The 576716-nt window shown below is 42.6% G+C and overlaps 6 protein-coding genes, 2 long non-coding RNA genes, 1 other non-coding gene and 2 pseudogenes across 76 annotated transcripts in view; 5 read left to right on the forward strand and 6 right to left on the reverse strand.

Annotated features, from left to right (window-relative positions):
• Positions 1–1351: 1351 nt before the first annotated feature.
• On the reverse strand, positions 1352–64686 carry Akap10 (A-kinase anchoring protein 10). Its single transcript, NM_001114606.2, has 15 exons — positions 64450–64686; positions 57877–57924; positions 51436–51618; positions 50257–50814; positions 45291–45389; positions 40166–40250; positions 39319–39442; positions 35993–36129; positions 32772–32916; positions 29931–30104; positions 25968–26077; positions 21828–21910; positions 14654–14706; positions 14017–14112; positions 1352–8826 (listed from the first exon to the last, which is right to left on the reverse strand). Exons 1-15 carry the CDS (start codon positions 64535–64537, stop codon positions 8821–8823), a joined length of 1989 nt encoding a protein of 662 aa, NP_001108078.1. The 5' UTR covers positions 64538–64686; the 3' UTR covers positions 1352–8820.
• Positions 22850–22950, reverse strand: LOC120095356 (U6 spliceosomal RNA; annotated as a pseudogene).
• Positions 64687–94883: 30197 nt separating the features above from the next.
• On the forward strand, positions 94884–368844 carry Specc1 (sperm antigen with calponin homology and coiled-coil domains 1). 7 transcript variants are annotated; one of them, XM_063269013.1, is made up of 15 exons: positions 94884–95031; positions 167754–167913; positions 180629–180761; positions 259802–261384; positions 274936–275143; positions 278809–278882; positions 279204–279382; positions 293096–293241; positions 294597–294697; positions 302052–302133; positions 306713–306866; positions 312026–312128; positions 349355–349471; positions 355362–355421; positions 365289–368844. In XM_063269013.1, exons 2-15 carry the CDS (start codon positions 167767–167769, stop codon positions 365376–365378), a joined length of 3177 nt encoding a protein of 1058 aa, XP_063125083.1. In that variant the 5' UTR covers positions 94884–95031; positions 167754–167766; the 3' UTR covers positions 365379–368844. The 7 variants fall into 7 exon arrangements, with proteins under 7 accessions (XP_063125083.1, NP_001034106.1, XP_063125084.1 ...); XM_006246502.5 differs by lacking the exon at positions 94884–95031 and adding an exon at positions 145087–145241; XM_006246503.5 differs by lacking the exons at positions 94884–95031; positions 167754–167913; positions 180629–180761 and adding an exon at positions 219927–220276.
• Positions 103089–111631, reverse strand: LOC134480803 (uncharacterized). Of its 2 annotated transcripts, none has more exons than XR_010055651.1 (3): positions 110687–111631; positions 107014–107211; positions 103089–104842 (listed from the first exon to the last, which is right to left on the reverse strand). It is a non-coding gene; the product is annotated as an uncharacterized LOC134480803 (long non-coding RNA). The 2 variants fall into 2 exon arrangements; XR_010055652.1 differs by having other exon boundaries at positions 106817–107211; positions 110687–110823.
• Positions 172667–180633, reverse strand: LOC134480804 (uncharacterized). Its single transcript, XR_010055653.1, has 2 exons — positions 176981–180633; positions 172667–176330 (listed from the first exon to the last, which is right to left on the reverse strand). It is a non-coding gene; the product is annotated as an uncharacterized LOC134480804 (long non-coding RNA).
• On the forward strand, positions 207510–207704 carry LOC120095487 (U2 spliceosomal RNA). The gene has a single exon (XR_005490946.1). It is a non-coding gene; the product is annotated as a U2 spliceosomal RNA (small nuclear RNA).
• Selenow-ps1 (selenoprotein W, pseudogene 1) lies at positions 324575–325276 on the forward strand (annotated as a pseudogene).
• Positions 368845–396244: 27400 nt separating the features above from the next.
• On the forward strand, positions 396245–412625 carry Adora2b (adenosine A2B receptor). Its single transcript, NM_017161.2, has 2 exons — positions 396245–396686; positions 411226–412625. The coding sequence occupies exons 1-2, from the start codon at positions 396352–396354 to the stop codon at positions 411887–411889; spliced, it is 999 nt and encodes a 332-aa protein (NP_058857.2). The 5' UTR covers positions 396245–396351; the 3' UTR covers positions 411890–412625.
• A 750-nt stretch (positions 412626–413375) lies between these two features.
• Zswim7 (zinc finger, SWIM-type containing 7) lies at positions 413376–425617 on the reverse strand. 7 transcript variants are annotated; one of them, NM_001163492.1, is made up of 5 exons: positions 425377–425467; positions 422272–422293; positions 419470–419572; positions 414869–414973; positions 413376–413756 (listed from the first exon to the last, which is right to left on the reverse strand). In NM_001163492.1, exons 1-5 carry the CDS (start codon positions 425450–425452, stop codon positions 413640–413642), a joined length of 423 nt encoding a protein of 140 aa, NP_001156964.1. In that variant the 5' UTR covers positions 425453–425467; the 3' UTR covers positions 413376–413639. The 7 variants fall into 7 exon arrangements, 4 of the variants coding, with proteins under 4 accessions (NP_001156964.1, XP_063124695.1, XP_038941349.1 ...); XR_010055147.1 differs by lacking the exon at positions 413376–413756 and adding an exon at positions 419998–420180 and having other exon boundaries at positions 414941–414973; positions 425377–425617; XR_010055149.1 differs by lacking the exon at positions 419470–419572 and having other exon boundaries at positions 413733–413756; positions 425377–425617.
• Positions 425576–453456, forward strand: Ttc19 (tetratricopeptide repeat domain 19). 5 transcript variants are annotated; one of them, NM_001415772.1, is made up of 10 exons: positions 425576–425796; positions 425894–425997; positions 427686–427796; positions 428225–428263; positions 428911–428967; positions 429682–429743; positions 435675–435769; positions 449936–450087; positions 451405–451567; positions 452406–453456. In NM_001415772.1, the coding sequence occupies exons 1-10, from the start codon at positions 425616–425618 to the stop codon at positions 452537–452539; spliced, it is 1098 nt and encodes a 365-aa protein (NP_001402701.1). In that variant the 5' UTR covers positions 425576–425615; the 3' UTR covers positions 452540–453456. The 5 variants fall into 5 exon arrangements, with proteins under 5 accessions (NP_001402701.1, NP_001103114.1, XP_038942826.1 ...); NM_001109644.2 differs by lacking the exon at positions 428225–428263; XM_039086898.2 differs by lacking the exons at positions 449936–450087; positions 451405–451567; positions 452406–453456 and adding an exon at positions 444206–448136 and having other exon boundaries at positions 425616–425796.
• Positions 453457–455384: 1928 nt separating this feature from the next.
• The window catches only part of Ncor1 (nuclear receptor co-repressor 1), a 142761-nt gene continuing 21429 nt past the window's right edge, over positions 455385–576716 (reverse strand). For 4 of the 51 annotated variants that reach the window (XM_039086676.1, XM_039086677.2, XM_039086675.1 and 1 more), the window contains exons 3-49: positions 575173–575309; positions 570793–570828; positions 566698–566890; positions 561119–561301; positions 553874–553987; positions 545569–545625; positions 544876–544928; positions 544516–544542; positions 542476–542542; positions 539595–539767; positions 536183–536273; positions 532578–532756; positions 531167–531221; positions 529728–529829; positions 525232–525359; positions 521274–521488; positions 519990–520052; positions 516358–516515; positions 514736–514862; positions 509661–510207; positions 506576–506705; positions 504669–504864; positions 498215–498388; positions 497304–497464; positions 491880–491997; positions 491684–491785; positions 490259–490359; positions 488079–488247; positions 486181–486324; positions 482030–482113; positions 481422–481678; positions 480752–481106; positions 478489–478710; positions 477029–477238; positions 476466–476615; positions 475891–476091; positions 472867–473032; positions 472037–472530; positions 469171–469299; positions 468309–468472; positions 467787–467998; positions 465710–465853; positions 463830–463972; positions 459916–459969; positions 459517–459738; positions 457789–457965; positions 455396–456405 (exon numbers count right to left, since the gene is read on the reverse strand). In XM_039086676.1, coding sequence (XP_038942604.1) covers positions 456218–456405; positions 457789–457965; positions 459517–459738; positions 459916–459969; positions 463830–463972; positions 465710–465853; positions 467787–467998; positions 468309–468472; positions 469171–469299; positions 472037–472530; positions 472867–473032; positions 475891–476091; positions 476466–476615; positions 477029–477238; positions 478489–478710; positions 480752–481106; positions 481422–481678; positions 482030–482113; positions 486181–486324; positions 488079–488247; positions 490259–490359; positions 491684–491785; positions 491880–491997; positions 497304–497464; positions 498215–498388; positions 504669–504864; positions 506576–506705; positions 509661–510207; positions 514736–514862; positions 516358–516515; positions 519990–520052; positions 521274–521488; positions 525232–525359; positions 529728–529829; positions 531167–531221; positions 532578–532756; positions 536183–536273; positions 539595–539767; positions 542476–542542; positions 544516–544542; positions 544876–544928; positions 545569–545625; positions 553874–553987; positions 561119–561301; positions 566698–566890; positions 570793–570828; positions 575173–575309 — 7572 coding nt within the window. In that variant the 3' untranslated portion in view covers positions 455396–456217. Of the gene's footprint in view, positions 456406–457788; positions 457966–459516; positions 459739–459915; positions 459970–463829; positions 463973–465709; positions 465854–467786; positions 467999–468308; positions 468473–469170; positions 469300–472036; positions 472531–472866; positions 473033–475890; positions 476092–476465; positions 476616–477028; positions 477239–478488; positions 478711–480751; positions 481107–481421; positions 481679–482029; positions 482114–486180; positions 486325–488078; positions 488248–490258; positions 490360–491683; positions 491786–491879; positions 491998–497303; positions 497465–498214; positions 498389–504668; positions 504865–506575; positions 506706–509660; positions 510208–514735; positions 514863–516357; positions 516516–519957; positions 520053–521273; positions 521489–525231; positions 525360–529727; positions 529830–531166; positions 531222–532577; positions 532757–536182; positions 536274–539594; positions 539768–542474; positions 544543–544875; positions 544929–545568; positions 545626–553873; positions 553988–561118; positions 561302–566697; positions 566891–570792; positions 570829–575172; positions 575310–576716 lie in introns of those variants that run through there. The other 47 variants (XM_063269692.1, XM_063269691.1, XM_039086688.2 and 44 more) reach the window with 42 other exon arrangements.

Here is a 576716-nt window from a genome sequence, read left to right on the forward strand (position 1 = left end):
TCTATGTAGCCCAGGCTGGTCTCAAATCGTTAATCATTTTGTGCCTACTAAGTGCTAGGATTATATGCAGCAATGGGAAAACATTTTCAGTTGTAAACATTACTTTGTGCAAAGGCAGTAGCTAGGAGAATTAAAAAGAGAAGATACCTAGTTTAAGGTCTAGAGACTGTCTTTAATACTAGTAAGGAATTTGAACTTTTTCCACCCACCCTCCAAAAAATCCCTATTGAACCAGAAAGTTGTAGTGTGTACCTCCTGTAGGCACATCTGCTAGAGAGAGTAGGCAAGAGGATTGCTTAAGTCTAAGGCATTCAAAGCCAGCCTAGGAGTCAAAACCCGAGAACTTGCCTTTAAATGCTAAAAGTGGGGGTGGAGGGGGGAGAGGAAAGGAAGGGGAAGAGAGAAAGAAAAATCAACAAAAATTTTGTTTTAAGAAAGCTAAAATGAAACCTAATGCTGTATAGGTTAATTAAATTTTTAAATAAAAAACATATAAAAAGAATATTCAACCCAATCCTTACGTTTTTGAAAAATAATATATAGCCTTTACCTGGAAATTTTTTTTCTTTTTTTTTCGGAGCTGGGGACTGAACCCAGGGCCTTGTGCTTGCTAGGCAAGTGCTCTACCACTGAGCTAAATCCCCAACCCCAGAAAATTTTTTTTATAAAGAATGTGGCCTTAGCGAAGTGCAGGCAGTCATTAGATGTGGCCTTAGCAAAGTGCAGGCAGTCATTAGATGTGGCCTTGGCAAAGTGCAGGCAGTCATCAGTATTATAGTAAGTAAGCTAATTAAGTATACATTCATGGGCAAACGCTTTGGGAAAAAGAACATTTCCCTTCCCCTGCTCCTTGTTTAGACATCTGAATAATTACACCAAAACCCTTAACCCGCCTAGCAAAATATCCCATAACAATAACAGAATACATATAAGGTACACTTCACATAATAAGCAAGGTAACTGTTACATCAGACTTTACACATGGATAATTTAGCTTCTACTAGAGCTTGTGTGTGTACCACAAAGAAAGCACAATCCAGAGTGATCTCTATTTCTGAAGTCTGAATGCTAAAATATTAACATAGTTTCTAACATCTTTCCTTATGTTATTAGCTACTGCTTCATTAGGTTACCTAGCATTTTGTTGTTTTGTTGGTTTGCTTGTTTCCATGACAGGGTCTCACTGTTCTGACCTGTCCTGGAATGCACTATGTAGACCAGACTGGGCTCAAACTCACAGAGATCTGCCTGCCTCCTGAGTGCTGAGATTAAAGGCATGTGCCACCACACCCCAGACTAGTTACCTAGTGTTATAATAAAAATGAATGTTACAACTTAAGATCTTTGGTCAGTTTGGGACAGTTTTAAAACTATTTTTATTTTAAAAATAAATATCAATTGTTAATACTTAAACTTCCAGAAATAGCAATCAAATAGTCAGATGTCTATTTATAGTATCTAATTTATTTAATTATACATGCTTATTTTAAAATAACAATATATATGATACAATAATACAAAATATTGCTTTTCCCCCCATTCTCACATTGTAACAATTCACTTCAAATTTCCCACAAGCATCTTTTGAATCAACATCTTCATGATATCTACACCTAGTTTCTTTAAGTAGATCTCCTTCGCTTGCATCTAAGCTGTTTGAGAGACAGCACTTTAAAGATATATGTCTGACACCCTTCCACAATCTTGACCAATGTGTCACATTAGAACTGTCCTCCTCACCCTTGACTTATACCCTGAGGGTGTGTTTGTAATCCTTGACACAGAACCACTTGCTTATTGCTTTTGAAATAGCTATTTGAAAGGCTGGTTTGCAAATGTACTAGTGAGGAGATGTTTCCCTGGAATAATGAGAAATCTCTGTCCTGCCTTTAGAGAAAAAAAAGCACCCATTTCCAATTCATTCAATTAGGAGAAACCCAGAACTGTACAAAACTTGCCTTATTGAGGCTTGTGCAAGCTATAAATGTGAGCAGTCACCAGAGGCTAACCACGGCAGGAAATGGCAAGGGTAGTTATAGAGGTGTGCCAGAGGTCGAGACCAGATTGTTAGGCAGTCAGGGATTGTGATGTTTCTTCAAGAGCAAATGAAGTTGTGAAAAAAGCTGGGCGTGGTGTTATCAAAAACTTTTGGGGAGAAGAAGGGAGAGAGAGAGAGAGAGAGAGAGAGAGAGAGAGAGAGAGAGAGAGAGAGAGAGAGAGAGAGAGATCCCCTCGATTCCCCAACAGCTTGGAGCTGGCCAGATAACTAGAGAGGGTAGTCTTCCAAGTAAAGGTCTGAATGTGAATGTCACACCAGCTAGGAGCAGGAGTTCCTGGACAATGCAGACTGAGCCCTGGTTCAGTAAGGGGATTTGGGAGTTGTCTGAGAGCATCAGGACTGTGAGAAAAATGGGATCAAAGAACAATGTGCAGAATGGGCAGATTCTGAAGAATGAATGACTGAGCTGGTCAGACATTTGTGAATGAGAAGATGGAGAAATCCACCTATCCCACCTCCGACGGGCTCCTCCCTCTTTCAAACCATATTACACTGCACTGTCAATACTCATTTTCTAGACTGCAAGGAAGACAAGGCAGTAAGTCTGGACCGCTCGGAACCAGAATAATCCTAAGGATGTGTGTGCTAGATGAACAACTGGAGAAGAGGATGCACAGAAAGGAGGAAAGGGAGAATGAGACATCAGTGTCTATGAAAAGATGGTCGGCCAAGGAGAACAGACCAGGGAGCATGGGCAGGACCTCAGAGGGCAGCCAGAACCAAGGGGCTGAGACAAACAGGGAAGGAAGACGGAGGAGTGGGGTTTGGATGTTCTCAGCTTTGAAAAACATCAGGATACTAATGAAGACTACAGGTGTGAGTGTCAAGAGCAGGAATGGAATCATACTTCTATGTAGTATGGCACTTCCAATAACCAGAACAGCAAAACTCATCTCCCTGGTTGCAGGGAAGATTTTAAGGCAGCGATTCTCCAACTGTAGTCTTCCCAGCAGCAGCTGTGATCTGCTGTGAAATTCTCAGGCTCCACCCAGACCTACTACATCAGAAATCCTGGAGGTTAGCTAGGCAGCCTGTGTGCTGACAAGTCTCTCTGGGGATTCCAGTACACAATGAAGTTTAAGAAAAGTGCTTTTCAGGCTGGGGATGCAGCTCAGTTGGGACAATGCTTGCCTAACATGTCCAAAGCCCTGAGTTGGGTCATCAGCATTACATAAATGTGTGTTTGTTTGTACATGCTTGTACCGGTTTGGGAGGAAGGAGGAGATTAAGGAGTTCCAGATCACTCTCTTCCACATAGAAATCAGAGTGATGTGTTTGAGACCACCTCAGAAACAAAAAACCTTACTGCTTTAAGGTATGGATGGAACCCTCTCCTTCCTTCCCCCTCCCCTTTCTCTCCTAAGGACAGGGGTTCCACAGTCCTGGCTGCCCTGGCTATTCAGCTGAGGATGGCCCTGTAAGTACATATTTTGCTTCGACTTCCTGACAGCTGGGATTACAGATGTGCTGCCACGCCCAGCTTAAGTTTTCCTTCTTCCCTTTTACTTTTTTGTTGTGTTTTTGAGACAGGTTTTCTCTGTGGAACAGAGCCCTGGTTGTCCTAGAAGTCACTCTATAGGCCAGGCTGGCCTTAAACTCAAGAGATCTGCTTGCCTCTGCCTCCCGAGTGCTGAGATTAAAGGGGAGCATAACCACCAGTGGGTTGTTTAAGTTCTTCTTAACCCTTTGACATCTGCTATACTAGTCAGTAGTGAGCACTGGCATCCATTTGGCATTGGAAAAGAAGGCTGCTGGCTTGTCTCCGGCTGTGTGGGGTCTTACAGATTCCTTTTTCTTCCAGCTTCACTGTCACTTATTAACATAAGAAAAAGACAAAGTACTTACCTTCTAAGTCGTAAGGATCAGAGACAATGCTTAGCACATCCTGAGTGGCCAATTATACTGGTTATTAATTAAGAATTATGAATATAGAAGATTCACAAAGCCCACCACTTCATGGAATAGTTTGATTCCCAGCTAGGTTTTTCCAAAGTCATGGTTTTATATCATGTGTGTGATAAACTTACATAGCTCTCCCTGTTTCTAGACTCTAAGAATTAACATGTCCTAAAGTTCTGCAAGGAGCCTTGAGGTCAAAGCCAATCCTACACTCTATTTTTGTCCTGTTCAGAAACAGCCTTGCTGATCAGACAAGCTGTTTATACCCTGCTCAACATATGACCAAGTACACATACTCATAGCAGGCAAGTGGGATGGTACTGTGGCTGATCCTCATAGAATGTGAGATTGGGACATAGGTATGGAAGAGTGGTAACATCCAATATGGCTCTAGGTTGTAGAGAAATTAGATCATGGGTCTAAAAGGCCACTCAAATTAAAAAAAAAAAAAAAAAAGAAAGAAAATAAAATAAAACAAAACCCCAAAAACTAGGACATGTTTTATTTGCTGGTGCTGGGTGAAATCTAGAGCCCCATGTATGCTGAGCACACACTCTACCACTGAAAAACATCCTAGCACAGCATGTTTCAGATGCAATTCCAAGGGTTCTACAAGTTCATCTTATTTTTTCATCTACCACGGAACCATAAATAGTACTTAGAGTAAACACTCACCAAACTAGCAGTTAAACAAAGGCTGTTCTTTGCCAAAACAAGAAAAAGAAAAATCTGGGTATGCTGAATTTTGGTGGCTACCACTTAGAGCCACACCAGTCTGAAGGGCCAAATCTTGGACAAGTGTTTCAGCTACAAACTATTTTCATTTAAAAAAAATATTTTTTTCACACACACCCCCACGCCTATACACCCCTCAACAACCCCTCGTATGTGCAATGTGAATGTAGGTGCACATGAAGGCTAGATGCGAGCAGTATATATATACTCTCATGGCTATGCAATCTCTCCGGGACCTGTTTTCAGTTTTGAGAGTGAATCTTACCTAAGCTGGCCTCAAACTTATGATCCTTCTGCCTCAGCCTCCTGTGTTCTGGGATTAGTGGTACCAGCATACCTGGTGGCTAGTACCTTTTTCATGACTGTGTATGTGGGACTCTTACTATGATACAGGTAGAGGTCAGTTTGGGCTCGACCAGTCTAAAGGCACATTCAAAGAGTGGCCTTGAAACCTGAAACTAGAAGAAAAGCTGTATGGAATTGTCACCTCTCATTCATCCTTGGGAAATAGCCCTTTAATGCACTCACTCCAAGATCTCTGTACCCTCCTACCCGAGCCTCAGGTCTCTCTGGTGTTGATGTGCCATCTTAAGCATGGAGTTTAATGTATCCTGTTCAAGTGTGTCAAAGCAGGTTGCTTTGCAATGAACCAAGGATATATGTACAAATCACCAGACAAGAATACTGACCTTCTGGTGTACTCAGGCAGGCCTTCCCTGAACAGATAACCTTAGAGCCTTTGCTTGAGCCAATGCCCTTTTTGGCCTTCCCCACCTGTTCAGAGCCCATAGTACCATTCCTCCTACTCTGAGCCACTCCCAGCCCTGCCCAAACAAAGAGGCAGTTAGTTCCTCAGTGCCTACCCGGAAAAGGACTCAGAAAGCAGGACAACTATGAATGTGACTCCCAAGTTGTAGCATTGGAGAGTTTTAGCTTACTAAAGTAGTTTACTTGCTACTTTATGGCCCCAAGGTGTAGAGGTGTGGGCTGGTATGTAGATGTGCTCAATGCCGACAGGTGCACGAGTCACCACCTCCCCCCTAGTTGAAATGTCTTCTGTTTCTCATTTGGTACATAGCTAAGAGTGGGGAACAAGCTTATTCTTAGGTAGAGCTTGGAGAAACATGAAGAGGCCCTGGTCTAGGATGCATGAGTTCTGACGGTGACCATCCTACAATACACCAAGGGCTTTTCAAAGGTGTGAGTGACTTCTCATTAAAAAGAATCAAGTGTTTTAGTTCCAGAAGGTTAGGATTCCATTTCAACAGTATAGACAAGATGACCAAGGTAGGCTTACTACAGAAAAATTCTGCTCTAAAATATCACAGTAATTAGCAATGTGCAGAACACATGGTTGTTATGATTTAGAGCACTGTGGTAATATTTTAATCAAGATCCTTTCTGTTACATGGACTGACAAAGTCACTTCAGATTCATGTTAAAAAAAAAATCCAGATGCATTCTAAGCACACCCTAAGGATGAATGAAAACCATGGCAAGGATACAGAACTGGATGAGAGAGCAGGGAAGTCCTCAGGCTTACCAAAGCCTCCTATCTCTCAGGCTTGCTCACCAGTGCCAACTCCTGCCTGGGGAAGTATGTCATCACCCAGGTCATCTCTCTCCAGGTGATGACTGATTTTTCTCCTTCATGCAGAAGCCTCAAGATACAGAATTATCATTGTGCATTTCAATTAGTTCAGCCCTGGCTTAAACAACTAGCATGTTAGAGAAGCATGAAGAGGGTGAAAGAGAAAGGCCACTGGGGGTGCTGGGTCAGGCAAGAGCCTCAACAGTGCCTTTAGAGACATCAGTTGCTACATCAGATGCTTAGTTGTTGATGCTGAAAGAAACCAGCAAAGAAGCCAGGTATGGAGGCTGTGTCTCTAACCCCTGACTTTGGGAAGCTGAGGCTGAACTACACAGTGAAACCACGTCTCAATAGCTGAAAGCAAAAGCTCTAGTAGTGTAAGTAACTCACCTCTCACAAAGGCCTTAACAGACACTGAACTCAATAGAAAGGGCCGTTTCCTGCTTCACTGCACCTCACTGGACGTGGCTGACACCTGCTTCTCATGGAGGAATGGTGAAGACAAGCCAAATTACAATGCTGTCACTCTTTCTCATTAGTAGGTTGACGTTTAGCAATCTGCTGGCTGACAACATGGAATGGTAAGGGTGAAGTTCACCTTTTTCCTTAAATCCCTGTCAGGGAATCATTTTGTAGATATATTGCATAGAGCCAGGGACACGGTGGGTGGGTGCTCAATGGTAGGAGACTCTTGTGCTAATTTTAAACACGTACTGCTATCACTTTGGATCCCTCTGCTTCTGTATCTCACAGCAGGCAGAGCAGAAAAATAAACCAATCTCAGGTTTGCTCTTTCCCCTTAGACATAGCTTACAAATACTGACATCTTGACCTCAGAAGCACAAAATGCACACCAAGAAATCACTAGAAAGTATTTTAACAAAACCCACTAGTTTAAATAGCCAAGAGCATTACAGAATTTTTTACTCTAAAACATGCAAAGGCAGGAGACGCTCAGAATCACATATTACACTATGACCTTAGTGTTGCTTTTCACTTAAAGTTTGAAGCAATGTGAAATGGATAGAAATACTTTGTTAAAAGAGCAGAATAAGCCACAATAGCATATATACTAATAAAATCCTCGTGTCTAAGTCTACACCCAAACACAAGGCTATGTCCAGTAGGGGATCATGTTCTGGAGTTTTGTGAAACGTGGAAATATTAGGAAGGGTCAATATACTTCAATAGGAGAGCCATAAATGCCCTGAAAGCAGAAAGTTGACACCATTTTAAATATAATTCATATATATATATTTAAAATCAAACACAATTAAATAGAATATGGTTTAGGTACATGAATACTTCAGAATAACAGAGATGGTACATAGTACCAAAAACTTATACACAGCCTTTTTGCTTCTTCTGTTGAACAGTGTGCCTCTATACAGTCAATATTGCAATGAAATAAATTTTCTGTTCATTCAAGACTTTCCCAAAAGTGATTAATAATTATATATATATATATGTATATATATACATATATATACACACACACACATACATATATATATTCTTTTGCAAATTCTGAGCAAAAGCAGTAACACCTAAGAAAACTCCCTTTCTCTCTAAACTGTTCCACACAAGGAAGCACTGGCACCATGTGGCCAGGGGAGTGTGCTTGCCAACTGGGTGGCCCCGCCAATGGCTGTGCCACAGGTACAAAGCCAACTAAGCAGAAGGGCAGCAATGAGTCTCCCACTGTCTGAAGACAGAAAGGGAAAAGGCAACTGCACATTTCCCACTCACAGTGAAGAACTGGGGAGACACTCAAAAGGGAGTGCTTCTGTCCCCACATTATTAAAAACTAAAACGAAATTTGTGAATGTGTTCTAAGTACCACATGGGAAAAACTGGAGTGATCATTGTTTTTTCCCATGTGTATTCTGAAGAGGGAATGAAGCATTTGGAGCATAGCATTCCTATAGAGGAAATGGGTCTTGATGCTCCAAGTAAACTAATCAGCAGAGGAGAGACTAGCTGTAAGGATGTATCATCTCGGAGTGAAGGAAATGTGAACAGTGTTCTGTCAGCTAGGCTTGACCCATGACTTGCCAGCTTTCTAGTTAATGCTTCTGTGAAGAAAAACACACAAGGAATCGTCCTCTGCTCCACAGGCTGCTGGCCCACACTGCCACTTGGAGCTGCTTGCTCCAGGCAGGATAGACTCACCTGTGATCTCTAGGAGACAAGAAGAAGCACCTGTCTCATGCTTTCTGACACAGCTAGGGAAGGAATCTGCTGCAAGCATGTGGTCCCCGTCTATCCAGTGGGTACGGCCACTGGAAAACTAATGGTCTAGTAATGTCACCAACACCACTTTTTATCTCGGGACTCACTGTGTTACCATCATGTGTCATCTATGTCTACATTACGACCGCTCTCGGACTGTCTCCCATCCTTTCCTGGAAACAACAGTGATCTAGCAGTGAAAAGAAATGCAGTGCTCCACTTTCATCGGCTGTGTTGAGGAATCCAACCAAAGGGGAAAGTTCGTATTTTTTCAAAATCAGATTTCATTATCTCTGGTTTTGAGTCATAGCTGGAGAAAAAAGAAAACAAAAGAAAAAGGTAAGGTACATGCTTGTAGTAGATGACATACTATCAGCACAGATGACAGCCATGTACCAGAGCTTAGGGGATAGCAGAGGACTTTTTTTGTGAGGCAACGTAGTAATTATCCTTAGATACTGCTGAGACAGGAGCTTAAAAGAAGCTAAGAACTTGGTTTTATTTTTCTTTTTGGATAATGGTTACTAGAATGAAACCATTACTTTTCTGTTTGTTTGTGTTCATTTATTTGCATTGTGCACTTATGTGCACATTGTGTAGAAACCAAAGGTGAACTCTGGGTGCCATTCCTCAGGTGCTGTCACCTTGTGTTTTCTGAGACGAGGACTCTAATTGCCCTGGGCTCAGCAATTACGTAGTACTGTGAACCGGCTGGAATCTGCTTGTAAGCACCAGGTTACAAACAAATGCCACTGCTTCTGGCTTTTTAATATGGGTTCTAGAAATCAAACTGAAGTCCAACGCACTTCACAATTGAGTGATTTCTACGTTTGTCAATGTTCTCATTTTTAAAAATTATTTATGTGCACTGGTGTTTTACCTATATGTATGTCTGTGTCAGGATCCCTTGGAACTGGAATTATAAACAGTTCTGAGCTGTCACGTGGTTGCTGTGAATCGAACCTGGGTCCTCTGGAAGAGCAGCCAGTGCTCTTAACTGCTGAGACATCTCTCCAGCCTGATTTTTTATTTTTTGACAAGGCTCTACTTGTAGGACTCAGCCCTAGTGAACTCATTTGAGAAGGTAAAGACATAATATATAGATATTGAATAACACACTGTCTCTGACAAAAACATTACATAACTTAAATAAGCCATGAGACTCATAAAGATTTCTCTTTTTTGTTTTGGTTTTAGAGACAGAGTTTTTCTCTGTATAGCCTTGGCTGTCCTGGAACTCATTTTGTAGACCAGGCTGACTTCAAACTCACAGAGATCTGCCTGCCTCTACCTCTCCAGTGCTGGGATTAAAGGTGTGCACCACCACTGCCTGGGCTTAAAGGGCCATTCTCTCCTTTACACAGCAGCAGGAAGAAACAGATACCGCAGAAGACATGGTTCCTGCTATTTTCAAGATGCAACAAACCCTTTAACAACTCAGTAATGATATGAGGTAGTGCCCAAAAACACTCCAGAGGCAAATGTATTTGAATCCAGGGGGTTCAAAACAGAGAGGTGGCAACCAGGCTACACAGAGCAAGTAATTTGTATGGGTTCATGTCTGCTCACGAATTCATGGCCACGGAATGAGAATTAGGAAATCTTCTGAAGTTTTCTTTCCCAGTATCTCTAATCTATCGTTGAAGGAAGAAAGACCTTGCAAAAGGTTGTGCATACTACCTAAAAAAGAAAGCCAAAGGCAGAGAGGGTGGGCTCCACAGTAAAGCATTCAGGAGGCCCTGATTAAAGAGACCTAAGAAGCACAGTTCTCTCTTTCTCCCTTTCTTCTTACACACACACACACACACACACACACACACACACACACACACACACACCCCTCTTCCTCCCTCCCTCTCCCCTTCCCTGTGTTCCCAGTTCTTCTGGTTTCTTATTTTGTTCCATACCAGTGCATTACTTACTCTGAGAGAAAGTCAAGAGAGCTCAACACCGTAGAGACAAGGTCTAGTAAGCTCAGTCAGTCTCTCTCCCCCTACACTTCTCCCACTTGCATGGTTTTTTTTTTTTCTTTTCTTCCCGGAGCTGGGGACAGAACCTAGGGCCTACCAAGCACTCTACCACTGAGCTAAATCCCCAACCCCTGGATATTTTCTTTATTTACATTTCAAACATTCTCCACTTTCCCGGTTTCCCCTCTGGAAACCCCCCATCCCATCCCCCGACCCCCTACCTCCATGTGGGTGCTCCCCCAACCCCCTTTTACTCCTTCCTGCCTCCCCACCCTGGCATTCCCCTTGGCTGGGGTACCTTGTACTTTAGGCACCTTAGCTTGCTCTTTACTATTTGGGGTTTGACAGAAATTACCACTCTTACACAAAAGAGACTGTACTTTAGCAAAGTGAACGGGACTTTGATCTGAACTAGCTCAGTGAGCAGTTCAGTTTCATCAAGCTCTGGTTTTAAGACTGCTGAGAGGGGCTGGGGATTTAGCTCAGTGGTAGAGCGCTTACCTAGGAAGCGCAAGGCCCTGGGTTCGGTCCCCAGCTCCGAAAAAAAGAACAAAAAAAAAAAGAAAAAAAGACTGCTGAGAAGTGAGAAGGCCAGCTAACAACTGGCAGGGCAAGATGGATGCTGGACCTGTATCAAATTCAAAACATCCAAACTGCTGAAGACGTACGTCACAGGATAGTTTCCTAGGCCAGGATATGGACGGTTTAGGGAAGAACACTCATCTAGCATGCTTGAGACCCTGTGCTTGATAAAGCACAGGACCTTTAAGAATATAGTTTTCCAAGATTTCTTTTGCTTAAATGTTAAGTGCAGGAATGGAAGAGTTGAAAACTTTCACACCCCCCTATCAAAAAATGAGCTCAGTTGGATGTGGTAACTCATAAATATAATCCCCAAGTTGGAAGAGTATTATGAATTCAAGGATAGCCTAGGCTATAGAAAGACTCTGTCTCAGAAAATTCAGCCAGAAAGTGTCAAAAACTGTTCAACTAAAAAAAATAAAAATACTTCATTGGACCGCTTGTCCTGTTTTTTAGATAGAGTATCATTGTGTGGCCAGGGATTCTTTGAGCTCCCTATATATAGCACAGGCTGGTTTTAAATTTATGATCCTCCACCTTCAGGTTCCTGAGAGCTAAGATTATGGGTTCTACCGCCACACCGGACTTAAAAGAACCTTCTTAGGATTGATTTCAGCTGTTTGGTCACTAGGAATGAATTCTCTCAGGTTTTGTTTGGCTTATAAAAATCCCTTTAAGTTCATTGATCAAAAGATACCTTCACTTTTGACTTTTATTTATTAGGCAATTTTAAAAACACTGGATCTTCTGGCTTGCTTAACTTTTGAAAAGATGATTGCTGTTCGTATACATGTAATACATCTCCAGCTACTTTAAAATCCTTCTTTTTATTTCTGGAATCCAGAATTATGTTAGTGTCCTAGTATTTGTTTACATGTATACTGCTTCTGTATATGTAGACTTACAGTTTTAATGAAACCTAGAACTTTTTAATCATTTCTTCATGTATTTTTTTAAAGATTTATTTACTTTATTAATATGACTAAAATGTCTGTCTTCAGACACACCAGAAGAGGGCATCAGATCCCTTTACAGATGGTTGTGAGCTACCATGTGGTTGTTGGGATTTGAACTCAGGACCTCTGGAAGAGCAGTCAGTGCTCTTAATCTCTGAGCCATCTCTCCAGGCCTCTTCATGTAATTTTTAATAATTATTTTTTCATGTATTTTTTCTGTATTTGTGCCTCAAATGTTTGTTAGATGGTATCACATCATCCAATAGCATTTTATTTCTTTATCTTTCCAGTCTTTTTCTGTTTGTCTTCATGGAGTTTACATGCTTTTCAGGAAGCTTTTTCTTTTCTTTCTTTTTTTTAAAAAAAGGTTTATTTATTATATATACAGCATTCCACCTCCATGGACACCTGCAGGTCAGAAGAGGGCACCAGATCCCATTACAGATGGTTGTGAGCCACCATGTGGTTGCTGGGAATTGAACTCAGGACCTTTGGAAGAGCAGAGAGTGCTCTTAACCTCTGAGCCATCTCTCCAGACCACAGGGAACTTTTCCTTGTAGTCCCTAATGGCACATGATTTCATTCAGTGTTATTTTACACCTGTAATATTATTTATTTCAAGAACCTAGGTTTTTAAAATCTAACTTCTATTTCTCCCTATTAAATTGTTTGCCTTGGCATTCTTCAAAAATTTTATTCCATATTATGTTTGTTGAGTCTGTATGCCCTTGCTACTACAACAGGCTGTGGAGATTAGGACAACTCTGTCAATCAGTCCTCTCTTTCCATTTTTACTTATGTTCCATTGAAGAGGACTAGCTTTTGTTTTAGCATACAGTTGTTATACTTAGATTAGTCTGATTGTTCCAAACTACTTTTAAATTTTGTTGAGGTCTATTAGGGCTCACTTAGTTCAAGTTTTATGACACAAGTCCCCATCGTTTTGTATCCTTTGTGTAATTACTGTGGCCAGAAGAAATACCAACTACTCCTAGCCCTGTCTTTCAGGCACCATTTGGCATGTAACTTTTCTGGGGATTGTCCCTAGAGATAAGCACTTTCTTCCCCATCCATGCAGATTGGTCTCTGGCCAGACCAATGACTTAAAGCCCTCCCCGAGTACCTCTGGACAGCGTCTTCTTTTCTGATGTTCTGTCTCATAACTGCTATAAATAACTGTACCAAGCTCTTCCCCTTTAATTTTTCCTTTTGATTTCTCAGGTCAGCAAATCTCCTGGGTTCTGTTCAGATCTGTGTTCTCTACTTCAGAAGCCAATTCTCAACAGTGGGCTGGGGCTCACTTCAACCCATGTCTTTCAGAGATTATAGTCCCATCTGTCTAATGTCCATGATCTAGAAACAGTTTTCACTTAGTCTTGCAGTGCCTCATGATGAGAAAGGTACTTCCTATAGCAGTTAGTTCTTCAGAGGCAGATACGGAAAAATCCTAATGTTGTGTGTGTTCATATATGCATAAAATAATTGTTTTTATTATTCTTATATGTGTGAGTGTGTGTATATGTCTACAGGTATCTGAGGAGACCACAGGCATCATATCTAAGTATTATAGATGGTTGTGGATGCAGGGAACCAAATTCTAGTCCTGTGCAAGAGCAGTATGTACTCTTAACTGTAGAGTCCTAACTCCAGCTCCTCTTTTTATTTTTTTTTAATTACTAAATATTCAAAGTGTGTGTGTGCACGCATGCATGCGTATTTATTGACTTATTTTACAAAAGCTAGGTCAAGGGCAGAGATACAGTTCAGTTGTTAAAGTGTTTGCCTAACATTCATAAAGCCCAAGGGTTGCTCCTCAGCACCATACAAACCGGTTTTGATGGCATGTCCTATAATTCCAGCAGTTAGGAGGTGGAAGTGGGAGGATCAGAAGGTCCAGGTGAACTGGCCACAAGACTTTGAGGCTAGCCCAGGCTACACTGTGACCCTGTCTCAAACAGACAACACTAACGAAAGTACAGCAGTAACCCTTACCTTTGTAGACTTCTCTAGTGGTTGATCATGGTGTGCCTGCTGCATAACATCACTCACTATCATTTTTGCAATCTTCCAAGCTAGCTCTTCTTGGGCCTGAAAGAATTAATTCAAGCTGCTGATAAATGACATTCGTCAGGAGGATCAAGATACATATAGTTGGTCTTCTAACCACGCTTACCACTAGATTAAAAGCACCTTCCAATAAGTTCAAGAATCTGGGTACCTCTGTATGACAGGACATTCACTGTCTCTCAGGGTCAGCTACTGAAGTAGCCAACATCACATTTCTGTTTGATGGTCAAATGGAACACTTTTTCCCACTTTCATCTTTCAATGTACTTAATTAATCCAAAGCAAGCTTCCTCAACTGAAAATGACAAGAAGCCATCAGCACTCCTGACCTGGTGTGGTGATGGAAACCTGAGCCTAGATTTATGTCTTGGTGGTAAGAGTCTCTGGATTGAAGAATCTGAGAAAACCAGGCAATGACTAAATGCTAAAGGAGCATTTCTTGTTATAACCAGGTTAAGAACACTGATGTGATCTGCACTGCAAGGAAACCAAAAGAGAATGTAGAGCCTTCCTTAGACAAGGATAGGTCTTTTGCTTCTATAAGAATTTAATAAAGGCTTACCTCATCAGTATTTCCTTGCACCCACTTCTTCATAGCTTGTGAGAACATGAATCCTAGTAAACAAAGCCAAAATGAATATGGAATTCAAGTGTAATCTTACATTACAAATGTTTTTAGGAGATGCTACTTAGACATGCATTGCTTCTATAACAGAGTGTTTATAACTTTGGGGAAATTGTGATTTAAAAATGCTTCTGAAGTGGGTTGGGGATTTAGCTCAGTGGTAGACCTAGCAAGCGCAAGGCCCCGGGTTCGGTCCTCAGCTCCAGAAAAAAAAAAAATATGCTTCTGAAGAGCTGTTTCAGAGGTCTGGAGTTTTCTTCTACTTTTCTCACCAGATGAAGGTTAATGTTAGACTTGTAGCAAACATTGAAAACAAACAAACAAACAAAAACCTTAATCAATGTAATGGTTTGGTATAAGAATCTACCAACACATCAGGAGACTGACAGATGGATTTGTTTTCCTCTTCAGTCTAGAGGATTCCTCTGAATATTTCCTTTCTTTAAATACACATTCATGTATTCATGTGTTTATTTAAAGAAAGGCAGTGTTTATTCATTCATTCATTGGGGTGGGTGGGAATGTGTAAGTGTAGGGATCAGAGGACAACTGAGAGGAATGGTTCTCTCCGTCTGCACGTGTGACCTGAACAAAGGGGGCCAGGTTTGGCACAAATGCCTTCTCTTTCTGAACCATCTCTCAGGCCCAATAGATTAATTCTTAAGGTTCATTAACAAAGATGAGCCTAGATATACCATTCATGAAAAATACAAGATCCAGATCTTTTTCCTTGAATACTTTTATCATTGGAGGTTTTCTTAAAAAACAAACAAACAAACAAACAAACAAACAAACAAACAAACTGCTAGGCAGTGGAGGTGAACAGCTTTAATCTCAGCACCTGACTGAGGCAGACGGGTTTGAGTTGTCTGGCCTGGTCTACATACACAATCAGTTCCAAGACATCCAGAGCTACAAAACAAAGACCTTGTCTCAAAAAACAAAAGAACAAAAAAGATTTACTTATTTGTTATTATTTGTCTGTGCATGTGAGCACAGAATTTCATGGAAGCCAGAAGCACCGGAACCTCTGGAGCTGGAGTCATAGGGGGTTTTAAGCCACCACATGTGGAAAAGGAAACCTGAGTCCAGTCTTGCACAAGAGCAGCAAGCACTCTTAAGAGTGCTCTCTCCAGGCTTCCACTCTGAGGTTTGAAATCCTAGTCTGGTCATCAGTTACTGCCAAGCAGAGGCAATAAGGCCATGATACTAAAATCTCACACAGCTGCTGAATTACGTACATCCTGCCCTATTCTCCCATTAGGCTCATCTGCAGACAGACATACATGGTAAGCAGTCTCCTTTGCTGACACTTTCCAGTAACTGTGTATTTGGTTCCTTTCCTACCAATTCCTCAGGATAACACTGCCAATCTCCTTTATTAACTCATTTTCTTTGATGCACTTCATCCCTTCCCATGGCTTTAAATTTCTTTTATGCCGACAATGAAGAACCTCCTCTGTTGGCCACAAATCTGTCTTTCTGAAGGATCTTATAGGCATTTCAAATGTAACGTATCCTAACCAAGCTTATGTGCCACCCACTCACTTATTTGTTTCTACTCTACTGTCCTTTTTTAATTTAATCCCATATATATTCACTGCAAGAAGCCACATTATTTTTAACTTATTATGTAACTTAGAGAGGGGAATACCATTCAGTGGTAGGATCCTTGTCTAATATGTAGGCGGCTTTGGGTTCATAGTAATAATATTAATAAAAACCAAATACCTTCTTTATACACATATAAAATCTGCCACCAAGATAAATCTCACCATTTACCTGAGAATGCAATCTATTGACTTCCAACCTTCAGTCTAGACTCTTCCTTCTAATTCCTGCTAACATCTTCAAATCCTGTCCTCCTTAGTACCAGTCTACAAACTGATGATTTTCTTGAGAGCCACCTCCCTCTAGTACTATTTCCTTCAAATTTTACCATCAGAGAAATGCTCCCAGTCATGAGTCAGCTCCGAAACTCAGTACCCATCAGTTAAGAGTTTAATCACCTTAATGAGGCCTAGAAGGGCTCTCCTGAAGACAGACAAAGACAGACACAGGAGGGGCACCAGTGAAGGGAAATGCGCTCACATCTTTTTATAATTCATTTTATTATTTTTTGTTTATTTATTGTTATTTTGACAAGCTTTCTCTGTATGGCCCTGAACTCAGAGAACCACTTGCTTCTGCCTCCCAAGTGCTGGGACTACAGGCATGAACCACCACACCTAGCTATTTTTAACGTACACGTGTGTGTGTGTGTGTGTGTGTGTGTGTGTGTGTGTGTGTGTGTCCCCACAGAGGACAGAAATGTCAGAACTCCTGGAGCTGGAGTTAGTCACCTGCCCTTGATTTGGGAAACAAACAAGTTCTCTACTGGTATCTGTAACTCCCAAGCCACTTTCTATTTTTTTAAAATACAACTTTTCAACTTAAGTTTGTTTGCCCTGAAATAAAAGTTCTCATAGTCTCACAAACTTTTAAGGTACACACAAACCCTTTTTAAAAATTAAAAATATACTTCATTATTAATTATTACTGTTATTACTACCACTACCACTAGAGGGAGCACAAATGTTCTACGACCCAAGCATAAAGATCAGAGAGCAATTCTGTGGAACTAGCACACATTCTGGGGCTTGAACTCAGTCTGCCAAGCCAAACACTTTACTCACTGAGCCAAGTTGTCAGCAACTTTCTCAAAACTAAATCTTTTTCTCAGCTCTGTTGAAGTCTTTTGCTACATGTTGTAATGTTAAATACTAGCCCCTAAGGCCTGGTTGGCTGCTGCTAGAGACAAGAGAATCTGCACACAGACTAAAGTGACACAGTGTAACCTTGCCTCCTAACTTTCCCTGATTGATGAATAAAATTGCCTGGGGCCTATAGCTGGGCAGAAGAGACAAAGGTGGAGTTTCTGGTTTCCGGGCTTGGGTCAGAGGCAAGAGACCACCAGAGGAGACAGAGAAGATGGAGAGAGGACAAGATGACATGGGGCAGGAATCATGAAAACGTGGCCAGGGCTGGCCAATTGGAGTTAAGAATTGCCCAGATGGCACATGCCAAGTTAAAACTCGGGGTTATTGATAGGAAAGTAAATTCTAATAGCTTAGAGGGTAGCTAACTGGCTAGCTCTAGTGCTGTAGAGACTTATAATAAATATAAAGGTTGTGTGTCTTTATCTGGGAACCAAATAATTAAAGGTGGGGCAGATCCTTGATTCGAGATTAAATATTTACTACAACAGTGCTCTGTTCACCAGGGTTTCAAAAGCCAAATCAGAACTCTGGGACTAGCCTGGTGTGTTTAACAGGTCAGAGGCATAAGAAAGGAAACAAGTCAAGAAAACCTGACAGGCTACATTCTTTTATTTATAGCTCTGGCATTTAGCATAATGCTTAGTAATGACTGAAGTATTTTCTGAATGTAACACAATCAACCTCTACACTCCTGTATCAGCAAAACATGTGACTTAAAGAGCCATCTTGACAACCAAAGGTAATAGCAGTATATACACAAGTATACACATATACACAGTTTATGTACATACAGACTGCATAATGCCTAGTCATCATTTCATTAATATATCTTGATTAAAAATTCAGGATGGAGTTGGAGCTGAGGTTACAAGCACTTATTGCTCTGGCAGAGGACCTGGGTTCAGTTCCCAGCACCACATGGTGGTTCACAATTGTCTGTAATTCCAATTTCAAAACTGTCAACTCTCTTCTGCCCTCCACAAGCACCAGGCATGCATATAGTACATATACACACGTGTAAATTCAAACAAGCAAGACCCCATAAATATCTTAACGGATGGAACTGCTGGCAGAGATGTAGTCCTGTTGCCTGTCCGTCTAGTATAACACAAAGCAAACTGCTCTTCTACTATGTGCCTAACTCATGAGCACCAGCACTCATGGCTTAGGTGCTGACAAGATGCTTCTCTACTTCTCTTAAGCTGCTATGTTCTATTTCCTAAACATTGCAGGATATTTGATCACACTGTGAGATTGTGTTATTTACTGAAAGAAACCCTATTTCTAGTTGTGGTGAGGCTCAGCCCTTGGCACACATTTTATCACCCTCTGGCGGGAGTACACATATACCCCTAGTACACACTTTTAATCCCAAAGTTCACTTGGAAGGAAGCAGTCATGTTTAAAAGTGATGTCTGAGTGGAAGACAAATGGCAAATCAGAAAGATTTGACAGAACAGGATGTGCCCAACTCTCACAAGGAGAGAGGAAAGGGAAGCTGTGAGAGGGAGCAGTGAAGAAGGGAGCCGGTTTTACTGGGACAGTTGTAGAGAGACAGGTTGCACAGTTAGAGCAAGCTAGATAGAGGTGAAGACAGAACAAGTTAGAGAATGAGAAGGAGCCAGAAGATTAAAACAGATTGCTAGAGTTAGTCTGAGGCCAAGAGGAGCAAAAAGTCAGAAACTGAGAGAAAAGCAAGTTTGAATCAGTCAGCAAGGAGAGGCATTTTGAGGCAGAACAACTGAGTTGAAAGATCCAGCCAGAATTCACAAAGAGCTATAAAGGGTGAGCTTCTTCAGCAATAAGTCTGAGGCTGAAAACAGTCTAGGCCTAGATTAGATTGTGTGGAAGCTAGAAGCTTCCAGGACTAAGCCTAGGTTAGCAGACTAAGGCAGTAAACCTCCAAAACCAGAATTACATCAGGAGAATAAAAGATATTTTTACACCCAATGGCTGTAGAACAAATCCTTCAATAACAAAAGCCATGTAACATCACTTCTCTAATCCAACATGCCATGAGTCTCCACCACCCTCTAAACTTTGCAGTGGTCCTCACCACCATCTACTACTCTTTTTTTTCTGCTCACTCTACTCCACACATACTGCTCTTGTCCCTTGATCAGGTGTGTGATGGTTTGTATATGCTCGGCCCAGGTAGTGGCACTATTAGAAGGTATGACCTTGTGGAGTAAGTGTTTGGGTGTGAGCTTTAAGACCCCTATCCTAGCTGCTTGTACATCAGGATTCTGCCTCAGATAAAGACGTAGAACTCTCAGCTCTGCCTGCACCTCCCTTGCCTGGATGCTGCCATGCTCCCCGCCTTGATGATAATGGACTGAACCTTTGAACCTGTATTGTCCTTATATCATTTGCATTGGTCCTGGTGTCCGTTCAGAGCAGTGAATCCCTAAGACAATGTGCTATGCTCCAATTCAGCCCTCTACTCATTCCTTCAGCTGAGCTGCTGCTGGACCGAAACCTCTCTCTTCCTGGACTTGGACCACGCTAAGCCAAGGCTAACTTTCCTGAAGATTACCTTTCAACTATTCTTTCCCACTTCTCTGACAATCTCTTACCCTGCATTTTATGCTTATAGAGAAGTATTAACATGTGCATAAGCTGTGTTTACAGTCTTCACTGCCCCATGAGTTACACAGAGAACACAGCTAAAAAAGAGAAACCAGAGTACTTATTTTCTCCTGGGTACCAAGAGCGCTACAGGCACAGTAGATACTTCATTACTCTTCAGAATAAATAATACGAAAAGACTGAATAATAAGAATGAGCAGAGTTAAAGAAGAATTCAAAAATCACTTTTTGGACTATGGGCATAGCTCAGTGGTGGAGCAACGCTTAACATGTACCAGGAACTGGAGGTAATTTCTAGCATTGAAAAAAATGTGGTATGTTTTTCTTCACTCTCTACACTCTTTTCAGCAGAACACCTTAGACATTTCTGATAAAATAGGAAATAAATTGATTTTTTAGGTAAATAAAGTCAACTTGAAAACAGACCCTCTTGTTCTTTATTACTTCAATAACTGGCATTTTTTTCTTTGAAAACTTATATTTGAAAAGAATAATCACTCTCTAAAATAGCAGTGAAATCCTTTATCAAAATATAATTGCATTAAGGAAGTGGGAGATGGCTCAACGAGTGAAGCTCCTGCTGGTGCAAGAACCTGAGGCTCATCCCCAGCATCACGTGATAACTGGGTGTGCTAGTGTGTGAATGCAATCCTAATACTCTTATGGGAAACGCACACACCACACACTCATTTTTAAACAACACACACACACCCCACGTTAAGGAGAGAAAAAAACAAGCTACATTTAAAAACAGATAAAGCACAATGGAAAGCAGTGCTATTAAATCCAAAAGGAAGACTAACAACAGCTTCTATTTTAAACTTAATAGATGTCCTCTGAATGGATTTATATTTGTTCCCAAAATTTTCCTGTGTGAACCAATTATTTGGAACTGGAATCAGTCTCAAAAGACTTTTTATGAAAAAAGACTTGGAAGAACCAGGTGTGGTGGTGCATACGCACCTTTAATCTCAGAACTGAGGAGGCTGAAGCAGACAGACGCATTTCTGAGTTCTAGGCCAGCGAGGGCTATAAGGAAAAAAAGTGGGGACTGAGTGGAAACAGACAAACTTGAGGGGCCGAGGAGTGGGCTCAGTGGGCAGTGCTCAAGGTGTTTAGCCACAGAGCCTAAACAAACAGTCAGGTACAGCAGTGCCCCTCTCGATGCCTCCCTGCCCATGAGGGGGTGGAGACGGCTGGGCTGGGAGGGATTAGCCAGCCAGCCTAGCTACATGTGAAAGGAAAAAAGAAAAAAGATTTTAGTCTAAATCTTTTTTTTTTTTCCGGAGCTGGGGACCGAACCCAGGGCCTTGCGCTTCCGAGGCAAGTGCTCTACCACTGAGCTAAATCCCCAACCCCGGTTTTAGTCTAAATCTTAAGACTTCACCAAGCCACTCACTCTTTTGTTACAGACTGTTAGACAAAGGCTTCGGATTTAACTTATTATTTTCCATTCATATTTCATAATAATTTTCAGTAACTGAGGAAATTTAATAGATTAAAAGGTCACAAGATCAACCACAACGCCTCCCTGGACTCTCCTACTGCTATGCTTTCTGTAGTAGCAATGTCAAGTTCAGTAACTTTTTATTCAAAGGAAGAGATTTTTGTAGAGGTGCACAAATTCCTCTCACACACGTATAATCTATAAACACAGAGTAAAAACATGGTAGTTACAACCATTTTAAACCTTAATCCTTCACTTATAGTTAGTATCTAATGTGAGCAAAAGCTTAATATAAAAAATAAGAACTACATACAACCTTTCGATTTCTTCACATCAGGTTCAGGCTCAGACTCTCGGATGAACTGCCCCAAGTCACTAACTCTCCCAAAGGACATCTTCCTAAACACAATGAAAAGACAAATGTCATTTCTAAAATTCTAAGCTTAAATAGCTTATCTAAAGCTCGAAACCTGGAACCACAGCTCATAATGGTTCAAGTTATTCAAAGGAGGCTTATTTGAAATAGAACATCTTTTCATACAGACGGAAAGACTTGAAGTCAATGGAATTCCTTTAAAACCTTAAAAAGATTTATGAAATATAATACTAGGTGATTTACAGTTATAAAATTCATACAGAGAATAGGCACAAGACTAGTCAAGACAATTTTGCAAAAGAAGAAATAAAAAAGTCTGATTTGCTCTGTATGATCAGACTATATGACAAGTCCAGGGTGAAACTGTGTATGCCAGCACAGCTGAGGCCCTGGGCCCCATCTGAAATACTGAGGACCAAACAAAGCTAAACCAACCAACCAAACCCATCATCCCCTAAACTCATGAAGGAAATCACTACACAGAACAAAGTCGAATATTACTTGTTGAGCAGTGGGCAGTGGACAATGCTGTGATGGAGTTTACAGTGATTACCTGAGTGACTACAGCAGACATGCTTATGTGCGCTTACTGCAACAAGCTTATCTTTTATTTAAAAACAAAACAAACATAAACAACACAACTATCTGTAATTACAATTTAAAAGAAGAAAGAATGTGTCCTAGTTCCTATGTATTCTTTTACTTTAGAAAAGGGGTCTTAACTTACAGATACTTTTCTAGGCATTCTCATCTTATACATGCCATGGATGTGTCAGTATACCAACAGACACAAATGCACTTGCATTGGGAAAAGCTTACAGAATATACACTTTTTCAATTTCATTCATAAGTATTTATTCCATTTTGAGTATATGGCAGACACTATGCCAGGAACACATCTTGCTTTTTCTTATTGGATATTTTATTTATTTACATTTTAAATGTTATCCCCTTTACTGGTTAAAAAACGCTTCACGAATTTGTGTGTCATCCTTGCACAGGGACCATACTAATCCTCTCTATATCGTTCCAATTTTAGTATATGTGCTGCCGAAGCGAGCATACAATATACATTTTTAGATAAAAATACTAAATTAAACATTGTACAACTGAGACTGGTGGGAAGTTTTTATTTGTTTTGTTTTTGTGAGACAGGGTCTCTAAGTTCTGGCTGTCCTAGAACTTGCTAGAGAGAAATATTTGCCTCCCTCTGCTGTAACAAAGGCTTCCAACTGACTTTCTTAAGTCAGGTTCTAAGTAAATAAACAATTCCATAATACTAAAGACCTCATTTGGACTTTGTTCAGGTGTGTGCGCATGTGCGCGTCTCTGTCTGTCTGTCTGTCTGTCTGTCTGGAAGTCAGAGGGTTGATTTCAGGTGTCTTCATGGATCATTCACCACTGTATTTACTACTGTCTTACATTTGTATCCAATGCATTTATATATGTACATGGGGAGTGGGAGGCTCATACAACTTGACACTTGTGTTGGTCAAAGGACAAGTGACAGAAGTCAGTCATCTCCTTCTACCATGTGGGTCTCGGAGACTGAACTCAGGTGGTCAGGCTTGGCAGCAACTGCCTTTACCTGCTGAGCCATTTCACTGGCCCCATCCACATTACTTTTTGATCCAGGCCTCAAAACTGAACCTTGCTTGAGTTTGTTGATTCAGTCAAACTGGATGGTCCAGGGATGAGCCCAGGGATCCTTCTGTTTCTCCAGTCTGAAAGGAAAACCACCCTACACGTCGCTTTTTATGTACGTGTGTGGATTGCACAGCAAGTACTTTATCTACCATTTTTAAAAAGTCACTATGATTGCTAAACATTACTTAAAAGCTAGACAGGCAAGATGGCAGGTGAGTTAAAGGCACTTCCAGCAGCAAGCCTGGACACCAGAGTTCAAACCCAAGTAACAGTGAGAAGACGAAAACAACTTAACAAAGTGGTGTTCTAACCTCCACGTTTGTACCATGACACGTGTGACCACATATACACATAATCACACACACACAATTTTAAAAAGTTACTACCAAGTTGACACAGCCAATGTGCACTTTCAAAGACAATGTGATTAAAGTTTTTGTTTTCCTTCAAGGTTATTCATAGATTTCCCAGTCATCCAAAGGCCACTGTTAGTTTCTGACAAAAGCATTAAGGCCTGGGGAAATCCCTTTCACAAGCTGCTCAGATCAAGTAGAGCACAGGGTATGTACTGAAGTCTACACACGTTTATGTGCTCATCAAGCACACCAAGGGTAGGGTAATGCACATACACAGAGCAGGGTTTATGCAGGCACCAAATACACCGAAGAAGGAAGTCACTGTGTAAGTTATTTCAGAACATCAAACATCTTACTGTCTTTTCATTCTAGGCTGAAAAGAACAACTAAGTGCATTCTCAGATACAAAAACATAATTCAGTTCCCTAAGTATTAACTATGTAACACTCAAGAAATCTCAGCATCTTTTTTTACTTTTTTTTGTTTGTTTCTATTTTTGATTTTAAGATCAAGACTTTAAAAAAGCTAAAATGCCCAGACATGGTGACACATACCTCTAACCCCAGCCTTTGGGAAGCTGAGGCTAGCAGATCTCTGTGAGTCTTGTCTATGTACTGAATTCCAGACCAGTCAAGACTACATAATAAGGCCCTGTCTCAAAATAAGTAAGTGAATAAATAAAACAGGCCAAATGCAAATCAGATGGAATGTGTCCAGCAGACAGCCGGGACCTCGCTGTGTAACTATGACATCATCGACAGGGATGCAGGAGTGGATATGACATCATCGACAGGGATGCAGGAGTGGATATGACATCATCGACAGGGATGCAGGAGTGGATATGACATCATCGACAGGGATGCAGGAGTGGAGTACTGATGGGACTGGCCAGTGCCCAGTGCTTCCTAGACATCAGACACTATTTTACATGCTTCTCACGCATTACTTCATTTCTGTCCTTTGGTGAGTTGGAGTGTTACGTCTGAGTCACTAGAAGCTGAGTAGCATGCCTCGACACAGAGCTGAAAACTCAAGAAGCCCTCCATGGCCCTCCTTTAAAAACATTTTTTTTGTAAATTTATTGCCATGTATGTGTAGGATGCTGTCATTATGCATCAAAGCATGTCCAGGATAAGGCGAAGCCTATCATTAGATGAGAAGGAAGGGAAGGTGGGGAAAAAGTCTAGGAAGGAGGGAGGAGGAGGAGGAGAAGCGGGGAATCAAGATGGAGACAACGGTTCAGGATGATCCAGATCCAGGTAGACTGAGTCGATTTTGTCTTGTCTAGGTAGGCAGTTTATATCTTTATTAATTGGCAGTGAATTTCTTGTGTGGATGTATTGTGGAGTGAGAATTTAACATATAAATCTAATTGTTAAATTACAAGTTTCTAGAACTTTGATTTTACCGGGCTACAGGGGATGTGAGCAAAATTCCTGACAGGCAGAGAGAGAGCCTGGAGAGGGCGGCAACAGAATGCTTTGGGCTAGCGTGGTGCCACAGTAACGGACCTCGAAATGCCATGTGAGTGTCAGGCATGGGAACAACCTTCCAAGGGGACAGTGTGAGAAAGCGGCTGGCAGAGAGAGACGCCAGAGCACACGGGTCCCGAGGATCCATGCAGAGTGGGATTGATTGGGTACCGGTAGCCAGCGATTGGTATGTGTGTGAACTCAGCGATGCATGTGCCACGGCATACATTGGAGTTCAGATGAAAACGTTGGAGAGTTGATTCTCTCCTTCCACCATGGTTCCAGGAACTGATTGAACTCAGGTTCTTTAGGCCTGCTGGCCCCAGAGCCACCTTTTTTGTTTTGTTTGCTTTGTTTTGTTTTGTTTTTTCAGACAGGATCTCACTGTGTAATCTTGGCTGGCCTGGAATTCACTATGGAGACCAAGTGAGCCTTGAATTTACAGAGATCCATTGGTCTTGGTCTCTTGAGTGCTGAGATTACAGGTAAGGCACAATGCCTGGCTTCCTTTTAATGACTATATTATATGGCATGTGAAAATGCCGGGCATTTACAGTTTTTAACAAATGTAAAGATGCTAAATTCTACACATGAGTTAAGCTTACCCGGCGTATGTCCGTTGATATAAAGATTCTGGATCCAGGCTTGCAGCATCCACAACTATTGCTTCATCAAAGTTTTTCAGAATTTTAATACTGGCTTTTTTCACACTAGACTACAACAGAAATTATAAATTAGTAGTATGTTATTAAAAAACAAACAAACCAGTCCTAAGTTTGGAAGACAAGAGACCAGTATAAGGTGGTTTGGAATATGCCTGTTTCTCTATCTCCTTCCCTGGGGAATGTGATGGCAACAGTTCTGAACCCTCTCTACAGTTACAATGGAAGGAGGAAAGACAACACACACAAATGTATTTGCACAGCGAACCTGCCATCCTCAATGACCGATGCTGCAATGCATATGCTGCCCTCAGACATTATCTTCCTAATATATAAAACTCAGCCAGCTGGGCATTTGTATGTTACCTAATAAACACAAAGCCCAACCTTTACAGGGCATGTGAATGCTTTTAATTTTCAATGAGGCATGGTAGTGCAAAGGCAAGTAGATTTCTAAGTTCAAGGCCAATTTGGTTTACATAGCAAGTTCTAGGCTAGCCAGAGCTACATACTGAGAGCTTGTCAATTAACAACAACAACAACAACAACAACAACAACAACAACAACAGTAACAATAATCTCTATAAAGCAAAAGAATAAAGTAAACCATTTCTCTTACACCATATATAAAACCAACTAAAATTGGTCAAAAACCTTAATTCTTAGAAGAAAATAAACTTGCAAGTCTACTTTAGAGTTGACAATGACTTTCTTTTATGTATATGAGTATTTATCTGCATGTATGTCATTGTACCATATGCCTGCCTGCCTGCCTGGTATCCTGAGAGGCCAGAAGAGGGTATTGGATTCCCTGGAACTGGAGTTACAGAGTACTCTTAACAATAGGCCATCTCCCCAGCACTTACCCTAAGCAACTCTCTTAGCCAAGTCCATCACTATCCTCTGTCTAATTGATGGTATAGGTTAGCATTGTGCTTGCTATATGAAATTTATAGTGAGAGGGGGGTTACACACAAGTTTCCTTAACTTATAAAGCATAATTCTGTTTCAAGGAAACTTATCTAAGACCCATTATGAAGTTACTTTATAGCAATGGGAAAATTATGAATGTATTATCAGTAAGCTGTTGGAGAAACACTAGATAGAGACCTCTGGCTCTACACTTCCTATGTGACTTTATTAAAACCAATTAACTTAGAAGGGTAGGGAAGGCTCTACCTCCTGAGAACAAGTGACTGTTGACTCTACAGCCCCATCTGTATCATCCCTCCAGGACTTAGGAAAGCTGGCAGAAGAGGCACAAGAAGAATGGATGAGCTGAAGGATGAGGAGGAAAGCTATAAATGCTTCTTCTGCACATGACTTGGATGTTGCACCTGTGGACTCACAGCTACAGTGGCTACTCACAAAGGCTTGACCCAGCAACATTCCACCATGGATGGTTAAAGGGGCTCATAAAGAGTTGTAGGCAGTTAAAGTTGAAGGAAGATGTGGAGTCCTAGCTCTCAGTGACATCCACAGACATACTACCTTCACTCAAGCAAATACTCCCTCATCCCATTCTCATATGGGCAATCCTGATTAAATGGACAACCCTACTCACAACAAAAGGACATAAGAATAGGAGGGGACTTAGAAAGAAGAAAGTTGATGGGAAATGAAAAAGAAAAAAAAGAAAAGAAAAAGAATGACAGAGAGGACAGAGAGAGAGAAAGGGAGAGAGAGGGGGAGAGAGAGGGGGAGAGAGAGGGGGAGAGAGAGGGGGAGGGAGAGGGGGAGAGAGAGGGGGAGAGAGAGGGGGAGGGAGAGGGGGAGAGAGAGAGACAGAGACAGAGACAGAGACAGAGAGAAGAAAAAAATGTATTAATTATCTGAGAAGGGGGAAGGGTGAATGCCTTTAATCTTAGCACTCAAGAGGCAGTTAAGTGGATCTGTGAGTTTCAGGCTAGCCTGGTCTACACATTCAAGTCCTGGGAAGCCAAGGCTACATAGTAAGACCCCGTCTCAAAAGTAAATAAAAGTTTAAAAGACACAACTTTACAAGGAGGGGGTAAATGGGAGGAGAGAGAGAGAGAGAGAGAGAGAGAGAGAGAGAGAGAGAGAGAGAAAGTGTGTGTGTGTGTGTGTGTGTGTGTGTGTGTGTGTGTATAAAATGGGAGATTAATATATATGGATAAAATTTCAACACACTGAGGTTGGGGATTTAGCTCAGTGGTAGAGCGCTTGCCTAGGAAGCGCAAGGCCCTGGGTTCGGTCCCCAGCTCCAAAAAAAAAGAACCAAAAAAAAAAAAAAAATTTCAACACACTACATACATTTAAAAAGTCAGTTAACTTAAAGTGGGTTTTGTGAATTGAACTCAGGTTCCTTAAGTGCCTTTTCTGACTGAACTATCTCCTGGTCCTCAGTTAAATTCTTTTTCCCCACGGGGAGAGGTTTAATGAGAGAAGAGTAGAAGAGTGGAAAGGCACGTGCCGGGGGGGGGGGGGCATTGAAGAACAAAGAGCAAGAGGGGGTAAGAGGGGAAAAAGAGAGGGGTAAGAGCCTCAGTTATATTCTTTTTTTTTTTTTCTTTTCTTTTTTTTTCAGAGCTGGGGACCGAACCCAGGGCCTTGTGCTTGCTAGGCAAGCACTCTACCACTGAGCTAAATCCCCAACCCCCCTCAGTTTAATTCTTAATGCCTCCTTTTCACTTGCTGTCTTGATGATATCCCACTTCCTATGATTTTTATGGAGAATCAGGTAAGATATGTTATCTAACATTAAAAAAAAAAAAAAAAAAAGGAACATAGCATTCTAGTTCAAAACAAACCTAAAAGTAGTAAGGAAAAAAAACAACAACGAAACAGAGGAGCAGGTAAAAGCTCACCTGGCAAGCCCGAGGGAGGATATGTGTTAAAATCCTAGAACCTGGAACCAACTACTGCAAGCTATCCTCTGGCTTCCACACTTACAATGTTACATGTGTGTACCTGCACTCATACACATCATACACATAATGTTTTAAATAAATTAAAACAATCTGAGTTCACTAGTAATAAAAAGTATCTTACACTCAGTTATTAAAATTTCACAAATTATAAAAAGAGCTCTTCAGAGCTTGATGGTTGGGCTGAAGAGACAGTAAAGTGCTAAGGTCCATTCCAGGGCCCACACAGAGAATCTGGACACGGTGGAGTGTGATAATCCCAGACGATGCCCTGAGTGAACAACCTGAAAGAATGTGCACTAGCGACGTGAGCATGGCCATATCAAGGGCCACAGTGCTTAGGGACACTGACAGCTGTATGCAGAAAATATCAACCACAGTGGCTGCTCTCTGGATAACTGTAGCCTGAGACTACTGAGATTCAGCTATATATATATAAAAAATTCCACCTTCTTGATTAGCAGTGTATAATAGATATACTGAATTTCTGGGCTGTGAATGCATCGCCATCAAAGTGCACAGCCCACCTGATCCCAGCTTTTCTGTATATGCCACTGTCAACACAGTCAGGTCAATCCAAAAGCCACGCAGGTCGTGGCAACTGGGGAGGTAGAGACTGGCAGATTCCTGGGTCTTGCTGGTCAGCCAGCCTAACCTAATATTAAGTGCAGGGCCAGTGAGAGACCCTGTATCAAAAACCAGGTGAGTAATGTCTGAGGACTAGCATCCACGGCTGACCTGTCCTCTGCACGTTTGAACATGCACACACATATTACTTGGTCACTAAAAAGAAAACCATGTTGTCAAACAGATGAACAGCTTTAAGGAAAGAACATGATACTTTACAATGCAGTATAAACCTAATTACTATTGAGAGTCTGACTAGAATTCACAAATAAGCTGACTTTATTTTCTTCTATCTACTACTTAAAACATATGAATGGGATCTGGTGCTGGCATTTGAAAGAAAGGCTCCCTATGCCTCCCATCCCCCTGGCAGACTGAAATCGGCTAATACCTGAGCAGTGGAGCCATCGGAGCCGCCTGAGTGAGACTCCTCAGGAAGGCAGACAGAGCCATGAGCAGCCAATGAGACATTCCCTCCCAGAAACTCATCTCCTCGAACTGAGTGGATGAGATCATTCAAATATTTGTAATAAAGATTGCTGGACAGAAAACCAGGCAAAAAGACCTGAAAGAGGAAAAACATTTTAAAGATGAAAATAAAATACATCCAGTAAAGCTATCTTTGATTTTAATTCTGAATAATAAGAAATGTTGAGCTGAAGAGATGGTTCAGTGGTTAAGAGTTTGAACTGATTCAAGAGGACCCAAGTTTGCTTCCCAGAACCCACGTCAGGTGACTCATAAGCACCTGCAGGGAGATACATGAACACCTCCAGCCTCCACAGGCATCCTCACCCAGGGAGACAGACCCAAACCCAGACACGAAACTAGAAGGAAATCTTTAAAGAATTACAAGGAGTGCGATTGCTAAGTTTAATTTGAACCTTCAGATGTATGTCAAATGTGCCTACCAGAGGGATGTTATGGATTTATACTGTTGGCTGTAGATCACCGGTATCCACAACAAGCTTCTCCATGCTGGTTTCCTTATCACTAGCAGCGCTTGCTGAATGAATGCCAACTGTGATGTTTCATGCTCATCTATGAACTATGAATGGTGCTGAGTAAGTGCTCACTTATCATTCCCACTACAGACTTCCTGCACAGCACTTAGCACAACTGTTGGTATGTCTTTCTGTAATTAAAATGTCTTCTGATAGACATAAGTTCCAGAGGTCAAAAGCCCCATTACCAGTATAACACCAACACCAATAACTAGTATAGACATATTCAACAGTATTTGCTGAATACATCACTTCCTGTTTTTACTTTTCTTTTTTTCAATTTATTTATTGTTGTACACATGAACATGTATATGTGCAAGTAGGTGTCATATGTGCAACATCCCACATATGGATGTAAGAGGACAAGGTTCAAGTGTCAATTCTCTGCCTCTACTATGTGTTCTGGGAACTGACCTCTGAGAACTCCTGCCAGCCCTTCTCTTTGCTGTTTAGTATGTCAGTGTGTGATCCTCAGGGACTTGGTCTCACTGGTCTGGAGACCAACAGTCACTATGTCCTGGCTGGACAGTGAGCCCCAGGGATCTCCTGAGCCCAGGGGTATTTGCAGATGTGTGCCACTCAGCATTTTCTGAGTTCCAGGAATCAAAAAAGTCCCACATCTCCTAGTTTTAACCATTTACTCTTTCCACCTATCTGAGAGTGCAGGCTGTGTGTCAACACACCCAACTGTATCTTGTTTTTCTCTGTATTTTATTTCTGATTAAGTTTATATCTTTTATATTTCACCAGACCTGAACTTCCCTTTAAAATAAAAAAAAAAATCCATTTTAATTATGAAAAAGTTACTACCTTGGGTTGTTATTGATACTTGTCTTTAATACTAATTCTTTTAAATTTAGTTCTTTTTTGTGTGCATGTGTATGTGTATGTATGTGGAAACCAGAGACTAATTTTGGGTTCTTCAATCACTTCTCCATCTTACTTTTCAAGACAAAGTCTCTCACTGAACTTGGGGCTCACCAGTTGGCTGGATCTTCCTGTGCCTAGGTCCTCAGGACTAGGATTACAGAAGCCACCTCTCCATATCCAGGGTGCTTAAGAAATTACTGAGGACCATGAGGTGGCAGTGCACACCTTTGATCCCAGCACTATGGGAGGCAGAGGCAGGTGAATCTCTTTGAGTTCCAGGCCAGCCTGGTCTACAGTGTGAATTCCAGGACAGCCAGGGCTACACAGTAAAACTCTGTCCCAAAAATACAAAATATAAAACAAAAACAAAAGAAACAAAGAGAGAAAAAAATGAAATTAGAGGATACTAACAAGTTTGACTAAACTGTCTCCCAACCATCTACGTTCAGTATTTGTGTGCATGGCATTTCATAAGTGCTCAGCCAATCTTTCTTCACCTGGATAAGCATGGCATGTTTCAGTGACAAACTCACGAGTTTTCCCGGAACTCAATTAAACTCCTGATCAATCTGTTCTAATTCATTAGAATTATTCATAAATGTTAACACTATTATTAAACTGTTAGTGGTATCTCAAGAGTGATCAAAATACATAAAGTTAGTGTTTCAATCTTGAAGATCAATAGATATTTGGCAATTATTCAGAAATTAATTTTGTCTCATACTGCTGTTATAGCTAAAAAGTTAATATTTTTATTTATTTATTTATCCACTTATTCATTTATTTATTTATCTATCTATCTATTTAATGTATATGAGTATATTGTAGCTGTCTTCAGACACACCAGATCTCATTACAGATGGTTGTGAGCCACCATGTGGTACTCAGGACCTCTGGAAGAGCAGTCAGTGCTCTTACCCACTGAGCCATCTCTCCAGCCCCAATAATTAATGTTTTTAATGGGATGGTCATTAAGATAATAAGCATTTTTATCATTATTTTAGTACTGTATAACTTTGATGTTATTTCTACTTTATAGATGAGGAAATGGTATTAGACGTTCAAAAAGAGCCTGGGCCACTTAGCCTACAAAAGCAAGGTTAATATACACCAAGTCTAGATTCAAGTCTCTGCTCTTAATCACTCTGCTGTACCGTTTCAATTTCTCACAGTTTTAATACATTCTCAGAGTTCCACAAGAGTCTTCCGGGGACATGTTCTTTCTTTGAAAAGGTCAAGCCCTTCTCAGGAATCTGCTCAGGGCGGGGCTCTAGCTTTGCCCAGTCCGGCAGTCCAGTCCTGGTCCCCAACACACAAGTAAAACTTCTCAAAGTTTAACATTTGAAGATAGTGGTTACCTTCTCCATGGTTGTCCAGGCCTGACGTAATGGGGTTGTGAAACAGTTAGGAAGTGGCCCACCTTCCCTGCAGATATTAGATTCGATTTCTAATCGCACAACATCATCAAATCCAAGGGGGTGTGTGGCTTGGAGGGAAAAGTACCTATGGCAAAGGATTCAAAGTGTAACCAAATTACACACAAGATTGAACAAAGTCTATCCTTACAGACACTTATCTGGGGCTAAGTGACTCCATTTCAGACCTTCAACTGCAGAACCAGGTAAGAAAAGGGCTACTGTGTAACCTTTTACTGATTCTCAAGTCCTTTAGAAAACCTGCCACTTCTCACCTGTCTTCCAAACATCTTCAGTTCCTATCTAGCCAACTCTGCAGCTACTTGAGTTGTGAGTTAGGTTATACAGAAGCAAAGAAACCAACCAGCTACACATACTCAACAGGCACCTATTTTCTCTTTAGGACCTAAATAGGAGTTTGTAAGAAAAGTTTCTTAGCTAAGACCCTATCGTTTTCCCTGAAAAGAGTAACAAAGATTTGTGCACAAGATAATAGTGAAACACACCACCACACCTACGAAGCATTGTAATAATCACATGGGAATCCGAAATAAATAGTACTAAAGGTGAAGTGGATGGATTTGGCCAGGGTTAACTCAGAGGACTTGTTGATAATTTAAAGCAGAAAAGAAAAAGAAGTTGATGAGAACCCAAAAGAGTTTGAACATAATGGGATATAATATAAATAATGTTTGTTACTTTGATTATACATACAAAAAAGCAATAAAAGCAAGGAAAAAACTTTCACATCCTTTAGAGCTCTTCATCTCCATCTGTGGCAGACACACAGAAGGGGTAGTGATACATACAGGAAATGGATAAACAGGCAGGACATGAGAAAGTCCAACCCCGACCACTAACAAAATAATAGCACCCATATGACGACTGTCAGTCTTGGGAGAATGACTTCCAAGGTGAAAACAGGTCTGCTCTGAGCAGTTACAGTGCTCCAGTCTGGACTGAGTGGGGCTTGGGCCACTGCTCTGCTCCAGTGTTCACAAACTGTTCTCTCTTTATCAGCCTTTACATAACAAAAAGCACATCTCCTGTGCTATAGGCATGGAGTTAACAATAACTCTTTTTTTTTTTTTTTTTTTTTTTGGTTCTTAATTTTTTCGGAGCTGGGGACCGAACCCAGGGCCTTGTGCTTCCTTAGGCAAGCGCTCTACCACTGAGCTAAATCCCCAACCCCAACAAGAACTCTTAAATTGAAGAGTTTAACTTCCAGGCACCCAGAGCAATCTTCAAATATGCATTCTTCCCATTGCAACACCCATCACTCTCTTTACCCAATACCTCTTACAACCCAGCACAGCAGGGTGAGCACTGGGCTAAAGTGAAGAACTAGGTCTTTATGGAGTTCCACCACTACCTTGCCCTATGACTGACTTTGAGATTTTGAGACGGGACTTAGTTCCTTACCTTCAAAACACAAAAATCAAACTAGACATTTAATCTGATTTTCATCAGAATTATCTAGAATGTTTTCAAATAAATAAGCATGCCCAAGTCTCCCCATCAAACCTGCTGAATCAGAATCTAAAACACAGGACTGAAGCAAATTTTAAACAAGGTCGTAGATATTTTTTTAAAGATTTACCTTAATTATGTGTTTGGGTGTTTTGCCTGCAAATGTGTCTGTGTACAACATGGGTACCTGGTCCTTGTATCCCCTGGAACAGCAGTTATAGATAGTTGTGAACTGAAATGTGGGTGCTGGGACCTGAACTCAGGAAGAGCAACTGTTGCTCTTAACCACTGAGCCATCTGACCAGTCCCTTGTAGATGAACATTATGCAGACAGGTTGACACAAGTCTGCAGGCCTGTGCTTAGCATCCACTGGTCTAGACATTCCTACCACTTTCACTCTGACATCACAGAGTTCTTGCTTTTATTATTTTTTTAATGTGTGCATGTATTGTCTGTTTGAATGTGGGAAATGTATGCACAGGTGCCCCTTGAGCCAGAAGAGGGTGTCAGATCCCCTAGAGACGGAGTTGCACATGGGTCTGAGGTGACTGACATGGTGATGAAGCAGGAACTGAGTCCTCTAAAGAACAAGTGTTCTTAGTTGCAGAGTCACCTCCCTAGCCCTCAGGCCTGTGGAATTCTTTTAATCCCCAAGGCCCCCCTTTACATTTGTATACGTATACAAACAACAAATTTCCTCACAAAAAAAGAAAGGACGAGTGTAAAGAATGAATTGAATTTTGCCAGGCAACAAGACTATGGTGTCGGAGCTGGCCCCAGTCTTATCATTTGCCTGAACAGATATTTTAGTTATATTTACAGTAAGATTTTTCTTCTTTCTTTTTTTTCTTTTTCTTTTTTTCGGAGCTGGGGACCGAACCCAGGGCCTTGCGCTTCCTAGGCAAGCGCTCTACCACTGAGCTAAATCCCCAACCCCTTTTCTTTTTTCTGATTTCTTGTCTTTGGTGAAAACTAATGACACCAAATTGGCTGGAGTAGTCCAGAGGCAAGTCACATGTTTATGTGCACGTGAGCATATATGTATTTTATTACTACTATTTTATGTGTGTGAGTGTTTTGCCTGCATGTGTATCTGTGCACCCCGTACAAGCTTTGTGCCTGAAGAACCCAGAGGACATCAGGGCCCTGTAACTGAACTTACAGTGCTTATGACTGGGCACGAAACCAGTTCTCTTGCAGACTAGCAATACTCTTAGCAGCTGAGCCATCCATCCACAAGGCGGGACTTTTAATCAACCCCCTAGCCATGTCCCCAAGCAGCCAATGCCACTGCCTCTTCTTCTTCCTCCTCTTCCTCCTCCTCTTCTATTTTACATGAGTATACTGCCTATGCTGGGAACTGAACTCACTACTCCTGGAAGAGCAGCCATCTAAGCTAAGCCATCTCTCCAGCCCTTCAATTTATCCTTAAGGATGTAAACCAAGTTTCTGTCTGTGAAGCCCTTCTGAGCACCACACTTTGGTCCTGCTTACCATAAAAAACCTTAATTTCCTTAGCAGGGACTTTTGTTCTCCAAATGGAGAGCTCTGTATCTATCCAACCCAAATCAGCTTTTATGCTATGTCCTGTGGACTCATTTGACAGCAGAAATGGACGTTATGCAAAGCTATCATCACAGTGCATAGTGAATGTTCAAAACACCCACTGAACACACTGACCAAACAAACTCACTTGTCATATAAAATCATGGCATCATTCTGTGCCTCCTGCCCATCATACTGGCCCTTTTTGGCAGCAAGCTGAGACTGGAAATTATCCGCTGCCAACCAGAATTGTAAGATATTCACTGCATCTTCTTTTTCCATGTACTAGGGAAAAAAACACAAAAGAGTAAGTCAAGAAACAGTGCCCTCACAAACTATAATTTCTAGGTTGTTAGCAGTAAAGTCAAAAGGATCCCCTCCACTCCACAGACTGCAGCAATACATAGAAACCTGAGGTAGACAAGTTTTAAGAATTCTTTCAGGGGAGAGAAGAATAAACAAAATGACAATAAAAACACACACCAGGCACAAGGAGATGCAAACTTCAGGGCACTGGAGCAAAAATTAAACAAATTTGGACTCATACTGCCTCACCAGTAATGACAGTGAACTAACTGAACTAATTCTTTTACACCTAATCACAGCTATCATTCCATAAGAACACACAGACACTCTACGAGGACAGTCTGAACAAATACTGATTCCAAGTATGGTCAAAAGGGAAAAGATGAAAAGCAAGTTGAAGTTTAGCGTACTTTTGCAAAAAGGCACAGTTCAAGCATCTAGGTTGCTACTTTGCTAAGTGATGCTGGGAACCGGGAACCTAGGGCCTCCTAAAGGTTAAACAGAACCTACCACAGGATCTTTATAATAGCCATTTGTTTTGCAACACAAATATTTTCATTTGCTAAAGTTTAACAAGCAGTTATATAAAGCTGTATGCCTTACCTGCTGTGGGTGGATGCTGCTGCTCCCGGAAGCCATAGGTTATTAAACCAAATCTAAGGGCCATACTGGGCTAGCTTCCTGCAAGCTGTTGTGTAGAGAGGCCCCAGGCCCTCAAACAATACAGGCAATTGCCACTGCAGCTGTTTGCTCACCAGTTCTAGATGGTAAGACCCCACTGCTGAGAAATCACTTTGGTCACATGACATGAAAAAAAAATTAAGCTGGAAGTGGAATGGAAGCTTCTTCCCTGCTGGTTAGCCCTTATAAGTTGGAAGGCACCATGCTATGTGCTGGGAAGAATTGTTATATGGCTACAGACTCTTAACACTCCTGACCAGCCAGGCAAGATGTACCCACTGCTACCAGAATGGCAGTCTGTTATTGTGCTAACCAACTGTTTTCTGGTTATACTTGATACCCATTTCAAAGGAAGGAATCTACCTTTGTTACTTTAAACCTAATCACAGGGTCATGGCTGAGAAGATCAGAAGCCCTAGTAAGGAAGTTATGCTACTGTTTTGCTAAATGGATATGGCTTGCCTGTTAGGCTGCCTTCTAAATGACATGTTCACACATATAGAACAGAGCTACTGTCACTTTTAATGAGAGTTTTTGTTTTTGTTTTGAAACAGTCTCTTTATGTAGCTTGGCTGGCTTAAACTCACTATGTAGATCAGGCTAGCTTTGAACTCACAGAGATCCTCCTGCCTCTGCCCCTCCAGTGCTAGGATTAAAGGTACACAATACCATGTCTGGCTTCTTTTTGCAGTGGTTAGTGGTGACTGCAGAGAGCCCATAAATAACTACTGAATGTGCGACTATAAGTGGGACATCTGTGTCACTCCTCCACAGCTCAAGGAACACAGGGAAGAAGAGTCAGAAAGAATTAAGGAGTAAGAGCTGAAGAGGGGACGAGTGATGCCCAGCGCTGAGTTCCAGGTACACTGTGTACACTGTGGCTGTTCCCCACTCAACTCGCAGCAGCTGTGATCACCTGCAAAGATCTCCACAAACTGCGCCCATCAACAACTCTGTTGTGGAGGGGAAGGGCTCATAGGAATACATAACTCCTTAAGGATTTACACAATTTAATGATGGATGGGGGAGGGAGAGACATCTTCACTGGTAAAGTCAATGGCAAAGTGTCCATGCTTTTGTAAACAACACTAATGAAACTCACTGAGGGACATGCACACATTCACAAAAAAAAATAAATAAATAAAAGAGAAAAGAAAGAAAGAAAGGAAGAAAGGAAGAAAGAAAGAGAGAAAGAAAGAATGAAAGAAAGAAGGAAGGAAAGAAGGAAGGAAATAGGAGAGCCAGTTGAGAAAAGAAGGGATAGGTAACAAGGTATTTGTGTGACTATAATCAAAATACATTATGTATAATCTATGAGTCTGTCATAATGAAGCTCATTAATGTTTTATATATGGTAGTAAAAACTTAAAAAAAAAGACTTTAATAAAATGAATAAATGTTAGAAAATACCATGTATGTCTCAAAGATATGAACAGATTCAGTTTGCTTCTAACAACTAGCTAAAAACAAATGACGATCGTGGGAAATGTTACTTTTCTTTCTTTCCTCTGAAACCTGCTCTGCATTGACTGCAGTGGAATGCAGTAGCCAATTCTACGGCTTTATTTACTTGCTTTTATTTAGCATGTACATGAAGTGTGCATGGGGCACCTGTGCTGTGCTCCCTGTGAACGTAAGAGGGCCAGAGACTGACAGCAGATGAGCTCCTTTATTGCACTCTATCTTTTTTTTTTTTTTTCTTTTCTTTTTTTCGGAGCTGGGGACCGAACCCAGGGCCTTGAGCTTCCTAGGCAAGCGCTCTACCACTGAGCTAAATCCCCAACCCCTATCTTATTTTTTGACACATGGTTTCTCACCAAGCGCAAAGCTCAGCAGTGAACTGACTAAATAACTTGCCAAGGCTCCTGTCTCCAATTCCTAATCCTGAGCAAACTGATGTATGCGGCCATTCCAACTTTTCCCCATGGGTTCTATGGATCTGAACTCAGGTCCTCATGCTTATGCAGCAAACACTTCAATACTGAGCTATCTCCCCAGCTCCTGCTTATCTATTTTTGAAATAGCCCAGGTTGTCCTCAAACTCATTATGTAGCAAACAATGGATAACTTAAATTTCTGATCCTCCTGCCTCAACCCTAAGAGTGCTGGAATTACAGGTTTGCACCACCATGCCGAGTTTCATGTGGTGCCCAGGACTGAACCCAGAGCTTTGTGCACACTAAGCAAATACTCTGCCAACTGAGCTACACCCACCTCCAAGTCTACGGCTTTAAAACAGCTCAAACTATCTTTCATATGGTATTTTCTTATAGTATAGCTAAAGTACTTTTCAAAAATTAGGGTTATTTTACACTGAGTTTCCTCTTTAATCTGGTAAATATGCCATTGAAGTACTCTCACATTAAGTACAACCTAAAACAACCACTTTGCAAATGAGTTATCTCTTTTATGTCACTTTATTTAGACAGGGTCCAAGCATGGAGCCGGAATGCTCTAGCACAATATAAAAGAAAATGCAGAATTTACCTCAGAAAAATAAAAGAGGGCTGACTCACAGAAGAGAATATCAGCCAGGTAAACAGTCCCACTGGTCAGCACTTCAATCTGGTATTTACAGAAATGGTGACTTCGCAGAAACTCACTAAAGTGCCTGCACATGAACAAAAAGAAAATATTTGAGGGAAAGATCAAGGAAAGAGCATAACTGGAAAAAAAATACTCTTTCCAAAACTATTCCTAGTCAATGTTTTTTTTTAATATGTTTTTTTAAAATCTGGTTTTTCAAGACCTGGTTTCTTCCTGTATCCCTGGCTCTCCTGGAACTTGTGTAGACCAGTGCTGGGATTAAAGGCATGTACCACCACAGCCTGCCTTTATTCCCATAAAATCTTAGAGGCTTAGGTCAAGGCTACCTCATTCCCAAAGTGCTGCTCCCGATTCCTTTCAGCTGAAAGCCATGTAAGCCAATCTCTCAGTCAGTTTGTGGCTTTCTTCTGATAGTTATATCTACTACCTTGTGTTACAGTAACCAAAAAATACGGCCTCTCTCTTTTATTAAGCTGTAACTTCCTTCAAGGCAGATGGGAGTAAAAGAATGAACATATAAATTTTTAAAGGCACACAACAATAATCTTAAAAAGTCTGGAGACAGTTTACTATGTTATTTAGTTACAGAGTATAAACTGAAAGCATGAACAAAGCCGATGTTCATCTGAAAACATGCATTACTAAACTAGAAAACCCTCAGTTATATACCACAGTCTCCATCACCCCAGTGACTTTGTCCAAGTGCACTGCTTTCAGTTGAGTAAAGTCCATTTTCCAACCAGGAGCCAGAATCCCCAGGAATGCTAATGTCAGAGTATGAACTTACTCTTGCTCCATTGCACTAAAGACTACAGCCTGTGCCAGAACGAAACAGTTGGGATCCACCTGTCCATCTTCTCCACAAATCTTTGCTGTGAAAGAAATAGCAATTGAATTTCTACTAAATTCAAGCTATATCCACTTTAAATAAAATTGGGAAATAATAGTTAGGGCATACAAATGAGGTTTCCAATGGAACTAAAAGGGCTAGCAAGATGGCTCAGTAATGCTTGCTGCCAAACCTGATGATGACTCAAGTTCAATACCCATGTGGTGGGAGAAGAGAACCAATCCCATAGATTGTCATCCAACCTCTACTGTGACACATGTACCACCCCCCGAATATATAACTAAATAAACATCTAAATAAAAGAACGGCAAGAAAATGTAGGTACCATCTCGGGACCAGAAAAACCTTTTGAGGTATGCATATGGAAAACAGGTCAAAACACTGAACAAGAAAGCATCTCTATACATTAAATTACTCCAAAACCAGAATGAAAAGGCAAAAAAAAAAAAAAAAAAAAAAAAAAAAAAAAAAACAAAAAAAACAAAAAAAACAAAAAAAACAAAAAAAACAAATGGGCACAGGATGAGAAAGAGACCAGTGTTAACAGAGAGAACTCAAGTTTGGTTCCTAGCACCCATGTCAGGTAGATCATAACCACACAGAATTCCAGGTCCAGGGAATATGACAGCCTTTCTAAACTCCACAGGCACCTGAACTCAAATGCACATACCCATACACAGAGATATGTACACAACATAATTTGAAATAATAAAATCTTTTTAAAAGTCAGGATATGAATGACAAAAGTTTACCATCAATTAATGGCCCACATTCCAAATAAAGACTGAGCTAAGGACATGACAGACGACTCCAAAAGAACAGAGGTGGGTGGGTGGGCACCTTTATCATTACCCAGCCAACAACCTGTTTTCTTCTATTTAAAGACAAATAACAAAAAACATAAAATGGCTACTGTGAAGAGATAAACTGGTGAGTTATCAAATGAAGCAGACAAAACAAAAATCAACACAAGATCGCTTCAGCAATTATACATATATTATATATAATATATGTATATATAATGCTAGAGCAATTATATATAGATATACATATAGATAATATACATACATACATATATACATAGTAACCATTTAATAGCATATGCTTAAGCAAGCATGGGCAGAGGAAAACTTATACCACTACTAGTGTACACAGTGTATCTTCTACAGGACAACTTGGCAATTTCCATATTAGCTTTTTTCTGGGGGAGAGGGGGCAAGCATTATGTAACCCTGGCTAGCTTTAATTCTTTGAAGACCAGACTAGCCTCAGATTTATAGAGATCCATGTACCCCTGCCTCTGGAACAATAAAATATTTTTAATCAGCAGCACTATTTCTAAGACTGTAACCTACTGAACTATGGATTTAAAAGTTTAGAAGTGTGAGTTATAAAGAGAGCTGCCTAATGTACATCATTAGAAAAACCCTGAAGCGACCATAAGGGCCAGCTCCGCTCAGTCCCGATCTTTAGGGAGGTTTCTGGAAACTTAAGGGTCAGTCCCATCCTGATCCCTTTATTCCCCACTCTCTAGACCATACTCAGCTGTGGTATGAATGTGTGTGTGGTCTTTAACCATGTTCCTAGCAGTCTGATCTTAAACTTCTTGGGAGTCTCTGGAGTTATGAGTCTTTATCATACGCTTATAAGATAACCAACATTTAGGAACACCTAGAAAGCTTCAGGCAAGAACCTGGTCACCAGAATGACTGGGGCCCATGACCATAGCCTGTTGAGAGGGTTAGGATTTTCAGTGAAGGGGACTGAAGTTCAGGTACTCATACTCGGGGCCAATATTTATGCTCAGCCCACAAAATGAAGCCTCTATTAAAACCTAAAGTACAGAGCTGAGAAAGAGGAGTTTCACATTAATGGTCATCCAGAAGGTGATGTGCATGTGGAGAAAGCACGAAGCTCCATGCTCCTTCTCTAATTTGCCCTGTACATAGTTTTCCATTGACTATGGACCTGCATTCTTTCTAAATAGCCTTTATAATAAATCAGAAAGTTTAACTATTTTCCTAGATTCTACAGGCTGCTCTAACAAACTTATCAAACCCAAGGAGGGTTAATGAGAGCCAGCAATGCAGGCTGCAACCTTCTTAAAAAAGAAAGTCGTGTGGGACAAAGACCTCACTCAACCTGTAGAATCTGAGGCTATTTCCAGGTAGCCAGTGACAGAACTGAATTGACAAAGATGACATCTGAGTAGCATCTGCTAGAGAATCATATGCTTAACTGGCTGTTGATGGGGAAGGCTCCATGTATCTGGGGTCACAGACCAGTCTCACAATTGTCAAAGTACAGCAGGAAAAGCGAACTGTTTCCTATATTCTTATTATAGCATGTTTCTCCTTAAGCATCTAGCACCTCCTCTATTCTCTCTGCTGAGGACTTTGTTTCATACTTCACTCAAAGTCCAGAGCAATGAGAAGATTAGGACCCTCTCCTGTCACATGGGTCTTCACCACCCCAGAGCGCATTTGTTCCTATCACTCAGATGAACCTTTTTTCTTTTTTCTTAATTACTGTATGTGTATGAGTATTTTGTCTGCATGTCTATATATGCAGTATGTGCATACCCGGTGCTCAAGGAGGCCAGAAGAGAGCTCACTAACTGGAGTTAGACAGTTGTGAGCAGCCATGTGGGGGCTGAGAATTGCAACTGTGGTTCTCTGCAAAAGCATCAAGTACTCCTAACCACTAAGCCACTCTCTAGCCCAGATGAACCACTCTTGCTCCTGTCTGAGCAGTCTCCATTCCAGCTCTGAAATCCCACTGTTTTTGCCTCTACAAGGGCTCTTCCCTCAAGCTTTTATGTCAGTGGTCTCTCATTTTCATCAGCTGCCAGGAGGGTGCTAAGCACAGACTCCTGTTTAAATGTGATTACCCACTTTGTGGTTGTAATATCCTTACTTTAGAAGCAAAGCCAAAGATCTTGTTCCTTGACTTAACTCTTCACAGCAATATAGCTTGTAAGAATTTTCAATACTTTCTGCTCCATTCTTCCTATTTTCTTTAAATACTCTTTTTCTTTTTTCTTTTGAGATGAAGGTCTCACTATGTAGCGCTGTCTGTCTTAGAACTTAGTATGTAGACCAGGCTGACCTTAAACAGAAATCCACCTGCCTTTGCTTGATGAGTGCAGGGATTAAAGGCATGCACCACCATGTTCAGCCCTTTGAAGACTCTTAAAATTAATTTACTCTATTACTAATTCTTAATTCTGAATTCTTAGTGTTCATCTTATTTAATGTAGCAGCACCACTGAACATCTTTCCCTCTCCCTAAAACTCTATTTTCACCCATTTCTACCCCTAAACAATGGAGTTGCAGCTATGCACAGGCACATGCAGATCGTCCCCCAATTTTTTATCTATTATTTTACAAATCAACAAATTGTTTAAGGTGTGTTTATTTTATGTATATGAGTGCTCTATCTGCATGCATATCTACATGCCAGAAGAGGGATTAGATCTTATAGACGGTTGGAAGCCACCATGTGGTTGCTGGGAGCTTCGTCAATTTAAAAAAAAAATTACTTTATGTGAATAGATGTTTTGCCTATTTATTTTTGTGCACTACATGCATGCCTGGTACCCTGAGGCTAGAGAGGACATCAAACCCCCTAGACCTGTGAGCCACTCACTGTGTGGGTGCTGGGAACTGAACTCAGGTCCTCTGAAAATGGAGCAGTCCTCTTAACTACTGAGCCATCTCTCTAGTCCCACAAAGAGTTTTCTTTTTACATGTTTTATTTCTGTTGGGTGTGTGAGTATGTGTGTGTTTTTCATGTGTGCAGGCCATAGTGTTCCCCAGAGTCACAGGGTACTGAGAACTGAAATGGGGTCTTCTGGGACAGCAGGAAGTGCTCTTAACCACTTAGCCCTTTCTCCAGTGCCTTTTCTCCACAATTTTAAAGTTTGAGGCAGAAGAAATATAGCTATTGACATAGTTTTGCCTATGCATACATATGTATGATGGAAATACATTTTTGAAATGTTTGCCTCAACAACTCTGAAATTTAACTTTTTTATTCTAGTTTTTTATTAAAATACATTTTTTTAAAAAAAAGTTGGCCTGTCAACAAAGAAACAAAGCACAAACAAACCCTAATGCCGTGTCCTTGAAAGCACTACCTGCCCTGTCACTTTCAAGCTTCCTTATTTACAAACTAGTAACTGCAACTGTATTTATTTATAACAAGAGACTCTTATTCAATACATGGAAAGTCCTCAGAATATTGTCTAAGTCTTACGGAATAGTCAATAAAAATGTTATTTTTGTGCTTGCTATTATTGGTCCCACTCCAAGATTCTGAGTCACTATGCAAGAGAGAAGTGAGCTAAAATCAGATAAAAGTCCCTTAGATGCTAGAGATATGGAAACGCAGGAAAGAGTATTTACTGATCTTGCAGAAGACCTAGATTTAATTCTCAGCCCCTACGTGGAGGCTCATAATTGCCTGTAACTCTAGTTCCGGAATCAAATGTCCTCTTTTGACTTCTGTGGGTTCCTGCATGCACATGGTGTACACACACACACACACACACACACACACACACACACACACACACACACACACACACACACACAGTGTCAGTCTCAGTCTCTCTCTCTCTCTCTCTTTCTCTCTCTCTCTCTGAGATGGTTCAGCAGTTAAGAGCACTGTTGCTCTGGCAGAGGATATGGGTTTAGTATCTGGCCTCTATGAGCTCTTGCACTCATGTCATACCCATCAATTCATGGATGCACATATGTATACACATAAAAATAGTAAATTTCTTTTTGGCTGAGTGTGGGGGTACATGCCTTTTATCCCAACATTCAGGAGACAGAGGCAGATGACTCCCTACAAGGCCAGCCCTCTCTTCATAGAGTTATAGGCCAAGCCATGGCTATATAGAGAGACTCTGTCTGGAGAAAAAAAAAAAAAAAAAAAAAAAAAAAGACAAAACAAAAAACTTCAATAATAATGGTAATTAAAGATTAAAAAAAAAAATCTCCTTGTCAGTAACCAAACTAGTTAGTTCTTTCCCCCATTATTTCAAGTATTACTTACCTATGATGTCGTTTCTCATGGCTTCTGTAATTGGTATTGGTTTAGCAGCATCTGGAGAGATATATTTGGTAAAAGTATTCACTGCATCTTGTTCTATACCTAGAAGAGAAGAGGAGGACAACTTCAAAGCCAAAATGCAATTTGGATCCCTGAAAAGGACTGTGTTCATGTGTTCATAACAACAGGGTGCTGTTTGCTGTGCAGTGCTATCACAGGACAACTTCCACTGCAAAGCTGCCTTTTCACTGTGTGGATCACAGCACAGGAAAACCTGGGTCAATTATTTTTCCAATGTCTGTATGAGCTACTGAGCTTCTTAGTTATAGTGGTGTTCTCTTTTTGTGTCTCTTCTCCAGGGTCTCAGATTGAACTATCGGGGTAGTAATATAACCATAGAAGCTCACAAATCTTTATAAATCTCCATTTATAAATAACATTTGAGACATTTAAACACTATAAAACTAAGGCCAAAATGGATCATCTCTGCCATAGTTTGTCAGTACCAAGTACTGTTAGCAAGATGAAATCAAATCATTTCTTTCCTAGTGACTGAACGTTGGTAGACTGAACAGCCCTAGAAAGTCACCCATTTAGACTCTCCAGTGCACAGGAATATTGATTTTTAAAGTATATTTTAAAGAAATCTATGAATTTCCTCAGTGTCTGTTGTAATGTCTCCCTTTTCATCTCTAATTTTATTAATTTAGATTATCTCTCTCTTCTGGTTAACTTGGCTAAAGATGTGTCAATGTTTTTAAAGAGCCAACTCTGTTTCATTGATTCTTTGTGTTTCTGATTTCAGCTCTAATTTTGGTGGTGAGCCTTAGCCTTCTTTCCAGCTCTCAGCTCTGATTTTGGTCTCTTCCTATCTGCTTGTTTGGGCTATTGATGGGTCCTGTTTTTCAAGACCTTCCTATGCGTCATTAAATTGATAAAGTATCTCCTAATTTTTTTACGTAGGCAGTAATTTTTTATGTAAGAACTTTCCTCTTAGCACTGACTTCACTGTGCCTTCTAGATGTCGATATGCTGTTTTCACTTTCAGAAGTTCAATTGTAGTAATTTAAAGACTTTTCTCCTTTTGTTCCCCTTTGAGTCAGTGGTACTGTTCAGTCTGTGTCCTCTACATCATTTCTATTGTTGACATTTGGCTTTATCCCATGGTAAATTGGGATGTGATCTCAATTTTCTTTTATTTGTGGACACTTGTTTTATGGTCCATTTTTTGAGAAAGTTCCATGGGCTGCTTGGAACAACATGTATTCTTTGGGTGGAGTGTTCTATAGATCTGCAAAAAACATCCTGAATGTCTGCTAACTGCTGAACAAATAGTGAAAATGTGGTACATCTACATAAGGGATCGTTACTCAGCTATTAAGACAGTGAATTTTGCAGGTAAATGGATAGAGGAGGAAACGATCATTCTCTATGAGGTAACCCAGAGCAAGAAAGACAAACAGTATGTGCCTCTTTTCTCTGGTTTGTGGTTATAAGGGGTTTAAAAGTGTAATTGTAACAGGAGGGGTTAAATTGGGGTGAGGTGGGCAGGGTAGGACAGAAAAGGAAATAGTGAAGGATATGCTCCACTAAAAACCTTTTGAAAAAGTCACATGGAAAACTACTACCATAGAAGCCTCCTAAAAATATACACATAAAGACTTAAAAGTGAGTAAGGAGGTAACAATGCCCCTACAAGACACCACCACAGGCTAACAAAAAGCCCAATACCAGGAATTTGCTATCTCTTTTGGAGTTGTTGGCAAGTTAGGTCCCACAGACTCTCCCAAACATCATAGGTTTATTGACTTCGTTAGGCTCTTGGAACCTCCAAAACGTGACAGTAAGACTCTATTGCTGAAGACACCATATACTCAAGTCACAGAACAAGTGGATACCAAGCTAGTACCAACCTGAAAACTCATCCCCACTGACTAGCCTTCCACAAGGGATGGAGGAGAAAAGTAATCAGCACTCTCTTCTAGCCATGAGCCCCATGAGCTGCAATAATGAATGGCTTAACAATACAAGCCCACTACTGTACTAGGGTCAGGACAATCTTGGGTGCAACCAACCACTCTCAGGTTGAACTTAAGGACCACTATACAATATAAAACCCATACCTAGCACGATTATGAGGCCAAGAACCTATGGCTAGACATGTATAGGCCCTACAGGTGACCTTACTATGATTTTGCTATTAAATGGATACAGTAACTGAGTTCTAATGACTTACTGATCTATCCATAGATTGACGCATGTCTCAATCTTCAAAGATTTAACTCAAAACAAATAAAAAACAAATAAATAAAAAAAACACAAGTAAAAAGTGCCTGTAATGGGGCTGGGGATTTAGCTCAGTGGTAGAGCGCTTACCTAGGAAGCACAAGGCCCTGGGTTCGGTCCCCAGCTCCGGAAAAAAAAGAACCAAAAAAAAAAAAAGTGCCTGTAAAATGGCTCAGCAGGGACCATATAATGGCAGTTGTTCTCTGACCTCCACAGTATGCAAGCACCTTTACATATAGCACCACACAAATGAATGCAATGTGACTTAAAAACAGAAAAGGAACCGAAAAATCCCTTAACATATCCTGTATTGTTTTTAAAAGATGTACCTTTTAGGGTCTGTGATATGCCAGAAACTGGAAAAAAGAACTTTCAGAAATTAGGGAGATAGATACTTTAAGCACTAACTTACATTATTTAGTGTTTTAGCAATTACCTTTTAAAATACTTGAGAGGGTTACTTTTCCCAAGAACCCAAATGAGATCCCCAGAACCCACATTGCAGCTCATGACTGGCTGCACATAGTAGGCATACTTGAGGCAACACCCCCAACACAAAATAAAACATCTGAATCCTTAAGATCTTGTTTTTCACCTCAAAACTGATCTTCAACCAACCACAACAGAACTCAAATAGTGACTCCATGAAACCATACAAATAAGAATACCTAGAACTTTACAATTTAACTAAGATATGAATTTTGTTGTTGTTGTTGGTGGTGGTGGTTTTCTGAAAATGATATAGTTCAGGAACTCGAGAAATGACTAAGTGGTAAAGAGGACTTGTCTCTGTGGTTGAAATCCTGGCTTCAATTCTTAGTACCACGTGCAGTTCATAATCATCCATAACCTCCCACCAGGGGATCCATTTGGCACACATGTGGCATACATACATGTGAAGGCAAAACATTTGTACATATAAAATAAAAAGTATGTACAAGTAAATAAATCTAAAAAAATTACTAAAAATGATATGAAGTAATTTAAGATTAGTTAAAATATAAAAGATGAAAGCTCAAGTAATAAAAAATTCTTCAGATATTTTATAAATTGGATAAAAACTTCCATGAGTGGTTAGCCTATGACTATGTCATTTACTACTCCATCTTGGAAACGAGATGTATAGTAAGTACTCAAGAATAAACTTACCACAATTACTTCCTGAAAGGCAGGACTTAGCACATGAAGTAATCAATCTTTTCTATTATTCTAAATTATTAAATTATTTAAATGTAATTTAAATTACTTTAAAATATTGAACAATTAAATTGTTTTATGAATAAAGACAAAACTAACTCAAAAAACCTGAGGTCTTGCCGGGCAGTGGTGGTATACATACACCTTTAACTCCAGCACTCAGGAGGCAGCGACAAGCAGATCTGAGTCTGAGACCAGCCTGGTTCATAGAGGAGTTCCAGAACACCCAAAATGACAGGATACCCCGTCTCAAAAAGCCCAAACCAAACAAACAAAAAGTCTGAGGTCTTAAGACTAGAAAGACAGCTAAGTGGTTAGGAGTCCTGGCTGCTTTTCCAGGACCTGGTTCAACTCTAGTAGCCACATATGGCTCACAACTCTCTGTAATTCACACATGTATACAGCAAAACATATTTCACATCAAGTTTCTGAATCTTAAGATTCACAATGAATCAGGACCACCAGAACTATAGATGGAAATATGGACAACTATGTTTAATATAAGAAAATAAAGATAGTATCAAAATTGGAATGAACAAGAAACTACAAGAAAAAGAAAGAAAGAGACAAAGAAAGAAAGAAAGAAAGAAAGAAAGAAAGAAAGAAACAAACAAACAAACAAACAAACAAAGACTGATTCCAAGAAAAAATTCAGGGGCTAGCAATATCAAAATGCTTGAACTACAAGCCTGAGACGCGATCCCTGAAGCCTACCATGGTAGCCTAGGACTGAACACTCTTCTGAGTTCTACATGCACAATGGCATTCGCATGCCCACAATCACACATTTGAACACAGAGTAAGATAAAAATCTTACAAAAACTTAGGAACTTTTCAAGAAGAAATGACAAACTCAAATTGATTCATTAGCACACCAGACCTACTTTAGAGAGATTCCATGTGCTACAAGCAATTTTTAGAAATCAAAGCCTTTGTGAAAAATGAGAATGTGGTGCAAATTCTGAATTAACAGAAAAATGTGCTGTTTTCAAAATGCCTGGATTTAATTCTAGCTCCTCACTTAATAGACAACCTAAAGAGGCAACTTTCTAAACTAGTCTTCTCAAAGCTAAAAAGAATATTAATACTTATTTAACACAGCTGTCATGACAAATGAAATCCAAATATATACTTAGTACAGAACTCAATAAATGATATCTATCAGCAATCTAAAAAAATAAAATGAAAAAAATTAACCTACAAAGTGCAACAGACAGTAGTGAGGACTGAGACCAGGAGATCATCCCCTTGGTTAATGGCTTCCCTTCCAAATATACAAAAAAGCAGCACACTGCCCTGACGCTTTGGTCAGCTGGTTACACACAGCAACACAGACACCCAAGATCTCCTTCCTGCTCCTTTTTTCACACCCTGACTCCACTCAACCCTCCAAATCCTCCTAAATGTGGAAACCAGCTAGAACACCTATGATTCTGACCCTCCCGTTCCTTGTCTCGAGTTCTATGTTGTGAGACACCACACTTACTTTTCATTAGTTTTTCTGACAGTTCTCTCAGTGGAGAAGAGCAACTGTTTCTACTGGCTACTGCAAGTCTGGAAGAGGATTCTTGGGAGTCAGTGGAAATCTGATGAGTTCCTGTTCTGGCCACTTCATGATGGAGAGAATGGGTACTGTGGCATTCCTGGGAAAGCAGCAAGTGATTCTGAGTGTTCTGAGTTCTACTACTCAGGTCAGTTCCTTCTGATTGAGTCAAAAGTAGTGGGGCTGAGCTAGAATCTCCCAACCTCCTGTCAAGAGACTCAGTTACAAAAGACGCTGTCGTTTCCTGTTTTTTAGATGGAGAGACAGGCTCAGCCAGTGAACTCTGTTTCACTGTGTTTAGACTGTGTGCTCTTATTCGGGACCAAGTTGTAGAGTGAAAACTTTCAGCCTCTAACCAAAATTTCACCAGGTGCTCCATTCTCCGAAGTTCCATAAACTGAAGGAAATATGGAAGGACAACACTGTCACGTAAGACTTGTTCAAGGGTCTTTGAAAGACTGGATTTGGTCTCTTGAGTTTGATAGTCCAGACAGGATCTGCCTAAACAACAGGAGGAAATGAGTCAACCGTTGGGTAACAGTTCTCTATGTAAACACAGTTTAGCAGCATTTCTGACAGTGATCACACAGTACTTCCACACTGACTGCTTTCCAAAACAGCCTTCACTCATTCACATCATTTACGTGGAGTGGCCACTGCCCTCAGAACCGCTTGATGTTCAAAGTAGCAAACTCTGAATATATTTTAATATTTTAACTTACTATTTTGCTTTGTATATTCCTGAGTACTACAGAAATGAGCAATCTTTATGTGTATGTGAATGTGCGTGTGTGCAATCTTATTAGTGTCAAACGCATCTCTTCAGTACACTGCTCACTGCTCACTATTGCATTGGCCTACCATTATATTTACATGAATACTATTTCATTACACTTGGCAGTGGGTTTTTTTGTTTTTTTGGAGCTGGGGACCGAACCCAGGGCCTTGCCCTTGCTAGGCAAGCGCTCTACCACTGAGCTAAATCCCCAACCCCAGTGGTTTGTTTTTTAAATGTATCTTTTCAAAGTTTCTTCCAATCACACACTTCAGTATCCTATGACTAGAATCTCACATGTAAGCCTGCCCTTGACTGGACAATATCAACAAGTGGTGGTCACTTACCCAAGTCTCCAAAATGAGCAGCCTCCATGTGGCTTGGCTGTTTCTTAAGCGTTGCTGTCCTGCTACTTGAAAAAGAGTCCATGTTGGCAGAAATGGCATTGATTGCAACATGACTTGGTCCTGCAGCTTCCAGCAAGGCATGATTTTTAGTGCTTTTTTGTGGGGAATGTACGGCTATTGAAGCTATATATTTTGAAAAAAAAAATTTTGTTATACACAATTTGATTATGTAAAACTCATAGGCAGACTTTAAGAAAAGTTAAAAAATTAAAAATTTTTTTAAACATTTAAACAATATTCAAAAAATAAAGTGCTAAAGAGATAGCTTAGTGGCTGCTCCTCCAGAACACCCGGGTTCAAGCCCAGCACCCACATGGAAACCTGCACATATCTCCAACTCCAGTTCCAGGGTTCTGCTGCCCTTCTGTGGGGAACACACACACATGATGCAGAGACACACATGTTGGACACAGACATTTAAGCAGACTGAACACCCATACACACTAAATAAATAAAGTAAGCCAGGCTGTTTGGCCCATGCCTTTCATCTCAGCAAGTGGCAGGCGGGGGAGGGTGACATTCCATGACTGCCAGAGCTTTACAGCCCTTGTCCCCAAAAAGTGATCATGAAGATAACAAGCCTCAGAACAATGGAAAGAAGATACTCTATTATTTAGAACTCTTAAAACACTGCACCAAATACAATTTAGAGAGTTTGTTCTCTGAAAACTTTGACTAAAAGAACCAAAGCCAAGCTCAGTCTGGTGCTGTACGACTGCCATCCCAGCCTGGAGCCAGGAAGCCAGGTTCCAGGTTAGTCTGGACAACAAGGCAGAACCTGTCTCCTAAGAGCGAAGTGTAAAAATTCAGAAAGCATTCTGAAATGTGGACCTTTTCAATTTCTTAATCTTTTACAAACAAAACTCAAATTTAAGATAAATTCATGAAAGAAAAAAATCTAGAAAAAGTTCATCACAATACTTTTCTTCTTTAATTGAGCAACAAAGCTTCTGCATCTAATAAAAGACACTGGTGACTAAAGTTCAAGCTACTTAAAAATAAATACTCTTAGTTGGGGATTTAGCTCAGTGGTAGAGCGCTTGCCTAGCAAGCGCAAGGCCCTGGGTTTGGGCCCCAGCTCCGGGGGAAAAAAAAAAATTTTTGAAAAAAATAAATACTCTTAGGTAGGGCATAGTGCTCCATGCCTTTAATCCCTTAACTTAAAACTAAGTTAAAGACTACAGGCATGCACTATCAGAGCCAGTTTAGATTTTAAAAAATATTTACTAGGGTGTGTGTGTGCATGATACATGTGTATGAGTACACATGCCACAATGCACACATGAAGAGCAGAAGACAACTTTGCAGAGCTGGTTCTCTCATCTACCTTTATGTAGGCTCCAGGGGATCAAACCCAGGGTCTCCAGGCTTGCCTGACAATCATGTTTAGCCACTGAACCATCTCACCATCCCTGGTTAGTTTTCTTATACAGACAATAACTACACTGAAAATTCTATGTGAATGTCTCCTTTCTAATTATATATTAATTAGATGTCCATGACAACAAAAATGCTATGAATCCATTTGTATAGTACTTTTTCTTAGGGGGTGAGAGGAGGTGGTGAATCAGTTAGCATTCATTGCTCTTGGAGAAAACCAGAGTTCCATTCCCAGCACCCACAAGGTGGCTCATAACTACCTATAACCCCAGTTCCATGCCCTCTTCTGGCCTCTACATACATGATGCACACATAAACATGCAGGGAAAATACAAGGTTTTCTGCCCCTCTTCACTACTCTATTACAACTCACGCCTCTTATGCACCTGTTTCTTCCTCACAGTCTCTTTAGTTGGTCTCCATGGTACTACACTCCCTAACTTCCCTTCTCTTTAGTTGGTCTCCATGGTACTACACTCCCTAACTTCCCTTCTCTTTAGTTGGTCTCCATGGTACTACACTCCCTAACTTCCCTTGAATCTCTTCTTCTCCTTCTAAAACCCATCTCCTAATTGTCCACGGTCAGAAATGGTTTCCTTTCCTGACTCCGCATCCTAAGGATGCTCTATATAATGCTTTCTTCTCAAAAGTACATTTATTCTCAAACCGTCAGTTATTACTAGAGCAAAAGTTTTCAAACTTTAAACTATAAGCTCTTTTCCCTGCCCCAAATAAACTTAATAAAAATCAGACCTAATTAGATCTACAAATTCAATCAAAGCAGAATAACTAACCTAAGCTCCATTGTTCCTTTAGCAACAGCTCCTGGGGAAAACCTGTCTGGAGTAGGCAAAGCAGCCCTGGCCTGACTGCTTCTGCCCTTTAGTCTGGGCTCTGCCCTCACATCTCTTCCTATTTATTGTTGGGGATTCCCTCTCTGGCTTTGCCACCTAAGGCCATATTTGTCCTAGTATAAAAGTTATCACCTCTTCTAAACCGATTTTTCTAATTCCCCTGTCTGTTCAAACCTACCAGTCTATAAAGCTCAAGAGTATGGCCTTAATTTTTTTTCACTATCTCAGTAGTGTTCTCTTTTGTTTACTTTCTTATTTATTTTCAAGACTAAACTCTTTTTCTACAATATAAAAGAATTTCTGGGTCTCCATCTTAGAATTCTTTTAAACTACCCTTTCGAAAAAACCATATAGCATCAGTATCCTGCTCAAAGGCCTACAAATGGCTCCCCATTTTCTCTGGGTTAACTTTGTTTTCTGGTTTTGGATTTTTTTGTTTTTCTATTTTGCTCTGTCTTTTGGCATCTCTTTTCAGTGTACTGCATGAAGGAGCTATACTAGTATGAGTTAAAATTTGACCCCAGGTGTTGGGGATTTAGCTCAGTGGTAGAGCGCTTGCCTAGCAACTGCAAGGCCCTGGGTTCGGTCCCCAGCTCCGAAAAAAAGAAAAAAGAAAAAAAAAATTGACCCCAAATGGATATACTACACAAGATATGAGGTGTTTTTTTGTTTTTGTTTTAAATTGTGACAAGGGATAGAAGGGAAATTTTACTCATTATAAGGAAATCCTCACTTAAGCTTCAGAGAGCCGCAGCACTTAAAACCCACAAACCCTCAGGAAATAATCCTTAGCTAGTCCAATCTCTGTTAGAAATTGGTATGTGTTCTCCAGCTGAACTGCTTCTCCATAATCTGGAAGCTTAACTATAGTACAAAGGTAACAATAGTACAATTGGTAACAAAGGCAGATTTCTTTTCTTTTCTTTTTTTTTTTGGTTCTTTTTTTTGGAGCTGGGGACCGAACCCAGGGCCTTGTGCTTCCTAGGCAAGCGCTCTACCACTGAGCTAAATCCCCAACCCCGGCAGATTTCTTCTTAAATGCCTCTAGCTTCGTTTTATCATAATTATGAGCAATCTCTGGAATAGTAGTAGTAAGGAAGTTGACAGCTGAATTCTTACATGGATATGTAATCCTCAGTCAACTTTACCTGAAGGTCCTAGATAGCAGGCTTTTGATACAATTCCTTTTCTCAGTGGAAATGGCCTGCCAAAGGCCGGCAGCAGAAGAGAATGTGGGTGAGAGGTGGGGGTGGAAGACTGGGAGCATCAGGAATCTAGGGGGTTGGAGGGAGAGGCAGCTGAGTCGTTGGCAACAACTCTGTAACTAGGGCCTCTTTTCTTTTCTGGTCTTTATGGCTCTGTACAACATCATTTCAATCCTTCTGCAAAAATTTCCCTTTACTTATCTGAAGGACCCTCAGACTCGCATATATTCAAAAAAAATCTGAAGGCTGGCAAGGACCAAAAAACAAAAACAAACAAACAAAAAACCAAACCAGGGGCTGGGGATTTAGCTCAGCGGTAGAGCGCTTGCCTAGCAAGCCCAAGACCCTGGGTTCGGTCCCCAGCTCCGAAAAAAAGAAAAAGAAAAAAAAAAAAAAAAAAAAAAGCCAAACCAATCTTCTCTTTCATTCAGTTCCTCTTAATTCCCCAGTGTTTATATAAGCTATAATACTTCCATAAAGTGTTCCCTAATGTTTGCTGACCTCAGGTTTTCCGGGCTCCTTGCAACACTTCCCTTCAGCTCAGTACGTTAACATGAGGCAGCAATCAGTGCCGAGAACACCCATGACAGATCAGGCGATCTACTGCCTTGTCTGTGGGTTTTTACTCATGTTTGGGTTTCTCTGAACAATTCTTCAAGACTGGTATTTCCTCCATTTTTAAAGACAGAGGCAAACATACAGAAAAGGTAACTACTTTGTCCTAGATCTATCACCTTGAAAAGGGTCATTTCAATAGGCAGAATTCCAACCTAGGTCACCTAGAGTCATACCTATGGTTAAGACCTCAGACCCTAGAATTACTATGTGTAAAACATACGGAAATGAATGACTCAAAGGCACTTCCCACAATATACCATAACTAAACACCTAATTCCCTAGCTTGGTTCTGTGAGGCAAGCCAGAAAGGTAGCAAGTCATAAACCTTATATCTGTGTCCCTCACATCTGAGATCTAACCAATAACAAAACTCAATTAATTTTACCTGTTGGACTTTCAATTCTGTCCTCATCTCTTCATTCCCATCACTAGTTCGAGCAACTTGAAAAATTATTTGGCAAATTTTCTTCTCCTCTACCAATCTATGAACTCAATAAAAGCAATATCTAATTTTTCAGTCTTGTAACAGCCAACTTTTTTTTTTTTTTTGGTTCTTTTTTTTTTCGGAGCTGGGGACCGAACCCAGGGCCTTGCGCTTCCTAGGCAAGCGCTCTACCACTGAGCTAAATCCCCAACCCCACAGCCAACTTTTTAAAAGTTTTTAAAAGTTACAGCCAACCTTTTAACTACTAAGAACTAAAAAGTGCTCTGTAAATAGTAGTCATTTGCTATTTTTGCTTCATTTGCTAGTGTGCATTTAAGTAGGTCCTGTTAATCAGACTACGACCTCACATTTATCCTTACATATGTCTGTGTTTGCGTGCATGTGCATGTTCATGCATGCAATGAAGTACAGGTGCATCTGTGGCAACGAGTATTTATGGAAATAAAAGGAATCAGTTCTCGCCTGCCATGAGCAGTTTTGCCCGCTGAGTCTCTCAAGGACCCTTCTTGAAGGTCTGGGTCTTGTAATGCTTCTGTTATTATCCTAAAGTTAAGTCCTTGCCTGCTAAGCAGACACTATGTGATCTCACTAGCAGATTGTGAGCATGAAAATTATTTTACTTTATATATTATTTGGCAAATTATTATTTTCCAGACATAACTTATTTACTTGTTTTTTTCTGAGAGAAACATGGTCTCACTATGTAGCCTGAGCTGCCCTGAAACTTGCTGTGTGGCCAGGCATGGTTGGCCTCAAACTCAATGAGATTTGCCTGCCTCTGTGTTGTGATTAAAAGCATGCTTCATCTTACCCAACTAGTATGAAGTTTTTACATCTTAATTTTAATTTAGAGAATTAGAAACTCACTGAGGGAAAGAAAATGAAGCCAATCTCCCCACTATGCAAAATGAAGAATCTAAAGAAAGCTCCAGGCTTTTCAAAGTCAGGCTACTGGTCCCAGTTCTGGGTGAAGACTGCAGTTCTGTCGGCCTGGGGTGCTAAGCCCTTCCTTCTCCCAGACAGACGTAGCTTCACAAGCCTCCACTTAGAACTTTCTCCTTTACCAAATGCCAGTCACATCTTAAAGAAAGTAGTTTAAATGATCTCACTTTAAATTATCAGTAATAAGTTTATAAGGCCGAAGGAGCATTTTCTTCTCTAACCTTACAAGTCTTATAAACGTTATAAATTAAACTCTCCGGCTAATTGAGCAGACAGTAAACACTCAATGCTGACCACATATCAGAAATTTCTAGAAAAGTCTAAGAAGCAGTCTGCATATTTTAGCTATGTCAGACAATGAATTTTGTATGTACTGGCTATAGAAATAATTCCCCATTATAAATTTTCATTCTAATCTCAGTACAATAGACATTGAATAAAAAACCTAGCAGAAAATTTAAAAAAGCATTCTTAAACCCATAAATAAGAACAGTGTGTTAATATCCATCATGTACTGGGAATAAGCTTCAATGAAGACCATTGGTCCTAAGTGGTACAGTGAAAACTGTACTCATCCACATTTCTGAATAGATAGAAAATCAGCCTTATAAATGGGATTCTCCCTGTCACAGCTTAGTGTCTGTTTTATTGAACAAAGCCAACTATTAGGGAGCAATCAAATGTACGATTGACAAAGAAAAAACTGGTACACTTTACAGCAGCCAACAACAAATGCTCAGTAAGACTGTTAGAATACACATGTTAAAGAAAAAAATAAATCACAGTTAGAAATAGTAGTAGTAGTAGTAGTAATAATAATAATAATAATAATAATAATAATAATGGTGGAGAATGACTGCTGTCATGGCAAAAGGAGGTAAGATTAGAACATTCATACGCAGTGTTTATCACTGTAAATACACGGAGAATTGCTCACCTTTAATGGATTTGACATCTAAGTTCTTCTCTTGCTCTTTACCTTTCACTAGAACACAAAAGGGCATCATGACCAACTTATACAGTGAAAAAGATCCATTCTCTATATTGTCAACATCAGAGACACTTGAATCTCATAGAATGAGTATTCTGAGTTCTAGAACAATGAGCCATATGTGCCCTCAGGGTAGGTCGGTTCTTAGGAAAGAATTCTCTGAGGAAGTAACCTCTAAACAGCAAGGTAGCAAAGTCTCTGAAGGGTTATTGAAGAAACCCTTCAAAATATCCATATTCAAACTCTGTCTCTTGCTACTTATCAGCCGTGTAATCATGGATGTTATTTAAATTCATTGAATATTAATTTCCTTAAGTAGTAAAATCAGGTAATTAATAAGACTCACTTAGAGGGTTGCTGATGAAAAATGAAATACTTGCAAAAGGCATTTGAAATACATTTAGGATAAATTTTAATACCACGAGTCACCCACTATGCGCCTACAAGCACAGTAAAGAAAGACTTCTTTGGTTCTATATAGCATCTTACTTCTTTTATATGCCCTCCCTAGCTTTGGGTACAAACATCCCAAATTTACAACCTCAATTCCTAAGCCTGAGTCTAACAGGCTGTCTCTAAAATGATTACATCATCTTTCCTTTATTACACAAAACAGTGAAAATTCTATAGCAGATAAGCTCACAACAGCAAGCAGGAGAGCTGCAAAGCTGCTCTAGGCCAAGTGTGGATTCTAATTATACCTGACATGAGGTTATTTTTTTTTTTTTTTTGGTTCTTTTTTTCGGAGCTGGGGACTGAACCCAGGGCCTTGCGCTTCCTAGGTAAGCGCTCTACCACTGAGCTAAATCCCCAGCCCCCATGAGGTTATTTTTAATCTTTACGTTCCTTGTGTTCATCTTAAACATTACATTTCCTTGAATTCATCTTGCGTGTCTTATCAAAGTAAGAAATCTCAGAATGTGCCCATGTCTCCAAGTTCTGAAATACTATTAATGCTGAAAAGCAGTAGCAAAAAATAGCTGGCTCTCAAGTATCTCCCTAAAGTCTACCCATCAACAACCCAAATCCCCAGAGTGTGCTCAACTTGCCAAGACCAGAAAAGTGCCCTTGCCTTCAGCAAATCTACCTCCAAGCACGAAGGCCTCAACCTGAGAAAGATAAAGTAGTTGCTGTCACTAGGCACTGCTGTCAGGAATGTGTGATGGAGTGACCAGTATCTGACAGGAATCCTCTTGCTTTATCCTCCAAGTGTTTGACTAGCAGGAATGTACCACCCACCACCCACAGTGACCTATGTCTCTTCTGATATAAGGAGATGAATGGCGAATGAAGCCTATGCTATAGAGAGGATGAAATTACAAGATTATCATTTGCCTTTTTAAATACTAAGATGTCATGATGATTCTTATATTTTCACATAGAACTAGCCTATAAAAATTAGCCCTGACTTTTTTATTTTTATTTTTATTCTTTTTTGAGACTGGGTTTTTCTGTGTAGCCCTGACTACCCTGGAACTCACTCTACATCAGCCTCCCCATGCTAGGATTAAAGGCGTGCACCACCAATTTTTAATCACCCCGATTGTTTCTGTCAGAACATTCATTTTGAGGAGTGGATCTCAAAGGTTCCAGTCTATTGCTTGCTGTTGCTATGGGCCTGTGAAAAGGTAAAACATAGGAGGAGGAAAGTGGTAGAGACTTTCCTCTACCACTAGCCAGAGGCAGGGCCATCCCTCCAATTCCATTTTAAAAACTTTTTAATTGAGGTTGGAGAAACGGCTCAGTGGTTAAGAGCACTGGCTACTCTTCCAGAGGACCCAGGTTTGATTTCTAGCACCCACATGGTGGCTAACTGACTGGAACTCCAATTATAGGTGGTCAATGCTTTCTTCTGGCCTCCAGGGGCATAGCATTCTCATAGTGTATAAACATACCACATTCAGACAAAACATTCACACACACTGTTTTTAATCTCAAAGTTTTATTTTACTTGATACACTCTGTGTGTGTGTGCGTGTGTGTGCGTGTGTGCGTGTGTGTCTATGTCAGTATACATATGTGGAGATCAAAATAAAATGTGTCTTTTTCTCCTTTCACTATGATGAGTTTCAGGGACTGAATTCAAGTTGTCAGACTTACCTGACAAGCACTTTGACCTGCTGAGCCATTCCACTAGTCCCATATTGTAACTACTTTAAGTTACCTCAAAGGTCGGGGTTGGGGATTTAGCTCAGTGGTAGAGTGCTTGCCTAGGAAGCGCAAGGCCCTGGGTTAGGTCCCCAGCTCCGAAAAAAAGAACCAAAAAAAAAAAAAAAAAAAAAGTTACCTCAAAGGTCTCTGTTTACATTATCAAAATTACAGACATATCTATGTTACAATAACACCTGCTTTCAAAAGCTAGTGGTGCACTGGACTGTTGAGATGGCTTAGTGGTCAAGGGCATGTGCTGCTCTTTCAGAGAACCCATGTCTATAGTTCCTGATGATCCAACTTCCTCTTCTGACCTTCTAGGGCACCAAGACACACACACACACACACACACACACACACACACACACACACACACGTAAGCGAATCAATCATATACATATGTAAGTCTAAAAACAAAATAAAAAACTGGTGGAGTAAGAGATTTGATGAATGTACTGTATCTTGTCTCTGAAATAGAAAATAAATCCCAAACACTAGAGAGATGGCTTAATCCTTAAAGTGTTTGCCGTATAAAGTTGATTAACCTGATTTTGATCTTCAGAACCCACATTAAGAGAACTGACTCCACAGTCTCCTTAGATTTCCTTACATGTCCACTTAGACCACTACCCCCCACACAAAAATCTCCAAGTAAAGAGGAGCACAACATGTGAATAAAACAAAATTTAAAATGACTTAGAGGGAAAACAATGTGTTCTTGAGGTAGAGAATTTAAAGTATTTAAGGAGAGAAAGCTGAAAAGATGGCTCAGCAGTTAAGAGCACACACTCCTGCTTGTCCCAGGTCGCACACCTTTAATTCTAGCACTCCGGCACAGGCAGCTAAGTCTCTGAGTTCCAGGCTAGTTTGGTCTATAGGACAAGTTCCAGCATTTCTTGGACTACACAGAGAAACGCCCCCACCCTGTGTGTGTGTGTGTCTGTGTGTGTGTCTGTGTGTGTGTCTGTGTGTGTGTCTGTGTGTCTGTGTGTCTGTGTGTCTGTCTCTCTCTCTCTCTCTCACACACACACACACACACACACACACACACACACACACACTCTCACACGCATTTAACGAATTAAAAAAAATTTTTTTTCTAGACAGAAAGGGCTCCATCCTAAATGCAATTTCTGAGTATCTTCTGTAGGTCCAGCAAATGAAGGCAGGATCTTTGCTTTGATGAGTCCTTGAAAGCTGTGATCATTGTACTGAAGAAGGCATTCCCCTTTCTGCTTGGGTCTTCTGGGTTTCAGAGCCAAGATCTATTCAGCTGCTTGGAAGCACTGTGCCAAATGGCCAGGTGTGATAGTTTATGTTTTGAGAGCTATATCTTGGCTTCCCAGTATGGAACTTAGTCTATCAATAAAATTCCAAAAGAGAAAGCTGGCAAGTTAAAAAACAGCACAGATGAGAAGAGAAAAAGCATCCCTATGGTAGGGTAACTGTTCTAACCACTTTGCATTTGTTATCTCAGCCTGATGATTGATATTCTTGCATAACTGCATAAGAAGACACCTACTTAAATGATCATCAACAATGTCTGTAAGTAAAAACTAAGAAATATATTTATTAATAAGAAAATAGGTAAACAGAAATATAAGGAATTAAGTTACAATAACTTCCAAGCGCTCACATGGCAGCTTACAACAATCTTTAACTCCAGTTCTAGAGAATCAGATGCTCTCTTCTGGCCTCCTTGAGCAAGGGCACACACGGTGAACATACATACAGAAGTCAGTGCTAATTCCTATGTGACATTTCTGTGTGAAAGCAGAGTAAAATGACAGCGATCTAAGAGAAGCTATTCTTAAAGATGAAAGAGAATCTTGTAGTTCCATCCATTCCAGGGTATGTATACAGAAGAGCCAGGCTGTGTTACATTCCTGCAATCCCTGTACTCAGAAGACAGAGACAGCACTGCTATACTTCTAAGGCTAGTAATGACTACATATCAAGATATTGACTTGGAAATACAAAAAAACTAAAAGACAAAACTCATGACAGCAGATCACAAAGAGCCTATCTCAAAATGAGATACAAAAGAAAAAACACAATAGACAGGTAATGAGAAAACACTAAGGTAATTCTCACAGTGTTTTCCATTTCATTGTGGTGTGTGAGTTTCTGCCTACATCTATACATGTGTATGCCTAGTGCCCAAGGAGGCCAGAGGAGGGTAGGGAATTCCCTGGACCTGGAGTTACAGATGATACTAAGCTGCCATGTAGGTTCTGGGAATGAAACCCAGGTCCCATGTAAGAACAATACATGCTCATATATGCTCTTAAGGACTGAGCCATCCCCAGCCCTCTTTTAAGTGAAATGTGATAAACCTCTATCAAGAAAGAAAAATAAACTGATGAGGATCTTTTTGACTGTTTTCAGAAGTTAGGTGTGGTGACACATGCCTGTAATCCAAATACTAAATCAGAGGAAGAACACGAGGCTCCCTGACCTCATCAGTGAATGCTAAGGTCAGGACTACAAAGTCAGACTGTCTCAATTCCCCCAAAAAGGTTGTTTCTAGCTTTTCTTGCCATATTCAGTCTCCAAAACTCATCTGGAATAATCTTTTTTCCCTTAAGTACATTTATTTATTTTGTAGGCGTGGACTACCACACAACACATATGTGGAGGTCAGAGGACAACTTAATGGGAGTTTACTGTTTTCCTCCAAGCATTGTGCTGTGGGTCCTGAGGTTCTAACTCAGATGGTTAGGCTCCACAGCAAGGGTCTTTACTTGCTGAGCTGTCTGGCTCCAGAATGAGCTTGCTAAGCAAATAATCAGATCACTCTTTTACTGTAAGGTCACCTCTCTGATAATATATTCTCTCTGATCTGGGATAAAACTACCGATAATGTGGTGCTTGCCCACCTGCCTCTCTATGCCTCAGTCACAGCGGCTAAGCTGCCTTTCCTAAAGGCCACTAGCTCTTTATTCCTGGTGCCTCCAGCGTCTTTCCTGACCTCTCTAAAGTTACATCCTACTACTGACCCACCAGCTTTACGTTTCAAGGTTACATACTGATCCTTCCTCTCACATCCAACCACAATAGATTTTTCTTCATAAATTACTTTCATCGTTCAGTTTGTAAGTATATACACACAGTTTCTTGGCCTATTTACTGTCTGCCTACAGCATCAATGAACTTCATAGGTACAGAGACTATGCCCATATGACTGTTCCATGACACCCTAAGACAGTGTCTGGCAGACAGGACACTTGACAGTGTGTGTGAAATAAACAGACAAACTGTCTGTTGTGCAACTTGAAATTAGTCCCATACTTAGAATTACCCCCCCCCTTAAAATATAAGCACCCCGACACTGTCAAACTAGGTGCAGTTTATAACTCCAGAGATATTAAGATACGTTGCTGATAAAGCTTCCTACCATTTACCAGTTTCATTCATTCATCACCTAGCATCGACAGACAAGGCAGCTTCAGTCCTATGAGCAATCACCTGATTCGCAGCTGGGAAAAAAGTGGGTTAACTGGCTGCTTCAGGTTACAGAGTTTATGAAAAAGCTACCATGTGAATACAAGTCTGATTTAGTGTTACGTTTTTTAAAAAAGTCTGATATATCTTCTCTGAAGCAGCAAGAATGAACAGAAACAACCATCTCCATCTAAAGAAATTTGATTGATCAATTTGTGTATGCATGTTTAATAAAATACAACCACCCTCTCCAGGATCAAAATCACCTTGCCTCTAAGCAAGCTTTTACAACTGAACATCTGAAATCTAAGTAGTTCGTTTATAAAAGCAGCAACGGTTCCAATAATTAGTAAACTTGCTAAATCATCAAAAGCAGTAGTCTTCCGAATACGGAACTTCAATAGTAAGAAATTTTATTTTAGGAATAACAGTGGGCCCCCTTCCGCTCACCACCTCCGCCCCCCAAAAGAGGAAACTAGAAAATAGTGCTAGTTGAAGAAATTAACAGTTTCGCGTGGTTTTAGGTATAAGCCCCCCAATGTTCGGAAAAGTCAAGACTTCCTATAAGTAAAGGGATTTCCTTGATCTTGATCCACAGTGCGCGCGTGCACACAGACAACACACACATCTAAGCCTCTGGAAACCAAACACACCAGAAAAACCTTTCTTTAGCAAACAGGTGTTAATTTCTACGGGTTTAAGCAAGCACTTTCGGCCCGAAGCAACAATGCCCCTCCACCTCGTCTGAGGAGGCCACCTTCTCCCCTGCGGAGTCCCGGGCAGCACACCGCACCGCGGGTGTCGGCGCGGAGGCCGAGCGGCTCACCGAGAGCCTTGCGGCCGCCCCGACGAAACCCTTGCAGGTTTGCCGCCCCACCACTGCCCGAGGCCCGGCTCGCCCCCCGCCGGCGACCCCTCAGCTACCTTTCCGCCGGAAGAAGGACATGGCGGGGCCCGGGTCGGGGCGGAGGGCGCGGGGGGAGTGTCGCGGGGAGGGCCCGGCTCCCCTCATTCAGCAGCTGGCCGGGACTTCCGGGTCCGCAGGAGCCGCTGCACTAGTCCGAAAACACCCCCTTCTTCCGGGTGTGGGCGCTGCCGCCTCCTCGGGATGCCCGGGCAGCTGCTGCCGCCATGTTATCAACAAGCCACCCGCTTAGAGTTCCGGTCCGTCCGCGCGCGGGGCTTCACGGGAGGCCCCGGCCCCGCCCCCTCCTGCGCACCTCCTCCCGCGGGGCTGGGGCGCGCGCCCGCCCAGCCCACGTGACCCGGCGTCCTCGCGTCGGTGAACCAACTCTTCCTGCTGAAGTCTCCCGGTGATCGTGTATCTACTGAGCCTCCTCTTCGAAAAGCCTGGGCCAGCACTGCCACGCAGCCTTTTCGCGGAATTTTGCTAAATGCCGCAGGCTGATTGGCAGCATTACCCTGCCTGGTCCCCGGGGGATGCAGGCGAGCCAGCAGGACGAGGAATCGAGGGCAGTAATCTGCTCTTTTGTATCTGCTGAAGCTTCGTCCCTCAAAGTGACCTCAGGAAGGAAGGAGAAAAAGAGTAGTAGGTTCATTTTCAGATGAGATCCCTGCAGATGCTCAAAACAGAAAGAGCCAGCAACCTGAGCCTCGACAGGGGATTTTTTTTTTCCCGTTCTTATTCGAATGCCATCTTTCTATAAATCTGGCTTCCTTAAAGCTTACCCACCTTTAGTGCCCTGGATGGATGGTCACTATAGCTGCAACTCCTGCCAAAAGCGAACCAGGAACTCATGACGCACACAGTTGCTGTTTTTTTATGTTGGATCAATGAAATCTACATGAGACAGAAGGAGAAACAAGTCCAGAAGAGGCAACTCGCCTGATTATTCGATGTGTTAAAACAGGAGCTAAATAAAGCCTGATGTCTTAACCGTATTATAAGAGCAGGTTAATAAATTTGCTAGTTTTGTTTCTGGGCCTGTTTGCTAAAGCATGGAAAACCACCATAGCTAAATTTCTTTAAAACATCGTGCACAGATGTCATACTAAACCCTCCAGGTTAGTAACAGTACTTAAACTTGCTCTTGGTATGGAGGAAACTAGGCACATTCGGTTTGCTGAAGTGAAGCCCAGGTTTCCAGGTCAGGCACCCTGAGCTGGAGTAGAAAGGGAGAGCAGTGCTGTGGTTGTCCCATGTGAGGTAATGGTGGAGAGAGTCATTGGTGCAGAGACCGAGGTGCACTTGGAGGTACACTTTGGGCGTACCCTCCAACCTATTCACACCCACTGCCCACCCCTGGACACCTTTTCCTGTCTAATAATATTAAGACAAACTAGGCGAGATATCCTGGTGGTGAATGCCTTTAATGCACTTAGAAGGCAGAAAGAAGCAAGTGAGTTCCAGGCCAGCTTGATTTACTTAGGGAATTTTAGACCATGGTGAGACCTTGTCTCAAAAAGATTAAAAACAAAACAAGGCGCTGAAGGAATGGCTTAGCAATTAGGAGCACAGACAACACTTGCAAAGGGACCACAGTTAGATCATCTACTCTGTTCTTAGGGAGAATGGGTGGTGTTTATATGATTCCTTTCCCTTTCTCTTCTGGAGCTCCAATCTTGACAGAGACTGTTTTGTATTTGTTAACTAGTGAGCGGGCCAGGAGGAACACCAGACCGATGCGTGAGCAAAATCCCTCAAGTGAGCGGAATGCCAGTGGGGTTGAAGGGAGGGCTCTGGCTCCACTGGGATTTCTTGAATCCTTACTCATTCTCTCAGACTAAGCATAGATCGGTGTTGAGGAAGTGTTTCAACTCAATTTCCAATGCGGTTGATTCTTTGAGTCCCTCCTACTAGAAATTCTGGAGTCACTTTTATTCTCTGTAAGAAATAGATTGTTACAGTCCATTTACAGATAAGCAGGAGGCAATAGGCCCCCAGCTATGCCCCAAACTGGTGCTGGCTTGTCACAGAACTCCAGAAAAGTTACAGGTAGTCTGCTGCCTTACTGCTCATGGCCAGAAATGGGGGAGGAGTGCTGTCTCAAGCCCCAAACCATTCATTAGATAAGGTTTTGTGTCCTAAACCAATAACATAGGAAATTAGGAAAGGGGGCAAGTCCCAGCCAAGGGAGACAAGGATAGGGATTTAGAGGGAACTTAAAACCTCTCCAGATTGGGGGGGGGGGTGTTAAAAATCACTGCCTTGTACCAAAGCATTGCACCAGCAATTTTTGCCTTTTCTTTTTGCTAGCATCCCTTTCTGCAGAAGTGTATATTTAAAAAAAAAAAAAAACTGCTTCATTTTGTTAGTTCCTTGAATAAGTCATATTATTTCCACTATCTCTCAGATAGCTAGACATAGCAGTAAATGATGATTATAATCATCATTTACTAAGAACTTCTGATGTGCTTCCAGTGCTCCTAGCACTTGACAATTAAGACTTCACCTAAATCCTTCACACACACACACACACACACCTCACCACCACCCCACAAGTGACCCTGCCATCCTTATGGCTTGTTTATAGAGGGTGGTCTGGATTTCTTTGTAATCACCTAAGATCTCAATGGTAATAAGAGATAGAGAAAGGAAGTGAGTGAGGAAGGAGGATTGTTGGTAAAGCCGTGACTCCCATCTCAGGAAGTCTTGCTGTAGTTACAACTACCCCAGACGACTTGCACTTGCTTTGTAAGACTCCACTCTGCAGAAGATATGCTTAGAACTGTAGAACTCAAAAGCAGTAGATGAGGATACCTGTTGCCCTGTTCTGTTTGGCCTCTGCACACACACACAGACATACAGGTTCATTTATTTGTAGGTGACCAAACGAATCGACTAAAAATAAAGTTAAAACTCAAAGGTTGGATAAGTCCCAAGGTATTTCTGCCAACACTTGCTCTGTTGTGTCACATGACAATTATGCACTTTTGCTTCTGAACACACAAGACATGATGCACTTAGGAATCCAGGCACTCTCCCAGCATAGAACACCAATAAATGGTGCCTGAAACCCCTTAGATCGGAGTTAAGAATACTGTATATTATGAATCACACTGTTTTTTATTGTACTTATCACGTTTTCTGATGCTCTAGAAACAGAACATTTCCACTGTGGAAAACAAAACATTAAATATTCCCTACCACCATGCCACAGCATGGAAACATCAGATTAGTTCATCTTTTTTTTTGGATTATATTGCATTAGAACATTTGATCTTCAGATTTGCTATTTGGTTTTCTAGCTTGACTTCCATAACAAGTCATTAAACTATGCTTGGGATAAGGCCAGGGAGATTCCCAAGAACTCTTTTGTACTATGCATTTAGGCAAAGCAGCAATGTCAATTACAAAATCAAAATATCGTTCAATTCTCACAGACACTGATGATGCTTTTTGTCTTACAGTATTAAACATTTAGCCAAGATTTAATCCTTTGTGTAAAAATAAGCAAGCATACCTATCTCATTTGCGTGCCAATTTGCTTTCATTTTAAATAAATGGTAAAATTCTCCTTCTGTCAAATAATTGATTTCTCTATGGTTCGTTATCAATAAATGTTTTATATGGTTATTTTATATGCCTACATATTTAGGATTATGTAAACATTTCCTGGGCAAAAAACATTTGTTGATTAATTTTGATTGTCCATTTGATTGGACTAGGCAATGCCCAGGGGATTAGTAAAGCACACCTCCTGGCATGTCCATAAGAGTGCTTCCAGAGGCACAGTGTGACAGCTTTAACTTAACAGGTTAATTTCTTGATGGGCTTAGCATTTCGTGGATTTCTTTTAGAGGTAGCAAAAGGGAGGAGGTAGGGTATTAGAGGAAGCAGGCCCCTGAGGAACTGTGGGCTGTATCTGGCCTGGCTTCCTACATGCTCATGTTTGCTCCCTGCTTGTCATTGAGGAAGCTCTCCCACACACCTTGATGTTCTTTCTTTGCAAGGACTTGAGGCAAAGAGAACATGAAAACACAGCTACAACCCTCCTCCCTTGAGTTGAGGGTTAATGCTTTGGTTACAATGACACCAAAGTGTTGGGAGCGATGCCCTTGAAGCCCTCCATTGTTGATGTTAGAATTAAGTATGACTAGGTTCATGGAAAATCCCCAGCCAGCTGCAGAAGACTAATACAAATCTGGTGGTCAAGAAAAATAATAATATGATAAAGCTAAAACCAACATCCTGCTGACTAATAAATATGACAAACCTGTGACCTTTCTGACAACCTGTCCACATCGGCCTATTCCCTGACCACATGAATACTGTGTCCTTGGCCTGTGTAAATGTTTCATACTTCCCCGATCCCTCTGTTACCCATGTTATGGTATAAATTCAACCTTGGGGAAAAATAAAATTGTCGCCTTGATCAGACTCTCGTCTTGGCATCCTTCTTCGTGACTCTTGTCCCCAATTCTCTTCCAGGGACCCCCGGACCCGTCGTTTACACCAAAGTGACTACATATCTGATAGCATGCATATTCATGTCCACATACTTCGAATACTTGACATCGTTCAATGAATCTAATTAATATGATCCCAATACAAAGCTCAACCCAATGTTCTTTAAAAATGTCTAACCAAGGCTCCTTCAGACCTGCATTCCGAAGTTCTATATGGTAGCTTGTGGGGGTCCAGGAATCACCCCACAAACCACATGAATACTGATTACAGTTAAACGGGGATGATTTCTTGAACACAACACCCCAAGACTGATCAACCAGGCAATAGCTCAAAGCTGTGCACTGGACATTTCTCAGGGCCAGCTTATGAAGGCTTACACTGCAAAAACTACGATGGGCTCATTTGCAGGTGCTGGAAGGGCTGCCCGGTGGTCAGCCCTGATTCAAGCCATTTAGACCTGATAGTTCATATTGACCTTTAATTTGACGGGTCTTAGGGGTTGGGGATTTAGCTCAGTGGTAGAGCGCTTGCCTAGCAAGCACAAGGCCCTGGGTTCGGTCCCCAGCTCTGAAAAAAAAAAAAAAATTTGACAGGTCTTTAGCAAACCTTATATATAACATAACAGGGTATGTGATCAGCATGTCCCTGCTCTGACTCAAGCTATTTTTCTGCATCAGTGACTGGCAGGCATGTTACAGCAGCAATATGAAATAGCTGGCAGGCCTGGAACAAAATGGCTACAGCTATGCTTAGGGAACAGGCCTCAACCACCACTAGCCACCTATAGCTAGTCAGCACTTGCAGTACGGATATAATTCAGATAGCTGTAAGTATAAAATGCAAAGTGTCTTTCTGTGTACTCGAAACAGACAACAGCTACCTCTGATTCATCATTGCTCCTTCAAGCAACCCCAATAAACTGATTTGCTCATCGCATGATACTACTTTGCTTTCCTAACTGGGCTAGGCTCGGCAGAACATCAGGAGTAGATGTTTACATCTCCCCAGGAAATGTCATGTAACAAGTACCCATGGCTCTTGTCTTCAGTCTTTAGCATCTTACCTCTGCATAGACGTGCCAGAGGGCTAGCAACCATAAGTTAGATTTCAAGGACTTGCGATGAAAAAATTAATAGTAAAAAAAGTTGCCCTAGGAAGCGCAAGGCCCTGGGTTCAGTCCCCAGCTCCGAAAAAAAGAACCAAAAAAAAAAAAAAAGTTGCATTCATATTTTCATATTGATCACAATGACTGCTCAGGGATTGATGATTGATGACAAGGATTGATGCCTGAAGTTGAGTCAGCCGTCCAGAGGGTACACACCTTCACTCTGGCCATAGGAGCATGTGAGGTCAGACAGTTGCAAGCAGCTGGCCAGCCTTGCTTTCCCAGACCCTTTATGAAAGATGCTTGGAGTCCGAAGCATTTGGGAGTTTGGATTTTTTTTTTAATATTTATAACTGTTATAGTGGTGTTGTAGGATATTTGATCATATGGTGAACCCCAAGATTCTTAACTGGAAGAACCTGTTTCATGTTGTGGTGTGACTCAGCCCTAGCAGACACCTTTTACCCAGGAGTTTTCTGTAAACAAGTGCTAAACAGAGTCAATGATAGGTCAAGAGTCAAAGCAAGCAACAGGTTGGCAGGGAGTGAACACAAGTAAAGCTAGGGAAGAAAAAGGGGGGTCTTTGAGTTGGAGGGTATTTAAGACAGTGTGGAGAAGGAGGTTTTTCCTTCTGGGATTGCAGTAGAATAGGAAGGTCAGCTGGGTGGTTTCTCTGTCTCTCTGAGCTAGTCGGCTTTCACCACAACATCTGGCTTCCGAGTCGTCATTTGGTAAATTGAACATTCTGGATTCTGTTTTTTAAAACAACATTGAGGGGTTGGGGATTTAGCTCAGTGGTAGAGCGCTTGCCTAGCAAGCGCAAGGCCCTGGGTTCAGTCTCCAGCTCCGAAAAAAAAAAAAAAAGAGAGAGAGAGAATTCCTACTTGTGGCATGACTCCACGGGAGAGAAATCACTACAGCCGTGGACAAACGGAGACGTGATCAGATTTGCTAAGCCACCTGGGAAGTCCTCAGGGAGAGCGTTAAGGATAGGAAGTATCATAATAGAAAGGACCCCCGTTGAAGGGATCAGAGAAAGGACTGGAAGAGCTTGAAGGGGCTCGAGACCCCAAAAGTACAACAATGCCAACCAACCAGAGCTTCCAGGGACTAAGCCACTACCCAAAGACTATACATGGACTGACCCTGGACTCTAACCTCATAGGTAGCAATGAATAGCCTAGTAAGAGCACCAGTGGAAGGGGAAGCCCTTGGTCCTGCCAAGACTGAACCCCCAGTGAACGTGATTGTTGGGGGGAGGGCGGTAATGGGGGGAGGATGGGGAGGGGAACAACCATATAGAAGGGGAGGGGGAGAGGTTAAGGGGATGTTGGCCCGGAAACCGGGAAAGGGAATAACAATCGAAATGTAAATAAGAAGTACTCAAGTTAATAAAGAAAAAAAAAAACCAATCTATTTTAATAAACAAGAAATTAAATTGCTTCCTAAAAAAAAAAAAGAAAAAGAAAATTGTTCTCATTCGCCCTATGTGAAGCAGATATTAAATTCATGGGCTACTCAGAACAGAAATATCCCCCCAGACTGGAAAAATTTGGCAACACCGATATTGGAAGCTGATCTTCAGTTACAATGGTGAACGTGGTGGAAGGAGGAAGTTAGGGCCGTAGGACAAGGAAATCAGGCTACAGGCATTGGTATTTCCCAAGGTCAGTTGTTAGGTCGATTGCTGAATTACAAAGGCAGCTTGAATTTGATGACCACACTTTGGTGATATGGCGTTTAGCAGCTTTAAATGCTCGGCATAGGTGGAAGAATCAGGAAAGAGGTCTGCATCATACTAAAATTATATAATCCTCAAAAGAAGTTTTCAATGATTTTTTTTGCAAATATTGACTTCAACTGTAAATCGATAGCATCAGATTCAGAAATCAGAAAAATACTGACTGGATCTTTGATTTTCTCAAATGGTATTTCATAATGCAAAAGGGGGATTAGACTTTTTTTTTTTTTTTTTTGGTTCTTTTTTTCAGAGCTGGGGACCGAACCCAGGGCCTTACGCTTCCTAGGCAAGCGCTCTACCACTGAGCTAAATCCCCAACCCTGGGATTAGACTTTTAAAGGCAAGATCACTACCAATAGAGGAATGGGTTAGGGATATGTCTGACGTTAGCTCTCACATTTATGATGCAATATAATAGGAGAAGTGACTTCTAAAAATCTTAGCAAAAATCAACAGGGCACATGTTTTAATTGTGGTAAGCAAGGTCATTTGTAAAAAGGATTGTAGGCAAGATATTCCTAGAAACAATGGTTTTGTTCTGGAAATAATCCAAAAAGAAGGCCTCTGGACTTCTGAAGTATGCAGAAGATGCAGCAAAGGCAGGCATTGGACAGATGAATGTAGATCAAACAAAAAGGGGGTCATGGGAATAACATAGGAATGATAGGAAAAAAGGGTAGATTATCGAATCCACTCTTTTATGTCTTTATTTGATGCAAGAGTAAGGTTATATTTGGTTACACTGGTACAGATCTTTGTATATTGATACAGAATTGAGCTTATATTTTGATTACAACAGACTCCTTTTAAGGTACTGTATCTGTGTAATTCTTGAAAATGCAATGTGAAGTTCCAATCCTTTTGAAAGCTACAATTACCTATTATTTAGGATAATTAAGAAATCCAATTAAAGGAGGGGAAAGGGGGAGGGAAGGAAGGGGAGAGGGGAACAAAAAAATCCAATTTAATAGTCAATCAACCTTGTGGTTTTGTTAGGTACTAGTTTAGTTGATCACAGATGTTTTCTAAGTTAATCAGGTAGCAAATAGCTAGAGACAAGCAACATTTGCCTGTTCAAATATACTGTTAGATGACTTCAAAAGCGTCAGCAATCTACAGAATATGGCATTTAAAGATGTTTTTTTTTCTTTTTTCTTTTTTTCGGAGCTGGGGACCGAACCCAGGGCCTTGCGCTTGCTAGGCAAGCGCTCTACCACTGAGCTAAATCCCCAACCCCCTTAAAGATGTTTTATTAATTTAAGACTTTTTGACAATGAGACAGGTCTGTTCCTGGCAGTGCCCCCATTCTACTTCAAAGAAGATGACGAGCATTGAAGAACCTCTTTATGGAGTTTGCTTCAAATATGGCAAGCTGCCAGTGGGCAAGAAGCTGCCCTTGCTTGAACTGCCGGCAGTGTGGACAAGTCGAACACAAAGAAAGTCCACTGCTGGACTCTACCAGGACAAAGCAGAGAAGACCTTCTTAATTCCTGCGTCACAGAAGTCTGTCAGATATTCTGGGCCAGAAGGCCACTGAATGCTCCAGTGTTGTAGAGGAACCTCGAGTGATGTCCAGGAGGTCAGCAGTCTCTGTCATTTCCATAGTTTTGGAAGGTGCTTGCTCTGTAATTTCTGTTTATTCAGCTAATATTTATTATACTCAACTCTGATGAGGCTGAGGATGAGATAGTTATAGTCTCACAGCTAAGTGTAAGTTGTTTAGGATTTAAGAAAACGTTTTGGGGCTGGAGAGATGGCTCAGCGGTTAAGAGCACTGACTGCTCTTCCAGAGGTCCTGAGTTCAATTCCCAGCAACCACATGGTGGCTCACAACCATCTGTAATGGGACCTGATGCCCTCTTCTGGTGTGTCTGAAGACAGCCACAGTGTACTCATATACAAATAAATAAAATAAATTAAAAAAAAAAGAAAACGTTTTAAGGACTAAAAGGATGCTTTTAGGTTGATAAATGCAAGTTATGGTAGAAGGTGATGTTAAGTACAGAACTTTGGACTCACTAAGATAGGATGGATAATGGAGTACTTTTTCCAAGTTTGCCAAATACAAATGAACTGGACATTATGAGCCTAATTCTTACCAGATAGTATGTAGTTTATTGCTGTTAAAGAAAGAATCTTTTATTTTAAAAATGGAGGAATGCTGCAGGATATTTGATCACATTATGAATCCTGAGATTGAAAAAAACCTGTTTCTTGTTGTGGTGCGGTTCAGCCCCAGCACTCTCCTTTAACCCAAGAGCCGTCTGTAAACAAGAGCTAACTAACAAGCAACCGGTTGATGGGAAGTGAACATAAGAAAACCTAGGAAAGGGGAGGGGTTTTCTGAGTTGAAGACAATGTGGAGAAGAAGATTTTTCCTTCTGGGATGTCAGTGAAGTAGAGAGGTCCGCTAGGTGCTTTTTCTGCCTCTCTGAGCTAGCCGGCTTTCACCACAGCGTCTGGCTCTGAGACTTCATTTGGTAAACTGAACATTTGAGATTTTGTGTTTTAAAACAACATAGTGGTTTCAATGAGATGTCCCCCATAGTCTTGGACATTTGAAAAATTGGTCCCTAACTGATAGTTGGGCAGTTTAGAGAAATGATCCATGTAAGATAAAGACTGACCATTCTGATTATCCAATTAAAAGTTCTGCGGAGTCCTTTTTATTAACGGGTAGGCCAAGAGGGGGACCATGCCTCTAAAAAGTCTCTTGGTACCCAAGCTCCAGGACACAGGATTTTCAAAGATAGAACTAACATTGCATCAATGCTTGAGATAGTAGTGGTGATAGGGTGTACACTAGAGAAGGAGGCAGAATTGCCTAGTAACACCTGCTTTCTTTGCAAGGTTCAGTGGCATCTTCCAGACATTGCATAATACTATGGTCAAGGTCATGGACAGACCATGAAGTGCTGCCAAAGGCAGAGGTGGCTGCTGGAGGAGTGGAAGGCTATGAAGGGACCACACAGACGAAGTTGGGAGAGGATGTTGTTACCTTAGTCATTTCAATAGGAGGTATGGACTTGTTGGAAGAAGTAAGCCATTGAAGGCAGCCTTTGAGAGTCTAAAGACTCAAGCCATTTTGAGTCCATTCTCTCTGGTTCCTGGTTGTTATTCAAGACATAAGCTCTCATGCTATGGTACCATATCTGCCACCTTCCCACCATGACAGACTCTTATCCCTCTGGAACTATAAGCCCAAATAAACTCTTCATTCTATAGGTTGCCTTGTTCATGGTGTTTTATCACAGCAATAGAAAACTAACTAATGCACACGTTTATAGTGAGATATCTTGGGAATTGAACCCAAGTCTAAACATGAAATTTGTTTATACTGTACACCTAAGGCCCACTGTAATGAGAATTCTGGAATACTGGTTTCTTTAAAAAGCAGAAGTATTATAAGAATGTGCTTTCATTTTAATCCCAGGTGTAGGGATGTGAGGCTGCTTCGGACTGTCCACAGTAGCTGACCATGATTTGCCTCTGCTCTAGCAGAGGCATGGTTTTGCCAGATGCGGATAATTTCTGTGATTGTGTGATGCTTGGAATTCTGGGAACTTTTCAGAGGGTACCTAAATGCTAGGACCCTAAGAGAGGCTGGTGGTTGTTGGTTGGTTAGGAAGGTTGATTACAGTTTGCTAGTAACTGTGGTCAAAGAGGAAACAAAAGAAAAAAATTAGATTTAGGAATCTCTATCTCTCTCTTTCCTCTATCCTGGTTTCTCTCCTATCTAGTATTCGGGGTGAAGTCTGGATGACAAAGGGTGGGGAAAAGAAGAACCCGTGAAGTAGCAAAGTCTAGCTACAGCCTACTGTATTGCGTTATTATGGTGGTTCACCATATGAGGTCAGGTGAAGAATATTCAGTTTATGATATCATGTCCTTAAATAGTGTAGGACTTGGGAGCATTTCTGCCTGTGAATTAAGGCTAGGAATACTTAAGTTAATTATTTTTCCTTCACTGCTTAAACACAGTTGCCTGATCTTTAACAGAATCCATCATTCCCATTGGCAAGTAGTACCACTCTTACTGTCCACTCTCACCAATGGAGGACTGCAGAGTGTCCATCAAGTCATACAGAGTGTCTCCTGATAAGACTGCTCAGGGCTGGCATAGAGAATCAGCGCTAACTTTTCCTCCTTCCTTAAGCCTCCTGACTTCCTCCTTAATATCACATCAAGACAATACTGGAAATACATATCTTTCATTTACTTTAAGCCAAATTATATTCCAACAATCTATTAGCAGTTCTTGGTGTTCTTGACTCATGAAAGAAGGCCCTAGCTAAGGAAAAAAATATTCCTCTGGTGGTTTCTAAAGTCTAACACATATTCAATCCAACTATAACTGAACACAGTATATTTTCATTATGGGAAGTGCAAAGTCCAAACACACATGGCAAAGACATAGAAGAAAGGTGCTCTTCTCAAAGGAAACATTGGATCCTTATCTAGGAAGCCATTGTGTATTCGTATAGGTATGGGTAGACACTTCCTGAGGATGTTCAGTGAAAGGAGACTTGATATAAGACCATGTTTGAAGGAGAGATCAAGCTGGGCGGTAGTAGTATATACTGCTAGTCCCAGCACTTGGGAGGCAGAGGCAGGTGGATCTCTGATTTTGAGGCCAGCCTGGTCTACAGAGTGAGTTCCCAGATGGCCAGGGCTACACGGAGAAACCCTGTCCCAAAAACAAAAGAAGGGAGAGGTGATAGAAACATTTTTGTTTGTTCATTTTTTTTCCTGTCACGCTTAGCTCAAGGTCATGGTGCACGTGATTAAAAGGCTAAATTGGTGGACAGTAATGCATCGGTTCAAGCTTTTTTTTTACATCACAAAGTTTTAGCTGGAGGGCTGGCAAGAAAACTCAGTAGGTGTCTTGGTGACTGTTGTGTTGCTGTGAAGAGTCATGATGTCCAGGGCAACCCTTATAGAAGAAAGCATTTAATTGGGGGTTTGCTTATAGCTTCAAAGACTTAGTCCATTGCCCTTATGTTCATGGTAGGAAGCATAGCATCATGCAGAAAATTGATGGGGCAGTAGTTGAGAGCTACATCCTGAGTCATAGGCAGAAGCAATGGGCCTAGAAGCTATTAAAACCTCAAGCTCGGGGGCTAGAGAGATGGCTCAGTGGTTAGGAGCACTGTCTGCTCTTCCAGAGGTCCTGAGTTCAATTCCCAGCAACCACATGGTGGCTCACAATTGGATCTGATGCCCTCTTGTGGTTTGTCAGCAACAGAATGCTCATAAACATTAAATAAAAAAACAAAACAAAACAAAACAAAAACCTCAAGCCCACCTCCAGTGACACACTTCCTCCAACAAGGCCACACCTCCTTAATCCTTCCAATTCTATCAAACAATTACACGCCCTGGTGACTAAGTATTCAAATATATGAACCTATAGGACCATTCTTATTCAAACCATCACAGTAGGTAAAGACACTTACCTGATGACTTGAGTTTGATATCTGAACCCATATGGTAGAAGGAAAGAAATCCTGCAAGTTGTCCTCTAACCTCTTTGTATGAGCACAATGGTCCCCCCTAATCCCCCCACCCCCACACTTACTTCATTAGTTACATTTCCTGGTGCTTTAGTAAAATCCCCTGACCAAAGCAATCATACTGGCTAGTTTTATGCCAATTTGACACAAGCTAGACTCAGTTGGGAAGAGGAAACCTTAACTGAGAGCATTTCCCCACCAGACTGGCCTCTGGGCAAGCCTATGGTACGTTTTCTAGATAGACAATTGCTATTGGAAGTCCTGGCTCATGATGGTGCTAGCCCTGGGCTGGTTGCCCTGGGTGCTATAAGAAACAGGGTGAGCAAGCCATGGGGAGCAAGCCGGTAAACAACCACTTCTCCATGGATCCTGCATCGGTTCCTGCCTTGAATTTTTGCACTGACGGACTGTAACTTGGAAGACTAAAGAAATAAATCCTTTCCTCTCTTAAGTTGTTATAAAAGCATCATGGTAGGGGATCCTGGCAGCAGGATTTGGACATGACGAATCTGCAGTCATGGAGCAGGGAAGCAATCATGGGATTCCACGATTGCTGATACTACTTACCTACTCATCCTCCTTCCCTAATTGTCCAGGACCAGGGCCACTCATTTTTAGGGTAAGTCTTCTTGAGGGGTACCCTGCAGGTGTCAAACAGGAAAGAGAACTATAAGGAGTGTGGATGGAAACTTAGTTTAGGTTGACTTCATCAACTTGGATCAGACCTGGGGAGTTTGATGCCAGGAGACTCACTGTCGGCACACTTAAAACAGTACAATTTGGGGGAAAGTTTCCAGGCTACCGTCATTCCAATTCCAGGTACACAATAAAGCTTAAGGTGTGACTGCTTAGAAACTCCTTTACAAAGTACCTGTGACCATGAGGGTGGGTTCTACACTAAAGATAAAGGTCTAGGGAAAGAGAGAGAGAGAGAGACAGAGAGAGAGAGAGACAGAGAGAGAGAGACAGAGAGAGAGAGAGAGAGAGAGAGAGACAGAGAGACAGAGAGACAGAGAGACAGAGAGAGAGAGAGAGAGTCTGGGATAAACATTCTGGGGCTTTGGGTGAGGTCCACTACCACAGATAGCAAAAAAGTCACTCAGTCATTAATGATAACCACTTCCAGGCTTCTGTGTGGAAAACAATTCACTCCTCCTTTGAGGAGAGGCCCCTGCATGTTTAACACTCCTGGTTCCCTACTGCTCTGTGGGCACAAGGACCTTTAGTGCCCCAACATCTTCCCACTTCAGTGAGCCTAATCAAGATAATTCCTCACAGCCATGGCCAGAGGGTAACCTAATCCAGTTAAGTCATCACAGCATGTCCAGTGGCTGTCTCTTAGGTGATTCTAGACCCCATCAAATTGATAGCCACCATGTAGTAAACAAAAGGTAGAGGAGTTTGCTCATGCAGGTGCTTGACTCATTTAACATCCAATATGGCCACTTCTAAACCAAATTCAAACATGTTAACCCTGGTTTCTCCCACACCAGAGCCTTCGTTAAATGTGGTGTTTTCTGTCCAGCAGGGACTGTCTCCCCTGATTGCCAACGAGGGTGCTGAGGGTACCTGGAAGAGAATGGGGACAAGAGACACGAAGAAGGGTGCCAAGGCAACATCCTTGTCTGATCAAGATGACAACTTTATTTTTCCCCAAGGCTGAATTTATACCATAACAGGGGTAACAGAGGGAGGGGGAAGTATGAAACATTTACACAGGCCAAGGACACAGTATTCGTGTGGTTAGGGAATTGGCTGATGTTGACAGGATGTTAGAAAGGTCACAGGTTTGTCATATCTATTAGTCAGCAGGATGTTGGTGTTTCAGAAAGGTTACAGGTCATCACATTGGGCATCTTGACGTCAGATGTATTTCTCAGCAAGGTCTGAACTTTATCATATCATTATTCATCTTGACCACCAGATTTGTATTAGTCTTCTGCAGCTGGCTGGGGATTTTCCATGAACCCAGTCATACTTAATTCTAACCATAATAATAATAACATCAACAATGGAGGGCTTCAAGGGCATCGCTCCCAACATCTGATCAGCTGGCCAGTGCTCCAACTCTGGTTATTTACTCAAGCATGACCTGATGTGGCATTCTACTCTAGCAAAGCAAATAGCAACTAGCATGATACCTGTGTCCCCTGGGGTAATGGAGACACTGAAGGAATGGGAAGACTCCAGCTGCACAGAGCACCACTTGTTCATCAGCTTTGGCCATGAGCCTGGTTAGGAATCCATTCTGTTTTTTTTTTTTTCAAGTTTCCTGCTATTCGCATTATAATCTGCACCACCAAGTTTGGCGACGACTTTCTAAAGCTTCCAGAGAGCTGAGAATGCAGCCCAAGGGCAGCAGAACATGTGCCTATCATGCACAAAGTCCCAACTCAATCCATACCTCCCCCACCAGAAAAGAGAGAAAGCTGCTACAGGGTAATGTGCTTTTCATCCTGTGATCGACTGTTGGTGGCTCTGAGATTACCTTCATCTATCCTTTCAAGCCATTGTCACCTCCTATCTGTTAGAACTCATATAACAAAATGCCCAAGACTAATAGTTTATGAACAACAAAAAGTTACAGAGTGCTGGGAGATTCGATGTCTACAGAGAGTTCATACACAGCACCTTCCTCTTGTGTCCTCACATGGAAAGAGGCACTGGGGTCTCCCCTCCATATTTCCATGCATGAAGTCTCCATTATTAAGCCATTGTCTCCTCTGAAGGGCTCCTGCCTTGTCATCCTAACAGCGAGGTATTGGGATTTCAATAAATGAATTTGGGACGGGAACACGAATCACTGTACCTCCGTACATCTGCGTGCCCCAGCTGTTGTGTGTCTCCAAAGCCACATCAACGACTCATTGCCTAATGTTACTCATTGCAGGAGGTTATTTGTATCTTTGCTCACCAATCCCGACTGTGAGCCACCTGGCTCTTAGATACTGTATTACTTTTCTCTTGTCATGAAAAAACACTGCCTGACCAAAAGCAACTTGGAAAGAGGCTTTTTAGCTTATGGCTCCAGAGAGAGAGAATCCACAATGGCAGGGAACGCGTGGCAGATCATATGAAGAAAGTATACTGGAAGTAGAAGAAGGAAGCAGGAAGTAGGGTGACCTTAAGCCTTATGAATCATCCTCCCTCAACCACTTAATTGCCCTCCTACCCATAATAGTCCTTAATAAATATGGATGGCTATTCAGCAATATTCCATTACTATCTTGGCCAGTTCTTAGATGCTAAGTAGCTCCTAAAGGGACAGAGAACTAAGTCTGTCCTCATCAAGTGTGTACCGCATGCCAGAAATCATCCAAGGGATTTTTCATTTCATTAAGTGTAATGGTGCATTTAATTCTCACCACAACCTGGAATGGTAGATACTATTATTTGCCTCATTTGGACGATGGAGAAATGAGTCTTCTGAGAGACCAAATAAATTGCCTACGATCTTGCAGTGAATAAAGGCAGAGCCAAGACTGAAACAGATTTCTCCTTTCCAAAGTCCTTTTCCTTCTGCCTCACCGTGTAAAGATTTGACTTGTCCAGTGTGATCGTGAAATCTAACTGTGGGTAAGGTTCTAACCTTGGAGAGTAGCATCTGTAAACTGAAAGACTTACTTCTCTCCTTTGTGACACTGCACTTGAAAACAGTCTGTGGAGACTGGAGAGATGGCTCAACGGCTAAGAGCGTTGTTGCTTTTGGAGAGGATCTGGTTTGGTTCCTGGTACCCACATTCTGGTTCTCACTGTCTGTGACTCCACAGACAGGTATGCTACCTTCTTAGTCACCAGGCATCCATCTGGTTCACAAACATACATGCAGACAAAACATTCTTACACAGAAAAGAAAAATACAAACAAACAAACATCAAAACACAGTGCTGGAAATACCTGGAACAGAGCTCCATCCTCCAGGATGTATTCAGTAGACGGAGACACCTGCCCTACAGTGTTGCAGTGCTTCTGTTGCTCTGTATATTGAAGATGTAGGCCTTGTTATAATCTCCATGGAATAGAAGATTAAAGTCTGTTGCTGTCTCAGTGGGTGTGGACTCACAGAGGGGACAAAACCCTAAAGAGAGAATGGTGCTCAGAGGACCCAAGAGAGAGGAAGGAAATACAACTAAGCCACCACTTGTCCCAATAAGTGACAATCGAAGAACATTCTCTTGGCTCCTCTGTCTAATTCCTATCTTTTCTCCTTAGGAACTAGTTTCAAGGTCAGCTTCTGTTGCCAGTCCTCCCTGACTTAGGCAGCTTCTGCTGAACTAATTACTTATAACACATCACATTTAGCACAAGACAGCTATTGACTGTTGAACACGTACTGCATTATCTCAAAACTGTCATACTCTTTATCTCATACTCTTGAGAGGAAGGTATTTGAATTCCAATTTTACAGATGGAGAATCTGGGGCTTAGAAAGCTTTGCCAAGCTCCTACGGCTAATCAGCAGCAGAGCCAGAATTCCAATTTGTACCTTAGTGATTCTTAAGTAAGACTTGGCAAATTAAGGCCCTCAGGACAAACACAACACACTCACTGTCTATTTTTTTTTAAAATAAAGTTGTTTTAGAACAAAGTCATATCCATGCGTGTCTCTGGCAAGGTTGTTACTCTCAGCCGAATCTGTACTTCTCTCCCGGGCTGCAGTCCGTCAGTATAGGCTAGGTTATGCTTCTGTAACAAACAAGTCCAATAACTCAGTCACTAGAGACACTGAGGATTATTTATCATTCATCTTGTCTTCCAACAAAGGTCCAGAGGGGATCGGTTTATTGTGATATACAAAAGGACATAAGTGGACAGCAACATCATTGTCACAGGAGCTCCAATACTACTGTATCTATAGATAGAGTGATGTATCAAAACATATATTTTGTTTCAGAGCTTCTGTTCACATTGTACCTGCCGAAGCAATCCCAGGGCTATGCTCAGTTTCAAAGATGGAATTAAAGTAAGGCTGAGAAATGCTATCTTACCATGAGTCTGGGAAAAATTATAGCATATTTATAAGCAGGTCTATGGACCACCATATCGGCTAACACCCTCCCGTGGGTATCCCCTTTCCCTGCCTCATCTAGGGGTCAAAGTGACATTGAGAACATCATCCCAGATAGAACCACGCAGATTCTTGTGAGCATCCCTGTTTTTTCTAAAGTTTACTAGTAAAAATATGTCCTCTTCTCTAGCTTCCACTGTGGCTTTCTTTTTTCTTTTTGTAGATGGGTTTTTGTCATGTTTCCTAGGCTGGCCTTCACCTTCTGGCTCAAGTGATTTTCCTGCCTCAGCCTCTTGAGGAACTAGGAATACATACAAGTAGGCACCCTGGTGAGCAGCCGCTGTGAAGTTTTGACTGATTCTCACCTATACTTTGTTAATTTTAGTATATGTTGAATAAGGGGTTTCCTGGGAATAGTTACTCCATAATGTGAAGTGGATGTGAGCCCACAGACAGTGGGAGACAGGCACTGAGCATTGGTCTGGTTTGTTCCAAAAACCGCCATTGAGAGTAGCTTGCCGGAAAACTGCTCCTGAGGTTCCGGTGGCAGTTTGCTGTTTCTGTGGCTTCACCTTGGGTGATTGGCAAGCCTAACAATTCCTGACAGCTGCTGGTTTGTGCCTGGTGTTGGCCTGCTGAAAAGACTGGACTGTAGCTCCTGGTTCTTATGTGCTGTCTGCCTGCCTAGAGGACTGGTCCGCAGCGGCTGAGTCGTGTTTGGTGTTTGCTATGGGATTACATTGCTGCCAAAGAAGATCAAGCTCGCTCCTAGAGGACTATTGCTGAACAGGTCCACTTCCCCCATATCCTAATAATGTTTCCCTTTCACTACCTCTGCTGGGTGATGGCTAGAGGAGAGGTTGAACTGTTACTGAGAGTAGGCAGAAAAAAAAATTGGTGTCTACAATACTTTGGCTCTTGGAACGCTGACTAGGGGCTGCGAGAGAATGACAAAAGAACAGACATATAGACACATGTACAGAAAAGCTGGGGTCAGGTGGGTGCATGCACTGTGAAGAGGTGACGCATGCTACCATCACAGTGACACCTACTAACACCACAGTTGCATCTACTACTTCCACAGTGACACCTACTACCATGTTAACCTCAGTGTGTTTATTATGTACAGCACAATGGGAAGGGTTAGTTAGTCTGGGGAGGAGGTCTCTGCAAGGGACCTTCTGTAAAAGTTAGGGACTAGGAAGCTGCGGTTGCTAGTTTTGCACACACTGGTCCCTTGCTTGCACTCAGATCCCAGAAGAAAGCTTTGCCATCTGTTGGAGCCTCCCAGGGTTAGACTTTGCCACTTCTGAGAGGCTGAGGTACTGGAGTCCTGGACATGGATGTGCCTGTGTCAACAACATACCCAGGATTTCACTCACTCAGGATTTCACTCACTTAGTCTTATTAAGTTGCCCGCTTTGGTGCTTAAATGCTATATAGCCCAGGCTGGTCTTGAACGTACGATTCTCTTGCCTTAGCCTCCAAAAGGCTGAGATTCTGGGCCTGAACCACCCCCAGGCTTGACTAAGAAGTAGCTGGGTCTGGTGCTGGCCACCAACAGTCCTCGTTATTTGTGAGGCTGAGTCAAGAAACCCCCTGGAGCCCAGGAGTTCATGGCCAGCTTGGACCATATAGAGAGACCTTGTTTCTTAAAGCGAGGGGGAAAGAAGGAAAGAGAGAAGTGGTTGACTATCATTAAATGTTTATTGTGCATCAGGCCCCAGACCTGGCATTTGTATCCACTCAATCTTCACACTAATTCCATTGTTATACTCCAACGTTAGATGCCTGGCAAACCCACAGCCCAACTCCAGAGCTTGCCACTGTTCACTACTTTCTGCCCACGCTAAAGAACAAGGAGGTTGTACTGGGCAGTGGAGGGCATGACTTGTCCTGTATTCCACCCTTGCTTGGACATATGCAAGTCTCAATATGGGTCAGCATCTCACTGTGAAGTGGAAAACATTGCTTAGGAATGTTATGTAAAGATACGGAATTTGAACTATCTTGAATTTATAGTCTTAAGAAACTGAATTCTGGAATTGTGGCTCTGTGGGACCAGAGAGTCAGAATGACCAGCTCTCTGTCTTTCCTAGAACCACAGAGCACCTTTGGACCAAGTCCCCTGCTCAGTGGCCTCAGAAGTCACTGTGCCCAGGGTCCCCTGAGAGTTCAAGTATGGTCCCAGTGGTCTCTGAGGTCATAAGAGGTGAGGTTCTAAAGTTTAAGATGCTAAATATCTATGCAGGACCCAGAGCCTATATTTCTGTGGTCCCAGAAGTTACTTTGGGCCTTTGGCTCTAACCATGGCCTCTTGGTAATAGGCTGGCTTCAGTGGATCTGAAGTTAGGTATCCTGCCTTCGGTAGGTTCATAGGTCATCAGGGGTGACCAAGGATTAGATTCCATCTGCTCACCGCACTGCTTAGTGTGCAGCCCCACCCTCGGTGCTGTTGGTACACAGCCAAGACAGGATCACTTCAGCAACCCATTCGATAGTCAACACCAACTTTCTCCAGTCCTCACAGCTGACCTTTGTGCAGACATTTCTCTAAAAGGAGCAGCAACTAGAAGTCCCAATAGGCTCTGGAAAAGAGGAAGTCAAAACCAACCCACTTCAACAGACGTGTAAACACGGCAAAGCAATATCAGGACGATGACGCTGCCATCCATTGGCCTAACTCCCCTAGAGAGGAACCAAAATTACAGCGATAGCCACGATGTCTGAGAATTTAGAATCTGACTGTTCAAAAGCATTAATGGTCATGTAGAAGATTCAAACAGATTCATGAGTTAAGGAAATTTGCCGAGAACTTGACACGACGGTCTCAGTCCCCAAAGTGAATGAAACAGTTAATAAATTGGCAGCAAAAGTTCAAGGAAAGTGTGGAGGAAAAATTTAGCAAGGAAATTGAGATATTGAAAAATAAACAGAAATATTTGGAAATGAAGGATATGGTCAATAAAAAAAACTACATCAGACACCATTATTAACAGACAAGAGCACACAGAAGGATGAATTTCAGGGTTGAACGACAGAACTGAGGAAACAATACAAGCATATGTAAGTATGGAAAAATGGGGGCTGGAGGGATGGCTCAGTGAAGAGCTGACTGCTCTTCCAGAGGACTGGAGTCTGGTTCCTAGCAACCACATGGTGGGCATCTGTAACTCCAGTCCCAGGGGATCTGGTGTCATCTTTGGGCCTCCATGAGACTATGCATACTTGTGGTACACAGTCATAAATGTAGGCAAAACACTCATACACATAAAATAAATAATAAAAATTAATTAGAGGGGTTGGGAATTTAGCTTAGTGGTAGAGCGCTTGCCTAGGAAGCGCAAGGCCCTGGGTTCGGTCCCCAGCTCCGAAAAAAAGAACCAAAAAAAATTAATTAGAAAGACAATATTTCCAAGAACATTAGATATACCCAAGATGCCAAATCGGTGACTCCGTGGTGTGTAGGAGAGGGAAATCCAAAGGTAACAGACAGGTGATTTGATGAAATTATAGCAGAAGTCTTTTCAATGTTATAGAAAAAAGTAGGCTTCCAAACACAAGAAGCATATAGAACTACAAACAGATATGGGCCAGAGGAAAAACTCTCCATGGCATGTTATAGTTGGGATGCCAAAAATGTAAAGAAATTATCCCAAAAACAGCGGGAGAAAACAACTCACATACAATGGCAAAAATATCAGAGTTACCCCGTTTTCACCAGCAACCAGAAAAGCCAGAAAAGCTTGGAATATAATGTTTCAATCCCTGAAAGTAAACAACCGTGTACCAAGAATGTTATACCCAATCAGGTGTGGTGGCACACACCTTTGAGAGGTGGAGGCAGGAGGATCTCTAAGAGTTGCAGGCCAGCCAGACTTACATAGCAAGTTCCAGGTCTGCCCTTGAAGAAAAACCCAGGACCTAGTGGGTTCACTGCTGAATTCTCTCAACTTTTGAGAAAGACCTCAGACCAATTCTTCTCAACTTGTTCCATAAAATAGAAACTGGAGGAACCCCACCAAACTCATTTTATGAAGCCAGTATCATCTTGGTACCAAAAGCAGGTTAAAGACACAACAGAAAAGAAAACTACACAACAATGAATTTGAGTAACATAAATGCAATATTTCTTAGCAAAATACTTGCAAATCAACTCAGGAGCAAATTAGGACTATATACTATGACCAAGTGGGCTTCATTTCAGAAACGTGAGGTCTGCTCAACATACGTAAACCAATCAACAGCACAGAAACAAACTCAAGGACAGAAAGCACACAATTATTTCAATGGATGCCGAGAAGGCATTTGACAAAGTTCAACATGCCTTTGTGATAAAACCTCTGGGGACTCTAGAAATAGATGGAACATACATCAAAATAATAAAGGCTACATATGACAAACCTATAGCTGACATGATGTTAAATGGAGACAAACTGAGAGCATTTTCTGTAAAGCCCGGAATGAGAGAATATCCACTCCCCTCTCTTATTCAATAGAGTGCTCAAAGCCTTAGCTGCAGCAGTCAGACCAGAGAGACACGGAAGGTGTAAGGATAGGAAGGGAAGGAGTCAAGCTGTCCTTATTTGCAGGTGGCATGGTTCTCTACTTAGTGGACCTTACTGAGTCCACTGAAAAACTCTCGGCAGATACTAAACTGATGTAAGAAATACATTTCTTTCTTTCTTTTTTTTTTTTTTTTTTGGTTCTTTTTTTCGGAGCTGGGGACCGAACCCAGGGCCTTGCGCTTCCTAGGCAAGCGCTCTACCACTGAGCTAAATCCCCAACCCCAAGAAATACATTTCTGTTACTAGTCTCCTCTCTAGGAAAGAAATTAGAAAAAAATCTATTCAAAATAAGTCACCCCCATTAAATATGTAGGAACATAACTAACCAAAGAAGTGAAAGAGAGCTACAATGAGATTGCAAGATACTGAAAAAAAAAAAAAAAGAAATCATAGAAGATACAAAATGATGGGAAAATACTTCATGTTCTTGGATAGGCAGAGTTAATAGTGTGGGTAGAATAGAATGTCTATTCTGCCAAAGTTAATTTACAGAATTAAATTAATACCTATCAAAATTCCCACATTGTATTTCACAGGTTTAGGAAAAAAATACACAAGACCATGAATTCGCCAAAGGAATTCTAGGAGGTAAGAGTGACACATGACCTTAGATTATACTGTAGAGCTATTAGGATAAAAACAACATGGTGCTGGCCTGAAAATGGACAGGAAAGCCAGTGGAATAGAATAGAGGACCTGGAAATAAAACACCAGGGCTACCCCCACTTAACACTGACAAAGGAGGCGAAAAATATACTCTGGAAAAAGGATGGCCTTATTGACACAGTGTACTGCCCCAAACTGGATTTCTACCTGCAGGAGAATTAAGTTAGGTTTATGTCTTTCATTTTGTACAAAAATTATTACAAAATGGATCAAATACTTCAATTTAAAACCTGAAACACTGAAATCTTAAATGAAAAGAAGGGCTATCCCACCAACATACTGAGAAAGGCAAGAACTTTTTAAACAGAACACCAAGACAGGAGAGACATGGAAAATAAAAAGTTTCTGTGCAGCAAACTGTTACAAGACACCATCAGCACAGTCAACAGAAAGCCCAGAGAATGGGAGAAAATCTGTGCCAGCTACACTTCAGACAAGGGTCTGTGTCAAAGCTTACAAAGAATTGTAGAAGTTCAGTATCAAGGGGATAAACCAGCCATTCAGCAGGCAAGTAAAGTAACTGAATAGACATCTTTAAAAAAAAATACAAATGGCTAATAACTGCTTTTAAACGTGTCCAATATCTCAGCCATCAGAGACATGCAAATTAAAACGTCTTTGAGAAGCCACCCCACTCCAGTCGGAATGGCTGTTGTCAATAAATCTGACAACGAATGCTGGAGAGGCTGTGGAAAGGCAGGAGCCCTGGTGCCCTGTCGGTGGGGTACACATTAATGCACCTATTGTGGTAATCAGTTTGGAGAATCTCAAAACACTAAAAATACAGTTGCCATCTGGGTGTCATGCCTTGAATCCCAGGTGGATCTCTGTGAGTTCTAGGACAGTCAGGGCCACATAGGAAGGCCCTGTTTCAAAAAAACAAAACAAAGCAAAATGAAGCAAAACAAAACACCACACGGCAGCTGCACACCCTGCTGTGGAGACGTCTGCACTCTCCCTTCCCCATGCTCACTGCTGCTTTATTCACTATTGCAAAACATAGGAATTAATCTAGTTGTCCATCAAAAGATGAATGGATAACGAATATATATGATATATATCATATATATATATAATGGAATATTACTCAGTTGTAAAGAAAAATGAAATTAAAAAGTCTGTAGGAACATGGGTAGACTTAGAATGTATAGTGTTAAGTGAGATCTCAGAATTTTGGAAAGAATAAACCTCATATACTTTCTCACATGTTAAATCAAGCCTATATATAGAGTTACATATGTTACAATATAACAGGTAAACAAACGTTCATGTGGGTGTGGTATAACATGAAGAAAGAGAACAGGGGAGTGCACAGGGATGAGGAAGGACTGGACACAGCTCCTGTTCTGAACGCCAATCCCAGCTAGCCAGAAGCTACATATACAGTTACTAAAAGCGGCGCAGAATTGCTGTCTGTGACACTTTTATTTGCTCACAAGTTTTATTTTCTTTTTAGTGTAGTGGGCTTTTGTTTTGTTTTGAGATGGAGTCTCACTATGTAGGCTTGGTTGGCCTGGAACTCATAGAAATCTACTTACCTGGCCCTATTTTTTTAAACAATAAAGTTTATATGGTAAAAATTTAAATTGTGTTGTGTTTGTTCTCTGAAGTTCTAGTTAATCAATATTAACAGAGGTTCTCCCCTGGGGGCTAAACACTAATGTTCTCTTCAATGCTCTCAGACTCTTGGACACGATGTCTCAGAGAGAGAGAGAGAGAGAGAGAGAGAGAGAGAGAGAGAGAGAGAGAGAGAGAGAGAGAGAGAGAGAGAGAGAGAGAGAGAGAGCATGGAATGCTATTAGTTTCCACCAGAAAAAATATATAAAAGTTCTCGTTCAAAACTCCAAGGAATTCTGCTTCATTTAATTAAAAGCCTCTAGCTACGGGGAATGCAGAATTTTACAATGGGTCACTACTAGATGTGTCCCCTAGGTGGCAGCAAAATCCTAACGCTAATTCTGACCTGCTGGGCTTGTCAGAATTTGGGAGGGTGGGATGGGGAGTGTGTGTGTGTGTGTGTGTGTGTGTGTGTGTGTGTGTGTGTGTGTGTGTGTGTATGTTGGGGGTGTCTATTTGTTTGTGTTTTGAGATAGAGTCTTTTATTGTAGACCAGGCTTGTCTTCTCGTGGCAACCCGCCTGCCTTAACCTCTCTAGAGTGTTTGGAGTACAGGTATATGCCAATGTATCCAGCTTCCTGGTCCTTTTAAAAATTAATGATGGGCTGGGGATTTAGCTCAGTGGTTAGAGTGCTTACCTAGGAAGCGCAAGGCCCTGGGTTCGGTCCCCAGCTCCGAAAAAAAGAACCAAAAAAAAAAAAAAAAGAAGTTTAGATTTAAAAAAAAAATTAATGATGACAATGAGATTGTATTTATGTAATATAGATATGCATATGTATTTCTATATGTACATTTTATTACATAACAAATATTACATAATATGTTATATAATGTTACATAATATATTGCATATATATGTTTTGCAAATAGGTAAACTTTGAGCCATCTTTGATTTAAGTTTCATTTTTAATTGAATTTCATTACTATTGGGAGGTTTCAGTTCATTCCCATGAGGACAGAAGTTCTTAATGTAGACAGAGATCTTAATGTGGTCTTCAGTGATTCGTATATGTCACACAATCATTAATCAAGGAAATGCCCCACAGACTTGCCTAATCTCAATAGAGAGTCTCTCTTCTAATGTGACTCTAGCTCATGTCAATTTGACATAAAACTAACCAAGGCACCTGTGTTATACAAGAATTAAGTAATTTAACACTGGTTAGAGAAGGCTTTCAATTTCTATTGCGCACTTACCAAGTATTTTTGGTTGGTATAAATAATAAAACTATAAATTTAATAATAAATCAATACAAAAAGTTTATAACAAGCATAAAAAGAATTTATCTGAATGACATGAAAGGGGGTTGGGGATTTAGCTCAGTGGTAGAGCGCCTGCCTAGCAAGCGCAAGGCCCTGGGTTCGGTCCCCAGCTCCAGAAAAAAAAAAAAAAAAGAATGACATGAAAGCCCTTTGTGAGGGTTCAAAGATGGTATTTAATCTAAAGTGTCTCCGGACATGTGTGTTCCATGCTTGGTCCTCAACTTGGCACTGGAAGGTCCCCAGCCTCCCACTTGGAAGGTGCTGTAACCTTTGAGGGATGGGACTATGGAAAGTATTCAGGTCACTGAGAACATGCCTGTAGAAGGGGATGTTGTGTACCAGCCTGTTCCTTTTTCTTTTTCTTTCTGGACATTAGGTGAGCACTCTGCCCTTTCATTCAGACCCCAACAGGGAGGCCAATGGACACTCACTACTCAAAGCAGTGAGCGAAAATCAACTTTTTTCTTATAAGGTGATTATCTCAGGCACTTGGTACAATAGCAGAACGCTGACTCCCTTGAACAGGCTCATCAAATAGGCCCAAGCAAAGGAGCCTCCCAGAGGACAGTTCAGGTAAGCAAGCCGGCGAGGTCCCTGCCACCGCCGCAAGAGGGCTCCCTAGCAACATGAGTCACGATTTGGAACTCGCTTCACTTTTGCATCATGCATTACAAACTTCGCCTTGGCACAACACTTTGACAAAGCAGATGTCACAATTTAGAGCCCCAAAAGTATGAAGAGAGAAATGGTCTCCCAGCTGCAGCCATTAGAAGAGGCAGGACCTACAGCATGCTAGCAACAGTTCGGGCATGGTCTTTGTCACCAGCTGCGATAGTGGAGTGGCTTTAAAAATTATTATTATTTTTTTTTTTTTTGAGCTGGGAACCGAACCCAGGGCTTTGCGCTTCCTAGGTAAGCGCTCTACCACTGAGCTAAATCCCCAGCCCCAATTATTATTATTATTATTATTATTATTATTATTATTATTATTATTATTATGGTGGTGGTGGTGGTGGTGGTGGTGGTGGTGGTGGTGTGTGCCTGTATGCTTTTACTGCTGAGCCATCTTGCTCTCCTAGTAGTGCTTTTGTTTGTTTTGTTTTGTGAGATGGGGTTTCTCTGTATAACCCTGGCTGTCCGGCAACTTGCTCTGTCGACCAGGCTGGCCTCGAACTCAGAGATCTGCCTGCCTCTGCTGGATTAAACGAGGGTGCCTCTATCGCCTGGCCCTGGTAGCGCTTTTATTGCTGCTTATTTTGATTTAGAGATGTAGGGCTAGATTTGACTGCCCAGAGCCATTGCTTTCTTTTCTTTTTTTTTTTTTTTTTTAAGATTTATTTATTTATTATATATAAGTACACTGTAGCTGTCTTCAGATACACCAGAAGAGGGCATCAGATCTCTTTACAGATGGTTGTGAGCCACCATGTGGTTGCTGGGAATTGAACTCATGACCTCTGGAAGAGCAGTCGGGTGCTCTTTTAACCGCTGAGCCATCTCTCCAGCCCGAGCCATTGCTTTCTATGGGGATACTTCACCCAGATACAATGTTTCGCCAAGGACTGTGATGTTCACTGAACTACACTGCAAGAAACAGAAAGGGATTTTCTTTCGAACACTTGCCGTGAGTAAATTACTAGAGGGAAAGGGTGAGATAAACCAACCAGAAACATAGCAACAGAAGGGAGGTGGGAGATGCTGAGAATCGGTGACTGCAGAACTCAGTAGGCTTCTCCGAGGGAAGACAAGATTAAATCCAGGCAAGAAGTGAAAAGGCCGTGAGGTCAGCACATAATGACAAAGGGCAGTCTGCCGAAATACAATTGGGGAAATAGGAGAAGCAACAGCGTGGTTATTTACAAAGCAGAACTTCAGAGGGGCGGGGTGGGGCGCGCAAAGATGACGTCAGATGCTCAAACTATATCTAAGGGCACAGAAGACCTTAAGAGTGCAACTAACAAGTTATTATGCAGGGGAGTATAGGTAAGGCCATAAGGGCCTGGCAGGAAGGCACAGGAGGGAGAAGGGTGAAAGAACACCAGAGAATTGTAGAAGGAACTGGGTTGGATCATGGTCATACTTTGGAGGACTGTGTCAAGTAGGAGGCACAGCTTAAAGAGATCACTGGAGCAAGCAGACTTGTTAAACATATGGTCTTATTTTCTTCAAGGGAAGGAAATGATGCCTGTTCACCCAGAAGGCTGAGTGGATGTTGTCTAGCAATCTGGTGATCTTCTGCTAGTCTATGCAGCCAGCCTTCACCCGAGTCAAAATCCTGAGCATTGTCTAGGCCCCAGTCCTGAGCTTTGTCTCTCAGCAAATAGAGCCCGTCCTAACGAGAGAGGTCCCGTGTACTTTGCATTCTCCAGCAACAGAATCTATCTTCATACAGGGCTCTGCAGGCCCCAGCATGGCAAACATGGACTCTCTCTCTCTCTCTCTCTCTCTCTCTTTCTTCCCTCTACTGAAGGGAAAACCTTCATTCCCCTTTTTTATGCTTCCCTCATCCTGCAGCACGGGGCGGGGGTGGGGCTGCCTCCATCCTGGCCAGGGTTCCTCTCCTCCTTTTATACATGCACAGTCTGCTGAGCAGCTGTGCAGAGTTTAACTTTTCCTGACTGCCCTTCAGCGGTACTCTTTCCAAGAATATTTTAACATGCTGATGTTTCTCCCATCATCAAAACAAAGCAAAACGCCAACAAAGACCCACCCAACACACAAAGCCTCCTCCCACAGTCTTTCCACCTCAATCACCAGGACCCCTCTTCCCTTCCCCGCCTCATCTAAAAAGAATTGGCTGTGTTTCATTCTCACTACCTCAAACATGACTCATGATCCTGTCATTTTTGTCCATGCATATTTAACAGTCGTAGATGACTTTTGTGTTAATAAATATAGGACATGTTCTTTAGTCCCTGGACAAAACGTCCACCCCCAGGAGAGGGAGAACCAGGGTGAGAGAAGGGACAACTCTGAATGTGGTCTTGACCTTGTTCAATTCTAGGGCCTCAGAGGTGTCCTAGAGATGTTGGGGGAGGAGGGCTAAAGTGAGAGGGAGGTCTAATCTGGAACATAAATGGTCCCTGCAGTGTACCCACGGAGTGTGTGTGTGTGTGTGTGTGTGTGTGTGTGTGTGTTCTCAAACTTGAATCTATTCCAAAATTATGTCAAGGATTTATATGTAAAAGTACAAATTGCTGGTTCCCACCTTTACAGAGGGCTTTTTTCTTTTTTGAAAACAGTAAGATCAAGTAGTGTTGTGTGTGTTGTGTTGTGTGTGTGGTTCCATGGTAGAACACTTGTTTAGCACGTATGAGGCTCTGGTTTTCATTTCCAGCACCAAACAAACAAACACCAAAAAAAAAAACAAAACAAAAAACAAAAAAACAAAAACAAAAACAAAAAAAACCCCAAAACCAAAAAAACAAAAAACAAAACAAAACAAAACAAACCCAAAGCAAAACCTAATAGTCTCTGTGAGATGTAAACTCTCACGCACACTTAAATCAAGTTCCCATACAATGTTGATCTGAAATCCTCACTTTAAGAGAAATGATCTGGTGCCTGGAGAGATGGCTCAGTGGTTAAAAGCCCAGACTGCTTTTCCAGAGGTCCTGAGTTCAGTTCCCAGCACCCACATGGTGGCTCACAACCATCTGTAATGGGATCTGATGCCCTCTTCTGGCACACAGTAGAGCACTCATACATAAAGTAAATAAATAAAATGAAACAAAAGTAAATAGGTAAAAATAAATCCAACAAACCTAGTTATTAAAACAAAAACAATGGTCTGAGAGCTTGTTTGGAGATTCTAGCAGGAGAGCACAGCTACCCTTGACCCATTGGGTCCTCCCGGACCGGAAAGGTTAACAAGCACATAGCTTGCACACCCAGACACTCATGGAACAGTGAGGGAGAAAGGCCAGGCAGTGGTGACACTTACCTTTAATCCCAGCACTTGGCCACTTGATTTTAATCTCAGCACTTGGGAGGCAGAGGCAGGAGGATCTCTATGAGTTTGAGGCTAGCTTAGTCTGCAGAGCGAGTTCTAGGACAGCCAGGGTTACATCCAAGGTTACAAAGGGAAAGGAGAAACCCTGTCTCAGAAAGAGAGGGAGCGGGAGGGGGAGAAGGAGAAGGAGGGGAGAAGGAGGGGCGGGAACCCAGAACAGACTGGGTTTAATACCAGCACTTGGAAGACAGAGGCAGGTGTATCTCTCTGAATTCAGGGTAGACTGGTCTATAAAGTGAGTTCCAGGATAGGATAGCCTTGACTATATGGAGAAACCCTATTTTGACACCCCCCACTCTCCCTACCTCCCAAATAAAAATGGAACAATAGTCTAAAGTGCGGAGAGGGACTTTCTTTCTTCTCCAGTGATATGCTCCTTCATCGACTGCCCATCAATGGAGGTTGGGCCAGTGAGAACACAGGGAAGACTTCCAGAAAGAAACAACTAGATGAGAACGGAGGCTCTAGGACTACATCTCCCAGAAAGCCCCGCACTGGCGCGCGGGCGCCCCCTGGACGTGGCCAGCAGGAAGGCGCCGGCGGGATCGCTAGGACCTTCCCCAGAGCATCCGTGAGCTTGGAAAGCCGCGGTAGCTGCGGGCTGCGGCGGCGCGGGAGTCCTGTGCGAGAGAACCACGGCAGGTGAGTTGGAGTCCGGGCTGCTCGGTCCTCTGTTTCTCAGCTGCCTTGTCTCAGGTCTGGCGAACAAGACGGGGTGCAGGAGTCCTGGCTCGGGGACGTGGGGCTGCCCTTCTGGAAAGACGCGCTGCGGTCCTGGGTACCCAGGCGGAGGGCAGCGCAGGAACCGCGCTGCAGGTGGGAACCGCAGGTGGCCGGCCCTTCCCTCGGGCCGCGGGTTTGGCGCAGCAGCCTGGCGCGGGGGCCAGGTGGCTCAGCCGGCTGTGGCCCTGGGGAGCCCCAGCCCTCCGGACAGGTGTGTGCGCTTCTGCGGGACTCGGGTGCCCCGGAGTATTCGTCCACAGAGCTGCTGCGCCGCGGTCCAGATGATCGCCTAGGGCTCGGGCTGAGGGTCTCCAGGACGCCTCGGAGCGTGGGGAACTGTGTGGATGCTACTGCGTGTCCCCGTGGTGCGCAGCCTAGTGTGAGCGCAACAGTGCCGGTCTCTTTTCCTTAATGCCCTTGGAACAAAATTAGTGTTATGTGTTTTTTTTTTTTTTTTAAACAAGTTTGACTCTGAATATCTTAGTTTGATTTTTTTTTTTTTTTTTTATGGGAGCTCCATACGCCAGCACGCAAGTTTATATAATAAGCAGTATACGCTTTGCGGGGGGGGGGGGCGGGGGGGGATCCCATTGAAGGTGCTCTTCCTTGCCCTCTATCGGATGAATTATGTCGAACTGGTTGACATGGGTATCCTTTAGTAACTGAGGTGGCTGGAGGCGAGAGATAAAATGTTTTTGAGTGAAGTCACGACCGAACCCTTCTGATCAGTTTTTGGTTTCATAGATTTGGTTATCCAGTTTCAAACACGGTGTTATTTCAACGTTTAAGACGGAGTTGGAGGGTGGAGACCGAGGGCTGTCAATCCTAATACCCTAGTCTACGGAAAATAGCTTTGCATGATTAACTCAAAGCCATCAAGTTTGCTTATTGATTATTTTGAGACAGGGTCTTGCTAACTATCACAGACGAGCCACCACACCCGCAGTCATTTTGTTTGTGTTTTTGAGACAGTGTATCCCTAGGCAGTTCCGGCAGGTCTGAAAGTGCTATGTGGCCCTGGACCCTCCACCCTCTGAGCATTGGGAATTTCAGGAGTGAGCCACACACTTGGCCAAAGAAAGCATTTTTAGAGCCAACTCCGCGGCGAATCAGTTTTAGTGGTAGCTTTTAAGTTGACTTGTGAATATGCTAGGTAGATAACTTCATTGTTTGTTAAGAAGCACCATAGGACAGTTCTGTCTTGTTTGGTTTTAGGGAAATGTTCCCCTGTCTTTCCTGCAAGTGGGCTCTGTTGTGTTAAATGTATTTCTATTCATACCTGATTTCTTAGAGTTTAAAAGTCAGAGAAGGCTAGGTTACCCTCCCCCATACTTTTGTACAGCATGCAGGTTTCCTTCTTTAAAATTTCTAGCACATTATTATTTTGCTGGCTTTCCTCACTAGACTCCTATAATACTTGAAAATGATTTTTTTTTTTTTTTTGGAGCTATGCATGGTGGCTCATGACTGTAATTCCAGCACTCCAGACTCAGGCAAGAGAATGAGCTTGGGGCTAGCCTGTGCTACATGGCAAGACCCTGTCTCAAACAAATAGTAACAACAAAACAACAACCGAAGACAAACAGAAAAACCCAGTCCCAACCCCAACAACAAAATCTCACCTAAAATGGATGTTTGGTTTGTTTGGTAGATCAAACACTAACGTTTTCTTCAAGGTTGGTAAGAAAGAAGCTTTGCTGGGAAGTTTTCCTCCTCCCTGAAGTTAAGCTTGTGCTGTTCACAGTGATCCTGCTGGGAGCTTCTGATCATTTTCTGTGCTTTGGACAGAAGAATGATCTGTTCCTTGAAGTCTGGCAGAAATTGCCTACAGACTGCCCAGGCTGCTGCTGGCATGTTTTAGAAAGCTGACAGCAGCACTCAACAACCTTCTCTCTCACTTGTGTCAGTGACCATTGATTGTTTGCAGCCGGCCTGTTGCTCTAGTCATTTTGATACTCATTATTGTCTCAGGAAATCATGAGCATTATTGATAATCAGACTCTTAGCCTATGGTACTTGCTCTCAGTTCATACATTTATGATGAGTTATTATTCTTATTAATACCAATGCTTTGTGGCTTCTCTTTTCCATCCATCCTCTTGTTAGTGTGTAATAATTGTACAAAATAATGGCTTCCACGTATTTTCTTGCATGTATATGAAGTACTTTGGTCACACCCACCTTTTTTTTTTATTGGTCAGTCTTACTTATGATTGCTTCTTTCCTGGACGGTTCCAAAGAATCCGCTTTTGGACTTACTGATTAATGCTATTATTGGTATCTTCCTATGTTACCAACTTCTGTTATTAAACTTTGATTCTTTCTGCCTATTTGAATTTATTGTGTTCATGTTCTGGTCCCTTTGAAGTGAAAGCGCGAATCCTTTATTCAACTGTTTGGCCCTTGTGCAACGAAGGTCCAAGATGTCCAATTTTGCCCTGTGGCCTGAGCTGTATTTTTACTTTAACCCTGGGTTAGGCTTTGCTGCTGCTGCTGCTGCTGCTGTGGTCTTGTAAGATGGTGTTCATCACAGTTAGCAAACTGACCTACCTACCTGTCTGCCATTCTCCTGTTTTCTGTCACACACTGTCATTGTGAGAGTATTTTCCTTCTCCTTCAAATACACTTTTATTTTTCTTTTTTTCGGAGCTGGGGACTGAACCCAGGGCCTTGCGCTTGCTAGGCAAGCGCTCTACCGCTGAGCTAAATCCCCAACCCCTCAAATACACTTTTAAAAATCTCATTCAGTCACGATAAACTGGTGATAATATCTGAGAATACCTTTATTTTGTCTCCACTTTTGGATTTGGCTTTCCCCAAGTTCCCTTTTAAAACTAATTTTGGAGGTGTGTGTGTGTATGTATGTGTGTGTATGTGTGTATGTGTGTGTATGTGTGTATGTGTGTGTATGTGTGTGTATGTATGTATGTGTGTGTATGTATGTGTGAGTATGTGTGTGTGTATGTGTGTGTGTGTGTGTGTGTGTGTGTGTGTGTGTGTGTGTGTGTATACGGGAGGACACCTAGTCAGACTCAGTTACCTGCTTCTACCATGTAGGTCTGGGGATGGAGCTCAGATCAGCAGGCTTTGCAGCAGATGCCTTTAGAGCTGTCTCGCCGATCTCTGCTTTAACCCACGAATATTTATTTTGACTACTAATAGTTTGGGCCTTCCTGTCTTATTTTGTTCTGTTGCTTATTTTTATTTATTTCTAGTTGCCGCCCCTTCTTTTTCCCACCCACCTTTTGCTTCAGGTTTTTTGTTTGGCTTTGCTTTGTTTAGTTTTTTGAGACAGGGTCTCACTATGCCATAGAACTCATAGAGGTCCTAAGCCCTGGGATTAAAGTACATACATCGCTGTGCCTGGCTAGATTGAGTTTCTATTCCATTTTTATCTGACTCAAGACTTGAAGTTAAATATATTCTTCTACTCTATATATGGTTAGGCACCCATGGATTTTGTGGCAACTGCTCATTGCAATGCAAGCATAAAGGTATGCAAACTATAAATGGGTATTTCAGTGAATTTTAATAACTGGAACCAGTCCTCAACATAAGAAGCAACGTTTCCTTCGCTCTAGAATCTTCCTCATCCCCAGCATTTTGAGGTGAAGGAGGCACGGCTACCTACTGCAGCTCAGCAGCCTAAGGAGTTGGAGAGTCTTGGGGACCTTGACTCAGGTCCAGCTCAACATTCATGAATCGATACTGAAAAATAACTTCAGGGCCAGGTTTGAACGTTTTATTAAAGGTATTTTAACATAGGCTTAGACTTGAGAAAGAGAGGAACGTAAGACACGCCCAGTTGTGGGTGTGGCTTCAGGAGGGAGAGAGCCCAGATCAGTGTTTTTACAAGTCATGCCTAGGATTTTGTTGGGTTTAAAGTGACTGTCCTGTCACCACGTGGTTCCTGGGGGAGACCTGACAGGTTTACGGTTGATAAGGTTAAAGTCTCGCCCATAGGGATGCAGGAAGGCAGGATGTCTTTACACAAACAAGGTGAAATTTTGCTTGAGATCCTCTGGCAATGGCTGTGGGAAGGGGCGATGGCCTACCCAGCATCCTGTGCGTTCAGGCTGCAGCCTTTGGCAGCCTTTACCACAGGGTTGTTCACCTCTCATGGCTCCCTTAGAACAGCTCATCATGAAGGATAGCCACTGTTTGGATTACTAACTCAGAAATTTAGTTTTGCCTGCTTTTCTGCTTTGTGCTAGTGGAAGCACGCACTCTGTGCCCTTCTGTGCCCGGCTGCTTCCTACCAGCGCTACCTTTGAGAAATCCCTCCATGCCCTTTGGGGAGCATGGGGTAGGTTTACAGGGACATCTGTCCACCCTAGATAGGTCACCAAGAACGAACCAAAGCACCATTCCACTAGGGTCCCCCTTGAGGAACCAATGGGTTTACTGGGCTGACTCAGTGAGGAGTTACTTACAGAGGTGTAGGTAACCCCAGAGCAGCTGGACCACACTAGGCTCCACTCCATTATGGATGGTTGATCCATGGATGGTATTTAATGGATCCCCTCTTTCAACTTATCTTCCACTCCAAAATCACTGCATCTGGAGGAGGGCAGAAAAGAGTTAATAGATGGACTCCCCAGTGAAGACCTTCCCTTCCTCCATCTAAACAGAATACCAAGATCTCCATTCCAGTCACCGTAGACCTGGCTGTCCCGGTACTGTTTTGCTCAGGTGTTGTCATGGCTACCAGACTGTGTTAGTCTCTGTTCTAATATGGCAGGGAGGTGAGCACATTGTGCATAGAGGAAAAAAGCCTACTACACACACATGTGTGCACATCCATAAAATAAACAGCCATTCTGCTATGACCGATGGGGGCAGTTTGTAGTTTTAGACTATTGAAGACAGCGTTCTAGTAACTGCCTTTTGTGGGATAAATGTATGCATTTCTGTTGATCGTGAGTGGATCTAGGAGTAGAATACACTGGGTGTGAAGAGGCCCAGTACCCACTCCCACCCTCTTTATCTCCCCTCACACTAAGCAAGGCCTCTCACACCAGTTACACTTCCTGCAGAATGCTATCGGTGTTCAACAGAGCTGTGGTGTGAACATGCTGTCAGAAACACAGACAGGCAGGCTTGTGTCTTTCCCCAGTGTCAGGATTTACTAAATAATAATCAGTTTGCACAAGGATGGCATTTTCACTGGCAGTAGATAGCCCTGGCTGAGCCAACCAGAGTCTCTATTTCCTTTCTTTAAAAAACCCAAAAAACTATAACATTTTATTTATTTGTGTGACTGTATGGGAGTCAGCTCTCTCCTACCATTTATGTCCTTAGGATGAAACTCAGGTGGCCAGGCTTGATGGTAAGGGTAAGCACTTTTACCCATTAGGCCATATTATTCCTAGCCCTCACTTTTTAAAAATTATTTTTGCTTTATTTTATGTGTATGCATGTTTTGCCTGCATGTATGTTTGTGTGCCCCGTGCACACTTGTTACCCATGGAGGCCAGAAGCAGGTGTTGGTGTCCCTGAAACTGCAGTTACAAATAGTTGTGAGTCACCGTGTGGGAGCTGGAAATGAAACTTTTTTTTTTTTCGGACCTGGGGACCAAACCCAGGGCCTTGCGCTTGCTAGGCAAGCGCTCTACCACTGAGCTAAATCCCCAACCCCTGGAAATGAAACTTAGTCCCCTGGAAGAGCGGTCATTCTGTGGAATCATCTCTCCAGCCCTGTGCTGGAAGACAGAAGATCAAGTTGACCATGTCAGCAGTATATACTGAGCTGAGCTGAAGGTCTGAGACAGTGGGGAGTCCTCTGCCTTTTGGACCCTTGACACACTTCACAGAACAGTCAGATGGTGGTGGTGGGGTTGAGGTAGGGGGATTGCTTGAGCCCAGGAGTTCAAGGCCAGTATAAGCCACAAGGATTTTCTGTCCCCCAAATTCAAAACAACAGAAACAAAAATCCAAAGCAAACAAAAATCCCAAAACACATGCAGAGACACAACCAGACAAAACAAAAACAGAGCAGAAAACCAACAGCATGTGCTAGGGATGTGGCTCAGTGGTAGACTACTGTCTGACATGTGGGAAATATGGTAAATAAACCCCCAGCAACCTCTGAAGCAAAGTGTGGTGATTCTTAGTGTTTGTAACCTGAGAGGTTTTTCTCCATCTGATGAGAAGCCATAAGTTTATTAATGTTGCAAACCGTTCAGGTTTCAAGCCATGCTGAGACCCTCTGAAACACTATCAAAGGATCCTTGCTTTCAGATGGTTATATTGTTATCTGCAGTGTTTACGGCCCTTTTGCTCTCTCTCCATACATTTGCTTGTTCTCTCTCTCTGTCTGTCTCTGTCTCTGTCACACACACACACACACACACACACACACACACACACACACACGAGTTTTCACTAGCCTCTTCCTCTTCGTTCTGCTCATTTTCTTGTATGTTTAAAACAGCTTTCTCTTCAACTTTGGGTTTCCCAGCAGCTGCTAACTGTGCTTGCTGAGATGAATTATCTTGGCTTCCCCTAACATTACATGGGTATCTAAAGCAGGGCTTGTGTGGCCATCTGGTTTTGTGATGACAAAGAGAATACTACTCTTAGATTTCCAGATGTGACTCTGGTAATGCCTGTAGGCTGTGAAAGTCCCAATCTGGACCCTGTCCTCCTTGCTTTCCTTTCACACTGACTCCCTTTTCTTCATGGACTTTGGCTGCCAGCATCTGCACTCCTGTAGAATCTCGTTCTTCATGCCTTGATTGATACCTATCATCATTGTCAGATTCTCTTCCAGACTCAAGATGTCTGTATTCAAGCAAGAACTTGCAGGAATTCAAGCATAGACCCAAGATGTCTGTGTTCAAGCAAGAATCCAAGCAAGAACGACTTGTCTTGGAATTTGATGGTTCTCGTTTCCTTGCCTGTTCCGTTTACTGGGGCTTCCTCTCAAGACTGCTGAATTGTCATGTGCTGTTGAGTGGGCTTGTGTTTGGAGTGTTTGGTGGACTGTGGGTGACTCAAGCTGTGTGGGAAGGTTCTGCCACTCCTAGCCTTCCCAGCTGCTGTTTCCTAGTGACTGGGTGGCTGGATTCTATCCTTGTCTCTCTTTCTACACATTTGGAACCTGGATGGTACGATCGATTTGTTTTCACTGCCTGACGGCTTGGTCCCAAGCTCCTGGTGCGGTTTAGTGGTTTGCCTAGATTGTCTGGTTCTGAGGACTCTTGACATTGCCGGAATGCCTTAGGCATTTAGCTTGGCCACTGGCACTGTTTCCTGTTTTCTAGGTTTATTATTGATCAAGTGTTTTAAAAATAATACTTCTGTTATTCTAGGTAATGTGAAGCCACTTGAAAGGCAGCAGGATATGCTTAGCCCATCATCTTGGTCCAAATCTTTTATCCTGAATTTATTTCTCCCGGGACCCAAGGCCACCTGCAGATTTGGTGACTCATTCACCATGGCTCACAGGTCTCAGCATGGCCGTGCTTTAGTTCAGTAAGAGGTCACCAAGAAACATTAAAAGGGGGGAGGTGCACAGAGCCATGTCTGCAGGAGCCAGACCCAGTTTCCAAGAGTCTTCTCTCAGTTGGTTACGAAAGATGTGCTCAATTCCCCAGCAGAGAGCTGTGACCTGATGTCTACCTGGGAAGCTCACTTCACACTCAGTGTTAAGGGAGGCAGGTTCTAGGGATTGGCCATGTAGATTCCTGACATTCATATAACGCATTCCAGCCCAGAAGGAAGCTATATATCCAGTATAGACTAGTGGCTAAAAGCTTGCCATTGGCATGGTGGAATTCATCTTTAATCACTGGGAGGCAGAGGCAGGTGCATCTCTGAGTTTAAGGCCAGCCTGGTCTACACATTGAGTTCCAGGTCTGTCAGTGCTACACTGAGAAACCTGTCTCAAAACCCCTGGAAACAAACACTGCTATGCTCTTACCAGATAGACAGTGAGAACTCTCCCTTCCCAAGAGCCATTCAAGAGTCAATGCTGCCTTTTGTTTACTTTTTAATTTGCACACAGTATAACACATTTCCTTGTGGTATTTTTTACATTTGAGTTTGGTCAAGCCTCCCTGCACCCCTCTCTTGGTTTAAACCCTGCAGTTTCCTTATCTCCCTTGACTTCCTTTACCCCGTCACCTCTTCTCCCTCTTCCTCCCAGGCCTCTTTAGTATTTCCTGGCCTTCACCCACACTCCACTCACTCCCAATAAACATAGAAAAGTGAGAAGCTAGAATCCATATGTGAAAGAGAACACACAGTGTCTCCTGTACCTGAGTCTCCTCACTTAATGTATTCTCTAGATTTCATTTTCTATCTGTTGTGCGTAGAGCTGTAAGGATCTGAAAGCGTCTCTGTGGCAGGATAGAGAGTCCTTAGGGTATAAGCCCAGGAGGCATAGCTAGAGTATGGTAGTTCTATGTGTAGTATTTAAAACAACTTTTATTTTATGTGTATGAGTGTTCTGTCTGTGCACCATGTGCACTCCTTGTGTGCACAGAGGCCAGAAGAGTTTTGGATTGGCTGGAAGTTACAAATGCTTGTGAAACACCACGTAGATTCTTCAGGTTGAACTCTGGCCCTTTGGGAGAGCAACCAGTGTTCTTAACTGCTGAGCCTTTTCTCCAGCCCTGTTTTTGTTTGTTTGTTTGTTTTTGTTGGGTTTTTTGGGGGGTGTTTTTGTGGGGGAGCCTCCATACTGATTTCCACAGTGGCTGCACTGGCTAGCATTCCTACTAACAGTGAAGAAGGAAGGGTTCTTATGTTCCTACACCCTCAGCAAGTTTGCCCTTTAAGGACCCTTTAAAGAGCAGCAGGCTCAGGCTCTGCTCTATTAACTTCTCGGCAAAAGTTTTCTATTTTCTTCAAAGAAACATGGATACAGGATGCTTGGAAATGACTTCTGGGAGATGATCAAGTGTTTTTCACCCCTAAGAAGAGTGAAACATTTGTAACTGTTTAGGTGTAAATGTTAATACTTGCACATATTGGTGCCTAGGTTGGGGGTTATAACTCCAAACATGTTTGGGACTAGAATATGTGAGGGCCTGCGTTTGATCCCTAGCACCAAGAAAAAGCAAAACAAGACACAAAGTATGATTAAAGAACAATTTCTTGACTTGGAAAAAGTTCCATAGTGTGGTGCATGTTGTGCAGAGCATGGAGGAGCCAGCATTTAAAAGAAAAATGATCTCGCCCTTTCTTGGCTACTGTGTCCACAGGGGCACCACACAGCACAGAAGTCACGTGTTTTCCATTGTTTGATTGCCTCTCCCCACCCACTTCATGGTCTCCACTCACCCGCACTTTGGCTCTATCTCTAGTCCTATGACATCTCTCTTCCCTTCTTCTCTGGTCACGTGGCAGACCCCTCTTCCCTTCTGCAATCGTATCTCTCCCTCTGAGCACGATTGCTCAGCCTATTGGGAATTCTTGAGGACTGAGCAGCCCGTCATAGCTGTTGGAGGGCAAGTCTGATCACTGAGGCTTTTCCTGTAGCCTCGCTGTACAGAGAGTGAGCATCCAAAGCCAGTAGCATGCTTGGCAGAGCTGGTAATGGCCTGGAGCCAGGGCCTTGGGGGAGCAGTGGCTGCAGCTCTGGAGCACCCAGCTCTCCCCACCATGAGGGATTGTGGTCATCAGTCCTGGGGCTGCTTTGTTCTCAGTCTTTTTGGTTAGCTTTCACCAGGTTGAGTTGGTCCCATTATATGATAATTTCTGCTGACCTTGTCCCAACTGTGCCCTGGAAATAGAATGTAATTGTACCTTAATAAGCTTGCTTGGCATAAGACACAGCAGCTTCAAGACCTCCAGGTCCCAAACTTACTTGTCTGCTTATCTTCTGATCCCCTGGTCCTCTCAGGACCCTATCACTGAAGGACAACCTGCTGGCCTAGGTCACACACCTAGTTACATGCTCGGGGCTCTTCTGGCTTACAGTTGGTGTTTATTGATGTTAATTAGTAGCACAGCTAAAAGGAAGCAGGAAGCAGTGCTCTCCCCTTTCTGTCCCTTGTTTACCACACACCTGATTTTTGTTTTGTGCTGAGCATGGTGATTTAAAGCTGTAGGCTGACATTGTCTGTGAAGGGTGTCTGGGCTCTGTCTCCAGCAGGTGGTATAATTAAATGTTTGCATTTGAGAGGCCTTTTGAGGTCATGTAACTTAAGTATGGGCTTAGATTGTCAAATCATAATTTTAAAAATCAGTGTATATTAATTGTACAGAGTAGTGGTTTTCTCCTCCTTCCCTCCCTCCATTTCTTTTTTTTTTTAATTTTTTTTATTTTTGCTTTGTGTGCATTCGTGTTTTGCCTGCACATATATCGGTGGTTGTGGGATGTCAGATCTTATGGAACTGGATAGTTGTGAGCCACCATGTGGTTGCTGGGAATTGAACCCTGGACCTCTGGAAGAGCAGCCAGTGTTTTTAACCACTGAGCCATCTCTCCAGCCCTCTTCCATTTCTTTTTTGAGGCAGGGGCGTGATATGATCCCTTCCTACGGAGATCAGGCTGGCTTTGAACTCACGGAGACCCAGCTTGCCTCTTGTAATGGTTTAATGTGCTTGGCCCAGGGGTGGCACTATTAGGAGGTGTGGCCTTGTTGGAGGAAGTGTGTCATTGTGGTCGTGGGCTTTAAGACCCTCATCCTAGCAGCCTGGAAGCCAGTCTTTTCCTGTTTGCCTTTGGGATGAGATGTAGAATTTTCAGCTTCTCCAGTGCCCTGCGGGCCTAGATGCTGCCATGCTCCAGCCTTGATGATAATGGACTGAATCTCTGAACCTCCTGTAAGCCAGTCCCAATTAAATGTTGTCTTGGTCATAGTGTCTGTTCACAGTAGTAAAACTCTAACTAAGACACCCCTGTGTCTGGGATTGAAGTGCTGTTACGGAAGGTGTGCACCACCATATCCACCTCTCGCCTTAAAGTCACAGTGATCTTTTTATGTCTGTTGAGTGCTGGGCTACAGGTATGTAAGACTCCAACTGGCTAAAGTCATTTTTAGAAAGACTCTGAGAATTACATTCCTTCGTGTGTGTGTGTGTGTGTGTGTGTGTGTGTGTCTGTCTGTCTGTCTGTCTGTCTGTGTCTGTGTGTGTGTGTCTGTGCCTTGGCATATGTGTAGAGATAGGAGGACAACTTGTGGGAGTTGGTTCTCTTACTGGACCATGTGCGTTCCAGAGATTGAACTCAGGTTACAGGCTTGCTGGCCAATGTTTCCACCAGTTGGTCCATCTCATTGGCCCAAGTAACAGTTTTCATCGAGACATTTTAATATATATAATACATGATTTTTAAATAATTTTTTCTTACTCCGTTATCCCTCCTTCACTCTCATCCCTTTCCACCTCTCCAACAGTCTCCTCTCTACTTGGGTGTCCCCCACCCTGCCAATCCAATTTGAGAGCAAGCATGCAAAGAAAAAAAGAATGTCTTTCTTTCTTTCTTTGTTTTTGAGACAGGGTGTCCCTGTGTAGCCCTGGCTGTCTGGGAACTTGCACTGTAGACCAGGCTGGCCTCGAACTCAGAGATCCACCTGCCTCTGCCTCCCAGAGCTGGGATTAAAGCACTGTCTGACTGATGATCTCTAATTTCAGATGTTTAAAAAAACATGATTTCACCAGTTCTTTAAAAAAAAAAAAAACAAAACCAAAACCTGATAATATTCCATTGTGCATGTAAACCGCATTTGACAGATGGGCACTTAGGCTGCACCTGTGATTCGGCTATTGCGATGAGTGTCCCTGTGAGCATGGGTAAGCAGATGTTTATGCTGAATGTTGATTTCAATCCTGTCAGACGTGGGACGGATGGGTCACCTCATAGTTCCTGACGCTCCACAATGATTTCCAAAGCGTTTGCTCTAACTTATGTTCCCACAGCGTTCCGTATGGGCCCCTTTCACCGCACACCTTTGCTGACAGCTGCTATTTTTTGTTTCTCTGATGAGGAGCATTCTGACTGGGAGGAGAGGCAATCGGGAGACAACTTCAGTGTACGCATTTGCATTTCTCTCAGGGCTAAAGCCGATAAACATGGCCGGACTGTGTGGCTCAGCAGGTAAAGGTGCTTGTTGCTCAAGACTGATGACTGAGTTTGATCCCCAGAACCTACAAAAGAAGAGGAGAACAGGCTCCACAAAGCTGTCCTCTGACATGTGCACTGTATGCACATATGCTCCCATCATATGCACGCAGTCTCTTACAGTAATAGTGGATAGAATACGAATTAGAAGCATTTTAGAAGGTGATGAACATTTGCTGTATTTATTGCTTTGTGTTCCTACTCTCGCGAAATCAAACGTGTCTGCTTGGTTAATTTACCCATTTCCAGATGGGCTATTCATCCTTCTGGGTTTAAGTTTTTGAGTTTTCTATACCTAATATGTTGAATATGTGTATATTAAATATGTTCTGGGAAAAACAGCTTTTCCCAATAGTTCTGGGAAATTGTATATCCATACCCAGAAGTCCAAAACTATGTTCCTTTCTCTCAGTCTATATAAAAGTCAACTCAGAATGTATCAAAAGACCTGAAACTCGCTCTCTTTTTAAAACAATTTTTAGACAGGGTCTCACTGTATATTTTCCTGGCTGGCCTGGAAATTGCTGTGTAGACCAGGCTGATTTTGAACTCATAGAGATCTACTTGCCTCTGCCTTCAAAGTGCTGGGATTAAAGGCCCGTAACACTACCCAGGCCTTCAGTGACCTTCTGCCCAAAGTCTGACAAACGGAGTTGCATGAAATTAAAAAGTTAGCTGGGTTGCTGGACCATACTTTTAATCGCTAGGAGGCAGAGGCTGGCAGATCTCTGTGAGTTTAAGGCCGATGTGGTCTACATAACAGGTTCCCAGGGCAGCCGGGGCTACATAGAGAGATCCTGTCAATATAGAGAGACCCCCTTCTCTCCCTCAACCCAAATTCTGCCTAGCAAAAGAAATAACTGAGTGGAGAGTCAGCCTATAGAACAGGAGGAAACTTTTGCCATCTGACCTTTGATGGGATTAATATCAACTTAACTTCCTGTTGCACTGCTCTGGGTGTTTACAGACTGTCCCCCGGGATTTCAGACTGTAGACTTGGCAAGCAGAATGACTTGTACTCCCCATGGGAAACAGAATGAATCAGATTCTTGGTCTTAGTGGTTTTTCCCTCTCGTTTTGCTAGTTTCTTCATTCATTGGTTCATATGTTTATTAGTTTCATTTTATCCCTCTGCCCTATCCTTACTCCCACACCCAGCCAACTCTAAATTTTTTTTTCTTTTTTTTGGAGCTGGGGACCGAACCCAGGGCCTTGCGCTTGCTAGGCAAGTGCTCTACCACTGAGCTAAATCCCCAACCCCAACTCTAAATTTTTAAAAAAGATTTATTTATTATATCTGAGTACACTGTAGCTGTCTTCAGACACACCAGAAGAGGGCATCAGATCCCATTACAGATGGTTGTGAGCCACCATGTGGTTGCTGGGATTTGAACTCAGGACCTCTGGAAGAGCAGTCAGTGCTCTTTTTTTTTTTTTTTCTTTTTTCTTTTTTTCGGAGCTGGGGATCGAACCCAGGGCCTTGCGCTTTCTAGGCAAGTGCTCTACCACTGAGCTAAATCCCCAACCCCCAGTCAGTGCTCTTAACCACTGAGCCATCTCTCCAGCCCCCACCCAGTCAACTCTAATATATTTTATGTATACATTTTTATGTTGCATATGTACTGATAAAGGTACTATTCTATGTGCATGGTTTTTATTTTAACACACACACACACACACACACACACACACACACACATACACACACACACACATTTCAGGGTTCAGGATGACAAGCATGCTCTACCACACCTTTAACTTTAAAAGCCCACCAGGCCTAATGTTGAAGACTTTATCCCAGCTCTTCTGCCATTCTCCACCATGTCTGTGCCCTCCCCAGCTTCTCCCGTGGGTTTGGGGTTGCCAGGCCTCTGTGCTTGGTGCTCTCCTGTGGGTAGACATTCAGTTTGCTCCCAGGTCCCACAAAGGATGCTAAGTGAAGCTACCCCATCCTCCTAGGGATTTGTGCAGGGATTGCTTTGGGATTTTGACAGAAGAGAAGTCTTGCCTTATGACGTACACCTTCTGTACCCATAGGTTCTGTAGTCAACGATTCAACTGATTGTGGATGAAAACAAAAAACCAGGACAACAGCAAACCAAACCCCAAAATCCAAAAATGCAAACCCTCAAGACATCCTCTCTGTACTAAGACTGCGTAGCTGTTTCTCCTTTCTTTATGCTTGAAACACAACACCAGTTCCACAGCATTGCATTGTGCCAGCGATGGCCGACAATCTGACACCACTTTACACGAGGGCTTCAGCACCCATGAATCTCTGCATGTGTAGTGGGGCTGGTGAGGTGGGGTCCTCTGTGGATCCTGAGGGACAACTGTGTTAATGTAGCCAGGTCTGCCACCTTGTTCTCCAGATGGCCTCCACCATGCTACCCGCCCCTGAAAGCACCCTAGGACTTCTCCTCCTCTTTTGTCGCTAAGGTCAAGGTTATTTATAGTTTGAGAAACCCTTATCCGAAATGCTTTTAATGCTGAAATAGTTACATATACGGGAGCTATCTCGATGGCAGGAACTAAGTCTTGAAATTCATGTATGCTTCATGCATACCCTGTATTCACCACCTGAAGATGGCTTTCTAGAGTCTTAGTGTGTCTGCCCCTTGCCTGTGAGATGTCTCATTAGATCAGGCGTAGGATTTTCCATGAGTGGTATCATACCAGTACTCAAAAAAAAAAAAAAAAAAAAAAAGAGTTTGGATTTTGGATTTTGTACCAGGGAGGTTTAAACCCTGTAACAATCTGCTAATAAATACATAGTAAATGCCCGCTATGTGGCTGGTCTGAGATCAACACAAAGGATAAGACACAAATACTCTTAAGCTAAATGTCTGGGTCAGGAGGCAGATGAGAGAGCAGTCAGTTACAAAGATGTTAGAAGCCAGGACAGGGTGAGCCCAAGGCTTGAAAGGTAGGAGCTGGGAGCAGGGCATGCCAGAGAACAGGTCCTGAGAGCTGGGGAGGAGCTTGGCGGGATGGGGCAAGGCCTTTTGTGCACTTCACCTGCAGGATCCAGTGTGGCTGGGTGGTGAGTTTAGGGTCTCTCTGGGTTGTTTGACCTTGAGGGGGATTGGGATAGGCGCAAAGGGAACAGTAAGTTGTCAAAAGCTGGACTGTAACAAACAGGCCGGGCACATGAGACTTACGCTTACGCATTTGAGCCTGGCAATGACAACCCTTCTGCTATTATAATGTGTCACAACGTAAGAAAACACAAACGCATCATGACTGGTTTATGATGTAGCAGTAACCCAGGTAGGAAGAGCAGAAGCCCATAAAAGTAAGCCTCGGGGAAGTTTCTGGACGGTGTGTGCACCAGGATCCTGAATATCAAAGGGTAAGAAACCTGGACAACATAGGTCTCCTTCCAGAAATGCAAAATATTTGACATTAGGACATATATTAGTTTAATACAGTATTCTAATAAAAGGGGGGGAGTTTCATAACCATCTCTGAAGGAGCTGGAAGGTGCTGGGTAGAACTTACCTGTCTCATGGCTGGCAGCCTCAGTTTGCAGTGGTCCCTGTTTTCATCTTCGTAGTCATCATCATTGTAGTCATTGTCCTCCTCCTCTTCCTCCTCCTCCTCCTCTTCCTCCTCCTCCTCCTCCTCCTCCTCCTCTTCCTCTTCCTCCTCCCTCTTTTCCTCCTTCTCCTTCCTCCTTCTCTCCCTCCTTTTCACTTTTCAAGGTTTTGCTTTGTTTAGCAGCAGCTGTGGGTTGGGGGGGCACACAAGCCTGACCCTATGTTCCATTTGACCATGGGAGGAGACCCACAGCAGTGCTGGTAGTCCTGGGGGAGCAGCCAGAAGAGCTCAGCTAGAACCATTGGTTTCGAGGCTTTGTGTTCATTTTGCCTTCGGCCCCCTTCGATAGATTTCCTGATGTCCTTCCTCCGGAACTTGAGGCTGATGGTTCTTTCAGTTTTGCCCAAATTTGGGTTATTCAGAATGGCCTGTACACTTTCATAGGCTGAGATGACTTGCAGCTTTTTATTGATTTTTGTGGCCAGGTCCTTCTGCGTCAGGCCTTTGCTCTACCAGGGCCCCATAGGATCACTTTGCCCACCTCCAGGGTCACTCTGCCGTGATGCAGCAACTCTGTCTCTCGGTCTACCTTGGCTGTGTTTTTAGTGATGGGATGCTGCTTGTTCTGGCCAGCAGCCCGTTTCTTGGTTGTCTCCACTTGTCACTTGTCACTGAGCTCGGCCATGGCGCAGCGTGGGCGGCAGTCCATAGGCTGATCCAGCCGATGCTTGTTTGCCTTCTTAGCTTTGTGTTCTCTGTCCGTGTTCATCTGTTCTCATTGCCTCTGTGTGGGTCCATGTGGTTTAGGTTACTCACCCTCCCTGGTCTAGCAGCGCTGCTCATGCATTTCCATAGAATTTTTTAGCTATCTCGGTACCCCATGTCTTCCTTCCATAGCCGCTCAGCCCTGTGGCAGGCACTGGGGATACAGAGGAGACAATGTGCAAGTCATAAGCTGTGCATCCCTGGATCCTCTGCTCCGTCCACTTCTCTCTCCCCACTTTCCCTCTCTCCCTTTTACTTTTTTCTTTCCCTACCTCTCCCCTCCCTGTCACTTCTCCTTCTCTTTCTCCTATAAACATTATCAACTGCCTTTGGCCAGGCAGTAGGAGGCACCTGTGGAGTTTGGAACGTGTTGGAACATGTTTCCTTCCTAATTTTTGCTTTGGGAAGTGGTGCTCAGGTAGTCTCAGCTGTAGCTGTAGGATCCCAGTATCATTATCATCATCACCACCACCACCACCACCGCCGCCGCCGCCGCCGCCACCACCACCACCACCACCGCCACCATCATCTCCTCCTCTTCATCAGCATCATCACCACCACCACCTACCCCTCTCTTTCTTGGTCTCACTATGCCACACCAACTAACCTGGAGTTTGCTATTTAGGCCAGGGTAGCCTAGAACTCCTAGAAATCCATCTGCCTCTGTAGCTTGAATGTTGGGATAAAAGGTGTGGGCTACCATATATGGCCCTCTCCCCTTTTAACTCCATCCTTCTGCACGTACAGATAATGGAGGCATCCTGCTGTGGTAAGTCCCTGGGCTGGCTTGCCATTCCTTCTTAGCCCTTCTCCAGTCCTGCAATTAGTCACTGTGCTTACTAAGTCCCCTCGCCTGAGCTGCCCCTCCTGAACAGGGTGCAAGATGACGGTTTGAATGCAGCCTGATGTGCTCATAAATCTTATGGGGAAAACAGACATTGAATGACTATAACTTATGTCCATGCAATGATTCTCCTGTGTGTGTGTGTGTGTGTGTGTGTGTGTACATCTGTATATACATATGTGTGTGTATTTGTTGCATGTAGTTTTTGTTTACACCATTTTGTGTTCCTGGTCAGTCACACTCATACATCTACCTGCCCAGGAGCTATCCCAGATCTGCAAATAGAAAACACACACACACACACACACACACACACACACACACACACACACACACACAGAGTCTAGACACTTGGGCGGGTCAGCCTCAGGTATCACTCCTCAAGTGCTGTCTACCTTGTTATATGTACCCCACCTACAACTGCCCCAGTCAAGGTCTCTCACTGTTTGAGACTCTTTGATTAGACCAGGCTTGCTGGCCAGGAATCCCCAGGAACCCTCCTGTCTCTGTCTCCCCAACACTAGAGTAGCAAACAAGTGCCACTATGCTTGACATTTAAACCTGGCAGCATCTGATCCCCTGAGGACCAGAATTATGAATGATCGTGAGCCACCACATGGGTACTGGGCCCTCCACAAGAGCAGCATGTTCTGTTAGCCAGTCACTGTGTGCGGTGATTTGAATATGGTGGCACTATTTGGAGATGTGGCCTTATTGGAGTATGTGTGGCCTTGTTGGACTAGGTGTGTCACTGTGGGTGGGCTTTAGGCCCTCCTCCTAGCTGCCTAGAAGCCAGTCTTCTCCTAGCAGTCTTCAGATGAAGATGCAGAACTCTCAGCTCCTCCTGCACCATGCCTGCCTGGATGCTGCCATGCCTCTACTTCAATGATAATGGACTGAACCTCTGAACCTGTAGGTCAGCTCCAGTTAAATGTTGTCCTTATAAGAGTTGCCTTGGTCATGGTGTCTGTTCACAGCAGTAAAACCCTAACTAAGACACCAAGCCATCTCTCCAGTCTGTGCTTTTGCCTTTTTGTGTAGCTTTGGCAACTAAACTCAGGTCTTCATGTTTGCACAGGGAGCATTTGACTGACAGTTACCTCCTCATTCTCTTTCCCCCTCTCCTTCTGTCCTCTCCTCTCTTCCTCCTCTCCCCTCCCCCTCTCTGCCTCTCCTTTCTTTCTTCCTCCCCCATCTCTCTCTCCCTCTGTCCTCCCCCCAACCCCCAAGCAGGCTTTGCTTTGGGCACAGGAATTGGCCAGAATGAGCGAGTCCAAATGAGGACACAGACATGTACAGAGGGAAGTGGAGCTGATGAGGGGGAAGACTCTGCCTCACAGGAAAAATGGGGGAATAAAATGGTGGCCAGCAGGGCCCCCTCCCCTCTATGGCTTTCATTTTTGTGTGTTTATGTGTGTATACATATGGCGTACATATATGCAAGCCATGAAAAGGGACCTGGGAATTCCCTCCTGACTTTCTGAAGCAGTCAGCTGGCAGACACCTTTATGTCAGACTTCTAGTTTCCAGAGCTAAGAGAAAAGGCATAGCCACCCAGGTTTTGGTACCTTGCTATGGCCGCCCAGCAAATGGATACATCCGTGTCCCACTCTGCTCAGCGCCAGACAGCTGTTCCTCCTTCCATCCCCGCAGATTTCCTTACTCTGCACACTTCCTATAAGTGGGATCAAGTTTATGTTCTCCTCTGACTGGCTTTTTTCACTTGGTAGAGTAATTTCAGGGTTCATCCGGCTGGAGCATGTAGCAGCCTGCCGTTGCTTCATACAGAAAGGTAATATTCCAGCATCTACCACTGAGCTGCAGCCCCAGCCCTCATGTGTGAATATACCACGTTATTAGCCCAGTATCAGTTGGCAGATGTTAATAATGCTGCTATAAGGGCTCATGTTCTTAGGTTGTGGGTGTTTCTGGGTCTCCTCCTTGAAGTGCAGTGGCTGCTCAGATGGGAGCTCTGTGTTGAATCACCTGAAGACCTGTGGGGCACATCTGCAGTGTGACTGTATCATTTTGCAGTCTGCTACTAGTGAATGGCAGGTCTGGTTTTTGCATATCCTCACGTCATGATCTGACATTCCCAGCTGTCCTACAGGGTGTGCAGCGCTGTGGCATCGACTCATATGTTGTTTTTCCTCCCTCCTTTGTTTTCTTTTGGAATGGGTAAATGCCAGGCTGGCCTCAAACTGATGGTCCTCCCACCAACTGGATAGCTGGGATTATAGATACACACTACCATACCTACCTCATCATGGCTTTGATGTGTACTTCTTTGTTTTTCTCACACTTATTGGCCATTTATATATTTTTGATAGAAAACTGTGTATTCCTGTGGGCTTTTGATGTTGTTGGGTTGTAGAACCTCTTTATATATTATGGATATCAAACTCTTGAGTTACATAATTGGCAAATGATTTTTCCATTACTAGTTGTCTTTTCATTCTCTCTCTCTCTCTCTCTCTCTCTCTCTCTCTCTCTCTGTGTGTGTGTGTGTGTGTGTGTGTGTGTGTGTGTGTGTTTCTCTCTCCTCTTGCCTCCCCCTCCCTCTCTGAGAGAAGGCGTCAGTATGTAGTACCACTGCCTGCTCTGGCCTGGAACTCCTAGGCTGGCCTTGATCTCACAGAGATTTGTGCCTGCCTCTCAAGTGCTTGGTTTAAAACGATAGACCATCGTGTCTGGCAGTCCTATAATTCTAGCTCCTACATGTAAGTAATTGGTCCATTTTGAACAGGTTTGTATGATTCTTCTTGATAATTAATTCCATGAGATCAAGGGATGCCTAGATTGAAAGTGCATGTCTGGGTGCAGTAGTGCAGAAATTTTCAGAGACAGAAAGGCTTGGACCTCATCAGAGGTTTAACTCATTGATGAGTAAAAATTGGGAGTGGGGAGCAGCGCATCAAAAATCAATCTCTTCAGATACACTCAGGGCCTTTTGACTATTTAGAGACAAGTTCGTGGTGACTTCACATGCCAGATATGAGAATGTGTATGGCATCTTTTATGTGCAGGTGGATGTATGTGTTTATATGTGCACATGTGTGGATACCAGAAGACTACTATAGATGTTGTCTTCTTCAGGATCACTGTCTGCTTCTGTCCAGACATGGTGTCTTGTTGAACCTTGGGCTCACTGATTTTGGCTAGGCTGCCCAGTGAATCCTAAAGATTCCTGCTCCACAATCCCTCCTTCTCCAGGACTGGGATTACTGATGTGTAGCATCACTCCTGGCATGGATCCCAGGATCAAGCACTTCACCGTCTGAGCTGTCTTACTAAGTCCTAATAGGACTTTCTTAAACCACAGGCATGATCGGCTGCGTGTTTTATGTGGAAGCTTGTGTTCTCTGTCTCCATTGCTAACCCCAGAAGCTCTCCTCTGTGTGACCAGTTCCAAGTGTTCCTGGTGGTCTTTCCCTATAACCCTCAACCCCCAGGATACCCCCTTTTCTCAGAATGTCCTTCCCCACATTGCATGCTCAGAGTAAGACAATAGAAAGCCTGGGATTAGTGGACGTAGGACAGGGCGTTTACAACAGCTATTTGCTCTTCTGGGGTGGACTGGTCAACATGGAGTTGGCATCAGTAAAAAAGGAACCTACAATTACTGTCATGAGCTTCAGATCTTGGCAATGCCAGTGGCTTCTTTCTGGATTGTTCTCAAGGACAAGAGACTCTGGTTTCTGTCAAAGTGGGTTACTATCTCAATGAGGTCTACCTATTCCCAAGCTAACCTGTCTGCTAGGGTGAGTATTCACCTTCTCCATGGGGGCCGATTTTATGTTTGCCAAGGGGTGACTGCGAGGTCAGTGCAGTGGAAGCCCCAGACTCAGCTGAAGAGCGATCTGGCCCAGCCCCCATGGTCTAGGACCATCGTGACAGCTTCTTGGTGTAGTCATTGTGCCCTCTGACCTTCACTGCCCTGTCCTTCGGTTCTACTGGGTCTACTGGCTGAGAAGTAGACTTGGTGGTTACTCTAGACTCCAGTTCTGCAATTGGCTTCAGCCTGTTTCCAAGGCTAGACCTGCCAAGTCCCCAGATCACAGTCAGGAGCAGGGATGAAATGCAGGAACTACTGGAGAGAGGAGCTGTCTTTCACTGTATTGCCAGGTGCTTCTGCTGCAGAATGGCCAGACCTCACTGCAGGCTAAATGTTATAATAATTTTGTTTCCTTTCTGTCTTTAAAAAATGTATTTATTTTTATTTTATGTGCATGGGTGTTTTGCCCACACATAAATTCACTACATACATACAGTGCCCTAGGAGGCCAGAAGAGGGCATCAGATCCCCTGGAATTTAAGTTACAGATGATTATGAGCTACCATGTGGATGCTGGGAACCCTGATCTTTGTGTATTCTTATTAGTGTGTGTGTTGTGGTGGGGTGGGGAATTAAACCAGGACCCTGTTCATGCCAAGTACATTCTCTACCACTGGGCTACACCCCTGTGGTCCAACAAGTGCCTTTTCTGCATTAATTGAGGTGATCGTGTCAGTCACCCTGTTTAACACGTTTATATGGTAGATTATATTTATGGATCTTTAAGTACTGATCCAACCCTTCATTTCTAGAATAAACCCAGTACATGGTTAGTTTATGTTTTGCTTTCATTTGCTGATACTGTTATGGGATCTGTGGAATTTTGTGTTTTATCTGTGAGAGCCATTTATGTTTTCATTTTTGTATGGTTCCTATCCAGTTCTTATAACATGGGATACTAGCTGCATAACACGAATCACATGTTCTGTTTTCTTCTGTTGTCTCAAGAATTCCCAGTAGACAGTGAATCAGTGAATTCTCCTTTAAACATGACAGAAGTTCCTCAGTGAGTCTCTTGGCTCAGAGATTTCTTAAATGGGAAATTAAGAATTTAATTTCAAGAAATTAGTGTCCTAACAAAACTTTTGTTTTCTGAAGATATTGTATATATCATACAAATATTATATATAATAAATAATATATAAATTATATATTAATATACTTTATATTAATTTATAAATTATATCATAGAAATATATAATATAAACCATCTTGGTATAGTTACAAAATCATTTACTGTTGTTTTTATTTGTTAGGGAAGGGGCATAATTACCTAATGTGTCATCTGTAAAACTTTAAGGTTAATGTTTCTATTTTAAATCACACTCTCAATGTCTTAAGATAGTTATAGGAATTTCCAAATGACCTTTCCCCTGTTAGGTGAGTCAGTCATTTGTTTTTAACTGGAATTAGCCTGTTCCATCTAAGTCATCAAATTGATACACCAATCGGTTGCTCTGATCTCTTATCTTCCATACAGAAGTCTTAGAATGAGTTTCTCTCTGGTAATAGTAACCCTTATCTTTTCTCTATAAGATGTTTTCCAATTTTATTGATCATTAAAGAATTGGCACCTTATCTCATTATTTTTTCTGTTCTCCGATTTCATTCACTTTTTAAAGTATTTTCTTCTATTTGCTTTGAGTTTATTTGGTTCTTTCTTTCTAGATTCTCGAGGCAGGGCTGGGATTGCGGTTAGAGGCGCACATCTTTGTTGAACACTCTGTATTGCTTTGGCCATGCCCCACACATGCTCTAGGGGGTTCTGGGACTTTTCTTTGAAGTCTATTTTGTTAGTTATCAACTAAGCTACCCTTCTTTCTTCATGAATAATGCAGAGACAGCTACCCATTCTTTATTTTCATCCACTCTCTGATGTTTAAGCTGAGTTTCTTACATCTTGCTTTCCCTGTTTAAACTGTTTATGTTAGCAAGCAAAGTTTCCCCCAGCATCTTCATCCGTTTGTGCCCTTACACTTTGTTTTCCACATTCCTCTTTCCATCCCCACCCCGGCTGCTTCCCTCTCTGCTTTCTTACTACATAGTTTACATAATTGCCCTTGCTATTTCGCACCTCCCTTAAGAGTCCTTCGTTCTTTCATGATCTGCTTTCTAGTTCATGCTTCCCTAACATGCATGCATACCCATGCCCATATACCAAATTTAAATTCAGTTTCCACATAGGAGGGGAAGGGTGGTATTTGTTTAAACTTGTTTTTAAATCTGCTTTTCTAACTGTTATCTTTTTAGGTCATTTCCTCGTTCATATGTTGACAGTTCAGTAGGGCTTCCCTCTACCATGTCTTTTCATTTAAATCTTTGTTCTTGGATTTCCATTTTAATGTTTATTTTCTTTTTCTTGCCCTCCTGTGAACTGTTTGGGGTTTTTTTGTTTGTTTTGAGACAACGTATTATGTAGCCCTGGATGTCCTGGAACTCTCTATGTAGATCAGACTGCCCTCAAACTCAGAGATCTGCCAGTCTCTGCCTCTTGAGTGCTGGGTTTAAAGTGGTCCTTGGGCATTTTAAAATTTTATGTGTACACGGGTTTTGCCAGTAGGAATAGCTGTGCACTGTGTGTGTGCAGTACCTGCAGAGGCCAGAAGAGGGCGATGAATCTGCTGGTCCTAGAGTTACAGAAGGTTGTGAGCATCCCTGTGTGTGGGGCAGTGGACTACGCCAGGAAACTTGGTAAGGTTGAGCGGGTTGGAAGCCCCAGAACCTCTGGAATGATGGTAGGAGCTTCAACTGCTTCCCACCAGGTCTATGTCATTTGACCACAGCCCCCCATGGAGATCCTGGCCATCCGTCATGTAAGGGGAGCACCCCAAAGTCCCTCTACATGCAGATGAGGCATCCCTAACATCTCAGACCAAGCCAGTAGAAGACATCTGCTGTCAGACCCCAACCCATGCCCAAAATGTACACAAGATCCTATCCAGAAGGAATAAAGGTGTGAGAATTAGCCCATCACCCGAGAGCATCTGTCCCCTCAGAGCCATAACACTTCTGGGGAAGAGAGCGCTCTCCTGGAAAAGCTGCTGGAGGCTCCTCTGCACCTTGCTTGCTAGCTGAGCCTTCCACAGCTGACTCTACACAGCACAGCCCTCTCTCTCACCATAGCTGAAGGCTCCTGACGGGCCAGAGATTTCTGCAGATAGAGTCTGGTGTACAGACTGACACATAGGGTTGCTGGGACTCGAACCTGGGTCCTCTGGAAAAGCGTCAGTGTCCTTAAACCATTGAGTTATCCCTCCAGTCCATGTCTGAGTTATTCTCCATGGACTCATTACACAGCAGTATTCGTAGTTGCTGTGTCTATAGCCTTTGTACTTAACATATCTTCCCCTGGTGTCATTATTTTGTTACTGCAGGGATGTGTGGGAACTTCACGTCTCTTTCCCTCCCCATTTATAATGCTATACACGAGTTTAGAAGCGCGTCAGGGTTGTGATTTTTGTTTTTTGTTTTTTGTTTTGTCTTGGTTTTTTTTTTTTTTTTTTTTTGCTTCAAGGGTTAAATGCCATTTGGAAATCTTGTGTTAGAGATTATTAAATTGTGGATATACTTTGTTTCCTGCCATTTCTCCCTTCTATATACTCTCTATTGTTTCTTTCTCACTGAGTGGGTTTTGTGTTGCACTCTTTTGTAGGGGGTTATAGGTGGGGGTACAGCCCAGCACCACATCCTCCCCAGAGCCTCCCCTTTAGGGCAGGACTTCTGGCAACCCATTCTCTGTTTTCCCTTATTGGAGACAGCCTTGATTTCTCTTTGATTCCTAATGGATACTTTCACAAGCCCATCGTAGGGCTCTGGCTTGATGGGTCTTTTCTTCCAACATTGGAAGTGTGTTGCTTCCTTCCAGCCTGCAGTTCCTGTCGGCTGTCAGCCACCGATGCGTTGTTTCTTCCGATAGTTCAAGCGGGGTTGTCCCGTCTTTCTTTTCCTTCTTATCCTCCTCTGACCTGTCTTACCGTGGGCCTCTTTGGGCCTTCCACTTGTGCTTTAGCATTTCGATGTACAGGGTCCTCTCTTGTCAAACCTGGGATGTTTTAGCTGCTGTACTCTGGTTCGTAAGGGCTCTGATCTCCTTGTCTCCTTGTTCTTGGACCCTGATGTCAAGTGTCAGATCCTTCTTCTGGTCCCAGCTGTTCTCGAGGCCTTTCTTCCCCACCTCCTTGTCTCCCTCTTTCATCAGCCTCTGTTGCTCATGGTGGCTGAGGTCCGAGGAAGATATTCAAGTTCTCCGATCATGTCCTGTGGCTCCTCATTCTGTGTCTGTAGATGCTCCTTAGAATTGGTTACTTCCTGCTTCAACCATAAAAATTTTCATTTTAAAATATACATCTTCCCTTTTTTTCTGAGACCGTCTTTCATTCGTTTGAGTCACATTTGTAACTATGAGGCCTTTATTTTATTTGTGGTGTTTTGAGACAGAGTCTCACCATGGCTTGGGGTAGAACATATTATGCACAGTTGAACTCAGAAATCTACCTGCCTCTGCTTCCCAGGTGCTGGGTTAAAGATGTGCATCACCGGGCCCTGCCTGGGACATTTTCTGGTGGTTGCTTTAGGATTTGTCAGGTTCCTTTGTGCAGGGTTGATTTTTATTAATTGTCTCTCTCTTCCAGTCTGGGACCTTCCTGGATCTCGGTATGTATGTTTGTCCTTTGAAATGTGGACATTTTGAGAATGAATTAATTTTCTTTAAAAGGCCACGCAAGTTTTCCAGTAAAATGTCCCCCATCTCCCCTTGCAGTGTTTTGATCTGACAAGAGGTTTCAGGGGTGATGCCTGCCTGTCCACATCTTCCTTGGAAGCCCAGAGTGTCAGGCAGCCCAGTGGGTTTGAAGGTCAGCTTTGATCATGGCTTCCCCTTTACAGTTAATAACGTTGGCTGTGGGGTGAAACTTTGATATTATGTGAGTGTGCTTTTCCACGACCATCATCGATGGTTTTGGCATGTCTCAGTGACTATGTTACAGTTGCAACATGGTGATTTTTTTTCCTAATTCTATTGTTTTCTTTACATTTTTCAGGTACTATTCTGTAGGTTAGAAATCCCTGTCCTGAACTTTTATTCTTTTGATATTATTCATATGCATTTAAATAATTTATTAGTTGTCATTATACTTATTTTGCTGAAATTGTCTCAAATTGGCCGTGTTGAACCCCTTCCCTTTAATTCCTCAGTCCATCCAATGTGACCACTCTAGATCTTTGATAACTTCCTTCCTTCTAGGACATCAATTATTTCTTGCGTGTGTTATACCTGATCAGCTTCTTCCAGTGTGTCCTATAAGGGGTGGCTTTAAACATCTACTTTAAATATCTAGGAAAGAAGAGTAGGCATATTAAATGTTGAATTTAAGTAGTAATCCAAGGGCTAGTGGAATGCCTAAGTGGGTGAAGATGCTTACTGCCAAGCCTGACAGCCTGAGTTCAATCCCTTGAACTCACGAGGTGGAAGGAGAGAGCCTACTGCCACAGTTGTTCTCTTTTTTTTTTTTTTTTTTTGGTTCTTTTTTTTCGGAGCTGGGGACCGAACCCAGGGCCTTGCACTTCCTAGGTAAGCGCTCTACCACTGAGCTAAATCCCCAGCCCCCACAGTTGTTCTCTGATGTCCACATGAACACTCTGGCACAGGTACAAGTATGTGTGTATGAACACACACACACACACACACACACACACACACACACACACACTCACAGACACATACACAGAGTAAAATGTAAAAAGCATTTTTCAAAAGTGCCATCCGTCATAATTGTCATCGTTTTCCTCATAACTTAAGTTTGTACTCAAAACTGTGCAGGCCGAGATTTAGTAACCTGTGCGACTGGGTCCCTCCCGTCACTTAGAAGTTAATGGAAGCTGGGTGGTGTCTTTTTCATATTCATGGTAGTTAGCACTGTGTCTGGAACACAGGAGACAATGAAGATCTAGACTTTAGCCAGACATCACATACCTCCAATGCTAGCGTTCAGGAGAGTGAGGTGGGAGGGTAACCTGGTCTACACACCCATGTCAGCACCACATAAGCAATGCAATACCCAAAACAAAACAAATAAGACTTGTACTTAAATGTGCTAAGTAGATTCTAGCTCAATCATGGCGTAAATCGTTTTTCTTCCTTCCTTCCTCCCTCCCTTCCTTCTTCCCTCCCTTCCTCCCTCCCTTCCTACTCCCTCCCTCCTCCTCCTCCTCCTCCTCTTCCTCCTCCTCCTCTTCCTCCTCCTCTTCCTCCTCCTCTTCCTTCTCTCTCTCTCTTTCTCTCTCTCCCTCCCTCCCTCCCTCCCTCTCTCCCCCTTCTTTCTTTCTTGGCAGTAGGGAATCAAATCTGCATATGGTAAATGTGTAGTTCACCACAGAGCTACACGTTTCAGGCCAATTCCCTTACTTTTCTAATGACTGATTCAGGAATAGTACAGTTGCATGGAAATGTTGCTAGGCCACGGGCCACGGTCAGAGCTTGCGTCTCCTGTGAGTGGGAAGCATTTCATAGGCTTCAGCATCTTGAAAGAGGCTCTCACCAGCTCTCTTCTCTGCAGTGCTGGTGAGGTTTTGTGATGGGATGCTTGTTAGGGCAGCCTTCAGAGCCCTGTGGCTCACTTCAATGGGAAGTGGTGTGAAACAGCTCTCAGCTCCGCAGAGGAGACCATGGTTTCTTTCACTGATTTCTATAACTTTAGGACAATCAGTCATTCAATTTCTGTTCTGTACTTTTCACTTGGGAGAGTGTGATAGCATCCTAAACAAACCATACCGAGGCATAATGATCTACAGTGAGACCCTTCACCACTGTCTGACGCGTGGAATGCTGCATGGTGCCCCATTTGTACACCTTTGCTGTTTTTGCATACTGGCTTAAAGATAAAGAAAAAGGAGTGATGAGAAACATGCTGTGCACGGAGTAAATAAGAGCTGTGTTATGGTAGAGAGCATGGTCACTGTGACAGCCATGAGGACTCTTCACTCTGTGTCCAGGGTTTTGATAGGTTCTGCACTGAGCCTGGGTCCCAGACTGTGATGACAATGGGACCGTCATGCTGTGTTGTTTTCAAACCCTAAGTGGGTTTAGGCAGATGGCACATGGAAAGGCAGTTTCATTAACAAACTGCATCCATGAGAAGGAACAGAACCTATAAGGAAATACTGAATGTCTATCAAGTAAGGGTGTGTGGGCACGTGTGTATGTGTCAGTGTTTAGTGTATGCAAGTGTGTGTGCATGGGCGTGTTTGAGAGTGTGTATAAATGAATGTGCATGCATGTGTGCATGTATATATGAGTTCCAGTTTATGTGTATGCATGGGCATGTATGTATATTTGTGTGTAAGTATCTATGAATATGCCTGAATGCATATATGTGCACATGTGTCTGTACATGTGTATGTATGTATACATGTATATACAAGTATATATGTATTCCTTGTTTATCTGTGTTGCAAGTATAGGCATGGGTGTGTATGAATGTATGGGTAGGTATGTGTGAGTGTGTATGAATGTGTGTGCGCACACATGTGTGTGTGAACATGTACATGCTTTTGTATATATTTGTGCGTGCACATACATGTGTATGTGTGTGCATTAATATGCTTGTGTATGTGTGTGTGCATGCAAATGACTGTGTAGGTTCATGGTCAGGAAGAACATGTTCATTTCATCACTGCTATTTTAAAAATAAGATTTAAAGAAAGACTTTGTTTCCTGGATTTAATTTCTTTTTTCTTTTTTTTGGAGTTGGGGACCAAACCCAGGACCTTGCGCTTGCTAGGCAAGCGCTCTACCACTGAGCTAAATCCCCAACCCCCTGGATTTAATTTCTTATTTCAAGAAGTAACTCCAAGGGTTGAGGGCAGAGTGCTGGTGTACTATGCACAAAACCCTGGGCTCCATGCTCCATTTCAGCCCCTTCCTCTACAAAATGTAATTCTTTGCCAGGAGTGATGATTTCATCTCTAGTCTGAAGCTACTTGGGAGATTGAGCCAGGAGGATCATCTGGACCTGAGAGTTTGAAAGCAGTCTAGGAAAGACACCATCTCGAGAGAAGAAGGAAAAGTCATTCTTGCTTGGGGATGAAAATCTCATCCTCTCAGTTTTCGTCTGTTTTGCTTCTATTTTTATATTTACTTATGAATTGCTTGCGTATGTGTCTGTGGGTGCACACACTGGCCATAGCACATGTGTGGCGTCAGAAGACAACTTGTGGGGTTGTTTCTTTCCTTCCATCATGTGGGTTCTGAGGATTGGACTCATGTCCTCAGGCTTGGTGACAAGTGCCTTCCCCCCCTGAGCCATCTCATCAGGCCATGTTTCTGTTCTTTCAGGTCTCTTTTTGTGCGAGCTCTAGATCCCTTATTAATAGCAAGAGTGTTCATCCTAACATGATTACACATTTGTGGTCAGTATGTAGACAGCTGGAGCTAAATGGCGAGCTCTATCTCACACCAAACCAAACCAAACAAAAACAAAAAACACTAAGCAAATAAACTATGTAAATAAATAAAATCTTACAGTGCTGGCAATCAGACACAGGGCCTCACACATACCAGGTTTTTTCCTTTTTCTCTTGTTCTGAGATAGGCTCTCACAGTGGCCCTGGCTGGCTATACACTGCTGAGTCTCCTACCACCAAGACGTCAGGTTCTGGCTGGTTTGTTTTTGTTTTTTGAGACATGGTCTCTCTATAGAGCCCCTGCTGTCCTGGAACTTAGTGTGTTGACTGGCCTGGAACTCTCAGAGATCTGCCGGCTTTTGCCTCCCAAATGCTGAGGTTAAAAGTGTCCAGCTCTGACTAGTTTTGATGTCCGAATTCTCATTTGTTTCTCATTTTGCAAGTGTCCTATGATGGACACCAGACTCTCCCTCTGTTGTTATAAACACCACTGTACACATCACCATGTCTGTCTGTCTGTATCTGCACACATCTCCATGTCTGTCTGCATCTGCACACATCTCCATGTCTGTCTGCATCTGCACACATCACCATGTCTGTCTGCATCTGCACACATCACCATGTCTATATCTGCACACATACGTGCTCTGGCAGTGCGAATATTCCAGATCACTGAGATGATGTTTGGGGGTTTTCCAGTTGTTCCCCTGACATGGTAACATTGAGAGAATCCTTATCTCAGACTATCAGCTCTCTCCTTTGTCCCTCTACTAAGCACCATGTCTGCTTCATCTGTCACACACTCAGGACTATGCTTAAATAATTGAGTGTTCCTTTTTAAAGTTCCCTTCTCGGTGCCACTGTCTTCTGTTTCTGTCCTTTCATCTCCAGCTGCTGCCTTATTAGTTATTCTGTCTATTTCTTCTCTCTCTGTGTGAGACAGAGAGAGAGAGAGAGAGAGAGAGAGAGAGAGAGAGAGAGAGAGAGAGAGAGTTACATGTGTGCATGAAGTTGACATCCGGTATCACTTCTTTGACTGCTTTCCACTTTGTTATTTATTTGTTATTTATATATTTTTTTTCTTTTTTCTTTTTTTCGGAGCTGGAGACCGAACCCAGGGCCTTGCATTTGCTAGGCAAGCGCTCTACCACTGAGCTAAATCCCCAACCCCGTTATTTATATTTTTAAGATTTGTGTCTTATGTTATGTGTACGAGTGTTTTGTCTGTCTGTCTGTTTTTGCATTACCTGTATGCCTGGTGCCTGCAGAGCCCAGAGGGGGGGTGGTGCATTTTCCCCTGGAACTGGAGTTACGATGGTGGTAAACCACTGTGTTGGTGCTGGGAGCTGAATCCGGGCCAGCAACAAAACTGTTAAGTTCTCTCAACTGCTGAGCTCTCTTTCCAGTCCCTGCTCCTTGTTTTTTGAAACGTGGTCCCTTATTGACTCTGGAGCTCACCAGTTCAACAAGACTGAACATCACATCTCACCCACACCTCAGCCCCAAGTGCTAGGGTTACAAGTGCTTGAGGCTATGCCTAGCTCTTAAGTGCCTGTTTGTGACTGAAGTCAGGTCTTCATGGGATTGCATTAAAGGAGTCATCCCCCCAGCCCTCCGTGTCTTAGTTCGTCTTCTATTGCTATGAAGAGACACCATGAACATGGCAACTCATACAAAAGCAAGCATTTAATTGGGGGCTTGAGTATAGTTTTAGAGGTTTAGTTCATGCAGGGAGCATGGTGGTGCACAGGCAGACATGGTGCTGGAGAGATAGGTGAGAGTTCTACATCCAGTTTCGAAAGGTTGAGAGACTGAACCTGGGCTGGGTTCAGGCCTTTGAAATCTCAAAGCCCACCTCAAGTGACAGGCTTCCTCCCAACAAGCCACACCTTCTAATCCCTCTCAAGTAGTTTTGATTTTTTTCTCCAGTGGGAGAGGACACAGAGCACAATGTTGCTTGCCTGTTAATTAGTTTAGAGAAATCTGTAGCTTGCTTAGGATCTAGGGAAGTGTCCATCAGTCTGTCAGTCAGTTTCATCTCGTCCTTAGAGAACAGTCTCTGAATCTGTTGTTAGACTGGAGGCTGTTCTCCACTTCATAGTGATTGGCTTTTCTTCTATGAGTCAACTTGACAAAAGGAAGGGCAGAAACAATGCTTTTATTTACCAGGTGCGGTGGGCACAGGCTTAATATGCCAGGTACTCTAGAGGCAGAGGCAGAGAATCACAGGTTCAAGACCAGCTTGGGCTACTTGATGAGACCCTGTTTCATGCTGGGTTTTGTTGTTGTTGTTTTTTTTTTAAGTTCTTTTATAAAAATTGCCAGACATGTACCATAAAATTATAGTTTGTAGAGTAGTATATGACAGCATGTAAAATTCCACATGTTCAAAAGAGGACACAGGAAAAGAAGTCCACCTTCTGTCCAGTTCGTGAGCCCTTTGTTCTCATGCCTGGGAAGAGTGAGTCGAAGTGTAGGATTGCCATGATGTGGGCGGACGTGCTGCACACAGTATCCCTGGAGAATGCCTGAAGCCACCATGGGCCCTCTTAACCATACATGCACCGAGAAATGGGAGGCCAGCTTCCTCCCACTGTCACCAGTCAGGATTGCATTGTGGTCAACTGTAAGCCCCTTTGCCATCTGCCAGGTAGAATGGCGTGATAAATTGATGTCCTGTATGAAAAATGACTTGAAGATTATACATGTCGGGGAGCCACTTGTGCTTCCTGTGGCCTGTCTGTCAGCTCCGCGTGTCTTCCTGTGGGCTATTGCGTTGTATCCTTTGTATTTGTGGGTGCCCAAGTCTGGCAGCGAGTAAAAACACCGTTTGTCTCCATTCAGCCTGCTGTGGTCATTTGACTATGTCCACGCTTACATTTCTACATCATAATAAACTCTCTCCCTCCTGTGACCCTGGCGTTCTGTGGGGTGTGTGCTTTCTTCTCTTTTGTTCAGTGTTTGACACCGCTTGGGTCAGTGTGGTATAAGGAGTACCTAACCAGGCTTCTTCTGGAAGCCCATTCTCTCTGCACCATTGACTGGTGCTTTCGGAATGTCAGAGTTAAGGCAGACTAAACTCCTGTATGTGCTTGGACTTAACTCTCAGTCTAATACATTGTTAGGTATCAGTCCACTCATCAGTAGTCTGTCCACTCATGTGCAAGCATCAGACTTTTTCAAATTCAGGCCTGCTTTTTTGAGAGGCAGTGCTGAGGATGGGTACCAGGGCCTCGCATGTGCTAGGCAGATACTGTACCACTGAGCCGCACCCCACCCTAGGCTTAAAATAAACATGCTTGGAAGAAAAGCCATGCGCGAGGGTCCTAGTAACGTCTCCATGGCACTGTGTTCTAGATTCATTCGGGAGTCTCGGCTGCTGACTGGTAGGAGATGGGCACTGATAGGGGCACTTACCTGCGCCGAGCAGACCGTGCTGGTGGAAGGAAGTACTCTTAGTTGTCTGTGGGCATCCTCTTGCCACCATGCTAGACGACAAGAGAGTGCAGGTGCTGCTGCTGTTCTGCAAATACTGTTGTTCACTGGCTCAGGTTAGGCTCACATCTGATGGCCTCATCAAGCGCCCTTCTTCAGCTAAATAGGTAGTCATGAATGTTCTCCAGAAAAGAATTATAGAAGTGTAAGCCAGCACATGAACATGAGCAGGCCGGTGACGGACGGGAGATGCACACTTCCCTCGCCGAAGACCTGCATCTCTGCCCCTCTGCTGACTGCTCTGCTGGGTGTGGCATACACGGCACGGGCAGAAAAACAAGTACATCTTAGCATGAGTAAGCATTTGGTTATTTCTGGGGTTTTTGTTTTGTTTTTGTTTTGTTCGTTGAGACAGGGTCTCACTATGTAACCTTGGCTGGCCTGGAACTGACTACGTAGTGACCAGGCTGGCCTCAAAGTCAGAGACGCACCTGCCTCTGCCGTGGGAGTGTTGGGATCAAATGTGTGAGCCTCCGTGCCAAGCCACATTTGCTTATTTCTTAAGTTCCATCTTGAACTTTTCAGCTTCTTTCTTTTAGATAGTGACATTTACATGAACATTTGTTTTTAGTACCTTTCCCCTCCCCCTTTTGACATTTCCGTTGATTTAATTCAACACTTATTAATTGATACTGGTTCCTTGACAGGCAGTGTTTTAGGCACTGATGTGTGCTGGAGGACAGGACAGGCCGAGGAGAGATGTGCTCTTTCTGAACTATAATCTCAGGCTGTCTTCACTGCTGTGGAGAGGTGGAGCATCATGGGTGTTACGCTGGAGGGTCAAGTCTAGGCAGGGGTTGATACAGTTAATAATCAACTTCAGTTAGCGCTCACACATTATCATCAAGGCAGCTTTGGGAGAAAGGAAAAGTGTGGATCTCCCTTATCTCAGAGGCTATCGTCTCAGCCTGTCTACCTGCAGGCTGTGTGGCCTTCAGCAGATTACTAACCTCTTGATCTCAGTAGCCCAGAGGGAGAAAATCATAGGTACCTCATAGGAGCTTGCTAAGAATTCAGTGTGAGGGCCAGAGGGGTGGCTCAGTGGTTAAAGGCACCCGCCACCAAGCCTCCCCACCTGATTTCGACTCCCAGTCTCACGTGATGGGAGGAGGAACTGATTCCTCTACGGGTCCACACTTTCACAGTGGCATGAGTGTACGCTTTCGTGTCTGCCACAAATAAATGCTAAACACTGAATCTGTTTTTAAGAATAACTAAATGGGACAACAAAAAAACCCTTAAAACTCTAGAAAAGTGTTATATATTAAGATAACTTTATTAATTTTAACTAAAATATTACGTGCTTAATCACTTTATTCAGTAACTTAAATAAAAAGCTTCTCCATGATTTTGATATGTTTGGTATCATGTGGCTAATAAGATGTGAAATATCAAAGACAGCTCCTTTAAACAGCTGTTGATGCCTCTTGTCACCATGGTAACTGCTAAGATAGGAACTGCCGGCCTCAGCATCTTTATTTCCTCGAGTCGTCATAGTTTGATGTTCACATCCTGCTGGCCGGATTTTGTTGCAATCATGTATAGCAGAGAGTTGCTACATTTATACTGAGCATTATGCTTGAGCAAACTTTAGTAGATTTGGAAGGTCTTGTGTAGTGACTTGTACTGGCTTACATGCACACAGGTAAAACACCCACACACATAAAATAAACAAACCTTTAAAAAATTGGTAGGAGGATACGTTAGGTACTAGGCCATTCTGTTACCATGGCTTCCTCTGCTCTTTTAGATCAGTGTATCTGGAAGATAAAGTACCAGTCAGAAGATAGATTCTCTTAGCAGCCCCGTTGGGAGGTTTTCTTGGCTACTGTGTTAGTGTTCTCTAGAGGGACAGAACTGATGCGTGCGCGAGTGTGCGCGCACACACACACACACACACACACACACACACACACACACACGGTTTATTAAATCAGCTTACACTGCAATAGTATCAACAGCTACCTTATCTGAAAGTCCAAAAACCCAGTAGTTGCTCAGTCCACAGCCTTAGAAGTCAGAGTTCCAACAGTGACCGTTCCTCACTAGACAGCCAGAGAGCATAGTGATGATTCAGTCCATGGACCTGGGTACTTGGCAGCTGAAATCCTGGAGGGCCCCTAGAGAGCTTCCCAGAGAGCCGCTGGTTGTCAGGCAACAGGGCAAGCCTAATTGTTCTATCATTAAAGGGATCAGCCGGTGTAGAGAGGGAAGGTCAAGTGAGCCAAAGACTACCCATGTACACTTGGGTGGACCTCCCCCACGCTAATGAAGACAAAAGGGACACATCTTTAACTGAGGATCCCTATTCAAACGATTCCAGGTCATAGCAAGCTGACATTAAGATCAATGGTCACAGCCTGGACCAAGGTCTCCCAGTGTCCAGTACCGGGCACGTGAGCTTATAGGGATCCTCCAGCTCTAGATGAGGCTCCTGAGTACAGCATCATAGAAAACCCCAAACTTGGCCCAGTCAGCAAGGCCTCTGCTGGGATTCTGGCCCTCAGAAACAGTGAGCTAACGTACATTTTGTTTTAAGCTGTCAGAAGTTGAGAGCAAGTTGTTACACAGCAATAGGTAACCATTGCAAATGACTGACAAACCTGTTTTTCCAGTCAGGTAAATGGCACTGATACCAGTAAACTCTTCTCTGCACAACATCCAACCTGTGGTCAAGTGCTGCTGCTCCCAGTAGGACCTGTTGATTTGGCTCGGGTGTATCTTTGATGAATCACTGTGTCTAACCAAAACCTGCCATTGGGTTTGAGGCTCCTGAAGGCTGTGGGTTTGTCCATGGAATTACCCATCTTTTCTGACCAGGGGCTCCTGACTCTCAGGATAAAGCTTCTGCTCCTCTCTCCCTCCCCACCCCAGGGAGCTATGTGGCTGGAGCTGTGCGTCTCTGGTCTTTTTCTAGGCACTCATCTCTTTCTAAGGCTCTTTCCCCCTTTCTTTCTTTAGAATAGAGTTTGCTTTTTTCTCATTCTGACTCTCCACCAGGTCACCAAGAGGCAGTTTTTAAGCTACCCTCTTACCCAGAAGCCCCAATTTTTCAGTATTTCCCATCTTAGTACAAAGCCAGAAAAAAAAAATCGGCCAAGAAATGAGTGAAGAAAAATATATTGCCTTAAGTGGCAAGGGAGAACACGGGAGCTATTTTCAAAGCAATGCTCTCAAACAAAGGAAGTGTGGAGATTTTCCTGATGGGACCTACACATGTTCATATAGGAAAGCACTCTAGGGGCAGGAACATGCCTTTGCATACTCAGTGTAAGATATGATTGCATGCTCATTCTAAGGTCATAGTTCAAGAATGTAAGACGGCAGGCATGTGCTTAGGTCAGTGACATGTTTGAACGGTTAAAAGGGTGGAAAAGAGGACTTCTGGGCACGCTCAGCTTATGTCATAGAGGTGACAGAGGAATGCCTTTGGGCACGCTCCCTTTCCTCCAAGAGGTTTCAGGTGAAACAAGAGGAAAAGACGTTTTGAATGTGTGCTAGCATAGGAGTTTTCTCCTTCAGGTGTCTGCCTCATTTAGTGGCTTCCCATAACTTTGGTGTATCCCTTGGAGATACATAGAAGCGTGTTAGTTAGGCACAGAACCAATGGTGTGTGTGTGTGTGTGTGTGTGTGTGTGTGTATGTGTGTGTCCACACGTGTTCATGATCTATTAGGATGACTTACAGGATGTGCTCTAGATAATCTGAGAATGGTTGTCTCACACTGGAGAGCCTGAGAATCTGGTTGTCGCTCAGTCCATGATGCTGGATATCTCCGCAGTGGAGGATCTTGGAGAGTGCTGGTCGTTAGTTTACCTTAGAGTCCTGAGGAAGCTGGTTCTAACAGCAGCATCAAGAGAGATGAACTCGCCAGTAAGAGTGAGTGCAAACAAGCCAAAAGCAGTTTCCTCCTTCCCCGTCTTGTTATCTGGGCTCCCATCAGAACGTGCCAACCACATGTAGGGTGGGTCTTCCTGCTTCAGATAATCTGGTCAAGACAGTGTCTTACGGGAGTGCCCAGTGCTTGGTATTTTAGTTTATTTTAGGCTCAGTTAAATTGGCAACCAGTATTATCTATTATAGCCTTTCTGGTACATATTTAAGTTCTAGTCAATACACGCTTATACTTGCCAAGAATTCTCTCAGTGTGACTTTTTTTTTTAAGATCTGTTTATTTTATTCATGTAAATACATGGTAGCTGTCTTCAGACACACCAGAAGAGGGCACTGGATCCCATTACAGATGGTTGTGAGCCACCATGTGGTTGCTGGGAATTGAACTCAGGACCTCTGGAAGAGCAGACAGTGCTCTTAACCACTGAGCCATCGCTCCATCCCCATGAGCCATCGCTCCATCCCCAGTGTGACTTTTATATATAATGAAACCACACTGTAATATTTCTGAACTGATATACTACTGCAAAATTAAGTATTGGAAAAAATAAATTTTAATAAACATGAGCACAAACTAATATGTAAATGCCAGTGAACAAATATTATGACCCCATCATTTTAACTTTGCTGTATACAGGTGACCAGTAACTGCAGTATGCCCTTAAACTTCAAGCTTAGTTTTGTTAAGAGTGTAAATGACTCAGTGACTAAAAGCACTTGGTGCTCTTGCAAAGGACTTGGTTTCAGTTTCCAGTAACCACATGGGATGCTCACAACTGTCTGACTCCAGTTCTGACCTGACACTGGCCTTCTGTCTTCTGAATGCGACACACACACACACACACACACCCCACAGCATGCACATAAAGAACACCAAATAGACACAAAGAAGAGTATAGATACAATAGCAATTCTTTCCAAGAGAGACATTATAGGCATAAATTATAAATTTTTCTCAACCTACTTTAATAAACCTTCAACCTTTCCTCTCACCCATCACCCACCAGAGGCAGTGAAAGAGGAAAGTTACTAGGACATGGGGAAGGTGGACCTGTTTAGAAATAGTTCTTTGGGAGCAGTCCAATCTTCATTGTCAGGGTATCTACACTTCAGTGCAGTAGCACACCAAATACGAATCAGCAGAGGCAGTCAACCAGACCCAGCAAGGACAGTTCAATCCAGAAGAAGCCTCAGCAAGGCTTGCCAATGGGCTGTGTTGCAGAAGTGGCAAGAAGCTGCAGGAACCCAACGAGAAGGTCTTTGGGGAGTTTCTCTCTAAGGCATCACCACAGGCGGAGTCAGCAACACAGTGTAAGGCGAACCAGTACAGGCTCATCATTAGCAAAGGATGGTGATGCGGAGCAAAGCAAACTGATGGTCGCTCTCCCACTGTCTGTGGGGCCGTATTGCTATTCCTTCAGCATGCATCCTTTCACCTGTGTCTGCTTCTGCTTCAAGAAAACAGTCTTTCACCTATGTTATTTGTCATAACTGACTTTCCAAAGAAACCAGAAGTTATTTATATTTTAATGATTAAGGCAGAGTCTTGGTGTATAGCTGAACATTAGTTACTTTTCTGTTGCTGCGATAAAGTACCACGACCAAAGGAGCCTACAGAAGCTGGAGGCATTGGATCCCTTTGGAGCTGGTGCAAGAGGCAGTTGTAAGCTTCCTGACGTAGGTGCTGGGGCCAGAACTTGGGTCCTTTGGAAGAGCGGTATGTGCTGTTAACTGAGCTGTCTCTTCAGCCCCAGGACTCTTTTTCCTAAGATACTTTTGGAAGTTGTAATGGCTATTCCTGGTTGTCAGCTTGACTATATCTGGAATGAACTACAATCCAGAATTGGAGGGCTCACCTGTGATCCAGACCTTGAAGCATAGTGGTTATGAAAAACTTAGGCCCAGGCAAGGTAGTACACGCCTTTATTCCCAAGAGACTAAGGCAAGGAGATCTCTGAGTTCAAGGTCAGCCTGAGACAAAACAGGTCCTAGATCCAGACGAGGTGGTTCACACCTTTAATCTGAGCCACACCTTCTGCTGGAGACCTACATAAGGACATTGGAAGAAGGAGGATTCACTCTTCTTTGCCTGTTTACATTTACTTGCCAACACATCTGTTGGAATCTACCTCTACAGAAGAGCAGCTCAAACAACTAGCCTCGTGGGACTGAGCAACTAGACTCTTAGACTTCCCCTTCACAGCTGACCACTGTTGGGGAGTTGGACTACAGACTGTAAGTCATCATAGTAAATTCCCTTAATATAGAAAGATATTCCAGAAGCTCTGTGACTCTAGAGAACTCTGACTAATGCAGAAGTTTTTTCTATTACTGATTGTACAACACTTTCTAGTAGGTAGGTCACTGATTTTGGTCTTATTTTTCTTTCATTTGTTCAACAATCACTGAGTAGCTTGCCATGTGTTAGGCAGGAGTTTCTTCACTGGTGTGGCTTTACCCTGTACTCTGTTGTTTATTTCTCTCTCTCTCCTGTTTCTCATACTGACTGTTTTAGATGCTCGGACTGTTTGCAGTCCGTGGAGTCATTTTGGATCTTGCTCTCCTGTATGAACACAGTAACAACTGTGGTATCCATCATTTCCGTTCTAGTTCTAGTTTATCTTTTTCAGTTTCAACACACACATTTGCTAAAATTCAAAAATACAGTCTGGGGATATGACTCAGTAATTATGAGCACTGGGCGCCCTTCCAGAGGACCCAGGTTCAATCCCCAGCACGTACATTGCTGACTCATAACCATCCTTATCCTCAGCTCCAGGGAGTCCAACATCCCTTCTGGCCTCAGGCATACACATGGTGCACAGACACACATGCAGGCAAAGAGTGTGTGTGTGTGTGTGTTGTAAAATTAACATGAATAATTAACATGAATAAATCTTAAATAAATATAAAATTTTTAAAAATCAAATATAGAAACACTGAAATATAAACATCTCCTTCACGACTTTCAATCCACTGACCTATAAGGGCCATGCAAAACACCTCTCTCTCTCTCTCTCTCTCTCTCTCTCTCTCTCTCTCTCTCTCTCTCTCTCGCAGGATCTTACTTTGAAGCTCAAGTTGGGCTGGAATTCTGTATGCAGCTGAAGATGGCTTAGATGCATGGGGACCCTCGTGCCTCAGCCCCCTCAGCCTTAGCCCCCTCAGCCTTCTGAGTGTTAGGCTTACACGTGTGCTTAGCTTGCTCTCTGTCTTTGGTACAATTGCTGATTCTATTGTCTAAGCATGGCTCTGTGTGCCTGGTGGTCATTGGTGCTCTTATATATGCAAATATAGATAATATATAAATATATAAATAAATATTATAGATATATATCTTTTGCCTTTTTTCTGTTGGACTCTTTGTTTCTTCTTGAGTTAATTTTGGTCGTCTCTGTTTTCATAGAAAATGATCAGTTTTGCTTGGTTTAAAATCCATGTATATAATTATGCCCTCTTGCTTGTTTCTAATTTGGGTGGTTTCTTCTTCTTCTTCTTCTTCTTCTTCTTCTTCTTCTTCTTCTTCTTCTTCTTCTTCTTCTTCTTCTTCTTCTTCTTCTTCTTCTTCTCCTTCTTCTTCTTCTCCTTCTTCTTCTTCTTCTCTTCCTCCTCTTCCTCCTCCTCCTCCTCCTCCTCCTCCTCCTCCTCCTCCTCCTTCTTTCTTGATTAGATTTTCAAGAGGTAATCTCTGGTTAATCCTTTTGAAGCACCCTGTACTTCTGTTAATCTCATTAGAACCTCATTCTGTTTCGTTCAGTACTGCCAGCATCCAGAAAGGCTCTGTTCCTTTCTGTGGTTTCTGAAGTCCCTTTCTGCACATCAACAGGGGAGAGCAAAGGTTCAGGCAGAGCTGTCCACAGACTGAGAGAGACAGTGTTAAGTCATCCCTTGTCCTTCTTCCAATCCTCCCCCACATCTCCACAAACACATCTGTAATCCTGTCACTCAAGAGGCTAAAAGAGAGGGGCTTCATAAGTTGGAGACAGCAAACCGACCGACTGACAATCTCAGAACCAACCAAAACAGGAGGCGTCAGGAGCTGGAGACACGGAGGTGAGACTGTTGCTTTTGCGGATGGTGAGGCTGGTCTTGAAAACAGTGACTGACCTGCAACAGCCATCAGAGGGGTTCCCCTCTGAGATAAGAGGACCTGGAGGAAAGTTGGCCTTTCATTTCTGTTTGGACACCCAAATAAAAATAAATTAAACAAATAAAAACAAGTTGGTGATCCCAGGCTGGTGGGTGACCATCAAGAATGTATTGGTGGAAGGACATGACCTTGGCGTGGGAGTCATCAGAGGAGTAGGTATGTCGGACCAGCAAGAGAGGAAAAGAACCAGGGAAGAGGGAGGGGCCAGACAGAGGCTTCACCTCCCTGTGAGCCAATGAGCCAGGCTCAGGGTGAATATGGTAATGGAGCTTGGTAAGAAAAACAACAGAGAGCAGAGGACGCCATCATATATCCTGGACCCTAAGGTCAGAAAGTGTGATGGATGGGCCATTCTAGCTTACACTCTTCCGAACTTAGTTTAACATCTGTTTTAGAGTCCAAAAACAGTAGCTGATCTCTTGTTCCTGACTAAACTCAAATCTCTGTAGCCTGGGATAGAAGCTCATTGTAGGTGGCAGGTATAGAATGCTAGGGGCAGGGGACAGTCCCTGCTGGGTGGGAGGACAGAGGAGGGTTTGTGGTGGGAGACAAACACCTCTCACTCCATGCAACCTTTGAAGGTGGTGCCGTCTGACCTCGGTGTGTGAGTTCACCTGGACTTGCAGCAGTCGGTGCTTTCATAAAAAGGCAAACCTCTCAACGCCCCGTGACTTGTCAAAAGCATGCTTCTTGCTCCCAGTCATGTATTTATAGAGCAAGCTTTGCTGCATGATGAACCGTGTCTCCTAGATCTTAAGATGTCGGCCTCACCAGCCATCCCTCGCCCAGCCGCAGTGAGGTGTCTCCCTCTGTAATTAGGTCTCTCTATGTAATTTCCTACCACGAAATGCAGTGTTTTAGAACGAAATTAAAGTGGTCTGAAGAGATGTTTTGGTTCACAGAGAAGTCAGGTTCCTCTGAGCAGGAACAAGTGTTTGTAGACATGAATCTCACAAAGGACAGCATCATATAATTGGATCTTTAAATGTCACCTGTGGATCTTTAAAGTCACCTGAAACGTCTTGTGTTAAAGGCTCTGAGAGCAACGCTGTTAGGAAAGGGGGAACCCAGATGCAGGACCCATTGGGAAGTCTTCTGGTCATTGGTCACTGGGCAAGGAAGCCTCTGGCTCCTACTCGTCCTCCATTTTGTGTTATGGCTATGAAGGAATAGCAGAACTCCACCCTGCCTCACTGCCTAGTCACAGGCTGGGAAGCCATGGTCCCACTGACTCCGGGCTGAAGCCTCCAAAGATAAACCTTTCTCTCCTTTAAGTTGATTATCCCAGGTATTTTGTTTTGGAAACAGAAAGTTGGCGAACAAATACCATTCTATACTCTGACAATTTTCAGACTTTGTTCAGTACATTAGTGTAACCATTGTGAACTGTGGCTCTCAACCTGTGGGTTGTGACCCCTTTCACAGGGGTCATATATCAGATATCCTGTGTATAAACTATTTACATTATGACTCATAACAGTAGCAGAGAATTACTGTTATTATGAAGTAGCAATTAATTTTATGGTGGGGGGTCACTGAAACATGAACTGGTACTAAAGAGTCTCAGCGTGAAGAAGGTTGAGCATCGCTGTCTAACCCACTGTCTGTCGATAAACACTGGATCCATTTCTGAAACCTAGAAAGTCACGAAGATTTTAGCCCCCTCCCCATCCCCAAGTGTTCTCTGCCATTCTGTACCATCAGATTTTTCTTAGTCCCTTTCTGCTGTCGCACAGAAGTCCCCAGGACACTTTTTCTGAGTCTTTGTAAAATTAGTCCAACATCTGTTTGACACTCATTTAGAATCACTTTCATTCCCTGACTTCGTCCTAGTTATTTTTAGGGTTGATGAATTTATTTTCCAGCAGCAAAACAGAACATTTTTTAAGGTTTGGTTTAGGCGAGGATCTAGGAAATTCTTGTCCTTTGGGATTGGGTAGCTTTCTCACTGAGACATGAACTTAGCTCGGGAAGCTGTTCCTGCAGCTGCAGGGCGCTGGTCTGGCCTTGGCCTCCTGGGTGCTCTCCAGCCTCCATGCTCACGGATTCCTGAAGTGGAAACTCAAGGGTCCTCTGCAGAGTCAGTTGTGCTGGAAGGTGTTTTGCTGGGGCAAACATGTTAAGCGGTGTTTTCCCGAAGTGGACACAGGTGAAGGAGCGTTTAGCTGAAGCAGGAGAAAGGATGTTCTGTTAAAGCAAGCACATGAAAGGACACGTGATGAAAGATTCTTTGCTAATGACATGCGCATATTGGTCCACCTTACACTACATAGTTGATCTGCATTTGTAGGGACTCCAGAGAAAGAAACACACCAAAAAGCTTCTGGTGCTGTGCTGCAGTTTCTTGCTGCTTGCAAGGTCTCGGGCTGATTGGCAGAGTGATGTCAGCTGAGACAGATGCATGGGCTGAGGCACGGCCTGTGGAGGACACACGATGTTTGGAGGGTAGAAGTGGGACTCGATGGGCAGTGGTGGAGGTTGAGCTAGGCTTGCTTACAGAGCTTGCTGTGCAATGCTCGTGGGTCTCGAGTCTTTGATCTTCGCTTTGCTGAGAAAGGCACAGCCAAGTACTTCTGGCGTTCCTCCTGGTCCCTCCTGCTGACTCAAGCTGAGGCTGAGGCTGAGGCCTGGCTATCTCTGCTAGGTCATGCCACCAATGCTGATTCTTGTTTGCTGTCCCGACTCTACTGACCTGGACTTGTGGTGTATCTGTGAAGAGTTTGCAAGTGGATCAAGCTGCCCCTGCTGATCTATGAACTGAGCTGCTGATTTCCAGACAATACAGACGGGAGTTGCTCCAAAGAACCTTTCTAAACAGGTCCACTTCCCCATATCCTTTCTTTCCCACTACCATTGGTGGGTGGTGAGCTATAAGGGAGGTTAAAGCATTTAAGAACCATCATTAAAAATAAGAGTTGAAAAAAATTAAAGTTACAGTTGCCGTTGAGTGGCATGGCTGTCAGTCTCCTCAGAGAATGATTGAAGTGCCTGCAGAGGAAATCAACCACTGCTACAATTAAGAAAGCCTTTCTGGGTCTGATTGAGCCTTCTTTCTGCCGTGTAAACTATGGGGTTATAAAGTAGCATCTGATGCTATTGGGGTACATAAGTAACCCTATCTTTAGATACAGTTTTTACACAGTGCCAGTCCTCCCAAACCCTTACATCTTAGCAAGTGATCAATATCATTGGCTGAAAGTCAAATTGTTGATAAAAAGAGACTGATAAAAACATTAATATTGGGGTTGGAGAGGTGGCTCAGTGGTTAAGAGCACTGACTGCTCTTCCAGAGGTCCTGAGTTCAAATCCCAGCAACCACATGGTGGCTCACAACCATCTGTAATGAGATCTGATACCCTCTTCTGGTGTGTCTGAAGACAGCTATAGTGTACTAATATATAATAAATAAATAAATCTTTAAAAAACATTAATATTAACTGTTTATTACTGGATTATTTTTTAAAAGATTTATTTATTTTATGTATATGAGTACACTGTTGCTGTCTTCATGCACACTAGAAGAGGGCATCAGATCCCATTACAGATGGTTGTGAGCCACCATGTGGTTGCTGGGATTTGAACTCAGGACCTCTGGAAGAACAGTCAGTGCTCTTAACCACTGAGCCATCTCTCCAGCCCCTTTTTACTGGATTATTACGAATGCAAATGACTATGAATGCTGCCTTTCTTGATGAAGTCTTTGACAAAAGAAGGAGTGGCCCACACCTTTAATTCCAGCACTCAGGAGGCAGAGGCAAGAGGATCTCTGAGTTCAAGACCAGCTTGGTCTACAGAGTGAATTCCAGGACAGCCTGAGCTACACAGAGAAACCCTGTCTCAAAAAAACCACATTGAGGCGGGGGGTGGGGGATGAGGGTAAAAGCATTTATGTTCTGTAGATAAAAATTATGTAAATAAATGTTACCCTGCCAAATTGTCAAATATTTACTGTACTATAGAAACATTTAAAAAGGCTAAAGAGTTTTTCTGTCATTGCATTAGTCAGCAAGAATCTTTTTTTCTTTCTTGCTTTTTTTTTTCTTTTTTTTTCCTCGGGGCTGGGGATCGAATCCAGGACCTTGCACTTCCTAGGCAAGCGCTCTACCACTGAGCCAAATCCCCAACCCCGCTTATTTATTTTTTAAAGATTTATTTATTATATATAATTACACTATAGCTGTCTTCATGCACACCAGAAGAGGGCATCAGATCCCATTACAAATGGTTGTGAGCCACCATGTGGTTGCTGGGAACTGAACTCAGGACCCCTGGAAGAGCAGTCAGTGCTCTTAACTGCTGAGCCATCTCTCCAGCCCTGTTTGGTTATTTTTGGAGGCAGGATCTTTCTGTGTAGCCCTGGGTATCCTGGAACTCGATTTGTACACCAGGCTGGTCTGCCCCTGCCTCCCAAATGCTGGGATTAAAGGTGTGGGGCACCACTGAGCAGCTGAGAGTCATTCTTAGTAAATATATATAAATGTTTAACATCTATGATCTGCACCTTTCAAAAATATCAACCATTGTTCAAAATCACAAATTATTTCCAATATTACCTTTTAACTTAAGATAGAATTAACTTGTCAAGTAACTCAGACCTTGAAAATCTTCTGTCTTCTTTGTTAGAGGAAGATTCCTGAGTGGTGTCCCATGATGCAGTACAGAGCAGGTCTGTGCAGGAATTGCTTACAGTCAACACAGGCTTTAGTAATACTAAAAAGCGGGTGGTGGAACAGTTCCATTTTTGTGTTGTGTATGTCAATTTACCACTGCAACTGTAACTCCAGGACTGGAGGATCTGTCGCCCTCTTCTGGTCTCTGTGGGAACTACACACACGACGAAGAGACAACACTTGTAAGCAAAGCTCCCATGCACATATAAAAGTAAAATAAATATATATTCCTAAAGTTGATTGTTCAGGGTATAGCTGAGGACTCTGCCCTCAGGAACATCTCCAAAGTGATTGTCTCTAACCCTTATGTGCCTGCCAAGCTCTGTGCACAGCGGCATTGCTGTGTGAGCTGCTCCATCCATGGGAGGTGGTCAGATACTAAGGAGGACTTAACTCCAGATCCAGGTTTTAACCTGCCCTTCGACTTCCAACAGAGAGAGCCATAACTGGATTTTTTTTTTTGAAACAAGGTCTCTTTGTGTAGCCCTGACTATCCAGGTATTTAATATGTAGACCAGGCTGGACCTCATATAGATCCTTCTGTCTCAACGTATAGATGCCTGTCCTTAAACGTTGCTTTTTCTTTTTTTTTTTTTTTTTTTTTGGTTCTTTTTTTCGGAGCTGGGGACCGAACCCAGGGCCTTGCGCTTCCTAGGCAAGCGCTCTACCACTGAGCCAAATCCCCAACCCCTAAACGTTGCTTTTTCAAGTTAAGTTTAAATAAAACATTTGTTTTATGTGAGTATGTGTATGTATGCTGGCACACGCACACCTGAGGATAACCTGTGGGAACTGGTTCTCCCCTTCCACCAGGGAGGCTCTGTCAGGCAAGCCTGTGACCCTGAATGCTGAACCACCTTGCTGGCCCACTCCTTCAGGTTTTTCAGCGATGCTTTGCAGTTAGCAGTGAGCACATCTTATTTATTTGTAGGCACTTTGTTTTTAATGTACATACGTGCATGTTTATGTCATGTGTGAGTGGGTACACATGCTTACGTCTGGTGTGTGCACATGTATGTGGAAGCCAGAGGACAACTGTGGGCTTTATTCCCAGGAAGGATGTTCACCTCTTTGGAGACAGGGTCTCTAATTAGTCCAGGGTCCTCCAGTTAGGCAGCAAGCCTCAGGGATCTTCCTGTCTCTGCCTGTCTAGTGCTTGAATTATGAGCATGAGCCACCATACCTGGCACTTGTACAGTGGCTCAGGGGCTCAGACTCTGGTCCTTTCAGGCAAGCACAGTACCACGGAGCCGTCACCGAAATGATTGTTTTCTAGGTGTATCAGGAGTTCCTACTGCTACGGTATAGAAACCAACCGATGCTGCACCTCATTCCCTTTGCTCTGATCTCATTGGAGCCTGGATTAGCCTTCGGGCTGTAGATATCCCTTCTATCCCGTGCAAGGTCCTTTTATGCCAATAGATGGTTTATGGTGCCCTCTCTTTTCTTCTTTTGCCTGAATTCCCCAACCAAAACTTCCTGGGCATTGTTGACTAGACGTAGTGAGAACAGAGAAATCTGGTCTTGTTTCAGGTCTCAAGAGAAGGATTTCCAATGCTCACATTACATAGGATTTTGGTTGTGGGTATTTTGTAGTTACCCTTTGCCATGTTGAAGAAATTCCCTTTTCTTCCTAGTGGTTGAATTTTAATTTTTTTAAATCATAAATGTTTGTTGGTTTTTTTCAAATGATTTTTCTATATTTGTTGACAGGGTCGTGTGGGTTTTCTCTTTTAGTCTTTTAATTTGAATTATGTTGTCACTGCTAGTCAGAATTATGTCTGCTTCTCATTTGTGATAATCAGTCTAAAATTCCTGCTATAAATCTCTTTTGGGCATGGCATAACATCATTTGTATATACTACTAGATTTAACTTTCTCTTGTTCTGTTAAGGAGTCTGTCTTGCTGTTTGGATTGTTTTTAGTTACTAAGGCTTGGACTCAGAGCCACATAAGTGCCCTACCACTGAGCCATGTCCCCAGCCACTATTATCTGGCTCTTAAACGATCCTCAGAAGCTCACATGTCAAAAGCCTCATCTCTAGTACAGAAGTATTGAAAGATGGGGCCTTTGGGAGTCGACTGGGCCGTGGACGCCCTGACCTTGTGGGTGGATTCATTGATTTTTACATCTATAACTGAAGAGGCCTGGGAGATGGTGGGAAATACAGGAGGTGGAGCCTGATTGGGAAAATTAGGTCATTAACAGCACACTCTTTTCTTTTTAAAAAGTTACTTATTATATGTATTTGTGTGTGTGTGTGTGTGTGTGTGTGAGAGAGAGAGAGAGAGAAAGAATGTGTGTGTGAGAGTGTGTGTATGTGTGTGTGAGAGATAGAGTGTGTGTGTGTGTGTGAGAGAGAGAGAGAATGTGTGTGAGATAGAGAGAGAGTGTGTGTGTGTGAGAGAGAGTCTGTGTGTGTGTGAGAGAGAGAGAGAATGTGTGTGTGAGAGAGAGAGAATGTGTGTGTGTGTGAGAGAGAGAGTGTGTGTGTGTGTGAGAGAGAATGTGTGTATGTGTGTGAGAGAGAATGTGTGTGTGTGTGTGTATGTGTGTGTGTGTGTGTGTGTGTGAGAGAGAGAGAGAGAGAGAGAGAGAGAGAGAGAGAGAGAATGTGTATGTGTGAGAGAGTGTGTGCATGCTAATGCTGTGGGTGCCAGGGTAGAAATCAGAAGACGATGTAGATTTGGTTTTTCCCTTTCATGTTTGTGTGTGTTCTTGGGATCTGACTCAGGTACCTGTGAAGCATGGAGAGTGAGCGCCTTTACCTCCCAGCTCTCTCATTGGCTCTGGGATCCTGCTCTGGGAGGCTACATTTTGATGCCAGCCCTTCTGGTCCTCTGGTTTTCCTAGCTGCTACAAGGAGAGCCACTTGGCTCTGCCATGCTCTATCTGCCATAGTACAGGACCAGAACAATGGCCCTAAGCAGCTGTGGATTGAATCTTCTGAGCTGACGAAACCTCTCCTCTGTTAGCTTAACTTTGTGAGGGATTTCGTCATGATGGAAATCGAACGAACACATTCAGCGAAGGTACAGGGCAAGGTATCTTTTCTGACCACTGCACAAGGGTGAATTACCTGGACATACTGTAGCATGATCAGTTAGACGTTTAATTGCTCTGTTCATTGTTGTCTATTGTCAAGGTCACCCCGACCACAGTTGTTCACAGCTTTGTATACCTAGTTGTTATTTTTTTTGTCATGTCTGTGATAAAATGCCCAGCAGAAGTGGCATAATAGAAGAAGGGCTCAATTTAGCTTGTCGTTTGGGAGGGTCTCAGTTCATCAGACCCGGATGCAGTAGGAGCTCATGGCTGCTTCTTCATACAGTGAGGACCAGCCATTAGAAAAATCTCCCCCTGGAACCAGAATCATCCAGTATAATTTGCAAGGACCCACCCCCAGTGACTCCAGTCAGGTTCCATGCCCTAATCACAACATCCCAAACACATTCCACCAGCCAGGGACCATGTGCTCAAACACGGGAGACTATGGAAGATACCTCACCCCAAGGCGATTACAATGTTCATTTATGGTTATCGAGTAGCCTGCATTTGCACCAGGGGACAACTGAACCAAAGGTTGTGTGTGTGTGTGTGTGTGTGTGTGTGTGTGTGTTTGTGTCTGTCTGTCTGTCCCACCTTAGTCATTGGCTTTTACATTTTATTTATGTTGGAATCTGCCTCATTTTCCCAGGCTGTTTTCTTGGTGTTAACCATCACAGAATTTCCTGCATGTTTTATACACAGTGTTGTTGCCCCAAAAGGGACAGCAGCCGGTGGGCACAGGGACTTACTGAGTTTATTTAGAGGCTACAGGCCAGAAGCCAGGTGTTATGAGGTAGGACATATCATTTGAGAGATTTGTGAATTCAAAATTAGGTAGGAACTTATTTAGGATTAAAAAAGAAATCATAATAAATCCCTGAAGGGGCTGTGGTTAACAGGCCTCAGACCTTTCTGTTAAACCCAGAGAACAGCCTGCTTTGAAGCGCTTCCTGGTTCCTAACTTCCTGTCCGCCTAGAGCTCTTCAGCCACAGCACTCATGAGGGCCCTGAAGCTCGAGGGCTGACTGCCTTTTCCTTCGGTTAGATATCACGGGGTATTTGTACTTGCCTCTTGTGGGTTGAATAAGTTCCCTTTTATTCCTAGCCGCCGACATCCTTACATTTTTAGTTTTGGAGAAGTCTAAATTTTAAATACTTGGCACCCAGTCAGAGAGAAATTTGATTTTGCATCATGAGTATATGTGAACTTGTGAGTGTGGGGAGGCGGGAGGGGAGAGGGAGAGGGAGAGGCATGGGGAGTAGAGCCCGCCTGCTTCCTGAGCAGGCCTTGCCCAAGCGCTGGCTGAATGTGGTTTTCCTCTCAGACAGCAACTGGCTCAGAATAGAGCAGTGGCTTTACTGACTGAGGCCGGCAGCTCCCAGGAGGGAAGAGAAGCTGAGCGAGGGCTTTGCAGTGAGTACGAAGCTGGTTATTATTTAAGACTGGGGTGAAAAATCCTAGGGGTTGGCTCTGTCTGGAAAAGAGGTCCTGCAGCAACCCCAGACCTGAAGGTGCTCACAGGGCAGTGGTCTAGTCTTCTGTTGTGCAGGGGCTACGGAAGCTAACACTACTTGCCTGCTTTGGAGGCTGACCATGCATTTGATGCTCATATACTATCTTGGGAGGAAAAGTCTTCTTGTGAGTCATTTTTCCCCCACATCATGCAAAGTCAGGATGATTCATGCTCAAGTTACTGTATTTATTAACTTCTGCCAAGAAGCCTTCTCCTTGGGCCCTAGTCACTAGAAAAACAGGGCTCCCTCCTTGAAGATAAGGTAACTAGACCAGCTTGGTGCATCCTTTTGGATAAGGGTAGAAGTCTAGAGTCCTGCTGAGAAAAACTCCCATCTAGATGGGTTCTTGGTGTGTGGAAGCTTCTGGAGCTGTCAGCATGTGGAGTTTGACCTTGCATCTAGCAGATGAATAGATTCTGTCCCAGTGCTGAACATCTGTCCCAAACTTTGTTTGTGAGGTGTGGAATTAGATACTAAAGAAACCCCAGATGACAGAATTTCAAAGTAACGACAGGACAACCGTTGTGGCTTTCCTGGGAAGCTATGCGTTCATGGTTTTTTCTGTGACCGGCTTCCCTGACCCTGCAGAAGGCGACCCTGCAGAAGGCTGTCAGTGCTCTGCTGTGTCTTCCAGAGGCGTCTGGATTTCTATTCTTAGTTTCCACTCTGTTTTCTGGGAATGAAACTTGGGCCTTAATTTCCTTTTCTGGTCCACTCAAACTTTTACGTTGAAACAATGTAGCTCAGCAGTGAAGAGAGTTCATGTTGTTAAGTGCCAATGTGCAGCTTCCCTCTGGGAACGCGGAGGTGAGGACGGGTCTGTGCAGCCTCTGTGGGAGTTCTCATCCAGGCGGCTCCTTTTGCCCCAGTAAATTCCCAAGTTCTATTCTCTACACTCCCTGTGTCTTAGGGGTCTTTTTAGAGTAGCTGGTTCTGCTTGCAAGGACCTTCCCCTTGCCAAGTGAGTTACTGTCAAGAGCCATCCAGACAGAAACTCCTAACCGCAGGGGGAATGCAAGTGAGCCACACTCCGCTTTCACTTAAAACTCTGGAGCTCACTTAAAATTTCTGGAGAAATGAACTCTTGCACATGAGCTCTCTTTTAAAAACTCACCTCAGTTTTATTTTTCAAATGCTGAGTGACAAAGGTAATATTTTAGAGTTCTCACCCTGGGACAGGCAAAGCCGACTGTCCTGTGCTGGGTAAGCAGGATTCCATCCACTCACTGCCCACAGTAGCCCCTGTGGCAGCTAGCTTTGTGGCCAGTAAGGCAGCAGGGCAGAAGGTGATGGTGTAGGCAGAATGGCGAGCCTTTTCTTGACTTCCTGGTCGAGGGCTGTGCTCTGAGACCACAGCAAAAAGCTATTTGATTATCGCTTACCCTCCCTCCACCCTTTAAAAATTATTTTTGGTTTTTAGAGATGGGATTTTTCTGTGTAGCCTGGGCTGTCCTGGAATTCCCTCTGTAGATGAGGTTAAATCTTTTAAGTTTAAAAATAAAAAACAAGGGGTTGGGGATTTAGCTCAGTGTTTGCAAGGCCCTGGGTTCGGTCCTCACTCAGCTCCGAGAAAAAAAAAAAAAGGAGAACCAGTTCCTGGGATCCCAGCAGGCATTAAAAATAAAAAACAAAAACCCAGGTTTAGAGACTCACGCCTTTGATCCTAGCACTTTGGAATGCAGAGGCAGGTAGATCCCTGTGTGTTCAGGGCTTCATGCGAGACTCAATAATCAATCAAATAAATAATTAATTGGAAAAAACCCCTAAAAATTAGGTTGCTTTGTTTCTCCTCTCTCTTCTCCCTCCCAGCCTCCCTCCTTCCTCCCACCCCACCCCCCACCGTCCCATCTTCCCTCCCTCCCCCTCTCCCCTCCCTCCCCCTCTCCCTTCTTTTCTTGCTTCATTATTACTAATACTTTCTATGGTCAAGGGATGGAATGGGTTATATCTGTAAGTTTGCCAGTGTGGGATCATTGGGTCAAAGGGTACACATGCTCTGTGTGTATGTCACAGGTCCTGAACAGAGAGCCCAGCATGAAGCACATGCTGTACCCCTGAGCTGCTCCAGGCTGGTTGGAGCTTTTTAATGGTGCCTGGTATTGTGTTTTGGGGTTGCTCTCTTCCCACCGTGTGAGAGCCTTCTGTTTTAGTTTCGTCTGTTTACCACCATGGAGATGACAAGGAATGAACCAGAACATCTTCATTTTCACAAGACGATGTTCAAGGTCTGGCTCCCATCTTGCTGCTGCTGCTGGCTCTCACGGGGTTTTCATGGAATATGTGTGACAGTTATTCTTGAACTTGATTTGACCCAGGATACTGAAGAGGTTCCTAAAGTACATGTTGTGCGTTCTGTGAGGGCGTTTCCTCAGATGGCCAGAGAATGCTTCGGACTTAAGCAGTGTTGAATCCACTGATAGATTCAGACTTGGGAGACTTTGGCTTTGGTGGGAAGGTGGGAAATGGGGTTGGTTTGGGGCCGACAGCCCTGAGGTGTGCCTTGCTCACGTCCCTTCCTGTTACCCTTGCTCTGGTTCCTTCATGAGAGGAGCAGCCACACCCACACCCCCAATCTAGTCATGGACTGAAACTCTCAAAGAGAGTTTGCTGCCTTAGGCTGTCTCTGTCAGGCATTTGGTCAGAGCTTGATGTCTGTCATGATGATGTCATAATGTCATGATGTTGCCAGCTATGTTCCCTGGCCAGTGTTAACCTTCTAAAGGTTTTTCATGGAACTGGAAAGGTGCCAGATGGTGAGGAGCGCTTCTTGCCCCTCCTGTGGGTTCTTCAGCTCCCAGCAAATACTCCAGTGAGCTCTCAGCAGTTCCGGGGGATCTGACACCTTCTGACCTCTGTAGGTGCCAGCATTTATCCGCCCTCCACATATGCATGATTAAAATAAAGCAAATCTTAAAAATTGAATTCGGTAGATGCTTACTTATCCATACACAAGATCCTGGTTTTAATAAGTAAATAAATAGTAAAGAAATAAAATAAAAATGAATTATTGGAAAACCATGTGGTCCTTTAGTATTTTTCCACTGCTGAAACTGTTCTGCTTTTCCTGAGCGTTCGCTTTTAAGGGATTTATTTTCTTCCAGCATTTACTCTGCTGAGTGATGTGGAAGGTAGATTTAAGCTGACATTTAAAAATAATACTAAACAGTTTTCCCAATATCATTTATAAATAACCCCGTGCACTCTGATATACTTTTAAAGATTTTTGTATCTGTGTAAGTGTGTGTGTGTGTGTGTGTGTGTGATATGTATTTCTTTTCTGCCTCATTAGCACACTATGATAATTTATCTTTTTGTGATATATAGGGAGATTGGAATGTTTAAAGTAATTGTGTCAAAATAAGAAACTAGATAAGGTTTTTCTTTTGAAGTGAAGAAATAAAAACTACATTCTCAAATACACATATATGTACATACATAGAGTCTGGAGTCTGGTGTATGTAATGTGTAGAGGGTATGTAAAGTATGCATATTGGATGCACAAGTGTGCAATAATTAATATATATATTCAAATACATAGTTCTTTTTGACTTAAGAAAACCCTTTGTGTAATCCAGAGACTTCACACATTCAGAACTGCTACACTATAAAGACAGCCTAGTGGCTGGAGAAGAGAGCGTATGAACCTTACAGTACCAAGACTGGTGTGTAAGGAAGATCTCCCATGTGTCAGAAACAAATAAATGAGAACGGGCAACATTTGTAAGTAGGTGATTCTTAGAGGAATAAGTGCACAGTGCTTCATCTCACGGTCACAGGAGTAGTGCACAGCATCGCACATGCAGGGCAATGCAGTGCCATTGGCAAAACACTGACAATATGAATACTTCGAATGACAAGAACGTATGGATGTGTACACTAGCAGTAAGAAACTGGATAGTGAGTTCTAGACCAGACATGGCTACGCAGTGAGACTACCCCCTCCCAAAAAAAAAAAAGACAAGATCATATATTTTGTGTAATTATGCATTGTGTGTGCACTCACAGGTTTTTGTGTGCAAGCACACAGAGGCCACAGGTTAACATCAGTCATGCATTTTCCTCAGTAGTGACAGGATCTGTCACTGTACCTGGAGCTCACTGGTTTGGCTAGCAGAGATGGCCATGTGTCCACCTGCCCAGCACTGGGGTTCCAGGCATGTGGCACAGGCCTGGAGGCTGGGATCAGAACTCAGTTCCTCATGCTTGCACGCTAAGCACTGAATCAGCTGAGCATTTTCCCAGCCCAACGCTGTGCATTTTCAAGTAAGAATACATGGCATGATCAAATTACGGTTAAATTCTTAGTTATGTTAAGAAACATCATTATTTTTATATATTTGTAAGAATCCGTTTTAAAAAGCACTAGATGTGGTACCAAGCTGTGTGTGCTGTTCCCTCCAAAGAGGGATGTAGACCCAGAGCAAGTCCACGTTCTCTTTGGGGTGGATAGACTTCAGTGTTGGAATTTCTTATGAGTCTGTGTTTGTATATTTGTGTAACATAAATAGATATTCAGGAAATTTCTCAGACCCACGGGCGAGAAGATTCTTGGGAACAGGATCCCAGATGTAGAAGCCTGGAGTTGGGAAAGTAGGTGACAGATATTAGCATCAGCAAGCATCTGGGAGGCAGGGGACGCCTGAATTGGGTTATAGAAGCAGCCGCACGGAACTTGTTGAGAAAGCAGAACACCAAGCACTGGAGGACAGGTTGCTGGAGTGATGCATGCTGGTCTCTTCCCTGCCCTGCTCCTGTTCCCAGGCTTAATGTGGTAACTGCCTACCGAGCTCAGCGGTACCCTAGAGTCACTCGTATTTTATCTCTTCTCTTAAAAGCTGCCACCTGAGGTTCAAAATAACTCTTTATCCGGTTTCTTAATCCTTTTTTGTTGCTATAACAGAAGGCGGGACACCAAGTACTTTATCCGTAAAATAGCAGTTCTTAGCTCACAGTTTCGGAGGCAGAAGAACAAGATGTGCAGCCCATGTGTGCAGCCTAGGCTGAGGGCAGTCTAGCGGGATGACAGCATGGTAGATGGCCTCATGGAGGGCGCTCCTACGAGAGTGTTCTTTTTATAACAATCTATTCTTGCCTGAGCTGACAACAGTCTCAGGAGTATTATGTTTATCGCTTGTGAAGGGGGCGCCTCCAACCTCCTGGCCAGTTTCCTGTCAGGTTCCACCTCCCTAAAATGTCTTAAATTTCCGTCATCATTATTATTATTATTATTATTATTATTATTATTATTATTATTATTATTAAAGACAGGGTCTCACTGTTTAGCTTTGGCTGGCTCAGAATTTGCCTGGTAGACCAGGTTGGCTCACGTAGATCCTACCTGCCTCTGCTTCCCCAGTGCTAAGAATAAAGCCTTCAGTTCCTGGCCAGCTTTAATTCTGTAAAAACAAAAACAAACAAACAACTATCGAATCAAGTTCCATTTGTGCTGCTTACACACTCCTGTGTGGGGCCACTCACTGGAGCATCCTCAACCTAGCATAGTCTATACCCTTAAAGAGAAGACGTTCTCCTTCCTACCGAAGTCACAGCCAGCTGTCTATATGACTCCTCACCGGGGTGGGCTACACCACCTTCCCACTGCACCCTCGGATGTTGACTGATTTGATCTTATGTAGGTCTGGTGCAGACAACCACAGCCACCATCAACTCATGAGTGCAGAGGTCCTGTCCCATCCAGAAGACTCTGCCCTTCTTGCCCCCTGACCTCAGTCTTGGGCGCTCTTAGAGTCTTCTCAGTCTGTGGTGATCCCATTTGTGGATACTCACTCCCCTGACATTTATTCTCTATACTCTGGTGATTGTGCGTTTCTGTGTTGACCATCATCCACTGTACAGAGAGACTTCGCCAATGAGATCTGGCAGCTGCGCTAATATAGAGATACAAATTTGGAGGCTAGTTTGATACTGTGACCATTGAGCAAAATGACTCAGTAGACTTACTGCCTGCAGGTCCTGCTGCATCAATGCCATCATACTGGGGACCAAGCTTCTAGCACACAGATCTCTGGAGGATGCATGCAGACTATAGCATACCTTGCAGACACCAGTACCTAGTGTACACCAGGCAGCATCATGCCTGGGGAGATAAGGAGCCCATGGCCATGATGAAGAGTCTCATCAGCTACTACGAGTGTCGCTATGTAGTCACCCTGAGGGGGACATGTGGAGAGTTACAGAGGAGGGACATGAAGCTGTGGCTATTCTGGGACGCACCTGCAGAGTGAATGCATCTTTACTGGAGACTCTCCGACATGCAGTCCCTTTACCTCATGCTGATCCCACCCCTCCAGTTCTTCTGATCTCATCTTTTCTTTTCCTCAACTACAAAACTTAGTTATAATTCCTCTTCTCGCAGTTACCAGTGCCAGCCATCAGGACTTGTGCAGTCCCCTCAGCCCACACTATTAACAGACGGAAACAAGGAGAGTGAAATGAAGCCAAACGTAACAATTAAAATTTAAAACGCCCTGTTGGGAACGCTAGAGGTGGGGTAGGCTCGGTCACAGAGCTGTTTATAAGGAGGAAGGAAATGTATTAGGCTGAGACATTGACTGTGCCGCCAGAGAGATAGCAGAAAGAGAGACATGGGGACACCTATTAATTCTGTGTAATTCTGCGAGTGCACGAGGTTAAGTCAGTAATTCCTTACAACTTGGGGAGCAGGGGTCCCCCGAGGCAGGTCTGCGTGGAAGTCATACCTGGTTGCTGCAGTAACAACCTCCTCCCGTGAGACCTGGGAGGGCCTGAAATAGCCACCTCTGCTTCAGAAAAGAAGATGAGTAGCTTTCCCACCCTTCCCTCGGGGGAAGTTGCTGCAGTAAATATTAGAAAAGGATAACCTTTTATCCCATGCTGGTGCCAGCACCCAGGGCCACGTGGCACTGCGGGGCACTTTTATCTTAGCGGCTCCATGCTGCCCCCAAGTACTTTCAGACCCTGGCGTTCAGCGTGGCACCTTACCACGCTGGTCCCTAGAGTTAGTTCCGGCACGGGGTGGGAGGCATATGGAACTAACCATAGTTTATCTCTGGTTAGTATCTCTCCCAGAGGCTCTCCCCTAGCCATGAATTTTCCAGTTCCAGCTACCCGGTAAAATCCAGACTCAACAAACTGCAACCCAACAATCAGATTTATATGTTAAATTCTCAACCCACAATACATCCACACGATAAACTCGCAACCAGTTGATAAGGATACAAACCACCCACTTAGATAAGATAAATTTACCTATAGAAATCCATCCCTTAAAAAATATGCATAACTACCTAGGGCCATTCAAGACCACCCGGATCTGGGTCATCCTCTGTCTCCATCTTGATTCTCCTTCTTTCCTCTTTCTCCCACCTTAACAATAGCTTTGTCCTGCCTTATTTTTTTACTGTCCAATCATGACCTTCACCTAACTGTGCCAACCCTCACCTGTATATAGATGTCAACCTACAGGATGCAGGGGAGGTAGGGAGGGAGAGAAAGGGGAGATTAAAGGCGGAGAATCTTGGGAGAGACTCTTAGGTTGTATGTGTCCACTGAGTCCAGCATTGTAAGGACCTCTGGAGTTCTCAGGCCCCCGAGGCTCTAAGGTCCTTTCCTGATGGCATCACATAATACTGGAACCTTGTAGAGAATGACCCTGCATGGGGAGTGCTGAACCTGCTTGTGCTGTTGTGTGATTTGATGGTCTTGTGGACTATCTGTGAGGAGGACTGTGTCCCTCTGGCAGGACCAGGGCAGATGAGGTAGTGAGCATGGTCTCCTGATGTCTACAGGCAGCAATGAGCCCCACCTGCTTGCTTCCCACTTCCTGATGTGTGTCTCCTTCTCTGATGCTGCTATTCCCCCACCACAGAGGATGTCACCCACAGCCTTTCCCTCCTGACTTGAGTGTGTCCCTTCTTGGGTAAGCGCTTCCCTTTTTTGACAGTCTGTGTTTTCTGTTGGACCATGAACCCAGGTGGGAGGGGTGGGACTGACCTCGCCTAGCCTTTGCCCTGATGCCCACTACAGTGCCTGAGGTACGTGAGGTAGTCCCAGAATGCTCTCTAAACAGGCGAAAGGATCCAGCCAACAAGCTGTTGTGTTCTTCTAGGACCGGACCTTTCATCTTCCATTGAAGCATGCTCCTAATCCTAGCACCCAGGAAGCAGAGACAGGAGACTCTCTGTGACTTTGAGGCCAGCCTGGTTTACAGAGTGAGTTCCGGGACAGCCAAGACTACACAGAGAGACCCTGTCTTCAAACAAAGAAACAAACAACACCCTAAGCCAGATATATTTGTTGTTGAAGGACTTGTTCACGTTTTCTTGAAATGTTCATGTTGCTGTTAAAGTTGTGGCTCTTATTTTTTTGGTTATACCTCATGAGCTTTTTTCTAAAACTCAAGTGCCTTTTGTGTTCTGTGGCTTTTAGTTTCGTAGCAGCATCTTTTGAAGAACAGAGGTTTATATTTGATAAATTCCAATCTACAGGTTTTATTTTAGATTTTTGTTTTTGCCTTGCTTGGGGTTGTTTGTTTGTTTATTTTGGTATTTTGAAACAGGATATCATGTAGCCCAGGCTGACTTCACTATGCTGTCAATGTAACTTTGGACTCCTGGGCACTGGGAGGGTCCTAGATTTTATTTTACCAATCATGCATTTGGCCTCATACCAAAGGACATGTACTTAGAATCTTTGTCTAACTCACAGTCACAAAGACTTTGTCCCACTCTATCAGATTCTTTTCGGTCTTAGATTTCAAGTTTCAATCTGTGATCCATCTTTTTTTTTTTTTTTTTTTTGTTCTTTTTTTCGGAGCTGGGGACCGAACCCAGGGCCTTGCGCTTCCTAGGTAAGCACTCTACCACTGAGCTAAATCCCCAGCCCCATCTGTGATCCATCTTTAAAATGTGGTGCAGAAGCTGGACTCAGAAGGCAGACCACCTATGAGTCAGTCTCTCCAGGGCATCTGGGCTGTGGTAGGGACTTTACTGAGGTGAAGGGGTGGCTGGGGACCTTAGGCACAAGGTGCTGTTAGGACTTGTTGTCTAAGGACTGTTCCCCAGAGAAGGGAGTTAGGAAAAAGGATGCAAGGAAGAGAAGCCTATTGTTCTAGGGTTTAAGTGGCCTTAGGGTTAAGGGGTCTGAGTAATTGTTTCCCTGCAGTGGCTGTGCCTGGGTTCTGTGTGCCAAGAGACTGGCAGGAGTAGACAGAAGAGAGCCAGGGCCACATATGGAGCACTTGGTGTCTTCTTTACTTTGAAGTAAAGAGCTGGTGGCTTTTGGAGAGACCCATGGATGGTCAGATGTGATTCTTCATCACAAGCCCACCCTTAGGAAGCAGGGCTGTTATATAACTTTGTGATCCACTCTAGGGACAGATCATGTAGCGGATGCTGTACTCATTGTCTCCATATAGAATTACTTTTGAAGATGGTGCAGAGAGTGGGTTACAGCCAGGTAATCTGGGAGCAGCCAAAAGAGTCGGTCCTCGATGCGTGGGTTTTGTACGTATTTAGAACACAACCTGAGAAGCGTTTGCTGCTGAGATGGGGTGTAATGCAGGCACTGAATACATTACCCCACAAAGCACAGCAGTTGCTTCCATTAGCCAGCTGGCACTCTGGGGCGATAGCTAAAGCCCGTGGGTTAGAAAGAAAGGAGTTCAGGAATGTGCGAACAAAATGAAATAGCTGTGTCGCCGATTTCAGTTAATCCAGCAACAATAAAGAAACCCAGGACGCCATGCTCTGAGAAGTGGCAGCCACCCACAGCCCTATGTGTGCGTGCGGGCTGGACTTTCACTGTTCACCACGGAGTGAGTGGTGGGTATCCTTGACACTTGGGGCACCATGGTGACAATGTAGGTGTACATGAGGTCCCAGGGTTCTCCACGTCTTTAAAGGCTCCTGCTATATTCTGCCTTCCCTTGCTGTTCAAGGTTGATCCCAGGAGTGACGTTAAATACCACACAGGCACCGCATGGCTTTTGTTCCCAGACAGCACATTTCCTGGGGTCCTGCTGTATACAGCCCTGTAGGTACCCCACAGCCAACCCCAGGTGTGTTACCTCCATCCCTTGGGCAGTGTAACTGTTACCACCATGGTCCCTTGTAGCTTCAAGGTGTTGGAGCTCAGTTGTCAAGGAGTCCCAGGAGGCACGGGGAGCATGCTGGGAGGAGGCTGACTTTCCTGAGGAAATAGCTCTTTCAGTGTCTTGCACCCCAGTTCCTACCTCCCTCTCTAATCCTACATTGAGAGCGCTCCTAGGAAGCCTTGCAGCCTCACAGATGGACAGACAGACTCCCTGACACCTGGACCACAGCATTCCATGTGGCAGGGGTTCAACTGACACCTTATATGCTTAGCTCTTCAAGCTTATAGGACCTTGGGCTGTTTTGCCACATACTGAAATGCCATTGAAGATTTGTCCCCACCTGATAGGAGTCCTTCATAATTGTGTTAGGGACTGTAGGACTCAGAAGGCATCATGTCCAGGAAATGGCTGTCCTGGAGCAGGAGGCTCTCGTTCTTTCCCTGGAGGTTCTGAGTTTTAACGTGCTCAGCCTTATTTGATTGCATATCTTCTCCCAATATACCTACTATTCCATGAGCTTGCATGTATGAAAACACACACGCAGAGCCGGCAATCAGGTTATCGTTGGCATCTGTTCAGTGAAACCCCTCCTGGGCGTCCTCAGCCTGCATTTGATGTAAGATAAGGATGAGCGGTGAGGTTAGCAGAACTGAGCATGTATCTTCAGGGGAAAGAGAGGTAGTCATGGTTAAAATATCAGAATGAATGAGCCATTGGAGGATGTCTCATCCTGTGACCTGTGGAGCTTGTATTGATGCAGTTGACACCAGCTCTCTGAATCTGGAGGGGTTGAAGCTGGGTATAGTGGTTCACACCTATAATCTTGGCATTCCAGAGGCGAGAAGATCTCTCTCTCTCTCTCTCTCTCTCTCTCTCTCTCTCATCTATCTATCTATCTATCTATCTATCTATCTATCTATCTATCTATCTACCTATCTATCGACAGTTCCACTGTGTATAGCCCTGACTAGCATGAAATTCACTGAGATGTCCCCTGCCTCTGCCTCCTTAGTGCTGGAAATAAAGAATAAAGGCATGGGCCACCACACCCTGGGAAGATAGTGATTTTGAGGTCAGCCTGGGCTATATAGTGTGACCCTGTCTCAAACAACAACACAGTGTGGGTTTGGGTGGCATGCTTCTTCAGTGTCCTGTTTCCTTGATGTATGAGGACAGTCTTGATTTTTTTTTTTTTTGAACTCGTGACCTTCGTTTGCAATGTATCTAGCATGAGACAGGCATGGTTTGTGGAACTGCTGATGGCTTCCCATTGTCAGAGAGGCAGTGGGGAAAGACAGAAGCAGTGGATGCCTGATGCTGTGGCACTCCGAGAAGCCCACCGAGTGCAGCTACTGGAGCAGGAGGCAGGTGAGCCTGTCTGATTAGACTCTTTGAGGATACCAGACTGTGTTCTAGCCATGCTAAAAATGGAACAATTATTCTAGAACATACCAGCTAGCATGTGGCACACATACACTTTAGAGTCTACTATGAGGGGAAACATTTCAATCTCAAAAAATAAATAAAATAAAAACTTTAAATCCCCTTCTTCCTGTTTTCGGTAGTCCTGAATGTTAGATGCTTTTCCATGGGGTCAAAGGGTACCTAAGTATACAATTGCAACTGGAAAAATAAGGGACAAGAATCAGGTATTGTCAGTGTCTCTGTTGTCATTTGTGTGGTAATTTTTAATATAAATGCAGGATGTAAAGCATTATTGTAAGTCAAAGTGTTTCAAAGAGCTCATTTCAACAGTTCAGCTTTGTAGCATTTATAAATAAGCCTGTTAAAAATTTCTGGACAATGCCAGCATTTGACATTTGAATTTAAAAAGAAGTAAGTTTCTCATTTTTTCTCTCTCTCTCTTTTCCTCCCTCCTTCTCTCCTTTTCTTCCTCTTCCTCCTCCTTCTTCTCCACTTCTTCCTCCTCCTCCTCCTCCCCCTCTTTGAGACGGGTCCCCCTATGTGGTTCTAGTTGCCTTGGAGCTCACTATGTAACTCTGGCTGTCCTGGACTCACTTTGTACACCAGGCTGTCCTTGAACTCACAGAGATCCACCTGCTTTTGCCTCCTAAGTACAGGGATGAAAGGGTGCACCACCATACCTGACTATAAGTTAATTTCTTAGTGAAGGCCGAAGGGAGAGGGAACTAGTAGGTGCGGTCATGGAGGTGGCTTTGCCTCTCATAGGCTTTTGTTGTATTTTCACAGAGGGTCTAATTCAGCAGAGCAGTGGGCAGAGTTTGTCTCTCACCTCTTGAGTGTCGGCAGTTCTTGTGGAGGTGGAGGGCACAGAAGTTTTTCTGGGTGGGAGGGGCAGTGTGCCTCGCGGTCCTGGCATTGTTTCTAGAGGAAATACCCAAAAAGTGACAGAATTGGCCTGCTGCTGTAGAAGCCACACCTCTCTCCCCAGCTCACACAGGGGTCTCGGGAATAAAGAAAAATATGGGTGGAAGATTGAATACGTAGACTTGAATCTCTGAATTACTGGTTTCATAAATTTTTGGTTACCACTAGTTGCCGCATTTGGAAGCATCTGCTTACATAAATTCATCCATTGTATTCCTGTTGAGACATCTGGTTATTACCACCACAAACTGGGCCAGCAAGGTTGCTCAGCAGGTAGACACCTTTGACCAAGCCTGAGAACCTGACTTTGGTCCCTGGGATCCACACGATGGAAAAAGAGAATAGGGCACTGGAGCGATGGCTCAGTGGTTAAGAGCACCGACTGCTCTTCCAGGGGTCCTGAGTTCAAATCCCAGCAACCACATGGTGGATCATAACCATCTGTAATGAGATCTGATGCCCTCTTCTGGTGTGTCTGAAGACAGCTACAGTGTACTCACATACATAAAATAAATAAATCTTTTAAAAAAGAAGAGAATAGATCCCTACAAGTTGCCTTCAGACCACCATGTGTGCACTGTGGCATGGACTTACACATACATCATATAAAATGTAATTTTAAAAAGAACTTTTAAGGCTCCATAAACCACTGTTGATATCATATGTAACAGTGGCTAGTTTTTTAGAGATTTGGCATGGAATAACTTTGGGGACTAGTTCCTTGGAGTATTTTTGTTGCTTTTGTTTATTCGTGTGTCGTGGGAGGTAGCACAGACTGTGAAGGTCCGTTGACAAGTCTGAGGCGTTGCTTTCTTTCCTTCCATCCTGTGGGACCCAGGTATCAAAGCCAGGTTGTCGGTCTCGGTGGAAGGTGTCCTTACCCTCTGAGCCATCTTGCCACCGTGAGTTGATGAAATTAAGTTTTATGATGTAAAGGGTTGTGTGTCGACATGAATCTTAGTGTTGGTGATGGTGCTGAAACACCCTGTATCTTGAGCGGTGGCTTCTTGTTCTTAGAGCAGTTTGGGGCCCTTTTCTGGGTGATTGTTATAGACTTTCTTGAGCAGGTCCTTTCCTCTTTCAGAAGAGACTTGCTCATGCCTTTTATTCTGCACTGACGAAATGACTCACCTATTGCAGGGCCCTGTGGTGGGATCTGGGCGCCTTCTGGAGTTTGGTTGGGTGAGATCAGGAAACACTTACCTGCGGGTCCTCTTTTAGTCCCTGATGGTGTGGTCCTGTTACTTTTGGGCCTGTGGCAGCTCAGCCCAGCATTCTAGGAGCAAATGGCAGAGGAGCCATCCATTTATAGTGTCCAGGAAGCAAAGAGAGAGGCGGGAGGGGCTGAAGTCACAATATCCACAGTGGCTTGGTTTTTCAGAACGGTTTCACCACGTCCTAGTAGGAATGCAGGCTAGAGATGGGGCCTTCAACACACAGACCTTCCATATATAACCAGAGAATTAGCACCATGTGATGGTGTGTGTGTGTGTGTGTGTGTGTGTGTGTGAATTAGCACCATGTCATTGGAGGGGAGGTCACAGTGACACAGTGAGAGGTGATCAATGACAAGTAACAGATGGCAGCAGTAGGCACGGTTTGTTGATAAAAGCTTTGAAGAGATAAGCCAGGGACTGCCAGCTGGGTGGGACAACTATTCTAGAGCCTCCAAGAGGAAGTGTTCTTAAACAGAGATGGGACACAGGATGAGCAGCCCTGCATGTGAGTATCCGGGGGACATTCACACACAGAGAACAGCAGGCACAGAGGGAGCAGCAGCAGGCACAGAGGGAGCAGCAGGCACAGGGGGAGCAGCAGGCACAGAGGGAGCAGCAGGCACAGGGGGAGCAGCAGGCACAGGGGGAGCAGCGGGCACAGGGGGAGCAGCGGGCACAGAGGGAGCAGCAGGCACAGAGGGAGCAGCAGGCACAGAGAGAGCAGCAGGCACAGGGGGAGCAGCAGGCACAGGGTTTACTTGGACAGAGCAGGTGTCTGAAGGAGCTGAAGCAACTTGTTTGGCTGAAGTGGAGTGAGCAGGGGCTAACACTGGGGCCCAAGTGGAGAACTAGACACAGTCTGAGACCTGGGGGTCATGACACAGGACTTGGCTTTTTATTCCAAATGCAATGAGAAGTGAGAGATCAGCATGTTCTGTGTAGGATGTGACACAATATAGTTTGTGGAGTGTGTGTGTGTGTGTGTGTGTGTGTGTGTGTGTGTGTGTGTGTATCTTTGCTGGGGCTTGAACCCAGGGTCTTGAGGGTCTTGGATATACATGGTAAGCATACACTCTACAGCTGAACAGCACCCCCAAGCCACTTGTGAGCTTGCTAGATTTTCCATTACTGTGACAAAACACCTGAGGTAAACAATTGAAGAGAGTGTGCTGGGTAATTTTATGTCAAGTTGTCACAGGCTAGAGTCACCTGAGAGGAGGGGACCTAAACTGAGAAAATGCCTCCATAAGATTGGGCTGTGGGCAAGCCTGCAGAGCATTTTCTTAACTAGTGATTGATGTGGGAGGGCCCAGGCCTGTGGATGGGGTGCCTGGGCTGGTAGTCCTGGGTTCTATAAGAAAGCAGGCTGAGCAGGCCAGTAAGAGCACCCCTCCATGGCCTCAGCATCAATCAGCACTTTCCTCCAGGTTTCTTCCCTGCTTGAGTTCCTGTTCTGTAATCCCTCTGTGAGGGATTATCACCTGGAAGTATAAGCTGAAATAAACCCTTTCCTCCCCAAGTCTCAGTGACCATGGTGTTTCATGGCAGCAACAGTAACCCTGCTTAGGACAGAGAGGAAGGGGTTATTGTGGATCACGGTGTCAGTGGTTCCAGGCATGGTTGGTTGCCCTCCTGGTGGGTGGGAGGCAGGCAGAGAGAATGAGGTAGTGAGAGTGTCTTCCTTGGAGGCTCCCTCCTTTATCCACTTCTGTTCCATCAGGCTCCCAGCCTATTGGAGGGTGCTGCCCTTCAGAAGGCTCTCCCTTCTCTCGCTTTCCAGATGTGCCCTGTGTCTGTGAATGCCCTCACAGATGCAAGTTCCCATTAATTAACTGTTGTAAGTTTTCCTTTCTCCCCTCTTCAGTGTTGGGCCTTAAATCCTGTGTCTCGTATATACCAGGGAACCGCTCCACACCTGAGCTGCATACCCAGCCCTGTGAGGTATTTACTGTAATACCTAGAAAGGGACTAAGAGAGTGAATGGGGGGGAGCAGCGGCCCAGGACTGGGTGCACAGGGGGCAGGTGGCACTGTCTGGCCTGCCTCAGGCGTTAGCTACCTTCTTGTTCCTTAGTGGTGATCTGTAAACCCTAGATGTCAGTGGCTGCTTGGCATGGGAGTCGGGAACATGAGAGATAATACAAGGATATGCTTGCCATTGAACTGGCTCCTGGTTGGTAAACACTAGGGTAGGTGGACGGTTCTTAGGAGAAAGTGACCAATCCCAAACAAACCTGCAGAAGCCTGGTGGGAATCCACAGAGGGAAGAGTGGTGTGTGGATGCAGGTTTGTGCTGGGTACAAGGGCCTTTCAGAAACAGGGCCGGGGCCTGATCTGCCCATGTGGCCAATTGTGGATTAGAGAAATGAGAGCCTAGGAAAAGAGTCCAAAATGATGCTGAGGGTTGAGTCTGGATGGCTGGAAGCAATATAGTACTGAAGGCAGACAGGGAAGTTGGGAGCAAGTCCAGTTATGAGGATCTGTTCAGGACTCTGCTAAAGCTTGTGGGAGACAGGAGGGCCCCGTGGGAGAAACCTCAGGGTAAGTTTATACATCTGGTGGCCAGGGGGATAAGGAGACAGACTACCTATGAGCCCCTAGAAGACCCTTGTGGCTGGAGAAACAGATTCTAGAGGGAGTAGACTTAAGTTCATTTTGGAAGGTAGTATTTAAGTGAACCAGCCAAGGGAGCTGGGCGGGTGTCCTTAGTTTCCTGTGTTTGTGCCAGGCAGGGCCACCAGAGACACTGGGCTCACATACTAGCCTCTCTAGCACCCCGTGGGAAGGGGAGAAATAGCTCGAGGGTCGTCCCCCCCACCCCCAGCAGCATCCTCTGCATGTAGGTGGTGGGTTAGGTTTTCTCCTGCAGTGCGTTCACCTCTTCTGGGTCCTGGTCCAGCTCCCTCTGGCCTTAGCTCCTCCTCCAATGTGGCCCCAGGCTAACAGTGAGGAGGATAATAGCCCGAGGGTTCTACAAGCTTTGCCCTTCCCTCATTCCTGTCAGCTCAACTCTTTCCCAGCAGGCATTCCAGGCAGAGGTGGAGGCCTGCGCCAGATGCCTCAGACCAGGACAGAACAAATATGACTCAGGATGCTTCAGCCTGAGTAGGCATGAAAGCCTCCGGCTCCCTGCCTTCTTCCCCTCACTTTGTTCTTCTGCCATGTATGTGTTCTTTAAAACTGCTCCCAAAGAAAGGGCTCCGGAGGGATCGTGTTTCCACCTCCCTTTCCCTGCAGCGTTGGCTCATTCCCTTCAAGTCTCCGACGTGGAGCTACAGGATAAGTAAGGAAATAGCTGCCCATTAGTGGTCACTCCACCCCACAGGCTGCCGGCTTCTTGGTTCAGCTTTGGAGCCAGAAGGGCTCCCCAGACCAGCGGCGCTTCTGAGCACTTGATCTCAGTATAGCCGCAGATTACAGCCTCCGCCCCACCACCTGCATTTCGTATTCATGACCGTCCCTTGCCTTGGTTTCTCTTTCCCGGTTGTGCCCAGTCTCTGTTAGTTGTGGTTCCCGCCCTTGGCAGAGCGCCTTGATTCTGAGTCCCTGACATCATTTCTTTCCAAGTCTGTGATACGCCAGGACTCCAGTTGTTCCCACGTAGCTTTTGTCCGAGGATGGGACCAGTGAGTCCTGGTTTGCAGCTTCTCTTGTGACGCAATGTGGAAATCTTTTCTTTTCCCTGCTGACTGCGGAGGAATTCGAAGCTGCTGGACGGCTTCTTTCATCTCCAAGCCACAGGAAATAATCATTTGGAAGCATTTCCTGTGTCCATGGCTGAAATGTGAGGGCAGTTAACAGTTCCCGTGTTCCAGGGGAAGCTCAGCAGGTCCCTGTCCAAGACCCCATGACCCCCACAGCATTGCTGATATTTTGACCTAGATGTTTCATTGTCCCAGGACTCCTTTGGTGGGCAGGATGCCTAGTGGCACCTCTAGTCTCTATGCAGCAGCACCCTGAGGTGTGCCTTTGTGAATGCCTTGTGTCCCCTACGGGTGGAGTTATCCCAGGCCTGCAACTGGCCCATCCAAGTGTCTGGAGCAAAAGAAATACTGTCCTACTAGTCTTTGGCTAGATATTTTCAGCCTGCGTATCCCTGGCGCTGCACTTCCTGCCGGGTCCCATGGTAATTGAACTATGTGCTCACTCCTATTTTCCTGGTTCTCCAGATTGAATGCTTTCTTTAGCTTGCTGCTTCCTACTGCTTATTGTGTTTGCAGCTGAGACCTGAATGCCCTCCCACTCTTGGAGACTCATTATCTTCTGTTCATCCAGAATGGTTTCCTAGTCACCTTCCAGTTTTCTTGCCTTAAAAGGGAAATAAAAATAAGATCCCCAGATAACAGCAGCATGGGCAGGAAGAACACAGTTTCTAAACCTTTGCTGGGACACCATGCCTCTGTGTATTCCTAAAATACACTGTCATGGCCCGCTTCCTCTCCTCCTTCCCTCCCTCCTCCTTCTCTCTTTACTACTTTATGCTGTGTCGTTCGTGGGGGACGGTTTAAATGTAAGTCATACACTGCTCTGAACAGGAGTGAAGCGGGGCATCAACATAAAATGCTTGAAATTTTAAAAAGAAAACACCCCTGGGAAGACCTTCCTTCCATCTCCCATCCTTTCTCTCCAGTAAGTTCCTAGATTCACCTGTAATCGATTGGGCCCCTTTGTATTGCTTATGAGGAGTTTAAGAAATCAGAGAATTAAGGCTAGAGACTTTTTTTCTCCCTTCTTGTTCCCCTGTGCTTGGCCAGAGGCCACCTATTCATTTTCCGTCCCTAGCTCACACCCTGGAGAGAAGCATTAGTCAGCGAGTGTGCTCACCTATGTTTATCTTGTGGCAGCCCAGATTGTCTAAAAGTGATCCAAAGACTGCAAGGTTTATTTCCCTCTCTGCGTCCCTGTGCCCACATTTTCAGATGAAAACAGGCTGTTCTGTGTACAGGAAGGACATTTGCCTGGTGTATCTGGCAGCCTCCTGTTCTGAAGATTTAATGGATCCGCGGCTGTGTATTGTCAAGCTAATAAGAAGTGCCCTGACTGGGACTGGCATAATTGACAGAAGGCAGCTCCTGTTTGCCAAGGATCTTCTGTTGCCACTTGTAATGCTCTCTGGTGCCTCTACTCCACCTGATGCTAAGAGGCATAGAGTTCAGACACGCCCAGGCTCCCAGTCAGCAGGGAGCCAGGAGCAGGGTTGATGCTCAACGCTCTTATTTCTCACATGGGCGGGGATTATCTGGATGGCCTTCCAACCTGGTCTCAGCCTTGGCCGCAGATGAGTTCTGTGACCTAGGCAAGTTGCTTGACTTCCCTGAGTCCAAGGAAATTCCCTCTTCTATACGATGGAAATGTTTAGCTTGTTAGAGCTAAAATGGGTGCCTTATGAACAAGGGAGAGCTATAGCTTGAAGTTGTGGAAGCTCAAAAATCTGAGATTCGGGCCAGCAGATTCAATGTCTAATGGGAGCCCTCTGTCTGGTTCATGGTGTCACCTTGTGATTGTGGCTCCAATTGATAGAAGGACAAAAATATTCCCTCAGGTCATTTCTGTAAGGGTTCTGCATTCCTGGCCCAACTTTCTCCCAGACGTTTCACTCCCTAAGAGTACCATGCCAGGGATTTGGTTTCATCGTGTGAATTTGAGGAATACCCCAATACTCAGACTGTAGCACAGGGCAACACTTCCCAGGACTGAGATCATTCACATGGGGGCATTCGCCAGTACCTTCTAGTCAAAGTGGAAAGGCATGGCTGCCCTATCTGTCTGACAGCACAGGGACCCATCTTCCTTCCTTCTTGCTGTGACTGTTTTGATCCTGTGTGCTGAGTCACTTCTCTATGCTGATGCTGAGAAGTCATTCGTGGACGTCCTATCTGGCACTTGCCCTACTTGTGAGACAGAGAGAAGTGGGGGGGCCTTAAAAGTGGTGGAGAATTTCCCAGCTACCATGTGCCTAGTTTGTAGAGTTAAGGTACCAGACAAAACCGATGAGAAGCAGAGCTACCCAAGCCAGTGGCTTCTGGGTCCCTGTTCTCAAGAACTCAGGATGGAATTCACAGACAATGGGTGGATGAGTTTAGGAAGCCGTGTTAGTATAGGATTTTAGGTGGGTGCTTGAGAGGAAAAAGGAAGGCAGAGCTCCTGTATACCAGGAGAGAGGTCCCAGAATCTGGGGTATCATCGAGCAGCTAAGCCCTTCTTGTAGCACTCAGAGCAGAAGATGCATGGGGAGATGAGCTGGTCAGTCCAGCTGGCCTGCCCATGGGTGTCTGGATGCTTCACAGTTGGACTCTAACCTCACATATGGTTTCTAGGTTCACTCAGGTTGCGTAAAATGAGAAACCAGACCAAGAGCCAGAGCCCCCGTCTGGCATTTCTGGCCTCTAGCCAGGGCAAGACCAAAGGCATTGTTGGCTTGTGCCCGAGGACAAGAATGGTGGACCTGTCTAGATATCCTGCCCTCATCGCTGGGAATGACTCTTCTTGGGTACTGTGGGCAAGACGTTACTGATTCATGATGGAGCATCTTGAATTCTGAAAGCTGGAACTGGCAGGAAAGAGGTTAGCAGGTGGGAGAGTACGGAAGGGCGGAGTCCAGTGAAGAGGGCGGTGAGAGGAGAATGACAGACTCTCAGAGAGTGGATGCCGCACCTGTGAATAACGTTATCAGATTCAGAACATTTGAGGGGAGTAGAGAAGGTGAGGTGGCAAAAAGTGACAGGAGAAGCAGCAGAGCGAGTGACCTGCTGACTGAAGGGGAAAAAAGTTAAAACTCCATCGAGCCCCTTAGATTTTTTTACCAGAAATTAAGAACTGAGCTTATATATTTAAATTTGGATAAGGTTGATTAGCTGATTGGATCCTCTTAAAATGTCAAGAAAAATGGTTGACAGGGAAAACGTTCATCCTTTCCCCACTGTTTCTATCTTCATAGTGTTCTGGGAAGTAGACACAGGGCACTGGCATGCTAAGCTAAGTAGTCAGGTTTAGGGAAGCAAAGCATATACCTAAGGCTGTCATAAAGTGAGCCCTACACCGGCCATTTCTAAGTAGTTCCAATAGCATGAGATGGGATGTTGGCTAAGTGGATACTTCGCTGAAATGCGCTCCATGAGTCAGCCCAACAGGGTCCTGGTTAGCTTGTAGTCAGGCTGTGTTAGCTCGTTCTATATCAAGAGAGTATTAATGAAATTAGTCACTGCACAGGTCTTAACCTAAGGATTTTTTTCACTGTTGCTGTGGAAACCAGAACGGAAAACATGAGTTGAGAAGGAAAAATAATCAGCGCTAAATATCAGTAAAATACATTGGCAGTGAGCCGCTTTTCTTAATACTGAATTTTTAAGAAATCACAAGACCCGGAACCAAGCTGAGACTGAGGAGGTTCTGAGCAAGTCATGAAACTGAAGTCATGTGTCCTGACTTCAAGAAAAAGTGTGGGAAGCAAGTGGTAGTCCTTTTTCTTTTACCAATAATGAATTCAAGCGTGTGTGTGCATGTGTGTGTGTTTGTGTGCGTGTGTACATGAATATGCTTTTGGCAGTGCCAGGGCTGGGACCCAGGGCTTTATTTATGCCATGCACAAGCTTGACCAGTGCTGCCAAATCTCTAACAAAGGATTTTGTCATTAGCCACGCTTACATAGCTATAGAACGCACCAGCTAAACAGGGCACACGTATCTAGGGGTCTAATCACTTCGCTTAAGCAGAAAGAGGAACTGGGTGACTCTTGGAGAGACAGATGTTGTCTGTTGAAATGGTTTCTTCTGGTCAGGAAAAGGACAGAGCTGGGCTCCAGAGCAGTGTGTGGTTTATCCAGGGGCCGTGGGATGCCGTGAGGCAGAGACCCTTCCGTTCCTTCTACCAGCCATCACCCCTGAAGGGTGGTTAATCAGAGCCTTGTGTCCCATGCCTGCTGGAATCGCTTGTCACCTGTGGGTGTTCTTTGAAAGGATGGAGCCCTGTGGTTTAGATGCCTGTGCCATACCAGAGCCCACAAGGCTAGGCAGAGACAGTCAGCCTTGTGATACTGTTGACAACAGAGGCTAAGGCTTGGAGGATGAAAGTGATCATGAATGACAATGACAGTTGCTGGCTGGACCTGGGATGCCCACTCTTCTGTCTCTGTATTCAGTTTTCTCCTAGGTCTTTACCTGCAATCTGCCCCTTGTTTGTTTGTTTTTACTTGTTTTTGTCTTTGTTTTGTTTTGTTTTGTTTTGTTTTTGAGGCCAGGTTTTCTATGTAACAGAGACCAGAGCCTGGCTGTCCTGGACTCACTTTGTAGACCAGGCTGGCTTTGAACTCACAGAAATCTGCCTGCCTCTGCCTCCCAAGGGCTGGGATTAAAGGTGTGCACTGCTATGCCTTGGAAGTAGGCATTTATATATTAATACAGGCTGCTGGAGTGGGTGTGTGTGTGCATGAGTGTGCTTACAGATGTGTGGTTGTAACACAGAAATCTGTTAGGTGTCTGTGACAAGAATAAGCTATCATTTGCTGGAAAGTGATCTCAGAGTATTAATCATATTGCATATGTATTTTAATAAATTGGTAAACACCTGTGCAGAGGTGTGAAAACAAGCAGCATGCAAAGGTAGCATCTTAGGAATAGAGTGTTCTGTACCTGGCTGAACCCTATCACTCCTGAGGTAGCAACTATGAGCTTGGTGAATGGAGTTTGTAAAGCTTTATCATATCACTCACAAGTATAGTTTTGGAGACATGTGCTTTCCTTTTTACCCTTCTACAGAGAGAAGGACATCATGCGGAGTGCCACCAAGCCCTGGAGTCCAGTTGCCAAAGCAGGCAGCCATGGTCCTGATCGCACTCGGCCCCTCCCTGGGACCCCTTCTGGCATGAAGAGCTCCAAGTCTTCAACCTCGCTGGCCTTCGAGTCTCGGCTTAGTAAGGTACAGACTTTCAGGGCAGGGCTGTGAGGATGCCCAATGTCCTGTGAGGCAGGGATGAAGAGGGCAATTAGCAAACCCCATCGACTCCTGAAGAGGGGACCCAGAGAAACAGCAAGTCTTGACCTAAGGGATGGAGTGAGTAGAGGACAGTGGGATTCTCCCGGGGGGCGGGGGGAAGGACCATGTGAGAGGTTTAATGCAGCACTTGAGGCCAGCTGTCCTGGCCTAACTGGGTGCTCTGGCTCGCCCTAGATGGAGTCAGGGTCATACATAACCATCCTGACCCTTGCAGAACTTGTCTACAGGGTTGATAATGCCCCCCACCAAGGATTGCATTCTCTCTTATTCCCTCCCTCCTCCTTATCCCCTTGGCATCTAACAGAGGACAGGCCTGAGTCTGAGCTCAGCTTTTCCCCTCTTACTCTGCGTTACAGTTCTTCCCATGAACTCGTAGCCCTTCTTTTCTGTACTAGGATGGAATTCATTGACAGTATTGCTAACCGCAAGTAGGCATTTGAAAAACCAATGTGGTAACGTGAGTGTGCATAAAAGGGAGGTATTAAGTGCCCCGTATTTCTCTCTATCTGCAATGCCCACGCATGGCTGTACAAAGGCCCCATGGAACTCCCAAGGGCACCAGCACATCATGAAGGATGCTGCCAAGCGAGAGAAATGCTGGATGCTCTCAGGACATTCCAAGAGTGCATCTTCCCCTTTCACTGTGAGGGTTATGCTCTTAGAGAAGTCAAGGCGTCTGAGAGTTGTGAGGCAAATTCCTCATCTTCCTGTATGACATTAAGGGAGGCAATAGCCCTCCAAAGATGATCCACACATGACATGAGATGTCCAAAGAATCGGTGAAAACTGGGAGAGGGGCTTTTTGGTACAAAATGGTCATGTGTATTAGAGAATATGTAAATTCCCCATCCTGCCATATGTTAATATCAATTGCTTATCTAATCATGATGACATGGCCCATTGAGAGCCATTTCTGGGTGACGGCATGGTTCTGCGGATGGTATCCAGATTTCCGTAGCTAATCAGGAGCCGTCCCACTGCGACCCAAGGGTCACATGTCCAAGCCCTTCTCCGTCACCTCCCCACCTGCTCCTCCTCAGTCCACACTTCCCTTTAGGTTCCTTAGACCTGAGGCCTCAGCATCGGCCTTGCACACGCCTCTGTTCATGTCTTACAGTGCCCCAGTGAGAAGCCATGTAGCCTCCTCTGTGACCTCCTGGCCAAGGCCCAGACTTCCCAGACCACTACTCAGCTTTCATCTTGTTGCTCCACGCTCTCTCCTCAGCGGGTGTCCCTAAGCATATGCAGCATGTCACTTCCCTGCTGAACACCCATTCGAGCTCTTTCTGTTTGAGTGAGTGAGAAGCAAAGCCTTTCTAGTCACCAGCGATGCTGTTAGGATTAGTGTTTGTTTTGTTAGACATTGCCATACTCCTCTGCACTTTGGTTCCCAGAGCTCAAGCCACTAAGTTCTAGAGTCTCTGGGGACCGTCCCTTGGACATGCCGAGCACACGCCTGTAGAGGCTTGTCTGTGCTGTCTCCTGTCTCTACCTAGAGGGCGCCGTGTTAGAGGTCATTCTTGAACACTGTGCCAAGCTCCTGACTGGGCCATGCTCCTCACCCTCCTCAGCATCCCCACAGCTCTCACTCCAATGCACCTCTGGTTTGTTGTGCAAGCCTCTGTCCCTGTCCCTCTGGCTGCCTGTGAGCTCCAGGAGGGCAGGATTCTGTGCCTCGGAAGCCAGTGCTGCCTGCTAAGAAGCACTTAGTGTTTCTTAAATGCCATGACCCCCCGTTCTTCTGGGGTGTCAGAGTCGAGTCATAAGACCTGTGTAAAGCAGATTGGGCCACTCTGCAACTGTGAACTCTCAGGCAGGGGTTAGAACCACCTGCCCTAGACTTGTGCCTTCTGGTCTGTGAGCGGGAGGCAATGCCTGACTTGCCATGAGGAGTTAATGTGAATCAAACGTCTGACAAGTAATTTTATTATTCTGTTGTCCTAGGCTAAAGCATCATTTCTAGTCTTTTCTTATTAACTTCCATATAATAGTAACTCTTTTTTTGTCCTGGCTGCTGTCCTCCTGGAAAAGAGAGAGAGAGAGAGAGAGAGAGAGAGAGAGAGAAACACGAACGAGTGCGAGCGCTTGCAGACTGTGGTCCTGCTAGTCCAACAATGGCTGCTTACCACTGGAGAGTCCAAAAATCTAGAAGTTTAGTGGATTAGACTGGATGTCTGTGTGGTCCTCAGCATACGACAGAATCCCAAAGACGTAGGCTCTACTGCCAGAGAAGGAGTGGAGTTGGCAACCAGAGTGAGACGGAACTGGCAAAGCGCTTTCTTCTTCCGTGTCCTTTATATAGGCTGCCACCAGGTATGGCCTGTCCCACTTCAAATTATTTAATTAGGAGAAAAGTCTCTCACAGGTGTGCCCAACTGTTGGCATTTTAGTTAATTCCAGATGCTGTCAAGTTGACCACCAAAAGTAGCCATCATAAATCCACCCCTTGTCAACTCAACACGCAATCATATCTCTTTATGCCACCCTTGATTTCCAAATGAAAACAGTCACCAAGGTCATAATTTCACTAATATAACTGTCCCACATACAACTGCAAGTGAATTACATATTTAATCAAGCTGTGATCATGCCTAACATGATTTAGCCATCCCATGCACAACCACAAATGTGGTTATAAAATTATAAATCGTAGAGTGGATGGCAATGTCCCTTTATGGACATTGTTTTAATATCTCAAAACTTAAGTATAACAAGCACTGATATTCTCTTAATTGATGTTATGTCACATGAAAAGGAATATAGCTGTAGAAACACATTCTTAACAAAACACACCAAAAGCACTCATGTCAGTTATAACCCTCATTTCTGCAACTGGCCACCTAGCTGGTATTTATAACCGCCTTCCACTACTCCCATTCTGTTATTTCCTCCACCCCTCTATCCTTCTGCCTGGATTAGATTATTATATTTTCCCATTGACTTTAATCACAGGTCATAGTAGCACCAAGAGACACCCTAAAGGGTCTTCTGCACACCAACATAAAGTTTCTTTCTTCCATTGTGGAGAAGCCATCTAATTTCCCCAGGATAGTCTGAATCAATCACCCCTCCTAACACTTCTGCCTTTCTTAGCCAGTTGACTTAATGGCATTGGAAGCCCAAAGTGGCCAGGAGGAAACCTGAGCTTCCAGCTTAGTGGAATGCTTGTTGTGGCCCCTAGCAGGAGCTCTCCCTGCCTCTGGAACCAAAACTTCTAGGCCAGCAGAACTTAAGGTCACAGAAACAGGAAGCGAGGTTTTACCTAGAGGGTCACTAGGGGTGATAGTGAGTGGAACTGTTCCCTTTTCCATCCCCTGATTCCTGGACCCATGGATTCTGGCTATTGGAGAAACTGTACCATATATTGGATGCTGACTCAAAGCATATATTGCCTTCTGGAGAAACCTGTCCCAGTTTTCAAGGTTCCTGCAACCTCGCTGGTACATGTCTTCAAAAGGTCATGGAATCTTTCTGTCAGGTCTGCTGCTTCAGGATGGTAGAGCCTGGTAAGACCAGTGGATTCACAATCATGGACCCACTGTGACACTTCTCTGGCTGTGAAATAAGTTCCTTAATACTGTGGGAAATAATATAATGTTGGACTAAGGCATTCTGTAAGTCATTAGATGTTAGTTTTGGCAGAAACATTATGTGCAGGAAAGGCAAACTCATGACCAGAATGTAAGTATCTACTCCAGTGAGGACAAAAGCATTGCTCTTTCCACAGAAGGAGTGGTCCAATGCAGTCAATCTGCTACCAAGTCTGGCTGGTCACCCAGTGGAATGGTGCCATATCTGGGGCTCAGTGTCGGTTTCTATCTTAGCAGATCTTGACTCAACAGCAGCTGTAGCCAGGCCAGCCTTAGTGAGTGGCAGTCCATGTTATCAAACCCATGCCACCATGGCTACTTGGTTTGTGGGCCCAATGGTCAATGACAGGGATGGGGCGTGGGGTGGGGCGGAGGCTGACTGTACACAGGTAAGGAAGTGGGCCCACATCTTATCTGCTTGATCATTGACCTATCGTAAAGGTGAATCTTCCCACCGTGACAGATCCAGATTAAAGGTGGTTCTTCCTACTTCAAACAATTTAAGAAAAAAAAAAAAAACAAACTCTCACAGGTGTGCTCAGACACTTAGGCTTTAGTTAATGCCAGATGTAGTCAAATTGGTAACCAAGAACAGCCATCGCAGTAGACAAGGCACAGCTAACAATATTTATTTTAATTAAAAAATTAGTTACAGCTGAGCCTAATGCTGCATGCCTTTAATCCCAGCACTCGGGACACAGAGGCCAGTGGATCTCTGTGAGTTGACATTCAGCCTGTGAGTTCTAGGACAGTCAGGGCTACACAGATAGACCCTGTCTCCAAATACGTTAAAAAATAAAATAAAAATTCAAACCATAATAGCACATATTAAATTCAGATTTTAAGTGAATATATTCATTCCGCTAATAATATTCTGAAAATATTTCATATGTGTGCCAGCAATATTTGGAATGCATTGAAAATATTTTAAAGTGACACAGAGCTGGCTATGTAGGTTGGGGCTTTCTCCTCTCCTGTCTCAAGTTCCTGAATGCTAGGATTGCAAGCATGTACCACCATGCTCAGCTCTCTTAAATAGTTTTTGGAACAGTTTTTTTATTAAAATATTATGACATCATTTTCCCCTTTCTTTCTTTTCTCCCTCAAGACCTTTCATTCCCCCACCTTGACTCCCTCTCAAATTCATGGCCTCCTTTTGTTTAATTGTTATTGTTACACACACACACACACACACACACACACACACACACACACACAAATACTATCTGCTCAGTCCATTTTGTTTTACTTGTATGTGTTTTCAGGGCTGACCAGCATTCCTTACTTACCGGGAGTTCTTTTCCTGGGGTTGGGGGAACCCCTTGAGAGCCCCCCTTCCATTTTGGCATGTCTATTGATGGTGTACTAGTTCAGGTTTTGTTTAGGGAGCCATGAAAGTTGAAGTATTGTGCGTGGGTGAATCTTCCTTTTCATTCCTAGGAGACATAATCTCACTGCAGATTTCTTGATCTTCTGGCTTGTACAGTGCCCACAACCAGTTGTTCTCGGCAGCTTGACTGGTTGTGGTTTTCTGTAATGGTCTCTGTCTATTGCAAAGAGAAGTTTCCTTCACAAGGAGTGAGAGCTGTAATTATCTATGCGTATAAGGATGTCTTAGGATTTTATTGGTTTTACTGCTGTGAGACCATGGCCACAGTAACTCTTAGTAAACATTTAATTGGATCTGGCTTATGGTTTCAGAGGTTTAGTCCATTATCATCGTAGAAGACACAGTGCTGGAGAAGGAACTGAGAGTTCTACATCTTGATCCACAGGCAGCATGGGGAAGGCTGTGTTCCACACTGGGGCATAGCCTGAGCACATAAGTCCTCAACTCCCACCTCCACAGTGACACACTTCCTCCAACAAGACCACACCTGAGGCCACGCATTCAAACACAAGAATCTGCAGGGGCCGCTCCTATTCAAACCACCACAAAGGGTATACTCACAATACAATTATGATAGTTTAATGTGGTGTGGGAGTAGGCTCTCCTCTAAGATCCATGACATCCCTCACCCTGCGTAGGTGGCTAGGTTCGCTGTAACAGGCATGATTCCCCTCCTGTTGAGCAGGCCTTAAAGTTCACTTAGACAGCTGTTGGCTACGGCAAGACTCTGGGCCACTACTGTACTCCTAGGGGACATCATTGCTGTGTTTCCCTCCCTGGGCAGATTTCACAACACCTTCTTGTGCTATGAAGCTAGTCTCTGGAGGATGCTTTCCAGTCAGTTTCAAGACAGCTTGGATCCTCTGAGTCCTGTCTGAAGTGCATGGTATTTTCAGAAATAGGGACCTATCTCAAACCTGGGAGTCAACCAAGGGCAAGGGCTTGGACTTTCCTGATTAACAAATCAAAAAGGGGGTTTCTCATGCCTGGTACTGAGTTGTTTTTTTTTTTTTTTAATTAGTCTATGTCTCTTGGGCAAATATTATCAGCCTAAATAATAACTTCATTTAAACGATATATATTATTTATCGCACATACACACACATGTGCTTCTGTGTATGATATATAATTTTTAGTAGATAAAAAATAATTCCTTGTGGCTTATTCAAACATCCTGTGGTAGTTTGAATGAGAATGACCTCCTTAGGCCATATGTTTGAATACTTGTCCAGGTTGTGGAAATATTTGGGGAAGATTAAGAAGTGTGGCCTCTTTAGAGGAAGTGTATTTGCACCCTTTCCCTAGCTTTAGACCTCAAAAGCCTCCTGCCAACCCCAGTGATCTTCTCTGCCTCCTGCTTATGGATCTAGACTTGAGCTCTCAGCATTTCCTGCCACCATAATTGAACATTTCTTTGTAAGTTACCTTGATCACAATATTTGTTACAGCATTATAAGAGTAACATATAACGTCTTAGTGTTTCATTGCTGTGAAGAGACCATGACCAAGGCAACTCATAAAAGCAAACATTTAATTGAGGCCGGCTTACAGTTTCAGAGGTTCAGGCCATTATCATTGAGGTGGGAAGCACGGCAGTATGCAGGCAGACTTGGTGCAGGAGGAGCCAGGAGTTCTACATGTTGATCTGAAAGCAGCTTTAGAAGACTGCAGTCCACAGGCAGCTAGAAGGCTCTCTTCTACACTGGGTGGAACTTGAGCACTAGACCTCAAAGCCCGCCCATACCATGACATACTTCCTCCAACAAGTCCACGCCTACTCCCAAAAGGCCACACCTCCTAATAGTGTCACTTTCCATGGCCAAGCATAGTCAAACTACCACAATACCCTTAGTGTTATTTTCCTTCCTATCTCCTTCTTCTATATTGACCTTCTGCTCTTCTCCTCAATTAAAATCCCCCACCCCTTTCTTCTTTGTATCACTGTATCCTGCTGTTCCCTCTCGAGCACGTCTGCCTCCCTACCATGTACCTTTCTTGGTTTCTGCAGTTCTTTTACATTATACACCTGAAGATCTGGAGCTCAGAACCTCAGATAAGAGAGGACATACAACATTTGCCTTTTCGTGTCTGGATTACCTCACTCGAGATAGCTAGTTCCATCCATTTCCTGGCTAGGTCCAGGTGTGAGATGTGAGGTGGACTAGGCAGAGAGGTTGGATGTCAGGACAGTGTTTAAGAAATGTACAGGAGTGGTTCTGAGGATAGTGTGGTGCTGGTCATTTCCAAAGCAATGGCCGTTGCTTCAGAAAGGTCTTCCATAGGGAGTGTACTTGTGTGGTACTATTCTTCATGGTCATTGGCCTGACCGTAGAATAGCAGGGTCTTAGGAAGAGGTGAACTGAGCCTGCACCTTGCCAGCCCTACCTTTTCCAGCTGGGGGGGAGGGGTGAAAACTCCAGAGGGCAGGAGAAAAGAGGGGGAAAGGTGATAATCAGAGAAGCAAGCAGACTTCCTTCCTTAGGGAAAACTTATAAGCACACAGGACAATAGAATTTCTTGCCCATATTTCTACAGCACCACCTGGGCTTACATAGGTGATGTTTGTCTGAGAGCAAATGGATGTGGATGTCTGAACTGTTCACAAATAGGGAACTGAATCCAATCCACCCAAAATAGAACTGATGCTGGCTGAGCTGCAGACGCTGGAAGAACAAGGTAGGGGATGAAATGCAGAGAGAGTGGGCAAGGATGCCGCTGTGAACCCTCCTTGTGGTACAGGCCACATCACTCCAGCCGCAATAAGGAGCCAGACCTGTGAGTCAGGGCTTAGTCAGTTATAATCAACAAAGCGTTGGTTTGAGTTTATATGAGCAGAAAAGAAATTCAAGTTGTACCTCACTGTCCACAGGCATTGTCTTCCAGGATTACCATGGATGCCAAAGTCTGTGGGTACTCGGGGGCCCTATCAGAGACAGTGTGTGTTTTATAGAACCTACAAGTCCTTCCATGTGCCTTACACTCCAGCATCTCTGGATTACTTGTAATATCTAATTCTATGTAAATAGCTGTTACACAGTGCTTTGAGGAATCAGGTAAGGAGAATAATCTACATTTTATGTACTGAGGCTCCCCCCCCCCCGTTTTTAAGTAGAGTTGGCTAAGTCCAAGGATGACAGAGCCCAAGATCCCCACATCTCTGTGGCACCAGGGTTCAAGAATGCATCTCAGAGAGGCTAGGCCAAGGACTGGACTCCAGAGCTGGTCTCTACTCACCTCTGCCCACTGCTTTTCTCTCACCTCCCAACGCCTAGCCTCGCCTGGTGTACGTATGAAGCATATGGCCAGCCTACTCACCTCCTGTGTCTCTTGGAAAGCCTAGTCGCCTTTTTGTTCATGTTCTACTTGTTGACAAAAGGAAAGGAGAACAACAAGGAAAAACAGAATTAGGAAAAAAAAAACCAAAACAAAAACCTGAGTACTTAGATGCTGGTCTCATGCTGGCCCTACACAGGCTGCTGGGCCCTGCAGCTAGAAACCTGTTTGGGGAGGTCAAGTTGTCCCAGCATATCCTGCAGCAGCATATCCTGGAAGAAGTACAGGGTCCACCATTTGAGTCTTGAGACCCAAACAGTGTTCTGCGACAGTTCCTACAGGACAGTCTCAATGTGGTCGCCACCTTTGGCAATGGAATGTGGCCAATCAAAATGGAGACATGATTTCATCCAGGTTTGGAGAGTTAGTACCAACAACTGCAGGAGAGCTCACTAATATACACGTGGGCTGTGGATGATGACACTGCAGCCAATGACAGACACGTGTGACGCTCTGTAAGATTATAACGGGGCTGTAGAATCCCTGTGGCCTAGTGGCATAGCTACTGTGTCAGAGCACAGTGCATTGCTCACGCATGTGCGGTGACGTGTTCGTGTGACTGCTTTGCCAGTCGCATGAGGGAAAGGCAACTATCTATTCATTGTGATAAAGTTTCAGATGCTGATAACCAGATGTGTTTGATAACTGTGGGTTTGATGACTATTCTGGAACATACCTGCTTACAAAGAAAGAAATGTGCTGTGAAATGGCCATGGAGCTGTGGTGGTCTTGTTCACAGGTGCTGTTGCCTTCGTGTCCTGAGGCTGTCCTTTCTTTTGTCTTGATTTAATCTTGTGTTCTATGTTCATCATGGCCCCAGAAAGAATATCTACATACATACACACATACATATATTATCCAGATACTCTATATTTACCATACAGCTTATTATACAGTGATTTGTGGGCACACACTCAGTGATGTTTATACCACAAAAGGATTGCCTAACGATGCAATTTCTCAGGCTATCTCTTCATTAAATGACTATGGGCATTTTAGATTGATCACATAGAGATAATATCTTGATAGATTCACTTAAAAATAAATTCCTTTGTGTGTGTGTGTTCATTTGTGGGGGGGGTACATGCATGTGTGTGTGGAGGCCAGAGGTCACCATCGGGGATCTTATTTGATTGCTATCTACCTATATTTTGAGATGATCTTACTAAACCAGGAGCTCACCGGTTGGCTAGGCTGGCTGGCCAATGGGCCCCAGGCATTCACCAGTCTCTGTTCTCCCTGGGTTGTTGCTGCCCTTTTATGTGGATGTTGGGGATCCGAACTCAGGTCCTCATGCCTGTGCAGCAGAAACTGGCATAACTACCATAAAGTCCATAGAGTCTTTGTCTGTCTGTCTGTCTTATCCATCAATTTATCCCTCTCCTTCTATCCCCTTCCTTCCTCTCTTCCTTCCTTCTTCCCTTTCCCCTTTCTCGCACTCAGTTTCTTTTTTCTTCTCTTCCCTGCCTGCCTGCCTTCCTTTTCATTCTTTGTTTCTTTCTTTGTTTCAACAGGATCTCACCTCTCACAGTCCTGGAACTCACGGTATAGACCAGGCTGGCTTCAAACTCACAGAGATTCATCTGCCTCTGCCTCCCAAGTGCTGTGATTGAGGCCATGTGCTGCCACATGCTGTATAAAAATCATTTTAAGTGTCTAGTGTCCTTATTGTGGGGCTGGCCCAGAGCTGTGGAGTTCAGTTTGGGCTCTGTTCTCTCCTTCCACTGTGGTTCTGGGGACCAAACTCAGGTTGTTCAGGCTTGTGTAGCAAGTGCTTTACTCACTACGGCTGTCTTGCTAATCCATCATAGATTCTTGACTTGCTTTAGTTTACTTTTTAATGTAGTTGCCAGACAATACAAATTTACGAGGTGAATCATATTCAGCTTCCACAGACAGGGAGCTCTAAACATTGTCATGGTCCCTGGAAATGTATGCCTCACACCTGGGGACTCGGTAGCTTGGTGGCTGGCATTGAGTCCAAGGAGAGACGAAATCAGGTGTGTGCATCTAAATAAACCCTCACCACAGTTGATAGTTGCTTGCATTTGAGGACCACAGAGAGAGTTACCTGCCACTAGAGATCATTTTGTTGTTGCTGTGGCTGATGACGTTGGAGCTTTGAGGTTTTCTGTCTTCTATGTTAAATGGAGAGGAATGTTTTTAGTTACTTTAATCTGCAAGGCATTGAAACCTTTTCCTCTGTGAGCTCAGGTGCTCGGCAGCGTAAATCCCAGTGAACCCTTAGTGTGAATACTTACTACACACACCAGAGCACCACCTGAGCAACGCCTGAGCCCGCCTTCACGGGGATCCTCCACAGAGCCAGAAACTAGATGGGTGCTGAACTGCCTCTGGGTAACAGGAACCAAAGCCTCAAGCAGAGAAAGAGCGTGAGGCAGTAACCGAATCTGGCGCTCCCCCTGCGTCTGTATGCCTCCTACAGTAGCGACAGAATGAGCAGACTTCTAAGGAATGGTGGGTTCGCTTGTAGGCTCCACCTCCTACGTCTTGGGAAGGCTTCAGGGCAAGCTTTCCCATTCGGAATTCCTCATTGGAGGTGCAGGGGAAACAAGTATCCCCTAAAAGCTCTGCTGGTCGATGTGGCCCAGCTTCTTACACACTTTTCTTGTCGTGTGTACAGTATGTGTGTAGTATGCGTGTACATATATGCATGTCTTTGTGTGTGTGTGTGGTTCATGTGTGCTTGTGGAGTCCAGAGGGTGTCTTTAAGTCTTCCTCAGTTTCTTTCCACTCTATTTACTCAGAGCAAGGTTTACTACTGAAACATGAATAGAGTTCACTAATTTGGCTCACCAAGCTTGGCGGTCCTGTCTTTGCCTCCCAAGTGCTAGGAATACAGGCAGACTTCCATGTCTGTCCATCTTTTATATGGGTTCTGGGGATCTGAACTCTGGTCTTCCTGTTTGCATGGCAAGCCCTTTTTATCCACTGAGCCATCTCCTCAACCCTCACTGAATAGTTTTACATTGTTTACTGACTTGTGTGTGTGTGTGTATAGGTATGCACATGCCTGCACATGGAGGGGACAACCTCAAGTGCTTAGAGCATACCTTTGGGTATTTCTGGAAAGGATTAACTGAGGAGGGAAGGCCCACCAAATAGTACAGAAAAAGGAGAGAGGCATCTGAGCTCTAGGGGCCTCCATGCCCTCGTCCTCACATTGATGTATTGAGGAGTAAGCAAGCAGCCTCTTGCCACTGGTCCTCTCCAGGCATCATGGACTGTACTCCCTGAACTGTGAGCCAAAGCAGAGCAGGAACTACATCTAGCAGGCGGGGCCGCAAACGAAGGTGGCACAGGAAGGTGCCGGCTCCCTAGCCTCTGCTCTGCTAGATTCCTGTAAAGCCCAGGGCCATGTATGTACAAATGCTACTGCCTGGAGCTAGAGAGATGTCTCAGCAGTTAAGAGCACTGACTGCTCTTCCAGAGGACCTGGGTTCCATTCCCAGCACCCACGTGGCGGTTCATAACTGTCTGTAACTGCAAGATCTGACACCTTTACCCTGATGTACATGCAGGTGAAACACTAGTGCACGTGTAATAAAAACAAATTAACTTTAAAAAAAAATGCCACTGCCTAGAATGGGCTGGGCCCTCCTATATCAACTAGCAATCAAGAAAATGTCCCACAGACATACCCCCAGGCCAATCTGTTGCCCTATACAGATGTCCACAGGCCAACTGGAGGTCCCTCTTCCCAAGTGTGTCACACTGACAAACAAAACTAACCAAATCTAGTCTACTTGGCAAGGCCTAGGCCAGTGAGACCCTTTGTTAGAAACAAGGTATACAGTGGTCATCCTTTGACCTCCACATGTGTGCACACTCATGCACAAACATGAACATGTACACAGAACAGCTAGAGAGATTGCCCTGCGTCTCAACAAAGACTTTGGACTTTTGGACTGGCTGTCAAACCTTTGGGACTCAGTGCGGTGAGCCCCTCCATGGAAGTGTTGGTATCTTGTGTTGCACCAGGTGACTCGAGCTGTAGGGCCTGCTTTCTATCTTAAATGTGGGAATTTGATGGCGTCCTCTGAGATTTTTCTCCTTCGTGCGTTCTAGTCTAGTTAGGTTTTATAGGCTTAAAATTTATTATCAGTGTTACTGCATCAGAGCATGTCAGCCCCCCAACTTATTCACTAAAGGCAGAGTGTAACTTTCTGGTTCAGGATAAACACTCTTCTTTGCCTCTGTCCAATAGCAGCTGTGTATTATCTAATATCAGCAGGGGCTGAGCTATGAGCTCAGAATTCCTCACTGTGTCTGTCCTCTCACTGTCTCTCCAACTTCTCTCTAGCTCAAGAGGGCCAGCAGCGAGGACATGCTCAACAAACCTGGAAGTGCCTCATCAGGGGTGGCGAGACTGAAGAAGACCTCAACTTCCGGAGCCATCTCTGAGCTCACCGAGAGCCGCCTGAGGAGCAACACAGGTAGGAGGGACCTCAGTGGCCATCTTGTTTTGTGGATGCTGTTTTTGACTCTCATGGACCCTCCTCTGATCACCCTGGCGTGGATCTGATCTGGGGGCATAGTCCTTACCTGCAGAGTCTGTATACTGGAGAGACAGGTGGAAAACAGAAAAGCAGTGGTTTGTCCTGTCAATCTAGGAGTCCCTTTGTCACCGGTGTGTGTGTGTGTGTGTGTGAAATCCTGGGGTCATCCTGTGTGATGGCAATGACAGCAGTGGACCGTGGAGGTCCAAGATGAAGAACAGCTGAGGTCTTCCCTGACCATGGTTGGTGTAGGTGGGTGCTACTCTTTCTGCCTTTGACTCATTTCACAAACATACCACATTCCAAAGATGTATTTTAATTTATTCTTCCTTGAAGAAGTTTAATATGAGGACTGAATGTGTCTTCGGTTGTAAGAAGGACCCGTATTTCTATACGATGACTTAGCTGTTTTAAAGACTGAACTCATATTAAATACAACAAATGAAAAGTAAGCCTCTGTTCCCAAAGTTTAACAGATGCCATTAGAAGAAATTAATTAATTAAGTAATTAAAAAGTAATGCCAGCCTTATTTTCAATATTAATGCCAAAATGAAACATTAAAATGTTAGCAAATGCTGTCCAAAAAAAATTTAAGAGGACGTTAGCAGACTAACCCAGTGGATTTGTGCCGTCTAAGAATGAATGAATGAGGGTCTGGAAGATGGCTCAGCGGTTAAGTGTTTGCCACTCTTCCAGAGGACCAGGTTCAGTTCTCAGCACCCACATCGTGGCTCACAGCTGTCTGTAACTCCAGGTCAGGGGATCCAACACTCTCTCCTGACCTCCATGGGAACTGCACACATGTGAGGCACAAGCATACAAGCAGGCAAAACAATGCATTACATAGAACAGCTTAAATCTTTATTAAAAATGAGCCAATGAGCGATTGCTATCCTTATATAATCTGCCAGGCATTCACAGGCCAAAGGAAAGCCACGTAGTCATCTCGACAGAGATGGGAGATGTCAGAATTAGCCACCATTCTGGTTTAGTAACACACTGATAGACTATTCGGAAGGGTTGGGGGCTGGACTGGGTGGGGGTGGGGGACACTTCTAGCAAAGACATATGTATCTTGCTGCATGTGGCGACACAGACCTGTGGTCCCAGATGCTCACACTGGAGTGTCTCCTGAATCCACAAGTTCAAGGCGTTAGGCAAGACAGAGACTTCACACCGAAAATAAACAAACAGCACCCAGGAAGTGGGGCAGGAGGATCAGGAGCTCAGGAGATTAAGGCCACATGGTGCCTTGTCTGAAAGAAAAAAAAAATTATAGTTCTTTGATCAGTGACTAGTTAGAAAATATAATATTGGAAGAAATGATCTCCTGGGAGAAAGAAGGGAAGGTGGAATGCTTAGTTATGTAAGAGTCTGTACATTAAGAGAAGCCTCACGCCCCTCTGAAGAACACATCTATGTCCTTGTGAATAAATGGGAGGACGTGTGTGGGTTTGAGATGGGAAGTTAAATATAGTAAAGACTGAATTCAGTAGTGCCACATATTAAATGCAATAAGGGTGCCTACATTATTCCATCCATCCATTTGCATCCTAACTAACATATCAATGTGGAACTGGGAGCAGCCAATGAGCACTAGGCCTGACTGAGGTATCTGGGTCTTCCTGACTAGGTTACACTTCCACCTAGTGGATAGAGGGCAGCGACACTGCTAACCATAGAGCGTCCAGGGCAGCCAGAGTGTCCTGACTGACTGGGTAGGCCTCTGCTGGGAAGTCCTGATCTAAAAACATCCCCCGGGGAATTCTGAAGAAGAGCAATTCAAGGACTGACTGCAGCAAACAGACGCAGCACTGTGGGGCCGTGGAGCCTCCGTGGATGGCCAGGATCCGCAAGCGCGTCTGGTATAGGGTAAAGGTGGTTTATGTCAAGTTGGAGCCTGTGGGTGTGGCTCAGGGTCAAGCTTTAGTTCAGCAGGTAAGAGGCCCTGAGTTCAATCCCCAGCATTGGAGAAAGGCTAAATAAAGGAAGTTAAAACTGGATAACTCTGAAAAGTGAGATCAGATCTCATCTCATTCCTCCTACAAAAATAAATCACAGGGATGTGGGAGGGTATGATGCTTACTGTGCAAGCACGAAGACCTGAGTTCCGTCCCTAGTGCCCATGTGCGAAGAAGCCAAATGAGGCAGTGCTTACCTGTTGCCTCAGCCCTGGGGAAGTGGAGACAGGTGGTTCCCCAGAGCCTGCTGACCAGACTGCCTGGCAAGTGGTGAGTCCTGGGATCAATGCAAGACCTGAGTCAAAAAAACAAAAAGAAGCCAAAAAAAGATGGAGAGCGATCAGAGGACATTCAGCGTTGACCTGTGGCCTCCATATCAACATGCCTCACTGTATACTCATCTGCATATGCACGCATGCGCGATCACACTCGCGCGCATGCGCGATCATACATACACGCATGCGAGATCACATGGGCAATCGCACGCACGCATGCGCAATCACACACGCACATGCGTGCTCTCTCACGCACGCACGCACACAAGATCACACTTGCACGCATGCGCAATCACACACGCACGCGGCTATTATAAGCACATTCACATTTGTACATACATAGATACAAAGCAAGTTCTGAACATAAAGAAGACATCAGAGAGTTAACCTGCGGCAGGAATAAAGGAGATAAAGAGTGGCTTCCATCACTAAAAAGCTGCAGAGCGCTAGAGAGATGGCTCAGCAGTTAAGAACACTTGCTGTCTCAGAGGATCTGGGCTCAGCTCCCAGCCATCTGTAACTCCGGGCCCAAAGGATTTGACAAATTCTCCTCTCCTCCACAGGCACCAGGCACTCATATATATGAAGTGAACGCTCATCCACATAAAATAAAAAGAAATACTTTTTATAGATTTTTTTTTACAATATATGCAAGTTTGCAAAGACTATTCAGACCCATAAAGGAAACTGCAGAACCATGTGTAGCTCACATAAATAGAAGTGGATATCCCACAGAAAAATAGTAAACTTCACTTGGAGTTGAGGAGCTGTTAGTAAGAACAATAATCTTATATATGGCACACCCCAATTAGAAAAGCTAAAACAGGTAATTCTTCCTATCGTTACAAAGAGCAGGTAACTGCTTATAAACAGTTTGGACAACTTGGTAACACCCGAAGCTCGTTGGTTGTCTGACTGACCACTGAGCTCGGTGAGCCTCCTGTCTCTGTGCCTAACACTGCACTATTTACATTCATCACAGACTCGCACAACCACACCTGCCTTTCTTATATGCATTCCGAGGTCTGAAACAGGTCTTCATGTTTATGTGGTGAGCCCTTTACAGGGCTGGCCCTCTCTCTATCCTCCTAACCCTTAGTGTTTTACATTTGTTTTGGTACATATTTGACTCAGCGCATTACTATGACTGGTGCTGACTGGACCCCAGCGCTCTTCAGGTGCTGTGTTTGCTCTAGGACTGACCTACACCCCAACCGTCTACATTCAACATGAGTGGGGTGTTGGTGGGGCCATCGTCTTACATGCTGGCAAGACTTAATGTAATTCTCTGAAAAGTTATCTGTGAAGGAAAGCATGGAATTCTAGGAAATTAAGGAAATGCTGCCAGCATGTAGATAGCCTGTAAAAGTTAGATTATAAATTACATAGAGGCTCAGGGGAAGGAGTCTTAATGCCATTCACTCTTAGGGTACAGACTTTTGATTTGTTTGCTCTGATGCATAAAAGGTAGTATTGTTTCTTTTCTTTCAAGTATATTAGTTTTTCTCCTGAAATTTTTTATATATTTATGGGATATTATAATGGTTAATATTCATGGTCAAACGTGACTAGATTCGAATAATCTAAGAGACACCTAGATGAAGTGGGGTCTTGGGCTGAATGAAAAAGGCAAAGGAGACAGTGAGCTGAACTCCAGCATTGATCCTCTGCTTCTTGAATGCAACATTCCTACCCACACTTCCGTGAGTGTACCTTCGTGCCTTGAGGGAGTATCCTCAAGCCACGAGCAGAATTAAATCTTCCTTAAGTTGCTCCTTGCCGGGCCTCTTGTCACAGGGACAAGGAAAGCCCCTAGTACAGATGCAAAGACAGTTTATATGTATGCCATGTGAGCAGATCTGGCCATTGGCCTATTACCTGCCCTGCCCACCATTTCTTTGTTTAGGTTTGCCCTGTGCTGTGATTCTAAACCTACAATTAACCAGTATCACATCTCAAGACCCTCTGCATGCTGAGTCTGAACCTCAGACTCATATTTAACACCAACTCAGTGATTGGCACATGGCAAGCAGGATGGGAGTTGTTTCCATAAGCATAGACTGGAAGGTTCATATTTTTTTTCATTTTTTTTCAAAGACTGGGTCCACTTTCTCCTGTATCCTACAGTGCTGCCAGAGTTTGCTTCTACAAGAACAATCAATGGAGCACCTAGTAGGTCTGGCCCACCACCTGCAGCCCTGCCACCTGCTGCCCTGCCACCTGTTCTCCTGCCACCTGCCTCCCTACCACCTGCTGCCCTGCCACCTGTTCTCCTGCCACCTGCTCCCCTGCCAGTTACTACCCCGCCACCTGCTGCCCTGCCTGCCTCCCCTCCCACTGGCCCCTCAGGCCTGTTGATACTTCTTCCTCAGACAGACCTAGGGCTCTATGCTATTTCATCAGGTCTGAACCATCACATATCCACCCTGAGCACTCACTTTTGGACTTTCTGTTTTGGATTTGAGTGTGCTAGATCTCCTTCCTCTTCTCCCTGAAGTCCCTTTATATGTGTGTCTTCTCCTCCAAATCCTCTGCGGATTGCAGAGTAAGGAATTTAAAAATTCCTCATGCAAAGAGCTGCCCCTCAAACCAACTGGCCACAGGGAAGATCCTGCTGTGGTAGAATGTACCCACCAGGTGGCAGCCTTGTTCAAAACACTGATAAGCTGGTGTCATGGTTTTATGAGGAGCAGTTGGCTTCCTAAATAATGATTCTTTACTTCAACAATTATGTTTGAACACTTACTTACTCACTCCATATTCAGCACTGTTCTGGGGAAAGCATACCAGGACAATGATCTCTGCCTCCATTGAGCTACCCAAGCTTCTAGGAACATGAAGTAGGCAGGGAAGGACCACTGTGGCAAGGTTGACAGCTGGGGCAATGGCCTGTGCCCTCCAGTGTCTAACACAGTCTGGGAGCAGAAAGATGGGGCTGCAGAAGAACTGGCAGCAGGGCGGCAGGCATTGGTGACTTCTGCAGGATTCTCTGGAATAGGGACAGCCCCAAGTTCATTTCCTAAGAAATCCGTCAACTTGTTGACAGTAGAGAGGTGGAATGGGAAGACCAGATGGCTGAGCGCTGTCATAAATGAGGAGACAGACAGTCATTATGGCCTGGGCTAGGCTGGTAGCTATGAACAGCAGGCAGGTTCTGGGTAATTTTGAAGGGTAAAGCCAGACAGCCTAGTAACACCCTGTTCCTCTTCTTTACTGTGCACATAAACGCACATAAAATTCTCTCTTTTAGACATTTTACAAAATATCATATCTTATTTATTTATTCTGTGAACGTGTGCATGTGTTTCTCACAGTACACATGTTGAGGTTGGAGGACAGACATGGGAGTCGGTTCTCTTTCCACATGCGTCCTGGTGTTTGAACTCAGGTTGTTAGGTTTGGTGGCTAGTCCGATCACCTGCTGAGCTACCCTGCTGGCCCTTTTAGCTATTTTTAAGAATGTAGCCCATTCCCTTCACTGATGTCATCGTAGTTGTTTTGCTTTTTGCTGTGCTTTGCAAACGCTGGGCAGACATTCTACCCAGCTCCCCTTACGGCCCTAAGTGTGAGTGTAGAGATCCTATACACATCCACATGGCCACACCACCGTCACACCATCTTCCTCCAGATCGCCTCATCTTACAGAACTGTACTCATCAAACATCTAGTCCATACAGCCCCTTCAGCCCCATTCTGTGTTCTGTCTTAGTACCTGGTTCCTTAGAGTAGACCAGTGTGTGCTGAGGCTGGCTTCTTTCATTCTATAAGATGTCCTCACCTGAATCCATGTTGCCACATGTGCCAGGATTTCCTGGTTTTTTTTGTTTTTTTTTTTTTTTTTTTTTTTTTTTTTTGGTTCTTTTTTTCGGAGCTGGGGACCGAACCCAGGGCCTTGCACTTCCTAGGTAAGCGCTCTACCACTGAGCTAAATCCCCAGCCCCAATTTCCTGTTTTTTAAAGCTAGATTTTATTGTGGTGTATGTTCTTACCACATCTTCTCACTTTCTTCCTCTCGGCTGTTATGAGTCACGCTATCTCCTGGAAGCCCTGACCCCATTTCTTTGGACTCTTTACCGATAAGTGGGCTTGTGAGGGTCTCTTGGCAGCTTATATGATCTACATGGAGTCAGATTGCTGTTTACGGTGGCAGTGGGGCCGGCGAGGTAAGCTCCGGTGGGGCCCTGAGGGGTGAGATGTGTGTATGCATGGCCAGGAAGGTCTTGTGGCCGTGTAGTGGATAACTGAGAACTGGAACTTATGGACATAGGGCACTCGTGTAGATGACTCCACACACCATACATGGAGTACCAGAAAGAATCCTACCATATTTAACTTACACCGAGGATTTCTAAAAGTTAGATAGAAATTAAGGTTAAGCCCTGCTTTGATCCAGCTACACTCTACAGCTCATGGACTCTTAGACATCTTCGTTTTGTGGCTGAGGACAAGTCGTGATTCCAAGGTCAAAATGGGCACACCTTTAATCCTGGCACTCAGGAAGCAGCTCTGGTCTCTGCCAGTTCTAACCTACCTACTTTATATAGTGAGTTCTTGGCCAGCCAGAAAGGGCTACTACATACTTTTTATATTTTAAGGCTGTTTCCAAGAAGGTACCTGTGACTTCACAGGACACATGCCCATCCTTCTGTGGTGAATTGGCTCTGACCTGTGATACCTGTCCTTTCTAACAGCTGGGTGCTGGCCCCTCTCCCACAGTAGGTAGCTATACTCATCACCCCTCAGGAAAGAAGAGGAAGAGGCTCAGGCAGACTGGATAGCTCTCCTACACAGAGAGTCAGAGCCTGGTCCTGGAGTTCTTCCTGCTGCAGGCTTCCCTGCAGGGTAGAACCCCCATTTTCTTCTTCTGTTGTAGACCTATTATTCCCCATGCTGACACTGCTTACTGTGTGCTGCCTCTGTTTTTCTTTACTGTAGTCCTATGAGGCAGTACCGTCTTGTCCCTCAGACCAGAAGACAGATCAGAAAGACAGATATAGGAAAGAGCCAACTGTCTCTGTCCACATCCAGGAAATGCTGGGACCAAGCCTCAGAGGCTTAGAGGAATCTAGGGCATGGTGACTTGTGGAAGCAGGCGTAGAAAAAAATGATGGTGGTGGTGTTGGGGGTGACAGACAGTAGGATGAGTTGGGAAGCTAGACCCTGGAATACTCCCACAGGAAGAGTGCCCGAGGCTGGGATGTTGTCAGCAGTTAAGAGTTTGGCTGAGGTCAGCAGTGGACAACAGGAAGAAGAGGAACCAGGCCCTGCTACAGGAGTGTGAGAAATGGAAGAGATCTATCCCCTCAGCAACTGGAAGAGTGGGCAGGATAGAGGAAGACCACAGGCCACGTGTACCTCAGCAGCTGTGGTAAAAGTGGCAGTGGGAGATCTACTCAGGGGCAGACCTGGGCTCAGTTCAGATATGAGCCCAGCTGGAGGACATGCCCTCAGAATGAGTTCATTCTGGGCTCCAAGGAACCCTGGTGTAGGCTCGAGCGAGAGGGTGGGGTAGGTCAAGGGTCATAGTCCATCTGGAAAGTCTGCAAGATATCAGCGTTAAGAATACGTTTGTTGTTTTCACACTTCGGGAAGACCACTTAATCCTGAATATGCTTTTTGTAATAAAATACGCACTTCACATTCAAGTTCACTTTCCTATGCTTAATTTGTCTTCAAATTATGTTAAGAACACTTAACAGGATCTAGTATTTGTGGGACAGGATCTAAAATCACCTAGGAGACAAGACACACCCTTGAGCGTTATTAGGCTTACCTCTAGGCATTAGTGAGTATCTTGATTGGAGTAATTGAGGTGGGAGGACTCACCCTAAAAGTGGGCGGTACTATTCCTGGGCTCTGGTTCTGGTCAGCTTGAAAAAGGGAAAACCACTGAATACAAGAATGAATCGTTCTCCGTTTCCTTTTATTGATGTTTCTAAGGTTTTATTTATTTAATCTGTCTCTGTCTCTCTCTGGAGCATCGGTGCCTGTATGTGTATGCATGAGCACACTTGGCTACGTGTAGTAGTCAGAAGAAAGCCATCGGTTGTCATTTTCTGTCACCCTCTCCCTATTCTTTTCAAGCAGGGTCTCTCCCTGAACTAGCCTGAATTATGATCTAAGGGATGGATACCATGAAGTCACACCATGTGACAGATCTCACATGGGAGGTTTTTTTGGAGAGGGGTGCACAGATGCTGCCTCTGGGCATGGGTGGAGGGAAGAAGACAGTGAAGAGAAGAGACACTGGCCTCTTATAAGGGGATATGGCACATGTGCGGGGGTAGGATATGAGGTTCTCAGCAACAGTAGGAAGGTGTTGCATCTTGACCTCTAGTCATGATGCTAGTGATAATGCATCCTGCTGCCCCTGGATGCTTAGATTATAACAGCCTGGAAACCAACAATCCTCAGCTTCTTCCTGAATTTGCCCTACTTGGAGCTAGGATAGAGGCATGGGTGGGGTGCCTGGCTTGCTAATGGGGCCTGGGATCCAAACTCCAATCCAAGAGTGCGTGGCAAGCACTCTTAACTGCCGAGCTGTCTCTCCAGTTCAGTATTATGCTTCTTGCCTGCAGATGCAATGAGACCAGTGCCTTCTCTAGCTCCCACTACCATGGCTTCACTGACATTGTTATACGTTGAGCTGCAACTCTTGGTCTCCTCCCACCATCTCTATCCCACTAGTCTATCCTCTGTCTCTATGAGTAAACTATTCTAGCATTCCTGAGGTCCTGCTCTATATGTCCTCCTGTGATTTACCCTGACATATGTCATTGAGGTCCATCCCACTTGTCACCTGTGTCAGGATATCCTTCTTTAATCTTAAGAGGGAGGGGCCTCCCATAGTGTTCACAGACCCTTGCTTGTATTGTTTTTATTAGCCAGTTTTGTCCATTTCCCATGCATGGTTGTCTTAGTCAGGGTTTCCATTGCTGTGACACCATGGCCACAGCAACTCTTATAAAGAAAAACATTTAGTTGGGGCTGGCTTACAGGTTCAGAGGTTCAGTCCATTACCATCATGGCAGGAAGCATGGCGGTGTCTAGGCAGGCATGGCACTGAAGGAGCTGAGAGTTCTACATCTTTCTCTGAAGGCAATCAGGAGAAGACTGGCTTCCCGGCAGCTAGGAAGAAGGTCTCTCAAAGCCCACCCTCACAGTGACACACTTCCTCCAACAAGGCCACACTTCCTAATAGTGACATTCCCTTGGCCAAGCATATTCAAACACAACAGTCTTCCATGAAGTGTAGTCAAAAGCAAAGGAATCCTGGATGACTCTCTGCTGGTGTTTCATATAGAGGCCACACCTGTAGCTCAGTTTCTTTTTGTCTGATGGGCATTTTGTAAAAACATCCTTTAATGTCCTGAAGTGAAACTTAGAAGTCTATATGTATGACTGAAAAAAAAAATCTAATGCCTTACCCAACTATAGAAGAGAAAGAATAGGAAACCAGATCCTAATGAGGTAACATGGTGGATGAGCAGGCCCCTGGCTCCCTCAGAAGGAAGGGAAGGCCTACACACTATGTAGACTGTGTCAGAAGAAACTGCTGCACACGAGACTAATGGTACCAGCGATCCACACTGAGCAGCGATGCAAGAGGGCTTTCTGAACTACCTAGAAGGAAGGATGGGTCCATGTACCCTTGCGAGGTGATTGGGGGTAGTCATGTTCTACCAAGCTGTTCCCGTGGCTGTATGTAGAACAATTAGAATGTCATCTCGGTCATTAAAAACAGTTTCCCTCCATCTGGGAAATGGGATGGGGCTGAGGTGTGGCACACTCTAGTTCTTACCAGCTTACTTTATTTATAATGTTCTGATCAGCAATTAAATGTTCTAGTGAACTGGACCATGGCTAAGGGATTTCAGATGACCTAGTAGGTTATAGACCTGATGGAGATAATTTTCCAGCTCATTTCCATTGCTTTTAATCAGTAGAGAACACGTTTTATTTTTATTTTATTTATTTAAAAAATACTTTTTTTTTGGACAGGGTCTCAACATGTAGCCTTGGCTGGCCTGGAACTCTCTATGTAGCACTGGCTGGAACTTGCTCTGTAGCCTTGGCTTTCTAGAATTTTCCGTGTTGAGTCAGCTGACCTCTTAACTCACAGAGTCACCCATCTGGAGGGTGACTTTTCTGTGCCAGATCTTTGCTTTTCAGCTTGCCCTCTGAGTTTTACTTTAGTATTTGCTCATTTCTGTCACTTTGCAATGTGTGATCCTTTCTGGTTCAGGAAATGGTTCCCAAACTACACTTCTGAAGTCAAAATGTAAAATCAGTATGAACATTGAAATGTATCTCATATGTTTTTAAATTTAGGAAAAATGTATCCCATGTGTTACCTAGTTAAATGTGTTTTGTGCTTTCTCTCCTGCGGTTGTAGATCCATAGGTAGTTATAACCGGTCATTTGTGTAGGTCCCCGTGTCCTTTACCATTTTCCCTGTTGTTAACATTCTCAAAACGTGATAGAACACATCGTAACCAAGCCCGTGACAGAATGAGATCCTAGAACATTTCCACCAACACGGGGATTCCTCATAGGACCCTTTGCAGCCACACCTTCCGCTCCTCCCTCTATCACCATTTTGTTCTCTGTTTCTGTGATTATGTTGTTCCAAAGATGTTTTGCGGATGGAGTCACACGGCGTGCAAGCCTTCAGAGCCAGCCCTTTCCACTTTGCATAATCCTCTGGACACGCATCCAGGCTGTTCAGTGTATCAAGCATTGTTCCTTGGTTACTTCATAGTTTTTTGCAGTGTGAAAGCACCACAGTTTCTTTGATCATCCATGGGGTTGTTTCTAGGCTTTTGCTGTGATGAATTAAGCTTGTGTATAGGTTTTGTGGGGGTGGGGGGAAGTCTCATTGGTGCTGGAGACCTAATACAGAGAGCCCCGTGCATGCTCAGCAAGTGTTTTGCCACTGAGGTCGATTCCCAGTCCTTGGGTGAACATTTTGCAGGAAAATGTCTGTTGGGAAAAAAAAGTCCAGGAGTGCAATTTCTGGATCCTGTTGCATGTAGTTAAAGAATTGCAAGGGCTGGGGATTTAGCTCAGTGGTAGAGCGCTTACCTAGGAAGCGCAAGGCCCTGGGTTTGGTCCCCAGCTCCGAAAAAAAGAACCAAAAAAAAAAAAAAAAAAAAAAAAGAATTGCAGACAATGTGAACCCCCACCTCAGGAGCTCTGTTCCTTTGCACCCCAGCTCTGTGTAGATGGTCTAGCCTTTGCCCATCCTTGTTGGCAATCAATGTCCTCACTGTACCACCTTAAGACAAGAGATTGATTCATTGTGATTTTAATGTATGCATATGTATGAGTGCATATTTGTGCACCACATAGGCAGGGAGGCCAGAAAAAGATAATCAGACTTCCTGGGACTGGAGTTATAGGTGGTACTGGGAGTACTGGGTACTGGGTACTGGGAACTCATTCCCTGGTCCTGTGCAAAGAGCAGTAAGTGCTCCTAAGTGCTGAGCCATCCCTCCAGCCCTGGTCCTTACTAGCTTTTATCTTTGCCTTTAGGATCCTTTAGAGCCTCTGCTCTGTTTTCACAGTAGTCTTCTTCTTTTTACAATTCTGCAAACTTACTCAAGGCTCGGGTGTGCTAGTCAGGCCCTTCCTCCACTCAGCAATATCCTTGGCCCTCTTTTCACCTTTTATTTTGAACCAGGGTCTCACTGAGTTGCCCAGGTTGTCCTTGAACTCACAGTATAGCTCAGACAGGTATTGATCTTGGAATCCTGCTTCAGCTTCCCACGTAGCTGGGATACAGACCAGAACTACCAGGCATGGCACAAAGGGCCAATGTTTATTATCATTTTAATAAGATGTTACTAATTCTTTACTTCTATAGATTGTGATTTTTGGTGTTGAATTTTAAAAACACTTTTCCTTTCCCTAGACCATTAAGACTTTTCTCTTGTACATTTTTTTCTAAGCATGCCATATGATTATCCTTGAATTTTGTGTGTGATCTATTTTAAGCTAATTTTGTGTAAGTGGTGAGATGGGGGTCAAGGGTCACTTTCTGTCTCTAATCAATCGGTGAGGTGAGGCAACATTTGCTGAAACAGAGTTACTTTTTGTCAGTGATCAGTTGAGTGTGTTTGTATAGGTTTATTCTGAATTTCCTATTTTGTATACTGCTGACCTTCTGCCTTTACCTCTCACAGCGTTGATTATGTCAGTTCCATCACACGTCTGACGATCAGGCAAACACGTTCTCCTCCCTTATTTCTTTCCCAAGGTTGTTTTAGAATAATTTTTATTTGTGCCTACAAAAAAACCATCTGAGACTTGATTGCCAGTTGCCCTGGCCTGTATGTCAGCTTATGAAGACTTGACATCTTCTTACTATCTCCGAGTCCTTTCATTAACATTTTTTACTCTTCAGTGACAAATCCTTTACTTAGGCTGGCAAAATGGCTCAGTGGGTCAAGGTATATGCTTCCAAGCCTGGTAATGTGGGTTCAGTCCCTGGAACACACATGGAAGAAGAAAATAACTAACTCAGGCAAGTTGCCTCCAGTGTCTATAGGTGTGCTAGGGGACATGTGTACACACACACACACACACACACACACACACACACACACACACACATATATATATAATGCTTTAAACATGTACTTGGTTAGATTTGCACCTGAGAGAGGGAGAAAAAAAAGAAAATAAGATTTATACATAAATATTATAAATATTTCTATGTTTAATTTTGTAGCCCTCACATCAGTACTGTATTTTGATATTAGTGTGGCATTGCTAGCCCAGTGAAATGCAGCTGCTTTTCATGTCTATGTCTTTAACTTTGGTAAACTTTTAGTTCTAGGAGCTTTTTGTCCGCCTTAGATCCCTTGTAATTTTTTTTTTTTTTCCGGAGCTGGGGACCGAACCCAAGGCCTTGCACCTGCTAGGCAAGTGCTCTACCACTGAGCTAAATCCCCAACCCCCCCTTGTAATTTTTATGTTAGGGACCACCACCCAATGGGGCCTTTTTATCTGTCCCTTTCTGATCGGTTTGCCTTTTATATTCCTACCTTGCTCTCTTGCCCTGGCTGGACTGGATGGGTTCCTTTGCCTTGTCCCCTCTCCCAGGCTGAACGCATTTCACCTTTTGGTTAATGTTAGCTTTGGGGTGGGAGGTTTTAGGCAGTACTTTACCCCCCCCCCCCCATCCTGTTTTCATGAGATTTTTCTGAGTGATTTCCCTCTATTCTTTTTTTTTTTCCTTTTCTTTTGAGACAAGGTCTTGCTAGGTAGCTAAGGGTAGCTTGAAACTCACTGCATAACCTAAACTGGGCTTGAACTTGGTGATCTTCTGTCTTTAACTCCCCTATGTGGAATTACAGGTGTGTGCCCCCTTGCCTCTTCTATTCCAGTTTTGTTTTGTTTTGGCTTGACTTGGTTTGGTTTGGTTTTTGAGACAGACTTTTCACTGTGCGGCCCTTACTAGAATGGAACTCACCATGTAGACAAGGCTGGCTTTGAACTCATAAAGATTGTTGTCTGTCTGTCTGTCTGTCTGTCTGTCTGTCTGTCTGTCTCTCTCTCTCTCTCTCCTGTTCATATGAAGGATTACACTGAAAGTCTTGTACTTGCATATCTGTTATTGTATTTTTTCATATTGCCAAATTCTATTTGCTAATGGTATTTATTTTTAAATTATTTTATGTGCATGGGTGTGTTGCCTGCATATACCTCTATGTACCATGTGCATGCCTCTTGCCTGCTAAAGTCAGAAGAGGGTAATGGATCCTCTGAAACTCGAGTTACAGACAGCTTTGAGCAACATGGGGTGCTGGGAATTGAACCCTGGTCTTCTGGAAGAACAGCCAGTGCTCTTCACTGCTGAGCCATCTCTCCAGACCCCTGCTAATAGTGTTTTGAGAATTTTTATTTTCACCAGCTGAGCATAGTGGTACATATCTGTAATGTCAGCTTGGGGGCTGAAGGATGATGTATGTGAGGTACATGTGTTGCAGGCTGTCCTGAGAGATGGCGGGGTGCATGTACAAGGCACTGTCTCAAAAGAGCAAGCCTGATATAGTGGTGTACACTTGTGATCCCAGCACTTGGGAGACAGAGGCAGGAGGATCACTGCAGGTTAGAGGTCAGTCTGATCTATATACACAGTCCCAGGTCAGCCAGGACTACCTAGTGAGACACTGATTTAACAACAACAAGGGTCCTTTTCACCATGATTCCTGTGAGTCTGTATTTTCGTTTTCTGTGTGGTTTTGAAGTCAGATTCTACTACTGCAGAAGATAAATCCTTCTATTTCTGAAGAAATTGTATAGAGTCTATATTAATTCTTCACTATCTATCTGATGAATTCTCTGGTAAAAACTTTCTGCAGTTGGAGTTATTTTTCATTTTTTTTTAATGAGGAAGGGAAATTTTTTAATAGTTTTGAGACAGAGTCTTTTGACACAGGCTGTCCTCAAACTCAGTATGTAGCTGAGGATGGCTCTGAACTTATGATCTTCCTGCCTCCACCTACCACACGTGGGATTACAGGCACAGGGCAGCAGCCGTGTGTGTGTGTGTGTGTGTGGTTCTAGGCACTGAACAAGAGCTTTGTGCATTCAAGTCAAGCACTCTATCAACTGAGCTACATCCCCAGTTAGAAGGAGGCTTGTTTTAAGCTTCAAAGGCAAACTTCCCTAATGCTTGTAGGACTGTTCAGATTATCCACGCCATGATGAAGGAGGTGAGCTCAGGAAGTAGCCAGCTGTTTCTCCTTTGTTCTGTTTCCTGTGTGTGGAGGGCAGTTATTCATACTGTCCTTGAGGTCATGCTTTGAATCCGCAGGGTCTTGGCAATGCCTTTCCATTTAACTCTTGATATTTATCACTTGCCTCCCCCCCCTTTCCCCTCTCCTCCCCCTCTCCTTCCTCTCTCCTTCCCCTCTCTCTCCCCTCCTCTCGGTTGTCAGTATTTTTGTTGTTGTTTTTGGACAGGGTTTTGCTCCAGCCTACATTAGCCCATAACTCACTATGTAGCCCAGACTTCCCTCAAATTCACAGCAATCCACCTGCCTCAGCCTTCCAAATGCTGTTGTTATAGACGCGAGCGGTCATCCTGACTGTTTTGTTAGTTTTAATAGATGTTTGCCAATTTTACTGACTTTTTGATGACCAGAATGTTCATTAATTTTCTCTATCCCTTTCTGTTTGTGACTTATTGATTTGTAACAGAGACATTCCAATTCTCTAACAGAGCTGTGGGAGTTGAATAAAGTGGCACATGCACGCACAGCGCCGAGCTTGAATGTAAATATGGTTATAACTGTGGTGATTTTTCCCTTTGAACTATTCCCCAGAGTAGAATCTCTCTCCTGGGAATTACAGCTTAAAAAAAAAAAGCAAAACCAAACTTACATTCCTTAGTGTGGAGCGCACCTTGCAAGGGTTTGGGCTTAGCTTTCATAAGACTTTTTTTCCCTGTACAAGCACACTTGACTGATGTCCAGATTTAAATAATACTAACTTTTAAAATTTATTTTTATTATTTTTATGTGTGGGGATGTTTTGCCTGCATGGATGTCTGTGCACTACCCACAAGCCTTGTGCCTTTGGAGGCCAGAAGAGGGTATCGGAACCCTTGGAATTGGAGTAACAGATGCTTGTGAGCCATCATGGGGATGCTGGGTCCTCTGTAAGAAGAGCACGTGCTCCTCCGTCTCTCCAGCAACCCAAATATATACAAATCTAAGAACAGAAGAATTGCCTATAAACATTTCTCATCCCCTGACATCTGTCAGCGTGTGTACAGAGCTGGGAGCATTCGAGAATTACCTGCTATGACAAGAAGAGAAGAAAATGGGCACTGCACAGGACAAAAATTGGTGGCCCTGGCTGAGTGGGAGACTCTGCTTTACCTAATCTAAAGCCTGCTCAACATATTAAATCGTCCGTGTTATCTCAGGAAGCTTTTCCCGGCCCTGCAGATCGGGCCCCTTTTTCAGGGTGGGCAGTGGTACAATCTGCAGACCTCTGTAGTATCCCAACACAGTCCCCTCTTATTTCAAGGACAAAGGAATGGGATGTGATTTAGCTGGGGTCTACATGATGGTGCTCCATATGAGGGTTTTGCTGTATGGATATATGTACAGTACATTACAAGTATATATTTATGTTATATATATGGAATATTTATACATAATATGTAATACATTATAAATGTTATTTTTACATTTATAAATATATAACAATTATATTATATATTGTAAATATATGAAATTATAAAATATATTAATACAGCATATGTATTAATACAGTACATGTAAAGCCACATCTTTAATTTCGATACCATATAACAGGTTCTTTCCAGCTTTGCCCGTGTCATTTTTGGGATTGATAAACACTCCTCATATTATCTTCAGTTTATTTGCATATGTTTAATATAATATAATATAAATGTATATAATATATTGAGAGAATAATATAATATTCTCTTAAATCCTTCACCCCACTGCCCATCCTCTAGCTTCCAAGCCCTACCCTGCACTTTCTCATGGTTTCCTAAACCCTTGCTTCATACTGACTGAGCATAGTCACCCCTTCACTTGGGGAAGGGAGAGAAATTTCTTCTTGTCTTTTTTCTTGGGTGTTTAAGATTAAAAGCAAGGTCTCATACATGCTAAGCACAGGCTCTATTATTGAACCACATGCCTAGTCCAACTGGGCTTGTTCCTCATCATTCATTCATTCATATATATATATATATATATATATATATATATACATACATACATACATACATACACACACACACCAATCATGTTGTCTCTTATTTGTTTGCATTGTCAAAAAGTTGAATCTCATGCTCCTTTGGTGATAAATGATTTCCCATGGCTGGAAACACTGACATATTGAAGCATGAGAAAAGCGTGGTTGTTCTTCTCTCTGGGGAGAGGGTAGGTGTGTGGAGTCAATGGTTTATCCGGGAGCCGGTGCCTCTTCTTGAGCTCTGGGCATGTGGGAAGGGACCATGAGAGATGCAGATTATAGCTGCTTTAGACTCCCTCCTCACTCTAGTCAGAATGGCCACCATCAAGAATACAAATAACAACCAGTGCTGCGGATGTGGGGAAGGGGACCGCACTCTTATGTTCCTACCTTAAGGCTACTTGTACGTCCGTGGTTATTGCTGCTCTGTTCACAGAAATACAGGATTAGGAGATATAATCGGCTTAGATGTCTATCAACTAATGACTAGGAAAAGAAAATGTGGAACATGTATACAGAAGAGAATTTTATTTAGCTGTATGAAAATTAAAATTAGGACATTGGAGGCAGGAGTGATGGCTCATGCCTTTAATCCTGGAACACAGGAGTCTGAGGCAGGCAGATAGATCTCAGTGAGTTGAGGCCAGCTGGTCTACATATGAGTTCCAGAAGAGTTCTAGGATATCCAGGGCTACACAGAAGGCCCTGTCTCAAAACAAACAAGCAAAAAAAAAAAAAAAAAGATTGGAAGGTAAAGTGGATGAAGCTGGACAACCTTTTCTTGATTGCCACAACCCAGGTTCAGAAAAACAAATGCTGTGTTTCCACTCATATACAAATCTTAGCTTCAAATTTTTAGCCCCTCGTGTCTAACTTGGAGTCCTACAGGAGCCAATAGACTAGCAAGGGGTCGTTAGGGGAGGTGCCTTAAGGGGTGGGGATAATAAAACATGTAAAATGAAAACAGAGATGGAGAAGAAGAGATTTAATGAGGAGGGGGTGAGAGGATTGGAGAGAAGAGAGGCGACAGAATATGGAAACTTATTATCTATCCATTTGTGGTTTTGGTCAAGGAGGCTTCAGAGGCTGCCAAAATAATACATAGCCTTTTCCCATTCTTCTTGGTTTGCACCAGAGCTGAATGACAAGACCCTGTAGCTGAAGATATCAAATCTCAGTTAGAAGACTTAGAGAATATGAGGTGGGAATGAACTGGAAACTTCCTCTATGCTGGCTAGCTTCATAGTGCTAGAAGACACTGCATAGGCTGCTGGGGGAGGAAAGACATCAGTGACCTTACCTGGCTGGGAAACCCTATGAATTTCCATAACAACCTGTTTGCAAGAGCATCACTGTTGTGGGGATAACCGACTACTCTCAAACCCCATAGTAAGTCTGGGCAAGCATTGGAGTAACAACACAGTAAGGCTGGGATGTTCTGGGGTAATATAGGAAGGGATGGATGTGCCCTGACGTAATAGTGCTATAAGACTGATAGGCATACCAGAGTAATAGTGCAGTGAAGCTGAGTACTGTGCTGGAGTAATAATATCAACAGGCACAAGATGGCACGCACTGAAGTAGTGACACAGTAAAGTATTCAGTACTCCAGAAAGGTGTGCTGGAGTAATAACACAGAAGGCTAGGGAGTGTCCTGGATACAGGAAGCCCGAGGGTATGCTGGAACCATAATGCGGTAAGAGCTGGGAGCTGTGCTTGAAGAAGAACTGGGAGATTGGTTGAATAAAATGATAAGCTTCAGGGATGAAGATGTTACCAATAACGGACGGTTGTATTAACTAATTAGCATTGATCAATTGTATTGACTAATTAGCATCTGTTGATCGGGATGCATATAGATGAGGCATTGCAAATAAATATGCCAAGTGCCACTGTGATCACTCAGGAGGTTCTGTGTGACTGTAGCACTTAAGATGCAGGATGTGGTCCCCTGCAGCCGTTCTTGTAGGTCATCAGGACTCAAGCCCTCGAATAGGATCTGCTTCTTTTTGTAAATGTGTGGTGATTTATTAGTTTGCTGAGACGGTGATCATGAATGTAGCCCCTTCATCCGGGCTGGTTTGTATTCTGAATACTGTGCGGTGCCAGTTCTCCAGGCTTCATTATGGAAGAGGGGAAAATGGAGAATTGTAGCGTTCTGCTGAAGAACCAGCTTTCTGTTCCAAATGAAAAGGCCTGTTTTTCTGGGTCTGGTTCAGAATCGTCACACTGGGTGGAAGGGACACTGGAAGTCTTTCCACTGAATTCATGGAATATTATAGAGTTCCAGCCTTTGAACTTGGCCGTGACCTTCTGAAATGTTCAAGGCCCTTGATGGAAAACATGGTCAGATCTCTGACACTGCTTTTCCTGGCTGCCGGCACACAGTGGGTTCTCAGTGCTGTGCTCCCCTTCTGAGTGCTTGCCTGGGTAACCGAGTTTGCTACTGAATTGTCTTCGCCTATTGATTTCCACTTCAAAGCTTAATTTATGGTCACAGGAAGTGCTCTTCCTACGCAAATTACAGCACAGATGGTCAGCGTAGAAGTGTGCCGTGTTGATGGCTCACCTCTCCTCAGTGCTGAGCTTTTCATAATCTATTCCGATGGGATTTTTATTCTCACTTGCTCAACCCCAAATGATAAATCAGTAAAGACAGTTTCATGTGGTAGGAAGTAGTTTTGAAACATTGAGCCAAGAGATCTATACAAAATTAAATCAATACGGTAAGCGGTCAGTGCAGGGTGGTCTGGCAGGAACCCTGTTTGGGGTTGATTATCTGGAACAGACTTGTACACGGCTGGCATAGCAATGTGGAAGTTGCATGAATACTCACCTGTGCCATGTGAGAGACACAAACTAACCTTGCCTGTCCCCTCAGTGCATCCTGGTGGTAGGGCTTTGAGCATGTTATCCAACACTGCTACTGAGGTAGCTGGGCCTGTTCATTTCGAGATGAAAGCCAGTGAAAAAAGGGTATGGGAGCTGTCAGGTTCAGTGCTAAGGAGGCAGAGAGAGACAGAGGCAGAGAAGCAGAGAGGCAGAGAGAGAGAGGCAGAGGCAGAGAGGCAGAGAGAGAGAGGCAGAGGCAGAGAGGCAGAGAGAGAGAGGCAGAGGCAGAGAGGCAGAGAAGCAGCAAGGCAGAGAGAGAGAGGCAGAGAGAGAGGCAGAGAGGCAGAGGCAGAGGGGCAGAGAGGCAGAGAAGCCGAGAGGCAGAGGCAGAGAAGCAGAGAGGCAGAGAGAGAGAGGCAGAGAGAGGCAGAGAGAGAGGCAGAGAGAGAGGCAGAGAGGCAGAGGCAGAGGGGCAGAGAGGCAGAGAAGCCGAGAGGCAGAGGCAGAGAGAGAGAGGCAGAGAGAGAGAGAGGCAAAGTGACAGAGAGGCAGAGAGGCAGAGAGAGGCAGAGGCAGGAGGATCACTTGAGACTCAGTTAAAGACCTCCCTGGGCTTCATAGCCAGATCGTATAGGGGAGGGCAGAGACAGCACAGTGTCATCCTCACTTGGTTTCTGTTTCTGGCACTTGTGCCATAGTTCTTGGTGGTTTGAGAACAGTTCTTACACATTCCCGGGTCACCTTGGTACTTTCAGATACAGATTCCCTGGGCCTAGAAACTTCAACTAATTTGATCATTTCCTTGAACTTTGGTTTTCCCCAACTGAAGCTTGACTTGGGCAGAGGGTATTTGGGGCACACGTGTGTGAGAGAAGAGCAACAGGCAGTCAGATCTGAAAGAACACTGAGTAGCTTTTGCCCTCCGTGTTTCTCTCATTCTATTTCCCTGATATTGGTATCTCACTGAGTAGACCAGGCTGGCTTCAAACTCTCAATTCTGTGTAGCCACAATTACAGTTGCATGTTACTACAGCTGCTGGCTCTGCCTTTGCCTCTGCAAACCACCCTAGCTCCTTTCAAGGTCAGCTTCTCAAGCCGTTTCTTACATTCCTGCCAACCCTTGATTCATTCACAGTTGTTTGTCTTATTTTCATTTTTAAAACTTGTGTGTGGGGCTGGTGAGATGGCTCAGTGGTTAAGAGCACTGACTGCTCTTCCAGAGGTCCTGAGTTCAAATCCCAGCAACCACATGGTGGCTCACAACCATCTGTAATGGGATCCGATGCCCTCTTCTGGTGTGTCTGAAGACAGCTACATGTATATAATAAATAAATAAATCTTAAAAAAAAAAACAAAACAAAACCTTGGGGTTTGGGGATTTAGCTCAGTGGTAGAGCGCTTGCCTGGGAAGCGCAAGGCCCTGGGTTCGGTCCCCAGCTCTGAAAAAAAAGAACCAAAAAAACAAAAAAAAAAACCCTCGTGGTGTGTGTGTGTGTGTGTGTGCTTGTATGTGACTGTTTGTGTTGTGTGTGAGGCCATATACACATGCCACAGTGCACATGTGGATGTTAGAGACATTCACAGTCTCAGATGCCAGTGCTTGTGTTCTGCCTTGAGGTCTCATTTTGTTTGCTGCTGCACGCACCAGACTAGTTACCTGTATGATTCCAGGGACTTCACACACACACACACACACACACACACACACACACACACACACACACAGCTAGAGGAGTAGCAGCACACACTTTTAATCCTAGCACTCAGGAAGTAGAGGTAGGCAGACTTCTGAGTTCAAGGCAGACAACACCCAGCGCTACACAGAGAAATCCTGTTTTGAAAAAACCAAAAAAGGTTCTAGGGGTCTTTACATCTGTGCTGCCATGGCATTGGGATTGTAGACATTCATTACTGCACTTGGATATACGTGGTTTAGTGAGATTCTAATTTGGGTCCTTGTGCTTACACAGCAAGCATTCTGCTCATCATCTCCCTAGCTCTATTCTCTCTCTCTCTCTCTCTCTCTCTCTCTGTGTGTATACATGGTCATGCACATGTATGTGAACATGTGTGCACAAAGATGCACAAACATACTTGCAGATGCCAGAGGGGGACATCAGATGTTCCTTAAAACAGAGTCTCTCACTGAGTCATGCTGGCAGTTTGGGCTAGACTGGCTGGCCAATGAGCCCCCAGGAGCTGCCTGTTTCTACTGCCCAATGTTATAAGTATGCTTGGATAGGGCCAGCTTTTCAGTTTGTGGTGGGGATTTGCTCTCATACTTGTTAGAAAGCACTCTCATCCACTGAACCACCTTCTTAGCCTGTTTTCAGATTTTAATACATGTGCTCCTATTCACTTGAACACATTAAGAACCACTTTTACAAGTTACTCTGGCTACTTAGAGATCTTCCCCAGTCTTTTCTAGTCATTATCAATTACTCATTTGGGGTCAGAGTCACAACGATGAGAATTTTCTATCCACGTGTGCCACTGCACCATTGCTTAGCTTCGCCGAGAGCCTCCCCTTCTGTAAAGTGGACATAATCACACTGTCACCAGTTATGACAGACGGGAGTATTCAGTTAGCTTCTGCATCCACAGATGCTGGATGTGCAGATCTAACCAACTTCAAATGGAAAAATATTTGGAAAAAGCCAGACATCTGCACTGAACCTGTATGGATCCTTTTTTCTTGGTGGTCCCCTAACCACATATGCATGTATATGTCGGGGGAGGGCTGAACTGTGTGTGTGTGTGTGTGTGTGTGTGTGTGTGTGTGTGTGTGTGTGTGTGTATGTGGAGAGAGAGAGAGAGAGAGAGAGAGAGAGAGAGAGAGAGAGAGAGAGTGAGTCTGAGTGATTCACCTAATCACTGAGCTTCAGAGATCGGTCTGTTCCAGGCCCCTGTCCCAGAGCAGGGATCATAGGCAAATTCCACCACCCTTGAATTTCTGTGTGGGCTCTGGGGATCTGACCTCAGGTCTTCATGCTTGCATCATAGGCATTGTATCCAGGGTGCTGTCTCCCCTGTCTGTGCCACTTTATCCAGGGAAGGGACAGTCAAGGCTTTTGTTGATTCAGGGTCTCAAATCCAGCCCTCTGATACTGAGGGGTGACTGCACCAGTAACAGAGAGCAAAACCCAAAATGTTGATATTTTTATAAACTGTGATCCCCTACTCAACCATCTACATTAAAATAAAAACAAAAACAAAAATCCTCGCTTTTGCAGTTACAGGAGAAAACAAGATCCAAACTTTAAAACTCCACATCTCAGACTCTGGAACATCTCGCCCAGAATCCTCAGGCTTTACTTTCCTTCCTCTTTAAGTTTTATTATTTCAGAGCTCTTTGAGGTTCAGAACAATGTGGAGAGGATGGATCCCCCATGTGCCTCCCCTCGCACACCCTCTCCTCCATTATCAGCTCCTTACACAGTGGGATTCTGCTTACGGCAAGCCTGCGCTGACACACTTATCACTCAAAGCTCATAACTGAGGTTGGGAATCAAATGTCCAACGCTGTGTCTGTCATTGTCAGTGTTGCACAAAGCAGTTCCTCTGTCCTAGAATCCTCTGTGGTCGGCCTGTTTGTTCCACTCCACTGCCTTGTGGCAACCGGTAGCCTACTTTCTGTTTCCAAAGTTTTACCTTCCTAAGAATGTTGTACAGCTAGATCCACCCAGCAGGCAGCCTATTTGGATTATATCCTTTCACTTAGTAATGGATGTTTATGATTTCTCCGTGTTGCCAGGTCTAGTGGCGCGTGCCTATAATTACAGCACCCAGGCAGAGGCAAATAGATTTCTATGAGTTCCAAGTTAGTGGCTTTTAAATAAATGTTTGTTGCAGTTTTCCTCTTAACCAGCTAGCTCCCAAATAATAGAGACTGGAATATTCTATCTATTTAACAAGCTTTAAGGGCACAACAACTGAGCAGTATTTCTGTATTTTAATCCTCTCAGCTAATCTGGCTACTTCCCAGAATGAAATGATATTTGCATTGATATTCTCCTGGTGTCTCCTGGATTCTCTCCTTGTGGTCAATCCCCACTTCCTCTTCTCCTTTCCTCCTTCCCCTGGCTGGGAGGAAGTCCAGCCCTATTCTCTTCCCTGCTCAGTCATTGGTCGATCAGGTTCTTTATTGGGACTCACTGGGAAGCAATGTTTTGCAACCTGATATAGGGGCACAGAAATCAGCATTTGAATAATACAAGGATAATTTTTACCCAGTGCTAACAATATGCCTACCATTCTAGGCCAGGGCTATGTAGAGACCCTGTCTCAAAAGACGACCAAAAAAAAAAAAAAAAAAAAAAAAAAAAAGGCTGGGGTGCTCTTTCAGGAGTCTAAGGTTCAATTCCCAGCACCTACATGGCAGTTCACAACCTCTATAACTCCAGTTCTAAGACTTCTAATGTTCTCTTCTGACTTTCCCAGGTATCAGATACACATGCGATACACAGACATACATGCAGACAAAAACACCCACAATAATACGTAAGTAATAATAAAAAAGAGTTCTTTACATAGTCTCATGTTTGGTAGCTCTTTTCTTCTAGGACTGAATAATATTATCCCATCGTCTGGATGAACGACAGGTTATCCTTCACTTGGTTGCTTCAGTTTTAACAGTTATGAGGAAAGCCACTAGTTATACCCGTGTGGCCCGGTCTTCCTGAGTTGCCTTTCCCCTAAGATTCTTAGTATTTGCACTTTATCAACCAGTTCCTTCAAAATGAAATGTTTCCCTTTTGGTTCCCAGCATGAAAATTAGGACCAGACTTGGAATAAATGTCTGGAAGAATTTTCCAGTAACACTAGAAATTCATAGATAAGGATACTAGAAATAAGTACCTGTTTTTGCTAGAAAGGCCTTCATTCCAGGATGAAGGCATTGTAGGTGGTAGGATTAAAAGATTGTCATTTCCATTTCGTTAAGGTTGAGAGACTTTGTCTTGTATCCTCTCATGGGAAGACACTACCCATCCCAGCCCTAGGGTTACAAGACAGACAAACTCCTCTCCTGGTGGATGGAACCCACGACTCATGCCTCCACTTGCTCCTTTTAGTTCCGAAACTGATTTTTCTCCAACTGTTTGTTGACAGTGATTCAAGGATGTTTGACATCCGCATTCATTCACCCAGGCGGTCAGCGTCTCCCCACTGTGTTCCAAGCTTTTCTCTGCTCGGGTTAGGACCGTGGCAATGAATAGAAGGTGGAAATCCCTGCTCTTGTGGACTATGTGTCCGTCCAGCAGGTTCAAACTAAATTCAGCATCCTCACTGCAGAGTCCCTTCATGACTTCCCCTGGCATCTGGACGTATCCTCGTGGAAGTGACATTTTAGCCGCCTAGATTAGTTCTGGAGTTATCTTCAGCAGCGTGTTTCCTTCCACATGTATGTCTTTAGCATTCCACGTGGTTGTCTGTATCCTTCAGGTTTCCCTGGCCCTCCCCACACAGCACCTCCCTCAAGCATAGCAGCTTCCTCAGCTCCACCGCCCCGGCACAGAATAGTTTATTCTTTTGCCACGTATAATTGGGGCCCATCTGGGGACAATTAATTGAAATAAGCTTGTTAAATCAAGAAAGAAAGAGAATGGAGGGAGGAAGACAGAAAATGAGAAAATGACAGATTTTAAACATTATTAGCCATCGAATATTAACATGCGGGTTTCCTTACCGATCTTTAGTTAGGATCAGGCATGTTCTTAGACTAGGCTTGCTAACAGAAGCTGCTTAACATCTTCAGGCATAGTCTATAATTTTCAGGTTTATGGCGAGAAAAATTCAACAGCAGGATACTGTTGAAACTAATACACCAATAACCGGTTCGATGGAAGTAGTTGCAATTCTCAGGGTTTGAATATTGGTTCTCTTAGTGTGTGTCAAGCTTGAAAATATTTATTCTCAAATCTACGTGCTGCCAAAGAGTGGCATGATGACATTGGACACGATTGGAAGTGATGAGTATTTGTCTCTGGGAAGCTCTGCAAAGGTCCAGGAAAGAGAGTTGATACAAACTCTCCTCTAAGTTGAACATTAGATTTCAGCTCTGCATTCAAAGATTGACAGGTAACATTTTTGTTGACTAAACATGGAGTCCCAAATGTTTTCTCAGATCTTCTCAGATATATGTGTGTGTGTGTGTGTGTGTGTGTGTGTGTGTGTGTGTATATACATATATATAACTTATAGGACTGTGTTTAGTATGTAGAAATGCATACAAATTATTTTGTTTGTCATAATTTAATTTTATTTGGAAGGAATTATGATTTGAAATACTGTACTGAGAAGTTTGTTTCTTACCTTGACTTTTTTTTAACCTTGTTCTAACTCATCCACATGAGCAGCTAGATCCACTTAAATGATAAATTTGTAAACAAATGATAAATCTGTAAATGATAAATCAGTTTTTATTGTCAATTTTTGGTAAATTTTCTTTTTTGATTTTTACTGGTGCGTACTTCTTCTTGGTGGGAGAGTGAGAGAGCAGTCTCGCTGTGCAGCGCTGGAGGGCCTAGTACTGTTGACTAGGGCTGGCCTTAACTTGCACTCTAATCATCGGTCCTGGGATTAAAATCGTGGGGCATATACACAACTCCAAATTTTGATTTTGATATCATAAATGACTTATAAGAGGTCACAAATCATAACATTTCACCATCATGTGACTTTAATTTGCCCAGATTCGGAAGGGGGATGGTGTAGCTATAGTCTGCATCAACACTTTTTAAAACTCCCTAAAGTTAACAACGACTTCATGCCTTGGTCCTGAGGAAATTTAGCCTTGATGTACTATTCAGTGACATTTTTTTTACACCTGAGTTTTAGGCAATGATAACAGCATCATCTATTAATTTCACCAGCCATCGCTTCTCGGCCTTTTGGCTAAGATCAAGTGTAATTTCACCAGCCGTGGCTCCATTGGATAGCATATGTTGACAGTGGTTAAAGGACATAATTTTACTACTTTATATAAATCTCTTGACTGACCTGTATCTTGTTTTGTTTGTTTTGTTTCAAGGTAGGGTCTTTCTGTAGCTCTGACTGTCTGGAACTTTCTCTGTTGGCCAGGCTGGCCTTGAACTCAGTGACATTTTAAAAAGATATGCATATGGCATCTATGTGTGGGCACCCATGGAACCCGGAAGACTGTGCCAGGTTGCTTGGAGTTGGAGCTACAGGCCTTTGCAAGTTATCTGACGCGGTGTTAGGAAATGCACTCAGGCCCTCTAGAAGAGCAGTAGGTGCTCTTACATCTCCCCGGCCGACGTCAGTGGTATTATATTTGTTCTCAATTCCCCTAATAAAAATGGATTTGCCTCATCAGTGCTGTCAGGTACTGCCTTAAGCGTAAATTTGAAATTAATGGTTTGTTTCTCCACACTTCTTCCCTGTGGGTTCTTCCTTCCTCAGTTCACCTAGTTATAGTCTGGTGAGACAAACTGATTTTAGACGCCGCCCTCCCTCTTAGGACATTGTGTATCTGCTACACTCTCCATACATTGCTTAATAAGCTCACCATCCACAAGTGGCTTGGTGGAGTTTTAAAATTATTATTATTATTATTATTATTATTATTATTATTATCCATTCAATACGTTGCCACATAACTAGCTCTTACAACAGAATTTGCTTGTTTTATAATTAAAAACAATAAGACAGCATTAGAAGGCCTTCAGTTGTACTATTTTGTTTTTGTGACTATTACGCCCTTGTCACAATAAACATTAAAATCTTTAGCATGTCTTCATATATGCTGTCCTTTGAGTTTTCAAGACCTGTGCAAATTCCCTACAAATTAAGCAGAATGTTTACCGTTTGACTGGAGAGAGAAAAAACATTACCTGCCCATATTTTGTCGAACAATCTTCCTTTTTCTTGGGGGGCTTCTGTTTCCTTTGAGCCATTGTGGAGCCATACTCACTGTTACTAATCATGGTCTTGATGAAACACGATCAGCTGTGTCTAGAAACCGCTTCTCATTTGTCATCTCTGCACTACAGCTGGCTACTGGTATAGACGCTTTTATGAGCCCACAGGGCTTTTCAGTTGCTGTAGGTGTCAAATGCAGAAGAACAGGGAATCTCCTTGGCTGTGGATAGTACATTCAAACGAGTAGCAGTGCTGTACGGCCCTGGCTTTAAATGGTGCTTCAGCAGGGTCGACAGGGCCTAGTCAGCTCAACAGTCATTTTCTTGGTTTCAAGAGGTAGCACTTTTCTTCTCATCTACCTTTTACTTCTGGGTGTTCTTTCTTTTGTTCTTGGGTTAGGTCTTACAGCGTCAGAGGTTGGACACTTAGCCATGGAGAAGGCATGGAGTTTTACTCCTAGTGACAAACCAAAGCCTCGCTGGAGTGTGGTAGTCACCACTGCTGAAAGCAAGCTGCAGGTTGAGCCTGTCCCCTCCATCCCCCAAGCATGATTAAGAATATAGATAGTTGAACATCTCTAATGGATGAATAGTCATAACCCTTGGTCACACACGTTTCTCCTGCAGCCTTTTATATCGCTCTCTCTCGAAAAGCACTGGCTTGTGTTTTAGATTCATTCCCCTGGTTTAGGAAATGGCAGACAGTAGTTTCAGTTCTGATGGTACAAGCAAAACAAATAAAACATCTCTAAAAGTCGTATCCTGAGACACTGGCGTTCAGCAGCTAAAGTGAGTCATCCCGCGCACTGAGTGCCACACACAGACTTCGTGGTTCTGTCTAGTAGCTGTTTCTGAAGTATTTCCACTTATCTTTTGTCTAATTTCACCCTGATTGAATTCTTTCCTTTTCTCAAGGAGACACGTATGCTCAAAGTGTTGGCTCTGCCGTAGGTGCATGGAGAGAGTGTACCGTTTGACAGAGATGCAAAGTTCAGCAGTGACCTAGCCATATGTCCTGTGCTGGGATTTGTGCTAGCAGTTTGAGCACGAGCTGTGTGCCTGTGAACTGAATGCCACTTGTCCCATCCCATCTACGCCATGGAGAATCAGTCCCACTTGTTGAAGAAAGCAAAGGCTACTTACCACGTTAATATTATTTCTGTACAGAAATTAAATTGCAATTAACCTTTTTGCAAACTTTTTTCCCCCAAGCTGGTAATCAGCCACTCAAAACAATTGTTCTCAGATATTCATCATTAGACAACTGGAGTTTTTGCTGGTTTTATAGCCTACTAAAACTGCTTAGGCTGTTGATCATTCCACATTCAAAAGTTTTGTAAGGTAATGGGGAAGCTTCAATGTTTATTTTAAAATAAAATAAGTTCTTGAAAGAATATAGATAAGCGTGGTGGTGCACGCCTTTAATCCCAGCATTCCCAAGGGCAGAGGCAGGCAGATCTCTGTGAGTTACAGGACAGCCTGGTCTACAGAATGAGTTCCAGGGTAGCCAGGGCTACACAGAAAAACTTTGTCTTGAAAACAACAATGGGGCTGGAGAGGAGGGTCAGTGATTAAGAGCACTGATTGCTCTTCCAGAGGTCCTGAGTTCAATTCCCAGCAACCACATGGTGGCTCACAACCATCTGTATTAAGATCTGGTACCCTCTTCTGACACACACACACACACACACACACACACACACACACACACACACACACACACAGTTAATGTTTCCTATGTTTATAGACACACCCATGGTTTGTAGTTTCTGCAGGTAGGCACCTTTTGGATATATTCAGTGTGTTCTTGCTCCCCCCACCCCCAACTCACACGTTCATTCCTCATCAGTTCTTGTGATAAGTTATACATCTTAAATATTACCAGCATTTGTCTAGGGACAAACACCCCTGCCTGACTCTTAGGACCCAGACAGCTCAATGCTGGAGGCAGCAGTGCACAGGTGTCTATGAGGGGAACCTACTTTCAGCCAAAGTACGCGCTTTGCCAAGGGCCAATGTCTGAATACTTAGTGCTCGTTGGCTGTTTGGTGGGTTGGTTATCAGACAAGTGTTAAATGGAGACTGTGTGCATTAGCAGGCTAATACACATCCTTCCTCAGACCACCGTACCGCTCAGCAGCCTTCAGACTGCTCCCTTGGTGAGACACCTTGACAACCTCTTGCCTAGATTCATGTGATCCCACTGCAGCCGTATCTCCTCCCCGAGTTGGAACATTGATTTTGACTTCTTCACAATCAAGCCTTTGTTCACCCTTCTGAACAAAGACGAGCCCAGAGCTGGGCCTTGCTGTTCAGGATGCGGGTGTCCATGCCAAGTGCCTCCTCATCCCTCTGTGTCCTCCTGCTACTGCAGACATGAACAGAATGCAGTTCACTGAGAAGGGGCAGGCTCATACTCGACACCTCCTTCAAAAGATCTTTATGAAGGGACTCACGACAGCATGTCCCTTTTGCATTTAAAATTCGATTCACCATATCCTGCCCTGCCTGCTTCTCCTTCCTGCTTAATAATCCTTGATTGTTTTGAATAAAGTCCAGTTCTGGAGCCAGGCACCTCCAGGGTCAGGCACCCCCAGCCCCCTCCATCCCATCTCTTCTTCACAGCTAGCCAGACTTCAATCATGCTAATTAAATTCAGAGCAAGGGTCCAGCTTCTTTCAGCTAGAAAACAATACAGTCCTAAGGCTTTTGCACTTACCTTGCTTGACTTTGAGGGGTCGGGGATCACTTACATATCATAGAATTCATCTAAGGTGTGCAAGCCAGTGGTTTTTAATAAATCGGCCACGTTATAACTGTCTTGGCAAACCAGGGTTAAAACACTGTCAGTCCTCAGATCTCCCTCCTTCCGGTTGCCCTGTTTTTACCACCAGCTCAGGCCAACCACTGATCTGCTTTTATCCAGACAGAATCTCCCCACACTGGCCACCTTTCCACCACTGGAGTATTTCTTTTTTTTTTTTTTTTTTTTTGGTTCTTTTTTTTTTTTTTTCCGGAGCCGGACCGAACCCAGGGCCTTGCGCTTCCTAGGTAAGCGCTCTACCACTGAGCTAAATCCCCAGCCCCCACCACTGGAGTATTTCAAGCCTGTGTGCAGGCGTTCACCCAAGGAGCCCTGTGTCTGAGTCAGCCACTTGGCTTCTTTGCCTTCAGCTCCTCTCAAGCTCCTCTTGGCTTTCTTCTTGTGTGAACCTGGTCCTCCTTCAACAAGGTGGCTATGCTCATTGGGAAAACTGAACTTTTCCCTTCTCTAGAATGTGGGAAACTTGAATAATGTGATGTACAGAATAAGTACTGAAAATTATTTCCTAGATAAAGAAATCCATGGAGGGGTTGGGGATTTAGCTCAGTGGTAGAGTGCTTACCTAGGAAGCGCAAGGCCCTGGGTTCGGTCCCCAGCTCCGAAAAAAAGAACCAAAAAAAAAAAAAAAAAAAAAAGAAATTCATGGAATGTAAGATGAGGACTATCTTACCTTCTAGGATATTGAGTGCAGTGCACGTAAAGCCACTTTAATAGTTCATGTGGATCAGGCCTGGCCTTGAACTCACAGAGATGGCCTGCCTCTGCCTCCCAAGTGCTGGGATTAAAGGTCTGTACTACCATACCCAACTATTATTTTTATTTTGATAAGGTAATGACATTGGTTTTTGTTTGTTTTCAATGAAATTGGTTGTTTTTGATTTTTTAAGATTTTATTTATGTTTTATATTTGAGTACATTGTCGGTGTCTTCACACACACCAGAAGAGGGCAATGGATGTCATTCTAGGTGGTTGTGAGCTACCATGTGGTTACTGGGAGTTGAACTCAGGACCTCTAGAAGAGCAGTCAGTGCTCTTAACCACTGAGCCATCTCTCCAGCTCCAATGGAATAGTTTTTTAATAAAACAATTCATGTTTGATAGCTTGAAAAATACAGAACAAAATAATGTCTTTTTAATTACTTCTGTTTGTTTGTTTGTTTGTTTTTTAAGACAGGGTCTCTCTGTATAGCCCTGAACCTAGCTTCCTAGTGCTTAACCAAAGGCATACTCCACCACCACCCATCTTTAATTATTTCTTCTTAAAGAAAAATGTAATCTGATCTAAGTATTACTAGGTCTGGGCATATGCCCAAATAATTGAAAGTAAGATTAGTCATGATGGAGTATATTGGTATAAAAAGTAACAGGTGGAAATGATTAAAGTGTCCATTAATAGACATATGAATACAATATGGATACAAATGACTACAACATGGCATGCTATGCATCCTTAAAAACTAGAACATTCTAGGGCTAGAGATGGCTTAGCAATTAGGAACGTTCCCTTTTGCAGATTCTTCTCTTCTAGGTGCCTCACAGGAGTGACATCACCCCCGTCCTTCTCTAAGGGTTTGTTTTAACACAGTGGCGTCAAGGCTCTTCCGTGCTATAGAATGTACCAGAATTTCCCTCTTTTTCTTCTCCAAAGCTTGTGTATGCAGGCCTGCTAGGATGCTACATACCTCCAATCCCAGGGCTCAGGAGGCGTCACCACGATAGTGACGGTTGCAGAGCGGTGTAAGCAGACTGCCCACTGTGAAACTGTGCACGGTTAAATGGTATGCCCATTTACCCCAGTTTTTAAAAATAAAAAAGAGATCCAAACTGTGCCGGAGCAGTTAAGAGAACTCATTGCTGTTACCGAGGATCCAGATTTGGTTCCCAGCACCCACTTGGTAGCTCACAGGCGTCTGTAGCTCCAGTAGTGGGGATCTTACGGCCTTTTCTGAATTCTGCAGGCACCAGGTGCGCACAAGGTCCACTTACATATGCAGGTAAAACCACTCATATACATAAAATAAAATTTAAACTAGATTCAAAGGAAAGACCCAGAAAGTATTTTTAAAAACTTTTTATCCTTTGTAAGTTTCACATCATGCACCGGAGTCCCCCCACATCACTCCATCCCCTCATATCTGCCCTTCACTCTTGTAACCTCCCCACCAAAAAATAAAATGAAATAAAAAATAAAAACACATAAGCAAACAAAAACCAAACCAGAGCCCCAAAACAATAACAAATCCAATATTATTCTAAAGACTCTCTTGTGGAAGTAATCAGTATTAAAATATGGTGATTATTTTTCTCAACATCTCTCTCAGCAGTGGTCTACCATCATGACAAACATTAATATGGTTTTCAAATCTGGGGAAGCCTCTGGTAACCATTTTTCTTTTTATTCTTTTGAGATCATCTTTTCCATAGTACACACATAAGTGAGACCATGCAGCATTTCTCTACATCTAACTTGCTTCACTTAGCATAATGTTGCCAGTTCTACACGTGTTTTATTTTTTTATTAATTTTTTTCCAGAGCTGGGGACTGAACCCAGGGCCTTGCGCTTGCTAGGCAAGCGCTCTACCACTGAGCTAAATCCCCAACCCACGTGTTTTATTTTTTAATTTATATGAGTACATTGTAGCTGTCAGACACACCAGAAGAGGGCATCAGATCCCATTTACAGATGGTTGTGAGCCACCATGTGGTTGCTGGGAATTGAACTCAGAACCTCTGGAAGAGCAGTAGTCAGTGCTCTTAATCGCTGAGCCAGCTCTCTAGCCCCACACACGTGTTGTTTTTAATGACAGTCTTTAGTTTGTTAAAGGCTACATAGTATTCCACTAGGTATTTTTTCCACATTTTCTTTATCCAGTGATAGATACTCATTCCTTGGCTGCTGTCAGTAAAGTTAGAAACATGTAGTGCAGATATCTCTTCAGGACATCAATTTCAGTTACTTCACATACCAGGAAATGAGATTGTGGGTCACGAGGCAATTTGAATCTTTTGCTTTTGATGGACCGCCATACCGTAAAGCGGCTATACCAACTACAACTCCATCAGCAATGCATATGGTTCTCTTTGCTCTGTATTCTCATCTGTGATTTATTAGACAGCATTGTCCTTTTGGTAATGACAGTATCCTCATGGATATAGTTATGCCTCACAGTTTTAATTTGCATCTTCCTGGTGATTAGAGATTTGGACATTCTGTCAAATGTCAGTTGGCTCTTCATCTCACTTAAGAAACACCTGTTCAGGTCCATCACCCATTTTCAAAGAGAGAAGCTCCATCGTGCTTGGTGGTGCACACCTTTAATGCCCACAGAGGCAGGCAGATCTCTGCCTGTCTACACTATAACCTCCAGGACAGTCAGGGTAAACACAGTGAGACCTTGTCTCAAAAACATAAATAATAAAATTATAGATTGATTTTTGTCTGCTCATTTTAATAACAGAAATGTTATGGGCAGCAGAGCCTTTTTTTTTTTTAATAAAACTGTTTTACCATTAGCTCAGGATAGCCTTAAATATACCACAGTCCTCTTGTGACATTCTCCCAACTACTGAGATTACTAGTGTAACCACCCTGGAATAGTTTCAAATAATTCTTTGATGCTTTGAGGGTCAAACAACTCTTTCACAGGGGTCACACATCAGATATCCTGCTTTTCAGATATTTGCATTACAATTCAGAACAGTAGCAAAATGTCATTTATGAAGTAGCAACAAAAATGTTTACGGTTGGGAGTTGCCAGCCACAACAGCATTGAACTGTATTCAAGGGTCTTAGCATTAGGAAGGTTGAGAACCACTGTTTTAGAGATTCAATTCTCATGACAGCTTTTGTTTGAGGAATTAATGCTTTAGTCACATTGTGAGTAAAGAAATTATTACCCTGTGAGGCTAATCTTGGTTGACAGTTTGGCATACCCAAGAAGAGGGAGCCTCAAAGAACTGCCCCCATAAGATTGGCCTGTGGACCTGTCTGTGAGGCATTTTCTTGATTGCCACTTCATATAAGGGGACATAGTCTATCAAATGTGGGTGGTGCACCTGTAGGTAGGCGGGCCTGGGCTGTATAAATAAGGTGGGATGTGAGCTTGGGAGCACGCCAAGCAAGCTGTGTCCCTCAGTGATTTCTGCTTCGGATCTTGGTTGACTCCCCTCACCAATGGACTGTGATCTGGAAGGGTCAGTCCAATAAACCCCCTTTCCCTAAGTTGCTTTTGTTCACTGTTGTAACACAGCAACAGAGGAACAAACTAGGATGTAACTGAATTCCTATGTATTAGGTATTGGTGATGCCAAGGTGATCATTGCTTCTTAGAGAGTGATTCCAGACTCACAGGAAAAGGTGATTAACCTAGGGTAAGGATATGGGAAATGTAAGCACTTACAAAGTCCCAGAGTCCAGTGAAAGAAGATACTGAGTTCTGTCAAGGAGATGCTTGCATAAGACTTTAGAAGGTGCCAGTAGTGCCTAGTCTATAAATAAAATTGTAACATAACCAAACATCACTCATGGAGTGGATCAAATGATAAGGATTAATTTCCTACAAGACTTAGAGGCTCTGAGGTCACAGTTCCAGTTCTGATGAGGATTCTTTTCTTTTCTTTCTTTTTCTTTTCTTTTCTTTTTTTTTTTTTTTTTTTGGTTCTTTTTTTTTTTCGGAGCTGGGGACCGAACCCAGGGCCTTGCGCTTCCTAGGTAAGTGCTCTACCACTGAGCTAAATCCCCAGCCCCGAGGATTCTTTTCTTAAATAAGGTTACCTTCTTACTATGTCTGTTCATGACAGTGATGTCTTTCTCCTTCTAAAGCTACTAGTAAGAGGAGGGTCCCACCCTTAAGGCTTCATTGAACAAGTTCCTTTGGGGTGAGCACAATTTGATTCATAGCAGACGGCTTGGTGTCTGTAAACACAGAGGCTTAAGATACACAGGCTGGATGTTTAGGACTGCAACTGGCCTTGTAATTGCTGGAATATAAAGTAGAAACCATACCACACGTTTGAAAGATGATGCTAGAGTTGTAGGCGTGGAATTGAAGTCCTAGACTTTAGAAGGATCTCTGTGCCATGCCTATGAATAGGGGCCCTATCTTTAATAGAGAGGGGAGTCACTGGAAGCTTTTAAACATAGACAGCATAAAGTCAGACTTGCATTTTAAAAATTTATTAGTTTTTTATTTTTAAAATTAGATTAATAATTTATCATATGAAGGGCTATTTTGCCCACTTGTATGTATACCATGTGTGTCCTTGGTTCCTGCAGAGGTCAAAAGAAGGCCTTGGATCTGTAGGACTGGAGTTGTGGATGGTTGTGAGTGCTGGGAATCAAGCCCAGATCCTCTTCAAGAGCAGTAAGTGCTCTCTACTGCTGACACACCTCTCCAGCCCTCGAAAAATTTAAAAGTTGGAAGGAAGAGCAATTTGAGCTGCAAAGCCAATGCAGTCACCCTTGAAAGCAATGAAGGCCTACATTGAACAGAAGATAGTAATGCCAAGAGTGGGGTAAAAGCTAGACCATGTTAAGAACATGAAATACAGAACTGACTAAACGCTTTAGATGTGGGAGTTGAGAGACTCATAAGAGGCTAGGTTGAGCTGTGATCTGGTGTTCATAAAGAGGTTTGGTAATGGCGTGCTTGGCGTTTTACAGAATTAATAAAGTGACTCATCCATTTCTAGACTCTTTGGATAAGCTTAGGACTACTCTGTAAACAGAAGCTATGTCACTCTTAAAAATCTTTTTTTTTTTTTTTTTTTTTTTGGAGCTGGGGACCGAACCCAGGACCTTGCGCTTGCTAGGCAAGTGCTCTACCACTGAGCTAAATCCCCAACCCTTAAAAATCTTTACAGACTCAGGATTGTCTCTCATTAGAGAATTATTTAGGGGAAGTTGATCTTTTTTGGATCCATTCTTTAAAAAAAAAAAAAACGAATAGGGAGTTTGAACATGATTCTGTGTGGATTTTTGTTCCAGCATCGTCTTGTATAGTTTATTTCTCTAGACCATTTATCTTAAAGCTCTGGGAGGTTTTGTAGATTACAAAAATGTATGTGACACTTGTCTGACAAAATAGTGTTGAAAAAATCAGTTCATGGTATTACCACTAAAAATAAGTACTGTTATCTTGTAGAAACAGTAAACAACAATACAAGCAAGGGATGATTTACATATGGCAGAGTCTATATGTTCCTTCATTTATTCATGCTCTCAAGAGACATAGTTTGGTGGGAGGACAATGATTAGCATACAGTGCCTGCCACCCTGGATGGGACTATGGCAGTTTCAGTTACCTACAGATAAAATGTGAAGTAGAAGATTCCAGAAACTAATGGTCGATAAGCTTTCAGCTTGCAGTATCATTAGTAGCCTGCACAGTGAAGTCTCATGCCATACAGCTTCAGAATGTGAATCATCCCTCTGTTGAGAAGGCCCGTGTTAAATACACTGCCTTCCTGTTGGTCAGGTAGCAGCTCTCTTCCTCATCATACACATCCCCTGCCACAGTACTGCAATGCCATGTTCAAGTAACCCTTCTTTTAATAACGGCCTGAAAGCCCAGCAGTAGTGACACTGGTAATATAAATATGCCAAACGGGTATCATAGAGTGTTCCCCTTAAATAAAAAGGTGAACATTCTCAAGGACAGGGAAAAAAGGTCACACGGTACACTTGTAAAATATTGCCAGCCTCTAACTGTGCCCGCTTTATAAATAAAGTTTTATCAGAAGTGTACTGGAAGTGTGTGTGCTGGAAGAAATAGAGTATACATAGGACTGAGTACTATCTGCAGTTTCAGGCATTCACTAGGAGTTTCAAACGTCTCTCCTATGGTATCCCAATAGTGCTACTGTGCCCAGTGACCAGGCATGTCCTAGAAAGCCGTAAATAGAGGAGTGTATCTGCTGGTCTGGGTGTGATGAGAGCAGCTTCTCTGAATAGGAGGACTTTCAAGCCCAGGTCCAGGAGGTGAGTCATAGGGTCTATGCAAAATGAGTGTCTGGGGGAAGTCTGTTCCAGGACAAAGAAGCAGGAAGTACAAGACCACGGGGTAGTAGGGATCCGGTGAGTCTGGCCTCACGGCGGCTTTTACAAAATAGTCATTCTACATGACAGGATTTGCTTGATGTGAGAGGAATTGAAGTTGCTGACCTGAGTCACTGGAAGAAGGAAATTTTAAATTAGGGAGTTAAAGAAAGCACAAGAGACACATACATGTCTTTGGAAGAGAATCTAGACATTTCGTTTTGTTTTGGTAAAACCGGGTTGCATCTTAGGCCTTAAGAGCATTTGTCAAGAGATGGTGTGGAGAAGGCAATGAACTCACAAAAGCCTGCAGTTCAGAAGAGGGGGTTGGGCTGGACATACACTGATAGTATTTACAGACCACTGTACCGGTGAACTCATAGTACTGTGGCCTACACAAGATCAAGCCAGTCAGCATTCTAGCTTGGAGGGTGAAGGGCTGGTTCCCCAACTGAGAAAAAAGCTCTAGACAGGTGATGGCTTCAAGAGGAAGAAGAGTCATTTTCCCTAAGGGTGTGGCCCTTAAAGAAATGCTACAGTGGATGGACCACACCTAGAAGTATATGGGCAATATAAATTGGACTTGAAGGATTATTTTAAAAAAAGGACAAAAGAACAGTAGGAGGGAATACAGAGGGGCGGAGGAGTTGGTTGGAGGAGTTGGGGATGAGTATGATCAAAATACACTGAATGAAATTCTCAGAAAATTAATAAAAATAATAAACAACCAGTGTTCCCCAGAATGGGTAGTGCAGGCCTTTAATCATAGCCCTGGGGAGGCAGAAGCAAGCAGATCTCTGAGTTTGAGGGTAGCCTGGTTTATATAGAGAGTTTCAGGACAGCCGGGGTACATACAGAGACTCTGTCTCAAAACAACAACAACAGCAACAACTACCAACCAAACAACAAAGCAGTGCTTAGTGAGGCGGGGGAAAGAGCCTGTCATGCTCTTCGTGATTTTACTATTCTTCAGTATTGACGTTGTAAGATTTAGTTAGGTCTGGCAATTTCAACTGTAAGATGAAGGATGGACAGAGTCATTTCCATAAAACCATTTCTGACAACCACAGTTTCTGCTTCTGATTGGCGTGCACAGTATTATAAGCATTGGATCGTGGGCAGGACTCTGCCAGCTTGGTTTTTGCCTCGTTGAGAGTTGTTTGTTCCACATTCATTCATTCATTCGCCCTGTTTAAAAATATTAATTAAATGTCTGCCCTGTGTCAACGCTAGGTTTTTCTTGTCCAGAGAGATCTGATTTCTCATGTGCAAGACTTCATCTTTCCCATGGCACTTGGCTTCAGTGTTCCACAGTGGGGTTTTTCCAGCCTACCTTGTCCAGCTGTAGTTCTCAGCGTGGGCGGGTAGAGGAGGCCTGAAGTCGGTCATCTGACAAAGGGCCTGGAGAGGCTCTTTGGACACTCGGAACGGTATGCAGATGAGGGGGCGGGCCTCACTTGACAGACAGCAGGAATTGAGGCGAGAGGGCCGCAGGATGCAGATGAGAGGGGCGGGCCCCTACAGGCAGGCTTTGAGGAGCTCAGGGGGCGAGCCTCGTCTGACGGACTACAGGAGCTGAGCGGGGCGGGGCAAGGCAGTCAGGCGGGATGTAGATAAAGGGGGCGGGTAGTGAGGATTTCCCAGGGGGCGTGGTGAATGAAGATGAGGGGGCGGGGCTCGCCTGCGGGCGCGAGGAGCGGCTCTCTGGCCGCGGGGAACTGGAAAGCGCTCGGCTCTTTCTTTGACTGGAGTGGACCAGCGGACGCTACCGCCTCACCAGCGAGAGCGGGCGCGCGCTGCGGCACGGCAGCCACTCGGTCCGAGGCCGGCCAGCTGGCGGCCATCGGAATCTGCCGAACATGGGCAACCACTCAGCGAAGCTGGAGGAACCCGAGACAGGTCTGTGGGGTGCGGGTCGCGCCCCCTCACCGCTGCGCCCTTCCCCCACGGCGGCCCGCCTCGCAGGGGCTCGAGGCAAGGTGAACTTCCCGGGCCGTGAGTCTCCGCTTTGGAATGCGCTAATGGGGTTGTGAAATTACCTGTGCTCGCTGGGCGGCCGGCCGGGGCGGGGCAAGCGCTGCAGGCGGCGGGCTGGCCGGGGTCCTCCCTCGGCCGCCAGTCCCACCTCAAAAGCTAGGAGGGCATCTGAGATGAAAAGTGTGACTTGGCAGTGCTTTTCTGGTTCTTTGTCCATTTCGCAGTGTGTCATTTGCAGAGCACACACTTTCTGGAGTCCCACAGAAGGTGGCGACCTGTCAGCTGATTTGTTACTCATGCTCAGACCTAGGACTAGATTGTGATTGTTCCTGACCCCAAATAATCTGTACCTACTCTAGGATGCCAGAAACTTCTCGGTTTATCAACTTTTTATTTGCTTGGAAACGAAGCGAGCTCTGTGGGGAGTGAGCTGGGTTCCAGTTTTCATCTTCTGGTTGCTCTGACTGGACAGGTTTAGATGCTGACCACCACCGGTGTATTCAAAACAACACCATTGTCACGTGAATTAAATGGTATTTAATTTAGCTGCAAAAATGGCATCCTGGCCTGTTGGAAAGATTGGTTGGCAGGTGACCAGTCAGAACTATTAAAATTTTTTTCAAAGTAGTAGTGATTTTTTTCAGACCAAGCCTTTTTTATTATCTAAAATATGCATCCCATTTGTTTAGCTTCTGACTTTGCCTGTGCATTCAATACTATTCCATCTTCTGCTCTTTAAGAAGGAACACACTCACTTTGTGCACATGGAACCTCCTTAGGCCCGGATAACCCGTTGACTGTTTTACACTTAGGTCTCACAACAGGAACCTTTCTGCCAGGTCCACAATTTCTGTGCTGATTTTGGTGCTATTCTGACCTTACCAGGGGTTCAAAATAGCTAAGTCTTGTCAGAGGCAGTATTGTAGGAAAACCCAAGTAGATGTGTCAAACATTCTGAGTGCCTCTAAGCAGCACCCCTGGAGAAGGAAAAGCAATCAAAGTAGTAGTAATTTTAAAGTGTTTAACTTGGAAGGCAGTTAGGCTCCCTCCTGTACCACCGAGGCCGAAGCTTTTAACTTGAGGACAGTATTGAGGCTCTGAGGTGAAGTGGCCTTTCCACTGACTTATGCTTTGAATCTGGAGCAGTGCTGCATGTATAACCCAAGTTATCTTAATCCTCATCCACATCCCCGCATTCACACCCTAGCGCCCTTGAGTCTGGACTGCTGCCATTGCCTTCCTGACGCTTGTGGTACATTGGCCTGTTAGACCAGCCATTACCCAAAACTCTGACAGCCACACTGGAATCTTAGGGGTAAAGAAAGAAAAATCTTAGGGGTGAGTTACTGTGTAGTGCACACAGCAGTTATCTGAGCTTGTTTGTACAGAATAACCAGCGAACGTAAAATAAGAATAATCTATTGTTTATGCTACTGAGAAAAGTTTGCATGAGCTGGCTTATTGATAAACTAGGTAAAGGGCATGTAAACTTTTTTTTTTCTTTTTTTTTTGGAGCTGGGGACTGAACCCAGGGCCTTGTGCTTCCTAGGCAAGCGCTCTACCACTGAGCTAAATCCCCAACCTCTAATCCCCAACCCCTAAGGGCACGTAAACTTTAAAAAACACTTGCCAGTCCAAAAGAATTGTGAGAGACTGTTCATTTTTTTACTTAAAAAGTTAGAAGGAGACTGTCACTTTTGTTGATCAGTTGTTTGGTATTCCAGTTTCCAAATGCCCCTAACATTTTAAAGCTTTCTAAATGACTGAAAAGATCAAAAGATATGTGTATGCCCGTGGCTTATTTTATCTTAATATTCATGTGGCTCTGGTGGACCTCAGGGCTTTCTTGGCACATGCTAAGCACATGCTCTACCAATGCGCCCTATCCCTAGCCCTTTGTTGTGGGTTTTCAGAGTGAGTATAATTTCAGAATGGGAATGAATGTATCCTGACTTGCTGCAAGTAAAGAGACTTGATTGGAAATCCTGGTAAAGGATTTAAATATTGAACTCTGGGTTGAAAGGATGGATGAGTATGATTCTAAGAATGCCTTCATGAAGTGCTGTGAAATCTCATCTTACCAGTGAGATTCTAGAAAGTAGAGTTCTTCTGTCCAGGATGAATGTGCAATTGTTGGTGCATTGAACAAGTACTTCTGCAAAGATGAGGGTAGTGGTTAGACGGACTAGGAGGCCAGAAGAGGCAAGAATACCTAAGTCTGAATCATGAAGTTCCTCTACTGTGTTAATTGTATCCTTTGGGAGCTGACACACAGGAATGCATGAGGTTTATTACAGGAAGTAAGACCAAAGAAAGAGGAAGCAGAATTGATGAGGGCAAACCCTCTGATCGTGAATGCAGTTACAGGAGAGCGTCAAAGTCATGCCGATCTGATGAAGTCTTGGCCTATAGATGGGTTATATAGCAAAGCTGACCACTGAAAGAAATTTTAATCTTTCTACCCACCAGTCCCCAGTCTTTCTGCTGTGGGTGGTCATTGGCTGAAAGCTGCTGTGGGGCTGGGGATGTACTTTTAAGGTCAAAAGCCAGGTGGAATCCTAGGATCCTGGGGGCATCTGAATGATGTGTTCTTTTTCAATTAGAGATTTTAGTGATGTCCCTTTAGGGCTATCTGGCAACAGTACCTCAGATGTTTGGACAAGGACGTTCTGTTTAAAGGGGAAACGAGGGTGAGATGGCTCAGTGGATAAAAGTGCTACATACCAAGGCTTACTAACTTTTGAATTCAATCCCCAGAATCCACATGGAGGAAGGAAAGAACTAGTTTATGCACTTTGTCTTCTGATCTCCTTTGCACTACACACAAGTAAACAAATAAATGTAATAAAGAGGAAATGAATGGTGTTTCTCCTCCTCTCAGATCCCTTCTGAGACTTGATAGGGCTGGTTGTATAGCCTGTTCTTCAGGTGATGCTCTTAACCCTTTTTGGAGGACCCAAGCTCTTAGTGGAAGCAAGGTTCTCCCATTACTGTGGTTTTCTGAGTTAGTTCATCGTGACTTTCTGCAATAGCAGGATGGTAAAGAAAAACGATCAGGTTAAAGACAGAAGTTCCATGTTTAAGGGCAGTTATAATTAAAAGAGAATGTGAAGGCTACATCTCTTACTTGCTACAGGGTCTAGTTAACAGCCCTTCAGTTTCTAGGCAGGTTGTCACAGCCTGTATACTGTTTAAAGGCATCTGGATAAGTCAGTGGACAAGCCTAGCCAGCTTCTAGATGTATTGACCCAGAGGGAAGGGTGAAATTTTATAATGCTGCTTAGAAAGTGAGCTGAGAACTTCAGATCCTGGCACTTGCTGCTTCTGGGTTTTTTTGCAGTGCTGAGGATCAAGCCTAGGGTTTTGTTTATGATAAGTACTACCAACTAAGCTCATCCCAGGCCCATCTATCTCATCATTCTGTCTGCATGCATGCATGCCTCCCTCCTTCCCTCCCTCCCTCCCTCTCTCCCTCCCTCCCTCCCTTCTTTCCTTCCAGGTCTCTCTATTTATTTAGATAGCCCAGCTGTCCTTGAACTCACCATGTAGACCAGTTTGGCCTTGAACACAACAGATATTTACCTGCTCTGCCTCCTTAATGCTGGGATTAAGCATGTGTACTACTGTGCCTGGTTCCATTTTAGTTCTTGATATAAGTCAAAGGCATTATGGTTATCTGTACAAGACTACAAAATATTTTTATCTTTACTGTTTTTGATTAACTTTCATGGTTCACCACTAATCCTTGCTGTGAAAGCAGAGGAACTAAATGCATTTTCACTGTCAGATCTCTCATGCCGCATCTGTAAGTCATATATAAATTGTTATTCCACTACATAACAATTCCAGACCAGCCAAGGCCACATAGTGATACCCTGCCTAAAAGAAAAAAATCTAAATACATTGTTAGTATCAAAACATATATGTTATTATATATACCATATACCTGTAAAAAATTATGCTTTTTATACTAAACTTTTTAATAAACTTGATATATTTTTGAAAACCTAAGGGGTAAAGTATGTGGTTGAGTGGAAGAGCATATGCTTGGAACTCATAGAGATCCACCTGTTTCTGTCTCCCTTTCTGCACAAGGGAGACTTGTACCATTTTTCCCTGCCTATCCTGGTCATCTCCCTCATTCACATCTGTGTCTCACTTGACTAATTTGTACTTCTTTTGCATTTACACTGTCCAGATATCTTCCCACCTAATTCCAAAGACCTTTGACTGGACACATGGCCCATTCTTTGTATATTTTCTATATCTTTAAGTCAGTATCTTTCTTCATAGTAAAGCAAATGCAGCTTTTTTATTTAGCCATAGTTCTCTCTTGACTTTATCTGAGTTATAAGGTCATTCTACTGAAATAATAGAAACAGTCAGTTAATGACACAGGGCATAAAATTCCTCAAATGAGAGGGGACACCTTTCATACTGGTAAGATCATAATCCCAACCTAGTACACTAAGTGACAAAACACTGGAAGAATTCAACCATGTGTCATACACAAGCCATTTTTCCAGAATGTTCACAGAATGGTTAATGTTGACCTGTTCTAAATACAGAAAGAAAGTATCATTAGAGTCGTTAAGGGAATTTTTACTTCCACCTTATGACCACAGTGTAATAAAACGATAAATAATAAAAGTTGAATTTTTAAAAACATTTGGGAATTTGACTCAATAGGAATTTAAAACTATTTTTACAGATCATTCAAGGAAATAATTGAAATACTGATGAAGTTACAAACAGTAGGCAGATCTATTCTTTAGGAAGGTTTTGTTATCAAGTAAAAAAGAGTGGAAATGAGTGAAGTCAGTGCTAGATGAGAAGGAGCAGAAACAGACTGCAGAGCAGGCTTGGACCTGTGTCCTAGCTAATGGGGAAGGCTGAGCAGGGAGGACTGCTTAGCCTGGGAATTGTAAGCCAGGCTGGACAACAGAAAAAAGACTCTTTTTTTGCTTTTCTCCGTCCTTAATATGGAGATGGATAGCACTTTGTGTTTGTTGAATACATGTGAAAGAACAGAAGAGAAAACAACTGAGTGGGGCAATGTAGAAGTGAGTCTTTATTAAAATAACAAAGTAGATAAAACTACAGCATGAGATTCATCCAGAATAAATACCCCCAGATTGACTTATAAGAACACATGGGAGCAGGGGTCAGTCAGTGACATGCTTACTGAGCAAGCACGAGAACCTGACTTTAGATTCCCAGCACCCAAACACAAAAGCTGGCTTCAGCAGCTTGTGCCTATAGTCCCAGCACCAGGGAAACATATCTATCTATCTATCTATCTATCTATTATCTATCTATCTATCTATCTATCTATCTATCTATCTATCTATCTATCTATCTATCCATCCATCCATCCATCCATCCATCCATCTATCTGGAAGGTCTCCGACTTGCTGGCCAGTCAGTGTAGCCAAATTCACAAGCTATAAGAAGAGACCCTGTCTCAAAAAGCAGTGTCCAAAGGGGAGATTATTTTTTCAAGCACAAGGTCACTTTGACCTTTGGCCTAAACACACACATGTACAACACACACAGCATTCACGTTATAAGGAATGTTGTTAAGATAGAGTAAAAACTAAAAATAGATTTCGATAAAATTAAGAAGTAGCAAAATCAATTTATAAAGACAAGAAACAGGCCTGGGAGTACAGCTCAGTGATAAAGTCACAGCATATGTGAGGTGCTGGTTAGATCTTTCTGAGAGAAGGGGGAAGTGAAAGAGATGGGAGAAGAGAAATTAAATATTAGGACAGACAATGAATCTTGAAGGATATCAAAATTTAAAATATCCTGAGCCCAGATGGTTTTATAGGTAAGTCTTTTTACTTGTGAGGAAGATGTAATTTTTCTATGCTATTTAGATAGTGTGGTACATTTCCTAAAGATGGTTGTCTTTCAGAGGAGGCAAGTAATGATTTGATATATATGTAAATTATTTCTTATTTGGCAATGAACAGAAAAATTATAATGGTCATCAAATCTATGTCTGATGTTTAAGTCCAGATCAGGCAAAAAAAAAAAAAAAAAAAAAAAAAAGGAACGAAAGAAAAGAGCTAATCTGTCTTTCCTGTTATGGACTCTTAATGCCCTGGAGCCATAAACTAAAATAAATTCTTTCTTCTTTAAATTAATTTTGGTCATGGTATTTTATCACAGCAGCAGAAAAGTAACTAATATATATTCTAACTCAAAGAAGAGTTTGAATTTTGCCTTTTAGATATGTAGTCTGGATATTTATATTTTCGGTTATAAGCCTAACCCTGTCTGGATATTTGTAATCCATTGAATTGTTTTACTCTTTCTTTGGAGATTTATTACTTTATGAATTGGAATATTTTGCCTACATGTATAAATATGTATACCACATGTGTATCTGGTGCACTTGGAAGTCAGAAGAGGACGTTGGAGCCCCTGGAACTGGAGTTACTAACATTTGTGAGCCACCATTTGGGTTCTGGGAAGTAAACCAGGTTCTTCTGTAAGAGCAATGAGCCAACTCTTCAGCCCCAAATTATATTACTTTAAGAACTTTTCCCCGTGGCTCTAGTTAAATCAGAGTGGTTTACACAGCACTGCTGATGCCTGTGAAAACGTGTGCAGGGCTCTGTGGATCCTCTTGAAGGCTACTATGACAGTGCTTCTCCCAGAGTACTCTCTAGCTAGTTCAGCCTCTTGTTGGTCTACTACCTCCCTATGGCCACCTTCCTACCTTCACATTCAACATCTACTTCCCAAGGAAGTTGAGTTCCCAGTTTCTCTGCATAGTCCTTTGGGTAGAACTCAAATGAATTCAGGGCAACTCTCTCTCATATTTCTAGGAGAAATATGAATTTTCAGGAAGTGGTAGGTTTAAGGTAGTTTTATGTCATTGGGAAAATGTTTAAAATGGGGTTTTAAACTGTTTTAATATTATGAATTTCATAAAAGCTTGTACACAGTAGGTTTTTCTTATTTCAGCACAAGTAATCTGCCCATGGTTCTCTCCTCCTTGTCAGAGAATGCCTGTTTCCCTGAGTTTTGGTAACTGCTGGTCATAGATGCTCCTTTGTCAGTAGTTTCCTCTGTTCAATTTCTTACTTAATCCTCTTACTTAAGAACAATGAGGGAGGGTGTGTGTTTTGAGACAGGGTCTCATTCTTGTATCCCTGGTAGTCTGTTCTTACTGTATAGACCAAGATGGCCTTGGGCAAACCTACTGCCTCAGCCTAGGATTATGGGCATTTACTGTAATGCCCAGCACAGTTAGTCCTTGTTCCTCCTCATTTCCATCTGTTGTCCCAAATGTAGCCTCATTGTTGATAAATGTTAACAATTAGAGCTTATGATAAACCTGGAAAATTAAAGTCACAAATTTGACCTGAAGCTATAGTCAGTAAAGAACTAGTGCCAATGACCTCTAAAGCCCTTGAAAATCCTCTTATGTTGGCACATAAAACATCATCTCTTTTCTCTAATGGGTCCTGTGTTTCTTCCTAATATTTATAGCCATTTTTGAAAAAAAAATCTTGGAAGTTAAATCTATCAGCAGTTTAACCTTCTGATCTCAAAATAGATAAAACAAAGAGACTATTCACAGTGGTCATAAAAGATTTAGGAAACTATCTGTTGATGATTGTATTCTGGTCTCTCCTTTTCCTTCAATCTAAAAACATGGTGTGTCAAAGTTTCATGGAATTATATGCTTACAAAATGGACCTCAGACTAATAAAGAAATGTCTCTTTGTAGGTAAACAAAAGTATTTGTGGGAAAGATACATGTCTCTATGTATTTATAGATGTTGTTTTGTGGTTGTGTGTGTGAGCATGTGTGCATACACATGTGCCTGCCACTCACCACTTCCTTGGCTTGTTAATTTTGGGGGGCATTCCAGTTCCTATGCCTTATGCTTTGGATGGATTTCCTTTGTGTATGTGTGCCTGCACGTGTGTATGTGCACAGGTGGCCTGCAGAGATCAGAAGAGGGCATCAGATCCTTTGGAACTGGAGTTGCAGAAGTTGTAGCTTTCTGATGTGGGTGCTTGGAGTATTTATTAAGTTAAAACATCTATATCATTGTGGGATCCAGAACTTTGTGGTTTGTAAAACAGTCCTTCAAGTATTGCAAGATCTCTTTCTCATTCACTATTTTTTTTCATTCCTTTAGGTCATTTGTTTGTTTGTTTTTGAGGAGGGTTTCTCTGTGTCCTGGAACTCTATTTCTAGACCAGGCTGGCCTTGAACTCACAGAGATCTGTCTATCTCTGCCCCTCGAGTGCTAGAATTAAAGCTGTGCACCACCATGCCCAGCTAGGCTCATCATTATTAATGCTAATTCTGCCATTGATCTTGAGTTTGATGCTCAACAGCCTCCTGAAGCCTGAAGTCAGCCCTTATTGCTTGTCAGCATTCTGGCCCTTCCTCACCTCTCTCTCACCTTCTGCTTCTGATTTTTCCTGGTGCCTGGAAGCTGTGACAAACCTGCCAGACTATGTATATACCAGTTGTTGCTTCTCCTGTTTATAAACAATAGAGGGCTGGGGTCCACCTCAGTAGACGAGTGCTCATCTAGCTAGTTGCTAAAATTCCTTTCCAGGGGGAAACATAAGCAAAGTATTTTCCTTCTCCTAAAGCTAAGGGCCCAATGACAAACTGAAGCACAATTCTGCTGATGTTCACTCAGAGAAACTAATAGAACAAAGGTGAGGGGATACTTGTAGGCGTGTGGGTGTTCCTTCCCACAACAGACCACACTTGGAAAAGCTCTTTTCCCTATCAGCCACATAGCTGGAACCTCCCTCTCCTAAGCCAGTACTCAAACACATATGCAGTTACGGCTGAGTTGTGTACAGCAGGTAGTAGGGAAATGCTGGATATGCAGAAAGGTAACCTTTCTGCCCCTCAATGAGGAGAAGTAAACACATCAAGCCCAGCTGAGATAATCCATTTACAAGGGGTGCAGTTGAATTCCCCAAGATGGCAGTTATTTGACTTAGAGACACTTAAAAAAAGCACTGTGAGGCTCTGCCCTAGCCCTAGTACCACAGTAAAAACATATATAGACAAAAAGGCGTAATGTTAGGGCACAGACTTTTTAGCTTTCCTAAAGATCTTTTCCTGTCCCTGGCTTGGACTAGCTTATGTCTGACAGAGTTATTGTACATTTGCCTGGTACAGGTGCCATTCTTGTCTTAGCATCAAGGGAAGATATTTGGGCTGCCAATCTGTCAGGCCATATTGTATTTCTCATCTCTGGGATCTTGAATGTTTCCTCAGCAACTTTTTATAGCTGATTGCTCCACATGTTGACCATTCCCATTTTTCTCCAGGAGGCACACTAAAAACATTTATTCTTAAGAGGCAACTGGGCAGCCAGATATAGTGGGGGACACCTTCAATCCCAACACCCAGGAGGTGGGCACAGGTGAGTCTATGTGAATTTGAGGCAAGCCCAGTCTACATAGTGAGTTCTAAAACAGCCACAGCTACATAGTGAGACCCTGTCTCAGGGGAAAGGAAAAAAAAGAAGCAACCAGGTGCTATGTAAGGAGGAGAGAGAGTTCAGAGAGTGCTTAGGCTAGGATTCACAGGAAGACTTAACAGTATGATGGCTCTCATGGTCCCTGGAGGAATTTTCTGCTCACCACCCCTCAAGGCTGTAAGAGTTCTGTGTTTGAAAAGTGGAATGTGGGTTAGCCTGAGGAGATGAATACTGGAAGAGACTTCTGGTGAGGCGGGATAAGAAATAGATTCAACTGAATAAACAAATTCTGTTTTCTCTAGGCATAGGTTGGATGAATAGCTAAAATCCTAGACTCAGACACTCCCTGCTCATTTCTTCTTCCTTCAACTTGATGAGTTTTCATGTTGATAAAAACAAAGACCTGAGCCACACTTACACTTTACAGATCCTAAAGACCCTTCTTATGTTCAGAGGTGTATGATTATGTTGTATGCTTTGGGGAGTCCAGATTCTAAAGCATTTTGAACTTCTACATAGAACTGTTGCATCCACATCACAGCCCTCTGACAATTGCAGGCCAGAAAGGGAAACTTCCAAATAAGGTTCTATGAGTCTGGGGAACAAAAGGGAAACAATAACTAAAAAGCAAGTCTAGCCTTTGCCCTGGAATGAAAAGAATGCAGTCTGTTGGTTGACCTAAAGGTTTCTGTTTTATTTCATATTTAGGTGCAGTGGTCAGCTCTGACCATGTTTTCCAAAGACATTTGTTTCTTTTAAGACTTTAAAATGTTTGCACAATGTTACAATGATTGTATTATCTTTGCAGGGTTCTGTTCAGCTTTACTTATAAAGCTAATTGTGTATGTATGAAATGCTGGGAAACTAAATTCAGAGAAATTAATCAAGGTTCACAAATGACCGTGGGGGACATTCGGTTTATGCTTATATCTAATAGAAGCACACACATTGCAAGGTCATTGCATGGCGTTCTGGACATCTAAACATAAAAGAATGGTAATGCTAGCCATTTGATTCACTGATAATAGGCACACTGCCATTTTAAACTGTGATTCTCAGGATTATACCCCAAGAATGGGAAAATGCTCTACAGATAAATGAACAGGGTGTTTTCCCTGCTGAGCCACCCTGAAGGTGCACAGTTGAATTTTTGGCTTCTGATTTAAAGCCTAAAAAAGGAGCAGGGGCTCAGTGGTTGAACACATGTAGCAGATGTATGGTCCTAGATTTGATCCCTAGCACTGCAACAAGTAAAATAAATAAGGTTAATACAGGAATTGAATGTTAATTAAAGATGGGCTTTCTTTTCTTTCTTTCTTTTTTTTTTTTTTAAGATTTATTTATTATATAAGTACACTTGTAGCTGTTTTCAGACACACCAGAAGAGGGCACCAGATCTCATTACAGATGGTTGTGAGCCACCATGTGGTTGCTGGGATTTGAACCCAGGACCTCTGGAAGAGCAGTCAGTGCTCTTAACCACTCCAACCCGGGCTTTATTTTCTTAATGACTAATTTATTTTATTTTATATGTATGAGTATTTTGTTTGCATATGTGTCTATGAACCATGTTTGTGCCTGTTGCCCACAGAAGTCAGACAAGGGCATCAGAACCCCTGGAAGTAGAGTAGTGGATAGTTGTAAGCCACACCATGTGTGTGTCTGGGGATCGAATCCAGATTCTTTGCAAGAGCAAAAAGTACTTTTAACCTCCGAGTGTTCTTACCAGCCCCCAAAGATTAGGTTTCAAGAAATAAAACAATGTAATAAATATATCATGAATATATATTGAGGTTATAATTGATGGTTCTAGTTGCTGTCTGGGGAAATAGGTCCTGAGCTTCCTACTGTCACTGTGGGAATAGCATATGTGTGTTGGTGAAGGAAGCATAGTACTGAGATGGGGTACTTAGCCACCGTGTCTCCAAAGAACTCAAGTCAGGATAGCCCTTCACAGTGTCCCACATGGGGTCCAGATGTTCAGTTCAGACTCTTCTCCTTCCATCTCCAACTGTATAACTCAGGAACGTCTAGGAGAATTTGCCTTTTCTAGCAGTCATTTTCATTGTTCCCTTTATGGATTCTGATAACCTCAAAACAAATTATTTTGTCTTTCCAGTATTTCCTTTTTCGTTTGCTCTCAGGAAGTTGGTTTCATGGCTGTGTGGCTTGGCTGACTTGGGAGGTCAGGCCTGGGTCTCATTCTCTTCCACTGCTTGCTGTAGACCTCACTGGGGCTTGTTTCCTTGGACCTCATCTAGCCACCTCTTTTGTGCAGATGGCAGGGTGGGGAGTGTTGGGGTCCAGGAATTGCCTCACAAACTACATGAACAGGAATAGTTTATTGAACACATACCCCAGGATTAGTCAACCAGGGCCACGGTCCAGATTCAGGAACTAAACCATGACATTGAGTTAAGATTTTACCACAAATATCTGTGTTATTTCACCAATCAGGAATTAGGGATGGGGGTTTCCTTAGGAACATGTCTTTGTTGTATACTTATCCTGCTCCCATTGGTTGTGATATTCAGCTGTGGCAGGGGACTTGCCTTGTCTAATATTAGTGCCCTGTCTTGTCTACCAGGATAGGACTTGTCTAACATTCATGTCTTAACTTGACAATCAGGATTTCAGTTACCCACATACATGTCTCTTTCTGCCAAGTAGGATGTCAGTTCCCAGGGAGGTTTTGGGAACTTAAACTTTACTAAACCACTACCCAAAATGAAAGTCTTATTTCAAATAGTTTATTATATTGGAGTCCATCCCAGGGGCAACTTATAGAGGCAAATACCATAAAAGCTTATACATAGATGAGATGCAGGAAGTGCTGTTGGGTGGTTGGTTCGGGTCCATGCTTTTTGTGGGTAACTATACAAAACAGTTCTACTGACTTCTATCATAATTGGTTCCCAAGTGCACAGAACATAACAGAATATGTAATCAATCTTGACATTAGAAAGTTTCCTAGTAACTGCGGAAACATTTGAGAAAGTTTCTTTATAATGACAGGCGAGCCAGGTAACTGTTATCTAGACCTTAACATTCCATGTAGGCCTTAATATTTTATTTAGGTCCTAACAGGGAGACCATGACATAGCTTGCTTTACAGAGGGCTAAATACCTTAAGTGTCCCTTGAGTCCTTCTGCCCAATAAGTTGTGAAGAGAGTGCTTCTGTCTCTTCTATGACTCACTCACCATGGTCTTACCACATTTAGTCTGAGGCCCATAAATGGGACCTAGTCATTCCTCAGCTCCTGGTTCTGATAACTTTCAAAATGCCTTACCTCCTTCACTCAGAGACCACTTGCTCCAAGCCAGTACAGTGCCATTTGATGATATGTCTAGGCGTCAATCTCTTGATTACTTTTGTCTGGTACTAATCTATGACCCTTTTAAAGTTTAGCACTTTCTTCATCTTGAGCTTTTTTCTCCTATTGCCTTTTCTTCCCTGCATGTGAATCTGGCTTTTCCTGTACTTAGAAGAAGCTGATCTTTTCAGTCATATTTTAAATTAAGAATAGTTTTATTTCTCAGAATTATTTTAGGGAGACTCTGAGTGAATGTATCCTGTTGGCTAACTGGATTTTTCCATAGTGTTCAATATTGCAGGTGATCGATAGTTTGCATCCTTTGTCAAGTTTCCATTGTTAGTCAGGTTTCCATTACTATCACGGTAAGCTTATAAAGAGGAAAGATTGGTTTTACTTCATAGCGTCCATGATCATTTGGCCTGATTGCTTTTGGGCCTGTGATGAGGCTGCATTTTATTATGGGAACGCATGGCAGAGCAAAGACAACCATAGCTGGTTGTGAAGGAGGGGAAAAGAGGAAGAAACAAGTATCTCATGGTGACCTTTAAGGCCAAGTCCTCAGTGACCTAAAGGTCTGTCACTAGCTTTTGTCACTTAAAATTCCATACCTTTCTAGTAGTGTCAGATAAGGAACTAAGTCTTTAACCCATGAGACTTTAGGGGACCAGTGTATCCAATTATAGCAAGTGTGAAACAGCCCTTCTGAAAGACTGTATCCCAGATAGCTGAGTATTTTGGAGCCATCATGGTTTTGCATCTTGAGATTAAGTGCTGTTACATGCTTTTTGTTGCTTTCCTTCCCCCAGCAGCAGTCCTGAGCTGGAGATTCAGTGAAGAGAGTTTTACAGCTTCAGGGACTTACTTCCGCCCTGCCAGGCTCAGACCCTGCTGCAGGCTGTGTACTAAAGGCCAAGGATTTGGGGCAGAGGTGTGAGTTGTCTGTATAGAGGGAGAGACCTCAAATGCATGGTAAGCCTAAGGCTGTGAGCTTTCCTTCTTTATCACATCATGGAATTTGAATTCAGATATGATTTCCAAAACTCAGGAGACAGTGGCACTGAACATCAAGAGCATTAATTAATTTGATAAAATCAGTCTTTTAAAAACTACAGTCAAGGGGCTGGAGAGATGGCTCAGTGCACTGGCTGCTGGAGGAATCGGGTTGGGTTCCCAGCACCTAGATTACAGCTTCCAGTTGTCTGTAACTCCAGCTGCAGGTGATCTGTGCATATGGTACACTTACATACATGCAGACAAAAACTCATACACATACAATAAATCTTAAAAAAGATTACATTCAGCCTCTTTAACTTATATTGATGGACAAATTCCTGTGAATCCTCCAATACGTAAGCACTTATTTCTTACTAGTTAAGAGAATATTTATGGATTATTGTTATTATTCTTGGATATTATTCTTGGAGTATTATCCTGACTTCCTTATTTACTGAAGGGTCTTGGACTAGTTACATAATTTCTTGCTTTATTTTCTTCTTCTTATACGAGTTTCTAGAACAATGCAAGTTCGTATATTCTCAACAGATATTTGAAGAAATTAACAGTAAGTGTTGAAGTTGCACACATTCTTCTTTTTTTCTTGTGTCTGCTTTCCCTTGATTTCCATCATTTCAGTTATTTTCTTTGATATGGACACTCTGACTCTCATGAGATATTACCATGGTTTTGCTTCCATGTTTCTTCCTTTGCTGTTGTAAAGTACTATTGATATGATAAAGGAATGTATTTGTTTCCTGTTGACACTGACAAACTACCATAGTTAGTGGGTCTAAACACACATTTATCACTTCCCTTGTACATTGTAGCTGATCTATGTGGGTTCTTTCTTCCATCTGTCTCCACCCTTTCAACTCCTTAACACTAGCTAGGAGAGAAAGGGATCCCTGAATCTATTTTCTTTTTGTTTCTTCTTCAACCATGACTACTATTAAACAACAAACAAACCTCCCAAATGACCAACCATGCTCACTAGGGCCCTAACTTTTAAATACCCTCTGAGAACTTCCCAGAATTCCAAATGTTACATAATCACAGGAACTATCTGCAGCTAACAAAACCACACCTCTGCTAGAGCATGAAGCAAATCATAGTCAGCTGCTAGGGATAATCTGAAGCAGCCCCATATCCTTCATCTGGTATTCAAATGGAACCTGTTCTTAATAATATTTATGTGTTTTTAAAAGAAACTAAAATTCTCTTTATAGTACATCACTCCGTCCTCTGGTTTTGTCACAGCTCTTCACTGTCTTTGTCACTTGATATAAAAAACCCATATAGTAACACTGAACGCATCAGATAATATATAGTCTCCATACAACAGTATAGTCTCCATCTTAACCACATCCTAAACATACTTGCTTCTCATGTTGGACAGTGAGTTATAGACACCCTTAGAGAACCACTGCTCAGTGTACCACAGGGAGGAGCATTGTAAGCCTGATTAAAGCCTAGAGTAGGTGGTCCCTCCATAGAGGAGTAGACCCAGAATCAGGCAGTTATTTCTTCCCACAGTGTTGGGAAAAGTTACATAGGAGTTGAGGTCTTCAAACCGAGTGCTGAAGTCTGGAAAGGTGTTTGTTGGGGAGTAGGCAGATAATTCTTACCAAGATGTAAAGTGGTGAAAGATTCCAGAAAATTTGAGGAGCAAGTAGGTCTAGGGTTTTGGAGACAAAATGTCACTATGTGCTCTATGCCGGACTCACTCACAAACCTCTTGAATGATAGGATTATGGGTTTGTGTCACCACTTTTTTGCAGGAGTAGTTAAATCTTTAATGTTGCTGGGACATAGGGTATTTTGAGAGGGAATGGTATGCTGTTACAAGATGTTTGAAGCTGTCTCTAGTTAGGGTGTTGCTCAGTCTTTAGCACACACCTTTAATCCCTCTGGTTGGAGTACAGACACACCCTCAGTACTCAGCTTTAATCTGAAACAATGCAAGTAAAGTTAGTTTGTAGAAGGAAACAGCCATGTTTGAAAGGGATGTCTAATCACTGTTTGAAAATGGCAGAAAGGGGCTGGGGATTTAGCTCAGTGGTAGAGCGCTTACCTAGGAAGCACAAGGCCCTGGGTTCGGTCCCCAGCTCCGAAAAAAAGAACCAAAAAAAAAAAAAGAAAGAAAATGGCAGAAAAAGTGATGAATCAGAGAAGATTTTACAGATTAGGATATGCCCAACTCTGACTAGGAGAGGAAAGGGAAGTCACTTGAGAGACAGACAGTACAGGAAGAAGAGTACAGGAATACAGTACAGTTTGTGGAGAGCAGTGCAGTAGAGTTGAGAGGGAAAGTAGACCAGCACAGGGAGGGAGAGGGAGGCAGTTTTACAGAGACAGATAGAAGAGAGAACAAGCCAGAGAATGAAGAGTTAGAAGATTAGAAAAGATAGCTAGAGTTAGTTTGAGGCTAAACAGAACACAGGAGAAGCCTAGAGAAGCCAGATTGAGTCAGTTATTGTGGAGAGGAGTTTTTTTTTTTTTCTTTTTTTCAGAGCTGGGGAGTGGAGAGGAGTTTTGAGCCACAACATCTGAGGTGACCACCTAACTAGAGATCAGAAAGAGCTAGAAAGAGTGACACTATTCAGAAGTAAGTCTGAGGCTGAAAACATTCTAGGCCTAGATTAGATTATATAGAGGGTAGAAGCTTCCAGGTCTAGGCCTAGTTTAGCAGATGGAGGCTGTTCCAAGACAACATTTACTACAGAAGAATAAAAGTTACTCTTTCAGAAAGCAAGGAAATTTATAAGTTAAAACGGGAAGGTGTCGTGATAAAAGATTTAAAATCACTGCTGTGAAGAGAGGCAGAACAGTGAAATTACTTGAGTGAGTTTTTAATGTTTTTGTCTGATGATATAAGCAATACATTTTCATTATCTAGAAAATGAAGAAACTAAAATAAAACTCTTATAATCCTGCCACCCAGAATAATGACCTGATGTTTCTATGCATTTCTATTTTATATAGACAGATATATATATGTGTGTGTGTGTATATATGTGTGTATATATATATATATATATATATATAAACACTTTTACATAATTAAACCACACTTGTAACAGAAGACATGGCTCAGTGGGTAAGAACACTTAACTGTTCTTACAGAAGACTGAGGTTGAAGGGTTGGGGATTTAGCTCAGTGGTAGAGTGCTTGCCTAGCACGCACAAGGCCCTGGGTTCGGTCCCCAGCTCTGGGGAAAAAAAAAAAAAAAAAAAAAAAAAGAAGACTGAGGTTGAATTCCCAGCATCCATATGGTAGCTCACAACTGCCCATAGCACCAGTTCCACCTGGTGGCACCTTCTTCTTGCATTTGGGTAAGACACTCAAAACATAAAAATAAGCAGATTATAATATATATGTGTGTGTATGTGTATATATAATACATATATAAATATATACACACATACACATGCTGTATATTCAAATTCAATTTTTTAGCTGGAATAGTATATCATAACATTTCTTTTTGTAAATACTCCCGGATATTCTTAGCACCTCCATATCATTCTAGTGTATATAATAATATCACAGTGTAGTCCTTCTAGTGTTAGATCTAATGTGTCCTTTTATTTTAAATAATACTAATGCAGAAAATGTGCGTACATGTTTAAATATTTCTTTGGGGATAGAAGTGTCTCCTTTTATTATTTTCAGAGACCAAAGACTAGACAAGCATTTCCCTGCATCTAGGAGAAGAAGAGTTCACGAGGAAGTTCATTCATTTCAAGAATGGAAACTTCTGACTCTTCCTCTGTGTGAGGATTTATTTGGATACCACAGACCAAAGGCATATTTAGCAAAGAAACAGTATAGTTCACTTTAAGGGGGAAGGCAGGAGGGTTTGGAAGAGTGGGATGGCATTGGAATTCTCATGTTTGCCAAAGTACAGGAAAGAAGGAGTCTGTAGGGACTATGGGTACAGTACACCTCTCCTATGATTAAGTATTTCTTTTTTTAATTGGATATTTTTTATTTACATTTCAAGTGTTATCCCCTTTCCCGGTTTCCTGTTCATAACCCCCCCGCCACCCCACTTCTATGAGGGTATTCCCCCATCCACCCAACTGTCCCTTCCCACCTCTGCACCCTGACATTCCCCTACACTGGGACATCAAGTGTTGGCAGGACCAAGGGCTTTTCCTCCCATTGATGCCCAACAAGACCACCCTCTGCTACATATGCAGCTGGAGCCATGGATCTGTCCATGTGTACTCTTTGTTTGGTGGTTTAGTCCCTGGGAGCTCTGGTTGGTTGGTATTGTTGTTTTCATGGGGTTGCAAACCTCTTCAGCTCCTTCAGTCCTTTCCCTAACTCCTCCATTGGGGACCCAATTCTCAGCTCAATGGTTGGCTGCGAGCATTCATCTCTGTATTTGTCATGCTCTGGCAGAGCCTCTCAGGAGACAGCTATTTCAGTCTCCTGTCAGCTTACACTACTTGGCATTAGCAATATTGTCTGCTTTTGGTGGCTGTATATGGTGGGGCAGTCTCTGGGTGGGCCTTTCCTTCAGTCTCTGCTCCAGTTTTTGTCTCCGTATCTCCTCCTATGAATATTTTTGTTCACCCTTTTAAGAAGGACTGAAGCATCTGCACCTTGATCGTCCTTCTTGAGCTTCATGTGATCTGTGGATTATATCTTGGGCAATCCGAGCTTTTGAGCTAATATCCACTTATCAGTGAGTGCATACCATGTGTGTTTTTATGTGACTAGGTTACCTCACTCAGGATGATATTTTCTAGTTCCATCCATTTGCCTGTGAATTTCATGAAGTCATTGTTTTTAATAACTGAGTAAGTACTCCATTGTATAAATATACCACATTTTCTGTATCCATTCCTCCGTTGAGGGGTTCTTTCCAGCTTCTGGCTATTATAAATAAGACTGCTATGAACATAATGGAGCATGTATCCTTGTTATATGTTGGAGCATCTTTTGGGCATATGCCCAGAAGTGGTACAGCTGGGTCCTCAGGTAGCACTATGTCCAGTTTTCTGAGGAACCTCCAGACTGATTTCCAGAATGGTTGTACCAGCTTGCAGTCCCACCAACAATGAAAGAGTGTCCCTCTTTAATACACATCTTCTATAGCTTGTCATATGGACTTGCTATAGGCCGCAGAGGCTGATTGTGGTTCATTTAGGAGAAACGGGATTTTGACTGTATGAAAATTCTTGTGAGGAAAAAGAAGTTGTCAGGAGGGTTGGAGAGCTAATGTGTAAGGCCACTCAGTCAGCAGCAGTGCTGCAGTGCTACGCATTCATGCAGAATTGGCCCAAGCAGGACTCATTGCTGCAGGCTCCCAGATGGTGGAGTGTGCACCAACATCCCCAGGGGCTGGGTCCTCTATGTACCAGGATTTTAAAAAGAATTCTTGAGAAGGATGGGCTTAGCAGGAAACAGTCTGGCTAAACTTAGCCTGTCTCAGTGTTGGTTGAGGGTGAGAATACTCTAGGCCTTGGAATACAAAATTTCTCTTAAAATTATTATTATTGTTGTTGATTTATTTTGTTGATATGATTGAGGACATAATTTTTCTAAAGGTTTGGTTTTGACTGTTAGGAACAGCACATTCTTAATATAGCATAGGTTAAACCTCTTCTACCTGAAAATCAAAAATCCAGGACTGAGCCCTTCTTAGGGCATTTCAGGTTTTAGGTTTTCAGATGAGGGATGCTCAACCCATGAAGTCTTTGCAAATATTTCAAAATCCAAAAGTCATAAAGTCGAAGCACTTCTGGTGTTTAAGATAAGGGACACTCAGCCTGCACTTTCCCTATGCCAGGGGATGACTATGGTAATGAGCAGGTCAGAAGAAACAAGCCAAACAGCAAGATGAAGGGAGGGAAGAGTTGAACTGAGTTAATAAGCAGGAGTAAAATAAAATAAAAAAATGCCAAAATAATTAGTACTGTTATAAATATTCTTAAGCTAAACCTATATATACAATCAAAATCAGCAGTACCAGAAGAAGCTGAATGCAAAAACAGAAGCAAATAGAGACAAATAGAGACCTTAAGTATACCATATACTGATTTTTAAAAACCCCAATTTTTCTCAATCTTATGCACCAGAAAGTAGAACAAAAATAAAAAACCAGAAAAAAGAGAATTTGTTTTAAAACATACTATACGAAAGATGTTTATTACACAGATTTTCTGATTTGACAGTCAGGTACACTGATTGTGAATTTGGATGCACACAGGAGCTGGTAGGTAACAGGCATATGCTGAAGAGAGCAGGGAGGAGGGGAAAAGCATGCCTTGTCTGAAAGTAGTCAGATTTCTACATTTTGAAGCAAACATTTTTCAAGACAAAACCTTCCTGTGATTTATAGGCTACCAGCTTCACTGTATGTAGCAAGTGTATAAAGTACAAGGATATGGACAATATAAATAATCTGCTCAATATGTTTATGGAGCAAGGAGGGTACTTTTTGTCCTGGGTCTAAGGAGTGTTGATAGAATTGGATCATGTACTTTGTCACAGATAACAAAATAAACATAAAAATTATGATTGTTTGCAAATACCTCTCATCTTAATCCAGTGAAGTCAGTAACAAAAATGATTATACAGAAAGAACCTTGGAATTAAGAGACTTTTTTTTGCGTGTATTTTGTTTTCATTTTTAAAAAAGATTTATTTATTTTATATATGTGAGTACACTGTAACTGTCTTCAGATACCAGAAGAGGACATTGAATCCCATTACAGATGGTTATGAGCCACCATGTGGTTGCTGGGATTTGAACTCAGGACCTCTGGAAGAGCAGTCAGTGCTCTTAACCACTGAGCCATCTCTCCAGCCCTTGTTTTTTTGTTTTGTTTGTTTGTTTGTTCTTTAATTTTTTGGAGACAGTATCTCACTATGTAGCTTTTACTGTCCTGGAACTCACTATGTAGACCAGGCTAGCTTTGAACCCAGATTTGCCTGCCTCTAGAGTACTGGGGCAAACAGCATGCACCAGCATACTCAATCTGGAATTAAGAAATATTCTTAAATAATTTACATACTGCCAAAAGAAAGTCAAGGTAGGAATTACACGTTCTCCTGCAATAAATTGAAGAGTTTGTAACAAACTCTTAAGAAAGAAACCAAAGGGCTGGAGAGATGGCTCAGTGGTTAAGAGCACTGACTGCTCTTCCAAAGGACCTGAGTTCAATTCCCAGCAACCACATGGTGGCTCACAACCATCTGTAATGGGATCCGATGCCCTCTTCTGGTCTGTCCAAAGACAGTGACAGTGTACTCACACACATGGAATAAATAAATAAAAGCTTAAAAAAAAAAAACAAAAAACTAGAGGGGGAAAAAAAAAGAAAGAAACCAAAGCCTTGGTAAAATGCTTAATTATAGATGAATTTATTACTATAAGAAAGACACTATTTTAAGTAAACTATTCAGCTATAAAACAAAAAAGAAATATAATAGTAATAAAAATTTAAAGAAAAAATAGAAACAAGAGGATAGAGAAGTAAAGCCAAATATTATGGGTTAAAAAGTCAGAAATTGAAAATGAGTCCAAATTAAATAAACTATTGGCTGAGTAGTGATAATACATGCCTTGATCTCAGTAATTTTCTTTTAAAATATAAATTCACAAAGTTATTTCTAAGGAAATATAAAGCCTACAGTATAAGTCACATATGTTGATTTATTTTTACATTTACTTATTTTGTGTGTGTGCCCATGCTTGCATGCATATATGCATGCCACAGTGCACGTGTAGAAGTCCCAAAACAACTTACAGGACTTGGCTCTTTGCTTACACTATGTGGGTTCCAGGATTAAATTTGAGTCATCAGATTTGGTCACAAGAGTCCTTACCTATGGAATCATTTACTGGTCCTTATCACATTATTTTGATATTAGTTGCATAAAATTAAAAAATTTGCTTAAATCATGAAAAAGAAAACTCATTCTGAGAGTAAGAGTTTGTAAACTAAGACAAATATATAAAAATATAAAAAAAACCTTGTTTTCCTCTTCTGGTTGAGTATACCTTTTCTGAAATGCAGAGAAGAGTTCCTGATTTCAAATTTTGAAATCTATAAGTCAACTTTATCTGATGATCTGACTGTGGTAGTGCGTATCTGTAATCCTAGTACTCAGAGGTTGAAGCAGGAGGGTTGGGAGTTCAAGGCCAGCCTAAGCTACTTTGGACCTGGAACAAATATACTTCTATCAGGTGAGGATTCTTAATCCTTAACTCACTTTGACTTTTGGAGCATTTCAGGGTTTTGGGTTAGGCATATGTTCCAGGTACTAGTGGCAGCTAGCAAGCACTGGAAAACGAAAGGAAAGAAAATTCCATTTTACAAATCCAGAGTGAACTAGGTATATATTTAAGTAGATATTGCACAGTATAAGGTTAAACTATTAGAACTGCTTGTGGTCCTAGAAGAGATGAAATAATACAGAAACTACACAGTCCTCCATGTAATGTTCTACCATCTTTCCAAATGGCTTGATGTTAGACTAGTTTCTCCTCAGACATATTCATTAGAAAAAAAAAGTTCTTAATAGTCAAACCTCAACAAAAAGTATCTTTTTCATTTGGACCACTTCTTATGAATAAGTAATATTTTGGGAGGATGGAGTGGTGGGGGATTACAACATTATGTCTGAATTTCAGAGTTTTTGTAGAGACTAATTGACAAACTTGATTCAGATAGAAAGAGAAAGAAATTTAAAACAAAGTTAGTAGTAGTTATTCCCTGGGATCTCACAGTTACAATGTTAGCATGTGAATCGAGGCTTTAAACTATCATATAGCAGTCAGCCAGTGCTTAGGTTGTAGAGAGCACAAATATATGCCCACATGAAGATTTTTTAAATCAAAACTGACCAATTATAGATTGGTACTTGTGATTTAATATGAGATTTTGAATGATAACATCATGCTGTTATGAAACAGAGTTGATAGTTTTCTGCAGTTTGGAGTAAGTAGCTTAAAAGGGCCTAGTCCTGCTGAAAAACAAGGATGCAGGGAATGTAAATGGATAAAGTGATCAGCAGTCCTAAGATGCTATATAATGTAACGTATATAACATATAGGTAAATATATAAAATATGTAATGTTGTATGATATATGTTATACAATTATATAAATATAAGTTAAAGTAGGATTTGGCTGTTTGCAGCAATAAAAATTTAAGTAGATCAAAAAGCTTTTATTTTGATTTTGTTTGGGTTCTTACTGAGAAATGAGCATCCCTCTGTATTCAGGGACACAGTATTAGGATTAAATTTGACTGCAAGTGATAACTGATCCCCACAAATGAATGGCTTAAACAAGATGCCTGCCTCTCTTGAGGATTTGCATCTGTGATCTAGGGCAGGTATGATACCCTATCATACCCAACAGTGGTGAGTCATGGGTCCTGGTTCCTTCTAGCTCCACCTTTGTGTGAGAGTTTGAGGTCCAAAATGTGATATTTTGGACAAGTAGGATGAAGTAGTGGGGCAAGGAAAGAAAGTAAACAAAAGGAATGTTTTTATACTGTCTGTTAAGGTACAACTTCTGGAAAGTTCTATCCAGTTGGCCAGAACCAACTCCTGGCCACATCCAGATATAAATGAGGCTAAAATGTGTCACCAGAACCATGTACCCAAACAAAACTTGTACTACTGAGGAGGAAGGAGAGACTCATGTGTTATGGCAGTCGATTATCTGGAGGTAAAATAAACTATATATTTCAGAAGATTAAAGCATATTGAAATTGTTTACCAGGAAGAAATGATAAATGAGAAGGCTGAGCTAGGAGGACTGTGAGTTCCAGGCTAGCCTAGACAGTATATAGCAAGACAATGTTTCACAGTACACAGGCCAGAAAGAAAGATGTACAGAAAAGTTTGAATAGCTATAACAGACAACAAAGAACTATTGTCATTTGTAACGAGAGAGGCTGCAGATGCAAAGAAGCACTTAGTGAACATAGGACCTTAGCTCAATCCCTAGCACCCATTGGGTGGCTGAGTGTGGCCTGTAGGAGGTGAAAACAGGAGGATCTTGGAGCTCACTAGGCAGCCGGTGGAGCTAATCTCCAGGTATCTGCTAAAAAGATGTAGTGAAGACTAATAGATTTCCAGTGCCACCCAAGATCACTGCAGGTACACATACTGCATTCATTGCACACACACACATACAAAGAAAAAGATAAAAAGAGCAAGTGAGATACAAATGTTAATGTTTTAAATATTATATGTCTTGAAATATCACATTCCCCATAGTGTAAAATTTTTATATTTTTAATGTATCAGTGAAAAGTAAACTTAAATTGTAAAAAGAGAATATAATGTGGTACAAGTAGCTTCTACTTGGACAAATATAACACTCTATGGATAATATAAAATTCCTTTAATATAGAAACCTATAAACAAATTCTGTAGCCAAAAATGATATGCTGAAGATCAATAGGCATTAGTAATAAACAATTCAAATGCAGAAGAAATGAAGGGGGAAAAGAGATTCAGCATAGTAGGTATGAAAATGCAAGACAAAAGAAAACTTTTTTCCCGTGTAGTGGGCTGTTGATGGGACTGAGAGGGACACTGTTCACTCTCAGTGTCCTGTGAATGATTGTAAAATTTTGAAAAGCAATCTGGCATTAGGTGTTCTGATTGAATGGCCCCTCTTGCCTTTAATCCCAGTAGGCAAGATCTTTGTAGGTTCAAGGCCAGCCGGTCTACATAGCAGCTCCAGGCAAGCCAGGGCAATATATTGAAACTTTGTTCAAAAAACAAAACAAAACAGACAAAAACCAAGCAAAGAACCATAGTTTGTTCACCAACTATGCTTAAAAGTGTATATCATCAGTGTGTGTGCTGTGTTCCCAAATGTGTCATGTTTCAACTTGAGAGTCTAGGAAGAATATATTTTTTTAGAGCAGCACTTCTCAACCTGTAGGTTGCAAACATTTTACAGAGGTCACCTAAGACCACCAGAAAACACAGATATTTATATTATAATTCTTAAAGGTAGCAAAATTAAAGTTATCAAGTAGCAACAGAAATAATTTTATGGTTGGGGGTCACCACAAAATGAGGATGTATATTAAAGGGTCACAGCATTAGGAAGGTTGAGAACCTCTGTTCTAGGGTCCAATATTGTGTCTGGTTGAGGCATTATTGTTGCCAGGGAGGAGGTTTTGGTTTTATTTGTATATATAAAGAGGTGAAGAGTTTAGTTGCTAAGAGTATGAATTTAGGAATTGGCCATGATATCACTGGTTATTAATTCCCACATTTGAGAGTATGCAGTAGAAGATCAAGTTTATGGCTAGCCTTAGCTACATGGGGCCCTGTCTTTTAAAGATTTATTTATTTATTATATATAAGTACACTGTAGCTGTCTTCAGATACACCAGAAGAGGGCATCAGATCTCTTTACAGATGGTTGTGAGCCACCATGTGGTTGCTGGGAATTGAACTCATGACCTCTGGAAGAGCAGTCGGGCGCTCTTAACCGCTGAGCCATCTCTCCAGCCCCGGGACCCTGTCTTTTAAAACAAATTGAAAAATATATGAACTTTGAAGCCTACATTTTCTGGGTTTGAATTCCAATTCAAAGTGTGTAACTTTGGATTTGTTATGTGACCTAAGTGTGCATCAGTTTCCTCCTTGGTAAGATATGTAAAAAACAGTAGCTATTGCATATAAGGCTGTTGTTGGTTGCTTGACTGGTTGAAGACCCTGACACTCAAATTCCTAGGCTCAAGTGAACTTCCTGCCTCAGCCTTCCAAGTACCTGGGTCTACTGGCATATTCCACCAAGCCTGCCTGCAAAGTGGTTTTTTTTTTTTTTTTTTTTAAGATTTATTTATTATGTATACAGTGTTGCACCTGCATGTACACGTGTACACGTGCAGGCCAGAAGAGGGCATCAGATCCCATTACAGATGGTTGTGAGCCACCATGTGGTTGCTGGGAATTGAACTCATGACCTCTGGATGAGCAGACAGTGCTCTTAACCTCTGAGCCATCTCTCCAGCCCTGCAAAGTGTTTTGAATGAGAAAATCTTTGTAAATGTATTTGTTCCAGTATAGATTTTACATGAGAAAGTTATATTTGTGTTTTTCTTAAATTTTGTAATAGTAGTGAGGTTGAAGAGAAGGTCATTCACTGTATTCTTTCAGAGGTGAAGTACTAAACATTGTCATTAGTCTGAGAGCTTAATTTTGAAGAATACAGTGAAACATATAATGTGCCTTCCTTTCTTTGCCTCTGTGGCACTGGAGTAAAGAGTCCTAGCTAGCTGTAGAATGCAGCATTACTGACCCTTTATTTATCAGGAGGGAACTTAAAGGAGTTCTTACTGCATCTTTGGAACTGCCCAGCTGCCGATAAAACTTACGTCTGCTTCCGTGTCTGGATGTTTAGTGATTCAGACATCATTCTAGGACATAGAGGCAAAATAAATGTCCACCTAGTATGACAAATTATTTCCAGACCCAGACATGATTCTGTCTTCCACCCCATATGCTTTTCTGTAGTGTGACTTCACCACTTCTTCCATGGAGACTGTGCATCTGGAATCTGGGCAGGTCTAGACTGTCTGAGTTAGACAGATAGAGCAGAAGTGGTAAGTTTGGCTGTTGAGACTGGCTGTGAAAGGCTATGCAGCTTCCTGTTTGCAGGAGCTCTAAGCCATTCTGTAAGGAACTTAGTTCCTGGGAGACAACCACATTGGAGAGGTCACTATGTCAGCTCAGCTGAGCTCCATCTGACGCCATCCATGTTTATGAGGCAGGCAGGTTGTCCAGCCCAGCCACAGCTCCAGATGATCACAAGCCACTCAGCTTCAGACTAAAGTCACATGAGTATCTAAGAGAGAACTGGCTAACCAAGCTCTCCCTAAATCAAAATTATGAGAACATAAGGTAGTTCTGTAAAGCTGTGAGTTTGTGGACATTTGTCCTCTAACAGTGGGAATAGATGAGACATGTAGGTTTAGCAATGCAGCCATGCAGAGACCATTCCACTGATGTTGGAAGAACCTTCATAGACAACCCTTCCTAGCTCTTCCATTGCAGCCAGAAATGCTGGCCGAATCACAGTTCTAGTGTGATTAGTATCCTGCCCTCCCTTTATTAACAATGTCTTTTAATTGTTTTGTTATATGTTTAATAGCTTATATAGTTCTCCTTTTCAGTTGTTGCTTAATAGTGTCTGCTGGAGTCAAAAGTCCTGACATCCCCCCCGCCCCCCTTGGTTTCTTCCCCTTATACCTTATTTTGCTTTCCATGCTTTTAGTTAACTACATATGGTCAACCTTGATCCAAAAATACTCTTGAAAATCACAGAAAAAAAAAAACCCATAAGTTTTAGTTGCTCACCATGCTATTTCCCATTATCTTTCTCCAGTGAGCCTGGTTGTTAATCATTCCATTAGCCATGCCACACAACCTGTCTTCCCGTTAGTCACTTAGTCCACATCTTGATTGTCAGATTGATCGTAGCTTTCTGAGGGTGTTGAAATAACCCTTACCTAACAGCCCAGTGCTGTTAGAGTGTCCACACCCTTCGCTTCCCTTTATCATCATTTGGGCATTATATTATCTCAAGTCATCAAGGGAGAGTATAGTATAAGATTTTGTAAAAGTAGCCACATTTAATTAACTTTTATTACAGTGTATTATCATAGTTGTTTTATTTTATTGTTAATCTCTTATATGCATAATTTATAAAATAAACTATAGGACTGTATGTTTATGGCAGTCTGGGGACAGGGGCAGGGTGGGGGATAAATATATAGGGTTCAGTATCTGGCTTTAATCATTCACCAAAGGTCCCCATGGCTAAAGGGAAACTAGGGGACACTAGTGTTCCATTTCCTACCTGCCATATTACTGTTAGTATACTGTAATAGAGAACTGACTTAGCTCTGGTCAGACCTCATTTGAATACTTGTTTGATTTCCTGACTTCTACCTCACTCTCTTCCCAGGACCTCTCCCTGAGCAACTCATGGTTTTTCTCCTTTCAGTAGGTAACATTGAAACACTAACCTCAGTATTAATTGTTTAAAGAATGGGGGTTGGGGATTTAGCTCAGTGGTAGAGCGCTTGCCTAGCCAGCGCAAGGCCCTGGGTTTGGTCCCCAGCTCTGAAAAAAAGAAAAAAGAAAAAGAAAAAAAATTGTTTAAAGAATGTCTCAGGTCCAAGAGAGTGAGCTGGTGAACTTCAGGAGATACCTTTGTTCCATGGATTTACTGGGTTATGATGTGTTAGTGCTTCTTGAACCACCTCTCTGCTGTGAGGATAGGTAGTGCACTAACATAGAGGACTGAGGGAGGTAGGCAAGAGCAAGAGATAGAGCTGGCTCAAGTTGTCCTGATGCTAGACTTTCAACTGTACTAGCTAATACCTTCTCTTTGTATTGCTGCACACTTGAGTTACATTAAAAGACTTCTAAGTCTTAGAAGCATTCTAAGGTTCTAGGTGGTTTTGGAGTGATTTTTGGCAAATCAAGAAATCTCTAGGCAGTTTGTCATGTAAACTAACCTTGAGTCCTGTGAGCTCTTTTAGGGAGAAGTATTTAGGAATGCTTTGCTTTGACTGAAGAATAGAGGATCAGCAAGAAACAAAACTACTTTATAAACTCAGAGGTTACACAGAAGAGGCAGGCAGTTTATTCTTTGTGCAGAAGAATTCTTTATTCTTTCACTAAGAACCTGGAACCACTGTGTACCGTGATAAGGAGGACAGATTGCAGCTTCAGATAAAGAAGGATTGTCCCAACTGTGAGCTGTCATAAGGGCTGGGTTCTCTTCCACTCATTGGCGACTGGAACATGAGGATTCAGCAAATACCAGAAGTTACATGAATTGATATGAAAAATGGGGCTACAGCATTTCTTTTTCTTCTAGTTCTGAACATACATGATTTAATACTTACTTAGGTATCAGAAGAATTACTGTGTGACCCTTAGGCAAATGGTAAAACCTCTTAGATCCTCAGTTTTATTATCTGTTAGATTATGCTAATAATACTTAAAAAAACTGAAATAGTAGCACATGTCTGTAATCCCAGCTTCTTGGGAAGTTGAGGCAGGGGTGATCATATATATATGTACAAATTTTAGGGTCAGCCTGGACAATTTAACAAGATCCTGCCTCAAAACAAAAATGAACCAGAAGAAGACTTTCTGTCAGTTCAATTTTATGAGCCTCAAGTAAGTGTGTAGGTGAAAATGCTCTGAAAATCAAAGCACCAGACAGGGAATGTGGTTCATGGTGATCTTGATATACGTAGCTCTACTGTGAGTCAGCACAGAGCTCTAGTGTGGTCTCTTCCAGTTAGCTTTGACTTGCATGGAGCATCACAAGGCTGGGTCATGCATTTCCCATCTCTCCTTAAAGCAAGGCTGCATGTGGAGATCTTTTCATTCACTAAAGTAACCCCCACCTCCAAACACACAGCCCCTTCCTTATCCTTGGTGTTTGCTGCCTAGAGACCATGTGCTTTATTGCACAATGCTGAGGGATTCTGTTCAGAGGTGCCAGACTTTGAAATCAGGCAATGAAGATTTCATTGGCCTACACAGTGCTCAAGGAAGGCTGAACTTTGCAGAGTGAATTCTGGGGCTAGGCACCCCTCTGGCCACTTTGGCTCCAGTAGAAACAAGGAATCTCTGCTTGCTTTGCACTTCTCAGACTTTCGCACATTGGAAGCTGCATTTCCAGAGCCATTTTGCATTTTGGCTTCTGGAGATGAGTAAGAGCAGCCAGTGTGTGGGCTGCCTATGAGAGTGGTCAGACCATAGCATTATCTTCCCTCACACACTGCTGCTTTGTATCCTCCTGTGTCTTGCTGTAACCCAGCACAGAGCAGTCACTGTGTCCTCTTCAGGCTAGAGTCCCCTTCTGAGTGATTGGGGTCTTTTGTTCAGAAGCTGTCTTGCCCCTCCTCTTCTGGAGTGTTTGTTGTTCCTAGTGGCCATGGTGTAGAGTGAGAATTTAGGAAAGAGGGGGATATAGAACTACAAGTGTTTTTAATTCTAACCCCAATTCCTATGTAAGAATGAGTGACATTAATTTTGCTCTCTTAAAAAAGATTCAGTTATCTTTTTACAGAAATATCTTTAAACTGAAGCTACTGTTTGCTTTTTACAGTGTGAGCAAGTAACTTGGCTCTTTTGTGTGAATGTACAACTCCCTCCTCCCCTAGACAGGATTTTCCTATGTAGCCCTCGAAGGCTGTCCTCAAACTCTCTGTACACCAGGCTGGCCTCCAAATTCATAGATTTGCCTGCCTCAGCCTCCTAAGTGCTGGGATTAAAGGTATGTGCTACTACCATTAGGTAAATGTATAACTCTTCCGTTTTTCCTTCTGTTTGATTTTCAAAGTGGTCTCCACTAACAAGCACTACACCAAGACTCCTGAAAGGCAGCCCAGTCCTGGGAAAATCCTTTGTACAAGGTTAAGGTGGGGCTGAAAGGTGATAGCTAGCACAAAGTTCCTTACAGCAGAGTGTCTGCAAATTGCCTCAGCCTTTTTTTTTTTTAAATCATTTGCTCTAAGTCCAAAGGCTCAGCACTGCCTGTAAAACTTGATTGCCTGCCTCTATACCAGATTCAGTGCTCACATTGCCTTTCTTAATTTGATTGTGCAGGTGGTGTATGCACAGGGTGGAGTGACAGGACAGGAGATCATGAGAGTCCAGAGCAGAGCTGCCTTACCTTCTCCATGTCCTACCCTTCTTAGAGACAACTATTTGATCATGCTTATCACTGCCATTTAAAATACATACACAGGCAACCAGAGAGATGGCTCTGAGTAAGGGCTCTTGCCACCAAGCCTGGTGACCTGAGTTTGATCCCTGAAATACACTGTCAACCCCTTTTAAGTCTTGATTGAAGGAGAGAACTGATTCCTCCACATATGTGCAATGGAATGTGTGTGCCCCCTTAAAATAAACAGATGCAGTCAGTAAATGTGCACAAACATTTCATATTCTAGATGGGTTTTAAGAACAACGCCTCCTGCTCACATATGTGTACACCTCCCATTATCAACAGCCCTCACCAGACTGGCATGTTTGTGTTAGGTAACTTCATCATTATCACTTCATCAGTATCACTCAGAGTCTCATAGTTCACTCCAGGCTTCAACCTTGGTGGTGTATGTTCTTGGACAAATGTAGAATAACATGTCTGCTATTTTAGCATCGTGTAGAACAGTTTCTGTACTTCGCCTATTTGTCCCTTCTCCTAAGCCCTAACTGACTTTGTTTTTTAACTTCTTTAGTAGTTTTGTGTTTTCTGAAATGCCAAATATGGCAAACATATAGAGCACAGCCTTACCAGATCAGCTTGGTTCACTTACTAATGCGTCTTCATAAGTTCTCCCTTGTCTTTTCTTGACTTCTGTTTCATGTTTGGATAAGTGTTGCCTAAAATTCCACATTAAAGGCCCAATCCCTAGCTTAGTAGAGTGGTGATGGAAACTGAAGGGCAGGGCCTAATGGGAGGCCTTTAGGCCATAGGATGAGACCTTGAAGAAAATTGTGGAACTCAGCTCTCTAACTCTTCCCATTTGTTTCTGGCTGTGAGGTGAATGTTTTTGCCTGCGAAGTATATGGATACAGGCTGCCATAAGCCAAAGCCCAATGGGACTAACCTCTTAGATTGAAGCCTCAAAAGCTAAGCCATAACTCATATTTTTTAAATTATTTATTTTATATATGTGAGTACACTGCAGCTATTGTAGCTGTCCTCAGACATACAAGAAGAGGGCATCAGAACCCATTACAGATGGTTGTGAGCCACCATGTAGTTGCTAGGATTTGAACTCAGAACCTCTGGAAGAGCAGTCAGCACTCTTAACCTCTAAGCCATCTCTCCAGCCCCATAACTCTCATACTTTAATAAGTTGAATATCTTAGGAGTCTGTTACATTGACAGATAGCTGACTAACACAACTCAACGGCACTTTTCAAAAAGCATCATCTAGTATTCCATCACGTACAATTACTCACTGAAGGATATTTTGGTTGCTTCCCAGTTTTGGTCGTTATAAATAAACAACTAAAAATATCCATATATGACAGTGGTTTTCAACCTTCCCAATGCTGCAACACTTTAATACAGTTCCTCATGTTGTGGTGACCCCCAGCCATAAAACCATTTTCATTGCTACTTCATAACTGTAACTTTTCTGCTGTTATGAATCATAATATAAGTATTTATGTTTTCTGGTGGTCTTAGGACCACCTCTGAAAGGATCGTTTGACCCCAAAAGAGCTTGTGACTCACAGGTTGTGACTCACTGCTGTTGGATGAGTTTTTGTGTGGGGATAACATTTCGGCTTATTTGCTTACACAAGGAGTGTATTATTGGGTCATGTAATGTAAGTATTCAGTTTGATACAGTGTATAAAAACTACTGGAATGTCTTTCGCTGTTATTATAACATTCAAGTTCCACCAGCAATGAGAGTTCCTATTGTTTCCACACTGTGATGGCTACTTTTGTCAGCTAACATCTAAGAGGGGAGTCTTTTCCTCCCCCATGACAGAGTTTCTCTTGTCAAATAGCTTTGACTGTCCTGGAATTCACTCTGTAGACCAGGCTAACCTCAAACTCATGGAGATCTGCTTGCCTCTGCCTCCTGAGTGCTGAGAGGTACCAAAGGCAATTAAAGGCCACCCTTTAATCCAGTACTCAGGAGGCAGAGGCAGCTGTATCTTTGTGAGTTCAAGGCCAGCCTGGTCTACAAAGCAAGTCCAGAACAGCCAAGACTTGTTACACAGAGAAACCCTGTCTCAAAAAACAAAACCAAATGAAGAAGAAGAGAATCTAATGAAGAGTTGTCTAGCTTAAGTGGATATATTTATGGACATGCTGTTTTTATTGTGTTCCAGCATTCTTGGCTTGAGTCTTGGTGTATAAGTGCAGAGAGGGGCTGAACACCGGGAGGCATCATTCATTCTTTCTGCTCTTCACTGTGGATATGACTAGGTGTTCAAGTTCTTGCCTTGGCTTCCCCACAAGGAGGGACTGTAACTTATAGTCGTGAGCTAAAGCAATCCCTTCTCCTTTAAGTGCTTTTTATTAGGGTGCTTTAATATAACAGAAAAGAAACTAAGACATATACCCTTGCCAGCATTTGCTGCTTTCACTGAGATCATGAAAACATTGTGATATGTTTATAATGGTATCACACTGTTGTTTGGGTTTTTGTTTTGCTTTTAAGGCAGGGTCTCAACATGCACTTCAGACTATCTTCAAATACTTGGCAGGCATCCTGTGTCAGTGCCCCTCATATGCTGAGATCATGGTGTAAGCACCCTTGCCCAGCATTCACTGTTATAGTCTGCAATCCACTAATGATGCTCTGTGGAACTTTTCAAATGCCTGTTTTCCCTGTGTATCTTGTTTGGTGAGGTCTCTATTCAGAACTTATGGACATTTTTAAGCTTTGAGAAATCTTTATATACTGTGAATAATAGTTTTTTATCAGATGTCATGGCTGGTCTTGACATTACTATTGTTAAAGTTTCATATTTATATTTTTTTTCTTGTTGTGATAGATGAGGATTTAACTCTTTGTACCTCACTGTTTTTAGTCTTTGTTGTTGTTGTTGTTGTTACTTTTAATAATGCATTATACCTTTATTTTTAGTTGTATCAACTGTCTGTAGTATTTGACTCTGTGTTAGTAAGGCCAGCGTAAATGTTAATCTGCTATCCTGTCTTCCTGCCTCTTTCTACTCTGTCATCTGTGTCTCAGTTTCTTCATCTGTTCTTTAACTTTTTCACCTTTAAGCATGATCCTATTTAAACGAGTGTGGAATTAGTCCCCCATGTTCTTGTATAGGTAATTTATGTAGTATGATTACATAACTGTAGTAGTGACTCTATATTTCTTTTTTCATACAGTTTGAAGTTATAGATCGTTGGTCTTTCACTATTTTTTTTTTCATCCTCTTCATACAATTGGATGTTTTGTAAAGGAAGTTCCCTCTCTGGCACTCTGACATCTAGAACTAGTCTAGACGCATCTTCCACACTTGCTTCTGGGCATCTGTAGTAGTTATTTGTCTTGAGACTGTTTTGTTGATGTCCTCCCCCACCCCCCAACACACACACACACACACACACACACACACACACACACACACACACACACACATACACACCCACCCCACACATACTCACAGATACATGAGAAAAAGCAGCTTGAGAGAAGAAGTATTTATTTTATTTCTAGCCTTGGCATCTGAACTTGAGATTGGTGATAATGTCACAGCAGATGGGAAGAGGGAAAGTCGGGAGAAAGAAGGGCCAGGCCAACCCAGTGCTGGCTATATAGCTCATAGATTTTCCCCAATGACCTAGTTCTACTGAGCCACACCTGTTAAAGATTCCACAATCTCTCAAAGCAGAACCACCAGCTGGGGACCTTGTGTTTAAACATGACACTGTGAGAGGCATTTTCCATGTAAACCATAGCATTCCACCTCTGGTCCCTATAGGCACACAGCTGGCTTAAAATACAGTAATGCCTTCAATTCATTTTCAAAGTCCCCATAGTAGCACAGTTTTGACACTGTTCAAAGATTCAAAATGGCAAACTCACAACTTTGAACCTGTGTAAAATAAAGACATGTTACACCCAGTATACAAAGCACTGAGTAAATATTCCTATTTAAAAGGAAGGAATTAGGGGGGCAGGGCCCAGCGAGGAAAGACAGGATCAAAAAAAGATCCCAAACCTGTGTGACTGGGGTGCATAATGGCATCCTTGGGGCTCCATCTCTTCATGTCTGTTGTAGGTATGGCCTACTACATGTGGCCTCATACCTAGCCTGACTTTCCTTGGTGAATTTCCCACATTTGTGGCATTTACAACATCCAGGAATTTACACAACTTTTGTGGCTTTAGCTTCACTTTCTCAGCTCCACTCACAGCCTGTTTCTGAGCTCTATGAAGTGGATTTGACCCTGTTGTACATTACCTGTCACAGCAGCTTTCTGGAATCTCAACAGAAGTCTTGTTCTTGCATTTTGCATGTCTGCAAAACCAGCACCACTTGGATAATGACAAGTTCTGCTTAAAGCTTAGGATGTAGCCTGGCTCCATGGGTTCTTAGTAGGCCCTGCCTTCATGGCTAAACCTGCTGAAACACTTCCCCAGGGAGCCATTTTTTACCAAGGTACCCTGAAGGCCCTTTCCTGGCACTTTCAAATGAATTTACATTATGCCCTAGAGCTCTCAGTGGGTGAGGTCAGGCTCCTCCCCTTTTGTCCCAGCACAAAGGTGATTTATCTTTAACAGCTATATCCTCTTTGTCTGTACCCTCCCTGTCCTGAGCTTTTCAGCCTTTCCACTCACTATACATCTGGGTAAATGCAGTGAGCAGTAGCTATGCTACAGTCTGAATGCTTTGCTCTCTTCCATCTAACAAATTAGTTCTTATATTTTGAATTCAGTTTTACTCAAATTTGCAGGACACAGGCAGAATGCAGCAAAATTCTTGGCCAGAATTTCCTGGTTTCTAGCCCAGGTCCTAACAGAACCCATGTTTGTCTTTCAAACATGACTTTGAAATCCCTGCAATTTTTTATATATTAGTTATCTAAACTTTCATTAAAATCACCCACTAGTCGGTGGCTGGATTCTAAAGCTTTTCATTAGTCTGCCATTCCAAACTCTTCCACATTTCTTCCACAAACCACCCTAGAGAACCCATGAGTTTATGAGTTTATATGAGTGTCGGGAGTGTTGGTACCCAAAGTAGCTGTACTGGAACGTCTTTGCCCAGGTATAATATTGAGGATATTAACGAGGCTGTGTTGAGAGTCAAGGAGAAGTTGACGAGACTTGAGTACAATGGTCAGGACAAGAAGTCTGATGTTAGCATAGTCTTGAATAAGAAACAGATTGTGACCAGCATGGTGGCATACACCTTCAATCCCCAAACTGAGGACGCAGAGACAGGCAGATGAGTTCGAGGCCAGCTTGGGTTACATAGAGAGTTCTAGCCAGCCAGGAGTACATAGTAAGACACTATCTGGGAAAAAGACAAAACAAAAAGAAGTACAGATTCTGTGACAGAATTAATAATAAGCTGCTTAACTGATTGTTCAGTTTGTCCAAAGGTACGTATGGGTGGCTGGAATCAGGAAGACCAGAGAAAAAGTGGTCTCAGAAATTTACATAGAATAACCTAGGTTCAGACCAAACACAAGGAAAGCAACAACACAGGAACATTTCTAAAACAGTTAGAAGATTTGCTGACCAACTGGTTGGCTGCAAAAAGAAAAGAGGAGGCGAGTTTAAGTATGATTGAAAGTTCTTAGAATCGAAAGAATACAGAGATGCACAAAACCTCAGAGGAGAGAGCAGTCTAGTTTTAACAAGGAAAAAAGATTAGATGCAACGAATACTAGCACTGTATGTTTCACCACACATTGGTGTATTTCATAAATAAACTTTGGTTTGCTGTTAAAAAACATTCTGAGTGGTTTATATAAGGCACAGATAATAATTATAAGGAGAAGAGACCAAACTTTGGCAGCAAAAGGAAGGAAAAAGCAACAAATGACTAACGGTGGAAAGAGAGTGGAGGGAGGAAGGAAGAGCAGCCTCATTTAAGTGATATTTGAGGAATGGCAGATGCTGCTGTGATAATCCTAGATCTGCAGATTTGCCTGTTGGGTGTACACAGTAACTATGAGGCATCAGTGATCTTCCCTTCCGGTCTTCAGCCTGGTCCTCTCCAAGATGACTTCATTCTAGAGGATTGGCGTTACAAAACATTTTATTGCTGAGTGGTTGCAGTCTTCATTTTATAAGAATAATTAAACCTTTTCTTTATTGAGTAATTTAGTGTGATGCAAGCAAGGTAACTAGATGTGTATAATTTTTAGAAGTCTGTCACAGTACCCAGTGTCTGAGGAGCACAGTTTTTTTTAGATTTATTTATGTTATGTTCATGAGTGTGTATCACATGAGGGCCTAGTGCTCTGCCTGCAGAAGTTAAAAGAGATTGTCAGATGCCTTGGAACTGAAGTTACAGATCGTTGTGAGCTATCATGTGAGTGTTGCGAGCTGAACGTGGGTTCTCTGCAAGAGCAGCAAGTACTCGCTCATCTCTCCATCTCTAGTCTAATTTAAAAATTAAAGAACCACTGTTTCTGTATAGTAATGTGGCTGCGCTTCTGCAGGACTCAGCAGTGGCTGCTGCTGCTCCCCATTGTCATCGCTGTGTTGAGGTTTGCTGCTGCTACCCCTTTCGGTAGTCTGGGCCAGGCTGAACTCAGAATCTCTTAACACCAGACTGACCAGCCGAGAGTGCATTCTACATCCCCTTCCTACATTTTAGAGGGGTAGAAATGGGTCATCTCCAGGATCCTTCCTGACTAGAGACCAGGCTAACAGCCCAGATCCATCAGTTTTTACAGTTTTTTAAGTAAGTTTAAGTCCATAGCTTTCATTTCCCTGTGATCCCCCTGTGAGCCCTTTTGTTTTGTTTTGTTTTGTTTTGTTTTGTTTTGTTTTGTTTTTCCAGACAGAGTTTTTCCTTGTAGCTCTGGCTGTCCTGGAACTTGCTTTGTAGACCAGGGTGTCCCCAACTCACAGAGATTCACTTGCCTCTGCCTCCCAAGTGCTGGGATTAAAGGCATGCGCCACCAACTCCCAGCTTCTGTGTGAGCTTTAAAATGTTTTTACCCCTAGATGTTATTAGCATTATCTATAGTATGGAAAGAAAAAAATCCCTGTACTTATATTTCTCATAATAATAATCTAAATTCTGTATCATGTCCCTTTTTACCAGTCTCTTTAGCATTTGTAGCATTCCTCATCCTTATCCCATTTCTTCTTGTTTCTCTATGAATACAAAGGAGCACATCAATTCTGGGGTTTTTGCTTGTTTGTTTGTTTTGTTTTGTTATTTTGTTTTGAGAAAGTGTTTTTCTGTATAGCTGGCTCTCCTGGAACTCACTTTATACCAGGCTTACCTTGAGGTAAGAGATCAGCCTGCCTCTGCCTCCCAAGTACCAATTTTGTTGTCTAATTCCTTGTCAGAGGCCTTCCTTCCTGTACCTGCTCTTCCTTATTGAAGGTGGAATCTAAGGCCCTGAACATACTAGACAATATCAGCTATATCCCCAAGCCCCTCTTCTTATCTCAGTTAAAATATGTTGTTGGGAAATGTAAATAAACTTGTATTTTATTTAGTTTTCAACATTATCTGTATAGGTGTATTAAGCTGCAAGTTATAGAGAACCTAATTCAGAGTAACTTATAGGAAATGTGTAAATCAGCTGCTGCAGTTGCAAGTCCAGTAATAGGCCAAGCTCCAGGGTTGATCACTGCTTTTAAGAATTTGTTTTCCTTCTTTCTGTACCATGGACTGTCTTACCTTCCTCACAGGATAGCAGAGTGGTTGCCAACCACGTGCTTTTCTCCTGATGCTAGTGATATTTAGTAGCCCACTCTTGCCCTCCACTCCATTTTTTCTATTATCTATAGATCTTTTAAAAAATTATAGGAAAGTATTTTTTCATATTTTGATCATATTCTTTACCCTCTCCAGCTCTTCTTAGATCCCTCTCAAAATAATAAAAAACAACAAAAATGGAAATCATAATAGATGACAAACTTTTTAAAAAAGGCAATAGTAACTAAAGAAAATGTGCACGAAAAAGTATGGAGTTTATTTTGTTTGGGCCAACTATTCATGGGCATGGCGCCTGTCTTGGAGTGTGATTGACATGCCCTGTGACATTACATTAGAGAAAACTATTAATTTTTTTTCTCTCCCGTAGATATCAATTGTAAATAGTTTCTTGCTTAGGGATGGGACTTTATGCCTACTTCTCCTTCTCAGTGCTGGGTTTTGGTTTGGTTTGAGTCTGCAGGACATATATGTGCTGTAACAGTCTCTGTGAGACCATATGTCTGTCAGTCCTGTTCTGTATGGAAACACTTTGGAGTTATCTACCACTTCTGACTATTAAAATCGTTCCACCTCCTCTTCTAAGTACATCTCTTAGCCTTGAAGGGCGGGGTTTGATAAAGATAATATTCCTTATAGGGCTGAGTGCTCCCACGTTGCTCTCTCTCTGCACACTGTACAGTTGTAGAGCTCTCTGTTAATTACCATCTACCTCACGAAGAAGCTTCTCTGGTGAGAGTTAAGCAGTTCCCTATTCCCAGTCCCCAGCCTAGTATGGCAACTTTGGGGTCCTGGTTGTGTCCATAGATCTTAATTGAGTTATATGTTCTCAGGGGATAGGGTTGTTCTGGATTGCTCAGGCTAAATGTCTGCTTTCTTTAATACACAAGCCCATGGGAAGAGGTATAGAAACCCTATTCAAAACACCTCAGATTTTGTTAACACTCAGATATGCTTATCACAGCAGATACTCTATCTCAGCCCCTGTCAGCCACTAGCAACCCCTTTAAGGACTCCAAGGGCTTCCCTACTGGGAGCTCCCCAAACAATGCAAGTGAGCTGTCCTTGGCATCTCTTACTGAGAAGATACCTAGAGGAGGAAGAATTAGATGAAGAGTGACAGCCATAGCATCCTCTTTGCCATATGTGGTAGTCTTTTGTGTTTCGTTATAAAAATATCTTCATTCGTTCTTTCGTTTTTCAACTTTTTTCTTCATCTTTTGTCTTTAGGGACTATTCCAACAACTAAACGGACGGGCATTCCAGCTCCACGGGAACTCTCTGTAACTATCTCCAGAGAGAGATCTGTGCCACGTGGTCCCTCCAGCTCAAAGAAGTTGGGCTCCAGTCCAACTTCCTCCTGCAATCCCACTCCTACCAAGCACCTAAGGACCACCCCTGCAAAACCTAAGCAAGAGCATGAAGGTACAGAGAAGGCTGTGCTCGAGTCCCAGGTACGCGAACTTCTGGCAGAAGCCAAAACCAAAGACAGTGAAATCAACAGGCTTCGAAGTGAACTAAAAAAATGTAAAGAGAGATGGGCCCTGGGCACTGAGGACTCCAATGCTTCAGACCCAAGTACAGAGGGAACATCAGTCCCAGGAAGTGACACAGAGCCTTTGATAAGAACCCTGGAGGAGAAGAACAAGACCTTTCAGAAAGAGCTTGCTGACCTAGAGGAAGAAAACAGGGCCTTGAAGGAGAAACTGACTTATCTTGAACAGTCACCAAATTCAGAAGGGGCAGCAAGTCACACTGGTGACAGCAGCTGTCCAACATCTATAACCCACGAGTCCAGTTTTGGAAGCCCAGTTGGAAATGAGCTGTCCAGTGAAACGGATGAGTACAGAAGAAACACACATGGGAGTGCGTTGCGGACATCAGGGTCTTCAAGCAGTGATGTCACTAAAGCTTCTCTATCACCGGATGCCTCAGATTTTGAGCATATCACTGCAGATACCCCATCTCGGCCCCTGTCAGCCACTAGCAACCCCTTTAAGAGCTCCAAGGGCTCCCCTACTGGGAGCTCCCCAAACAATGCAAGTGAGCTGTCCTTGGCATCTCTTACTGAGAAGATACAAAAGATGGAGGAGAATCAGCACAGCACTGCGGAAGAGCTGCAGGCTACTCTGCAGGAATTATCAGACCAGCAGCAGATGGTGCAGGAACTGACAGCGGAGAATGAGAAGCTAGTGGACGAGAAGACCATTTTAGAGACCTCCTTCCACCAGCACCGAGAGAGAGCAGAACAGCTGAGTCAGGAAAATGAGAAACTGATCAACCTTTTACAAGAGCGAGTGAAGAATGAGGAACCTAGTGCCCAAGGAGGAAAGATCCTCGAGCTGGAGCAGAAGTGCACAGATATTCTTGAGAAGAGCCGCTTTGAAAGGGAGAAGCTGCTCAACATTCAGCAGCAGTTGACCTGTAGCCTACGGAAGGTCGAGGAAGAAAACCAAGGCGCTATAGACATGATTAAGCACCTGAAGGAAGAAAATGAAAAGCTGAGTGGGTTCCTAGAACATGAGCGGTGTAATAATAGTGTGATGGCCAAAACTTTGGAGGAATGTAGAGTTACCTTAGAAGGCTTGAAAATGGAGAATGGGTCCTTGAAGGCTCATTTGGAGGCTGATAAGCAAAAGGCCGTAGAGGCCAGCAGTACCATGGGGCAGACAGCAGAGAACTTCGAGGTTCAGGAAATGCTGAAAGTGGCTCGAGCTGAGAAAGATCAGTTGCAACTGTCTTGCACAGAGCTCAGACAAGAATTGCTAAAGGCAAATGGTGAAATTAAACACGTTTCCAGCCTGCTAGCTAAGGTAAGATAGTTCTCAACTAGTTTTGTTGACACTTTTCTTCAAGACCTTAACATTGGGAACTAAAGAGAATCAGTTGTTCAACTTTATTTGTAAATCCAAGCATTCTTGTTTGAAAATTTATTAGTATTTAGGCAGGTTAGCCCTGGGGATTCAAAGTAAAAAAAATGCCAGATTTCTGTACAGATAGATAAAAGATTAATGGAAATATCGTAAAGTACATTAGATGGTATGGTGTAGTGGTGAAGACCGTCAGGGGTGGGATGTCTCGGTGGTAGAATACTTTCATAGTCTCCGGGAGGCTTTGGATTTGATCCCTAGCACCACACAAAAGTAGAATAAAATAAAACTTAGACCCATCCTGTATACATTGATGGACTTTTTGATGCATTTAATACTTTCTGAGCATATTCTAGCACTGGCTTTTGTAAATGTTGTTTTAAATGTCAGCGAGTATTTATCATGTGACTATTTTATAGTCACCAGTGCACTGTTATGGCCATGTGTGTACTGTCGGTTGTTTGTGTTCTTTCTGCTCTTAGAATATTAAAAGTGAATTTTTATATATCTCTGATTATTTCTTCAGGAGAAATTCCTAGACGTTGACTTAGTGAGTCAAAGAGTATAAACATTTTAAAGACTTTCAACACATTTAGCCAAATTGCCTGCCAGAAATAATATGCCAATTTGTTCCCACCAGTTCATGAGAGGACTTGCATCCTGAGCCGTTGCCAAAGCTTGGTACTAAATTATGTCATTCAAATCTGTTAATCATTTCCTGAATTTTTTTTTAGCTTAGAGCCCAAGATTAAATAAGTGATCATGGCTTTCATTTTTAAAATAACTCTTTGATTTGACTGGAATGTTGTTGTGTGATACAGAATTATTGGCGGTGACTGTGTGATAGTCGTCTGCCTCACAGAGTGAGTGCATGCTGGCTCCTTGTTCCTGTCTTACCAGCTCTGGATCTGTGACTTGGGATACTCCTAGGAGACAAGGGACGGGGAGGAAGCACTCTCCCACTTTACTTGATGGCTGTCAGTGATTCAAAAAGCAGTTTATGCTGTGAGCTGCTGGGGAAATTTCTACTGTTGCTTCCTTTGTTTTGGGATCCTTCAGTTGCTGCCCAGTTCTATACTCAGCTGTCTTCTGTGTCGGTGGTAGGTTGTGGAGGAGATTGTATCTTTGTGTTGTGAATTCACAGGTATTTTATTGAAGGAATGGAAGCATTAGTGGTTGTGAGCCAGGTGTTCAGTTGAATTGTATGTTGATAATTGAAACTTTGCATTAAGTCACCTTGTAAAATAAGAATGTTCTCTTTTGTTCATTCGGTATTTATTTCACAACACGTTCACTCTCCTAGATGGACCCTCTTTAAAAAACCCACATTTTTTAGATTTACTTTGTTTTATATGTATGAGTGTTTTGCCTACATGTGTATATATGCACCCCATGTGTGTCTAGTACCCACAGATGCTAGAAGAGATCATCAGATCTCCTGGCGCTGGAGCTATGGATGGTTGTGAGCAGCCATGTGGATGCTGAGCGAGAGCAGTACCTGTGTCCTCTGCAGGAACTAGAAGTGCTCTAAAGCACTGAGCTCTCCAGCTCTCCATGACCTGGAGGGCTTTCCTCAATCTCTCATTTCTCTGGTCGATGATTATACACTCATTATGGAAGAGTTAGTAAAATATGGAAAAGTATAGGAAAGAAGACAAGCATTGCCTTTAATCCTACCACCTGGAGAAAAATCTGCCAATGTTTTTCCCAGTTGGTATATACCTAGGTATGCATACAGACCTATATTGACAGAATTGTAATATTTTATCTTTCTGTATAAAAGAATATAGTATGTGTGGCCACAATTCATAAATATACTAAAGCAGATAGATTACTGTATAAGTTCCTCTTGTAACCTTTTTTTTCCTCTCTAGAGATAGGCTTTCTCTGTGTAGCCTTGGCTGTTCTGGAACTAGTTCTGTAGACCTGACTGGCCTCTACCTCCTAAGTGCTGGGATTAAAGGTATGAAGAACCATGCCCAGCCTAAACTTTTTCTTAATTTATTTCTACCTTTATTCTTTTAAAAAGAATTTTTACAATTTTTTTTCCTTCCTGATTTGAGTAAAATTCTTTAACTTTACCCTACCCTGGTTGGATTTAAAGGTATGAATTTGCCCTTTCATGTAGCTTAGCCAACCAAAGTAAAGACAATAAAATAAAATCTAGAGTTTTCTTGTAGAAATTTAATCTATTTGGAGGACATAGAAAATGTTGCAGTAAATATTAAAAATAGCCACAAACCCTTGCTACTGCTGGCACCATCGAACCATATGGCATTAGCGGGGTACATTCATCTCAGCTGCAGCAGGTTCTAGGGCACCAGGCCACGATACCCCCAGCTCCTTTACTCTGTTCCAGGCAGTCTCTCCGCCCTGTTGCTAGCCGAATGCAGAGGTCCCCGTCTCCCAGCTGGCTCTCTGCCTCGAACTCTGCTACATTCCCTGCAACCTGGTAAAATCAGGACTCTAGAGGTCCCAGCAGCCTTTGTCCTGTTGTACCCCCACCCCCACCCCTGTGGTCTGTGAACTGCTCTGGTCCCAGGGGTGGCTGCTCTATTGTGGCTCCCTGCCACGAACTCTGCCCCCTAATGGTTATAGTGTCAACTCCCAGCAACCCGTTAAAATTAAAACTCTAGATGCTTGTAATTTAACAATCAGATTTATATGTTAAATTCTCAATCCACAATATGTCCACACAATAAACTCACAATCACTTGATAGTGGTATAATCTGCCCACCTAGGTAAGATAAATTGACTAAAAATCCAGCCCTTAAGAAATACTCATAACTACCTGTGACCATTCAAAGCCACACAGATTTGGGTCGAGCTCCTCTGCCTCCATCTTGGTTCTCCTTTTTTCTCTCTCTCCCCTTACCAAAACTGTGTCTCTGACTTACTTTTTACTGTCCAATCATGGGCCATGCCCCATCCTATGGCAGCCCTCACCTGTATAAAGACAACAATCCACAAAAAATATATTTTCTGTAGAGTATAGCATTACAAATACATACTTAAAATCAAATTATTTTTAAGTATTAAACTTTTATTTATATAATCCCATATATTTACTGATTTTCTGCCAAGTAAAATTATTCTATACTGTCAGTAGTATTCTTGTCCGTGTTTAGTTAAGAGTCTAAGGGAAAAAAAAAGCAACATACGAGGTAAAATGCTACATCCACAGGGTTAGGTTTTCTTTTTTTATAACTATTAAAACTCCAGGTTTGTGATTTTGCGCTGCCTTATGTACAGAGAGCAGTACTTTTCTATAAGTCATCAACTCTGAAAAAACAGATTCTAGACCTCTTAAACTGTTTTCAGTTGTAATTACACTGGGTAATTCAGAGAGAAAGGATTATTTGAGCTGCTAGTTCAAGATGCTGGAAGTCTAAATCAAGTAACAGTGTCTTGAGGATTACTGTGGCCTCTGTTTGTGGTAGACTAGAAGAAGAAACTACCTTGTGTGAGGATGCACGAGTGAGAGAGTGAGCGGAGGGCCAGCTTCCCTTTATAAAAGGAGCTTGCCATCATTCATTTATGATCATTCATGATCAAGAGAGAGAGCCTGTGAGACTGTACCACATACTCTGTAGGGTAGTAACCTCTCCTAATTGCCTCTGAAGAGTCTTACTTCCAGTACTCAATAGTTTTCTCATAACTGTATCAAAATATTTAATAAACACTTAAGAATGGAAGGATATATTTTATTCACAGTTTTGAGCGTGTTGAGGCCTAGAAAAAATGTTAAGGCCTAGATAGACTACCTGTCTAGCCTGCCATTTTGTGCTGTTACTAATGTTCTAAGGAAACTTTGTCATATGCTGTTACTAGGATGTTCTTTGGTGTTCTTGGAAACCAGTCACAACAGAAGTCAGAACTGCTTTGTATAGTTAGCCACAATAACCTGGGACCCAAACCAACCACCCTACTTTCTGTACTTTCTGTATGAGCTTTTATGGTATTTGCTTTCATAAGATGCCTCTGGGATGGACCCCAACATAAGAGAAACATGTGCATCAATATGAGAAACTATTTGGAACAAGACTTCCGGTTTGAGTAAGGGTCCAGTAAAGTCTAAGTTCCCAGTACTTCCTGGGAACTGACATCCGACTTGGTAGAAAGAGACATGTACATGGGTAACTGACATTCTAGTTGGCAAGTTCAGACATGAATGTTAGACAAGGCAAGTCCCTTCCCACAGTCAAATAGCCCAAACTATGGGAGCAGGATAAGTGTACAATAAAGATGTTTCTAAGGAAGTCCCCTATCCCTAAACCATGATTGGTAGAATAATGTGGCACAGATGTTTGTGGATTTTAGGCTGAAAAGCCCTGTAGGATCATAACTCAGTGTCAAGGTTCAGCTCCTGAGTCTGGACCATGGTCCTGATGGATCTGTCCTGGGGCATATGGTCAATAAACTATCCCTATCCTATCTGACTGAGATCAGTGTTCATGTGGTTTGTGAGGTGACTCCTGAACCCCAACAGAGGGTCCCATCTATCACGACATGGGAAGCATGGCAATGGGCATGCAGCAGCCACTCACCCTGTATTGGAAGCGGAGAAAGGTGAATGCCATTTCTCATCTTGCTTTCCCTGTATTCAGTCCTGGACCCCAGCCCAGGAGATAGATAGTGCCATCTGTATCTAGGTTAGGTCTTTCCCCTTCAGTTAGCCTTTCTGGAAGCATCTTCATAAACACACCAGATGTATTTCCATAGTGATTACAAATCTAGTCAAGTTGACAGTTAAGATTATCTATAACTTCCTAAAACTACCACTGGAAATAAAATCTCAACGTGACTCTGAGTGAAAACAAACCATATGCGACCTGTAGCACTGACTGCTGGCTCAGTGTATCCCGACAGCAGAGTATCAACTAATTCCTAACAACCGTAGAGTCCAGTAATGTCACTGAAGGCGTGCATTCCCAAGGGAAAACGACCTGAGATGAAGCTCACAAGGATTAAACTGTCCAGCCAGCACAGTTGTGTGTCCCTCACCACATGCCTTCTGGCATTTGTGCTGAACTACTAGAAGGACTAAGGAAGGATGGCTTTCCAGTGGGAGCCAGATCCACTTCGGGGCTCTGTCCTGTGCTTCCGTGTGGCTCCACTGCAAGGCTACCCCTTACCTCAGCTTCCTTCTGTGGCCTGCTTTCCTTGTGGTGGATTTATTTTCTTCCTTTGATGTGTTACTAACTCTAGTGAGGTAAGGCCACAGCACCAGTCATTCCTTGAGCTTGACCTCAGAACTCACCTGTGAGTAGAGCGATGCCTCCACTTCGCTGTCCTTTGTGTGTTTAAGGGCAGCATCTGCTGTCCACATCCTTCCCAGATACAGCCCTACATTTGCAGCTCACTGTTACTTCTCCAAGACAAATTCACATTTCTAGCTTTATCTCTGGGGAAGACAGCCTTTTTTTCTTTTAAATAGCAGAAATGTAAATATACTCGTATAACTTCTTTCTAGGCAGAATAGCATTGCAAAAGAAAAAAAGGAAAAATTAAAAAAAAGATTTTCGACAATAAGAACGCAATCTAGCCACCTCTGTTTTCTGTAGCATGAAACAGAACGAGTTCTGCAAAAGCCATGCTAGATGTCAAAATAAAAGCAACATACATGCCACATTCTTACTCCTGGCAGTGCTCTCGGGCTGTTGCTCTTTTGTTTTCCTGAGTGCCTTATACTCTTTTAGCATCATGACTTTTTCCACATATTACGAATTTAGTAAGTTTTGTCAAATGGTCGGATGAAAAATAATTATTATTTTTTTTCTTTTTTTTGGAGCTGGGGACCGAACCCAGGACCTTGTGCTTGCTAGACAAGCGCTCTACCGCTGAGCTAAATCCCCAACCCCAAATTATTATATTTTAATAACTAATATTTTTGTATTCTTGTATGTTCTAGATACTCTTGGGAATGTCTTTTTTTTTTTGTTTGTTTTCTTCCTCTAAGGACATTGGCTAAGAGTTAAGTACTGCGTAAAGTTTACTGGAAAAGACTATTGATTTTGCTGGGTATTAGTTATAAATACTTCTTAAATAATGAAAACTGTCAGGAGTTGGTTAAAAGCAGCTCAGCTGCTTGATTGACAAGCTTTCAACCCCTTCCCTTGTCGTCAGTGCAGTGGCAACTGTCCTGAAGCTCAGCTGGTAACCACTACTGTCAGCTTGTGGTGAACTTTAGTGTATTCTCTTTGGCCCCTCGTGCCCTTCCTGTCACCTCTGGAAGTCACTACTGCTGTCCATCAAGCAAATACTTCTTCAGTTACCTGGAGACTGTCATCCTGTCCACCCTAAAAGAGACTTGCTCCAGCTGTCATGGCTGTTGTGGAGCTGCTGTTTCTGTTCCATGGGGTAACCACTGCCACCTTGGGAGACTCTTCAGCCACAAGCACTCCAGACTCCTTGCATGGTTCCTTGAATCTTCCCTGCTGCCATGACAGCTTCGGCTCACCCATCTACTCCACAACTGCACTTGATAGCTCTACCCACTTTGCAGATGCCTCTACCTATACATCTAACAACTTTCATTTTGGTCTTAAAACAAGCAGCTCCAGTACCCCGCACAGACTGGACCAGTGACAGTGTGTGTGCATGGTTCTGCCCTTCCCTAACTGTATGAGCCATCTTCCCCTCTGTCTCATGAGAGTAGTCCAGAAGACTCCCCGCCACCCCCCATACACTATCCTCTTATGCTGCAGTCTAGTCCCCAGTAATTCTTTGGGCATTTTATTATCCACTAGTTTATCTTGGATAGACTAGACTGAGCTAGTTGCACAAGAACAGATCACACCAAGGGTGGGTAGTCTTGAGCACACCTGGCAAAACTCCTGGGAGCAGAGAGCTGAGAACTGTGCAGGCGCTCTCCAGTGAAGTGCGGGTGAAGTGCAATAGAGAATAGGATGTTAAGATGGGCAGAGTGAACAGTAGGCTTGCAGAGGGGCTGCCAGGACAAGTGTTCCCACCGCTGGGAGACTTCCAGAGAGGTCCCAAGAGTGAGTAGATCTGGCTGCTGAGGGCTAACCAATAGTGGCTAGATACTGAGCTGCTGACACTCAGGGCATACTGTACACCAAAGAGCAGAATTACTACATTTGTCTGAGCTTGGACATTAAGGGAGCTACATTTTCCCTGGTTCTGATTTCTGTCCCACCTGAGCAGAAACCCTAGATCATTAAATTTCAGCTTTTAATGTTGACACCACATTAAGTTTTTCTTTTTAAAGATTTTTATTGTTTTTATTATATGTAGGTGTATATTGTCTATGTATGTGAGTGCAGGTGCCCATGAAAGCCAGAAAGGTCAGATCCTCTGGAGCTGGAGTGGTTCTGTTATGCGCTTCCTTGATGGTGGGTGCTGGGAACCAAACTCAGGTACTCTAGAAGATCTGCAAGTGCTCTTAACCTTGAACCATCTCTTCAGCCCTATCCTTTTTTCTTTTTTCTCCAATTGTGCAGACCAAAGCAGAAAACAATAGTCTAATTTGTCAATTGATGGAGCCAGTAGTCAAAGATTGAACCATATGTATTACAGGTATTCTTAATCATGGACTTTTACTGCCTTTTAAAATCAAAGACGAGGCAGGAATGTGTTCAGAACAGGACTAACAACTTGTGTTAAAACTAACCTTTGCTTCAGAGAAAGCAAAGCCTTATTACTAGGAGAACTTTACTCTCTCCTGATAAGGTCAAGAGCTTTGCAGGGAAAAAAAAAAAAAGGAAGGAACAGAACCGTCAGGAAAGTGGTTTTGGCTAGGCATGATGGTATACACCTGTAATCCCAAGTACTTGGTTAGTTGAGGCAGGGAGATTATGTATTTGATGCCAGTTAAATAGTGACTCTGTCCCAAAAGGGTGGGGGAGGGGAGCAAAGGGAGGAGAGGAACGAGAAAGGGAAAAGAGAGGAGGGGAAGGAATTTAAAAGTTTATTGAGTTATAATTCCAAAGTGAACAGATCAATGTTGTTTAGTAGCTCATGTGGCTGTGCACTGATCACTGCAGGCTGATTGACAGCTCTTATCGTCCCATGAGGAAACTTTGAACCTATTAGTAGCTAACTCCAGAAGTCATGTCCCTCCTAACCACTGCAGTCTGTAATCTGCTTTCTGGATCTGGTTTGATCAGGTTTGACTCTGCAGGCATTCCAAGTGATCATTCATCACTGGCCTTTTGTCTTTGTCTTTTCTTCACTTAGCATGTTTTTTGTTTGTTTGTTTGTTTCCTCAAGGTAAATCCAGGGATGTTATTGTCACGACTTCATTCTTATTTTTTTCCCTGACTAATAGTGCATTGTACAGATATGTTACCTTTTGTTTCTCCATTCAGTTAAACATTGAGGTTATTTTCCATTGTCTTATATGATGTCTCTTGAAGCCCATACTTTTCCATTTTAATTTTGTGAAATCCATTTAGTTGGTTTGAGGTTGTTGTTTTTCTTTTTTAAACGTTTTTTAACTTATTTATTGATGATGATGGTGATGATGATGCTGATGGTGATGGTGATGATGATGATACATAAGGCCTTGGTTCATAGTTAATCTCCAGCTTGATGTCCTTAGTACTAGTTCATCATAATAAACTAAAGATGACTGTATGGATTCATCTTACAGAGATAATTATTCCATGTAATCCAGTCACCCAGTGCTAAGCTGTCAGTTGTTTACACCTCTCCTGTAGGAGACTCCAGATATGTACATATAGCAACACAACCTTCTAGTGTCTCCACCCAGGGCCCCCACTCTCTTCTACTCCTCTATTGAGGGTCAGTAGCCTCTGACAGCACCTAATTGGAGCCCCTTCCAAGATGGCCCTCTCTGGGTGGTGTTTCATATGCCTAATCCATTGAGAAAATAAAGACCAGGGTCTTTACCAGAGGGGTCAGTGGGTGCCATGATAGTGTCACAGCTCCACCGCTTCATGGCTTTCTCACACTGAGGATCAGGAAAACTCAAAATATTTCCTGTGTGCACATGTCCTTCTCCAAATATTTCCAAGGAAACTGGCCTGAAAAGCACTTTTTCCCCCAACTTCAAAAATGTTCCAAAGTTTGGAGAAAGTGGTGACACTTGCTAAGATTCTAGCCTTGTCTGACCACAGCTTACTAGGTCGCTACCTGGGTTTAGTTGTTGGTGAATCAGGGAGGACTCTTGATGTCCTCTCACTGAGAAATTTTGGTTATCTGTTTGAATCTGACTGAATAGTTAGTTTTCAAAGATGAAAAATATTTGCAGACCTTGAAGTGATTTTTCTTTTTTCAAGGTAATCACCAAAAACCATGTTTGGATATCTGATAGTAGAATTCCCAAATTAGAAAAACTAAACTCAAAGTTTGCATTGCTAGGCAGCAGAAAGGCCAGGATCACAAAAAGGGGGTTTTAGAATTCTGGTGGTCATTAATACAGGGCTTTGTTCTCTGCTGCTTGGTTGTTGAATTTTCTAAACTTGTTTATTTATGGTTGTGTGTGGATATGCCACTTGTGTGAATGTGCCCGTGGAAGCCAGAGTAGGGCATCAGATCCCTTTGAGCTGGAGTTACCACCCATTGTGGGTTCTGAGAACCAGAACCTTTGGAAGAACTGCATGTGCTCTGGGCCATCTCTCCAGCCCACATTCTTCTTTTTGAATAATTTCCCTACATATGTTTGCTAATTTATAAAATGAATGAAACCTGAAAATAATAACTTATTTTATGAAGTGTCCCTATGAGATGAAATAGTAAAACTACTCTTTTAAAAAACTAAGGTTTTTGGCTGGGTGTAGTGCCATAGGCCTTTAATCCCTGCCCTTTGGAGGTAGATGCAGGTGACTCTGCCTGGTCTAAATAGTGAGCTCCAGGACATCGAGGACTGTGTAGAAATGGAGCGAGACTCTGTCTACAAACAAACATACAAACAACCACAATGCAACAACAACAACAACCAACAAAGTTTCTGGAATACTTCCTTAAGCTTGGAGGATGTGTTTCATATCAAGAAAGCAGTGCCTTCATTGAGACAGTTTTGATTTGTAGTCTCACCAGCTCTCACACTCTGCACTTCTGTCCCCTCCCCATGCATGCCACTCCTTGGTGCTCATGATCATGATGAGTCAGCATATAGGAAATAAAACGAGAGCCTCTGACAGCCAGCCGTCACTCAGAGACCTCATCAGGATGCTTAGCCGTTTCCCTTATCATAGTGCCCGGTTTTACTCTATACCCATAATATTTATTGCTAGTCTTTCTGGGCCCCAGGTGACATGCCTCTGTCTGAGGAGTCTAGCCATGAACCCGTAAGACTCAAAGTAACCTTCCAACGCTTCCTTTCAGACATTAGCTTTCTAACATCTAAAATGTAGGGCTTCCGGGCTGGAGAGATGGCTCAGTGGTTAAGAATTCTTCCAGAATACCTGGGTTTGGTTCCCCACACTTATACAGTGTACCACAATCATCTGTGAAACTTTCTGTATAAAGTAATGATTGATAGGATAGAAGACTTCTAGGCTTTTCCACCAACCACCTCTCATGGTTGACTAGACCTGTATTTGTTGTTATCATGTCTTGCTTATGCATAAGACATAGGGCTATTCTGGAAGAAGGAATAGCTTTTATTGAGAGGCAAGGTAAACTGTACCAGTCACTGATAAACTGTAAATACATTATTTCATTAAATAAATTACTTCCTCCATTGTTCAAGTAAGGAATGAGGTAAAGGAATTAAAAGAATACAAGGTTCAACTAGTAAGGTGTGGCATGCTGTAATCCCAGGACTAGGGGCTGAAGCAGGACAGTTTTGAGTACTCAACTAGCTTATGTTACTGTCCAAGTAGCAGTCATAAAATTAAAAAAAAAACTCAAAAATCTTGATTTGGTAGAATTGGAATTCAAATCTTGGCAGTCTAGCTTCAGATTCTGTTCCCTAAGCCATTTTGGTGTACTTCAGCAACTTTCAGTTTTGACAGCAACATGCAGTGATATATATCCACAGTGCAGAGCCACACACTTTTGTAAACGAAGTACAAATTTAAATATCAGTGCAGACCCTAACACAGGCTATATGGTCTGTGTTGGTCCTGAAGTTGTTCACCTGTCTGTGCATCCCACCTTCCCAAGTGGAAAACACTGCAGGACTGTCTTGTACTGTTTAATTCATTCATTCATTCACCAAATACACATTAAGTACTTTCTCTATGCTTAGCACTGTGCATGTGCAGAGGGTTCTGTGTACTGTTGTGAATGTAGAACCAGATCCCTGTTCCTATAGAGTTCCCAGACAGAACTACAATTAGAAAAAATATTACTGAATGGAAAGACCCCACACTTAAAGAAATAGGAAGAAATCTCTTACATATCAAGTTTATATTACCTGGTAAATATATGCTTCTTTATTAATGTCAATTAAATTGTTATAGAAAAGGTGCAGTATTCATTGTATCATTTATTTATAATAATAGATTGGTGTTTTCAGCCAGTGATTTGGATTTGCAGTACTTGGTAATTAAAATAATGTAGTCCCAACTAGCAAATGGCTCAGTGGGTGATAAGATGTACTAGACAATACTTATACTATTTTAACATAATTTAAATGTTCATACATGCAGATTGATACATATTATTTGTATGTGTAGCAGATACATTTTCATGTGTATGTGGGCATGAGAAGTATGAGGACCAGAATTTGGATCTCTGGCACCCAAGTAAATGTGGAGTAGGCATGGTAACTTGCCTATAGTCTCAGTACTCAAGATGTAGAGACAGGGCCTTCCCATAGCAAACCAACTAGCTAGACTAGCTGAGTTAGCTAGCTCTAAGTTCAAGCAAGACATCTTACCTCTGTATCTATTATGGACAGTAATCAAGGAAATCACTGATGTCAAACTCTGACCACCATACATTTGTACAAACATATACACCCACACACGTACCCACATACATGAGAATATACATACACCACATACATGGATAATCTGTTGTAATATGTATCACTCTGTATATACTAACATTTATAATTATGTTAAAATAATGTAATAAACATATGACAAGGCATATTATATACTACAGTGTAATACTTCCAAATCAATACACACATACAGTGTATAAAGTTTTTTAATACCTAGAACAAGCCTATATATTATCAAGGGCCTATACACATGTGTAATAAGCATGGGAAACCCTTCAAGGAATGACCATACACCAGCTTTAGAACAATGTCTGTTACTTGCTGAAATGGAAACTAAAGTTGAGGCATTAACACATTTTATTGGATTAAAAGATTCAGCAAATATGGCTAAATTTAGTTGTTAAGCTTGAGTGCATCGTTATCTTGTTTCTATGTGTGAAATTAAATTGAGCAGGTGAAATTAACGGAAGGGTTTTCTGTTTCTAGAACATTCATATTTTTTTATTGGATATTTTATTTATACTTCAAATGTTATCCTATCCCCTTTCCCAGTTTCTCCTCTGTAAACCCCCATCCTATCCTCCCTCCCCCTGCTTCTATGAGGGTGCTCCTCTACCCACCTACCTGGCATTCCCCTACGTTGGGGTATCAAGCCTTCAGAGGACCAAGGGCCTCTCCTCCCATTGATGCCAGATAAGGCCATCCTCTGCTACATATGCAGCTGGAGCCATGGGTATGTACATGTGTACTCTTTGGTTGGTGGTTTAGTCCCTGGGAGCTCTGGTTGGTTGGTATTGTTGTTTTTATGCTGTTGCAAACCCCTTCAGCTCCTTCAGTCTTTTCTCCTAACTCCTCCATTGGGGTCCCCATGCTCATTCCAGTGGCTGGGTGCGAGCATCCGCATCTGTATTTGTCATGCTCTGGTAGAGCCTCTCAGGAGACAGCTATAGCTGGCTCCTGTCAGCAAGCACTTCTTGGCATCAGCAATAGTGTCTGGGTTTGGCTGGAAAGATGGCTCAACAGTTAAGAGCACTGGCTGTTCTTCCAGAGGATCCAGGTTCAATTCCTAGCACCTAGGCAGCTCACAACTGACTATAATTCAGCTCTCAGTGATTTGACATCCTCACACATACATGCAGGCAAAACACCAAAGTACATAAAATAAAATAAACAAATCATTTTAAAAACTTCAGATTTTTATGTAGCATGTCTTCTGTCACACGTTTTATTCTTCCAAAGGTTGAGATTTAGCTCTGGCTGCAGGAACATTGAGTCTCAACAGCAGAGGGCGCTGCTCTGCAGCGAATGTGAGGTTAGGATGGCCAGGTTTTCATGATGCCCTGTTCTGCCCCAGTAAGGGAAAGAGTTGCCTGTACTAAGAGAACCCTTCTTTCTGCTAAAAAAAAAAAAAAAAAAAAAAAAGGAGCTGGGAATCCAGCCCCGTAGACACATTGTGACTCCCTTAACATTGATAGCCTTGGCTGTTCCTAGACTGAAGAACAGTAAGAAGTGGCATAAGCTAGGGCATCCAGCAAGCCTCCCTACTGACCTATGAGAGTGGGTTTTGTTTGTTTGTTTTTGTTAAACTGATGCAATATTCCTTTTTCTCTAGATGGAAAAAGATTATTCTTACCTGAAGGAAGTCTGTGATCATCAAGCAGAACAGCTGAGCAGAACCAGCCTAAAATTACAAGAAAAAGCTTCAGAAAGTGATGCAGAAATCAAAGACATGAAAGAAACCATATTTGAACTGGAAGACCAGGTGGAACAGCACCGTGCTGTCAAGTTACACAATAACCAACTCATCAGCGAACTGGAAAGTAAGTGAAGTCAGGTCTGGAAAGGTGCGACAAAGGCCTATCTAAGGCTGTGTGGTGGCCAACGTGTCAGAGGAGCCTGTCGTTTGAGCACTGTCACCTCCCTAAGAGAACAGCACTTAAGAAACAAGCTGTAATCCTCGAAGTTAAGTAAAAGCTGGGTGACAGAAGAGAAGATGATAACCTCAACTCTCGGAAGAGGGCAGGTGCATTCAGGAAGTGTTAGATATACCTGTGCCCCCTACCTGTGTTCCTACCTGTGCCCCCTACCTGTGCCCCCTACCTGTGTTCCTACCTGTGCCCCCTACCTGTGCCCCCTACCTGTGTCCCTACCTGTGCCCCCTACCTGTGCCCCCTACCTGTGTTCCTACCTGTGCCCCCTACCTGTGCCCCTACCTGTGCAGCACCTTGCAGCCTCCACCTCTGGACAACCAAGCCTACTTTGAATTCTGCTGTGACCGGGAGGTTTTTTCCCCTACGGGTGTCCTTCAGGGTTTAAGAGTAAACTATCTGTTGTCTTTGTATCAACAGTGTGTTGTCTGCACTGTCTGATGGAGGAGAACTAGGTGATGTCCTAGGTGAAACAAACCATTGTGCCTGTGGTCAAGTCCAGCATGTCCTCATTGATGGAAGGATATGGGATATCTCACAGATGTTAGCCACTTGGTTTCCAAAGACACATCAGTATATGGCTTTAGGAACTCACTGCTTTGAATGGGGAAAGACATTTTAAAGACATTTTTATGGCTTCCTTTGTTTTGTCTAAATCAGCCTTATCAAATATCACATCTAATGAGTTTTGCCTTTGTAACAAAAGGCTTAAAAGCAAAGCTTTATATGGCACCAGTTACTCCTAAGACTAGCTCAGCTGCCTGAGAAGTTTTACCACGTACAGCCAGCCTTGTACTCACAGAGTCTGTACTGCCGAATTCACCCTTTCACCAGCTCACTAGAACATAGTCGCATCCCTAGACTGGCACTTAGAACACCTTTCTGGTTTGGTTAAATATGGAGAGAGGTGAAAAGTCAGAGAAAAACTCAGAAAAGCCTATATTCTCAGTAGAGATTAAGCTCAAGACTCCTCTCCTTTCTGGTCTGAATTGTGATGCTATGTACAAATATCTCTCTTTTCTTTAAAAACATTTGTTTTTTTACATTTTACTTATTTTGGGTATGGAGGTCAGAGGACAACTTGTGGGAATTGGTTTTTTTCCTTCTATCATATGGTTCCCAGGGATCAAACTCAATCGTTAGATTTGGTAATATGTGTTTTTACCCACTGAGCTATCTTACCAACACACAAGTTTTTTTTTGTTGTTGTTGTTTTTGTTTTTGTTTTTTAGCAGACTATCTTATTTAAAAACAAAAGAAAACACTCTTGTACTTTTTTTTGTGTCATTTTTGTTATTTGAAATGCTCCCAGATATGATGCTAAAATGCTGTCTGCTATCCCTAGGTGCAGAAGACTGTGATGTATCTACAGAAATAGGTGTGTTAGATAATGCTGATCAGGCCTGAGCTTTTGTGATGGTGAATATGATGAGTTCAGTGTGGATCAGACAGCAGTCCAGTATATCCACACCGAGGAGGTCATTCTCCCATCCTAACATTAGGCTTCTTTGAAAAGTGCTGGGGAGATATGTGTTATGCACAGTGATACATCTTCACTGATGTCGAAGCTGTGGAAAGGAGGGGAAAGGGAGGGACTTTGGAGATTTGTGGGATGAAGGTCAGTGGTCAACAGTGTCATGGACAGTAGTGTCACAATGCCAGAGACAAAAAGAATTCATTGTAACTTAGCCCAGGGCCAGAAAAATAGTAAATCCTGACAGTAAACACTGATTAGGCATAAAGGAAAGGATGCTTACAGGCAAAAAAGGCTGCATAGGTCAGAAAACTACAGAAAAATGTTAAAAATACCAATTTGATATTGGAAAAAGTAGGGGGAAAAAGACATCCTGATGCTTATGGAACTGGCCTGTCTTACAAGGATTCTGGTGTGCAGAACGATCTCATGCAAATAACATTTTAAATGATGAAAACTGTGACCAGAAGCCTATAGGAATGGAAAGCAACAGTTCGCTCAGTATTGCCTTGTTGATTGAGCACAGCTGCTTCTTTGAGGGAAACTGATTGTGTGCTCTGTGCCTGGTTAATTGACTGATACTAGAGTGACAGTGCCGATTGCTTTTGTCATGGATTGTAGAGCATTGACACTCATTGTCACCCAGGTTCAATAGTAATTCTTGAGAATGCAATTAAATATCTGGCCACGGCCACGTAGCGCCCTCTTTGTAAAGAACAAGGTCAAAGGGGACAAGCCCTGTTTTCTATTGCTTTGTGATTTAGCACTGTGGAAAATGAGGTTGTATTGTCCCTAAATCCTTAAAAGTCAGCCCAGACACACCAAGAAAACAAGTGTATAATTAATGTCCAAAGCAAATTTCAGACTCGAATCTAGTGATTATATCACAATATATCTGAGACTGAAAATAACACAGACCGTCTCTGAGAAGCTTTTAAACTCCTGTCAGGGATATTAAGGTATTATTAAAGTATATTTGTGTCAGGAAGACAGTGACACTCAAACCAGCCTTAGATTAATCCTTTCCTGCCACGAGATTCTTGAGAGACAAAACAAGAAGAAATAAAGGAGGGGGTATTCTAACTCTGTGACATTGACCTTAGACCCAAACCCCCAGTCCCCACAAGCTGAATCAGAACAACCTCTGGGGCAGGATGTGACCTTGTTTATTCCAACCTTCTCTGGAGGTTAGATTCATATCCTCCCCAACCCCTTCCCCTCTCCCCTCCCCTCCCTTCCCCTCCCCTCCCCTCCCCTCCTCTCCTCTCTTCTCCTTCCTGATTTCCTTTCTTTTTTTCTTTTTTCTTGACAAAGTCACTTTGTGACTCAGGTACTAGGATTAAAAGTATGTACCACTATGCCTGGTTTGATTCATAACCTTAATAGACAACTACTAGGAAGTTTTGCTTGGTGATTGACATTGGTACTAAAATTTAAATGGTTCTGATTGCCATGTAGAGAGAACTAGAAGCAGGGAGAACAAGGGATAGAATTTGTTCTTAATTAGGAAGAGGTGGGTGTGCCTTGGAGCTGTTCTAATATATGTGGGCCCAGATCCTAGCTGTCATCAGGGATGCTGAGCCCATGGGTCTAGAGCTTATGCCTGCATATCTGCCTCATGTGGTTCTCGGGGTTAACTGTGGCTAAGAATGGTGACCCTAGAGACTAGTTTCAAAGTCACAGGGGTAATAATCAGGAGCATTTTCCTTTACACCAAAGTCAACCAAATCTCAGTAATAAAGACTGTTCAGGAAGGTTGTGTGACTAGCAGGGAAGCCCAAGGCAAGGGCGTATGTTGCATGGCTGCTGAAGCCTCCTCCCACAGTGCTGCACTGGAGTATGTGCAACTTACTTTCTGTACAGCTTACTCTCTGAGGTTATAACCTAAGTGAGAACCAGTGACATGTCATGTGATTTCCTGTCTTGGTGGACTGCTTCTAGTGCTTTAGAGTTCTTACAACATAGCTTACTGTAGTGGGATAGGCTTCAAGCTGCTGTCTCCGGAGCTGCCCCTGTGCTGTGTAGCTTACGGTGTCCAGGAGCCTTGCAGCTTTGTAACTCTGTGTAACTCATTCCCTTCTAGGCAGTGTGGTCAAGCTGGAAGAGCAGAAGTCAGACCTAGAGCGGCAACTAAAGACGCTAACAAAACAGATAAAGGTGAGCCACAGGCCAGGCTTCTCCTCTACCATCCTACTGGACTATTCCTGGCTTAGGTGGGAAGCACTGGGAAGGTACCCTGTGACGCTCTCCATACAGCTTCTCTAGAACATCTCCAAGCCATAACCTTGAGCCATACATTTTTTTTTCTGGCAGGAAAATTTTTAAAGAGCTCTATGATGTCTCGGAGTTACCTCTTGTGTCCCTTCCAAGTAGCGAGGCACCATTAAAGCCAAGTCTTTCTGCTTAAGCCTCTTGGTGACTGATACCTAAGGAACACTTACCTAGTGGCTGAGGTAACATGGATTCTGTCATTCTCAGGAGGAAACTGAGGAATGGAGGCGGTTCCAGGCAGACCTGCAGACTGCAGTGGTAGTGGCCAACGACATCAAGTGTGAGGCTCAGCAGGAACTGCGGACTGTGAAGAGGAGGTTGCTGGAAGAGGAAGAGAAGAACGCCAGGCTGCAGAAGGAGCTGGGAGACATACAGGGGCATAGCAGGTGAGTCAGAGGAGGAGCCACGCTTCTGTGAATCGAAAGGGCACATAGCCAGTGCTTTGTTCTCTCTTGATCAGTGTGTGTATAGGATTTTAGGGAAAACTCCTCACTTACATGTGAAGCAAAAAAAATCCAGCCAACTGTTCTCATAGGTTTAAAGAAGGGGCACCGGTTAGATTTTAATATTTATCAGCATAGGGAGAACACACCATAAATGCTAACTTTCCTAGGTCACACACATCAGGAAAAGCTAAAATGACTTTATGGAGGAAAACTGACACCAGATAAAAGAGCCATTCCTACCAGCCCAGGGATGTGCTTCTTGATTGCCAATTCAATATGACAATTTCAAAAAGGTAGAGGGACTCCAGAGGTAGAAGCACAAGGATAGAAGCAAGTGGGAGACCAGCAAGTCTAAAGAGGGAGTCCAAGCTACCCCACATCCCTGCCTCAAATGAAAACAAAGGAACAACAGAAGGCATGTTTCTGCTGGGTCCAGTGGTGCCTGATACCTGTAATCCCAGCTCTTGGAAGACAGGCAGGAAAATTAGGAGTTCAAGTCATCCTCAGATACCTACATAGTGAGTTCAAGTTTATTCCCACCCCCCCATATCAGGTGCTTCACAGTACATTAGTCCAGTCATGTTTAAGAGGAAGGTGTTCTTGAAGCAAACTTGAAGTTGATTGGTATGTAAAATTCAAGAGGGGAGGTGGAGAGATGGCTTAGTGAAGAGTGCTGGCTGCTCTTCAGAGGACCCAGGTTTTATTGCTAGCCAACTGCATGGTGGGTCACAACCATCTGTAACTCCAGTCCCAAGGGAGGTCTTCTGGCCTCAGAGGGTACCAAGCATGCATATACACTGGCATGTATGCAGACTAAATACACATACCAATAAAATCAATGACATTTAAAATTGAAGTGAGATTTACAGATTTACAGATTATCCACAGCGTTTTTGGCATTCAGTAATGTGGTGTCTTCCCCTAATGGGAGTTAATATCCTTAACTTTGAGAATTTTGAGTGTTCAGAAATTATTTTGAATTTCTAAATGTTTTTCAAATACAAAATACTGTCTTTTAAAGTCAAATTTAGTGGATTCTAAATATTAGTCTATGGAGGTTGCTGTAATCTTCATGCTTTCCAAGATTAGAAGGGCTGCTCGTTGACTTGTTTCTGAGCCTTAGGTCCAATCAATGATCGTGAGTTTTATAACAGTGGGAAAGTTAGATTCTTCTCACAATCCTGTTTCTTAGAATTCTTTTAGATTGTCTATTAAAGCTGTTGTAGTTATGGCTTCTTCCTTTGCTTGGCTGGAGAAGGATTCATGTAGTCAGCTCTATAGTTGTCTCTTGGAAAGTAATGACTGTTATCTCAGCCCAGCTTTATCTTCTGGACACCAAAGAACATGATGGTTCTGGGGTGGTTGTTGTTGTTGTTGTTTTAGTCAGAAGGAGAATAGGAAATGACGATTTCCTGATGTCTCCCACTGAGATGATCACACGACCCTCTATTTGCCTTTGTGCCTGCTTTCATTGTCTGTCTGTCTTGCTTCCACATTGTATGTCTCTGGAAGAGGAACCAAGCCATAACCTGCATTGCTTGCTATTTGCATTATTCTTAAAATTGTTGTTTTATAAAAGGCTCTACATTTCTATGCTGACTGCATAGATTATTGTAAAAGATGTTGCCTTTCCTGCGTAAGTTCTCAGATCCCTACTGAAACTCTGATGTAATGGGAAACCTTCATCTGTGTCCTGAAAGTGTAGGGCTCTGTGTGCTACATTCTGTCCCCTTAATTTTTCTTTTAAAATCATGTACCAATTTTTATTTTAAACCTACCACTCAAATCTAGCAACTTATCCTAAAACCTTTTAAAACTTTAGAATTGACAACAATCAGAGAGGACTGTTACTGAAAATCATTTGGCTTCAGAGTGTTTGCCTGTCGTTTGGCAAGACATGGGACAGCTGCTGCTGCTAGGTTCTTACTGGATTTTATACTTCTCACAAGTGGCCTCCTGGAAGAACTGACTTTTTGAAAATTACTGGCTGGTAACTCAGCCCCTTCCTGAACCTACCATATGAGCAAAAATGGAAACCAACCCAAAGCCTCAAAGCTCCTGCGACAACTTAGTGATTCTATCTTGGTGGAACAAGTTCTTGTCTGACATTTCAATTTGACTTTGACAGTCATCTCATAAGAACCCTAGGGTTATTCATGAAGGAGATACTGGCAGAGAACTTGCAGAGGGTTCTGATGAGGTCCTCCCGGCACAGCTGAGAGAAGACAAGAACATCCACAAAGCAGCATGGCTATAACCTGGGGCTTGCAGTCATACTCTCACTCTGTGTAAGTGGGCATGTAAAGGAATCACTGACTCAGGCTTAGAGGTGAGCGAACAAGGAGTCTGGGCCGGAGTACAGAGCAAAGTGGGATATAATTTAACCCATTAGTAACTTTTAGTCCCAGTACATTTTCAAATGAGTGAGTTTTTTTTTTTTAAGTTTCTGTGCTTTGAATGGTTTGAGAGTGTTTTGTTTTGAACTCAAGTAATTCTTCTTCCTCATCTTTCCAAGTTTTTAGAACTATCGGCACATGCCTTCACTCTCTATTATGTTTTTATTTCATTTTAGAGTCAGAATAATTGATCTTATTCAGGGAATTGCCAGGTATGCTAGGGGATAGCTGTGATCCCATCACTTGGGAGGTGGAGACAGAGGATGGGTAGGTAGTTCAAGACCAGCCTTGGCTTCATAGTGAATTTGAAGCCAGCATGAAGTATATGAGACCCTATCTTAAAAACAAAAACAAAAACAACAAACAAAAAGCAAAAATCTAGGTAGTGGTGGCTCATGCCTTTAATCCCAGCACTCAGGAGGCAGAGGCACATGGATCTCTGTGAGTTTAAAGTCAGCCTGGTCTACAAAGCCCATTCTAGGACAGCCAGGGTTACACAAAGAAATATGCTGTCTTGAGAAAAAAATAAAAAATAAGTGGGGCCTAGAAAAATGGCTTGGTGGGTAAGTATGCCTGCTCTGTAAGGGTGAGGACCTGAATTCGAATTCCCAGAAACCATGTTAAAAAAAAAGCTGGTCACGGGCACAGATGCCTGTAACCCTAGTGTTGGGGGGTTGTAGTCAGGTAGATGCCAGCAGTTCAGTGGCTAGCCACTGAAACGGCAATCCTCAGGTTCATTTAAAGATCCTGTCTTACAGAATAAGACAGAGAGCAACAGAGAAAAACACTTGACATCTTGGTCTGGCCTCTGTACGTACAAACACAGGTGAGCACACCTGCACACATGTATATACACATATCACATACAGCTACTCCTCAAATGTGTGTGTGTGTACACACACACATATATACATATACACACATGTATGTGTGTATACACATTACATACAGTACATATACATACATATAAATTCATAAATATTCCCAGATATCTTAATACTGATATATTGATGTTAATTCATTCTTTTTTATGATGTCCAAGGGTTTAATTCATAAGATAAAGCAGTTGTGACTACTCATGCATGAATTATTCTTACAGCAACAGTCAGTCAATCATAAATACAGAATTGCATGAGCTATGAAGAGGAATATGCTAAAGTCATGGAGAGTAAACTCTAATCTCTGTTAAACTCAGTCTTGCAGCTGGCACTGTCCCCTTCCCTTCCTTATGTAGCTCTACCCTCTGTTTAGATTAGGAACTATGACTAGGCAGTATTTCTAGGTGCTTTCAGGCTTTCCCATTCTGAGGCTGATTGGTCAGCTGATCATTCTCTGTTGAGCCAGAAACCAACAACCAGCCCTGCCATGAAGTCCTTGGAACTTTAAAGATAACTATCTCCAAATGTTAGCTCTGACTTGCAGGCCTGATACTTTTCTCCCAGACTTTAAACAAGCCAATGTGTTTACTAGTAAACATGAAAATGTTCTGTTTTACTGGACGTAAAAATTAATGAATGAAAGTTACGATTCCTTCTCTGTTTGGATAGTTAGGAGTTAGACATTAAAATAAAAACTCATTCAAATGAAAACATCAGGTCTGGGATAGGATGTATCTTAGTGGTACACTGCTTGCTTAGCATGTACCAAGCCCTGAGTTTAATCCCAATAAACAAACAAACAAGCAGATCTGTTTTGTAGAGTTCAGCAGATACAGGGAAACGTAGGAAAATAGGCTCTCAGCATCTGGACCCATGGGCCACCTGTAGCACTTCTAACAAAAGGTATCGATGATGAGCAGTGCATGTATAGGAGTCATGAATAACAGCAGGGATAATTTTAGGGTGACATGCTCCATTCATACAGTGTTTATCATAATAGTATCAATAGGCACCCATGGAAGAAGACATCTTTACAAGAAAGAGCCTATTAGAAACACTAAATATAGGGGTTGGGGATTTAGCTGAGGGGTAGAGCGCTTGCCTAGCAATCGCAAGGCCCTGGGTTCGGTCCCCAGCTCCGAAAAAAAGAAAAAGAAAAAAGAAACACTAAATATTTGCTGCCAATTAACAGCATTAACTTCCAAGATAAAAATCTTTCTGATTTATGTGTTGATCCTTGGTGTCTCCCACATTGTCCTCAGTGCGTATGCTCTTTCCACTAAGTGAGCAGTGTGGTAGCCTGTCCCATACAGACCCTGCTGGAGCTGGCTTTTAACTGAGTGTGAACATCTGCGCTGTGTGCTAATGTCCGTTGTGTTGCCTATGCTGCACTGTCCTTAAAGCTCTAACATTTCAGAGCCACACAGCATGCGTTCTTTCTATACCTGTTGCTAGAGGAGACATGAATGTGATGGAGGAATAATGTTCTTGGATAACAAAGATGTCACTTGAAACTCAACTGTGATACCAAATTTCTGGTCCCATAGAAATTCCTAAGCATTTTTACCTTAGCATTACTTACCTTATTTACCTTAGCATTACTTACCTTATTTACCTTAGCATTACTGGGCCCACAGGCATTTCACTTGGCCCTCAAAGTAGAAATTGAACATCTCCTATGGTCTTCTTATCAAACATAATTCAGTCACTTGCATATGTTTTCATAGGTAAAGACAGTTTTGACATTAGATATATAAGTTCATAAACATCATAGTGTTTCAGTCTATATGTGTGATTCTGAGGATCAAATCTAGGACCTTGTACATGATACACAAGTCTGTCACAGAGCTAACAGCCAGCCTAGTGTATAATCTAAAGGGCCACAAATGCCTCTTTCTCCCTGGCTTGTCTCTTCACAGATTTGTTTGGGAAAATATAGATATGTTCTCCCTTGAGTCTTTAGTCTTTAGACTTTTAGGCTAGAATAGTAAATAGAAATCTTTTTGATTTGCTCTTGGCATTGATGATGGAAGGAAGCATGAAACCACGAATGTCGGGCTGATATGCATCCCTACTTCACCAGGACATTTCTTGGAGAAGTTCTGGTGAAAGAAGCAGAGTAAGAGCATTTGGAAGTTTTTACCATTTGCTCAGTCCAAAAAGCATTGGCTTCCAAAAATTGTTTTGCAGCAAAGGAAATAAAAACATGGCCACATTGTGGGTATTAGCTCCTCCCTGTGAGACAGATAAGCTGGTAGCTCTTGTGTTTGTAAACGAAGATCCCATTGGCTTATATAACTCCTTTACCAGCCTTCCCTCCCATTTCTATCTTCACAGCTCCATGGTCTCTGTCAGCTAGCAGAGCATTTGGTGGAAGAAAGAGCCCAGCCCTTGCCATGATTGGAAACTACTGCCATTTCTATATGAAAAGGGGGAGTCTGTAGAGGAGAGTACCACTATGTAAAGAGCTCACTGTCTCCCATGCCACTCACTATTCCACACAAAGTCATCACAGCCAAAGTTTCCTTAGTTTCCTCTTGCACATTGGAATCAACTCACTGCATGATCACATATTCAAAATTATTTCCCTCTTTTTCTCAGAAAATCAGCATTCTCTCTCTCTTCCCTCCCTCCCTCCTTCCCTCCTTCCTTCCCTCCCTCCCTTCTTCCTTTCCTCCCTTCCTTTCTCTCTGGAGAATAAAATGAAATTCTGAAAAACAAAATACAAGTCTTGTGGAAAAATATTTCATATGGCCCTAGAGTACATAAAGAGAATAGCAGCATAGCAAGCCCCAGGTATTGGTGAATACAGCCCATGTGGGCTCTGCTTTCTGGTGTTTACTTTTATGCTGCCCTCTTGAATATTGGATTCAATAATCTTGGAATTCAAGCTACTTATAGCAAAATAAGAAGCCATCTGTGTGGTGCCTTAAACCAGAGAAATTTAAGATCTGCTCCTAACATTGAGGCTTCCTTGAGCCTTTTTAAAGCTGTGGTCTCATTTCATTACCTCACTTGAACCCACCCCTAAGCTTTGGTTGGTTTCTAGAGTCTGATGGGCTAACTGTAAACACGTTTGATTGATGATAAAGGATGTAGTTAGGTGACAATGTCAGTAAAAACCTAACAAGCTAATGAAGGACAACTTACAACAAAAGCCTCACAAATGAAACCCACCCTGGAAACTTACAGACTTACTATACAGAAGCACACAGCTCACAGTGGTCTGGAATGCAGGAAGTGATTTGACTTTTGGAAATGTGTATATATATATGTGTGTGTGTGAAGATCTGTATCTGATTCAGCAAGTCCATCAGACAAAAACCTACTGCACGTCTCCTGTGAGAGGCAGCGCCAGAGAAAATCTGCCTACTGTACTTCCCATGTGAGGACAACTCCAATGAAAACCTGCTGCACATCTCCTGTGAGAGGCAGCGAGCGCCAGAGAAAACCTACCAGGCTTCTCTTGTAAGGGGCAGCTCCAGTGTATCCATGTAGGGTCTCTAGCTACATCGTTCTGGAAGATATGAGTTAATCTCTAATAAAAGGAAAATTAAGATTGGGAATTATCCTTAAACTCAGGAAGACATTTTGAGGTATTGACTTTGAGAACACAGATTTCACTAGAAAATTTTAGCTTGGACTGAGAGAAAAGACATTGATATCTTCTGTAAAAATAATGTAGAAACTAGCTGGGCTTGTCCCAGTAGGACTAGAATTTGTGTTCTGAAAAATCTTTTCTTCAGATTGAGAATTCTAAGATGAATTAAAACTTATGTGCCAAATTTTTTTTCATATATGAACAAAGAAAGATACAGCATCAATTTCAAGTGCACAGTGGTGTTTATAGTTGTGTACAGTCTGTCTTTCCTCTGGGCACTATTTAATGTTTTCATATGTGTTTATGACATGCTAAATAAACGTTATTTAGAGAAGTCTGTGGTTCGAATTTTAATCACTGGTTGCTTTTCTGGAGGGCTCCTATGAATTTTGTTTGAAAAATTTCCTAGAATGTAATTTCAGCACTTTTGTCTTACAATGCTGGGAATGGAACCTGGAGACTCTGTGTATAGCTTGCACTCCTCTACATCAAGCCCTTAATACTTTCATATAATAGAATCTGATTGTATTTTCCTTTGTTTCTGGGGGTTTTATTTGTATTTAAGATTTTTCTGCTCCGGTATTTGTAAATACTCTATCAAGTTCCCTTTACTTCATGAACATGTAGATGTTCACACCCAGTCATTTGATCCCCTTGTGTTTACTGAATCTGATGTAACATATAGTCTTTTTTTTCCACATGTATAGCCATTCAAGCCAGAATAATTGATTACCAGAATAATTCTTTCCTACTGAATGGAAATGTCACTTTTCATTGTTTATTTCATCTGTACTTCCTGTGCTCAAGGAGGCCTTCCCAAATAAGCCCTCCTTTCACTATTCTTTTGAGTTAGTTCTGCCTCAGAATACTTTAATGGGTTTATTGTACCATATGTGTGTGTGTGTGTGTGTGTGTGTGTGTGTGTGTGTGTGTGTGTGTGTGTGCGTGTGTACATATTTAAGTTCAGTCTTTCATTTAAAATTATCAGCTTGCTAGCTGTGGTGCTATATGCTTATGAGTTTAACTCCTGAGAGACAGAGGCATGAGGATCTAGAATCATACTTACCCTTAAGTTTAAGGCCAGCCAGGACTACTATCTCCCTCCCCACCTAAAAAGTCAGTAAGTAAAATTGTCTTATTTCATCTTTTTTTCCTGTTTTATGACATTTTAAGGTGGATATTATCAAATGCCTCTTTCTTTTCATAAGCGTATGAAGGACAATTCTCTTCTAACTTATTTTATGAAGTATTTTTATAAATGAGGATCTTTAATTTTTTTCATTTCTTATGTTTTTATGTTCATCCCAAACTCTTGCTTACATAGCTACGAGTATGTCAGAGCCTGACATAGTATCTGTAGATTATGCCTGGATGCATCACTTTGCCTACTGAGTCTTCAAATCACTATCATAAACTAGAAGGAAAGCTCTCAGAGTAAGTTGAAGTTCAAATAGCATGCAATGGGAGAAGGTACCCAGTTAGAGAAATCCCTGCTGAGTGTTGGTGGTGTACACCTTTATTCCTAGTACTCAGGAAGCAGAGGCAGGTGGATCACTATGATTTGTAGGACAGCCTGGTCTACATAGTGCATTCCAGGGCAGCTAGGGCTACACAGTGAGACCCCGCCTTGGTGGAAAAATCCCTTGGTGTGTAGTTTCTTCTCTAGAGAACCTGGATATAGAAGCCACATTTCCAGGTCTGCTTTTGCTTCGTCAATGTACGAGATATAGCCCATGGCATTTCCTGACCTGTGCCTAGGATCACCCTCCTGTGGACTCTTCAGATAGTGTTCATATCCCTGATGCTCTGTAGTGATATGCTTTATGTTCTTGCCTTCACGTTCTCTAGCCCTGGCCTGTAGGGTAGAAGAAGGTAAACCCCTATCATTCTCTTTGTAAGGGAAACTGGGAGAAAGCCCTTGGTAGCCCTCGCCCATGTACAGATACATATACCATGTAGCAGAGAGTCTTAAAAGTTTGTCTGTTTTTGAAACTTGGTCTCACTATGTAGCCCTGATTGGTTTAGAACTCATTATGTAGACCAGGCTGGCCTCAAACTGGTAGATCTGTCTGCCTGACTCTGACTCTGACTCTGACTCCTGAGTACTAGAATTCAAGTTTAAGCTATGGAAATGGTAGCTTTCTTTAGTTTCCATTGCTGATGGAAAAATACTTAACTACTTTGATGGGATTTAGAAAGTAAGATGCGTTTAAGTTACCATTTTACCTTATTTTTTTTCTCTTGTTCTGTATGCTAGTACTGAAATTAGAAAGTGAATTTCAGCAGATAGTGTTTGATACCTGAAAGGCACTGAGTCAGTACATAAAAGAGACCAAAACTTCAATGAGCTGAGCAGCAATCTGAAAGCGAGATGGGCAGAGGGGAGTCACAGGAGCCCACAGTGGCACTGTGAGAAGCCTGGAGCTGGGCCTTATTCTATTGTTCCAGCTTAGCAGGTGCAAGCATATGGCTGATGGGACCACTCCTCTTTACAAGCATATCAGCAGAGTGATGTGACCATTGTCAAATAGAGTTAAAATTTAAATACTTTAACAGGCATAATACATAAAAGCTCACCTGTACTTAGACCAAAATAGGCAGTGCCACCAAGCAGCACAGAAAATCAGCACAGTGTGAAAGCTCTGTTCCACAGCCACCAAGGTGGGTGGCTGGTTAGAGAAGCTGGGGGTGGGATTTGAAGAGAGAGTCATTGCAGATGTATGTGTACATATGTTAAATTAAGACATAAGTCACAGAAGGTGAACCTACAGCCAATCAGCGGGCCTGATACAACTACAGTGGTTGATGGGAAATGCTGCCCGTTGACAGACATACACAGTACCCTTTGCATTCATGCACCAGGACATCTGGTCTCTGGTTTTCTACTCTCAGATGATGGGCTGCCAACTTCTTCATGAAGAGTAGTGAACTAAGGGAGTGCTGAAATTGGTATCAGTAGCTTTTTTTTTTTTTACCTAGGTATATTTAAAATAAAATTTGTATACCTCAGGCTAGAGAGATGGCTCAGTAGTTAAGAGCACTGACTGCTCTTCCAGAGGTCCTGAGTTCAAGTCCCAGCAACCACATGGTGGCTCGCAACCATCTGTAATGGGATCTAATGTCCTCTTCTGGTGTGTCTGAAGACAGCTATGGTGTACTCCTATATAATAAATAAATAAATCTTTTAAAAAAATTTGTATACCTCTCCTAGAATATTTGTATACTAGAGAATTTGACAAAAAATACTGTCCAAGAGTTCAGTTTACACCCCAGATTAACCGTGTATGTGCTGTGTATGTAGCCCTTGTCAAAGTTTCCCTCAAAATTAAATAAGAGATTTCTGTAGAAAATTAATCCAGGCAGTGGTCTCTGTGAGTTTGAGGCCAGCCTGGTCTACAGAGTGGGTTCCAGGACAGTCAAGGCTACATGTTTATACATATGTTAGATTAAGACATAAGACACAGAAGGAGGACCTGCAGCCAACCAATGGGCCTGATACAACTACAGTGGTTGATGGATATGTCTTGAAAAACAAAAACAAAAACAGTCAAGCTTTCAGATACTCCTTCCTTAGCCTCTTGGCTGGGACTTAGGTAATGGCTTGTGTGACACATTGCACTTTAGTATGCAGTAGACAGATATCATATGTATTCATTTTACTGAAGTTACGTATAGCTTTATATGTGGTAGCAAGCATGATTTGTTTCAGTTTTAGATGTGATTCCCAGCCAGAAGCTATGCATTTCCTTCAGGATATGGCTAAGATAAAAGGTAAACTATAAATTTCTATAGGGAAAACTAGTGTGTTGAACTTACTAAACTCTGTATTGTTTGTGTTCATGTTTTGAAACCAGCAGAAACTGTGCTTTTGGGTGGCTTAGAATTTCGAGGCATATTTGACTCCACATTTGATAGAGGCCATAATTGGCTTTGAACAAATGCTTTGTCAAGTGTGTTATTTGTATTTCCCCTTTATTTATAGAATTTACTAAGTTACTCCTGCTTGTATGATTAAATATTCCAAATATCCATTATGATATACAGAACTCCTATTCCTTTTGAGAACACAGGGAATGTAATCATTCATATATTGCCTGGGCTATAACAACTCTTAGACAATCTAGTACAAGGAATTTAAAGTGTATATAAATAAGTGTGTGTGTGTGTGTGTGTGTGTGTGTGTGTGTGTGTGTGTGTGACAGAGAGAGAGAGAGAGAGAGAGAGAGAGAGAGAGAGAATGCTTTTAGTCACATGTGTATATATACTACATGCATTCCTGGTACCCATGGAAGTCATAAGAGGGCATTTGAACTCCTGGAACTGGAAACATAGACAGTTGTGAGCTGCTATATGGGTGCTAGGAATCTAGGTCTTCTAGAAGGGCCATCAGAGGTGAGCCATCTCTCCAGTCCCTAATTTCAGATGTTTGATAATTTCAAATTTCAGATTTTCAGATGAGAATGTCAGACTTATTCTTACTGTTAAAGCCAAGCGAGTATCATCTTTGGATATGTTAAAACATTAGTTCATATTCCCATGTCCTTATGAGGCTAAGTGAATCGTTCTACTTATCATTTAATGTTTCAAATCACTGGGACACTTAAACACCTAAAAAGAACAGCTTGTAGAATGTAGGATTCTCCATTTTATTCTTTATTTTATTCTTGGATATTTTATGTATTTATATTTTAAATGTTATCCCCTCCTCCCTCCCAAACCTCGCCCGCCCTTTCCCACAGCCTCTATGAAGATGCTCCCACTCCCACCCACCCACTCCCACCTCAATACACTGGCATTTCCCTACATTGGGGAAACAAGCCTTCACAGGACCAAGGGCTTTTCCTCCTGTGGCTGCTGGACAGTGCCATCCTCTGCTACATAAGCAGCCGGAGCTATGGATCCCTCCATGTGTACTCATTGGTTGGTGGTTTAGTTTCTGGGAGCTCTGGTGGGGTCTGGTTGGTTGATATTGTTGTTCTTCCTATGGAGTTACAAACTCCTTCCCATTTTATTCTTATTACTTTAACAAGGAATAACATTTAGTGCCTCGGACGCTCTTTGGCCATAAGCCAGTTAAATATAACGGAGGGTGGCCCTCTGTTTGATGAGCTGGAGAGTTGCTAATGTAGAAATAGGATTTGTTTTCTATACAGACCTGATCTCTTAACCTGGTTTCATTTCCTTATTCCATACGCACCAGATAATTTTTCTGTTTCATTTAATTCCTGTATTTATTTTCTTATTTGAGATGACATCTTTCCATTTGCCCAGCCTGGCCTTAGTCCTATGCTCAAGTACTCTCCTGTTGGCTTCCTAAGTATCTGGGACCACAGGTCACACAATCACACTGGCCCGATCATCTGATTATACATCATATAATACAAGGTGGGAGGCACTACAACCACCTCTTTGCAGCAAATCATTAGAAATTACTTTAAAAAATAAAACAAAACCAAAAAAACAGTCCCTTACCATTTCTGAAATGCTTGCAGTCTCTCCCAAAGAAATTTTCGGTTACTGATTCTTTTCCCCACTCAAAAAGAAGGGCCATACAGTCAAGAGTATAGGGCAGAGTAATTTAAGTGCTTTAATTTTGTCTCATTTAAATTTAGCCCATTTGTGTTGATTATAAAGCAATAGAAGAATTAAGGATAAGTATTTTGAACTGTAGGAGCTTATGTGTAGCTAGATTAGTTTCAAAAAAATGGGAAATATTTTAAACCTTCACTGACCTTATTAAAATATATTTCCAGAAATATTCTGTTTGAGCCTTTCTCATAAATTAGTCATCTTGCACAATAGCTGTGGCAATATGATATAATAAAAAGTACAGTGATTTAGCAACAGGGAGGTTGGGAGTTCTCATCTTGGCTCATTCACAAGAAGATTAAATGACATCCTAGATAAGGAAGCCACACATGAGAGCTGAATCATATGATCTGTCCCCTATGAGTCTGCTGGTGTTTAGAAACCACATGGCATAGAGAACATTTGTATGAGAATGGAAGCTTGTCACAGAATTTGCACTTTTACTCTCAGAGGGCAAATAGCATATGAAGAAGGGCTGGTGTATGTAAGGACTTGCACTTTAGTCGGCTTGGGCAGAAACGTGTTAAATAACTTATAAAATTGCTGAGGAAAACGGAATCAATTAGGTTGTAGACTCAGCTTCCAGGAACAGGTTTCTGGGGTTTCAACATAACCGGACTGCCTTCACCAGCATGGGAACCCTAAACCAGGAGGTTGCCTGCCCCTTTAGAAAGCTGCAACCACAATTCCTAGCTCCAGGAGCATCTTGTCTCTGTTACAGTCTATGTCAACATAGTAAATGCCTCATGTTCTGGCTCTGGCCCAAATCTCTGTTGGGGAGCTTAAGTCATATGAAACCTTGGCTAAGCAAGAGTCTTGGGATTCACCTCCAGCCTCCAAGTGTGCCACCTGAGGATTGGAGCACATGCCAAGCCAGTCCGTCGTGTACACTGCTGACAGTTACTTACGATAAATAACACTCCCTTGTTTCTTCACATGTGCAGAGATATTCATGGATTTTTTACTTAGAGATATCATTCTGTTTACAAATATATTATTTCTGACCATCTCCTAAGAAAGTATTAAAAAATGAGACCAGTATTTACTTTATTAAAATCCAGAAAATGATTAAAATCGGGGTTTCCCTTCCATCTTACTTTATCTACATTGGTTTTGCTTCCCTCTACGTCGTTTTCCCTCCTGAGGGCACCCTCCACCTTTTCAATTTGATGTGCTCTTTGCCATACAGACCTGTGAATGAAGAGGCAGAGCCCTCAGAGGTCGATGCTGCTGGCCGGTGGCGTGGAGTCTATGTCAACAGAACATCTCCAGCTCCTTCAGACTCTGCAACCACAGTAAAGTCACTGATCAAATCATTTGACTTAGGACACTCAGGTATTTTACAGAACTGTACATTCACACCCTAGCCTACACACTAACCCTATCTGCCACACTGACTCCAACAAGTTGACTGAACCACGGGTGTACTCTAGCTTATGCCTGTCTTCAGGAAGCCTCACTGAGGCTGTGAGGCCATGGGTAATCCTGAGGCGACCTCGTTCTACTTCCACTTGTTGTCCTTCATCCCTTTCCTGCCCCATAGAGCCGTCACTTTCAGGGCCTTCTTCCTGTGTTCAGAGATCCAGCTAGGATGGCAGCAACTTCATCTTCCAGGAAATGAGCGTCTCCTGTGTGTATTTGCCCCTTTTGTCTGGAGTCTCAGCATCCTCACCTGCGGTGTGCTATTAGACTCTTTCTACTCAGTCTTTCCTCTGAGCTTTCCTGACTCTTGCTTCTGAGCTTGGGCTTGGGTTTTTTTAAAACATTTTTATAAGATTTATTTATTTTATTTATGAGTAGCTGTCTTCAGAAACACCAGAAAAGGGCATCAGATCCCATTACAGATGGCTGTGAGCCACCATGTGGTTGCTGGGAACTGAACTCAGGACCTCTGGAAGAGCCGCCAGTGCTCTTAACCGCTGAGCCATCTCTCCAGCTCCTGATCTTGGGTTTGTTGCCAGCTTTTTCTGGAATGGTCTGACTGACTCATGATTTCCCTGTGGTTGCACATCTTACACACATGAGGCAATTACACATTCATCTTTTAAGCATATACACACTAGATAGTGTGTTGAAGAAGCATTGTACATCTGTTCATAATTGAGATAACTTCCTTTTTTGACTGCCACAAATGTGCATTGCATTGGAAAACTGAAGCGGTGGCTAGTTCTGAGATGAATTGATTGTCTCTGTCAAAATCGTCTCCAGATTACTCAGATTAAGACTAGAGCCGACATCTTGAGAGACAGGACAGCCCAGTGAGTCAGTCTGTAGAGCGTGATACATCGGTGATGATTTGTAGATAACATTCCTGCTGCTTTCCCCCAAGAGAAAGCTCATCACATATTCCCTTCCTCTGGCTCCAGTCTCGCATCTGAAGTCTCTGACTCAGCTGACCCCTCTCCTTTTCTTTTCCCAACCCAGCTATAGTCAGAGGAGAAAAGCATAGTGAACCTTATACCTAACGTGTGGCAGTTTTGTTTTGTTTGAAACAAGGTCTTTCTATGTAGCCCTGGTTGTCCTGGAGTTTCCTAAGTGGCTCATGCTGACCTCTGTCCCTCTCCTGAGTGCGCCACCACACCCAACTCATCGTGAGATTTTTAAGTCGCCAATAAAGGGAAACATCAAAAACCATTATATGTAGTTTTGAAATGTATTTAGGTATTTATGGTGCACTCTCTTCTTGGCAGGTGGAACTGGACAGAGTATTTCTGTCCACAAGACTCCCAGAAGCCCCCTGAGTGGAATCCCAGTGAGGACTGCTCCGGCAGCTGCTGTCTCTCCGATGCAGGTACAGAAGAACCCAGAGGCAGCTCTTGGTGTAACCTCCTGGGCGTTCTTTACTCACAAGAGTGTGTGCCTGCGGAGCAGCAGGACTTAGAAATCGGGGTATATGTCTCTCCAGTACTCATCTCACCTTAACATTGGAATTTAAGACCTGTAACAACAGAGATGTTTGGTTCTTTGCTCACTACTAGGTAAAGTGGCTAGAGCAGTGGGCGACAGTAATCACATCACAGTAGAGCTCAGTGAATTTCTATCAAGTGAAGGAATATATCAAAGGAGCTTCAAATGTTAATCTGTGGTGAAATCGTCATTCTTTTCTAAAGGCCACATCTGCATCGTATGCAGTTACTTAGTCACTCTTAATGGCTGTTTCGGGCATTGTGGACTTCACTTAGTATAAAAGAATACAGTGAAGGACCTTGTGCAAACTTCTGACCTCTTGAGGAACTATTTCTGTATGAGAGCACATCAGGATTTATTTCAAAATGTTGGAAATTGCTTTAGTTAGCAGAAAGGAATTTAGTTCAGAGGCGTTGGTACTTCAAGGGCTAGAAGAGGTGACTAAAGCCTTGGTGAGCTCATGGGAAAGGCTTCCTAATGTCCCACTTTGGCCATTAAATACACTCTGCTTTCTTGATTCAGAACATCGTCCACTAAGTGCTTGTCTAGAGCCATGGCCTCCATCAACACCTAAGATCCACTTCAGGACTGCACCATAGCATGTGCACCTACAACAGGAAAGCACAACCCTCATCCTACCCATAGAGCTGTGGGGCAGACCCCAGAGCCTCTGCAGCAGGAAAGCACGAGCCTCCACGGCTGTCAGAAACAGCAGAAGGGCAGCTGTACCTTCCTGGCACCTTCCAGAATTTTGGGAATGGGTCTGTGAGGCAGAAGCCAAGTGACATGGTGAACCAAGCTTTAAGGAAGTTAGAAGGATACCCTTTAGCTTTCTAAGTCTTTACAGTTGTGAGCAAAGGGACTTCAGTGGAGTCGAGGGAGCAAGTCCTTAGAACTCTAAAAATTGGTTCCTAGAGAAGGGAAGTGTATTAGTAAAGAAGGGGGAGGGGTGGCTCTGCCCTCACACATTGAAACACTTGATAGATGCATTACCCTTCCATGTAGTCTTTGTTCACATAGAAAGTGCTGTTTCCCAAGAGTTCTCACATTCGTCCTAGTGTCAAGGACTTTAGTAAGTGAGGCGAGACTGGGTTTCACTTTTGTGGGTTGTCCTCTTGTCCATATGTGACTCTGTGGTATTGTCCTCTTTATGTGACTCTGGTGTTGTCCACTTGTCATATGTGACTCTGGTGTTGTCCCCTTCTCCATATGTGACTCTGTGGTGTTGTCCACTTGTCATATGTGACTCTGGTGTTGCCCCCTTCTCCATATTGACTCTGTGGTGTTGTCCACTTGTCATATGTGACTCTGGTGTTGTCCCCTTCTCCATATTGACTCTGTGGTGTTGTCCACTTGTCATATGTGACTCTGGTGTTGTCCCCTTCTCCATATTGACTCTGTGGTGTTGTCCACTTGTCATATGTGACTCTGGTGTTGTCCCCTTCTCCATATTGACTCTGTGGTGTTGTCCACTTGTCATATGTGACTCTGGTGTTGTCCCCTTTTCCATATGTGACTCTGTGGTGTTGTCCACTTGTCATATGTGACTCTGGTGTTGTCCCCTTCTCCATATTGACTCTGTGGTGTTGTCCACTTGTCATATGTGACTCTGGTGTTGTCCCCTTCTCCATATTGACTCTGTGGTGTTGTCCACTTGTCATATGTGACTCTGGTGTTGTCCCCTTCTCCATATTGACTCTGTGGTGTTGTCCACTTGTCATATGTGACTCTGGTGTTGTCCCCTTCTCCATATTGACTCTGTGGTGTTGTCCACTTGTCATATGTGACTCTGGTGTTGTCCCCTTTTCCATATGTGACTCTGTGGTGTTGTCCACTTGTCATATGTGACTCTGGTGTTGTCCCCTTCTCCATATTGACTCTGTGGTGTTGTCCACTTGTCATATGTGACTCTGGTGTTGTCCCCTTCTCCATATTGACTCTGTGGTGTTGTCCACTTGTCATATGTGACTCTGGTGTTGTCCTCTTCTCCATATGTGACTCTGGTGTTGTCCTCTTGTCCATATGTGACTCTGTGGTGTTGCTTTACGTCGTCCATCTATGTCCTTACCTTTGCACTGACCGCTTTTGATGTATTCTCCTTAACCTTTGTTTTTATACAGAATGCTTCTGTTAGGGACTGGAGAGATGGCTCAGTAGTCAAGTGGACTTACTGCTCTTACAGAGGACTCAGGTTTAGTTTCCAGCACTCACATGGAGCCTCCCAACTGTCTAGAACCCCAGCTCCAGAAGTCTAATGTGCCTGGCTTCTTCAACAGGCTCCTGTACTCATGCACATACCCACACACATACATGTAACTTTAAATTTTTAAGAAAAAAATGTTTAAAAATGTAGGATATCTGTCTTTCTTTTAAAGCTATGGTTTTATCTTATAACATCATAATTACCTTTTAATGAAGAGGTAATTTTTGTTTTTCCTGAGATGTTTTCACTGAAGAGAGCATTGTTCTATGTTTTCTTTCACAACTTTAAAGAATTTTATTTGTATCTTGGTTTAAATATCTTCCTATTAGCTTATGAAAACATTCTTCCTTAGTATCATAGAAGTGTTTTACTTTGCTGAAGGGTGTTCTTTTGACAGTGTTTCACTGTGTATCCCAGGCTGATGTGGGACTTCCTGTGTAGACCACCCTATCCTTGAGTTCACAGCCATCTGCCTACTCTGCCTCCCGAGGAATGAAAGCGAAAACATCCATAACATGAAAGCATCCATACCATGTCTGGCTTCTGCGTTGAGTTTAAACCCACAGAAACGAGTTTGGATCTAAGTGTTCCTTTCCCACCTTCGCTGGCTCCTAGAAGCAGAAATAAATCTTTTGAGGAGGGTACCTCATAGGGGAGCCTTACCTTACAGCTGCCTGCCTCGCCTGCCTGCCTTCTTTTCTATCTTCAAGACAGGGTTTCTCTGTGTAGCCCTGGCTGTCCTAGAACTTGATTTGTAGACCAGCCTGGCCTTGAACTCAGAAATGTGCCTGCCTCAACCTCCTTAGTTCTGTGCCACAACCTCCTGGCATAACTAATTGTTTTCAAATACAGAGTTCTTTATTCAGTTCATAGAATTCTAGGCACATAGGGTAGATGACACTGAAAGACTAAAACTCACCACAATTAAAAACCAGAAACAGGCATAGCAGATCTATATATTGATTCTATTGGATGCGGATTCTAAAAGAACAGTGATAAATGCAGTCAAGAAAATGAGTATCAGCACAAACAACAACTATAAAAAAGAACCCATTAAATATTACATGACTGAGGCTGGACCTGGTTGTTCACACCTTTAATCCCAGCACTTGGAAGACAGAGGGAGGTAGATCTCTAAATTCAAGGCCAAGCTGGTTTGCAGAGCAAGTTCCAGGACAGCCACGGCTATACAGAGAAACTCTGTCTCAAAAACAAACAAACACTAAAAAACAAAAACTAAAACAACCAAAATCACATGACTTAAAGACTCAAATGTATAAATTAAGCTATAAATTAAACATTTACTAGGGACATTTGAGAGATTGACTACAAGGAGTAGAAATATTTAAGCTGAAGTACAGATAATAAGAAGGGACGGCGGGGTTGGGGATTTAGCTCAGTGGTAGAGCGCTTGCCTAGGAAGCGCTGGGTTCGGTCCCCAGCCTGGGGGGGGGGGGGGGGGAGGGACGGGAAGAATAGAAGGATCTGCTGTGGAGTTCCTAAAAGGGATGGAGTTAGATCTCGAAGGGGAGAGATAGTGAAGAGATAATAGCCAGAGGTTTCCAGAGCTTATAAAAGATGCCCAGCCACAGGCAAGAATGGTAATGAACCCAAGCCAGCCATGTACAAAGAAAGCTACACCTGGGTATATCAGGTAAAACCACTAGAGACAAAAGAAGCCCTGTGGGACACTCAGGGCAGGACCTCTGGTGTCTAAGGAGCCAGGACAAAACCACAGCTTCCCCATAAGTGATGGAAGACAGAGAAATTAAAGGAGAAAAATTGCTTTCAGGGATTCCTTTGACCTCACAAGTCAATCTTTTTTAATCTCAAATAATAATAATAATAATAATAATAATATAATTATTATAAATTATTACTGTGGTGATGATAGCTTTAAAAATTCTTAGAAAATCATAAAAGTTTGTTTATTTTAATAGTTTAGAGTTTGACTTATTGCTACAAAGAAAACACTAGACCCAGAATGTTTAATAATAAAATCTGAAACACTTAAAGAAGGAAATAATATCAACATTCATCATGAATTCAAGCAAAGGCTGGAAAATAGGAATAAACTTTTCAACTCATGAGCCAGAGTAGTTTTATTATTTCAGTTAAGAACAGTAAAAGACAGGGCAATTAAAATGTCAGTCTCTCACGAACCTCCATGTAAAATTCTTGAACAAAATTTTTTCAAACCTAATTGAGCAGTATATGAAAAATGCAAGGTTTTAATTGTTGAGAAGAGTGAGGAACTCACCATAGTAGCAAAGGAAGAAAAATATATTCTAGTCTCAGAGGTAACAGCCAAATGTATTTGAGAAATACCTTTGTGACACTGGCAATTGAACAAATGTGCTAGGCAAACTATCTACCACTGAGCTACATCTGAAGCTCTTGTCCTGACCATTGAGCTATGTCTGAAGCTTGTCCTGATTTTTAAGATAGAGTCTTGCTAAGTTTCCCTGGCCCCAGGTAAGACTTGAATTTTTAATCCTTCTGCCTCAGCCTTCTAAGTATCTGGGGTTACATAAGTCCTGGTTACTCTTCTTTTAAACCAAGAGAAAAACTTCAGGAGCTATGAGTATAGTTCTTTAGTAGAGTGCTTGCCTGTTGTAGACAAGGCCATGGGTTCAAGTCTTCAGCATAAATAAAAAAGAGAACCCCAGTAAGATTGCTTAGGAGGTAAAGACACTAGCTGTGCAAGCCTGACAAAGCTTGATTGCTAGAACCCATGGTGGAAGGAGAGCACCAGCTCTGTGGTTCTCCACATGCTATATTGTCTTGTGATCACCATGCTTTTTCTTTATGTCAGTGTCTTAATTAGGGTTTCTATTGCTGTAATATTGACTAAAGTAACTTGGGAAGGAAAAGGTTTATTTTATTTTGTCTTACAGGTTGTAGTCATAACTGAGGAAACTCAGGACAAGGCAGGAAACTTACAGACACCATGGGGAAATGCAGCTTACTGGCTTGCTCCCCATGGTTTGCTCAGCTTGCTTTCTTATACCATCCAGGACCACCAACCCAGGAGTGGCATCCCTCCATGGGTGGACCCTCCCACAGCAATCATTAATCAAGAAACTGCTCTACAGGCTTGCCCACAGGCTGACCTGGTGGTGGCATTATCTCAGCTGAGGTACCCTCTTCCTAAATGACTCTAGCTCATGTCAAGTTGACATAAAACTAGCCAGCACAGTCAATTATGTAAGCTATGTTTTTCTAATTATGACATATGGATACCAATATTCATGTGTATTTATATTCTCTCTCTCTCTCTCTCTCTCTCTCTCTCTCTCTCTCTCTCTCTCTCATATTTTTTAAAAAAAACTTATGTGAATGGATGTTATGCCTGCATGTATATATTTGTGCTGTGGGCATGCCTACTGCCTTTGGAGGCCAGAAAAGGTTATCAGATCCTCTGGAACTAGAGTTCCGGGTAGTGGCAAGCTGCCACGTGGGTGCTAGGAAGTGGATCTGGTTCCTTTAGAAGAGTAGCCAGTGCTCTTAACCATTGGACCGTATCTCATTCCCTCTCTGGGAAGGTCTTTAATCTGATTTATTGCCAGTAATCATACTTAGTGGTGAAATTTTAGATGTTTTCTCATAAGACTAAATTGTTAGGAATTCTTTACATACTGACTTCAAAAACAACATTTTGAAACATTTTTTGAAAATTATATTCATCAACAGTTTTACTTATGAGGATCACTGGGAACCATACATCTCATGTTTAATGTCAATGTAGAAAGGGACCCCTAAAATAAAGAATTCTCTTACACCTTGTGTATAAACAGTTCATAACACCAGTATAAGTTCAGTACTGCTGTTCATAGAGGGTGGATCTGATGAACTGTGGAAACAATAGTAGCTAAGCCACGGGATGCTCTCCATGGGCTGTGATCTGCATGGATTATTCTGAAAATCAAAACCCTCCAAGAAATCTCCATAGCACCATCAGCATCACATCATTTTCCAGCTAAAGCAGCTAAAGTGCAGAGAACCGCGTGGCCCAGAGGCACATGGCAGTTGATAACAGGCAGGCGACAGAAGACCCTCTGGGTCATATGGCCACTCATGCTGCAGCTCTCATGTGACCCTGTCAGGGTGGCGGATATAGCCGGGCAGAATCTAGTGCAGCTCCAGGCCACCAACATAGAATTAACTCCAAGATGTGTCCAACAAACAAAGCCAAATGGCACCAAATAAGTATAATAGTGTGTTAACATTTGTGTTTATATAGACAAGGTGGGTAGTTTATGTGATGTATATCATGAAATTTGCACCTTTGCATGTATCCATTAATCATTACAAACCAAAAGGTGGTTTTGTGTGTGCGTGTGTGTGTGTGTGCGTGTGTGTGTGTGTGTGTGTGTGTATGTATGTGTATGTGTGTGTGAGAGAGAGAGAGAGAGAGAGAGAGAGAGAGAGAGAGAGAGAGAGAGAGATGTACATGTGTGGTGTATACATGTTTGTCTAGATGTACATATTTGTTCATATATATGTGGAGCCAGAGGTCAACGCCAAGTGTCTTCCTCATAGCTTTCCTTCTTATTTTTCGAGACAGGGTCTTCCAATCATCCTGGAACTGACCAACTGGCTAGATGGCTGGCCAGCAAATCCCCCCCTTTCTGCACCCCTCCCCACCACCCCATTATTCTCCTGCTCCAGAGATCCAGGGCATCCAGCATTCCCAGTGCTGAGATCAGGCATGCTGTTCCACTTTACTTAAAAATCAGTTTTACATATATCTCTGAGGATATATGGAATATTCCAGAAAGGATATAGTCATAAACCAGATTAATAGCAATTGCCTGTGGGAGAATGAAATATGTGGTAGAAGTGAACTGGGATTATCTCTCATTGTTTGTTCCATTTAAACCAGTTGGGATTACTACTGTTTAAACTACTCAGTTATTTTAAAAGCTCCCTAGGGTGCTCTGCTGTGCTTAAGAATTGTGTGCAGGCACAGAAGTGTGTGCTTGTGCTCTGCTGTTCTTATGTCAAAAGCTGATGTGCCCTTTGGTTTTGACAGAGACATTCAACTTACAGCAGCATGAGGCCAGCCAGCAAAGGGATGTCTCAGCGCTTGGATCTGCCGGACCTTCCCCTCTCTGGTAAATGGCGGAAAACACACCTACTTTTGGCCTGTTTTAGTGGTGTTCACTTTTTGTTGCATGAACTTGGAAAACTAATTGGTGGTATTTATTCTGCTGATTTCATAGCCTCGGGGTACACATTGTGCCCTTTAGAGTCAAATGTGCAGCTCCTGCTCGAAGGAGTAGCTCCTGCTTGCTGCCCGTCTCAGTGTGTGTGGATGCAAAAGAGACGCCAACTTGACTGGATTTGTATTGTCTTTAATAAACTGAATCTCAAGACATATCTTTTCAAAAAAAAAAAGTAACTGTGTTATGCAAAAGCCCTTGTCTGGTTTTGTGTTAGTCCACTAACTCCACAGGTTTAAGTGCACCATTTCTAGGTCTTGCTGCCTCTGAGTACCACCCTTTCCTTTTGTTGCACGGTATTCTTTTCAAATTCAAATCCTGACAGTGAGGTGGAAGTTGTAATTAGGGGGGGTCTCACCAGTCACATCCTCATTCCTGCTGGGCCTCTGGTGCTGACGGTGCTGACGGTGCTGACTGCTGACGGTGCTGACGGTACAGAGGTATAGCCAATAAAAAGAGAGGAAGCAAAGCCCTGCTGGGCCTTGAGTCTCCTGGCAGCGCCTCTCCCCCCAGCTTTGGCTTCCTTGTGCTGTGCTTTCTCTTTAGATGGAAACGTTTCTGGTACTGAAAGGCAGCAAGCACAGTGGTTAAGAGCACTTACCTTTCGTTCTTGCAGAGGACCTGACTTTGCTTTCCAGCACCCACATTCGGTGACTCACCTGTAACTCCAGGGGATCTAACAGCCTCTTTTGGCCTCTAGGGGCGCCTGCATTCATGTGCATAAACTCACAGTCACACATATACCCTTAACTTAAAATTCATCTTAAGAAAAAAAGAAGCTACTTCAAAGGATCACTTGAAAGATTGAATTAATTCATTTAAAACACAGAGGATGCTGCCTGGTATGTCAGGGGCATTATAGAAATACTTCCTGTTAGTCACTTTCCTTCCTGTTAACATGCTCAGAAAGAACACCAGCACCTTTGGTCTAGTAGATGTTAGTTTTCTGCAGGGGACTGGAACCAAATACCACAAAGAGGTAAGACACAAAAAGCTATGCTTGCTCTGTGTTGTAATTTAAGTATACGATAGCATTACATCTAAAAATACACGTAACTTGCTTAATGATGATGTATTATCACCGATAATCATCTCAGTCTTCAGCAACTTAGCGTCTTTTTTCAGACAGGGTCTTGCCTTGATGTTGATAGCTACTGAATTAGGTCAGGTAGTGCTTGCTGAAGCTGGGACAATGGTGGCAATTCTTAAAATAAGACACCAGTGGCATTTACTATGTCACCTCACCTTGACTTTCCCAAGCACTTTGTCCCACATAGCATTCCTTTCAAAATTAGAGTCACTTCTCTTGCATGGCTTCTCCATGTTTATGTCATACTCTGAATCCTTTGTTATCACTCCCAGTGTTCACAGCACCTTCCCCAGGCAGAGACTCTTCCTCAAGAAATGACTTTCTTTGTTCCTCCGTAAGAAACAACTTACTACCCACTAATGTTTTCTCCTGAGATGGCAGCAGTTCAGTCTTCCTCTGGGGCTCCTTTGCCTGTCTAGTGCCTTTGCCATCTCTGCGCCTACAGTGATCCCCACCACTGATGTCTGGGACCCCTCAAAGTCACCACTGAGGGCTGGCATCAACTGCTTCCAAACTCCCATTGATATTGACGTTTTTGCCCCCTCCCATGGATCACTGTGTTCCTAGTGTCAGCTCAAGTCCTGCTTCTTTACAGAAAGCAGTCCGTTTATGTTGCTCAGATTCATGGGAACAATCATTATTTGTGGCAGCTATAGCTTTTGAAATGTTTGTATAATAAACATTGAAAGTCAGAATCACTCCTTGATTCACAGGTTGTAGAATGGCCTCTGTATCAGGAGGTACAAAAGGAATGTTAATAATACTATTTTTATATCTCCATCAGTAATTTTGGATGACCAACCAGGTACACCATGAAGGACAACAAGGGTGGGGTTGTTGACTTTGTTTATTATCATTGTACATGTGTGTAATGTATGTATAAATACGCATGCACTACCGTATGTACGTAGAGGTCAGAAGTCAACACTGTAGAGTTGGTTCTCTCTTGCTACTGTCACATGGTTTCTAGTATGCAGCAGGCACCTTCACCCACTGATAAGTTGTATCCCCTGAGCTTAATGTTGTTATTGTTGTTATTATTATCGTTACTAATCATGTGTGTGTGTGCCTTAGTATCTATGTGGGCACCACATGTATGCAGTGCTCAGGGAGGCCAAAAGAGGGTGTCAGACCCCAGAGAACTGGTATAAACAGCTGTAAGCCACTATGTAAGTGCTGATAACTAAACTCAGCCAGTGCTGTTAACCTAAGGTATCTCTCTAGTCCCACAGAGAGGTTTTGAAAGGCTTTTGTGTGTGAGAGCAGTAGGCCTTTTCAACCATCTTTAAAGATTCCATACATGGTGATGTAAGGAGATGCATTGCCATCCAGCCTTTGCTGTTCCATTTACAGAGTATAGGCGGAGTTGGTTTAATACATCCTTAGGTACCCAGGGCTTGGCAAATGAGTATGGCTACAACCTAAAAGCATTCAAGTCTGAGCACCTCTTTCCCAGAAATGGAGGGTGGAGGCCAAAACAGAAGACTGGAAACCTGTCTGGCTTAAGTCTATGCATCATTGTGTAATATAGCACACACCCATTGTGCAGTGTGAAATAGGGAGTAACTTATTTGCTCGTACACTGCTAGGTGAATTATTTAATTTTGTGGCAAAAGCTATACAACATAAAATTTACTATTTTACTGTACTCTGTAGGTGATCATATTTTTATGTCTTTCTCAGGGTGTTCTACCAACTTCCAAATTTTCTAATTATCTAAAGAACCATTCTTTTGATTGACAAGATAAATAATAAAGTTGAGACTACAATTATCGCTGTGGAGCTCATTTGACTGCTCCCCCTTTCTTCCCTCCTAGGCACCTGTCTCCGGGAGATGGTTCTGTTTACTATAATAAAGGACTGCATAGTGAAAACTGTTTGCTTTCAGCCATTTCCAGCAACTGCTTGTCAACACTGAGGTCATCCCAATTGCAGATTAATGTCCTGTTTTTGTTGTTCTCTTCAGTGATGTAGAACTGTTTTTCTCAGCTATTTAGACCTAATTGGCCTCACCCCCAACATCATGCCCATAATTGATGGCTATTAGCTGAAGAGGTACTGTTTTCTTCTGCCACTGTGGGTGACAGAAGGTGGCCCCAGCTGTCCTGTGATGTTCAACTAATCACCTGAGCCTCACAGCTCCAGCTTCCACTCTATATAAGCCAATCTTAAATACTTTTTGCCTGTTTTTGCTTTTATGATCCTTTGAGAAATCTGGAGAGTTCAACTCATTCTAGTACCTGTTTTCACTAATGCTAAAATGAAAGGAGCAGAAAGGAGGCTTTTAAAAGGTTTTTGCTAAGTTTTTAGTGAATTACAAGTCTGTGATTGAAACTCCTTTTTTCTTATGTGCGCTATTGTTCTTGCATTCCAGCTTTTTGTCAGATGCTACCTGACAGTCACATGAAACATTTTCCTACCAGCTTTTTCTCTGTGATACTTACAGCATAAAGCAAACACACTGGGTAGAGACTGGGCTAGAGGAGCAGATGTCCTAACGGGGTAATTGCACAAGGTTCTTAGAAGGCCCATACTTTACTTAATACTTTGATAACTGTCTGAAAATTAATAATCATTTTTGAACAAAAGGCTGCTTTGGCACTAGGCTTTTTCTTTCTTTTTCTTTTTCTCTTACATATCTGGGTGTTTTGCCTGCATGTTGTTTGTGAGCCACTGATGTGCCTGGTGCCTGTGGAGACCAAAAGAGTATGTTGGAACCCCTAGGACTGGAGTTCCAGATGGTTGTGAGCCATCAGCTGGTTGCAAGGAATTGAACCCAGCCAGTGCTTATAACACTGGGCCATTTCTGCAGCTCAAATAAATCCTTTTTTAAAGATATACTCATGTATGTATGTATGTATGTATGTATGTATGTATGTATGTATGTGAATGTGAGTTTGGATGTGTACATCTGTGAACATAAGAGGAGGTCAAAAAAGAGTGTTCCTCTCATTTCCTACCCAATCCTTTTTGAAGAAACATCTCCCCCTCATTCTGAGGTTCTCATTTTCTTGGCTAAGCTGTGTGCTAGCAAGGACCAGAAGTTCTCTGTTTTCATTCCTGTTGGAATTGGGGTGTCAGATATGCACAGCTTGCTGAGATCTGAACTCAGGTCCTCACGATTGATCAGTAAGCACTCTGAACAACTGAGCTATCCACACTGACCCAAGATTTTGCAGAGAATGTAGGTAGTCCTGCCGGGTGATAGAAGATACCATGTCCCTATTTCGTTTTTATTATTCCAGAAAGAAAAAAATGTACATGTGTATATGTATGAGTATTTGCACATACTTATGTTGATATGTCTTTGTACTTGAGAATAAAGTCGAGAACCAGATTTATCTGCTTTAGTAGTAGGTGACAATGTTATTATTCACACAGATCTTCTGAAGGGAAGGACCGAGGACCGGAAGTCAGACCCTTACCTCCGAAAGAGTCCCTCACTGGAGTCCCTGAGCAGACCCCCATCCCTGGGCTTTGGGAACACCAGACTGCTGAGTGCATCCACTGGGGGTCTGAAGCCAAGCAAGCTCAGGTACTGAATGTATGAGAAAAGAGATGAACACTGATCTCCTCCTCCTGTCTCATCCACAGTCAGCTTACTTCTGAATGACAGCAATTAAGATGTAGAACATACCTTCACAAGTCTAATAAGAAGACACTACATGGTGGTTTGGGGCAAAATCAAATGAAAGACTGCCTTTCTGAGGCAGGAGCCCTGAGATGTATCAGTGAATAAAGGTTCTTGTCATACAAGCCTGATGACCTAAATTCAGTCACCAGAACCCACATACAAGAGAGAACCAACTCCACAAGGTTGTCCTCTGACCTCCACACACTTGTATTGGCACACGTATGCTACACACACACACACACACACACACACACACACACACACACACACACACCCCAATAAAGATAAAGTTGTTTTTTTTTTAAAGATTTATTTATGGGGTTGGGGATTTGGCTCAGTGGTAGAGCGCTTGCCTAGCAAGCACAAGGCCCTGGGTTCAGTCCCCAGCTCCTAAAAAAAAAAAAACAAAAGAAAAAAAAAACAAAAAACAAAAAAAAACAAAAGAAGATTTATTTATTATATACAATGTAGCTGTTTTCAGATACACCAAAGAAAGCAACAGATCTCATTACGGTTGGTTGTGAGCCACCATGTGGTTGCTGGGATTTGAACTCAGGACCTCTGGAAGAGCAGTCAGTGCTCTTAACCACTGAGCCATCTCTCCATCTCGATAAAGTTTTTAAAAGTTAAAGTTTAAGCAAAGTGGTTTGGAGAGTTGGCTTCTGGTTAAAAGCACTTGTTGCTGGACCCAGGTTCAGTTCCTAGCACTCCTATCGGATGGCTCTCAAGTGCCTGAAACTTTATTTCCAGGGGATTCACCACCCTCTTCTGACCTCCAGGAGCACATGCACTTCTTTGGTACACATACATGCATACATTCAGGCACACACATATACCCATAAAATCAATCAACCAATCTTTTGTTTAAACAAAAGTACTTGAGAGGTTGTTGGTTGGGTCAGGGAGTCTAAAGAAGAATGGGATCTCTGCCAGCAGCTGTGAATGGTGGGTGGAACTCAGCTCGCAGCCTCTACAAGGCCCTGTCAAACATACAGCAGCTCCCAGCCAATCCAGGTAGACAGCTGGGTACTTACAGCTGGAAAGGCAGGATGGACTCTGTTGCAAACAGTCTGCATTACCAAAAAAGAGCTTCATACTTATTTTGGTAAAGCAGTGGGGAACCACTAAGACTGTGGGATTGTGTTTTTGTTTTTGAGTAGTGATTAAGAGCAGACCTACTATTTAAGCAAGATTATTGAGAACACAGTGGCATAGAAAGAGGATTAGAGAGACATTTTAAGATCAGTGTTTAAAGGGGTTTTAGGAGTATGCAGCAGAGGAGGGAATGAACAGTGAGGCTGGCAAGGCGGTTGCCAAAAACCCATCTTTATACCCAAGTTTCTGCTACCTCCTCCCTGCCGATGCCCCTGGTCAACATCCAGCAACCTTATTTCATCTGTTTCCCTTCTCCCCGGAGCCTTCCCTTCTTTTCCATGTTGTTAGTCTTCTGAATGAAGCCCCTGGTGTTCTACTGCAGCCCTCTCAGGAGCCCCTGGAGCACTTATCTCTCTGCATCCTGCTTTTCTGGGTCTGAAGTTAGCTCCATCCGCCCTTGACTCGAGGATAATAAATGGAAGACTAATGAATCTACCATCAAAAATAGTAAATATGAGATGGTTCAGTAGGTAAGACCACCTCCCATGAAAGAAGATCTAAGTTCAAATCCCACTTAGTGTCTTCCACTCATTTGGATGTGTAATTTCATTCTATATATGAGTATCTTTCCCAGTGCCTTGCCTAATGTTCCATGTAACAATTCACTCAGATGAGTCTACAAAACTGTCTACTTCAGGGATAAGAGCTTTATAAGGGATCACACTGTGATCATCCCTGTGTGTCTTATGGGAAGGTTTATGAGTCTGAATACATTCAGATCCTGTATCTTTGGAATAATATAACTGATATTTGATTCCAAATAGGTAAAGTCAGATGTTTCAGTAGGTTTATAAAATCCTAAATATATATCATCCTGCTATCTGTGGATTAACTAATAGAAACAGATTAGAAGGACCAGAATTAGTGCTACTCTCAAATCAATGCCATAAACTCAAACTAGTATGCATTTCTTCATAAAAGGTCAGCAATTTTAAATTCTTTTTTACATTCCTGTTATTAAGAGTAGATTTTTTAAAATTACATTTATCTTTGTGGGAGCATGTGCCACAATGTGCATATGAAAGTCAGAGGACAGCTTCCACCACATAAGTATCAACAATATTTAAATTCAGCTCACTGGACTTGGCAGCCAGCGATGGACCACCTTGCCAACCCTGGAACTTTTGTATTAGGAATTGACCTGTAGCTACGCATAGTCAATTACACCTACAATTCTGACACTTAAGAAGCTGAGGTAGGAAGATAAGGAGTTCAAGGCCAGTCTTGGGTACACATAATGAGTCCCTGTCTCAAAATAGAGTAAAATTTCAACCTCTATTATTAAATATCTTGTTATTTTTTATTATTAATTATTATTATTTGTGTGACATAGGATGTTCTTCTCTTGCTCTCCACCTTATTTTTTGAGACAGAATTTCTTATTGAACTTGCAGCTTGCTGCTTTGGCTAGTCTGGCTGAGTGGCTAGTAAGCCCTAGAAGCCATCTGTCTCCATTCCCTACACTGGCATCACAGGCAGCATCAACCATATCTGCCTTTCGTGGTGGTGTGGGGGTTTTGAACTCAAGTCCTCTGCGTTCACAGCGGGTGCTCTGACTCACTGAGCCATCTCCCAGCCACTTACTGAACTATTTTTAATGGTAAATTTGTTAGCCTCCCAGTTATCCAGAAACCATTTCCTTTAATTGTTTAATAATAAAGAATGACATAATTCCAGGTGTTGCCATAGGGCTTAATTTTATAAATTGTCCATATACACAGAAAGGCAGCCATCAAATTGTACAAGAAAGTTTATAGTGCATATTTCAAGTATTTTCCTTAAAACCTCTACATTAGTTTACATTCCTTGGTTAAAATTATTGAAAAACATATTTTATTAAGGGTCCAGAGAGTTGGCTTTGCTGGTAAAGTATCTTCTGTGTGAGCATGAGGACCTGAGTTTGGATCTCCACCCCTTGTCTTGTCTATAACCCTAGTGTGGAGAGCAGGCGGGTGTGGCACAACAGAGCTCACCGAGTTCAGTAAAGGACCCTGTCTCAAAGGATAAGATGGAGAACAGTTGACACCAACCTCTACTCTTCATATACGTGCTATGTATACATGTGTCTTCATGCAAACATTTTCTCTCTATGCACACATATAAAACTTTTTTGTTGTTTTCCTCTAAAGGCTTTATAATTTTAGCTTGTAAAGTAAGCTGGGAGTAGATTAACAAGAAAAATATACAAAATGTTGTTAATGTGCAGAAACATGGGAACCATGTACAAAGTGTGAGATTGAAAGAAAAGGTCGACTAGTTAAAACTTAAACAGACTCTTTCTGGCGGGGTCAGGGAGTTGGGTGAGCTTTGGGAGGGTGGTAAAATACCCTTTGAGCACTTGCTCTGGTTGGAGTGTCTGACCCAGGGTTTCTTCCTCTGTTGATCTGGCTGGTAAATGAAGGCTGAAGATAGCTGTGTTCATCTTTTCCTGGGCCTAGTCAGATACAGGGGAGAACAAAGTCTGTCTCCATGCCAGGAAGGGGAAGAAAGGACGGGCAGGGGGAGTCTTTTATTAGTCAGCTTCCCATCATTTAACTAAGATGACTAACCTATTCAAAGAGAAGGTTTGCTTTGCCTCATGGTTGGAAGGTTGCAGCCTATGATCTCTGGGCCCTGTTGCTTTGGACCTGTGGTAAGCTGGGAGTTTGTAACACTACATAATTGCTGTAAGTTTTCTTACTATGGGATAATCCATGAGTGTGACTAGACCTCAACTTACTTATGTGCTTGTTGGCATGTAGTTGGTTTTCTATTTATTATTATAAGAATGCCACCTTGCTACCTTGAGCATTCTTGGGTCAGTGTCTCAATTATATCTATGTACCTTAGCATTGGATTGGTGATGCCTATCCCATTGTAGTTTTTTGCCCTTCAATGAGTCTTTCCCAGTTATGAAATAGAGTACACTACAAAACTACTAGAAGGCACTGTGTGATCTTGAATCTCTTCTTAACATTTGAATAATTTTGACTAGCACAAAAATTAATGTCATTAAGAGAGACCAACGGGGCTGGGGATTTAGCTCAGTGGTAGAGCGCTTACCTAGGAAGCGCAAGGCCCTGGGTTCGGTCCTCAGCTCCGAAAAAAAGAACCAAAAAAAAAAAAAAAAAAGAGAGAGACCAACGGTGGGCCCCTAAACACTCGCCTTAGGATGTCATTTCAACTTTGCCTCATTCTATACCTGGAATCCATGGTCCATAAACTGAGCCAAGACTCTGAGTCATTTTATTTTATCTTACTAATTTTCCCTTCCTCTCTACTCCCAGCAGCTCCTGTAACAGCTAGGCTGAGGTTTTGCTATGCCTTTTCCTTTACCTTTTACATGTAAAGTGTAGCCATGTGTAGGCATATTATACTCAAATGATGTTGTATTTCACCGAACAAAGAGCAAGATGAGTAAAATGCCATGTAGTGCTGGAACAAAACCTGTGTCCCTTTCAAGAGCAATTCAGTCTCTTAACTGCTGAACCCCCTCTCCTCTCCAGCCATTTGGTAGATTAAAAAAAAAAATCCCATATCTATTGTTGTCAAGTACAGTTTAGTTCTCTTTTATAACATGAGACATAGTGTATTTTAATGTGACTAATTTGGCTGTTTCTCTAGAGTACTATTTCCATAAATCTATACTTTGGCTTCTTCTTATCTAGTAGTTTCTTATATACTTGTGGGTTTTAAAAGTCAGCATCTTTCCAGACGTGGTAGTGCGTACCTGTAATCTCTGCACTTGGGATATAGAGTTAGGGAGATCAGGAGTTCAGAGTCATCCTTGCCTGTAGAGGGAGTTAGTTCAAGGCCAGCCTGGGGCATATGAGACCTTGTATTAAAAGAAACAAAACAAAACAAAAAACTAAAAAAACCAAACACTCCACCAGCATCCTCCTTAACTGTGTGTTCTTTATCGTCAGTGTTGAAAGAAGAGATCCGCTGGCAGCCCTGGCCCGGGAGTATGGTGGCTCTAAGCGTAATGCACTCCTGAAATGGTGTCAGAAGAAGACAGAAGGTTATGCGGTAAGAAGCAGTGCTGCCAATTAGGCATTTGTGGTCCTGTGCCAGGACATGTCCTGTGCGTGCATGTGCATGGTAGCCCAGTTTGCATATAATATCATCTCTGTTCTCTCGGCTGTGACTTCCATGGAGGGTATGATATTTGTGTATTGTACTATGCAAAGACCTCCAGGTAGGTGATGAGAGGCAGGGTGTGGGGACAGAAGGCCAGAAGGCCAGTCTGCAATCCATCCCACAAACTATGTCTGTAAGTAATCACATGTGGTATAGGAAAGAACCCTTTTACCTCATTCCTCCCTGGACAGAGCTTTGCTAAAGCTTCTTCCCAAAGAGGGAGACTCTTCCTAATTTGCAAAAAGACTTCCAAAGATTTCCCAACATTTTTTTTAGCTTTAAGTGTTTTCATTTAGTTTAATTTTGTTTGTCTATGATGGTGTTTACTTTCTGAGAAGAGCAGACAAGGAAGTGATACCTGATATAGGTTGAACCTTTTATTATGAAATAACATACACAAAGATAAAAGTGCATGAATTAGAGTCTCATTAATCATTATGAAATGAAAACCCAGTCAAAGCCCCATCCAGAAATAGCATGTCCAGTTCCCACCAGTCTGTCGTAACTTTCCGGCCAGAGCCCATTGCCACTCCCCAATATACCTGTCTGCCTCATTTCTTCTCCTTGCGGGTTTTCTGGGAAAGTGCTTGAGTGGTGGTCCCTTTTCTCAGATTTTAGGTAAGAGGAACAGAAGGCCATATAATGTTTTCATCTGGCATTTCACACAGTATTAAGTGAGTAAGACCCGTCCTTCACTGCTGTAACTTATTTTCCTTACTACTTAGTAACATTACATGTCGTCATTAGTTACCTATGCTATTGACTTTCTTGTCCCTGCTGGATCTGAACTTAGGATGGAACCCCTGGGCCTTACTGCATGCTCATAGTGAAATCTGATAGATGGTGCCAAGCAGCTCTCCAGGCCGCCATGGGCCATCCATCCCCCCATCAGTTCCTGGGGTCTGCCTCTGTATGTTCTCACCAGCATTCCGATCTCTCTGTAGAGGCATCTAATCAGGCCTTTCGTCCTTACTTTGTATTTCTTTGGCCCTGAGGGTGGAGCATAGAGCCTATTACATGTAAAGCCCACTCTCTACCACTGAGCTGCTTGCCAATCTCCTGCCCATTTTTAAAATCACTTCCACCTTTTCTCCTTTATTGTTTTTTAAAAATCCTCTCCATGGGCTAGAGAGATGGCTCCGTGTTTAAAGCATTCGTCGCTATCAACGTCTCTTCCAGGACATCTGACACCTGCTGATGCACATTCAAACATGCAGCCAAACATGCAGTCATATTTTGATAAAATAAAACTTAAATTTTAAGTTTTAAAGTTTTTTATAGGTTTTATATAAGTTCTTTGTTAGATAGATGTATCACAAATTTCCTGTGGCTTGAAATTTCACTCCAAAAAAAAAAAAAAACCTCTTAATAAAAAAGAATTGTATTTATTTTTTTCAATTTGTGTATGTTTGGATGCATGTATGTAGACACATGCATGCCACCTGTGGAGGTCAGAGGACAACTCTGTAGAGTTGATTCTCTCCCCTTCTGTATGGGCTTCAGGAATCAAAGCCAGTGCTTTTACCTGCTTAGCAATCTCTTGCGGGCCCAGGGCACTTAATTTGTACTAAACCAGATCGATGCATCTTTTCTCTAATGGTTAAGTACTTTTTGTATCCTGCCCAGGAATCATTTGTTTGTGGGCCAGATGTGGCACATGCCTCAAATCTCAACATTGTAGAGATAGAGGAAGCCTGATCTCTGAGTTCCAGGCCAGCCAGGAACACATAGAGAAGCTTTATTTTCCCATAGTTAATGCTAAATGGATATGCCTTTTAAATTTTTATCCTCAGCTCTTTTTCCCCTTTTTGCTAAAACTTCAGGAGATTCTGACGTTATAGCACCTTCCCATTCTTGAGCTTTTGAAAGTAGCCAGGACCAAGAAACAAAGAAGCTAGGAAACCATGGCATAGCTAAGTCCCAGTTAGCTGAGAAGCAGGGCTGAGATTCTCTTGGCTGTATTAACTATACAGTAGTTTAAAATCAGAGTTTATCCAAGAGTAGTATTACCTTTATCTTGGTTTTTTTATTTCTCCTTTTATGTTACAAAACTTAAAATACAGTCATATTCATGGCAAATAACAAAGGATCCCAGGGGACATGCTTGCTTCTAGCCCGCTTTTATTCTTTTAGCATTTCTGTTTACCCTCAGTAAGCCCTAGTCTAAGGGATAAACTGTCCCACAAATGGAAACCATTTCCATGACAGGGTCCCTCCACTTGTCAGCCATGCTGCTGAGGAAATGGAAAGGCAAAAGAAGCAAGAGAATGCTGACCGTGTAAGGGGCAGGGGTTGGTATCAAGAAAATATGGTAGTAGAAACTGGAAGAAAACAGCCAGAAAAAGCAGTCAACCTCCACTGGGGCTGAGCCCAGCGCGGTCGTCTCCGGCTGGATGCTGTAATTTCTCTATTGAAGAAGTGGATCCAGGGACAGACAAGACAAGTTCAAAGACAATTATAGTTTTCAGAAGAAACTGACCCTTTGTGGCGTGGTGTTATAATTAGATGGCAGGGAGGAGATCCACAATATATATCCAGTCAGTTAAGAGAAAAATATTTCCTGCTAACGAAAACTTGTTTTGCAAATGTCTTCAATTAAGTTTTCAAAATTCTTTGTCTGATGAAACCCACAACTTATGTGTCTGAGGACTATTTTTCGCTCATGTTAAATGTTGCAAGTTTAGAATTATAAGTCACACATGTGTCTACCTTTCACAAATTATTCTCTAGCTAGACCAGAGAATAATTCACATTGATCTCTGGAGTTCTCTGTACTTATGCTCACAGAATTAAGACAAAACCAACTGTTGAAAGTTCAGATGATTCATAATCTCTTTGAAGACCATATGGGTTTTTACTTCAAACAACTTTCTACCTTGCTGTCTTTCTATATAGCCAGGTGTTGGATTGAAATGGACAGTGGGGAAGGGAAGCCTTTAAACACCAGTTCTCTGGCTCAGGGTCCCTGCCTGACAGCTAGTAAGTAGCATTAAGCATCAGGTCTTTGTGGTGCCCACAATATGCCTTTGTGGAGTGCTCTATATTTGTGAGGTTCATGGCTACAAGTGTTGCAGCCAGCTGGGCTGAGGACAGTTTTTCTTTCCTTCTGCCTTCCTTCGCCAAGGGACCTTGACCTGGATTGTGTGGAATTCACGCAAAATCTCTGCAGAGCCCTCTGTTAGTCACCTCCTAAGCAGCACAAGGCAGAGTTGTCTCACATGCACCTTGGGTGTGTTCTTAGGGCTCTGCCATGTCCTGGACTCTGGTGGACTCTGGCAATTTGGTCCAGGTCAAGGCAAAGTTAGCAAGTGTGAAGTTCGCTAAGACTACTTGACTTTGGAAGCTATTCTCTCCTGCCCCACAACGTGTGGAAACAGTTGCTAAGCAAATGCTGTTTACACTGCTTCATCTGTAATCAGGTCACTCACAAACTCCACAACCCCTTCTGCAGACTTGAATGCTAGCTTCCGCTAGATTACATGGGAAAGTGATAGTCTTTTCTTGCAGCCATTAGTATTCCTGTCATTCTTGTATACTCTGCTTCTTTTTCAGGATGCAGACTCTTGACATCTTGAGGTGCATTACTGTCAAGAGTACACTTTAGGCTGGGGTTCTCCATGCTACCCACATATCTGAATTGCCTGAGTAGCTGTCTTAGCCCTTCCAGGTTGCTACAAATTACCACAGATCTGATGGTTTACAGACAGTAGGAAGTTACTTTTCACAGTTACGGGTTGGGAAGTAAGAGATCAAGGCAGATCTGTGATGAGAAAGGCCTGTTCCTGTTAAATAGGTGACACCTTTGGCAGTGTCCTTGCACAATAGAAAGGAGTAAGACCATTCTCAGCTCCCTTGTGTCAGGGACTAATCCCATCAGGGGACTCAAACATCTTCCATGGGCTCATACAGTCGTCACCATGGTGATCTGCAGCCTTCCTCCCATATCTTTAGTGGGATAATTTAAGCCTCCTTGGAAAAAGTGATTGAGTAAGAAAACTACATCACCAAGATGGTTTCCTCCCAGAACCTTCCACCACAGTCATTGTGCCTCACATTTTAGCTTCCCATTTTTACCAAAGCTCAGTCAAAGTTTACAGCCTATTTCATAGGTACTGAGACCAGAGAGGAGTGAGATTGAACATACTACTACTGTGAGCTGTGTCAAGGCTGAGAGAGGAGCAGTAGTTAAAAACTGGATTCTGTGTCCTTAGGGTTATGTGCTTATGTGCAAGACCCTGAGTTCAGAACCCACACCGGTAGGCGGGGATCTGAATGCTGCTGTCAGATAGTATTGCATCAGCCTGAGGCCAGCAGCAGCAGCAGTGGCAACTTCTGATGGTTTTGATTCATGGTAGTTCTGGGGAAGGTGGTGTATAATGGGGTTACTTCTAAAACTGACCTGAGAGACAATTAAATGAGGATGAAGTATGAAAGTAAAGAAACTAGCTTTAGGCTACAGTTAGGCCACCATTCATGTTGTTGATAGAAAAACAAAACACTACAGCTCTCATTTCAAAGGGCGTAAGAGATAGTTTAGTCTAGAACTGAGTTTGAGTGATCATAGCCCAGGCAACACAGAGCTAGGTTACTCCAGGTTCCTTGTTCCAGGAGGAGCAGTTTTGTGGAGCTTCATAGTAACAAAACAAAGAGTCTTAAAATATTTTAAAAACACAGTGAAGGAAACATGAGGGAGGCAGTTAGAGCAAGATGGGGGATCACTCCTAAGGGATTCAGATGCTATCTGATAACATTCTTGGCTTAGTGGATGTCATCATTTCCAAAAGGCTTTTGTCTGTTAATCACAGTATGTTAGGTTTGGCACAGAGATGGGGCGAGGAGTGGCTATTTAGAGGGCTAAAGCTAGCCCAAGAGGAAGTATAAGTTAAGCTCTGGACCTGCAACATTCCAACCTCTCTGTATCACGGCAGTTCCAATCAGTCAGCCTTTGCAGATGTGGTATGGAAGGGACCCCAAGCAGAGGGACAGTTACTATGAAGAGCATAGGCAGGAGAGGCTGCTCCTGCTGGAAGTGCAGCTGAGCTCCTAAGTGGGAGGCAGTGCTGTGTCCCAGCTGGTAAAGGGGTCCTGAAGATGTGCGCACCTGAATCCTGCCATTCTTTTCATTCCTCACTTGTCCCCAAGGAAAGAGAAGCATGAATCCTGCCTCTCCAGAGGTGTTAATGTCTGCTCTGTAGCACAAGCCCTGATCCTCCCCTGTGACTCACGATCCCCAAGTGCAGTAAACTGCATGTGTCTTCTTTTAAATCTCCACCAGGCTGGGTGTGGTAGTACACACTCTCATCACTGAGTTCAAGGCCAGCCTCATCTACACAGAGAATTCCAGGATAGCCAGGGCTGTGTAGAGATACTGTCTCAAAACACCGAGCAGCAGGGCTACACAGAGAAGCTCTGTATTGAAAACCCAGTGAAACAAATCAAAATCACCAGCAGGAGATGGAGGGTTAGCTCAGTTGAAATTTCTGAGGATTTAACTGCTACACAGAAAAACAGACGAATAAAATAAATCACAGACATTTAAAGTAGTGACAAGTACTCAAAAATACGATATGATGTTTACTATGCAGTGTGACCCTGGCATAACAGGGCCTAAGTAATAGGCAAACCCAAGTCTCATGCAGTAGCCAGCTTTCCTCATTGTATCAGACGATTTATACTCTGAGGGTTAAAGAAAGTCATCTGAGTAAAGTGTCAGTCACAAGGACAAGACCCGTGTTGCAAAACCATGCATTCCATAGAAGTATATGAAAAGCAACAATGGCCAGTGGCAGTGAATAATCTAAAGTAAACTCACTTCTATCTGCTACACTTGGTAGGAGCACAAAGGCATATTCCAAGAATAATCCTGTGTTTGAAGAAACTGAGGTATCAAAACTTGTTTTCTCACAAGCACTCAGAATTCTCACAGGACTCCATTCTTGGGATGTGTCTTGACATTGTGTTTTAAATTAAATGTTTAACTAAACACTGGGCATCAAAACAGTGCAAATGGAAGAACGGGATACCATTTCTTTACTTACCATGTGGGAAGATTTTTGTTGTTGTTGTTGTTGATGATGATGATGATGATGATGATGATGATACTGTGGTGGTGGCGATGATGGTGATGATGATGGTGATGATGATAATTGTGGTGGTGGGTAATGGTGATGGTGATGGTGATGATGTGGTCAGAATGAGAATCCTACTCAAAGCAGATGAGCCCCAGCTTCAGGAAAGAAGTTTAGAAGTATATGCAGATATTGTAAAACTGAGTGTATCCTCTAACACAGAATTATTCTTCACTCTCAGATATTTATACCAAAGAATAGTCATAGATGCCCATAAAGATGTAAATACAGATTTATTATGCTTTTATTTATAATTATTTTAAAAATTAGAAATGATAAGAATTGCTTATAGTGGGGAAGTAAATATATTATGGTATATGTCTGTTACAGAATATTATAAAGCCCTTAGCCATTATGCTTAGGAAAACTCCATCACCTTAGGAAAAGCTAAAGGCACAAGAGAACAAAGTGGGCGCTAGGATGTAGCTCAGTGTAGAACATTTATGCAGCATGTTCAAGGCTGGGATTGTACACCTAATACTACAAAAACAAGAAAATAATAGATCTAAGATAGCTTAATTCTTTTTCCCTCTGAGGAGTGGACCAGGGCCTCACCCACATTGAGCATGGATTGCACCCCTGGGGACTAAAACCAGGGCTCCCTCACCAAGCTAAACCCTACTCCCAAGATGACATCCGTTTTGAGGAAAAGAGTCAGATACAAATGACATTATATGACTCCATTTATATTGAATTTCTGGATTAGAAAAATGCATGGTGGGGGCTAGAGAGATGGCTCAGTAGTTAAAAGCACTGGCTGCTCTCCCAGAGGATTTGGGTTCAATTCCCAGTACCCATATGACAGCTTACAACCGTCTATAACTCCAGGTCCAGGACATCTCACACTTCCAAACAGACATACATGTAGGCAAACCACCAGTGCACATAAATAAAAATAAACCATTTTTTAAAAAAGAGAAATCATAGGAATGGAAGGTAACTTAGTGCTCCCCACTCTCCTTCACACTCATGGCCTCTTTTGTCATCAGTTGTAATTGTGTGCATGTGTGTATTTGCATGTGCATACATACTCCTAAGTATGGCCTATTACATTCATATAGTGCTACTTGTTGTATGTTTTTAGGGCTAGCCACTTGGCACCAGACCACCAGTTGGTGTGCTCTTCCCTGCAGAGGTCCCCCTCCTGCTCCTGGCTTTCCTCGGTTGCCTGTGGTTTACAGTATAGGGTTGAGACCTTGTGGGCTTTTTCTCATACAGTTTGGCATTGCTTGGTGTCCCTGTTCAGCTCACATGTGGGCAGCCATGTTGGTGAGACTTTTTCTGTTATTACTTGGAGATAACAATTTCACAGCCAGAGGGCCTCTGGCTGTTTAAATATTTCTGCCTTTTCCTGAGGTGTGTGAGTGTTTTCTAAATGGCATCTGTTGAGACTGGACTCCACAACTCTGTATTTTAATTGGTTGTGGTTTTCTGTAATAGTGTGTCTGTTGCAAAGAGAAGTTTCTTTGATGAGGACTACCCATATCTATAGGTGTAAGGACAAATGTTTGTAGATTGTTGCTAAGGGATAATCTGGTTTAGTGAATTAGTAGTTGTAGATCCTCCTCCAATAACCATGATTTCACTAGCCTTGGATAGTTGATCAAGTTTCCAGTACTGGGTATGGAATCCCTTTTGTCCAGCAGGTCTTAGGAGAGCTGTTGATTACCACCAGGTACGTGTGCCTCCACTGCACCAATAGGGTTTCATGGCGTGCTGGTCTTGTTATGGCTCATGGGTGTCATAGCTGGGTAAGACTCCTGTTTGCTGTGGTGATTTCAATAACAATGGCCTCCATAGGCTCATATATATGAATGATTAGTCACCGTGGAATACCACTGTTTGAGAAGGATTAGGAGGTGTGGCCTTGTTAGAGGAAGTGTGTCACTGGAGATGACCTTTCAAGTTTCTAAAGCCCATGCCAGGCCCAGCAGCTTGCTCTCTCTGCCTGCAAATTAGAATATAGCTCTCAGCTACTTCTTCAGCACTTTGCCTGCCTGCATGCTGCCATTCTCCCTGCCATGATGATGAAGTCAGCCTCTGAAACTCCAAGCAGCCCTCAGTTAAACGATAACAGCTGCCTTGGTCACGTGTCTCTTCACAGCAGTAGAACAGTGACTAAGACATTTGCCTTTGGAAGCTCGCATTGTGCCTTCTGGTATCTGGTAGCTAGTCCTTAGAGAGGGAGCATTCCAGTCAGTTGCAGCTCAGAGATCTGCATGTTGTGTCTTCAGCAACAGGGATTTACCTTCCCTCTGCAGGTAGTCAAGGTTATATGGTAGATTTACTCTTAGATTTTTGGGAGTTCTCCATCCAAATTTCCATAGTGGCTGTACTGGGTTGCAATTCCACCAACGGTGAATGGGGGTTCCCATTCCCCCACACCCCCTTATTTATGTTGGTTGTTCTGTTAATCATTGCCATTCTGACTGGGGTAAGATGAATTGTTTTGATTTGCATATCTCTAATTGCTAGAGATGATGAACAATTTTTAAGTATTTCTTAGTTATTATTTTTCTTTTCAGATTCAGGGGCCAGGCTCATTTTTCAAATGGATGGTGCTTGTTAAATTTGGGGGGTTTGATTGGGGAGTAATGGCTCTTGTTTTGTTGTTGTTGAGTTGGTTGTATTATCTGGATATTAAATAAGTCAGTTGTATAGCTGGCATAGATTTTCTCCATTCTGTGGGCTTCCTCATTATCCTGCTGATTGTTTCTTTAGCTATGCAGGAGCTTCTTAGTTTCACGAAGCCCTACTGCATCTGTGTCTGCTTAAATATACTTGGAATATAACAATAAAATAAAGCAGACCAAGGATTGGCTATCTAAATTTTCTTTAGGAGGTGGGTTTCACAAATATTCATTTTCTTATTGTGATTCATAATGTGAATATATTTTTGTATTGAACATTATATTATGACATGTAATTTAGGGATGGAAAGTCTGAGGGAAAGGCCATCAAAAAGTATTACAGTCAATAATTAAACCAGGTCTTTTTTGAAAAGAAAAAAAAAAACAAAGTGGAAAACAATTCCTAGGAGAAGCATGTTTATCTAGAACTGCAACATTCAGAATTCACTTTGGAATTCTGTTAAGTTGCATGCATTCACACCTCTGCTCTCCCACTTCAGACCTGTGAGGGAGTTAGCAAACTAACGACTTCCTTTTAAGCTGTACCTTAAGAAAGGCATAAATTGAACATCATGGTGCTCGTCTTTAATCCTAGCTTGGGAACCATAGACAGGCAGGTCTCTGTGAGTTTGAGGCTAGCCTGGTCGACAGAGTAAGTTACAAACCAAAGATACACAGTGAAACCTGTCTCCAAAAATAAAAAAAATAAAACAAAACTAAAAAAATTAATAAATAGAACAAAGGTATGGACATAAAAGCATTGATAAAGAATTTTTCAGAAAAAGACTAAAATGTCTTTCTTCTAATTTGTACATACTGCGTGTAATTCAGTTTGCTCATTTTCTCACAATCCTTAATTTTTAGAAAGACAACGAACATGAACTTTTTATCATCAAAGTTCTTACTGCCTTAAACCATAACATCAGGCCGACACTGCTGAACCTTGAGTGGAACCTCCTCTCAGATGAATGGGCCAACTCCGTCCCACCACGACGTGCTTTTGTGGGGAGGTTCTGGTAGAACTCAGGTCTACCCTCTAAAGCATGTATCGTCCATATCTGCTTTGTTGCAGCTCTGGGGTCACATAGCACAACAGAACCTGTTAAACCAAAGTTGTTTCCAACCTGGGCCTTTACAGAAGTGTGCTGACCCTTGGCTGAGATAAGGCCATAAAAGATCTATTGTTCAAATCCTGTTTGGTTCCCACATTTCAGATAGCAAGGAACAAGGCTTCAAATATACAGCATTTGCTTGACATTATATCCAAATCCATTCTGTTTTTTGTTTTGTATTATTAAGAATTCAAGAGGCAGAAGATGCCTATAGCCATTGAGAGACAGATAGACAGATTTAAGCAAAGTTTGAACTTGTTAACTAAGACCTTCATCTTCTCCTTGGGAGAAAAAAGTCAGTCTGGAGACATCTGGTTTTGAATCTGGACAGAACACCCACATTGTAGGCAACTTCCGCTATTCCAACTCTGAGTTCCCACAGAAGGGCAGTGTATCATGCTAAACCAGGAACAAGCAGCCTATGAAATATCGGGCCATTTTGAACTCTGTGAGTGTTTTCTTTTTTGAGACAAGTCTCTTGAGGGCTACAATTCAAAGAATGTAAAATGTTCTGATTTATTTATTGTCTTCTGAGAGTCATTTCTTGACTTCATTATAAATATAGACTCCCAGGGGGCTGGAGAGACGGCTCAGCCTATAAGAGACCCTGCTGCTCTTCCACAGGACCCAAATTTGGTTTACAGCATCCACTTCAGGCAGCTCACAACTACCTATAACTCTGGCTCTAGGATCCAACACCTTCTTCTGGCCTGATTGGACACCAGTACATATACACACACCTCCTAGCACACAGATATAAATAAAATATAAATAAAACTTAAAAAACATTCTTAATGGAAAATGACTGTTATCGTGATCTCTAAAGAGCTCTATTCACCCATTGTGAATACAGATCATGAAGGCATCTAAAATAAGGCCCAGGTTATCTTAAAAGCTGAAGCAGCAGTAGAATTTGTTGGAAAATAAAGGTTAAAAAAAAACCCAAACTTTTTCCCAAGTTGTGGCACACACTCACTTTCTCCCAGTATCCATTTTTCCAGCTGGTTTTCCTTGGAACCCCCTCTTGGTTTCCCCCACTAGTATGTGCATAGCACGTGGGTGAGACTACCATATAAGAATTGCATTTGAAGCAGAACTACGAAACAAAAGCTTTGCTCGGTAGTTTGTACTGCAAGTGAGAAGGCCATATCCCCTTGTATATGGGGATCCCAGAGGAGTAGCAGTGACATTCTGCACCCATCAGTTCCTTCCCTGGGAATGTTAGAGATGAATGGAAATTATTCTAAGATAGGATATGAAACCTGGAGTCTGTTTGCAGCTGTTTTAGTTAGGGTTTTACTGCTGTGAAAAGACATCATGACCAAGGCAACTCTTATAAAAGCAAACATTTAGTTAGGGCTGGCTCACAGGTTCAGAGGTTCAGTCTATTATTGTCAAGGCAGGAGCATGGCAGCATCCAGGCAGGCATGGTGCAGGCAGAGCTGAGAGTTCTACATCTTCATCTGAAGGCTGCTAGTGAATGATTGACCTTCAGGCAGCTAGGGTGAGGGTCTCAAGCCCACACCCACAATGACACACTAACTCCAAACAAGGCCACACCTCCTAATAGTGCCACTCACTGGGCCAAGTGTATATAAACCATCACAGCATGCAGAGTGAGTAACCATAGCTGACCCAGGATAGCTCTCCTTAAAGATTTCTTGCAAGATGGTTCTGGGCTTGCACTGGGGTCTTCCGTTTCAGGAGGGCTCCTCTCATCCTGCACCCTCACTGTTTTCACAAATGCTGGTTCTTGTTGAACACCTCTCCTTCTGCATATCTGCAGTGTAGCCTGTACTAGACAAAGGATCCTGTGTGACCAGGCTCCAGAAAAACCCTGGGAACGGCACCACTTATAAGGTTCCCTGGCTGTTAACCCTCACAGCACATTGTTGAAGGGTTAAGCCTGTCCTCTGGGGAAGCCTGCTTTTCCTCTGGGTTTTTGCCCGTCAGTCCGTTATCTTCTCTGTCATTCTGCCTTGTTCCCTTTCAGTTCCACATATCTGTGGATAGGAGCCAGGTGTTGCGGTACATTATAATTTCAGCACTTGGGAGGCTAAGGCAAGAGGATTGAGAGTTCCCGGCCAGCATGGAACTCTCCATGTGTCTCAAAAACAAAAACAAAAACAAAAAACAAAAAAACCCAAAACAAACAAAAAACAACCCTGCAGCTAGAATTGTCAGTGGTTGGAATCCCCTGAAGCCTGAGTCCTCTTGGTGATCACTGAATGTCAACTGTGTGTTTAGATATATTGGAGTTTGAAGCAGGGACACAGGCCTTCGCATGAATGTGCCTTGAAGGCATGATGCCAGGTAAATTCAAGGAGAGTCCCCAAAACCCCATGTCATGTGATTGTGTTTATATGAAAGGTCTAAAGTAGGAGAATCACAGAGCAGCATTAGCAGTTACCAGGAGCTTATGGGGAGGGCAGAGGGGCAGGAAGGAATGCTTATGAGGTACAGAGAGAGCTTGAGGTCCCTGCTGCTCGTGGGTGGGGTCCTCTAGTAGTGCGGAGATGTGACAAGCAGCAATGTCACCACCATGCATCACCACTGGAGCCGTGTATTGTGGAGCCTGAAGCTATAAGCCCAAGTATCTCCAGTTCAAGGAGAAGCCAGAACATGAGCTCCCCAGATGCCTGGACATCTGTGGCGAGGGCACTCCCCAGGTCCCCAGGTTCTTTGAAGTGACAGTAGCCAGGAAGTTGGTTCACTCCATGAAGAGAGGTGATGGCTATGTGGATACAGAGAGCAAGTTCCGGAAACTGGTGACTGCCATCAAAGCCGCCTTGGCTCAGTGCCAGTGAGCCCAGAGGCAGGGTCCTGAAAACTCCTGGCTGGCCTTCCTTGGCAGCGCTTCATGACAGGAAGGACTGAAATGTCTCACAGACCTGTGGTCTTTCCTCGCTGTTCTGCGGCAACCAAGTCAGACCAGAGATGGATTCTGTGTGCGAGTGCCTTCCCAGAATCTACCCGTGCACGCACCCTGCCCTGCCCTCCTGCCCTCTTCCGTAGCTCTCTCCTCTTCCTCACCTCTCTCTGAATTCCCCCATGTTTCCCACCTACCCTCCTGCTTTGGGTTCCCTTCTCTCCCTCAAGACTGCAAGAAGACAGGCAGCCATGTTGCCAGGTGTTCCCAGTTGAATAAGGGTTGGCTGAGGCAACCTAAAAAAAAAAAAAAAAAAGAGGTACAAACAATCTATTGGGGAAGGAATCTTAGTAGTGATAGACATTAAATTACTCATGAAAGCTACTTGGTGGTGTGGGTTTTTTGTTTGTTTGTTTTTGGTTCTGGTTTGTTTTAGATTTATTTATTTTATGTGTATGATAAAATACATGTCTCCATGTATGTCTGTGCAACTCATGCATGCCTGGTGCCCACTGAGGCCAGAAGAAGGCATTTGATTCCCTAGAACTGGGGTTCCAGATGGTTATAAACCACCAGGTAGTTGCTGGGAGCTGAGCCTGGGTTCCCCAGAAGACCAATAAGCGCTAATCGACTCCCCAGACCCTTGAAACTAATTTTATTTTATTTTATTTTTTTTCTTTTCTTTTTTTCGGAGCTGGGGACCGAACCCAGGGCCTTGCGCTTGCTAGGCAAGTGCTCTACCACTGAGCTAAATCCCCAACCCCGAAACTAATTTTAAATGATGGTACATTTTGTATTATATGACTTTGCCTCAAATTTTAAAAAGCTGTGGTAGCCAGTTGCAGACTTAGCATCCCAGTACTTGAGGGCACAGATGGGAAGACTGCTGAGCTGAGGGCAGCTAGGGCTACGTGATGAGAACTTGTCTCAGCACCTCCCACCCAAGTAAAACTCTTTGAAGTAGTGTGATGGTGTTTATGACTGTCATCCCTTTTTATGGTTGTGCTAGAACTGAAACCACTCTTGAGTTTTAGTAAAGTAAGCTCCCGGGAAGGCTTGCTTTCTGAAGCGCATGCCCTCCTTTCCATAGCTATCCTGTACAACTGTTCCTGTCACAGGTCTTCAAGACTACACTAACAGATCTGCATGGACATGTTTTAGTCTGCTCAGGCTGATAAAGTGGCATTGCTTTTAAGACTTTGCTATGGAAGTGGGCATCTTTCCTGGGTTCGTTCGTTCTTTATATAGTGTGTTAATGACTGGTGTAGTTGCTTCGCAGATTAGAAAAATTCATCTGGTCTTTTTTTGAAAGAGATCTTTGTAGTTTACTTTCCATTTTTACATTTGTCAACATTCTACACACCTATAGTAAGGTTTGGAGAAGCCCACAGGTCAAGCATGCAGACCACCCTCAGAGCCACTTGCCACTCCCAGACCCAGTCACTTTCATGCCTTCTTGCTGAGCTCTGTGGGATTCGCCCTCACCTTGCTACATAGCACACTCAAAGCTGGGTTTTTATTTTAGTTGTATCTTGAGCTCCTCCTAGGAAAGATGAGAACCAGTCTCTCTTTCACCACTGCTCTTGGGCACACACAGCATAGAGGTCTCACTGAGATGACAGAAATGAACAGGGGTGGTGGTGCAGGCTGGAGGCCAAGCATTTGGGAGGTGGAGGCAGAAGTATCTCAGATGAAGACCAACTTCAGCTTTGTATTAGTTCAAGCATGGGCTACCTCAGACCCTATCCTAGCAAAAGCAAGGTGATAGACATGTAATTTGTGGACTGTAGGTGCTACTCCTTGGTCAAAGGCTTGCCTAGTGTGCATAGAGTCCTGGGTTTGATCCCCAGTACTGCATAAACTGGGCCCGATGATATAGCCTGTAATCTCAGCATTCTGGAAGTAGAATCAGAAGAATCAAGTTATTTAAGGTCATCACCAGATGACCTAGCATTGAGTTACAAAGAGAAGCGCTCTACAGATAAGCTACGCTCTGAGAGTGGTGTGCACTCTGCCTGTGGCGGGCCGTTCTTGTCCTGTTGATCACTGTTGTGGCCTACCTACACAGCATATCACTTTTGTTCATGATTGTGTGCCCAGGCTTCCAGGGAGTCCCCGTCTCCTCCCACTTTTCCTTAGGAGTACTGGGATTGCAGTGGCAAACTGCTGTGCTAGCTTTAAGTAGGTCTGAAAATCCAAACTCCGTCCTCACATTTGCATGACAGTGTCCATCCAGCCACCTCCAGCCAGAAAGCCTCTTTGGAGTTTTGTTTTCTCCTTTTCTGGCAGCAGTTGGGAAACCTCATTTGAAGGTTCTAGACAATTTTTGTGTTCTCTAAAACTGAAGATTTAAAAATTTGCTTGGTACTAAATATTGTTTTCTTCTGAGAAATATCACAGATCCAGTGTCCCTGATATACCCTACCTGTTCTCACATGTGGTAGAACCATCCCATGGCCCTGAACATCTCTGAGGAGTGGGGTTGTCATGGTATGACCCATTGATCTATTGGTTCTAAGTAAAGTGTGACACGGTCTTTTACTCTGTGATTTTTTTTTCCAAAATAATTTCTAGCGTTTCCACTGTAGAAACTTCCAACTCTATTTAAAGATTCCTATCACGTATATTTTCCTTATGATCTTTGTTTTATTTCAGTTAGTATGTCTGACATAGGCGTTCATAGTACCAAACAAACATTCTCATTAGTGTTTCACTTGTTACATCTTGGCACGTCACCCGATCCTGATCACTTGCCTTTGGTATTTCTCCTACAGTTATTTTAGGTTGGCAGTTAACCTGAAAACCCTCTAATAGGGAAGCTTCATTTATTCATACTTTTGTGGCTATCAATATATTCTTTATAACTCTCATTACCTTAATTCTATCTCTTATCCTTACTGGTTTCCTTTTTCCTGGTTTCTACTCATCTGATAACTATGTGGCAAGGTATGTGAACTGGGATATTTTGAAATTTAAAGCTAATGTGCATTTTTAATCAAATTTGAGTGGAACAAATAGGTGTTTTCTAATCAAACAGTCGTTTTACATTTTGTTCTGTTTTTAGTGTAGATCTGTGAGGCCGTTAATGAGAAATGTTCTCTCCCTCCCTCCCCCTTCCTCTACCTTCTCCCTTCTCCCTCTCTCCCCTCTCCCTTCCCCCTCTCACCCTTCCCCCTCTCCCCCTCTTCCCCCCTTTAGCCCTCTCTCCCCCTTTTATCCCCCTGTCCTCCCTTCCCCTCTTCTCCCCCTTTTATCCCCCTGTCCTCCCTCCCCCCTCTTCTCCCCCTTTCCTCTCTCTCTCTCTCTCTCTCTCTCCCTCTCTCCCCCATTATTATTTATTTACTTACTTGTTTGTTTATTTGTATTCTGGTCTCTATTATTTCAGCTGGTTCTGTTGTAGTGAGAAATCAGAATTGCAAGCAAAGCCTAGGCCTAGCTGCTCTTGCCAGGGATACTTTCCCGGAAGATGAGTTAAAGGTCTGCACTGGCCAGGTCAACAGGCATCTCTTCTCAGGTCCATTAGTTCATTTCTGGTCACTGTAATAAAATTCAAGGCAGGGCAGTTTATAAAGAGAAGCAAGGAGGTAGGTGTGTTGAGAGGGTGGATATGGAGGCGGAAAAGTCTCTGGAGCTTACCAGCCAGCTTTGCTACCTACCTAAATCAATGAGCTTTAAGTGAGAGACACTGCCTTAAAAATGAGTTTGGTGGGCAGGCAGGATTTCTCAGTAGGTAGAGACAATTGTATTCAGCTCTGACAACCTGAGTTGATCTTATGGTACCTTGAGGTAGCAGGAAAGAGCTGAGACCCCAGAGTTTTCCTCTGACTCCACATCCATGCCATGGCACACATATGCCTAAATACACACACACACACACACACACACACACACACACACACACACACACACAATTTTTAAAAAGTAATAAAGATGAAACATGGCTGATGGAGACCTCCAAGGTCAACCTTTGGCTTCTCTACACGTGTGTGTAGGTGCATGCACATACATACCACACAGAGAAGCAGCTCACTCACTGTGGGAAGACAGCACAGCTCCAGCATGAGCCCAGCTGCTGAAGGCCTCACAGTGGGCTGCGTGACTGTGTGTTTCAGAGAGAAGAGAGGATTTTTTTAAAACATGTTTACCTAAAGAAATGATAACCATTTGAGGAGGTAGGCATGCTTGTCATGATCTGAGGACACAGAATATATCAACATCCTAGGAGAGGCATCACCTCAGTAGGTACAGGAGATAAAAATAAAATTTAAATGCTAGGTGTGGTGGCAGAGGCAGGCAGATCTCTGTCTAATGAGTTCCAAGGCACTTAGAGCTACTTGGTGAGACCCTGTCTCCATAAACAAACAAACAAGTTATTGCTGGTATTGCTGAGCATGGCGACTTACACCTGTAATCGCACCACTTGGGAGGCAGAGGCAGATCAAGAGTTCAAGGACTTTCTCAACTTCATACATAGTTCTAGGCTAGCCTGGGCTACAACTGAAAAGTTGAATTGCTAGTGGGAAAAAATTATTATTATTATTATTATTATTATTATTATTATTATTATTATTATTATATAAACATTTAGATTTGATGCCAGGTTCAAGAAGAGAAAAAGGTATTAAAAAAAAAAAGTTGGGGTTGGAGATTTAGCTCAGTGGTAGAGCTAAAGGCCCTGGGTTCAGTCCTCAGCTCCGGAAAAAAAAAAAAGTTGGGTGGAGAGATGGCTCGGAGGCACTTGGTCTTCTTCCAGAAGACCCAGATTTTATTCCCAGTACCCAGATAACAACTGACAACCATCTGTAACTGCAGTCCCAGGGGATCTGACACTTTCTTCTGGCTTCCATGGGCCCTGTCCACACATATATTCAGGCAAAACAACCATACACATAAACATTTTAAAGAAAAAAGAAAATGTTGTCAAAAATACAATCTCCTACTAGGAATTAAGTATCTTCAAAGTATCTTCACTTTCATTCTTCCCACAGGTCATTCATCCTGGGCTTTTAGTACCACTGTAGGTCGAGTATGAGGGCCACTGATATGTAGCATGACTGTCAAAAACCAGAGGCCACTGTCAATGAGGGGGAAAAAAGGTCTTAATCCTTGTCACTCTTCCTTCTCCATTCCCAGGAGACTGCATATGTCTGCTTTGATAGTAACAGCCCCAAATGAATATACATTGACTTTTCCCCCCATTTTTCTTACTTGTGAAATGTTCATTCAGTGAGGGGAAAAATGTCTAGCTACAAGAGGCTTGTGATGTGAAAGGCTCAAATTTGTCTTCCTAAGGTTGAGAAGATACAGTTGAGTTGAGGATTATCGGCTAGTGTAAGTTAAACTTGGACTTGGAATTGAATTTTTCTTAAAACTTTTCAGCTGTTACTAATATTTTCTTGGCAAACATTTCCAGAAATATAGAAGCTCTTTGTATTAATGTCATTTTTGTTGTGATAAAATACCTTGATGAAAGTACCTTAGGGGAGAAAGGGTTTGTTTTAGCTCCTAAGTCCAAAGTCAGGGTGGCAGAAACTCATCATATATACAGCCAAGAGTGGAGAGCAATGGATCAGTGCATGCATGCTGGTACTACCCACATTCATGGTGGGTCTTTCTCCTTTAATTAACCCAATAAGAAAGTCTCCCACAGGCCTTCCTACAAGCCAACACATTCCAGATAGTTCCTTGTTGAGACTGTCTTCCCAAGTGAGGCCACACATTGTGTCAAGTTAACAGTTAAAACTGACCACCACAAATGGTCTGCTTGAAAATATTTTTTCTTATTGACCTCCACTTCACATGCATGTGTGTGTGTGTGTGTGTGTGTGTGTGCGTGTGTGTGTGCAAAGTACACACACACACACACACAGTGTAAATGGAAAAGAAAATTATTTAAGTTGATGTTCTAGAGCATCATAATATCAACAGAATTATGTTGTTTTTTTTTGTTTTTGTTTTGTTTTGTTTTGTTTTTAACAAAATCGTCTTTCCACACAAGCCTGCAGTATGGGTCTAATTCATTTGGATCCAGGACCCTTGAGGGTTTTTAAGCCACGGTAGCAGGTCATGGCCCCACTGGAGCTTTAATTATGGAAGACTATGATGTCATCACTGTGAACTCAACCTCAAGAAATGATATCTGAAGCATGATTCAGTCAGGGATGTGTGAAGACGAAGGTCAACAGCTGACACATGCAGGCTGACCCGGAAGAGATTATGCTAAGTGAAATCAGCCAGACTGCTACTGTATAGCAGACAGAAGTGACCTCCATGTTGTTGAAGGATGAACCTTCAATTTAGAAAAATCCACAAAAAAATGTATTCTACATATGCAGCAATGTGCACGTGTCAGGATAGTTAGAGCAGCACTTATAACAGAAAGGCCAGGCAGCAACAGAAGCATCTCTGAGCTGTCTTGGTGAGCCATCTTGTGCTGTTACAGGAGAATGAAGAGGGAATGTCAGATGTCTGTCCTGTGCTTGATGCTGTTCTGAGTGTGTTATCTGTTACAGGTACATTTACTCTTGATTCCAGTCCTGTGTCTTCCATATTGTGTTGCTTTTCTTGTTACCATGGTAGAATGCCTGACAAGAAGCAACTTAAAGGAGAAAGGGTTAGCTTGGGCTCACAGCTTTGGAGGATGCAGTCAGTCCATCATGATGTCCACAGGCAGCTCACAGTGGTAGGACTGTGCAGCTAGGGTTCCTTACCTCCTCACATCTCTGGAGCAAGAACTCAGAGGAAGGGGCATGCCACTGCCTAGCTGACTTTCTCTTTTTTTGTTGGGTCCAGGATCCCAGCCAATGGCACAGTGCTGCCCATATTCAGAGTAGGACTTCTTCCCTAAATGCATATTCTCCTGAAACATCCTCTTGGATACATTTAAAGGGTATGCTTCACTAATGCCTTAGGCATTTCTTAAACCAGCAAGTTGATAATTAGAATTAAGCACCACACATATGCATTTTAGAGATATGGAAACAACGGCCTAAAAGATTAAACAATCAGTTAGAGGCACTAGTAAGTGACCAAGCTTTGGATCCACTCTCCTAGTCTCTTCATTGTAGCATTTTATCTATGTGTGTAAAAGATCTGCCTCTAGATAAGCATGCAAAACATGCTAGTATTTGTACAAAACGTTTGTGTATGGGGGGGGGGGTACTCACCAGTCAATGCTGTACATAGAATCTATGATGATGGCCCCGGTGGTCTTTATCTGCAGTGTCTGATCCAGTAGCCATAGATGGGGCTATTGAGTACTTCAAAAGTGGCTAATGGGGCTGGGGAATTAAATTTTTTATGTTATAATTTCAATTAATTAGTGACTATTGTATTGGCCAGTGCAAATGGAAGCAAAAGAAAAGACTGAATTGTGTGGTTTTCAAACCCTACCTTTAAAAAGCTTCTCTAGAAATGGCAGTTGGAGGAATAGGTTCTGAAACTAACCATTTCAAAACCACTGATACAATCCAGCCACTTGGTAAAAGACAGGAGACTGAAGGCCAGAAATGGTGACTCATCTCCCTGGACTCATAGTCACACCACTGTTTTTAATGACAAAGGAAAGAGGTTACAATCTGAGTTTTTCCCCCTCGTTTATGCAATAAAGGAAAGACAGAGCGTACCCTAGACTTTCATCTCCTGGGTTCCTAGAACTATGTAGGGAACCCAGGTAGTGACTTCTTCCCCCTCCGAGGGCAGCCACATATTGTCCCCTCTACTTCCCAGACTCCATATACCGTGTCCTGCCTGATGTTTCATATCCGGTACATGAAATAGGACAGGGAATGTACTTCATTATACTTGTCTGCCCCTCAGTACTTTATACATCAAGCAGCTGGCTGTAGCTGCAAATACAAGAGCCACAGGGCAGACCCCACCCAGGCTGGTTTGGATATGCAGTGCCCCAATGGCTCAAGTGTTAATGACTTGGGCCCAGCTAGTGGTGCTGTTAAGTGATGATTAAATTAGTAGAGATGTCTGGTCAAGCTAAATGAGTGTTAGAACTAGTGGAAGGAGTCAGTCATGGGGGTGGGCCTTTGAAGGCTGTATCTTTTATATATATAATTTATTATTTTTTGTTCATTGGTGCTCTGCCTGCATATAAGACTGACAGGGTCAGAAGCTGCCATGTGGGTGCTGGGAATTGAACCTGGCTCTTTTGGGAGAGCAGATAGTGCTCTTAACCACTGAGCCATCTCTTTAACCCTGAAGGATGTGCCTTGTTCTTACCTTTGACTCACCTTTTCATCCTGACTTCCAAGAAATTAGTAGCTTTCCTTCTGCTGTATCCTTGCTGCAGGGATAAACAGCGGGCTGTAGCCATGAGCACAGATGAAGCTTTCTTCCTTAAAATTGCTTCCTTGGGTGTTAAGTCATACCGTTAATGCTGTCCAGTGAATTCTCCCAGCCTACGGAGTTGAAGCATTCATAAAGACGGGTTATTCCTCCAGTGAACTAGTAGATGTGGATAAGCCTCCGTTAGAAGGAGCTAAGGAGTTCTGTGATGTCTGAGCCTGGAAGGTGGATACAAGTATGGCTGACAGGTAGCCATGTGCTTGACAGAAAAGGTAACTGAAGAAAAGTAAGCTAGTTATATAGTAGAAAGGTGGCTGTATTGACTTCTTGCCTCTTCCTTTACAAGACATTTGAGGTAAATGAAGGGTTTACTCTGGCCTCACACTTTGAGGGTACAGTCCATCACAGTGGAGAGGTCAGGGCATCAGGAACCTGAAGCAGCTGGTCACGGTGACTCCAGAGTCAGAAACAGGAATGAATGTTGCTGTTAGCTCCTTTCTGTTAGCTCCTTTCTGTTAGCTCCTTTCTGTTAGCTCCTTTTCTGCTTTACTTTCAGTCCAGGACCCCAGACCAGGAAATGGTGATGCTCAGACTTCAGGTGTCCCTCACCTCAGTAAGTCTGCAGTAGAAAGCCCCTCTCCCATGTGCCCAGAGATTTGTTTCTATCAGGATTCTAAATCTTCTCAAATTCAAAATGATAATTAATCCTTAGAGTAGTAGAGGAAAGAAATTTGGGGGGAAAAAAATCCCAGGCTTCTCCAGGGACATAGGTCATGGTCTAGCCTGAGGATTCCTTATAGAGAATCATGATGCCATAGGAGAGGCCACCACTGATAAGACCTGTCATCTTTCTTCACCAGAGTTGGCTGTGCATAGGCCAGCACTACTACTGAAGCTCCCACAGGGAGGGGCAGCTCTGGCCTGTACCAGCTCCTTGGGTCTGGAGTCGTGGATAGCAAAGCCTAGGGTTTACATTGTGCTGAGCTAGTGTAGAGCTGAGGAGGCCAGAGAACCTCATGAAGGAAATGTGGGTGGAGTTTGCTGTTTTTAAATAAAAGAGGAGGAGCCTGAGGGAGAAGCAAGAACACTGGAGTCCTGTGCTCACCCTTTGTGTTGCTTCAGCAGAATGCCACCTACAGTGTTATTTTTAAGCCATGGCGTATCTGGATCACAATTCTAAAAGCGGTGGTGTGTAAATGCACCATGGTAGCATTCATGGGGGTTGGGGGTGGGATCTTACTGAACACCCCACAGAAAAAGACAGAAAAGAAAAGGTTCCTGTGCCTCAGAGCCTAGCTGGGGTCAGGTGGACACTTTTCTCTGGCCTGTTTTCCCCTTACTTAGTTCTCCAGTGAATCAGGTGGAGCCAGCCTGTGATGAGGAAAGATCTCCAAGCATAGAGAAGTCTTCTCTGAAACACCAAGAATGCTCAGAAGCAGTGCCCATTGGCTTACAGGGCAAACTTGCAGACATTGACATCTAAAATCAATCATTTTAAGCCAACCACTAAGCCACATCTTCCATTTCAATCTCGAGTGACAAAGCATCCCCAGTGGAGTGTTCCTTCTCCACTATCCCTTGGTTCTAGCTCTGCAAAGCAACACACAACCCTTCCTAGACTGACTAGCTAACTCGACAGCCAGCTCTTTCAGGCCTCAACCCCTTTCTGTTGCTCCTCCAATGGGAACAAAGACTGAGACAAGTTGTTTTAACAGTGAACTTGTCTAGGTCTCTAACCTTAATATAATTCTGATTAAAACCACAATATGATTTCTTTCTCCTCAAATTTAATAAAATAGTTTTAAAAATTTATCAGGGGTGGAGTGGGGTGTGGGTAGGAGGTAGCTAAAACAAGCTGGCAAAGTGGCTTAGTGGGTAAAGGCATTCACCATCAAGCCTGGTGTCCTGAGTTCATTCCCTGGAGTCCATATGCTTGAAGAGAGTACTGATTTCCGCAAGTTCTCTGACTTCACACATGCTGCAGCATACACGTGTATGCATTCATACACATGTAAGTTTTAAAAAGGATGATGATGAGAGAAAGCTTGCCATACTGTGTGGGAGCTACCCAATGAGACTGGGGAGATTGCTCAGAGATTTGCAAGTTTGAGATCCTCAGAAGCCGTATAAATTCTGGGTAGAAGTATCCTCCCTGAAGTTCCAGCCTCGGAAGCTGAAAATCAAGGATCCCCAAAATAAACTGACTAGCAAGACTAGCTAGCTGTATGTGAGCTATGAGTTTGACTGTGAGTCCCTCATCAGTAAGGTAGCTGGGAAAGCATTCAAGATGACTCCCAGCATCAGCCGTGGGTTTTTATATGTGATGAAGTCAAGGCAGCAGAGACTTAGGGAGCCAGTCATACCCACCGCCAGGAGCAGATAGGAACACGTGCACGCCCACTCATTTACTTGCTGTGGTCAGCATGAGTCCTCTTCTCTGTAAGAGCCCTGCCTCCTTGCCATCCAGGTGGGCTAGATCTTCCCACAGACAGGCCAACCCTGTGTAGTAATCTCTTTCTTACTGAGATTCTCTTTCTAGATGGTTCTAAGTTGTATCAAATATTAAGGAGGAATAGTGAAAGTGTTCTAGTCATCTATTACTAAATAACAAACCACCTAAAATTTAATGGATTAGAATAACAACAAATTGATAATTTCTTTACCAGCAAATCCATAATTTAGACTTGATCTTTGCTACACTATGTCTGGGACCTCACGAGACCAGAGACTGAGACAGTTCCAGTGTGCTGGGCTCCTCCATAGAGTCCCCCATACCTTGGAGGTCCAGACAGATTTCCATGAGTGTTGGGTAGAAACTTCAAAATTATTTATGACCTGCCTGGGAAATCCCAGCAGTCACTTCCTGAATATGCAAACCAATTACTTAAGTCTATTCTAGATCCAAAGAAAGTGACACCTAGCTTCTGAACAGTAACCATGCCTGAGGAGAAGCGTCTCCATCCCTCATGAGACTGAACATCACTTCCTGTTTTAGGCAGCAGTGTCTCTTTGGTGTGTCGCTGGTTTGTTCTGCTATTTTTTCTCTACCTATCACTTATAAGGATACATTATAGTTGTTACTCATTTGCTGTATATATTGTTTTTAAATTTTGTCATACAGAAAATCAATTATATTGTCAGAATTCTCAGGCCTTTTATACCTTTCAGTTTTGTACTTTTCTTGTTTATTTGGTTTTTTTTGTTGTTGTTGTTGTTTTTTCTTTTCTTTTTTTTTTTTTTTGAGACAAGGCTTCTCTCTGTCACTCTGGGTGTATTCTGGAACTTACTCAGTAGACCAGACTCACCCTGAACTCATGGAAATCTGCCTGCCTCTGCTTCCTGAGAGCTAGGATTAAAGGCATGCACCACCACTGCCTGATCAATTTTGTGCTTTTAATGGTTTTAATTTATCCGTTGACAGCTTGCTGCTAAGCAACAAGAGAAAAAGTCAGTTCTGTCTTCACACTGTAGCTTCAAGAGCTGGCATGGGAGCCAAACACAACAGTGGCAGAAGAGAATCAGTCAGAGGGGGCAGCTGGCCATCTCATTGTGTGGGAGAGAGCTGTGCAGAGAGGAGACCCCGAAGTCTGCTTATGGATGTCTGTGGTCCATGTGAAGGGCTGTGCAGATGTGCAGGGCAGCGTCACTCTAGCTTCTCCAGATAACCCAAGATTGAAGCAGAGAAGCTAGAGTTGAATAAGTACAAACATTTCTCAGAGGCAAGGACAAGCTTGCTGACAGCAACACAGGGCAGATACTGTAGGCCATGTTTCTTTCTGCTTCACCAGAACCTGGCTGTTTGTGCTTACACTGTCTTCACACACCTCCAATAAGTTTGGTCCTCCCTAAACTGTTATGTATGCTCAGTCTTAGAGAGGAATGAATAATTTGTTTTCTGTTGTTGTTTATTTTTGAGTGAGGGTTCTCTGTGTAACAGAGCCCTGGCTGTCCTGGAGTTTACTGTGTAGATCAGACTGGCCTGGAACTCAGAGATCTGCCTGCCTCTTCGTCCTAAGTACTAGGATTAAAGGCATGAGCCACTACCATCCAACAGAAATGAGCAAATTTTATCCTCCACATTGGTAAATTGCCACTTTTACAAACCCCAGAGTAAAATAACTCAGTCCAGTAATCAGGTTGTGACAGTAAAGTCCTATCTGCCTGGGACATCCCAGGAGTTGGGACACTTAGATCACCGTGCCTCAGACAGCTGGCTCCCGAGGAGTGAGTGTACAGTGTGTTCTAATCTGCCTCCTGCCTCTTCCCAGAAGCTCTGCTCTGCTCTTTTGATCTGTTTTTCAGCTTCAGCACTTAATGGCACACACAGTCCCTACAAAGGAATCAACAGGAGAAGCTTCAGGCTCCTCCGAGAAGGTGGAGTGGTGGGAGAAAAGGTCATTTGCCAGACCCAGCTGTGTCCTCAGTGGAATTGAGCTCAGGGCACATTTCAATCAAGTTCTGTAGCTTCTTCCCCTGTGGCTAATGTTTCCACCAGATGTTACTGTTTCTAGGCAACACAAAGCAAGTAAGACGACCTTCCTGAAACACATAGTCTGGTTTTGCTTTGCTTTCAGTCCCACTGTGTTAAGAATCTTGCCTGCATTCACCCTGTGGAGCTGTGGCCACACTCAGATGCTCCAAGGGCAGCCTTCACTATTCAGCAGAGTTAGCGTCTTAGACTCTTGTGTCTGGTCCATGTGTTCATTTTTCTCACATTCCTCACATCTGAGATTTCCTTTCATAAAAAACCACTTAGAAGCCAGGTGATGGCGGCACACACCTTTAACTCCACCACTCAGGAGGCAGAGGCAGGTAAATCTCTGTTAGTTTGAGGCCAACTCTCGGGAGTCAGAGGCAGGTGGACCTCTATGAATTATAGGCTAGCCTGGTAATCATAGGAAGTTTCATACTAGACAGGACTACATATCTCCGTATCTCCTAGCTCAAAAAATAAAAAAAGGGTCTAACCTCAGGAAGCCCAGTGGGGTAGTTTGAATGAGAATGGCCCATAGGCTCTTGTTTGAATGTTCAGTTCCCAGTCAGTGGAACTATTTGAGAAGGATTAGGAGATGTGGCCTTGTTGTAGGAAGTGTGTCACTGAGGATAGACTTTCAGAAGAGTTATTTCCAGTGCTAGATTGTGGGTCAAGGTGTGAGCTGTCAGCTGTTTGCTCCACCATCATGGACTCTAACCTTCTAAAACCATAAGCTCAATCAAGTGCTTTCTTTTATAAGTTATCTTGGCCATGTTTATTACAGCAATAGAAAAGTAACCAAGGCACCCAGCTATTTTACTCCTTTTTCTTCCTTCTCAGTAAGGACAACCTATTCCTGTCCTCTGTCCCTACGCCTCTCTGAGATCTACAGCTCACAGTCTGTAGATGGGTCCACAGAGGCCAGTAATGCAAGCCCTGTGGCTCTTCCAACATAACATAAGGGTTAAACATCTGACAAAGCATTCCTCAGTTCACCTGTGTTGATTTATCCTCATCCACATAAAACAAAATCGTGAACATGAACAAACTATGCCACACCATACCAGGGGCCACCTCATTCACAGACACCTGCCTCAGTGGTTTCTAGTAAAGCCACTTTTGCAATAACCACAGAAAACAAACCTTGAAATTTGTATGGTTCTTCACAGGCTGCTGGTCATCTTGTTATTAAGTGTCTTAGTTATTCAAATGGAATTAGAGCACTTGCATACCATGCACAAGGTCCTGGGTTCAATATCCAGAATTGAAGAAAAGAAAAACACAAAATAATACAACAACCAAAAAACCCTCGTCTGCTCATTTCTCTTAAACTCCTAAAAGCTAGGACCATTCCAGATGGCATTCAGGGAAGGACTAAGGCTCTCTTGGTAATAAAAAGGATGAGGTTTTTATTTGACAGTATAATAATATACAGCATAGCTGCTTTGCCTCCATCTTTGCCAGTATCAGACAATAAGCCTTAAACATGGGGAACAGTTTACATGTAAGAGAAACATTGTCCAGATGTTGGATTTGACTTCCTGACTAAATTTGGAATTTCTAAAGCAAGGCCTTATTATAATAGGTAGGGACACTTCATCTCCTTGTATAGTTTTCATGTGCACTTACGTGCTACTGATGTGTGACTGAATTAAAATGTCTAAGGTTCATTTTATCATCATCATCATCATCACTATTATATTTTTATTATTTTTGGAAAGGGGGTGCAACACTGGAACCAGAACCTGGGTACTCGTGCATGAGAGGCAACTCATTTATCAGTGAACCACCCCAACTCTGAGTTCAATCTCTAGAGCAATCAACCAGCTAATCAATCAATCCATAAAGCAAAATATGCCTCATCCCTTGAGGGTCTACTGACCAGTCTGTTTGGAACCATACGCACCTCTACTCTCCTGTAGGATAGATGATTTTGTTTGACTTTTTTTCCTGAGAGGGAAAATGTTCATGAGCGTCTAATCCTAATGTATTACTCATTCATAGTCATAGGTCAAGAGCCGTTCTTAATTGGGATTCACTAACATAGTATTTGAATGACTTTGGCTGCATTTGTCTTCTCGGAATGCTTCTGAAAATTATGCCAATAAAGGAAAATGAAGTTTCGTATTGTTGTCTTTCAAAAGACACAATTACGACAAATGTAATTATAGAATTAACTCATTTTTGTTCAGAGCAACCTCTACTCTCCAAAATAGAGCGAGAGCCTCTCTGGCAGACTAATGGTTGTGTAAGGTAGAAACAAGGAAAGAAGACCATGTAAACAACACAGCTCATGGACTAACATCCAACACTTCAGGGTACTTTTCTATAGATCTGAGAGCAGAAGGGACTGCCTTCTTTTTCTGGGATGCCCCTGAGTGATAGTCTTGATTTTGGCTAACTCTTGCCTCCTGGGCCTAGTGTGTTTTATTTAAACTAAGGACTTTTGTTCACTGTTGGAAATAAAATAATAAACTGAAGAGACCAATGAAAACAAAATTTTTAATATACAATTCTTCACAAAGGAATACCAGCAAAGAGAAAATACAAAAATGGCTGATTTGGAGCAACACTAGTTTCTAAAGTCCCCAGATTTGGAGAAATTCCTGTCCTCTTCTCTCACAGTCCAGGACTTGTCCCTTCCCAAAGTTCCATGGTTTTAGGACACAGCCCTTTGTCTAATGAATATTTGGGGATTGAGGCAGCCACCTTGTCTGATCATGGGCTCAGTTATATAGCTTGAGTACCTGAGACAAGCCAGTACCAGCCACCACTGAGGGGAGAGAGAGGCCTGGGCCTCCTTTTTATCTGTGACTGATGTCTTAACACACCTCATATTGAAAGTGGACCATCACAATCTATTTTTTACATCACAAAAATACAGATAACGTAAAATACATGTGAATAAATATTGTAACATTTTTGGGAAGAGAAAAATGCACCAAGTTTATTACATGTAGGTATAAATTTGGGAAGAAAGGAAGGCAGGACAGAGGGATACTCTGTTCTTCAGACAGATCAGCTTCACCTGGGCTGGACCAACACACTCTACCCCACCATCCTGTTTCTGGTCGTCCATGGTTCTTGGTTCTTTAACTCACAGGGTAAAAGAGTAAAAGGTCAGGCTAGACTCTCCCATCTCCACCTGTTGTTCACCGTCCTCCCACACCTGAGTAGAACAAACTGCTGGGTCTGCTTCCAGTGTTGTCACAGGCAGAGGTCGTCCCACCCCATGCCCTGGCCCACTGCCATTTTGCAGGGTGGTGTCCATAGCAAATAACACATGAATTTCAGAGTCCCATGGATGTGGAACTCTGATTTGGCTCTGGCACTAGCAGTATTTCTTTGTGCCGCAGGTCTTGTGTGTATAAAATGGGTGTGACACTACTTACTGGATATGGCAGTTCTGAGAAGCAAAGGAGAAGGTGCTCAGTGATGGGTACGTCAGAGGCTCAAATATGCCACTACCCTGGCCATCTCACTATTTTTGGAGCCTGAAATTCAAGCAGCCCTCATCAGTGCTACCTGTGAGAGGACTGTTTCCCAGTGTGAAGTGCCCATTTACTCCAATGCCAGGGTCATAAACAATAAGCAAGAAGTCTCCTGAAAAGAAAGCTTGGCTTCCCTTCCTTCAAGTCATAGGCACATGAGACATGGGTGTGGAGATGTGATCTCAGGCATCTGTGTGGATAAAATCTTCTCGTGCTTTGGAAAATGGATACAGCAAGTTTTAAACGCTTTAAACAGACAGCGCAGTGGTGGCGCACCCCTTTAATCCCACACTCCAGAGGCAGTGGCGGGTCTACAGAGTGAGTTCTAGGACAGCCTAGGCCATACAGAAAAACTCTGTCTTGAAGAAACAAAAACAAAAAGAAACTTTAAGTAGGAGCTAGAGAATTAGTTCAAAAGTTAAGAAGACTTGTTCCTCTGGCAGAGGACCTGGGTTAAATTCCCAACATTCAATAGCAGCTTGTAACCATTTGTAACTCCTGTCTTAGAGGATTCAAAACCCTCTTCTAGCCTTCAAGGGTACCAGACGTGCATTCAGTACACATAAATGCATGCAGGTAAGACGCTTATATACATAAAATACTAGGATAAAGACTTAATGTTTTGGTTTGGTTTGGTTCTTGTTTATAGAGGACAGGGTCTCTTTCTGTGTATGTAGCCCTGGATGTCCTAGAATTCACTCTGTAATAGGCTGGCCTTGAACAGGTTGATTATACCAACAACCCATGATCTAACAAAGGACAAGGACCAGGAGAGCCATGCCATGTTTGTCCCAGGAAGACATCCGTTGTCGTTTGCTCTTAGATTAAGTTTTTAACAACACTAATGGTTATATATTAGGATGGGATGAGATGAAAAATAATAATTTTAAGAATGAATGTGTCAGCTACAATAGTACTTACCTTTAATCTCACCATTTGGGAAGCAGAGACAGCTGGATCTCCATGAGTTGGGACCAGCCTGGTCTACATGGAGAGTTCAAGGACAGCCAGAGCTACATAGTGAGGCCCTGTCTTGAAAAGAATCAAGAATGTGATAATGAAAAGACTCAAAAGAGCACAGTGTGAGGATGTAACCATTGAGAACCAAGACCATCCAAAGAGAATAGAACATCAAACATGAAACAAGGTTGCTCCTGCTGATACATTTACATAAGTGTACCTAAGCAGACTTACATAAATACATCTGTCTTTGTATTGTACCTGGGTGGCTGCAGTTGGCTTATCTGTTATGCCTAACACATATATAGACATTAATGGGAAGGTCTATGTAAACTCTGAATTATTGCTTCTTGTGTTTTAAAGTTTAGTTTACCTTTTTGTTTTTTCTTATGCCAATCACTTTTCCCTGTACTCTCATGCTGGGTGTTTAACAAGACCATGTAGGTAGCCAAAAATTACTATTATTTAACTGTTAAGGACAGTTGAGACTCTGGCCCTCGGGGTCACTTGAGAGATAGGAGGATCCTCTGCTCCTTTCGCCTTTTGTTTAAGCAGTTTGCCATCTGCTGGGTTGGGTCAGTGTCTTGCTGACCATGGGCCTTCCTTTGGAAGCACAGGGATCATACGTCCCTATTGATGTTCCTCTTGGCAGAATGTGCACTGGTGAAAGTGTGCTGTCTGGATCTCCATGGCCTCTCTGATCAAGAGGACAAGTGACTCCCAGAGATGCAAGACCCATTGAGACATGTGCCTGGGACCACAGTGACCTTATAGGGCAAGGGCCAAAATATCGGTCTCTGTCCACATTAACATGGCTGTCCAAGTATGGTGGATAAATACCCAAAAGGCCCATTATACAGTTCTGAGGAATAAATCATTCTTTAAAATGTAGCTGTTGTGTAGCCCTTAGATAAAGGCTGACAGGGTCACATGTTAATAGGCCTGATGTAAGACTGTTAATCAGACCCCAACACATTTAGTAGAAACTATGAGCAATTATTTTATAAAACATAAAATCCTTTTAAAAATACATTACCGAAAGAAAGCTGAACATACAGGGCTAAGCCACTATCCCCATTCTCAGCCTCCAGGAGCAGTAGAGCCTATAGGATCATCTCCAGATGCAGGAGTTGTCTGTGCATCAAAGCCTTATTTTATTCCCTGAACCAGAGCCATCATGTAATGAGCCAATCAGTTTTTCCACACTACATCAGAGCTGTGTCAACCAGATCATCTAATTTACGCTTATCTAACTTGCTTGCATTATGTGCTAAAAGGAATGGGAGCTAAGTTGGTTGTTTTAACTAATATAACCATTTACTTATAATCCAGTTTGATACTATTTAAACATAAAAACTTATAAGCACATACGTATATACACAGTCATATATAAAGAGTCTTTAAAAATATTAAGGATTGTTTATTGGCAGTTTTAGGTTAAAATATCGGTTAGAAAGGCATAAGCAATTCTTAATCCAAAATCTGGACCTCTTTTCCTTTGAGACAGGGTCTCATTGTGTGGCCCTGACTGACTTGAGACTCTGTTTAGACCCAAGCTGTCCTCAAGTTCACAGAGATCCACTTGCTTCTGCCTCCTGAGTGCTGGCATTAAAGTCACGTGACCATATCTGAAATCTGTTCTTTTAAAAACATAATTTTTATATAAATTAGAAAAGTAATAACTGGGTTGGGGATTTAGCTCAGTGGTAGAGCGCTTGCCTAGCAAGTGCAAGGCCCTGTGTTCCTCAGCTCTGGAAAAAAAAAAAGAAAGAAAGAAAGAAAGAAAGAAAAAGGGGAAAAAAAAAGAAAAGCAATAACTTTACAGACATAGCACTTAGCTGGATTATTGATAAGGCTTAAAGCTGGCCAGGTAGACACCTTTGGCTTGCTTTAAAAAAAAAAAAATATATATATATATATATATATATATATATATATATTTTAAATTGCACACTACAAAAGAATCTTGACAATCTCTTTTTTTGAAGGTGAAGAACACATTGTAGAAAGGCAGTGGGTTGGTCTTGTTACTGTTTGTTTAGAATAAACAATCTTTTTGTTAGATTTATTTACTTTTATGTGAGTGTTTTGCCATTATGTATGTGTACCACATGCATGCCTGGTATACTTGGAGGCCAGAAGGGAGCACCAGGCCTCCTGGAACTCCAGTAACAAATCAACTGACAGCTGCTAGACGGGTCCTGAGACCCAAACCTGGTCCTCTGCAAAAGCAGCCATCTCTAGCCCCAAAGCCATGAATTGTAGTCCCAATGTTGTAACTGTAAGTTAAAGCTCATCCTAGCAATGTAAGGCGTTATTATCATCTTTATATTTAATGACACAGCCATTGTATTATATATAAATTCATCCAATTGTGAAAGCTACTGTTTGTTGGTATTTTATCTCCTATCATCCCCATCATGAAAGAAAATTTAACAAATATTTGACAAACATAATTAGCACTTTTATATTACTATGGCTTTAGTAAAAACTTCATATTTAACATGTAAATCTTAAGAATGTTTCTGAAAAAGAAATCATTACAATTGGTCTAGTACTGCAATGACTATTACACAAATGAATAAATTAGTAATATTTTAAAGAGGTTTGGAGAAAGGAAACTATTATTAAAAATTTGTTTCCAATATCAGATTTTATAACCTATGAAACTTTTATCTTATGACTCTAATAAAAGTTGTTTTCTATAAACAAAGAGCATTTTAAGACTTTATAGAACATTTAATAGAATCAAATACTATTTTAATTAGTTTAAGAAGGAAAAGGAATGCCTTACTTTGTAAGTATATACTTGGCAAGGCCTTTGTATTTCCCCCAAACATTCCTGTTTGCATGCTCTTTTAAGGTAGGTATATCACGTGATGCACACCTCCCTCACAGTCCTCAGGAGGCAGAGGCAGGCAGATCTCTGAGTTTGAGGCCTGTCAGTAGGCCTGCCTTTTGGTCACTTCTCAGTCTGCCTTGAGTGCCTCCAGTCCTGTAAGGAGATTGTGTTTAGGGTGAGTTCTTCAGGTCTCTTTGGGTCCATGGTGCCTGAGGTTCCTGTGCTATTGAATGTTCTTAGGCTATCAGCTGTTCGTGCTTGGAAATTTTAGAAATAATTTTTTAAGGGAAAAACAGAGCAATAGGAAAAAGTTGTATTCTTTTAGGAAGTCAAGCACTTCTGAAAAAAGAACAGAATGGAGGTTTGGAAGTCCCCGTAAGACAAGATAGAATCCGTATAGGAGTCACCTAGTGCTGTTTCAGGGGTTCCCAGAGAAGGACCATCACTGTTTCTCTCTGAGAGTCTGGGATTGATCATAGACCTCTAGTTCAGAGTGTCCACGCATTCTACTTAGAGGAGTGCTGAGCAAGGTAAGAGATGCAAGAGTGGACGCTAACAAGAAGCACTGTCCTCGTGTGCCCTGTGGGGCTTCTTCTCCTTTTGTTATTTTCTGTAGTGTCTCTGGTCCTGGTAGAGAACCACTGTTGCACAGGACTATCCACTGAGCCATACTGCCACCATCTCCATGAGTTCAGCTGTGCCTCACTGCTGGGCTTGGGGACTGCCAAGTTTCCCTGTGTAGAAGGAGGGGTGGGGAGAATTAGGGGACTCTTATCGAAGTCTCTGGCCACTCTTCCCAACCAGGTATATGCAATTCTACCTCAATTGCATGTGCATCAGGAAGGACAAGAGTGTATATAGGACTGGAAAGGACTTAGGGAGGGAGCTTTCGGTAGCATAGAAGAGTTTCCATGCCCACTGAGTACAGACCTCCCAGTGTGGCTGCTTTAAAGCCCCTCACGCTCCTGCTCACAACCCCTCACGCAAGCCTAATAACAACTCGTTGGTTCCTCATACTAAACATTGGGATGTTGGTTACTTTATTAGTTTGTCAGTGAGATCTTTGGCAGAGGGGTAGACATTGTTTATATCTCCTCCAGGGAAGGAATTTTACCAGCAGCCATACTGACCCTTATATAAGGAACTTAGATCACTTCCCGTGATTTTTACAAAGTAGGTCCAGCTGTAGGATGATATTTAAGATTTTATCTTTTGGCTAATTTTCCCCTCTCTCTGTGTTGAGGCCAGATAGTATTATAGTACAATATTAACCTCCGGGATTTTTTTTCTTGATTTTCAGAAGTAGACATCCCAACTCCTGAGGCAACATAGTAGCTTCAAGTCCAAGGAAATAGAAGGCAGATTTCCCATCATGATAAAAAGGCAGGTTTCCCACAAGGAGACAGAGACAAGTGCTAGATGAGGCTCTTGAGCAGAGGGAAAGGGGCAACACCTTCTGCCTACTCGGGGTCCTCAAAGAAACCAGGCAGAATGCCCTACTTTCTGTCTTCAGACTCTATCCCTAAGCATGGGGAGGCCCACGTGGATACAGACCATAGGATTAGAAACATTAATTTCGTAGATGGAGAGACAGCTCAGTAGTTCAGAGCACTTGTTGCTCTTATAAAGGACTTGGGTTGGATTCCCAGCACCCTATGGTGCCTACTCTAGTTCCAGGGACCATAGGCCCTCTCTGGCCTCCACAGGCACCAGGCAAGCACATGTACATATGTCACATGCAGCTAAAACACCAGTACATATAAAATAAATCAGATTTTTAAAAGAAACAAAAACACTAGTAGTTTCTGTTCCAAATGTTCTTAGACTTACTTTCCTCCAGCACATGTATTTTGTTTAGGGGGTAGGGGTTAACAATATTTTTATTAAGTCTTTGAGTTTCATACAATTTTATACGACTCATTTTGAACATTTACCACCCTCTCACACTTATCCCATAGCCACCCTTTCCGCCCTCCAACCCAACTTTGAGATTGATTTTTCTAGTTAGGTTTCTATTTCTATGATAAAGACCATGACCAAAAGCAACTCAGGGCGGGAAGGATTTATTTGGCTTATACTTTCCACATCACAGCCTGTCACCAAAGGAAGTCAGAGCAGGAACTGAAGCAGAAGCCACAGTGGAACACTGCTTAATGGCTCACTCCCCCTGGCTTGCTTAGCCTGCTTTCTTATATAGTCCAGGACCACCTGCTGGGGGCCTCTGCCTGTATTGACCACTACCTATCCGCCCCACACATCAATCACTAATCAAAATAAGTAAATAAATACAAATGCTCCAGACATATCTACAGGCAGGCTCATGAAGGCTCTCAATGGTGCTTTCTCCTTCCAGATAACTCTAAGTATGTGTCAAATTGATTTAAAAAAACAAAAAACAAAAAACAACCAACCCGCAGATCTCCTTGTCCCTGTCCTTCCCCCCTCCCCCTCTTTCCCTGTCCCTCTCTTCTTTCTACCTCTTCTTCCCCTTCCTTCTCTCCTTCCCCTCCTCATTCCTTTCCCCTCCCCTTTTCTCCTTTCCGCCCCTTTTCTCCTTTCCTCCCCTTCCCCTCCCCCTCCCCCTCCTCCTCCTATGGAGTCCAGTTTGTGTTGCCAAGCTACTCCTCAGAGATGGGGCCTGCCAGGGTTCAGTCAGCATACCACTGATTATATCACTAAAGAAAACTGATTCCCTCTCCCAGCAGCTGTCAGTCCTGGTAGCTCTTTAGCTAGTAGTTGGATTTCATGACTACATTTCACCACCTCCACCATCTTTTTGGCTGGAGCTTGAGAAGGTCTTATACCTGCTCTCACAATTGCTGAATTCATATGTGTGACTGCCCTGTTGTCAGGGAAACACTATGTTCTTAGTGTTATCAACCACTGTTGACTCTTACAATCTCTCCACCCCTTCTTCCATGAAGATCCTTGAGTTTGAAGGTAGGGTATGATATGTATGGCACTAAGCAGTCCACAGTTTCTTACTCTCTGCACAGTGACCAGTTGAGGTCTCTGTTAATTGCCATCTTCTGCACTGGGGAGCTTCTCTGATGAGAATTGAGAGATGCTCTGATCTGTGTACTATGCCTTAGGGGTTGTTTTAATACTGTGTCCATTTAGCAGGATAATAGTATTGGGTTCCCTAAGGCCTGGGACCTATCCAGCCTCAAGTTCTTGGTCCCTAAAACGGGGCAAGGCATGACTTCCATATTATGGAAAGAGCTGTAGAGCTAATCAGAAGGTGGTTGGTCACTTCCATGACATCACTGCTGCTATTGAAGCAGCAGGTGTATCTTGTAAGGCCAGTCATTTATTGTAGCTTGTGGGGTTCACAACTGGGTGAGAATGGTGTTTGTTTTTCTCTTCTGAAAGCATACCTCTCCGCTTCCAGTTGAGTGGCAGCTTGATTTCTCCAAGTTCTGTGACTCAGACTCAAGTATGTGGTCTCTTCAGCAGTAGGGCTTACTGTCAAGTTGTGGAGAGTAACCAGGGGCATTGGCAATAGCCCATATATAATGAATGCTTTGGGGTCTGTGTGACCCTATTGCTGCCAAAATTTAAACTATGCCATAGGTGCCTCTTTCTCTCTCTCTGGGGATAAGTCTTCAGGGAAATAAGATCTCTATCCTAAGAAGCTCTTAAAAAAAATAACAAAACTAAAAGAAAAAATAGCAACAATAAAACAAAACAATGTCTGAACTATGAAGCTACAGATTTGGACAAGAGATGACTTAGTGTATGGATGACTTTGGCCCTTTTATTTTAAATGGTCGCACAGATTAGAAATGCAGATGGGTTGAGGTTTTTTCCTTTGAATCTGATGCTTAGGAGAAATACCTTATTACAGTGGAATCATTTCCATACCTGTAGAGGCAAGTCTATCCACAGTAAATGAACAGCAAAGAATTGAGAGCAGTTAGGACATAATAGAGCAGAAGGAAAAGAATGGGGTGGTGGTGGTGGTGGTGGTGATGGTGGTGATTGTTCTTCCTTGGACAATAAGTCTGGGAAATGCTGGATATACAAAACTTATCGGGGGAGTAATTTGAGATAAGATTCATATCGGGCCTTAAAGGCTCCCCAAGGAATAAGCAAGAATTCCCCATGGTCTCATCTTGCCCTACACAAATACCTGTGAATGGATGTGGGCCACAACAGGTCATTCCTGTTACCAAAGCCAAACACACCCCAAGGAATGCAATTCATTATGTTGTGTCACCCAAACCCAAAGGTAGACGCCTACAGCATATTGTTTGACTCCTGTCCTTGATGGTACAGTGTGGGTTAACACTCGGTTTACTCTCTCCACAGAACATTGATATCACCAATTTCAGCAGCAGCTGGAGTGATGGCCTGGCCCTCTGTGCTCTGCTGCACACCTACCTGCCTGCCCACATCCCGTACCAGGAGTTGAACAGTCAGGAGAAAGTAAGTCATTGCCTGTGCCACCCCACTTCTCTAAGAGAGCCAACAGAACTTCTGTGGCAGTTCATTACCGGGTGGGTAGGGGAGGCTTAATAGAACTGGGGTGGACATCAGGAAGGATGCAAGGGCAGGATGTGACTGCAGTGCGGATCCTGTCCTCAGCAAGTACATCTCAGCTGCCCTTCTCAATGCATGCCCTTTATTATCAAGAAAAACAGTGAATTCCAGTCTTCTGTAGTTGCTGAGAGGATCCTGTCACCCACTTTCTAGAGAAAACCCTGGTTCATCTGTTATCTTCACTTTACAAAGTCTTCTCCAGTGGGAGGTGGAGGAAGGACAGATATCAGAATTCCCTTCCTGTCTCTTAAAGGAACTCCATTTTTTCCTATTAAGTTGATTGAATTAGGCTCGCCCACATTCCAGAGAGTCATCAGCTTTATGACAAGCCCAGCAATGTAAATGTTAATATCACCTAACTAGGTAGACCAGGCTGGCCTCTAACTCACAGAGATATACCTATCTATGCCTCCTGCGTCTTGGGTCCCAGTCGTGTGCCGCTGTGCCTTGCCTAACCTTACTCTGTAAACACCTTCCTAGTGGGCTGATGCCTCGGTGGGTAAGGACATTGCTCCCAAGCTTGACTGACTCCCTTTAAACCAGGACCCACATGGTGGAAGGAGAGAAGCAACTCCCACAAGCTGTCCCCAATCTCCACACATAAGTGCGTGCACACTCAATAAATAAATATTTATCTATTTATCTATTTTAAATAAAGAAAGTAATGATGTTTGGTTAAATATTTGAATACCAGACATAGCCAAGTTGGCATGCACACACACATACACACACACACACACACACACACACACACACACACACACACACCCATCACAGAATATCTTATAGGACTGGCAATGTAGCTAATGGCATAGCAGTGATCCAGCATGTAGCAGACCCTGGGTTAAATGTCTAGCATGGAAAGTGTAGTTGTTTTCAAAGCATTTCCGTGCGGGGTGCCGTGTAACCCGTGAAACAGGCTGAGTATGGCCATGTGATGTTTAGGGGAAAGAGACACAGTGCGTCATGTTGAGTCTGAGATGTCTAAAATACTCAAGCGTTATGTTAGGCAGGCAAACAGCAGATCTGGAGTTCAGATTGTGAATCAGATAAGAGTGGATGTGAGGGGAATCAGTGAAGATTTGTGCTATGTGGTGGGACTTCCTGAGATGAAGCAGCTCTCTGTATTTGCACTGTCCAATGAGGTTGGAAGGGTAGAGTCGCATCTGTTTGGCCTCTCTGAGGGCCTCATGGTAGGAAACATCACAGCAGAAGAGAAACGCAGGGTGAGCCAAGAAGCCAGAGAGATTCAGAGGCTAAGTGTGCTCTTATAGTAATTTGCTCTCACAGGAAGTAATCAGTGTCTCACAGGAACTACATTGATCTCTTCAGAGAGTGAGATTCCCAATCACCTGCTTTATCCATATCCTAAAGGTTCTATTACTTCATGTGCTGCTGGTCAGGCTCTCAGCACATAGACCTTCTGGGGCACACTCAGGCCCTCTCCACAGCACGATAGAAGCACAGAGGGGAGAATGACCCAGCAGAGGGAACTGGAAAGGGTCCTCAGCCATCACAGAGGCCAAGGCACAGCAGGACATCTGACTGTGACCTGGCTGGCATTCCCTCCCCAACCTACTGATTCTCCACACCCCTCTGCTGAGATGATACAAAAATAATTATGTAAATAGAGCATAACAGATTTCAAAATAATCAAGGGTCCTTCCAAAAATGATGGCAAGTTAAGCTGAAGCACGCACACAGCCTAAACCCTGCGTCTTCCTGAAAGTGACTGTTTATCTGAGGTCAGCAGGCCTGGCTTCCTTGCCCTTGAACCAGTTCAGGCCTGTTGGAAGATAACGGGCCTGTAGGTGTTTGTTCTCACACTCTGTATCACAAGCTTCCTGGTGACCAAACCCCTGTCTCACCCTGAATCCCTGAAATCCCTGCACTGGGCACCTAGACAACTGCTCAGGTTGCAGATGTGGAGATGTGCGTCAGGGCAGACTGCCGTCACTGCTCTGGGACAGATGCCCTGCTCCCCACACATCTGGCTGAGTTTCTTTTTCTGATCTTTGCTGATGTCATTCAAGAGAGCCAGTGGTGAAGGACCACTTAAGGTGACAACGAGTCACTGATGTCATTCGAGAGCCAGTGGTGAAGGACCACTTAAGGTGACGAGTCAGCAGCATCACATACCAGGACTGTCACATTCAGATGTGTTCGGCTGCACAACGCCTTGTCAACTCCAGTTGAGTTTGAGCGTGCCAGCCTCATGAGTGAGGACTCGGTCAGTCACCCCTGGCCCACTACTCCCTGAAGAAGTATCTGGCTCTGCCCTGGCTGTACCCTAAGGAGAGAAGCAATGGCTACAGCTCAGGGTATGGTGGACAGGGGTGGAGTACACTGAGGGAGGCCAGATCCATCATTGTAGAGGAGGGTTGTTAAAATCACTTGTCACGTGTCAACAGAAACCCATCAGTACAACATCAACTGAACGTGCGTGGAACTTTTGATGAGGGTAATTTCCCTGAGGCAACAGTACCACTGAGCAGAAAGGACATGTTTGGTATTGGGCTTCAAAGGGAGTATGACTACCACAGACCCTCCTGGATGAGTGACATGGTCCAGACTCTGCCCTATGATCTTGTGTACTCAGCATGAGGGGTTGTCGGCTGCTGGTTGTACTTTGTGGGATACACTACCATTACAAAGGGCACTAACTATAGAAATATACTGTTAATTAAAATTGTCATTCAGATTGAAATATAAAAATAGTATGATAAAGGATCTAGGCTCAGTGGTTGAGCCCAGTGAGTCTCATGAGTAAGAGCCTGGACTTCAGCCCTGGCACCATAGAAAATTCATTCATTCAGAATTCAAATAAGAACTAGCACAGTGGTGCATGGCCATAAGTCCAGCACTTGAGAGGTGGGGACATGGAGATCAGGAGTCCAGGATTATTGTTAGCCACACAGTAAGGTCAAGGCCAGGCTGGGCTACAGGAGACTGTTCCTTAAATAAACAAGGATATCGTGTATGGTATTAAATGCAGTGGCAGGGTGTACATTACAGTGGGTGGAAGGTGTGGGTGAAGTATTTTGTTTTCATTAGAAATAGAGTCTTCAGATGTCAGCTTGTGCAAGCTCTTCTACAAGGCCCAGAGTCAGGTTGTATAGAGTGATTATGTCGGTATCTGAAATTATATGACTGTGCGTCAGATCCTTTCTCCCACTTACTTAAAGAAAGAAAGACACTGCACCAGTAATGTCCTCCCAGCCAAGCTGAGGACCAAGTTCTGCATCAGATAAGGTCCTAGACTCACCCCACCCCACATAGGGCAGGCCCTGAGAAATGGCCTGTCACTCTGTCCCCACTTGAATGGCAGAGCTTCCACTGAAGCAAAACACATGGCCTGAGGACATTGGCTCTCCTCCCCAGCTCCTCACTGGGCACCCACTCTTCTGTCCTCTGGTCTCAGCACAGCGTGTGCAGTGGGAGGAGACTGGGATAATGACCCGGCCACTGGTGTCCTGTTACCATCAAAATAAGCAAGCGTCATCTTTATGACCACCACCAACAATAAATCTCCCTGTCTTGCTCCTCGAGATGGTGCTTCAGAGCCTTTTGAGGCGGTTTTCCAAGACGGTCTATTTACTCTTGTTCAATTTCTACATAGAAAGCATACATTTATCTGAATCATATTAGAAAGTCTTAGCAGAATTCTAATTGAAATGTTTGGTTTATAAATGCCTTCTCTTTAGACCTTATTAGTAACCCAATAATACAAATTAAAACAATAAAATGCCATGTTTAGCCTGACACATTTGGCAGGTAAGGACTCGGGGAGAAAAGGACATGTTTATTGGAGCTGCCTTTTTAGGAAGTAGTTTGGCAATTCAGCCTCATGAGCCATAAGAATTGTTTGTAGCTCAGCTTCCTAAGCAATGTACCCTAAAAACTGGCCTGACCAAATAGAGTAAGCACAAAGGCTCCATTAGCACAAAGGTAGGAATTGCTCCTCTAGTGTGAGCTGAAGGACCCCCACTGGGTCTGCTCAGCAACGCAGAGCAGTGTCTCTGAAACAGGGTGAGTTTTCCAGTTATTGCCCTCACTCTCCCCAAGTGTCAGGGAAGACAGCTGGACTGGGCAGTATCACCACTGATCAGCAGCTTACCACAGGCTAAAACCAAGCACGCAGAGAGTCTGCTTTTCCTCTGATGGAGTTTATACAGGAGCAAGACGACTTCAATGTCGAGGCACCTTTTGGCCTAGGGCCTAATGTTTAAACAGGACACAATGAAGACCGTGGGAAATGGAAAAATAGAAAATCAGTTGTAAATGACCTTAAACTCCCAGTGATCTTCTTCCCTTAGCTGCCTAAAAAGCTGTGGTTGTAAATGCACACCTAGCTTAAATATAACCTTAATTGTGACGGTGGTAAAGGACTTGCCTAGTCTACACAAGGCCTGGGTTCAATCCCTAGTACTAGGCAAGGAAATGAAAAGCCCTAAATGTATCAAATTGCAAAATTATGCATAGGACAAAGTGTGAACATGCTTCTCAATTGGACTTAAAATATCTAGTTAAATTTCTAAAACTTAATGGCTTTCATATGAATTATTGAGGTGGGACAGCAGGACAAGTAATTGAGATTATGTGTACAGAGAGAGGTCAGACCAGAGCGAGGAAGAGTCTGAGAACAAAGCTCCAAACTAAGGCTCCGTGACTTCAGGGAGCAGTGCTGTTCGAGTTCTAAGGAGAAATGAATTTCAGCCTAGAGTTCTCTGTCCAACCACTAGTAACCAAGCATGATGGTGAAAAGGATTTTTCTGTGTGAATGCATCTGGAACATGTTTCTCCTCTATAGCCTTGCTCAGTGTGTACTCCAGTTAGACGGATCTAAAGCAAACTGATGAGAGATCTGGGAGGTTCTTGGGTACAAAGATTTCCTTGAATAATAACAGTAACTGAGAGCTTCAGAGTTTAAAAAATAGGAAGTGGGTAGTAATCCAAGGACACTTAATCCAAACCTGAGCAGACCCTTCATGTGAGGACAGGAGCAACAGGCTGCAAGGAGGGTTTTAGGAGCTTCATGTAAACACCCAAACAAGTAAGAAACCAGTTAATGAGAGACAGTTCTCCAATAAGAGAGGTCTGGAGCCAGCAGACACTATAGGGAAAAAAAGAAACCGTAGAAGGATTGGGACCAAATCTCAACAAGTTGCCCTCTGACCACCAATAAGTTGGACACAGCAGGAGTGCGCACGCGCGCGCGCGCACACACACACACACACACACACACACACACACACACACACGTAAAATTTTCAAAATAAATAGTGTAAGATTGCAGTCAGCAAGAGATCAATCACTACAGGAGATAAAGACTAGAAAGAGTTTCTCTCGAGGACTAGGATTGGGGGAGGGAACAGTTTTTCATTTGGTTGCATTTAACTATCTTCAGGTGTGACTTTGATAATTTTATTAAGACAAGGTCTCACTATGTAGCCTGGCCTCTAACTCATAATCCTCCTGCTTCAGTCAGAAGTTCATCAGTGCCACAACCTGTTTGATTATCATTTGTGACAAAGCCCTGTGAAAAAAACAGGATACAACAGAATGTGGTGAATGTCATAAATCTTAAAAAGTCACAAAGCAACAAAAAGTTTGTCTTTATTCATGTGTCAGTCAGTGTCATTTTCCCAGTGGCAGTGGTAACCTGTGAGCCTTTCCTTCCTGAGGCAGAGTGGGTCTGCATGGTACTTGATTTGTACAGTGAATACTCTGTAGCATGTCACCTGCTGTCACCTTCTCTTTGTCTTCCTTAAAACAGAAAAGGAATCTCTTGTTGGCATTCGAAGCAGCAGAAAGTGTGGGCATCAAACCCAGCCTGGTAAGTATCCTATTGTGTATCCTTTCGCTATCTTTTCTACTTCGTGAGAAAGAACTTCCTGCTGCCCACTAAACAGATAAATGATACTCAGATCCATTTGCATATCTGTTACCCATGATTCCTAGTATAAAGTTATCCAGTCAGTCTGAATGCGAGTTAGGCTCAGTTTTTGTTTGTATCTTTGTTTATCATTACTACTACTACTACTACTACTACTACTACTACTACTACTATTACTACTACTGCTGCTGCTGCTGCCAAAAAAGGATATCACCTAAAACTGTCTGTGAGGTACCATGAGGGTGCTGGGAATCAAACCTGGACCCTCTGGAATAACAGCCATTGCTCTTAACTGCTGAGCCATCTCTCCAGCTGTATACTCAAGAGTTTTTAAAATTAAGATTTCATTATGAATAAACTTCAGTTCTGGCAAAACAGTGAGTCACAGTTAGCATTAAAATCCTCTTGTTTAAATCACCAAGAAATCTCAGTGAAATATTGTTGGTTTTAATGTTAGCCAGGCATGGTGATGCACACCTTTAGTCCCAGCACTTGGGAAGCAGAGGCAGGCAGATCTTTGTAAGTTCATGCCAGCCTGGCCCTCATAGCAAGTTCCAGAACTGCCAAGGCTATGTAGTAAGACTCTGTCTCAAAACCAACAAAATAGGGGCTGGGGATTTAGCTCAGTGGTAGAGCGCTTGCCTAGGAAGCACAAGGCCCTGGGTTCGGTCCCCAGCTCCGAAAAAAAGAACCAGAAAAAAAAAACCAACAAAATAAAATAAGGATTAAAAAAATATATTAAGTATTGGGCCAGTGGGACAGTCAGCAAGTAAAAAACACTTGCCTCCAAGCCTGATGACCTGAGTTCAATCTCTGAAACTCACATCATGGAAGGAGAGAATCAAGTACCGAGCATTGTCTTCTGACCTTTCTTTGTGTTCCATGGCTGTACAAAGTGTCAAGTATAGCTGAGCTCTCAAGAAAGAATAACAATTACTAAAGACCAGGGATTAAAAACAAAGTGAAACCAGGACCGTGAGGTCTGAGCCAAAACAGTGTAGAGCCACACTTGCTCCTATAGTGATGCTGAACGTGCTCAACTCTGAGGGGTGAGGGTATGAAGAGCAGATGAGCTTTGGAATCCAGATTGCACTGGAGCACTTAGCTAATACTATGGTGCTCCTGTTGTTTAATGGCTGCTGAAATATCTTTGAAAAATTCCAAAGCAGACAAGAAAATGATTGACTTGAGCTAGCCCACAGGTACACCAAATGAGAGGACTGTCTGCCAGGGCTGGGGGTAATAAATATAATTATTTAAACCTATCAGAGAGACAAGAGGCACCGGGGAGATGGCTCAGAGGTTAAAGAGCTGACTGGGCAAGCATGAACACCCGAGTTGAGAGTTGTACTACCATAGGAAAAACCAGGCATGTAATCCCAGCAGCAGGGAGGTCCCTCCAAGTTCAGTGAGGACATTTGTTGCTAAAAGTGGAGAGAGACATAGGAAGACACTGGATGTCAACGTTTGACCTCACCACACCTATGCACCCACACACAACACATGCACATATACTGAAGTATTTAAAGAGAACATATGTTCATATCTAATCCTAGTTTCTGGGAGCTGAGGCTTATTAGCTTGACTCTTGAGTTCAAGCCTAGGATGCACAACATAATGAGATTCCCTCCAGCTCCAAGAACACAGAAGAGAAAGAACAAAAGAGATGTGCACTATACTCATCAAGGGGGGAGCCTCAGCCCTCCTGGCCTGAACAAGCTAAACCTACAGTTAAATAGACAGTCATGAAAGCAGGGAAAGCGGACAATGTGGACACTGTGCCTTCCTAGGGACAGAGAGGCCCACTGACCCCTGCACAGACACTCCTGTCTTCAGGGCCCTGGCAAGACGCTTAGGTTAGAGAGAGTCCAGAGAAGCATCCCTGGATGTCTCCCACTAATCGTTACATATCACTCTCTAGTGTCAGGTTTCCCTGGCAGGGTAGTCTCACAAGTTGACAGAACTGTGTGACTATTTCACTGGAACAAGCGCCTCTTCTTGCTGGCGCCACACTTCAAGAGATTTCGGGAGAAAGTGCTTAAATAGGCCAGTATCCAAAGAGACAGGCACAAGTACTGTTTTTAGAATGTCTTCATTGGCACCAGGAAGGTTACAAAGCTACTAGAAATGAACACTTGGAATGAGAAACACATGGATGGGATACAAACTGGTCAGACCCAGCAAGAGAGAAACTGGTGGATGGGAAGTGAGCAGGAGACTACCCAAAGGACCAAATGGACAAGGAAGAATGGGAAAACAGTAGAGAATTTGTTATTAGTTAATGTGTGTCTACTTTCTAGAATCCCTTTCTAGAGCCAACAAACTCAGTGAGTTGGAGGCCAGCCTAGACCACATGAAACCCTGTCTCAAAAAAAAGTATATACATTGTGGAGTGGTCTAAGGAGACAGTACTGAGTGGTCACCAATCTAGAATCAACTTTTGGGTTTCTTATGTACAACAACAGCAAAAGTCTGATTTAAACAACTGCTAATTGGCTCTCTATTCTTGAAACTAAATCAAAACTTCTTATATAATCTTTCAACCGAACTTGGCCAAGGTTATTAATTACTATTGTTACTTCTGATTCGGTATAGTTTAAAAATGACAAATATACCTAGCCATTGTTGTGCATGCCTTTAGTCCCAGCAGTCTGGAAGCAAAGGCAGGTGAATCTCTGTGAGTTCGAGGCTAGTCTGCTCTCCAAAGCAAGTTCCAGGACTGCTAGGCCTGAAGACTTGTCTCGGAAAAACTAAAAAACAAATGAACAAACAAACAAAAACCAGCCAAGTGTAACCTAATGCATTGTGCATGTGTGTGTGTAGCCAGGCTGGCTTTGGTATCACTATGTAGAATGACCTTGAATTTCTGACCCTCCTGCCTCTACCTCCCAAGTGCTGTATTTAGAGGCATGTACCACCATGCTTGGCACAAGTTCTTTGGTGTTGTTTTAGTCCACCTACAAGCATCGGAGAAGAGCAATTGGGGAAAACAAGGCTGGAGCAACAGTCAGTACAAGTGCACAGCTCCCCGGGGGGGAGGAGTCAGGGAAACGAGAAGAGAGAGAGCTGTGGAGCAAGTGGTCCTGCGTGGGTAATGACAACTAATGGATGGTGCCTTAGAAATAACAATATTCTTCAAATATTAGATATAAGCATTTTCTCTAAACCTTCCTCAAAAAGTAGAACACTACTTAAGTAATAGAAGCCAGCTAAAGAGAGGGCTCAGCAGTTGAGGGTTCTACTGTTGTAGTGGACCAGAGTTTGTTTCCCAGCATCCATGTTGGACAGCTCACAACTGTCTATAACTTCAGTTCTGAGGAATCTGACACCCGTTTTGGCCTCTGCAGTTACTGTACTGTTGTCCAGAAACCCACACTCAAACACATTTAAGTACAAGTAATTAAAAATAATAAAAATAAGTCTTAGGTAAAACAGATAAGCAAGATCCCTTCAGAGTGAAGCTCTGTAGTGTGCGCCAAGCATTGATACAGGTTCTGCTCAGTTACCGTGACATGGACACCTTAAGTGCACATCGCGTCCTGCAGAAAGAATGGACACCTTAGGTGCACATTTTGTCCTGCAGAAAGAATGGGCAGATGTTCTTGACACCACTGTCATGACTGCAAAGCCACTGTGCTGTGTCCTCCACCACTGATGGACGGACTGTGGTGAGGGTTCACTGTGACCTTAGTCATTTAGTCTGTGACACACTGCTCACTCAGAGCATGTGCAGGACAGTCACTGCACAACTTAACTCCCTAAAGTAAGAGCTCCAAGAGCCTTACCCTTTGTCTTTCTAAACAACCGTGAGTCTGGTAAGTGACGTCAGTTGCTTTTTATAAGTTTTACCGTCTTAATTACTTTAAGTGGTGTGAAGCACCTTCACTTTGTGGTGCAATCATGGCTGCCACCCTCACCCCCACCCCTGTAGAATTCTTATCTTGCAAAATCGAAACTCTGAGACTGTTAAACATTAACTCCTCATCCCCACCCTCAGCCTGGTGGCCACTGCTCTGCTCTTAGACTCTGAGAAATCACCTATTTCAGACACCCCACGTCAGTGTATTTGCTCCACTGTCTCTCGTTTGCCTTATGTGACATAGTCTAAGGTCCACAAAGCTAATCTATTAGAAATTCCTTCCCTTTTAAGGTAAATTACACAGTTTTACCACATGCTGCTCATCCTTCATCCATTGCTGGGCACTAGGGTTCCCATCCATTGCTGGGCACTAGGGTACCGCCGTAGTTTGGCTCTCTTGAGATAATGCTTCTGTGAGCCTGGATGCAAGGTACCTTCTCTTTATTACTGAAGGCCCTGAGAACAGTGCCAGGCCATTGACTGTTAGTAGCAAGTATGTGTGAGCAAATGGATAAAATGCCACATACTTCTGGTGGATTTTTTTTTAGATTCATTTATTTTTATTGTATGTATATAAGTATTTTGCCTGCATGTATGTGTATACCACATACTTGCCTGGTGCCTGTGGAGGCCAGAAGAGGGCATCAGATACCTTGGAACTGGAGTTATAGGTGCCATGTGGGCGTTGGGAACATAGCCCAGGCCTTCTAGAAGAGCAGCCAGTGCTCTTGACCAATGATCCAACTCTCCAGCCCCTGTGGTGTATTTCTAATGTTCTTGATAAGTTTTTCAGCACCAAGGTACTAAAATTCTTAACCAGTATTTACAAAGTCAAATTTCATTTTCATTCTGGCTGAGGAATTTTTGTGTGCCATTTCATTTGTTCTTACTGCTGTAGTCCATCCACTACTTAGGTACTTAAGCCATGATAATCCATCCCTAAGTTATTCACACCTAACCATGTGGGAGAAGCATATCTTTGCTTCAGAGTTGACGTGCCAGTTGCGAGTTGACGTGCCAGTTGCAAAGGGTTCTTACTTTGCCTGTACAACTGTCTAGCACAGGAATATCACAGAATTCACCTCTTCTCTTGAGTGACTGATTAACCAATGACTTCAGCAAAAAGCCCCCTGATAAAGGCCTGCCTTAGCATTAAGCAGGGGAAGAAAATATCTTCTAAATTTAATTCTATCTGGAGCTCCTTTTTTTTTTGGAGCTGAGGACCGAACCCAGGGCCTTGCGCTTGCTAGGCAAGCGCTCTACCACTGAGCTAAATCCCCAACCCCTGGAGCTCCTTTTTATTTCCTGTTCAAACACTACATCCATTCACACATGCGGTGGACAGACACAAATGCAGACAGAACACCCATAAAATACAATAGAACAACAACTAAAGTACCTCTAGTATCGTCCTCTTGTCAGGAACTGCCCTGTGGGCCATCAAGATGACTTGGTGGGTAAAGGTACTTGCTACCAAGCCTAATGACCTGAGTTCAATCACTGCACTCCACATGATACAAGGGGAGAACTGACTCCTGCAAGTTGTTCTCTGCCCTCCACAGGTATGCCATGAGATGCACATGTAACACACACACACACACACACACACACACACACACACACACACACACACACAGAATGAATGAATATCTTCTTATAGAATCATAGCAATCACATGTAAATGACATGACCATTTTATTCTGTTTTTAGAATAAGAGTGTTTTGTTCCATGCACGTGGTAAATGTTGTGACCATTGTTTAGATTTGTCTGTTCTTGTAGCACCTGTCTCTTTTGAGTGCTTTGCTTTGTTGCAGAATGGGTCTTTGAGGAGTTCACTGCATAGCCAGGGCTGTCCTTGAACTCCTGATCCTCCTGCCTAACTCTCCAGAGTGCTGAGATCAGGACTGCATGGCTACAACCCTCTCTGTTGGTTTAATGTGAGTTTCTCTGCTGGAATACTATGTTGAGCTCTGTTTTACAATTCTCTGCTGGCCAGTCATCTTCCTAGGCCCGGTGTCTTTGTCTCTTTCTAAATCTGATTGTTTTCTTACTGTTGAATTTTAAAAGATTTGTGTGTGTATGTATGTATGTACGTATGTAAATATATATGGATACAAGTCCTTATTTTAATATTTGATTTTCGGATATTTTCTCTCAGTCTGAGAGTTATCTTTTCGTTCTTTTAACAAGTCTTTCTGAGGGTAAAGTTTTTAATTCGACCCAGTTTATCAGCTGTTTTCTTTCATGATCATGCTTTGATGTAATTATAAGTTCATCACCCAAACCAATGTCACAAACTCAGATTGCCTCTTCATTTTTCCCTAGAGTATTCGAAGTCTTCCCCGTCTGTGGTCCCTGGTTGGTTTTTCTGTGAGCTGTGACACAGGCATTAGTTGCTTGTTTGTGTGCGTGTTTTATATATGGCCGTCTAGTCCAGGACCAGGGATGAGAACACCCTTACTCTACCCTCTCCAGAGCTGAAATTTCTCCTCTTCACTGTTCTTCTAGGCTCTTTGACATTTTTTGTACTCATAAATTTTAGAACACTTGTTAATGTCTACCAAATATTAAGATTTACTGGGATTTTATTGGAATTATATCTATATATCAAGCTGGGAATAATTAATAATTCTAACAATGTTATCTTTTAACTCATGAACATATAATGCATGCCCATTGATTGAGACATTAGCTGTCTGCCACATTTTATCATTTACTGCAGATAGAATGTGTATATATATATATATATATATATATATATATATATATATATATAATGTTAGATTTGAACTTCAAAACTACAGATTGGAAGGTGGAGAGGTGGAGAGTGGTTAAGAGCAATGGCTCCTCTTCCAAAGGACTGGGGTTCAGTTCCCAGCACCAGCATGGCAGCTCACAATGGTCTGGAACTTCAGTTCCAGAGGATATGATGCCCTCCTCATCTTGGGTACCAGACATACATATGGTGCATAGACATAAATGCTGGGAAAACACTCATATACATAAAATTAAGAACAAACAAATTCAGGAGGGGTTATAAGTAGTATGTTTTTGCTAGTTAAAAATCCCAGTTTTTCATTTCTGTTGCACAGGAAGGTGGCTAAGATCTATGGGACAGAACCATGGAGTCTTGCTAACCTTGTGTGTGGAGTTCATTTTCAGCATCTACAATCGTAAAGCTGGTTTTATTGTTTCCTCTGTAGTCTATATTCCTTTTTATTTCTTTTTCATGCCTTATTATATTAACTAAATTTTCAACTACTGTATTAAGCAGGACAAGTAAGAGAGTCCATGTTTGTCTTACTCTTGATTTTAGGGAAAGAACATTGTCTTACCCAGTTATGTATGATGTTAGCTGTTGTGTTTGGAGTACATACCTACAGTGTATAAAATAAGTGAATGTCTCTTTTGTTTTCAGAGAATCTTTTTATTATGAATGTATTCTGAAGCTTGGTGTTAATATGATGAATTACATTGACTTAAGAGCATCGAACCAGCTTTGCATAGCCTCACTGAATTATGATACACTTTATAGATGGATGAATTCCGTTTACTAATGTTTTTCAATTTACTAGTGGTTTTATATCTATTTGTCCGAAAAACTGGTTTACAGGTTTGTTTTTGGGTTTGTTATTGTTTTGCAGTGTCTGATAGTAAGTTAATCTGACCTCACAAGATGAGTTGGAAAATGTTCCTCATCTTCTAGTTTGGGAGACTAAAAAAAAAATGATACTAGTTCTTCCACATATGTTTGGTAGAATCACATAAACCTGGGTTTGGGCAGTTAACTTACTTCAAGCAAATATCATGTGGTGATTATTACTGAGACAACCTACCTTCCTCCTCTTGAAATGTACAAAACATTTCTTCAGAGGTTTCAGATGTGATGTTAATAATGTATTAAAATGTTTTGATTTAGTAATTGCTGGTATGAAATGGTCTTAGTGAAACTGTGACTAGTAACTGTACTTTGAAGTTTTTTGAAACCTAAGACACTTTCCTTTACAGCAGAGGTTCTCAACCTAGGGGTCGTGAATCCTTTGGCAAACCTCTATCTCCAAAAATATTTACAATTCATAAAATTAGCAGAGTCACAGTTAATGAAATAGCAACAAAATAATTTCATGGTTAGGGGGTCACCATAACATGAAGAGCTGTGTTGAAGGGTGGCAGCATCAGGAAAGTTGAGAACCACTGCTCTACACAGAGGGAAGCTTGCTGTCTCTCTTGAGTTTGCAGACGTGTCAGAGCTCATCTGCCTCCAGTCAGCACAGACAGTCTCTAGTATGTATCTATGCTGTCATTAGCAACCCCTGCCTTAAGACTTCATTTTTTTCTTCTAAAACTTTTCTGAGCAAAACTGTGTAGAAGGTCCCACTTGTTCCCTTTGTACCCTTCCTCCTAGATTGTGCTATAGTGATCATTTTAGCATGACTTAGGAGCAGAGTAGGAGAGAAATGTTCAAATGTTGAGTCAGTGGCTGATGGACAGCTTTGTGTCACCGCCCAGGAGCAGATGTGCTCAGTTCAGCCTCTTTTCCCATTGTCTCCGTTCTGACTTATGTTGTGTTACAAACACAAAAGACTACATATCCAGTCCAAAGTTAATAATTAAACATGTTCTAAAAGCTTGGCAGAGTATCCTTCCAGGCACCTAGCCTTCTCACCCGTCTCGTCATGGTTTGGCTGGCCTGATCTTATACATGCATGTTCAGCAAACTTACTTGCAGAATTATCCCCCAAAAGGAGAAAATTAATAAAATTAAATAAATAGTTTCCTGATTACTGAACTAGCAGAAAGAAAGAGAGAAAGAGGAGATGAGAGTTCAGATATTAAATAATAATAATAACATTAGTAAGGCACATGGTTTAAATTGACCAAGGCGTCTGTGGGACTAGCGCTCCAGGAAGTAATTTGAGAGAGATAGCAGTACTCATTGCAAAGTGCAATGCACTGGAAGCAAAGGAGGAAGACTACAGAAATAAACACCCACTGAAGTACAGCAGTGTGGGAGAATGTCCACTGGGAAAGACACAGAATGTGCGAGCAATGTCCACTGTGGTGGGAGCCTGGGGAATTGGACTTACATTCATATGCACATAGAAAAGAAGAAGCCGCCGCCTCCTTCTTCTTCTTCTTCTTCTTCTTCTTCTTCTTCTTCTTCTTCTTCTTCTTCTTCTTCTTCTTCTTCTTCTTCTTCTTCCTCCTCCTCCTCCTCCTCCTCCTCCTCCTCCTCCTCCTCCTCCTCTTCCTCCTCTTCTTCTTCTTCCTCCACCTTCTCTTCCTCCTCCTCCTCTTCCTCCTCCTCTTCCTCCTCTTCTTCCTCTTCCTCCACCTTCTCTTCCTCCTCCTCCTCTTCCTCCTCCTCTTCCTCCTCCCCCTCTTCCTCCTCTTCTTCTTCTTCCTCCACCTTCTCTTCCTCCTCCTCCTCTTTTCCCTCTTCTCCCTCTTCCTCCTCCTCTTCTTCTTTTGCTTCTTTTTCTGTTTTGTTGGTTTGGGCTTTGGTTATTTGGGGTTTTAGTTTTCAATACAGGGTTTCCCTGTATAGCCCTGGCTGTCCTGGGACTCTCTCTGCAGATCAGGCTAGCCTAGAACTCTGCCTGCCTCTACCTCCTTGGGACTGAAGTGTTGGGATTAAAGGTGTGTGCCATGACCACTTGCTTAAACCATTTTCTAAAGTAAAAGTTCAGGTAACTGTAAAAATTTGCAATGGTGTTTAAAGATGAAGACATTGGGAACTTACATCTGTGGTCTTTGAAAGGGACATACACCTACCAGGTAAGCTGCCGAAAACCCTCACTCAGTACTTTAGCCTGATCTGTGTGTGTCTACACCTTGGTTCATGTTGGTGGAGGGTTTCCAGTCAGTACCAACCCTGACCTGTATCCAAGTTCTTTTGTAAAAGGGGTCTGAGATGTCCCTTTGCTGACTGTTCATTCCCTCACAGGAGCTCAGTGAGATGCTGTACACGGACCGGCCTGACTGGCAGAGCGTGATGCAGTATGTGGCCCAGATCTACAAGTACTTTGAGACATAAACAGACCCACTAACTGCCGCTTGACCTCAAGTTAGTCCTGGACGCACCTGCTCCCTGTTCATCATACCTGGTTTGCCCACCACCTAGCCATCTGGATTTCCAAGGGAGGCTCAAACCAAGTGGGCCAACCCTCCATCGAGAAGCAGCGCTGGCTCCACCATGTCCCCACCATGCAGATCAGAGGCAAACGTGTCTGGAGCCTATGCTCAGGAATCCTCCCCAGTGGGAGGTTTCTAGAGAGAGAGGCCCCACTCCTTACACACTGGGTCCCCAAACCCAGGCCCTCTTCTGTGAGATTCCAGTGTTGCCAGTCCCATTTGTGGCCCACCCACACATGGTCCACATGCTGACAAACAGCTTCACTTACCATGTCTCTTCTCCTTCCTTTTTCCTAAAACTGCCCTGGCTTTGCTTCAGTCAACTCTATCCTTACCAACTGCCCACCCCACAAATAAAGCAACACCCTACAGAACAGAATAACAAAAGCAGCTTTTGCTTCCTAGACACCTAGAAACACTGATTAGGGAAATAGATTGCTGAGCTCTGTGTAACTGAGGACTTAATTACATTGCATAGGTCTCACCCTTCCTGTTCGGTTCCTCATGTGTGCAAAGGAGCCCTTGGGTGCCTTGCTGATGGTCCACGGGAGGCCAGCCGGCGTGCACATGAACCACACAGCCTGAGTACAGACTGGTGTCCTGGCTGATGGAACCATGACCACATCACCTTCTGTCCCACTATTTACAGTCCTGTTCACTCACACATCTGCCTAACACGTGGGACTCAAAGAAGTCACTTATGTGTGTGAAGCAGCCTGTGCTGGTGAGCTCCTTGCACATTTGCACAGTTCTACAGGGTGGGAAGACAGAAATATAAACAGTGTTTTAGCTGCAAACAGAGTTGCCGGATAGAAGAAGCTATGAGGAACAGTCACACTTTCCCCTTTACTCTGCTGGCTCCCTGAGGAGTAGCGTGACCCTCCCTGAGTACTCAGGCTCCCGGGCTCTAGAGTCTAGAGGCTCTTTGCCGTTTTCCTGGACAAATAAATGTGCACTTCATAGCAAATGAGGGTGCTCCTTCCTCAGTCAGCTGGGCGTGCACAAACACCCATTATTGTTCTAATTGCCAAATAGCCCTGTGCTGGTCCTTGGAGAAAGGACCGTGTTCACGGCAACCCTTGAGAATGATCGCCATAGTTCTTGTGAATTTCTGCCTGCTTATCTGAGCCACCTGCTGGCCCAGTCTGTATCCTGTATCCTTGGTGGACCTGGGTTCTGTCCCTCCCTCCAGTCCATCCCTCTGATGAGTGGCAGCTGGGTGCAGCAGCACTGATTCTCAAACTATAGTAGCCTCTTGGGGCCACAGACTCCACATTCAGGCTCTATCTGTAGTTCTTGGCTGTGGCTCCATCCAGTTCCCCCTGGGACTCCTAGGAACTGCATGCCTGACCCTCCAATCAGGTGAGTCAGAATAACTGGAATGGAGCAGAGATGGAGTCTATAGGCTCTCACAGTTCTCCAGAACTGAGGGACAGCTATGCAGAGGGGTAGGACACTTACCCTAACCTCCTGTGCTCCCCACAGGAGCTACAGAGCAGTAATTTTGGAACCACCATCTGCTATAAAATGGGACCCCTTCATCTCTAGGTGGAAGTCTAGGGCTCAGAACCTCCTTTCTGATGAATGTGTTCCTCTGAAAGCTTGAACTTGTGTTGCTTAAAGCACTGGCTATGTCAGTGATTGAAGACAGCCCTCACTGTCTCCAGTCTTCTGCTTTGCTCAGCAGTGAGAAGTGCTGTTCTATCCAGCTGGGTGCTGTTTCTTCACGAGTGATCTCGAGCTGTGTAGGAGAGGCCAAAGTGAAGGCGTGGAAGTTTAGACTGTTTCTGTCTCTTGTCTGGTTGCTGTCTAAAAATCTAGGAGCTCTGAGCAGGTCAATCTCCATGCTGGACTCCAGACCCCTTACACTCTCCTTGTAAGTGGAGGCGCTTTGGGGCCATCCTCCCAGTGATAGGAACCCAGTTTGCTGAGGCTTGGCCAGCCATCTTTTCTCATCTTTATTTTCCTTCGGCTTTTCCCTGGTTACTACAGTTCTTGCCAGGGATGTAGAAGAGAACTGAGATCCTTCCCAGTAGACGCAGGTACTGCGGGGGTGGGGAAGAGGCAGCGCGCAGGCAGGCATCGTTCCAGTTCTCCAATGTGGTACCACACTGCTGCATGTGGAGGTGCAGGGTCTGGAAAAAGCTCCAGGGTACAAAAGTAAATATGGAAAACTGACTAGCTAAGAAGACCAGCACAGTGGGTGCCTTACATTTTCTTGGTGTTTTTCTTTGGGGTGGGGGTGGGGGGAGGAAGGTTTGTTTGTTTGTTTGTTTGTTTGTTTGTTTTGCTTTGATTGGGAGTTTTGTGAAACAGAATTTCATGCAACCCAGGCTGGCCTTGAACTCCTGATCTTCCTGCCTCTGCCTCCCAGGTGCTGAGATTAGATACCATGCCCAGCTTTGGTACTCTGTGTTTTTGCTATGTTTTTGTTTGTCTTATGCTTCCCTACTAACTATCATTTGGAGGCTGTCAAAGGCCTCCATGGCCATGTGTTTCCTGTCTGCCCTCAGCTGAGCACAAGAGAGAGCCACAAAATGTAAGACCCGGAGAAGTTAAACCTTGTGGGGAAGTCTGTAGTTTTCTGTGCTGAGTGTTGTCTGAGCTGATGACAGATGACAGTACTGAGGCTACGCCCACAGGGACAGGGTCTGAGGACTGGCCCTCTCCTCGGTTCCTTCTCACTTTAGCATCCGTGTTTGTCCTTCATTCTCATTCTTCATGTGTTGTTCCTCGGCTTTTGCAGACTATTCAGAATTCAGGTCGTGGCTAGGAGGGAAGCCATGGCCTGCCGAGCACAGTGCCCTTGCCTGTGACTTCAGCTATTCTGGAGATGGAAGCAGGAAAATCAGTTGAGCCTGGGGATTTGGGACTAGTCTGGCAAAGAGGCCCTGAGAGGGAGTGGGACTGTCCCAAAGCAACCGGCCTTCTAGCAATAATGACTGTCTGTCATATTCTCTTCCTGTCTCGATGGCCTGTGGAAATGGATGCTGAGACTCTTAGAGACAGACACACCCACCAAGCCTAGCAGTTCCTAAGCATCCCAGTTGGGTGGGCCACTCCCAACACCAATATAAGAGGGAACCCCGCCATCTGAAGAGAGTTTCGTCTAGCATCTGCTGAAGGCTCGAATGTCTAACCCTCTGATTGAGGTTGGAGTCTGGGACACTGAGTAGCTCACTGACTGTCACTACATTAGTCAAATACACTTAATACATGGTGGGCTCCTTTCTGTCAAGGGCACACTAGATAGCACTAAGCACTGCCCAAGTGTGACATACTATTAGAGGTGGCCAGGGCTCAGGACGGAAGTGTGAGGTGTGCCGCTGTGTAATAATTTTTAATAAATATATTTTGTTTCTGTCTCAGTTCTTTCACCTGGTGATGTTTATTTGCATTTTTTCAAAGCACCGAACTTGCTTTGAGTTTGCTGAAAGCCAGCATCTCCCTGCATGTTCCCTGTCACTTCCCAGTCCCCACTGCAGCTGCTCTACCATTCCTACCCCAGTTCGTCCCATCTGCAGCTGTCTTGCTGTGGATATAGGCTGTCAGATGAATTCCAGCACAGCGATGCTACTGAGCTGTATGAATGTGTTTACGATGGGAAATGGGCTGCCTGGACCCCAGAAACCACACACAGTGTTGAAAAAATTATAGATAAGATTGAAGAGACAAGTGAATAAAAAGATGTAACTGGTAGAGAAGCCAGTGGCACGTGGAAGCCTCAGACGAGGAGGGCCACCCTAGAATCTTCACTTCCATTTCCTCTCAAGTGAGCCCCACAGCCTGACCTTCTCCCAAGGGCCTTCACAACTGCTCAGGATAACAGTCGCTGGCAAGACTTACCAAACACTGGGCCAGCTTCAGGACTTCCACTTCCCTCTCAGTCTAAAGGGACAGGAAAAATTGTGCCAAGGGATACCCAGTCTTGTTTGCTCAACATCTGATTGTCTGTACCATCCTGAGTGCCAAGTGCCTTGGGCTGTGTACGTGTGTGCATTCCTGCTGGCTCATGCACATGCACAGTGGCCCTTTCACAGATGCTCAGTGTCTCCGCACTTGGGAATGATCTCCATATCTGCTGGGTTTTGAGGCTAATCAAACACGTCCTGTCCTATGGACCTGGCTCTACATGAATGAAGTACCATCCAAGGGCATTCCGTGATGGGGCCACCTTTGCATATGCACTTTACAGGTAAGGTTAACTGGTTTTGAAGTGGTTACCTGGTAGCACTGAACCGCAGGGCACCTTCCTTTCTGAGCTCAGATTCCCCCATACAACTGTCTTGGTTAGTTTCTGTTGTCACAACTTTATAAAGAATAGAGGTTTACTTACCTCTCAGCTCTGAAGTCTGGACCCTCCATGAGTCCAGTACTGGTGTCTGGAAAGGTATTCTTGCCACAGCATGACTTGGCAGAGGACATGAGGAAAAAGTAAGCATGCTAGCCCTTCCTCTTGTGAAACCGCCAGTGCTACCCTGGGGAGCCTGACCCTCATGACTCAATCCCAATTACTTCCCAAAAAAAAAAAATCATTACGTTTCTAGCACATGAACTTTGGGGAGATACATTTAAGCCACAGCTTTAGTGGCAACAGCTCACAGGTTAGCTGAATTAAACAAGAGGCTTCTAGCAACACTGGGCCATGGCCATCTTCCCTCTGCAGGTGAGAAGGCCTTTGCTCTTAGGCAGTATAAACTTCAGTCTGAGCTCCGAGAGGGCCAAGTGCAGACTCCTGTGCTCATGATGCCTAAGCCTTACAAGTGGTGGTTATATAGATCGCTTGATTAATTGGTTCAGCTGCCAATTACTTGCCTTCTGACTTGGGGATTAGTTCTGGGAATGAAAAGCACAGCATCCAGCCTGTGGTCCATCTTTGTGAACAATCCTTTCCAGCATTTTCCAGCTTGATGGTAAGGTAAGGGGAGAAAATTGAAACCCAATGTCCCCAAAACCTTCATCTTTCCTTTTTCTTTGCTGGTGTTAGGTATTGGTTTCATGAATGAAACAAACTAACACACCCCCCTCAGAGTCTCGGAGTCTTCTGGGATCTTTAAATGAATTCATTTTTAGCTTACTTCACCTGCTTCGTGAAATATTTCTATATCATGAAACAAATAGTCCATAAATAGATTTGCCTAGAACACTTTAGAAGGTTGGCCAGTGGGTCTGTGAGCCCTCCCATTTGTCCATCTGGGCTGCTATTTATATCCCTCCTTAGTGTGGCCATTTCCCTTGTATCTGAAAAATGAGACAGAACTGAAAGTGGGACATGGGAAAAGTTTTCCTGCTACACGTGACCTCAAAAAGGCTTGGCCACCATTCAAGAAGGCTGATCCTAGAAAACATCTGGCCAGAGATGGACCTCATCCTAAGAAAGGCAAAATCTCACTACCCAGAGCCTCCAAATAGACAACTGGGATGAGAATTCACGGTGACACGGAAGATGTGTTATCAGCTGCTCTTGTTTAGGGAAGGGGAAGAAGAGGCCTGTCTTTAGCCACCTACCTTTGTAGTCTGCAGCCATATGCCCAAAGTGAGCACATGATTGTTTTGTCCCTCTCAGAAGTCCTGTGGGTGGCTCGATGTTGGGTCAGTCAGCCCTGAGTGTGATATCAGTATTTAGAGCTTTGAGGTATAACATGGCTGTAACTGCAAACCAACTCCATCTAACATTGAGCCCATCTGGGAGAGCATGTGGCGTGATAAGCCACTTGAAGGTATTTGTAGACATTTTCAGCAGAATCTTTAATAAAAGAGGAACCAGCTTCTGCCCTGACTTTGGCTGGCCTTCTTAGGGCCAAGTTCAGGTCTTTGGAGCCCAAAGAAACACTTATTCACCGTTTTTCCCATAGGCTGGAGTCCAGGAAACACAGCACTCACACATGACTCTAGTTAGGCTGCTGGTCTTTGTGGTTAATTGTTTGTTGCTGTTGTAACAAATTACTACAGATAATGATACAGATTAGAGTTTAGACACCAACTCACACAAGACTTGCTGAATGCCATACTTTGAGTCTTGAGTATTTCTCAAAGGTTTAAAGACATGTTCAGCAACCTCTTTAAGAAGTGGAGCCTAGTGGGAGGAAGTTTAAGTCCCTTGTATCCTTCAAGGAGATACTGAGACCCTGACCCCTTTTTCTGTGTGTTTTCCAATGCTGTGAAGTAGGCAAGCCTCCTGCACCACACACTTCTGCCGTGATGTGCTGAACCACCCACCACAGGGGCCAAGGGACTGGATGAAAACCTCTGAGGCCTTTCTTCCTTTAAGTTTATTTTCTCAAATATTTTGTTACAGCCATGGAAAGCTGACTGACACCTGGAACTAAAGCGACCTTAGCAGGTAGGGTGACATTCCCTTGGGGAGGCCCTGGGTGACAATCTGTTTTCTTGCCTTCCCCAGCCTCCCACATTCATAAATCATGACCTCTTTCTCTGTTTCTATCTGCCAGTGTGTGCTGAAGCTTTTGGCCATCCCTTTAAGACCAAACCTTTTTATGGCGTGTTCATAGTAGTCTAGAAAAACCTTACTGAAGAATGTCATCAAATTTTTGTTGTTCGTGGCTATATCTTCTGCTGGCTCTCTGCAGCTAGGGAAACTCTAGTTTTAGAATCATGTAGGTAGATTGGGGCAATCCAGGTACCATATTAATGAGTCTTCCCATCGCACAACCCCTACTCACTTTAACCACATCTGCAGTCTCTTGCCATGTGAGGAACATCTGTGCACAATGCAGACCACAGTCATGGCTCTGTCTCCTCTCATTAGCAATGATAGAATCTTTATTTCCTAGTTATAGTTGCCAAGTTATATTAAAGCTCCCTAGAGAAACGGGACCGGGGAAAATAGATATGGAATGGGATTGTAAAGGACTAGTCTGTGTGATTATAGACGGTAGCAAGTCCCACACTCTGCCACCAGCAAGCTGGAGACCCAAAAAGGCTTCTAAGCTGAGACAGTGGCGCAGACTCTAGGCCAAACCTTTTTATGGCATGTTTTTAGTAGTCAAGAAAAACCCACGAGCACCAAGGGCAGGACATGGATGTCCTAGCTCAAGTAGTCAGCATGGAGAGATTTGGCCTTCTTCTGCCTTTTAACACCATTCAGTCCCTTACCCACACTGGATAGGCATTGGGCATTACTGTGCTCACTCTACCAATCTGAATGCCCCTGTATTCCAGAAAAGCCCTCCGAGGTACACTAAGAAATAATGTCTTGCTATCGTGCCCCAGTAAAGGGAAAGTTGCTGCAGAGGTAACCATCACACAAACAGAGCCAGGCTGCTCCACTATCAGTTCTTCAGCCTTCCTGTGCCCGGACTGTTTTCCTAGGAGAGCTTTCCTCAGCTCAGCAGCCAGCAGGTGGTTTCTGTTTTCCTGGGCCATGTGCTTGTCCCTGACCAAGCAGCTAGGGTAGTCTCCTGCTTAAGAGTAAGCCCTGTTCATGCATCCTAGACCTGACTCTCTCCAAAAGCATTGCTGCATAATGCCATGTTTTCTGGGATGGGTTTAGCCTCCTAAACAACTTACTGCCACGGGTCTGGAGCCTGTATAACTAGCTACAAGACCAACAAGGGAGTGACAAGTGACTGATTTGAATGGCCCAGGTAACCGGTGAGCATGGTTAATACTAGATCGTTTGACAAATAAGCAAACAAAGGCATACAAAAGCAGCTAAATAATTTGTTTACAGTAACTTAGCTTGGAGGAAGCAGAGCAGAAAGTTAAACCTAAGCCATCTGGTAGCAAAGCCTGCACTCCCAGCCACCGCCACAGTCTACCATCATTAGGTACCTGTGGTGAAGGAAGCCTGTACTGGGGGCAGTAGTTGCCTCTCCAGTGATGCTTTGTGATGCCTTTGCTGTAACTTACTAGAAAACAGCTGAGTTCCTACCTAGCGACGGCTAGAACCGAGTTCTCACACCAAGATCTCAGAAGCATCTTTAGCCAGGTGTGTGTGTGTGTAGATTTGAAGTCCTAGTGGCAGACTAAACAAGGCTCATGGGCTTACGTCCCAAATCCTCAGGCCAGCTCAAATGCCTTTCTCAGACCCAGCTTTCAGCCCTTTAGGTCCTGTTACCCTGACCAAGACAGATCACATGCCCTAACTTAACCAATCATTGGCAAAAGAAACAGGGCAGTTTGTGCTTCTCTATTACCTGACTTGTGCTGGGGTAGATGGAGCCCATCTGTCAGACACAGGTACCCCCAACCCCAAGCAGATTTCTTTTGTTTACGTGGAATAGTGAGTGGCACTCAGGAGGCAGCCAGTGTGTCTACCCCAGTGTGCATGTGTTGGCCACATGAACATCATGTTGCCTATGCTAACCTTGATTCTTGCATTTCTTACTGGATAGCCTGGGAGAAAACAGCTTATGGGAGTAGGTGAGGATCTAGTCTGCAGAGTCCTGCTGCTCAGCACAGAACTTACTAGCAAATGGTACAGTGCCCTCTGCTAGGACCAAGCCAGCAGGGCCACTGGCTTCCAGCAGCAAATCAGATGCTGACACTAAGACAATGCCCTCAGACCCCCATAGCTCTGCAGCTGATCCTAGTGGCCATGCCAGGTTGGGACATGATGGGGGAAGGGCAGGCAGGTAATACTAGGGTACCAGAGAGAAGGGAACTTCCCAGGTAGCCATCAGAGATGGACACTAAGTGGGAGAAGGAGTCTCTTTGGCCTCAGTTCAGAACTGACAACCTGAGGCTGTTAAACCTCAGAGACTGGTCCGTGTTGCTGCTGTCTACATCCACAGTGTACCCATCCCCGGGACAGCATTCCTAAGGCACAGAGTGGACAGGGATGTGGATCTTCACTTTGCTCTTTCCCCAGGAATGGAAAGAGGCCTGTGCTCGAAGACATGGTGATGGGCAGGTAGCCGCTGTATAGTCTCTCCCTGCACTTTTGCACTGAAACTTTTCTCTCCAGGGTCACCCATAACCTCTTGTCCCCAAGAAGCCACCATGAAGGGCTGCAGAGATGACTGTCATTACAAACACTTGCTGCTCTTACAGAGGACCTAGGTTTGGTTCCTAGTACCCACATAGGAGCTTATAACCATCTGTAACTCCGTTTTCAGGTAACCCAGCATCTTCTGGCCTTCTTGAGTACCTCATGCACATGATGTGTATATGCACACACAAGAAAAACATCTATACACATAAAATTAAAAATATTTTGTATAAGAAAAAGAAGTTACTGTGACCTCCACCTGTCAAGGCCACAGGTCAGTCTTTAGTCTTAACCCAATTCTACTTCCTGTTTGGGTGGCTGCCCTTCCCTCGACCCTGCATCCACCCCCACTCCTGCACTGGCTTTTTTCTTTTGTGTTTTCTTCCCCCCCCTCGCCCCCCACACCTTTGTGTCGATTAGGACAGATGTAACACACCAACATAAACTGAGTAGTTCATAACCAAAACAAATTGATTTCTTGTCCTGGCCTCATTAAATCATAATTAATGCAATAAATTAATTTATCATGAAAGTTTAAGATCAGGATCCTAGTACAGCTGGGCCCTGGTAGAGCCACATAGATGACCCAGCCTTTGCTGGGTTCTCACATAATGATGGGGGATGAGGGAGGGATTTGGCCTTTTCTTACAAAAACACTGGTTCCATTCGTGAGGACTCTGGCTTATGCCTAACCCAACTGCTTCCTAATTCCCCACCTTGTGTGAGGAAATGAACATCCTACCCATTGCACTGGACTGGCTGGTACCTAAGCTTGCCCCTTTCCTTGGGGGATGACTTTGGGTGACCTACACTTTGCCTTGCTGCAAGCATCATGCTGCATTACTGTTGTGAGAGAGACAGGACTAGGGATCATCCAGGCTGAGATTCTACAAGAATGTCTCCAGCCAGTCCCCTGAGGACTGAGTCCAGATGGCATGGGTCACCAGGTGAAGTTTAAGGTATTCAGTTATCTTTGGATTATAGATCATTGATAAGCATAAGAACATCTCCTGTGGCAGTTGTCTTTTAACAAAATATCAATTGTTCAATTTTATCAATGATGACTTGGGAGCCAGATGCTGAGGTGGAAGCCTGATGGCTCAGAGAGGCAGAGAAAGCACCCAGCTGACCTTCCTCCTAGCTGATGTCACATCAGGAATGTCCTCTCCCACACTGTCTCAAACAATCTCCTTCAAACTCAGTGACTCTCCTTTCTACTTCCTGTGTGCCTCTCTATCCTTCCTGATTCCCCCTTACTCTCTCTGTTTTTTGTTTTTTAATAATCCTATGTTCACCTCCTGTCAACTGGTTGTTTGCTATGCCTCTTAACCTATGGTTGGCTTTATTTAATCCTGTTTACAATATTCAAGCAGAAAGCTCTTGGACTAAAGGTGTATGTTAAGGCTGAACTACACCATAACTAAAAACAGGTTGTTACAGTAAATAGCACAATCTTGGGGTTAACAGTGTGAGCAAATACCCTGCAACATACTTAGATTTTTTAAAAATCTGAATTTCAAATGTCAGTGGCTGCTTTCTAGGAGCAGGGGTATATATGTTCTCATGCATGAATGAGTGGGGTGTCCCAGAGCCCAGGCATGAGCAGTTCCAACTAAGCAAATTGACAGTCAAGTCCCCAACCAGCCACAGGATGGTTTCTGGGCTTCCTCGGCCTACTTCAAAGTGTTCTGTTCCCTGTCCAGCTGTGAACAAGGGCACTGAAGTGTGGCCTTTGCCTTAGCTCCCAGAAAAGAAATAGTCTCCACATTTGACCCCTGGAGGGGCATGTATTAGAAGCTGCATTCATGGTGTGGAAAAGTTAAGGAGTAGTTTGAGAAGGAGGAAGAGAAGAATAGGAGTAGGAGGAGATGGACGAGGAGAGGAGGAAGCAAAGGAGGAGGAAGAAGAGAAGGGGGAAAGGAAGAGGAAGAAGAGGAGAAGGGGGAAAGGAAGAGGAAGAAGAGGAGGAGGAGGAAGAAGAGGAGGAGGAGGAAGAAGAGGAGGAGGAGGGGGAAGAATAGGGAGAGGAGGAGGGGGGAGGAAGAAGAGGAGGAGGAGGAAAAGAAGGAGTTGTGAACGGAGTGGCCCTGGACCCTATTTATATGCAGGCTTCAGGCTTTGGGCTTTGCCTGAAGCTGCCCCTTTTACCTGCTTTCTTGACATGATGTCACCTACTTTCTCCAGAGCCAGGGCCATCAGGGCCCTGCTATTTGTGCTTTTGATCTCCAGAGCTGTGAGCCTAATAACCCTTTCTTATAAGGGACCCCGCCTCAGGTTTTTCAGCAGAAAAATAGCAGTGTGCTGTGGAGACACCTTTCTCTATTCTAGACAATCTTAGAAACACTGATCCGTCTCCTCCACTCCACCTCAACTCTTCCAAGTCCCACTTCGGGTGGTATGTCACTTCTGCTTCACCAGTGCCTAACGTCTTACCCTCACGAGGCATCCCTGCAATCCCCAGCCTACCTGGTGTCTTAGGACTCCTACCATATACCTTTACTTTTTTGTCAGGACTGCTAATCGTTGTTGGATACATATTCAGTTACGGTATCACTGTGGGTAGGTGTCTGCAGCACCAATACACCCTGGCCCACACACTGCACCTATGCATAGACTACATCTGGTGCCATCTGTTGATAGTGGGCATGGTCTGGGAGTCTGAGGGCTGGCGTATTGGAAGATCTGAGCCTCTATAAGTCAGTGGAAGTGGTCTGGCTCATTGGAAATGCCAGTGGTGGTGGCCAAGGAAGAGAGGCCCCATGAGCTGGTCTTTTGAGCTTTATGGACAGGACAGGAGGAACATCTCCATCACCTCTTGGAGAACCTTTCTTCATGTTGGCACTGCCCGAGCTTGTAGATGAGCTTAAATGTTTGCAGTTGATATGGACTCAATATCTTTCAAGCCAGGGTTTTAAGCCTTTTCCCTCAAGCAGGGTACCCAGGGGAATACAGCTTGAAGCTTGTCCTAGAAGGCTTTGAAGGGAAACTCTTTCCTTTTGAAATTAGAAAAAAAAAAAGCTCCAAAATATTAAGGTCTCCATTTTCTTCATAGCCTATCATGGAGCGCTTACTGTGAAAGTGGCGACTCCCCCAAACCAAAGTCTTTGAGTAAATCCCGACCTGATGGAATACTATCACAACATTGTGAACCGCACCCCAAGAAGGCCTCAAATAGGCAGCAGGTGCTGTGGTCAGAAGGGTCCCTTGCAGCCCCTTCCCCACTCTCCAGAAAACTGCTCATGAGACTCAGCCTAATCACTGTCCTCGTGAAGGTTATCGTTTCCTTTGAACTGGAATTCTCAGGATACGAAACCAGACAGAAGAACCGTTTCTGGTGACGGGTTCCTCACTGTTTTAAAGTGGCAGTTGTGAGATGACATACCAAAAAAGTAAGAATGCAAATCTTGTCACCATAGCAGAGCTAGATAACCCTATCACATCCTTTCAGTCATTTGCCAGCACATTTAGGTAGTAGTAAGACAAGGAGATCGAAAAGTTACTCTTAAACAATGTAAGAAACTATGTTTCCAAAACGTCATAGGCAAACAGCCCAAAGCTGCGACAGATCTCCCCATCTAGCTGACTCATTGCCTGACCCAACTTGACACAGACTAGTGGACCAGAGAAAAGGGAGCCTCAGTCGAGGAATTGCCTCCACCAGATTGGCCTGTGAGCATGTCTGTGGGGTATTTTCTTGATTAATAAGAAATGTGGGATGGTGCCACTCCTGGGCAGGCCTGGGCTGTACAAGAGAGCAGGCTGAGCCAGCCATGGGGAACAAGCCAGTAAGCAGTGCCCTCCCCTTCAGTTCCTGCCTCCAGCTTCCCACTCCGAGCTCCTGCCCAGACTTCACTCTGTGACAGACTGTGATGTCAAAGTATAAGCAGAACAAATCCTCTCCTCCTTTACCTTGGTTTTGATGAATGTTTTACTACAGCATAAAAAGTCAAGTAGAATCCCTCCCCCAGTGTCTTGTGATCCATTTGTACTTGAAGTCTAACTTCTGCTGGCTCCTGGCCTCACCCCAAATGGCTACTCTTGGTCAGGACAAGTGGGTCATAAAATTTACTACTTCAAGATAGAACAAGCTGCCCTCTTGAACTTTGCCCAAATAGGACCCAAGAAGGACAGAGCGGGAAAGGGCAGGTGGCCAGGTGACTCCTCTTACTGCTACAAAAAAAAAAAAATTGTCTCAAGGGGAGATTCAAAAACTTACCCACTATATTTCTGCCCACAGTAGATTTTTTTTTAAGTTTTTCAAGATAGTGGTTCTCTGTGCAGCCCTGGCCATCCTGGAACTCGCTCTATAGACCAGGCTAGCCTCGAACTCACAGAGATCTGCCTCTCAGTACTGAGCTTCCTGACATGAACCACCATACTTGGTTTATGTGGTGCAATGAATTGAGGCCAGAACTTTATACTATACAACCGTTCTCTCAACTGAGTCACATCCCCAGCCCATAAATGAGAGTCTATGTGGGTGTGTGATAGCAGGAATACAACCCCAGAGCCTTGTGTGTGTTAAGCAAGTATCCTACCACTGAGCTACAGTCCCAGATGCATTCTCTTTTTTATTATAGCCCTATTATTTTTTTACATCCTCCCCATTCCTCTCCTCTCACACACTTACACACACATGCACACACACACACACACAAACACACACGTATTTGTGATGTCAGTGGGGTCTCAGAGGACAGCATTACTGTCACTCCTTGTCTCTCACCTTATTTTCAGGCAGGATCTCTGTTATTGGTTCTGTGGCTGTGTAGCTAGCTGGCCTGTGAGCTTTCGGGGATCTTCCTGTCTCTTCCTCTCATCTCACTCTAGGAGTGCTGGAATTGCAGGTGCTTACTGTACAGTATCTGGCTTTTACATGGGGTCTGGGCACTCAGGTCCCCATGCTTGCATGGTATGGTGGTTTGAATAGGAATGCCCCCCATAGATTTAGTGTGTTTCAATGCTTGTCTCTAGGGAGTGGCACTATTAGGAAGTGTGGCCTAGTTGGACAAAGTGGGTGACTGTGAAGGTGGGCTTTGAGACCTCCTATGCCTAAGCTCTGACCAGTGTGAAATCAAGGCCTCCTCCTGGCTGCCCTTGGATCAAGATGTAGAACTCTCAGCTCCTTCTCCAACACCATCTGCCTGGACACTGCCATGTTTCCCACCATGATGATAATGGGCTGAACCTCTGAACCTGTAAGCCAGCCCTAATTAAATGCTGTGCTTTATAAGAGTTGCCTTGGTCATGGTGTCTGTTCATGGCAATAGAAACCCTAACTGAGGCACATGGCAAGCACTTTTACCAACTAGACCATCTCCCTTGCCCCTTGGCCCTATTCTTTATTTCTAAATCAATTCTGATCTTTTATCACATGCCTTGAGCTCATCATTCCTGCACATCAGATGGCTTCCCAGTGTCATCATGGATCCAGGAGCATTTCATCAGTGGCATCCCTAAGAATGTGAAATTTGTCCTCAGAGTCCAATATAGCCACCAGAATTCCAGTTATCACACTGTATTCCATGTGGCAAGATGATGAGTACACAGTGCCCTGAACCTTCTTATTGCATTTCATTTTATTTTGGTTTTTGAGACAGAGTCTCTCTCCATAGCCCTGGCTATTCTGGAACTCACTAAGTACACCAGTCTGGCCTCAAAACAGAGGACCTCCTGCTTCAGCCTCCAACATGCTGGGTTAAAGGCATGAGCTACCACCGCCTAGCTAAAAAAATATTTTTATATGAGAAAATACTGAGTGAGAAAGAAGTCCCCCATCCTCTAAGTGTTCCTTGTCCTTTCTCTGGTGTTGTGCAGGTCTTGCCAGAACCATCCTTTCATAGACAGCATACATGAGCTTATTCCGTCCTGTTCGTTTATAGCCCAGACTGTAGAATTATTTCCCTCAGTCACAGAACAGAATGATCTCTCATCCCTTCTCTGCAGCATTGAATTTCCCTATAAGCAGAACGTCTTCTACTGATGGGGGGGGTGTTAGGCAGCAGGGGGGTCAGGGGTGGTCCTTGAGAGCATAGGAGGCTTTCTTGCCTCAGGGAGTGATAGCTGGGGAGGGGGAAAGCTAGGGCCCCAGAAAACCAATGGTCACCAAAGCCACCCTGGGCAAAGTCTTCTGTATCTTTGTCTTGCAAACTCAAAGTTTGAGTTTCAGGGCAGGATGAGCTTTGAGAAGTGTTTGCTAATAGGGTCCCTGGTGAGAGTCTATGAAAAGGAAACAGACAGAGTGGGTCCCAAGGAAAGGACTGTCACCAAGGGTCACAGGTTGGGGGTTCAGAAGGCTTTTCTGAGTTGATCTCTTGGGGGGAGGAACCGTTCAAGCCAGAGGATGGGAAATTTGGCTTGCTCACAAAGCGTCTGCATACCTCCTCATCCCAAGTGTCTGGACCAGAGTATATGTGGGTACAGCTTCCTGTGTAAAATGAGAAGAAACAAGACCAGAACTGGGCATGGAGGCAGAGGAAGGCTAATGTCTGTGAGTTCAAGTCCAGCCTTCTCCATATACAGAGTTTCAGGCCAGTTGGGACGATATAGTAAGACCTAAGAGAAAGCAAAGAGAAAGAAGGAAAGCAATAGAGTCCCTCAGGAATAGTGACATCCCTGTGACTATTCTGCCTGATTGTTTTCTGTCTCTTGTTTCATGACTGTGTTCATGGTTAATGTCTCTGTATAATCTATGCTGTGGTTTATTCATCTCTAGAACTCACATTGATGATGTCACTGTTGGGACCTTTAAGACTTAGTAGTTGTGGCCTCTTTTCAAACGTATTAAACCAGACAGCTTGGGGAGGGGTGAACCATGAGATGGCAGACATTCCTTATTTTCTCTTTAAAATAATTTAAATCTTTTAGTGTGTGTGTATGTATGTATGCATGTGTGTGTTCGTGTATGTGTGAGCATATGCATGTGTAAGTATGTGCATGTACATGTGTGTGCATGCATGTGTGTGCATATGTGTGTGTTTGTGACAAGTGGAGGTCAGAGGACAAGTTAGTTCTCTCCTCCTAATAGTAGGGTTATGCCCTGGAACTCAAACTCAGGTTGTTACCTTGATGGTAAGTGCCTTTACCCACAAGCTATCTTTCTGGCCATACATAATTTCAATTTTTTTTTTTTGGTTCTTTTTTTCGGAGCTGGGGACCGAACCCAGGGCCTTGCGCTTCCTAGGTAAGCGCTCTACCACTGAGCTAAATCCCCAGCCCCCATAATTTCAATTTTAAAGATTATTTTATTCTTATGTTTGTGTGTGTGTGTGTGTATGTGTGTGTGTGTGTGTGTGTGTGTGTGTGTGTGATTATGTGCACCTGTGTGTGGACCTGTGGAAACTAGAAGAGTTTCCTGTGGAGCCCTTGGAGCTAGAGTTGCAGGAGATGGTTGGCTGTCCAATGTGGGTGCTGAGAACTAAACTTGGGTGTCTGCAAGAGCAGCACGTGCCATCTCTAAGCCATTTCTCCAGCTCCACTCATTGTTTCAGCTTTTTCAAAGGTGCCCATGTGTGTGTCGAGGTGGGGGTGTGTATGTGTGTTGGGGTTGATTCTAATGCTTTGAGTTAATCCTGCCCCCCAAATCAGGAATTTGTGTGTCCAAACCACTGAAGGTTCTTGTCCCCAGTTGGTTTTTGATCGATCAATAAAGAGCCAGTGGACAATGGCTGGGCAGATAGACTGAGGAGGGACTGGAAGAGAGGAAGGGGGAGAGATCACCGTGATGGGGAAAAAGGAAGACCAGACCTAAAGGCCTGCAGACATGTGAGAATCAGGGAAAGTGGCCACACGGGTCACTTCCCCAATTGTGTTTGAGATAGCAGAGATGAAATATAGATTTTAAAAGATGTTAACTCAGAAGAGCAGGAGGGGAGTGTTTGCTAGGAGCAGGAAGGATTAGAACTGCTCAGTGTTTGAGCTAGCCAGTCAAGGCATCCTAAACTTAACTGGTGTGCGTGTCTTTCATTTGAGAACCCAAAGGACTCTGGCAGGTGACTGGGAGTGTGCAATCCACCATGAGCACAGAGTGGTTAGCTAGACTCACCACAACTACAGGGGTGTCCATGGAAACAAGAGGTGGACACTGAGCATCTTCTGCCTTCCCCTCTACCTTATACTTGAGACAGAGTCGTTAGCAGTTATAGGTCAAAGCCAGACTCAGCCACCCATCCTCAGTAAGCTGTTGAGACACAAGTTAATGGTAAAAGGCAGAAAAGGAAGACTTATTCAACATGACCTAATTGGGGAAATGGACAGAGAGATGTAATGGCAGCCCTGCCCCAGTCTGTCTTTGGAGGTCCTAACGTGAACTTTAGGTTTAAATCCTGGGCTCAAGTTTTGCAAAGCTAAGCAGTCCTAGGCAAGGTGTGGCTCCTTCATTGTCTGGGTTCCATTCTGTTCTGCAAGGTGTTCCAACAAGTTGCAGATCTTCTGGAAGACAAGTCCAGGTGACTGCCCCCAAGCTTCAGTCTTTTTCTTCCCCCAGTATTAAATCCCTGGAGAAATCCCAATTCCTCCAGATGCCTTGTTTTCACAGCCTGATGACCAAAGTGTACAAGGCTCTCTAGAATCCCCTCCTTCCTGCTAGGTCAGGTGGTTAGAGTTCTCTCACCAGACCTTGAGCTCACAGATTGGCCAGACAGCAGGACTCCTGGGATCCTGCTGTCCCCAGCTCCCCAGCACTGAGATAAGAGGAACCAGTCTTCATGTCCAGTTTTTATGTGGGTGGGTGGGATCCGAACTCAGGTCCTCATGCTTACACAGCTGGCACATCAGTGACTGAGTCACCTCCTCAGCCTAATCTTATCCTGTAAAATAGCCTGTTGCACTGGACTCTGAGTAAGCCATAAACCGTATTCATAGGTTTTTTTTTTTTTTGTTTGGTCGTTTGGTTTGGTTTTGAGACGAGATTAAACTATGCTGCCCAGGCTGTTCTCAGACACCTGAACTCAAACAATCCTCCTGTCTCAGCCTCACAACTAGCTGGGGTTCTAGGTACACCACATGCTTGGCCCCCATGTTTGCTTCATTTGCTCTGTGCTTTAACCTCGCACTGATGAGTAACCCTAAGAGTCGCCTATAGGTATCCCATATGGCTTTGCTGGCCAGATCTGCCCATGGGCAGTGTTACAGGAGGAGAGCTCAGACTTATGGAAGAAGCAGACAAGAGTCCACAGGCTGTTGGGTAGGCAATGGAGCCAAAGCAGAGTCAGATGAGGAAGAAGGGCCATCAAGGGCAGGGGTTACACCTGCTAAGCCTCTTTGAATAGGTGACATGATTTAAACAGGTCTGAGAGGAGCCATGTGATAATGTAAGAAGGTGAGGTGAGCTACGGAGTGTCTGAGGTAGCTGTACAAAGTGGACTGGGAGGGGTTAGTTGGGCAGGAGCTGCAGCAGAAGTTGGGACAGCATGACATAATTCACATTTTAAAATGGTACCTTTGGAAGCCATGGAAGAGCAGCAACTGACAAAGGACAGAGTGTGGTGATAATACATGCTAGGCATAGAGCATGGAGACTTAATAAAAACGTTGGGTAGGTGATGGCCATAGTTAGGGTGAGAGGACTTAAGTGGGGGAACAGCAAGGAAGACAGATGGGCTGACTGTGTAGAGAGAAGATCTAGCCCGTATATGAGTGTGCACTGAGCCCTCACTACTGCTGGTGGTGGTTTGAATGAGATTGGCTCCTGGAGGCTCATGTGTTTGAATGTTTGGTCCCGAGTTAGTGGAACTGTTGGGAAAGGTTAGGTGTGGCCTTGTTGGAGGAGGAGTGTGACTGGGGGATGGGCGTTGAGGTTTCAAAAGCCCATGCCACCCCAGGCTCTCTCTCTGTCTGTCTCTGTCTCTGTCTCTCTTCCTTCTCCCCTCCCCCTCCCCTGGACTTTATGGATCAGATGTGAACTCTCAGCTGCTTCTTCAACACCGTGCCTCCCCGCCTATTGCCACCCTCCCCACCAGGATAATAGACTAACCCTCTGAAACTGTGGTAGAACGGGAACTAACACACTGCTGAAATGCAGAAAGGGCTGGAGATAAGGGCTGGATGGGAGAAGCTCATCCTGTGTTCTGCTGGTATAACAGAATAACCTGAGGCTGGATAGTTTTTAAAGAAAGCAGTTTTATTTTGGCTTATGGTTCTAAAGACCCACATGCTGTTCCAACACATGGGGGGAAGTAGACTCACACTTCACACAAAGAGAATACTGTGTGATTGACTGAGAGCCTGGTGGAGCTGATGCTGTGATCCCAGCCCTTGAGAGCTTGAGGCAGGGAGATGGTAAGATGTAAATCTATATGTCACCTCTCTCTCTCTCTCTCTCTCTCTCTCTCTCTCTTTCTCTCTCTCTCTCTCTCTCTCTCTCTCTCTCTCTCACACACACACACACACACACACACACACACACACACACAGAGGCAGGGGGGAGGTGTCTGATTCTGAGGAACCAGGGGGAGGTGCTATACTCAGTTCATTCACTCTATACAGATAATTTGTCATCTGGAGAGCTGATGAATTAAATCAGGAATTAAATCAATATCAAGAGGGCTGGACAAGTGGCTCAATGGTTATGAGCACCGGTGGCTCACAACCATCTGTAATGGCGTCAGATGTCTTCTGGCACACAGGTGTACATGCAGACAGAGCACTCAAATATGTAAAAATAAATAAATTTTTTAAAAAAGTCAATAGCAAGAGAAAGATATCAATACCTCTTGTTGGACTCTCCCACCACCTCTTGCTCTTGAATTTTGGAGAAACAAGTCGCACTCAACTACAGAGTTCACCTTTTCTCAGTCAGGTGGAGAAGCTGGGCAGTCAGAGGAATGTGGAGTATGCATCCCAAGGGGTGTAGTAGGATGCTGGAGTCCTGGGCCTCCTGGCTGAAGACCGTTGGGGTGTGGGAGAGGCAGGGAGAAACGTTGCCTGGATGGACTGTGGCAGACATTTTAAGAGGTTAGGGTGAGGACCAAGGGGAGCGCCATGGCTTCACACAATGTGTGCTGTTGGTGACTTTATAAGACGGCATCAACGTGGGGCTGATGGAGGCTGGCTTTCCAGAAGAGAGTGATCTGGAGGGAGGGAGAGCCCAGGGAGGCCCTTGAGTGGGAGGTCTTTCGGTGTAACTGATCAAGAGTGGGATGCAGAGCAGAAAGTCGGTGTGAGGTCAGAGAGGGAAGTCCACTTCCTGTTCTTTCTTCTTTTTTTTTTTTTTTTTTTTTTTTTGGTTCTTTTTTTCGGAGCTGGGGACCGAACCCAGGGCCTTGCGCTTCCTAGGTAAGCGCTCTACCACTGAGCTAAATCCCCAGCCCCCTGTTCTTTCTTCTTAAAGACCTGTCTTAAAGACATTTGCCCTTCTGAGGGACAAACCTGAAGCAGTGTGGAGGACAAGGACGTGGATGAAAAACTACATTCATCGGGCAGGTGTGGTGGTATCTACTTGCCACCCCACACTTGGACTCTGAGACAGGAGCATTGCTCTGAGTTCAAGGGCAGCCTGAGCTATACAGTAGGTGCCAGGACACCCTGGGTTATATAACAAGACCGTGTCAGAAGGGGGTGTGTGTATGCACGCACGTGCGCACACACACACATACACACACACACACACACACACACACACACACACACACACACACACACACAGCAAGATAGCCTATGCTGAAGGGAGAGAACAGAGTACTTGTCTCTTTTGATTTCTGTGACTGGCACAGCTATACTGGAGTAGCTGGAATTTGGCAGAGGAAACGATCAGCAAGATGAAGGCAGTGGTGATGTGGGACCATGTGAGGATGAGCCTCAGGTCTTGACAAGGACAAGAAAACACAACAGCCAGGTGTACCTCTGTCCAGCATGAGAGAGAGGAAAGTCCAGGGAGGGAAGCTGGGAGCGACATGATTCTATGAATGACGCTGAAGCCACAAAGAATGGTGGCTCACGCCTCTAATCCCAGCACTCAGGAGGCAGAGGCACCATTCTTTGTGGCTCTCTGAATTCGAGGCCAGCTTGGTCTACAGAGTGAGTTTCAGGACAGCCAGGGCTACACAGAGAAACCAACTTTCAAAAAACAAAACAAAATGAAATAAACAAAAAATGAATGGTGGCCAGAGCGTTTGGAGAGAGAAAGACAGGCGTGGAAGGCAAGACATGCGAGGGGATCTGGAAGGAAGGAGTGTGGGGTCTGCAGCAAGCAGGGGTCAGGAGTTGGCTCCTGGTAATGGGGCCAGATATGAAGGCTGTCTTCACAGTGACTGGACTGATCAGGAGGAGGAAGGGGGAGGGGGGAGGGGGAAGGGGGGAAGGCAAGGAGAGGGAAGGGGAGAGGAGGGTGGGAGGGGAGGGTGAATGGACAAAGGAACATCACCACCTGCCTGACCTCTGTGTTTCAGGCTGCAGGAAACCAACAGCCATTCTTCTGGCTTCTGCCAGAGCAAGAAGATGAAGGGGAAGCCACCCAGGGAAGACTGCTGCAGGCAGAGGCTCCTGGAGACTTTATAAATGCCCAGATGACATAGTAGGAAGACAGGGATTAGGTCAGGCTAGCTTGAGGAGGCTGAGGCAGGATAACTTGAAGGGTTGACTGGCTACCAGAGAGTTCAAGGCCGGCCTGTGATACTGCCTCAAAATAAAAAGAGGAGTGCAGACAAACAGCTCAGTGGCAGAGCGTTTGCCTAGCATGTGGAAGACCCTGGGCTTAATCTCTAATAACACACACACACACATACACATGCACACTCAAACTTGAATTTGGGGTTCAAAAAGAGGTGGTGGTTTGAGAATTAGACAGATCTAGCCTGTGCCACGGAAGCTTGGAAGTTTTTCTTAGCACACTAGGCAGGGTGGATCCCCAGGCATGATCCAGAGGCGTGGCACACACCCCAGGATCAGCTGAGGCTGCAGCAGGATCTCTGCGGGAAGAACCTTCTCTTGGCTGGTTGGCCAGGGTGAAGGTAGCAAGAAGCTTGGCGTCAACTCCTTTCAGCCTGTCACACACGTCAACCTGAAGTGACAAGGTGCTACAAGCCTCAGTTCTATCTACTGAGAAAGCTGCAAGGGTTTCTTGAGCCAGGAGCTTGAGGTCAGCCTGACCAATGGAGTGAGACCATCTTCAAGCATAAATAAATAAATAAATAAATAAATAAATAAATAAATAAAAACATGTCTTCCCGGTGAACCCCTCTTACACAGCCAAGCTCCTCACCAGAGGACAGGGTGGAGATGATCAAGGTGACCTGGGCAGGGCAGGCAGTGGTAGATGATGTACCCTTGTCTACAAAATGGAATGGTGTCCCACTTTCAAAATGAGAGACATCATCGGCAAAATGCGACAGGATAGAGCCATTATGCTAAATGAAAAAGGCCAGACAGGAAGAGACAATACTGTGTGATTGCACTCCCATGAGGCAGCCGGGGTCAAATCCTGGAGACAGAACTGGAGTGGTGACAGCCAGGGGCGCAGCCAACTGGTGTTTAATGGGGATGAGGTTTCAGTTTTGCAAGAGGAAGGGGTTTCCAGAAGAGGGTGTTGGTGATGGCTTTGTGACTCTGAAGTACTTAACGTACGAACTTGTACAACCGAGTTCAGATGGACAAATGGGGTGGGGCTCCGCAGCAGAGCCTGTGTTTTGCCTCGTTAGGCCCCAAAGTCTGCACCACACAGAAAAGGGAAGACAAACAAGATGTCAAGTTGAAGAAACTGAGGCTGTCCTCTGGCCTCATGGCCACACAGTTGCATTGGTTACAGCTGGTGCTCTGTGGGAACAGTACCCAGGAGCAGCCCTCTACACTGTGTCCTCACACAGCTCCCCTTCCTGCCCCCTCAGGCCTACTGCAGAGCACTGAGCGCCCCCAGGGAGGTGATTGGTACAGAAGCAGCTTCATGGGCCTCACCTGCACTGCTTCCTCCCCTGGGCAGGCACCTTGGCTTTTCCTGACCTCAGTCCCCAGCGCCAGATCTCAGTGGGCAGCGCTTCTTTCAAAACTGACATCATCTAGGTTCAGGATGAAGAAGCCTGGAAACTGGAAATGAGAGTTATAACGGAGTCAGAACGGAGGTGGGAGGTGCTGGGCTGCGTGTGGGGCCTTTGATCTGACCTGGAGGACTTTGCAGCACTCCCAGGAGAGTGTGCCTGTGCCTTTGGTGTGAGAAAAGACAAGAAAGTTCAGTTCTTCCTGTCAGTTAAGACCGGACGCAAACACAAATGAAAGATCGAGGTCCTGCTTAACCACAGAGCAGCAGGAACCTGAAGGGCAGAAGACACCAAAAAGTAAACAAAGAGCCGGAAGCCTGTATCTGGGGCGTTGGGCTTGCACCCCGTTCATACTGCGGACTGACCCACAAAGAGGTCAGAGACTCAAAGCGCAGTTCTCAGAATCACATGCAAAGTATTAGTAAATGATGAAGAAAGGCTTGATTTGCCTAAAAAGTAATATACCATTAAAGCCACCTAACATTTCTATTTATCTCAGTGGGAGCAGTAAACACAACAACAACAACAAAAAAAAAACAATAACAATAAACCCCCAAGAACAGCAACAGCAACAAAACCAAAAACATTGTTTTAACGAAGTTAAGCAGAAACGGGACTCCTGAATGCTGTCAATGAAGATAAACTGAGATGTTGACATGTCTGATAGTAACCTAAAAATGTTAAGTACTAGGAACTGGGGAAATAGCTCACTAGGTAAATAGCTTGAGTTTGTACCCTGGGCATGACTATGAAAAAGCCAGCATATCAGTAGAGTGTGTCTATAACCTTAGTGGGAAAGCTGAGGCAGGAGAATCCCTGAGACTCGTTAGATATCCAGCCTTGTCAATCTCAAAATATAAGGTGGAAAGCAATAGACTCACTGGCTCACGCGCGCGTCATATACACGAATACTTCTACCACACGTGAATGCCTACATATGTGAAGACATTTCACATATACACACCCACCACGTGCATATCCACCGCACATGAATACCTATACACATGAAGATACACCTCACATACGTATACCTCACTGGAACACACACATACACACAGGAACATATGCCATACACAGGAACATATATACTTACACACACACAAACACTCATGCTCATATATGCACAAATCAAAAAACCAAGGCTTTGTGGCTATGCATAGACTATATCTTTTGTTTCCTACATATCTACACGTGGACTGTAGCAGGCTCCTTCCTGGGCTCACTACCCGACTTCCGTTCTTGGGAATACCTTTTCCTTTCTTAATCAGTGGTCTCTGTTTACATTCTACCCTAATTTAAAGGGGATGACTTTGGACCACTGATACGGATCAGCAGACAGTGGCCCTGTGCTGGGCCTGTGGCCTGAGTTCAGTGCTCGGGACCTACAGAGTGGAAGGAGAGAACCAGTTCCAGCAAGTTATCTGCTGACTTCCACCCCCATCCCCAAATAAATAAACATCTCCCTTAGAAGCTGCCGGGATTTTCACTGAACCTGCACTGTGTTTTCCCTTAAACACTAATGAAATTGTCCTAGAGCTTTAAAAAAACATTGGTAAAGTATTTTCCAGCAGGCGCGAGAACATGAGTTTGGATCCCCAGCAGGGTCAGGCATGTTGGTATGCTCCTGTAACTTAGACCCTGTTTCAAAATACAACACAAGGAAGGAAGCTGTGGATATATAAAGCTCAGTGATGGACCATTTGCCTGGAAAACACAAGTCCCTAGGTTCAATCCCCAGTATCACAAATTAGTTAAAACAGTTCCTGTGTTCAAATGCAGCCAGATTCCCTCAGTGTCAGTGCGCGTGTCCTAACAGGGAATGCTAGCACCAAATCCTGATTCTACAACGCTGTTAGGTTTGTATGCACAAGCCAGAGATGCCAGAGGAGACTATATTATACTTCTCACTTCGGGACTGAGGAAATGAAGGTCCAAAGAGCCGACTAGTGACCCCTAGGTGAGGGAAAGCTGTCTCTGCTATGGGGGCCAGGCCTTAGGCCCGTCTGCCCTCAGAAGGTCAGTAGAATTAATTGTGGAGGAGGACACAGACTTATTCCCTGTACTCAGTAGAGGTCATCAGCTGTATAGTGTCATTCTGCCAGCCTGCTGGTCAGAGAGACTTAACACCTTTCTTTATGGGGAGGTGGAGGAATGTAAAATATACATGGCTTTTGTTGTTGGGTTTTAAGGCAGAATCTCATTGCATATCCCTGGCTGTGCTGGGACTCACTGTGTAGGCTTAGGAGCTGCCTCTGCTGTAAGTGCTGGGATCTAAGGTGGGCTCCACCACACTCACTCAGCTAGGATTTATATAGCTTTTAGGAGAATTGAGTAAATGTTCACTCTCTAAGAGAGTTTAAGAGAAACCAAAGGGGCTTGGAGGAGTTACGGTGGTTTGGGATAAAGCTGGTTGGGTCTGTAGAACAGACAAGAGTTTGTGGTTCTCCATGGGACTAGAGGACGGGAATGTGTGTGACTAGTCGGTGTGTTGATGGTCAGGCTGTCTCACCGTCATCTGGGCACAGTGGTCTCTGGTTAATGCAGTGAGTCAGAGGTGGTGAACTGCCAACTCCTCTCTCAGCAGATCACTCGGGATTAGTTAGGAATTTCTGTAGAAATCCTATTACTTCTTCGGAAGGGAGAGAAACAAGACGTGGTGGAAAGGACCCTGATTGGGAAATCCCTTCTGATGTTTCTTAGCTTCCTGAGCCCCAACAACCACTCTATAAGGTTCTGTCCAGATGGATAACGGGAGACCCAAGATTCCCCTGGCCCAGAGAGTTTAAGATCCAAATCTTTGTGGCATTGCCAGTCCCGGGAAACAAGACAGTCACTTGTTCTACAGGACACTGTAGTGCCACTAAACAAAGAAGTGCTAGGTGATGGTATTTCTGAGGTCAGTTGTGTTGCTTAAAGACAAAGGCTGATCTTCTATCCTGATCCTTGGCCCCATGTGGTTTCAAAGTGGCTGCCACATAGTGCTCACATAGCAGTCCGGAGAGGAGAGAAAGTCCAAACCGTCCTGTACAATTCTCCTTAGATCCTACAGGTTAGAATCAGCTGGACTAACCACTGGCAAAGAGGAAAGGGATTGTCTGATTGGTGCGGTTCAAATGTGATTCAATCCAGAAGGGTGGATGAGTGCCCGAGAATGTCTGTTGGTGCCAAGAACTCGTTCTCGGTGCTGAGGGCACTGAGCAGTTTGCATGAGGCAAGGTCCTGCATTTCCCATGGGAGCAACAAAGTGGAGTTGTGAGCTCGAAGTAATTTAGAGGTTGCTAAGATCTGATTATTTCTTTCTAAAATCTTTTCATGACTCCTTTATCCTCCCCAGCTGATGTGTTTGCAGAGCTCATTGGTGAAAAATGGCACTTTCTACCCCAGGTCCCTGAAATTCCCTGAAGGAGCAAGCATGGGATTTCAAGTAGGAACAGAAGTCTCCAGACATGGGACACAGTGGCCATGGACTCAGAGCTTACACATTTGGTAGAATTAAACCAGCTTTCCAGAGAAGAAACTGGCTGGGCAAGAGCCTCTCGAGTAGCAGAAGAGATCGGTATCTCATCTGGGAATACCTCTCGGGGACTAGTGATTTAACCACTGACCTCTAAGAAGGGCCTGCACTTGAGATCACCCCCATTCCAGAAGTCTGACACCTTCACTACTCCCTGGGTTCCCTCTGGGCGAGAGTGGTGGCCTAAGTGGACATGGACAGACAGCAGGACACTGACAGACAGTAGGACACTGGCAGCAGGTAGCAACAGTGTGTCTGAGGAAGGTGTCAGCATCCTTTCCCCACGGGAGGGCCAGCAAAGTCTGGAACTGGAGCTGCTATGATGGTGGCATTAGCTGGAGGCAAGGTTAACCTAAATGGATCCAGTTTACCACCTGCTTTGCCACTCACCCAGTGTGGTGGTGGCTCTGGGATGGGAGCAGGGGGGGCACACACTCACTCTGGCTTCTGCACAAGATCAGGCTGCCTATTGGTTTATCTGTTCTTAGGGAATGTGTATTGAGATCCTTGATCCATTTAAAGCACTGTGTGTTTGCCATTTTGTTATGTTATTGAGTTGTGTGAGCTCTTAACATATGCAGGATACTAGTGTCATCAGATCGTGATGTGGAGATATTTTATTCAGGGGTGTGTGTGTGTGCGCGCGTGTGTGTCTGTTGGGGGACATGCCTGCCAACTGTGTGTGTGAACGTCACAGGACAGCTTTGAGGAGTCAGTTCTCTCTTCCCACCTTTATATGGTTCTAGGGTTTGAATTCAGGTCAGCAGACTGTGCAGCAAGGGCCTTTACCTGAGGAGGCACTTCCTGCCCTCTGTGAGTGCGCTCTCTCTCTCTCTCTTTCTCTCTCTCTCTTTCTTGCTCGATTCTGAGTTTTCTTTCTCTTTTTTTTAAAACTTTTAACCGATCCTTTGTGACTTTTACATAATGGACCCCAATCCCACTCATCTCCCCTTCCCTTCATATCTGCCTGCTGCTCTTGCAACCTTCCCTCCATAGGAAAACAAACAACAAAAAACAAAACAAGAAATAAACAAAACAAAAAAATAGAAGTTCATTTCAAAGACAAAGGTCTGCAGCTTTGGGTCTGCAGGACCAGCCCCCTCATGAGCCCCAGCGTTCACAGATGGATCAGATATTGGTGTGGTCAACCCAGAGCCCCGTTCCCAGGCCTGGGTGAAGCTGAGTTGGTCAGCCCTCTAGGATTCCTGTGCCTGCACCACTAAGCCAACTCTCTGCTCTCATGCCCTCAATGCTGGCTCTCTTGCACCCATCTCACCAGGGTCAGCTCTGCTGTGCTGCCCAGATCAGCTGCGTGTGTGTGTGTGTGTGTGTGTGTGTGTGGTGTGTGTGTGTGTGCGCGCACTCTCAATTGCTGTAGCTGGTGAGGGGGGACAGGCCAGCTCTCCTACCACAAACAAGGGCTGGGACAAGCTCAGCACAGTACTAGGATATCAACAGGGCTCCAGGGACATTTGCATGGCCTTTGATGGTAACAGGGGTCTCTGACATCAACACAGACCCTGGCTTTGATAGGACCATTGGCCCAGACATGGGCCCTGGTGGCAACATGGGCCTGAATGTCCCCATGGTCTCAGATGGCAGCCAGGCCACTCAGATTGTTATGCCCCCAGTGGCAGCATGGTCCTCAGACATCCACATGGTCTCATATGGTAGCCCAGACTGTGGAAATCTGCATAGCCTTTAGTGGTAGCTTGGGTCATGGAAATTGACACAGACCCTGGCTGCAGCAGAACCATAGTCCCAGACATGTCCCTTATTTGTAACCTGAGCCAGGCTGCCACCATGGCCTCAGGTGGCTACACAGCCACAGACATCAGCTCAGACCCCAGACATGGCCTACGTCAGCAGCCCAGGTCTGGACATCAAGTGGCTATGTAGGCTCCTCATATCCACCTGTTCTTCACCCCATTGTGTCTCCAGTTCCACCTCTCAGAAGTGAACAAACCAGCTGGCTTCGATCTCTCCACCAAGTACTCCATCTTTCCTATCCCACCATCACACATTTGATCATCAGAGTGGCGCCCACTGTGGGATGGAGGTGGGCACTTGGGTGTCTTTCTTCTAGCCAACTCCCTTTCTTTCTTTTTTTTTTAAAAACAGGATTATTTGGGCTGCTCTCAGCCCTTAATTTACATATTCATTTCAGGATCCATTTGTCAATTTCTTCACAGAACCCAATAAATGTCCTGAAAGAAAGTATATCTAACTATGGTTGGTGGCAAATTCCTGTTGTGAGTCAGGGGAATCAGGAATTAGTTCGAGGTCCTTCTCAGCTATATAATAAGACTTTGACTACCCTGGGCTACATAGAACCTGTCTCGAAATAAAAAATAGAGATGAAAAAAGGAGACAGATCTTATAGACTCCTTAAGTTGATGCTGGTACTTTTCCTGTCACCCTCCACCCACGTTGTGACTTTTGAGACAGGGTCTCTCACTGGATTCCATTCCTCTCAACACAAGATCCCCATGACTCCTTCCTGACTTCACTCCCATTTGCCAAAGACATTCCATAACCACTAACTACTGCCACCTCACAGACCCCATGAGTCTAGTTCAAATCCTAGCATGACCCTAGGTTAGAAGAAGTTCGTTTCAAGTGAACATTGTGGGAAGACAGAGATGGTTGGTGAGTCAAGGGACACTTGAGGAGAGGCACCTGGGGGTGTGAGCAGAGAGGACAGAAGCTCTGCTGGTGGGTGACTGTTGGCATGGAACACAGCAGACACAGACACTGGGCACAGTCCTTCAGTAGGCTTTCTACTGGTTCTGGTGAGGTCTGCTGAGGAAGGGTGGGCTCCATAGGGGACACGGACATCCAGGTACAGAAAATGCTCATGAGCTCAAGGCCCATGGTTACAGGGCACTGGAGCCACTCAGAGCAGCCAACAGGCCTCCAGCTCTGCCAGTCCTCTTTGTTCCCATGGGGCTGGCACCACAGCCACCCCAGCACGCTATCCTAGTGGGAAAAGCCTTCTTTTCTCCCCTCTCCTGGCCATAGCTATCCGTGCCCTCCCCCCACCTCTGCCCCATTGGTTCCATACACCCCACAGTGCTCACTGCCAAAAGCCCATTCTGCAAAGGCCATCACTCTGGGAAGCCTCTCTTTCCCCTCCTCCCATTTCAAGTCGTGTACCATTATCTGAGCTGAGGTCACAGCTTTTATCTGTGTAAGGAGGCAAAGCCAGTGTCAGGTTCTATGTGAAAGTGAAGCGATGCTATCAAAACACAGATGACCAGGGCCGATATTTTGTAGAAAACATATATAAATGCCTAAGTTATTTTTTAAAATAAATTTTCCCCTCAACATGGAAAATAGAAAAAAAAATCCTTAAAATAACCAGTTAGAATATGTACTCTGTGTGCTTTGGTGACTTTCATGTCTATGCTATGTATGGGCCCGTGGGGGATCTGCTGTTTCTTTTACAGCTAACCCTAAAATGTTATATCATACAGTCCAGTCATGCAGAAGGTGCAATTCAACGCACTTTCCCCCTCCCCCACGCACATTCACAGAGAGAAAGCTAATCCAGCCACCACATAAAAAATTCTGTTATTCCTCAAAGAAGCTGTTTAGCTGTTTTTGTTTAGCTTAATATTATTTTCAGTCATCTTTCTTGTGTTGACAAACTCCTTAACCATCCTGGCTGGTGACTACAGGTAGCGGCTTCCGCAGGGCAGAAGGCACAGACAGCTGTGTTCTACAAGGATTGAAGACTCCAGACGCCAAGGAGCTCCCGGGGCTCGCCAGGAGCTAGGTGTGGGGGTGCAGGCGGTGGAGGGCGCTGGGGACTTCTTGCAGGTGAATGGAAGGGCAGATCACTCGCAGGGAGCTCAGCACTCTACTTGGGCTAGATGAGGGCGGCAGAATCTGGGAAGAAGCGGGCGCCACAAGTGAGCAGAAGCCGGTCTTGGATAAGTAGGCTTCCGAGCGGAGGGCTGAGCACCCCATGGGACAGCTGGATTAGGGGTCGCTCGGGTGAAATGCAGCGCCGAGAGAAAGCCCGAGCTTGGACCTGAAGTGCAGGTCCGGTGCGGCATATTCTGGACACCTGGCAGGGGAGTCAGTTCAGAGTGCGTAGCTCCGGCGCGGGACAGGGAGAAGGCCGGGAGGTGGCCAAGCTTCGAGGCTCCGGCCCGAGGAAAGTTCACGAACCCATTCTTCCCGGAGCTCAAGAGCAGCCGGAGCGAGGACCCCGGGCGGGGGCGGGGCCAAGACCTGCTCTTGGCAGTCGGCCAATGGGCGCCGCCCCCGCAAGGCCACGCCCCCGCCTCCTTCCTGAGCGCGCGGGCTGGGCGGTGCAGACCGGGCTTGGGACGCGCGGTCTCGGCGCTGTGGCCATGCCTGGCGGCACCTTAGCGGCTGTCCTGAGCCCGACACAACCCCGGTAGAGGACTCCCCGGGCCCGGCTGGCCCGGCCATGCAGCTAGAGACGCAGGACGCGCTGTACGTGGCGCTGGAGCTGGTTATCGCCGCGCTGGCAGTGGCGGGCAACGTGCTGGTGTGCGCTGCGGTGGGAGCCTCGAGTGCTTTACAGACCCCCACCAACTACTTTCTGGTGTCCCTGGCGACGGCGGACGTGGCTGTGGGACTCTTCGCCATCCCCTTTGCCATCACCATCAGCCTGGGCTTCTGCACGGACTTTCACAGCTGCCTCTTCCTCGCCTGCTTCGTGCTGGTGCTCACACAGAGCTCCATCTTTAGCCTCTTGGCGGTGGCTGTCGACCGGTATCTGGCCATTCGCGTCCCGCTCAGGTGAGACTAATCTTTCTTGCCTTGGCCAGGTTAAAGTTCTACAGTGGGGCGCCCTCTCCAGGCCCACGGTTTTACTTTCTGAGATCTTAGATGGGCCAGATTAGGAGCACGCTAGGTTGGAGGATGCCAGCCATCTCCCGCGACGCTTGTTCTGCGGTCTATCCAGACCCTCCTGGGGTGGCAGAGAGGCCACTGACTGGACTCTCCTTAGACGGCAGGGATGGTCCAGTCGCCCTTAGTTTAGGGAATCTACATAAAGACACCCTTAGGGGCTTTGGGAAGTGCGCGTCCGACGAGGTTCCTGCCCCAGGCTCAGGAAGCTCAAGCTCCGGAGGTTTGGTGGCTACATCTCCACTGTGCACATTCCCGGCCCTCTGGAAAGACAGAGCTGCAGCCCGGAGCGGGGCATGCGGATCAGAGCAGCTGCCAGACGCGGCCCCGAGAGTAAAGGGCCCGAAGAAGCTTCAGCTAAGAACGAGGCAACTTTGGACGCTAGAATTGGCACTTGTAGAAGGGGCATAGAACTAACGACACAGCTTTAAAATGTGCCTACTTCTAAATGAGGCAGCCAGGCTCAACTCTGGTGGGAAACTCTAGAAGCGTTGGTCCCTACTAGCTTCTTGGTGGCTCGGAGTATCTCCAGACATTTTAAAGAGCTACTGATTTTACTGGTTCAATGAACACTGACAAGGCAGCCTTAGAGCCTCTAGCCCATTGAGTAACTTTATTTGTGTACTGCTGCTGTGCCCAGGAGCCTGAAGAGGCCCAGAAAACTGGTGACTGCTCCCTGTTCTCGTTCGTTTTCTCTCTCTCTCTCTCTCTCTCTCTCTCTCTCTCTCTCTCTCTCTCTCTCTCTCTCTCTCTCTCTCTCTCTCTCTCTCTCTCTGTTTTTCTCCAGGATGAGAAAACAGTATCCAGGGCAGGGAGCCAGTCAGTTGTGGAAGTGGCTTCCACTTGTAGCTAATAAATTTGAAGTTGAGTTTGTTGATGCTTTGTTAGTGCCTGAGCCCTTTGGCATTTCTGAGATGAGCCTCAGATCTCTTTAGATTTGAGCTGAGCCGAGGAAACTGAGTCACAAGAGTAGGAAGAGAAAGGCAAGAACTCAGTGACCATGTGCTTGGCAACTCCAATTAAATGTACATGCTTTAATCCCCGAAGAGTCCAGAGGACAGACTCTGTCACCTGCATCCTGTGAGTGAGGGGAGATGAGGGTCTGGTTCAGGATGCTGTGTCTGGCAGAGTGACACCTGTCTTCAGCATGCCATCCACCTGTCTCTCAGGCTGTGTGTGGTGCCAGTGTTTGAGAGATGTGAAAGGGGATCCTCTTGCTGTTTCTAGAAGACGTTCCTGTCCGTAGTGAGCTGGTGTTTATAGGAGAAATGTGTTTGGGGAATTGACTAGCAGAAAACTCCTTCAAGCTCTTATAACAGGCAGATGAGACGAGTCTGGTCGCTGTGCCTTGGGTCTAGGGTCCCAGATGGAACAGGAAACCCCTGCTTGGGCTCGGGTGGTTTGCTCCATATCCACTGCCCTTGGCATCTGACTGGGAGACTGCACACACGTCCCATTGGGTGTGCTACAACCCAGAGATGTCTGAGCCTGCGGCTGCATACGCTGCATTCTTTCCCCTGTTCTGGTGGGTCTGTGCTGGTTCCTTGCCTCCCACTGTAAGTGCTTGGTGACCTTTTGAACTCTTTTTCCGTAGAGCAGTCACATGTCTCCAGCTCGAGTTGCCCCATCCAGGGGAAGCCCTTCGGGCTTGCCCCTGGAAGAGCCCCAAATACACAGTGCTCGTCCAGGACCTGCTCCAAATATCTCTTGTGCAGGAATATGACTTGAGCAGGAAGTTCCATAAATGTTTAAATCTGTTAGTTCTTGTCCTGGGTTTTGCTGGGCGGGTCTTGAAGAAAGTGGGTGTGGGCGTCTTAAGGGGAAACAGATGTGAATCACAGTCCCTTCACTTCTCCTTCGCCTTTGCTAAGGGTGAGGGGCCAGCTGGAGGTGAAGGGAGGGAAAACAACTTGGAGCCCGTGTGCCGGTTCCCACCCCCGGGCCTGTCCTTGGGGGTCTGGAAGTGTGCACAGCAGTCTCTCCTCCTTCACACCAGCCATGCCAGCCACAGTGGTAGATCAAGAAGTGTACTGGGCTCCTATTCTTCCTTCAGCCCTCCTGGGAGATGGTGTGTGTCCTGGGCCCCTTGCCCTCAGCAGTTCAAAGCACAACCCAGTGGCAACAGGTTAAAATGTAGATTATTTTGAGCTGAACTCTGTAGCAATGTGGCTGTAGTTCCAGCTACTCAGGAAGGCTGAAGCCAGGGGATTGCTCAAGCCCAGGAGTTCAAGGTTAATTTAGACCCTCGTCTAAAAAAAAGTGCAGATTACAGGAGGCCATTGGGTTTGCTGGATCAGAGTCTGGGGTAGGGTATATGTAGGCTTCCAGCATTAATATCTAACCTGGCTTGGTTACACCAAACTTGAGAATTCTCTACCTGCAGGCAGGCTTTGAAATTAGGCTTCTCTTTTTGATATGAGTAGGTCTGATTTACCCCAATCTCTGAGCTGGTTCTGAGGCCCTCCTTGGGGCCATGGAGCTACATAGGTGGGCATCAGGACAGAAGGGCCTTACTAAGGATCCGGGTGTAGTGGTCAGGCATGTGATCTCAGCAGTCAGGAGCCAAAGGCAGGAAGATAATCACTAGTTTGAGGCTAGCTTGAGGCTACAGAGTGAGTTCCAGTCCCAAGCCAGCCTGTGCTGCAGGGGGAGACCCTGTATCATACATACATACATACATACATACATACATACATACATACACACACACACACACATACACACACAGAGAGAGAGAGAGAGAGAGAGAGAGAGAGAGAGAGAGATTGATTGATTGATTGATTTAGATCACATACTTCTCTGCCAGAGGACCAGAGTTCAGCTCCCATCAATCCATATCTGGTAGGCTTTTAAAACTACTTTGTAATTTTAGCTCCAGGGAATTCAAAACCTTCTTCTGGCCTCTTTGGGTACCTACAATTGGACACACACACAACACTTAAAAAAAATAATTTAAAAAAATATCCTGTTTAGGAGGCAGTGTCTCTCTCGCAGGAAGCCAAGCAGTGAGTAGGCGAAGCCCAGTGTGTGACAGACACCCAGGGTGTGACACTCAGGGTAAGCAGGGTGTCAGCACTGAACGCTTACTTAGCTAGGCACATCTCTTACCCCAGTAAAACAGACTCTTAGGCTTGACTCTGGCTCGGATGGTGTCCTGCGTAGGAGCCCCTGGCTCCCATGGACTAGCCTCGGTTTTACTGACGTGAAGGGATGATGCAGCATGAAAAGGGGACTCCAGAGGCAGTGCCAGGCATGCAAACAATCCCTTTGTGATCATTTTGTGCTCCTGAAAAAGAGCAGACTGCGTGCACCAGGCCCTGCCGTTTGTCCTTCGAGCGAGGAGCATCCACACAGACTGCTCTGCCTCCTGCCCCGGTGGAGTCTCCCATGCTGGGAACCTTCCAATGTGGGCTAGAGATGTGCGACACGGCAGAGCTGGGGTGTGTGCTGGTGACTGGAGGTGCGCCACAGAGCTGCCACAGCAGCCTCTGGCTCTCACTTCATCCTTTGGCTGGTTCCGGTTGGTTCCCACAGGAGTACTTCCTCCTACACAGCCTAATCCTGTTCCCCTTCATGCTGTAGCCAAATCAGAGCTGACTCACTCTGGGGGGGCCCTCCCTCCCCTGCTCACTGGACTCAGTTTCTCCTTTTACCGTGTTTGAGACTCTCTGGAAGGGCTGACAGGACCATTTTCCTAGAGGTCCTGAAGGACGTGGTGTTTTGGAGGAAGATGTGTGTACTTGATCATCAGAATAAAAGGGCCACTTCTTCCGTTTTCTGCCACACTGAGGCCATGTGCGTGTGTGTGCACACGCATGCGTGCATGTGTGTGTGTTACTATGTTCTGTCTGGGAGGTCGGGATGTATGTTCTAAGAACAGTACAAAACGGAGTGGGAAGGAGAACCAGAGACGGCAGATCTACACGGAGCTCTCAGGTAAGATGTTAGAAGAAAACAGGTCCTTCTGTTTAGAAAAAAAAAAAAAATGTTGATCTGCTTAGGAGCCCCTGGACTCTAGCCTGGGTGGCAGGGCCTAAGCAGTGTATCACCCAGCTTATTTAATAAGCTTTAATGAAGGAAATTGTCAGAGGAGCCCTCACAGGCCGGGAAGGGGATAGGACGGTCCAGGGTTTGGAGATGCTGGGGAAGTTAGACAAGCGGCAGGTGCCATTGGCTGAGGGCAGGCAGCTACAGATTCTGGGGTGTGGCCTGCAGGTCTTGGCTCCAGTTCTAAGTGCAAGCCCAGAGTTACCCAGAACTGGGCGTTGCTTTGTTTATCCTCCATTGTTGTTTATCCGTTGTCGTTGCACACAGGGGTCTCATGCCATCTCCAGGGCTGGAACTACTACCTTAAAGCTGGCAAGATCTCCATTGAGGCCAATGTAGCCAGCAGCGGGTGGGTAGGGTGGGTTGGGGAGGCCCTCACGTCTTATCTTAAAGCCAGGCTGGACCTGAGATTACACACCCAGAAGGACTCAGGCTGTGGGAGAGGTGAGGCCTGAGGTAACCAGGCAGTTCTCAGGAGAGCGTGGAAATGTCCAAGTGTGAGGTGATGGAAATGAGGCTGGCAAGCACTCTGGCTGTCACAGTTTCCCCTTGACGGGTGGGAGGAGAAGGTCCCTCTGTCTGGTAATCATGGGCTCTCCCCTCATCTGTGTCAGAACAGCATAACCACTGTACTATAGCTATTCTGCTTGCCTGGAAGGCCGTGGCCCAAGGGCAGCCATGCCAGGAAATGGTACTTGGCTTTGCACCTTAGACGATGATCTACACCCAATTCTGAAGGGCATGGGTTGCTGCCTACAACTATCTGGAGAACAAGCTGGTAGGAAGTGTGTGATGGCTACTTTTGGTTGTCAACTTGACTACATCAAGAATGAACTTAAACCCAAGCAGCTGGGTACACCAGTGAGGGAGTTTTTCTTAATTAACTCATTTGAGGTGGGAAGATTTTAATCTGGGCCTCACCTGCTGGTGGCTGAATAAAGGACAGGGAAGGAGGAAGATAACCCTCTCTGCCTGCTTGCTCTCAGTCTTGCTGGAAGTCCATTCCTTCTCTGGCATTAGAGCCTATTGCCTCAGGATTCCATCGTCTACTGAAGGCCAGCGGAGACATCCAGCCCTGAGCACTGAAAAACTGCTGGATTCTTGGGTCTTACATTGGCAGACAGCTACTGTTGGACTAGCTGGACCACAGCCTGTAAACCATTCTATAAATTCCCTTTACATATATGTGTGCTTGTACACACGTGTTCATGTGTGTGCACATGTGTGTGGACATGTGTGTGTTCATATTTTCATTCCATAAGTTCTGTTCTTCTGGAGAACCCTGACTAATGCAGAATGACAGGAAATTTTTTCTCAAGACAGACAGCCTACATTCCTTTCATATGCACGGGGTTTGCAACCTTGCAGGCTCCTTCCTCAAGCTGCTAGCAGGATTCAGTCTTGTCTGTCTGACCTGTGTCAGTACTGATGGGCCCCACCGAGAGCTGTTTGGAGCATGTCCTCAGTTGTCTCGTGTGCTGGAGTTTTTCCTTTGTGAACAGCAGCCACACAGGGCAAGTCTTGAGAACTTGGTGCAGCAGGCACGGTAAAGATGAGGCTCAGGTTGTCAGCCTGGGATTGCCTAGGGAGTGAGGGCTTCATGAGCCTGCCTTCCTAGGAGCCCCAGACAGCATGTGAACAGCTACAGGGAAAGAGCCCAGACACTGCCAGGGTTCTGTAAGCACCCTTTGATGAACGGTAGGCGAGGGAGGGGACCAGGAGATTGCAGTGTGTGCATTGCATGATGCGAGGCAGCTGAAGTACAATGTGACTGCAAGAAGAAGCTGTATTTGGTCCAAACATGCTGCGCTCGGAGCTCCCGTAGCAGCTGAAGGACTGTGGGATCTTCTCCTTGCCATGAAGGTGCTCCCCTTCCGGCCAACCACCATGTAGTAAACCCAGAGGGAGGGGCTGGGGAGGCAGAGCAGTAGGGGTGGGGCAGGCCAGCCACAGAGGGCCTGGCGGCTTCCTAGGAAGCTCAGATTTTGTCCTAAAGGTTCTGGTGAGTCACTAAAGGACTCGGGAGGTATGTGTGTGAACACAAAAGGGCACAGAAGGGAAAGCGAGCACGCTCCCTCTGTGACCAGCCCCAGCTGAAGCAGCCCTCCCAAATCAGCTTTCTCACCGTACCTCCTCCTCCTGGCTCCCAGACCAACACTTGGTTGTGTGCCAGCACCTTCTTTACATTTATTTTTTAGTGCGTGCGTATACACGCCAGGGTGTGCACATGGAGGACAAAGGACAACTTGCTGGAGTTGGTTCTCTCCTCCTACCGCATGGATCCCAGGGCTTGAACTCAGGTCATTAGGCTTGCTTGAGACAGGTTAGCTCACATAGCCCAGGCTGGACTCAAACTCCCCATCCTCTTGTCTCCACCTCCCAAGTGGCTGGGCTTGTGTGCACACGGCACCATGCTTGGCAAGGATTGTTAGGAAGGTTGTTGGATTCAGTGGGTTTGGAGTTTTTCACTAGAAGAGTGAACATGGTCAAAATGTTCCGTTAGCTGGATCTCAAGCTCAAGACGGGATAGGAAGGGAGGACGCAGCACCTGGGACTAGAGGCAGCCCAGAACGTGGGGGCGCAGGCTGCCACTCCTGATTTGTTCTTCTGAATGCCTCTCCAGTCCCTGCTGGTTGTTGGTTTGGAGCTTCTCACCCCCACCATTTGCATTTCGAACTAAAGGCTCCATGGCCCCCACCGTGTGTCCGTAGAAACTCAACGCATCTCTTTGTTCTCTGATGGCCTCCGCTCCTGTTTCGGGTATGATTGTGAATTTATTTTTGTGTCCTTATGATCGGTTCATTGTGGTTTTGTTAGTTGAGATAACTAGGTGAGACTTGTAGGCCAATGTAGAATTATTATTTGTTTAGAAATGGCACCTCCTAGCCCAGGCTGTCCTTGGTCTCAGCTCTTACTTCCCTCTGCTCGCGGGTGCTGGAGTTACAGGTGTGTGACAGCACACGTGGTTTATGGGTGTTGGGCTGCGTGATGCTCGGTAAGCATGGGACCAAGGGAGCTTCATCCCAACCCGGGATGTTATCTTCTTCACTTTTCTGTGTCTATAAGTGTGAGGGAGAAAGACAGAGACACACAGGGTCTCATTGTGTAGCTCAGGCTGGACCTGAAACTCAAAATCCTCTTGCCTCTTCCTCCGAAGAGCTGGGATTCCAGACGTGTTACTACCATGCCTGGTGCAAATGTAGATTTTATTTTTATGTTTAAAACTATTTTATTTTAGTCTTATGTGTTTATATATTTTGCCTACATGTATGTATGCGCACCACTTCACGCCTGATGCCTGCCAGGTCTAGAAGACGGCATTGGATCCCCTGGGAGTGGGGTTCAGAGGGTTGTCAGCAGCCATGAAAGGTGCTTGGAGTCGAACCTGGGTTCTCGCAAAAGCAGCCAGTGGTCTCAACTGCTGAGCCGTCCCTCCATCCCCTCGAGTGTAGAATTTTAATTAGGGGTTTAGTTATGATAGATCTTCACTTTAAAACCACTGTGGTGGACAGCTGGTAGACCGAAAGGGACAAGGATCATGTAGGAAAGCCAGGTGTTATCCCAGATGTGTGATTGTGGCAGAGGACATGACATGAGGATAAGTGACAGCCCAACATTTGTACCTGGAGAGAGGGCTGATGTCTGAGAGTTTGAAAAGGGGCCCCAGGTAAGGCCACACCACCAACCAGGAGACCAGGCTAGCAAAGAGCCAGAGCCAGATGTGGACCCACATCCAGCTCTAGTGAGCCAGGTCTACCAAGGTGGCTGGGTGGGGGTAGGTGGAATGTGGGTGCCATCACCATAGATGAGTGAGTGACTGGTCATTGAGGACTCGCAGATCTAATGGGCAGTGTTAAGTCATGTGCTTGTGGCTGAAGATGAGAATCTAGGAGTCAGGTTCACAGGGGCTTGGTGACATAGGTAGAATTTGGCTAGAGAGAAGAGGGAGCCCAGGGCCACTCCCAGATTTCTAGGCATCCGTGTGGTGCTGCTTTGAAATGTAGGAGGCAAGGGGTTGGGGATTTAGCTCAGTGGTAGAGCGCTTGCCTAGGAAGCACAAGGCCCTGGGTTCGGTCCCCAGCTCCGAAAAAAAGAACCAAAAAAAAAAAAAAAAAAAGAAAAGAAAAGAAATGTAGGAGGCAGAAGGGTATTCGGGAGCTCATAGCCCAGTATGGTTCAGGCCTAGGTGGAACCCCACAGGCTGGGAAGTACAGTTGGGTATGAAGTGTGGAGAGGTTGGGGCTTGTTGGGGCCCCTCCTGCCTTGTTGGAGCCCAGCACTGACCCCCTCCCACTCTTTGGAGGCCCCTCCCTCTTACATCCCAATGCCCCTTCTGTAGCCTGCTGCCTATAGCTTCAGACCCACCAGCCACAAACTTCCCCGTGACTTTCTGTGTGGAACATCTGGCTCCATTGCTGATTCCAACACTGTAGCTGCATCTGGTCCTGCTCACTCGGCCCTGGGGCCTCCTGTCCACCCAGTACTGCCTCCCTCATCCTCCCTCCCTGTGGTGTGTCTGTCCTGGCTTCCAGGACCCCCCACCTCTTGGAACTTAATGTTTTGAGGCCTCTGCGCATGCCTCCCTGGCCTGGAATGTTACTCATTTCCCTGCTGATTCATACTGTGTCTCTTAAAGTGACTGTCTCCTTGTGAGTCCTGGGCTCCTTGGCAGTTCCCTGCAAATAGTTCACAGCTATTTGCTTTGCTCCATGGTGTAGCTTCTTAAGCTGCTGCTACCCTGTGGATGGACCAGCTTGTGGTCAGTAGATTAGAATCCTACCTGGAATGTGCCGAGAGGTTTATCGGAGAAGCTTGAAGAAGCAGAGGAAATTGGTGATTAGCCATGCTCCAAGAGACTAAGGCTCTCCTCTCTTGGGCATTTCCAGAAGTCTTTAGCAATATAGCCTGCTTCATAACTGGATGTGGGTCCACATCTGGTTTCAGGCTCTTTACCCTCCTGGTCTCTTGGTTGGCGGTGTGACCTAACCTGGGGCCTCTCTTCAAACTCTCAGACTCCTGGGTGATGTCAGACATCAGCCTCCCCTCCAGATGTAAACATTCGGATGCTACTTATCCTAGATATGCCACTTGTCCTAATTGGCCCTCTATTGCTGTAATAAAAACTGTGACAAACCAACATGGGGAGGAAAGTCCCCTCCCCCTTTCTCTCTCTGTTTGTTCTTCGAGACAGAGGTTTGCTATGTAGCCAGGAAAAAGTTTAGTTCATCTTCCAGCTTATATACACTGAGGGAAGTCAGAGCAGGAACTTGGAAGCAGGAACTGAAGCAGAGATCATGGAGGAGCCCTGCTTAGTAGCTTGCTCAGCCTACTTTCTTAAACACCCAGAACCACCTGCTCAGGGGTAGCACCGCCCACAGTGGGCTGGCCTCTCTCATCTTCCAGTGTTCAGGAAGTTGAGGCAATAAATAAATAAATAGTCACTCTAGGTTTGAGGCTAACCTGGGCTACATATTGAGTTCCAGGACAGTCTGGACAAATTAAGACTGTCTCAACAAAACAACAAAAACAACAACAACAACAACAAAAAACAACTCCCCAAACAGACAGACATATACTGACTCACAGCAGAAGTGTTTACTGAGGAATGGAGCTTGGGCAAGACTAAATATGAAGAAAGCTATCCCGCAGGAGCTTTAGCAGCAGTGGTGGGCCTCAGCGTGTGTTCATGCAGCCATGTGCATTCAGGAAGTGCTCAGGATGGAACACAGGGCCTCACTAATGCTAAGTGCCTGCTGGGTCCCACCCCAGCTCCTCAGCTACACAGAGTGCTATGTAAACCGGTGTGAAGTCCCAGCCGCAGCCTGGAGGTAGGCTCCGGAGTCCCTGTTTATGAGAGGGCTCAGGCTGCATGGCTCAGGGGCTCTGAACAGGAAGCCTCCTGAGAGCTGGTGGCCTGGCTTGAGCAGACCGCTGTCCCAGAAGGCTGGCAGCATTTTTTTCTGCAGTCAGTGGCCCAGCCCCCAGTCCATTCATTATGTAATCAGCAATCACAGTCTTTTGTGGCTGTTCCCTACCAATCCCCTTAGCTAATGAGCTTTATAAGGGAGATCTATGCACGCTCTGGACACAGCAAGCAGAGAGCCGTGACCAGAGTCTCTGCGCGCTTTCCCAGGGCAACCCTTTAATGTGGGCCACGCAGGCTGGGCTTGTTCCTGCCTTGATTGGAAGGCAGCTGCCCACACTTACTCCTGTCTGTCCCTTGTTTGTCATAGTCTTGGGGTAGGCATCTTGGCCTGTCTTACCCTGGCTTCCTGGGCTGTTTTTGTTCTTCTGCAGCTATCGTTGGACACTTGGTCACTCACTCACCCAGCCTGGGTGCTCCGGTCTGTCCCTTCTCTCCCTCAGTGGTCCTCCTGCTCCTTCTCAGTTCCCACTTCCACGGTCCCAGTCGGCACCTCATGGAATAGAGGTGGCACCATTACCAAGGCTGCAAAGGCCATTTCACTGGTTGCCTGGTGAGCTCTCCTCCTCTCTTTCCTCAGCCTTGGAAGTGACAGCAGTTCTCAGAGAAGACACAGCCCCCATGTCACGACTACCTAGCCTTTGTCTTTAGACCAGCCATTTTACCCTTCTGCCACTCACAAGCAGTGTCTCTTCACACAGGCCTGCGTCCTTCTGCCTTCTCGGCCTTAGCTCTCCTGACCTGTCCTTTCTTTTTGGGGATGATGGGAGTGGGATAGCCTCTTATATTAGCCTCAAACTCTTAATCTTCCTGCCCCACCTCCCACATCCTAGGATTACAGGCATGCCACCACACCCACCACCCTCTCCTTTCTTTCTCCATCGTCATTGCTAACTAATATCATTCTTCCCATGACCTTAATCTCTGTGCTTCTAGCCCATAATCATCTGTTTCAGTGGACATTAGGATATTGGGGAAAACCCCCTAGAAACCACGCTTCAGCCTTGGCTCCTCCCTGTCTTCCGTCTAATCCACCTTCAAGGCCTGTTGCTTCTGTTTCCGGGATCCATTGCATCATCTGGGCTGGAATCCTGGTCCTGGGGAGCATTTTCTTGAATTTTGAAACAGTTACATAGCTTCTCAGTCTCCTCTTATCCCCACGAAACTCAGTCACTGTGGCCAGAAGACTCTGCATCACGAACAGTGCCACGCTACAGCACGCCAGTCTTCCCAGGCTCCTGCGGTGCAAACTGGCACTTTGAAAACCTGAGTGAGGGCTGTTTTGCCTGGAATCCTCGCTGTTCAGATTTCTGCTCCCTCCCATTAGCTCTCCACTGAGAGATCTTCCAGGATGCCTTATAACTGCTGCTTTCCCTGTTTGTATCTTACAGTTGGCTATTGGTATCATGACATAGCGTGTTGTCGTTTTAAAAGGGCTGAGCCCACTCTAGGTCACAGGGACACGCGTGTGTGCTTGTTTGTTTACTTTTGATCTCTTCTATGAGCTAATGTTTTATGAGGGCAGAGATTAGGTTTCTGGTTCCTAGCAGAATTCATAGGACAAAGGGAATGCAAACAATGGGACCTGGGGATAGGGTCCACAGGGTCAGCTGTCCCTTGCTGCTTCCCTGATAGTCGGCTCTTTTCCTTACCCAAGACAGTCTGGCATGAAACTTCCTCACGTGTGCAGGATTCCTCGGCTTTGAGAAGTTTGGACGTGAATGGATTCCTGTTGCTGTGAATTTATAGTGGGAAGCTATTTCCATGAACACTGCTTTTATTTCTTTTAAAATATATTTATTTATGTATTATTTATTTTGTGTTCGAGTATGCACGGGCACAACATGGGTGTGTAAGTCAGAGGAGAACCTGGAGGAGTAGTTCTCTCTTTCCACCATGTGGGTCCTGGAGGGGAACTCAGGCTGTTAGGCTGGGCAGCAAATGCCTTCATCTGCCGAGCTGTCTTGCTGGTCCTAATGCTGCCTTTTAAAAGGAAGCAAAATAAGAAAGCATGGTGTATAGGAGCAAGGACCTAATAGGTGGCATCTGCAATGGACATTTAATTCCCATGCCCTTCTCTCTGTGTCTCTTGTCTTTCTGTGAGGTAGCCTAACTTGGCCTTGAACTCACGATCTCTTGCTTCTTCTCAGCATGTCTTACCAATGCATGCTACCACACTCCTTTCATTCCCACTCTCCCCAGACAGAGTTGCATGTAGCTCAAGATACATGGCCTTGAATTTTCTATGTAGCCAAGGATGACCCTGTCTTTCTGATCTTTTTACTTCTTTCTCCAGAGTATTGGGATTACATGTATGTGCCACCACACCCCGTTTCTGTGATGCTGGGGATCAAACCCAGGGGTTCATGAATGCCTGACAACTCTACCAAATGAGCTTTTTCCACAGTCCTTTAATTTCCTGTAACAAGAATACAGAGTTATGAAGGTCTAGTCGTTCAGCAATATTGTGAAGGACCTAGGCTCGCTCCTTCCTTCTCCTCTGATAAAAGTTTTGTCTTTCCTTTGATCCTCATGGTCACAAGATGGTTGCTGAGGCTGTGGCCATCACAGCCTGTTGTGAAAGCATCAGAAGCAGAAGGGTGGGGGTGGTTGGCAAAGGGCAGAGCTCTTCTCATGGGTGGCTCTCCTGTCAGGAAGTTACGCTTTCTTGGAGGTCCCTTGCTGACTTACTTTATGGTCTTATTGGCCAGAAGATCTCACTACCCGACTTAGACCAGTCACTGACCAGAGAAGGGAAGTGCTAGGGTTTGCTTATCCCAGATATCCCTCCAAGACTGGCCTGTGATCAATTAAATTAATGTTGTTAAGTCAAGGGGCTAGAGATATGGCTCAGCAGTTAAGAGCATTGACTGCCCTTCCAGGGGACCTGAACTCCCCATGTCAGGGAGCACCCACATGGCAGCTCACATCTGTCTGTAATTCCAGTTCTGAAGCTTCTGACACCTCACACAGACATACATGCAGGCAAAACACCAGTGCACATTAAATACATAAAAAAATGAAGGTGGAGTCTAGAGCAGAGCTGTATCACAGGCTACCTCATGGACTGTCTTCTGAGTGCCCAGCCTTTGTGGAGGCTCTTTGTTACCCTGCAGATGCTATTGACATCCTGGCGAGGCACGGGCATTTTTAAGAGAGTTTCATCACTGCCTGTGCTCAGCAGGCCGTCCTGCAGTAAAGGCCCTACAGCTGAGCTGCCCACTGCTGAGAGGAAGTGGGAAAGACAAGCGCTCATTGGATCACTGTGTATGAAGCAAGTCGCACTGGCTTCCTCTGAGACCTGTACTGGTCCTCTTGCCTGCCCAGGCCACTGCACGGAGTATTCCTAGCACAGTTGCTGCAAAGCTCTTTCTAGCAGGGAGCAAATGAGGGATGTTTTCATGGTGGCTCTGCTTTGAGAACTGCACTAAATACTGGGCACTAAGTCCTGGGAACAGCGGTTCAGCAGGATCTAGTCTGGCTTCAGGGAGCTATCATAATAGTTACATGTGACAAATTGAAGGCCAGTTATCAATGTTGATTTCCTAAGTTTCGGCAACTCTGGCCAGCAGCTTTCTGTAGGTAAGGCATCAGCAGACCCATGTTCTAGCCGTCAGCAGTGAGGCCGGCGGTTTATCTGCAGAAGCTGAGGACTGTTTTTCTTTTGTGAGATAAGATTTTGCTTTATGGCCTCAGCTGACCTCAGACTCAGGAACCCCTGCTTCAGCCTCCTAACTGGAGGACTGCAGGTGCCACCCATCGCAACCAGTTCTGAAGCAAATGTTGGGTGGTGAGAGAAGTGATTCTTGTAAAGGATACGTGGGACACCATCAAAGCCCAAGGGGCTCCTTGGACCCTTGTTCAAGTGTCACCTTGTGAGTCAGGCCTCATGTGCCCCACCCTTAACATGCTGAGGTTTTTTTGGGCACAGTCCGTTCGATGTTTATCTCAACAGTACCTTACAAGAGATCTAAACTTACCCCATGCTGAAACTATTAAAAAGGGCCTCTAAGACACATGTACCTTTTTGTCACTGGCCATCAGTAGACAGAAATGAGTGCTGACTCAAGAATGAGTCTAATTTTTTTTGGTTTTGTTTTGTTTTTTGTTTTTTTTTTTTTTTGAGATAAGGCCTCTCTACATAGTGCTGGCTGTCCTGGAACTCACTCTGTAGACCAGGTTGTCCTCGAACTCACAGAGATCCCCTGCTTCTACCTCCTGAACGCTGGGACTAATGGCATTCACCACCACACCTGGCTAAGAATGAGTCTTACTGCGCTTGCCGCAGCAGGGCTGACGTCTGCTCGCACGTCTCTAGTGTTAGGTAATGGCATGGTACCCCAGGGGTGAACCTTCAAAGCTGGGAGAGCTAAAGGCCCATGGGACACCAGCAGCAGTGGGCCTCTGGTCAGGAAATATACTGTAAAGTGAGCAATAACATGATGTTCTCTTGAACAGGTATAAAGGTTTGGTCACTGGAACACGAGCAAGAGGGATCATCGCTGTCCTCTGGGTCCTTGCCTTTGGCATTGGACTGACTCCTTTCCTGGGTTGGAACAGTAAAGACCGTGCCACCAGCAACTGCACAGAACCTGGGGATGGCATCACGAATAAGAGCTGCTGCCCTGTGAAGTGTCTCTTTGAGAACGTAGTTCCCATGAGCTACATGGTTTATTTCAACTTCTTTGGGTGTGTCCTTCCTCCACTGCTCATCATGATGGTGATCTACATCAAAATCTTCATGGTGGCCTGCAAGCAGCTTCAGCACATGGAACTGATGGAGCACTCCAGGACCACGCTGCAGCGGGAGATCCACGCGGCCAAGTCACTGGCTATGATTGTGGGCATCTTTGCTCTGTGTTGGCTCCCCGTGCATGCCATCAACTGCATCACCCTCTTCCATCCAGCCCTGGCCAAGGACAAGCCCAAATGGGTGATGAATGTGGCCATCCTCCTGTCACACGCCAATTCAGTTGTCAATCCCGTTGTCTATGCCTACAGGAACCGGGACTTCCGCTACAGTTTCCACAGGATCATCTCCAGATACGTTCTCTGCCAGACGGACACCAAGGGTGGGAGCGGGCAGGCCGGGGGACAGTCAACTTTCAGTCTGAGCTTGTGACCTAGGCTCTGGCCTTTGGGAGAAGAAGGCTTAAAATAAACAATGGACTGGACACAGCTGGTGACCTCACTGTGGAGGACAACTACCCTCTCAAGCATGTGGCCCACCTGCCCTGAACGCTTGCCAGGAGTCACACAAGTCTGGCTCACACGTACATGCAACTAGGAGGCCCTGAGGCTAACAGATACACTTAGGAATCTATTCAGCTGCTCTTACTTACTGTGTGGATGGCGGGCGGCTAGAACTGATTCCAAAAACTGTTTTATTTTTAAGAATCTGCCTCATTCGTGGTAGAAAAATGACTGAAACTTACCTTACTGTGAAACACTGTGAACTATTATAATGTAAGTATTTTTCACTTACAGCAATGGGAAAATAAAAGTTGGCTCTATTAACATATACTCATTCCGGGGACAGCAACTCAGAAAACTGAAGTATAATTCTTCAGTCAAGATACTGTAGTGTTAATTTAGGGAATGGTACTACCCTAAGTTTGAAAGTAGAATTATAGTAACAAAACAATTTGAGTTCAGTATCTTCCTTGCCCACAAAACACTAGAGGTGGAAACTTGGAGAGCTGGGTCCTTCCTCCACTGCACCCCTGCTTTAGAGCTAGGTACTAGAGTTTGCTTCTCTCTCACATTACAGTTTATTGGATCCCAAAGTATGAAAATTTTACTGAGCAAAATCCCCTAGCTGTGTATTATATCCAGTGAAATAAAACTTTGAAAGGTGAGTGCCTGGCTTGCCGTACTTACCGTCCGCACCTTCTGTACCCTGAGGACCTCTTAGAGCGGCAGCTCATACTGAGGCCAAGTCTCGGAAGTAGCTGAGAGATCTTCATTTTTCTTTGCTACATCTCAGCACAGTACTCAGCCAAGCAGAGAGAGAGACTGCAACATGCATCTGACCTTGTATACAGCAGCTCGTCAGTAAGTTTGTGTTTGGGGCACCACAACTGTGGGGGGGGGGGGATCCCTAGTCTATGAAGTTACCTACCCCATTTTTCTACCTCAGTTCCTAGAAGGATGAATGTTCAGAGCAGCCGGAAGCTACTGACCCTCTGGGATCTGCTGGGTGTTGGGCGTTTCCTCTCAGGTCCTGTTCCTGGGTTTTCATAGCTATCACGGACCCTTTGTTCTCCTGGGCCTATCTTATCTCTTCAACACCACTCGTGGTACCCAGTGTGTCTTGTGAGAGTCCTAGAAGGATCTGGTTTCCTTCCAGGGCTTTAGAATGTTCTTTCTCCTGCTGTACAGCCTAGAAGTGCTCACAAAGCAAGTCCTCCACACCGTCTCCCAGTACAGCCCCGTCAGCAACGCCCACAGCAGCACAGACGAACCCTCTTCTCATTCTTGCTGCCCTTAGCTTTCTGTGTGCTTTGGTCCTGTCCTGCTGAACACGCTTCCCATGTAACCGTGCTCTTCCTCAGGCTGGCCTTCCGTCCCACCTCTAAACATCACTAGCGCTTCAATAACTGATCCACTTGCAGGCACAACATGGCTCAGGCTTTATTTGAGTCAACACTATTTAATTCTACTCAGGGAGATTTCTACCTGTGGGGCTCAGAGGCTGGTTGATATTAAGATCATAGAGGGCTCTTAACCGCACACACCCTCTGCAGCCTGTGAGGGCAAAGTGACAGTCACAAGTCTGGAAGTGCATCCCATTCCTCCACCTTGTGCGTTGAAGATGTGAAATATTTCCTGCTAGGCTTCTGTCTTGGAAGTCCATGTTCCAGCCACATCTTTTATGCTTCTTGTGTCCTCTCCATCAATAACAGGTCTGTCAGTTGCTTGTCAGACACACTGAGCTGCTGGCAGTTCCTCAGAAGCTGACTAAGATAAATTGCCAGAAGATGCTTACACTGAAACACGAGATACAGACCTGTTAGGGACAAGCAGGATCATGTTTGGCCAGTCTACCCAAGACCTCACCATCACATGTGAGGAGGAGAGGGAAACTGCCATGGTTTCATCCTGGCCTTCGGAGTGTGGTTACAGCAATGGCTGACGGTCCTTGAGGCACTGTACTGGCTCAGTGTTCCTCCCCAGTGAGCTCATGCGACTCTAATAGCTACCCAGCAGCTTCAACCTTCACTGTAATGAATGTGCAGAACCACGACTTCACTGGAAGCCTGGCTACCTTCTGGGGTGAAGGAGGAGTAGGGGAAATTCTCACATATACACACATGTGGGGAGATGACCCTGTCAGACCTATGTTAGAGAACACAACATTGATCCTGAGAGGACCACAGTACAATCCTGTCATTCTACAGGTGAAATGTACCTTAGTAGTGGTTAGTGGCATGTATGTGTGTGTATGTATGCATGCATGTATGTGTGTGTGTATGAATGAATACAGATGCTCAAGTTGGCACCAAACTCCTAAGATTTTAAGTTGCTACTAGTATACAAAAAGTAGGAACGAGGGAGACTTTGTTGTTCTCTACTCTGGCAAGACTAAGACTAACCACCTGCTCTCAGGAGAGGAGGAGGATGCGTTTCTTTCCCTTTGAACTAGGGATGTGCAGATGGGTGCTGTCCTTACTTGATGCTCTGGAGTCTGATGGGCTCACAAAGCCTGGGTGGAGCGTTCCTGCTGCACGTGGGGTGAGGGTGAGGCCAGGCTGTCCTTAGGAGAGGGTGTGGGGTGGGTGCACCTTTTATTTAGTTCTCTTTGCTGGGCCGTCTCCTTCCCCAGCACTCATTCCCAAGATTACCTCACTGCCCCCACTACCTCATCTGTGACCTTTTAAATAAAAAAGCAGGAGAGTGATACCAAAAATGACACTGTGTTTTAGGAGTCCAGGAGGTGACTAAGACAAAGGCAATAAACCACAATTTCTTCCACCATTGAGGGAAATGCCCATTCTGAGTAAGCTCCCACCTCCCAAAAATATGTCTCTTAAAGTCTGAAATGAGGCTAGCCTCTTCTCTCCCAACTTGTGTGCAGTGGTGAGAGAGAGGCCACTCTTACCAGCAGGCTGTCACTCTTCCTTAACACTGAGAAGGAGAATGCTGGGCACGAGCAGTAGTGGCAGGAAGCCAGACACGTGTACGTTGTGCCAGAACTCCCTAGCACCTGGGAGGAACAGGACAGCGTTAGTTTGCTCCTGGTACAACTTCCCGACAATCCATTCAGTGTGTCAGAGTCGCCTACGGACATCACGGAGGATCTGCAGTGGGTTTATACGAAAGGAGACACAAGTTGGCTCTCTGAAGTGTGCAAACTCATCTCCTCAGCTTCCCAGGACTTTGGAGAGTAGAAGAGTCTATTTCAGCCTTCCGCATGGTGACTTTGTTCCATGTGATGCACAGGTCTCAGCCTGCAGAGCTAAAATGGAAGGCAGGAAAGCCTTGTGCACATTTTATCGTGGGCCCCTCGACCCATGGCATTAGACATTTCTAAAGCTGCTGTGACCTGTTACAATCCCGGAGATTATGAAATGGATCAAGGGCGTGGGGAGGCAGAGGCAGGGCAGCCCTCAGATGAAAGCAGAAGGGTGTGAGAAGCTCGGGATGCACTGGCGTGGGAGGATAGACAGAGCCTTGGGAAGGGGCTGGCCCAGCTGCTCAGGACAGAGGTCTCAGAACCAGGCGAGTTCACACCTGCCTATTCATCCAGCACTGGAAGGACAGGGACTTGGCTGTTGGTGAGAGGCTCAGTACAGCAAACACCCTTGGTGACACTCGGAGTACCAGGAACAAAGGTTTGTCTGATGTGAATGGACCAGTTTGCGGAGAAACCACTCCTTCCACCCAGCAGCCCAGCATTTCCTGTTGGATTCTGAATGTCCCCAAAGGCACGTGTTAGAAGCTTGGTTGCTATGTCCTGGCACATGCAGGGAAGGGCCGACCTTTAGGAGGTAGGATACAGTTCGAGGGAGTTAAGTTGCTGGGGGATGCCTTTCCAGGAGACACTGGGATTCTAACCTCTTCTTGTCCTGCCTTTGCTTCCTCAGTGTGGGGTGAAGAGAGTTTCTCAGCCTCCTGTTCCTACTGTAATGTACGGAGCTACCATAGGCCAATACAACAGGGCCCGGTGACCATGGTTGGAGACCTCTGAAACTGTTAGCCAATATGAACCTACTCTTCTTTACAGTGATGTCTGCCAGATAGTCACCATAGTGGTAGAGACCTAATTGATAGCAGGTATTAAAAACCACCTCTTACACATTCCTATCCCAAGGCTTGCTGTGTTAAGAACATGACACACACACCACTGACCATCAATACAATTTCCCTAGTGAGTCTCAACAGTGCGGTGGACATTAGTGCTGACCGCTTCCCACTTAATCAGAGTGAAGCCAACTCACCAGCACACAGTGGCGATGTGGGTAAGCACCGTCTCTCCAGACTACCGAGAGAGACCTTTAAAGTTCTTCCTTTACTTGACTCCCCTGTCTTTTCTCTCTAGATTTAGCCTTAAGCAAGCAAAGCCTCCAGGGGTCTACAGGTCCTGGATTTGTCACAATGCTTCCTCCTGGATTATGTTGAATCAAAGCCTGGTGATTTAGAGACAGGGATAAACTCTAGAGGTTCCCATGCCTTACCCTTTCCAAGGCTGTCTGAGATTCAAAGTAAACTGGTCAAATGCCTGGGGCGGTAGATACTCTAAAAGACAGGAAATGCTCTGATGTGCTTCTTCCTTATCTAGTTGACTACTAATGAACCCAATAATCAGGCAAAAATCTGAGCTAGACATGTTGAGAACTGGAAATTGACCTTAAGGGTAATTAATTCAGTGGAAGAAGGACCCTCTCTTACAGGAACTGCTCCGAGTTCTTCCCCACATCATAGCATGGCCTGGAATGTGCCCCCTCTCATTCCCCCTCCTTAACTGAGATTTTAAAAAAAGAAACAGGAAAGAACACACTCAAGACCAGGACTGGATTCACAGGACTCTCACCAGTAGGAAGTCTGCAGTGACTATGAGGAACTTATAAGATGGCCCCGTTTCACAGGTACAACCTTCTAAGGACTGTAGGCCCCTAGGCTACTGCCCGGCAGGGGGCTACATTTATAAATCTCCTGCATCTTTCTAAAAAACAGAGGTTTACAGTTCTTGTGCTGGTACAGACTGGGCCTATGAGCCATGTTAGTTCATAGAATGAGAGCAGCTGAACAGAAACGTTAAACTTGTAGCATGCCATGTTTTCTAGGTTCTACAGGAGGGCTGCTTGGGAACCGGGATTGCTGAGTGAGGACGTTAGGACTGGACCCACGTCTGCCTCCTAGGATGTGCAGTAACAAAGGGATGGCTTTAAATAATTACACTTCATACCCGGAGGACAGTGAAAATATTGGGTTGAACTACGGATTAAAGATTGACTCACGGAATGGTTACGAGCTGGGTACCAAGGCAGTGTCTGACTCAGCATTTATCATCGTACACAACCAAGAACCAAGGCCGATTCTTACTGTATTACTGTACGGTACACGGTAAGACTGATATGAGGCTGAGGTTTCTGTCTCATTCCACACCAGAGCTGACAGCCCCGTATCTGGGGTACGTTTTTATGATAAAGCAACACAATATAATAAAGGACGTGACAGACAATCATTACGAAAGTCAGATTCAGGGCTGGAGAGATGGCTTAGCAGTTAAAAGCACAGACTGCTCTTCAGAGGTCCTGAGTTCTATTCCCAGCAACCACATGGTGGCTCACAACCATCTGTGATGGGATCTGATGCCCTCTTCTGGTGTGTCTGAAGACAGTGACAGTGCACTCACATAAAAGAAAAAAACCAAATACATCTTTTTTTAAAAAAAAAAAATAGAAAGTCATATTCATAAATATCATTAAAATAGTTTTAAACAAGACGTTTAACATTTTAGCTGGTAGCCAGGTCACATAGGTGAGGGGCAGCTAGAAGTCTGCCTGCTCTGGTCAAGTACTATGACAGTTATGGAGCTGTGACCAAAAAACTCTTTTACCCTGACACTTTTAAACGCATTTATATTATTTTTATTTTATATATAAGAGTGTTTGCCTATGTGTATGTGTGACACGTGTGTGCCTGGTGCCCACAGAGGCCAGAAGAGGGCGCCAGATCCCAGAGTCACAGGCAGTTGTGAGCTGCCCTGTGCACAATGGGACTGAACCTGGATCCTCCACAGGACTGCTGAGCCTTCTCCCCAGCCCTGACACCAGAATTCTGCAGTGAAGAAACATGGGGAAGACTGGAGGGTTCTAAGACTTGGATATTCTAAGTATATAAAATACAAAAAGATAACACAAGAAAGAAACTTAGTAGCTCCAACTGATTGTCCATCTATAAATCCACTATGAGAACTGGTTCCTTCTTTTAATAAGAGTCACTGTCTTGGTCTCAGCTCTGACAAGTTCACTACAAGCTAGAATTTAAACAATAAGAAGATTTCCTACCCACTGATGCGTCTTTCTTAACCATTGTGAGCCAAGCACATATTTGAAAATTCTGTGTCCTTTCTAAGATGCCCTTCCCTCAACCGTGGGCACACTCACCACTGTCTCACACAGCTGACCTGGGAGCAGGTGCTTACGCTGGCACACTGTTTATAGAGTCATTTTTCTAGTTGCAGGTTCAAGTCTGGCAAGTGGGGTAGCCAAATGTGATGTTACTTTACCCTTTGTGTATCAGTGTCTTGCAAAAGAAATACTTTGCTTTGCTTCTGGAGAGAGTAACCAGTAACATGGAAACAATCCAGAGTATGGTTAGAGGCCATCACCTCACAAAGCTACTCTAAGCGCCAAGGGGCAAACTGAGGTCTGTACGGACCTCCTGAGCCCAGGAGTCTGACTCCTCAAGAATAGTTCTTGACGACAGCTTTGAAAGACCGATGCTCATGAGATTATTCTAATCATATGGCCTCAAGAAACATTGACTTTTCCCTGTAAACAGGAGATCATGAACAAGAAAGATGGAAATGCTAATAAAGGTATGGGGGCCATGTAACCCTATGATCAACAAGAGAGCCAAGGCTGGTGTGCTCCATCAGACTTGAGAAAAGAGCCTGTCCACACCACTGTTAGTTCTTTTAGTGCTACTGGTCCAATCGAACAGGCGTATTTATCTTTCATTTCTAAAGTGCCTGGAGATACTATGTGACGTACAAGCCTGGCACAGTAATGTCAATATTACATGTCCCTGTATGTGAAATCTAAAACAGTTCAACTTACAGGATGGTGGCTACCAGCATTCAGGGGTGGAGGGAGGGGCTCGGGGAGATAGCCAGAGGGGTCAGAAGCTTGGGAGAGTTACTGGCTACAGTAACTAACAATGTGTCACACTCTTGAGAATCTCTAAGGGAGTGCTCTTATCACAGAAAAGGAAGCGTACAAGGTTTTTTGAGGTAGCTGGATATGTCAACAGCGTGAAGCTATATGGTATCAAGATGTCATTTTGTATTGTCATATATAGCTTCTGTCAATGGAAAATAAATACAAACCTTTAAATTATGATACATTAACATTACTAAGTTGGGTCACAAAGCTCAGTACACACTTCATGTTGGTCGTGGGCTTCTAGAGAGACTGTGAATAGATTATGTCCTAAGGGCTTCTGTTTTGATTATCCCCACCTCTAGACTTCTACCTGGTAAACACGCCTCCCGCTGGGTGATGAGATTAAAGTGACTGACTCTCGATCAACTAGGTCCAAGGCTTGGATGGCTGATGACCCAAACACAAACTTCAGCCTAGGGAATAAAGACACTGGATTAGGAGGGCCGATTCGGAGTCACCTCAAGAACTTGACACGAGGTTTACTGTCCTCTTTTTGTGTGTGTGATGGAGACTGGACCTGAGGCCTCCTGCATGGTAGGCAAGCACTCTACCACTGATCCTCAGCCCTGCACCTCCATGTGTGTGCTGCTCCTCGAGTGCCATCCACTTCTTTTACACAGGGTTGCTAACCAGCCTGCAAGCTGCCATAAGGCTAGAGCTGAGATTTTGAGCACAGGCCAGAGCTGGCTTCTTGTAAGTGGTACATGGCACTGGGATCGAACTCAGGCTTCTGTGCTTGCACAACAAACAGTTTACAACTGAGCTACCTTTCCAGCCAACCCTACCCTTAAAACAGAAAACAAACTTTAAATTTGGGAAAAATATTAACAAAACCCACGGGCTTGGGTAGGAGAGGATGGCTCCGAGGTTCAAGCACTCGTTGCTCTTCTTGAGGACCAGAGTTTGATTCTCAGGACTCACGTGGCGGCTCCCCACCGTCTGTAACTCCAGTTCCAGGAGATCCAATGTCTGTGTCTAGCCTCCGTGGGCACTGCATGCGTGTGGTGCACAGACAAACATGCTAACAAAACATCCATACACATAAAACAAAAAATTAGGAAAAAACAACCAATCAATGAAACCAAATCCATGGATTCATTTGCTCCCCAGAATATGTGTTAATTAACATCTCGCTCACTTATTTCAGAAATTCTGTTGTTTTAAAATAAGACTATACTATTACAGCTTAAAAAAAGCTTTCTTCAGGGTTGGATTTAGCTCAGTGGTAGAGCGCTTGCCTAGCAAGCGCAAGGCCTGGGTTCGGTCCCCAGCTCCGGAAAAAAAAAAAAAAAAGCTTTCTTCATACTTGATTAAAGAGCTCCCAGACACTTCGTTCCTTTCTATCTCTCTGGCAAGCATTTACTCATCCCTTCCTCAGTCTGGGCTCCCTCTTCCCTCGCTCTGTCTTGCACTGCAGAGTGAGCCCAGGGTCTCCTCATTCAGCACACACCCTGCCTCTGGGCTGCAACCGCAGCACGACCTCATACTACTTACTGGTTTCTTTCCTGCTAAAGTTTTTGTTTCTTATTACTCATGGAGTGACTGTATGTACACACATGTACATATGTGCCCATGCACAGATGACACTGCTTTTAAAGTCTGAAGTATAACATGTGCACTGCCTCATTTTCCCAGAATCTAGTCTCGTACACAACAGTACTGGAAGAACTGAAGAATGCTTTCGAATTCTTTACACCAATACATAAAGATCGATTTAGTGAACAAAAATAGGGATTTGCTGAAGAGCCTCTTAATCAGAGATAACCACGGTTAACTTCAATTAATTTAAAAATGGCTTTGTCTCCTTCATGACTTCTATAAACATCTCTCAAACACATGAAATTTTTTTTATTACTTTTGATGGCTATAAAAATAGCTCTATTGTAAAAATGAATCATTTTTACTTTCATTAAACTACTTTTAAGTAGATTATTTCCAATTTGTTGTGTTGCCCTACTCAGTACTGGGTGAATCTGCTCATTGTAAAGCCTTTCCGAACATCACAGTTACCTCCTTGGGTGACATTCTTGTAAGAATATCCAGCTCAAAGAATAGGTATGCTTTAAAGCCATATTGCCATTGCCAGATGTCGTGGTTTGAATTGAGAATGGCCCCCATGGGCTCCTGTATTTGAATGTTTGATCCACAGTTGGGGGAACTGTTTGGGAATGATTAGGAAGTATGACCTTCTTGGAGGAGGTGTGTCACTGGAGGTGAACTTCAACGTTTCTCAATGCCACTCCCAGTTACCTCTCTCTCCCTGACTTGTGCTTGTGGATCAGATGTAAGCTCTCGGCTGCTTCTCTAGCATCTTGAACGTCTGCCTGCTTGCTGCCATGCTGGTCAAGGACTCATAAGAAGGTCAGAAATTAAATGTTTTCTTTTATAAGTTGCCTTGGTCACAGCAGCCCGAGATACTACGCTATCTCCCAATTGACATCTCTAGCGAGGTATTACTTATCCATTTCTTCATATTCCTGTTAGCATTTTTTCCCTGGATTGCTAGTTTTATAGACAAAATTATATTTTAAGTTGTATTTTATGATTATTAGTAATATTAATCATTTCCCCCAAAAGTTTTTTGGTTATTTGCACTCTTTTATTATTTTCCTATTTTCTAGTCATTAACTTATTTCTAAAAAGATTTGTTTTATGTGTAAGTACATACGTCTGAGTATATGTAAGTGCACTGTGTGTTCAGGTGCCCATGGAGGTCAGAGAGGGATATTAGGCTTTTGTGTAGCTGAGGATGACCTTGAACTCCTAGACCTCATGCTTCTACCTTCCAAGTGCTGTAATTAAAAGTGTGCCCCTGACCCCCCCCCATTTTAAACTTTTAAAAAAGTGTGTGTATATAGATGTTCGCTACATGCAGGTCTGTGCACCAAGTGTTTGCAGGGCCCACAGATGCCAGAAGCTGTACCCGATCCTCCAGAGCTGAGGTATAGGTGGTAATGAGCCTTTTGAATGGGACTCTGTTCCTCTGGAGTAGGAGCGAGTCTTATCTCCAGCCCTCTTCTACTTTTACAAACCAAGGAATAAACTGAAAGGATCTGGCTCTTAAAAGTGTATAGCTTTTTTTGTTATAGATCAAACAAGAAACCATACTTACGATAAGAGAAGCTCGTCGGGAACTGTAAGGAGGGAACAGGAGGGTTAATCATGTTAGAGCAGTGAATGCAAACATGAAGATCTTATAACAACTATTCCAAATCACCATGTAAGATGTACACAGAACCTACATATCCAAGTGTGCTTCTTTCCCAACTGAAACAGCAGTAAGAGGAGTATTTACTTACTTAAAGAACTGTTAGTTCCCAAGGATGAAGAGGCAGGGGAAACAACAGCTAAACTACACTGGATCAAACACAAAAGTGGAATGTAACTTTCCAGACGGACCACATAGAAAATCTGAAAGACACAGTTAAAGGAAGTTCCCAAGAAGCTGAGGCAGGGACAGAAAGGTTAAATATAGGAGACAAATCACTTAGGGACAACAAAGGACATTCTATAGCCAAATGACGGGAATACTAGGAAGAAAAACCAAACGTCTATGAAGTAAGTTAATAGAGCCACATGGTAGAGTGGAAAACTAAACCAGGGGCTGGGGAGATGATGCACCTGCTAGGTGGCCGCTCTCGGTCAGCTGGAGTTTCGTTTCTAGCACCCATACTGGGTAGCTCTTCACTTCTGTACTGCAAGCTCCACAGGGCCTCTTCTGGCCTCTGGGGCTCCCTCACACGTGGACACATGCAGACATACATCCATCCAGGAGTAAAAATGAAACTCGAACAAAATCTTATCAGAAGCTTGAGAATCATGGTCATAAAGAAGATATAACTGGCTCTCCATACACGTGGGACCAACATCTTTGGACTCAACTAAGAGGAGATAAGAACTGAGGGGCGGGGCCACGGCTCAGCAGTTCATTCCCCCTGCCCGCAACTCCCAACAGCTGGCTCACTTTCCAGTCCAAGGGGATCTGGTGCCATCTTCTGGCCTAGGAGGGCACTGCACCCACATGGTACACTGATACACATGCAGGCAAAACACCCATGGAATGTTTAAAAAGAAATGGAAAGGCAGGTACGTGCCTGTAACTGTGACACTCGGAAGCCTAAGGCACGAGCACAGGGAGCTCAAGGCCAGCCTGGACTATGAAAAGGCCGAACAAAACCAAACTGAAACCAGTACTACCAGCCCTGGAAAATTCTGAGTCTCTACTAAACATGCCATTCTTCTCTCATTTTCCCTAAGCAACCCAGGACGTCTTCTACCTACCTAGCATGTTAGAGTACAAAGGAAGGTGAGTCTGGATCACGTGCCATCCTGCCAAAGGAACTTGTACGTTGGCAATATGGACAACCATGGATACTTAGGGACAATTCAAATACCCAGAGGGGAAAAAAAGCCACAGACAAAATTCAGCACCAGAGTTAGATGCAAAATGCTAGATGATTATGGAACAATGTTTTCAGATGTCTGAAGAAATGTTCTTCCCAACATGAGACAATACCTTTTAACTGTGAGAGTAGAAAAACCTTTTTCAGACATTCAAAGCCTCAAAAGTACAGTTCATGCCTTCGTCAGGAACCTACTCAAGTACGTACTGCATAAACTAAGACAGGTAACAATACACAAGTGGATAAACAAGAGGAAAGTAAATTGTAGGAAATGCTAAACTCAAGACCCAAAATGGGAAAAGAGAATTCCCAAGCCTTTAACACTGAAGGAAGATAGCAGTAGCCCGACCGGACACCAGCGAGTCCATACTAGGCAAGTCGGCAGGCTCTAGGCAGATTTCTTTACGAAAATGTAACTGATAAAATGTCTTTTTTTACCTTAACATTTTGAGTGGAGGCCCATGATAGTGGTGAAAAAATTTGAAGTTCAAGTAAAAATACATATGTAGAAAACTAAGTAAGCCAAGATGGTTATAATTCAGGGAAACCAAGTAACCCAGGAAAGGAAATCAAAGCTTCCTACATAGCTCAGTACCAACTAGTTTAAACCATATATGTGCAACCTGTACTTATATTCTGCAAGGTTACCAAGGAAGATCAGGGATTAGGAAGGAGTACTCAGAACCAATATTGAAAAGTGTCCTACTAAAAAGTAAACACAAGAGTCTGTTTCTGAGCTCGGGGTCCCCTTCAGTTGTTGGCATATGTATTAACCCACCAACAGCCCCGTTCTAGCAAGTGTTCTGTAAACATCTCAGAACATCTGCGGTCAAATTCTGCATGCAAGAGCTCACAACAGACTGACAACCCACAACTTTTAGAAATCAAAACATGTTTGAATACCTGGTTGGCTGAATCTTTTACACATACGTAAAAGGCCAAATTGAGACCATTCGTTTGCTTATTTTTCTTGTTCTGTTAAAGCGGTAACGCCAACCCTTTCACAGAGCACAATGAATGGGCAGTAGCAGTCTTGAGCTCTAATTTGACTATCATTTAGAGAGGCTATTTTTGGAAGAGTACTTCTAACTAGTCTACACTCCAAAAGCCTTCTCCCCTCATCCCCGTCTCCCTTTTTCAGATAGTCTCCAGTAGCCCAGTCTGGCCTAGTATTTCGTAGCTGAGGGTTGACCTTGAACTTTCCCTTCTTTTGTCTCCACTTTCCAAGTGCGGAGATTACAGCCATGTGCTCAGTCTTAGGCGGCGGCGGGGAATCCACGGTAGCTCTATACATGCTAGACAAGCCCTCTATTAGCTGAGCTACGCAGTAGATCCTCATTACTAGTTTCCCCCATTGGTAGCTCCTCCTACTCTGGCTGGTAAGCAAAGATCATCCTTGTTTAGTCATTTTGTTGGAGACAGGCATAGGGCGACCTCTACAGGTAGAGGAAAGAAGTACTTTTCAACTTGCAGATTTCTTTAAAGGTTTTGCATCCCTAGAATGTTTTTAGTAAAATATGTTTACTAAACAAAGTAAACAAGAGTGTTTTTTTTAAGCTTTGCATCACGGATTGTGGATAATGATTCCGAGTAACTCAAAATTGTCTAGGCATCTGCCATTCCGCATCCCTGCCCTCGCCCACTCCTTGGGTATACCCAGTGGCTCTCTTCAAGTACCCGGGGTTCCCGCACACCGGCTCGCACTCAGGGATCTGACGTCTAGTCATTCAAAGTCCTCTAGTTTAGCGATTTAACGAGCACAGGCTTCAGGGACAGAGCTATACAGGATAAGAATAAAAGTTCGCGGGCCATACTTCTCGCGCTGTCCCGCACAGCGGCGGCTATCTCGCTCAGGAGCTCCTCCACGACCTCCGGGAGCGTGACCGCCATAGCACGCCGCACGACTTCTCTTCCCGTGGGCTGCGAACTCTTTGCGCGCGGCAGGCCGAAGGCGGGGCGAGGCGGCGTGACGTCATCACGCGTCATCGCGCATGCGGACAGGCGGGGCGTCCCGGGCCAGCCGCGGCTAGTGGAGCTGTGAGGACGCGTCGGCATGTTCCGGCTGCTTCGCTGGCGTCTGGGTCGAACCCTGCTGCGGGCCGCGGGCCGGCGGTGCGGGGGCTGTACTGCGCGCCTACTGCCGGAGCGGGCCGGTGACGCGGGTCCGGGCGCGGAGCGGCTGCGGACCCGAGGCGCGCCGGCGCGGGGGCACCGAGTGCTGCCGCTGTTGGCAGGTGAGCGGAGCGCTCCGGGCGGGGCCGGCCCGGCGGGGGCGGGGGCGGGGGCGCGGGCACGGGCCGGTCCCGGTGACCTCTGAGCCGCTTCTCGCAGCGCTCGCCTGGTTCTCGCGAACCGCGGCGGCAGAGGAGCAGCCGGGAGAGGACGCGACAGACGAGGCGGAGGCAGAGATCATCCAGCTGCTGAAGCGAGCCAAGGTGAGAGGATCGATCGGGCGTGCGCGCTCTCCGCTCCGCTTCCCGAGGCCTGGATGTATTGGCCCGGGGTGGAAAGTTGGGATGCATCCAGACTGGTCCAGGGCGAATCCTGCAGCAAAACCGCTGCAGTTGTGAGTGCAGGTGGAGACGGCACCCTCACAGTTTCCTTATTTATTTTGTCCAAATGTATTGATTGAGGATGTTTTGCGGGGGTGGCTTTAATCAGTTAACATCCAAGCCGAAATAACATTTTGTGCATAGAATATGTATGACGTCCCGAAAATGCAATTTAGTATCATTTATGCCTCTTGGTTCACGTCTAAATCTGTTTCTCCACATCCTTTTATTCCCTCCAGGTTTATTTAATTTCTTCCAACGGGTTCGATATCGACTTAATGCCAACAACGTCCAAATTTGTGTTCACAGACTGCAGTGTGTCACTGACATGCTGTCTCTATTGCAAGGCTCTAGTTATGTCTCAGATTTAGCGTGCCCTCCTCTAAGCACTTTTTCTTAAATTCCTTCCCCAAAATGTGTCTTTAACAGTCTTCTTTTTACCCCCTAAAAAATTAAGCCTAAAAAAAAAACCATAGTGGTTCCTCAGGCAGATCTCTGTGTGTTTGAGGCCAGCTTGGTTTACAAAGCAAGTCCAGGACAGTTAAGACTCTGTTACACAGAGAAACCCTGCCTCAAAAGAAAAAAAAAGGGAAAATATAATGGTTCTTAAATGTGTTGTTGATAATTCCCAGTTACACAGTAATGAACACAATTGCTGTCAAATCCAGAACACTTCTCAAATCACCCCCACCACCACCCTTCCCCTCTATTTTCCTAGATTTTCTCACACAGGTCCTGTTCTCTTGCCCCAACTGCCGTCCATGCAGCAAACTGAGTGATGGTTTGAAAATGTAAATCAGTGTAGTGCCTTCTTGTGTGACAGCTGAGTGACTTCTCCTTGTATCTGAGAAAACACAAAGCTCTGTCAGGGGCTGCAGGACTGGAAGTGATCAAAGCCAGCTGTCTCATCCTCCTGTGGCAGTAGCTGGGATTCAGCGCACGCCCTCTCTCCACCCTCCTTGCCTGTCTCCTGAAGAACCATTCTTTTCAGCCTATGGGGCTTTACCCGTGACTCTTGGGGTCATTCTTCCGTCCACTTTGTTACATGGTTAACTCCTCAGTCATCTTACCTCCTTTTACTCTCATTTTCTTGAACATGGTTTCCTTTGTCATTCCTCTGTGTTGTTTTTCTTCCTCTTTTCATGAGTTTTGATTACACCTACTTGTCCTACCTGATTCCCTGTAATCCTCAGGAAGAGAAGAAGTAGATGGAAGGCAAACAGCTTTCATGTAAGCACGGTGCCAGGCGTGGTGGCACTAGCCTTTAATTGCCACACGCAGGAGGCAGAGGCAGGTGGATCTCTGTGGGTCAGGAGTCTCTGGAGGAAAAAGAAAGTAAAGATGGCTCGCATTCCTTCTGTCTGATCCGTTAGTTAAAACCTTGTTTTGTGAGCACACCTAGATGGCAAGGGAAACTAGTCTCCCTGTCATCTCAGTGGACGAGGTATCTGGACGTAGTCGAGATTCAATGAATGAATGATTTCCTCACACATTTTGTGATGTGTCTACTCTGTAGAGTGCACCTTTTTCTTTACCTTTCATTTACTGTTCCCTCTGTCCTCTCTCTCTAGTTGAGCATCATGAAAGATGAGCCAGAAGCAGCCGAGCTGATTTTGCATGACGCTCTTCGCCTTGCGTATGAGAGTGACAACAAGAAGGCCATCACGTACACTTATGACTTGGTAACTCCTCTAACCAGTCTGAGCTGTTGAGAAGGGTGGGTGCTGAGAAAGGGATCTAGCAGCTTTATCTGCCTGGCTTTCATGATGTCCCGAAGGTATTTGTTTCTGAGTTTCTCTTGGTTTAATTTTTGTACCCTCTGTAGGGTCACTTAGAATTTCAAACCATAAAGAAGCGAGCATCTCCGTACTTTTCAGTGATGATCTGGGTTTCTAGTTTGCTTTTAACAGAATATATAAAATAAACCGTGTGCCTCTTTCACTATTGCCGTGCTCTGCTGCGTCTAGCAGATTAACGGGTGACGTTTTCTCTGTTTTGAATTTTTTTTTTTTAAAGATTGTGAAAACGGGAGAATCTTCCACTTAAAAGTTTTAAAAATCTGTGTAAACCAGCACTCTGAACTGAACAGCCATTTATAATTTGCTTTCAGATGGCCAACTTGGCTTTTATACGAGGGCAGCTTGAAAACGTAAGTCAATCACTTTGTAATGTCTTGATTGGTGATGCCTCAAGGGAACTAAATGTGAGGGTATGTTACTCCCTCTAAAAGGTCCCCAAGATACAGTGGCTGAAGGCACAGGTGTGTTTCTTCTTAATCGATCAGCCCACACGTATACCAAAGACTAGAGCAGATCAGGCTTCTCTTCATATTAAGATACGTCTCCGTCTGCGTGAGTGAGCTGACTCACCTCCAGCCCACAGGAGAGATCGGAGTGCAGGAGACAACCTTATAAAATGTCTTAAAGGGTTCTGATGTTCTCTCTGCCTCTTACTGTTAGCCAGAATTTAAGTTCATGCTATGATTGTAGCTCGCTAAGGAAGGTTGATTCAAAAATTGAGGGTATTTAAACAACTTAGTTGAGGGGGTATATATTAGGAACAGTTTGCACTCTGCCCCGTTGGTTCTGTTGAAGTTAGTTTTCACTCACCATAGGGTACTTTAAGATGTACAGAGGATGTGAGGTCCTCAGCTTTTGGTCCCTTTATAAAAATATCAGTGCTCCTCAATGGATACATGCATGCGTGTTTGCATGTGTATGTGCACACTCATATTAAATTGGTACCTAAATTAAGAGTCATGTGTAGATGGTTTAAAGAGAACCTTTATGCTTTTAGGCAGAACAACTTTTTAAAGCTACAATGAGCTACCTGCTTGGAGGAGGCATGAAGCAGGTAAGGACGTCAGCTGGTACTGCCCCTCGTCAAAGCAGGTTATAATGAAAAACTCCCTGTCATAGAGTTTCTGTTGCTGTAATAAGACACCAAGGGTAACTTGTGGAAGGAAGGGTTTATTTCGTCTTAGACTTTTTGGTAATGGTGCATCACTGAGGGAAGGCAGGGTAGGGACTCTAGGCAGGTGTCTGGAAGCAGGAATTGAAACCCGGGACATGGAGGAACGCTGCTTACTGGCTCACCTTGTGACTTGCTTCCTGTGGCTCACTCAGCCTGCCTTCTGATAGCACCCGGTCTCACCTGCCCAGGGGTGGCACCGCTCAGCTGTGAGCTGGGCCCTCCCACATTAGTCATTAATCAAGAAAATGCCTCAGACCTGCCTAAATCTCATCTGATGTCAGTTTTTGTCTTTCCAGAAAACTGTGGCTTGTATCTAGTTGACCAAAAACCAACCAGGATATGCCCTCTCACCCCAGGCCCAGCACATAAGTACTTTGACCAAAAAGGTGGCTGTTTCACCCCCAGACCTATATCAAAAGAGGTAGTATTTCACTAATTCTGAGTAATGATTGTTAAAGAATTCATAGCTGGTTAATTCCTTTAAAAGATGAAAGACTAGCTTTCAGGCAGAATTCATTATAGAAGTTAAAAATACTCTAAGAAATTTTTACTTCTCATGAATTTCCTTTTTTTTTTTTTAAACTATCCCAACAGGAAGACAATGCGATAGTTGAAATCTCTCTGAAACTGGCCAACATCTACGCTGCTCAGAATAAGTGAGTATGCTCAGAATGTAGGTATGGCGTTGGTCAGGGAGAAGACGGGGGAGCAGAAAAGTCAGACCTGGGGTATTTTACAATCTTAGTTTACCTGTTTACATCTGGGTCTCCAGAAATCAAGTACCACACGTCAAGTGTTGGCTCCTCAACCTTTTCCAGTTTCCTCCTTTGGTTTCCATTTGCCTAAGTGGAACACAGCCCTTGTCCCTGTAACGGAACTGTGGTAGTTAATCAAGTATTTGATTCTTGCTTGAAATGAGAAGGGAAATAGAGTCAGAACTGTAGTTAACTCTTCCTAGAAACAGAGGGAACAGTAAAAAGTACCTCAGGATCACTCACTCAGAGAAGCCACTCCACCAGCAGAGGAGGAAATGGTGAGAATTACTTCCGGGTTATCTCCTCATTCCATTCTGGAAATAACTGGTGTCTTGGTTAGGGTTTCTTTTGCTGTGATAAAACATTAAGACCAAAAGCAACTTGGGGAGGAAAGGGTTTATTTTGTTTGTTTATAAGGAGGAAGTCAGGACAGGAACTCAGAGTGGAAGGAACCTGGAAGCAGGAGCTGATGGCAGAGGCCTTGGAGGGTGCTGAGCTCAGCCTGCTTTCTTGTAGCACCCCAGACCACTAGTGCAGGGGTGGCACCAGCCGTGTCAGTCACTAATTAGGAAAATACCCTGCATGCTGTCTGCAGCTCCCCCCATGGAACATTTTCTCAGCTGAGGGTCCTTCTCTCAGATGACTCTAGCTTATGTCTAGTTGACATAACTATTCCAGCGTGAGTGGCTATAAAAGGAATTACTCGTGTTGTTCAAAGGTTTTCAGCGCACTTGGGAATAATCATCGGTAGGACTTTGGAGGGGCTGTAGTTAGTAGTAGAGGGAAGTCTGGATGTTGTGTAAAATATAGTGTGACAAGGGGGTACCTGGTGGGTTCATGCCAAGGTACGCCCCTGCGCGGTTATACCATGCAGTAGATCTAATACAAGGGTTTCCTGGGGGGAAAGAGAGGCGAGTGAGGGCCAGGAGAAGGGGTAGAGACAGTCCCACAGGCAGACAAATCTTGTGTAGAGAAATGAGGACAGAGACAGGCGGGTTACACCACACACACACACACACACACACACACTCTCTCTCTCTCTCTCTCTCTCTCTCTCTCTCTCATGCACTCAGACAGACAGAAAAGAGCAGAAAGGGGGAGAGAGACTGGCTGGGAACTTGTGGGAACAAGGAAAGAGTGTGAGCTCACAGTGGAGCAGTCTTTTTCTGTGTAGCCCATACCTGAAGGCCTGCTAGGTCCCTGGGAGGAACCTAGTGCACTCCTATAAGCCAACACTGGATATATAAGCTAGAAGTGCTAGTTTAAAAATGGTAGATAAATTTGAATTCTTTTTATTTATTTACTCACTTATTTTTGAGATAGGGCTTCTCCATGTTGTCCTGGTGTCCTGGAACTCACTATGTAGACCAGGCTGGCCCTAAACTTACACTTGTCTCTGACTCCTGATTAAGGGTGTGTACTACTGTGAATTTTTGACACAATTTTTTAAAAATTTAGTTTTATTTTTTACTTATTATTTGCTTATTAAATAAGTAAATTTACTATTTACATCTCAATCACTGCCCCTCCCAGTCACCTCCCCTCACAATCCCTTCCCCCTTTCTCCCCTTCACTTTAGGGTAGGTAGGGGCCCTCCTGGGTATCCCCCCACCCTGGTGTTTAAAGTTTCTTCGAGGCTAGGTGCTTTCTCTCCCACTGAGGCCAGATAAGGCAGCCCAGCCAGAAGACCATGTCCCACATACAGGCAACAGTGTTGGGATAGTTCCCATTCCAGTTGTTCAGGACCCACATGACCCCATTCCAGATGTTCAGGACCAAGCTGCACATCTGCTACATATGTATGGAGAAGCCTAGGTCCAGCCCATGTATGTTCTTTGGTTGGTGGTTCAGACCCTGAGAGCCCCAAGGGTCCAGGTTAGTTGACTGTAGGTCTCTCTGGGACGTTTTTTCTCCTTTGGTGCCTGGAATCCTTCTTCTGTTCTTCTATAAGAGTCCCTAAGCTCTGTCCACTCTCTGGCCGTGGGTGTCTGAGCCAGCGGCTGGGTAGAGCCTCTCGGGACAACATGCTCCTGTCTGCACACATAATAGAGTATCATTAAGTGTCAGGGATTAGTGCTTGCCCATGGGATGGGTCTTAAGTTGGTCTCCCCTGTGGGAGAGGGGATGGGAAGGGAATGGGGGGTCGGCATCAGATGTGGGGAGAGACAGGAGGGATGGCCAGATGTCCTTGAGAATGCGTCTTCAACTGACGGGGTGGGGAAGTGAGGAGTATCCCCAGGACAAGACAGAGACCTGGGATAAGGGAGGTACCCAAGAATCAATGGGGGTGACCTTAGCTATGACCCACAGCACTGGGGATATGGAACCTGAAGAGGCCACCTCCTATAGCCAGGCAGGACCCCCCAGTGGAGTGATAGGGACACCAACCCACCCACAGAACTTTTGACTCTAAATTCTTATGAAGAAGAAGAAACCTATCAGCGACAAGAACAGCTTTAGAGACAGTTTAGATGTTGCTAGAAACACCCATGAGGCTTTAAGGATCCTTGCCTTAGGTGACTTTTGCTGTGATAAGATACAGTCTGTTGGGAAGCCAGGGTAGAAAGTTAAGGCAGGAACTGAAGCAGAAGCCATGGAGGAATGATGACTGCTGGCTTGCTTTTCTTAGCTTGCTCAGTTTGCTTTCTTATACACCCCAGGACTATTTGCCTGGGGTCATACCACATCATTATCTGTCAAGAACATGTCCCCCAAAGGCTTGCTTACAGGCTAATCTAATGGGGCATTCCCTCAGCTGACAGTCCCTCTTTGACTCTAGCTTGTGTTCCGTTGATAAAAACTAGATAGCTTGATTGACCCCCTGTCACCTTGACACAGAAACATGTCACTAGCCTTTCCTTTTGCACTTGTCCCCAAGATGTTAATACTAATATCACAAAATTAAACATAACTTGCTTTTTATTCTTGTTTTATTTGTTTGTTTGTTTGTTTTGTTCTTTTGAGACAAGGTCTCTACATAGTCCTAGCTGTCCTGGTACTCATTGTAAAGACCAGGCTGGCCTCCAGTTCACAGAGATCTATCTGCCTGCCTTTTGAGTGCTGGAATTAAAGATGTGTGCCACCACACCCAGCCTAAAACATAATATAACTTTTAAAAGTCCCACAGCCTTAAAAAAAAAAAATCAAACACTTTAAAATTCAGTCTCTTTAAAATATCCAGCTGTGGGCTTCTGTAAAACCAAAGTAAGTTATATCCTTTCTATTCTTAGAGGGAAGAACCAGGGCACAGCTATGACTAAAGCAAAGCCCAGTTCTTCTCAGAAGTACAAATAGCTCTTATGTCTGAGACTCAAGGCCCTCCAAAGGGCTTGGGCAGCTCTGGTTCTCCAGATTTCCTTCACTGCATACATGGCTTACAGGCTCAGGCCAGCTCCACTCCACACTTGCTCCTGTCCGTGGCATTTGTCCTGTGACACTATAGTCTCCAGTATGCGGGGGTCTCCCCTGCAGCTGAGCTGCACTTTCACCATTGTGCCTGGACTCTCTTCAGGGACTCTACCCTGTCATAGAGTGGCCAGCCTCAGCTTCTACCCGTGACCCCTCCTCATGCCTTTAAAACCAGTACCACCTGGGTGACTCTTTCACATCCTCAAGTTTGGCTGTCAGCATGAGATGCCGCCTTGGCTCCCTCTGGCCCACAGCCTCTGTGTGTTGACCCTTAGGACATAGTCTGAGAATATTTTATCTTAATGATTCTGGTATTAAATCACTTTTGTTTCTCAGCTTCAGTTAAGGAGCATTGATTGTCTCAGCAAAGCAAAGGTTTTCTCTTCAGAGGCGCAGGTCTCTTGTTAATTACAGCTGATGTTTCAGCTCCAGCTGATAAGAAACCAAGATTTTTTAATCGAAAACACCACATGTATGGCCCTGGTAATCTTTGTTCCCCTCAAACTTCACAAGCCAGGCCTCCTTCATCCCCAACCTTACAGCATTCTTGTCTTTTCATCTCCTACAACAGCCCACTAAGCCCTGAGCTCTGAACGGCCTTCCCAGCCTAGGGTTCACATGCCCTTCCACATTGCCCCCAAAACATGGTCAGGTCAGGTCTTAGGGTTTCTTTTGCAGTAGTAAAACATCATGCCCAAAAGTAACTTGGGGAGGAAAGGGTTTATTTACAACTCTTAAGTCATACAACAGCACTGAGGGAAGTCATAACAGGAACCTGGAGGCAGGAACCAGAGCAGAAGCCATGAAGTACTGCTTACTGGCTGGCCCCTCATGGCCACCAGATGTGGGCACCACTTATAGCAGTCATCAGTCAAGAAAAGGCCCTGCGTTTGCCTCTGAAGCCAATCTGAAGGTGTTGTCTCAGCTGTTCCCTCACCTTAGTTGGCATGGCCTTCCCTTCCTTTTAATCTCTAGGTAGAATCAAAGGGGGAGCACATGATATATAAATTGGGAATGTCTGTTTGGGCAGTGGGTTTAGGGAGAGAATGGTTTCCTTTAGATTTTTAGCTGCTGCAAAAGTTAATGCCAGAGATTTGATGACACTACGCTGGATGCTGTTGAAAAAAGTTACGCTTTGAGGCTAAGAGATTCCCAACCCTGGCCCCTGTTCTAGTCAACAATGGTGTTTTCTTCAGCACCTACTTAGTTTCCTGCGTTTTGATTGGGCGCTAGATAGGCTGGGTCTTCTGTGGGTCTCTGACTTCAAGTCTCCTTTTTGAGATAGGGCTCAACCCTATCCTGTATTACAGACACAAAACACAACATAGCTCTTGATTTAAATCTTGAACTTGAAGTTTGGCTGGTGCCAGAGAACATTGCAGCTGGGGTCACTCTTTTTTTTTTTTTTTTTTTTTTCCGGAGCTGGGGACCGAACCCAGGGCCTTGCGCTTCCCAGGCAAGCGCTCTACCACTGAGCTAAATCCCCAACCCCGGGGTCACTCTTGAGAGTAATGTCATGCAGGACTAGATGTTAATGATGTCACAAGGCCTTTGACAGGTAGAAGCTCAAAGCAAATATTTGCTGAGAAATAAGACATTCAAAGCCAAAAGCTTTTTACAGTATCCATTAGTAATAATTACTACCTAAGTTCCTCTGCTTTTTTCGTGTTTTATCAAGAGATGTATGAGATAAGAGAACACATGGCCAGGTTATAGGGCTTAGAGATGCTGACTGAGGGTTCTTACTAGCATGTGTGAGGCCCTGGTTTTGGAGGAAAAACGTTGAGATAAGGCCTTTTATTCTGGCAGCATTTGTTGGCAGCCTCCCTTGCCTGGGGCTGGAGACATCTCTTCTGCCAAGGTTTGGAACTGGAGAAGGAAGAAGATGCTTTGTTCCGAGGATGAAGTAGAACAGTGGGTCATCACATCCCCTCTGGCAAAGCAGTAGAGAAGGCATGAGCTTTATAATGTTGGTTATGGCAAAAAGATAGAGCCTACATGAAGAGCAGGACCTGGATTTACAGGAGTTTCTCCATGTCCCTCTGCATGTGTTTGGAAGCTATCCAGCATCAGTCTGGGTGCCCGTGTATCTCCTGAGTTTGCCTCAGGCGCTAGCAGTGTATTTCAGGCCTTCGTGTGCTCTAACTAGTATTTTGATTTCCGTAGGGAAAAATAAAAAATAAAAACAGGGTTTGCCATATGGAAACACAGGAAGACTAATGGCTATACAGTCATGAAAATGTTGGTACCATCCATTAATTTCCCTTAAATCAATGACTTAAAAACAGACTCTAGAGTAGTTCAGATTGACAGCCGGAAATGCAAACTTCCCCCTGTTGATAATGCTCAGAGCAGAGCTGTAAAAACAGGGGAGGAGGAGTCTAAGGTGAGCAGAGCTGATTGACTACTGATACTTGTTTCCAGACAGGAGTTTGCCCTGGCTGGCTATGAATTCTGCATTTCAACTCTAGAGGGGAAAATTGAAAGAGAAAAGGAATTAGCAGAAGATATTATGTCAGGTAGGAAACTTGACTTTTCTAGACATTGGGTTTTCTCTACAAACGTTTCCATTGCTTGATGTTTCTTAAGGCAAAGAACCTACATTGGGGGAGGGCAAATTGTCCATTTTGGGGAGTCAGTGGCTATTGTAATGCTGTGGGTTTGAAGTAGGTTATCTTGTTTAAATGACTTAAGTACTGTTTTGAATTTTTTTAAGGTGATAGGTTCATAATTGACACAAAAGTAGAGCTGAATGGGAGAGGAGAGCACTTGCCTGCAGGCTCCTGTTCCTAGATTAGAGAGAAAGGAATGAGGCTAACTGTGCTGCAGGGTAGGGAACAAGAGGAAGTCCTGTCCCTGTAGGCTGTCCACTCAGGCTCAGAGCACATGGGGTGGGATGTGTTAAGCTCTGTATCTGGGTTTCTTCTCTTCTTTCCCTATCCCCTACTTGAGACAGGATCTCACATAGTCTTGGCTGGCCTGAAACTTGCTGTGTAGACCAGGCTGGTCTCTAATTCTGAGATAACATCGTCCCTGCCTCTTGAAAGCTAGGATTAAAGGTGTATGCCTCTAACCCTGACTTTTGTTTGGGTTTCTTACTTGGTTTGAAGAACTAAAAATTTTCATATTCCTTGAGGGACTTGTTACACATTGACTCTATGCCAAGAGGTGGCAAGATGCTAGGAAACCATGGGCAAGTTCTCGTCCCTAAAGCCAGGCACTTTGGAAGAGTTGTCTGTGTCCTGATGCCTTCTGATTTCCTCTTAACATAGTCAGGTTTTCTTCTCCATCACTGCACTGTAGCCATTCATCAGTGTCACTACGTCCAGCCCTGACCGTCTTACTCATTATTAGTGTTGATCACGTGATCACTGTCTCCCACAGGAAACTGCGTCCCTTGGTTTCTTGGGTGTCTCATTGACCTTTCCCCTTCTATTGCCTATTTCTAGATGGTGGCTCACCTATGAGGTATTTTCACCTGCTTCTCTTTTCCCTCTGGCTCACCCCTAGGAAATGTCATGTAGTCCCATAACATTTAACATATTTATACCAGCTGGCACCAAGACAGCGGACGTATGGTCTGGCCTGGCCTTATTTCGCCTAGACTGTTTAGTGGTTATCCAACATTAGACATGTCCAATATGGGTCTCTTGATTTCTGCCATTCAGAGCTGTCTTCACTGCTCAGCCCTAGGTTAGTAAGTGACACCAGCATTCACCCAATAGCTCTGGCAGAGAACCTAGGAATTCTCTTATTTCCTCCTTATACTGGTCTACCAACATGTTTGGAAATACATCACATTAGACTACACATCTCATTCTCTTACTCCAGGGATTGTGAAGGCTGTCATCCTTTCTGCCTGGATGCTGGTCTCAGTTTTTCCTGCTTCCTTTCCTTGACCTCCTCAATGAATGTTACCATGTATCAGGCAAACTAACCTTTTCAAGACTTCACTGCTTCCACATCACCTTTATGTTCATACTCCTTCAAGGACCTGGCTTCTACCTGCATCTGTGGCGTCATCATGTCTCTACTTTTCCTGGCCTTGCCGCTCCTGAGCCCATACCACCTAAAGGCCTTTTCATCCCTATGTCTCCTCGCTGGATGGCTCTCAGCACTGCCTCACTTCCTTCAGGTTTGTCAGTGTCCTCAGAGGCCTATCCTCACAGGGTCCCACCCATCTTGGACTCACTCAGCCTCTATCCCCTGGTTCTTCTTTGCCATCCTTGAAGTTGAAGTCTGAGTGTTGTGTGCTTACTTCTGTGTTACCAACAGAAGTACTTTTCTGTAACTGTTTCTAGTAATTGACTTCTCTACCAAAGAGCCTCAGTAATTACTAAAAATCAAAACTTGGCAAAGAGCAGCAAGCAAATGCAGTTCAGAGCAGTGCGGAGGAGTGTGAAGAAACCTAGAGAAAATATGAACGAGCCCCAGCCACAAAGTGTGCAAGTCACTCACCGTCCATCTCCGCCTTGTGTTGTGCATTGGGACATTGGAGTTTTTCCTGCTTCCCTCCATCTCTTTCTTCCGTCCATCCGTCTGTCCGCCTCCCTCCCCTCCCCTCTCCTCTCCTCTCCTCTCCTCCCTCCCCCCTCCTCCCCTCCCCTCTCTGAAGGATTATTTGCTGTATCAAGCTTAAGGCACTCCTGCCTAAGCCTCTTGACTATCTCTCTCTGCCTGTCACTGTCTCTCTCACTGTTGCATGTATTCCAGGCTGGCCTCAAGCTTACTGTGTAGCTGAGAATGACTTTTCCTTCTCAGCCACCTGCCTCTCCCTTCTGAGTGCTGGGATTATACCACACCTGCTCTGTGTCGTGCTGTGGCTTGAACTCAGGGATGGAGAAGCACTTTACCAAACGAGCTGCATTTTTTTTTTTTTTTTGGTTCTTTTTTTCGGAGCTGGGGACCGAACCCAGGGCCTTGCGCTTCCTAGGCAAGCGCTCTACCACTGAGCTAAATCCCCAACCCAACGAGCTGCATTTTTAACCTCTTGTTACTAGTTGATTAAGAAGATAAAGCTTTTTCCAGCTCTAAAAATAGTTACTAATTTTCCAAAGAAAACTCTGGAAAGCATTATGAAGAAAGATAACCCTATTGCCAAGAAAGAGCAGCTGTTTACTTTGTATTATAACCTTTTATAACATATTATGAAAATGTATTTTTTTTTGACAAAAGAATTTTTGGTGTGTGTGTGTGTGTGCACTTGTGTGCATGTGCACCTACATGGAAGGACAATCTTGTATGCTAGTGAATAATCTTGGATTTTGTCCATTGTGTTTTGGGGAGACAGGTTTACTCACTGGTCTAGAACTTGCCCAGGGCTAGGCTGGCTGGCTGTGGAGCATTAGTGACATGCCTGTCCCTGCTTTCCTGGTTTTGGCATTGCACGCATAGCTACCACACCTGACTTTTTAAATGGGGATTCTGGTGTCACATTCTGGCATAGTAAAAGATTTGACAAGTGTAAGGCTCATGCCTGCATTTTCAACGTTTGGGAAGCTGAAGCAGGAGTAATACTATGAGTTTGAGAACAGCTTGGGTATAGATGAGACTCTGTCTTAGCAAAGAAAGGGAGAGCTGAAGAGATCGCTTAGGCCATAAAGTGCTCACCAGGCAAACATTAGGATCTGAGTTCAGTTCCCAGAACCTGTGAAAAAAGACAGGCATTGTGATGGCTGCTTAAAATCCTAGTGCTGGGGGCTGGGGATTTAGCTCAGTGGTAGAGCGCTTACCTAGGAAGCGCAAGGCCCTGGGTTCGGTCCCCAGCTTCCAAAAAAAAAAAAAAAAAAAAAAATCCTAGTGCTGGGGAGGTAAGGAAGGAGCCCCGAGGCTTCCTGGCCATACAGTCTGGCCTCATTGGTGTGTACCAGATCCCAGCGAGAGACTCTCCTCAAAATCAAGGTGGACAGCTCATGAGGAGCCACACTAAAGCTGACCTGCGGCCTCCATATGCAGGCACACCGTTCACATAACATGTACCTGACACACAACAAAAACGAAATCTGTGTGTTCTGTACGACTAGCCCTGTACCAAGAGGAAATTAGTGAAAATGACATTAGGAGTGGTCTGGGGGATTTTGTCCGCCATTATGTAGATATGGATGTAATTACTGAGGAGATCATCGTGACCTAATGAGGGTTGTGGAGATGGTGCAGGAGACATAGTGCTTGCTATACTCAGGTTCTAGCCCTGGCACCAGTGTCAAAACGCTGGGTGTGGTGCCATTCTGGTAAGAACAGTATTGGGCAGCTATGGACTCACTGGCCAGTCAGCCTAGCCTGGTCCCATGAGCGTCAGGTAATAAGAGACCTTGTCTATCTCAAAACTCAAAGTGAGCAGCACCTAAGGATCAGCACCCAGGGCTGACCTCTGGCCTGGTGCAAGCACACAATTCAATTACAAAGTAGCATTTGTAGTTTAGAAGAGCTTGATTTTCTGTACTACATAGACCAAAGGATGAACGATTTAAAATGTAAACATGCTTTCTGGTTGTTTGAGATTTATAAATTTATAGTTCATTTGTATTTTTCTGAATATTTTTATTTTGAATACATTTTTTCCAATTTTAATATCTACAGCTCACATGGGCTTTACTCTGACTGTTCTGTTGCTGTGATAAGGCATCATGACAAAGACAGCTTGTAGAAAAGAGTTTGTGGGAGGCTGATGGTTTCTGTGGATTAGCTAGAGTCTGTGACCATCATGGTTGGGAGCATGGAGCTGTAGCTCCCATTAGTTAACCTCTTGATGTCTGGTGGGAGATTAAGAGCAGTGTTCTCTCTGGACCTTTGGAATTGGGTGGGTTGCTGTGTATAAAGCATTAGAGTAGTGACTGGTACATAGTAGCAACTCATGTTGATTATTAGTCTTTATTGTTGTCATAAGTCTGTCTGCCCCTTCTTGAAGCACATTGACTGACTTCTGTAACCTTGTCAGCTTCATTGATAAGCTGTACATGTCTTCCATGGTGAGATTATCATTCGTTTGTGCTTTTCTTGCGGTGATAGTGAATACTGCGGTGTGTGTTTGGAGGCCAGAGGACAGACAACCTTGGTATCAAATTCAGACAGATAGTGTCTCTTCTTGCTACCACACACACTAGGCCAGCTGGCCTCAGAGTCCCAGGATTTTATTAAGTGTGTATAAATGAGTCATACAGTCTGTGTTTATTTTAAGGTATTTTTATGATGTGTGTGATAATTATATTTCATTTGCTTTTATTAAGCTTTAATGGTTATTTTTTTTAACTTGTGTCTATGCATGTGGGTAAGAGCTCATGAATGCAGGTTCCTGTGGAGGCTGGAACCCTCCTTCGAGCTGTGGTTATAAGTGCTTGGAAATTGGGAATTGAATTCTAGACCTCTGTAAGAGAAGCAAGTGCTCTTAACTGTTGAACCAACTGCCCACCCCGACTTGTATTACTTTTTAAGAATACAGAGTAGCTGTCCTATGCCAGGTATTGTTTTTAGATTTGACCAGCAGAGCGTGAGGCAAAGGCTCCGCTCCTCTGGGGCACAGACCCGGAGAAATGTTTCCCAGCACCAGATCACGTTGTCGAGCACCCATCTTTTCATGTTTCATTTCTTCTTCCTGTTTTAACTATCTAAACAGGTTTTTTTTTTCTTTCTTTTCGGATCTGGGGACTGAACCCAGGGCCTTGTGCTTGCTAGGCAAGTGCTCTACCACTGAGCTAAATCCCCAACTCCTCTAAACAGTTTTAGTATTTTGCTTTTTAGATTATCTAGAGTTTACTTGGAAAGTTGACCACTAGTTTCTTACAGGTAATTATCATTAAGAACAGTTTTCTTTAGAATTTTCTATTTTAACAGTAAACATTGTTAAATTATACTGAGCATAAATATGCAGTGGCAGTGCACACATGCTACTTCTGTGGAAATTCTGTCACTTTTCATGGGATTTGTGGAGTCACTTTGTCAGTCCCCAGTGTATTTGAGGTGATTTGTATCTGAATAAATTAGCATATGTTTACACAGACTGTACTAGGGACTGTCAACTGAGTTAAAGAAAGGACAGTTTCAGTAAGGGGTGGGCTGACGTGACTAGTGGGTGGGAGGCTCACCGAAGTCGGCAAGGATCAGCCCTTCACTCTTGTGGCCCTCTTACAGCTGGAAAGCAGTTTCTGGGAACCTCATCCCAAAGAGTCTAGGAATTTAGGGATAAAGAAACAAAGTATGCAGTCAAAAGAACAGTATAGGGGCCTGGAGAGATGGCTCAGAGGTTAGGAGCACCGACTGCTCTTCCAGAGGTCCTGAGTTCAATTCCCCGCAACCACAGGGTGGCTCACAGCCATCTGTAGTGGGATCTGATGCCCTCTTCTGGTGTCTGAAGACAGCTACAGTGTACTCATATGCATTAAATAAGTAAATAGAATTTTGTATCTTACTTCCAACTCATAAATATTGGTATATTTTCATTTTTTGTTTATTTCAAAGTACTCTCTAGTTTTTCTTATACTTTTCTTGGTAATTTAAAACATTTAGGAGTGTGATTAATTTCCAGGTTTCTTTCTGTTGTTGATCTCAAGTTTATTCTTGTGAGACAGAGACAGACGCTGTGTACATTCAGACCTTCCTATGAGGTTTGTCCTGGTGAATATAATATTCAGGGTCTCTCTCTAAGTAACAGGGATTGAGCCATGGGCCTCATGTATACTAGGTACTGGATAGAATGTTTGGAATGTTTCTTTTCTTTTTTTGTTTGTTTGTTTGTTTGTAATGTTTCTTAAGTTTGGCTGGTTTATAATGAGTGTTGTCCATGTTTTCTCTTCCCTGACTCATTTTGTCTATAGTAATTACATAGTGATCTTTTTTTAAAAAATCAAATTTTTATGAGCTCCTTAAGCCCCCATTCTACCAAGCCTAGCCACTGTCTATCCATATTTCTGATAACCACTTCAAAGTTCCAGTTTTTTATTGCAGATTATCCCTTCACCTGAAAATAAAGTTTTCCTCCAGTTATTTCTCACGTATTTTAGTTTATATCTCACTCAGATTTGCTGAGTACTTTTTTACTGCCTTGTGTCAAAGCTGTGGTTTGATTTCTTTGTTTTCTTGAGAATTCTTGAGTTTGTGTTTGCCCTATATAGATCTGGAGATGGTTCTCTGCGTTTCCTCAGTTTTGTTTTATTAAAGTGTGAGATTTCCAGAAAAGTAAAATGTGATGTCTTTACAGTCCTTTTTTTTTTTTTTTAACTTTTCTCCTGCCTTGTCAAACTTCAGTATTTTACCTAGTGCTTTAGTGCTTTTGGGTCTTTTTGTTTGTGGTGTTCTTGTTGAGCCTGCTCAGGTCTAATTACTGTCCTGAGATTCGTCATTTACGTATTTATCAATCAGCAATATGTAGAAGTACTATGGATTTTAGGCTTTCTATGAGTGACATATTGTACAGTTACTTCCTGCAATTTGCCTTTTCTGTGGAGCGTTTTATTGTGGAGATTGATCTCTGCTGAAATGGACAGAGAGCAGAGCTGTGCTCTTCGCTTGGGGGGCTGGGCGCCTTTTGCTTGCTGCACAGCGGATCTGCTGAGTTGTACCATCTAGAAAGCTGATGTCTTTGGATTATCACGTGACTGGATGAAGTGAGGGATGAGGCCACTTTTTACTGGATGCAGGCTAGGTCAGCTCTGACTACTTCTGTAGTGGACCTCGTTGGTACCCACAGTTCTGTTGCTGAACATAGACGATTGTTGTATGTGTTTCACTGCAAAAACTACTTCTTATTGACCGTTCTTAGAAGCCTGCACACATGCGGGTTCCTACCCAGGGATACTCCCCTTTCTTCTGGGGTGCGTATTCTAAATACTACTAAACTGTGTACCTAAGAGTTTAATCAGTGCTGATTCTCTGCCCCTGTTCCTCTTAGACTTAAGTGTTTGGTTTTTTTTTTTTTATTGGATTTTTAAAATTTATTTACATTTCAATTGTTCTCCCCTTTCCCGCTTTCCCATCCATAACCCCCCTATCCCATGCTCCCTCCCCCTTCTATAAGGGTGTTCCCCCACCCATCCACCCACCCCTTCCTGCCTCCCTGCCCTAACATTCCCCTACACTGAGGGGGTTGAGCCTTGGCAGGACCAAGAACTTCTCCCCACATTGGCCATCCTCTGCTACATATGCAACTGGAGCCATGGGTCTGTCCATAAGATTTTTTTTTTTAATATTTGGGAGATAGGAGAAGGAGTTTCATTATGTCTTCAGTATGTGTTTCTGCTTATTAGCAAACTATAATAATTTTGTATATTGGCTGTTGGGAGTTCCTGTTCAGAGAATTGTCTTTGGATTTTTTTTATCAGTTGGTTGTTTATTATGTTTACATCTTTTTTTTTAGAGATTTCCATTGTATATAGTACTATTTTTTTTAGTGCTGCTGGCATCATATTTGCCAAGGAAATGTTCCACTCCGATCCCTTTGCTTACTGTTTAAGCCAGTACTCCCCAGCCTTCTGACACTATGACCCTTTAATACAGTTTCTTATGCTGTGGTGGCCCCAACCACAAAATCACTTTTATTGCTACTTCATAACTGTAATTTTACTACTGTTATGAGTTGTAATGTAAGTATCTGGTACACAGGATATCTGATATATGACCTGCAAGGGGGTCGTAGTCCACAGGTTGAGAACCACTGATTTAAGGGGTTGCCCTCCCTCCCTCCCTCTTCTTTTCTTTCCTTTCCCTTCCCTTCCCTTTCCTTCCCCTTCCTTCCATCCTTCCTCCCTCCCCCCTCTTTCTTTCATTCCTTTCCTTCCCTCTGTACCCCCCCCCTTTCCTCCCTACCTCCCTGCCTTCCTTTCTTTCTGCCTTCCTGCCCACGGTTATTTATTTGTAAGTGCCACAGAGCAGCTGTGGAGGTCAGAGGTCAGCTGTGGGGAGTCTTCTCTCCTCCCACACTGAGGCAGGGCCTCTCTCTGTCTTTGCTGCTTTCTATCTTCCAGACTAACTGGCCCAAGAGCTTCGGACAGTCTCCTGTCTCCACCTCCCATCTTGCTTGAGCCAGTATGTGGAACAGATAACCCACAGGAGATAAACTGAAGAGACTCAAGAACCCTTGCTGGGCAGTTTTGTTTTTTTTTCCCTCCGTAAGCTGATGAGTCTTCTGGACCCTAGATAGCATTCTGACAGGAGATGGGCTGCTTGAGGAGAAGGCGCATAAGTCAGCATTAGGTATCACCACTACATCCAGGCCTTTGTGGGTTCTGGGGAACCACACTCATATTATCAGACTTGTGCGCAAGCACTTAAACCACTGGTCATCCTGCTGGCTAGGGTTATTTTTCTTAATAGCTTGTGAGAGTTATGTATGGATTTGAGTGTCTTATATTTTGGTGGGTTGTGTACATCAGAGATTAAAATGTGAGTATTAATAGAATCATTGGATATTTTCCTTTGTAATTTGGGGCTTTGTGTCTTCTTTAATAAAGTCATTTACTATGTTAAACTCAGAGAGATACTTAGTTAAAATGTTTTATTAAAATGTAAGATTTCATAAGCTTCTAGATAAGCTGTACAAAAGGATCACAGTGTTACTAGTAAGGGCTATAATGTTTCCTTAATGTTCCTTATGGTTTAAATAGTCAATCTTCCTACTGCTGCAACCCTCTGATGGAGATCCTGACACTGTGCTGACCCTAACACACTAGCTGTTGTTTTGGGTATTTGATAGTCTTTTTACTCACAGGGATCATCTTGGTTGCCAGCAATGAAGATGATGTTACTCTTACCTGGTTCTGTTGTGTAGCTCTGCCAGCCGCCACAGGGTTTCCTTGGTGTTTCTGCGTAGCAGCTGGGCAGCCTAAGTTTGGCCTCTAGCCTTCCTGCTTCTCTTTCAGTGCAGTCTAGATGCATCTTTAGAGTGATGCTAACGTTTTTTTTTTTTTTTAAAGATTTATTTATTTATTATATATAAGTACACTGTAGCTGTCTTCAGATACACCAGAAGAGGGCATTGGAACTCTTTACAGATGGTTGTGAGCCACCATGTGGTTGCTGGGAATTGAACTCATAACCTCTGGAAGAGCAGTCGGGTGCTCTTAACCGCTGAGCCATCTCTCCAGCCCGATGCTAACGTTTTTAAACTCTGTAATTATAATTGGCACTTTACCTTCTCCACAGTCACTTCAGCTCTCTTGCTTTTATTCTCCCTTTTCATTTGTTTACTTGCTGAACTAGTCACTGAAGAACTGAGAGCTTGCTCCCCTGTGAGGCATTGAGCTGTAGTGGAGGAAAGATGTCCTGTGCACTGGCAGTGTCTGCAGGTGGCGATGCTCGCACGTCCCTGCGTTCCATGAGTGGGAATGCTGTGTGTGATGTGAGGACTTCAGATCTGGCTCTGTTTTACACAAGTTAAAGGCTTTAATTTCTGGGTTCATAGGCACTCAGACCATTTACAGAGGTGACAGAAACTGGGCTCACGTGCATTCCACTTGGGATTTTTAGCTAATTCTTAACTTGTGGCCCTTGGGACCTCAGCTGTGTCCAGCAGAAAGGTTCCCAGTTATCAGTCATGTTCTTGGAAGTAAATGCCTTAGATTAGATGCTCCTCTACCACTGTGTTCTGGGAAGTGCTGAGTCTGACGTCAGTGACTAAGGACATTCCAGGATGTGGCAGGTAGCCAGTCATACTTCTGGTTCTGTAGACAACCCTGTTTCTAGGGGTGGGGGCCAGGGAGAGGCTGCTGTGCTCAGATTCTCTGAGAGATACTAATGGCGCTTCTGTACTTCCCAGATGTGCAGTTACTGCAGCACCTCCCCGGACTCTCCACACTCACGTAGTAAATCTCTCGAGCTGTTCTTGTGTTTGCTCATCCTCTGCAGACTAAAGAGTTCCCTTCGCGTAGATTTTAGGTATAGGCTTCAATAATGAATCTTGGTTTCTTCATATACTAGCTTAAGTAGCATATGTTTTTCCTGTGATTAGAAATAATAAATGGGGGCTAGAGAGATGGCTCAGCAGTTAGGAGAGCACTACATCTTCCAGAGTCCTTAGTTCAATACCTAGTATAACCACAGGTGGCTCACAGTTATACGATCCGATGCCCTCTTCTGGCATGTATGTTTGCATACAGATAGAGCACTCGTATACATAAAATAAATAAAATGTTTAAAATAAATAAATAAAAACATAATATGTGGAAGGTATAATTAAAGCTCAGAGAAATAAATATGCTCTTCAAATGTCCCTCTGGGCTCTTGTAAATGACAGGAACTTCTTACTCATTTTTTTTAAGCTATCTGATTTTTCTTCTTGTCTAACATTAGCAGTACCTATGTTTCAAAGAATCATGTTTCCTTGGCTCAGTGGTTAAGAGCACTGTCTGCTCTCCCAGAGGTCCCGAGTTCCTTTCCCAGCACCCACATGGCGGCTCAGAACTGTCTATAACTCCAGCTCCGGGGACCTGATGCCCTCTTCTGGTCTCTAGAGGTACCAGGTACACACGTGATTACAGACATACATACATACACACACGCACACACACCCCCACACACACACGTGATTACAGACATACATACACACACACACGCACAGGCAAAACACCCATATACATAAGTAAAATAAAAATAATCATTTTTTCTTGGAAAAAGAAGTCCTTTTGGGTCAGTGAAATGAATAGCAGGTAAAGGCAGTTGCCAGCAAGCTTGAAGACTTAGTTTAATTCCTGGAACTCATAGGGTGAAAGGAGAAAAGTGACTCCCACAAATTCCTATAACCTACATGCTTGTGCTGCCATTATAAGCCCATGCCCTGTAGGTGTACTTTTCTGGGCTTCTTTATTGGCTTCTTATAGGTTCTTACATCTACCACCCTTCCAACCCTTATTTCACCTAATTCCTTCCACTCCCCCTACACTAGGTTGGAGAGAAAGAAGGTTAGAGGGAAAGGGGGCCTAGATCTCCTTAGACTACTTCCTTGGATTTGGGGCATCTGGTTCCTTGCGGCGAGTCCAGTCTCCATCACCAGGATATCGCCAACCAACAATCTAGCAAACACAACAGCAGTAGGGGCATCGGCCACCCAGGCCCTCTCCAAAGTCCCCAGAATTAAACTGCAGCTGCCAAAAATCATTCCCCCCCCCCCCGCCCCGAGCATGGGACAATCATCGTTAATGGCTATGAAAAATTGGAGCAACCCTATATCCCACACCTGAGATTAAAACAAAAATGTATTCACATAGCACAATTGGGTTAAGAGACCAGAATTCTCACTATATGCCACCTTACAAAGTGATGTAATAGAAAAAAATTTAAGTCTGTTTTTGTACCCTGTGTAAAGTTTTCTCTTGACAGCAGGCAGAGAAGCCTTTTAATACTTTCTGGAAGTTCTTTAGTGTTTTGGTTTTTTGTTTTTTTTTTTTTTCTTTCTTTTTTTTTGAGGCAGAGTTTCTCTGTGTTACTCTGGCTGTCCTGGAACTTGCTGTGTAGAACAGACTGGCCTTGAACTCACAGAGACTCTTCTGCCTCCTGAGTGCTGGGATTAAAGGTGTGTGTCCATGCCCAGCCACAATGCTTTTTCATTTGTCCCTCAGTCACTGTTTAAAACTGTTTATTATTTTGAAAGATGTATTTATTTAAAAGTATACACACTCACATATGAGAATGGCTGTTTTGTCTGCATTTAAATAAGTGTAAGGTTTGTGTGCCTGGTTTCTGAAGAGGCCAGAAGAACTGGAGCTGTGGCTCATTAAGAGCCACCATGTTGAGAGCAGCAGGTGCTTTTAACCATGGAGCCCTCTCTCTAGCTCTGATTTACTTTATTTTTAGTTATGTGTATACATATATGTAACCCACACATAGTTATGTGTGTATATGTAACACTAACACACACACACACACACACACACACACACACACACACACACACACACACACGTACGTACGTTTGTGTGTGGATATGAGCATGTGAGTGCAGGTGCCTTCAGGTTCCGGAGGATGGTGTTAGATCTCTTGGAGCTGAAACAAGCATTCAGCATGGCTGCTGGGAACCCAATATTTTTGTGGTAAGAGTGTGTGATGAATTTAAAAAGTATTTCTAAAATACTTTTTAGAAAACATCACTGAGTTGTACCGCATGAATTGTGCTCTCTGCCTCCTCTCCTTTACATGTAACAGTACAAGCTTCCCCAGAACTGCTTGTCATTTGTCCTGTTGTCTACTCGTTTGGCTTTGGACTCAAGGCTTTACACATGCTAGGCGATGTCCAGTGCTCTGTCTTTCTAAGTTATACTGATGAGTGCATTTTATAGTTGTATGATTTTAAAAGACCACTTAGAGAATACAGAACCATTTAAAGGCAATTAAGGGGCCATGGTCGGACATGCGTGCAGTCCTCCAGGACCCAGGAGGCTGAGTGCTGGAGGACTGCAAGCCATTGGCCCAGCTCAAGGAAGGAAGGGGAGTGAGGGTGGAGGTAGGGGGGGTCACACATGACCATGCCCAAATTTTTCCCATAGGTTCTGGTATACACTCTTAGCTACTGAGCCATCTCTCTAAACCACACACTATGTAGCTGAGGGGGACTCCTTATCCTCCCCTCTCCTTCCAAATGCTGGGATCATTGCTGTGTGCTACAAACCTGGGCATTGCTGTGCTGTGCTCAAACCCAGGGCCTCAAGAAAGACTGGCAAGCATCCTACCAGCTGAGCCCCAGCCCTCAGTTGTTGACCTTTTATGATTAAGCAAAGGCAAATTATTTTAGATGTCTGCACTTTAAACTTCATGTTTCCCACTTTCCTAACCCGAGACTGCTCAGACCCCTGTGCTCATCTACCATAGCCAGGTGACTTTACTTATGCTGTCTCTTCAGTAGCTGGTCGGACTGTTACTTAGTCACAGACACTACTTCCAAAATTTTGTATGACATTTGTAAATTTCCTGGAGACCTGAAAAGAGGGAGGACTGGCAGCTCTGTTGGTGAATTTAACTGGCCATCTTCAAGGGGTGTCTGCTAGTTTACTCACCTGAAATTAGCTCATGAAGCTGAGTCAGGGGAACTGATCCAAGTTTGAGGCCAGCTTAGGCTGTAGAAAACCAAACAGAACATCCAAGGATCCTGTTTCTAGTTCTTTGTGAACTTTGAATTGTTCTCACCTATCACTTTTCCTGTTATTTGGGCCATATGTATCTTGAGGGCTGACAGTGGGCACTGTTGTCTAGTTCTGCAGTCTCCTGCTCTTCATGTGGCATCAGCTGTGTGAAGTCTGTAGTCAGTCTCTCAGTGCCACACTGTCCCGGCCTGTAGTCCTTGAGAATTGGATCATGTTCTTTCCATCACAGAATTCTAAGTATTCTTGGTTTCTTGCTGTGTTTTCTCTTAAACTCTAAATAACGTTCATTGGCCATAGACGGTTTGTGGTTCGCGCATTCTACTTCGGGTTTATCTTAATGATCTTCTCTGAACACTAGTTCCCAATGTTAAGATACTCAGTATTTAAATTGAACTGTGGGCTCTTTAATCTACTCAAAATGGGGGTTCTGTGATTTCAGGTGACTACTTATCACTTGTCATTTGATTGGTTGTCAATCCACCCAACAGTCTCTTGAGGATCAGAGTTTAAGTAACCTGGAACACAATGAAACCTGGGAGGCACAATGATGACGCACAGAGGCTTCCTTTGACTTTTGTTTGTAACTTTTATTACATCCTCACCATACTTCTATCTTTCTTTTAGAAGAAAGAGCCAATACTTACCTCCTCCTTGGCATGTGCTTAGACTCTTGTGCACGCTACCTGCTATTCTCCAAGCAGCTGTCACAGGCACAAAGGATGTATGAAAAAGCCCTGCAGATTTGTCAAGAAATACAAGGAGAAAGACACCCACAGGTAATGGACGAAACAGTGCTTTTAAGCCAGGCCTGCCCTGTGGCACAGGTACTCTGCAGAGGGTTACAAGGTCACAGTTTCAAGGGTGCCTGGTAAAGTTGGTGAGCTCTCATGCCAAAGGGAGGAGAAGAGAAATTTGGCTGGGATGTATCTCAGTAGTAGACAGCTTGCATGGCATTGGTAAAGCTCCACATTCAGTGTTTAGTATCAGTTGTGGATGTGGCAAGACGTGGTTAGGCATATGAACTGTCATGAGGACTGAGGGTTGATATCCAGATGTATGGAAGTCTTTCCACTCCCTGGTCTGTTCATTTTCTTTCCACCAGCTCTCACTACTCCCAGCTACTTGTTTCCAGAAGGGTTTGAGATTGCTGACCAGTCAGTACCTCTGCATAGACCCTTTTTTATGAGTCATGGTTTATACAGTGGTCTTTGTACAAGGCAGCCTTAACCCCAGGTCTGTACTGGGAACTTCAGAAAGTGTAGCCTCATGTTCACAGTGGTTTATAGACTCGGTCTTTTTTTTCCTCCTGGAGCTGACTAGACTGTATCAGTCAGAACCTTGTAACTGTTTAGTTCATATATAAGTATCTTTTTCCCCTGTGAAACTGGGAGGTGAGGAAGTAGAGACTTTGAATTCTTTTTTTTTTTTTTTTCTTTTTGGCTGGCCTAAAGCCTCATAAATTCAAGGCAAGGGCTCTACCTCTGAGCTATGGCCATAACTTTTAAAACCATTATTACAGAATTTTATTTAATTTTTCAAAGCAGGCAAAACAAAGTATTAAATGTAGAATTGAACCAACTAGTGGTGGTGGTTTAATCTCAGCACTCAAGAGACAGAGGCAGGTGGACCACTGTGAATTCAAGGCCAGGCTACAAAGAAATCCTGTCTTGAAAAACTAACAAAGATTAACACTGAATTGAGATCATCTCTGCTTCTTCTGGCAAAAAAATATTCTTGGGGTAGGAGTTGATTGCTCTGTTTGATGCCTGCAGTCCACCAGGTAAACAAATTAGATTGGACATGGAGTATTTAGGACTTAATGCAGGGAGCCGGAGGCGTGCCATTGGGAAACAGTAAGAAGCATGCCTGAATTCAGAGCCCCATCTATGTTCCTCAGTTCCAAAGTCATAGTGAGGCCCTCCACAGTACAGGTGATCTGTGTCTTCCCGGGGAGGATTAGGGTTGGAGCAGGAGTGCTGCTGTAACTGTGGTTGAGGTAAAGTTGAGGACTTGTGGGTATGCAGTGTGACAAGCGTCAGGTTAACGTTCTGCAGACGTGTTTGTAAAGAAAAGGCTCGTTTTCTCTGTTATAGACCATTGTGCTGATGAGTGACTTGGCTACTGCTCTGGATGCGCAGGGCCACTTTGATGATGCCTACATTTATATGCAGAGGGCGTCAGATCTGGCAAGGGAGATAAATCACCCTGAGCTGCACATGGTGCTCAGCAATCTGGCTGCCATCTTGATACACAGAGGTAGGTTGCAGTGGAAACGGATTGCATTCTGAGAGTTTCCATCACTGGGCTTTGAAGTGAAATGATTTTGGGGAGGACAATGGCAATGAAGAAACCCCTAAGTCAGTGGTTCTCAACCTATAGGTGAGGCCCTTGGGGCCGAAGGACTCTTTCATAGGGTTGCCTGAGACCACTAGAAACACAGATATTTACATTACAATTCATAACAGTAGCAAAATCACAGTTATGAAATAGCAGTGAAAATAATTTTATGGTTGGGGGTCACCACAACTTGAGGAACTGTATTAAAGGGTCACAGGATTAAGAAAGTGCAGAACCACTGCTGTAAGTTAAAAAACTGGCTAAGTAAGGGTAAAAAACATGCATGTGTGTTAAAGTACAATTTTGCTTCATTCATAAAACTTCCATATTTCTGCACGACCATGTGAAGGCAGAGACTACCATGCAATGATAGGTCCTGGTCTTGTTTTACAGACATGTTTTCACAGGTGTAATTCGCAGTGTTCTGCAGCCACAATATAATAAGACCTCAGTTTCTGATTCCACATTACTCAGGGCTTAAAGTTCCCATAAACCTGAGAGCATAAGTCTCTACTGCATGCAACACCATTGTGAAATCTTTGGCCAAGGGAGAGCCCACTGTAATTCCACAGCACTGAGTACTTTAGATCTGACACCTACTGTAAGCTCAGCTTCTCTCACCCAGCTGTCATGTATGCAAGACACCAGATAGCCCTAGATGTCAATTTGAAGCATTCAGCAAATCATACAGTGTCCTCACTAGTGGTTCCTAGTGAAAACACATATTTTCTTCTCCCCTCTCTTTGGGTTATTTTAGAACGATACACACAAGCAAAGGAGATCTACCAGGAAGCACTGAAGCAAGCAGAGCTGAAAAGAGATGAGTTTTCTGTTCAGCACATCAGGGAAGAATTGGCTGAGCTGTCAAGAAAAAGTAGACTTTTGACTTAATGTTTGTTGTTAAGCTATAGAAGTTCATTTTGTCATAGAGAGGTAACCTCTGATAACCCAAAGGAGTAACTGTTCCTTCATTGTCTGGACCTCAATCGGTGGTGTAAATCATTGTTGAAATTCAACTTTCTTCAACTCAGCTTCGGTGAAGGACAAGTCCTATACACTGCCACTTCTGTTTCTAAATTTTACTTTGAGATGGGCATCTCTATGTGTAGGCTGGCCTGGAAATTGCTGTATGCTTGACGTTGGCCTCCAACTTGGAGTACTCCTCCCTCAGCCTTGCAAGTGCCTGGCCCTACTTTTGTTTTTAAAGGTGAAACAGCCTTTAGGTACAGTCCATGCTGGTCTGAGAAAACTGTAGACTACAGTTGGCCAAGTTCCCCATGATATGGTCATTATACCTTCCATCAGATTTTGGTTCATGCTTAACTCTTCTCTATCTGTCTCTGCCAAACAAGTTACTTGTGTCATTACACATGAGGATTGTGGTGAGTTCTTACACACTATTTTATTGAAGCATTGTGAGATTTAATGACTATGAAGGGCAATGATAATTCTAGTTGGCCACCATTAGGCAGCATTCACTTCTCAAATGGAAATGAGACACTTGAACTGTGTACCTGTTTATATATAACTACTGGCAATGGTGGTGGCAGAAGGAAGGAAGCCCCCACCATGCCATCCGAGCACTAGGGTTCCTTTATAAAGACAGGCACATACGGGAGTCAGGCACTGCTGCCAGCACCGGCGTACACCAAGGTAACGTGCAACCCCTACCTGGATCCTGTTTAGCTCTTTTTTCTTTTGCAGTCTCTGTATTTACAGCTGTGAAGTGTGAAACCAATTAGATTGTCCGACGACTGTATCACTGCCTCAGAGTATATAAATACAAGATACATGGATGAATGCTTTTACCTTTGCAGTCTGACAAATGGTCTTTTGCCTAAGAAAAAGACAGTTTTTCTGGGTGCCATGAAGGAAGCCTGGTGGTGGTAGCATGCCTGTGGAGGTGCGTGGTGTGAGTAAGACTGCCAGTGGACTTTGGGTTCATGTGTTTATACAGGAGACAGTTTTCACAATAAACTGGAGACTATACAATACTTAGGTATTCTAATAATCTTAGAAAAACAATGGCCAAGTTACTAAATGGACATACTAAGGTCCAAATCCTCAGAGACGTACCAGAGTCTGTGCTGTGCGGGGAGAGCCCCATCTTCTGTTTGAGCTCATCTACCATTCACTTCTAGCTAACCACATGTGATCCCACTAACCATGAATAACCAGATAAGAGTTCAGTCACCTTTTGCTTTGAAAATGTTTTTACTTTTTTATAATTCCAAAGTTACCGAAGTTAGGTGTTTGTTGGGCTTTTCAATGTTCCACGGTGATTGACCTCACGTCCTGTGGCGTCTGTGGTGTGTCCCCAGCAGCACTCACTTCACTGTTATAAAAAGGCGGTGAGACAAAGGGACTCATCTCCTTTTACTGATTACAACTTTAAGCAATTTACATTTAATTTCATATTAAAGTTTTAAACTATACCATGTATGTAGGGTTTTCAGGGCTTAAGTGTATGTAAGACAATCACAGCATATGAAAATTTAAAGTGTAGTATAAAATTTCTCACGAAATAGACTGGAAAATTGTCAGAATATTACCTCTGCTGGAAGACCTTGATTTAGTTGTATGTGCATGTGTTACAGATATAGTGTTGGCCCACAACAAATGCTACATCTTGATTTGCAGCTGACGTCATAGACTCATTACTTGCTTCTGCCCTTAGTATCATGGTAAGATGTCCTCCACCTCTATAGGTAAACTTGTGAGGATTCTGTTTTGTTTTGAACTAAAAAATGATTCTGGATTTCATATTGTATTGTCATGAACATGGTACAAGCAGTCTTCAGGAGGAGCTACAAGAGTAGGTTGAGATAGGCTGACTGGTCCTTAGATGAACCCAACCTGAAATACAGTAAGACAAGACAGTCGGGATCCAGTGTATGATCATTTTTTGGGCCAGTTGACAAAGTGATTTACTAAGGTCTAGACTGTGGCTGTACCTTGGCAGGGGCCCTCTCTGCAGTAAACCTAGTGAGAACATTTAGTCTTCATTGTGTTTGTGACTGCTGTAAAGCTGGTAAGAATCCTGTTCTGGCTGGCCCAGAACTCATCTTGTAATGTGGTTAGCTTTGTGCTCTGCCTGCCTCCTGAGTGCTGGGATTAAAGGTATGTGCTATGACACATAGCTAAGTTTAAGATCTCAAATGTCTTTCTTACTTGACAAGTACCTAGCCTGCATCCTCATCTATAAAAAAGGATTAGAAAACCTGTGGGATAGATAGATAGATGCTAAGAGGTGCCCAGGTAGTGGTGCTAGAGACCTGTCTTTTAGAAGTTCAGGTCTCCTGAAGACCCTTCTAATTCTGAGTGGCATTATCCCCAGACCACTAAGCATCTGTCTGCAGTGGAAGGAAGCCTAAACACCATGATAAAGCCATCTGAGAACAAATCTGAAACACAGCAAGCATTCTTAATAAAGTGATCCTGTAGTACCACAATTAGTTTAAAATTCACTCCTTAAATTACTCGCACCTTAAGAACCTGTGAAATGAAAACACTTTACTGGTGTTCCCTAGAAGCAGAGAGTGGGCACTGATGAAGAGAAGAGAAGAGCACTGTGTTCAATGGTTAGTTCAGGATGCAGCATAAAAACAAGCCTGGAAGACAGAGGTCCTAGACAGATTGTTATCTTTTTAACTCCGCCAGTTCTGTATCTAAAGAAAAGTATGTATACTTCTTGCTTGAAACCTGAGAAACGAAGACTCTTATGTCACAAATGATGTATACTGTAGCTATGGACAGGATAGTCAAAATTTATTTCAGAACAGAAGCTTTGTTGGGCTGCATCAAATGCAGAAGAATACTTAGGGGCATGGTTAAATTACCAGTGTGCATAAACATTGAGGTATGCCTCGAATAAGCCTTTAAACTTTAAAACTGAACTATAACATACCCATGCAGTAATTTTTTCAGTGCTACTAATGAAGAAAGTAAAGCCTGCACTGGAACTCACAATATGACAGTTCTGCTGCTCCTGCCTTTGACCTCATACAGGCTTTATGACAGGGTATGTGTTAAAAACCTAAGTATTTCCACAAGATTTAAACATCACTGGGAAAGCTGAATTTCGAGGAAACAAAAGTACAATGCCCATGACAGCCAGCACTGTGGAACTGGGCTGTGTGAGGTTGTTTAGAAGGCTGGGGTTAAAAAGATACACAAAGAATTTTAAAAATTACCCCAAGTGTTGATTCGCTGATTTAAATTTAAGTACACCAGATACTACAGCAAGGGGATACACTGCAAAAAGGTCATCTATTTACAGAAGAGTGATTTAAAGACATCATGGTTTTCTTTACAAACAGATGTAAGAACAAGAATTGTCCAGTTTTAAAAAAAACTCTACAACTCTCCACTGTTATAATCCATTGAATTGCCTGTATTGGAGGCAAATTTTTTTTTTCCCATTTGATTTTTCCAAATGAATTTCCATCATTTCTTCCTCATCCGTAGCCCTGGCTCTCCTGAGAAGTCTCTGGGCACAAATCATAGGAGGGCAGATTTTTTTTTTTTATCTGCAATTAAAATCAAAGCCAGAGTGCTCTCCTGTGCAGCTCAGTCGTCACTGTCAGACAGTGTCTCATACTGTGCTGAGAGGAGCGGGGCCGGCTCCCGCTCCCAGATGCGGCTCTGTTGATGCGGAGCTGCCTGGGTGATGGCTGACGGGGCACAGGCGATCGGGGTTGGCGGGGTACTGCTCAGCATCCGGATGGTCAGAGGGTTGTAAGGGAACTGAGTGGAGCCTGCAAAGGAAAATGAGGTTTTCAGTGTTAGCATTCAATGCAGTCTTTACAGGACGGAACAAGGAAGAAGTGTTCTGGTAAAACTGTCTTGTGATACTTTGAAAACAGAATGGCAAGGAAAGGCCAACAATCATTTTAACATTAGAAAGGATTAAATAACACAAGTAGCCACATGGGTAAGGCTGATAAGTCTGTGATATCATATCACATGTCTTCTTGGAGAATTCAAGAAGGAACTACTGAATATTAAGTTGTCAACGGGGGAGCCTAGTCATACTAGTGACTTTCCAGTAGAAATCAGAATGTGGCAAATATCTAAAACTGTTAGGCAGGCTGTATGACCTCTACACAGTCTCACTTGGTCAACTTAATGTGTATGAGATTTGAATGGGGCACAAGAATACCACTTCGCTTTGTGATTTCTCCATTGCATATCTATCAGCTTAAACAAAACCATAAGACATATTTCATCAAATAATTCCTTCCCTAAAATAAATGGAACCATGAGGTAAGAAAACAGCTGAGTGGGGGTTGGGGATTTAGCTCAGTGGTAGAGCGCTTGCCTAGCAAGCGCAAGGCCCTGGGTTCGGTCCCCAGCTCTGAAAAAAAAAAAAGAAAACAGCTGAGTGGAGGGAATGCGGGCAGGGAATAAGAACCACCAACACACTTATGTGTGGAACTGCAGTAGTCACTTTGTATGCTAATGAACATGCTAATGAATTTTGCTTTTGTAAGAGATTACTAATACACAATCCCTTTTACATATGGCATTAGAGATTTAAAAGGCAGAAGCCTTAAAGTGTATAGGTATAATAATTGTGAAATTGTTAGACACACACAGCAAGAGGGCTCAGGTGAAATTTGAGGGTGGAAAAATGGGATATGTGTATTAACTTTCTTTCAAAAAAAAGGGTGAATTTTTAAAATATTTAATTCTTGTTTGATTATGTTGTGAATTATGTATGGACATGCTTCTACCATGACGTGGTTGAAGGTCAAAGAACAACGTCTGGGAGTTCATTTTCCTCTGCTGTCTTTATGTAGGTGGGTTGAACTCAGGCCACGTGGCCTGCAACCACTTTACACTTCAGCCATTTCAGTATCTCACAGGCCCCTATGGTTATATTTTTAACACTTAAACCCCTCCACATACTCTTGTTAAAAATATTATACTGCCCAGTTAGGATTTTGATTTCGTAGTAAAAGCTGAACCCAACCTAACTTGGAAACACTGGTTACCACAGCACAGTACAGAGACAGTGATGTATGGATCGTATAAATATAAAATCTCGTATGACAAGTAGACCCAAGTAATTACATAAAAACTAAAGTTCTTGCCCAAACTGCACCATCTAATTCACAAACACATGATAGGCTGCTTACCTGTTGAAGACGGCCTGTCTTCCCAAGCCCATCCTGGTGTCTGCCTGTGGTAATCACCCTCTGAATGTACAGAGGAGACAGAAGAAGGCCTTTCAGTTCCTAAGTAGTTCTGCCCAGGAATAGGAGATTTAGACTTCCTGCTGTTCGATTTGTTGATCAGCTTTGGTTTGCACACTCCTAAAAGTGAAATTCAAATATACTATTAATTACTGATAAATAATTTAATTTCTTAGTGACAAAAACAAACCTTACCAAAATATTGACTATGTAATGCTAAATGAAGAATCCAGATCAGGGCACATCCTCATCCTATGAACTTAAAAGCTTGGTGGCACAGGAAATGCTGCTGGCCTTAAGACTGCAGGTAATGTCAATAAACAGCTTCTTCCCTCTGCCCTGCCTCCATCCCAGTTTAAAAGAAGCAAGTGGAGAACTAAAGGACAGGCCGCAGAAGATACACTTTCTCCTCCAGGACCTCACAGGAACGCTGCAAGTCTCACCAGCTCTTTATAGCCTCCCACCACAAAGTTCACAGCACTGAGACACGTGACTGGGTTCTATAACAAAATATTACAGACTTAAAGAACCCACATCACTTAGCACATGTTTTTTATCAGCCCCAACAGTTGCACCCTACCCCCCAATTATATCACTTTAACTCCCTAGTAGTTGCCAACTGGTTTTAAAGCACAGAAATATACAAGTAGTAAAAATTAGGAGAACAGAAACAAAACTTCAGTATGTAAGTGATAGGAGGAGGGAGGCAAACACTAAACGGTCATTGCTTTTTACCCTTTTCTTAACCACAGCAAGATTTTTGCCAGAAAACAGGAAACCTAAAAACCATAAGAGATAACTTTTTTTAAAAAATGAATCTTTTTTTTAAAGATTTATTATATATAAGTACACTGTAACTGTCTTCAGACACACTTGCAGAGGGCATCAGATCCCATTACAGATGGTTGTGAGCCCACCATGTGGTTGCTGGGAATTGAACTCAGAACCTCTGGAAGAGCAATCAGTGCTCTTATCCTCTGAGCCATCTCTCCAGCCCAAGAGAGCTTAAAACATAAAAGGATTTTTATATATAAATACTGAAAGCATGGCCTTCCTAAGGTTCTCTGTAGGTTTGATTTATAAATTGTAAATGATTTCATACACTCTTGTATTAGTAATGATGGCCCCTAGAGTTATATGTTGTGTAATTATAGACACAGTAATACTTGCGTCTGCAAGACACTTGAGTAATTGCTATTCATCCAATGTCATTCTGGGTTCTGGGATCTCAAAGATTGTAGGCTTAAACAATTTTCTTTTCTCTGAGGTGTTTGGGGTAGGAGTACGAGTATCAGTTCTTCCTTCTGTCCTGTTGGTCCTGGAGACCAAGCCCAGGTAAGCAGCATTGCTGCTGGCCCATGCCTTTGCCTCTCTGGCCTTTTCTTCCCTTTCTGTGGTCTCCTCTGTGGCTCATAGCTGCACTGAGATTTGGCCATTTTTATTAGGATAGTAAATGACAGCAAAAAACAACACTGGGCTGGAGGGAGGCGGGGAGGGAGAGAGAGAGCACGAGCGAGCACGCGAGCACGCCCAATAGCTAATGGGAACACTTATTGGTTCACAATGTTCAGTAACTCTAGTTCAGGCGGATCCAACACCTTTCCCTAGCACATGAGTTCTCTCGGTGATCAGTCAGAACTTAAAGTAGCAGCAGAACACTAAAATCCTTACCTGAATGAGGTGATGGGTCCCCTTCATCTCTCCGTGTCTCACTGCTCGTCACAACTGAGGTGCTAGCACTACCAGGGACAACTCCCACAGGATGAGGCATGACAACACCATGATCTTCAACTTTGTCATCGAAACTTCCCATGAGAGCTTTTCTGATGATGTCTTCTAGACCAAGATTACTGGCAGGATCAGCAAAAGAATGGCTTCTTGAGCTTACTGCACCTGAGGAGACAAAGCAGTGTACTTCTTGGTTTTGAGGCAGATCATGCATGGCACAAAGAAACAGAAAAGGAAACATGGGCTCTCCAGCTAGTGAATTCACAGCACTCAGAAACTTCACAGTGAAACGTCCCTACGACTTCTGTTTTGCTCTTCTCATCAAGTGTTTAAGAACCTTACCTGATGTAGTAACTGCTGGCAGATTGAAGATCTCTGTTCCTGGCTGAGCAGCTGCTGTATTCAAACAAATGAGGTTAATTGAGATGAGATAATCATGATACAAAGTCTCAAGAAATTCTAGAATAAAAGTCAACCTTTTAGTTTTCTACATACATTTCATTTATTATGTGTAGCTGAAATAAAAATATCTCTCTTGGGGTAGGGAGGATATTAGGAAGTAAAGTAAGGCCAGGTTGAAAACCCAAAACACCAATGAGAGAATTCAGAGAACACACACATATGCAGAAGAGGAGAATGCTGTTCTTGGAACAGGAGTCTGGGCTTCAGCAACCCTTGGAAAACGCCAGCAGTCAAGTTTGAGAGGTTTTCAAAACCACCACAATGGATAGTGTGGAGCAGCTGTGCTCCCAGGGCTGAGTAGAAGCTCTGCACTTGGGGACTCCCTTGGTAAGAAGATTCTGCCTTGATCCATCACCTACTACTGGTAACTATACAACTTATAATTTGCAACTTGAATAAAAGTAGATGAAATGAAAACCAACTATAAAAGCATTTTGTGCCATAAAGGGAAGGGACCTGGAGACCTACTGAGAACGTAAAAGGAAAAAAAATCTTGGTAGTATGTAGATGTGTAACAAATGATACCTGAGCACTATATACTATGGGAGGTAGACTTCTACCAAAGGATGAGAGACAGCCATTTATGAAAAACACATGCCTAGAAATAAACATTCTTGATTACAGCAGTTTGAAACTGACAAGAGAAAGAGGGGGAAGAACTCTAAAACAAAAACTACAGGAAACATAGTGGGTGAAGTCAGCCTGAAATAACACAAAGTTTATAGAACTTACTTCGTGTACCATTACTGACTAGACAATGAGAATAAGTGTGGTGGTAACGTGTTAGCCCAGCACCTGGGAGGCAGAGGCAGGAGGATCTCTGTGCCAGAATTAGAAACTCTTTTATCAAAAAGCCACACACACATACAAAACTCAGATGAATATAATTTTATTTGGCTCAAACAATGGGAATACTCACAATGGTAACACACTGTGGCCCTCCTTCCCTTCTACAGCTTAGAGTTAAATATGCTGTTTTCATATACAGATCAGAATGGCCTGGTAACTTAGTAAAAATGCCGTTTTCTTTCTACTTTTTGAAAAATGTTTAAATACGTTTTAAGATTTATTTATTCTATATATGAGTATTCTATCTGAATGTACTCCTGGGTGCCAGAAGAGGGCATCAGAACTCCATATGATTGTGAGCCACCGTGTGGTTGCTGGGATTTGAACTCAGGACCTCTGGAAGAGCAGCCAGTGCTCTTAACCACTGAGCCATCTCTCCAGCCCCAATGCCTCCTTGTCTTAAAGGAGATGTGACATGTTTATAAAGCCCAGGAAAGAAAAGCACCTGAGAGCTGACATTAACAACTTGTTAACAAGCAGGAACTTCGTGTGTCGAATAGAGTGGATGTGGATGTTCAGCTTTAATAAAGACCCAGTAATATACTCTAGGAAAAAAAGAGCTGGATTTCAGATATAAATTCAAGGGTTTCAGTATGAAATTCATTTTGAATGCTGCAAAATTACAGTGTGTAAGAGAAAAGGTACGGAGAGCCCTGGAGAGAAAAAGCCAAGGGCCAGGCTGCAGAAGCAGCAACTGCCAATGGGAGGTGACCACTCAAACTGAAGGCATTAGCAGTGAGTGCGTTAGGGCGTTTGGGTTCTCCATTCTATTTCCCAGTGAAGGCTGAGTGGTAGCTTAGAACCACTGGTTCTTTAATATTTATAGATTCCTTTCTATATGGTCAGAGCTCTTACAATAAAAAAATCCCAGGTCTTGAGGCTGGAGAGATGGCTCAGTGATTAAGAGCACTGACTGCTCTTTCAGAGGATCTGGGTTTGATTCCCAGCATCCATGAGACCGTTTACGGTCAGCTGTAACTCCAGTACCAGGGACACAAAGCTCTCTTCTGGCTGTTGTGATACACAAACATATACAAAAACAACCATACATGTAAACTGAAAATCCCAGACTCTTTAACACAGTTTTGTTATTTTGGCCTTAAAATGCCAGCACATTTTATCTCCTGTTAGGTAAATGTTTCCTTAAACATTTGTGAGACCGCCCATCAACATGGTACTTAGTTAAGTAAATGCCAGCTGAATCATGGGAGCTGTTACTGAGGACAGTGTAAAAACACTATCAAAGGAAGTCGGCTTTGTGAACTCGCGGCATACTCCTTTAAGAATTTGACCCCCATAAGTTAAGACAACACCAGGAGGAAATGGTCCCCAATAACCTGCTGTCCTTCAGCCTTGGGTCTCTGCTTGGAAAGGTCATCTCTGAGATAAGAGAGTATGCACGTGAAAACACCAGGGTTTTTTTTGTTAGTGATTTTTTTTAAGAACATAAGCAGATGAACTTTTAAGACTGGAGACGAAAGGCCTGGAATGGTTCTGGTTTTAGCAATAGATGAGTGTGAGAGTCTGACAGTCCTGGTGAGCATTCTATAATTTGTTGCCACTTCAAGAGAATCTAGGGCATTTCTCTCTTGAAATCCCTTCCAGCCTTGGGCGCTACTGCTCACTTTCCATAGTGAACCTATAGTTGGTGTACTAAAATGAAAGGGAACAAGAGAACATCTAATAACTGATAGGGTAAGTTCACAACAAGGGGTGCGGGCTCATCCTTTTCTCTCTACCATTCAATAGAGACTCAAAAATCAATGAACACTAATCACAAATACTAGAGATATAATTACACATCTGCCTGGCAGTTCAGTGTCAGAACCCAGAGTTTCTTTTGACAGGGTCAGGAGACTAGCAAATCACAGGTCAGAGACAGGTCTCTTTAGATTCCCTGTCATTGGTAAGCTGATAAACCCAGCTCGTAGCAGAGGCGTGGAAATAACCAGCCTTTTGAAGACATTACCAACAGCTTTGGAGACCAGTACAGAACAGTTTGGGGTACACTGGCAGAAGCAAGAGATTCAGGTTGGAATGCTGGGTTTGAGTTCCATTTCTAGTATTACTTGTGTGGCCTTTATCAGTTATTAAACGTCTGACTCAATTTCCTTCCTTATTTATAAAATGAAGGTAATTAATTAGTGATGTGCACTATCGTAGCTACTTAATCTTTTTCAACAATTACTGTTTATGTTTTTAAAGACAGATAAGTATATCCTAGTTGCATCTGTGTGCTACGTGATTGCACGGAGACCCTTGAAATCCTCAGGTCCTGATAGGCTAGAAAACAGCTAGGACGAAGCAAGAATAAATTGCCCTGGCCAGCAGATAACTAGTAATCCCCAAAACAGCAAAGGAGAGGTGATTTCAGAATAGCCCAGAACAACTTGACATCTGTTTTTAGGTATAATGTCATGTAACTTAATTGTTCAGGTTACTAAGAAGACTGGAAAGATATTCTTACACTATACTAAGACTGATACATGAAGGACAGATCACACCTTTAATTTGTATTACTCAGAAGACTCCCAAAAGATAAGCTACACAAGTGAGATAATATAACAAGGACATGTGAAAAGGAATTGAACAGAGGCAAGACTATGAAGAACATGCTTTTCAAATATTTGAAGATTAAAAAAGTAGGCTTAAATGGGCTTTAAAAGAAAACAGAAATCAATAAAAACCTATATAGAATTAATTTAGTCATGTGTAAAGAAAAATGTGCCCTAGACTCAGCATTAGTTCTCCATGAAGAAAAATGGCTTCAGAAAACACCCAAGTTCCTGCTTCCTAAGAAGGAACTATTTGTGAATTTGCTGGCATTGAATAGAATCAAAATGCTCTATGAAAAGCATCAAACAAGTATTGTAAAAAAGACAACATTGGAGATAGCATTGTTAAGGCATGTTTTATTTGGGGTTCATGAAAGAAATCCCACTTACCCATATCAGAGTCACCTCCACCAGAGGAGTTCAACTTACGAAAAATTTCCTGCTTCTTTGATTTAACCATGGGTGATGTGCTTTCAAGCTTGGTGAAGAATGAAGGCAAGTAGCTTATACTTCCTGGTGATCGAGAATCACTCCTGTCAGGAACAGAGTTCAGTCTGTTATAACCATGCACTCCTAGCCCTGGGACCACTCCTTTAAATAACACTCAGAAAACTTCTGCCTTCTATTCTGTCTTGGTTACAAACCCTCCAGAGCATTATGTTACCATGAACGCATTAGAAAACAGTCTAATGCTTTTGAGTTCTGAGAAGTGAAGCAGCAAACTCAGTATTAAAATTAAGATTATCCACAGCGCTCTGTCCGTCCATCCATATCTATCTGGTTGGGTTTTTTGGACAAGAGTTTCATTATGTAGCTCTGACTGTCTCACTCTAGACCAGAATGGTCTTGAATACAGATCTGCCTGCTTCTGTCTCCTCAGTGCTGGGATTAAAGGCGTGTGCCACCATGCTTGGCTAATCTACAGCACAGCACTAATTCTTATAGGATAAGTAATAAAACTTACCAAGGTTTTTTTTTTTTTTTTTTTTTTCCTTTGCTTAACCACACAAACTATGGTTATATAAGCTAGGAACTAACTTAGTAGCAACACTGTCTTTTTTTTTTTTTTTTCCGGAGCTGAGGACCAAACCCAGGGCCTCTACCACTGAGCTAAATCCCCAACCCCGCAACACTGTCTTTTAAGTACACTAGCTGTGACTAATAACACACTTGCCTGTAAACTAGCAAAAGCTGATGTCTAGCCAATTATTAGTGGGTTTTAGCAAATTAGCTTCAGTATCTAAATAAAATGGCCCAACTGTAAGACAAACCACAGAACAGCTGAGTCTTAATGCAAGGAATCTCGTATTTCACTGGTTAGCTTCCTATACCCAAAGTCCAGCAGGCTCCCCCAACAGAGATGGTAAGAGAACATCATTGACAACCCCAGCTAGTCACATGTATTCATTTACCAGTAAAATACAATAATACTATCGGCAAACAAAGACAAGCAGAGGAAATAATGGTCCCAGTGCATAAAAATTCCATTTGGGAAAACAGGAATGTATGATTTTCTTCCTCATTGTTATTGAAGGTGGTAACACATTGTGTTATGTACAATAAATCCACCTGCAGAGTTAGACCTGTTTTAAAACTGGACTTTGCTCTCTTTCTGAGTTTTGGCTACCATGAAATCATGTATTTGCCACTGGATGTTAATACCAAGAAAACGGTGTGCTTTTGAAGAAAAGGAACTCAGATGACACAGAATAAAACATAGGGTGAAACAGCAGGAAATGAAGCTTTCTAAGTCTGGTCTTGAAGAAATGCAAATGCCACGCTGTGACTGTTTTACACATTGTGTCTTAGCCAGCTAAGTCTGGTGAGGTACAGAGCAATTAGGGACGAATGAAGAACACTCACTAATTCAGGTCAAAGTGGGAAAAAGAAAATATACAAGGCTCTGTGTGCAGTCCTGAACACTTGACACAGGTAAGTATTCTATGTTGGCTGAACCACTGCCACCAGATGCCCAAGTAAGGTTTTGAAAAAGATCTAGAAAGTTATTCTAGATTATTCTTCTGGAGTAATGAGGAAGTTTCCCTAGCTTACTGAAATGAGAGGTTTTAGCTAGTAGTATTATTAGCCAAAGTAGTAATATTATCCAGTAGTATTAGCTCATGGGGAAAAATACTCCCAGATGTTCTTCCCAGAGTCTTATCCTTTACAAGAACCTCTAAAAGGAGAAGAGAGGCAGTGGTTAGATAAAGCCTCAGGCACAACCTGCCCCTAAAGGAGCAAAAGGGCAAAGATGTGTGCATGTCCCTCACCTTTGCTCGGCAGGATCCATTCCCCTTTGTGACAAGAGCAGCATGCTGTCCTGCTTCTCATGCACAGCAGGACCTTGGGGTGGGGAGATGGGCTCATAGGGCTCCGATGGGATGTGACTCCTCTCTGGGGATTTTCCAGGCCTGCTGGGGTAGAAAATGCAATATTTTAGGTTGTACTCCCTCTGAGGCCACCTCTGATTTAATGTCTGCATTTACTATTATAGTACATTTAATCTTATACATAATGGTATTTCCTACCCTAATCAATTCTACCCTGTTCTTAAAATCGTAGTAGTAGTTTAGGTTTTGTTTTTTTTTTTTTTTTTCCCCAGATTTATCTGTGAACCTTTAATCTTGTATTCATCAACACCCACATGCAGGAGAAAAAGCCTGACTTATCTTCAGGTCTTGTCCTTTTTGGATTAACCTTTAGTTTAGATAAACTTCAACTATATGTATGTATTTTTTAATGTAAAAATAAGCACACAGTAGGGGTTGGGGATTTAGCTCAGTGGTAGAGCGTAAGGCCCTGGGTTCGGTCCCCAGCTCCAGGAAAAAAAAAAAAAAAAAAAAAGAACCATCAGTGTAAAATAGTGGTTCTTAACTTGTGTGTTTGCCAAGAGCATTAGAAACACAAATATTCATATTATGATTCATAACAGTAGCAAAAATTACAGTTATGAAATAGCAACAAAAATAAGCACACAGATCTCCTACCTCTTCTCCCCAATTATCAGCCATTTCCATACAGCTCAGGATGCACATTCTATTCTAAAACTGCAGGACTCCCTTAAGTATGGATCAGAGCCAAAGTAGGCCATTCACCTAGCTTCAGTTACATTCCCAGAACTATATGACAGTAAAATGGATTATGTAAATATTTTAAATGATAAATCAAATAATTTTACTAATGAAAGAAATTAACTATTATCTTTCAGATTCATGGATATAGGTTATAAGTAGAGAAGCCAACTGGAATCCCTCTTCATAAATGTCATCAATTGTTCCAATTCTGTAACACAGTTGTCTGTCTGTCTGTCTGTCTGTCTGTCTGTCTCTATCTTTGGTATGCGTGTCTCGGTGTTTTTCAGATTAATCTAAAAGAGACTCCTGAGATCTACGTGTCTCCTTCAGCCTCTGAAGGATTACAGCGCCTTCTGCTGTAATCCTTCACAGAGAGGAGAAAAGTGTACACTCAGTGTGGTAATGCACACCTTTAATCTCAGCACCCGGAAAGCAAAGGCAGGTGGGTCTCTTCTAGTCAGAGGCCAGCCTGGTCTACACAGCAAGTTCCAGAACAGTAAGGACTGTATACAAAGACCCTGTCTCAAAAGACAATCCTTACCCCACAAAAAGAGAGTAAGCATGCTTGTATTATGTCTTTAAGATCATTAAGCCTTTTAAATGTCTAGTCTATGTCTAGTATTTGCTTCAAAATAGTCCAGTGTGGCAGGGAGATGGGGTGTGGGAATGGGGTAGGGAAGTAAGAATAAAACCAAAAACAGCTGGCCACTCGCTGCATTAAGGATACACATGAGGTTTATCTCTTTTATTTTGTTTGATTCAGGATGTCTACATAGTCCTGACTGTCCTGGAACTCACAAGAAATCTGCCTGCCTCTGTTGTGAATAAAAGGCGTGAGTCACCACATCTGGTGGTTTCCTACTCTTTTTCTACTCAACTTTTTTGTGACACTGTCACTTATCATCTGCCTGTCTCTGTCCAGAGTGCCATCTGTACCTGGCTCTACTCATCTGCTGCAAATCTCTTTGTATCTAAGCACTGGCTTCTCCATCCTCTGTGTGCATTCAGAGTATGTGCTAGCTAGCACATCCTGCTTTACTGAGAGTCATTCTACTTTTGAATATATGTTGATCCACATATACAGTGCTAAGTACACAGACAGTAGACATCCTGAAAATAACAGGGAGGAGAAAAATACCCCTACTTCCACTTTCCAGAGAATAAGGGCAAATTCTCTGATATTTAATATGAGAAATGCATCTCCTAACTTATAGACATATTTAAATGATCTTATTGATATACAATTTATGTTTGGTACAAAACAAAACTATACCTTCCCCGGGATTTATCCACAAGATTTTCTGGAGAGACTCTAGGACCTGGTCTGGGATGCAAGACAGTCTGAGACTGAGACTCTGGGCTGTAGCGACTTGACGGTTTAGTTCTTACAGGTGTGGACGACAAAGCAGATGGTGAAGTTTGGAATGTAGAAGTAGAAGGCTGCGAGGGAACTTGATTTCTAGCAAAATCTTGTGTGATAATTTGCTGTGAATGAGAAAAGGAGGCAGTCAGGAAGTTGTTAAATGTCTCCCAAGAGAGTGGGCTGTAAACTCAGCTGCTTCTTTTGCACTCTTTTGCATGTGTGAAGTTTCATTCTGAGCACAAAACAGCCTTAAACTCAGCAGTAATCCTGCCTCAGAGTCCTGACTGCTGGCATATGTGCCCCATGCCAGCCTAACCTGAATATCTTTGCTATGATTTTCTTGTTTAAAAAAAAAAAAAAAACCCTGCTTTTGGCATATTTTAATAATGATAATAATGATGATAATAATAATAGAAGTAGGAAAAGGCTTACACAGATGTGGTCAGCAAGTGTGATCAGTCGATGGGTCCTGGGCACCTGTCCCATTCCCTCTGCCTGGGACGATGGGGGCAGTGGTGGCTGTTGCTGTGGAGACGGTGATCCCTGCTGGGACCGATAATGATGCAGTGGTCCTTCATACTGTTGAGGGGACTCATCTAATAGACAGTAGGTAGACATGTTACCCCAAGGATGCTGCTGCCCCACACTCAGCATCAAATACAGAGCGTGACTCAGAAAAATGTAAGATATATGCACCTATCACATCATTTATGTATTTATATCTTGGAGAAAAAAAATCCACTGATTTATTCTACTAGTTTTCATGCTTCTGAGTGTAGAAGTGAGCAAAATTTTCAGCCATTTCCCTATGTGTGTATATGCACATATGCTTGTTATAGAGTGAGTGTGCACACGTAAGCCAAGACTGATGTCGTCTCTTCCCTCTGTTACGGTCTATCTTTTTATTCTTTGAGACAAGGTCTCTCGGCGAACCTGAAGCTCACGGATTCAGCAGGGCTGGCTGGCTCGTGAGTGGAAGGGATCTACTGTTCACACTCCCTGCACCTCTTGCTCCAGCTGGGGTAAAGGACTACTACTATCCTGGGTTTTTCACATGGATTCTGGGTATCCAATTCAGGTCCTCGTGCTTGGGCACCACTTACTTTTGATCTATTTTCAACAGCCTATGCACAAAAGGGTAATCATAGTTTAATAGTGTATTTTGTTAGTACAGCTCTAAATGCTTCTAGAGTAGATTACTCTGCAACAAGTTAGTCTTACCATGGCCTAGACAGGAAACTAGAAGCAAATGTTAATGCAAATATGAAACACACAAGTGGCAAGACAGACATACTTTCTGCTTGATTTGCCTTAACCATCTCTGGCTGATAGGCCTGTGGTTTTTCCTGGGGTGGTGCAGGTGAGCTGGCAGGACTTATCACCTCAATAGCATCACTAGGTGCTTCATACCTGTGAGAAGACACTTTAAGAAAAGAACCTTATTTTAAAATAAATCCATGCAAAGTTTCAAAAGTCCAAGTTCTTCAAAGCTATTTGCATAGTTTAGTTTTTTTGATTCTGCTAAAGAAAAGTCCAGTAGCATTCCATGCTAACAATAAAATAAAACTTAATCAAACCCAACAGACTGTTAAAGGTGCCTCTGTGCAAGGTTGTAGGCTTTTAAAACAAGAAGAACCAGAATTAGGAGCCCCTGGGAACTTGAGAAGGAATCACAGACTAACACCATCAAAGGAGATTAGTAAATGAGTGAAGGCTAGATCTCAACAATTGATTCCAGTAATTCCATTACTGTGGGACAATCTGATCTTAGCAAAGCAGGCCATCAGCTGGGTTCATGCCAGACTGTTGTTGCTGTAAAACACTGTAGTGGAGAGCGTGGCATGTCCATCTTCCGGTCATCACATTTGTGCTGTTGACCAGTCAGGAGTGAACTAAAAACAAGTGATGCTGAGACAAGGTTTTTGTTCAGACATGTGCCACACTGTGGAAAGGGAGACAAGCATAAGACTGGACCAAATCTCCAGGGTCTATTTGGGTGGAAGACAGGCCGGCGGACTACTGGATTCTCTTACACAGATGCCAGCAATGATGAAGGCATCACCTGGGGAGAGGATACCCTGAGAGAGTATTTGGAGAATCCCAAAAAGGACATCCCTGGAACAAAAATGATCTTCGCTGGAATTAAGAAGGGAGAGAGCAGAACTAATAGCTTATCTTTAAAAAGCTACTAATTGCTAATTACACTGCCTTATTATAAAACAAATGAATGTCTCATAGCATTTAATGTTTTTTGTAATTTAACTCATAAAAACCAAAATTAAGACCATGAATGGCTAATAATGTTTTTGTTGGACAGTCCTGATTCCAGTGAAACTGATGTGTTGGCAAAAAAACAAAATGCTATGATTTTCTCAAATAACTGAAGTATTAATTACATTGTGAAAGTGAACAGGAATGGTGGGAAATATGTGAAGAAAATAACTAAAGAGAAGGAAGATATCAACCAATTCTCGAGATGCCTGCACTGATCCCTCTAAGATATAGACAGCTCTCAAGAAAATGGATGGTTTCTGTAGATGCACGTCATGGGCAGCTTTCTATAAACTTGCCATGCTTCAGAGCTGAGACTTGGGGAGAGTCAGGTAGAACTTACTTAAGGAACTTCTCCTATTAGAGGCCACGTACAGGCAGTACCAGACCCTGAGTCAGGGCTGTGACCTTGGCTGAACACAGGCATAGAAGATGAACTATATGGCCACTGCAAACTGCTCTTGCTATTTAAATGAGCATCTCTATGTACCTATCAGGAAAACAATCTAGAAGCTAAAATAAACGACTATAGTATGAGTAACTCTGACTTGAAAGGTTTGTATTCACTGCTTATGAATTAACATCTTAGATGACAAGAACTGCATGACAGTTAGATGACAACTGTCAGCATGCCCTCTACTTGCAAACTACATCACGTAGCTCCTGAAGATTGGGGTGCAAGGTAAAGGATGGGGGAGGCTCTGAAGAGTTACACTGAAAATGACTCTGAGTAGTTGTCACTGGGCTGTGTATCACACAGGATGTTGCTCAGTGATGGAAAAGAGAACTGCACTCAAGAACACAGGGATCTAAGAATTTCCGCTTTCTGTTTTCAGAGTGCTGAAAAAACTCCCAAAGCAAAGTTTGGTATCAGACACTGACTGCAGTCCATGACTCCCCTCCGAGATGCCCTGCATCACTCTCTTCCCCCAGACTAGCTGTTTTCTGCATGATGAAAACTATGTTGTACACATTCTTAATTTTAGGTTAAAGGAAGTGTTTCTTCTACAGTTCATTACCAAGTTTTCTACTTCTCTCAGAAAATTTTGACAGCTTGTAATTGCATAAGTGAATTCTCGGAGATAAGACCTGTCTGCTACTCCAGTGCTACTGCACTTCCTTACTGGAGATACCAAAGAAATGGCTGTGATGAAACGGCCCCCACTACATCTCAACTGCTTGTGCTCTTCTAAAATTTCATTAGAACAGAATTTAGGTCATATCTAGGAAAAAAATTTAAATGACATTTATTAGTTCATGCATTACTTCTGTGGAGTCCTGTATCGCTGCATACATGTGATGTCAGCCGGTGCCACAGTCAGTTCTCTGCTTTTACTGTGGGGTTCAGATCATCAGGTTTGGTGGTGAGTGCCTTTACCAGCTGACCTATCTCGTTACCCGTAAGAAATTTTTAAAATACTGCACTTTTGTGTAGTATTTTGATTCTAATTTGGATCAGAATCCAATTCTCAAGGAAGATACCAAGTGACTACCAGTCACTAATTATAAGCTTGCTTTTAAACCTTAGAAAAAGGACAGCAGAGGCCTTGGACGATGAGGGAACCTAGCAAACAGTTCAGATCAGCATCAGATAGAATACACTGTGGTAGCACAGACCTTGATGCTACTCCTGTTACTTTCAGAAGCTCTACTGCCCGTCTAGCCACTTTTAACTATAACCCTGTTTTTCCCTAGATAGTGTATTATACTTAGGACACCGAGATATGTCAGACATAAGAATGTTGGAAGATACATTTTGCACCCATAATTCTTCTCCCATATCACTGCCAAGCATTAGGACGGCTTCATACCAGGATGGGCTTTACCTAAAGAATAAAGTAATTCTTTACTCAGATACCACATTGTGAAACTCAGATTGAGATACATACAGCTACTAGAAGAGTCTGAACTTTGAGAGCCACGTTCCCTTGCATCCTTGTCCGAGGCAATTTGCCGGGTGATGATCACGTCTATGAAGTTAGCTGCAGTAATGGTAGTCTTCCCTCGGGTCCTTAGCTCTTCCTCATATCTGGATTTTGGAGGAGGCCCTTTATCTTTCCCAGCCTCAGAATACACTACGGAGGCATGAGGCTGGGGCTTGCCACTTGGAAGGGCTGAAGAGGTGCACACACACTGAACAGATCTCTTCTCCACCTCCAGGTTTTTCTGCTCTAGCTGCTGCTGCTCACTAACTGCTGCTGACCTGCTTCTCACATTGTCTTCTAACCTGGCAGCTTCATGCTTACTCTCTTTTGTTTTGGAAACATCCATCTGGGGTGCAGAAGCTGCAGCGTCCACAAGAGCAGCCAGGGCATCCGCAGCAGTGTTGTAACGGGAGGCTGGCAGGCCTTGACTTATGGAAGGGCCCCCAGAAGGCAGTGGCCTGTAAACAAAATAAAGGTACTTAAGGGAAGAGTATGGGGGAGCGGAATGCTTGTTAAGGCAATGAAAGAATAGACACATTTAAAAAGAGCCAGCAAATAGAGACTCTGGATCATTACAGTCAGTGGTTTAGACCAAGATGGCTCAGCAAGTAGAGGTACTTGCGGCCATGGCTCACAATCTGAGTTCTAATGTCAGGACTAGCCACATGGGAGAGAGAACACACTCCCACAGGTTGTCCCTACATACGCACAGTAATCCATAAATGTAAGATTGAAAATACATGCAAGACATGTACTTATTTCGGTCCAAATGTTTATGAGTACAAGGGACTGACATGATTCGTAGCTGAGCAGTTGGATCCAAAGGCGTGATCACACTGGTTCCATTGGTTCCCTGGAAAACACTGGGTCTCTGTTGCAACATGGTCTCCTGAGTTCTTACTGAAGGGGAAGGGGAGCGAACATATCCGTGGCTACCAGGGCGGCCTGGCTGTTCTGAACCTAAACAGGGGTAAAAGGAAAAGTCAGGCTGATAATCTAAAATAAGCAGCTATAGAAATTAAGGCAGCAAAATTTATAGAATTTATAATTCCTAGTATTAATTATTAAGCAGAAAATGAGAAGAAACTTAATACTATACTTCCTAGAAATAGACTCTTAAGTTTCTCAATAAAGATACAATAAAACCCAAATAAATAAAACAGAATTTCAGCCGTCATTTACTGTCATTTCCTTTTTTGTTAGGAGTTTCCGTCTTGATTCCAAAAGGAAAGAGAAGGAACCACAAGGAAGTGCTACAAATCTCAGGCAGTCACTTCAGACTGTGCTGCAAATTCTAAATATTGCATGACCTCCCAATCAAAGTGGGTACAACATCCCATGAATCACAATAAAATGACATCTGAGACAGTCTCTCAACTGGCTTGAAATGTGGAGATTTCAGGGAAGCCCTTTCTAAGCCTCTCCAGCTCAGCTGTTACAAGCACACGGCAGCACAACTGGTGTCACTCTGGGAGTCACACTCAGGTGACCATGCCATGCTTACGTGGCAAGCACTTTACCAACTAAGCTGTCTCACCTCCCTGCCCACTCCTCTACTCCTGCGTCGGTTGAGTTTGTCTCAGTAGCTTCCCCCGTGAGATGGAATCTTTGCGCACCCCTGCCGTACACATCTTTGAGGCTTCAGAGTTTTCCTCATTTAACTTTAATACTCTCACAGCTGAACCAGGAGAGTCTTGAATTCCGACTCCCGGACCAATTTCTTCCCTACTTTCCTCGTACTGTGTCTTCCCTCCAACTTTTCACCTCTTTCTTTGCCTGTGTAAAAGCTAGACATTTTAGCACAACCTTATTCCTACAGCCAGACTTTTTGACAGTTTCCTCCCTTCTGAATACCTTTGGCATATATCAGTTTTTCTACAGGACCGATTCCTAGAAGGAGAACTGCTATTCAGTTAGTCTTTACATTTTCTATGCACAAGCGACCCCGATTACACAGCATCTGTCATGCATCAGCTTCTATGAAGCTGCAACAGAGAGACAGAGATCAACTCAGTATCTGAGGAGGAAACAGTGTTTAATGTTTTTACCTGGTACTTTGTAGGTCAGCCGGATCAACACCTTTTTAAAACCTAGTTCCTACCAAATGTATAGAGCATCTGAATTTGACATTTTCATTTTTTACATAATCTACATGGACACAATATTATAGTATTACCACATAATTTATTAATTATAGGTATTTTTTTAAGAATCAGACTAGTAGTAATTTTTCTTATTTATAAATGATGGGTTACATTTAAATGTGTTTTGGCTTTGCAACTAGCAATAACTAGGCTAGATCAAATGTGATGATTAGCTATGGGTTCCTTCTATTTGCTGACAATACACTGTTTTTCAAAGGTTTGTCCCTCATGAAAACACAAACTTGACACCCTCTTGCCACTCTGTCTTCATTTCTGTAACTCCCTGTGCAGCCATCACCTCTGCTTCCTTTTGCCTGCCCCGACACTGCCCTTTGGATGGCATCGTGAGACTGAATGCCTCCTCTTCACACCTACCCTACCTCGTGGGGTTGGTACAGCCTCGTGACCAGGGTTCTAACTCCTACAGACCAGTCTGTGTTCTTCAGTGTCAGGTCAGTGATATCTGACAATATAGGACTACTAAATGGCCTAATTTTTTATTAAAATAATTGAGAAAGACAAATGTATAAAAAGGGATAAAAAGAGACAGCTCAAATATCTGTCAGATCAAATATGTCTAAAATAAAAATAATCTTTGCTGTCCCCATGACTGTGATCATATCACATATACATTAATTCCTACTCTTTCTTTATTATGAGACATGATCTTGCTATGAATGCCAGAATGATTGCAAATGTACAATCCTCCTGCCTCAGCTTCCTGAATGCTGGGTGTGGTAGACTGAATGAAAATGGCCCCCATAGGTTCATAGGGACTGACACTATTAGGATGTATGTTCTTGTTAGACTAGGTGTGGCCTTGTTGGAAGAAGTGTGTCACAGGTTTCAGAAATTCAGGATAGTCTCAATGTCATTCTCTGTGCCTGCTGCCTGCAGATCCAGATGTAGAACTCTTAGCTCCTTTTCCAGCACCATGTCTGCCTGCACACTACCATACTTTCTACCATGATTACAATGAATTAAACTTCTATAAGGCATTTAGATGTTTTCCTTTAGAAGAGTTGCCGTGGTCACAGCGTCTCATTACAATAAGGCCCTCCTAAGACACTGGGTTATAGGCATGTGCCCTCAGGTCTGGCTCAGCTTAGTCTGCAGCTTCTTCATACGTTTTAACCTACTGGGTTAATGTCACCATCCTTTGCTTCTGCTTCTGTGTTCTCAGCCATTTCTTTCTGGCCCTTCTCTGCACCTCAATCACCCTACTATTTGCACAGTCTCAGGAAACAACCCATACACAAGGCCAGTGTTCTACACATCCCACACCACTCCACTCTTTCAGACATGCCCTTCTGGTCACATGACTGACCTCCTAAATAGAATGAAAGTGCTTCACTTCAAGATGCCATGTCTCCTAACCATATTTTTCTAACCATATTCTTCTAATCATTCACTAATCATTGGGACTGTCCTTTTAGCTTTAAGAGTCTCCTACCCAGTATTTTCAGAAGCAACTGAAGACCCATGTTGCTCAGGCCCAATCAGAATGATTCTTAAGTCATGGAAAGTTCCTTCCAACTTCTACAGCACTTTTGATTGTATTACATATATTGTCTTTATCTTAGAATTCTTATTTGCCTACATAGAGTAATTAAGCATCCTAACCCACAGGAAATTAGCAAGACCTGTTCCCTAAGGGTCAAAGCCTCTACTGACCTGGTCGTAGGTAGAGGTCAGTGGGAGCAGCAGTGATCCTTTCACGCTCACGCTCGCGTTCGCGTTCACGTTCGCGTTCGCGTTCACGTTCGCGCTCGCGCTCACGCTCTCTCTCTCGCTCCTTCTCCCTTTCCCGCTCTCGTTCTCTCTCAGCACTTGCAGCTGCTGCAAGGTGTGTCGGGTGTCCTGTAAAACACGAGTCTGCAACTTAAGATAAAACCGCCAGTCTAACATGTTACATGTGTAAATGAAAGTTCCAAAAAAAACAAACAAAAAAAAAAAAAACAAAAAAACAAAACCTCCAAATATGGACATATGAAATTTATTTAACAAACTCTGGATAGCAAATGGGGCACTTGTGGAGAATCTAGTTATAGGAATATGTTAAATGAAAAGCAGAATGGGAGAAAGATATCCAGAATTCTTCTGCAGATTACATCAGTTTTGTCTGAGAAACAGACAGCGTTATCTTATGTGGATATGCTCTCCCTAGAAAAATCATTGACTTCTTTTCTGGAACATTACTTCCCTTTTCTTCTAGAACAAGCCAGATATGTTATCATGGAGCATCTTACCTGGAGACAAAGAAGCAGCATTGTATGGCCTCGGAGGGAAAGTAATCTGTGTACCAGGGATATAAGTGATTCTGTCCATGGGAGGGGTGCTTGTCCCCCCTGCATGAGGCACTAAGATTGTTGGAGGCATATTGGTCAGGTCAATGATTCCTATCCAAAGACAAATACAGTTTATTTATGTTAGGCATTACTATAAACTGACACCTAATTCCAGAAGTATACATGGGTTTCCCTTTTGTCTCTTTATGACACACTGATAATTTGCATTCAGTATAAAGAAAAAGGTTTTAAACATTATCATTGTTTCTTAAGACCCTTTCTAAACCTAAACAAGATATGAAAACACTGTGCTCTACAGAAGTAGCCTCAGGTATGGGCATCTTAAAGAAGTCATGGCCTTCAAGCACTTCCACGATTATATGGCTTCTTTTGATGTTCACTAGAAGATATCATCTCAATCGTTATTTTATTTGCTTTCAAGGGTAAAAGTCTACACAGGCAAGTATAAACTTCTTGTATGTCTTTCCCCCATTCATTTAACAAATGTGAAAAGTTTTACACACCTCTTGTAGCTGGATAAGGGAGACCCAGTGGCTGCTCTCGTGGGGACAGTCCCCTGGCAACATCAGGGCGCAAATTCACTTGCATCTGCTGTGAGGTAATGTAATCATTTAGGATTGTCTGTCTTGTATTCTCCATTGCATAAAGCTGGTACTGACTTGGGTATCCTGGGGTTGGTGAAAGCTGTCTCTGAAACAGGTAAGCAGCAGCTGCTGAGTGAAAGAAAGAAAAAAAAAATTGCACTGAGTGTGTGAGATTAATTTGCTAAACGTTATCCTTGGACAGAGTTGAACACAAGCCACTTTCGCCGAACTCCAAGGAGTACAGGGATTCGTTTGAAACCTTAACACATAAGTCTAACTCCTTCTTCCCCAAGACATAGTTTCTCTGAGCAACAGTTCTCTGTCCTGGAACTCCCTCTGCAGAGTTCCGCCTGCCTCTGCCTGCCTCTTCTCCCATGTGCTTGGATTAAAGGCATGCACTGACATATCCTGTAAATCCTACACATTTTAATGCCAGAGGTGTAATGGAAAGGTAAGGACATTGAACATTTCTAAAGTAATTTTGTTTCAGTAATTACCATGAAACTTTATTATGTTTTCACCTGACCTATATGAAAGTTGTGATTGAAAACTAAAATCCTTTTTCACAGCAGGGGGAATTCATGTGGAAACAATTTCTAACATAGAAATGTTATTTCTCTGGAGGTAAAAATGATTGGATACAACCATTCAGTAATGTGTGAGTTTGAAAGAAGGATGGGGGAAACCTTGTCTATAAAGGGCTAGATGCAATTACTTGAGGTTTCAAGAGCTATATACTATTTCTCACAGCTTCTCAATTCTGTTATACTGAGAAGAAGCTGTGGCCTAAACAAATAAATGCCTATGAGTCATGTTCTTAAAAAAGTTGTCTACAGGAAGAGGATTTTCATCAAATAGTTATTGTTTTATTAGCCCCTGAAAAAGCATAACTCAGGATGCAATGATGTCTTAAGGGACGTGTGTGTACCACGATCCCATCTTTCTAGATGGGTTTTGCCACTTAATTATTTTTAAACCATACCTTCATTAAAAACAAACAAACAAACAAACAAAAAAGCTAATGATCATGGGGAATTTCTTTATTTATAATAGAGATAATGGTTAGATTTAATCAATGGTTTACAAAAAGGTACTGACCTTCAATCAGAACACTATATTGTAATTGGCATACTTAATTCATCATATTAACCTACCTTTTCAATTAGACTTACCAATTGCAATAAAGAACAAAGCATTTCAGGCCCTTATTAATTTTAATTCTTTAAGCTTTGTTAATATTTTACTACTTTGGAGTGCTGGTAACATGGGGTGTTCTATTCGAAAGACTGCACTGACTTATACAGTTCACTGAACTATAATAGCCTCAACAGTCATAAAGTATTTCTTGGCTATCAATTGTCAATAAACACTGCACTTACCAGGATCCAAAGCCCTGTGAAAGGGCATGGCTGGATCCAAGTGCGTGGGAAGATGGCTCCGATAAACCTCTCCTGCAGTGGTACTCCTATGATGGGGGTCAAATGGACTGTGACTCACGACGGAGTCCACGGCAGGCACTGGAGACTTGGCTGGGACACTTTCTCTTTGGGTTGGGGTCAGAGCTGACTTCCTCTCGTGGCTGGTAGTCTTGCTGGAAGAACCTGGAACAGCAATAACAAAGCACCAATGCCACACAAACCCTTGAGGAAACGTCAGCATGTGCAACTCCCAACCCCAGCATTTAAATCCAATGTTGTAATATATCTGAGGGTGAGAACAAGTAGGAGCCTTGAAACATGGAGGCCACTGTGAGGTTTTGTAGCATAGCAGCCATCCTAACCACATCATGGTAAGATCGTGAAAAGTGAGCTGGGAGTGGTAGCATATGACTAATCTCAGTGCTCAGGAGGGGGCAGAGATCTCTGTGAGTCTGAGGGCCATCTGGTCCAGGACAGCCAGAGCTACACAGAAATCCAAAATAAAAATAAAATCATGAAAGGTCATACAGTTCACTAATCTCTAAATCTCACTGCAAGTGACCATGCTTCCTACCTGGTACTAACACCAAAATCCCAAAACAAAAGAACATCTGTTTTGGCCCCACCTATAGTAAATCTCAAACTTTTCTTCTCTCCCTGTGTTCTCTAAACTCTTTGCTACCTGTCAACCATAACTTGCCCTAATTTTTGCCCTTCAGTCTGCCCTTCAGTGATTCTTTACCTCATAAGCATCCACTTGCCCCTACTCATTTTCGGTGATCCGACTGGCTCTTGTATTACCTATTACAACCACACACTTTGCAACAACCTCCTTGTAGAAATTTCTATGTCTATATATAGCATTAGCCATGTTACTTAATTTCTCTTAAAAAAATTATTTGCTTTAAAAAAAATTATGTGTGTGGCCATTTGCCCTGTAGTATGTCTGTGTGCTACATGTGTGCAGTGCCCTCAGAAATCAGAAGAGTGTCAGATCCCCAGGACTGGAGTTGAGGTGGCTGTTAGCTATCATGTGGATGCTAGGTACTAAAGCGAGGTCCTCTGGAACTTGCCAGTGTTCTTTTGTTTTTTTAATTTTTTTAGATTTATTTATTTTATTTATGTATGAGTACGCTGTAGCTGTCTTCAGACGCACCAGAGGAGGGTATTACAGATGGTTGTGAGCCACTATGTGGTTGCTGGAAAGTGAACTCAGGACCTCTGGAAGAGCAGTCAGTGCTCTTAACCACTGAGCCACCTCTCCAGCCCTTGCCAGTGTTCTTAACTGCAGAACCATCTCTTCGGCCCTACTTAATTTCTTTACTTTTGGTTTCCTGTATGGCTGGTTATTAAACTCCATGTACCTTACACATTTTGAAGGGAATAATTCACTGATACTAAATATATACGTGGTATAAAAGTATCATTAAATGCTTCTGTTTTGTTTACCCAGTCTCTAAATTGGTAGCCCTAAAACTTGATTCTGCATCTGCCCTGCCTCCCAAGTATGGGAATTACAGGTGTAGACTACCACTCCCAACGACCATAAAGCTATTAACTGAATTCTCCTGCTACAAACATGGCCATAAACAAATATTTCTACATCAAAAGAAAGTATTACTGGTCTATCCTGCCTGCTGCCAAGTCCTTTTCCTTCTGTGGGCAACTCTAGTAGGCTCTCCCTTCCTCTGCTTGCTATGCCACTCCTAGAACATTCTTCAACTCTTCACCATATAGCCTAAGGCTAACATAGTGGTTCTCAACCTTCCTAATGCTGTGACCCTTTAATACAGTTCTCCATGTTGTGGTGACTCCCAATCATTAAATCATTTTTATTGTTACTTCATAGCTATAATTTTGCTACCGTTATGAATTATAATGTAAACATCTGATATTCAGGGTAGCTGATTTGCATTCCACAGTGGAGTCAAGGCCCATAGTTGAAAACGCTCGTCTAACTGGTAAGATCTCAAAATATACACACCCAGCCCCACTTCTACCTCCCCAGTGTTGGTATTATAAGCAGACATCATCATGCTCAGCCCCCACCAACTAAGACATGTGGGTTCTGGAGACTGACTGAACTTCACTGACTGGGTTGCTTCCCTAACCCTACAGCCTGTGCGTCTTGAGATGATCTAGAGCTAATGATTTGGTGTTGTGTATTTGTTGGAGGTAAAAAATATTTTGCAAAAGTAGTCAGAACAGGTAACAAAAGTCATACCATCAGAAGTTCTGTTCATCATGGGGGAGCCTCTGGATATGGTGTTCTGGTAACTCACAGGAGTCCTGCGAGCACTGCTGTCATCATAGATTCCCGGGCTCAACTGTGCTTTGGGAGCTTCATGAAGTGTAGACCTGAGAACGGAGGGGCCAGAGCTCACCACTGACGTGTGCCGGGGTCGCACTGGTTCGCCTGCTTTCACGTCCTCATATTTTCCCCGTTCTACTACTTTTATGTTTTCTGGTACAATTTCCAGCATTCCTCGGGGTAGTTTGCTAGGCCCTGTGATTAAGGACTTCACATTGTGTTTGATAGCTGATTGACCTGAGTTGTTGTCAAATTTTATTGGTGTGCCCTAAGGGGAATGAAACAAACATTACAGGTAGCAAAGTTATCTAGATACTGTTCCTTCTAAGATGTATGTCTGCCTCATGGCAATTACACTTGCTATGCTGACATCAATCTGAGCCCATGAACCCTGAAATACACACATTCCCAAATTATTCACTTCAAACAGTGTATACAACAAGAAAAACTGATGTGTATGTAAAAAATTTTCTACCAAGAAGTCTGAATTACCCAGAACTACTAAGTCATATTTTTAAAACGGTTTCATAAATGTCATTCTGAAGTGGAATTGCTGACAGAAAGAGAGTCATGATCTGTTTACCTGGGAAATGGAACCCTCAATTATTGGCCTCGTGCTCTGGACCACTTCTGGAGTTTTCCGGCTTTCCTGAGTTAGAATATCTTGTCTTGGAATTTCATGAATGGAACGCCCCATTTCTTTGATGGTGGTGATGCCATCGTATGGTTTTCCTTTGGTAATGGCACCTTCAAATGCTCGACTAGGAGGGCTTTCCCTTTTTATCTGTTTGGGGTATTTAAGGCCATCTTCAAAGCTTTCGGCTGTTGCTCTAGGTGTGCCTTCAGGAAGACATCAGGAAAGACAACTGTTAAAATGATGCTAATGGTTGCAAGCCCTGCCACTGAATTTCTACAGCAGATCCTCAGATAGGCATTCGTGAGTCGCCATGGCATGGGGTTACTCAGAATTCATAGTTTCAGAATGGCTTTTGTAAAGATAGCTTGATGTTGAAAGATTAAGCAAGTAAAACCTTCAAATAGATGATGTAGCTAAGAGAAAAGTTAAGGCTTAAGATTTAATACTTCGAAGGGTAAAATACCTTAAAAAGTAGGTTTAATATTCCATAAAATTAATATTAAACTACCTTACCAGTGAATCAATTTATAACAAAAAGACAAAACACAATGTACCCTGCATTATGGAACCAGACAGCACAGTCCTTTCTTTGAGGTCAGAATGAGGACTCCCCCTGGGTAATGCTCGGCATATCAGACCTTTCAAAACAGTAAGAAATCCAGTTATTAAACAATGTAATTAAATTAACAATTGTTAATTTAAATACTGAATGTTGTCTACAGAGAAAAGATTTTGATAAAAAGCACTATGAAGGAAGGGGTGTAATTTTGAAATTGCACACGATTCAGACACAATCCAAAGGACTGGTGAGATGGCTTGATGTATAAGGGTACTTGCTGCCAATTCAGATAACCTGGGCTCAATCCCCAGGCCCTGTATGGTGGAAGGAGAAAGCTAATTCCTGCAAGTTAGCTTCTCACCTCAACATTTGCACAGCACGTACACGCACATATACACTAACTCATATTCATATTCTCTCTCTCTCTCTCCCTCTCTCTCTCTCGCTGAATAAACGTTTAAAAAAAAAGGAATTAGAGATACCTAATATACAGCTATACTTTAAAATATTTTAAAGGTTTATTTACCTGTAAGGGTTTTTATGTATCTGTGCCCCATGTGCATACTGGAGTTACAGAAGAAGATGGTGAGCCTGTATGTGTATGCTGGGAACTGAGCCCGGTTTCTCTACAAGAGCAGCCAGTGTTCTCAGCTGCTGAGCCATTCTCGTGTCCTTTAACTACTTCTCAGAACATTTTCCCAAATATAAAATAACCAGAAAAAGTATAAAATTTTATTTTAAAACACAAAGAAATTTTAGCTGGACTTGTTAATACATTCTTGGGAATAAGAGTCAGCTGGAGAGACGGCTCAGAGCACTGGCTACTCTTCCAGAGGTCCTGAGTTCAAATCCCAGCAAACACACAATGGCTTACAACCATCTGTAATGAGATCTGATGCCCTCTTCTAGTGTGCATGAAGACAGCTACAGTGTACTTACATAATAAATAAATCTTTAAAAAAAAAAAAAGACCAGAATTCAAGAAGTCTGAAGTTAGCAAAGGCCAGACCACATTATACCTATGCCCCAAAATATAAAATATATATCTCTCTTAAAAAAATTAGAATATTTAGGCTGAGCTTGGTGGCACACACCTTTAATCTCATCACTGGGGAAACAGACACAAGAGAATCTCTGTGAGTTTGAGACAAGCTTAATCTAGATATCTAGTTTCAAGACAGCTGGGATTACAGAGAGAGATCCTGCCTCAACAACAATAGGAGAACATTTAAATTTACATAGTGAGAACTAATAAAAGTTAAGTCATCAAGATAAAAACAAACCTTGGTGGGCAAAGGTGGGCTGGCTAATGTCTGAGCGTAAGGCCAGTGTGGGTCTCACATGGAGTTCAAGACCTACCAGGACCAGAGAGTGAGACCCTCTATTTTTTTTTTTCTTTTATCCTACCGCCTTTCTTTCCCTTTACCAATTTAGAAAGTGAAGCCCTACCAAGCACCTACCTCTACCCCTTAAAGTAATTAACAGTAAACCAGAACAACGTATAGACATAGAGAAGCCTTGCAAATCAGAGGAAAAATCATAACTAGATGTGGATTTGAACAGTATAAACAAAACTTTAAAATAAATCTTGTATCATTGTTAATTCAACTTATCATTACATTTTAGGTTTTAAATACAGCATAAATAACAATTATTAAGATTTAATTATAGAATAATTTTCCCCGTAAGGTCCTCTGTGTGCTAGAATCTATTTCCTTCACTCCTACATCAATAAATATACATAAAAAATTGGAAGGTTCAAGTGATAGAAAACATGTACTTTTTTTGAGCCCTGGTTACTTCGTTTAATATTTTGAAGTTCCATACATCTTCCTAAAAATTGCCTAATTTCAATTTTCCTTATGGCCAAATAAAATTCCACTGTGATATGGACCACATTCATCTACTGATAGACATCTAGGCTGATTCCATTTCTTTCCTATTTATTGTGGGAAGAGAGCAGCAATAGACACGGGTGAGGAAATATCTCTGAAATAGTCCCTTTGGGTGAATGCCCTAACAGGAGGGGCACTGGCTCAAAAACAGACATACAGATTGATGAAACAGAATGTAAGACCAAGACATAACTCAGTACAGCTCTAGTCACCTGATTTCTGACAAAGGTGACAAAAATAGTCACTGGAGAAGGACAGCCTCTTAAATGGTAACGAAAGCTGGAGAGGCATATGAACAAACCTCTAACCTGGCACAAACATCAACACTCCAAATGGATCAAAGACCTGAACCTCTGAAAATGCTAGAGGGAAAAGGAGAGAAAATATTTCAAGATGCAGGCACAGGTAAGGACTTTCTGAATAAGACTTGGGTTACAAAAGAAAGAAAGTCAGAACTGACAAATAGGCTCTCAGAAAATCTAAACCACAAAAGACACTGCTGACCATTACAAGTGAAACAGTTGGCCAGAATGGGAGAAAACCTTTGCTGAGTATAAATTCAAGATTCTCACGTAGACTACAAAGAACTAAAAACTCTAAACTACTCAGTCAAAAAATAGGCTGAGAGCTTACAGAGAGGAAATATGAACAGACAATAAGTATTTTGAGTATACAACACACAGCTGCCAAGGAAACGCAAACTAAAGCCATTTTGACGCTCTGTGTCATCCCTGCCAGAGTGAATTTCCAATAAATTCTGGAAAGAAATGCTGGGAAAAATGTATGAAAAAGACCCCTTAGTCATTGATGGTAGGGCTATGAACTAGTGTAGACAGCAACCACTATTAAAAGTTTCTCAGTCAGAAATAGATAAAACGGGGCTGGGGATTTAGCTCAGTGGTAGAGCGCTTACCTAGGAAGCGCAAGGCTCCGGGGGAAAAAAAAAAAAAGAAATAGATGAAACATTCATGACTCCTGGGAATCTAAACTCTGAATGTATCTTAGTTAATAAATCACTGCTCAAATATGAAATATACCTGGGGAAAAGGAAAAAAATATGGACATAGTAAAGAGAAAAAAATGAATATAATACCTAAGTAAGGAGTTTTAAAATAGTATCTTAAAGAGTAGCCGGGAGCACAGTGCCTGCTGCAGAATCATGACAGCCCCAGCATGTGCATGGACTGCATCTGTGAACCCAATGCTGGGGGACTCCAAGGCTAGCCAGCCTGGCCCAAGGGCCTAACTTTCTCACTGGGTGACAGTGAAAAGCAAACCATAATGACCTGTGGTTTTGGTAAAAATATGGACAAAGGAACAAACACACATTTCACATTAACAATAAATACTAATTAAAGCTTAGCAGTAATTGCATACATTTAGCCTAAAGAAAGTACAGGGGATTTTTAAAGGATGTTTAATTTTTACTTTATGTGTACGTGAGTCTTTTGCCTGCATTTATGTATCTGCACCACATGTGAAGAAGTCCCTATGGAAGCCAGGAAAAGTCTCAGATCTCTAGAACTGGAGTTACAGTCCACTGCAGTCCTGTGTGGGTGCTGGGAATCAAAGCTGGGTCTGCAGCAGAGCAGCCAGTACTCTTAACCAATGAGCCACCTCCCCAGATTATGCCCTGTTTTGTTTTTGGAATAGAGAAAATATAACTCTGAGGAAAATCACACAGGCCTTACTTAGTCTTAAATATTTTAACTAGATTAAATTATCAAAGGCAGGCTACACTTAAAAGTAAACCAAACCACAGTGACCCATGAATTCACAACATAATCAGCATCAAGTCCAACATGACCTGTAACCTCCTTACACTGATGAACGTCAGCCTCAACCTCCAGGTGAAGGGACAAGCACAGAGAAATACGCTAGGGAAGGTTCACCTGAGGGGGGAAAATGTATGTTCCTGCTCTATTTGTCATACACCATTTTTACCTCATGTATTGAAAAGAAATTCTGAAATGAGTTGTATCCCCCACAGGGTTTAAATTCCTAGATTCGCTGACTCAGGAGGCAACTCTACAATGGCTGAGGCACCTACACTGTCACTCTGCTGCAACCATTACATACGGCTTTCACTTCTTTCTACTCTGAAGTGCCACATAACTCATACAGTGATTTGATGTAAATTGAAATTATATTGATAAATTTCAGGTAGAAAGGCTAGTGATTAACCCCAATATAACAAAACTATTACACATAGTTAAATGCATCTGCGTAACACTGGAGGTGTTAATTTTACCCTCTAAAGGTGCTGCTGACACAGGAGACTCCCTCATCGACATGCCTTGCTTTACATTTCCTTCCACTGACTCATAGCTTCTTTTTAAACTCATTTCATGAGCTGTTCTTGGACTCCGAGTCCCTTCTCGGGCATTCTTAATATCTGTAGAATATAGAAACAAGAATTATTCAGAGCCCAAGGCCTATTTATAATGTGCAGTAAACTAAGTCACCTTAGTATTAGTCTTATAAAAACAACTTGATCCCAGCACTCAGGAGGCAGAGACAAATGGATCATTATGAGTTTGAAGCTAGCCTGGTCTACATAGTAACTTCCAGATCAGATAGGGCTGTATAGTACGACTGTGTCCCAAACGAAACAAAACAAAAACTTGTTCTAACATATATTTGTGTAGACAACATCCATGAAAAAACTTTTGTTTACTGCAGTATTAACTGAATGGCTCCTATATGCTAGGCAAAGGCTAGGCTTCCAGATAAGGTTAACAAATTAAGTCCCTTCTCATGAAACTTACTCAACAGTGGTGGGTACAATATGCTCAGGCTGTAAATATGGGATAACAATAAAGAGTACGCAGTGTTCTTCTACAGGATCTGACTTTAGTTCCCAGCATCTGCAACATGTGGCTCACAACTACTCCAGCTCCAAAGAACGTGGTGGCCTTTTCTGGCTTCCGCATGAACCCACATGAATTATGCAAAAGCACATGGCACGTGCATGTATGGGCATATATATATGAGAGGAAATTTATAGTATGCTGCAAGAATGATGAGACCAAAACTTGACCTACCCAGGGACATCTAGCAAAGGCAAGCTGAGAACGGAAGGATGAGTAAGAGATGCTTGTGTCCAATACAAAAGCAGGAAATAATGGCACAGGCAGAAAGAATAGGCTCAGATATCTCAAGAATGACAGAGCATGCTACCTTAAAGGAACATCCATCAGCTCAGTACAAAGCCAATGTGAAGAATGGAGTTTGGCAGAAAAGTTTAGGGCTAAGAGGAAAACCTGTAGGGTAAGCAAAAGGAGATTGTGGGGTGAGCTGATGCCATGAGGCAGTCCTGTAGTTATCCTTTAAGGCCACAGAAAGTGAAGCAGGAAGCATGATAGTTACTCCAGGTGAGTTAGCATACCCAAAGTCCTCCAGACAAAAAGTAATGCCTGGAGGCAGAATAAGGGATTGATCGCAAAGACTTTAGGAACAATCTAAATGATTTTGTAATATGTTGGATATGGAAAAAAGGGGAAAAGAAAGATATCCAGATTTCTAGCTTCTTTCCCTCTTCCCAGTGTTAGGCGTGGTAAAATAAGAAACAAGACATTGTAGATTATACACATCAGGTGCCATGTTCATCTCTTTGTACTAGAAGACAAAGATAAAATATTGCTAATGACTATTTCAAGGTTGTAGTCAAAAAACCTCAAACTCAGTCCTGTGCCTGATGACTACAGCAGACAGTAGCTATTCTTAGAAAACATACTCAAAAAGGAAAAGACAGATGGCTAGATTTGATAGATGGAAGAACAAACACAGATATATTTTTATTAAGGAGAGTTTAGTCCAACAACTAAGTTATCCAATTATCTGTTCATTAGTTCTTAACCTTAAAAATAATGATTCCTATTAAAATAAAAGCTATTCCATTTAAGTTAAACGCAGTGACTGGTCACTGACAATGTCTGCTGTTAATTACAGTACCCTTCCCTGTGCTCTGCACACTTACAGCTCTTAACTGACTGTCTTAATTGATTTTTCACAACATATCTCCTTTCATAAGGAGAAAACAGGTCTACAAAAATAAGCTGACTTACCTATAGTAAGGAAGTAAGACACTCAGAGCCTATATTTTCCGTCCACATCCTGAGATGGCGGCAGTGAATAAACAATACTTACTGTCATATGATAAGATATGTCCACTTTTGCCTTCATAGATGACATGGCCTTTGGATGCAGCTTCCTCTCTGACCTTCTCAGGACTGCTTTCCTCAATTGGCATCCTGGAAACAGGTCCCTTCACCAAAGCCTCTGTTGGTATGCCAGCCTGGGGCAGAGCTGGGGTCCCCTGTCATCAAAACAAACACAAGCACCCAAGGGTCACAAGTCACACGGACATGTAGAAAAGAGAACCTGAGAGTCAGGTCTTCAAATAAAGCAAAGTACACAAGAGGAAACAAGATATTTTACTTCTATAAACAAAGAAATCCCATACCTTGATCCTTCAACTCTACCATCCCAGAGAACTTAAGATGATTATAGCATAAAATGTAAAATAGCTTTGACCCCCATCCCTTAGCAAACCCCCATTGAAGAGTTTAGTTTTCAGAAAAGAAATATGTTTTAAGTCTACATGAAAATGTAATAATTTTTATAACATATAATAAAAGTAATACTAGATTAAGCTTTAACTGTGATGTACTGTAACTTTCACATTGCAATGAGAGTAAAACAGATGTTGATTATCAAGCTGTCTGCATGGTTGGTGCGCAGGCTTTGATCATCAATGAAGAGAGAGGAAAAGCTCAGATGCCTTATTTAGGATATTCGTCAGGACACATCATCTGAAATCTCACCGTCATTAGTCCTCCACTAGACTCACAGTGGGTCTTTATGCCCTCCTTCTTAGGGAAACAGTTTATGCTTACATAGAATGCTGTACACGTGGGTAGATTCGGCTGTGAAGGAAATGAAAGCCAGACCTAACTCAGTCCCCTGAGAAGGGTCTCTCCTACTCTAAGGAACCCCCAGAACTTGAGGCAACGCTCAGAAGCAGACGTTTAAAGGGGATGAGTGACAGGAACAATGTGTCTGGCACACCCAGTCATTATGAGAGGTCAGTAGGAAACATGAGGAAATCCTCAGCATGTACCCTTTGCCAAATGAGCAAATTTTAAAATAGATACAACTGAGCACCATTTGACCCAGTTAAAACCATTTTCCTGTGGGTTGGGGATTTAGCTCAGTGGTAGAGCGCTTGCCTAGCAAGCGCAAGGCCCTGGGTTCGGTCCCCAGCTCCGAAAAAAAAAAAAAAAAAACAAAACCATTTTCCTAACAAAACATTGGATGCTGGAGCAGTAAGAAAGATGTGAAGAAAAAAAGACCATATCAGCCCACTTACTTTTTCTGTATGCATTTAAGTCTTAACTTAGTTTGAAATAGCATACTTTTACCAACTATCCAAGGAGAGACATGGCGTTCCTCTGCAATGTTTGCTCTAAATGAACATAATCCATTGCAGCTACATAACTCAGGGTTGTCATAGCAGGGGATTCCTGAGCAGAATCAACCAAAGGCTCAGGAAAACACAGGCTGCTGGAATTCGTCTTGGAGAATTTGAATGCAGTAAATCTAGCACAAGGCTTAAGCATTTATGGTTAGGAACTTCTCAAGTGGCACTGATGCTATTGGTCTTGAGGCCCACACCACTAGTGCTGATACCTTAGGTTACAAGGATAGGAGAGAACAGCAAGCTAGTAACAATATACAAAAGTTTTTATCAGTGTTTATAAAAGGCAGAATATATGGACTTTATCACTCTTTTTATTTATGTAAAATTTTTAAAAAGCTGTTTTACATTTCAAGTTAAAATTAATATCTAGCTAGAAAAAGAAGTATTTTCCATTAATCAACCCTAGGATTCTATTTAGCTTCAGATACATTTGATCTCTGGTGTACTCACTGAGTTTGAACACAGCAGCTTACACACTGAGATCACAAATATACCTTTTCACAAGGAGCGATAACAAGCAGTTCATGGTTTTCTTCTCCCTTTCTAATTCATCTAAAGACATGATAAAAGCTTTTCCAGGAAGACCTCAAGGTTTCTTTTGCCAATTTTCAGGTGAGTAGTGACACCGTGAAAAACTACAGTAGAGATAACATGGCTTGGAGTTGAAATGCAGCAGGAAAGGAAATAGTCTGCAGATCTGAGGTTTATTATGATGGAGAGCTGGGTCCATAACAGAACAGGGAACAACAGACTGAGGAGCAGCACTGCTCTACCGACTTACGCCCGAGAAGTCTAGCCTTTTCCTAGATACCCTTCGGCATGTGGAGACCATGGTCAATGCACTGACCTGGGTAATAGAGCCCCGCAAGGATGAAATGCTCTCCACTGAGATCTTGCTGGCTGGAGTTCCCCGAGTTATACTTCCTTCTTGGACAGCCCCTGCAGTGCCTGAATAAAAAACAAAAACATCGCTAAATCTTTGCCTTTTCCTGACAGTCACCACTCCACAATACCAGTTCTCACAGAGCAGAATGGGGGCAGGGACAACAAAAATTATTAGAATAATTTTATTAGAATAAAATGTATGTCTCAAATAATAGAATGATTTTTAAAAAGGATTGTTCAAACTGATTAATGAAGGATTACATCCATAGATGTGTGCTGCTCACAATCCTAGTCAGAAAAGCTTCTTTGTGCGATGGGCAGAAGTGAATAAGAGACACTGTCCAAATTACTAAGGATAACTGTGAGTGTGAAGCCCTAAACGGCACACCTGTATCATCCTACCCTCCCAAAGGTTCAAAGTACATTCGGACGGCAGAGCAGAATGAACGTAAAAGGCAGAGTACAGGGAGGAGTTTTGTGAAATGCTTCTGCATGTATGAACTCTTAACAACTATGGTTACCTGCATAAGACCTGAGAAAGGTCAAGCCAGTCAAAATTCTAACATGGATGATGCTCACAAGGACCACCTACCCCTAGCAGAGGAACTATTGGTAGCTTATAGTTGATTAGGAAAAGATAGCAATTTTTCGTTAGGGGAGTAGAACTATGTGAAGGCTGCCTATGATCCGGTGGATGGCACCACACACATGCATATATAGGCAACAATAATTGTACTGTAGGCTATGTTTTAAAAAAAAAAAAAAAAGAATAGTAGCCGAGAACATGAGATTGGGAGGGAGCATGTTGAGGAGGGAAGAGCTGGTGTTGGGGAAATTATCAAAATACACCATACAAATATATGAAATAATAGAATAAATATATTATTAAAAAGACTGCTGACATACATAACTTCAGAGTTTGTTGGGGTTTTTTGGTTTTTGTTTTGGTGGTACTATATGCCCATCAAATTTAAAGTTTAAAGTTACTTTTACATGGAAGCAAAAACTTAAAAATCAGTAACTTGAAGAAATTAATCATTAAAATATATCAATGGGGCTGGGGATTTAGCTCAGTGGTAGAGCGCTTACCTAGGAAGCGCAAGGCCCTGGGTTCGGTCCCCAGCTCCGAAAAAAAGAACCAAAAAAAAAAAAAAAGAACCAAAAAAAATATATATATATATAATCAATGACTGCGCTGTTTATAGTCATGTATACATATAATCCACTTAGGAGGCTAAAGTAGGGGGACTGAGAATCCAAGTCCAAACTTGGCTACACAGTATATCCAAGGCCAGTAAAATTATCAATGTTGCCACAACTTAGGATGTACCCACAACAAAACTTTAATGAGTTACTTTAGTAAGTTTACTATGGGCAAAAGTTTTACCTCTGACCACACCTTCATGCTGCGCTCTCACCAATAAACCCTCAGGCTGTGAGTTTTGGCTTCGTGGAGAAAATTCTTCCTGCTTGATGTAGGTCAAAGGAGCTATGGACAAAAGAACGACAAATGTGAAAAGACTAACCACTGAAGGCTGACCATGATGCTACAAATAGATGTGATAGAACTGTGGCTCACTGACCTGACTTGGTAGATTCCTGCTGCCGTGGCAATCCAAGAGAGATAGACCCCACTGAGGGCTTAGCTGCTTCCGGAGTATAAGCCTGACTATGAGAAGTCAAGTAAGTGCCAGGAGTTCCCTAAAGACGAAATAAAGTCAGTCTTTAGATTTCTATCTATAAAAATTGGTAGCTTTGTTACTCAAATTTTAAAAAGTAATTGAACAAAAAGGAAAATTTCAGCATAGATTATTAAGTTAGAAAAACTAAAGGAATTAGATATGCATTCTAACAATATCATATATTACATATAGATATTTATTAGCCAAGTCTGGCATGGCCTTGTTAGGGTCAGAATGACATGGTTCCTGCACTTGGGACAGGGCCAGGAGGTATGGGCCTCCAAGAGAGGTGGTGATGGCTGCTGTGGTGTAAGGCTTGTTTGTATAATAGTACGTATATTTTACATTTCTCCTTCAAGAAATATCCTCCCTGTTAATGTTAATGACTCCGTGTTAATCAGAGACAGCGAGGAGTACGGGAGATGAAGATGTGGCTAATGTCTCAGCAAGATGGTAAATGCTGGGACCTTCAGGACGACCCTTAAGATTATAGAAAAGAACTCTAAAAATGTGTTCAGAAATATGTAACTTCTCAACAAATGAGGATGCAATATTATTATTATTATATTACTTATATGAGGGCCTCACAAATCTAAAGAAAGGAAACCGCTGTGCTGTGAGCAAGCTTGTCAGAAAGTTACTAAGGAGAGAGAGAAGAGATTGAGGGAGTGGTGATTGCAGGAGATCCCACCCAGCTTTTAAAAAAAAAAAAATTTATGCTTACAAAGGCAGACAGATTCAAGAATTCAGGTTGGGCCTCATATCAGACAGATCAGACAGAGCAAGGTTAGTGGTAGAAATGTAATTTCAGGATGGGGTCCCACCCAGCTAGTTTATTGTCTATGCTTAATAGAGGCAAGCAGATTCTGAATTCTTTTGCAATGTTAAAAGAAAAGGTGTGCTTACAGTCTTCTAAGAATTAAGGGCTGCCCGAGATGCAGATTAACAAGAAAGTCAAAAGGAAGCTTGGAGTACATGACTGGATTCACGTGTAAAGTGAGAGAATGGGTTTGTGATCTACAAGAGAAGAGCTATCCGGAGAAGGTTTTAGAATAGTAAAAGAGGAATGCCACGAGCAGAACAGAAAGAGAGAGAAGAGGGTGTTGGGGGAGGTCTGGAGATCTCCAGAGAAAGCAGACCAGAGAGCTGTCTCAAGCAGAACATAAGACACCAGCTTGGACCCATGATTTGACTTCAAGCAGTTTGTTCTCAAACTTCCTTGACATTTATTAAATTACATGAAGCATTTGCCACAATGTCCTCAAAAGGTAAGCTATTGTCAACAATATTTTATATCTCTTAAAAATGCAAAAAGAACATCAATGAAAATGGAAAGAGTTCAGAAGATATTTGAAAAATTGCAACTCATCCACTGGAACCCAGAAAGTCATGTGTGTGTACAATAGTATGCATGCCCTAAAAGAGTCCTAAGGAGCTCTCACCTCTGGCCAACCTAAGACCCTGCAAAGGAGACAATAAAAAAATGAAGCAGACCTGTCAACAGCAAAGACTCGGAAAGACTACTAGTTCCAAATCATTTAAGGAAATCTGTTTAGTCATTGGTTTATTAAGCAGAGACTTTAGCAGCCACACATAAATAGCACAGACTACAAATCAGTTCTCAAAAGCTACTAAGAAAGTTAAAAAAAAATAGGAGAGGAAATAAAAGCTACAATAGTACTGGGAGATAATTGTATGATTTCCAGAGTTGCCACACCATGTAACACAAAATATGCAGTTGTGCTGGCTGACGAGATACATGTCTCAGTGAATGAAGGATGCTTGCCGACAAACTGGAAGCCTGAGTGTGACCCCTAAGGCCTGCACAGTAACAGGAGACAGTCTATCCCATGCATTGTTCTCTGATCTCCACAGGAGAAGTCAATAAATGCAATAAAAATTAAATGTGTATCTGACAAAAGTTACAAGACAGATCAAAAAACTGACCCACACATATGAAATAAAGCAGTAACTTCTTAGATGGAGAATTAAAGGGAAGTACAAGAACAATGTCTAACAAAACACAAAATATAACAGAGAATAAAAGCATTGAGAAGAACACAATAGAGATGCAGGAATTGACAGCTGTAACTACCAGTCAGGTATGGTTAGCTGCAACCCAACACTTGGGAGGCTAAAGCAAGATTCGAGACCAGCTTAGACCATGGAGTTCCAGGCTTGCCTCAGCTAAATATAATGAAACCCAATCTACAAAAGAAAAAAGAACAAAAAAGAAAATCCCCAAATCCTTACTAGAAGTACTATGGGAGGCCACAGGACCATCAAGACGATACTATGTCTATGTACAAGCACTACACTGTGACTCATTCATTCATTCTCTGTGCTTCCCTGACACTGATCTGTTTTTAGTAACTGGCGGTTTATAGAGAGATATGTGAGTAGCTCAGAACCATTACAGCAACACTGTAGACAGTTAACTTTTTTTTTATACAAAGTATCTGTTTTCTTTTGATTTCTTTAAATGTAGTCTTCCTATGAACAACAAGATGGCCTCAAACATGTGATCCTATTGCCCCAGCCTCTAGCATGATGGGGGTTAAATGGATGTACAACTATGTCCGGTTCTAAATTACTTTTGACTTAAGGTACATATATTCTTTTAGATATAATTCTGCTGCATACTAAACAGACTACAGCATGGTATAAACATCAATTTTTATATATACTAGGAAACCAAAAAGCTTCTTATGACATTGTTCACTGAGATATTTGTTTTCATTGATGATCTGGATCAAGCTAATGATGTTTGCACTCATGCCTGTACTAGCCCAGAACCTGTAGAAACAACGAATACATTAAAATTGCCAAGCATCTTGGTGCAGGACTTTAATCCCAGAATTTGGAAGGCAGAGGCAGGCAGATCACTGTGAGTTCAAGGCTAGCCTGGTCTAAATAGTTACATTCCCAAGCCAGCTAATGATACATAATAAGACCCATCTCAAAATAAAAACCAAAAGGAAACAAACAACAGGATACATTAAAATTAATGAAATAGCCCAAAATAAACAGATATACACATCACTTCTACTGTGGAAATTATAAAACTCTTTAAATAGGAATGAGCAATGATGACCTAGAAAAATGAAAAGATGTGTATATTTATAAAAGACTCAAGATGTTGCAGAGAAGTAGTAGCATACACTCATGAGGCAAATACAGAGACTGGCAAATCTCTGAGAGTTCAAGGTCAGCATGGTCTACAAAGCAAGATCTAGGATAACCCAGGCTACATGAAGAAACCCTGCTCCAGAAAAATAAAGGAAGAGACAGACACAGAGAGAGAGAAAGGCAGATAAAAAGAAAAAGTAAAGACGATTCAAGATTGTTAAAATCTATTCCTATCTGAAACTGATCTGTCGGTTTAATGTAACTCTGGCTTTAACAGAGTATAATATAATATAATATAATATAATATAATATAATTATATATATAAATAAAAAGAATATGATAGGGATATAGAATAATCAGAAAAATAAAAATACTACGGGATATATACTAAATGTTTTCAAGAAACAAGCTAAAATGTGGCAATAATCAAGACTACAATAACAAGACAAACAGACAAACAGATCCATTGGAAGGACTCTGGGTGCAGATCCAAACATAGTCAAATGCTCTTAAACAAAAGACAGCCAGAGCAATCAAGGGAAAGAAAATTGTGAAAACCATGCTACTAGAAGTGGATGCTGATTTTTACACCACTGTGTACACAGAAACCGGCCTGTAACTGGTCATAAGAAAGAAAGTAGAAGCCGATCAATAAAGCTTGCAACATGTGACTGATCAGAGTATAAGAAGAATGTGTTCAATATGCAACAATCATATGAAAATGTTCTGTGTAACAATGAATAAAAATGAAAAAATATATATACATATATAATAAAAATAAAAATTGTGTGTAGACTATATCATATTTTAAAGCTTCTGAAGATGGAAATAAAGCTCAGTCAATAGAGTATTTGCCAAACATGCAAACAGTCCTATGTTCAATCCCTAGCACAAGATGAAGACACGGTGACACACATCTGTCGTGGAAACATTTGGGAGGTAGAAGCTCGAGGTCGCTCTTGGCTACATATTGGTATAGAAAGGCCTTGTCTCAAAACCAGTCATCAACATGGCTCAACTGGTTGCTCGTCAGGTTGTCTGAAGACCTGAGTTAGATCCTCAGAACCTACACAGTAGGAGAGAACTGACTCTCATTAGATTCTCCTTTGACCTCCACAGGTGCACTGTGACCTGTGTGTGTGTCCATACATGTATAAACATGAACACACACACAGGTACCCCAATGTAGAAAAGAAAAAATACAATTAAATATATAAAATAAAATATACAATGCTGGGGTTGGGGATTTAGCTCGGTGGTAGAGCACTTGCCTAGGAAGCGCAAGGCCCTGGGTTCGGTCCCCAGCTCCGAAAAATAGAACCAAAAAAAAAAAAAAATATATATATATATATATATATATATATATATATATATATATATATATACACAATGCTTTCAGTACACTTGTGGTTTTACTGTGCTTTTTCACAGTGAGGCAGTGTGGCATTTTCTACTTGTGGAGGTATGCTGTGTTGTGCTCAGAAAGTGTTACGGTTTTTAGAGCATTTCAGATTCCAGATATTCGGACTACAGTAGTCATGTCATAAAATCAGAAATACAAGTATGGTCAAAGAGCACACAGAGTTTTTTACATAATTTTCAGGGAAACTACAACCACAATGATAAATTACCTATATACCTACTGAATATGTATAATAAGTACACCTAAAATGGGAAAGAAAAGACAATAACAGTACCTGGAACAAAGAATGAAATGAGAAATCTCAGTCTTCTACAATGCTTGCTACAATGGTTACATGACTACAGGATCACTTCTGAAAAATCAACTTCATTCCTAAGTAACTATTAAAAAAAAAAATCCAAATACCAGCACAAAAGTATTCACAGCAGCTCCAATCAAAAGGAATCTAAATTTAGAACACCTCAAAGTTCCCCCCACAAGAGGAATATTTAACAATAAAAAGTATACCGATTACACACAAAGAGTCGACTAAGTCTGTAAACTCACTGCACTGAGATAAAAGCAGACACAAAAGAACGCAGTGTATGGTCCTGTTCATATGAGTCCTAGAAAAGTGAGAATGTCCAAACACATGGCTACAGAAAATAGGATAGAGAGAAGACAGCCTAGAAAGGAACCTGATTGTTTATTAGTACCCCATAAGTTAGTGAGAATAAAGGGCTAGCCAAAATAATATTCAATAGAAATCTGCTATAGAGAAAAGCCAGTTTACCTGTGAGATGGACCCTCCCATTATAAAGGATGGTTTTTCTGATGCTACTGTGGTTTTGGACGATGGGATGAGGGGAGGTGGTGGCCTGGTTGGTCGTGTTGTTGGAAGCCGAACCCCTTCAGGAAGGTTAGTTATCACTTGATGTGGAGCAGGTTGGAGGACTTTTTTAAAGGAAAAAAAAAAAAGTAATTTAAAATAGTCAATTTCCTAGCATGCCACAGGCTATCACCTTTCTCAGTAAGCATTCCTGAATCTTTAATCACAGATTAAATTATAAATGTCAGATGAAGCTAAAGATGAGTATTTTCACTTTTAAAAGTTCTTTCAATAAGCATACTCAAATCTCAGATGGTTGCTAGTGTGGTAAATGTATTCAATTTATTTCAGACTACAGCATTCAAAGCTGATTTCTCAGCAACTATTCTGTTGAGCAGAGGCAATCATTCTGAGTGACTGACTGTCTTCATCACCCTCTGAAACTTAGAATGGGAATGAGAATCAGAGAGCTTCTTCTAAGACACAGCTGCTGCTTCATACAGTAGGAGACCTGGGTGACAGACAACCTGGCATAAATCCTCTGTGTAGCTGCAGAGTTTGAGAAATAACTACTGATTCTGGCTTTCACAGTACACTTGAATTTCTGAGGGGGAAAATTCTCAAGGATTTTTACAAAATAGCTGTACTGTTATAAGAAAAGCCAACCACAGTATAGGTGTGTCTACACAGATTTCCCAGTGGCACGGTGAATCTGAATACAACTGACCATGAAAGGCAGAGGAAGAAGAACATCATTCTAAGACAGCAAAGACATGTCCTGGAAGAGCAAGTCATTTATGAGATTAAAATACCACATGGAACACCTGTGGGTAGGTGGCCGGCAGCCAGCCACTGTGCAGAAAGGCAATATTTACCTGGAGGGACACTATAGCGGGCTGCACTCATATCAGGCTGGGAAGCGGCTTTACTGACTTCTCTTGGAGAGAGCCTACACGGTGAGGCTGACCTTGCTGCGGTACTGTGCATCTGCGCTTCCTGTTCTAGAGCACGTTTGACCTCAGCATAAGGCATATAGGCGACTGATTTTCCTATGAAAGTTAAAGTTATCACAATAAGGGAAGAACCCCAAATTAAAATAGTGTGCAAGGACCAAGCCCACACCATCCAAGGGCAGATCCATCTATATACTAATAACAGGGTCTAAAACTGCTGTGGACAAATCCACCCACAGAATTCAGAAACTCTACTAAATCTAAATCTGATGTTTCCCTCAGAAATTCAATGACAAGTTTTACTTTTAAAGGACAAAAGGTCATAAGGAATATCAAGTGTTTTGGCATGCAATAAAATTACAGCAGACAAACATTGAATTATCAAGTAAATCTGTGAATTTAAGTCTGTCCTGAATTACAGGTCAGTTCTCTGAAAATTACAATTCTTTAATTAGCTTGGTGATATTAACTGCCTAATATTTAGCAAAGTAAACATAAGAAACAGAAGTCTTTTCAAACAAATGTAGGTAAAGCTTATCTAAAACCCCTCACAAGTTAAAAAAACAAACTTATGAATATATCTACAATAATAATGATAAGATTTGCTTAACAAGAAAGTTATTTACACATTAAAAAGGTCATGTTTCAATGGCATTGAAAATGATTGATGTGTATCCCAGTGCTAGGGGTGGTGGTGGGAGGTGGGGATGTAGAAGCAGGGTAATACCTGGCGCTCTCTCTGGCCAGTCAGCTTAGCATGGAGTAAGAAACTACAGTTAATACTAGAAAGAAATTCTGAGAAACTCTAAAAAAAACTAAGGTGGGTACCCAAGGTTGATCTCTAGTCTCTACACCCTCTCTATATATACCCTAACGCATAAAAAAAAAGAAGTTTAAATAATAAATATATAGATAAAAACATTTCTATTCTTCCTTTTTGGTGGTGGTGGTGGTGTCAGATAGCCTGAAACTAGATGTCCTCCTACATCTCTTGAATTCTCATAGTATGGGTATATGGCATCCTGCCATCTAAATCTTCCCTTTATTAAATTATAACTGATATACTGTGATTAGCTTTCGAAAACCAGTAAAGCACAAAGTAAAACTCAAATATAACTCTAATCTCTTAGAAATATGACATTTTAACGTATGACTGAACAAATGCTCACTTACGTTATCCTTTTCATTTCCTAATCTTATCTATCCATTTATCCTTTCAGCTTTTTGTTTGTGTTGGTTTTTTAAAACAGGCTTTGAGGGCTGGAGAGATGGCTCAGCAGTACTAGCGACTCTTCCAAAGGACACAGGTTTAATTCCCAGTACCCACATGTCAGCTCAAAGCTGTCTGTAACTTCAGTTTTAGAGGATCTGACACCCTCACACAGACAGACATGTAGACAGAACACAAACGTACATATAATAAAAAGAAATAAGCTTCACAAGTGCTGGGATTATAGATCTGCACCAGCACACTCAGATTGCCAAGTAAGCTTAGATTTAAAGGCATCTGGGGTACTTCCTACTCAAAATGTCATTGGAATTTTCATTTGGATTGCATTAAACTCATAAACAAATAAAGGACAGGAGAATTCTTTTAATACTGAATTAAAAATAAGCTGTCTCATTTTTAAAAGTATTCCTAGGCTTTATGTTCTACTGCTGGGAAAATTATCTTTCACATATATGGATGTATATGTGTAACTGGATACTTCGGATATACAGAAAAGATACAGGTTTTCTATAAAACAGCTTTTTTAAGAAAACCTTCCTTTTTAATTCAAATAATTTTCAGCTAATTTTATACATTTGTTTTTTAAAATTTTTATTTACTATAAATTATTCCTGTGTTTATGCTTATCGCGTGTACGTGACTGCTGGCATGCACATGTTATAGAATGCATGTGAAGGTCAGCCAACAGCTTTCAGGAGTCCTTGCTTTCCCTCTTGTTGAGACGAGGCCTCTCTTTTTATCTGACATGCTGCATACTAGAGGCTAGCCCTCCTTCAGGCTTCCAGATGATTCCCATCTTTACCTACCATAGGAGTGTTGGTAGGTTCTGGGAATCAAACTAAGGTCAGAGATTGGTGGTCCAGCTTGGGAGGGAGGCATTCTTACCCTGGACCCACTTCCTAAGTCTCTTTTACATTTTTTAGATAATATTACCATGCAAAGTAAAAATCACTCTCCTTTCTTTAAATACCTAAACTCATATTTTTGTTAGTATATACGTTAACTGTGGGGTTGCCTTGCAGCTCCCCTTCAAGTGTCAAATACTTATCACAGGCACAGCAGCTCTTTTATATAGTATATTACTTTTAGAAATAAGAAACAATGATTGTGAGATCAAGCATTAGATGCCATGATTTCCATGAATTTAAAAGAGGAAACAGAACTAATAAACTTATGAAGGATTTATCAATAAATTTTCTCAGAAAACAAAGGTAAAAGTTAGCTAACAGAGAGTTGCTACTTCTGCCAAGCAGTTTGGAGAGCACAATCCTGGCTGACAGAGCTAATGCACCCCATGCCTCTTGTCAGGAAAGATGAAAATCTGCTACCGGGATGACCCACGTAACAGCTGTCTGGGAAAAGCAGCCCTGCTCTAGCTCAGGAAAACTAAGACAATGTTTGACTCCTCATTTCCCCAAACAGCCAAATCTTGGAACTCCTGTCTCTGTTGAACAATGTATAATTGTTCCAAGTGTAACTTAGGGCCTGAGTCTATATAAACTGAGGGGAATTTCTGTCCAGGGTCAGTTCCCTTGTGTGCATTAGACCAGAACTAGTCACATGCTATTACTCAGGAACATTTACTTAATGTCAAAGTGCGTGGTTTTCGCATTGGAAAAACACAATTTAATGCTATAACTGTCTCACTTACATACCACAATGAACAAGGTTAATGGAATTTTTCAAACACTTCTGAAGAATGTCTGACCAAAGCATCTGAATTGGACAGGTATTGGATTTCTGATGACTGTGGGATACCCATCAAAATGATGATGCTCATAGGTATGGCACTGTGTACCTATAATCCCAATATTTAGGAGGCTGAGGTAAAAGGATTGGGCAATGTAAGGATAGAAACAAACAAACAAACAAGTTCATTTTTCCTAGAGGACTTAACATAATATTATATCAAAATTCAACTGGTCAACTATTTCAAATAATTTATAAATATGTAGAAAATTTCATTAAGAATGATGGTAGAAATTCTAACCACATCAATTTCAATCACTGTGTATCCAGAAGTAGAAAAACAAAAATGAAACAACAAAATAAACACAAAACAAAATTTTTTTAGTAGCACAGAAGCAGAAACCTATTTTGATTGGATAGATTTTGTTAATAAATTTGCATTAGAACTTTTAACCTGGTATGCCCAAACTTCTTCACTGGAAGCTATCAGTAAAGCCGGGGTCAACTGGGGAAATGTTAGTTGAAAGTGAAAATAATTCTTTCAAGAACTTTTAAAGCATAATTTAAAAGGGGGATGCCTACAGTAACTGCTTGTACTAAACTCATTTAAAAAGCAGCAAATATACTCAAAAGTATAAAAAGGCACAACTGCAAAGTGAAACAGATTCTAATTCAGTCCCAATATCTGTCTCATATTTTTCCTTGGGAGTGGTGTTAGTGGTGTGGTTTTGCTAATTTATTTTGGCACAAGGTCTTACTCTGTAGGTCAGGCTGGCTTAAAACTCAGTATGTAATTCAAAATGGCCTCAAACTAAAAGAAGAAAAACGAAAAAAGGAGAAAACCCACCTTGCCTTAACCTTCAAGTACTAGAATTATAAATCTGAGTTGTCAGGATGAGCTGATGGTATTAATACATGAACTGACACACCAGCTGTTTTTTAGTCTATAAACTGTTCTGTGAAGTTGTGTTTAAAATATTTGTCATGTTTTCCATACAGATGTAATTCAACTATAAACATTTAAATGCTATCTAGAAGAGTGTCCCATACATTGAACTATACAGTATTTAGGAACAACCTCAAGGAGAGACATACAGCTTGTAGAAATAAAAATACTGGAGGAAGACATTGGGTGGGTGGGCAAAGCAAAACATTTAGATAAAACATAAAAACAACCCCACTTTGTAACATCATCCTAAACCAGACTGTAAGGCACTGAATGTCATATTAACTTAATATGAAAGATTGGTTTTAAGATCACAGAATTAAATTAAAAATGCAGGCACTGCTGAAATCTAAACCACACAGAACAAAGGCTATTAACTGTAGAGAAACATGACCTGCTTCAGTCAAACACAGTTCAAAAGCAGGCTGAGTAAAGACGTTAATGCTCTAAACGATGCTAGCCAATAAGAATCACCCACATGATACAAGGCCTCGGCAGGAGCTCAACAAATCATTGAAGTAAATGACATTTTATAATAAGTTTCAATTTTCCTATAAAAAAGGCTATCCTAGCTGGGCAGTGGTTGTGGCACACCTTTTTAATCTCAGCACCCAAGTGACAGAATCAGGTGAAGAAGCTCTGTGAGTTCAGGGCCAGGCTACTCTACAAAGGGAATTCCAGGACAGCCAGGGCTACTATACAGAGAAAAAAAACAAAACAAAAACCAAACCAAAACAAACAAACAAACCCCAAAGGGGAAAAAAATCCCAGTCTATCCTAAATAACATATAAGGAATAAGTAAACAGGCCTCTGCTTTATAATTTATCTGCACTAGGTTTCATCCTATCTGTGATATTTAAAAGATAACCATCTCTGTGGGTGGGATGTGGCAGGGCACAGCACTTGGTCTAAGTTAATATCCAGTAGAAAGAAGAAAGTAGGAAACAGGATACATCACTTTTGAGGGCTGGGAGGGGGATGGGGTTTGAGACAAAGTCTCTATTGAACTCTGGCTGTCAGGAAACTTACTCTGTAGACCAAATCTGCCTGCCTCTGCCTCCTGACTACTGGGATTAAAGCTGTGTGTCATCAGCACTCGTCTATTCCTTTAGCACATAACATCTAAGTACTCATTGTATTGATTTTGTAACTAGGGATTAAAGATGCAACTTAAAAAAGGGGTAAAAGTTATGAAAATCTCTACCTACTTCCATTCAAGAAATATTCACTTAGGACAGATTTTTGAGACATAAGCTATAAAAATCCAGCACTGGGTGCAGGGGGAAGGGAAAGACAATGAAAAAAGGAGAGAAAAACAAACAAACAAACAGACAAACAAAAACCCCCATTTACTTATGACTAGGAGAGTTGCTCTGCATTCTTTCTATGCCTCAGTATTATTCCCCTAGTTCAGTTTTGCTAGCATGAGATTTGTATTTCAGGGCTGCTGAAATGATTCAGGAGGTAAAAGTGCTTGGTATGTAAGCCTGATGGCCTAAATTCAATCCCCAGATCCTATCGTGGAAGTAAGAGAGTAGATTCCAATCCCCCAAATGCACATTATCTTAGCACATACATAACAATTAAAAAACAATTCATATTTAAGACAACGAGTTCATAGTAAGTCTACTGTGAGTGGTTCAGGATGTTATGTAGCTAATAAAACATCACTGGGGTGGCATGAAGTAAGGAGTCAGGAGGGCCATCGACTCTTCAATCCCACGTTTACATTAAGTCGTCTTTCACACGCATGCATGGCTTTCATAAACAATCTTAGGATTCATACATTCTAAGCATAAAAACATTACCAAATATGTGCTAATTCTAACCATAGCAGACAAATTACTAAAATTTAGAAATCACCTCCTCATATTAAGAAAAAATATATCATGCTCCAACTGTAACAGAATGAATCAATTCAAATACAGCATTTGAGGCAGTAAATGATATAGCAATGGTACTTCTACAGTAGTCTACACTGTATATAAAAGCTGAGCCATATATTATATGACAGTATTGACTGTTCAGTCTTTAATTGTATAACCCTAGCAAGATATATATGTATTACTGTTTTCACTCTGTTGATGAGAAAATTAAAGCTAGATTATCTTGGCCCACAGTCACATGGCTAACAGGCTGAACACTGAGTCAGGGCAAAAGATGCTACAAAAGATGCCTCCGCCACATCTGTTAGAAATTTACGCAGACACAGGTGGCTTGCTTCAGTAACAGAACATCCATGTCTACTGTGAAAAGTCAGACTAATGGAGGATGAAGCATGGTCTTTATAAGTTCAGAAGAACAGTGGATTCAGAAAAGCCATCACCTAGAATGCTATTAACAATGTTACTGCTGTGTTTTGGTAGTCATCAGTATTTAACAGTATACCCTAAGGACTCTGCTGTCAGGGACAATGTAATAAACTGAGATCATATACACAGCACAAAAGACAGACACTAACTTGGGGTTTAAGTAGACTCCCTTTGTAGTGATGGTTTCATCTACGTACCTTCCCATTCCCTGTTTGGACTCTTAGAAGTGCCACACGGGCTTGTAGAACTTCTGCACTCCAAGTCTATCTGTTCTTGCCTCTGCCGCTGTTCCTCCAGGAGTGCTGACTCATGCATGGCCTTAATGTGCCGTTGGTAAAGAGCATAGCCACTTACAGGTGTTCCAATTGGTATATTACATGGGGTGCAAGAAACCTACAAGGAAACAAAAAACCGAATTGAGATGTGCCAATGACCATTATAACAGTAATTACCAACTGTTACAAATAACACTTATTTCTGAAATGACAGAGGTTAAAAGTATTTGGCCATGTATTAATTAAAGAACTCTTCAAAAAATGCTAGCTGGTTACTGAAGTACTGATCACGGTAGAAATCATAAAAGCTGTGACAAAAGAAATCAAACCCAGAAACTAAGGATCATTTATCTAATCAAGTCCTTCTGATAGACCTGCCTTTGCACTTTTCTCAATAATTAATGCATTTCTATAGATTTACATGCCCTCTGTGACAACGCAGATATAAGGTTCACACTCACAATAAACTGCCTACATTTCAGTCCAATCGAATAGCTCAATGAAACTTTCTACTCAACAACTTATTGCTTCTTTTTTATTATTCTCCCTTTTAGAAGCAGATCTCAGCAAGGAATGTGGCCATCATCCCTGACTACTTCATCTCCCCAACCTTCCCTACTCAAATAACTCATCCGGACAGAAACTACTCTTTTCATTCAGTCCTTGGCATTTTTTTCATAGCACACTGCTTTGTCCTGCTTTGTAATTACAGTTTTTATTTTGTTTTTGAGATAGGCAGCCCTGGCTAGCCTAAACTTACGGCAATGCTCCTGTCTCAACCCCTTGAACACTGGGATTACAAAGGTATGCAACCTACTTGGCTTGTGTGATGGTTTGTATATGCTTGGCCAAGAGAGCAGCACTCTTAAAAGGTGTAGCCTGGCTGGAGTAGGTGTGGCCCTGTTGTGGTAGGTGTGTCACTTTGGGTGTGGGCTTTAAGACCTTCATCCCAGCTGCCTGGAAGCCAATCTTAACCTAGCAGCTTTCAGATGAAGATGTTGAACTCTCAGCTCCTCCTGCACCACGCCTGTCTGGGTGCTACCATGCTCCCACCTTGATAATGGGCTAAACCTCTGAACCTCTAAGCCAGGCCCAATTAAATGTTGTCCTTATAAGAGTTGCCTTGGTCATGATGTCTGTTCACAGCAGTAAAACCCTAACTAAGACAGCTTGTAACTATGTTTTTATTTCTTTATGATTATTAAATACTTGATATGCAACAGCCATAAAGTCCCAGAGATCTAACATGAATCTATGCTCTAACCACTACTATAGATTTTAACTTACTGAAAATGGCCAAATATGATTTTCTGTCTTTTGCTTTATATGTGAACATAGCTTTTCCTCCTTGTGCCACCAAACCAAAAATTTGGTCTAACAGAAATTTTAAATCATATGTGGAGTCTTAAATTTCTAACTAAGAGGCTTCTTTCTGCTTCTCTAAGATACTTATAATCTCTGGGACAACACAATACATGAAAATAAAAATTTGGGCTGGAGAGATGGCTCAGTGGTTAAGAGCACTGACTGCTCTTCCCGAGGTCCTGAGTTCAAATCCCAGCAACCACATGGTGGCTCACAACCATCTGTAATAAGATCTGATGCCCTCTTCTGGTGTGTCTGAAGACAACTACAGTGTACTTACATATAATAAATAAATAAATCTTTAAAAAAAAAAAAAGAAAAGAAAAATTTTATAGCTAAAATAGTTAATTTCACATTGCCTGCTTTTCACAATAGTTTAAAAAGTCTAAGAGCCATGTAAAAGACAGAACAAATATGTCCTTGGAGGTCTCTGCTCCGTTTTACTTGCTAACAACAGCACTTACCATTGGTGGAATAACAGCAGCTCGATGCTGAAGCTGTGGCAGATCCAATGGGTTTGGTTTAATGGGGGATGAGATTAGTATTGATCCTGGAGGATTTAACAGTGAAGGCTTTGCATCCATGGGAAACACTCTATAATTGGCAGTTTCAAATAAAGATAAAATAAGTTATTTTTATTTTTGTCTTCATTTTAAGAGTGTATAAGTGTGACATTAGCTTTTATAAGATGTGAGGAAGGCTGGGGTAGAGCTCAATAGTACAATACTTGCCTCATATGAGCATGACCTTACATTCAAATCCTGGCACACTTAATAAATATTTGAAAGTAGGAGAGAAGGCTGGAGAGATGGCTCAGTGGTTAAGAGCACTGACTGTTCTTCCAGAAGTCATGAGTTCAAATCCCAGCAACCACATGGTAGCTCACAACCATGTGTAATGAGATCTGATGCCCTCTTCTGGTGTGTCTGAAGATAGCTACAGTGTACTTATATATAATAAATAAATCTTTAAAAGAAAAAAAAAAAGAAAGTAGAAGAGAAAACTACTAGAACACTAATTTTCCAGATTAACAAAAATGTAATATTGACTTACAAGTTGATATTTATCTGACTTTAATTATCTACATCTAATCAACAAAAACAGTAACAACAAAACCCATGTAAACTATTCAGTATCAATTTACTAACACACAAACATATGTTAAAAACTCGTTCCTTAGACCAATGAGATGGCTCAGGCTCAGAGGGCAAAACCACTTGTCATCAAGACAGACAATCCTAGGACATACATGGTAAAGGAGAGAACCAGTTCTTACAAGTTTGTCCTCTGGGGTACACATGAGCACTGGTTATGTATGACTGCTGTTCCCACAGTGCAACTGTGATAATTAAAAACAAAAAGACTAGCTCCCTATTACAGAATGCTTTCCTGGGATCACACACAGGCTGGAAGCAACTGCCATTTAAAACTTGAGAATTCAATCCTAAATTCCAAATGTCAGGCTTCTTACAGAAAATGTAAAGAAGTGAAAATATAGAGCCAGCATTTCCTCATAGCAGACTCCTACAAATGTGTCCTCTGCTCATACAGTCCTCCCAGACATTTCCCACAGCAGCTCTTTCACTTGTCTCCAATATCCACACATGAGTTTAAGATGTCCAATATATATGAACTTGATATATTTTATACATATACACAATAAAATGGTACTGTATTTTATAGCCTTTGTTGTATTATTCAATGCTATAATGGACACTGGGAAAAGAAACATTTTAAAATCTGTAGACTGGTAAGAAAATAAGGATTTATAAAGAAAATTAATTTATAAACTGCATTCTTGATGTAGAAATAAAAATATCCTTTTAACATCTTAAAGTTTTATAGATTTTAGAATTATATTCAGAGTTCACCATAATTTTACAATGATTTTGTTTTTCCTGAGGAGCTCCTCATTTTTTGGTGGTGGTTGTGTTGGGGATCAAACCAAGGATGCCATGTCTACCGCTGAGCAGCTGGCCACCATATGCAGCGACTACTGTCTGTCTCGTGGTGCTCACTTCCTTAGCTCACTGGCGTCCTAATTTTCCTTCTTGTATAATAAAGTTAACAAACCTAACAGCACAAAGCATAGATAATTCTTATTAAAGATGAAAAAGCCTTTTCCACAAGGCAACACTGCTTTAATCCACCTATGTTATTCTAGATGAAGGCTGGGACTAGAGCACAAGACAACTCAGAGGATAAAGGTGCTTGCTGACAACACACAACCTGGATCGGGGAAGGGGAGAACTAAATCCCGCAAGTTGTTCTCACCTGTACAACGGACAGAGAGACAGACAGACACACAGACAGACACACAGACACACAGACAGACACGTGCGCGCACTCTCGCATGTATAAAAACTGGACAGTTAAAATAACTTCTAGACTACCATAAGACGGAAGACAGAGCATGAATAGACGGCTGCATCTCTGACAGACGGATGTCAGACAAATCCCATCTTATCTCAAGGTTTCCTGATGACAATTCTAGCAGCCGCATCTCTGCAGAGTTGCTACCGTACTGATGTCAACACTGATGCAGAGCAATGACAGGTAAACATGCACAGTGATGTCAGGGCACACTGCACAAAGCCACGCTTTGAGGAGAGCATAACTTCAAATGAGAAGCTCATTCATCTAAATATTATTAAAAGTAAACAGGCTTTGAGGGGGAGAATACTCGATTTTATAACTATATTTTAGTCTTATTTTACTTTTAGAATCTGCAACAATCCAACATCTCTGATTATAAGTGAATAAATTTCTTTCAAAGAAAATGGAACACCCCAATATTAAAATTATCAAAGTATTATCTATTTCTGTACAATGTCATTATAAAAGCCCTGACAGCTATTATGCATTTTTACTATAAATTTGCCTTTAGGGCTGGAGAGATGGCTCAGCGGTTTAGAGCACTGACTGCTCTTCCAGAGGTCCTGAGTTCAATTCCCAGCAACCACATGGTGACTCACAACCATCTGTAATGGGATCAGATGCCCTCTTCTGGTATGTCTGAAGACAGTTACAGTGTACTCACATATAATAAATAAATACTTAAAACTAAGTAAATAAAAATGTCCCTTTAATGACTGTCTCCATTTAACAGATGTCTAATACTCATCTGTGGGTGTGGGATGGTAAGATGACTACGCAGGAAAAAGCACTTTTCACTAGTCTTAATGAACAGGGTCCAATGCTTAGAGCACATGGTGAAAAGAAAAGGCCAGCTACCCTAAGGGCTTTCTGACCATGGCACACATGCTTCCTTACTCACAAATAAAATCTAAGTAATTAATCTGCATTTTATCTGATATTTTATATCATAATATTTATTATTTGTGTCACTTAAAAACAACAAAACCCAAAACTACACAATTGCTTTTTTTATATTATATTATATTATATTATATTATATTATATTATATTATATTATATTAACCATGGACTGCTAGGAGCTTGCTGATCTCTTATAGGAGCCATCTCTAAGGACAAAACTGTTCTGCCAATCAGCCGAAAAGCAGTGGAGAGGAAACGGTCGAGTCTCACCTCTGCCTCTCTGGCTCTCCATCGACATCCTCGTCTGCACTGCATGTGGCACTGGAGTCGTTGTCTGACTGTGGTTCAGGCCTCTGCATCTGCTCAGCCACTACCAAGTCTTCATCTCTAGCCTCTGTCTTCTCACTGGCGCTCTCCAAGTCTCTGTCCTTGGCATCCCCTTCACCTTTAGATGCAGTGTTTTCTGGTACCTGTATTTCTGGGTCCACGGAGTCAGCTTTGGTAGGGGCTGGTGGATCAAGAACAGAACTGCCTTGGGCACCGCACTCCTCATGGTCTACATCCATCGGCTCTGCGGTCTCCACACTGGCGCTGTCAGTCACCTGGGCCTCCACGCTTTCACTTTCTGCTGGTTTTGTGGTTGGAACTGCTGAAGAGGGAGATGCACAGGGTGCAGGGTCAGTGGTGGCCTCAAGCTCAGCCACAGGTTCGGTGTTTCCTCGAGAAGCAGCATTTTCACTGCTGTCTTCACTGGACTTGGCAGCTTCAACTGGTGAAGGAGAGGGAGCACTTTCTGTATCAGAACTATTTTCAGCACCTTAAAGATAATGATACAGCATAAAAATCTGATAATGAACAGGTCTCAGGTGGTGACAGAAACCGGGCTTGAAAGCACCTATTAGGATGAACTTGACTCCTGTGGTGACATCAGGGAAGAAAAGAGCAGCTACTGGCAAAGCTAATTGCTCTAAAGGTGTAAAAGTTAAAGATCAAATCATCTTGACCTTCTGAAATTGAAAGTAAAAATTCTTTCTAAAATGGTTTCTTATTTAAAAAATAGTTTATTTTAAAGACAGAGAAAGATGGTGAAAAAAAAAAAACCTAAACAAAACTATTCCATGAATGACAACATTCAGGTGGAAGATTTTTTAACGTTAGAAAGTTAATAAGACAAGATAATATACATGTCTAAAACACACAGAAATATCTTTAGAAAAACAGGTTCGCTTTGACACTATGAAGTTTGCCCATGTAGAAGTTTTTGTTAACTTGACACAAACTAGAGTCATCTGAGACAAGGGAACAACAATTGAGAAACTGCCACCATAAGACTGGCCCCGTATGCACACCTGGGAGGCATTCGCCTGACTGGTAACTGATGTGGGAAGGCCCAACTCACTATAGGGCCATCCCTGGGCATGTGGTCTTAGGGAGCAGCAGACACTAGCAACAGTTAACCTGGACAAGTCAGTAAGCAGTACTGTTCCATGGCTTCTGCTTCAGTTCCTGCCTTCCCACAGTGATGCAGTGTGACCTGAGAGTTATAAGACGAAATAAGCACTTTTCTTCTCACGTTGATTTTTGGTCATTGTGTTTATCACAGCAATAGAAACCTTAACTAGGATAACATTATACTGTTGGAATGAAAAAATAAATATTATATGACCATCTGTGAATAAATATTATCAACAGAATAAATTTAAAACTGGAAATTCAGTTTTCCGTTACCCAAATAAATATGTGTACAGAGCTTTTAAAGGTAATGGGTTATTCATAGCACTGAAAATTAAATTATATTCTTAATTTTTGCTTTCTTTTTTATATGTATGTGTGTTTTGCCTGTGTTTATGCATACAGACCACATGCCTGAGGAGCCAAAAACGTGCATCAGATCCCTTGGAACCAGAGTTACTGAAATGATTGTAAGCCACAACATGGGTGCTGGGAACAAATATGGTTTTTCTCTAAAAGCAGAAAGTGTTCTTAACCACTGAGCCATCACTAAACCCCCATAAATTACACAACTGCACATTCTCATGGAGCCTACAGAATAATACATATTTCAATGTTATGTGATAATACAGTGACCATTAAAATAAATAAGCAGTGAAAGAAGGACTACAAATGATAAAGAGATGTCCCAAAAGGAGGCCTAAAGGAAGAAAGAGAGCTCTGGGCAGAGATGGGAGAATTCAGGTATAGCTGTCAGAAAGTGTCAAGGCTCAGAATGGGATTATTTTATTCAGAAACAACAGAAGAATCACCAGTGTGGTTGGAGCAGTGAACAAATGGAAATAAAATCAACAACAGCTCAGGGGTTACCTCATATAGTCACCAAGACAGCCTTGGACTTTTATTCTTGAAGAAAAAGAAAAGTGTTTCAGGATTTAGAATACAGAATAAACATGGTGGATTTACGTCACAAGGATGCTGGATAGAAAACAAACAAAAAACCAGAATGCAACAAAAAGAACCAAGGAACCCAAACACAGAGGAGAGACCAAAATTGGAAACAAAGAGTTGGGACAGTATATTCACAGTATACAGAAAACAAAGCAGGCATAATTGTTGACAGACTGTATGGGACATCAGAGAACTGGAATCAACGAGCTGACACAGGTATGATGAGAAAGAGCCGCCTGCTGCTGGGGCCACATTATTTGTTCTCTATGTCAACTCAAGTGGCTTCTACAAAGTAGATGCAGGGGCCGAGAATTCAGGAAAAGCTTACTAAATGGCAGCAATCACCAAAATCAGATTTTAAAAAATGATAAAAAGCTACCCAAAACCTTGACTTAATCTTTGTTTCTGAAAGTTAACAACTCACTCACCCTAAAACATTAACAGAGCCCAATACATGCTCTGCCTCAGTTATGTTCTTCCGAACCACAGGAAACTAGCCAGTAGTTCAGAACACAGCAGCTTACAAACTTGCTTTTTGAAGAATAAGGAAATAGACAGGCAAGCCCTTAATGACTGACAACAGGATCTAAGGGAAAAATCCAGAAATAGTAAAATTTATGTCTTCCAGATTTAACTCTTCTCACCCTACAAAAATATCCAGAGCTGGACATTTTAGAAAAGATAGACAGGAATTCTCCTATTTAAAAATCAGCCACCTTTATTCTTCCACTGAAAAGAGCCTTGCCACATAATAGGAAGTGTATCAATGGTGCCTTTTTAGGGTTAGCAAGAAGCATGAGGTCATAGGTCATGTAAGCTCCTGTAACTTTATTCTCTAGGATACTTTGGAAAAAGAGGCTAAAAAAATACTCTAAGATACTGAACAAAGGAAGTAAGAAGAGAGCCTAGAAATCGTTAAACAAGCACATGTCTATCATGAGGAGACTTCTACAGGTGGTACAGGATGCCACAAAGAGACTTCTATAGATGGCAAGAATACCAACTGCATGAACACCAGACCAAACTTACACAGCATACCTTAGTTCCAAACTTGCAATTAAAAACAAACTAACATACTAAAAATGGGAGGGTAGGGTGGGAAAGGGTGTGTGTGTGTGTGTGTGTGTGTGTGTGTGTGTGTGTGTGTGTGTGTGTGTGTGTGTACGCGTGCGCGCATGCACGCATGCGTATATGTGTCTCATTTTGATTTTGGGACTTTGCAGGGTGCAGATCTTCTGCCTTGCCAATGGATAAAAGTATATGAAACTAGGCTTGGGCTTTACTGTGGACTGACCTGTGTTCCCTCCTCAAAAGTCCAATGTTGAACTCCTAACTTCCAGTGTAACTGCACTGCTTCACAAAGGCAGCTGAAGTTAAATGAGGTCTTGAGAATGGGTTGTTGTTCAGAGACTGTGATACCAGAAGAGTACACATAAAGGCGAGGTGAAGACAGAATGAGGCAGTAGCCGGCAGCCTATAAGCCAGGAAGAGATCTCCTCACTAGGGAGCTCTGTTAAGCACCTTGAATTTGAATTTCTAACCCACATATTCCTGTAGTTTACCCAATCAATATATACTAATCTACTAAAGTAGCCCAAAGAGATTAATACACTGGTCCCCTTAATCACAGGGAGTATTGTTCAAAATCCCCAATGGATACTCGAAACCTCAGGTAGTACTTACTCTAGTACAGACTGGTATTTTCCTAAACATTTCCATATATTCAAAGCTATAATAAAGTTTAATTTAAAATAGGCACAAAAAGGAATTAATAATAAAATGGAATGATTACAAAACTATAGTTTAATAACAGCTATGTTGATATGGTTTCTAACACTCAAGCTATTAAATTTAACATTTACTATTTTTAAACTATGGAAACTGCATACACTAAAATTATTAAAGGTTTTACTTACATTTATAACCACAAGGAAGAGCCCTTTACAGACATACAGCTGTGAAGTAGGAGTTCTCATTAGAGAGCAAGTGATGCTTGTTTGTGGGCCTTAGAAGTATTATGAACAGATCAAGCTTCCCCAAACCATTCTCAGTCCTCCTCTAACGGTAAATTTGTTTCAGTTGTCTCTTTATACTTGTACTAATTGCCCCAATATTTTTACACAAGAACTCATGGAGATATAGTTGACTTACTTTAAAAAACTACAACCCATTTGAAATTTACAAATTTAAGGTTAAAAAATAATGACATTTAGAAAAAATATACACAATCAGTATGCCTAAAACTGTCCCACGTAGAGCTTCCTAAGCCTGTCTGAAATATAAGTGCAGACAAGGAAAATACAAAATTACTTATACATGGTTTAAACTCTAGTAAATAAAGTGTGCATTTAGCAATAATATTCTAGGAGCAGAAGCATTCAGTTTACAAAGAAAATTTACTCAGAATAGTAAATACTAATATAAACTGAAATAAATTATTGTCTTCATCTTTCTATAACTGGCATACATCCGATTTCGACATTTCAGGAAGCTGTTTAAGGCATTGTCCTTTAGTTTCTTAGTTGGGTATTTTTTCACTTCAGGGAACTAATACCACCCAGACATCTAACATGATAAGTATGATGTGATGTATAAACCTTAAAATATGAAATAAATCAACCTCGAGGCAGTAAAATGAAAATATATATAAACTTACAATAACAACAAAGTAAATTTGGCCATGACACACACAGAGACACACAAGGTAGCATCTTAAGCAGGAAAGTCCTTGTTGGGATCTTCTAGTTGTGCCACCTGTACAGTCTTGAGTGCACAGAAACAAGTACTTGCTGATCAAATGAATAAATATATTGTTTTTAAACCTAGGCCATGAAAGCACTAATAACTATTTCCTCAGTGAAGCAATTCCTACATAATCAACTAAACTAAAATTTCATATCTGAGGTAACAAAAATCACACACAATTTAGGATTCTGAAATACCTTCACTATCTTCTGGATTCTCCTCCTCATTCGAGGCTTCAATATCTTCATCCTCCTGGGCAGACACAGTGGAAGCAACACTTTCACACTGAGACACATCTCGTTCCTCACGGGGTTTTCGTGAAGCCTAAAAGTACAAAATAGTAATTCAATTATTGTGAGTTAAATAACCAAAGGAGAAACAAAGCAAAACATTTCATTCCTGAAACAATATAGTATTACACAGTGATCAAAAAGTGTGTGGGTACAACGGAATCTATGCTTGAGTACAGGTAATCACAAACTGGCCTTTTGTGCAATGGAGGACTTCCACAAACTCTACCAAAAGTTAGCACTAAATCACACTGACATCTGCATCAGCACTTAGGAAGCTGGAGACACAGAAGAGTGTTCAAGTTCAAGGCCAGCCTTTGTTAGATGAGACCTAGTTTCAACCCCTATACTCTCCAAAACATTTTATATGAACCATTTTGGAAACTAATTTTGAGACCACAGTCAGTTAATACTTTATCCAATAAAAAAGGGCATACGATCACATTCTAATAAAGATAACAAATATGACATGTAGAAGACATTATATTTGAAAAATTATATTTGAAAATGACTTTCTAATTCCAAAATAGCTAGACATCCTAAATATACTGACTGGTACACTTCATTTTAAATCTTTTAGATAAATAGACATATATTTGCATCTTTCTGGGCACACCTTGCATGGGTTCATATGCTTATACATTCTACTTTTCAAAACCCAAGTTAGTTATACACTGAATGTATCCCTGCTATAGCCTTTAAAACGATTTTTATCATTTTCATCCATATGCAATTAAAATTCTGCTTTAAAGTATTTAAGTAATTTGCTTGCTTGCTTCTCTCCCTCTCCCCGCCCCCCTTGAGACAGGATTTCTCAGCATCTTTGGCATCCTGGAACTTGCTTTGTAGACCAGCCTGGCCTCAAACTCAAAGACCCATCTACTTCTGCCTTCAGAGTGCTGGGATTAAAGTATGTGCCATTAGAGCAAGCTTAAGTAATTTTCAATGTTTGATATTATTAATGGTACAATGAACACTACAGAGTAAACAATTGCACAGGAAGCAAGTTGTTCTTGGTATTACTATTCCATTTTTTTAATGATTAATAAAGGCAAAGATTTTATTGGTTAAAAAAATGTTCTATTTTGCAAATTACATGCTATACTGAGAACTGACAAGTATTAGAGTTATGTAATATCATCTTGAGATCTTTTTGAAAAAGATTAATAAGTACACAACTGAAGTCTTTATAACTAAAATGTCTATACTGAGAAGGTTTAAAAACTACAGGTTAGCCAGATGGTGGTGGTACACATCTTTAATCCCAGCACTTGGGACGAAGAGGCAAGCAGATCTCTATTCTACAGATTGAGTACCAGGATAGCCAGGATTACACAGAAAAACCCTGTCGCGAAAAACAAACAAAAAACCTGTATTTTAATTTATTGTTAGAAAAAAGGTTTATATACACATGTCCATATTCATCATAAATATGAAAGACTAAGGTCAGTTCTTTCTTTCTACTATGTGGGTTCTAAGTGTTCTACTTAAGACATTTTTAAGTAAAAAAGGATAAACAAAACACTTACCACTACTGCTCTACTCACTTTCTGTTTATGTTGCTGCAAAAGGTTGTCAAGATTGTGCCGTCTTTTATAGTTAAAATAGAAGTTTTTACACTGGGCTTCACTTTTTGTTCCCACCATTTTGGCAATGGCTGCCCAGTTACGACCATGTTCTACCAGGCCTGCATTTTAAAAACAGATCAAATACTAAGTGATCAAGACACTTATTCAAGCAAGAGAAATATTAAAGCAACTTAACCAATAATACAATAATAGTATACTTTCAGATGTTTGTTAACATACTTCAATGTTTATTGACATAGTTACTGGCACAGAACTCACTTGTACTTTTATATATTCCCCCAAATTTAACATACTTGGTAAACTTTGTCCCTCACACAGATTCCCCCACAGGGATAAGAATGAAGCTGAACCTACAGAAATGGGTCAGAGGCTTGCAAAGTGGAGAAATTGGTATTTCTAGATCCTTGGAGATAGTATTTTAATAATAAACAAATATAAATCATTCAATGTATATAAAACTTTTAAAAATACATTTAAAAAATTAAAAGTTAAAAATAAAATGTTAAAAGGGTTAGGGAAAGTGCTTAAGGGTAAAGTAATTACCTAGCATACATGAGGCCCTAGGCCCAACCTCCAAATAAATCCCAATTTAGTATTTCTCTAATCATACATACTAAATACATGCAAGTAAATATATGTGTTCAAAAAATATGGAATATGGAATTTCACATATAGATATATGTAGAGCTATATAAAATTCAATACATAATGAATAGAGATGAACACCGGCTATGAAGATTACTATGAAGAGTTCCCTGTATAATAAACATTGGAGTATCAGCCAGGTACAGTGGCATACACCTGTAATTCCAATATTTTGAAGGCTGAAGCAGGAGGACCGGAAGTTCAAGGCCAAGTTTGAGGCTACATGATTTGTTGTATCAAAAATAAAAATCAAACATACTTAAAAAAGAAAGAAAGAAAATTAGGGGCTGGAAGGATAACTTATCAGGAAGTACTTGCAGCACAATCAAAGGAGTTATACTTAAATCTGAACAATCATGTAAGGGTATGTGAAACTGCTCATCCTGCAGGCCTGACGATCTGAGTTCAATCTCTGGAGGCCATACTCTGATGATGGCATGAGAGAAGTACAAATCTTTCTAATAATTATACACGTTTAACATCTGCCACTTATGGTAAATGAACAAACATATGTTTGTTTTACAAAATATTAAACAAAAATATTTTAAGATAGACACTTGAAACTACTTAGTTTTCACAAAATTTTGCTTATGTATGATTTTAAAATGTAACATTCAGAGCACACCTTTAATCACAGGCGTGGGAGGCAGAGGCAGGTGGATCTCTGTGAGTTCAAGGCCAGTCCCAGGACAGCCAGGGCTATTATTTAAAGAAACTTTGGCTAGAAAAATTTTTTAAAAAAAGCCATAGCGGGGTTGGGGATTTAGCTCAGTGGTAGAGCGCTTGCCTAGGAAGTACAAGGCCCTGGGTTCGGTCCCCAGCTCCAAAAAAAAAGAACCAAAAAAAAAAAAAGCCATAGCATTCGTCATTACCTAATAAACAGCAAAGGCTACATAAAATAAGTTCTTTTAAGGATTATAAGATAGTGTTAATTAGCTTTCTGTAAATTACTATTTACCCTGTAAAAAATTTTAGTTCACTTTCAAATTATACTGCAGTAGTAAACACTGATGGAAAAATAAAGTCTACAAAATGCTGTGGTACAATGAAGTCCACCCAACTACTAAAATAGCAGATACAGGACTCAAAATAGTATCTGCTTGGCCACAAATATTACAATCTCATCTCTGACTCATTTTCTTGGTAGTATATAATTACAAAACTTAACTAAATCTAGGCAGAAGGCTCAGTGGGTAAAGTGATTACTGAATGATCCAAATGACCTGAAATTTAACCCCAAACCCCACATATAAAGCCAGAATCAATGACACATACCCCAGAAGGTAGCATCCCTATGTGAGTGATGGGGAAAACAGAATTGATTGGAAGCTTATCAATGGAATGCAACAAAAACACAACGAAGAGATCCTGCCTCAAAAGCAAAATGGAAGGAGAGAACAGGATTCCCTTGACGTTCACTTATGGTCCATTGCATGTGTCATACACACACACTAACTAAACAAGCCAATCATTAAAAGAAAGATTTTACCAAATAGAAGGCAAGGAAATAGTCTCCATTCTATTTATACAACTTGCAAATAATAGGAATATATATATATATATATATTCATAATTTACCCCCCAAATTCTAATGCATATAATCCCAACTATTGTAGAAATACCAAAATAGTACTCTGCTCTCCAATGAAATCAAAATAAAACTCCAGAGAGAATTAAAAATGCTTCAAACATGGGCATCTCCAAATTAATTATTTACTGGATACTACTTACTTAAATTTCAAAATTCTATTTACCTTTTTAGAAAACCTTTTCGGGGTATAAACGGGGTCTTGTCACACAGTCAAGGGTGACCTTGAACTTAAGTAGCCAAGGCTGGCCTAGTCTTTGTACATGTGGCTATGTATGTGTTTATGCTTCACTTGCACAAAGGTGTGCACAAGTGTGGTGTGTGTGTGTGTGTGTGTGTGTGTGTGTGTGTGTGTGTGTGTGTGTGTTTGCTGGCTTATATGTATATATACCATGTGCACTTCTGGTGCCCATGGAAGCCAGAAGAGAAAATTGGATCGCCGGATACTGGAGCTGCACATGGTTGTGAGCCATCATGTGACTAGTGGGAACTGAAACCAGATCCTTTAGAAGAATAGTACTCTTAACCCTGAAATATCTCTTTAGCCCCTGGCCTATTCTTTTCAATGTAAAAAAATTTGTTTTATTTCACTATTACCAATCTTAAAAATAAATAAAACAAAAAAATAAACTCAATCTTTATACACTGCTGTATATTATAAATTGTTGTGTATTATACATGGCTGTATATTATACACTGTTGTGTATTATACACTGTTGTGTATTATACACTGTTGTGTATTATACACTGTTGTGTATTATACACTGTTGTGTATTATACACTGTTGTGTATTATACACTGTTGTGTATTATACACTGTTGTGTATTATACACTGTTGTGTATTATACACTGTTGTGTATTATACACTGTTGTATAGTATACATTGTTGTATAGTATACACTGTTGTATATTATACACTGTTGTATAGTATACACTGTTGTATATTATACACTGCTGTATATTATACACTGTTGTATATTATACACTGTTGTATATTATACACTGTTATATAGTATACACTGTTGTATATTATACACTGTTGTATATTATACACTGTTGTATAGTATACACTGTTGTATAGTATACACTGTTGTATAGTATACACTGTTGTATATTATACACTGCTGTATATTATACATTGCTGTATATTATACACTGTTGTATAGTATACACTGTTGTATAGTATACACTGTTGTATAGTATACACTGTTGTATAGTATATACTGTTGTATAGTATACATTGTTGTATAGTATACATTGTTGTATATTATACATTGCTGTATATTATACATTGCTGTATATTATACACTGTTGTATATTATACATTGCTGTATATTACCTTTTTTAGCAACTTCCATTTCTTCTTCCGTCCATCTTGAAGTCTCAACTGGTTCTGTAGAAACTAAAATAAAACGAAAACTCAGGCAAAGGAAATCCAAATTGAACCTGTCATTCAAAAAAATCATGTAACTGGTATCTCATTTGTCTTGTATAAAATTAGATAGTATCAGACTCTTAAGAGCCAATTAGATGGAAAATTTCCACACTTCTTAGTACCAAGATCTTTCTCAATATTCTCCGACAGACACCCTTAGCCACATGTTTAGCCCTATAAGGACAAAGGAACACAGTGACTCTTCTTTTCTTGCCACCAGAATGTGTAACCTAATCAAGCATCTACTTATTAAACTGTCTACAAGCTCCCTGCTTTGTAGCAGAAGCAGACACAATTAATAAACACAAAGTGTTTAGTATAGGAAGACATGTTTGATTATACTGCAGTCCATGCTGGTTTAAAAAGGAGGAAACCGACAATTTAACCACTAAACAGTAGAAAATGTTTATGTAAGTCATGCTTCAGAAGCAAAATGTCAACACAGAATAGGCATTTAACAACTAAAATGGAAATTATGAATACTTAAAAAATTATAAAACAGGGCTGGAGGAATGGATCAGAAGGTAAGAGAACAATATTCAATTCCCAGCACCTACATGCCAGCTACCAACTGTCTCTTACTCCAGTTCCATAGGATACAGTACCCTCTGCTGGCATCTGAGGGCAACAGGAATGCATATAGTGCACAGATATATATGCAGACAAAGCACACATACAAAATACAAATAATTAAATCTCAAATCTCAAGAAATATTCCTAAAGAGGGGAGAAATACATAGAACAGTTCATTAACTTGTTTTTATATTGTACAACTGGACCAGCAAGATGGCTCAGCAGGTAAGGGCACTTCTGCTGTAAGTCTGTCAGTCAGAATTCAGGGATGAAAACTGTCCTTGGACCTCTACATATGACCAGTGGCCTGTGTGTACCTACAATCACCAGATACTTGCACATACATGAGTGAATTAATATTTTATCATGAAAAAACAGAAAATATTTTATGCTATATGCCAAATAAAAAGTTTGAGAACAAAATGGTATACTAATGGAAGAAATGCTACACTGTAACTTATTTTCTAAACAAATTTTACATTCAAGCTTAATAAATTAAAAAGCAGACTTTAAGATCACTTCTTAGTTATCAGTATTGGCACCCCCTGCCTTACTTTCTCTCTCAAACAGAACTGGTAAGATAACGCCCTGCACAAAGCAATCACTTCTGCTAACCGGGCTCTGGGGGTGGTGGCAGCGGTGGAGGGGGCTCCTCAGTGGCTGCAGCAGCAGCACTGGCAGCTGCAGCTTCACTTGTCATGGACCTGGTGATCCGGCCCTTCCGACGCCCTTGGCTGTTAGCAGTCTTTCGCCCCCTTGGAGTGACCTGCTCTCTCTCCTCAGTTTCTTCTGCTGTGGCTTCTGTTCTATCCTTTTCCTTGGTTGTTTCTCTAGAAACAAACAAATTGAAGCTTTTGTGATTTAAAAGTATGGATTCAGTAAAGAGCATTTTTAAAATAGAAATTGCATAAATTTATCCAATCTTTTACTTTTTAAACTCTATCTTGTGAAAAACTTTATCATGTGAGAATTTTATCATATGAGATTTTTTTCAATAGCTTTGACTGGTTCAAGACACGCCAGAAGACTTGTATCATATACTAATAGACTTAAACTTTACCCACACCTGAAATGGAATATTAGACTTTATATATAGCAAAAGCAAAAGGCTTGAAATTTTTGCTTTTGCTTAAATTCTGTTAGTTTACTCTATGAAATGAAATTAAAGCAGGTAATATTCATGACTAATACTTATTGTGTAGTAATAATCTACAATACAATTCTACTAAATCAGAGCCTAGGTTCTGAACTAAGTCTAGATATGACTGTGCACAAACAACGCAGTGTGGTTTTCTGGTTGGCAGAACAGCTCCTGGATCAGGCTCCCTGAGATCCTCTAGTTCCTATGATTTACCATGACATAACATGGGAGAAACTCTGTGAACCTCGGTTTTCTGATCTATAAAATAAGATTAGTGATTGTGGTGGTTTGGGTGTGTCTAGAATAGGAAGTGGCACTATTTGAAGGTGTGGCCCTGTTGGAGTAGGTGTGCCACTGTGGACTTGGGCTTTAAAACCCTCATCCTAGCTGCCTGGAAGCCAGTCTTCTAGCAGCCATCAGATGAAGATGTAGAACTCTCAGCTCCTCCTATACCATGCCTGCTTCAACACTGCCATGTTCTCACCTTGATGATAATGGACTGAACCTCTGAAGCCAGACCCAATTAAATGTTGTCCTTATAAGAGTTGCCATGATCATCATGTCTGTTCACAGCAGTAAAACCCTAACTGAGACAGTGAGAATATATTTCACAGAGTAGTTACAAGGATTAAAGATATTAATTGAAGGGTTGGGGATTTAGCTCAGTGGTAGGGCGCTTGCCTAGCAAGCTCAAGGCCCTGGGTTCAGTCCCCAGCTCAAAAAAAAAAAAAAAAAAAAAAAAAGATATTAATTGAAGAAATTAATACAGTACCTGGAACATCATACACATTTATTATTATATTATGTCAAAACTTCTCTCAGTCTACAAAGAGCTTAATTATAGTCTCCAGTACTTAAGAAAATGTAATTCCTGATGAATATTGTTAATAGTATTATTATAAAAATATTTTGAGTATCTGAAGAATATTCTTTGTACTATTGATGATACTTATTATATTGAAAAATACAATAGTTAAGGGACTTTGTATCTGAAAGGACACAGGAGGTAAATGTGATCAAATATACTGTGTGTATTTATGAAATTTATAAGGAATGAGTCAATGTATTTTTTAAAGTACACATTTTCAAGAGTCAGTTATTAGTGGAAGATGCCATTTATTTTCACAATTTAACTACTTCAGATAAAAGCCTGTTGAGGTTTATCAAGGCATAGATATTCTCTCATAATAAACATATGCTTCAAGAATGACTCTATATCATAGTATAAATTAGAAACACACAGAGTTTACTCAGCTGTAGCCATGAGCCACTGCAAACCTGAGCATGCTGGACACTCTTTTAATCTAGTACTTGGGGAGGCTCGATTCAAGATGATTCAAAGCCAGCCTTTGCTAAAACCTAATGCCTGTCTTAAAATAAATACACAGTTGGGATTGATAGGAAATGCCTTTAACCCCAGAGTTTAGGGGGCTGACACAAGTGGGTTTCTCTAAATTGAAGAACAGCCTGGTCTAGACAGTGAGTTCCAGAACAGTCATGCCTATGTATAGACTCTCAAAGAAAAAAAAAACAAATAAATAAATGAACAACTATCCATCCCATCCCTACCTATTCCCATGCTCACCATCTCCTGAATAAAGTCAAACGTGTCCACCTTTACTAAAGCCCTACCAAATGAATTCAAAGGCCATCTGCCTTCTACTCCTCTCCTTCAGTCTAATGAAATCCCAGTCTTGTTCTCAGTGCACAGCTCTTCAAATTGGTTCTCTTAGCTGTGAGTGCCTCTTCCTATTCACCCAGGTCTGTGTCTTCAAACAAGTCTCACTGTTCTGCTATGTCTGCATTTCAGGATTATGTTCTAAATTCTGTCTGCATCTTGCCTAGTGTTCTCCTTCTTACTTACAAAGTACCCAAGAATAGGACATATCCTATGCATTTTGTCATCCTCTCCAAACCATAACCTAAACCATATACTATTACCTATGAATGCATGCTATGTAACTTAAACTTTTCTTTTTTCTTTTTTTTCCGGAGCTGGGGACCGAACCCAGGTAACTTAAACTTTTTAATGAAAAAAATTAAGTCACCTTCAGGTGGTTTTAAAACTTGCAACAAAAAAAGTAAAACAAAAAAAAAAAAATACCTTTTAAAAAGATAACATTTATAAGAAGAACTTTATAAGAAGAACCGTGACTATATGGTATAAAAATGTTTACCCTAAACCTAAAAACACCTTATTTTTGTTTTGTTATGAGTATCTTCTCAAGGTAGAAATGCATGAATGTCTAACTCTTAGTTCTTATTTATTTATTTATTTATTTATTTACTTACTTACTTACTTACTTATATGAATGAGTATTTCACCTGCATGAATTATGTCTTTGCACCATGTGCATGCCTAGTACTGGCAAAGACCAAAAGAAGGCATCAGATCCCCTGGGACTGAAATCATAGAATGTTGTGAACTACCATATGAGTGCTGGGATTCAAATCTGAATCCTCTCAGAGAGCAGCCAGTGTTCTTAACTGCTGGGGAATCTCTCTAGTCCCTGACTTATTATAAAATCATACAAGTGACTTATGAGATATTAAATGACAAAAACAAAACAAAACAAAGAACAGGCAAAATTAAGTATTTCTGAAGAGTCTATAAATAGCTCAATAAATATTTTTAAAGGCACAAACTACTGAAATACACAATGACTTTTATGAATTTCAAAGATGCATTCTTCTATTGGACTAAGTAAAAAAAAAGGCACACAGACTATGTATTTGGTAAACTTTGGCTCTTAAATGTCCTGCAATTGATTTAATGTTAAAGATTTGGTCCTAATGGGCGCAGTTTAAAAGTGTTGGAAGAGGTAGAACCTAGTAGGTCTTTATGTCAGTGTTAGCATGAAGGGAATAATGAGAGGCAGAGGCAGAGGCAGAGGCAGAGGCAGAGGCAGGCAGATCTTAGATTTTTTTTTCCTTTTTTTCTTTTTTCTTTTTTTCTTTTCGGAGCTGGGGACCGAACCCAGCGCTCTACCACTGAGCTAAATCCCCAACCCCCACCCACTTCTTTTGTGGAGGGGAGGGAGTTGTTCTTTGAAACCCTGGCTGTCCTGGAAGTCACTCTATAGAGCAGGCTGCCCTAGAGCTCACAGAGATACCCCTGCCCCTGCCTCTGCCTCCCGAAGTACTGGAAGTAAAAGCGTGTGTGTGCCACTGCCTCACTGATACTGCCTCACTGATACTGCCTCACTGATACTGCCTCACTGATACTGCCTCACTGATACTGCCTCACTGATACTGCCTCACTGATACTGCCTCACTGATACTGCCTCACTGATACTGCCTCACTGATACTGCACCTCTTAACCACACCAAGAACCTGTTAGTCAAGCCACACTGCTGGGGACTCGAACCACACACGCACTAGATGCAGCTTCAGATCTGAACCTGTAACATGTCTCTAACTGCTCCACTCACTTAGACTCTTCCTTCTCATCTTTTTCTTCATCATCCTTCTTTTCTTCTTCCTTTTTCTCCATTTTTTCTGCTTTATCCTCTTCTTTTTCTTCTACTTTTTCTTCTTGTGAGGGACGGGCAATCTGCTGCTAGAACATACCATCAGTTGTAAGATACAAAAGTAAAAGAAATCAAACTGACCAATTACAGTATTCACTTGGAACAATATTGGGGGGATCTCATTTACAGTAGTAGATGGGGGCACTGAGAATAAACCTAACCAAGAAAATGAACCAAGTCTACAATAAAGAAAACAAGAATAAAATAAAGCAACACAATAAATAAATAAAACAAGAAAGACCTCCCACTATTAAAGTGGCAACGTTAATGAAAGTGACCTAAAGATTTTGCATAATTCCCATTGCAAAAACTCCAATGATATTTTGGTGTTTGTTTTGTTTTCGAGACAGGGTTTCTCAGTGTAGTCCTGGCCATCCTGAGACTTGCTCTGCAGACCTGGCTTGCCTCCAAGTCAGAGAGCTGCCTGCCTCAGTCTCCAGAGTGCTAAGATTTAAGGTGTGTGTCACCACTGCTCAGGTTCCAATGTTGTTCTTTATAGAATAATAATAGACAATCTTACATACCGTTTGTATGAAAACACAAAAGACCCTAAATGGCCAAAAAGGAAGTATCAAAATCTGATCTTAAATTGCAACTCAGAATCATAGTAACAAAACCTACATGTAAACCGATAAAATAAAGAGCCCAAATTCATACAATTACAACAACTTAATTTTTAACAAAGATGTCTAAAGCATATATTGGAAAAAGACATAAGTAAAAATGGTACTTGGAAACTGAATTATCCAAGTGTATTAAGAATAAAATTATAGCCAACGTTCTTTTATATGCCCAAAAAATGAATGAAAGATATTTTTAATATAAGGACTATAAAGCTTTGAAATTGCTAGAGATGGTGCGTTAAGATACAGTAAGAGATAAGGAATGTGACTGACACAGTCCCTCTGGAAATCACTAGAGCTGTCTCTATCAGGACAGAGAACAAACAAACAGAACCACCGAAAACTCTTAAGATCCTACAGAAACTGCTTAAGACTCAATAAACGTTTTAAGAAAAGTAAAAAGACACAAAAGACTCTTAAGAATAGTCAGAGGTTCTTTACACATCTATGTTACCTGCTACACTGGTCACTAAGACTCAGAAATGGAGCCAATTTCAATGCCCATCAAGAAATAAATGACTAAATGTGATACAGTATACAATTTCATTTTATTCAGCCTTAAAAAATGAAATCATGGCACACAGGTACAAAAAGATAAATGTAGTAAAAATAATTGTTAAGGAAAATAAGGCAGACTAAGGCAGACAAGGTAAGAAATTATCTCAATGTATGTATGTGTGTGCATCAGCATGTCATGAAAGGAGGCCCACTGGAGAAAAGATCATGTCATAAAGGAGAGAGAAGGACTGGGAATGGAGGAAGAAGGAGACATCAAGGTAGGGTAGGCTGAAGAGCAGTGAGGAGGGATCAACAACAACAAAGCAAGACTGAAATTCAGTAATAATATCTATTACTTTGTAAACTAATTTTTTAAAATTGGATAAAGACAAATAAAATGTATTTCTCTTTACACAATCGACCTCCAATGATTTTTCTGTCACTTCTGAAATTACAGATTGAATTTCTGGGAACTCGCTAACGAGTACAGATGACTTTGTACCCCATTTCTTAGTGTCTTCGTATTCCTATTGTTTTGGTGTAAAAAACGCACATCTTTTCTTACACTGTCAGCCTCACCCACTAACCTTCCTGAAGACAAACAGCAGTGCTGGCCTCCTTCCCCGCAGGCACTGCCTAGGCCTGCAGCCCCTGGCATCAGGCATCCTCTCAGCTGCAGCCCACACCCCTTTCACCCTCAGTGCTCATGCTGTCATCCACTGGACGTCATCATAGCCACCATCTATTTGGCTATCAGTCTGGCTATTGTCTATTTGTCTATCATTTTTCAGAGTCTATCAAGAACTACATCTACTATTTAATGCTATTAATTCCCTCACTTGTATATGACCTTACCAATTTTTGATCTAGTTAATTCCCATGCAACTGGATATTTACTAAAATAAAATTTGATATATCAGGTGATTTTGAAGTGTATATTATATAACTATAAGATGATTTATTTTACAACTGAGAATGATTTTTTTCAGCTCTGACTTCCTATTTCTAGCAAGAGACTTGTGTTTCTAGCACAAGACTTGTTTCAAACGCTAATAACCTACAGGCTAGAGAGATGACTCAGCAGTTAGGAGCACTGGGTGTTCTACCAGGAGTTCTGAGTTCAATTCCCAGCACCCACATGGCAGCTGCCAACATAAAGGAACGGATGCCCTCTTGGGTGTGCAGACAGATACTCAGACAAAGAACCCATATACATTAAATAAACAAATCTTAGGAAGGAAGAAAGGAAGGGAGGAAGGGAGGGAGGGAGGGAGGGAGGGAGGGAGGAAGGGAGGAAGGAAGGAGGGAGGGAGAAGGAAGATCTGGTTTAAACAAGAGGTAACAGAAGTTCCTTTTGTTTCGGGCACATATGTAGAGAACCACAGTGCATGTGCTTTAGGATGTGGTAGGCTCTGACCTAGATAGTCCTAACCCGCTGGCTGCTGCAGAACAGGCCCATTCGAAAGGAAACTTTCTATAAGTGCCTTCAACAGACATAGCAGCTCTTGTCTGGGTTTCTCTTTCCTTTAAAACTGATACTTACAGTCAAGAAAACAAGTTTCATTCAGCTAGGTGAGTCCACCTAGCATGAAATAAGACATTCTCTACAAATAAAAAGGCACGATATAAAACCAAATAAAAATTCAAATCAAAAAAATAAAAGGTGTCTGTCCTCAGTGTGAACACTGCCCTGGGGATTTTGGAGTAGCATCATGCACTGCTGTATCTAACTGTATCCCTAACACCTATACATAAATTTTTGTATTAGCAAAAGTTCTCCAGTTACACCAGGCAGTGGTGCACATACCTTTAATCCTAGCACTAGGTAGGGAGAGGCAGGTGGATCTCTGTGTGTTTGAGGGCACTCTGGTCTACAGAGTGATTTCCGGACAGCCAGAGCTACATAGAGAAACTCTATCTTGAAGAAGAAAAATATACCTCAAGTTAATAAAACAGAAAGATGAATGATTTCCCCACTTTGTAAAAGAGGGCAAAAAGAATGCAGTACTACTGCTTTACTACCAGTCATGCTTTCTTTTAAAATGTATTCAGACAATAAACAGAAAACCTCTTAAGTCTATCCTGTCAAAGACACTAATAATTAATACCTTTAAGGAAACTAAATTTCAGACTAACTTCCCAGAGAGCAAAAGCTCTCGGTCAACAGAACACACACTGGTATGAGCAGCAACTACTTACAGGCATTTCCTACAGGCTTTACACTGCACTCTGAGGATTTTGGCAGTTTCCATACTGATGCTAACATAGACACATCACTGTTGCCAACCACAAATGCAAAAAACAAGGTTCTAAGCACAAGCCCATGGAACAGGTAATGGGATGAAGCTCTTGGCATTATACTCAAATTTTAGCCTCTCTAGAGCATTCTTCCTAACTACCAATTACTTTACAGTTTAGACAGACATCCTTCCAACTTCAAAACTACTAAATGATAACTATGTTTCTGGATACATTGAGAGATAAAAATATGCTGGTGTAAAGACAGAGAAAGAAACAGTGTCAAAATGAGGAAAAGCAAAAAATCCTGAAGAAAAAAAAAAAAAACAAAAAAAACCCCAAGTATTTGAAAATGAAGTAAGTATTTTTTACCAATGACTTGTATGATAGCTCTGGTCACAAACAGGCCACATAAAACTCCCATCTGCAGGTATTCTCATGGGGACATACCAAGAATGAGGGAATGTTTGAAATTACGCCACATCCTAACGAAACAAATTCTTTTTTTTTTTCTTTTTTTTTAAAAAAAAAAAAGATGAGTGTGTGTGTGTGTGTGTGTGTGTGTGTGTGTGTGTGTGTACACATACACCAAGGACACCAGAAGAGTGTAGACATAGGGTATCCTGAGTCGGGAGTTAGTTATAGGCAGTTGTGAGCAACCTGACTCAGGTCTTCTGATAGAAGCAAACTGGATCCTCTGAAGAGCATTCAATGCTCTTACATAAAATAATATCCCTAGTTGGATTTTATTTTTAATGTATGTGTGCCTTTGTACAGACATGCACATTAAAGTCCAGGTACCACTGGAGGCAAGGAGAGTGCATCTGGTCTCTCAGAGGGACTCACAGGAGGTGGTAGGTGGCCACATGTGGGCACTGACAATGAAACTCTGCAACAATGTCTGCACTCTTGCCCTCCACAGGACCTCTCCAGCCCAAGCAGACTTTTATTTGGATTGCAAATAACACCTGCCTCAATGTTCTTTTGTCTTCATATTTCCATCAACTTTGAAACATTTACCTAGTAAAAATAATGTACCTGATTTCTGCCTCTGCGTTTCCCATAATTTCTTCTCACAAGGGCTTTATAATTCTCGTTTTTCTTGGTTAAATAGTAATATAAAACACAATCAGGCACGCTCTGTAATAAAGAAAAGTTTTATTTAATGTTTCATTTTAATTCTGTAATAAAAATATTTAAAAATTTTTATATTTCATGTTTAAATATAAATATTTTCAAGAAAAATTTCTAGTGTAGCCAAATCATAAATTAAAAACAAAGCCATGAGGCCTTAAGTTAAAGCATATCTAGGCAGATAGATAGGGAAACTAATATACAAGACACCTACGGTTGCCTTAATCCAAACTATGCTAACAATTCCAGAAACATTCAATGTGCTCTTATTAACTGGCAATATACTCTATTATAAATGTAAAAACTCAAGTGTCTCTTATGATTTTTTTTTAAGATTTATTTATTTATTATATATAAGTACACTGTAGCTGTCCCCAGATACACCAGAAAAGGGCATCAGATCTCATTACAGATGGTTGTGAGCCACCATGTGGTTGCTGGGATTTGAACTCAGAACCTCTGGAAGAGCAATCAGTGCTCTTAGTCACTAAGCCATTGCTCCAGCCCTCTTACAATGTTTTAATCAAAAACATCAAAGCTAATTGACTACAAAATAACAAGCAAAGGGAAATCAGGACTGCTATTTTAACCAGAGAACAGAACTAATAATGACCTTTAAAAACTCAAAGTAATTAATGTATTCTTTGGGAATAGACATTAGATCATTTTTTGAGAAAATAATGAAAGTTGCTTTTGGTTCTCTCATAAGAACCACATTCACTTAATTTTTTTGTTATTTGGTTTTGTTTTCTATGGCAGGTTTCACTGTGTACCCTGGCTGTCCTGGAACACACTCTGGGTGGCCTTGAACTCAGAGATCCTCCAGACTCTGCCTCCACAGATTAAGGTTAGGCACTAACACCTCCTGGCTACTTTAAAAAATGTATGTTTTGTTTTGAGACAGGGGCTCAACTACGTAATTCTGACTGGCCTAGAACACACTATGTAGACGAAGCTAGCCTTTGATCTCTGCAAAGCTAGGTACCTCTATAACAACAATATTTATTTCTAGTTTGTGTGTGTGCACATGTATTGGTATATGTGTAGAAGTCAGACATGTTAAGGTCACCCTGAATTGGAATTACAATTGGTTGTGAACCATTTTATAAGGCTCTCTGTAAGTGGTGTATGGCCTTCTTAACCACTGTAGCCTCTCCAGACCCTGTGCTTACGATTATAATGTAATTATAATTATCACTTTATATATTAATAAAACTACCAGAATGTTTTCATCTATCATAGTCCTTTGTAAATTCAGTTATAGTTAACTACTATTACTTGTTAGAACACAAAAAAATCCAAACACATTACAAGCCTAAAAACATCTCAGTATTTCTTCTTACCTTCCTTTCCAAATAGGATGCAATTAGTCCAAAGTTTTTTGGGTGCTGGATAAACCTGAGTTTAAAAACAGAAACAGTACTGAAATGCATCACTCAGCCCAAAAGAGGATTTCTATAACATCTTAGAGCCGCCCAGAGGTCCAGGAAACAACAAAGAGGACAGGGGTGGAAAACTATAAGAGGCAGAAGATGGAAAGGAATGCTGTGAACTGCTGTTTCAGAACATGACATCATCATTGCACTCAGAAACTCAAAGCAGAGGTCAGCTACACAAGACCTTTGCTAGTATCAAGTCCTTTTCACATTCTAGCAAGGAAAGGACCCAATCTCACTGGATGAGCTACTGGCATTGAGCGGCTGATAATGAAGGGAGAGCTGTGTTTCCTCTGATAAGTAGTTAACAATGTTTTAGGAAAAAAATCTCATGGCCAACTTAATGGATCACATTTTTTTTTTTTAAACAAACATGAAAATCGAAAGTGAATTTGTTAGGAAAGTTGAATGGATGATAGAAGAAAATGGGAGACAGAGGAATGGAATGAATACAATAAAATAAATTATATGAATTTATGAAATTATATAAACAGAAATATTAATAAGAATATATACACATCCAAATGTTTTAACAAAATAAGAAATAACTGGAAGAATTATGTCTAGTATAAATCAAAGAGAGTCCTCACTGCCTACTGGATAACAGAGATATAAAGAATTTTTAAATGGCTGAGTTTTTAAAGGGAAGTTTTAAATTTTGGGTTTTTTGTTTTATAAGATGGGGTCTTACTACATAGCCCTGACTGTCCTGGAGCTCACAGTGTAGACCAGGATGGCCTCTAAATCAGAGACCACCGGACTCTGTCTCTAGATGCACCCCATACCCTGTTATTGCTAAATGTTTACAGGAAGCTGCCTACTATCTATGGTTACTGTAAGGCACAGAAATCTGTCCTTTAACAAACCTCCCCAAATTAACCTGACTGCACCCAAGTTTAGGAGTCTTTCCTAAAATGATTCCATATGCTCATTTCTTTTTTTTTTTTTTAAAGGTTTATTCATTTATTATATATGAGTACACTGCAGCTGTCTTCAGACACACCAGAAGAGGGCACCAGATCCCTTTACAGATGGTTGTAAGCCACCATGTGGTTGCTGGGATTTGAACTCAGGACCTCTGGAAGAGCAGTTGGTGCTCTTAACCACTGAGCCATCTCTCCAGCCCCATATGCTCATTTCTTATCTGCTAACCATTATCCTACCTACAAGTTTATATGAAGATAAGTTTATCTATTTCTCACAGTATTCACTCCAATGCCAACTTGGAATGAAAGTTTTGTAGAAAGAGTTCACTCTCAAGTAAATGTCAAACACTTTTACTAACTTCTGTAAGAGAATAATTTAACAGTTAAGTTACTTGTCCTTAAAGATCTCCTTTTCGTGGTCAGTCCAAACATTCATAAACTGTCTGTCTTTATAAACCTTCATTGGATCCTCCATGAGCCCATTCATATTGATGAACTTGACCCTTCTTTGTTCTGCATCAAACATCATCGGGGGAATCACAGAAAGCTGCCGCATTTGTTTCTCATTATTCTGCAAAAAAAATAAATGCTGTTTAGTTAGGATACTATTAAAATTTTAAGGGAATATAGACTTTAACAGTTAAAAAAGTCTGTAAATGACAATGACATACATCATAATCATTTAAGATTCTTATCATTGTAAATTAAGCTGGTTTACTAAACTATGTATGTGTATGACTTTTCTCAAAGTATGTTTATAAACACAAGTTTGCATAAAGAAATTTCTTATAAAACTATAGTATTTATCTAAAAATAAGCTCTTTTTTTTCCCCCGTAAAAATATTCCCAAATTATCAAGTCTTACTAAGTTCCAGGGGGTGCTTTCAGTGGTTTGAACATCAATATTTAGGACTAACATATTAGCTTGGAATCACTTTATCTGATAAGCATTTTTAGAACACTTTCAGTTGTACCCTAACAGAATTCACACAGAAGCAAGCAAAGAAATTTAATGCAGATTTAGTCATTAGGTTGTCAATCGTGCATTTCCAGGTGATTTTAAAAGAAATATAGAATAATGATTGTGTTTTACAGCTCCTGAGTATATCACTTGCATAGAGAGCACACAAGATTATATGCATTATGTATTACGACTTCAGAAAATAAATTCCAAATATAACTTCAATGTGTTGCAAAAAAAAGTGTATGTCTTCTACTCTAAATGGAAAGGATTCTAATGGGCTCAATAACACGTTACAAGGACTAAAAGAAAAAAGAGGCTGAGAACAACTGACCATTATGTAACAATGCATAGAAATATCTGCCTTATAAAGTGTGGGATGCATTTCTGTAGCTGAATATTACAATCCTCCCCCAAAGGCAACACATTCCATGAGATCAAAAGACACTTCAGATCTTCTCTGTAGGAAAACATTATCAGAAGTGAGAAAAGAGGTCAAAACCACAAGCACACATCTATTTTAATTGGTACAACATCCTAAGAATTGAGGCAGCTCATAGAAGCCACCCTATGACTTTCTACTTTCTTCATGGCTCAAGTGACTGGAATTAACAAGTAAGTCATAGGATCATATAACACAATATGAATAGGCACAAGAAAAATTTTAATACATGTAACAATTGAAATATACAAGCAAGCTATTTTTACACTTAAAGGAAAACTCAAACTGCTTATAAAATGTAGATTAAATAAATACAGGCAGTATGTATAGACTAATGAAACTGTTTTCTCTCCCTCACTAGTAATCTAACTTTCTAAGATTGAATAATTTGATGGTTTACTTATGACTTGGATCCAATACCTAAAGCAGACTAGCTTGTAGGGGCCTATAGAAATGTAATTGATTCAATAGATAGAGGAAAGAACACAGGGCTGGAACAAGATCCACTCGTATGGCCACCTGGTTCTGCTACCCACAGCATTGTGGTCCAGTGCCTACCTGTGCCTTAGTTTCACTATTTGTAAAATAATAACTAGAATCTTTCTTGTATTTTAGTTTAGTGAGATAATACATATATTTATCATAGCAATTTTAAGTACCAAGTCCAGTCTTCAAGACAGTAAGCCTATAGTAATCTACTACAACTTGGACCAAAATAGTCATAGAAAAAAAAAGATGTTTGGTAGAGATCAAAGCAGACAGGTTTATGACACTATTTATTTTTATTTTTATTTTATGTGCATTAGTGTTTTGTCCGCTAGTAGTATGTCTGTGTGAGGGTGCCAGATCTCCTCCACCTGGAATTACAGACAATTGTAAGCTGCCATGTGGATGCTGGAAATTAAACCTAGGTCCTCTAGAAGAGGAGCCAGAGCTCTTAATTACTGAGCCATCTCTCCAGCCCGTCATATTCATTATTTTTTACTTGTTAGTATGCTGAAAACATGTAAGCATAGGTTTTATGTGCCTGATTTCCAAATCTTTCAATAATTTAAACTAAATCTACCTTAATTTTTCAAATGAATTACTACTTGGATATTTAAGTTCTCAAAAAACTCTACCCTTAAAAGATTACATATTACTTATGTATCTATATATTTACACATAGCATTTATTTTTAAAATGTACAACTATAAATAATTATCCTTAGGGGAAAATCACAGCAAAAATAACTTTCAATTTTTGAAACAAAATTCCAGAAACTCTGTATCAAAGAAAAAGTAAATAACTTTTGGTCTTTGTCATAGAAAAACTGAAGACTGCTGTTATTTTGAGAGTCTCCTGTATCACAGGCTCTATTTGACAACGTTGGGTCCTGATTTTTTTTTTCTACAGAGATCAGTCTGCCTCTGTCTTCCAAGTGATGGGATTAAAAGCTTGTGTTGGGGGCTGGGGATTTAGCTCAGTGGTAGAGCGCTTGCCTAGCAAGCGCAAGGCCCTGGGTTCGGTCCCCAGCTCCAAAAAAAAAAGCTTGTGTCACCATGCCCAGACACTATCCTTATTTGCTTTTGATTGTTTTTGTTTTGTTGTGTTTGAGACAATGTCTCATTAAGCAGTCCCAGCTGAGCTGGAACTTACTATGTAGACCAAATCACAGAGACCAGCCTGCCCCTGCCTTCGGGAGTAAAGGCATGCAGCACAGGAGCAGGTGTTTTGTTTTGTTAAACTATGGGCATGACATGTGAGTGCAGGTGCCCTCTAAGGCCAGAGACAGCAGTCAGAGCTCCTGAAGCTGGGGTTAAAGTGCTGTGCGCATCCTGCTGCTGGGTTCTGAGCCGTGAACTCGGGCCCTCTGGAAGACGGCTAGAGTGCTCCATCACTGGGGCGCGTCTCCAGCTTCATCTTTGGGTTAGTTTTATTAATCTCCAAGTGGTAATTTTTCACTCAAATTTTGTAGCTTACTATGACCATCTTTGCCTGGGACAATTTACCTGCCCAACGATGCACGTACACTGATGTACAGACGTCACTACTTCAATTCACTATGCCCTCTGGCGAGCAAAGCAGATGCTCCTTCCCTCCTTGCAGAGATGGAGCTAGCAGCTCGGTGTCACCCAAGGCTCGTTCCAGTCCTGTTGCTTCTCCCTTCCACACTGAGTCCACCCTCCCTTCTAGTCTCTCACACCGTAATGGGCATCTTTCTTCTTTTGTTTTTTGTTTTTCCAGATAGTCTTTCTCCAGATAGGGTTTCTCTGTGTAGCCCTGGCTGTCCCAGAGATTGTTCTGTAGACCAGGATGTCCTTGAATTCACAGAGATCTGCCTGCCTCTGCCTCCCAATTAAAGTCATGTGCCACCTCCCAGCCTACCAGAGCTATTTCCTTAACTCTTCCCAGATCTCCTTGCTGACACAGAATCTTTGTAAAAAAAATTTAATCACACTACTTAAAACTATGAAATGGTTGACCTAAGTCTCTAGAAAACTTCAAGCACTATTACGTAAAGTATCCTTGTCTACACACTGGTAAACATTTACCCCCTGAGCTACAGAACTAAAATGCTTAAATAATTAACTTGAATTAATCAATTTTCTTACCTCCTGCTCAGAAAGGCCATCAATAATTTCGGAAATCTCATGCTCACTCCTAGCAATGGTGGCTGAAAGACCAGCTCCCCTCTGACCAACTCTAAATATGAAGAAAAAATACAAATATGTTTAAAGGCTTTTTATGTATGAATACTGGAACTATATAGACGAAGCTGGCTCCAAACTCATGATCTGTCTGTCTCTGCCTCCAAGTGCTAGCATTAAAGGCATTCATGTCATTGCCTAGCTTAAAGTGAGAATTCTAAAACTATTTTGTAATCATTCTTTGAAACTTTTTTCACATGAACAATTCATCTTGATCATATCCACCTCCAGTTCCTCTCTCCTCCCATTTAAGACCTCTACTGGTTTTTTGTTTAGTTTTCTGTGTAACCCACTGAGTTCAATTGGTGCTAACTGGAATGTTGACTGATATTGGGTTGAGCATGCATAAGTCTGTCCATAACTACAGCTTCTTAAGTTCATTAATGACATATCTAAATCATGTCCATGTCCATAAGATAGGACACAGAATGGGACATTGTGTGTGTGTGTGTGTGTGTGTGTGTGTGTGTGTGTGTGTGTGTGTGTCTGTGCGCGCGCGGCATTTCTGTAACGCAGGTGTGCCTGTAAATGTGTGCAGATATTGGGTGTCTCCCTTGATCACTCTTAACAGGATTATTTTCTAAGCCAATAGAAAGTCAAAAAACAAAAACAAAAAAAAACAAACCCTGAAATTCAGTGAATACTTTCAAGAGGTGTATGCATGAGTCACTATCAAATTAGCAACAACTTAAATGTTAAGAGATTTAAGTTACCCATTGGACTGGGGATACGGCTCAGTAAAGTGTTGCCCTACATGTATATCAGGACCTGGGTTTGATCACTAGCACCACAAACAAAAAGACAAACAAAAAGGTTATAAATTCTAGTAAAATAGTGCAATGAGGAATGGGGAACCTGTATTAAAAAAATATATGATTAATGTCATGTCTGTTTCTTGTCTACATTTTAAATAATGGCAGAGCAAGCTTGGAAAAAAACATTGCACATTTCTAAAATATAAGAAAATTACCAAAAAATAAAATCAACTTTAAGATGTGTGTCAGTTTGTATGGGCATCACGGATGAGGTCTCATTCATACCTATTCTTTAAACATAAAAGCAATTCACAGTACAAAGTGTGATTTACTCCAGCACAAGGGAGGCAGAAGCAGATGGATCTCTATAAGACTTAAGACAGACAGATTTCTATAGCAAATTTCAGGACAGCCAAGGTTACATAAAAAAGACTCTGTCTTTAAAGTAAATAAATACATGAATCAAAAATTATCTACTAAACGCCCTCCAGATTCTTTTTTAAATCTTATTTTTATTTTATGTGCATGGGTGTCTTGCCTACATTTATGTCTGTGTACCACACACATGCCTGGAAACAACAAAGGCCAGAAGAGGGCATCAGATCACATAACCAAACCTGGGTACTGCAGGAAGAGCAAGTACTCTTAACCACAGAGCCATCTTTTCATCCCCATACAATTTCTTGACTCAATAATGAATTTCATGCTGTTTCATTATGTTGATTATTAAGAAACATTCAGGTCTGTTCTTACTAACTATCATTTTGAAAAAAAATTAGTACTTTCAAGAATTAGAAGCTTAAGATGGGGGAGGATTTAGCTCAATTGGCAGAGTGCTTACCTAACGTGCACAAAGCCCGGGGTTCAATCTCCAGCACTGCATAAACTAGGCATAGTGACACAGAGGAACTAGTAAGGCCAGCACTTGGAAAATAGAGGCAGAAGGGTCACAGCCACATAGTAAAATACCAAGTCAGCCAGGGCTACTGAACTACTCCAGATCCTTCTAAAGGGGATAAAAAAGAATTAAAAGACCTAGGGCCACAGAGATAGTTCAGCAGTTAAAGAGAACCGGCTGCTCCTCCAGAGGACCCAACTTCAATTCCCAGCACCCACATGGCAGCCCACACTTGGCTAGAATTCTAGTTCCAAGGGAATCCAAGGCCCTCTTCTGGCCTCCATAGCCACCAGTCATATACATGGTGCAGACGCGCACACAGGCAAAACATTCATTCACATGTATAAAATAAAATAGCTAAAGAAAAATAATCACTTAGATTTGATATACAAATTAAATATACAGAAAATATTAAATTCACTAAGAAATGATCCTTAAAGCTGACAAAATGGGCTTATCCTACTAGGTGGAATCACAGAACCTACTCCTACAAGTCATCCTCTGACCTCCAATCAGTATTTTTTTTTTTCTTTTCTTTTTTTCGGAGCTGGGGACCGAACCCAGGGCTTTGTGCTTGCTAGGCAAGCACTCTACCACTGAGCTAAATCCCCAACCCCTCCAATCAGTATTTAATGTGGCACATGACCCTCCCACATACAAAACCAAAAATGTATAATAAGTATAATTTTAAAAACTTAGGCTCGGGGCTGGGGATTTAGCTCAGTGGTAGAGCGCTTACCTAGGAAGCGCAAGGCCCTGGGTTCGGTCCCCAGCTCCGAAAAAAAAAGAACCAAAAAAAAAAAAAAAACTTAGGCTCAAAATTAAAATTTCTTGCAGGCAGTGGTGGCACACACCTTTAATACCAGCATGAGGGAGGCAGAGGCAGACAGATCTCTTGAGTTTGAGGCCAGCCTAATCTATAGACCAAATTTGAAGACAGCCAAGGATACACAAAGAAACCCCGTCTCAAACAAAAATAAAACACCCAGCCCCTTACCTGCAGCAGCACCTGCACCTGGCCTGAGCAGCACACTAGAGCTGGCCCTGCTGGCATGACCGCGGGAGAGGGCGTAAGAGTGAGAGAGCCAGCTATGCCCCTTGCCTGAAGCATTGGGTGAGCTAGCTGAGGCAGTGCTGAAGAGTCCTCCCTGGTGGTGTGGGTGCAGCTAATAAGCTGGCAGGCTTATTATTAGTTCAGATAACACCTAGGCCCAGATACAGGGCTTTGAGTTGGCCTACCCCAACATCTACCCAACAGTGAACAGCTGAAGCATTCGAAGGGGCTGATCCTCCAGATCCAAAGCAGCACAGGACAACAACAGGATATCCAAGAGGAGTCCCAGTGAGGATCCAGTATTGATAGTGTAGCAGAGGCCTTGATCCAGGCCAGTGCCTCATTGCAATGAACATTTGCAAGCAAAAAAGTTGGACAAAAGGGTATTCTGTGAGACAAACTGTGGCACACTACAACTTCCACAATGAGATTTCTATTTTCTTTTGGGGACAAGGGTAGAAGACAGTTACAAAGGGAAGGGATTTATGAGTGGGAATGAGGTACATGATGTGAAATTCACAAGGAATCAATACAAAGTTAAGTAAAAAAAAAAAAAACTTTATGATTTGAAGGGAAAAAATCACAATTACTAAATATCAAACTACATACCGCTGAAATCTTTCTTGTTGTTCTCTTTGTTTTCGAATTTCTGGAAACTGCTTCTCATAGTATTCCCTTGTTTTGCTTTCTTTTGCTTTCCTCCGAGGATTATTTTCTATTCTGTCCACTTTTTTCTCCCATGCCTCCATGAGTTGATCATAACGCTGGCAGATTTTTTGTTCCTATTAAACACCCGTAGCAAATTAATAACAATTAAACTGAACTCATGATTTGGTAAGTCTAACCCTTTAAAATATATTCCATTTCTTAAATTGAAAACAGAAATTAAGTACATTTGGCTTGTATGACTCAGCTAGATGAACTCGCCAAGAATACTTTCCCTGGAGATTTTACTAACCATTAGCACTATACAAATTTACAAACTCATTGACAACCACCACTAGTAGTGGTTGACAAGCTTTTTTATTTTCCTGATAACATGCCTTGTCAAAAAGAAAGGAAAAAGAAAAATATTTACATATTTCATCATCTAATCCAGTGGTTCTCAACCTTCCTGGTGCTGTAACCTTTTAATTCAGTTCATCATGTTGTGGTGAGCCCCTACCATAAAATTATTTTCATTGCTATTCCATAACTGTAGTTTTACTTCTGTTATGAGTCATAATGTAAACATCTGTGTTTTCTGATAGTCTCAGGCAACTTCTGCTGTGAAAGAGGTTACTTGAGCCCAAAGGGGTCACAACCCACAGGTTGAGAACCACTGTTCCAATAAATCTTAAAGGCAACCACTAGTATTGTATTGGTACCTATCCAAACTGTCAGAGAAAACATGCACATTTAACAGTTTCTCTATCATTAGAAGTTTCTCAGCCTTTTTTTTTAATTAGTCAATTTTTTTTTTGATAGCACAGAAAAGGCTGGAATTAGCTATTTATCCTTCATTATAAAAAAGAAATCTGGTAAAAACATGAAGTCAAGAATTAACACTATGGTTAAATAAGTGAATTTAAAAGACAGAAGAACTCTCCATTATGGGTACAGAACTATGTAAATATCTGATACCAGGTAAAGGAAAATGAGAAGGGTCTTAGGGACACTGCTAACATTAGTCACCTTAAGAGAGACTGGATAGAAGAGTATTTCTTCCTCACGCCATTCCCTCATCACTCCTTCCAACATCCATTTGCCTTTTGTGCACTTCACGTTTTCTCTCTTTCTCTCCTCCCACCTCCTTAATTCAAGTCAACACCATCATCACCCAGAGTGAAGCAATCGTCTAGTAAATGTGGTTCACATCATTTCTGTTGCTTTCCAAAGCAGAGGAGATGGAAGCCAGGGCCTGGCTCATGCTAGGTCAGTGTTCAGGTCTTCCCATGCATTCTCACTGTTGCAACCAGATACAAATTCTTTTGTTGTTTGATACAGGGTTTCCTCTATCTGGAGATGGCCTCAAACCCACTAGGTAACTAACCAGGACTTGAACTTCTGATCTCCCTGCTTCAGCCTATTGAGTGGGGATTACAGGCATGTGATACCATACAGTTCATTTGGTACTAGAGATCCAATCCAAGGATTCATTCATGTGAGGCAAGTACTATACCACTGAGCTATATTGCAGCCCCAGATGTAGACAATTAAAATACAAACCTGAACCTGAGAATCTCATACAAAATTGTGAAGGTGACCTCCAGGACAGTGTACCACTGAATCCCAGCATCCTCATCAAGCCTCCCACTTCCAGCTCATTCACTGTAAACTCAGCAGGTCTAGCCTGTCACATTAGATCTCTTATTTAATCTGCTTCTTCTGTTTATGGACATTTGCAGTGTACTGGCTTTCCTGTTTAGTGGCCCTTCTGGCTTCATATCTGCTTTAGGCATCCCGGTTTACACACTTGTAGTCAGTTGTGTGCACGTCCTCACATTATGATCACAATACTGAACCTGCCTGCTGGTATATCTGCCTCCAAGAGCAAAGTGACATGGCTAGCTGACTTGCTTTTCTGGAATAATACATGGAACACTATCCACAACTGATAAACACTTATTAAACAAATCAATAAACACACAAACTACAATTATTCCAAAGCATGAAAAAGTTTATGTGCCAGTGATTATATCACTAGGAGTAATTTAAAAAGTACCACAAATACAATAAAATGAATGAACAAAAAAGCTAGTTTCTCACTAATATTAGTAAGTTCGGGGGAAGAAAAAATATTCAACCCCAGTTATTTAGATAGTATCTAACAGATAAGACTGGTAAATATAAACTACAGAAATTTTACACCAAATAAAAGCTGCTGTCTCTTGTGCTTTATGACTGTTAACCTGTTAGGCCATTAAACATAAGGTAAAGTTCATTTTTAACACAGGTTCAAAGAACTTCATTTCATTAACAATCTGAACTTAAATGTATCTATAAAATTATTACAAAAATAATTTTCTGAAACTTAATTTTTATAATTATAACCATAAAACTATTAGACAGCAAACTGTGTAATTAAATGAGAAACTATTCCAGTGTGCAGACTAAGCAGTTTCCCTAAGGATGGACGAGTAAGATCCCATTGGGATGACATAACTTACCGACATTTGTTTGAGCCCTAACAGACTGAAAACACAGCATCCTACTCAGCTTTGGTTTTTTTTTTTGTTTGTTTGTTTTTTGTTTTTTGACTACTCACCATTCTGCTGAATGAAAATATTACATAAATAACTAATCAAATTAATTTGATAGCAATGTTAAATGTGGTATTACCGTGTCACTATGTTAGACTCAGATTTAAGTCACACATACAATAGTTACTTTCTAAATCAGCTCTTGCTCTCAATACAACCAAGGCTCGATCACTACTGGGAAAGTGACTGCCTGAATGACATGAATGGGAAAGCTGTACAAATTTCAGTTAACAAGGATAGGACCTCACCCTTTGTTTTCTTGCATGATTTCTTCTTTTAAAAAATAAAATGAGTTTTTTCCTCATCACCTGGTTTCTAGAAGAGAAAAATATGGTTGCAGAACATTAAGAAAAAGCACAACTTAATGACGTGTTCCCTTTCTCCAGACACTGGAGACAGGCAAACCACTTAAAAATTTATGGTGCAATCAGAGTTAATCTTAATTTATTTTTCACCCTGCAAAATAAAACTCCATAATTTTTCCAATTAGGACTAAAATTCCTGCCATTCTATAACAAGATAATACAGTGAATTTTTAATTCATGCATCTAATTTTAAAACATTATTTTCAAATTATAATTAAGGGGTAACTAATTCTTAAGAATTTTGATGATACAAGCATCTTTCAATATACTCTCAGAAAGGGAAGTAAAAGGGAAAAGAAACCTTTAGCAGGTACTTCCCTTGTAAAAGGAGAATGCACATCAACATATTTAGAAAGAGGTGACTTCTGCTCAAAACAGAAGCTTTCTCTTGCACAGATATGATACAACAGACTCTATGGAGCAACAATCTGACAAGACAGACAATGTTCTAACATGTCTTAATGGAACAACACCACTGTTTTAAGTTGGAAGCACTGTGATCTTCTAAAACAATGTCATGCAGGTTCAAATATATAAATGTTTATACCCCACCTACTTCCAGAAATAACTTCAAGTTGATTATTCAGAGATAAATACAAAGTCAATGAAAGTAGAAATAAATTTATGGATTATCTGTCGGGATTAACAATGACACTGGCTTCACTCAAACATGCATAGAAAAATCAATAGCTTGAGTATGACAAAGCAGTCAAGAGAGAAAGAATTTGTAAAAGGTACCCTTGATATTTCATACAAAGCAAAAGTTGATGAACAGCCACTGAATGGTTTTTACAAATGTGTGCATCTGCGTACTTCAAAAGTAACACACCATAGGACCATCATTGCAGGCCAATTATTCTTATTACAATTATATGCTACTCAAAAATAAATGTGACCTAGGAAATAAAGTGTTAAATATTTACTAAGAATTTAAGTGAAGTCAGCTTGTCAGTAACCCATCTCAGCACAGTCTAACACACAGGCAATGTGGAGAACGTAAAATAAATCAAACAGTGCAGCTTTCCAGCTTACATTGAGGGAGAGAAGACAAACACAAACTGAAGCTTTGGGGGGGTAAGTCACTAAAAATAGTCAACTAAATCTTATCTGGTATCCGCCTTTTAAAAACACTTAAACAGCTAAGTAGTTCTAAATCAAAATGTATTCTATGAGTTCAGCCTAATGTCCTCCTAAAGGTTCTCAAGACCATGGCAATATGGCACAGAAAAATTCTTAAATAGATGACTTTCATTATGAACTACTTACTTAACAGAAATTAAACTCTAAATTGTAATAGTTGTCATGCATACTACCATGCAAATATATTTGCCACCAGTTCTGCAAAGTAGTCAATTATTGTACACATTCTCAGAAATTAAAGAAAAAATATAAATAATAATGTGCTCATTAGTAACGGTAATAGTAAATAATTATAATGTTCTGGATATACTTTCAAATGCAAATAAATAGAAATATCACATTTTTGTCACCAACTATTAATACTTCACATAAAATTCTCTAAAAGTATGATAATTAAACAACAATTTTTTAAAAAAGCCTATCTAACTTCTCTTACTTCAATCAGATCAAGAAATTAAGTTCACTTTTCACTTATTTTCTTATTCCAAGATCTGTATCCATAAAAGGCCTGGTTCTAGGATGAGCAAGGCAAAGCAAACTACATTCTGGAACAGCCTCCTCACCCACATGAGGGGACTGAGCCTTCCAAGGCACCAGGACATTAAATGGCAGAAGGGTCTACAAATACCGTCATTAGCAAGAGTCATGGAAGGGATTTCCCTAGAATAGGGTTTTGAATAATGATAAAATGATCCGTGGCACTTCTACTTTGCAATGGCAGATGTGGCTTGGTGGGGGACGGTGTCATCACTAGTCTTAAATGAAAAAGCTTCATTATCTTACTTCATCATGCGCCTTGCAGGTACTCCACTGAAAAAAACACAAAACAGGAGGCAAAGAATTCAAGCCTCAAGGTAAGCCGTTTCGATGTTAAGTATTCACCTTTTTTTTTACTAGCAGATTATAAAACCAGCTAGTTTTATGCAATAATTTATTTCAATTTTTTTTTTTTTTGGCCTCGGAAACTCAAATCTGTTACCCCAACCCCCAAAAAGCCAGAGGAAGATAACATATAGTAAAACAACAGCAAATTACACAAATCTAAAACACACCTACAATGTTATAATAATGTCCGCAGATAACAATGATTTCTTTATAGAATACATGTTCTTTAATTGAACTCCAAAGATGGTAAGTACTTACGTCTTGATGTTCTCATGGTACACCTTGGTATCTGACGGCTGGTTATAGAGTGGCTATAAAATAAATGACATATTTATGTGTAAGGTGTTCTACATAGTTATACCAACAAAGAAATACATGTTAATTAATGTGAGATTTCCTAAGTGGACCTATATCACAGCATCCCAACAAAACCTCAGGTGTCATGCTTCCCTGTAATCCTATTTCCTACTGTTTCTTACTCAGTAAGAAAGTTTGCAAACCTGCTGCATCTTATGATCATCATACTCATAATCATACTTTTTAATTTCAAGGGCAAACAAAAATTACACACTGACCTTATGCTAACAGTATGCTCAGTAAGCCAGCTCACGTCTGCTTTCCTTAGTTACTTCTTCCTTACACACTGTCCTTATGCTAACAGTATGCTCAGTAAGCTAGCTCACTTCTCTTTCCTTAGTTACTTCCTCCTCCTACCACCTGAAGGGGTCAAATGGCTGTTCAGACAAAGCAGGCTCAGGATAATTCAGGCAAAGGTAACCAAGTTTACTCAGTTACCTTAAGATTCTAATAGACTTTCTGTCCAGCCACATAACTTTTAACCAAAAATAAATGGATATCCCATCTAACCCAAGAAAATTACTTTAAAAAAAAAACAAACAAACAAGTAAACAAACAAAAAAAACCCAACAACATTAGAAGTAAATTTCTTACCAATTCAACTTTTGGGCCAAGACCTTCAAATATTTTATGAGCTTCTTCAGCTTTTTTCTAAGAAGAAAAACATTATTGTATTGTATAATTTAAAATTACATAACCTCAAAGAAAAATAACTGCCTATTTGGAACTACTTATATAAGGCTAATGTACACTGGATTTACCTTACTTTATACTGAAATACTCTAATTTCCCCACTTACCCTAGGAATGGAACCAGTTTCATGCATACTAGACAAGTGTTCTACTACTGAGCTATGATACCTGCATTCTCTAATTTAAATTTTCATGGAGTTTTATTATCAAATTCAACCAAATCTCTATTTTTTTCTATTTTGTAATTCTTATTGTTTTCAAATCTCTATTCAACCAAGTATCTGTAGTGAAAGCAACATCTAAACAATTAAGTTAATAAAATATTGAGAATTTAGAGAGAAGGGATAAAATTTAAATTGGGAAATATATCCCAAGCATTTTAAATATTAATTCATGCTGTTGTTAATAAATATCTAAAAGCATAAAGTTCCAAAATAAATATATAATGTTCTTATTTTTTAGTTACAAGGAAACATATATAATAACTGAAGAACAAGGAAATAGCTAGTTTGACTCCAAGCATTACTTGGAGTAAAATAAAAATTTAATCACATATTTAACATGCCATTTTCAAAAGTAAAATAATTGAAATCAAGTACCCTGTTACAGGATCTACCTTGCCAAGAACAAAGTAACTGGGCCAGCAAGAAGACAGTGGTAAGTCAAGAGTGACAACCTTGACTCGTCTCTGGAACCCACATAATCAAATACAGAACTGACTCCAGCATCTAACATCTCTCTGTGTATTTACCATGTCAACATGCACTGGCACAAATACACATGTATGTATGTATGTATGTATGTATGTATAAATAAATAAATAAATAAATAAATAAATAAATAAATGTAAAAAGTTTTAACCTATGAATGGTTTGGCCGAAATTTTTTTTAACAAAATCATAAAATTGCACTGGATATGTAGCTCAGTTAATAAAATTACTTACCTAGCCTTAGGCCCTCGGTTCAGTTGGTTGCAGACCACCAATCCTCCCCCACCACACACACACACACACAAATCCCTCTCACACTTTCACATACTTTTGAGTCTAAGTTTACACAGGGAAGTAATTAATTCCTCAAAAACATACTGCATGTGTTCTGTGTGCCAGGCACCTATTAGGCACTAAGGAAACAACAGAGGAAAAATAACCAATTCCAGTATAGAAAGAACATTCCCTAAAGACTCACAGAGAAAATAATACTTGAGCTGGATGTTAAAAAGCAAGAGCATTTCACATGTAAGACCAACACTAGACGGCCTGAAGACAGACTAAACAACGTGGAGTAAAGGTACTAAAAATACTTAACACTGAAACCCTCTGGTAGGAAGGGAGTTTTCTGGTAAATCTCACATAGGACAGAGAAATGGCTCAGTGGGTAAAAGCACTTGATGAATAAGCCTGAAGACCTGAGTCTGGTCCAAAGAATCCATGGAAGGAGAGGGATCTGATTCCACAGTTGCCCTCAGCCCAACATTTCTTTCTTCTGTGCCATGTTCTATAGCAAACCACCCAATCGAAATATAAACTACTTCCACAAGCTACTCCATTAAATATTAACAACCATTATCTTACATATTTTTAGTCTGAAACTGGAGAACCTACAAATATTTTGGCAATGTATATTTGAACAGAGATAAAGCAACTCAAACTGATTTAAACAAACCAAACATGGTTCAGGAGAATAGTTCATTTAGAGAGAAAACAAATCCCTAAAGTCTAAAGTTTAAACATGAACCAAGGTAACGTTTCTCTCCCGATGCCAGATTTATAGGTCTCCTTTTAGGCAATTTTCTTCCCCCCCACAAATTCTGTAAATAAAGGAAAGTCTTCTTATACATGATAATGGTGTCTATTACTTGAGCCACAACAAGCATAATTCCCATAGTACTGAGCCTGCCACTGTAGTCCCCAAGATACTCAAATCTGTGGTGGCCAGCCCCTCTTTTTTGCCCCAACCTAAGGCTACAGTAAGATGCTCCCACCCACCACCCAGGAGCCGTCAAAAATGGTGTCTCCCATGAAAATGGAGGTGCCGTATCTTCTCAGCCTACAGCCTTCACAGGAGAGGTCCACAGTGGCCACACCTTTCTTGCCTTAGCCTCCAGCCTTGGTGAAACACCACTGCTGGAGCTGTCCACAGTGGCAGAACCCTCCTCTCCAGCCTCCTCCAGAGATGGAGCCTCAGCAAAAGCCAGCTGAGGACTTCCCACCCTAATTTATAGGCCTGATACAAGGAAAAAAGGGTGAAGAAAGCCACCAATTCCTGAACTGGAAAACCCACCAAACCCTGAGCTCTCCAAACTCAGGACTTGAAAGCCTACCAATCCTCATTCTGGAAATGTCTGCCCTGAAAATCTCCACCCCAAAAAAAAATATAGGCTCGTGTTCAATTTCCTGCTGCCCCAACTCCTGAGAGCAGAGGCCAGACATCCCTGGATTTGTCCCTCCACACCCTGGATCCTCCAATAAATCTCTCTCCTGAGATTTCCTGCCTGGTGAAAGAAGCATTGGAAAAAGCAATGAAGGAGAGAAGTGAAAGAAAGAGCAGGGCTGAGGCTCCTGTGCTCAGCTGAGCTGGGGTACCCTCCAAGGGAGTTCAAGCCCTTGGCTGAGGAGGCTTCCTAAGAGCCGTGTCATTCCTGAGCTCCAGTGTCTCAGGACGCCCTTCCACTGGGATACTGTCTCCACTCAGAGCTGTGCGCTCACATGGCTTCTGAGTCCCAGGACGCCCTTCCATCTGAACAGAAAGAAGCACTTATAGCCACTACACAAGGACTAAGTGAAAGATGTACTTCTGCTACTATGCCATACTTCTGTCCTACGGCATAAGGACAGACAAGGTTATTCACTTTAAAAAGCTGCGGAAACAGTGTAGTCTCACACTGTGTGATGAGGACAGCACGCCAGAGCTGGCAGAGATACCCCAAGAGCTTCCCGTCCACTACTCTAGGAGTACCTGCTACGATTATAGAACTACAGAAGAACAACTACAAACTAGTAGTATGGTCTACCAAAAAGCATCTGAAAGAAAACCTATTTTGACAATTACTAAGAGTGAGTTAAGAACATTCTTCACACATGAAAAAAAAATTCTAATATTGTAAGTTAAGTCTCAGACTGAGACGACAATTTTGGCTATTGTTTGTGGAAGGAACAAGAAACCAAAAGGAAATGATCAAACAGAAAAAGTATAAAAGGAGTTTCAGGTTTGATGATGGGCATTAAGAAACATTTATCTCACCATCTAATGAAACCATTTATATAAATAAAAACACATATTAAGTTCTCTATCAGATTTTAATAATTTTCAGTCTTCACATCCCAATTAAGGAACTACAACATTCACTAACTGAGAATCATTTAGTGTGTACAACAGTTTATTTTAAAATATAACAATAAGTACCACTGAATCCATTTTATTTTAAAATAACCTAATACTAAAATCTCAGACATTAAAGCAAGTTTAGCTGTCTATCAGCTACACTCTTTTGGTTTAACACAGAGCTCAAAACTTGGCCAAGAAGGACACTAGCCCTAGTAATGTACTCCCAAAAGGTGTTTCTTTTTTTGTTTGGTTTAGTTTTTCAAAGCAGTTTCTCTGTGTAGTCCTGGATGTCCAAGAACTTGCTCTATAAACGAGGCTGGCCTCAAACTTAGAGATGCACCTGCCTGTGCCTCCTGAGTGCTGGGATTAAAGGTATGTGCTACCACCACCAGACTCTGAAGACTATTTCTTAAAAACCAGAAGTAAATCATAAAACCTTTCTTTTCCCTCTTCTCAAACAAAGCAAACTGTCTGTTCCTCTAGGCATGGCATGAGGTGATACTTATCACTCTCCTCCCTTACTGTCTATCAACTTCATTAGATGCATTTTCATGTAGTTTATTCTGGCCATTCAATAAACTGTACCCATTCTAAACCCAACAAACTAAGAATTAATTGCCTATACTTTAACAGCTTATAACATTTATCACGTAGGAGTATACTTTATATATGACTCTCAACTATCTATGAAAATAGATACACAAATGTAGAAGTTCAAGATTATCTTTCTATTTTTTTAATGATGAATTCAATTTTCCCTCTTTGTCACCTTACATTTTTAAGTGTGTATGGTGCATGTGTATGTGGAGACTAAAAGCTTCTATCCTGTGTCCTATCTGATTGCTTTGCATAGGATAGGGGTGACAAGGTCTCTCACTGAACCTGCACCTCATTAATTTGGCTAGACTGACTGACCTGCAAGACCCAAGGATCTTCCTATCTCTGTTTCCCCAGTGTTCAGATCACAGGTAAATAGGCTCACACACAGATTTTCACAGGAACAGTGGGGACCAGATCTGAGGTTACATCCTCAACCTTGTGCAGCAAGCACTTTACAAACTGAAGCACCTCCCCAGCACCTGGGACTTTATAATTATTCATTTACTGTAGAACATATCATTGAGATTAAAAGGCTCAGAAGAGCAATACAAATATTTTAGCACCATAACTCCACAGAACACCTTAAAGAATTTCTCATATACTTCCCATTCTGACACTTTTTACTGCCCTACTACATCTGCATTAGATAAAAACAGAGCTTTACCCATCATGTACTCTTGACTCTTATTTAGAATTGGTTCTTCAGATGAACTCTGCCTATAATGCTAGTTCTTATCCTAGGACCTCTCTTATCTTAATTTCCTAAAACTCACTCACTTAGCCATTCTTCAGGAGGGGCTAGTAAGGAACAGTATTCTCTAGTTTCTTGCTATTAACTAATATTAATATTCTATGGCTTTTTCTATAAAGCTTCTTACTATTTGTTCACATTTCATACCTTAAGACTCTTAAACCTGTTCCATTTTTTTTTTCCTGGTCTAAAATATTGTGGAAAATCTGACAACAATCTAATCTTTTTGCCTATAAAAGTACTGATAGTGTTGCCTCACTCTCTTTAGACTGGTTATAGCGATGCTAGGGCCAACTAAGGTCTTGGCCATGCTAGGGACGTACTCCACCAATGCACATAGTGCTGGTTGTCTCTTAGACTTCTGGGAATAGGAAAGGATATAAGCTAGGACAGAGAAAGTGAATTGGGATAGCAGAGTAAGAAGAGAAGGCAGCTGGTGCAGAAGATATTGTTAGAAGACAGATATCTCAGAAGATGGAAAGATCGCCCATGCTCATGGATTGGCAGGATTAATATTGTAAAAATGGCCATCTTGACAAAAACCAATCTTCAGATTCAATGCAATTCCTAACAAATTTCCAACTCAATTCTTCATAGAGATAGAAAGGACAATTTGAAAATTCATCTAGAATAACAAAAAAACCCAGGATAGTGAAAACTATCCCCAATAATAAAAGAACTTCTGGGGGAAATCACCATCCCTGATCTTAAGCTGTATTACAGAGCAATCATGATAAAAATTGTATGGTATTGGTACAGAGACAGGCAGATAGATCAATTGAATGGAATTAAAGACCCAGAAATGAACCCATACACCTATGGTCACCTGATCTTTAACAAAGGAGCTAAAACCATCCAGTGGGGGAAAAAAAAATAGAAGCATTTTCAACAAATGGTGCTGGTTCAACTGGAGGTCAGCATGTAGAAGAATGCAGATCGATCCATTCTTGTTGCCCTGTACAAAGTTCAAGTCCAAATGAATCAAAGACCTTCACATAAAACCAGATACACTGAAACTAATAGAAAAAAAAAGTGGGGGAAGAGCCTCCAACACGGGGGTACGGGGGAAATTTCCTGAACAGAACACCAATGGCTTATGCTCTAAGATCAAAAATCGACAAATTGAGACCTCATAAAATTGCAAAGCGTCATTAAGTCAAAGAACATTGTCATTAGGACAAAACGGCAACCAACGGATTGGGAAAAGATCTTTACCAATCCTATATCTGATAGAGGGCTAACATCCAATATATATAAAGAACTCAAGAAGTTAAGAGACCAGAGAATCAAATAACCCCATTTAAAAATGGGATATAGAGCTAAACAAAGAATTCTCAGCTGAGGAATCTCAAATGGCTGAGAAGTACCTAAAGAAATATTCAACATCCTTAGTCATCAAGGAAATGCAAATCAAAACAACCCTTAGATTCCACTTCACACCAATCAGAATGGCTAAGATCAAAAACTCAGGTGACAACAGATGCTGGCGAGGATGTCGAGAAAGGAATATGCCTCCACTGTTGGTGGGACTGCAAGCTGGTACAACCACTCTGGAAATCAGGCTGAAGGTTCCTCAGAAAACTGGGCATAGTACTAGCTGAGGACCCAGCTATACCACTCCTGGGCATATACTCAAAAGATGCTCCAACATATAACTAGGACACATGCTCCACTGTGTTCATAGCAGCCTTATTTATAATAGCCAGAAGCTGTAGAGAACCCAGATGTCCATCAACAGAGGAATGGCTATAGAAAATATGGTACATCTACACAATGGAGTACTAACTACTCAGCTATTAAAAACAATGACTTCTTTAATTCATAGACAAATGGATGGAACTAGAAAATATCATTCTGAGTGAAGTAACCCAATCACAAAAAAACACATGGTAATGTACTCATTGTTAAGTGGACATTAGCCCAAAAATCTCAGATTACCCAAGATACAATCCACAGACCACATGAAGCTCAAGAAGAAGGACGACCAAAGTGCAGATACTTCAGTCCTTCTTAGAAGTGGGAACAAAAATATTCATAGGAGATATAGAGACAAAGTTTGGAGTAGAGATTGGGGGAAAGGCCATCCAGAGATTGTCCCACCTGGGGATCCAGCCCATATATATACAGCCACCAAACCCAGACAATATTGCTGATGCCAAGAAGTGCATGCTGACAGGAGCCTGATATAGCTATCTCCTGAGAGGCTCTACCAGAGCATGACAAATATAGAGGATTTGAACTGTGAAGTTCAACCACTGAACTGTGAAGTGGGGTCCCCACTGGAGGAGCTGAAGGGGTTTGCAGCCCCATAAGAACAACAATACCAACCAATCAGAGCTTCCAGGGACTAAAGCATCATCCAAAGAATACACATGGACAGACCCATTGCTCTGGGTGCATATGTAACAGAGGATGGCCTTATTGGGCACCAATGGGAGAAGCCCTTTATCCTGCCAAGACTGGACCCCCCACCTCCCAGTGTAGGGGAATGTCAGGGCAGGGAGGCAGGAAGGGGTGGGTGTAGGGTGGGGGAACACCCTCATAGAAGGGGGGTGGGTTGGGATAGGGGGTTTATGGATGGGAAACCAAGAAGGAGGATAACATTTGAAATGTTATCTATTATATGTTATAGATTAAGGACTTCCAGAAGTTCATTGATAAGCTTCTTTGATGCAACATTTTCTTTATATTGAAGTGAAATAAGTTTCCCTTTAATACTGAGGTTACTGATCAAAGATCAACACTGTCATTACAAACACAACTTACAGAACTATGTCCTGGTTTTTTTAATTGGTGAAAATTTTCAAATTAAGAGAATGAAACAAGATATTGTTTTAATAAAAATAAACAGCAAAATCCATCTAAAGGTCAAAGTCCACACTGAACTTTTTAAGGTCAGCCTTAACTCTCAGGCTAATAATGAATTTCTTTCCCCCATCCAAAGATCATTTGTACTGAAATGTGACCAATTGGCTTTGATATTAAATGCACCATAAGTAAGTATTAGCAAGCATGCAGGGTTGGCACAGTGGCACCTCCCTTTAGTCCTAGCACAAGAGGCACAGGCAAGCAGATATCTGTGAGTTTTAAGCCAACCTGGTCCACACAGGCTAGCCAGGGTTACAAAGGGAGACCCTGATTTGAAACAAAAACAAAACAAAAACTTGCAAGCAAGCATAATGATACATAGCACTCAGGAGACAAAGGCAAAGAGATGCTTCAACTTAAGAAGCTAGCCAAGTCTACACAGCCAAGAATAGAGGCCCAGGCCGTCTAGGAGTACATGGTAATTGCCTGTCTCAAAAGAATAAAAGTAAAAAACTACAGAATGGCTGTTTATATTATGTGCTATTCAATTTACATAGCATTAGAGGATAAAATTCTAATCGTTGAGTAATATTTAGACAATATGTAAGGCAAAACAACTCACATTTTAATATGATTACAATAGAATATATTCAGAAATAGACTGGAAAATAAAGTCAAACAGGTTTAAAACCCTATGCTGTCAGAGGAAATGTAAACTTACCCGATTCTCATCATAAATAATTTGGACAATACTACGGTGTTTCTGTTCCACAGGAGGAGGGGACACAGGCTTCTCCGGCTCAGGAGGCTTAGCTGCTTCTTCTTCTAGCTGTTGCTAAAAGATCCAGAAATGCTGTTAAGACATCTGCTGCAGATCACTAATAACTAGCCAGACAGAACACAGACATTTCTTGGTGCTTCTACAGGATAAGCATTTACTCTACAAGGGTCTCAAGGATCCAAGAGCTCAAAGGAAAATAACCAGATGCATTTTAATAACATCACAAATCATACTAAGATAGACAGATGTAAAATCAAAAGAGAAAACCTTGAATATTTCAATTTTGATAAAAAGAAACATTAAAGAGAAATTAAGTTTACAGAAAGAACCTTATCAGAACATTGGAGAAAGTTGCATGTTACAGATATATGGTATCTGTGAAGGTTTCTTGTGATCAATATAGTAGGAAAGGGTTAGAGTACGAATGTCTAGCTCAAGGTAGTACCATGTCCAAACCCGAGTTGCTTTGGCCATGGTGTCTCTCGACAGCAATGGAAAACCTAACTAAGATAAATGTTGGTACCAGGGACTGAGGTATTGCTATGATAGGTCTGACCATATTTTTGTTTGGAAGAATGTGCATTTGAGGACGCTGGATTTGGAAAGCCATGAAATGTTTAAAGTTGGGGTTTAATGGAGCATCCTAGTAGGAATATGGAAGACAGTGTTGCTGGGGGTGATTTTAACTGTGTAGGCCTGTTGGCCCAAGAGGATTCAGTGGTGGAGAATTTTAGTATGTGGCCTAGAGACAGTTCTTGTGATGTTTTAGTGAAAAACATGGCTGCTTTTTGCAATTGTCTGAAGAGTCTGCCTGAGGCCAGGGTGAAGAGATCTAGATTACCTGTTTTGTCAAAGAAAGTCTCAAACAGCCTGATATAAATTCTGTTGTGTAGTTACTAAGTTCACTCTTCTGAAGAGCATTTTAATGAAAAGAAGCAAGCTGAGAAGGGAAAAGTATAAAATGCATGGTTCAAGTAATAAAGGGGCATGAGGAAGTAGAATGGAGCTAAATCCTGGGTTCCAGAAAATAACAGATTCAGATTTCAGGCAATATCCCACCCTAGCTAAATTTAGGTCCAGGAATTATAGTACAAGCCTTTAATCCCAGTAGAGGTAAGCAGATCTCTGAGTTCAAGGTCAGTCTGGTACAAAGCAAATTCCGGGTAAAGAAAAACTTAGGTCCAGGCATGTTGATACGTACACACCTTTAAGCCTAGAGTTCAAGACACAGAACCATGCAGATCTCTGAGTTCAAGGTCAGTCTACAGAGCATATTTCAGGATAACCAAGCTTAGGCAGTGAAGGAAACCATTGGAAAACAGAAAGCAAGTGCTACTGTAATATAACAAGGGGGCTATATTCCAGCCCCAGAAAGCAGCAGAACTTGGCAGCTTTGGCCATGTGGCTCTGGCTTTAGAGTCAGGGGAGAAAGAGACGACTGGGACAATTGATACTAGTTAGCTGGAGCTAGGAAATTAGTGGTGATTAAGAAGAGACCAGCATCCCTGAGGTAAAGTCTTCTGGGAAGTGTTGTCTGAAAGCACAAAGAAGCTGCATTCCACAGACAGCCAAGGTTATAGCTCATGCTGCACCTGGACTTGGTACTGTTTAAGAGTCACCCAGGTGGTAATAGTTTTGAAGGCATGAAGGGGCCATGAAGAGCAGCTGAAGCTTGGCACTGTGAGAGGTCAGGGATGGCCACTGGTGAAGGTGCAATCTCAATTGCAGTTAAAGGCCCAAGACTGAAGGGGTCATGCAAAGAAGTTGAGGTTTGGCACCATGAAGAGAGCCTATGAGAGGCTATTGGTGAAGCCTAGTTGCACACAGAAGACCCCAGTGTACTGGAGATGTCAGTGCCATGACCAACAACAACAGCAGTGGCAGTGGAGTGGAGTCAACCAGAACCTTCAGTGTTACAGAGGGCAGAGCTGAAGAAGTAAATTAAGAACTTTGGAGGAGCCCAGAAAATCTTATGTCAATCCCAGACATTGGGAAAAGAAGCAGTGAAGTTGAAGTTGCCCTGGAGACCTCAAGATGTTATAGATGCCAGAGTCATGGGATACCTGCCAAGGAGAGCTGCTAATAGGAAATGGAAACAGTCCAGAAGAAAGAAGTTTGTTGCAGTTAAGAAAGATGAAAAAGAAACTGGAGATGTGAAGAGTGCTTTGACATCAAACATGTGGATGCAGAATTTGGAGTTTGCCCAGCTAGTTACCTGTCTTGTCTGGGTCCAGTATTTCTTTGCTCTTAAATTTTGAGATGGTAATTTATATCCTGTGATGTTAAAGGTATATGATCTGCTTTTTGATTTTTGACTTTATAGAGGATTACAGTTAGGTAATTGGCTGAATCTCAGCAGAGCCTTTGAACTTTGGACTTTAAAACATTGTTGGGTTGGGGGACTTGGATTATGGGACTTTTGAAGTTGGACTAAATGTTTTAGCATTATGCTGTGGCTAGTTATGGTCCCCCATAGACTCATGTGTTTAAACAAGCCTGTGGGGGCCAGGGAGTGACATGTAGCAGTCTGAATATGCTTAGCCCAGGGAATGGCAGCACTGGGAGGTGTGGTCTTAATGAAGGAAGTGTGTCACTGTGGGGTGGGCTTTGAGCACCCCATCCCACCCCCACCACCAGCTGCCTGAAGACAGTCTATTCCTGGCTTCCTTTGTATAAAGATGTAGAACTCTCAGCTCCATGCCTGATTGGACACAGCCATACTCCTGCCTTGATGATCTCTGAACCAGTTAAGCCAGCCCCAATTAAAATGCTGTCCTTTGTAGAGTTGCCTTGGTCATGGTGTCTTCCCCACAGCAATGAAAACCCTAACTAAGATACCATGTAAAGGTAGAAGTGGAGAAGCAAGTCTATGTTGTAATTTCCATGCCCAATGAGACAAGTGTACATGCATGCACATGCAATATTTTTTAAAGAAAAGAACAGTATGGAATAGATGGGTTCACCCCTCTAATTCCACCACTCAAAAAAGATATGAAGATTACATTTTACATTGAGTTCCAAGTCAGTTTAAGATAGTGGTTCTCAACCTATGGGTCATCTCTTTGGGGCTAAACAAGCTTTTCAAGAGGGTCACATATAAGACATCTTGAGTTATCAGATATTTACAATTCATAACAACAGCAAAACCCATCCCAACATGAACTGTATTAAAGAGTCACAGCATTCGAAAGGACAAGAACCACTGGTCTAAGGAATTGGGAGTCAAAGCTGGTCTGGGTTATATGCATGACCCTATCTCAAAAAAATAATTAAAAAATATTGCTTTCATAAATTTAAATCTCCAAATAAATACTGCTGAATTAAACTAGCAATTTATTTTTTTAAAAAAAAAAAGATAATGTGGCACAAATAAAGCTAAACCTAGAGGTACACAGGCCTTTTAAAACTAGCATTAAAGGGGTTGGGGATTTGGCTCAGAGGTAGAGCGCTTGCCTAGCAAGCGCAAGGCCCTGGGTTCGGTCCCCAGCTCCGGAAAAAAGAAAAGAAAAAAAAAAAGAAAAGGAAAACTAGCATTAAAACTAAGAGGTTAAAGAAGAAAAACTGCATGACTAACAAAGGTTAGCATTCCTTTGACACTGAATTCCTTTATTATTAAAATAGTTGCAGCCAGGCATGATTGCCCACAGCACAAATTCCAACAGCGAGAAGGCTAACACAAGGTACAAGGAGTATGAGGCCAGCATGGGCTACCAAGGAAGATTTTGTGAAATAAGAAGAAAAGCCTTTACATGTTTTTAAAAAACAAAACAAAACAGGACTTTGCAACCTGATAAAGAATTTCTACAAACACTTAGAATAAAATCAATAACAGCTAGGCATGGTGGTGCACACCTTTAGTCCCAGCACAAGGGAGGTAAAGGCTAGAGGATCTCTGAGTTCAAAGCCACAAAGGGTCCAGGACAGCCAGGGCTACAAAGAGAAGCTCTATCTCAAAAAGCAAAAAAAAAAAAAAAAAAAAAAAAAAAAAGTAATAAAATAAAAACATTATTGTAAAAAGCAATAGAAAACAGAAAAAACTTTTTAATGTTTATTTGAGTGTGTGTGCCTGCTCTGCTCACAGAAAGCACACTTCATGTATGCAGGTTGGAGGACAACTTGCAGAAGTCAGCTTTTTGGGGGAAGAAGGAGAGGAAGGGTTAGAGACAGGGTTTCTTTGTGTAGTCCTGGCTGTCCTGGAAGAGAGCTCTGTAGACCAGGCTGGCCTTGAACTCCCAGGTGCTAGGATTAAAGACCTGTGTCACCTCCACCACCTGCAACAAATCTTGAACTCAGGTTGTCAGTCAGTGTTGAAGGAGAACTCATTTACCACTGAACCATCTTGCCAGCCCAACTATTCAATAAACTATGCATAAAACAAAACAAAAATAGTTTTGATCCTTACTTTGAGAATGGCACAAAAAAATTGCCCACAGGGTTAAACAATATAAGAAGCAGTTTAAGACAGTATCATAAATTGCCTTACTGATATATACCCCAATATAAATTCTTATCATCATAAAACAGAATCATGTTCATAAATAGAATCAAAAGTATTAAAACAATAAAATTTATATAAGAAAAAATACTGAATTTTGTGACTTCCGATTCATCAAAGTTCCTAGCTAAAACAACATACTACAAATGATTTAAAAGTAAATAAATTATACCAACAAAATTACACAACTTTGATATATCAAAGTTTTATTACTAGCAAAAAGAAAAGTCAAAACTCAGAATGATAGGCACAAGTGAACAGGCAAAATAAAATCCTTAGAACTCAACAAAAAAACAAAAGGTATGAATAAACAGTTATGTAAAAAATATGCATATATATCCATTGAGCACATGCAAAAACATTCCACAATATCATTAAGGAGACTATTACTAAGGAAATGCAAAGTAAAATCACAGCATGACACCATTTCATGCCTACTAAGACAACTATTAAAAGAAGAAACAAGGGCTGGAGAGATGGCTCAGTGGTTAAGAGCACTGACTGCTTTTCCAGAGGTCCTGAGTTCAATTCCCAGTAACAAATGGTGGCTCACAACCATCTGTAATAGAATCCAATGCCCTCTTCTGGTGTGTCTAAAGACAGCTACAGTGTACTCACATACATACAATAAATAATTCTTAAAAAAAAAAAAAAAGAAGAAGAAGAAACTAAACTAAAGTCAAATGTGGTACTGCATACTTACAACCTTAATACAATAGCACTCTATAATCTGAGGGAGGAGAATCTAGAGTCCAATGCCAGACAGGCTGTGCTACACAGAGAGAACCCTTCTCTCACCTATGTTACACAGGGAGCAGACAATAGGAGGGAGGACACAGCTAATGCTGACAACGAATAAAACAAGTAAAAGCCTCATAAATTACAAGCAGCTTCAAAAATGCTTGACATAGTTTTACCAGATGACCCAACAGTTCTACTCCTAGATATATATCCAAGAAGACTGGGGGAAAAAAAAAACACGTAAAACTGGCACATGAATGTGACAGCACAATAAACTGTTTTAAAGGCAGCCATGGAAGAAAATGGGTTAACTTCAGTTTGTGTTTTTTACTTATAATATTTTTATAATAAGTTTTAAAATAAAATTAAGATGTAAGTAGGTGTGGGGCTGCAGAGATGGTCCTCCTCAGGACCTGAGTTTGGTGCCCGTCAGACACATGAAGTCCATAACCACCAGTAACTCCTACCCCCAGGAATCGGACACTTTGTCCAGCTTCTGAAGGCATCCACGCACATACACATAAATAAAAAATAAATCTTTAAAATAAGACAGACACAAACCAAATGTTTATCAATTAATGAACAGATGAATAAAATATGGTGTGATTCTACAATAGAATCAATTTAGTCAGTAATGATTTTAAAATGTTGATGTAAATATAACATAGGCAGTTCTAGGAGTTGGGGATTTAGCTCAGCGGTAGAGCGCTTGCCTAGCGAGCGCAAGGCCCTGGGTTCGGTCCCCAGCTCCGGAAAAAAAAAAAAAAAAAAAAAAAAAAACATAGGCAGTTCTAGAAAATACGTCATAGGACTCTACCCAACTAGGTAATTCACATAGACAATAACAAACAAGTGGATTCCAGAAGACAGGAAATAGTAGAAACAGAGACTAAGTATTAATGAATTTGGGATTCTTTTAAAAGTGACAGAAATGTTCTAGGCTCAATAGTAGTGATAACTTGCAAAAATTTACTAATATATTATAAGTACTTAATTGCACACTTTGAAAGAATAAATACTGTGGTATGAATTACATCTCAATTTTAAAAGATGCTTCACTGATACAGTTTTGATAGAATGACTCTATCATACTAGATACTCAGAAAGTGTGGCAAGGGATCATTTGAATCTCTGAAGTTTAGTGTCAACCTAGGCACCATATTCAATGAGCACTTATCTCAAAAGCAAAGTGCGAGTTGGGGATTTAGCTCAGTGGTAGAGCACTTGCCTAGCAAGCGCAAGGCCCTGGGTTCGGTCCCCAGCTCCGGAAAAAAAAAAAAAAAAAAAGAATCTACTATCAAAAGCAAAGTGCAACCACCTCCTCAAATAGAACTACTGAAAGGGATGAGATGACATGCTAGAAAACTTTAACTGTAGGAAAATAAGATGAGACTACCTGTTCCTAACCAAGGCAATGCAAAGTAATTAAAACCACAATAAAAACTATTTTACATCCAAATGTTTAAAAAAAAAAAAAAGGCTATCGCATAAAGACAGGGATGTGCACAAACTGATATGCAAAGGTGCCCAGTGGGACATAACATTACCATCCTAGCAACCTTAGTATCATTCACTACACACAAACACCACATAGCAGCGCGTCTCAATCTGTGGGTCACAACCGCTTTGGGAGGTGAACAACCTTTTCACCGGACCCAGGGATCGCCTAAGACCAACAGAAAACACAGATGTGTGCATTACGATGATCAACAGTAGCAAAATTATAGTTATGAAGTAGCAACAAAAAATGTTATGGATGGGGGTTACCACAACATGAGGAACTGTACTAAAGGGTTACAGCATCAGGAAGGTTGAGAGCTCCTGCCACATGTATCATACTACCTTACAGTACAGTAGAGCAGGAGAAATGAAGGAATGAAACTAAAGAGATGATGAGCGGAGCATCTTCTACAACATGGACTATGCTAAACAGGGAGTGCCACACTTACTTGTTTCTTTTTCAATTTAAGGATCTGCTGCTCTACTTTTGCAATCTCTCTGTCTACCCGGTCCATACTCTGTATTAACTCTTCCTTTGAGAGCTTTGAAGGTGAAGCGTTTTGATCATCTCCACATGGTTGCCCAGCCAATGGAGAGGATGGAGCTTCATGTTTGCCTCCAAATGCCGAATCCTTTAATAGAAAAATCATAAAACAAATTATTTCTCACTAACAGCCAATGTTAGAGTCAAGAGTGTCTTAACAGAAAACAAACTTTAAAACACAGCAGAGTCTGTCAGTCTGTCTCTCAGCATACAAACAGCCTTTATTGGTTGCAATGATAAATGAAGACAGGGAACATGCCAAATATTGCTCCTGGGGTAACATAAACAGGCAGCATCCCTGCCCTTCAACAGCAGTATGCTATTCCTCTTATGGTAGTCAAGGTTCCCATTCACACATACTTGCAAATATATATAAAACAATACACACAGATGGTTATACTACTTTTATGGTTTGGATATATCACTCATTACTCATTTTCCAGATTCTCATTCTCTCACTTGCTCAGTGTGTGTGTGTGTGTGTGTGTGTGTGTTTATGCACATGTGTGGTGTACATGGTACTGCGCTTACAGCCTTGTATTGGAACAGTTAAACAACTATTTAGAGTAAGAATTAGATTTCTTTTTTGGGGAAAAGGGGATATGTATATGTGTCTGAGTTTTTTGTTTTGTGTTTTTTTATTTATTATATATGTATACTGTAGCTGTCTTCAAATACACCAGAAGAGGGCATCAGATCTCATTACAAATGGTTGTGAGCCACCATGTGGTTGCTGGGATTTGAACTCAAGACCTCTGGAAGAGCAGTCAGTGCTCTTAACTGCTGAGCCATCTCCTCAGCCCTGTGTCTAAGTTTTTAATTAAATACTTAGAGTTTATTTTTAAAAGGACAAAGAAAGGAAGGATATAAAGAAAGAAGAAGAAAACAGGGTAAATAGACCATGAAATACAGGAAGGAGTTAGGGATTCTTCATTTTCATTCTAACTCAGGAGATATGACCTCAGGTTACTGAAGTTTTTACTGGCATGTTTTCTCAACTATAAAATGACAATAACTCATGTTCATTACCATGCCAAATTTAAATGAATGAGTTTTAAAATCCTCTTTCTACAGCTATAAATTATATGTGGGATAATTTACTCAGTGTCAGAAGATGCTATTTTTAAATTTTGTTGCTTTTAGTGCAGCAAAGTCTTTCTTACAAACCCCAAACATTGTTACACTGAAATTCCACATAGTATGGCATATCTCAAAACTCACAGAGGCTCACCTCATTACTAGCTTACCCCAAAGAATTTGTACTCACTCTGTATATGATCCCAACAGTTCACATAAAACATAAAAGCACAATAATATCCATTATCTTTCATGGAGGTTCACTGGGTTTTTGTTATGCTTGCCTTCTCGTTATACACACACAGTTTTGTTTCATTTCTGGTTAACTACCTGTAAATAAGTTACAGATATACTTCCTGACTTTTAAATTAGTTTTTTAATGTATAAAAACTCAAAGTATGTATAGGTCATGACCCCTATGGGGTTGTGTAATTAAAAGGAGAATCATGAAAACTTTGTTAATAACAAAAGGTGTCTGAATGAACAATAACTAAAAATGTTTAATGAGCTAGTTTCTGGCAGTACTCGCCATATTGCATTTCACGGCATTACTCCAGCTGGCGTCTGGACATACACATACACTCTGTACTATGGATGCCATCCTATAAAACATGTTGCCTAAAACCCCCAGGCTTATGTGTTTTAGGTACTATATATTGAGGCTGGTAAATGGCTCAGTGGATAAAGCATTTGCTATGCAAAAGTGAGGACAGACATTCAGATCACTAGTACACACTTACAAGAGCCAAGCAGATGTGGTCGACTACCTATAATCACAATGTTCAGAAAGCAGAGACAGGACTGCCCAGAGTAAACGGACTAGGTAATCTAGCTAAATGGATGAGTTAATGAAGATCCCACCTCTGTAAATAAAGTGAAGAGCTATCAAGAAAGGCACCCAACATTATACTCTGCCTTATAGCACATACACACTCATATACAAGTTGTCAAACATGCAAATACACATACATAAATGCACATACTCCATACACACGCTTTAAAAAAAAAGGCTACTGTAAGTTGAAACATTTTTACTATACAGTTTTCTAATCATATAGAAATAAAATAGTTTACTTATGGAAATAAAAAAACTAAATTTATTTTCTTATTATTACTTAATACTGTTACAATGTTTGGTTTTTGGTATTACTGGATGAGTTGGCTTGAGTTTCAGCAGAAACGATTAACGGAGGCCAAGCATGATGGCTCATGCCTCTAACCCTAGAACTAAGAAGGTAATAGTGGGAGGGTTACGGGTTCAAGGCCAGTCTTGATTAAAAAGCAAATCTTAAGACTTCCCTGGGCTATGAGATCTTATCTTTGAAAGAAAGGGAAGTCACTAATAAATTTTACTTGGGATTAATTCAAAATTTTCCAACAATTTTTGTAATAGCCCTAAACATACTTCTGCCATTTGTACAAATCAGCATTCAGAGTGTTAATAATTACAAAACCGGGCTGGAGAGATGGCTCAGCGGTTAAGAGCACTGACTGTTCTTCCAGAGGTTCTGAGTTCAAATCCCAGCAACCACATGGTGCCTCACAACCATCTGTAATGAGATCTGATGCCCTCTTCTGGTGTGTCTGAAGACAGCTACAGTGTACTTATATATAATAAATAAACAAATCTTTAAAAAAATAATAATAATTACAAAACCAAAATACTAATAAACCCTAGAAAACACCAGAGCATCAACCAAGATTTACTTCTTTATACAAGAAAAACAAGTAGCAGAGTGTGGTGGTAGCTTACATCTGTAATCCTTACACTTTGGAAGCAGAGGCGGAAGGATTACTACAAGGGAAGGATTACTACAAGAGAGCACCTTGGACTACACAGGAAGGAAGACAAGGTGAGAGAGATGACTCAACAAGTAAAGGCAAGTACTCCCAAGCCTGACAGCCTGAGTTTAACAGAATCCACATGATAGCTGTCCACACACACACAATACAAATACTACTGGGACTGGAGAGAAAGGTTAAGAGTGCCTACTGCTGAACTGGAGAGATGGCTCAGCAGTAAGAGCACTGTCTGCATTCTTTGTTCTCTTGCTCTTCCCCTCCTCCCCTTTGTCCCTTCTCTCTCCATTCCCCAACCCGCTTCCCTCCACATGCTCACGGCCCGCCTTTACTTGACTCTTCTACCTTTCTTCTCTCACTAAACATCTCCACGAGGAGAAAAAAAAAAAAAAAAAAAAAAGAGCACTGACTGCTCTTCCCAGAGGTCCTGAGTTCAATTCCCAGCAACCATGTGGTGGCTCCCAACTACCTGGTGTGTCTTTAGACAGCTACAGTGTACTCACATACATAAAATAAATAGATGTATCTTTTTTAAAAAAGAGTGCCTATTGCTCTAGCAGAGGGTCCAAGTTGGGTTTCTGGCACTCTTGTCAGGTTCGTGGCACTGGCTAACTCCAGCTCCAGGGGATAGGTCCTGTGCTGGCTTCCTCAGCTATGCACACTCACAGGCACATGCCCACATCTAGACATACACACACACATATATAATCACAATGTTTACTTATAAATTTTAAAGAAAATAATATTAAGAAACCATTAACATGTTTTAATTAAAAGGTTACCAGGTAGAAATGTAGCTCAGTGCTAGAGTGGTATATAAGGTCCCTCATATTACAAAAAAAGAAAGAAAAGGTTAATGCCTACTAGAGAGTTTCTTAAATTGTTTTTTCTAAAATAAATACCCACTCATGCTAAACATCTGCTAATGTACAGATTTAATGATATAAAACAGATAATCAAAACTATAACCACAGTAATATAACAAGAACATAACAGAGAAACAGAGGCAAACATTCACAAGAGAAGGTAATAAACACAAGGCAAAAATTATTGGATCTCAAAAATAAAAACTGTCATAAGTTAATGTATTATTCAAAATGTCATGAAGCACTTAATATTTAAAGCAGTAAAGTCAAAGTTTAGTTATAATTAATACTGCATTGTGTGTGACTGGAAAAACTCAGCAGCACTGGCTGCTCTTCCAGAGGTCTTGAGTTCACGTCCCAGCAACCACATCATGGCTCAAACCCATCTATAATATGATCTGATGCCCTCTTTTAGTGTGCAGGTGTACATGTAAATAGAGCACTCGTATACATAAAATAACCAAACCTTAAAATAATAATAATGCATTGTGCACTTGAAAGTTGCTAAGATTTTAAGTGTTTATGACACAAAAATAATTCTAAGTACATCGAGCGATGGATATGCCAGACATGCACATCTCTGAATCCCAGCACTTGAGAAGCAGAGGCAGGCGGATCTCTGGAAGTCGAAGGCCAGCCTGGTCTACAGCGCAACTTCCAGAACAGCCAGAGCTACAAAAAGAAACCCTGTACTGAAAGCCCAATCACTCCCCCCCAAAAAACCACAAAAATCAAAGTGGTGGATATGTCAATCATTTGATTTTATCATCCCACAATGTATATGTATCAAAATATCACACTACACTGTGACTATAAACAGCTTTTAGTTAACAACTAATGAGAACAGGAGGTTATCATCCACAAATTATAAATTTGCAGAATATTTTTTCCTTTGAAATCTCTTATTTCTTACTTAAAAAAATTAACAACAAAAACAAGGCCTCATGTATACCAGACAGGCCAAGGAAAACCTACTTCCCAGGTGTACACACACCATGCCTGGTTTATATACTGCTGGGGAATCAAACCCAAAGCTTAAGTGTGTAATAGTTATGTAACTCTAAAACCACTTCTATGTATGAAATTATAAAGTTAAACCTTAGATAAAACTTATCCTATGAACCTATGGATCCTACATTAATAAATTAGAAGAGCTTTTTAAACTCTGACAAAATTTTCTATACATGTTGAAGTACTGGAAATTCAGGGGCAGGAGAATTGCTGTAAGCCAGCTTAGTCTTAATAGTGAGTTCCAGACCATCGGAACTAGATATGAAGACTCTGTTTCAAACACAGGGAAAAAGAATTTCCCCAGAAACCAAACACAAGGCAATGGTGCTTGCCAAGGAGCCTAATGCCCTGAGCTCAATCCTAGGACCCATGGGGTGAACGGAGAGAACTGATTCCTAAAAGCTGTCCTGGACCTCCACATGCATAAGCTCTCCCTGCCACCACACAAATAAATGTGACAAAACTGAGTCTTCAGTAACTCTGACCACATTTTACAACACAGCAAATAATGCATGAGAATGATTGAACTCAAAAGTCAAAGGTACCACCAATTTTGAAATCTGAAACACTCAGTCTGTGGTGTTAGTTTTGCTAACACCACGTTTACTCCCGTAGCACTAACCGTTTAGAGGCTGTAGAATGTTGGCTTCTCTTTCAGGCGCTCTGCCTAAGACTGGTTACATAAACATTACAAACCTAAGTTCCACAGAGCAAGAAAACAAACATTTACCTTCTTAGCATCTGCAGACGCCCTCAACCCCTCTGGCAGCGTGTGAACTAAAGGTAAAACCGCAGCACTAACACGCTGGAAATGGGCATCAGAAACTGGCTCCAGGCGTGGACGCTTGGACTCCAAGGAATCATGATCCACTGGTGAGGGTCCTGAGTGAAACTGTTCATATCCAGTTCTTCTCTCTTGAGGCCTAATACATACCAAAAAATACAAAAATACAAAAATTTAAGAAAGAAAAAGCAAAAAACACCTGAAATTTGTTATGTGACATTTAAACCCTTGCTAATACCCGGGTTAGACTTCAGAGTGAATGAAAGGTCATGTATACTTTCAAAATGAATTAATTGCTGACCACACTAACTACTTCAGAATAATATTCCCATACTCAATATGCATCCTGGAGAGCCATGCATGAGCCACAGCACATCTGTAGGTGACACAGTCATGTCACAGTGTCATATGGTTACATACACCTGAATGTCACCTGAATACTATTAAAACTTCTAACAGAATGTCTCTTTGGGATGAAGAGGAAGACTTAAAAAGACAAATATAGAAATGAAAAGCTTAACACAGATTTTTATTTGTAAAACTATCTGAGTTACAAAATAAAGATCCAAAAAGTCCATTTTAAGGGCTAAGATGTCACTTGCCATATAAGTGCAAGGACCTGAGTTCAGATCACCAGAGCTGGGGTTGGGGATTTAGCTCAGTGGTAGAGCACTTGCCTAGCAAGCACAAGGCCCTGGGTTCAGTCCTCAGCTCCGGAAAAAAAAAAAAAAGACAAAATAACAGATCACCAGAACCTGTACAAGCGGGCCACTTGCCCGCTCAAGTGTGAACCTGCTGCATACACAGGTTGGTTTTTTTTTTTTTTAATATTTTTATTTTATATGGAGGAGTGTTTGCCTGCACACACATAAGTGCATCACATGCATGCAGGTGCCTGAAGAATCTAGAAGAGGGAGTCAATCCCCAGAACTGGAGTTTATAACAGCTATGAGCCAGGATATGGAAGCTGGAAACCAAACCTGGATCCTCTACAAAAACAAGTGTTCTCTCTCAACAACTGAGCCAGCTCTACATCCTCCAACACAGAACTTCTTCCTAAGGTTTTAAGAGTCAAAATATCTTGTTTTAAAATCAAGGTAATGTGGACCAGAGAGTAAGAGCAAGAAAGCCAGGCGGTTGTGGCCCACACCTTTAATTCCAACACCAAGAGGCAGAGGCAGGTGGACCTCTGAGTTCAAGGCCATCCTGGTCTGGAGGTCTACAGAGTAAGTTTCAGGGCAGCCAGGGCTACACAGAGAAACCCTGTCTCCAACAACAGCAAAAAAAGGGGAAAAGTAGAAAATCACCGTGTACACTTTTCAGAAGCATGCCTTTAAAGATTCTAAACACACTCAGGTGTAGGTATTTGCAAGCTAAGCCATTTTGTTAACTCTGTCAATGTTTAAGATTTCCATCTGTTAGAAATCCATCCTTTAAAATTTATTGAATATTTAAAAACAAATTTTTTAAATTTACACTGGCTTATAACTACCCGTCCTTTACCGTGGCTTTCATTCTTTGTTTAGTTGATTCCATCGCCCACAGATTCTATAATAGGTTTTGGATGCTTAGTGATTTCATATCTAAAAATACCTGCCTGCTGCTTTGAGGCTTAATCCTGTTTGGTATAATATTTTTGAATCTCAATTTTTTCTTCTCAGAACTTTAAGCAATTGTTTCAGTATCTCCTGCCACTAGATGTTTAAAACCAGACACCGTTCCTCCCTGAGAAGGACCTGGATGTTTTCTGAATGCCTCCTAGTCTTTTACTTCTCCTTGAATTTTAATAATTTAACCGTGTGCCCCTCTATTTTCTCTTGCTCAGGGGCACTATGGCAGCCTTACTTTAGACCTTCTCTTTGGTGTGAAAACTGTTCCAGTTGAGTTTTCCTTGCCATTGTCTTTGTTGAGTCTCATGTGCTTGCCTGCTCTGGGCCAGTAGTGAAGGAAGGGCATAGCTTTCTACATACTATCCGCTATATGAGGGAGCAAGAAGAGAACTCAGTCTTGTTTAACAACCTTTGTTGATGCCCTGTTGCACTGTGGCAGACATGTAAAACACTCCTAAGATAGCCTATGACTTTACAAACTGACCCATCAGGAGTGCCCTTCATGGAGCTGCTGAAAAACAAGGTAGTACAATGGAAAGTATCAAAATCTCATTAACCACCATTCCATTTAAATCTGAGGATTTTAATGACTTCCTTTCCTTTCCAACACTATTTCTTTGAGAGTAAAGTTAAGAAATACAAAGTCAAGCTATTCAAGATTTTCATAATTCCTTCCCTGAATTTTTTTCAATTTTGTGGCAATAATTGTACACCTTTATGCTTTTAATTCAAGATTTTAGCCCTTTCCTTTTTAAATATGTTTGTGTATTTGCTAAATGATTTAAAAAAGAAAAATTAAATAACACAAAAGATACTCCCATGTTGATGGACTAAATTTTTTAAGTTTAGTTAGTGTGTTTAGTATGTGCACACATGTGCCAGGACACATATATATCACTCTGCACATGTGGGTCTCAGGACAACCTCAGGGAGTCAGTTCTCTCCCTCTATCTACTATGTGGGTTCTGGGGATGCAACCCAGGCCATCTGGCTTTGCAGCAAGCACCACTATCCTCTGAGTGATTCCACTGGCAATCAGGAGACTATCTTTTAAATGTCCATATTACCTACAGCAGGTGTTCTTAACCAACCCAATCCTGTGACCCTTTAATACAGTTCCTCATGCTGTGCTACCCACAACCTTCATAACTGTAATTTTGTTATGAATCATAATGTAAATATTTTTAAAGAGGTTAGCCAAAGGGGTCCCAAACTCACAGGTTGAGATCCACTAGCCTAAAGTAATATACAAATAGAATGGTATCCATAGCAAGGGATTCTTAACACACACACACACACACACACACACACACACACCTCTAAACTCTAAACACATACAACAGGATACCCCAAATGTCAAAGCAATTGTAAAAGGCTTCATACATATTTATTTAAAATTATATTACATGGATATAATTTAAAAAAACATTGAGGGTTGAAGAAAAGAAATGGTTTAATAATTAAAAGCATTGGGTACTCTTCCAGAGGACCCAATTTAATTCCAAGCCCCCGACAACAATTTACAGCCACATATAAACCCAGTTCCAGGGAATCAAAATCATCCTCTTCTGGCCTCCAAAGGCACTGCATACATGGAACATAGAAAAACATACAAAGAAAACACCCATACATACTTAAAACAAAACAAAACATGGTATTCACCTGAAAGCTTACAGACTAGCAGAAAGGAACAGAAAACCTAAAAGTAAATCCAAGCATATATGGTAAACTAATCTTTTACAGGAGTTGCAAGAGATCACAACAGGGAAAAGTGGGTTTTTAAAGGCATCAGGCTGGAAACAGTGGATTTTTACACAGTAAAGAATGAAATTAGATACACAATACAGAAAAATCAACTGGAAATGAAAAAAGATTAAATATGAGGTCAGACAGCGAACACAGAAGAGTAGGCACTGGCCTTGGCAATGAATTTTTTGCTAACATAACAAGAACTCAGGCCACAAATGCAAAAATAAATAACTAGGATTATATATCAAGCTCAAAAGTTTCTATGAATAAAGTGAATAAATGAATAAAGTAAAACAGTAAACGAGGAAAATGTTTTCAAATATATACCTCGTATGCAAAATCTATAAAGAACTCAAGTAACCCAAAAGAACAGTTAATCGTGTGGGGCTAAGAAAATGTCTCCGTCCGTTCCACACAAACCTAGGGGCCTGCATCGAGATCCCCAAGATGGAACCAAGAAATGGGCGAACTGCTGGAGTTACAGCTTCAGTGGGAGAAACCATCTTGAAAAGTTAAATGCGTAGAGCTTCAGCTTGACACAAGCAGAACGAATAGCTCCAGCAGAAGGGCAGAACAAAAAAGGACCATTCTGCTAAAGAGTTGGTGACCTAAGAATAAACCGTCACATTCAAAATCACACGACTTCGGGGCTGGGGATTTAGCTCAGTGGTAGAGCGCTTACCTAGGAAGCACAAGGCCCTGGGTTCGGTCCCCAGCTCTGAAAAAAAAAAAAAAGAACCAAAATCATACGACTTCAAGTGGCCTTCAAAAAGTTTGTCTCTAAGGCACTCAAAGAAATCCAGGAGTCTGCCATGAAGGAGGAGAGACTCTAGATGTGAATAACATACCAGGCTCCCAAAACATAAGGAATGTTCTATGTTACATACATGTACATTTGTCCAGAAAATATAATGAAGATGAGAATTCACCAAACAAGTTCTATTTTTGGTTGTGAGCCTAGCCTTTAACGGCTGAGCCATTTCCCCAGCCCCACCAAACAAGTTCTATGCTTTGGTAACTGTGTCTGTTACCTCATACAACATCCTAGATAGTCCCTGGGACAGCAAGACAGAAGCAAATACAGAAGACATCTGAAATCTACCTGAGCCTCCATATACTACATTCATATGGACGGGGACACACACACACACACACACACACACACACACACACACACATATCACAATTTTAAAAGAACCACAAATCATGGCTGCATATTTTTCTAACAATAAAAAAATAAGATTGCCAAGAGGTATATGAAATAGCATCCAGTATTACTAATTAATAGGAAAATGCAAATCAAATGGCTATGAAATACCACATCCCATTAGCACCCATTAAGATTCTTATTACTAGGCTGAAGAGATGGATCTGTAGTTAAGTGCACTGGCTGTTCTTCCAGAAGATCCAAGTCTGGTTCCTACAATCAACACGGTAGATTATAATTGTCTAGAACTATAGTCCTGGGAGACTCAGTGCCCTCTTCTGGACTCTGTGGGCACTGCATATATGTGGTGTCCAGACATACACAAAGGCAAAACACCCATATAAAATATAAAACAAATAGTAGGGCATAGTGTTATGCTTCTTTAATCCTATCCCTCAGGAAGCAGAGGCAGAGGCAGAGGCAGAGGATCCCTGTAAATTCAGCCTGTTCTATATAGTGAGTTCCAGGCTAACCAGGGCAACATAGTAACATCCTATCTCTACCAAGTCAATTAATTAAAATTTAAAAGATTCCTATTATCAAAAAGCAAATATGGACATTGAAATAGAGAAAAAACAATATTATGTGGAGTGATGGCAAGTATAGATTGCTATGGTCATTATTCAAAAGAATTTGACAATGTTTAAAGAAATAAATATATCTGTACTTTCATATTCATTACAATGTCAACACAAAAATAATTTTAAGTATTTGTTGCTGGACAAATTAATAAACTGCACGTATGTATAAACACACACAAGAAAATGTTACTCAGGTCTTAAATAAAAAAATGGGATCTTCCTTTAATTACAACATTGATGTGCGTAGAAGACACTAGATTAATTGAAATAAACCAAACATAGAGAGACAATGTTACATAACCTCACTTATATGTTTGGCATGTAAAAAACACATTCAAATATCGTAAAGCAGACATAACCAGAAATTACAAAACAGTAGATATAATGGGTGGGTAAGCTCAAATATCTAATGCACAAAACTAGGAATGAAAGTAATAAAACTATACTGTATTTGGGATTTTTTTTTCAGCAAATATTTTTTAAAATATTTATTTTGGGCCAGGCACGGTGGCACATGCCTTTTGACCCAGCACTCAGAAGGCAAAGACAGGTAGATCTCTTTGAGTTCAAGGCAGCCTGGTCAACAGAATAAATTCCAGGACAGCTAGGGTTACACAGAGAAATACTGTCTTAAAAATAACAAAAGAAAAAAAAAAACCTTATTATGTCATTTAATGTTTTTTTTCCTCACAAGCATACATGTGAATTATAGTGTGCTCAGTACTCATGGAAGTCAGAAGAAGACATTGGGATCTGAACTGAAGTTATGGGTGGTTGTAAGCCATCATAGGGTTCTGGGAATTGAACCAGAGTTCTCTGCAAGAGCAACAAGTATTCTTCTGAGCCACCTCTCCAATCTGTGCATTTGGGATTCTTGCTAAATGGTACAAGAATAGCTTCCTGCCACCACAGAAGGGAGACTACAGGCATGTTAATTTGTCCTCTGCATTGTCTACAGAGTCTTCTGTAGCATCCTTTACATGCTTAAATACACACAATTATTTTGTCTCCTGTGCTAGATGGAACTGGAGGTCTCAAGCTCGTCTGGCATGTGCTATACCATTAAGATATCCCCAGCCTCCCAGTGAAATTTAACTTTAAATCAATGGCTACCCACCAGCACTAACTGGTATGACCCTACTGCTGCAGACACAATAAACCTTGGATACAAGATAGAGAAATCAAGTTGAAACTGGGCTGATTCATCCCTGCTGGCTGTCAGTCATTGTGCCAGATGGTGCAATGAAGGCAAACTAAGGGGTTTACATTGATAGACTAACCCAACTTCTATATTATCAATCTATAATTTCAAACTAGAATATCACTGCAAGACGTGCTCACTGGTAAAATGGTTTCAGGACTGTTAAAGGGACAACAACTAAGAGAATAAAGGCCTTAATTTAGGTAACATGGCACTGGTGTGGGCATCAAGAATGACTTAATCCAAATGCCCACTACTATAGTATGTTCAAAGAACCAGGAGTAAGCAAAAAGGTGCCGATTACACAACTCATTGTGTAACTAGTTCTGGAAAGAATCCACTTTTGTGTGATTATCTATAAAATGTCCTTGGACCATGGGTGCATATATATACATAAATTATACTTTCACATATAATAAACTACATAGCATTTGTCAGCCACTCTGTTCATCTTTAACCTCCTAGCTTAACTCAACCCTCAATACCTAGACCTGGCCTCATCACCAAGGGCTTCCTAATTGGATGTGGCACTTGCTCATAAGAAGAATTCCATACCTAGTGCTGTATATTTGGTTCAAACCCATGACTGAAGAGGTCTTAGACCCTTCAGGAGAACTCAAGGTGGCTTCTTAGCTGAACTGATACAGCATCAAAACATGTCCTAAACATCTATATCTTTACCCCCAGACAAAGGCTTAAACAGAGACTCTTTATTGAAAATAAAGACAAACACAAAGACCCATGACTACACAGAATGTGAAGACAAAGATGAGACATTCACACCACCCAGTTAAGGCTTGAAGAACCCTACAGAAGAGAAGATGGAAGGAAAGCAAGAGCCAAAGGATGGGAAAAGAGGTTACAAAATGTCATCTTCCAAGTATGACAAGGTCATGGCAGCCATAACTCACAGCAACACTATATACACTGGCTCTGGGTCAATAGATGGGTCCTCCTAACAGTCAGCTGTAGAAGGGGCAAGGACTCATGGTGACCTACCTACCATATACTGCTGGTCTAAAAGCAACCATCAGATTCTGGGAGGCATGGTATCTAGTTGCATACCCACTATTGAGCTAACCAGGCTCTAGTAGGTAGTCACACATATGGCACTAGAAAATTCTGAAACACAAAACAAAGCCAAGATAGTGACCAGAATACACAATATGCAATGTGTGTGTGTGTGTGTGTGAGATGTGATATATATATATATATATGTGTGTGTGTGTGTGTATATATATGTATGTGTATATATGTGTGTATATATATGTATGTGTGTATATATATGTATTTATGTATATGTATATATGTATGTGTGTGTGTATATATATGTGTATATATATATATAAAAATTGTGAAAGAACAAACTTTACTAATGGATCAGCCATGGTGCACTCTGAAGGCAGAGGCTGACAGATATCTGTGAAATTAAGGCCAACCTGCTCTACATAGCAAGTTCCAGGCCAGGTCAAAACAAACAAAAAATAGGGCTAGAAGCATGGCTCAGCAGATAAAGGTGACTGCCACCAAGTCTAACAACCTTAGTTAATTCCTCAAAATCCATAATGTAGAGGAAGAAAACTGACTCCTGTCACCAAGTTGTCTCCTGACTTACAAATAGGAACCATTATGGTACATGCTCCCAATATACATAAACAAACTAAAACAAATGAATTTTCATTAAAAACTTAACCACAGAATTTTTTTTTTTTTTTTTGGTTCTCTTTTTTTGGAGCTGGGGACCGAACCCAGGGCCTTGCACTTCCTAAGCAAGCGCTCTACCACTGAGCTAAATCCCCAACCCCCAGAATTTTTTTAATGGAACAACAACAAAACAAAAAAAAAAAAAAAAAGAAGAAAAGAAAAAACCAGATGTGAGCCAAATGTTGCAGCCAAGACCTGTAATCTGCCAGCACATGGGAGACTGAAAAGGAGGAACTACAAAGAAAACCAGTAAGAGCTCAAAACACAACTAAAATGCCAGATGTAGCTTTGTTAGTAGAAACTTAAAAATATAAATAAATTATATAACTCAATTAATCCTAAGTAGAAAAATAAAAGGAATTCCATTACCTGTCAGAACCTGGGTGAAATTCTGAAAGCAAGGAAGGTCGCCTTCGAAGCTGCTGCTGCTGCTGCTGCTGCTGTAAGAGCTGCGATGCCTGACTAACTTCGATGTGAGAAGAGCGATAGTCAGGAACTGCAAATTCCTGGTATTAAAATAATTGTCAGTTAACTATTTACCACAAATAAGAACAGCATTATGAAGTTAAACCAAGTAATTAAGAACCAGTTAGTATGAAAACAAATAGACAATTTCAATCCTTTACTGAGTCAATTTTTCACCAACATTTTAATAATTTCTAATAACACTTTTTTCCTTTATGTATAGGTGAGACCCTGTGTTTACGTATGTACACATTCAATAGATGCTTTCATAGCCCAAAAGGTTTTGGAACCCTGGAGCTGGAGTTATAGACAGGCGTCCAAGAAACAGTCCTCTAAAAGAGCAGCAAGCACATTTAACCGCCGAGTCACCTTTCCAATCCCTTACTTAAACTTTTACATTGATTTAATTGATTGTGGAGGTTAAGTGTAGGTTGTACACATGCCACAGCATTTATGTAGAGAGCAGAGGAAAACCTGATCGATTACCTCCTCTGCTATGTGGGTTCTGGGTACTAAACTCAAGTTGTCAGGCAAGGCTACCTTGCTGGCTCATTATTTTTTTTAGTTGTTATAAAAAATAATTCAATATAAAATTTCAAATTCTATTTTATTGATTTATCTAATAATATATTATGGTAACTCCAGATCTATATTACTCATATATATAAGTCTGAAATTCATGTGTCTACTCTGAAATCTCAACACTTAAAATATTAGGCAAGTACAACACCTTGGAGGCTAGCCTGGGATACATGAGAGCCAGGCCAGCCTAGGGCTTCAAAATAAGACACACACACACACACACACACACACACACACACACTCACTCTCTCTCTCTCTCTCTCTCTCTCTCTCTCTCTCAATGACTCTCTCAGAGAGAGAGAGGAAGGAAGGAAGGAAAGAAGGAAGGAAGGAAGGAAGGGAGGGAGGGAGGGAGGGAGGGAGGGAGGGGAGGGGAGGGGAGAGGAGGGGAGGGGAGGGGAGAGGAGGGGAGGGGAAGCCCGATATGGCAGCTCATACTTTTAATCCTAACAATCAGGACACAGATTCAAAATCTCTGAGTTCAAGACCAGCCTGGTATATATAGGAGCTCCAGGCCAGGCAAGGCTACATAGCTAGACCTAGATTTTGATCTTATTTCTTTTTAAAAGTAAAAAAAAAAAAAAAAAAAAAAAAGGTAGGAAGTAAGGAAAAGAAAAGGAGAGCAATCATTTCAATAGTAAGTTCAAAACAAATTAGCTGGCAGAAACAGAAGTTTAGATCCATGTTTGTTTACAAATGAAAAAGCTGAAATCCAGAAAATCAACTTACTATGTAAAGAGTATTGGTTTCTTCCATCACAACTTAAAGAGTTTGGTTTTTGTTTTTTAAATGTGTATGGGTACTCTGTCTACATGTATGTTTGTGTATAGTGTACACCTGGTGCCCAAATAGGCCAAAAAAGAGTA

The sequence above is a fragment of the Rattus norvegicus genome, chromosome 10, assembly GCF_036323735.1.
Source record: "Rattus norvegicus strain BN/NHsdMcwi chromosome 10, GRCr8, whole genome shotgun sequence".
In the NCBI taxonomy this organism is placed as follows: domain Eukaryota; kingdom Metazoa; phylum Chordata; class Mammalia; order Rodentia; family Muridae; genus Rattus; species Rattus norvegicus.

Bases quoted from the DNA above. Each gene is read 5' to 3' on its own strand.
- Akap10 (NM_001114606.2), bottom strand. From the start codon at position 64,537: ATGAGGGGAGCCGGGCCCTCCCCGCGACACTCCCCCCGCGCCCTCCGC. The intron at 45,390-50,256 runs GTAAGTGTGGTG...CTTCTCTTCTAG, and splicing joins GTCAGAAAAACTAATGAAAA to GTATAGAACAAGATGCAGTG. The intron at 14,113-14,653 runs GTAAGCCTTTAT...TAATTCTTTCAG, and splicing joins TGCAAGGAAATACTGATGAG to GCCCAAGAAGAGCTAGCTTG.
- Specc1 (XM_063269013.1), top strand. From the start codon at position 167,767: ATGCGGAGTGCCACCAAGCCCTGGAGTCCAGTTGCCAAAGCAGGCAGC. The intron at 349,472-355,361 runs GTAAGTCATTGC...TCCTTAAAACAG, and splicing joins AGTTGAACAGTCAGGAGAAA to AAAAGGAATCTCTTGTTGGC. The intron at 355,422-365,288 runs GTAAGTATCCTA...ATTCCCTCACAG, and splicing joins TGGGCATCAAACCCAGCCTG to GAGCTCAGTGAGATGCTGTA.
- Adora2b (NM_017161.2), top strand. From the start codon at position 396,352: ATGCAGCTAGAGACGCAGGACGCGCTGTACGTGGCGCTGGAGCTGGTT. The intron at 396,687-411,225 runs GTGAGACTAATC...TCTCTTGAACAG, and splicing joins GCCATTCGCGTCCCGCTCAG to GTATAAAGGTTTGGTCACTG.
- Zswim7 (NM_001163492.1), bottom strand. From the start codon at position 425,452: ATGGCGGTCACGCTCCCGGAGGTCGTGGAGGAGCTCCTGAGCGAGATA. The intron at 419,573-422,271 runs GTAAGTATGGTT...TTTATTCCCTAG, and splicing joins CCCGACGAGCTTCTCTTATC to GCTGAAGTTTGTGTTTGGGT. The intron at 414,974-419,469 runs GTAGAAGTCTAG...TGTTCCTCCCAG, and splicing joins GCGGGAGGCGTGTTTACCAG to GTGCTAGGGAGTTCTGGCAC.
- Ttc19 (NM_001415772.1), top strand. From the start codon at position 425,616: ATGTTCCGGCTGCTTCGCTGGCGTCTGGGTCGAACCCTGCTGCGGGCC. The intron at 425,797-425,893 runs GTGAGCGGAGCG...CGCTTCTCGCAG, and splicing joins AGTGCTGCCGCTGTTGGCAG to CGCTCGCCTGGTTCTCGCGA. The intron at 429,744-435,674 runs GTGAGTATGCTC...ACTTGTTTCCAG, and splicing joins ATCTACGCTGCTCAGAATAA to ACAGGAGTTTGCCCTGGCTG.